At 40.2% G+C, this 576716-nt stretch overlaps 6 protein-coding genes, 2 long non-coding RNA genes, 2 other non-coding genes and 2 pseudogenes across 82 annotated transcripts; 6 read left to right on the forward strand and 6 right to left on the reverse strand.

Annotated features, from left to right (window-relative positions):
- Positions 1-16437: 16437 nt before the first annotated feature.
- On the forward strand, positions 16438-195720 carry Unc80 (unc-80 subunit of NALCN channel complex). Of its 13 annotated transcripts, none has more exons than XM_087569006.1 (65): positions 16438-16747; positions 17685-17733; positions 20262-20418; positions 21466-21767; positions 29465-29588; positions 31799-31875; positions 34105-34244; positions 44687-44948; positions 46073-46207; positions 47803-48019; positions 48691-48831; positions 51422-51690; positions 52699-53085; positions 61713-61859; positions 66017-66164; positions 68205-68353; positions 70471-70637; positions 71108-71203; positions 75710-75924; positions 76911-77017; positions 78121-78217; positions 80832-81004; positions 94374-94586; positions 105721-105856; positions 109364-109497; positions 113724-113889; positions 118731-118934; positions 120672-120772; positions 124301-124501; positions 127173-127280; positions 128393-128531; positions 130232-130413; positions 130942-131073; positions 132384-132570; positions 133149-133280; positions 135090-135233; positions 140146-140246; positions 141202-141288; positions 142201-142384; positions 143520-143614; positions 145169-145258; positions 146203-146304; positions 148381-148561; positions 151164-151432; positions 153144-153278; positions 153649-153790; positions 154417-154513; positions 156191-156361; positions 159964-160056; positions 160685-160720; positions 161058-161276; positions 166213-166413; positions 168598-168721; positions 169673-169798; positions 170949-171072; positions 171776-171982; positions 174291-174475; positions 175068-175233; positions 176523-176702; positions 179516-179654; positions 181928-181984; positions 189095-189176; positions 190212-190323; positions 190899-191098; positions 191875-195720. In XM_087569006.1, exons 1-65 carry the CDS (start codon positions 16656-16658, stop codon positions 192139-192141), a joined length of 10002 nt encoding a protein of 3333 aa, XP_087425132.1. In that variant the 5' UTR covers positions 16438-16655; the 3' UTR covers positions 192142-195720. The 13 variants fall into 13 exon arrangements, with proteins under 13 accessions (XP_087425132.1, XP_087425133.1, XP_087425134.1 ...); XM_087569007.1 differs by having other exon boundaries at positions 133152-133280; XM_087569008.1 differs by having other exon boundaries at positions 75710-75918.
- LOC148003767 (uncharacterized) lies at positions 172133-172925 on the reverse strand. The gene is made up of 2 exons (XR_015629612.1): positions 172834-172925; positions 172133-172738 (listed from the first exon to the last, which is right to left on the reverse strand). It is a non-coding gene; the product is annotated as an uncharacterized LOC148003767 (long non-coding RNA).
- Positions 195721-196911: 1191 nt separating the features above from the next.
- Positions 196912-215232, forward strand: Rpe (ribulose-5-phosphate-3-epimerase). 21 transcript variants are annotated; one of them, XM_087567300.1, is made up of 7 exons: positions 196912-197056; positions 202908-202987; positions 205681-205773; positions 210985-211124; positions 211489-211638; positions 212081-212167; positions 213640-215232. In XM_087567300.1, the coding sequence occupies exons 1-7, from the start codon at positions 196935-196937 to the stop codon at positions 213760-213762; spliced, it is 795 nt and encodes a 264-aa protein (XP_087423426.1). In that variant the 5' UTR covers positions 196912-196934; the 3' UTR covers positions 213763-215232. The 21 variants fall into 21 exon arrangements, with proteins under 21 accessions (XP_087423426.1, NP_001386051.1, XP_087423427.1 ...); NM_001399122.1 differs by having other exon boundaries at positions 211504-211638; XM_087567301.1 differs by having other exon boundaries at positions 205717-205773.
- Positions 215018-320930, reverse strand: Kansl1l (KAT8 regulatory NSL complex subunit 1-like). Of its 29 annotated transcripts, none has more exons than XR_015628785.1 (16): positions 320761-320930; positions 303040-304159; positions 278237-278378; positions 272407-272604; positions 271555-271676; positions 256653-256857; positions 232999-233161; positions 230624-230731; positions 223752-223880; positions 221812-221933; positions 221518-221642; positions 220251-220305; positions 218945-219057; positions 217498-217666; positions 217181-217300; positions 215088-216687 (listed from the first exon to the last, which is right to left on the reverse strand). XR_015628785.1 is itself a non-coding variant. In NM_001431333.1 (15 exons), exons 2-15 carry the CDS (start codon positions 304128-304130, stop codon positions 216457-216459), a joined length of 2868 nt encoding a protein of 955 aa, NP_001418262.1. In that variant the 5' UTR covers positions 304131-304159; positions 320761-320930; the 3' UTR covers positions 215018-216456. The 29 variants fall into 29 exon arrangements, 18 of the variants coding, with proteins under 18 accessions (NP_001418262.1, NP_001418261.1, NP_001418263.1 ...); XR_015628784.1 differs by having other exon boundaries at positions 221518-221660; NM_001431333.1 differs by lacking the exon at positions 217181-217300 and having other exon boundaries at positions 215018-216687; positions 272407-272499.
- Positions 320931-337845: 16915 nt separating this feature from the next.
- Positions 337846-375294, reverse strand: Acadl (acyl-CoA dehydrogenase, long chain). The gene is given in 11 exon segments (NM_012819.3): positions 337846-338091; positions 343395-343481; positions 344886-345013; positions 352361-352474; positions 353405-353506; positions 354040-354204; positions 357647-357713; positions 365935-366099; positions 367446-367583; positions 370611-370766; positions 375212-375294. Coding segments are annotated over 11 exon segments (1293 nt in total). The 5' UTR covers positions 375289-375294; the 3' UTR covers positions 337846-337997.
- LOC120094878 (U7 small nuclear RNA) lies at positions 369419-369481 on the forward strand. The gene has a single exon (XR_015630009.1). It is a non-coding gene; the product is annotated as a U7 small nuclear RNA (small nuclear RNA).
- Positions 375295-375493: 199 nt separating the features above from the next.
- LOC134480586 (uncharacterized) lies at positions 375494-425364 on the forward strand. Of its 4 annotated transcripts, XR_015629613.1 has the most exons (4): positions 384366-384530; positions 386011-386149; positions 409976-410053; positions 424822-425364. It is a non-coding gene; the product is annotated as an uncharacterized LOC134480586 (long non-coding RNA). The 4 variants fall into 4 exon arrangements; XR_015629614.1 differs by lacking the exons at positions 384366-384530; positions 386011-386149 and adding an exon at positions 375494-375581; XR_015629615.1 differs by lacking the exon at positions 386011-386149 and having other exon boundaries at positions 384234-384530.
- LOC120094910 (small nucleolar RNA SNORA17) lies at positions 384644-384775 on the forward strand. The gene has a single exon (XR_015630038.1). It is a non-coding gene; the product is annotated as a small nucleolar RNA SNORA17 (small nucleolar RNA).
- A 15221-nt stretch (positions 425365-440585) lies between the features above and the next one.
- Positions 440586-461080, reverse strand: Myl1 (myosin, light chain 1). Of its 8 annotated transcripts, none has more exons than XM_087567465.1 (8): positions 451117-451193; positions 450346-450370; positions 450074-450101; positions 445979-446122; positions 442952-443125; positions 442598-442675; positions 441405-441447; positions 440586-440856 (listed from the first exon to the last, which is right to left on the reverse strand). In XM_087567465.1, the coding sequence occupies exons 5-7, from the start codon at positions 443121-443123 to the stop codon at positions 441419-441421; spliced, it is 279 nt and encodes a 92-aa protein (XP_087423591.1). In that variant the 5' UTR covers positions 443124-443125; positions 445979-446122; positions 450074-450101; positions 450346-450370; positions 451117-451193; the 3' UTR covers positions 440586-440856; positions 441405-441418. The 8 variants fall into 8 exon arrangements, with proteins under 8 accessions (XP_087423591.1, XP_087423592.1, NP_001071124.1 ...); XM_087567466.1 differs by having other exon boundaries at positions 450859-451193; NM_001077656.1 differs by lacking the exons at positions 450346-450370; positions 451117-451193 and adding an exon at positions 460838-461075.
- Positions 461081-483940: 22860 nt separating this feature from the next.
- Positions 483941-485363, forward strand: Pum3-ps2 (pumilio RNA-binding family member 3, pseudogene 2; annotated as a pseudogene).
- A 16157-nt stretch (positions 485364-501520) lies between these two features.
- On the reverse strand, positions 501521-501913 carry LOC148003768 (large ribosomal subunit protein eL32 pseudogene; annotated as a pseudogene).
- Positions 501914-518122: 16209 nt separating this feature from the next.
- Lancl1 (LanC like glutathione S-transferase 1) lies at positions 518123-551718 on the reverse strand. Of its 3 annotated transcripts, none has more exons than XM_087564408.1 (10): positions 551654-551718; positions 551345-551441; positions 547075-547192; positions 534284-534491; positions 528143-528278; positions 527459-527605; positions 524976-525158; positions 523071-523247; positions 522631-522703; positions 518123-521835 (listed from the first exon to the last, which is right to left on the reverse strand). In XM_087564408.1, the coding sequence occupies exons 2-10, from the start codon at positions 551423-551425 to the stop codon at positions 521759-521761; spliced, it is 1200 nt and encodes a 399-aa protein (XP_087420534.1). In that variant the 5' UTR covers positions 551426-551441; positions 551654-551718; the 3' UTR covers positions 518123-521758.
- Between the last annotated feature and the right edge of the window lie 24998 nt (positions 551719-576716).

A 576716-nucleotide genomic window follows, 5' to 3' on the forward strand; every position in this document is an offset into this window, starting at 1 on the left:
CAATGGAGTACTACTCAGCTATTAAAAAGAATTACTATATGAGATTCTTAGTCAAATGAAATAAATTAGAAAATATCATCCTGAGTGAGGTAACCCAGTCACAAAAGAACACACATAGTATGCACTCACTGATAAGTGGATATTAGCCCCTATGTTTGATATATGCAAGAAAAAATTCACAGATCATATGAAGTCCAAGAAGAAGGAAGACAAAATATAAATGTTTCATTCCTCTTAGAAGGGAGAACAAAACACTCATGGAAAGAAATACAGGTACAAAGAGTAGAGCAGGGACTTAAAAAAAAAGGTCATCCAGAGACTGCCTCACCTGGGGATCCATCTCATCTGCAGTCACCAAACCCAGTTACTATTGCTGGCCAAGAAGTACTTGCTGACAGGAGCTTGATATGGATGTCTCCTGCGAGGCTCTGCCAGAGCTCTACTGATACAGATGAAGATGGTTGTAGGTAACCATTGGACGGAACAAGTGGACCCTAACGGAGGAGTTAGAGAAAAGATTGAAGGAGCTGGAGGGGTTTGCAACACCATAGGAAGAACAACAATATCAACCAACATCGCAATTGATGCATTGAGTACCATTCCCTCTGTACAAAAACCCATATATGGGCCCATAGAATCTGAAGTAGGGAAATGAGAATAAATACATCCATACATAAGATTGTGAGAAATAAAAAAAGAAAAAGGCATGGAAATTTAAAATAACAAAACTACTTATCCATGTAAGTATTGAACATATTTTAAAAACATGTATAAGGAAGGTGAACTGGTTTTTGTTTTGTCTGGAATAAAATTTTTATTAATTCTTCAAGAAATTTAGATAATACTTTTGTTCATATTCAACTTCTTCCCACAGTCCTCCTATATTCTAATATGTGCCCAAAAGACAGTTATTACAGATCATGACATTTGTAGTATTACATGATCAAACATTGATTAAAGACTTGAAAATAAATATGAATAAATAGTGTGTCTTGGTGGGGGCATCTTTTTAAAGTTTTTGTGTAGTGAGAATATTGGTTTCTTGAAAAATTCAGTTTTGTTATGTGAATAAGTTTTTGTTTTAATCCCAGGTCCCAGGTGTGGGGTAAGATGCTGCTTCACAGCAGGTGATTATGATTTGCCTTGTGCACTAGCAGGGGTGTGATTTTTGCCAGTTGCAGATATTTTAATTCTGGGCACTCTGGAGAGGGTATAATTGGGAGAGTTTCTAGAAGATGCTTTCTCTCACCTCCACAAACACCCCCCCCCCCCCGTTGCTGGTCGCTGCTAGTTTATGCTGCTCTGTTTCCTTGATGTATTGCTGATCGCCTGGAAATATTTTGCCAATGAAAATTAGATTTAACCCTAGGAGCCTGAAGCCACTAATCAACAGCAAGTAGTCTAAAGAGCTTTAAACCACTTTTCCCTCTAAACTTTCTTTTCTTTTCTACCTAGTGTTGGGAGGTTGGATGGAATTAGGTTTATATAGTAGAGGTATAAGAACCCAATAAAATAGCTACATAAATATACAAACATTCTTGTGGTTGTCTTTCTTGGGTATTCTTTCCTCTTACAATACTTAGTATTGTTTATTTTCTTAAAATCCATAGCAATAATTTCACACTAAAGTAAATAAAAGTTAGATAATTGTTTGTGTCCTCATTATATTCAACTTTTCATCCTTTTATTGATTACTTTATTTATTTACATTTCAAATGTTAACCCCTCCCTAGTTTTCCCTTCACAAGCCCCCTATCCCATCCCTCCCCCCTGCTTCTATGAGAGTTCACCCCCATTTACCCTCCCATTCCCATCTCCACCACCCTAGCATTCCCCTATGATGGGGCATGGAGCCTTCACAGGACCAAAAGAGGCAATAAATAGACTGTGGCTTTGCATCCCACTTGCACAGGTAATCACCTGCAAGGCTCTATAGAAACATCTAGAAGTGTGCCCCTGCTACCAAAGAGTCCAGATGATCAATGATGATCCTTGTATATTAGCGTTCTTTAAGGTTCTATCTGAAAGTATTAGTCCAGAATTGATAACCACTAGTTCAAAAAATAAACACACAAAAACCACCCAACGTGATATTAGAGACCCAGTCAATCAGATTAGTAAGGGTGTGGTTCAAGTCAGGATAGATAAAGGGATGTTGATCCAGATGCTCTACACTCAGGACTAAGGAACCTCCACATAAACCAGATACACTGGAACTAATAGAAGAAAAAGTGGGGAACAACCTTGAACACATGGGCACCGAGAAAAATTTCCTGAACAGAACACCAATAGCTTATACTCTAAGATCAACAACTGACAAATGGGACCTCATAAACTTGAAAAGATTTTGTAAGGCAAAGGACACTGTCAATAGGACAAAACGGCAACCAACAGATTGGGAAAAGATCTTTACCAATCCTACATCTGTTAGAGGGCTAATATACAAAATATACCAAGAACTCAAGAAGTTAGACTCCAGGGAACTAAATAACCCTATTAAAAATGGGGGACAGAGCTAAACAAATTCTCAACTGAGGAGTATCAAATGGTTGAGAAGCACCTAAAGAAATGTTCAACATGCTTAGTCATCAGGGAAATGAAAATCAAAACAACCCTGAGATTCCACCTCACACCAGTGAGAATGGCTAAGATCAAAAACTCAGGTGACAGCAAATGCTGGTGAGAATGTGGAGAAAGAGGAACACTCCTCCATTGTTGGTGGGATTGCAAGTTGGTACAACCTCTCTGGAAATCAGTCTGGCAGTTTCTCAGAAAATTGGACATAGTACTATCTGAGGACCCAGATATACCTCTCCTGGGCATATGACCAAAATATGCTCTAACATTTGGACACATGCTTCATATGTTCATAGCAGCCTTATTTATAATAGCCAGAAGCTGAAAAGAAACCAGATGCCCTTCAACGGAGGAATGGATACAGACAGTGTGATAAATTTACACAATGGGATACTCCTCAGCTATTAAAAACAATGACTTTATTAAATTTTTAGGCAAGTGGATGGAACTAGAGAATACCATCCTGAGTGAGGTAACCCAGTCACAAAAGAACACACATGGTATGCACTCATTGATAAGTGGATATTAGCCCAAAAGCTCCAAATTCCCAATATACAATCCATAGACCACAAGAAGCTAAAGCAGAAGGAAGATCAAAGTGTGGATGCTTCAGACTTTCTAGAAGGGGGAACAAAATATATTCACAAGAGGAAATACAGAGACCAAGAGTAGAGCAGAGATTGAAGAAAAGGTTATCCAGAGACTGCCCCACTTGGGGATCCATCCTATATGCAACCACCAAACCCAGACAACATGGCTGATGACCAGAATAGCTTGCTGAGAGGAGCCTGCCATAGCTGTCCCCTCGGAGGCTCTGCCAGAGTCTTACTAATGCAGATATGGATGCTTGCTGCCAATCACTGAAATGGGGTCCCCAGTGGAGGAGTTAGAGAAAAGACTGAAGGAGCTGAAGAGGTTTGCAACCCCATAAGAACAACAACAATATCAACCAACCAGAACTCCCAGAGCTTCTAGGGACTAAACCACCAAAGAGTACACACTGCTCCAGCTGCATATGTAGCAGAAGATGGCCTTATCTGGAAAGATAAGGATGGAAAGAGAGGCCCTTGAGCCTGTGAAGAGGCAATGTCCAGTGTAGGAGAATTCCAGGGCAGGAGGCAAGAGTGGGTGTGGGGAGGGGGAGCACTCTCATAGAAACTGAGGGAGGGGGAGGGTTGAGGGTATAGGGAGTTTATGGAGGGGAAACTGGGAAAGGGGATATCATTTGAAATGTAATAAAATATCCAATAAAAAAGAAATAAAAGAAAAAATGAATCTTGATACAAAGAAAGGGGTTTGGAAATATTTATATGATCTTGATTTTATTAGTAAGAGTGATGATGCTAAAAGTAAAGAAAAATGTTCCAAATCTATTCTTTATATTTAGTTATATTAACAATGCTTGTGAATCAAAGCTCACTTTGTTGCTGTAATTTTTTTTACATCTACTAAAACCTAGATATTTATTTTACCTCAATAGTTGTTACTTGTTTTCCTTTTTAAAGGAAAGACTTTCATGTCTGGTATGTGAATAAGTGGCAAAAGTTTCTCGGTTGGCTTCTACTCCTCAGGAGGAATATCTTCCATTGAGTTCCACTGTTGCATTCTCTGAAAGCAGAACCCAGAGCAGCTTGAGGAAACAGGAGCAGAAAAAACAAAACAAACCAAACAAACAAAAAAAAAAAACAAACCGCCCCTCTCTCCCCCTCCCCCTTTCCTCCCTCCTTCCCTTCCCTTCTCTCCCTCTTTCCCTCTCTCCCTCTCTACCTCTCTTCCTCTCTTCCTCTTTCCCTTCTCTCCCTCCTTCCCACTCCCCCTCTTTCTCTCTCGTAGGTGTTGCTGAGTTAGAAGTGAAGAGTTTTAAGGTCTGCACCCCTCCCCCGTAGCTGTAGCCATTTTGTACCATGCAAGGCAGCCGTTTCATATTGTTGCTGTAATATGCCTTCCAGTCATACCCTGTTATGTTTTGTACTTTTTGAGCTTTGTTAATCTTAAGAAATCTGACAACTGTAAGCTCCATTTAGGACCAGTCAGAATAAAGGTCAGAACTCTTTTCTCTAGTTAGCCAAAATATCTTGATTCAGAGCCAACCACCAGACAGCACTTCCTGTACCTGCACATGAGCGCTTCGTGGTTTTGTTTTTCTTTTTTCTTTATAAACCTGCCCTGAGAAATGCTTTGGATCGAAGCCTCAGTCCCCGATTTCTGAGCTAGACCCCTGATGGATCAGTATTAGGGTGATTTCAATAAACCTTCCTTGTCTGACTGAAATCTGTGTTCCTGGGGGTTGTAGAGCAACTCTTGGACCCCAACAGAATCTGCCATCTTGGGAAAGGACATGGGAGACATGAGGTGCAGCCACACTGGTTCCCCGCAGACTGTTATATAAGGCACCTCAAGGTCAATGGCTCCCTTCACTAATTAAAGCCTTTCTGAGATTTGACCCAGTTACACACAATGAATGGACAGTATTAGTATAGCTTTTTTATTTTGCTTTGTTTTATGTGTGTAAATGTTTTGCCTACCTGTATACCTGTACACCATGTGCAAGCTTGGAGAAGTGGGTGTTGGATCTGATGGACCAGAGTTTAGATGGTTGTGAGCAACCGTGTGGGTGCTGGGAAATGAAACTAGATCCTGTGAAGAAACAGCCAGTGCTTTTGAGAGGTAGGCCATCTCTCGAGATCCCATCAGTATAATTCTTATGATCTCATAAGCAGTATTCTTTCCTAAATACAAAATGCCCCTCAAGAGAAGAGGTTTAGGTCCCAGGAAAGCATGATTGTGTCGGTCTCTTAACTGACTCTGGAATAAAGGAAAAGTTTTAAAAATATTTTTACAGATTAACAGGAAAATTTTAATTGAAGCAGTTTTCAAGGAACTATTTGGTATTTCCACTTTAATAGATTGAAGTAGCCTTTATTCAAGGATAGGGCAATGTGAAAATATCTTTGTCCTCACAACATAACAGTCACTGTGTGCAATAATGAAGGCTGAGGACTGAAAATGTGTCCAGTTACAAAATCAATAAATGAAAATGAGGGTCTGTGAAAATGGTCTTGGTGGTTAATAGAGTACTTTCTGCTCTTGCAAGGAGCCAGAGTTCAGAACTGAGTACAGTTGCCTGTAAGTCCAGCTCGAGGGCATGCATGCTCTTCCTCTAGCTTCTATGAGTATCTGTACTCATGTGCACAAACACAAAAACACAAACAGACATACACACACACGAACACGCACACGTACACGTTAACAAAATAAAATAAATCTTTAAAAATAAATAAATGAAAGGGAAAATAATTTAGTTAATATGTCTTCCAGCCTGAAAAATTATCATACAACTTAAACACCAAAATATCTACACAATGGAGCACTACTCAGCTATCAAAAACAATGACTTCATGAAATTCATAGGCAAATGGATTGAACTGGAAAATAGCATCCTGAGTGAAGTAACCCAATCACAGAAAAACACACATGGTATGCACTCACTGATAAGTGGATATTAGGCCAAAGGCTGGAATTACCCAAGATACAATCCACAGACTACATGAAGTTCAAGAAGAAGGACGACCAAAGTGCGGATGCTTCACTCCTTCTTAAAAGGAGGGGATATGGAGGCAAAGTTTGGAGCAGAGATTGAAAGAAAGGGCATTTAAAGCCTGTCCCACATGGGTATACAGCTCATATATATACAGCCACCAATATTAGATAAGATTGATGAAACTAAGAAGTGCATGCTGACAGGAGCTGAATATAGCTATCTCCTGAGAGGCATAGCCAGAGCATGTCAAATACAGAGGTGAATGCTAGCAGCAAACCATTGAACTGAGAAAAGGATCACCATTGGAGGAATTAGAGAAAGGATTGAAAGAGCTGAAGGGGCTTGTAACCCTATAAGAACAACAATACCAACCAACCAGAGCTCCCAGGGACCAAACTACTACCCAAAGTCTACACATGGACTGTCCCATGGCTTCAGCTGCATATGTAGCAGAAGATGGCCTTGTTGGGCACCAATGGAAGGTGAAGCCATTGGTCCTGCCAACACTGGATCCCCCAGTGTAGGGAAGTGTCTCGGGGTTGGGGGGAGAGGGAAGGGGCTGGATGGGGAAAGGAACACCCTTATAGAAGAAGGGGAGTTGGATGTCATAGGGGGCTTATATCCGGGAAACTGGGAAAAGGACTAACATTTAAAATGTAAATAAAAATATCCAATAAAAGAAAAAATAAGGGGCTGGGGATTTAGCTCAGTGGTAGAGCGCTTACCTAGGAAGCGCAAGGCCTTGGGTTCGGTCTCCAGCTCTGAAAAAAAGAACCAAACAAAAAAAAAAAAAAAAGAGTGGTTATGGTAAAAATAAAGAAAACTTATTATGAAACTATTCTTTTTTTTTTCCAGAGCTGAGGACCGAACCCAGGGCCTTGCACTTGCTAGGCAATCGCTCTACCACTGAGCTAAATCCCCAACCCGGAAACTATTCTTTATATTTAATTATATTTGCAACGATTTAAGTATGACTTTAAAAACTAATTTTATTTTGATTACACATTGCACTCTTTTTTTATTTTGCATTGTTAAATCTCTGTAGAGGAAAAAGATTTTGTACTCTTGAAACAGAACTGTAAGACAACTGATAGAAATCAGCAGCGTGTCAAAATTCCTCTAGTGAAATCATTAAAATTAAAGCCAGTACCGAGATCCGTCCTAGACTGGGTCTAGCCACTCATGTTTAACAATTTAAAATAAATAGTTTCTAAGTGGTGTCCTGAGCTAGCAGCCACCCTGTGCTCTTCAGGTCCCAGTTTGTCTTGCTGAGTCACATCTGCCTATGCCCTCTGGAAGGATGGGTTGACTAATAAGCCCCGTGAGATGTGACTTATATAACCTGGCTCTCACAGTCTCCTCTTCCGTGCTTATTCACTTTCCCCAGTCACTCAGCAAAGAAGCATTGTGAATTAAAGTATTAAGTCAAAAATGACATCAAAGGCTGAGCTGTAGGAGAATTTGTTGGAATGGCCCAAGGCTATGCCATCAGTTCAGAATCATAAACTAATGATTTCATAGAACAGACAGCGTTGCAGGTACTTCAGCTCTTTTCGTGGTTATGTGAACACCTGACAATTCCTGACACGTCTCCTTGTTAAAAGTTGTGAAAGCTATATTGCTTCCTCTCAAATCTGTAGCCATGTTGCTCAAAACCATTAGGCAGAGAGAGAAATGTTATTATCTAGGTTGAAAAAGATCCATAGCCTCTACCAGATTCTCCTGTTGTGCAAGCTCTGAGAGAAGTGAGCAGTAAAAAATCTGACTACCCTAAGACGCCCCACTTAAGAAAGGCGCACGTATATGCTTCTTCCGATGGAGAGTCCAAGCCCCCAGCTGTCAGCCCGCATGTGCCACCTCCATGTGAGATGTCTTGGGTATGCAGCCCATTCACACTTTCAAAAACCAACAGCCCAATACCACCTTACTATCAAGGCATTCCAAACGAGAACCTTGTGCTCAGACCTCCCAGTCTCCTGACTCACATATCATGAGCACAGTAAAAATTGAGGATTTTTGCTGCTGATATTTGGCCTAATCACTTGTTATGTAACAGCAGAAAACATATTAATGTATTCCGTCCTCACCACAGCCCCACAGAATGAATACTCCTCTTAGTCTTTGCAATTTTGTAGCTTTCTATAAAGCCAGGTCTCATTATAATAATTCCACGTAAAAATATTATTGTACTTTGTGCCTATTCAGCCTCCCATCACCCTTTATTGAGACCCTTTATTCGGTTTTGTCGCCCACAATGGTCCTCCTGTTTCTGTGTGTGTGTGTGTGTGTGTGTGTGTGTGTGTGTGTGTGTGTGTGTGTGTGTGCACGTGTGTGTTCTACATAGAAACAAAATGATACTTGTGGTCTCAACCATTTCACTTTAATGATGACCTTAGATCCATACAAATTAATGTAGCTTTCTTCTTCTTTGTAGATGAATTATCTATCAGCATTAGATTTTTTTCTTTTTTCATTTTTATATGACAAAACTAAGTCCTAGAGATGCTTTGTGGCAATCTCAACATGGCCTGGCTGATAGAATTAGAAGGTGAGATGTTACCTGGTTGTGTTGCCGTCCTACCACTGGTACCTTGGACTCTACCTGCTCTATTTTTGCCTCACGCTCCTCCACTTTGATGATATTCCCCAATACGAAGTAGCAAGCACACCATCACTTCAAGCGGTGCTTCTGAAAAGCTGGGACAAAGGTAGTATAAAAACATAATGCCATTCAGTTCTTGGCTACACGAAATATATGGCACTGTTTTGAAAATTTAATCTTTAAAAAAAAGCTAACAGTATAATGTTGAAATCTGAAAATTTTTATTTCACTGAGCATTAAGTAAATAAACCTTTTGTACATTGATATGCAGAGCAAGATTCAGACATGTTACATGCTAAATATTTCATTTTGGAAATACATCAGAAGTATGCGTATTGAAATAAGTCTTTCTACCCAAGAACATAGCAATTTTTTCAATTTCTTAGACCTTTAGTTTATATTTTTTAACAAATAAACTCCGACCTACAATTTAAAGCTGAAAATATGGTATATTCAGACCATAATGAACTATAGAATGCAAAACAGAGAAATGTAGTAGAAATTTTAGCACATAGTAGGAAGGAATATTCTGGAACACATGGGCACTGGAAAAAATTTCCTGAACAAAACACCAATGGCTTATGCTCTAAGATCAAGAATCGACAAATGGGATCTCATAAAACTGCAAAGCTTCTGTAAGGCAAAGGACACTGTGGTTAGGACAAAACGGCAACCAACAGATTGGGAAAAGATCTTTACCAATCCTACAACAGATAGAGGCCTTATATCCAAAATATACAAAGAACTCAAGAAGTTAGACTGCAGGGAAACAAATAACCCTATTAAAAAATGGGGTTCAGAGCTAAAGAAAGAATTCACAGCTGAGGAATGCCGAATGGCTGAGAAACACCTAAAGAAATGTTCAACATCTTTAGTCATAAGGGAAATGCAAATCAAAACAACCCTGAGATTTCACCTCACACCAGTGCGATTGGCTAAGATCAAAAACTCAGGTGACAGCAGATGCTGGCGAGGATGTGGAGAAAGAGGAACACTCCTCCATTGTTGGTGGGATTGCAGACTGGTAAAACCATTCTGGAAATCAGTCTGGAGGTTCCTCAGAAAATTGGACATTGAACTGCCTGAGGATCCAGCTATACCTCTCTTGGGCATATACCCAAAAGATGCCTCAACATATAAAAGAGACACGTGCTCCACTATGTTCATCGCAGCCTTATTTATAATAGCCAGAAACTGGAAAGAACCCAGATGCCCTTCAACAGAGGAATGGATACAGAAAATGTGGTACATCTACACAATGGAATATTACTCAGCTATCAAAAACAACGAGTTTATGAAATTCGTAGGCAAATGGTTGGAACTGGAAAATATCATCCTGAGTGAGCTAACCCAATCACAGAAAGACATACATGGTATGCACTCATTGATAAGTGGCTATTAGCCCAAATGCTTGAATTACCCTAGATCCCTAGAACAAACGAAACTCAAGACGGATGATCAAAATGTGAATGCTTCACTCCTTCTTTAAATGAGGAAAAAGAATACCCTTGGCAGGGAAGGGAGAGGCAAAGATTAAAACAGAGACTGAAGGAACACCCATTCAGAGCCTGCCCCACATGTGGCCCATACATATACAGCCACCCAATTAGACAAGATGGATGAAGCAAAGAAGTGCAGACCGACAGGAGCCGGATGTAGATCGCTCCTGAGAGACACAGCCAGAATACAGCAAATACAGAGGCGAATGCCAGCAGCAAACCACTGAACTGAGAATAGGTCCCCTATTGAAGGAATCAGAGAAAGAACTGGAAGAGCTTGAAGGGGCTCGAGACCCCAAAAGTACAACAATGCCAAGCAACCAGAGCTTCCAGGGACTAAGCCACTACCTAAAGACTATACATGGACTGACCCTGGACTCTGACCCCATAGGTAGCAATGAATATCCTAGTAAGAGCACCAGTGGAAGGGGAAGCCCTGGGTCCTGCTAAGACTGAACCCCCAGTGAACTAGTCTATGGGGGGAGGGCGGCAATGGGGGGAGGGTTGGGAGGGGAACACCCATAAGGAAGGGGAGGGGGGAGGAGGATGTTTGCCCGGAAACCGGGAAAGGGAATAACACTCGAAATGTATATAAGAAATACTCAAGTTAATAAAAAAAAAAGGAATATTAGAATCATGGTAATAAGCAATTTCACAGAAGAAGATTGCATTGGGTCTGGTACCCAGACAAGGATGCTGAAGTCAGCAGCACCCTATCCCGAAAGAGTCCGTGTATATGGAGTAGAGGTGGCAGGAGGAGATGTACAGAATGAAGGCAGACCTTGGAACGCCCTGTAGCATGCAGTAAGGAGTCAGGAAGAGGCTAGCTCATGGATGCAAGACACATAAGGTGTATCTACTTCTCCCTCCTGGTGATAGATTTTAACCCCACACTCTAGGGCTACAGTATCAGTGTAATTATTTTTGCACACTTCTGACTCTTACACACATGATATGGCCACCATGCTCCACTTTCAAATTTTCAGGTATTGCCATTGATTTAATGAGGAGGTGGGGGTGGGGTTCTTTACCAAACTGTTTCCATGGATTACAATAAACACCTTTTAAATTATTATTACCATCTCTCATACACTTGCATTAAAGCATTCCAAACTGGGTTTACTGAAGCAATCTTTTCTGAAAACTCAGCCAATGGTTCTTTTCTATTCAGCTTCTCTGCCAAGAATGTTTATTTTTGTACACATCTAGCAACTTGGCATCTGGTTAATGTCAAAACACATTCTCTTCTATGAGATAGACTAACTAGCCTTCAGGGCTGATATATATTAAAACTGCTGCTCCAATTTCCTCCTACATGATTCTGAAACTTCAGTAATTTCTTAACTCTTTCAATCCAAGGCTATCCCTCACTTGAGATGACTTATGGAAAAGTGCTACACTAAATACACCTCCCACACTGAAATATTAATAACTCTCATGGATACAGAGCTCCATCATTTGCTATGATGAATGCTATCAATCAGAAAACTTGTTCTTGACTTTCTCCCAACATTGGTCAACTGAATTGAAAGGTATTGGAAAATGTCGAAAGGATACCACATAGACAATACATCTGGAGACAGCATGGTGCTTCCTGAAAGGTAAAAGAGTTGGGGTGTGGGCTCAGTGGCTGTCTGGGGAAGAAACCATAATGGTAATATTGACTCCCCAATAAGATGTTGTTTTGGTAACTGATGTTGACAGTGCTTGTTATAGATTTCTCTCCTGTTCCTCATGACTAACTACCTCAAGTGCACTCAGGAATGGAAAATGACTTTAACTCTTCTTCAACTACTACCACCAACAGTGCAATCCCATTTGCGCTCAAACTGGTTACGTAACCAACCAACACTTCACTATGCTAGACAGGTGGATCAGAACTTTGAAGTCAGTGTGTACAGTTTTCACTTCATCTCATAACGTCATGTAACCCAGTTTTTCCATGGCTTCTTTGAGTATTGATTTTTTTTATCATACTGCATTGTTTCACTGAACATAAACCTGAATGCATCACATACACTGGAAAACTCTACCTCACCATCCAACTCATTGTTAGAAAATGACTATCAATCAGCTCAGCTGACATAGGTCATCAAGCCTGAACGCTCATTGACTATCTTCCTTCTTTTCTTGATAACCTTTGCTATTCTTACTTTATAATTTCCAATCACAGGAATTGCTTTCTTCCCAGGAAGAAAAATCTAAATGCATACTAGACATTATATCCTTCAGAAGTTGCTTATTAATTATCCTTGCCACAGATTTTTTTCCTTCTCCCAACAATACTCTATCTAATAACCTTCTTGCTCATAAACATCATGTCAAAATACTCTCAATACAGCAACTTTTAAAAGATAACAACACCATACGCACACATGAAATAAATAATCTTAAAATAAAAAGACAATTTGCCCTTTTCCTTTCTCCCCATTCTTTTGTGACGGTCTCAGCAGTGTATCATTTTGCTGTGGCTGGCTGTAACCTCATTATGTAGAACAAAGACTGGTCTTAAACTTGTGACAATCCTTCTGTTTCTAGCCCCTGGGTGATGAAATGCAAGGCGTATACCACCACAACCTACAAAGTTCCCCACAAAATTAACCAGTTTTATTATAGAATCCAGAAATTAGGCTTTTAGAAAATAGAACCAAACACGTTGAAAACTCTAGTCTGCAAACAACCTACATGGAAGCACTTGTCACAACTTAATTTACATCATCAGGAGTGAAAGCAGCTGAAATGCTGGTCTGGAGGAGGCACCAGGTCCTCGTGCTCACAGAAGAACACTAGGAAGACTGGGAATGTTAAACCCAGGGGTTTATCTCTTCAAAGGGAGAGATGTATGTACCATTTTCTATCCCGAAGTCTGAGAATGAATGTGGTTAATGGTCTAATAACCTCGAGGTGACCAGGGCATGCCTGATCCCCTCATCTTGATCTTGTTTGTCTCGGTCACTCTATAGCGCTGTCCTCAGACAGATCCTTAAAATGATGTTTACGTTGATCCCATTTCCCCCATTAATCTGCAGAACATTTCTATATGGAAGACGTCACTTGTACTTTACAAGAGATTCAGTGTAGTCATGTCCTAAGCTTTTTTATGCACATGGGATTGAGTTAATTCTCCTCAGAAAACTTTTTCCAAATTGTGCTGTGCTTAAATATGCCTAGAATAAACTGCTCGAGGTCAAACTCTTAATAGCTTGAACCAACTCCAGCTACAGAGTTGTGTTGAACTGAACTGCGGTCTTCTCTATCCTGGATAGAGAATGGTGGTTGCAGATACTGTATATCCTTCATTGTCACAACGGGATCATGTTTAGTGAGACAAGAAAATGAACTATAAAACTACTAAGATTTGAGAAAATTTAAACAGATCCAGCTACACACACACACACACACACACACACACACACACACACGCACACGCACATGTACACACGCACATGCACATGTATACACACACACACACACACACACACACACACACACACACACACACACACACAAATGTGAAACAGCCTGTCTGAAAAAGCCACATGTTGTGTGATATCATGAGGACAGCAAAGCTCTTCAGGGAGTAAAAACATCTATTGTTGCTAGTGGTGAGAGAAGGGAAGGAAAGATAGATAAATGGATAGGCTGAGCATGGGAGAATGTGAGCCAATGAAATTGTATTATATGGTACAGTAATGATGGATGTTTGGCATTATTGGACAAAACATATAACCATACTACACAATCAGCACTATTATAAACTATGGATTTATAATGGACTGGCATTAGTTAGTAAATAATAAAGATTGCACCACAATAATATAAAATGTTAATAGTAGAAAAACAACTATGGATGGAGGGCAAAATAGAATATGGAAACTTGGCAGTATTTGTTCAGTTTTTTTTTATTAGCTTGAAACTTCTCTAAAATACAAAGCATATTAACATCATTAAAATCAGAAGGTTTGTATAAATCATTTTACATCAGCATTCAAAGTAGAGTTTCATTAAGTTTCTAGGAGAAATTATGAGTGAACAGAAACATACGGGAATCTTTGAGGCTACTTTCGAATTCTGCTAGTAGACATTATTTTAGCCTAAGTTGTCTCTATTTGACAGCAGCCTTTCTGATAATATACTAAAGCTAATATCTCCCAGGTTTCCAAATCAAGTCCATCTTTTATATCCCATATATCACCCTGAATCTCATCTACTATCATGTTTCAGTGACTTCCTATATAATACTAACCAAAAAATTGGTCTTTCTACCGTGTTGTCTGAAGTCCACATGCAGCTGGGTAGCTCACTCCTGGCTGTGATCACTGGAATTTACAGTAACACACCAACACCCCCACAACCACCACCACAGACTCAGGAACATGCCTTGTTGTTTTTCTTTCTTTTTAAATGAAATCTCTATCTGTTCAGTGGTGGAAACTTGACAATTTGGTTGGTATTTTCTGATGGCAGCATAGTCAATAGACTATTGATATTCTGTCATCATTAGAGATCTTGGGACGGCTTTTCATTTTTATAAGGTACAGAGCTAGCACATAGTGGGTTACAGCCAATACCATCTAGTTCAAACCTTAAGTGTTTTGCCACTGCTGGTCCCCCATACCCACCCCGTGTCCACTTGCCCATCATATCCTATTATGTCTGTTTTGTAATCTTGTGTCAGGACACTGACCTGGGATCTCAAAGAACACTTTTCTAGTTCCCCTCTTTACCCTTTTCACATTGACTACACACAAAGGACGTTGTCATTTCACTGGCAGGAAGTTTCCTTTCCAACAACCAATACCTGCCTGGATTTTCTTCCTGTTGTCTGCTCATAACTGAACCTGTTTGCTCATGTTTGGTAGAAACTCTTCTCTACATATGGCTGTCATCCCTTAAACACTGGGAGCCTTTTGTGAACAGGAATCAACATAAATATAGTTCCTGGTAAAATATACATTATAAATATTCATCAAATACATTTTATCTGGTCTCTATCTTAGTATGTTTTAAGATCTATATTTTCTGGGTGTGCATTTTTATAATCCTGGCACTGAAAGACTGAGATGGGAGTCAGGGGGTAGCTGAGTGTTTGAGGGAAGGTTGGGCTCCCTAGCAAGACACTATGCAAAGTAAAATACTTATTTGTAAATCCTGATTAAAAGAGATCTCCAGTAAGAAAACAAAAAGTTTATTTCTGGGTCTTTAAGATCACTATGTATCATAAATTTTTCTTCATATGGGTTATGGATGTTGTTAACAGAGAATGTCATGTCCTAACTCTTAAGATAAAGACCTAAGATCTGACTGGTCCTTTCAAGTCGTACACTCATCTCTGTTCAAATAACATTGGCTATGTTGTGTTGTTGTTGTTTTATGTTGTTTGTTTTGTTTTGATTGTTTGCAAGTAGATAAATCTATAACATTGGTTTTGTAGTCGGGCTTGTCATCCAACCTCACCTCACCTCCACTTGCCTCAGTGTTAGATAATACTTGTTAAAGGAACACAGCTATAAATTGTGTGGACCTTTGATACACGGAAGGAAAATGGCAGCTACCACCAGCGTGATCAAGATCACCAAAGTGCATTTAACAACCTGTAATAAACCAGGCTTCACGTGATTCAATTTCCATCTAGCTGAAACCCACATCTGGGTATTTTGTCCCACCCTGCTTTGGTAAATCAAGCCGGGTAGACTTCTTCGCAGCTATGAGTATAAAACAAATTCTCACATAGGAAAACTTGTGTTTCCTCCCACTTACCAAGCCTGCCTCCTGCCCTAATTTCATTTTCTAGCGATTTCCCCCCTGCCTTCTTCCTGCTAAACCCGAGATGGACTGCTGACCTCTTTGCAAGAGGTGCGAATGATGCCAGAGTTAGTGACTGCTCTGCGGCTCTCCAAAGCTCCTCCTCCCCAGAGGTCGACAGTCCTTCGGACGCAGAGGTTGGGAAGCAGGACAGGGGACATTGCTGGGGTGCACTCCGAGAGGAGCAAACAGAACCCTGGGTGCCGAAGAGGCCGCGTGGGGGACCGGCGTGCCCGTGCCATGCGGAGCGTGGACTCCCGCGGCCACCCCGCAGCTGCAGCCCCGGCCCCCGGCTCTGTTCCGCGGCTGGGCTGCCCGGCGCGGGCCGCTGTCCACAGTGGGAGGTGCTGAAAGCAGGGCGCGGGGGCGGCGGGCCGGCCGGCTGCTCCGAGCGCCCCCCTCCGCGCCGCGCCGCTCCTCCGGCCCTCCCCTCCTCCATCAGCCATGTTCCGCGCGCGGGGAGGGCTGGGGGAAGGGGCGAGAGCCGGGGGCCGGCGGCGAGGAGAGCCGCCTCTGCCTCAGGGAAGGAGGGGATGAGAGCTGGGGGGAGCAGCGCGACGAGGAGGCGGCGGCGGCGGCCGGCGAGGAACCCGTGCTGGGTTCTGCGGTAGGACTCCCCGGAGCCACCATCATGGTGAAGAGGAAGAGCTCCGAGGGCCAGGAGCAGGACGGCGGCCGCGGCATCCCTCTGCCTATCCAGACCTTCCTGTGGCGGCAAACCAGGTGAGGGGCGCCGGGCAGGGGGTGGCGCTCCGGGGGGTCGCCGGGTCGTCGCCACCGCAACCAACCCTGCCACTGAGGCCGCGCCGCAGCCTGCAGCTAGCAACGTCTCTGGGGTGGAAAGACAGCCCTCTGCACCCACTTAAAAGCACGCATGAAAAATATAGATAGATCTCACTGAAGTTTGACAACAAGCAGATTGGCAGTTTTCTAATAAATATATACATTATTGAGGGGGTAGGGGTGGGAGGGCAGATAGCCTGGGCAGAGGGGGCGGGGAGCTAGGAAGGTAATTGGGACTGGTTCCGCTTGCGCCTCCAATTCCCCCTCCATCTCCTGCTGTAATCCCTGCCTGGTGACCTGTTGTTTTCTAGCTCTAGCGTGTTTGGTATGTCTGCTATGCCCACTTGTTAACCATGTTTGCTTGGATTCAGCCAGCCCCGTCTTCAGGATTGAAGCCTCTGGGCAAAATGATTTTTGATAGATTTCTTTCACCTGGCCAGGCCTGACACCCCTGTCAATAAACAGCAAAGGACTTCCTTGTTATTTTAGAAATTGAGTACATTTAAAAAAATAAGATGCTGGGAATTATGATCCACATCCGAGCTCAATTTTTTTTCAATTTTAGAGATAACCGCATGCACGGGGAAATGCACCGCTTCTGACCATGGGTGATTTGGAATCCAATTAAGTAAAAGTCTTCAAAAAACGAGTGGCATGGGGAATTATGAAAATCCAAATCTTTCTCGTGTATGTAATTAATGTGTAAAGGCAAATCTTGTCAGCTATCCAACATCTGCTCATCAGCAAGCTGTACGGAAGCATGAATTCTGAGTTTCTTAGCACCATGCCCTATTCATTGAAAAAAATATATACCATAGAGATGCCTTAAAAATAGTTTTGCTCATGTTTATAACAAAAACCTTTACTAATTTTTCAGTGCATTTTTGAGGCCTAAACTGGGGAAGCAATATGAAGCCTCTTGTGTGGTACGTGATCCTCAACATTTAATGATTATTTCCATATTCTCTCTGTGTGATAATTTACCCCAAGGAAAGACTGAATCATATTAACTCCACAAGTAAATTCAATTGACAAATATCAGTGAGCATTTACCATGTACCAGACAGAGTTCTATACTGTTGGGGTAGGGAAAAGACATAAACAGAGCACAGAGTTTACATGCTACCACGAGGCAGAAAGATCACAGACGAATATGTACATAAAATACTTAAGATAGATGGTGAGAAACACCGTGGAGAAAAGTAACAAAGTTTACCATCAGGGCTGTGGGAGGGGAGTTATTTTATAGGCAGTGAGTGAATAAGGCTTAATTGTTAACCTGATGCTTGGACAAAGACACAAGGTATGAAGGAACATATCCCATCTAGAGAGGAGAGCCAAGAGAACCACAAAGGACCTTAGCAGCAAGTGAGAATAACTGTGATTCAAGTGTGAATAAGCCATCATAATGGAGTGATCGACAAGGCAGTAAGTGAGAAGGTGGAGAGAGAAGAACTAGGCCCAGGAGGGCATTTTAGGGAAGATTAAAAATCAAAATAGTTATTCAACAAAATAGAGACTATCCCATGTGGGTTATTCATTCAATGAATGACTGTGGAGTACTTAAATAACTCAATGAGCAATTCTGTACTCTTATGTCTTGCATACATTCTGCAGGTCTGAAAGTGAGTGATCTAAAATCATCACGAAAATATGCTGTTAATATTTCTACAGAATGACATGAACTTGTTCTGAGGTTGTAAAGGAATCCCATAGACTTCCAAGATCTATTTTGCGAACTCAGAAAATAAGACACGAAATCACGAAGGAAAAGGGAAATGGATTTTAACAGATCCACAGATGGCTTTAGAGCCTGTTTAGTATAGTGGGAAAGTGTGAAGCTGTCCATTTCCATGCTGCCAAGCATATTTGTAGGTAGCTGTATGGAAGATCCTCTAGTATGGACTTCTGAAGTATCAGATCCACAAACCGTGGTGCAAACCAACCGGAGAGTCAGCGCATGTGCACACATGCACAGGAACCTGGAGGCATTGGCTTTATAGAGTTGTCATAGGGATACTCTCAAACAGGTCTTTCTCGTAAGAATCGTCAATGGACTTTCTTGTATCTGAGTCATTACGATAGCACTTTAAGCCCATCCTTAAATCACGCTGACACTCCAGGTTAAAATAGCCAAGACTTTTTCTCTGTTCTTGGTAAAGACATATCTGATGTTTTGAAAGTGCTCACAAAATATCAAGTAGTTATGTTTCGCACATGGATAAGTAGATAAATGGGGAATGGGGAAATCGAGATTAATAAAGGACAGAACTCTGAGTTTTGTAGTTTATTAAAGGTTACATTAGCATTTAAGAAGAAATGACATTAACTATTCAGTTCCTTGAGATTACGAGATCAGGCAATTCATCCTCTTCAACATATCTGTGTATATGTTACAAAAGTTAGGGGTTTTGTTGATGTTGTTGTTGCCATTTGAAATAAGAAAAGAAATAGTTCTCATTAGATAATCCCTGTAACAAGTCAATTTTGCCAAATATCTTGATAGTTATAAGAATACGGTAGAATATGCAGGGTTTATATTACAACCCTCTACAAGACAATTGCACAAGTGTATTGATCAGTTAGAACACTGTGCATGAATAAGTCCTTCTAAATTAAATATGTATTGACTTTGTTCTAGTAGCAGGTCAGTGCCAAAAACAAAACAACGCAAAATTTGTACAGGTCAAACTTGTTTCTTGTGGTTTTCTTTTGTCTCTGAATATGTATTTGACAAGGATAGACAATTTATTGAAACACAAGGCAAAGCTGGCACATTTGATGCTGTTCCCCTCCTCTCCCTACCTGGTTTCATTAAGGAATTCCTTTGATGCACTGTTGTTTTAAAAATGAAATTAGTCTGTGGCCCCAAATCATATTTCTTGACCCAGTCCCCCCAAATCATATTTCTTGAACTTATCTTCTATCACAGTTAACACCTGTTGAGCACATTGACATAAGTTCCTTTTCTCAAGATACTTACATGAAACACATTTTGATTTGGCCTAGAGCTGTGGCAGCCGCTTTGAATACTCTAGCAACATTTTTATAAAATATAAATATATTAAATTCTAAATACTATAATTTTATGTATGTATGCTTATGTATATACAATATAGTATATAAAATAAATGTTATATTATAAATATATAAGATATAATATACCTTAACAACAAATGGGTTGCTATGTGAAGAAGTATATTTTAACAGATATAAAAGAAATCATTTCAGAGTGCAGACCATATACATTGGGTCCAAAGCTACAAATTGACAGCTGATGATGACTTATGGTTGACTCACTGCAGGTTTAGTGTATGCCTGGCAAGAGTAGGAGTGCTTCCTAAAAATTGAGGTCTATAACTATCTTTTAGGATATGCAGTGTTTTAGCGTTGATTTTTTTAAATAGTTTCCAATTCTTCATTTTGTATGCTTTTTACAAATTGAAATCTACAGTCCTTTGAGCGAGTGTTGGTGGAAAACAAACTTCATGGCCTGTCCCCGGCCCTCTCTGAAGCCATCCAGAGCATTTCCAGATGGGAGCTAGTGCAGGCTGCCCTCCCTCATGTTCTCCACTGCACTGCAACCCTGCTATCAAACAGGAACAAACTAGGTGGGTGTTCTAGTTGTCCTTTATGTGCAATGTGTACAAGAACATGTGCCATGTAGTTACTACCATCCAGGCACTGTGCATTCGTTATCTCACACAATCATAGAATTTCCTTGTTATCATCCTAGCCATTTACAAAAGGGAGCAGGCTTCTTGGTTTTTAACTTTGTATATGTGATTGTACTCTTTGCTTAGACATTAACATAACAACAGGAGCATCAGGTTGCTAAATATTCTGACACAGTCTGTGATTTATAATTTATTTTCAATTTTTAATGCAACTGTGTTCATGGCTTGGCCTATACTCCTAAGGCACTGGTTCTCGACCTTCCTAATGCTATGTTATGACCTCTTAATACAGTTCCTCATGCTGTAGTGACCAAAAATTATTGTTGTTGTTACTTTATAACTGTAATATTGCTGCTGTTATGAATATTAATGTAAATATGTTTGGAGATAAGAGATTTGCCAAGTGGGTTGTGACCCAGAGTTGAAAAGCACTGTCATAAGGCATTTCAGTGTGCGCTCTGTCCTCTCTCTCTCTCTCTCTCTCTCTCTCTCTCTCTCTCTCTCTGTGTGTGTGTGTGTGTGTGTGTGTGTGTGTGTGTGGTGTGTAAATGATTATCTTTCACGTTGTTTTTCTCATCTAGTGGTATGTGCTGGCCATCTCTCCTACGTTAGAGGACTCACCTTTCATCTTTATTTCTCCCTGCGTTTGTGTTTCTTCTTTGATGTTACAGGTTCCATTCCAGGTCAGAGCTAAAATAGAATACTTTTTATCTTCCCCGTCTATGCTTTTCACCATGATAGAACAGGCCATTTGGGGAAAACATTTGAGAATCTAACTGATGAAATATGGTAGCATGCTGTTCTGCAGAGACCTTAGCCAGTAAGAAAGCTCCCCAAATGGCAATGAGCCTTATAAATACTATTTATACTAAAAGTTTGGAAGAATGCTAGAGAGAATAGATTCTTCCGGACAAAAGAGTCATCTCCACGATTCAGGGCATGAAATTTACCTTTACCTAGCTGTGTGGTTGTCCCATGCAGGCCACCAGGATAAGCTGGGTGTTGCTGAGACCAAACTCCTTCATACCCTGCACTGGATGCTTCTGGAGGCCCCACAGGACTGCAACAATGACCAGTTTGGGGGTACAGACCGAGGCTCCAGCTGGGCTGGCAGCAGTAGCGCCTTCATCCATCAGATTGAAAACCAGGGCTCTCCTGGGCAGCCTTGCCGAAGCAGCTCCCATGATGAGGAAGAAAACAACAGAAGGAAGATCTTCCAGAACTCCATGGCTACTGTGGAGCTCTTTGTGTTTCTGTTTGCTCCTCTGGTGCACAGGATAAAGGTGAGTAGGAAGCTAACATTACACATGGCATGTGGTAGAAATGACGCGCAGAGCGAGCATCAAGGATAATTCCATATTTGTTTGTCTTTGAAGGATCTTGCAACAGCCTGGGAACTTTTACTTCTACCTTAACCACTGAATATTACTTAAGAAACCCAAGCCTCCATATGTACTTTATCTACTCAAAAATCTTCAGTGTTTACGTGTACCGGAAGACTGTGCTACCCAAATTAAACTCGTTAATTTACATTCACTACGGTCTATGGCTTAAGTTCTTTTCTTGGTTTATCAGCTGTTAGTCTCTCCTGGCCACCTCAGGATGAAGCTCTGGGAGATCCAGGAACCATTCCATGAAAATACCCTTGCTATTTGTTCTGCATGCCTTTCCTTCCTCTCTTCCTCCCGGGCTCTTTTCAAATTGAACTTCAATGTCATTATTTCTGTGAAACTTTTTCTTGGATCTTCTCCATGTAGACACAGTCACCAGGGTCTCTCTATTTCCATAGGCTTTTGCAGCTACCTGTATTCTAATACAATATTCAGAGCAGAAGCTTCAGTTTTTATATGCTAAGGTCTTTGACAGGGATATAAAGCAATTGAAATTTAATTTTAAAATATTTTAAATGCATAAAATAGAAAGCACACGGTTGTCTATTTAACCAGTATGGTAACTTTCAAGATGTATGAGTTTGGTTATATCATTTTTTTTCTCATATGTCATTTGCGTAAAATCAAAGATAACTCCAACACTGTTAAATATATGTAAGGACACACATATCAAATTCCATTTTAGTACCCAAATAAGAGATTGGAAGCTATTCATATGCTTATCTGTTCTTCATTATTATAACCCTAATGAAAAGATATGCTAGTCAGAAACGAATATGTAAAGGTGGATGGCAACATTCACAGTTACTATGAAGTACTGATGAGTCTCAACTTCAGTTTTCTTAAAACTTTTCTCATCTAGTGATATGTGCTGGTATCTCTCCTACGTTAGAGGACTCACCTTTCATCCTTATTCTCTCCTTTTCTAAAGCTGTTCAGTCAAATTGTTTCAAAATCTTTAACTTTCTACTACTAAAAGTCATTTATAAGATTCACTGAAGGGAAAGCATGTTAACTGAGGTTATCCATCTTGCTTATACAACCTGTCCGTCCTGACCCCAGCTCATCTCTTCAGCCCCATTTCCCTGTGTGTTCACTAACCTTCAGGATTACTGCAGTCACATCTCAGACACCATGAACTCATTCTTATGCTCAGGTCTCTGAACTATTTTTCTTTTTATTTTCTTGCAACACAGAACTCTCCCTTCACATTCTCCCGGGCCCAGTTCTTTCGTCAACTGTAATCTCATCACTACCAGATGTCAACACATAAAGAGAGTTCTAGTATTCCTCCCTGTGCTTTTCCTTAGCAACAGTCACTACCAGGAATTATTACACATTGAGAACATTTTTTATTACAATAAAAATTTAAAAATTGTTTATGTACTTTGGCTTGGGAAATTCCTACTATACACATGTACAAACATGTAACCAACTCAAAGCAAATAATGGAATCCACATTATCTAATCCAGAACAAATATTTCTTTTCTGTCACTGGGAACATTTTTAATGGCTACTATTGTCACTTGAACAGAGACTCTAAGTGAAGGGATGCTGGGATGCTGTTTTTCTTAGGATACAACTATATTTCTAGTGTCCAGATAAGTGCATAGCTCTCAATAAGTGGGGTTTTTTTGTTGGTTTGTTTTTGTTTTGTTTTGTTTGACTATTTCACGGAGAAAACCCAAGATGTTACCAGAAGCTAATTCAAAACCAAAAGCAAACAAAAACAACAAAAAATAACAAGAAAACAAAAACCCCACAGCTATTATATGTGGATACATGGTCCTTAAAGATGAAGAGGACAAGGGAAATAGTTCCCTAAAAACAGCTCATAGAGATGTCCAAGTGTCAATAAATAGCATCTGAATTGGAGAAATAGGTGTGTCCACAATGGCTGTAGTGTTATTTGGAAGACGTGCCTGAGAATTCAAGTCTTGAAAACAAATCATGCTATGTTATGAATTAAGTGCCTGGCAACACCCGCCATGAGACATTCAGTAATTTATTTTTACATCTATGTTTTATCAAGTATAAGTTATACATAAGAACAAATTAGAGAGCATTCTGGGGAGTAAACAAGTTACAGTATTCTATTTAAAACATAGAAAGCCATTAACAAGGCATTGTTGTTTGAATGTTAATATTTTGCTGTAACTAGTGTTCTGTACTAATGGAAGAGAGGTACTAAGTGCTCTTTAAGTAGATATGATAGAGTAGGAAGGAGCCCTGGAAACCCTCCAAATTCTAGCAAGGACCTGAGAATGGAGCACTTCCTAAGGGATCAATATATAAGAACAGTATGTGGTGACAAAAACATTGTAAATAACTATTAGCTATATTGCTAAAATAATTCTATTATCATTTTTATTGTTGTTTCCTAGATACTATAAAAATATAGTTATTGAATCAATAAATATTCCTATGAGGCTTTCTGTGTTTGAGAGTGAGTTTTGCTAAGTCACTGGAGATAAAAGATCTATAAATTAGTATTTCCTGGCGTTAACATTGTTGGCATTTGGGGCACAATAATCCTGTCATTGGATACTACCCCATGAATTGTGGAATGTTTAATACTATCTTTGTCATCCATCTGCCACGTGTCAATCACATCCTCTCTTCCCTGAATTGTGACAGCCACAAATAACTCCAGAGGTCACCAAATTTCCCCAGGTCTGTGAATGGTAGGAAATTGGTCTTGAATGAGACCAGCACCCTAGATTTCTCATTTGCCTACTAGCTATAGGGCTGAGTTGAGACCTATTTTCTCCCATTACCTTCCTGAACCTTCTGACACTTGGCAGTACTATTCAGCCCTTTATTCTTCAAATTCCAATCAAGATCAAGACCAGAGGCCATCTCCTCACTCTATCTCCAAAGGCTATGAATGTGGGGCTGTGGTTTTTTTGTTGGTTGGTTCTTGGGTTTTAGTTTTTATGTTTTGTTTTCCCCATGGCCTTCCTTCTTTACTCTTCTCTATTTCAATAATATTTAGAAACATATAATATTGTTTTAATTAGCTTGTTTACTGTCATATCTTCCTACCTCTCTCTCTTACTAGTTTGTGAATGGTTTGAAGGTAGAAACTACAGTTGCACCTATGGAAACTAACACGGCATCTGTATTTAGAACATAGTATTTATTGAATGAATTCATAAATTATCATTACTCATCTTTCAGACATAGTCACTGCCTATTTTTCTATTCTTTTAACTTATAATTTACCCAAATATTTCATCTAAAATTGTTAATCTAAATATTCTGTCAAATATATTTTAATTTTATACTAAATTTAATCAGTGAAAACAAAATGCGTTTGTTAAAGTATAGTGTCTTTCATTGGCACTTATTTTTTGAATATTTCTTGGGTGTCTACTATATACAAGGCACTATTTAAAGGCTTGGAGAAATAGTGGAAGATAAATCCAAATGAAAGGCTTCAAATGCATTTGAACAAAACCCATATGTAAAGTATATAATTTTTTAAAAATGCTAGTTGCTGAGTTAATATAAGTGCTTAATAATATAGGAATGAAACCTCAGTGGAATAGACCAAAAAAACACTCAAAATTTGGAGAATCAGATTCCGCCCATGTCTAATCTGTTTTTCCCCTCAGGAACCTCTAAATCTTCCTTCTTAGCTATTTAAATGATCTTTCAAAAGTGTTCTCCAGGGACCTAATTTCTGAAGAACCTAAAAGAGAGAAATTAAAGTGATAGGGCCTTTGCGTTCTGTCAACTTGAGAATACTTTGACAGTAACCCACTAACATTAAGAGGTCGATACGGGTATGGCAGGTATTAAAAACTAAAGAGTGAATTGGAGTAGAAATATGTCCACTTAACCAATGGCAACACATGGGTGTTCAGGAGGAAGTCCTCAGAGGAAGGTCTAGCTTATCTTCAGAAATTACTGCTTTCATTCGGTTGGATATACGGCAAATACAACATGTTGGCACAACTGTCTGTTCATTGCTGAGTGTTATACTGATATGCTGGATGTCAAAGGTTAGGATTTTAGCAAAAGACTTGAGGATTTCCCAATGCCATTTCCATCAGCATTTTTAAGTTGTTTTCTCTGCCCACCTCATCCTCTTCCCTATCCTCACTTTTGTTAGTATTATAATTTGGGGGTTTTGAGACTCACGATGTAAAAAACTAAGCTGGCCTTGATTTCCTAGGTAACCATGCATGACCTTGATATTCTCATTCTCCTGCCTCCACTTCTTAACCTGTTTAGGACTGCAGGTGTGTGCCATCAGCGTGGTTCCCACTAGGATTTTGTTCATGTTGAGATTATGTATAAGAAACATGAAAAGGGATGGTATTCAGAATTAAGACATCATTAAAACCAGGTCAACCAAGATTTGGCTCCTTGTATTTTTGAAGACATAACTGGAAGACTTTATGTAATGGTGATTCTCTACATGCTAGATGCTATGTCTGCCATCTATTTCAAAGGACAGCAGCCATCAGACCTTTCTAGTTGCTCTCTTAATTATCTACTGTTTAATGCCCAGTGGTAGCTCAACCATAGCAGACCTGCTTTCAACTATCCACCCTCTGCTCCATTTCATTATGCTCATCTTTGTAAATGCCAGATCCCAAGTGTCATCTTTTCTCATCCTCTACTGCCAATCAATCAGTAAGTTCTGTAACAGTGTCTTCAAAATGCATTCAGCATTATAATTTTTTCTCTCTGCTAGCATTCCAATCTAATTATCTCTTATATTAGTGATAGCAATAATGCAGCAAATGCTCTCTTATTTCAAATTTGCCCCTTTTCAGACTATTCCTAATGACCTGATTGAACTTAGATCCTCTGCTATGTGAACATTCTGGTGCTTCCTCTCTTCCCCATGTCTGCTGAAGCCTCTGTCCTAACAGGCAACACTTTCTCTCACACTTGATGACTTTTCTGGTTGCTTATTTTTTCATCCTTCTTTCAGTCTCTTTATTCTAGGAATATAGTTCATTATTTTGATTTTTGACACACGAGGTAAACTTAGGAACCTTGCATCCATGGAATACTTTTTGTTGTGATACCTATGTGGAAACTTAGTCATGTCAATTAGGTATTTACTATGAGTGCACCTTCTTCTGCTCTCCATAACTGCCTGTTTTAGGAAGTCAGCACCTTGCCTGCTGTATCTCTCTATCTACTTTTTGCCTGTGTACCATGAGCAAGGGTTTCTGTATGCTTTATTCCCTGATATACACAAGAAGCTAAAATAGCACCAGGTTCATAATGCATACTCTACAAATATTTGAAATTAAATACAGAATGAGTTTCAACAAGTACTTTGTAAGCTGCCATGGGACTCAAGAGGTTTTTTCCTCTGTGGGCACATATGTTGCTAATGAATCTAGGACTCTTCTCTAGGGGAGATTCTTTTCCCCTGGGAGATGCAATACACAATTCCCAGAAAAGAATTAGGGATAGACCAAAGTAACAAGTGCACCAAAGTCAAACTTGGTGAACCAATTGACTTTTATTAGGGTTCCTAGCAGGAGTGTGAGTTAGGGGTCACTTACAGGCATAGGATTGACTCCAAAGCAGCTTCATCACCAAAAATATCCACCCCAATATGGGTGATGATTCAGGAAAGGTGTGCGTCCGATGCTCTCTGTTTAACTTGTGCATGAACAGACAGGTCTGAGAAACTTCTTAGCAGCTCTGGGTTAGAGTTTATGGTTGCTTCTACCAATGTGGAGAGGGACCTTTTGAGAAATTTGCAAGTTCCTGCTTTCTCAGACATACCATGGTTTGTTTGTCCCTGGAGTCTCATGAGTCTCCTTTACCCTCCTTGGTGGCATTCAAAGGAATCTGTTGTGTCAACAGACTTCAACCTAGTCTTTAGCTTTGTAGAAGAGCGAGTGTGCTGGCTAGTTTTAAATGTCAGCTTTCTGTAATCTAAAGGTACATAAGGGAAAAGCATCAACTGAAGAATTTTCTGGATTAAGTCAACTTTTGTTCTTGTCTATCAGGGAATTGTTCTGATGGTTCAATGATGAAGACCCAGCCTATCATGGGCAGCACCATTATCCAGGAAGGGCATCCTGAATTATGTAGGAGGAAGCAAGCAAGCAAGGATGTGTTCATTCTCTTTGGTTTTGACTGTGGATAGGATGTGGGTAGATACTTCTGGTTCCTTCCCTGAAACTCCCTTGATAATGGATTGCAATGTGGATTTGTAAGCCAGATAACTTTTTTTTCTCCTAAATTGATTTTGGTTAGATTACTTGTAATGTAACACAAGAAAATGAAATGTAGATACCAAAACTCTAACAACACACACACACACACACACACACACACACACACACGCACGCATGCACGCACACACACACACACGCACATACACACACACGCACACATACATATAAATGCTCATAGATGCCCTTGGAAACCAACAGAGGTATCACAAATCCTGGAACTGGGTTGGGCTGGTCGTGAGCTGCCTGGTGATGGTCCTGGAGACTGAACCTCAGTCTTCTGGAAGAGCAGCCAGTGCTTTTAAGCACTGAGCCATCTCTTCAGCCCTTCATCTGGAAATTTTGTCAATACCCTTCAGCTGAAGCTTTCTTGTTATTCAGTGAATTTGATTCATCATTTATTGAATCACTTTTATTCTTCTATCTTTCCAGTCCCTGGTCTCAGTATGAGAGTGAGATGAGACTTGCGCCTCCCCTGTGTTTTAAAACTTCCCAAAGTAGTTTCAACAACACAAGTTAGGGTTGGAAAGTACGTCTGTCTTCAATAAGTTCCTGGGTCTCAGATGTGTTCACATTCCCTGCTTGCGCATTCACTTTTTATTTAATGATCTGAGATATGTAAGATGTGATCTGTGACACGTTTGAATCTCTACCAAATGAGGTTGCATTTTCAAATACTTAGGCTCTCAATTCGATACAATAATGAAGGACAGAATGTGTTTCTGAAAGAAGCTTTCAATTACAAATAAACTGGACAGGCGTGGGTTGTAAAACCTGACACATTCAGTACATATTTATTGAGTATCTTTGTGCACACAGATCCCCATCTGTGTTAAGTGCTGTGACAATGGTGGGAGCAGGAAAGGGGGATTCGTCAACTAGCCTGTGCCTTGAAGATTTTTAAGAGAACATTACAATATCACTCATGATAAAGATTCAAAAAAATCTACCCAATTCTGTGAAATAAAGAAAGAGAGAGGCACTGGAGAAGAGGAGGTCAAAGTAGCCAGACTGTGAGGCTATTGCCTTCTGAAGGGAGAATAAAGACACTTCCATAATTAAGAGGAATGATACTGTATCCAAGCATGAAGGGAGCTGCCAAGACTATGGAAATAAACAGATCTCCCTCACTGCAAACAAAACAGTGGTTTATGTGTTCCAGGCTTTTTCCAAAGTTCCATTTGATTAACCCTCATTTTCCATAAAGCAGGTCACTGTAATTTCCATCTCTATTGTAGTATTAGCAGGACTATTGTTTGCCTAGAAACACTCATTGGAGTATTTGTCAGGGCAAGTCCTTCTGAAAATGGTCTGTAGAAGATGACTAATCTGTCACAAACCAATTACTGAACATAGATCTTCACTGTCCCCAGGAATCCGATCTCACCTTCCGCCTGGCCAGTGGGTTGGTTATATGGCAGCCCATGTGGGAACACAGACAGCCTGAAGTCTCCGGCTTTACTGCCCTGGTAAAGCCCATAAGGAGCATCATTACAGGTTCGTGACTCCAGTACCCAGTGGGCAGCATGGGTAGACTCCCTCTCGGTGGGGAGAGTGGTAGAATGGCTTGCCTTTAAGAGGATAATGAGAAGCAGTTTTCTCTGGAAAGTTATGCGGGTGGCTCAGATAACGTGAGACACATATCTTTGGGTCATGTGACTTTGGGAAAGTCATTTAACTATCTTGTGCTTTTGTTTCCTCATCTGGATACTGGGAATTAAAATATTAATAGTGTTTATAGAAATATTGTGAAGACTAAATTACATATTATGGATGGATGTATCAGCTAGAAAAATGCCTGACATATAGTAAGAGATCACTATTATTGCCATTATTATTGAATCAAGTATAATTGATGAAGTAGGTTGTCTTCAGAGGTCTCTTCATAATGTTCTATTGCCGTCAAAGCATTTTACTTGAGGAATTGGACTTGTGTAGCGAACTAGTCCTGATTGAACTGAATTGTAGAAAGAGCCCAGCGTGATAAATGTATAAGTACACAATAGGTTCACCCTTCACTCTAAGCACATCTATATACAACTATATATACAACTTATATAATATGTATAATTCTATTAATGTAAAATCGAGATGCTATCCTACCTTACCTGGCTTCTTAATAAATGCAAATGAGAAAGGGAATAAGAGATTTGTTGGGAGTAAATGCTTAATAAATTCTATTCTATTCTGTCAGTCTTACTTTTAATGCTGATAATAACAGTCAAAAATAAATAAATTACATGGAAAATCTAAGGAAACAAATGCTGTAATCATACATATGTGGAGATGTTTTATTTTAGTTTGTAACTTTTAAACTCAAACAGTGGAGGGTTAAGTATGTAAAAGGACTCTAAAGGTGGAAAGAAACTATAAACACATTCACCCATTCTTTCTCCTCTAGAACCTAACATGATTTTCCAAGTACTTGATATGTTAAGGAATTATTGTAACCATCAAATTCCTTATTAGTCAGGCATTTAAAAAATTCTCATTTTAACAAATTCAAAGAAAACTTTCTACAAAATAAAAAGTATACAATTCTTAATATATATATGTATCTATATATCAGTAACTTTTGAAAGATAGATTAAAGAGTAATATCATAGTTTTAAATATCAAGCTACTAAGTACATAAAGGTGCTATAGCTGTAATTCTGCTTTAGATTCTATGTGTGAGATGAGATAAATTAGTATGGATTCAAACAATGGAGACAGAATGTAGGATGAATGTAAGATTACTTTTAAACAACTAAAAGTAATAGAAATAAAGCTGAGAGTAAAATATGAATAGGTATAACCAATTGTTAGTAAAGTGCCATAACTTTGTGATAAGTTAATTAAAGAAATTTAATTTATTGAAGTTTTGCTATAATTTTCCTATACAAATGGGATAGCCCTTTACAGCTAAAGGTCTGACTCCTGAACCTTGACCCTGGAGACACTTACATGCTTAGCAAGTTCTCTACCACCAATTTACAATGCTAACCCTGTCTCTCCCATTTTGATAAATACACGGATAATTATTTAACACATTTTCAAGATTTCTAAGAAACTAAACCTCCATGAGGGTCCCTGGATTCATCATTCATTTCCCTGTCCTTTGGCTTCTGGAAGATACTTGTTGGTTCCCTTATACTGTGCCTGATGCCCGGGACTTGAAATGGTGCCCAGCATCTGAAGGGAATTCAGACATGACCTAGACCACATGGCTAGAAAGAATAATTCCGTAGGGAGACCTTGGAAGACCTAGTGCCTGAAACACAGATGCGGGGACCACAAAATCTGGTTTGGGACTTTCCAATAAATATCAAGTTAAACTTCTTCTTGCCAGAGTTTTTCATCTATAAATCAGCATGATGAAACAGCAGTAGAATAGGGTCACCAAAAAGATTAAATTTGTTAACAAATTTCAACTAGTTAGGACAGGCCTTGGTATACAGTAAGGACTGGGTAGCCCGTACCTACTTTATTATTACCAACTCCTAAACTTCAATCTCATAAGTCAGAATAAAGAGACGAATATATTCACTGAAAACTCAGAGATGCTTGTCTTTACTGGTCATTTGATTTCAGTTACATCACACAAGATTCGATGTTTGATATTGTCTTTCAAGGTGATAATGTCACATGAAACTGGAAAATGAGAGCATGTGAGATAAAATGAACATGAAATCTGTGCTGAATTTTTTTTTTCATCATCTTTGTAGCCAAAAGGAGCTCTCCAATCAACAGTCAGAGTCAGACCTGCGAATCACCAAATCAAGACACAAGGCAGCAAGGAGAGGTTAGTTCGTTATAATCCTGAGAAGAGGGACTCTTTGAGCAGGACATTGTAAGGGCTCGGACTTTAGGTTTAGACTCATACCATGACGGGATTCCAGCCCTCTCCTCCGTCCTGAACATGCAGTGTTGCTCAGTCTGACGTCTTCTGTCAGTCAAGTGTGAAAAATAAATTTTAAGCATCTTCCAATAGTCTAGGTGTTGAAACAAAACAGTGTATGAGTATTTTATCTCACCACCAGTTTATAGTCAATAGGGCTTTACCTTGATGGCTAGCATGTCACAAAACATATTAGCTGTCATTCATCTTGCATCAAATAAAGTGCCATTTGATCTTCCTTCGCTCTCCATGTAATCTGTGCAAAGTAAAAGCATGGTGCCTTCTATTAAAGTTGGGTTCTGTTTCTGACATTTTACTCTCAGGAATAGCACGATCTTCCACTCTACTCCCTCCCCCCAAGCTAGGGTTTTTGGTGTAGCCCTTAGGCACATGTAGCTACCAATCCCTTGAAATATGGCTACAGTGAATTGAGAGTTTTAAACAAAGAGGCCATTTTGAAAATATTGCATGAAAAAGGATATACCAATGATTTTATATCAATTATATGTTGAAATGAGTTTAGAATTTTAATATATTACTAAAATTAATTTCAAACATCCCGTGTGTGTGTGTGTGTGTGTGTGTGTGTGTGTGTGTGTGTGTGTGCGCATGTACCAGAGAACAACCTCAGTTGTTATTCTTCGGGTGCTGTTTTCTGGTTTTTCCTCTAGTTTCTCCTTCCCCTCTCCCTCCTCCTCCTCCTCTTCTTCCTTCTCCTCTTCCTCTCCCTCCTTCTCCCTCCCCCTTCTCTCCCTCCTCCCCCCCCTCCTCCTCCTCCTTCTCCTTTTCTTTTTGAGATGAAAATGTATCTATTATCTTCAAAGATCATTGGTCTTAGTCCTTGTGACATATACATAGGCAGTCTATGCAAATTCTACACAGAAACAGAAAGATCTGATATACTCCTCCTCCTTTTTTATAGAAAATATTTAAATTCCACCCCAGGGCCTCTACCCTGCTCCTCAGGCTGACTGGCTTGCAAGCTCCAGGTCCAGTCTCTCTTCTCCTGGAAATCTCAAGTGATTGCCCGGGGTTCTGGGGATTGAACTCAGATCCTCATGCTTACAAGGCAAGGACTTTACTGACTGATCAATCTCCCCAGCCCTCCTTTACTATTCTTAAAGTTAGTGATGAGGCTGTTCACGGTTTGCATTATATTATTTGATTCAACATGCTTTTCTAACGTATACATTTCAGTCTTTACACTGTAAATTCTTGATTTGAAGGTTCTGGTTCATCAGATTTTTGTTTTTATTTTAGTGATGCTGGGTTGGAGCTAAAATGTTCACACACGGTAGGCAAGCATCCTATCATTAAGTGACTAAAACACAGCCCCAGTCTTCTAACTTGTTTTCCGTTTCCCCAATCACCACAAACACATGAAGCATACTGATGCTAACTGGTTCTTTGATAAACTTCTGGAGGCTTCTTTCAGGAGATTCCTAGCTGTGTTTTTCTTTCTATAAAGTGAATGTGGATTGTGTCTTATTTTGTGTGTGTAGGTAGAATACCTACGGGCTAAACCCTGCGGCAAATGCCTGAGGGTCTTTGTACTTAAGAAGTTAATCCACGATACCTATAAAAATATTTCACATTACCTGAGCAAAACTACATGTGTCAGCCACATGGAATTAAAACGTTACTCAGTAAAATGAATCACTGAGTGTATGCTTACACCCCAGATAAAGGTCCCCGCAGACAACCGAAAATTGTGTTGTACCTATTTTTGATGAATGATGGGAAAACTTCCACCCTCAGATTGATTCCTGCTAAACTGGCAATAGGCCGAGCACCACAGCCCTGTGTTGACCCAGTTGGTCCTGGCATGTCTTTCCTGAATTTGGGGGTTCATAACTCCACTGTACATGCTGGACATAGAGATGAAAAAGAAAAGAATGAAGGGCAAGATGAAATAAAACAAAGTACTGAATCCTGATGCTCGGAAAGACACTGGTGCTTTCCCTAAATCTATTTCCATTGCCTTTTAGACAAAGGCCAATCTCTAGTTCTGTGATCCCTTATGCAGCAAAGAAAACCTTCAATATGTATGACTCTGTGTGCGTGAAGGAGGTAAGTCTAGAGACTGTGCTCAAAGCAGGGAAAGGAACTAATCTACTGTCTCACCTCCGAAAGGGACTCGAGGTGGTCAGTGAAGCACTGCAGGCGGATTCCATCTCACCTAAGGCCACCATCTCTGTCTGCCGTCAGGGAAATTCCTTCGATGGAAGCCTGTCCTCCCAAACCTCCCAGGAAAGAGGCCCATCACATTCAAGGTACTTTACTGGAACGCTAGATCGACAAGGAAACGTAGCCCAGTTACCAGTTCCACTTATTTTTACAGTCTTCATTCTTTAAAATATGGATGTGTGTATTTTCTATGTGTATGGTTTAACCAAGATATAAATTATTTCCAAATACATGCTATGAATGTCCCTCATTTCCCCATTTTAACAAATTAGGCTAGAAGTAGGAAACACGTCAGGTTTAATGCGATGCCTGTGTTAAATACCCAAGTGCAGAAATCCCAATGAAGGTATAAGAAGATTACACTGCAGCCGTGATTAAGGCTCTGCTGTAGTGGATAAGGGTACTTTTCATCAGTAAATCCCTGTGTTGAAATGGGTGTCGCTAAAACGCTTTGAAATTATCAACTGTACTCCTTAAACCTTCCAAGTCTTCCCTGTTATATTGTGAACATATCAAATTTACCTTCTTTTTTTCCTTTTTTTTAATTGGATATTTTCTTTATTTACATTTCAAATGTTATCCCCTTTCCTGGTTTCCCCTCTACAAACCTCCTATCCCATTTCCCCTGTTTCTTTGAGGGTGCTCCCCCACACACCCACCCACCCACCCACTCCTTCCCCACCTCCCTGTCCTGACATTCCCCTACACTGGGGAATTGAGCCTTTACAGGACCAAGGGCCCCTCCTCCCATTGATGCCTAACAAGGCCATTTTCTGCTACATATGTGGCTAGCGCCATTGGTCACTCCATGTGTACTCTCTGGTTGGTGGTTTAGTCCCCGGGAGCTCTGGGGGGATCTGCTTGGTTGATGTTGTTCTTCCTGTAGGGTTGCAAACTCTTTCAGCTCCTCAGTGCTTTCTCTAACTCCTCCATTGGGATCCCATTCTCAGTCCAATGGTTGGCTGCGAGCATCCGCATCTGTATCTGTCAGGCTCCGGCAGAGCCTCTCAGGAGGCAGCTATATCAGGCTTCTGTCAGCAAGCACTTCTTGGCATCTGCAATAGCATCAGGGTTTGGTGACTGCAAATACCTTCTACAAGAACCAAGCTAGTCTATATCTTCCAACTCTCTAATGGAATTATGGAAATCCAGATTCACAAGGAAAACCCTTTCACCTAATGAGCCATAATTCACAAGACAGTCTGTAATTCTTTTTTACAGTGAAAGTATCATTTAGGTGATAGTGCTTTAAATTAAGGTTTTAAATGTCCTTTAATTGAGTTAAAATTTCTATGCCATAAAATCAAACCTCTTAAAGTTAATCTTAATCATTTCTCGATATATTTGCCAAGTTGTGCAACTGTCACCAAAATCCATTTTAGAACATTTCTGTCATTTATGCTTGTGGTGAACCCCACTCCCACACAGACTTTAGAAAGTCTCTGATCTACTTTCTATGGTTGGTTTGCATTTCTCAGCCCTGCGTAAAAATGGGATGGATTAGTTGGTATCTCCCATCTGCCTTCTTTGAGTTAGTATAATGTTTTCGAGGGATCTTTGATTGCACTCATCAATGCTTTGTTCCCCTTTATTGCTGAATACCATTAGCTTGTACAAAGATATCAACGTTTCTGTACTCATCATCAGGTGGCTACTTTGTTGCCATGTTTTATGTTTTATGAATAGCATTGCTGTGGCCCTTCACTTAAATCTTTTATGAACATGGGTCCCCGTCCCATTGGTGGACAGCCATGAGTAGAATTGCTGAGTTGTGTAACAAATTTATGCCCAAATTTGAAAAGAAACGACTTTTTCTGGAAAAAAAATGGTGGCACTATTTTACATTCCCCCAGCAATATTTAAATCTTTGTATCCCCAGGAACATTTTTTATTGTTTTTCTGTTTTTATTATAGTCATCTTAGTGGTTTCCTACTGTGGCTTTCATTTACTTTCCCCTAATGGCTAAGGACCCTAAGGATGCCTTCATATGCGTATGAGCTATTCAGAGGTACTCTTATTAAAAGGCAATTCAGACTTTCCCCACATTTTAATGGAAGTGTCTAAATGTTCACTTTTAAGAATTTTTAAACATATTCTGCATACAAATATCTTATCAGGAAAAAATGATTCACAGGTGTGTCCTTCTAGTAATCTCACTTGTCTTTTCCTTTGAAAGTTTTTAAATGATTTATCTGTACATGGCCCTAGGCCAGATTGTATAGGTATATTTACTTTTGAATTCTTTCTTACACTTACTAAAAGCAAAAAAGCCATGTAGAAGAACATTGGCGTCTTTGTGTTCATAGGCTTAGTACATATGCATTTATCCATTGGTTTCTATTTCAGTAGGCAGCCCAACCATGACCCAGGCATCTTCCTTAAAAGTTCCAGGGGAGCATCTCAGTTAAGGTCTAGATTCATCCTCTAGCTCTTTAGAGCAACTAGCCAAAATACCTGAGGTTCACCCCAATCCAAGCCACGTATATCCACCTTCTTAATGCCTCCACACCCTTTCTCATTGTTATTTAATTCAAATCCTTACTAATTTCCTATTTAGATTTCTGCAACTGTGTCTAGTGTTGTATGCATGGTCTTTTTATTCACTGCATGTGCACTGAGGAACCATACTGCTCCCAACTGCCCATGACCTAAAGAGACAAATGATGTGTAACCACATGTGGTAAAATAGGCATAAGACATACCTGCAGTGTGCATGGCTGCAGAAAGGGATGAGGTGGGACACACTGGCTTGTAGTAGTTCTGATGTTGAGTAGTAAGTGTGGGAGGCTCTCCGAGAGAATGCAGTCCACTCCTGGCTGTGGCAACTGGCTTCTCCTTATGAGCTGGTTCTATCCTCAAAATCAGTTTTCTCTTTGCAAGAAAGGCAACACATGTTCACAGCTAATTTCCTGCAATTAACATTTGGGAGACAGGGCTTGTGAGCCTACTTTCAATTTTTAATGTTTCCAGAAGTATTTTTTGTTAATGTAATGCCGTTTAAGTTTTTGTAGGTTCAGTGTGAAACTTACTGGGATCCAGTGGAATAGACATAATCCACATTTGGATATCCAATCTCTGTCTTAGGCTTCTGTGAAAGAATAATCATCTGATTTTCTTATAAGGCATTATATATGCATGTATAAAAATAATTATAAACTGATAATGTCATATGAGGATAATAAACTATGAGATTATGTAATAGATAATGTAAAATTAAATAGTGGATACCATATATATTATATTATATAATAGATAACAGATGAGGATAATAGACTTATATATGTGTATATGTATGTACATATGCAAATATGTAGAAATAAATGTGTGTTATATAAATATACAATAAATATAAACATATATATATTTGAAGCACACTGTCAAGGTTTGTAGAGGGCCTTTGTCAGATTCAATAGTATTCTGAAATATGACTTAGATTATTTTGAAGTCTTAACAAGTGAGTCTATATCTTCACTCTTGGCTTGATATAGATTCTGTTTATCCAATAGTTCCCTGGATTTTATTTTTGCATTCAGCTATTATCTGTTCTCTGTAAAATCTGGGAAATTCTAATATTATCATGTCTCATATTATACATCTTTAATAATTCTTTTTTAATTTCTCTCTCCTCTATTTTCGTTTACTATAGCCAGCAAAAAGAAATCAGAAGGTCTTTTAGACCTTATTAGGACATCTCTTTCATTGGGTCACCTAGTTTGTTGGGCACTTTTGTATAACGTCCATACCAATGTAAACTCAGTCCTACTTATACACAGCAAAAACCTTCATCCCTAGTTCCAGCAGCTTCCTTTACTCCCTCTGAAGCCTACCAGCAGGTTTCTCAAGGTTCAAAAGTTTTCTGTACAAACTGTGGAGAAAATTTGTATTAAAAAAACAATCATATTCCTCATTTCTTTTTAAGGGTTATTCCTATTTCAGGGTTCTACAACCATTCTCTGAGTTTAAGGTTTTATCTGGTACCAAAGTCTGTTTGGTTAGCCTCAGTTCCTCAGCTTTGAGGTGTCTCTTTAAGGCCACTCATAACATGGAAACTGGCTTCTCTTCAAACAAATTATGCAAGACAGAGAACACCAATATAGGTGCTCTTATTCAACACACTCTGAAAGTTACAGACTGTCCCTTCTATTGTGTATTACAATATCCAACCGTGGTAAAGTATGGGAGGCAGAGAACATTGGGAACTATTTCATAGGCCAGCTGCAACAAACAGTATTGATGATAATGTCACTATCATCTTATCCACTATACATTTTATTATTAATTTTTCATCAGTTGTTGAATATGTCTCTTCCACAAGTTTTTTTTATTCCAAAGTGTTTAATTTGATTTAATCTAAGAAGTAGTCTCTCATTTCTTTGAAGTATACACTGAAGCCAGATACTTTTATAAAGTCATAAAAACCAGTATGCAAGCAAATCTTGAGGTTATAAAATATTCATATTATATTTCTTGCATAGTTTTCTTGACCATTAGAGATTGTAAGTATAAGCAGAAAATGAAGTTCCTTTCCGTGAAATTCAAACTATATTGATTCTAATCTGATTAAGTATAAAAACAAAGCTCTCTAAATTCCCATATTCTTATTTGTGAAAGGATGTTTTCTGATATTACTATACTTGAGCCATCTCTCTATCATTTATCTGCCCACCTATGTGTAATTGTCCATCAATATGTATTTCTTAATGTAAACACACACACACACAAACACACACACACATTTTCATAGCACAAAACACCCACATTATGTGAGTTAGACATGAACCTGTGGCACTCTGGAAAAAATGAGTTGTCTTCTCTCTGCCTAGAGACAGTGGCTGGTTACCATGGAAATTATGCACAAGTGAGACCGCTTAGCAAATGCTTGTGTTAATGTATCTCCATTGGAGGAGTTCTTGTGTTTATTGAACTTGAAGAAAGAGCCTTAATAACAAAGCCGTGCAAATATCCTAGCAACGAAAGCTGTCTACCTACATCAAGCCAATCCAGTTCACTGGGGCTTTTGCTCTGACCTTGACTGAACTCAGCATTATTCTTTCCTGCATGCTGCAATCAGTGAATAAGTAGCTAGTTTTTAAAATTAATGTAAGATTACATCTTTAATTACCATGTGCATAGGCATAATTCATGCTTCATTAAATGCTGCAGAGGGTCCAGACTGATTCCCACATTTCTCTGCTATCACAGACTGTTACTCCCAGATTAGTCACTTGCATTCAGTTGTTCTAGTGTCGTCTTTCAGTACTAGTTAATGATAACCTGGTTTCCCAAATCTGTACTTGGCTGGGAATAGATTAAAGCAGTCTGACTTTTGTGAAAGGCTTTTCTCATCATAGTTTCTTATTGTGTACAAATAACTATAGAAACACTTAAATATATTTACAAAATCATATTTATAATTCTACATTAATACTCAAAATATTGAGAAATAAGTACTCCTCCATGTGGCCATTAGGTAAATAAATGCCATTAATTTCCCTGTGAGCCTCTCCTCAATTTTCCATGTATTTCATTTATAAGTAAAATTATATTCATATTCAGTCATGAAATTTTCATATTTTCCTACTCTCTCAAGGTTTAATTTAATAAAAATGGCTTTTAATTTCCACTGACCAGTTAATTGCATGTTATAATGCTGTTCTAGATAAAATACTTTATCATTTTTACTTTTTAATGACCATTCCAACCAGCAGAACTCACACTTCAAGTTACATAATATAGTAACTGAAAGAAAATGTAAAGGTATATGAGGTTCTAATTACTTGCCACCGAATTGTCTGTTAGTTGTTGTTGTTGTTGTTGTTTTCAGGAGGTCATTGTGGGATGGTCATTTTTGGGTACCTGTGAATTATTTCCATGGGATAGAAAACCAATTGTATTTCCAGGAAAAAGGACCAGCTCAGACAAGAAAGTGAGGTGAGAGTTGGAGAGCTAGGGGCCACTGAGGGTATGTGGCAACTGAGACCAGAGCCAGAGAATAAGAAAGTAGCAGAGATCCCTAGAGTCTTGGCATGAAAGAAACAGTTACAGACCTGGGCAAGAGGAGGTACCAAAATGGCAACCAGAAGGACTGGAAGTAGAGATCCCAGGGTACCAAATAGAAAATAACAGTTACAGATAGATCCTGAGGTAACTGATGCCGTGAACACATTGACTATGAAGCAGAGAAACACTAACCACAGAGAAGGGAAAAGGGCAAGCATTATTAGAAGATGTAAACATCTCATATTAAGAAGGTGAGGAGAGGCCATAGATGTGGGAGTTCACCCAGGGTCTCTAGGTTTGGTTTTTCTTAAAGGTTCCTGGGGACCTATGTCTCCTTGATTGGTTTTGCATGGTTTCCTCCCTTAGATAGTCTCTATTCTCCCTGTTGAATAGTTTTGTAAGAGGAACAGTCTCTTGGGGTGGGGGTAGAGGTGAAGGTGGGGCAAACGTGGGAGCAAGAAAAAGCCCTTTTTAAAGAGGCCATACCTGTTTCCCAGGTCAGCCCAAGTTCCCCTTAGCATCCTTCAGTTTCAAATAGAGTTTACTCCAAATCAAACAGATAAAATGTGAATCTGTGATTACCCTAGCTAGGGATATGTTTTTAGTCTCAAACTTATTCATATCCATGGAGTCTTGCTGTTCTGCAGCACCTCATCCAATCAATGAACTGCCAAACTCTGCTAGAAGAAGGAAAAAATGATGAAAAAAGAGAAAGAGGAGGGGAAGGAGAAGAAGGGGAGGAAGAGGAGGAGAAAAAGAGGAGAAAGAGAAGGAAAGGAAGAAGGGGGAGGCAGAGGAGGAGGAGGGGAAGGGGAAGAAGAAGGAGAAGAAGAAGAGTAGGAGGAGGAAGAAGAGGAGGAAGGGAAGGGGGAAGTAGAGGAGGAGGAAGAGGAGGAAGAGGAGGAGGAGGGGGAGGAGGAGGAATTATTCACAAGTTACTAGTTTCAGTAGACTAAACTCAGTGTGTAGAGAAAGACAAATCAGTGTCTTGATACATGACATTGTCAATACAGAATCCCAATAATGGTGTGTACATCTAGTAGTTATTTTGACTGTTGGGCTAGTAGATAAGAAATCATCCTTTACATGTTTATCTAGGACAACTGTTCTACAAATCCAAAATTATGAAAGGATTTAAGGAATACTGGAACATCTGGACAAAACTTCTTGGGCCTGACCCTTAGAAATTTTAGTTTAGGAAATCTTAGGGGCAACCCTGATGTTCTTTTTCTTAACATCTTTCCTCTTTCATGTGTTCCTTGGGGACTTTCATGGTCCACTGGAACCTCATAGGGATAATGTCCCAGGGATTTGGAAAATTTAGAGATTATCTAATATAAAATCTATAAAATTCGAGAACTCTAAGGTACGATGTCGAAGGAGACAGTTTATGATAACTATAGCTACTCTAGGGTGGAAGTAATTCTTCTGACCTGCTGATATCTGCCTTCATCACGGAAGATTAGTCAAGAAAATAATGGCTTTCACTGACTCGTATAAATTAGAGGACTGTCGCGAAGGCTTGGGGACCTAAACTTACACAGCTGGTATCCAGCAGGCCTCCCATTTTTCTCTTCTTTGCAGATCTAACATGGGAAAGAATTCTTGTTAACTTAGGTGTAAATGACAGGCTTAGAGGAATAAGTTCGATCATGATTCCTTAAGGAAAATAAATGGGGTTTGGGGAGGGGAGAATACTGAAAATAAGTCTCTAAGAAAAGGTCTAGAAATGAAAGTCAAGGTTATTGCTTTCCCTCCAGCAGGTGCTGAAGGTATAACCAGTCAAGGTTCCGAATGTAATAAAACACCCAGTGAAAAACTGAAAAGAATATGAGAGAGGTCCTTTACCTTGAATTAATTAATTTTAGTTGAAATTCAGTACACTAACAGCTGGTACACCTGCATAATAGAAAATAAGACTGGAATAGATAGCATGGGATAGCACACCTGTTGTCCCAGCACTCAAGAGACTGACACAAGAAGATCATGAGTTCAAGTCCAGGCTGGGCTGCTTAGTGAGTTGGAAGGCAGCCTGAACTACATGAGAAATTATCTCAAAAACAAAACAACTGTAACAATAAGAAGGAGGAGGAGGCATGGGAGGAAAATGAAACATACAGAAAATGAATCCCAATACACATCAAACAGACTTGGTTCGATACTGTATAGATTTTCAATTTCATTTGAAGAATGAATGTTCCAGGTATAGAGAACAAAAGAAACAAGGAGATTTGAAGGATGTGATTGCGATTCTCTTGGTGAGTTGTGTGGGCCACTAGCACTTGAATGGTGTCTACAGGTAAACCTGATGAGGAGTAGTTGGAAAAAGAATCTATAGGACTCTACAATGAATTTAAAATTGGCCTGTGGATGACGATCAGACAATTGGTAGCTTCCCAATCCAATGTGTGTGAAAATTCAGGGTATTATAGAAAGCATATTCAATATGATTTCCACCCCAGTTAGTAATTTAGTGGGTGGCATCCAAAGTGCTTGACTTTTTGTATTTAGTTGTTTACTTTCTAGTTAAACTACTCAGAATATTCAACTACAGCTCTAAGGGCTGGTGAGATGGCTCAGCAGTTAAGAACACTTGCATGCCAGACTGACAACCTAAGTATATGTCTCTAACCTGCCTGGTAGGAGAGAACTGATGGCCACAAGTTGTCTTCTCATCTGCACACCCGCAATGGTACAAGCACCCACATTCATGCATTCACGCATGCGCATACACATGTTGCTACTCAGTACAGTAGAGGATGTTAGTTATGATAGTAAGAACAACAATGTGGCAGGCACTTTGATAAGGGAGTAGTAGAAAGGGATGTGAAAATCATAAACAGGGTACCAGATATGACCTGGGCTTTTATTTTTTAGAAATATTTCTATAATGTTCAGGTGTGTGTGTGTGTGTGTGTGTGTGTGTGTGTGTGTGTGTGTGTGTGTTGTGATTCTTGATGAAACTGTGAAGTAGAACAAATGTTCCACCAAACACACAAATCTCTACTCCCTGTTATTTGCTCTCAGTAGCAGGCTAACTCTGTGCCTCTGTACCATTACATTGGTAATTTTAACCACTGGTAAGTTATGGATCTTATGTCCAGGACATGCTGATAATCTTTGCACTTGGGAAGCGGTGTTAGGGGAATCAAGAGTTCAGACAAGACTGTGCTTCATAGGGAGACCTGTCTCAGACAAACAGGCAGACAATGAAATCCCCAAAATACGTGCCTTAGAAGTTCATGAACCTTACCCGTACTCTCAGTGGCTGCACTCTTTTTTTCAAGAAGCTACTTTTTGGTGTGGGGTAGGGTTGTCAAACCTTCTTTCTGCATCATCTAACTCAGAAGATGGTGCTTGAAGATTAAACTTCCAGTTTAGATCCAAGGTGACTTCAGCTCCCAGAAACCTGACTTAATTTGGTCATTTACTTTCTGTTATACTTACTGTGCCTTATGTTCTGCAAGAAAGACTTTTGCACCTATGGCTGTCCTAATTTGGGCTGCTGTGACATAGCCAGAGTGATTTCTAAACAGGAGACATGTATTGCTGACAATCCCGGAGGCTGCATGTCTAAGATCATGGCATCAGGATGGTTGCATTTGGATTCAGACTGCTGACTTCTGATGCTCCGATGTGATAGGAAGACAGCAAGAGAGCACTCAGAAATCCTTTTCCTACACGGTGTTATACCTAGAAGTGAAGACTTGTGGCTCAGTAATGCCCACCCCTAATTTCTAGCACATTGGGATTTCAAATATTAATTTTGAAAGACAAAACCATTAATTCTAATGCTCCTAAGATATCTATATAATATATTAATATAAGCAATTTTAAAAATATTCTTTAGTAAGCTGATTATTAGTTAATGAGCATATCGTGCATTTAAATGAAATAATAGCATTCCAGAACTTTGAGAATTTTTAAGTTACTTATGCATAGTTATATAACAAGAATTTTCAATATTCATTTTCATAATGGTAAGACAGTTTGTTTAGAATATTTCTGTTTCTTTAATTCTATTACATAATACTTTCACTATTAAACCTAAATAGCTCCATTCAGTAAATATAAAAACCATCATCCTGTTTTATTTTCGTCAAACCTTATAGTTCAAGAAACATCATGACTTGAATCCCATCCATGCCTTTGTCTTTGTCTATCATTGTTGCCCACTTCCCAAGTTACTGATCACCACCAACATAGGATGCTCAAACCCAACTCATGATTCTTTTATAAATCAATACCTTTGTGGGTGTGGTTCCCTTTAACTTAAAATACCAGTTTGTCTTCCTGAGCCAACTTTACTTTTAAATTGCTAATTTCTTACAATCCTTCAAAACTCTCAATGTGTCTACTTTCAAGAAATGCTTAACAAAAGTAGAGAGGACTAGTCGGGGCACATGGTCTGTAGAGTGAGCCCTGCAGGAGATGAGTGAATGAACAAAAAAGTGGATTTACTGGATTGTGTTGTCCTTGGAAGGCCTGCTGTCCCTGTAATCATCTTCTCTCTATCACTGGGAGCAGGGCCTCTCTTGTGATACCACCGTGCCAGAGGTCACGCTATGCCACCTACTTCGATGTTGCCGTTCTCCGCTGTCTTCTCCAGCCCCACTGGTCTGAGGAAGGCACTCAGTGGTCCCTGATGTACTATCTACAAAGGCTTCGACACATGCTGGAAGAGAAACCAGAAAAGGCCCCAGATCCAGATATTCCTCTCCTGCCTAGGCCCAGAAGTAGCTCAATGGTGGCAGCAGCTCCCTCGCTAGTGAACACCCACAAGACTCAAGTAAGACGAACCTGGTCCATTGTCGCTTGCGCTATCAGTGTCAGCATTTTCTGTTTATCTTCTGGCTTCAAGCTCCTACGGTTTCCCTGCCTTAAATTGCTCGCTGACCAGCTCCTTGCAATTCTCCTTCCCTTCGGGTGCATGGCTAGAACCTTTGGCAGCTCTTCAGCTCTCTTGTCACCATTGGCAGAAGTGTCCATTCTGTGCATGTTAATTTAATATGAGCCTTTGTTTATCCAAAACATTGAAAATCATGTCTCCTGGAAAATCAGGAAACCAGTTAGAATAGGGTTCTGACATACAACCTGGTAATGACTATTATCAGGGCATTAGCATTTTACAGAATGTTTCTCAACTTTTTTGCGTAACTCAAAATCTTAAGAGTCTCAAAGCCACCATCGGGAACATTACCTTTTGATACACAGGCTTACCATTTATTATGGCTACTGAGAGAAGTAATCTGAATACATCCTGATTTGGTAACCTTCCTATGACGGTTGCATTCTGACCAGTGATGCCCACAGGTCAATCAAGCACTCGTTCTTCTCATCTTTCTCATCAGATCCACGTTATGAAAATACAGAGGAATGATTCGCTTGCAGGGCATTCAGCCATCTGATTAAACTTGAGTGGGTTGGTCTGAAAATGTTTTCCAGCACATTCTAAATATAAACACTGCTTTGGTAGTAGATGTCCTGTCATAATGAGCACCTCCTTTAGTAAGTTATTAACTAAAAAACTCTCAGCTCAGGAAGATCTCAGTGAGTATGGAGGAGAAAATGATCAAAATGTGTCATATAAAATGTTTTAATTTTATATATATACATACATATATATGTGTATGTATATATATGTATAGATATATATGTATATATATATATATAATTAAATTCCCTATTTTCTTAGTATTTTGGATCCAGGGCTACATGGCCTCACTGTTAAAATTTGCAAACAGAAGTTAAAATTAATATGAAATGTGTCTTTCAAAGCAGAATTTGGATCAATTATGGAAGTTAAAAAGTTTATAGCTCTCAAAGCGGCAGGGATAGCTCCATTGAAAAGATAACACCTCAATAAAATAAGTACTGGGATGGCCTGAGTCATTATGTTTGTTGTTTATTAAGGATCTCACCATGAAGTGTAATGAAGAAGAAAAATCTCTGAGCCCCGAGGCTTTTTCCAAAGTCTCCTTGACCAATCTCCGAAGATCTGCAGTCCCAGATCTGTCTTCAGACCTGGGCATGAACATTTTTAAGAAGGTGAGTATGCATTTTGATATGTCAGTGATTTAGTAAGCCAGAGGAGCATGCTGTCTCTTGATCTGCCACAGGGCACAGGATAGAAAAGGGAGGGAATACTAGCTCCTAAGTGTAACAGTGACTCACAGCATGACTCTGTAACCAAATGTGTATGTGTCTGTGTGTGTGTATGTGTGTGTGCTTATGTGGTACATGTGTGTGTATGTGTGTATATGTGTGTATGTGCGTGTGATCATGTTTATGTGTGTGTATGTATCTGCTTATGTATATATGTATATGTGTGGGTAATCATGTGTATGTGTGTGTATGTGTGTATGTATGTGTTGTATTCTCGATGTTCCCCACAGCCATGATGCAATGTGCTTCAGTGGTCGCAAGTGTGTGCTGATGCTAGTTTTCATTCCCATGTCTCCATTTCATTTATCGAATACTTTATACAAGTAGTTTTTACCTAATCCACTGAGACCCTATTCTTTGAATTTTTCAGAACAGAAGTGTTAGGCAGTTTGCTAAAATTTAACCCCAACCTCAAAGACAAGACTTCTATCTAAACATTCACATTCTTCTGGACCAGCCATTCCATCATCTCTCTTTCACCATTGAATGGAGTCAATCAACTAGGAGATGATGTGTGCTCATTTAAATATAGCAGCTTTGTTTTCCCTTTTTCAAAATGATTTAATTATGTCAATGAAGAACATAAACATTAGTATTTACTTATCATCTCAACTTATTGCTAATAAGTAATGATAATGAGTGTGTCTCCCTCATTAACAATACAACAGTAGGCACTGACCATCATTTTTCTAACAACATTGACAATTATAGATAAAAAGGAGAGATTTTTCCTATTTTGGCTGCACATAGGTATTTTGGAATAGCTTTATAAATCTAAGGGCTGCCTGAGCCCAGAATAATGTAATCAAAATTGCTGAAAGCTAGATTCAGATATGGGTATATTTCTAAAGCCTTTTAATTTCTAAATATTTCTAAAGGCATTCTAAATTCTGACTCACCCTTGATCTTGATCTGGTTTGCTATGAATGATAGATTTGTACCCATGTCTGTTGCACCTTATCTCTGACTGTCCTTGTGAACAGTGACCTTGCTAACTAGAATGATGGACCTCAAACTTGGAAGGTAGAAGAGAAAGGAGACAGGTCCAAGGGGTGGCTCAAGGCACTGCCCCTCTACACCAGTGGTTCTCCACCTTTAGTGTGTATCAGGGATCAGGGGCACCTTTGGGACTTGTTGAAACAGATCACTGGGTTTTTCCTTCTTAATTTTAAATGTTATATATGTCTGAGGGTGAAGCTGCAAGTTTGAGCTTCTAACAAGTTCCAAAAGGAAGCTGCTGCTCATGGCTCAGGGTCTTCTCTTTGAGAACCAGTGCTCAAACTCATTCTGCAGAAAGATTTCCAGAACGTGTTGTATTTTGCTTGGTTTCTTTCACTCTATTAAGATCCTTGTGACATTATCCCCATCTATTGGATGGTGCCCAATAATGGTCTGGGAGTCCTTTTCCTCAAAAATGTTCTGCATTTACTCTTACAGCTCTTTTGCCTTGTGTCTGCCTTTATCTCTCCTCATTGCAGTTCAAAAGTCGCAAAGAAGACCGAGAGAGGAAAGGCTCCATTCCATTCCACCACACGGGGAAGAGGAGACCTAGACGAATGGGTGTACCATTCCTGCTGCATGAGGACCACCTAGATGTCTCACCCACCCGCAGCACATTCTCATTTGGCAGTTTCTCTGGGCTTGGAGAAGATAGGAGAGGAATTGAAAAAGGAGGCTGGCAAACCACTATCTTAGGTGACTACAAAGATCTTCCCAGTAGGGTACAGCCCAAGTGACCTACCTATTTGTGAACCTGGATCTCAGGATCCCTTCCAAGTCTACATCTATCCTAATCAATTCATTTGGCCCAAATGCGAGTGCTCTTATATTGAAATAAAGTAGGGTTTTCACAACCAAAGAAGTGCAGATAATTTAATTAACTATGCAAGAAGCCTCTATGATTATCCAGTAAAGGCTATATTACTCAGATCATTATACATGCAGAAACATGGTCATAGAGGATTCTGTATATTAATTTTCATTTTCTCATCTAAGACAGACTTTTACTTGACTGTTATTTAATAAAATAAGGAAAGCAAAGGAAATAAGCACCCCACCACACACACACACCCTGGATGGTAAGCTAAGAAAGGAATCTTAAAATCAGAAGCTGACAGCCAGCGAACCACAACAGATGGTCACTGACATTTGTCTTAGATTGGGGCTGACCCTATCCCAGGCAATTTCATCAATCATTTTGACCTTAACTGTTCCCAAGTCAAGTGTAATTCTTCCTATTTTAGTTGAGCTTCTCTCTCTCCTTCACTCCCTCTCACTTTATTGCTCTCCTTCAGAGAGGGAAACAAATCTCAACTGATAATCTTCTAGAGTTTAAAAGTTTCTTGTGATGCTCTCCTCCAACTCAGGGAAGCTGACCCGGCGGGGCAGCTCAGACGCAGCCACTGAGATGGAAAGCCTGAGCGCCAGGCACTCCCACTCCCACCACACCCTGGTGAGCGAGCTGCCAGACCACTCCAACAGCCACGGAGAGAACACTGTCAAGGAAGGTGGGTCCTGCAGCGGTCGTGGGCAAGAGGCAGGATGGGGAAGGAGTGCAGATTTCTTACATTTGTACTCATGTGTCCCAGTTAGGGTTTCTATTACTTTGATGAAACACCATAACTGTCCTAGGGTCTCTATTCCTGCACGAACATCATGACCAAGAAGCAAGTCGGGGGAGGGAAGGGTTTATTCAGCTTACACTTCCACATTGCTGTTCATCACCAAAGGAAGTCAGGACTGGAACTCAAGCAGGTCAGGAAGCAGTCACATTGCTTCCCCTGCATTGCTCAGCTTGCTTTCTTGAGAGCTTGTTTTGAGGTTCTAGCAGGGGAGCGCAGCTACTCGTATACCCTCTATTCGGGGAAGGTCGTCCTCTTTGGGAGGGACGCACATGGAGCGGTGAGGGAGGAAGGGGACACCCGCCTAGCCAGCCAGATCAGCCGACTCAACCCTGGCGATCAATGGGGTGACAGATGTTGCAGCCAGATCGCCCTCACATCCCTCAGCTTGCTTTCTTATAGAACCCAGGACTACTGACCCAGGGATGGCACCACCCACAGTGATTCCCTCCCACCCTTGATCACTAATTAAAAAAACACCCCACAGCTGGATCTCATGGAGGCATTTCATTTCTCTATGATAACTCCACCTTGTGTCAAGTTGACACACAAAACCAGCCAGTACCATGACCAAAAGCAACTTGGGGAGGAAAGGATTTATTTGGCTTATGCTTCCAAGTCACTGTTTATTATAAAATGAAGTCAGAACAGGAACTGGAATGGGACAGGAACCCGAAGGCAGGAACTTTATGCAGAGGCCATGGATGCAAAGTGCTGTTTACTGCCTTGATCTTCAGGGCTTACTCCGCTGCTTTCCTTAAAAGATCCTGGACCACCAGCCCAAGGATGGCGTTACTCACAGGGGGCTGGGCCCTCCCCATCAATCACTAAGAAAATGCCCTACAGGCTTGCCTGCAGCTTGATCTCTGGAGGCATTTTCTTGACTGAGGTCCCCTCTTCTCAGAGGACTTTATCTTCTGACAAGTTGACATACAGCCCCATAGCTCACCATGTTAATTGTTCTCTACATCATTATATCTTCAAAACCCAGCACTCGTTCGATTCTATGGCTCAGAAACCTACTTGTTAGCTACGCTTCAGACGGCTTCAGCAGCTGGGGCTGTTTGACACTACTTGATGAGCACCATCCCTCCAGGGGGAGAGCAAGGACAAAACACTCATACATATTCTAAAAGATCGTAAGCCGAAGGCTGGGAAATGTCAACATTCACTGCTTGCCCACCTCCATGCTATACCTTCAAGGCAGGCAGTGTCTACAAGTCAGAGGAAATGAAGTCAAACCTCTGTAAGGCCACTAGATTATTTTTCTGACAGTCTCTGGTTCATCCTGGAGGCTTCTGTGGAGCAAACACATGTCTCTGGGTGGTACCCATACAACTTCTTACTCTCTGCTCAGAACAGAATTCTTTATTCTTTTCACTAGTGTTAAGCTCTTATAAGAGCATAAACTTTAACCCTTCATCCCTTTGATCCTCAAACTGTATTATAAGTATTCAATGGCACCTATTAAATTAATTACAAATTGATGTCCCATTACTCTGGAACACAAAAAGATTTTTTTCCTTGACTTTTTCCCAATATTTTAGATTAAAGTAAATATTTTTAGAGTTGCATTTTTGTCGATCATTTGATAATTTCGTGTATGTATTCAATGTGTTCTGATTACGCTCCCCGCCCCCACCCCAGGCCTCTCTTATCTCTTTCCGGTCCGTATGAACACTCCCAGCCCACTCTCCTCACTTCCATCCCGGGGATCAGTGTCTTTCTCAGGTTATTGATGATTGGTTTAACAAAATGTAGTCTGTTTATCAGGTATAGACTCATAAAATAAAGATCTCAAATAAATCAGTGAACTATTACGTTAAAATCTATGTAATGTTACCAACTTAAGTGACCCTTAATAAAATTTAAATTCAAGCTTTAGTCTTTTTTTAAATCTTTATTAAGTTGGGTATTTCTTATTTACATTTTGATTGTTATTCCCCTCCCCGGTTTCCGAGCCAACATCCTCCTAACCCCCCCTTCCCCTTCTATATGGGTGTTCCCCTCCCCATCCTCCTCCCATTGCTGCCCTCCCCCCCATAGTCTAGTTCACTGGGGGTTCAGTCTTGGCAGGACCCAGGGCTTCCCCTTCCACTGGTGCTCTTACTAGGATATTCATTGCTACCTATGAGGTCAGAGTCCAGGGTCAGTCCATGTATAGTCTTTGGTTAATGGCTTACTCCCCGGAAGCTCTGGTTGCTTGGCATTGTTGTTCATATGGGGTCTCGAGCCCCTTCAAGTCGAGCTTTAGTCTTAAGGAGAACACTTGTGATCACAGTTCTCTATAACCTTTACTCTCTGTCAGATATCACATTGCTTCCATGGCATTTCATGCAACTTGAGAATAGCTTTGAGACAGTAAAACAGTTATCTTTAAAAGTGGTGATTGTGGTCAGAGGAAGATATAGCATGGCAGTCAATTGATGTACCGGGTCCACACAAGGGAAACTGAGATCTTGCTCCATCTTCCCAGTGCGATCTCAGATCTCCACCATCACAGTTGCGACCTTCAACACCACGCTAGCGTCGTTCAATGTAGGCTATGCGGACTTCTTCAGTGAACACATGAGGAAGCTCTGCAGCCAGGTGCCTATCCCAGAGATGCCACACGAACCCCTGGCATGTGCCAACCTGCCCCGAAGCCTCACAGACTCCTGCATAAACTACAGCTACCTGGAGGACACAGAACATATCGATGGCACCAACAACTTTGTCCACAAGAACGGCATGCTGGATCTTTCTGTAAGGGGCAGTACTTTTCCTTATGAAGACTAGAAAGACTTTTAAGCATAATTTTTACAAGATTGAGTAATGTGGGCATGTGGATATCTTAGAAATATTTGCTGAATCTGAAAATGAAGAAGCTATCCATATAAAAATCCCACAAGGCTAGCAACCCTCTTAAATGTACTTTTTGGTTTTCTCCAAATATTACATTAGATTTGATATTATCTCAGAATGTTTTTAACCTTCCTAAAACCTTAGTGAATTTGAATATACATTTGTAAATAAATTTAAGTGTGCGTTCTGCTACGCCTCTGGGTTTTCTTCCTACAATAAAAATGAGAAGTTCTTTTATTTTTCTTTAGTTACATAATCACCAGGACTATGAACCTCCTGTGAAGCCAGGGGGGAAAAATGAATAGAAGTCCTTGAAAGATTTAAGCTTGCATTCTCAGGAATGCCTGTTTTGAGCATAGTCATTAGCCCATGAAAGGGTTGTTATATTTTACAATTATATTTCACCAACATTTTTATTACACCCTATGGAACTGGGCTCAGCAAATAATTCAAGATATTAAAATCAATACAGAATTGTAATCTAAACATGCAAATATTGTGCATTCAAAATTGAAGGTTAAATAATGATACAATCCTGAGGGAGTCGATGGTCCTGTGGAATAAGTGTATAGAAGGCGTAGTTCTTCATTATTTGTGGGAAGTGAAATGCAGAGGATTAAAATGTTTGGTATTTAAAAAGTCAGTTAAGTGTTCATCTGGGAAAATGATTGTTTTTGCATTAACTCAATGAGCTTCATTACTTCCATGAGCAATCTCTTTGGTAGCAAGATTGGAAGACTTAATTGAGCTACTAGATGTCTTGAATTCATCTGCCTGAATTATTTATAACCATTTCTAGTAGTTTATCATTTAACGCAATAAAACGGATTAAACGGAATAAGAAAGCGACCTTTGGAAAGGGGGTTGTGGGTACTGAATTGGCCTATGGTCTACCTTTGTGTTCTGCAGGTGGTTCTGAAGGCCGTTTATCTCGTTCTTAACCATGACATCAGCTCTCGAATCTGTGATGTGGCACTGAACATTGTGGAATGCTTGCTCCAACTCGGTGTAGTTCCCTGTGTAGAAAAAAACAGGAAGAAGAGCGAAAATAAGGAAAATGAGTCTGTGGAAAAGAGACCGAGTGAGGGGGCCTTCCAGTTCAAAGGCATGTCTTCAAGTTCCACCAGCGGGTTTGGGGCCCCTTCTGCTGGTGGAGCTGGAGATGGTGGAGGAGAAGAAGGAGGAGGTGGAGATGGAGGAGGAGGAGGCAGCGGTGGAGGAGGAGATGGAGGAGGAGGAGGAGGAGGAGGCGGTGGAGGTGGCCCTTATGAGAAGAATGAGAAGAACCAAGAAAAGGTATGGTGGGATTACATGCTGTATCCTTAGCCATTCTTTTCAATTTGTATGTGCACGTGAACATTCAGGCATGTAAGTGTGTAAATGTGTGTATGGGGGTGTGTGTGGTTTTGTTTTTTTGTTTTCCCTGGCTATTTATTGATTAGAATAACAACTCACTAGAATCTGAAAGCAATGATGGTATGGATCTCTCAATGAAGTACTGAGCAGGCGTGAGTGGGCACTATGACAGGCTGAACATACAGCATACATATAACAGTAACTACATGCTGTATAGATTTGTGGGACTCCAAATACATATTCAGCTATGCAGTACTCTGTTACATAAGATAACAGTAATATTTGAAAGAAAGGAAATAAGTCTTCTGTAGCAAGATGCAAAGAGTAAATATGTACTTCTTCCTGTTCTGGATGCTGGGAGGTGCTTGACCTAAGTGCTCGATCATGTTCTCTTGGGTATCTCATCGTGTACCTGGTTCTAAATCCAAAAGCTGAGGCCAAGCTTGCAATGTTACGACTGTTTTCTTTTTACTGTTATTGTGGGCTGTTGCTTGTGTTGCTGTGGTTGTGTGGTTGATTGTTTCTGTTTGTTGTTGTTTGGGGAAATTTTATTTCTGGGAGATAACATCTCAAACCTACTATGTTATTATTCACAGTGTGCCTCCAGGGATAGCCTCTTTCTCAAACTTTGCGGAGCTAACCTAATAGTGTCCTGAGAGTGTGCCCAGATTCTATTACAAAACATATAGATCAATCAAGAGATACTTCTTTTATTTATAGCGACTGGAAAGCCCAAGATTCCAGTGCCTGTAGGAGTCTAGAAGCCTCTTCTTTTGGTCTAGAAGGTGACTTTGTGCAGGTGCAAAGAAATATTAAGAGGCCTAGTTTCTCCATGAACTTATTTCCAGTGGCTCTGGACACCAGTGTCTAACCTTATTTAATTCAAATCACCTCCCAAGTTCAGTCTATGAATACCAGCAGATGGAGAGTCTGAGCTTTGGTGTCTGACTGTTGAGAAACACAGATGTCAAGGTGTCTGGCGTTTGGCAGTGTTATTTTGACACAGGTTTGGTGTGGAAACAGCTATCTGGCCTCAGGTCTTTCCTGTCTCAATGTGCCATGCCCCTGAGGCTTTCTTCTTCTTATTGGATGTTCCTGAATTTCATTCTTGCTGTTTATCATCATGCCTTCCGATCTGTGGGTTTATCAAGAATTTCTTTTCTTTTGTTTAGATACAAATCATTGCAGTTCAAATTCATATACCTTACACTGATTTCAATTGGCAGTTTTAGCTGTGAATTGAAGTTCATAAGTTGAAGTAAACCAGAGAAGTCTTTAACAGGTTACAATCTGCATATCACACTGAGTTTACAAGCAAAAAATTGTGCTATAAACAGTTCTGTATTTTGTTACATAAACTATGGATTGTCTGCTTTTCTGCATAAAGTTTTATAATACATAAAAATGAATGACACTGTACTTTCTTAGACTACTTTTCTACCTCTAGCACACAGGTGCATATTTACTGTTAATCTTCTATTTCTTCATCTTACAATTTACTTATATCTTCCCAATATTTATGAACACTGATCCACAAATCTACTACAATATTCTTGGATTCTCACTCCCATTTAGAACTGTCTTAGTCTTGTGTTATGTCTAGGTAATATCTTAAATACTATCTTAACTATATTAATTGTATAAATTATTAACTATTGTAACTAGGCGGTTATGATAATAATTATTACATAAAATTTATAGCTTGCTATTATAAATGTAATTTTATTCAAAATTACCACGTGTGGAATACCTTAAGGTCAGATTTTATGATCTCCAAAAAAGCTACCAAGATATAAATATTATGTGGGTACTTATCAAACTGCAGTTAGACTTTATGATCTACAAAAGTCTATTGTACATTAAAACCATCTGTAATTTTCAGTGGAATGGGGCTTAACTGCAATCTGGTAATCAACAGAAACACAGGAAATCAAGAGAGAAAGGAAACACTATTTTACATTTCTTTATTGGCCAGTAGCCTATAATAAGACCTTAAAGTATCATTTAATAATTCGGATTTCTGCCTGTAGCCTGGTCCAGATTTCTTTATGTCTCTGGTGAAAGGACATCCAAAGTCCTAAAGAAATAAAGCTTAGATGGATGTGGACAAAGAGTTTTCAGAACTAGAAACGCTTTTAAAGAGCATATGATGATTTTAAAACAAGTCTAAGTCAGCCTTCCAAAGAACCCTCGTCAGGGGGAGATGTTCCGAGGTGCTACTGCGTACAGCTGCAGTGTTCCTGCATTACCCAGAGGCGGTCAAGGGAGAAGACTGGTGAGGACAGAATCTCACCTGTCACTCAAGATCCTCGTCTGCATAAAGTGGCTCTGAGGGACAGCAGTGCCATCTGCATAAAGATGATACTTTGCTTTTTCTCTTACTGTGGACATAATATGTTGTGACCTTCCTCACAACATCTACGAGATGCATCTCTATGAGACCAGTATTATTATGATTCCATTTCTAAAAAGCACGGGTTTTAAATATTAATAGCTGCCCTATGATTACATAGCTATTAATTATTGAAGCTGCAATTTGGATCCAAACTAAAAATCATTTTTTTCTTAGCAAATACATAATTACAGAATGTTCTTTGGATTCAGGATGATTCTTCAAAGCCTAGGGATGCAAAGTGACTTCCAACCCCCTTACTTCTTTGTGCCCAGACTAGCCACTGGAGAAAGAGTGCCTTCAGGCAAGCAAGGTGGTGTTGGATGATTAATAGAGTCAGCTTTGCCCCCCCTCCCTGGGAGGCCATCAGTTGACGCAGGTTAACCATCACCATTGCTATCAGCTTAGAGAAGAAATGTTTCATTCCTGAAATGTGGCTCTGTGAGCCCCATACACATCTGCTAACCACAATTTATAGATGTGGAAAGCATGACCAGTCAGACAATGTAAAGAAGGAGAAACTCCAGCATATCATGTTAAGATGTGTGATAATGTCTTTAGAAGCCCCTAGCTACCCACATTCCAGTATTCTTTCTACATTTGTCAACCTGATAATGTGACTGGTGCAAAAACATCCCTCATGGTTGCAGAGTAATTCCTTTCTATTATTTCATTTAGTTTATATGGCACGCCTATGAGATAGGGAGGATAGCTATCCACACCCTCACGTTACAGCAGAAAAGTCAACCACAAAGAGACTAGTTAATTTGGGCAAATGCCCTCCATCACCAAAAGCAACTAGGAATCAAGAACTAGAATTCTGTCTCTGTGGTGCACATGCTAATGGCTGAACATAGCCAGAAGGAGCATGGAAACTTCTGCTATGCAAAGATAACAGCCCTCCCATTGTGGACTCAGCATCATTCCTCATTAACACTTGTTTGTCTATAGAAAGAATTCAAGTTCCTTTTGAGGGATTCCTGTTTTCCACTCACAAAAAGCAAAAGGGACAAAAGATAACAATTCATAATTTATCTCAGGAGGGCTTCCTAGTGAGCCTCAAGAGACTCGAGCTGAGTGTTAAGGTATACACATTCCACTTTCTTTATGCTTATTACATATATTGCAATATTTTAGCGCTATACTCAGGAGTTTTTCCTAAAAAAAAATTAACCTTATTACCATAAGATTCCCAAGTTCTTGACTTAGATCAGTTCCAGAGATCTAGTAATTCTCTTGCTTGGGAGTGTTATCCGATACCTGGTACCTGATAAAGGTAGGTTTTAAGAAAATCTCTTCATTTATTTATTTCCCAAAAGTTCCACCAGAGAACTACTAAAGCTGATAAACAACTTCAGCAAAGTGGCTGGGTATAAAATTAACTCAAATAAATCAGTAGCCTTCCTCTACACAAAAGAGAAGCAAGCCGAGAAAGAAATTAGGGAAACGACACCCTTCATAATAGACCCAAATAATATAAAGTACCTCAGTGTGACTTTAACCAAGCAAGTAAAAGATTTGTACAATAAGAACTTCAAGACTCTGAAGAAAGAAATTGAAGAAGACCTCAGGAAGATCTCCCATACTCATGGATTGGCAGGATTAATATAGTAAAAATGGCCATTTTACCAAAAGCGATCTACAGATTCAATGCAATCCCCATCAAAATACCAATCCAATTCTTCAAAGAGTTAGACAGAACAATTTGCAAATTCATCAGGAATAACAAAAAACCCAGGATAGCTAAAACTATCCTCAACAATAAAAGGACTTCAGGGGGAATCACTATCCCTGAACTCAAGCAGTATTACAGAGCAATAGTGATAAAAACTGCATGGTATTGGTACAGAGACAGACAGATAGACCAATGGAATAGAATTGAAGACCCAGAAATGAACCCACACACCTATGGTCACTTGATTTTTGACAAAGGAGCCAAAACCATCCAATGGAAAAAAGATAGCATTTTCAGCAAATGGTGCTGGTTCAACTGGAGGTGAACATGTAGAAGAATGCAGATCGATCCCTGCTTATCACCCTGTACAAAGCTTAAGTCCAAGTGGATCAAGGACCTCCACATCAAACCAGACACACTCAAACTAATAGAAGAAAAACTAGGGAAGCATCTGGAACACATGGGCACTGGAAAAAATTTCCTGAACAAAACACCAATGGCTTATGCTCTAAGATCAAGAATCAACAAATGGGATCTCATAAAACTGCAAAGCTTCTGTAAGGCAAAGGACACTGTGGTTAGGACAAAACGGCAACCAACAGATTGGGAAAAGATCTTTACCAATCCTACAACAGATAGAGGCCTTATATCCAAAATATACAAAGAACTCAAGAAGTTAGACCGCAGGGAAACAAATAACCCTATTAAAAAAATGGGGTTCAGGGGCTGGGGATTTAGCTCAGTGGTAGAGGGCTTACCTAGGAAGCGCAAGGCCCTGGGTTCGGTCCCCAGCTCCAAAAAAAAGAACCAAAAAAATGGGGTTCAGAGCTAAACAAAGAATTCACAGCTGAGGAATGCCGAATGGCTGAGAAACACCTAAAGAAATGTTCAACATCTTTAGTCATAAGGGAAATGCAAATCAAAACAACCCTGAGATTTCACCTCACACCAGTGAGAATGGCCAAGATCAAAAACTCAGGTGACAGCAGATGCTGGAGAGGATGTGGAGAAAGAGGAACACTCCTCCATTGTTGGTGGGATTGCAGACTGGTACAACCATCCTGGAAATCAGTCTGGAGGTTCCTCAGAAAATTGGACATTGAACTGCCTGAGGATCCAGCTATACCTCTCTTGGGCATATACCCAAAAGATGCCCCAACATATAAAAAAGACACGTGCTCCACTATGTTCATCACAGCCTTATTTATAATAGCCAGAAGCTGGAAAGGACCCAGATGCCCTTCAACAGAGGAATGGATACAGAAAATGTGGTACATCTACACAATGGAATATTACTCAGCTACCAAAAACAATGACTTTATGAAATTCATAGGCAAATGGTTGGAACTGGAAATTCAAGCCCAAATGCTTGAATTACCCTAGATGCCTAGAACAAATGAAACTCAAGACGGATGATCAAAATGTGAATGCTTCACTCCTTCTTTAAAAGGGGAACAAGAATACCCTTGGCAGGGAATAGAGAGGCAAAGATTAAAACAGAGACTGAAGGAACACCCATTCAGAGCCTGCCCTACATGTGGCCCATACATATACAGCCACCCAATTAGACAAGATGGATGAAGCAAAGAAGTTCAGGCCGACAGGAGCAGGATGTAGATCGCTCCTGAGAGACACAGCCAGAATACAGCAAATACAGAGGCGAATGCCAGCAGCAAACCACTGAACTGAGAATAGGACCCCCGTTGAAGGAATCAGAGAAGGAACTGGAAGAGCTCGAAGGGGCTCGAGACCCCTTATGTACAACAATGCCAAGCAACCCGAGCTTCCAGGGACTAAGCCACTACCTAAAGACTATACATGGACTGACCCTGGACTCTGACCTCATAGGTAGCAATGAATATCCTAGTAAGAGCACCAGTGGAAGGGGAAGCCCTGTGTCCTGCTAAGACTGAACCCCCAGTGAACTAGATTGTTGGGGGAAGGGCAGTAATGGGGGGAGGATGGGGAGGGGAACACCCATAAGGAAGGGGAGGGGGAGGGGGATGTTTGCCCGGAAACCGGGAAAGGGAATAACACTCGAAATGTATATAAGAAATACTCGTTAATAAAAAAACAAAAAAAAAACAAAAAAATATTTTCTCATCAAATAACTTCTTTTTTTTTCTTTTTTTTTTATTTTATTTATTTTTTTTTATTATCTTGAGTATTTCTTATATACATTTCAAGTGTTATTCCCTTTCCCGGTTTCCGGACAGACATCACCCTCCCCCCTCCCCTTCCTTGTGGGTGTTCCCCTCCCAAACCTCCCCCCATTGCCACCCTCCCCCCATAGTCTAGTTCACTGGGGGTTCAGTCTTAGCAGGACCCAGGGCTTCCCCTTCCACTGGTGCTCTTACTAGGATATTCATTGCTACCTATGGGGACAGAGTCCAGGGTCAGTCCATGTATAGTCTTTAGGTAGTGGCTTAGTCCCTGGAAGCTCTGGTTGCTTGACATTGTTGTACTTTTAGGGTCTCGAGCACCTTCAAGCTCTTCCAGTTCTTTCTCTGCTTCCTTCAACGGGGGACCTATTCTCAGTTCAGTGGTTTGCTGCTGGCATTCGCCTCTGTATTTGCTGTATTCTGGCTGTGTCTCTCAGGAGCGATCTACATCCGGCTCCTGTCGGTCTGCACTTCTTTGCTTCATCCATCTTGTCTAATTGGGTGGCTGTATATGTATGGGCCACCTGTGGGGCAGGCTCTGAATGGGTGTTCCTTCAGTCTCTGTTTTAATCTTTGCCTCTCCCTTCCCTGCCAAGGGTATTCTTTTTCCTCATTTAAAGAAGGAGTGAAGCATTCACATTTTGATCATCCGTCTTGAGTTTCCTTTGTTCTAGGGATCTAGGGTAATTCAAGCATTTGGGCTAATAGCCACTTATCAATGAGTGCATACCATGTATGTCTTTCTGTGAGTGGGTTAGCTCACTCAGGATGATATTTTCCAGTTCCAACCATTTGCCTACGAATTTCATAAACTCGTTGTTTTTGATAGCTGAGTAATATTCCATTGTGTAGATGTACCACATTTTCTGTATCCATTCCTCTGTTGAAGGGCATCTGGGTTCTTTCCAGTTTCTGGCTATTATAAATAAGGCTGCGATGAACATAGTGGAGCACGTGTCTCTTTTATATGTTGAGGCATCTATCAAATAACTTCTTAGAGAAAGAATTTATTTCAAATAGGACGCTGGAACATTTAAGGTTAGGATTAAAGTTGTCCTCTAGTTAGAGAATTAATATGATGATTAATTTATAATGTTTTATCTCTTCAACTCAAACTTGTCCATTTGCTACCATATATCATGTACCAATTAAGTCAAGTCAGTTTTCATTCAATACTTATTGAGTCATCAGTAAGTCAGCAGACATTTTGTGTTTTAAATTATAAGTGTATTTTTAAGGAAATTTTAAACCATGTAATGGAATAAACTTTTCTTACTGTCCAAGAAAAGAAAGAAAAGAAAAGAAAAACAAAAGATCTGAACCTGTTTAAAAAAAAATCTCTTCATGTTTGTTGTTGGTTATCCTACTGGCGCTTCTTTTCTTTTTCTTTTATTGGATATATGTTTTATTTACATTTTAAATGTTATTCCCTTTCCAGTTTCAACTCCAGAAACCCGCTATCCCATCTTCCTTGCTTCTGTGAGAGTGCTCCCTCACCCACTCACCCACTCCCTCCCACCTCCCTGCCCTGACATTCCCCTACACTGGGGCATTGAGCCTTGACAGGACCAAGGGCCTCTCCACCCACTGATGCGCTACAAGGCCATCCTCTGCTACATATGTGGCTGGAATCATAGGTCCATCCCTGTGTACTCTTGGGATGGTGGTTTAGTCCCTGGGAGCTCTGGGGTATCTGGTTGATATTGTTGTACTTGTAAAAATGGCCATCTTGCCAAAAGCAGTCTACAGACTCAGTGCAACCCCCATCAAAATCCCAAGTCAAGAGTTAGAAAGAACAATTTGTAAATTCATTTGGAATAACAAAAAAACAAAACAAAACAAAAAACCAGGATATTGACAACTATTTTCAACAATAAAAGAGCTTCTGGGGGAATCAGCATCTGTAACCTCCAAACGCATTGTACAGCCATAGTGATAAAAAAAAACTGTATTGGTACAGAGACAGGCAGGTAGATCAGTGGAATAGAATTGAATATCTAGAAAGGAACCCACACACCTATGGTCTCTTGATCTTTGACAAAGGAACTAAAACCACTGACTCTTTCTAGGTTGTTCATCTGATAGTTTATCAAGGATACCAAAGTGTGTATTTTAATAAATACATTTGAATCCTGCATCATCAGAAGACATTCAAAGTGCAGTTTCTTTGTTAGTTCATTTCTAAGTTTTAGAAAAGTGAGTTTGGTGAGCTCTTGAAAATCTTATTTTCTACATTGCTATAACACATATTAATTTTATAAAATAGAATTCTGATACCAAAGTGAGCTAGGTGGCAAAGTAAACAGGCTTGTCTTTCTCTCTCAATCTTGGTTACTAGGATGAAAATATCCCTGTAAGCAACCATAGGCTCGCTCTCACTATGCTCATCAAAATAGTCAAGTCGTTGGGATGCGCCTATGGTTGCGGAGAAGGACATCGAGGGCTCTCTGGAGATCGTCTGAGACACCAGGTATTCCGAGAGAATGTAAGAGAATTAAAGTAGATTCCATTTCCTCTCTTTCCCCCTCTTTCTCTCTCCCTCCCTCGTTCCTCTTTCTAAATGAGGAACAAGTCCTTTGACAATGAGGGTCAATATTCCCTGAAAATAGTGTATTTCATAGGTGATTAATACTGTCTTGGGACAAGAGGATTCCCTCAAGACATCTAAAACTGTGACTTAGGAAAACTGGTCTGGCTCCTGCCTCTTGTAGACCATTTGGGAAAAGAGTGCAGAATCACAATATCTAGATAGAAGTTTGAAAGAACTCTGTGCAGATGAATATATTTAGATGAATATATTTGCACATCTGATTATCTGTGCAGATGCTCCTTCGATCAGCTGGGTAACATAGAAGAATTTTATATTAGGGGAGCAGGTCAAAGTCATTGCTATTCTTACTGAGAAATGGAAAGTGGCCCTTATTGGGACAAAACAGGACTGTAAAAGTAGCCAGGCATCTGGCTGCTTTGCCTGAGAATGACCCTCAACTTCTGCATGTTTGAGATCATGTTCCCTTGAGCTGTATGAAACTTGAAACTCTGCACATGGGCTTGCCACTGTACTGAGTAACAGAAAGTGGTTTGTTGCAGCTTGCTTTCAATTGCATCTTCCCACTGTTACCTTTCCTTCTGACTTGAGCAATAACCCACCTCTAACAGTCCTGGTCTGGAATAGTTACCTCAATTCTAAATTGGAGTTGAAAATATGAGAAAAATACTCTTTTAAGATTTTGATGAAAATTTGAGCACAAATTGTTTTGGCACACCTTGGCAGAGTTTGAGGATCATGTCAAAATCAAAAACCACCCCATTTTCTCTGGTGCAGATTTTGTCATGAAATGTTCATACAGTATTAGCATGCTAGATTTCTTGCTTAATGTATCATCTGCCATCCATTGATTTATCCATTTATCTTTCTTTTATATTCAATTATGTTATAGTATTTTGGTTTATTGTATGGATATGGGAGGTATATTCACAATGGTTAACTCTTAAATTCCCCAACTCAGACATTTTGACCAAGATCTAGATTTTGAGGCCAATATTTTTTTTAAAAAATCAATAAACAATAATAAATCAATAAAATCTTCCATCATATCAGTCCTTACACACACATATTTTTAATTTTGTTACAAAAAAATAAAAACTGTCAGGGTTAACAAAAACATACTCCTCCTCATATAGATGACTAATTTTATGGACTTCAAACTGAAATATAAAAAAAGGCATCTTTCCGGAGGTGTAAATTGGCTTTGAGAACTATATCCTGTTTTTCTGGATTTACATAAAGCAGGACCAGTTGGGTCAGAAGAGAAGTTGCTATTATTGCATGGCCAAGAATATTTTATATTTCTGTGAGACTGGTCAGTCAGCTTTTTGCTCACATTTTCAATCTGATATCTTGGCCAATTGCTTTCCAATCATCTAGAATGTTTCTGTACTCCTTGTAGGGATTACATGCACAAGCTTGAGAAGCTTCCTCAGGGAAATGTCTTGGTTAAGAACTACATATTTCTGGAATTTTCCTATGCAATCTTACTTGAAAAGTTAAGAGTATGTCTCACCTTTAGATCAGACAATCAGGTTAAGTGTGTGTGTGTGTGTGTGTGTGTGTGTGTGTGTGTGTGCATGTGTGCATATATGGATTTTTGAAAGAATTATTGAAGCTATATTCCCTAAGTACCTAATAGTTCTAACAGAAAATCCCATAATAATTATTAATTCTAATAATTTGTAATAGTCCCGTTATTGAAAAGAAATTAGTTAATTAATACATTTTTATTTCTTAAAATATAAAAATGTCTAAGGGCTCTAACATGTAATCCCTTAATACTTCTTAGGTTATTAATCTAGTGATTTAATGGTAGTCCCAAATTATTGAAAAAATTAATTAATGTTGTATTTTTGAAAAAATAGGTTGTTTACTCAGAATAATAATTGTAAAGGTTTGAAAAATCTTAAATTTGATTAAATTTCCCATTGAACCCTTATCAGAATTGTAGATAGTCTTGTAGCCTCCAAAGCGGAGATATGAAACTATGCCTTTACAGTGTGCTTTATAGAAAGCCTGAAGTAACTTGTACTTCAGAGGCTTAGGGTTTTTCTCCTTATAAATATGATGAAGATCTTCACAGATCACATATAAAATGATATTTAAATCAATGCAGATCATATTGTAATTACATGATGCTTTGTGAATATCATCTTACCAGTAAGCAACATCTATTATATAAAGATGGGGGATGAGCTCGTTTGAGATGTGGTAACTAAAATCTTCTCTGAAATAAAAATTCCTGATTTCAGTTTTTCTAAGACATGAGTAAAGGTAGAATGTAAAACCATTCCCCATGATACAGATGGAGAGAGGACAGCAAGACCATACTACAAAGCTTCCACAGTGAAGTCCAAGTTTCGTCCCCTTATATTATTTGTTTTTCCTTTTAAATATCCAAGTACCTTTCCTGGGTCATGACCACAGTAACACAGTAATAGAGTAATAGTCACACAACTTAGATTTTTTTCTGGATTACTAGTTAAAGTTCCTCGGTAGATTTCAATTCTCAGGGCAAGTCTCCCAGCTGTGGCTTCAAATGCCTACGCCATACTGGAAAGTTTTCCATCCTCACAGGGGTCCCTCTGAGTTGTCGCTCCCTTTCTGGTCCTTTAGACCTTTCCTTCAGCCTAGACACCTCTGTCATTCCCCCTTTCCATTCTCACGTCTCTTTTGTTCATATAGCCATGTAGCCCTCTTCAAGATGACAGTTCATCTCTAGTAGTGGGCATCTCAACTGCTTGTGAGGAGTAGATGGTATCTAAGTATAGTTTCTCAAGGTCGTCAGTGTCTAAAGTATTAATGAGAGTATATTGCAGGAGAACTAACTACACCTTAGTAGGCAAGACCCTGGCTTCTGGTATTGACTATACCACAGAACTTACCGTATCAGCTTGGGAAATCCTTGATCCCTTTCTGCCTGCTTTTTCAGGTGTAAGAAAAGGGCAAGCAGCAAGTAATAGCCAGAAGTGTGCCTTTTCATGGGTGAAATGTGTGTTCCACAGCAAAGCATCATTCAAATGAGGTTTATCCTTTCATAGTAGAAGGCTAGCAGCCTCCTTGTGTTCCCCAAGACTATTCTGTCTAAAACTTCTGTCAGTGATTGTCACTTTGTTGCTTCTGATGGTGGAAATCATTCCTTCTTATTTTGCAAGGTGACAAAACTATTTACCATACCATAGGGAATGTACTGTTATTTAGAGCAGAAGGACTGTGTCATGAGACCAAATTTTATTTAAATACCATACTTTCTTTCATACTCAAATGCAGGCAGATAGCAAATGAATATAGTGTTTTATGCTTCGTACATGTTGGCCATGTAAGAGGTCATCGTGTAGCTGAGGCTTTAACTCAGTTGGTAGAGTGCTTGGCCAGCATCCATAAAGCCTGGAGTGTAACACACAGTAGCACACTCGCAAGGTGTGATCACACATGAGCACATCTGTGATCCTAGCATCCAGGAGGCAGAGGCAGGAGGATTAGAAGTTCAAGGTCATCTGCAGCTATGTAAGCAGTCCAGGGTCAGACTCGGTTACTTGAGACACCACCTCAAAAAATTAATTAATAATTAACTAATCAAAAATGATGTAAACGTCCACTGGATTTCCACTCATTGCTCCTCTCGCTTGAGCTTTCTCCATTAAACCTCTCTAACTTCAATGTGCCTGGACACGAGAGCAGCATGCTTCTTCCAGTTGCACAAAGCCTTTGAGGTTTCCTAAGAGTGGACCACAGATTCTTTGACCTGTTTCAATTTTACTTCTTGAGTTATTTACATGGGATCTTAAAATCTTGACCTTGGTGAAAAGACTGAGTATTCTGGGATCAGCACCTTGAGTCTCCCCACCACCACCCCTGTGCCCCCAGGAGTGGTCTTTCTGAATGCAAGCTCCTTCGGATGGCTCAGTCAGTTCCTGCCCACTTCTTATTCAAACAACTAAGCCAAGCATGGGGAAGATCCTGCAGCAATGAGAGGGAGTTGGGGCATGGGGGTGGGGGAGTCTGCCTCCTGGGTCTTTTGTCTTAGATTAATGGTGTCTGGAGCTTAAGCTGGTGCTTGTGACTTTTTCACTCTTCTCCCTTCATTGCAGGCCCAGAACTGCCTTACTAAGCTATACAAGCTAGATAAGATACAGTTCCGACAAACCATGAGGGACTATGTGAACAAGGACTCGCTCAATAATGTAGTGGACTTCTTGCATGCTTTGCTAGGATTTTGTATGGAGCCGGTCACTGACAGTAAGTAAAGCCACCCCTGGGTCGGAGGAGCAGCCACCCACCGTGTGGTGAAGCACATAGTGTTTCCCTGGCATACTCGACATCTGGGGCTAGAACTTCAAAAAGAAAGAGACTTTTTATGCTCCTCTACACATGTGTGCATGTATGTATGTGGGGCTATGTGTATTGAGGAATAAGACCAAGGAATGGTTGTACATTGTGTCCTCAAAAGGTAATGGATCTTACTGAACAGGACTTTGGTAGCTCTGTCTCTTCCGTGACCTTCTGCATGTGACAATGGAGACAGAAATCAGGAGACTAGGAAACATATTGTGAAATGAGTGCCTGCATTATGGCTCTCGTAGTCTTTGGCATTTTTTACCTAATAAACCAGGAAATGTGATAAGCATAGACGTTGAAGTGACACAGTTGACACGTACCTAGAGATTTGGTTTATTTAAATTAGGCACATATATAGACTAGTAACTTGTTTATATTTCCATGGCTTTAACAAGGTATGCAGGCTTAAGCTACAGGATGAAACTAGAAAGTGCCAGTCACATTTGGATAAAGTGAACACCTTTGGGCCCTTCTAAATGCCAATGCTAAAGGAACTGGAAGCCACGTTGTTTCAAATGCATACTTGGAATCGATCTTTGAAGGCAGCAACTTGTTAATATAGACTCAAGGCTCATAAGACAGTTGAATGACATTGACTAATTTATAGTAAAAACACATCCATGCACTTAGAAGCAGTTTTTCTTGATTGCATCCTGTTCTTTATTATCTGGTTGTCACAGTAAGAGAAAATATTGCTTCCTTGAAGGACCCCTGGAATAACATATCCTATCAGAACCAGTTTACACTAACCACTTGGCAAACTTGAAAAGAATAGAGTGTGAATTATAGTTGAGAGCTGAAAGAAAAATCCAGATTAAAAACTAAAATATCTCTCTCCTCTCATTCTCTTTCCCTCTTGCTTTCCCTCTTCCTCTCTCTCTCCCTCCATCCCTTCCTCTCACTCTCCCTCTCTCCCTTTCTCTTAAATCCATTTTGGATAAAATTTCTAAGCATACATTGCAATATTGCTTCCAGTATTATATAACTGGAGATAAATCCTTATCAATTGGCACAGACAGTGAAAGATTGGTAATCAAACAAGGTATGTTGACGTGTAACATGAGTCAGTGAATCAGACAGACAACACCTACCATCAATCTGGGAGCTGTATGTATTCTTCCCACAGTCCACAGTTGGCTCACAGGTCATAGGGATTCCTCTTGCAAAGTCATAGGATATATATGTGTCCACTGAAGACCCGTGGATATGTAAAAAAAAATAAAACATCATGGTGGTTCACAATCATAGTAGTTCACAGCTTTTGGTCTCCAGCATTTTCCATTCTCTGTGTAAAGGAAATTTCTCTGAAGGAGATTGACAGAGTTTGCTCATCATATGTGCCCAGAGCTTCTGGGAACAAGTGTTGTCAAGACTTGGTTTCCTCCAGTCCTACTGTAGTCTTTCTGCAAGAGCCCCACCACTATTCCTGTACTGCACATCTCATGTGGTTAGCCAGTCACATACCCCGTCTTCCATACTGGATAGTTTCTGCTACAAAACCAGAGTTCCTCACCAAAGAGGCTCAAGTCACGTTATTTATCAATGGAGAAACCAATGAGTTGATCTCTCTCTCTCTCTCCCTCTCTCTCTCTCTCTCCCTCTCTCTCTCTCTCTCTCTCTCTCTTTCTCTCTCTCTCTCCCTCTCTCCCTCCCTTCCTCCCTCCCTCCCTTCCCCTCCCCCTCCCTCCCTTTCTTCCTCCCTTCCTTTTTTAAGATTAATTAACCCAAATGTTCCTCTGCATAGGCCATGTCAGAACAGAGAGGGAAGTAGACAGATTGCTTTTGTAGTCTGCACAGTGATTTCTACACTGCAGCTATCGTAATCACCTGCATCTGTACTTTCGAGCAGACCTTCACAGTGTACTAGCTGCCAGACACTTGCTTCCTTACATCTTTTAGCTGTGTAGCTTGTGGCCTCTAATACATGTCTTTGCATTCCAGACAAAGCTGGGTTTGGAAATAACTTCACCACAGTGGACAACAAATCCACAGCCCAAAACGTGGAAGGTATTATTGTCGGTGCCATGTTTAAGTCTCTCATCACACGCTGTGCCTCAACCACACACGAACTCCACAGCCCTGAGAATCTGGTGAGAACATTCCCTTTCCTCACAGGAGATCTCAGACTTGAGTCTGAGAGGAAACTCTCAGACCGTGACCTGGAAAAAGAGAAGCTGAAGTCTTAAAAGTTATACTATCCTTTCTCCCCACCAATGTCAGCCCTAACTCACCATGGAGCCATAATCCTCCTCCTACTTACAGAGTAACTTAACTTCCTCCTCTGTCTACAGTCTGAGTAGAGACTGGTGAAAGGTTACAAGGTATTTTGAACCTTTCCAAAAGAAGATGCTAAAACACAGCTGGTTGGTTCATAAAATAAAAAAAGATGGTACTCTAAGCATTTATTTGAAACTTTATTTGTTTCTAAGAATTCATGCAAATATACTATTGAAATTTCTTTTATTGAACATTATAATCTTCATTTGTCTTTCATCATTTGCTAATTAATAAAAAAAGTTGCAAGTAGTGTGGGAAGAAAACTAGGTTATGAAATGCCCAAGGAGAAGAGGTTGCCTTAAGATACACAGTGTAGACTATAGATGACAAATTTGATGCAGATAGGTGAATTCAGGTCTCTGTGGGAACCAAAAGTTCATTCCTCTTCTGTCTGTTAGTTACTATGATTTCTGTGCAGAAATGAGCTCATTTACATATATGGCGCTCTCTGTTGTTTTACTAAATGAAGGACATTATTTTATATTATTCTAAACTGTGAAGTGGCTCATTTCAGATAAACATAATTTTCACAAATCAAACAGAATTTACTTCTACTGATGGTCAAAGGCAATTGAGCAGTTTTCTTGGACCTTGAGTGTAACACAGACACTATTCACGCACTCATCTTGGTCCTGGCTGGAAGTGATTTTTAAAGTTTATTAAAATGCACGTGATTTCTCACAAACCTTTATGTACAACTTCATACATAGAGGGATTATTATCAAAATAAATAGAGGTCAAACTAGAGGACAGCCATCTATTTGTAGCCCTTATTTCCCATAGTCCTCTCTGCTGAAGTGTGGGCCTGTGCGTACCCTGGTGAGAACAGAAACGTTGCTTGTAGTTGGCTTTTTCTTCTGTGGGTGAGCAAATGAAGAGCAGAGCAAGGGCTCAGAGATCTGCTCCCCACAGGCCAAAGCGGGTGTTATCTCTCTGTTATCTTCAAGGGTCCTCCCCTCTGCCTTCCTGAAGCTCATGGGCATAATTGTCCCATGGCTCTGGATGTTTGAAAAACAAAGGTGTCGAGATAATTTCTTTTAGGTTTCTGAATTCTGTTTTTTACCACCAAGGCAAAGAAAACAGTAACTACCCTTTTAAAGAAGAGAGGCAGGGATATAAAAGCTAAGAGCAAATCTTAGTATCTCAATAAAAAGTATGCATACATTTTTAAATGTCACAAATATACTAGCATTTGAGCCCCTCTGCAGAGTCTTAGGTTCACGTTGATGTTCACACTCAACTTGGCTACAGCAGAATCATCTACTAAATATGTCCAGGAAAATCCATCATCCCTTGAACAATCAGACTGTGATAGAAGCATCTAAATGAATTACTTACCATTTTACCATAATAATTCAGACTATTTAGAGAAGCTGATCAGAGGATGAAATCTCCATTGTAAACAAAATTCTGGCTACCATTTTTTTTCCAGGCCCAAAAAAAAAAGTTCTGTTCAGAACTTATAATTAAAAGAAAAACTGTGAAAATAACTGTTTAAGAATATAGACTGATGTCTTATTAATGGTATGGCTGACTCTCTGAATATTTTTTCCACGTGGAGAGGTTTAATGAGAGAAGAAGAGAGAGGGGGGAGAAGTAAAGGAGGCTGGCCATGAGCATGTGGAGGGAAGGGGGAGGATGGATAGAGAAGGGACAAAGGGAAGGGGACAAGAGAGCAGAGAAGAGGAGAGCAAAGAGCAAGAGAGAGCAAGAACGACTCTCTGAATTTGAAACTGTGCTAGTCATTCTCCCCTGCCCAGAATATGAAGGGTGCCATTCTCCCATAGGAGCAATGAGGAAAAACAAACACCATCTTTTCATGACTTCAATGTTCACCAAAACCCAAACAATTAACTTCTCTCCTTAGGAAAACTAATCAGGCAGCTAGCTACCTTTTCCTGACCCCAGCTCTCTTCTTGTCTTCAAACAGGGACTATACTGTGACATCCGCCAGCTGGTCCAGTTTATCAAAGAAGCTCATGGGAATGTCTTCAGGAGAGTGGCTCTTAGTGCTCTGCTTGACAGCGCTGAAAAGTTAGCACCAGGGAAAAAGGTGGAGGAGAACGGACAGGAGTCTAAGCCTGCGGGTGGTAAAAGGTTGGAAGCTTCAGTTCTCTGAATATTAGTGTTTGCTAACTGTCGGAAGAATGTCACCCTTTATCATACTGTGTGTTACCAGATATGCTACAGACTCGGGGGGGAGGGGTGTTAAGGCTATCTTGTACAACTGGTATCACCAATGTGGTTCAACTAAAGCTTTAAAACAAACGATTTTTATAGGTGGAATCTTTGGGGCAATTGGGTTACAAAGATTGCCAACATAGATGGATTAGTGGTTTTATAGACAAGATTTAAAAGAAACCCCTAACTACAAATTTTGTTTTATTCTAGTGCCTCTGTTTGCAATAGCAAAATATTGTTGAGAAATAAGTCATGAGTCCAATAGCAAGCTATAAATTCTATAGGACTTGGACTCACGGTGAGAAAGGATATTAATAGCAGGTGATTTTGCATTATCAGACAGTGGTGTCCTCTGTTGTGACTGGTGGAATGTGTCATTTGTATAGGTCAGAGGCAGGAAGCATTGCAGATAAAGGCCAGGTATCAGCACCTGAGGAATGTCGCAGCTTCATGTCCGGTCGCCCCTCACAGACCCCAGAACAGTAAGTAGAATAGAGTTCGTCTCCAGTGCAGAGAACGCGCACTTCACACTTTATTTTCCGAGCTATGTTTGGGTTTTTGTTTATTCGTTGGTTTCAGTGTTTAGCTTTTCATTAGTTTGCTTTCACTTCCTTGAAACATGGCTCTCTGCCCTTGTACTTCCATTCCCAATGCCATCGGTTGCTCCAGATGAGACCAAACAGCTACCTTTGTCCATACAGAAAGGATCTCCAATTGTATTTTCATCTTGCCTTTCCAGCGCCTCTGCATCTCAAACATAAAGCAACATATAAACATGAAAAGTAACGTGTACCTGGGGTGCCATATAAATTCTTGTTTAAAAAATCACAATTTTAAAATAGATGAATGTGCTCAATGAACCTGCTCTAAAATTAAAATAAAAATTAGGGTACATTTCAAAAGTTCTGAATTTTAGCTAAGTGCAGACCCTACCCTACAGCACTTTGGCCTTAGATCAATTCCAGTGTCTCTTGTACAACTGTGTCACTAATGTAGTTCAACTAAAGCTTTAAAATAAACCATTTGTATAGGTAATTGGGGCAATTGGGTTACAAAGATTGCCAATATGGGTGGATTAGTATTTCTATAGATTATCATGGATGTGGTTTATCTCTGGTTTTCATACTAATGAAATTCAAGAGCATCTTCAAATTAATGCCTGGAGAAGTTGTGAGGATGACTACAGACATGACACTGTGTAGGCCCACATGAGGCTCATGTTATTCATTCTTCAATCATGAATCATTTATATACAAGTAGAATGATCTACATTTCAAATATCCATCATTGTAAGTATGCAGTTTTGCTTCCCAAGACCCTTATTCAATATTAAATTGCTGTATAAGCAATTCTGCAAAATATTCTAAGTATTAAAATATCCTCCCTTCATAACTATGTAAATTAAAGGTCAGAAGCCAGCATTCATCAAACATAGGACTAAGCAAATAAACTCTTCAAAACCATAAATGCCCACACAGTTCTTGTGTGCTCCAGAACCTTACCCATTGTGCCTTTTAATAGTAAGTATGAAGACAGTCAAGGCAATGGGCCCAGTAACCAAGTGTATCTTCTAACTCCAAGAGGGAGCTTCACTCACTGTAGAAAATTAATACATATATTTCATGGATAAATGGCTGCAACCAATGAATGAATGATACACAATTATTAAAAGACAGAGCTGTCAGATTATTATTAAACCTTCATTTTAACATCTTTACTCAAAATTAAGTCGTTGTTTTTCCTTTAAGGAAACCCTCAGAGCCATGGCAAGAATCCACATTTAGCTCTGAAGGGGACAGAATTAATTGTTAAAGCATGTTCCATGCTCAAATAATGAGAAGACTCATTAAAAGGCATTAGAGGGATCCAGGGTGGTGGTAGTGCTCACTTTTAATCCTAGTCCTAAGGAGGCAGAGGCCAGTGAATCTCTGAGTGTGAGGCCACCCTGGTTACAGAGTGAGGTTCAGAACAGCCAGGGCTACACAGAGAAGCCCTTTCTCTGGAGATTTTTTTTTTGAACTCCAAATGCTCTCTTTCTTCAGTGTTCTGTAGACAAACTGATTTCTTCCACATTTAGCATATGTGTGTTAATATGCCTTGCCATTAATATTTCTGCTTGGATTAGTGGCATGAATCATCAAACATGAAATTTTCCATCACTTATGTGTATCCAGAAAGTGAGTACACTAAGCATCCTTTGTTTAGCCTAGAGAAAGATGAGTCTCTTTATAGTCACAGCTCCCCCTTACCCTCGGCTTCTCTGTTTCTCTCATCATCTTGTTGATGGTGTGGCAGTTCCTCAGAGAGAGTAATAAATGACAGCTTTCCTGGATATCTTCCCTCTTCAGTCTGCACCATCACAGGCTCTCACCATGATCCCTCTCCTTCCTTGGAGGTCTGAGGAGCATGGTACACTGTGCTGCCCTGAGTAACAGACTGGTCCGTTTTTTGAAATCCAGTTTAAACAGATAGCTCTTCGTAAGCAAAATAACATAGTTTAGAACAGTGCTCCTCAACCTGTGGATTGCAACCTTTTGTGGGGTTGCATGTCTGATATCCTGTATATCAGATATTTACATTACAATTCCTAACATTAGCAAAATTGCAGTCATAAAGTAGCAATGAAACAATTTTTTGGTTGGAGTTCCTCACAGCATGAGGAACTGTATCAAATGGTCACAACATTAGGAGGTTTACAAACCAATGGTTAAGAAGAAGAGCTCATAGAACTTCACAGAGACTGAAGCAACAATCAGAGAACCTGTGTGGGTCTGACGTAGGTCTTCTGTATATATGGTACGGTCGTGTAGCTTAGTGTTCTTGTGGGACTCCTCACAGCACGAGTAGGGATGGTTTACAACTCTTTTGCCTGCTCTTGGGATTCTTCCTTCTACCATGTCACTCTATCCAGCACTGACATGAGGACATGTTCTTAATCTTATTGTAACTTGTTATGCCATGTTTGGTTGATTTCCCTGGAAGGTATACAGGAGGGACATAGGAGAAGTAGATCTAGGAGAGAGGCATTGGAGGGAAGGGGCTGGGAGGAGAGGAGGGGAGAGGAGAGGAGAGGAGAGGAGGGGAGGGGAGGGGAGGGGAGGGGAGGGGAGGGGAGGGGAGGGGAGGGAAGGAGGAAGGAAGGGAGGAGAAACTGCAGTAGGGATATAATATATGAGAGAAGAAAAATAAGTAAATTATTTTTAAAAAGGAATAGCTTAAAATATTTAGCACGTTGAAGACATTTGAGAGAGAAATCTGAATATTCTCATCTATTGATAATATTGTGCAATAGCATCATATATTGGGTCAATGCAGGAGTCTACCTTAAAGTAAATAAAAGTTACACAATAACACTTAGATAAAAGTCATTGCAAAACTAGAACATCTCCTAGCATAGGTTCTTCCAGAACTACAAGAGGAGTACATGCTGGTCAAGATGGCAAATTTGGAAAACACAGACAACTCTATGAGGGAAGCTGAAAAATCAAAATACTCCTGCTAAAGATAACCTTTGCAAATTATTTATGGTTTCTGCATTTCTGAACATGTATTGATTACATGTATGACTGTTAAAGATTATTACAGTATGCCATAATAGTGCCTAAGTCAACCTTATTCTGAAATAAGATTTTTTTCCAACTAAACCATTTTTATTTTGAGAGTAACAGGACAAAGGCAAGCTAAAGGCTTTAGATTTGGCCTTTGATAGCACTGGCTTGTCACAGTCATCTTAAAACCTGACCTTTACCAGGAAGGAATTCGGTCTATGAGGCAGTCATGGAAGCATTGTTCTCTATAAGTAAAGGCAACAATGATACAAACAGTCAAGAACTATCACCATATGGAAGTCCCACAATATATTCAGCTGACTTTCCAGACTTAGATATTAAAATAATATCCATTCTTCAGCACTGGCCACTAATATCTTCTCAGTCTTAATATGGCCTCATTTATCCACCTTTTCCTTGATATTACATCTTAGAAATTGAATTTCTCAGTGTAGGGAATTGATATGAACTTCCAGAAATGTTATCTTTTTGCATGGAACATAAATGTTCCATAAATACCAAATAATTTACTTCTCCAATGATAGTAAGATGGGGCACTGCTTTCTCCTTCTAACCACCTTAATGTCTACTAATTTAGTGGGTGAAAAATGCAAACTTTTAGCCAATTGTCACTATTATTATTTTTTTTAAGTCCTGTATATTATTAGTCCTTTTTTCTCATTGAGAATCTTCTTTCTGGTTTTCTGACATTTCTTTTTACTTTTATTTTTTAATATATATATTATTTATACATATACATATATACATATATTTCATTTATGTACGTACACTGTCATTATCTTCAGAAGAGGGCATTGGATCTCATTACAGATGGTTGTGAGTCACCATGTCATTTCTGGGAGTTGAACTCAGGACTTCTGGAAGAGCAGTCAGTGCTCTTAACCACTGAGCCATCTCCCCAGCCCTCTTTTTACTTTCAAACTTATCCCCTTTCTTCAACTTAATTGACTGGCAAGATGATATATTCCCTAAGCATGGCAGTGAAATTTCAGTCTCATTTATTAATTTATGTAAATAATTTTGAGAGTTTATTGGGTGTCAATTATGATCATGTGCTGCCGGAGGGGTGGGGCATTTCACAGGAACCGGGAGCTTTTTCAAAAGTTAAATATTTACTTGCACCTTATGTGCTCCTGCCATTACGACTCATACTGCAGATGCACGTCTGCAACCATATTTAGTTGTTTTTATTAAAGTTGAAAAAGTGACTACCTCCACTTGACTACTGAGACAGGGCACTTCCCAAGAAGAAACCAAGTCAACAACCTTGGTTTCCCTCTTCCCACTCTGACTCCTACCCTTATTGTACCCATTCCCTCAAAGATTATTCTGTACAATTTGCCTAAATACAATAGCTGGGAGTTGAGCGGTCACTGAGCTGTTCAGTGTTGTTTAACCCTATACTCTACTTCTCTGCAGTGATGAACCAATGCAAGGGGGCAACCTGGGGCGGAAAGATTTCTGGCGCAAGATGTTCAAATCCCAAAGTGCAGCAAGCGACACCAGCAGCCAGTCTGAGCAAGACACCTCGGAGTGTACCACAGCCCACTCAGGGAACACCTCCGACCGGCGTGCTCGCTCACGATCTCGCAGAATCTCCCTGCGAAAGAAGTTGAAACTCCCCATAGGTAAAAGTATGTCTGTATTTATTTATGGATTCTCTTACTATCATGCCATCAAACCAATGAGTGATTGAGACAGAGCATGACATGGGAGGGGACTGGGAAGAGACGCGCTCAAGCTGTGAGATCCACATGACTGCTTCATGCTTCCACTGGTTCATTTACTGTTCTGCAAGTGCAGATAGTTCCCAGATGGCAGCTGCGTGCCTCTGCTCTTCTGTGAAATGTATAGCTCTTGGCTTTGCTGTATTTGAGTAGAAGCCACTACCATTAAAACAGATAATCACAGAGTACATACTGTTGCAAATTAGAACACAATCTTACCTATTCAAAGGGATGGGGAGAACAGATGTTAAATACACAGAGATTAAAAATGGAAAGCAACCCAAGGATGATGTGCAAAGATCACTTGGCTTGGGGGAACTGAAAAGAACCAGTGAAGTGAGAAAATGGTTCACTCACTGTGACAGAACAGGAAGCCAGACCATTAGCAAGTCAGGGTGGCCATTTCCTATGGCTCCTGTGTGCCAGTCTGTCAGGGAGAAGGGAATAATGCGCTGTATGAACCATTGCATTGGAGGGACTGTTAGTCAACAAGAGAATCAGACTGAAAGCTGGCCAGTGGCCCAGGCATAAACAAGGGAACATTTCAATTGTGTATTATGCAGAAACAAGGAAACAGAGATTTAAGAACTGTTTAGGAGATAAAATGCATAGATTTTCAAGAGAGATATGACACTTGCCTAGCATAGGTGATGGATCTTGGTTTTTTGCAGCAGAGGGAACTGGGACTATTTGTCCTGGACTTCTGTGCTAATGTAATTTTATAGTTCAACACTGAACATCTTGATTCAAAACATGTATAACAAAAGCAACTTGGTTTTGCTTCTATTTATATTGGAGCCATGTAACTTTCATTGCTAGTTCAGGACATGCTGGCATTTCTGTCTCATTCATTTAAGAGCAAATGCTCAACTTTTCAAAATATCATTAACTAGGAAATTGGCTGAAGCGGTCCTCCCTCTCTGGCCTGGCCGATGGTGTAGAGGATCTCCTGGACATTAGCTCTGTGGATCGCCTGTCTTTCATCAGGCAAAGCTCCAAGGTAAACAGGACATTGCTCATGGAGTGAACATTGGGGTCACTGACTGAAAACTATTGGCATTGAAGAATGGTGAGCACATAGGAAGGGTTAAAGAAACTTTGGAGTTGAACAAGTTCAGAAATTAGACAAGCAACAGAAAGTCACATGTGTAAGTGGTAAGCCATAGTACAAATGAAAATAACGGAAGACATAGTAAATATCCACAGCTTCAACTATATCTACATTTGAAGAATAGAGCAGGTGTGATGAAAATTAAGGAGATACAATTGGAATTCTTAAGCACGTTCTTTTTTTTGTGAAAATATCAGAGACTTATAGGAGTCTACCTGCCTCCTCACTTCCTTTATGTGCTGTTATTTACATCATATTGAGTTGACCTGACGTCAAGATTATGAAGAATGTCACTGCTTTAAAAGAGACATAGAGCCAGCCCTGGTGGTGTCTTGGAGAGCTTAGTGGCAGAGCCCTACGTTCAGGTCTAACCTGGGTTATACAATGAGTGTGAGATTAGCCTGACTATCCTGGGCAATTTAGTGAGTTTCTAATTCAGTAAAGCGAGTCAACAAGAAGGCTAAGGATATAGCTCTTGCTGCAGATCACTCACCTAGTGCACTTCAGCTCCTACTTTCAATTCTAGGGGAGTGACGAGAAAGGAAGAATGAGGAAGGGCGGGAGGGAGAGAGAGATGGGAAGGAAGGTCAAAAAAGAAAGAAGGGTAAGAGGGAGAGGGAATATTATGCTATAAATTGATTTGCAAATTTACTAAAGTCTACTCATTCTTTTCCTCTTTGGTCTGATTTTTCAGTTGTGGTTGCATTCACTAAGGATGAATGTGGCTGTCCGCTTGGACTTGATCAAAATAAACAAACTGTGTTGTTCACTAAAATTATTTTCACATTCAGCTTCTAATCTCTAGCCTGGTATTCCTTGCACCTACAGTTATAATGACATCTTTTTTGGGCCACGGGGATGTATTAAAGTGCTAGACAGGGAAGCCAGAAGGACAAAGTTACTTTCACATTCTAAACAACTATTTCAAACCAAGGGCTAACACAACCCAATGATTGGCTGCCGAATAGCTGATAGCTTTCTTCTCTCCCCAGGTCAAGTTCACCAGCGCTGTCAAACTCTCTGAAGGTGGACCAGGGAGTGGGATGGAGAATGGACGAGAAGAGGAGGAGAATTTCTTCAAGCGTCTTGGTAAAAGTCAATAGTCTAAGGATTCCATTGACCTTTTCTTTTTTTCATTTACTTAAACTCACTGGTATGTTTCTTTTTTTGGAAAAATGACTTTTTAAAAAAATGGTCATTTTCTATTTGTATTGTCTTTCCCTTTGTTCTTTAAGTGTGTCTTTCACGGCTATCTATAGTCTCTTTATTATCAGTTTGGTTGAAGAGACATTTACAGAAACCTTACTGTGATTCTCACCCCCTGCTGGGTACTGAGTGTGCTTAGAATAAGACGAAGCCTTTTCTTGTTAGAATCTGTGAGTCACAGGACCTCCTATCCACCCACCGCTCAGCTTCAGAGTTCTGTTCAATGCATGGCTGACAGGTGGCCACCCTCCTTCTGCTGAGGGGGAGTGCGCAAGTTTACAAAGCAATTTGTTCCAGGGCTAGGCAGCTTTAATTGTTAGCAAATCTTTCTTTGTGATCTGAAAATACATTTGCCCATAAACTTAATGGTTTGTCCTAGTGATAACATCTGTAGCCACACATACACAGCTACACATAATACCGTAACCTGTCTTATTCACTTCCTGTTCTGTCTTTTGAGTAAATGTCTTTGAGGTTTTTTTAGGTTTTATTCTGTGGAAGCTTCTCTCACTCTACCACATCCTGATTCTTTTCCCTATGTGTCCATGGTTAGAGGATGAGTGTTATTAACTATAGAGCTTTAGCTCGAATGCAGCAGGCCATATTTAAAATTAATTGGTGTATAAGTAAGCTGTGGATATAGCAAATGTATGAACAGGAATGAAAATTATATTATCAGTGTTCTCATCACATAGCTGGTTTGCATTGGTCAGCTTTTGCTAGTTCATCTTCCTATCAAAGAATGTCATGATAAGCTTTGGTGTAGTCACTATCGAGTCTCCATTTTATAAGGTTTTTTATTTTATTGTATAGAATGCAGTTAGACTACTTACACAGAAAAAAATTAAAGGGCAAACCAAAACCAATTTGAATTCTAGATTTTTCTTCATAACTCGACTGTGATGATCCATCTGAATAAATATGCATTTTCATGCTTTCATTCACATTGATCGTGTTTTTACCAAACAGCAAAATGATAAAGCTGCAGCCTCTGATGTTGTTCTAGCTGAGTATGTTTAATTAATAATGTGTGGGTCTAGCTTTTCAACAAACCATGCCATTAATTTTCTAATGATTCATGAATATTTCCCTATCTTCCTACAAAAGCATTTTCAAATTTTATCAAGTGATCTCCTTGATATGTTTATGATTATATAAAAATGTTATTGTATAACTGCCACCTAGTTCATGTCGATGCATTCTTCATGAAGGCATGATGTTTCTTGTGCTTACTTATGTCATAAACATCATCCTATCTACTTAACTGTCTCTTTTGCAATCCAGTGCAGACCTAGTCTAAGGGTTCAAGTTCCCTCCTAGGCTGGACGCTTTGGTCTGTCGTAGGGCACTGGTCTACTACATGAGGATTAGGTTTGACCCTCAGTACTGAAGAAGTGGGGAAATCCGTGAAGGCTCTCCCTGACAACCCTGGCCTTTGGCAGCTTCACCACTTCAGTCTGTTCCCACTCTGTCCATTTCCCATAGACTTTCAGAGACAATCTCTCTAGCGCTCAGAACCAGCAGCAGCACAATGACAGTGTTTCTGCATTTGTTTTTTTGAGAATGAAGCTAATGTGTGTCCTGAGGTATGAGCCATGCTAGCTCAACGTCACCTGGCTGGTGATGTGAACATAGCTCCTAGTTCTCTCTATGCACTGGAGTGTTAATTTGATGTACCTGCAACATAAACCCAGGAGTGTGGGGTGGGAAGTGATCCTTCTTAATGAATGTTTTCCATAGACTATGGATTTCCGTATGCTATGGATTGAATGCGTTTGCATCTGCCCAATGTTCATGTTATGTTGTGGTAACATTTGCAAATGGAACTTTGCAAAGGTGATTAGGTTTAGATGATATCATGAGAGTACCACCACCATGATTGGATTTTGGTGCTCTTGTAGAAACGAGAGATGAGATAAATAACTGTATGCTAATACAAGGACATAATCAAACCTGGAAGAATCGACTATACTTGAACCCAGTGTCAGACTAATAGTCCATACAGCTGTGAGGGGCAAATATTTGTTGTTTAAAAGCGAGCTGGCCTGTTGTATTTTATAAAGCTGCCCTAATTGACCAGGGCACTGTACTTTCCCACTTGTAGAATATTCTTTTTCATGCGAGAGATGAAAAAAAAACCTTTGGGTTGTTGTCATTTCCAATGATTTCCTTACACTACCTTCTTCAACTCGAAGTCCGTAATGTAGCCTCTTACTCATACGTATTTAAAATACGCCTATCTCCTTCACCATCCTAGATTTGCACTAGCAAATATTGGAGTTTTTGTGCATTTGGTGAATCTTGAATTTTTACATGTCCCGTCACCTACGTTCAAGTCAAAGGGTATTCACAGCAAATATCTTAGCAGGGCCGGGGAGCGGGAAGGAGCGTGAGAGAGCTTTCAGGGTAACACTACAGGAGACATACTGCCATGCCTTTGAAACATCTTTATGGTCCTTCTCACTCTCTTCCTTTCACAATGGCACAACCCCTCCAGGCTGCCACAGTTTCGACGACCACCTTTCTCCCAACCAAGATGGTGGAAAAAGTAAAAACGTGGTGAATCTGGGAGCGATCCGACAAGGCATGAAACGTTTCCAGTTCCTGCTGAACTGCTGCGAGCCGGGGACGATTCCTGACGCATCCGTCTTAGCTGCTGCCTTGGACCTGGTAAGTTACAGAGTTCTCTCAGCGCCATCTACCTTCATGCTAGCCACAGAGGAAAGCATGAAATCCTAGCTCTAAGCCTAGCAGTGGGTTCATATCTACTTAGCTTTATCAGAATTTGTTGCCAAAGGAGGAAGAAATATGGTAAGGTGAGAGAAACCAATAAAAGATGGAAAATCTTAATAGTCATTGGGAGGTAGCACGTGTTACAGGATGATTATTACTGTGTGAAAGTGCATTACAACTTCATGATGTCTGAGCTTAAAATTCCACCTGGCAGTTTGTTAGCCCAACATCTTTAAAATGGAGGTTAATGCTAATACCGAACCTTCCTTCCATGGCTCGTGTAAGGATTAAATGAGATTCTAAATGGAAAGCCCGTGTTCAGTGTCTGTGATGTGTAAGCACTCAGTACAGTAGTCTTATATTTCCATGTATTAGTTCATAGGGTTGTTTGTTTTTGAGACAGATTGTCGCTATATGTCTCTGGCTAGCCTCAAATTCACTGTGTAGACCAAGCTGGCCTCAAAGTCAGAGATCTGCCTGCTTTCCGCCTTCCCAAGTACTGAGATTAAAGCTGGTGTCACTTGCAAAATACCTAGCATGTAATAACTAATTAAGGGATGTCCTCTAAGGTCTTCCTCTGTGCCAGGAATGGTACTAACAACTACAACGATGCAGTAGTAAGGCTTTCTGGGTATAGTCGTCAATGCTTCAGTCTTCTCAGTGAGTGCTGCAGCCTAAGGCTGATGATTTGCATCTATAGCATTCCTAGTGCATTTCCACAGTTAACTCCTGGAACCAGGAGACCAACTTATAGCCCAGTAGTAGAAAGGCTTTGCTTCTGTCTTCAGAGAACCTATATTCTGTACTCTATTATGCTGATTCTTCTTAATATAAATTATGTGAAGCCACTTTAAGAATTTCAAAAGCTCTGACAGCTTAGATGACTTTGATCAAGGTCATATGCTAATTGGTGCTAAAACTGAGATCAGAGCAGAATCTTCTGTTCCATACAGGGCTATTATAGAAACACCATATGCTTTCTCTGTCAAACAATTATTTAAATAAATCAAAATCAGTACCAGGACACATTGAAAATATATGTATATAGCCTCCTATAATAAAGTCACTTGCACATGCTTTTTTTTTAATAATTCAAAAAGCATCTGATTCTTTAAAGATATTTCTTATTGGAGGAATGCATAAGAGATGCATACTAAGAAAACAACATATCTTCAATTTTAAGTATTCACATCACATTCATTCTCCAAGCTGGTTATTCTTAACATGTGACAACATTGATTCTTTTAGATTAGGAAGAGAGTTGTGAAAAATTCTACCAAGAAAACAACAGCTATAGCCAAAAGTTAGCATGTATATCAGAAAATTAATGAATATCCTGCAGAACGTATCTATAGAGCCTAAGGAACTCTACCTTAGTGAATGGTTCTTTACTGGTAAGGAGACTTGTCAGGCAGCATCTTTGATATCCATGGATGATAACCAGCCAGAGGAACCTCTCACCATTGCCCCCCATGTGGAAAACTCTTGGGATTTCTATGGAGATCTGAGGTCCTGAAGAAGCCCAAAGCTTGCCACGGAAAGAATGCTCCAGAATTGCATTGGATCAAATTAATGTCTGCTTCTGCATCAAGCTGATTGTAACTACAATATTGATAATCAATTTGATATTCAAATTTCCTAAGTGGTAGAGTTATATTTGCTCTCCAACTGTTGAACCTCTTAACTTCTAAAGAAACATGGTACAGGAATTTCAAGACACAAATAGACTTTATGTGTTGTGGAAACATGACTCCTATCTTTGGACTGATTTAAAACACATCAAATAGACTTTTTTTTTCATTTCCATAAATGTAAAGCTATGACTAGAGAGTTACCAGATCACTGGGCTCTCATTTCCTCCTTTCCCTGAAGAACTCACTCTAACAAGGTTGTTTTTCCTGATCTCATAAATTCCATGATAGGCTATAGAAACCAGTAGAGTGGAGCACATGAATAGTGTCTTTTAGCCTCTAAGCTCAGAAGCATTTTCTGATGTTGATGCCCACTGATAAGGTGGTTTTTGTGGGTTGGGGAGGAGGAACATTCTTCATCAATAATTATATATACTGGGAACAAATGTGCAGCCCTGGAGCAGTGAGCAGGTGGTATCAGGATGATTTTCATACCTTAGAGTCTTATTTTAATATAGACCAAGCATTGTGCCCAAGTTCAGAAGCCCAAATCCCAGATGTCAGAGTCAGTCAAAATTTAAAGAAGAAAAAGAATGCCCATCTTCAAGTAATGAGGGTGACCCATTCATTTGAATAAAAGTGTAAATGACAAAGAAGGTGTTAGACGAGGAGGAGGTGATGCAGAGGAGGAGAAGAAAATGTTTGGGAGAATTGAGTAAAGCTTAATAACAGCAAGTTTCAATCTACGGACAGTTTATGAAGCACTTTCACGTTATCTTACCTGTTGGCACCAGGCCAGGATATGGTCCCCAGACTCAGGCACACTTGGAATTTGCCAAACAAACCGAGAGAAACCAACACATAGGTGAATGTTGTGTGTTCTTGAATGAAAGTGGTACTCAGTGCTGGCTGTCATTTGTACTATTGTGGGTTTTCAGTATAGACTTAGGTTAGAAGTTCTTCAAGATCACTCTCACATTCACAGATTTCCCCTCTGCGTTTGGTCTCTCTCAGCATCTAATCCATCTGCTTCTTATTTTGAATGAATTCCTCTGTTTTATAATACCTTTATACTTTCTCTAATGCATTTGTAGTTTTGCTCATGTGTATGATATAAATATGAATATAAAAACAGAGATATATAAAATATAGTTAGGTTAATAGATATCAACAGATATGAATAGATGATGAACATCAAGCTAGGTAGAGGTAAATAACAGATTATAGATAGATAGGTAGGTAGATAGATAGGTAGGTAGATAGATAGGTAGGTAGATATATAGATAGATAGATCATACATACATACATACATGCATACATACATACATACATACTCAGCTACATAGATAGACATAGGTCAGTACACAGGGTGAAAGGGCAGATACACAGGTCAAGGCATAGTTATAAATTTTGATTATTTATCATTCAATACTTAGGGCAGAAGTGGAAAAAAAGGACTGAGTTCAGAATTGTATTATAGTTCATTTTATCCTACCTCTCTTACATTATTTTATCCTGATGTTTGTAGATATGGCTTAAATTGAACTTTGTATTCAAACAGTTTTTGCTTTTATTACTTCATTGATCATACAATTTAAATGTGATTTTTTCAAATGAGCATTTTTCTTCAGAATCAGAGACTACTAGTAGGTGAAGGAAATAGCAGCAACTTGCAGAGCCAAATCTAACAGATGTGAAAGTTCATTTGTTTGCTTTAAATAATCTTGCTGTTATCACTACGAGCACATGATTCAAGGCTGTTGATTTAAGACCAGCGTGGCTATTCCTCACAAGCATTTTCTTCTTGTACAAATGTATCAAATACAACTGTTACTTTTTTTTAAGTTTACAAAAGGGATCCCTTTCACAGTAAGCTTACTGGATCTGCCAGCACAAGAGGAAAGAGAAGCAGTGAGGATAACATGCATTTACTGTTTTCAGTTTCTCCTCATTTATTCAGTGACCCTGTAATGTATGTAGATGGTGACTTCTAGTCTGGGGGTAATTTATTGCCTTGAATACAACTAACAACGATACCGATTGGCTTTAGTATCAATTTCCGTGATTATTAATACATCTGTGGGGTTATAGAACTCTCTAGTTGGTGACTGGAGAAAATCAAATTCATGTTCAGTTATTTGGCCTTATAAATAAGTAAAATTTAAGAAAAAAAACTCAAAGTCGTATCCACGGCAGATCTCACAAAATAAGATGTGCCCGGTAATTTTAAGACTTCTACCCTCTTAATGACGTCCGCGTGCCAACCGGAACCACTACTTTGTTATGCTGTTTTGTTTTGCTCTCTTTTACCTGATTTTGAGATTCGTTGATATGAAGTCATGTCTTCCCTTTTGTTCAATATTAGGTTTCGTCTAATGCAATTAGTGCTACTCACTTACACTAAAGAGAGGTTTTGTTAACTGTATAACAAGTTGTAAATCTGTCTTATTTTAGCGAGGTATTTCTATCTTTTTTTCAAAGTTTTGGCAATTTTGGATGATGCTTCCACATGTGTCTTTGCACATGGGCCTTGATTCAGAATAGTTTTCTAGATATACAGAAGAATTCAATGCTGATTATAATTTTGCATTTGGTGTAAAACCCATATCCATGGTAGGAAATCTCCACAGGTGCAATTGTATAATGAAAGTTCTTCCACCTGTGTTCTTACTTATGTTTTTACCTGTTTACATCGTTATTTTTACCAGTCTGGTGCCCCAGAGTGTCCGACTTTTTTTTTCAACATGAGGCTTAAGATGTTCTTACATAGATTTGATAAACAATTTAGTTTGTATCTTTGTCTATCCCTTTACTGTAGAGTTATTTGCCTCCCCACCCCGTGTGTGTGTGTGTGTGTGTGTGTGTGTGTGTGTGTGTGTGTGTGTGTGTGTGTGTGTGTTTGCGTGCACATTTGTGCATGCAGGGGAGCATATATTCATATGTCAGTATAAGCACATATGTGCCACCACATGTAGAAGTCAGAAGACAACACTGGTGTTGCTCCTTGCTTCCCATTTGAGGGAGGATCTGTTGTTCACAGGCTACCCCAGGCTAGCTGGCCCTCAAGCTCCAGTGATTTTTTTTTTTTTGGTCTCATACCTCAGAAGCCCTGAGATTACATATAAATTGTACCACACCTAGGCTGATGTGCATTCTGGGATCAGAACTTAAATCCTTATGCTTACAATGTCCCCAAAGTTTTGCAAATTCCATTGCGGGTTTCTCCTTTTACTTCAATGTTTTTTGCAAACTCATGTTCCCTCTGTAAGGATGCCTCACCAGAAGGGATGTGGAGGTCAACTGGAATAGCTCTCTCAGGCACTGTGCTTTCTGTAAATGACTCTGTTTTGACCTCAACTTGAAGCTCCTTCTGCCAGAATTGTTGCAAGTCATAAGCTGAAATGTCCTTCCTGCCCTTTTAAGATATTATTTCATCCCTCTGTCTTAATATTCCTTATTGGCAATCAGTAACAGAGACCGATTCTATTCCAAGCACCTTTAATATCTTCTAGTCATTGTTGATAGTTTACAGTTTCACTAAAATGCTTTTGCCATATTTTTCTAGAGCAGTGGTTCTCAACTTTCCCATGTTTCAACACTTTAATGCAGTTCTTCATGTCGTGCTGACCCCAACCATAAATTTATCTTTGTTCCTACTTTATAACTGTATATTGCTACTGTCATGAATTATAATGTAAATATCTGGTGGCTTTGATGGTCTTAGGTGTTCCCTGTGAACGTGTCAGTTGGCCTAAAGGGGTCATGACCCATAGACTGAGAACTGTTGATCTAGAAACTCATGAGGCCTCTAAATTATACACTTGGCATATTGTATTTATTCTGGAAAATTCTCAGGTGGTATCTCTTTAATATAAGGCACCTCATATTTCCTCTGATCTTTCCTTGCGGAAATTATAGATAAATGCTAGGTCTAATTTTATCCCCTGACCTTGACAGCCTCCTTTATCAATTTCATTTCTTTTTCTCTCAGTACTGTATCCTAGAAAAAGGTTCAGATAGCATATATTACCCAACTGTTTCTCTTTCATGGCCCTGAGGCCATGGGTCTTTAATTTAATTTAATTATGTAAGTGTACGGGCATTTTGCCTACATGTATGTCCATATACCATGCACATTCCTGGAGCCTGCAGATGTTGGATTCTCTAGGACTGGAGGTACAGATGGTCATGAGCTACAGTGCAGACTCTGGGAATCAAGCCAGGCACTCCAGAAGGTTAACCAGTTCTTTTAAATGCTTAGCAGTTCCTCCAGCCTCATTCCCACCATTCTTAGTGCAGGGTAAGGCTGGCTGCCACAGGATATTCCCTAAGGTCTGGGGAAGTTGAGGTTCCACAACTTGGAGATCACTACTGGCATCTCCACCAGTAGATACTGGCACAGATACCAAAGATACTGGTAAATGTTTTACTCATAGATGCCACCCATAAAAACAGTGATGATCTGACCCATAAGTTAATAGTGTTACAAAACAAAACCAAGCTAACAAACAAAAACACTCAACTCATCTATGCTTCGCCTATCTTTTGGATTTTAAATTTCAAGAGCAGTGCTTCATGTTTTAATTTGTAAAAGGTCAGTTTTAGCACACCATAAAAAGTCATATTATATAGGCATATTCCTATAATCACAACATTCAGGATACCTAGCCTGAGCTATCTAATGAGACCCTTAACCCCAAACAAGCAAGCAGAATTAACATGACATGAAACTGTGTGGCCAGACCCCTACCAGTTGAGCCTAGATATTGAACTTGTGGACCAAGAACCATCAAGGCAAATGCTTGCTAACTTATCCCACCCCCCTCTATGTTTGTGCTTTTGCCTCTTCCTCTGCCATCTTCCCGTCTCACCTTAGAAATACAAAGAAAAGCAAAATTAGAAATTCATATAGCATTTTAGGTGTTTTAAACGAAAGGAAGTTTAGTCCTTTGTATAAAGGACTCCCAGTCTATTGTATAAAATAAAAGACTTCATTTGTTCTTTAGAATACTGACCCAAAGCATGACCATGACTTGAGTAAATCTGAAAATGACTGGCCATCCAGACCTGAATGAATAATGATCATGCCCACCCCAGCCTGCCCACAGCTACTACTAAGTACATAGAGACAGCTTGTCAGGTAACGAGTCTATTACTGGGTGATCTCGGCCAGGGAGAGAATTCAATACCAGCAAAGTAATAAACATTGACTCAGAACCATATGCCCTCTGGCAAAAAAAGAAAAAAAAAGGCAAAAAGATTCTAACACACACTGAGACCCACAAAAAATTGCTTATTCCCATTGGCTTTAAATAAACATATATCTCACACCAGCAAACATTTTATATTTTATTGTAAGGCAATAAAAATTATGTGATGCCCCAGAGACCATCATAAAATATTTAGCTTTCAAAAATAGGTAGTTCCCATGTAGCACTGAGGTTTCTTCTCATTTAATGAGCTAAGGTATAGTCCCCAAAGGGAAGGAATGTATTGCAATTATGCCCTCCAATTAACTGTTGCGTCCTGGTAAATATATTTCTAGGTCCCCAGATAAAAGGCAGCCCAGCTGTTTGGTTTAGCATCTCAATTCTCTGTTTCACTTTCACAAAGGAAACATTCAATAGATATAACAATCCTAAAATCCATGGGAAATATAAGAACCAGAAACAGGAAAAGTGTCTGGTGCATGAAGTGTTCTAGTTGCAGAATGTTCAAGAAATTCAGGCTGCACAGTGACAATCTCACGACTTCATGTGACTCTAGCAAGACAGCTCTGTAACCTTTCCCTTTCTGTGCAATTTAATTCATTTTTCAATATCAATTTAATTTATATTTAATTTCCTTCTGTTTTTAAGTCTGTAAAATCACCCAGAGCCCTTCACCCCATGATTTTAGACTCTGCCCCATGTCCTTAAGTCTTTAAGGCTCAGAGCTTATTTCCCTTCCTCTGAAAACTCCAAAGCCTGTCCCCAGTGACTGATTTCTTCCTACAAGGCTGCACTCACTCCAGTAAAGCTACACCTAATGCCTTCCCTATGCCTGCAAATATGTGAGCCTCTAGGGCCATTTCTATTCACACCATACAAGGGATAACAGTTACGCTTATTTGTGGATGTAAGGTTATGTTATTAAATGCAGTTAGGAATTACACTGATCTAGTAAAATGGCAGTAGTGGGCTTTTTTCCTGGACCTCAGTAGCTCCAGGAAGCTGGGTACTAGGTTTCCAATACCAACCATAATTTCCCTTTGGTTATTGAGGCTTTAAATGTCAAATTAGCCAGCTGTTGGTTACCACCAAAATATGAGAGTCACGGTTAGAAGTATCTTGCCATGCTGATCATTGTACTCATAAGTGCCACAACTGGGTAGGAGTTTTGGTTGCTTTCCCCCGTGGACACTTGGATAGCAATTTCTTGTACTATGAAAGCTAGAACTCAGGGGGAGATTTTCAGGTCAGATCCCACTTGAATAATCCTATGTCCTAAGTGCGTGGTGCCTTCAGCAATGTCTGAGAGGCAGCCAAGGCTAAAACCAACAGATATTATTAGTGATTTTGTTTGGTTGGTGTTTGGTGGGTTTTTTTTTCCCTGAGGGATGATGTCTCTTAGACCACTCAGACCAACAACTCTAAAGAAGGCATTTCGTGCCTGGTACTTAGGTTTTTGTTAGATAGTTTATGATTCTTATGAGGAACACTGTCATCCTAAGTGGTATAACTTTGTTCCACTTGTGTGTGTGTGTGTGTGTGTGTATGCGCGCGTGCGTGTGTGTGTGTGTGTGTCTGTGTATGTGTGTGTGTCTGTGTATGTGTGTGTGTTTGTGTGTATGTGTGTGTGTTTGTGTTTGTGTGTGTGCGTGTTTGTGTGTGTGCGTGTTTGTGTATGTGTATGTGTAGACATACATATAAATGCATATATAATGTAATTTGGCTAAATAGAAGATACTATAATTCCTTAATGTCTTTAAAAAACACCCTTAGAGTTATTTGTCCCTTTCTTCCTCCTTCCCTTTCTATAGCTCTCCCTAGTAAAATACCCCCAATTTTCCCATTTCCTCTGATTATCACTTATATCCTGCTTTTTGTCTCCATAAACCAGTTTTGGCATTCATTATGAACATGCTGTTAATGCTTGGTCGTCTCTTCTCGCCATGCAGTGTTCGCCTGATTCATTACCCCACTTCAGATTGTCTTTATTATGTGAAATCAGCCTTCTCCATTATGCCATAGCTGATTGAACTGAACCATAAGAGTTAAGTTCCGTCAGAAGAGAACCATTGGCTTTCCTCAGTGCCCGGGAAGAGTCCTCTGTTCTGGGTATTCTATAGTCCTGCCTCACCAAATCTCTACTTTTCAAAACTATAATTGACATACATCCATCACAGCCACATCCATGCTAAAATGCCTTAGATTTTGTTGCTGACATGTATTTATTCTTGTTGCTTAGCATCAAATGCGTAATTGTATCCCTTACTTTGTGTCTTAGCATCCCCCACAACTTCCTGCAAAGAAATGCTCACAAGGCTGGGCTTGGTGGTACACATCTTTAGTCCCGTTACTCAGGATACACAGGCATCAAATCTCTGAGTGCAAAGCCAGCCAATAGTGAGTTCCAGGACAGCCACTGCTCAGTAGAGAGAACCTCTCTGAAAAATAAATAAATAAATTAATTAATTAATTAAAAAAATAAACAGGGGCTGGGGATTTAGCTCAGTGGTTAGAGCGCTTACCTAGGAAGCGCAAGGCCCTGGGTTCGGTCCCCAGCTCCGGAAAAAAAATAAAAAAATAAAAAAATAAACAAGAAAAAAACAAAACAAAACAAAACAAAACAAAACAGAATCAGGGATATGCACATACAATGATCAGGAAAGTGACCTAAGTCACACTATCGTGATTAGGGAATTCTCCCATCTGTCAAGATCATGGTGACTACTGTTACAGAGGCCAGTGTTTGAATGACCCCATGCTATCGTCCATTCATGTATGCAGTGGCAGTTCTCAATGATAGTGGATTCTATAGCATGTGCCAAGTCCATCAGAATCAACCCTGCCCTTTGCATCAAGTTGTAGTATAAAAAAAAAATACCCTTGAATCAATCTGAATAGCATTTCCAAACTTCAAATTCCCAGGGCAAATAACTATATGCTGGTAACGTCTGGGTTTTATCATGCTAAAGTTTAAAAGTGGAGAACTAAAAACTATAACTAAAACAATTTAAGCTTTCTATACCTCCTCACATGCATTCATCCACTTGTCTTTCATTCTTTCATAAGCCCACAGTTAGGAGTGTAGAAGGACTCTCTCTCCCCCATGCACCTAGACCGAGTTATGTCTTACCATTAACCCCATTAAAGTCAGAGTTGACTGTATGGTGCTCAGCCAGTGGTGTTTTTCCTGTCATCTGACATTAAGCATTGAGTTCACATTGGTTCATACTGTGAATCTGTCACAATCTGACAGGCAAAAAATAAATTTGCAGTGGTGGTCATGATGGTTTGTGTATGCTCAGCCCAGGAAGTGATACTATTAGGAGGTGTGGCCCTGTTGGAGTAGATGTGTCTCTGTGGGTGTGGACTGTAAGACCCTCGTCCTAGCTCCCTGGAAGCCAATAGTCTGCTAGTAGCCTTCACATGAAGATGTAGAACTCTCAGCTCAGCCTACACCATGCCTACCCTGACACTGCCATGCTTCCACCTTGATGATACTGGACTGAACCGCTGAACCTGTAGGCCAACCCCAACTAAATGTTATTTTTATAAGAGTTGTCTTGGTCATGGTGTCTGTTCACAGCAGTAAAACCCTAACTAGGACAGTGCCTTGCCCTCCTACCTAGCATCTATTTCTAGAAACAGATGTCTCAGCCCTTTTAAGATACAGCCAAGCATGTCTGACATACCCAGTAAATTCTTACACAGAAAGACTCGATCTTCAGACCATGAGGAATGGCACCAGAACACCCATGCCATTGATTCAGACTCCTGGGAATGACAAATGAGAGTCCCAACGACCTGTCTCCAAGTCTCGGCCTCTGTACACTTTCATCACTTGTCACTCGTGTATTAGAAACAGATTCTGAGCACAGTGTTCATCTAGTATTTTGTCTTTTTCACCTATATTAACCCTTTGTTTCCTGTCAACAAGGTTTGCAAAATTAAATCCCCTGTAAATATGGCTTTAACTAGAATTTCTATGATGCATTACCGTCATTATTTTTCTTTAAAAAAATTTTTTTAATTATGTCAATAGAATTCTTGATACCTGCACTTAAGGGACAGACAAGAGAGTTACAATTTACTTTAATCATCTATAAAAGCACTAAAACAAAAAAGATTTCTCCCCGGAGACAGTAAGTAGCCAGAATCTTATAGGTGGAGAGTTGCCAGGTGGTGAAGGGAACTGATGGCCATAGGTCATGGGAACATTGAGAAGATATGAGATTTCATATTTGGGGGATTGGGGATTTAGCTCAGTGGTAGAGCGCTTGCCTAGCAAGTGCAAGGCCCTGGGTTCGGTCCCCAGCTCCGAAAAAAAAAAAAGAAAAAGAAAAGAGATTTCATATTTGGAAAATGGCTGCTTGTTTGAGTTACTTAGATTGTCCAGCATTTGAGATGGGAATAGACTGGGAGATGATTGGACATCTCCAACCAAGTCACAAAGATTGCACATCCTTTTTCATTCTGTGGAACTGTTATAAGTTTTGATGATAGAAAGAATGTGGCATGTGCTTTTTTTTAAAAAAAAATTGTATTTACTGATATTTTATTCTTAAACAGTTTCTACCTACATCCTCAAATTTTTCTTATAGTAAGGTCTTTGAATATAAATTAGGACAATGCAAATACAAAAAGAAAAAGCTAGCATATATGTGGATATGGAAGAACATTGGAATGTATACCGTGTGTTGCCTTCACAGACCATGGTCAGGTAGCAAACATGGCTTACATTTCCTGAGCATAGAGTCAAGTATATATTGTAATTTGTAATATATCAACTGTAACATAAATCTCTATAAATTAATGTCTATTTTAACATTATTGATTGAATTGTTTAGAAATCTGTTGCTTAAAACAACGAAAAAAATTTTTCTTCAACTGAAAATCTGCTGTCACTGAGTTACTAAGTAGCCCAGAAGTGATGTCAGTATTGTGACAAAAAACAAAACAAAGCAAAAAAAAAAAAAAACCTGCACAAATAAAGATACAAGGTGATACTTTACACTTTTCTTATGACCTACTAATGACCTCCTTCTCCTCTTCCTCCTCTTTTTCTTCTGCTCCTCCCCCATCTTCCCCTCCCCCTTGCCTCTTTGCACATTCTTGTTAGCTTTTAAAGATTAAAGTATATAATTCTCTTTTCCAGGGTATCAAAGCTACCACTTTTATTATTAAAACCACATCCTTGCATGACAAAAGGGAATCCTGCTTTTTATTTTCCCGAAAAAAAAGTTCTGTTTCTCATTTATCAATTAAATAATTTCCTGTTTTCTTGAATAGTTTTAAGTAAATGATGTTCATTATGCAGAATTTAATCTGTTGTGCAGGAAAAAAAGATTAATTCAACAAAAGCTTGCTCTTCCTTTTTCTAATGCTCAAAGTGTGCAAAACAGCCATTCTCCTCGTGAAACACAAGAAAGAGCCTTAGATGACATACCAGTACAGGGCTAATATAAAAACACCACGATTGAAGGAAGATTCATTCTACAAAAGGAGTATCTGCTTATTCATGTTAAAAATTTAAGAGAGTGTGTGTGTGTGTGTGTGTGTGTGTCTGTGTGTGTGTGTGTGTCTGTGTGTGTCTGTGTGTGTCTGTGTGTGTTTGGAAGCTTCTTGAAACTTTCAAGAAGTTTCATTCACTCATACACTCAAGTTGCCTGTTCTGGTTTATTTGTTATCATTTTATCTTACATAATTTTGTATTTTATTACTTTGTAGATGCCTGTCTGAGAGAGAGAGAGAGAGAGAGAGAGAGAGAGAGAGAGAGAGAGAGAGAGAGAGAAGGAAAAAATGTGGATTTGGGTGGGGAGTTGGAGAAGATCTCAGAAGGAGATACGGGAGGGGAGAACCATGATCTGAATATATTGTATGGAAAAATCTATTTAAATCTATTTTCAATAAAAAATTAATTACAAATATTTAGTGAAAGCATGGGATCAGCTGTGAACTGAGAAGATGAAAGTGGCCAGAGCTCTCTTAGGACAACTAACTCCTCAGTGTCCACAATGCCTTGGAGATTTTATTTCCAGATTATTCGCTATTTTGTTCATACCATACTGAGAAATGTGGCCAAGCCATGTCAAAACATCTGGGCTGACTATGCCAAGAAACTCCGTCATTCCACCTGAGCTCTTTCTTATATATGTGTGTATATTTTTAATTTAATTTAATTTTTTACTTATTTACTTTGAATCCCCCTCACTGCCCCAATCTCACAGCCATTGCCCCATTCCCCCATTCCTGCATCCCCTTCTCCTCTGAGTGGGTGAGGCCCTCCTGGGTATCCCCCTCCCCCTCCTGACCCTTGCACTTCAAGTCCCTGCAGATCTAGGTGCTTCCTTTCCTGCTGAGGCCAGACAAGGCAGCCCAGCTAGAAGATACCCCACATACAGACAACAGCTTTTGGGACAGCCCCCACTCTTCATTAATCCCATACTGTTCTTTCCTTAACCCTCTCAGGAAGCTCCTGTGGTGGCCAGAGCAGCTCTGTTCCTCGAATGCGCCCGTTTTGTCCACCGGTGCAACCGAGGCAACTGGCCCGAGTGGATGAAAGGGCATCACGTGAACATTACCAAGAAAGGCCTTTCCCGGGGCAGGTCTCCCATCGTGGGCAACAAGCGGAATCAGAAGCTTCAGTGGAATGCAGCCAAGCTCTTCTACCAGTGGGGAGATGTGAGCTCTCGTCTTTCTTCTGTAAAACTGAGGGCATTTGAGTGAGATGAAGTTTCTTTGAATGAGTTTGCTTTACAGACAGTTATCTGTTATATTCCAAATACTAAATGATCACTTTGGGGAGAAAGCAATCATTTAATTTCCCCCAGGGAATCTATAAGGCTAAATATTGCTCTATGGTTTTACAGTTAAGGACACCGAGGTTTAGGCAATAGTGTGCCATTGTACATGTAGTTGAAACAGTCAGTCTTTCATCTCCCATGTTGCATTCCAAAGACGATTTTAATTGCTGAATTAAAAAAAAATCATCTTTGTGGCCAAATCAGTACAAGCATGATTTTTTTTTTATTTTAAATTTTTTGTGGTTTTCCTCTTTGGCAACTTTACATATGTACATCTGGCGTTGAGCACTTCCACTTCCTGTTCTCTACTATTTCCTTCCGCTCCTTCTTTCCCACTGAAACTCTTCTTTCTCCCAACTAGCCCTTGCTATTTTGGTGTATTATTTTTCTTGACTCACTGAGTTTAATTGTGGGTGCTTGCATGACCCTGACTATAAGGGAGGTTATTTACCGGAACATGGGCTACATAGCACTGGCTATACCCTTGAAGAAATGATATCCCTCCCCGAGCCTACTTACTGCCCATTGTCACTTCCCTTTACTTTTCTGATAGATTTTTCTCTTTCTTTGACATACATTCTATGTATATTTGCATGCGAATGACTAACTAAGAAATGAATGACTGTTTTAAGAGTTTTGATTTAATGGACACTTACAATGCCAACTTCCTCACTACAGGAAGGGAGAAGATGAATGATAAAAAGAAATTCAGGAAGATCAAGGTTTTTTTCTGCTAATTTTAAGCAGAAAGAAACACAAATGCATGTAAAGAGCTCAGTACCCCTGTATCCTTACAGAATGCTTAAAGCTACAGGTTTAATTCCCCAAATGTCTCTGCTGAGTGTATCCATTAATGCCGCCGATTCAGGGCTGTCCGAGTCTAGTCTTCTCTTGTCTCTTTTGCATACTAATTCAGAAGGCATGCCCTGTATCAAGACCATGTGCTGGCTGCCTGTAAACCTTTCTATTTTATTACATTTTCCTTTAATTGTCTTATATAACCATCCTATATGAAAATCAAAACAAAACAATACAAAGTAAGGTATGTTTCATAAATATCAGTCATCTTTATTGATGCTAGTATTCGTGATCAGTTCTTGGCACTGCCTTTTGGGGGATTGATTCTGTTGTACGGTTTATCGAAAAGACTTCCTTCCTATGTGGCGCCACCTCGCCTTGAGAATCCAGCAAGTTGAGTAAACTCCATTATATTTCTCCTACATTCTGCTGCGCTTCTGTAATATTAAACACAAGAGTCTACACAGTCAAGACATATAAGCAAAAACTATATCATGAGACACAAAGATACCCAGAGCCATAGAGACACAAGGAAGAAAAATTCTTTACTAAATTCCTGCCACCATATGCCTGGAATAACATTAATATTCATAATTCTTAGCTGAAGGTTCACTAGGCTGGGAACCAAAGATACTGAACCTGAATTTTTTTTCATTTTCTTTCTTTCTTTTTTAAATTATTTATTTTATTTATTTACATCCCAAATATTGCCCCCTCCCAGCTCCCCTCCCTGAGTTTTTCACATCTCCCTCACCTCTGAAAGGTGGTCCTCCTTTAACCCTCCCCACAGGCATCTTCCTTCCCTGGGGTATCAAGTCTCTATAGAATTAGGTACATCTGCTCCCACTGAGGCCAGACAAGGCAGTCCTCTGCTACATATGCGCCTGGGGCCTCAGACCAGCCTGTGTATGCTCTTTGGTTGGTGGCTTAGTCTCTGGGAGCTCCCAGGGGTCCCAGTTAGTTGATACTGTTGCTCTTCCTATGGGGTTGCCATCCCCTTCAGTTCCTTCAATCCTTCTCCTAACTCTTCCACAGGGGTCCCCAACCTTAGTCCAATGGTTGGCTGTAAGTATATACATTTGCTGCTGTAAGCTGCTGGTAGAGCCTCTCAGAGGACAGCCATGGTAGGCTCCTTCCTGCAAGTACAACATAGCATCAGTAATAGTGTCAGGGTTTGGTGTCTGTCCATCAGATGGATCCCAAGTTGGGCCAGTCTTGGGCCAGTCACTGGATGCCTTCCCTTCAGCCTCTGCTCCATTTCTCTCTCTCTCTCTCTCTCTCTCTCTCTCTCTCTCTCTCTCTCTCTCTCTCTCTCTCTTTCTCTCTCTCTCCCTCCTCCTCTCCTCCTCTCCCCCTCTCCCCCTCTCCCCACTTCCCCTCCTCCTCTCCCCCTCTCCCCCTCCCCCTCTCCCCCTGTTCCCCCCCTCTCCCCCTCCCTCCCTCCCCCTCTCCCCCTGTTCCCCTCCTCCTCTCCCCCTCTCCCCCCTCCCTCCCTCCCCCCTCTCTCTCCTCCTGTTTCCCTCTCCTCCTCCCCCCTCCCCCTCCCCCTCTCCTTCTCCCTCTCCCTCTCCCTCAAAAGGAATAATTCTGGGTCAAAATTTTGAAGGTGTGTTAAAGACCCCCATCCCTCCGCTGGGGTCCTGTCTATCAACAGGAGATGGTCTCTTCAGGTCTCATCTCCTCAAATGTTGGACATTTTGGCTACGGTTATCCTCATTAAGTCCTGGGAGCTCCTCATATTCCAGGTCTCTGGGACTTTCTAGGGTTGCCTCTGCCCCCATGCCCCTCAGCTGCATATTTCCCTTCATTCTCCTGGACCTCTGGGCTTCTCTTCTGTCTCCCCTGATAACTGATCCTGCCATACTTCCCCCTCTTCCCTCTCCCCTCTCCCAACAAATTCCCTCCCTCCCACTGCCTCTCTTGATTATTTTGTTCCCCCTTCTAAGTAGGATTGAAGCATCCTCACGTGAGCCTTCCTTCTTGTTAAATTTCTTCAAGTCTGTCAGTTATATCATGAGTGTTCTGAAATTTTTGACTAATATCCACTTATAAGTGAATACATGCCATGCATGTCCTTTGTGATCTGGGTTACCTCACTCAGGATGAAATTTTCTAGTTCCATCCATTTGCCTGCAAAATTTGTGATATCCTTTTTTATAGGGTTTATGCATATATTTTTATGTATTCATACACACCAGAAGAGAGCATCAGATTCAATTACAGATGCTTGTGAGCTACTATGTGGTTGCTAGGAATTGATCTCAGGACCTCTGGAAGAGCAGTCAATGTTCTTAGCCACTGAGCCATCTCTCCAGCCCCACATGTCCTTGTTTTTAATAACTGAATAATATGCCACTGTGTAAAAGGACCACATTTTCTGTAGCCATTCTTCAGTTGAGAGATATCTGAGTTGCTTCCAGTTTCTTCAGCCTGAATTCTAAACTTCTTTTCGTACTGAAACATTAACTTTGTGCTTCTTTTTTTAAGTTCCCTGCATCTACATCTACTCAGTGTGGGATGATATGCTACCCTTTCACTAGAATATTAAAATAAGAATAACTAAGGCTGGTATGATACCCCAATTACTGAAGTGCTTGCCAATGAAGATTTGAATTCAGTTTGCAGAACTCACACAAGAAAAAAAAACAAGCATGGTAGCACTTACTTGATTTCCCAGGATTGCAGAAGCAGATACAGGGAGGTCCCCAGAGCTTATTAGCCAGTCAGTCTAGCCTAACCAGTGAGCTCCATATCCATAAAAGTCTTTATTTCACAAACACAAAAATGGTACTACCTATGGAACTATTCAGGAGTTTGACCTTCTCTGATGGTAATATTAAACAGGACATAAGAATATATTTGGAGAATTTTACAAGAATGCATAAATTATAAACACATTCACCCGATGTGCATAGTGTCTCTTTGAGAAAGATGTCTCTGGGCCTTGTTTTGATATAATGAAAAAGAACTGTCATATAATACCAATTTCATGTTGGTCTTCAATATGATTAATAATCAATCCTATGTTGACTTTATGTGTCTTATAGGGTATTCCCCAAGATGATTCACCTCTTTATCCTTTCCTGTGTCTACAAAACAGACAGAATGTGTGAGGCCTGAACTGATCTGTTATTCCACCTATTAATTTGCAACATAGAGTTGTATGTATCACCAGAAAACCTGAAACCTAAAGCAGGATAATTATACCCTAAATGTTTTCAGTGAATAGCTATATTAAAAAAGAAATCTTAAAGGCATATGTCATACTGAAGAAAACAGGATTGGTGGGAGAAATGTAATTAAGGTGGGGGTGGAGGTAGTGTGTGGGGATGGTAGTTTGTCTCTAAACAATTGTTACAGACTTGGCCTTTTCAAATAGTCTGTAAAACATGTTTACGGGATAGTTATGATGTAATGCAATGTAAAAGATCTGTAATACTGCTTGAGTTCAGGGATAGTGATTCCCCCGAAGTCCTTTTATTGTTGAGGATAGTTTTAGCTACCCTGGGTTTTTTGTTATTCCAGATGAATTTGGAAATTGTTCTGTCTAACTCTCTGAAGAATTGGATTGGTATTTTGATGGGAATTGCATTGAATCTGTAGATCGCTTTTGGTAAAATGGCCATTTTTACTATATTAATCCTGCCAATCTTTCCATCTTCTGAGGTCTTCTTCAATTTCTTTCTTCAGAGGCTTGAAGTTCTTATTGTACAGATCTTTTACTTGCTTGGTTAAAGTCACACTGAGGTACTTTATATTATTTGGGACTATTATGAAGGGTGTCGTTTCGCTAATTTCTTTCTCAGCTTGTTTCTCTTTTGTGTAGAGGAAGGCTACTGATTTATTTGAGTTAATTTTATACCCAGACACTTTGCTGAAGTTGTTTATCAGCTTTAATAGTTCTCTGGTGGAACTTTTGGGATCACTTAAATATACTATCCTATCATCTGCAAATAGTGATATTTTGACTTCTTCTTTTCCGATCTGTATCCCCTTGAACTCCTTTTGTTGTCTGATTGCTCTGGCTAGAACTTCAAGAACTATATTGAATAAATAGGGAGAGAGTGGGCAGCCTTGTCTAGTCCCTGATTTTAGTGGGATTGCTTCAAGTTTCTCTCTATTTAGTTTAATGATAGCAACTGGTTTACTGTATATGGCTTTTACTATATTTAGGTATGGGCCTTGAATTCCTATTCTTTCCAGGACTTTTATCATGAAGGGGTGTTGAATTTTGTCAAATGCTTTCTCAGCATCTAATGAAATGATCATGTGGTTTTGTTCTTTCAGTTTGTTTATATAGTGGATTACGTTGATGGTTTTCCATATATTAAACCATCCCTGCATGCCTGGGATGAAGCCTACTTAATCATGATGGATGATTGTTTTGATGTGTTCTTGGATTTGGTTTGGAAGAATTTTATTGAATATTTTTGCATCAATATTCATAAGTGAAATTGGTCTGAAGTTCTTTTTCTTTGTTGGGTCTTTGTGTAGTTTAGGTATAAGAGTAATTGTGGCTTCATAGAAGGAATTCGGTAGTGCTCCGTCTATTTCAATTTTGTGGAATAGTTTGGACAGTATTAGTATGAGGTTTTCTATGAAGGTCTGATAGAATTCTGCACTAAACCCATCTTGTCCTGGGCTCTTTTTGGTTGGGAGACCTTTAATGACTGCTTCTATTTCCTTAGGAGTTATGGGGTTGTTTAAATGGTTTATCTGTTCCTGATTTAACTTTGGTACCAGGTATTTGTCTAAAAAATTGTCCATTTCCTTCAGATTTTCAACTTTACTTGAATATAGGCTTTTGTAGTAGGATCTGATGGTTTTTTGAATTTCCTCTGATTCTGTAGTTATGTCTCCCTTTTCATTTCTGATTTTGTTAATTTGGACACACTCTCTGTGTCCTCTGGTTAGTCTGGCTAAGAGTTTAACTATCTTGTTGATTTTCTCAAAGAACCAGCTTTTGGTTTTGTTTAATTTTTGTATAGTCTCTTTTGTTTCTACTTGGTTGCTTTCAGCTCTGAGTTTGATTATTTCCTGCCTTCTACTCCTCCTGGGTGTATTTGCTCCTTTTTGTTCTAGAGCTTTTAGGTATGCTGTCAAGCTGCTGATATATGCTCTCTCCTGTTTCTTTCTGCAGGCATTCAGAGCTATGACTTTTCCTCTTAGCACAGCTTTCATTATGTCCCATAAGTTTGAGTATATTGTGCCTTCATTTTCATTAAATTCTAAGAAGTCTTTAATTTCTTTCTTTATTTCTTCCTTGAGCAGGTAATCGTTGATTAGAGCATTGTTCAACTTCCATGTATATGTGGGCATTCTTCCCTTATTGTTATTGAAGACCAGCCTTAGCCCATGGTGGTCTGATAGGACGCATCGGATTATTTCTATCTTTCTGTATCTGTTGAGGCCTGTTTTGTGACCAATTATATTGTTGATTTTGGAGAAAGTACCATGAGGTATATCCTTTTGTTTTAGGATAGAATATTCTGTAAATATCTGTTAAGTCCTTTTGGTTCATAACTTCTGTTAGTCTGTCTATGTCTCTGTTTAATTTCTGTTTCTATGAATTTTTCATTGATGAGAATGGGGTGTTGAAATCTCCTACTATTATTGTGTGATGTGCAATGTGTGCTTTGAGCTTTAGTAAGGTTTCTTTTATGTATGTAGGTGCACTTTTATTTGGAGAATAGACAATTAGGATTGAGAGGACATCTAGGTGGATTTTTCCTTTGATGAATATGAAGTGTCCTTCCTTATCTTTTTTGATGACTTTTGGTTGAAAGTTGACTTTATTCGATATTAGAATGGCTACTCCATCTTGCTTCTTCAGACCATTTGATTGGAAAGTGTATTTCTAGACTTTTACTCTGAGGTAGTGTCTGTCTTTGCCTCTGAGGTGTGTTTCTTGTAAGCAGCAAAATGCTGGGTCCTCGTTATATATCCAGTTTGTTAATCTGTATCTTTTTATTGGGGAATTGATGTTGAGAGATATTAAGGAATAGTGATAGTTGCTTCCTGTTATATTCGTATTTGGATGTGAGATTATGTTTGTGTGCTTTTCTTCTCTTTGTTTTGTTGTAAAACAATTAGTTTCTTGCTTTTTCTAGGGTGTAGCTAGCCTCCTTGTGTTGGGCTTTACCATTTATTATCCTTTGTAGTGCTGGATTTGTAGAAAGATATTGTGTAAATTTGGTTTTGTCATGGAATATCTTGGTTTCTCCATCTATGTTAATTGAGAGTTTTGCTGGATACAGTAACCTGGGCTGGCATTTGTGTTCTTTTGGGTCTGTATGACATCTGTTCAAGATCTTCTGGCATTTATAGTCCCTGTTAAGAAGTCTGGGGAGGGGAACACCCATAAAGAAGGGGAGGGGGAGGGGTTTGGGGGATGTTGGCCTGGAAACCGGGAAAGGGAATAACACTCGAAATGTAAATAAGAAATACTCAAGTTAATAAAAAAAAAAGTCGGGTGTAATTCTTATAGGTCTGCCTTTATATGTTAGTTGACCTTTTTTCCTTAATGCTTTTGTGCATTTGCTGTATGTGATGGGAGGAGTTTCTTTTCTGGTCCAATCTATTTGGAGTTGTGTAGGCTTCTTGTATGTTTATGGGCATCTCTTTCTTTAGGCTAGTGAAGTTTTTTTTTCTATGATTTTGTTGAAGATATTTACTGGCCCTTTAAGTTGGGAGTCTTCACTCTCTTCTATACCTATTACCCTTAGGTTTGATATTCTCATTGTATCCTGGATTTCCTGTGTTTTGGGCTAGGAGCTTTTTGCATTTTACATTATCTTTGACTGTTGTGTCGATGTTTTCTATGCAGTCTTCTGCTCCTGAGATTCTCTGTTCTATCTCTTGTATTCTGTTGGTGATGCTCGCATCTATGACTCCTGATCTCTTCCCTAGGTTTTCTATCTCCAGGGTTGTCTCTCTTTTTGCCTTCTTTATTGTTTCTGTTTCCACTTTTAACTCCTGGATGGTTTTGTTTATTTCCTTCTCCTGTTTTTTTTCCCAGTGGTTCTTCAAGGGATTTTTGTGTTTCCTGTTTAAGGGCTTCTAGTTGTTTACTTATGTTGTCCTGTATTTCCTTAAGGGAGTTATTTATAACCTTCTTAAAGTCCTCCATCATCATGATAAAATGTGATTTTAAATCTAGATCTTGCTTTTCTGGTGTGTTTGAATATCCAGTGTTTGCTTTGGTGGGAGAATTGGGCTCTGATGATTCCATGTAGTCTTGGTTTCTGTTGTTTGGGTTCCTATGCTTACCTCTCACCATCAGGTTGTCTCGGGTGTTAGCTTGTCTTTCTGTTTCTGACAGTGGCTTGACCGTCCTGTAGGCCCGTGTGTCAGGACTGCTGTAGACCTGTTTTCCTGTTTTCTTTCAGCCAGTTATGGGAACAGAGTGTTCTGCTCTCAGGTGTGTAGTCATTCCTCTCCACTGGCTTTCAGCTCTCCTTGTGGGCAGGAACCAGAAGGGTCCTGCCCCTACTTCTCCTGGGTCCCTGTGAGCAGGGGGCACAGATAGCACAAGGCTTTTTACTCTTGAGTCAGGAATGTGGGCAGAGAGTAGTCTTCTCTGGTTTCCCAGGAGTGTCTGTCCCTCTGAAGATCTAGCTCTCCCCCGACCCCATGGAATTTGGATGCAGGGAGCTGTTTGACCAGTTCAGTTCAGATCCAGGCTCAGTCTAGACTGTGGGGCTCCTGCAGCTTGACTGCCCCTATATTCCTGTGTCCAGAGGCACTATGCAGTTTCCTCTTGGGCCAGGGATGTGGGCAAAGGTGGGCAGCATCTCTCTCCATTTCCAACCAGCCAACACATCAGCTGCTCTAAGTCTGTTGTAAATCTTCTGAACCAGCAAATGTGTCATTCAACATGTTCTTACCTTCCTAAAAGACCCAAGAGTGTAGGGAGTGTAAGGAGAAGGATAGGAGGCAAACATGTTCAAATTCAGGCCACAAGCCTTCAGCTAGTCTCTTAACCTCTGTAACTTCCCTGTTTGTCAGTGATCTTCCTGTAAATGCATTCATAATTCATCAAGGCACATGTACGAACGGCACTGGTGCACTTGAACAGCTTATGTATATTAGTGTTTCATTCAAAAACCTTACAAACATCTCCCTTTCATAAATATTTTATGAATGGAGGACGAAAGGAATTACATCTCCTTAAGACATCCTTCTAGCTGTAGATGAGACATGGAACTTTAAACTGTTACTTAGGCAAGTTCAGGTTATATATATATATATATATATATATATATATATATATATATATATATATATATATATATTTGGGTTTAAATTTAAATTATTTCATTACAGTATTTCAGAAAATTTAATATAAAAAACCCACCCCCTTTGAGTCTCACTATTCAGCTGGCTAGCTCTCCTCCAAACTCATCACACATCATCCTCAGAACAAGGTCTTAGGTGCTGATGCCTATGGCCTTGTTTCATTTGTTTAAAACTTTCAGAGTTAGCAAGTACAGCTTGGGGGATATTGTGTTAATTTTTATAGTACGTTCTTATTAGGATTCTTTGTTCCCTGGTCTGCAGTTTGTCACTTATTTCCAGGTCTTACAAAGACCTTTTTATTTCCAAAAGTTGAACAGAGTCCTGGTTTGTTTGTTTTGTTGTTGTTGTTGTTGTTTTGTTTTGTTTTGTTTTTGAGAGGGTTCTGGATGCACTTTGCACATCTGTTCATGAGAATGGGTTTTTCTCCAGCAGTGAGTCTAATTCCTTGCTAAATATTTCATAAGTATGATACAGGGACATAGAAAAATGAGTTGGGATTTGTTTTTACTAATGCACAGAGCACAAGACTGACCTGCAAGAAGTGTTCATTTTACTTTATCCTTGAGACTCCTTCCCAAGGCTCTGACTCTCTCAATTTTACATATTCTGCAGTGTTTAGATGCAAAAGGAACCAGATAGAGAGAGTGTATTCACCTCTTGAGGAAAATTCCTCTCCATAATTTGTGGAACAATGTGTTGTGATTCAGAAGACCAGAGAGCAAGAGTTTGATTCTGTGTATGCCATGTTAGAATCAATATTGTCAGTGTGCCAAGCTATTAAATGTCCCCTTTCTAATGTGATTTTTCAAATCTCTACCAGAAGAGCAGTTAACTTTTCTTACTAATTTACTATCATGGGATGGGTAGAGGTCCATAAACGCCAATAAGTGCATACATAAATGGTAATATAAATAAAACCACAGGAGTAGAATTCTTGCCAATTTCCAAACCCATTAACATGGCACCAATACTCTTGTAAAAACCTATAATCAGATGCACTCCAAAGAGTGCATCTTCTCTGTCTCTCTCTCTCTGTCTCTCTCTCTCTCTGTCTCTGTCTCTCTCTCTGTCTCTCTCTCTGTCTCTGTCTCTCTCTCTCTCTCTCTCTCTCTCTCTCTCTCTCTCTCTCTTTTTCTGCCCTAAACTTCTCTATTAAAATAATAGTGCCTACATGTAGAATGGGATATTGCTCAGTGGATGAGAGTATGCAAACATCAGAACCTGGCTTTAAATCCTTAGTACCCACAAAAAGGTCCATTGTGGCCACATGAGTAGTATGGGCGATAGACACAGGGGTCTTGGTAGGGCTTGATGAACACCATCCTGACTCATGATTCACTGAGAAATCCTGTCTCAAAAGAAGATGAACCATTACAGAACAGAACATGCAGTGTCCTCCTCTGGTCTCCAGACTTGCTTAAATGCATATAACTACATATGTACCACAAATACACACACACACACACACAAACACACACACACACACACACACCACATACACACAGAGAGAGAGAGAGACAGACAGACAGACAGACAGACAGCAGGCAGACAGGCAGGCAGACAGCAGGCAGGCAGACCACTGCTGGCTTGCTTCCTTACATCAGACCTACAAAATGAATGAACTTTGAATAAATAAATAAAAATAATAATAAATGTGGACACTTGTTTTATAAAAATGTTTGTATGTGCATATAAAAGTTACCATTCCATTGTTTTCAAATCTTTCGAGCAAATGGCCCTGGAGACATCTGTGTTCCTTCCATCTTTAGCTTCCCATATTGGCAAAGATGGTGGTGACAACACATGGAATACAGAGAAGGGCTGTATGAGAAATCATGCCCGCTCTCTGGGGACTGTGTGCTGTCTTGGAGTCTGACATCCTTCGTGGCATTCCTCTCCTTCCTTCTCCACTGTAGGCAATTGGCATCCGATTAAACGAGCTGTGTCATGGAGAGAGCGAGAGTCCTGCTAACCTACTCGGCCTTATCTATGATGAAGAGACCAAGAGAAGACTACGGAAGGAGGATGAGGAGGAAGACTTTTTAGATGACAGTAAGGAGACTCCCTTTACTACAAGAGCCCCTGCTTGTAAGAAACTCTGCTTTAGGAACACTTCTTTGTTCCTCTCTCATTCTCTCTCCACCATCCTACATCTCCCACAGACCATTCCCCTTCTCCTCATATGAGAGTGAATTGTGTACGTATGCCAGAGGAGGGTGGGGTGGTGGTGGAGCAAAAGTCAGGAAGAGAAGGCAAACAGACAAAGCACTTCAGATAATGTGGAAGGGACATTACCTTTTAGCCTCTGACTCTTCTTATCCATAGTCATACTTAGCTTCTGGAGGAAAAGCAGTTGTGAAAAATTACTTTCCAAGGTTTTGCTGCTTTGTCTCTCCCTCCCTCTTCTCTCCCTCCCTCCCTTCCTCTCTCAAATTCTCCCCAACTCTGAGATTTTATCTTGTTATGGCTTTGGGAAGTAAAAAAGTCATGTAAAATAGAATCAAAGAAGAGATGCTTTCCAGGGGCTGCAGAGATAGTTCAGTCAGGAATTGCTTGTTTCACAAGCCTGAGGACCTGAGTTTAGGTCCTCTAAAGCCCTATTAAAAAGCTGGACACAGTTGTGGGAGCCTGTAACCTTAGCTCTGGAGAGATAGACAGGGAAGTCCATAAGCTCATTGGCCAGCTGGTCTCACTGAATGGATGAGCTTCGGATTCACTGAAAGAGCCTGCCTGAGAACAAAAAATTTTAAATGTGGAAAGCTTTTGGAGAAAGGCACTTGACATCAACCTCTGACCACCACATTCATGCACAAGCATGTGTATCCGCATGCTCATGTGCACACACCTGTACTAGGAAGTCTATCCACTGCAACACACACACACACACACACACACACACACACACACACACACACACACACATGAGAGAGAGAGATGCATTCCAAAGAACTAAAATATAGACTAGTTTAATCAGAACATATTATAGTATTAATAATAAACTCAAAGTTTGCTTGAACTGTGACTGCCTGTGCTTCAACTATTTAGAGTTGTATAGAATTAAAGACAAGACTACTCTGACTGGATCCTCTGCAGAATCACTTTGTCCATACACACACTCTGTAGCATACAAGCATACCCTGAGGGAGGGTGCATCATTCTATTGAGTGGAAATTCCAGTTTGTGCTGTGGAATCTGCATCTTTCCACAATGAAAGCAGTAACATCTTTCCATTTAATCTTTTCCTCTTCATTTGCAATTCAAGTTCTCTGGTTATATTTTAAGGGTTATCCTGGGCTAATGCGTACCAAATCTGCTCCAACCTTGTATGAAATGCTGGTTAGATGATAGCATTGGAAAAGACTAAACAATAATCCAGGAAATCTCTCACCATGTTCCTTTCATCTTTTGCACCAAGGATTTTGGGTTTTTTTCCCCATTATTTTGTTTCCTGACTTTTGTAAAGTCAGAGAAAACCTTAACATCTCTGTTTGATAAAATACTGAATTCCTATATGGACACAGCAACCCAATGACAAAAGTTGACTCAGAATATAACCTAGTCTATTTTCTAATAACTTTGCTGTATAATTTCACTTGTAGGCTAAATGCTAGAAAGTGACAATTCCAGCAGTCATGAAACCTAGGAAAGGCTTACCATTAATGCCAGCCAGCCAGAGGCTTATGTTGGAAACCACTCAGAGATCGTTCAGAATGGAAGGAGTTGAAAGAACGTTAAATGAGTACACCCTCACAGGTTGCAGTGCACAAGCCACATCAAATTACAAGAGCTCCGTTAATTCATTTGTTATGTCTGGTACATCAGTATTTGTTTGAGTCATGTAGAGCTCCATTTTTGTTGTGACAGGATATTTCAGGTAATAATCAGGAAAGAGCCCAGACCACAGCCAAGGTCATTATCTATAGGAGAACCTCAGGAATGAACTAGTAATTGCAGAAGTTTATACCGAGTAGCTAGTATTTGGTTATTTTTATTATTCATTTTGCTCAGACATGATCGTCCTGTGTAATCAGATTGGTCTTGATCTTGAATTCTTCCTGCCTCAAAACTTGAGTAGCTGATGTAGTTCATACAGACTTCTACTGCCCTGCCTAGTTTCAACAAACTTGTTTGTTTGGTTTTTTTTTTTTAATTTTGCACATGTAGGTAATTTTTAGAGCCCTATATCCTCTGTGGAGTATAAGACTGATGTTTCTAATTATCAACTAATTATGAGGTTGTTATGTGTGATTTAGTTAACATTGCACTCCAAAGCTAAATATAATGCAAGCACATGTCTGTTTGGAAATTCCGCGCTAGCTTATCTCTTCTATTCCTAGTGAGAGGCAGATTTTCCATCCATGTTTTAACTATGTAGAAAAAGTGATGGTTCTCAGGAGGGAAAAATAGGCCAGATGTCTTCAGAATACTATAACATCTACCTTCTGTGTCAAAAAAAAAAAGGTCATGTGTACTATTCAGTCAGGAAATCTCATTATGCCCAGGAGACAATTTTAGGAAATTTTTAAATTATTGATATATAATGACATTGTGACAGTTTGATGACTTAATTTATTCAACTGATAACTATTTTCTTTCTTTTGTAAGAGGCAGAATGCTAGATGGTCTTGTTCTTTTCTGAAGATAAAGTTATTGGGATGTTTCTACAGGGTTCATGTTAAGACATCTTTCAACCAATCCTGGCACTTTTAAATCCTGTTATTCCCTTGGTCATTACCTATCTTTAGTCCAAATTTGATTAGTTGGTCCATGGTGGATTGGGTAACTGACAAAGTGAAAAAGAAAAAATTTCTACAGAATGAAAGAGACCATCAGTTGCTTCTGGTATAACTGTATCATACTGTGACAGGAGAGCTTATATTAAAATGTATAGTACAAACTGGGAGTCATGGTGCACACCTCTAATCCCAGCACTTGGGAGGCAGGAGAAGGATCTATTTGAGTTTTAGGCCACCCTGGTCTGCAGAGCAAGTTGCAGTATAGCCAAGGCTATGTAGAGAAACCCTGTTACAAACAAACCAAAATGTGTAGTATTATTGACCAGATGACACCTTTTCTTGTACCTGTGTTGCACAACTACCAATTGAACTAGAGATGAAAGAATGTTAAAGCTCTCAGAAGGCCCAAGAATCATCCCTTCCTAACGTGATGTGGAGGATGTGTGGGCTCCAATCCTAGCTGGTTATCCTATATGCAGTCAAGACTTGAATACAAGACCAATTTCACCTTCTGTTTTCACCAAATGGTCTCTGGGGACATTGGAGCTGTGTTGCGTTACTCTTTAGTACTGTAAATAGAAACACTGACTTCTGCTTGTCTGATGCTTTAATACTGAAGCACCCGTTACAGAACTGCAGAGTGGAAGAAGAGAGGTGGATGGCCATGCCCAAGTCATGCTGACAGGAGTAGGTAAATTGAGGTTGTGTAGAAAACATTCTCATGTGCAGTGTGATTCTACATGGATGTACTTAGGTCCATCACACCATGACCCTCTATTTGTTATTGGTTTGTCTTCTCATGAAGAATCCTTTCTTTTCTTAGGTACTGTGAACCCCTCAAAATGTGGCTGTCCCTTTGCCTTGAAGATGGCAGCATGCCAACTTCTCCTGGAGATAACCACCTTCCTGAGGGAGACTTTTTCTTGCCTGCCTAGACCTCGCACTGAGCCCCTCGTGGTATGTTGAAGCAATGCGGTGGCAACAGCAGCCAGCCTACTTGAAAAGAAGGAACTGTAACTAGATTTCCTATATTCTCAGCATCTTTAAATGCTTGAAGATCGTAGGTGTTTTGTAACTTAAAACTTTAACCAAAGGCTTTTCAGACATAAAAAGACAATCTATTTAATCCATCAAAATCATAGCTCCAAAGTTGGCCTAGAAATCAGAAAGTACTTTCAGGTACAGTGTTTGACAGTCCAGTGGTCACCACTAATTCTGATGGAAATATCCAAGAGCCCATGCTCCTTTACCCTACAAACAATGTGGATTTCATGACCAAGGTTATTCAGAAATCATTACCTGATTTTCTTTTGTACTAACAATTCCTCAGTTCATATAGAAGCTCATTTCTAAAGAGTTTTCTGGTTTATAGCATGGCAGGAATGACTTCAGTGTTTAGATTCTGAACATTTCCAAACCTGTCATTTTGATAGAATTTCTTGTGGATTATGTATGGCTCAACAGAAAAAAAAGTGGCATACCGCACACACACATACACACACACACACACACACACACACACACACACACACACCACATGTCGACACATAAAAATACAGTCATGTGCCATGGACTATGTATTTCACCACACATATAAATACTACGCAAGGCCTGTAAATCTTCAGAGTATGGCTTAACAGGGCACACCTTGTTCTGCACTCTGTCACACCAACGTCCATTTCAGGGTGTTTACAACCCACCTCGCCTGCTGTTAAAACCAAAAGCATGAATAAGTCCGGTACCCTAATCCCAGGGCGGGTCCAGAGCTGGATAAAGGAGTCAGTGTTCTACTACCATGGAACACAGCTTCTGGCTTTAGTTTTCCAAAGCTCTAGAAGGCCCTTTTCTCCACATCCTTAAACAAAAATGGGCATTTTCAAATTGGAAACATTTATGAATGGAATGCTTGTTTTCAAGAGAGAACTAGCCTCATTGGGACTGCAAAACTGTACAATTTGACTTCCAGCTATTTCCCTCTGCGACATCGTATTGACTTGACATTTATTTTTCTGAGTTGTCATTTTCACTGATCTGTTGATAGTACTCTATAAAATCAAACCAAGACAATTTGATGAATGCACTCAGCTTAAAGTCAAGCATAGCAAAATATCCGACCTATAGACCTCCTTCAATATTGCTCCTTTCAACCTCCTGATTAATAACAGTCTTTGGAAAAGCATAGAGTACGTTTGATTGCACATTTTCAGAATAGCTGCAATTTTCATAAAAACATGTCTTGTTTAGCTCAGTCACTTTCGTCCTGCCCTTTAACTCTTAAAACTCTACCTCAGTGACTCTTGTTATCAAATTCTCTTTCATGTTACCTATCATATACAGAGGACAAAGTTAATAACTGCTTCCTCTTGAAGAGCAGTTCCTGGACTGAAACCTGTCAGTCAAAATGAATCTTTCTATTTCCTCAACCAGCCACCTCTGTTCAGCTTGAGCGCACAGACAGCAATGACAGCAGCCATCAAGAATCTCAGCACTAAGAGGATCACAAGCTAGGTCACACAGCAGGGCCTGTGACAAACAGAGACTCTGTAAGGAACTAGAAGAGTTGCAGGAAGCACAAAGAAAGGAACCTACAGAGTCTAAGTCTAGACAGCAGCCTTCGGTCATTTAGTAACAAGGGAAGTGTGTCTTCTTCACCTTGAACTAGGTTTCTGGGGTTTATTGTTAACTGCATGAGAACTCTCACTGTTAAACAGAGGCTTGTATAGCTTTATTATTTCGTTTTTGAGACTAAACACATTTACACTATTATTCCCTTCTCTTGCTCCCTCCAAATTCTTCCATAAAATTCTCTTTTTAAAATTCATAATCTATTTTTTTCAATAATCATTGTCATGGCAATGTATCTATATTTAAGTATCCATATATGTATGCATATATATATATATATTCCTAAATACATAATTCCAACTTTCCAGTGTGTATAATGTTACTTGTGTGTATGTTTTCGGGATTGACCCTTTGATATTGGATGAACACACATTGGTGTGTGTTCTTCCCCAGGGAGGACTATTTCTCCTGTTTTCCATATTCTTTTGCTGCCTGTAGTTCTGTGTGCAGGGTTGAGGACTCGTGAGCTTTCCCCCTCTTGTTCTTACTTCTTTCTAAATGAGAGTAAGAAACTTCCCATTATGAAATTCCCCGTACTGGCTCTGGCTCACGAATGTATTTTCCTAAACCTGAGCTGACTTCCCACACTTGTGTCCTAAGAAAGTGCATTCAAGGTTAACTTGAATGGCATCCTCTATTCACTTCTGTAAGTATACGTGTTTTCAGTAGTGCAGACATTATCTTCCATTTCTTCACGTCAAAATCTAAGACAGGTATTTTTAGGCTATTTTCAAGATACAGACAATCTGTGGTAGAAGAAGAATCTACCTGCCTCCTAACTTTATTCCCTACCTTCTAGAAACTACTACACCCTTCTTGCATCTTCAGAGGCAGTAATATCTTATTGAAGCTTTCTGTATACACAACCAGAGAGAGGCCCTCCACATCTGAGAACACATGTGATTAAATTTGATCCACTTAGCTAGTGGATGGAGATAATCATAAAGTTCTTAGCTATAATTTTACCTCCAAAGTTAATGTTGCAGTATAAAGCAACATATTCTCAAGCTCTGAGGATTTAAGGTTTAGATATTACTTGGTGCCATTATTCTATTTCTATTGTCTTGGAGTCTGATATCTTACTCCTTAGCTCGGAATACCCAAGAAGCAATTCACAGACCATATGAAGCTCAAGGAGAAGGAAGACGAAAATGTAGATGTTTCAGTCCTTCTTAGAAGGGAGCACAAAATACTCACAGGAGGAAATACAAGGACAAAGAGTGGAGTAGGCACTGAAGAATAGGTCTTCCAAAGACTGCCCTACCTGGGAATCCATCCCATATGCAGCCACCAAACCCAGTCACTATTGCTGATGCCAAGAAGTGCTTGCTGACAGGAGCCTGATATGGATGTCTCCTGAGAGGCTCTGCCAGAGCCTTACTAATACAGATGAGGATGCTTGCAGCTAACCATCAGACTGAGCACAGGGATCCCAGTGGAAGAGTTAGAGAAAGGACTGAAGGAGCTGAAGGGATTTGCAATACCATAGGAAGAACAACAATAGCAACCAACCAGACACCCCCCACCTCCAAGAGCTCCTAGGGACTAAACCACCAATGAATGAGTACACATGGAGGGCTCCATGGCTTCAGCCACATATGTAGCAAAGGATGGCATTGTCTGGCATTAATAGGAGGATAAGCCCTTGGTCCTATGAAGGCTCGATTCCCCAATGTAGTGGAATACCAGGGCGTTGAGGTGGGAGTGGGTAGGTGGGAACGGGAGCATCTTCATAGAAGCAGGGGGAGCGGGTATGGGAGAGGGGAAAACTAGGAAAGGGGATAACATTTGACATGTAAATACATAGAATATATAATAAAATAAAATAAAATAAAATAAAGAATTCATCATTTCTGTTTGCTCATCTTTCATCTTAGTATTCTGAGTTCCTCAGAGAAATACTCATTTCTTTTTTTTAATCCCCCTCCCGCCCTGAAATACTCATTTCTTATTTATATCATTGTACCTAACGTATTCATACTCAATGCATGATTATGTAATTAACATATAAATGCCAAAGATACCTCCCAGACATTGGACCAAGAGTTAGAGGGTGAAGAAGCTAATTCAAAGTTCTGTACTTTTGGAAGATAAAACACATAAGGAGAAGCAATTAGTTAGGGAACAGTTATTTTCCTATTCAAGAATACCTTTTAAGACCACAATTTAAGATAAGCAATAAAATTCTTTTAAATATAATTGCATGTGATTCAGAATGAGTAGTGGTTTGCCACAATACCAGTGCAGTAGATGGAACATGAGGGCTCCAGCCCATCGTTGCAGCACTTAGGAAACCGAGGAGAGGCAGGAGGATCCTGAGATCAGCTTTGTGGCTTTAGAGCAAGACCTAGATAGATAGATAGATAGATAGATAGATAGATAGATAGATAGATAGATGATAGATAGATAGATAGATAGATAGATAGATAGATAGATAGATAGATAATAGATAGATAGATAGATAGATAGATAGATAGATAGATAGATAGATAGATAGATAGATAACTTTTTTGTCTCAGGACATCCCAGCACTTGTATGCCCTTCTATGACATTTCAGGACTTGGAGAGCTGCAGGCTTCGTCTGGATCCTGAGTTGGACAGGCACAGATATGAGAGGAAGATCAGCTTCGCAGGAGTTCTAGATGAAAATGAAGACTCAAAAGACTCTCTGCACAGCAGCAGCCACACCATCAAATCAGACGCAGGTGCTGAAGAGAAGAAAGGTAGGGAGACGCCAGGGTCACTTCCTGTTTCTGGATTTCTCACAGGATATATGTAATCTGGAGTCTAAACGACAAAAACTGTATGCCCAAATTATTGGCCCCACATAGTGCTAACTATGTGGGCTCTTCAGAGCCGGTGAGGAAGGAGACACCACTAGTTAGAAGTTGAACTTATCAGCCAGAATACCTTGGGCTACAGTGCCAGCTCAGCAATTCTCCTTTGGCTACACTGAATGTGAGATGCCTTCAGCTTTAAGATGACCCTCTATTTTATTAACCAATAAGATAGGGAAAACACCCAAATTCAACTATTCTACAACACTCCCTTATCACTTGCTTGCCTTTTTTTTTAATTGAAAGAGGACTTTGGGACAGTAAAATAAATGTATATAGTCAATGTTATTCTTATATATCCTTCTTGTGCAACTAAAAACAGTATAACTAAAATACCCTGGTTAAAGCTTTTTAACTTATGTCCAAAATTCTTAATTTCTTTTCAGTTCAGAGTTGTCAATGTCCATGTTTTTCTATAGGATAATGTCATCTATAGCATCAGAATATTAATGAATATCAGTTCAGAAATGGATCAAAGATTAGTAAATATATAATCTATATAATGAAGAGATAATAAATAAAAAAAACAGAAAACCAACAGCAGCAAAGCAGAGCTGTCTATGCTAGTCATGGAAACAAGTTAGGAACTCTGTGACGCTCCCTTGATTGCTCTTCAGGGATGTCAAACTTATACTCTGACCCACTTTGCCACCCCTCACTACTACTTGGCCTCAGGACTAGGAGGTAGTCTGCATATATTGCTTCTGCCACTTACATAGTCACAGACAAAAGCAAGAACAGTCTTATTCCAGCTGCCACTTGACACTAGGAATTTTAAATTCAATTTCACATACATCAAACTATGAAGAAAAAAGAGGAAGAGCCTATTAAGATGAGTCCCCTATGGCTTGGCCCTGTATGACCTTGTCTACATGACTTACCTTTAAAACCACAGTGCTCTTCCTAGTCAATCAAATGACCAGCTTCTCACCGTGTCATTACAGTAAAGGACACTACAAGTAAAGCTTAGCATGAATGTGTAAAGCGAATGGAGGAACATGGTAAGTTACCATTGCCTTCCTCATTTTCCTACATTATGAGCATTTAGATCAAAAGTCAACACAGAAAATCCTAGCTGGAGCTGAAAAACGTCACTTTCAAGGAAGTCATGTAAGGATCCTCTAAAATGTCCGCTTCCCTATCTTGTTTTTATATTCTTTAAATTTTCTTGATTTTTGTAAAGAATTTTACATTTAAATCCATCTGTACATCTCTTCAGAGTGTTGACTGGGCACATTGACACCTTTTCCAGTGTCCTATAGACCATGAATGAGTGCATATTTGATGACCTTAATCAGTTAATAAGTACCATAATGCTATATAAGGAAAACACAAAATATCTCAAGTCTTAAAAGAAAGGGAATGCAATGAGAAAGGTTTGAACAGTTCAACATCAGAATGTTGTCACCTTTTAAATACAAATATCATTATATCATCATATCTTGATGAATTTTGATGGACCAAGCCATGTTTCCAAAGAATAAATAGTTGATCAATTTATAGATACAAAGAAGTATCACGTCAATGTAATTTCAAACATTTACTATGTCAATGAAGGTAACACTCATTAATAAACATAGAGCAACAGTACTTTATTTTGTAAATCAGTCTTTAGCCACTCTAACTTATTACCATAATTATCATTTATAGGAGTTGAATAAAAATTTCAAATACCCACCCAGCTAATCTTAAATCAAGTAAGTTCTACATCGTCTTAAAAAATAAAGTACTTGCTTAATTTAAGAACATGTCAACTTCATTATCACTTATATAATTGTCTTTACTATTCAAACTCTCACCTACTTAGTGGTTTTATCATACAATATACTTATGTTAATGTATAAATATCGTCTCATAAATAAATGACAAAAAGCTATAACTATAAATAACATGAGAAAATAACCATAAAATGTTCTTAATTGGTTGGCAAAAGTCTCCCTAAGGATTTGTAAATATTCTATAAGCTGTTTGAAAAACATATCAGCTATACAGCCGATATGAAAATGTGACAATGAGACACTGCTAACTGTGACGACTGTTTTTTTAATGTCATACCATTGGTTTTTGTAGAAGAGAAAAAAGTCAGCTCCTGAAAGAAACAACTTAAGACCATTTAGGTTCTAACAAAGAAATGAGCATGAACTTATCCTCAAGAGCTGAAAATGCCTGCTCAGGGTCTCTAAACAGAGTCTATGAAATACTTTTCCTCCTGCCCCAAAGACAAACTAAACCTAGTATTCCAAAATACAGAAACATCTCCTCATTCAGCATCCAGCTACTGAGCAGCTGCTCTAGACAAGGAACTATTACAACTTCCCATTAACAAGAAAATATTTTTGTTCATAAACAGATTGCTATTGGCATTACAGTTAATAACATGAAATTCCAGACTTTCAAGATATATAATAGAAAGTAAAACTAATTAAGGCAGTGTCAGTGATCTGGAATATAAAGATATATGGTCAGGAAAGGTTCTAGTAATGGGCATTAAACTAAGAGACTTTCATTTGGGCATTTCAGTAATACAGAAGGCTGAAGACAGAGAGTTCCAAATAGAGGCAACTCTGAGGCCATAGTTCATGATGTCATGAAGAGTAAACTTGGAGCATTTGAATGAGGACAGAAGGATCAACAGAGTTATTAGAGAATGAGTTTGGGAGGAGTAGAAGGAGGTAGATCAGAAAGGCAAGAAAGGAGCAGACAGAGTCTAGTCAATATGTTTAGAAATTTAATTGTAGCATTTGATTTTAAATGTGTTAGAAGTTGTTGGTCCTTGTATGGGACTAGACATGAAGAAGCTGGGAGGAAGGAACAGTTAGAGGCAGCTTCGTGGACCAGGGTAAAGGTAGCAGGACTTGGAACTCTTGTGCTGTTTTGAAGCATGGAGGCAGCAGGACTTGCTAAGGGGTACAATGTGCGAAGGGAAATATATTATCCAATTCAAATGACTGTTTCATCTCCAATCTAGTTTCTTATTGTTGTAAGGACGAAAGCTCAAATTCAGTAGCACAGTCTCAGGTGACATATTTCACAAATGACATTAAGCCTGAGTTCTCATCACTGTGTCCCTTTCAACTAATTGATGTCATAATTCTGAACCCTAATTTTTTCAGGGCTGCAGGAGGTCTCCAATTATCTTTTATGTTAGGAAAAAATCGCAGAATTAAGACTCCGTCAGATCCCACTAACTTGAAGTTATTTAGTTGCATTTGTAGCCTGAAAGTGTCATAAACTCCAGCAAAAGGCATTAGTACATGCCTCTATTTACAAATCTAAGAGTTATCACTGTAATCTTCTCTTTATTTCTCAATGCCCATGAGATTGTAGTGATGGTCATTAAAAGTAATTAACCATAAAGTCTAAATTAAGCCTAGAAATAATATTGAAAAATACAATTTGATAACTCTTGTGTTACAATTAAAACACAACATAGTGTTCTTTCTATAGCTCTTGTGGCATTTATCCAACTGTGCTGGAAAAAATCCTTCCAGATGTGCAGTTCTATCCAGATGTGTTTAGGAAGCTCCAAGAAGGATGCGCAAAACAGAACAGTGGTAACTCTAGGTCCTTCCGATCACAGGAGTAATCTAAAGACTAAACATTAAATCATTCTCCACGAATTCTTCTGACTCTCTTATATGGTATTGAAGGTATTTTAACTCACATTTTAAAGAATTCAAGTTTTATTATTGTCTCATGTAAGCATTTTATTGTGGGAGAAACCGAACCTAAAATACAAATTTCCTGATTTCAAAATAGAGTCATGCCTTGATTTAAATAGTGAGTAGAAAATATTGTTCAGATGTTAAGTGCGTAAATCTAACCCCTTTCTTCTAATGGTTTTTGAGCTCTGAAAACTTGCTTTATCCTATTAGTATAAAATGAAGATTGACACTATTAAAACTTGAATGAAAGGAAATTTTTCAATTTTTATAAAGTGAGCATTTATAAAGTTTAAACATGCTTCTTTTACTACTTTATTCCCACCCTGGTGGTTGTTTTTTCTAGAATACTGAGCATGCACAATATTTTGTTTTGTTTACACTATAAGACAGCACAGGGCATGCAACATTTATACTCCTATATCATTAGCCCTTTGATTGAGAAGAGGATGCTATAAATGATTGAAAATAGAAGTATATCAAACACACACACACACACACACACACACACACACACACACATATTTTATTCTCCTAAGGAGAAAAATCCCTTAATGTGTTTGCTAAGGAGCAGAGTACACCCCACTGCTGACTGTCAGAGAGATGTGCATCTATGTGTTCATATATTAATAGGTTACTCCAATAAAAAGGGTTCCAATGACAGTTTTCAGAGCTCTCTAAGTCCCACTTCATTGGGAAAACAAAAACAGTAATGTATGGGTCTATTGTATCAAATAAGAACACCTTTAAAATCTGCGAGCAGATCTCGGTGATGGTGCTGTGTAAAGATACTCATGCTTGTGAACCCTGGGCCAGAATGAGAGCAGATCATCCCCAGCCAAGTGTGTACTTTGCCCAAGAAAGATACTGCGCCAGCCCTGCATGGCCACTCTGGTCTCATGCCTGTCCAAACCTGTCTGGGGGCTGGCAGCAATGTCTCCATCCAGAAATGCTGCTCAACCAAGCTCAGAGTTGGCTGCTCAGAGACAAACTGGGAAGAGTGTGGATCTAAACTGGCTGGGGAAAACTAAGCGGGGGAAGCCCTATTTTATTCTTTTAATACAGTTCCCAGCAGGAAGATCAGGATAGGAGGTTCTCGACTGCTCCAGATTAAAGGAACCCGCAGTTTCCAGGTGAAGAAGGGGGGTTCCTTGTCCAGCATTCGCCGAGTCGGCAGCTTAAAGAGCAGCAAGTTATCACGGCAGGACTCAGAGTCTGAGGCTGAGGAGCTGCAGCTGTCCCAGAGCAGGGACACTGTCACTGACCTAGGTAACATAGAAGAGTGGGGTGTGCAGGGACGTGGGGGGTAGGAAGCCAGGGCTCAAGTCCTGGAACAGCCAAGTCCATTTCATCCCATGTGACTAGAGCAAGAGCAGAGACTTAGTTTAGATGACGCATTCTCTAGAGAACCCCACTCTGCTTTTGAGCAGGTGCACGTGGCGCCTGGAAGTCCTGTCCAAGTGCAAACTGATTCAGCAGGTGATCTGGGAATCTGAGACTCTCCATTTTGACTAAGCTTCCCTGTGAAGCTGATGCTGCTGCCTCAAGGTTGAGCTGTGAGCATACAACGTGCTCATTAGGGAATGGAAAAAACTGTTGGCAACGAAGGCAGCTTTAGAACTCCAGGTGTTTGTATAGCTAGCTACTCTACCCATTAGGACCTTCAAAGTCAAATGTCAAGGACTTTGATATTGTATTCTTTACTTGACAGTGAAAACACGAGGAAGGAGTGGCTCTTTAGACCTAATACCTAGGGGTCTTCAGTATTTCTCCTACTTTTCAGGATGTGTTCTCATCCACCATCTGGCAGGAAGAGTTGTTCATTGTTCTGTAAGGATGCTCTTGTAAAGTGTGTTTAGTGTACAGGGGTGAGCTATAAATACCATCAAAGCACTAATGCCATAGGTTACAACTGTAGGGAATGAACAGACTCCAGATCTTCCATGTGGTTGTCCAGTGGATGGACATCTTAATAGGCAAGGAGAAGACTAAGTACGTAGAGCTCGCAGGCTGCCTGTACAAGTTCAAGCACACTCTCCCTGCCGTTCATTGTCTATTTTCAAGGCAGCAGTAAGTGTGGATAAATGATCGATAAAGTCTGTCAAATGGAAGCTGAGTATCTAATCAAGGAAAGTTTAAAATAGAAAATGCTTCTACATCCACCCACCCTCGCCTTTAAAAATAGCTAATTTATGCATTAGTTAAGATTCAGCTTACTTTTTCGAGGAGATAAAGAGGGTTGGTGGGGGGGGGGGCTGATTTCTGTTGTTGCAGGACGAACATTATAACCTTACCATCAGTGTTCAGAATTATCTAAACCCATCAACCTCTCCTCACCAGTCAAGTCAAAGTAATCATACTAGAGATACAACTTTATTTAAACAATCCATGAAGCTTTTAGATTTGATGGCAAGGCTCTGTGCATAATAAACTGAATGGCGAGATTTCCTTTAGACCTTTCAGAGAGAGGACACAAGGCTTGCTCCCAGTTGACTGTCATTGCTTTCAAATCCTTGGTCCCTCCAAGGCCCCCTCACAGAACTGAAAAGGCTCCCAAGTCAAGCCTGATGTCCAGAACTGCAGTACAGATATAGCCAAAACCTATTGGGGCATTATTTTATCACCCTGCGATGTCAGTGCAGGTCAAGCAGTTTGTGTCCCTGCTTAGCCACAACTGTGACATCTGGGCAGTCTGGAATGGATTTGGGCACATTGAATACGTACATGGCTCCTCCCAAGGACTTCACGCTTTCCCCCTCTGCTCTCATGTCCTAACATGGAAGCCATCTTAGCAGAGACCACCATTGTTTCTGGACTTGCTAGTTCACGTGCTGGTTAAGGGAACGGTTCTTATTAACATCCTTCCAACAAAGTCCTATGCCCTGTAACCTGCTGGGCCATGGTAGAGTCTGCCCTTGGATTCAAAAGCATGGACAATGACACCATACTGACATGTACTCCAGGGAGACTGAACATTCAACTCTTTCTTGGTGTTCTTTTTTAAAGAAGGGAGTCCTTGGAGTGCAAGCGAACCCAGCATTGAACCTGAGGGAATGAGCAATGCTGGCACAGAGGAAAATTACCACAGAAACATGTCATGGCTTCATGTAAGTGTCCATCTAAATCTCCTTAAAACAAATTCTTTTTAGCAGTAGGAAAGATTCCTGGCGAAACAGACTATCACCATCAGAGCACTTCCAACAGAAGGCATAGCCTCATATTTTAGCTGAGGCTCTCTACTCAGAGCGGAAATGTTAATTCTGCTGGATTGTATTTAAGAGTAACTAAGACTAAGGACTTTCGTTATGTGATCAGTGTGTGGGTCACTATATGTCAGGAAAAACTATGAGGGACTGGGCTAAGTTCATAGTTCAAATATTCTGAATGACACAGGCTAGATCAATTTTCAACATATTACCATGAACTTGAGAACAATGTCACTGTCATTTTTGACTTTGTTAGAGATGAGCATTGGTGGAGAGTTGCTGAAAATACATAGTGCTCATGCACAAAATTGTAAAAAATATTAAATAAAAATTGTCAATGGGATTCTAGGTGAGAAGATCATGCGACAGATATATAGCCAGGGTACAAAGTCAGGAAGCCCTCCCTTAAAACCTTTGGGCATAGGTTGGAGCAAAGCTTTGAAGAAGGCATGAAAAAGAAATGTGCTCCTTCCTCATAAACTGAAAGAATACTGCAGCTATGTGAACCTTCTGGTACTCCTCTGGGTCTTGTTTCTTAATATATTCCTATCTTTTCATGGAGAAGGCAGAAGAAAAATTACAGGTCACAGTGATAGATAATGTCATTATGTATGTTACAGAAACCCATAGGGTGGGCAGCCCCCAGGGAGTGAGCTGCTATTAACTACAGACTTTATTGATGAGATGTCAGGGCTGGCGGGTGGTAATAACTGAATCTCTGTGGTGCAGGGAGTTGACAGTAGGCAAGGTTCTACACATATGCATACAAGATGTGCTATACTTTCTGCTCAGGTTGTACCTAAAACTACTCTAAAACAAATTTTCTTAACTTAGAAACTTCTAGAGGCTTCAGAGGATTCACTCTTTCCTCTGAAAGATAACAAAAACATTCCAATATTTTTTGTCCCCAGAGCAGTGAAATTGACAATATCTATTCTTTTTGTCAGTTGATTTCTGGGTGACTTCTTTACTATCCAGTCAGCAAATACCTAGAAAGGGATGGCTTTGTGGACACTCAGTGTCTGCCTTCTCTCTGACCCTTTCTTTATTACGTAAGTCACCCTTTATTCTTTTTTTCCAGCAGAGGGGTTCATATCACTCAAGGGGGAGCTATGTACAACAGGGTTGGAATCTCAGTTTCTTTTGTTTGTCTGATATTTGGGGATACAGCTTTACCTCGTGTCTTCTACTTGTCTGCTGCAATATGGTCCCTTTGGTGACTTGGACATCATGCTTGGAGTATGCACTGTCCATGCATGCAACAGCCAATGGAAGATGTTGGTTCTGTTCTTTTATCACTGTCCATATTATTTCTTTAGAGAAGGGTCTCTCACCTTTAGCCTGACCCATTTCAGCTAAGTCATCCAGCTGAATGACAGACAGTCAGGCTCTGCCTGTCTCTGCCTTCCCAATGCTGGGGTTATACACAGATGCAATCACACCCAGCTCTTCAAAGTCATCCTCATGGTGACACATATACTCACTCTTACACACTGAGGCATCATGTCAAGCCAGAAACTGATCTTATTTCTTTACCATGTGAAACCTTGAACCAGGACAAATAGCTTCAATAAAGGGTCAGCCGAGAGGAGAGAAATCGTCATCATATGCAAAGTAGTCAGAGAGGGACCATTCCCGCACCTTCACAATATGCTATTGGTGAAAAGCAAGTTGTTAGTCTAACTCACACTCAATGGGAGGAGCTTTCACAAAGCGTAAATACAGGAGTGTATAGATCACTAGAGATAATCATAAAAATAGACCAAATAAAGAAATGTTAGTGACAGGATTTTAAAGATATAGATTACAGATTGCTAAAACAGTTGTTGCTGACATCAGAACTTACACGTAAGAATTCTTTGAGGCAAAGTTTAGTGATATGCTGTGTGTGTGTGTGTGTGTGTGTGTGTGTGTGTGTGTGTGTACACTTGTAAGGCTTTCTTCGTGTTTCTCCTAATCACTAGATTCAGAATAACGAAAAACCTCTAGGGTTCTCATTTATGCCTGCTTCATGCTGCAGTAGAAAACAGAATGTCCAAAGATACAAGACATTCTGAACCTCAACATAGGACAATCTGCCAAGACACCATTTACATTTTTTGAAAACCTTGCAGGCTTAGCTATTGTTGAGTGAGTTGGACAGGGGTATATAGACACCTGTTAGTTTCATCTATGCCTCAGATAAACAAGCCTTGTTGGTCTTAAGTCAGCTCTTCCAGGTCAGCTCAGTTGGCCTCCTCTGCAAGTTGGTGCATTGTGATCTCATCCAGGATGGTGCACAGTCCTTTACTGTTTAGTTTCCTGGGTGACAGAAGCCTTCTCTATATATTCTTCTTTAAAGGAGGTTACTTTAAAGGGTGTATACCTGGGTTTGGTTCCTAGAACCCAAACCCAGGTCACAACCATCCAGAACTCCAGTTCCAGGAAATTCAACACCCTTTTCTGGCCTCCACAGGCACAAGATATGCATGTGGTACACCTACAGACATGCAGACAAAACACTCATATACATACAATAAAATAAAACATGTTTAAGTTGTAAACTTGGAGTTGGGGGCATGGCTCACGGATAGAGTGATTGTCTAAGCATGCACAGTTTCCAGAGTTCTATCCCTAGCATCACCAAACAAGCAGAAGCTACAAGCCTAGGTGAAGAGATATAGCTCAGTGATGGGTATATACGTGCTCTGCATGTGCTAGGTCCTAAATCTGAGCACCAGAATTGCAACTTCAATTTGCAAATTTCAGTTGTAAATTCAGAGCCCTTCATTTCTATCTTAAAATAACCATATCCTTTAAATCAGCCAAGATCACTTCTAGAATTCTAATAGGAAATCTCAGGAGACATAGTTGAAACTATTTTTTAAAGAGAGAGCTAGAATGGCTTCAGAGTCAGAGTAGCAAGTGTGTGGAGAGACAGAGAACCCATGGTTGAGTTAAAATGAGACTTTGTGGTGGGGCTCAATTTACAATACAAAATGACCATCCAGAGTGAAGGTGCAGAAGTGTTTCCAAGCACCACAGAATACTGGGGGTAGTTCGGGGCGCACCTGGGATTCAGGGTCAGTTAGAGAACTCTGGGATTGAACTCAGCACTGAGGCTTCCTCCGTCTGGCTACTATTACAGTGTAAGAGCTTGGCTGAGGTTCTGGAAACTATTTAGAAGTCATATCCCTCACACCCAATGTTTGAGTGTCTCTAAAAGATCCTTTTATCAATTATGGAGGGGGGGGGGGGACAAGGACAAGTAAGCAGAGACTAGCTATTCAACTCTGAGAATTACCGAGTTACCTTTGTTTGCTCACTGATTAAGAGTTCATGCTCTGACTTCCTGACTTGCCCTCTTCTGTGCTTCTAATCCTCCATTACCTAGTTAAACCTGTGGGGTTTTTTGTTTTGTTTTGTTTTGTTTTGTTTTTTCTTTTCCAGGTCATGATCTTACTATGCAATCAACAAAGTTTCATTTGCACACATGTGGACTATTGTCATCCACACTGCTACCTGCACCACAGCCGCTCCTGTGCCCGGCTGGTCAGAGCCATTAAACTTCTGTATGGGGACAGTGTGGACTCCCTGCGTGAGAGCAGCCACATCAGTAATGTGGCTCTGAGGGGCAAGAAACAGAAAGAGGTGAGTGCAGTCACCAGGTAAGATACCATGGGCAGGAGAAAAGATGTATTTTCTAGGGATGTTCTTATCTGCCCTGGAAATAAAATATCAGGCAAAACCAAACATAGCAAACAACAGATCTGTGCGGCTGTAAGAAAAGGCAGAAGATAAGTGCAAGACAGGCAGATGCTTCGTCTGTGCTTGGAAATAAACAGGGAACATTTCCCCAGGCTTTGTCTTATAAATACAAATTCAAGTGAGACTGTGATGATGGGTAAATAACCTTAGGGAGAACAGCATCTCCCTGGGATCTGTGAAGATGACACCTCACGTGACAAGTAAGACTTTGCAGGTGTGGTTAGGGACTTTACAATGAGACTGTGTCCTAGATTGTCCATGTGGGCTCAATGTAGTCATATGTTCCATCATATAGGGAGAAATGACTTCTGGGAGTTAGGGGCCATGAGCCCAGAACAAACTAGAAAACTCCAGACTCCAAGAAGTCAGGAAATACACTGGAGCCTTCCAATTGCTTTGAAATGTCTGACCTCCAGAACTGTAAAACTAACAAACCGGGGGTGTTCTGAGCCTTGGGTCATTTGTTGGAGCAGCAATGGAGAACAAATAGAAGAATACATTATGAAGCAACATAATCCGTAAATGGCTCAACCAGCTACAGGTGAGCTGAACCATACTAGAAGGTCTTTCAAGACCCTGTCACATTTCCAAGCGTTTAGCTACTTCTTCAGTCGAGCTGACAGAAGGTAATCATGACTGCCTTCCTCCTGCCAAGGCAAACTCCAGGTACCCACCTGCCCCTGAACAGTGTAGCCAAAATAACTATTCCACTGAATGCCCTGACTTCCTCTACAGATGCTTTTTTCCTAAATGCTTTTTTTGCAAAGAAATTTTTATGTAATGCCTGCTCACCTCAACAAGCATTCTTTATGCACTGTCTATGGGCAAACTTATCAGAGCAGATAAGCTATTAACTGAAAATAAGCAGGAGGCAAGGATCTTTCTACTACAGAGTTTACAGCCCAGGTTTAGGCTTAGATTGGGCAATATTACATACTACAAGCAGTTCAATTGTGTAGCAATATTTAATACTTCACTGTTTACTAAGGAGTTTTAATATTAAAACTTTTTTAAAAATTTATTTTACAATTCCAGGTTACAGTCCATTCTAGCAAGAAAGCTAAGGGGACAGGAACTTAAAACAGCTAGTCACCTTATACCCACAGCAGGACCACAGAAACATCAATGTATATATGCTCACTTGCTTGCTCAAGAGTTGATTTATCCAACTCTTTGTTTTGCTTTCTTTTCCAGATACTCTGATTTTCTTGTGCATTATTTGCTGAGTTAAAAAACACAGTACACAGGGATTTTTAAATACCACAGTATTTTCAGAAGACACACTTCTACGTCTGTGTGTGAAGCCATTGCTATAAATGATTTTTAAAGGTTTTCATGCCATATATATATACATGCATACATATATATGTATGTGTATATATATATTCATATGCATATATATACTATTTATACAGCATATTTTCCAAGTGTTTTATGTTCCCAAGCATGTACTTCCACAGTTTTTATTCTTTTTCTTTCAAAAAACACAGCTAGAGCTCTGATCTCTTTAATTTTTTTTAATGTAAGTTCATTTTAAAAGGTGGTCCCATACCAGCCCTAGAACAGATTTATTGTCTTGGGTTTTTGGGTTTTTTTGTTTTTTTTCTGTCAGAGTTTCAAGAGAGTTTCTTGGGTCCTGGGCATGCTTGTAGATTTGCATTTTCTTTCAAAATATCTTCATCTCACACTGTGAAGCTCTGCCAAAAATTCTTAAGAAGTTTAGCTTTTCCTTTGGCATAGAGGAAGAAAGTGTCTTGTTGGCATGACCCTGGTGAAACAAATGAGCTTTATTCTGTGTGAGTCCGAACAGGCTGGAATGCAGAAAAACAGGAAGGAATCAGAAGTCAGGATTAACAAATAAGGAAGGACTTCTTTGTGCCAACCCTGCCAGGCTTTGTCACCTTGGGAGTAAGATGAAGGCATCGTCTCATCCTTGTTTGTGTAAATGAAACAGCCTGTTCTGCAGTGAGGTTGAAGGCAGGGTTTGACAGAAGAGTTGTTGTCTTCTTTACATTTTTTCTTTTTTTTTTTTTAAGAAATGACTTTACCTGTACAATTTGTTTTGTTTTGGTATGATGGGTACTCTCAATTTACTCTTCCCCAAAAACCTTGTGTGCTTTTTGCCATCTTAACACTTGAAATACTTCTCTTCTTCCCTGACTACGTGGTTCACTGTGTATCTTAGAATAGCGCGTGTTTTATCTACATTAGCATTTATTTAAATTTGTTTGTTTTAACCACATGACACACCATAATCAAACCTGAAATGAAAATCAGAAACTTTTATCTTTCCCATGTTCGACTAGCTTTGCAATTTGGTCGGATCAGTCCACCTCTTTATCTTTGTTTCTTTAAAGATAAAGAAAATGTGTTTTAGTAATCATATCTAATCCCCCTTTTCTCAACAAAACCAATGCTTTTCAGAAAGTTTCTGTCTGTTGAAAAAATTAAAATTATACTTTCAATTAGAGAATAGTACCATGACGAGATTGGGGGACATAAAGTACTATGGGTTTGTGACAGTACCTTCAATACACACTTTGCCTTCTCTTAGTGCTCAGATAAATCTTGCCTGCGGACACCTTCCCTGAAGAAGAGAGTTTCAGATGTCAACCTGGAAGGGAAAAAGGACTCTGGAATGCTGAAGTACATCAGGCTTCAGGTATTAGCTCTCGGATCAGAAACATGCATTGGGCACTGACAGGAAAGATCCCCTGTAGACCCTGCTGGTGAGACAAAATGCAAGGCTAGCACTGTGTTGCCATGAATGCCTGTACCCTTAACTGGTGTGCAAAGGGAGAAAAATCCTTCTTACTGGGCAGCCAGTTCTCACAGAATGAGACCTAGAAGTTTGGGTGGACTGTACCTCACCCACTCTGCTGTCTCCAACAAAGCATGTAATGCTTTATAAAGCATTATAACATGTAATGGATATCCTAAATCAGACCACTTAGATTCATAAGCCCAATCTGTCTCTGAGACTTGGACAAGGACTTTCATTTGATTTCTTCTCTGATGTCTCGTCTATGAAAAGATGATTATAGGAATATACCTATCTCAAAAGATTATTGTATGGATTAAATAAAATAGTGCATTGGCCTACTTATCCAGTTATTGGCACACTATTCCGCTGCTCCTGCAAACTAAGCTTGAACTCATCCCTTTCCCTTCTGGGGAGGAAGGGCTTTTCATGATTTTCTAGACTTCTTACAGTGATGACTTATCTATCACTTTCATATATAACCTAAATTATCCGAAATAATGGATTAAGTAGGACTTTGTGAGTGGATCTGGGGCCATAGTCACAATGTATGATCTTATTATTTCAAAGAGAAATGTCATCCAAGTTCATGCTGCCTTCAGAAATTAACTTTATAAATTGATTCCTTTACAAGTTACATGCCATGTGGTTTTCAGTGGCAATCTGCTAACACAGAGAAAGAAAACTTTAAAAATCTACCAGAACTTTGAGGCCAGATCCATGATTGTTGACTGTTTTCTGTAGAGAAAATAATTAACCATACCCCATGGTTAACTTCATTGGAGTAATTATAAAATCGTTTTTGTGGTGAAAATATTACAAGATCATTATTTCTGACTTGCATCAACTAATAAAATATAAGATCTGCATGCGATGTCACATAAATCCACTCCTGTTTTAAGAAATATTTTAAGGTCTCCCAGGGGAATCAAAGAAGTGAGGTAGTTCTTGAGTTTCGAAAGGTAATTGTTGTCTTAAAAGATTTTGAACCATGATTTGCATCTCTCCCCCAGGTGATGAGTTTGTCACCAGCTCCCTTGTCTCTGCTCATCAAGGCAGCTCCAATTCTGACAGAGGAGATGTATGGAGACATCCAGCCGGCTGCCTGGGAGCTGCTTCTCAGTATGGATGAGCACATGGCTGGGGCAGCAGGTAAAGGAACTCTATGTGGGGCCTAGCTCCTGTGGCTTTAGTGACTAGTGTTGAAGGGCAGAGAAAAGGGCACCTTCAATTTTATCTCAGGATGATAGACGTTTCAACACTGGGAGCCATAAAAGCAAAGGAGATTTTTATGCAGATACTAAGAGGAAAGAATTGCTGTTTAAAACTCACATGCACACACTATTGGGTTTGCTGGCAGCTTATGACTATTACAAAGAAAAAAACTATTTTGCTAAGTAGAACTCTTCAATAATGTAGAATATAAATGTGATGCTTAAAATTTGAGACCAAGTGAAATACATTTAAAAATGAAGAATGGATTTTATATAGCCAGTAGGCTGAAAGGATTTTTCAAAAGCTAATGATCATGGTATCTAGCATTTATTTAGAGTTATATCACATTTTATTAATAAAATTTAATTTGTTTTTTTGTTTTGTTTTGTTGGGGGTTTTATTGATTGCTGTTGGTTTTGAGTCAGGATTTTACTGTGAAGCTCAGGCTGACCTTCGACCTCCTCATCATTTAGGATTTATGGATGTGTGCCTAGCACAAATAGCTCACAGTATAAATGAGCAAACTCAAGAGAGAGTTAAAGGAACTCGTGGAAGTTTGTCCCACTCAGGGTCAGAGAGGCATAAAATCAAACCGAAACCTTAAGAATGCATGTGGTAGATAGCCTTGCTTTATATCACTTTGCTAGAGAAAAACAGAACGCACCTCTCAACTGCAGTGCACTTGCCATTTCACAAAGCACTTTCCAGGCTGGAAAGATGCTCAGGCAGCCCCGAGAGGCTCAGACTCACAAGAAGAAACAAGCGCTTTCCCCTTGCATCATTTTACCTTACTGGAAGAGCAAATGTGGAGTCAGGAATTATCATGTACCCATCATCATCCTTCCCAAACATTTTCTGGGGAAGAAATGGATGCTACATGGTTAAGAGGCTTGTTCAAGATCATGCAGCAATGAAGTGTCAGAGCCTGGACCCTACCTCAATTCATATACAACTGAGCACGGTTTGAGTCTCTAGGGAAGAGGGAGAGAATGTAGATCATGCCTTTCTCCCCACCAATGGCCTTTCTGTCTGAGCTACGGGGGTATTTAATTTCTCATTATTCACAAACCTTATAACTGAACCACCACCCAGATTTCCCTTATTAATATTTAGCTTTTGCCAAGTTTTAAGATTTTAAGTTTTCTGATTCATGAAACTACTTTTGGTGCTCAGTCTCTGGAAAGGGTAGATGTTCTAAAGAGAATCTACATCACTGACTTTGCTTTTCATATCCCGATAGACCTGAGGTTGTTTTAAGGACTGTCTTTCTGCTCCATTCTGTGATCACTAGTCAAGAGACTCGCCATTTCCTAAACAGCACATTTCACTGGGTAGCTTGTTTTGGTTGCTTTCTATGGCTCTGCTGGGAGCCAAAGGAAGCTTTTCTTAGAACGAGTTCTCTGCTGAAATCTCACACTGTCTCTGCTTTGGCACCAGCTACCAGATGTCACGGTTAAACATCATTTGCTGTTAGTGTCTATTGTCTGGAAGATCGTTAGCTTTGGACTGCTGGTGGCCCACCTCCCTCACCTCTAGAGTGGTTCTAAGAAGGTAGAAGGTCCTTATCCCTCCAATCCCAGAAACAACACAACGTCTTAAGATATGCAGCTGATGAATTAACTGTTGGCTCTTTTCAGCCGCCATGTTCCTGTTGTGTGCCGTGAAAGTCCCTGATGCTGTGTCGGACATGTTGATGTCCGAGTTCCACCATGCGGAGACTGTCCAAAGGCTGAATGCGGTCCTCAAGTTCCACACGCTCTGGAGGTTCCGCTATCAGGTCTGGCCCCGGATGGAGGAGGGGGCGCAGCAGATCTTTAAGGTGAGAGACACTATCTACATGGGAACCACATCAGCACAGTCAACCCAGGGCTTGTTTCAATCCGTAAAACACAGACCCCCAGGGCGCAGTCAAAGAATTCTTCTTCCCTCCATTTATCTCAGTAAACTTAACTTATATATAAGTAGATTATATTTGAGTAAACAAATTAAAATATACAGGAATATAGAACAGGGAAATCAAGTCAGTAGCAGCCTCAGGGTCACCACCTAAGGTTGGGTTTTAACCATTCAGGCGTCTGGTTGTGTAGACACATACAGATGTCTAGGGTAGAGTAGAGTGATCAGCACAACTCAGGATCCTTTTGTTAAAACACATCGTGATGAGTTAACTGAGGCACAAAGAGGATCGTCCTGTGTGCCATAACAGAGAACTCTTAGAACCCAGCCTTGTCCTCTTACTCCTCTAGAGCGCCACTCAGGCCCTTGAAACATACTAAGGCTGACTGTCCAATTCTACCTGGGGCTGACTCCATCCTACTCACCTCACTCTTCTGCTGTCTACTAACAGATCCCGCCACCCAGTATAAACTTCACCCTGCCCTCACCTGTACTTGGAATGCCATCTGTCCCAATGTTTGACCCTCCGTGGGTCCCTCAGTGCAGCGGGAGTGTACAGGACCCCATTAATGAAGACCAGTCTGTGAGTAACAGGCCCTTTCTCTCCCATTTCTTCACTGTGTGGGATGCATGAGACCGTTTGGCCATTCTTGTCATGAGAGCATAATAACACAGAAAGCTGCAGTGACCCACTGTCTTGGAAATAGGAGAAACTAGCTTCTATCAAACTTTGGTTTTTTTTTTTTTGTTTTTTGTTTTGGTTTCTTTTTGTTTTTTTGTTTTGTTTGTTGTTGTTGTTGGTTGTTTTTGCTGTTGTTGTTTTATTGTCAAAATGTCAGACAAATGGGCATTTGTTCACTGGCAAAGGGAACATTTTTACTTCTGTTTGTTGTTAAATTAATTTAACTGCAGTGTGTGAGCTGCCCAGTGGTTAGATCCATGGGTTCAACAGGAGTAAGAACTGAAGACAGAAGTTTCTGTTTCTTTTCATTTGCTCATCTGATTGTTATCACAACATCAACATTGCTGCTGTTACTCAAGACCTTGGGTGTTACAGCACTTGTAGGCATCTCTGCTACAGGTAACATAGCTCAGAGACAGCTAAGTTAATTTACAGGAAAAACATAACATGTGCCTTTTGAAATGGATGATTCATCAAAACTACACCGTTATCACCATTTAATAATATACCTCTAAATTAAGAATAATGGGGTTTTGACTCAAAATAAAGCAAAAGCATCACAATTAAGGAAGGCATATGTGATGGACCCACTGCTTGGGAGGAGTCTTCTGATCCTTGTCTTTATCTTTTGTCTGTGAAACAGTAGATTGGTTTTGATATTCTTCCCTTCATATTCTACATTCAACTTGTGTAATACTTTCCAAAGTCCTCCTTTCCATCCAATAACATTCTCCTACGAAATATTCCCAGTGTGATGCTGTACTTACTGATAAATCTTCTTTCCCTTGTGCTTAATAGTTGATTGATAAAATGTGGTAAAGCATGTAACTTATTTCAGAGTCACATCTCTTTCTTTTTCCCTTGCAAGTTCTGTCTATTTCATTAACACTGTGTGATGAACATACTTCATGTAAAGCCTGTTTAACAAAAGTTGTTCTTCATGTTGAAACAGTGACTATCATCTGAACATGTAAAATAGCATCGTTTCCAGAAGTTACATTCTTGAGACTTACAATAAAGCAGAGGGGGGAAAGTCATCAACTTAGAAATTTAATAAAAATTTTAATACATATATTTTTTCATGAATCATGTCCTGGTAGCCTAATATTTCCTGAGGGAAAACTCCCACCTTTAAGTGATTTTTAGTTTACTCTTTGTGCCTATGATCCTGCAAGAAGATTGACCATGCACTTGCTTTTGTGTCTCCACAGAAATCCTTCTCTGCCCGGGCAGTGTCCCGCTCCCATCAGAGGGCAGAGCACATCTTAAAGAACTTGCAGCAGGAGGAAGAAAAGAAACGCCTTGGTCGGGAGGCGAGCCTCATCACCGCCATCCCCATCACCCAGGAGGCTTGCTATGAGCCTACCTGCACACCCAACTCAGAGCCTGAGGAAGAAGGTGCCTTCATAGCTAGCATAGACTTCGTGAGGGATTATGCCACAGGGAAGGGACTACTTTTAGATAAACAAGGATGTTACCATGTGACATGCTCTCCTCTATCTCTCCCTTACAAGGAAAGAAGAGATGCCGTGTTCTAAAGTTTAGAATTGTCCTATATCTAGAGAACAGTAGCAACCTTGAACAAATCAGTCTGGTAACAGAGCAAGCATTGGTTGTGGTTCAGGAAAGCTGAATCCACAGTGCATCAGACAGCAAGTGTACTGAGTCTTACTTGAGGTAGTCCATCCATTGCTTTTAACCATCACCAGTGTAGATAGCTTTCTGCCGGTTACCAAATATTGATTCATCAACCACTCTAAGTTCATTGATTCTCTGTTCTGGTTTTGTGGGAAAGTTTAGAAAGAATTTTTGCTTTCCCTAGAAGTTCTCGTTTTGTTTTCTAAGTGTGCAGTAAGGTGGGAAAACGTTATGTTCTGCAAGTAGCAATACTTGATATAAGCACAAGTTTACTTTGGGGGTGATGATAAATCTGGGTTATGAAAACCAAAATTTACATTCCCTGTTCTGTTTGCTAGTAGAAGAAGTCGCCAATCTGACATCCCGACGGCTGTCCGTGAGTCCATCCTGCACCTCCAGCACCTCGCACAGGAATTATTCCTTCCGCAGAGGGTCAGTCTGGTCCGTACGTTCAGCAGTCAGTGCTGAAGGTGTGTCCCACTACCACTGTACTGTTCTTGATGACTACCTTGCTCTAAAACGTACTCTAAGATCAGAAATGCCTTCTTTTACACGGTTCTAGATCCCGTTCAACAGTACTTCATTGAGGATTTTCACTTCCGTGTTCAGAAGGGATATAGGTCCACAGTGTTCATTTCTTGTGATGTCATCCTCTACTTTCAGAATCAGAGAAAATACACAGCTGGGTGTACACACAGGTTTAAATTGCCATTTGAACACTGCTCATGTTGACTGCCAAAAATGGATACAGATACATGTCTTTTTTCATTTTCATATGTAACAGAGTCCTTTTCACAACTTTGGGGAATTATTATTTGACTGGTTATTTAGAGTCAACACAATTACCACATATTTGTGACTTCCCCAAATTTCCTCCTGTTGCTGACACCTGATTTCCTCGCAGTGGAATGAGAAAGCATACCTTGTGTGAGTTAGCCCTTTAAACCTACTGTGGCCTCCTTACCGCTTACTCTGCTCTCTGCGGAGTAGCACGGTTTCTTTCTTCTGACATTTGGGTCTGTCTGGTTTACAATGATGTTCAAGGCTGTGATTTCCTTGTGAACTCTGCTCAGCTGCTCTCTTATGAAAAATTATATAATCTCCAGTGATTACTGTCAAACTGACTCCTGGGAGTCTCCCCCATCCCAGGCAATGTTATGATTCTTATACATAGATTGTGTTTTAGCTAGTTTGCTTATTCATGCTTTTCCCCATTCTACTAATTCTGCCACTTGTTTGGAAATTTTAATACATTTTTACTTAATGCAATTTAAATAAACTAAGATCTATGTCTGCCTTATTAAATGACAGAAATGTCATATGAGATAGTTTGTAATATTTATTTTCTATTATATACTTTTCATTTATATGAAATGTATGAAAGGACAGAATATTCATAATGGTCCCTTTAAAACTCTTGCCTAACACGCACCGTCACACCTGAGCACGCCAGGGAGAGTTCCCGTTGATCGTCTTTGTTCCTGAATATGAACACTATTTTCTTATATCTTTGAGCATCTCATACATTTTTATTGAAAGTGGATAAAGATGTCTAACAGGTATCTACCATCCATCTATCATTTCAATACCCCATATGCATTTGATAAGATAGTAGGGTTGACAAGAACTGAATGAAGCCTTTACCTTCCAGCCCTCCACAGGACCCATCTAAAATCTGAAATAGTCACAGAACTTAGGATAGGACACTCAAAGACCCATCAGTCTTAATATTTTATAAAAAGTGTTCATTTTGTATCATTAATAAAAGTGAGTTTATTTTTATGTTAATATACTGTTAGGTAACTTTAGTATCACTCTTGACTTTTATTACTGCATGGCCCTTTATTCTATTTGAAGAGATTTTCAATTTTAGTATTTATTGACTTATCAGATAATGGCAATAATATGACTGGGTTGCATCATTTTTATCCTAAATTCACATGCTTTATGCTACTCAATGTTCATGCTTATAAATCTCTCACACATGTTCATGACATGTGGCATCTGTGAAAAATGCCTTAGGCCTCATTTACAATTTTATTTTCTCTGATTTCATATTAAGACCTTACTTCCTATTTCAATTGACTGTGCATCTCTTTCACTACAACACAGGCTAAGGACCGTGCTTGGGAAGATGTTTAATTTGGTTGTTTTATAATGGGGGAAGCACTATCTTTATAGTCACGTGTATTTGTATTTTACCACCATTATAGACTGTATTGCAAAATAGAATTTGAACTGCAAATCGTTATTGCATTAGATTTTGTCTCTCTTTCCAGATGAGGAACACGCCACTGAACACACGCCAAACCACCATGTGCCTCAGCCTCCGCAGGCAGTGTTCCCAGCATGCATCTGTGCGGCAGTTCTTCCCATTGTTCATTTAATGGAGGATGGCGAGGTGCGGGAAGATGGCGTGGCAGGTATCATCTGGCCAGTCAAACTGTTCTATTCTTATGCTGCTCGTCTGATGGAAACAAGAGTTTTCTCCTGAACATACATACTGCTGACCATATGCTGGGTTGTTCACAGTATATGTTATAATTACAGATTTTTAACATAATATACTAATCCTATCACTCTCTCTGCCTCCTTCTCTTGCTTCTTTTTATTACTTTACTAAGAAATTTCTTTAAAATCAGTAGCTAGGTCCATGAAAATTTTTTTATTACCAGAAAAATATAACAGTACTTATTTGACTATCAACAAGTCAATAGTGATTTTGCCCAACTCAGAAACCTTAACTATCAATTCACTAGTGCTAAACCTTCATTCCTACTTGATTACCTCCCCAGATATGCCAGTAAAGAGAATTTTGCAGCAGAAAGGATAAACTAGGAATAAAATGATATATTTACATTGGACATCTCTTTTTGTGTTTCTTTCTTTCTTTGTCTTTTTTATGCTTAACTAGGAACTGGACCCAAGTTGTGCACATGATAACCAAGAGTTCATCCACTGAGCTCTATCTCCAATCCTCTTCTTACTTAATTTTTTTAAATCAAATCTCATGAAGCTTCCCAGGCTTGCTTTGAACTCACTTATAGCTAAGGCTTGACTCGAACTTGCAATCATCCCTTCTCAGCACCCCCTCAGCAAGTAGCTGGAATTGCAGGCCTGTGCAACCAGATTCAGCTAAGGTTACAATTCTTCCAGTTATTAGCATGTATACTTCTAGAAAGAGAACAAGAGTTTTAATATTAAGATTCAATAGCATATTTTTAATCCCATCCCCCAAAGGAGCAAAATATCTAAGCAGTCTTTGGGCTGACAACAGACATGAATAACACTGTTACATAAAACAATACTTTCTTACATTTTGTTTACAAAACTGCAGAACCTATTTTAAATTAACTAGCGATGGTTAGCGAAGAAACGATAAGAATTGTCATGCTAACACCTCCCTAACAAAGCATGAATCTGGGACAAGCATTGAAGTGTTGTTTCACAATATGAATAAAAAGGCTGAAAACTATAAATACCTTTGGCATGGAGTTGGTTTGTTAGTATAAACATTTGTAAATGACACTGTGTATCGTATATCATATATGATAATGAATATTTGAAAATAATTTGGATGCTCAAGCACAGGAGAACAATTAATCTTGTTGCCCTGTCTGATAGTATTCTCAATGCTTTGGAAATCATAGTTGAGAAAATTGACTTAGTGTTCTGCATTGAGTTAAAAACATTAGTTCATGTTTCTGAGATATATGTGTATGTATGTATGTATGTATGTATGTATGTATGTATGATTTGTATAAATATGGAAAACAGAACCCAGTTAGTAACTCTTTCTATATTGATGAACCTAACAGATTTTCTTTCTCTTCAATATTTTTCTTTATTTCCACATTGCCTTACTGAAGCAGTGAGATTTCTATTTAAGTCTTATAAGTCTTACTATATTTTAGTAATTAGTTTTAACATGGACACCTCATCTCTGGATTGTATGTAGAGCTCAGTTGTAGAACCTTTGCCTTGTCTATTTGAGCACAACAAACATAAACATGTACACACATACACACATGCATGAACATACACATACACATTCACACATTCACATACACACACACACATTTTAATTATTTTGACATATGCTTCAAAACTAAAGGTTACTTTTATATATTTCTTATTCATGGCATTCATTTGTATAGCTCTTGATTTTAATTAAATGGCTAATTTCTGAAACAATAATAGGGTCTTTTTTTATTCAAAACACAGGCTAAATGATAAGTGTGTGCTGCGTTCTGAACTCTAAGCTTGGAAGCCAGCAGAACTGTGACCACTGCGCATGTGCTGACCTCCACTCCTCTGCTTCCTTCCTCAAGGGATCCAGGGAAGCTTAGCCTGACCTGTGTCATAATGAAGGAGCACTTATGAGTAGGATCAGATATTTATTCCCAGGAACCTAGTTACTGCCACCTCAACCACTTTACCTCTCTGAAATGGATACTATTTAAAGTATCTGGATAATAAAAGTTCACCTCTAGTTCATTTGAATTTTAAACTAAGGCATATTTTAAAACCTAAATAATTGCTTAAATTTTTCTAAAGAGGTTGGAGAGAGAGCTCGGCAGTTAAGAGCATTGGTTTGATTCCCAGCTCTAACATGGGCGATCACAACTTTCTGTAACTAGTTCCAAGGAGTCCAACAGCCTCTTCTGATATAATCTTTACAGGCACCAGGCACATATGTGGTGCACACACACACACGCAGCAAAACATTCATATACATATAATAAAATAAATCTGAAAATTGCTCAAATAAAAAGTAAATTTTAAAGCAGAATTTATACCAAAAGCAATGGATTTTGGCTTTAACTTTTAAAATAAAATTACATTGCCAGCGTTAGGTTGGTCTCCAAGTCAAGGACAAGTAGACCCTCTTTCTTACAAAGACATTGCTTGCAGAATAACACCAATACCTAAAGACAAACCAGCTCCTTATACAGGAAACTCCTGTTTTCCTCTCCTTATATAGGAAACTATTCAATTAAAAGCAACAACTTTTCACTTCGCAATACAAAAAGTGTTCAGAAGACATTTTTGTTCTATCGTAAGCAAGTGAGCTTTATTGTATTTCACTCCTTAAAAAACAATACTGTCATTAATTCTTTGAAATTCTCATACATGTACACAATTTTAATCATATGTACCCTTCTCTCTGCTTCCCTCAAACTCACTCTGGGACCAACAGACCCTTACACAACTTGATATTTTCTTTCTTTCTTTCTTTCTTTCTTTCTTTCTTTCTTTCTTCCTTCCTTCCTTCCTTCCTTCCTTTCCTTCCTTTCCTTCCTTTCCTTTCCTTTCCTTCTTTTCTTTTCTTTTTAGTTTTTAATTCTTTTTATGTGTATGGTGTTTTATTTGTCTGTATACCACATGTGTGCCTGGTACCTTTGGAGACCAAAAGAGGGCATAAGATACCTTAGAACTGGAGATACATTTGTGAGTCACCATGGGAGTGCTGGGAATTGAACTCAAGTCCTCTTGAACAGAACCAGTCCTCTCCCCCCCCCCTTTGGTCATTTTATTTATTTACATTTCAAATCTTGTCTCCCTTCCTGCTTTCCCCTCTGCAAATTCCCTATCCCATACCCCTTCCCCCTGCCTCTATGAGGATGTTCCCTTACCTACCCACTCCCACCTCACTGCCCTAACATCCCCCTAAGGTGGGGCATCAAGCCTCCACAGGACCAAGGGCCTCCCCTTCCATTGATGCCAGATAAGGCCATCCTCTGCTACATATGCAGCTGGAGCAGTGTGAACTCTTTGGTTGGTGGTTTAGTCCCTGGGAGTTCTAGAGGCTCTGGTTAGTTGATATTGTTCTTCCTATGGGGTTGCAAACCCCTTCAGCTCCTTCAGTCTTTTCTCTAACTCTTCCCTTGGGGACCCCCATGCTCAGTCCAATGGTTGGCTGTGAGCCTCTGACTCTGCATTTGTCAGGTTCTGGCAGAGCCTCTCAGAAGACATCTATATCAGGCTCCTGTCAGCAAGCACTTCTTGGCATATACAGTAGTGTCTGGGTTTGGTGTTTGTGTGTAGGATGGATCCCCAGATGGGGTAGTCTCTGGATGGCCTTTCCTTCAGTCTCTGCTCCATTCTTTGTCCCAGCATTTTCTTTAGATAGAAACCATTCTGAGTTAAAAATTTTTATATGGGTGGGTGGCCCCATTCCTCAGCCTGGGCCATGCCTATTCACTATGGTATGATCCCAAAGGTTCTATTTCTCCTCTGTTGAGTATTTCGGCTAACTTTGAATCCTGGGAATCTCTTTCTTTCCTGGCATCTGGGACTTTCTAGTGGTTACCCACAGTTACCCATCCCCCGCTGCTACACACCTCTGTTCAATTTCCTGACCCTCTCTCTATACTTCTTCCTGTCTCCTCCCACACCTGATCCTGCCCCTTTTTTCCCCGGCCCCTCCTCTCTCCCTCCCAGGTCTCTCCCTTCCTCTGCCTCTGGTGATCTTTTTAACTGCCGAGTCCTCCCCTTAGCCTTGATGTTCTCTCTTTTGATTGTTGTCATTATTAATCGCCCTTTTCATCTACTTACTGCTGACCACATGCAAGTGGTTTGGGTCTATCCTCTAATGTGAACTCAGGAGTCCTTCCCATCCTTACTGGAGTTTCGATGCCTTAGTCTTATGCAGGCAACATCTGCTGTGATTTGATTCTGCACCTGCTATGTCATATTCAGAAGAAAGCATTTTACTGTAATTCTCTCTGCTGGATCCTGATGTTTTCCTAGCACTCTTTCACGTTTCCTGAGGCTTGGATGGGAGGCGGTTCATCCAGAACACCCACTGTATTTATAATGCTTGTTCTCAGGGGTTTGAATGGCTGAATCCTTGCAACCACTTATTCTCAGGACTTGAAACAATCATGAGTCTCTGTCTTAAGCAATTCTCCCAGCAAAAGGAGCTTCTCTGACCAAGGTTCAGAGCAGCACAAGTCTGTGGATATAAACATAAACTTGAGAAGGTAGTTTGGCAACATGACCATTTAGTAAAACACCAGAAGGTTTCCAGCACAGCCTATGTTCTCCCTAGTCACAGGCTGTTGACCAAAGTACAATACCAGCCATGAAATCCATCCTGTGGAGCAGCCTTGATCAGACAGTGGTCAGTTTCCCTGATAACCACCATGCTCCTATTGAATCATTGGTTACCACTTGTCGGGCAGGTCAGCAGTTAGATCCCTGAGACTCACATAATAGAACGTCGACTTCAGAAAACCTTTGAAAGCAGAAAGAACTCATCAAAGCTTAGTAAATTGCTTGAAAACTTTCTCTTGTTAAAGGACTTATGGCCATTTCTTTTCTCTTCTAAAGTCAGTGCTGTGGCCCAGCAAGTCTTGTGGAACTGTCTCATTGAAGATCCATCAACAGTTCTTCGACATTTTCTGGAAAAACTGACCATCAGCAATAGACAAGTGAGTTCTTCCTTCTCAGTAGCCGTGAGTGTGCACTCCGCTGAAAGCAAGCCAGGAACTTTACAGGGCTGCCTGCTCGGTCGGTGTCCTCTGAGATGCAGTCAACAGACGCCTTTTAAGTTACGGCAAACAATATTAAAATTCTGCTATTTCGTTCAGATTTCTCCAGTAATTGATTTTTCCAAGTGTGCATGGTATGTTGCTTGGTAGCCCAGTGACTTTAAACATTTTCAGTACTTTAGAGAAAGACTGAATCAGCTTTATATGTTTAGGGTTAGACACATCTGTGGCATTCTAGTTGTTTGGTAGCCTGGAATGTAAGTGGGGTTATTTCAGTACGTTAGTGTCCCCATCACCCAGAAAGCTAATTTACCACACTACCTGTAAGGTGACAAATTAGTTTCATGGACTTTAAGAAAACAAACATGATTAATATGCTTTTTCTCCGGTCTCTATAGTGATGATCTTCACTAGAAGATTAAGTTTGGTTTCTGGGAAACAAGGTTAACTGTTAGACATTTCTATTTATCTTCCTTTGCTCCCCTTTATCTCATTGATTGAAAACCTAGGTAACTAAATTCGGAAAGGCAATTATCCTAGTGTGTGGATTAGTTGCTCAGATTAGATCTCCACATTCCAGTTCTACCTGGCAAGCATCATAAATACAACCAAGTACACAATCCTCACAGGATTTACCTATAGACACTGTGCCAAGTTTTATTTTAAAATAAAATCACCTGCTGTTTGGTGATATTTATATATTATCCATAAAGGAAAGTTATTCCTGCTGTAAGAATCACATGTACTATCAGTTTTCATGGGTAATTAATTTCTCCTCTGCCATGCTAAAGTGGTGGACATTAACAAATGGGCAAACAGAAGGAAAATTGCCCTCACGTTTCAAGCAGTCAGGTTCTGATAGCATGGCTGCTGACTGGGTCTGTTCTTCTTCCAGGATGAGCTAATGTACATGCTGCGTAAACTGCTCTTAAATATTGGAGACTTCCCAGCTCAAACGTCACACATCCTGTTCAACTACCTGGTGAGTCTCAGCAGCTGACAGAATTTTCTGGTAGGAATCAGGAACACGAAGAAAGAGATGTGGAAATCCCCCTCCAATAAATTTCTAATAATAGTATAATTGAAGGATGGTCAGCAGAAGTTTCCACTTTTAGAGTGGGGAAAACCCTGCCTGGCACAATCTTTGGCATGTGGTGGATCCTCGATAAATTTATCGTCTTGGTTCTCCTTTTAGCATTAGGCAACATTTTTAGGTCAGTTTTTAGCCTCCCCACCCCCACCCCCACCCCCTTTTTTTTTACTTCGCGCTTTAAAACATACGTGCATACTCTCTAGAAAGACGTTGTAAGTGTAGGCTTCCATAGTAGCGCTTTATGCTTTATTTTGCCTGGACAGCTTCTCTCTGACCCCTCTAAGATTTACATGTTTCTTCACATCCTTCTCCGTAAACTCCAAATGAATCTGCATGCAGTTTAGGGGCCGGAGCATGTTAACTACTCTGAAATTGTCCCTCAATCCAGGCAGATAGCAAACAAACGTCTTTGTTGATGTTTTCTCCCTTTCTGTTAAGAGGGAAATATTCATACGCATGTGCATCTCTAGCAGCCTGACAAACTTAGCTCGCACTACAAATTTAGACCTGTAAGAAATATTTATGATCCCTTTATTTTGTCTGTGACTGATTTGGTCTTCTTTGTCGGTGTCCGTTTGTTGGCTAGCCCGGGGGGGTGGGGGGGGGAAATAAGTGAGAACCAGATTGGTCAGCTTTTCCTGTGGTGTCTTCTCTTGATTGGTGTCATTGGAAGTTTTCCAGAAGCATGTGGGCAGAGACTGTGAATACTAGGATGATTTAATCTTAAAAGCAAAAGCCAAGAGAATGGGAACGAGAGTGGGGGAAGAATGTGACGCGGCGGTTGTTGGTCTTCTGCTTCAGGTGGGACTCATCATGTACTTTGTGAGGACCCCGTGTGAGTGGGGGATGGATGCGATCTCTGCCACTCTGACCTTCCTGTGGGAGGTGGTCGGGTATGTGGAGGGGCTCTTCTTCAAGGATCTCAAGCAGACGATGAAGAAGGAGCAGTGTGAAGTGAAGCTGCTGGTCACTGCCTCCATGCCAGGTGAATCCATGTGTACACTTGTTCACTCCCCGTCAAAAGACATGGGACTTTCTCGTTCACAAGAGAAATAGAGTTCCAGCCCCTGGCATTGAATGCCCTCAAGAATTTTTGTTTAGTAGAGTCAGAAGAAATACAATAGCCCCTTCAAAAGTCAGAGCTTATGAGATGAAAAGGCAGACATCGGAACAGAGTGCCTGTGAATCAGGCCTTGAAGAGTAGCCAAGGTTAGAGATTTATTTAAGTGTGTAGCAGAGGGCACGTTAAACTGAAAGCCATTGTGAGTGAGTTTTTTGGCACTGCCATTTGAATGACATTGTTTGTGTGGCAAGGACCCTGGGCCTTTGTAAACCCAATAAGAGGAGGCTTTATGAAAAGCTGGAAGAAAGGGGGGAAAAAAACAGGAAAAGGGAGACATAGAAAAGAATACAATGTGTGGCATAAACTCTAGACACAGTTAGTTCCTCTTTGTGCAGCACAGCAGGCTTGTCCCTAAGATGAAGGTTTTATCCCCGTGGTGGGTGGGGTGGGGGTGGGACAAAGATGTAAGATGAAACATGGATGTAAATAAAGAGAAAGACTATATTATATGCAGAGGAGAGAACACAGTTTCTGGCAGCATAGAAGCCCCATGTTAAAATCAGCATTGCCCTTCATTAGATTTATAATTGGAATTAGCTGTGGGAAAAATAAAAGCATTTTTCGTGCTTTCCTTTCCATGTGACTGATCTATAAATGCAATTACAAACACAGTTGTGGTGAAGGCATTAGTTTCCGTATATAAAATGCTTTCTTGAGAGGCCTGGCTTGTGATAGCCATCCAACAGGTGCCGTGGATTACTGCGCATTTGTACGCTGTGTAGAGGATTCAAAAGAGCAATAGGCTTTTGTTTATTATCAAAAGCCATATTCTTAAACTCACATTCCTAAAAGCTTGGCAACAGCTAGTTTTATGTCAGCCTGAGCCAGATAAGACCCTATTTCCTGTTTCAAAAACAAACTACCTAAGTTGAAAGGGGAGCTGGTAACAATGACAGTGGAAATCAGTTTATTGATACTATGTTAATTTTAATGTTTTATGCCTTCAATATAAACTTACACGAAAGACTACGTTCATGGTTATATGTATTTTGAATAGGTACCAAAACCTTGGTAGTTCATGGGCAGAATGAATGTGATATCCCGACACAGCTGCCAGTCCACGAAGACACTCAATTCGAAGCCCTGCTGAAGGTAGGAAAGTTTTGCTCCATTTTTGACAGAAATGATTTTAATGCATACCTGTGCCCCCACGGTAAACATGTTTTGGAATTAAAATAAGTGGCATTTTCTGTATTCAATGAACACACCCAGTTCTTCGCTCTCCAGTGCCCCTTCTCCTATGGAACACTTAAGTTCCCCCACTTGTAACTGACGTTTTAACTCTTCATTAAAGCAGTCCAAACTGGGAAAATTCTGTCTCAAACAACAACAGTGCTGCTTTGCGTGTTATTCCCAATTCCTCCGAAAGCTGCAGAGTCTGGTTTAGGAGTAGTTGGTGCTACTATCTTCTTTATTTACTGTGCCATGGTTTTTCCTCACAAAGTAAATTCAGTCTATCAACTGATATAATACCAAGTGGAATCTATATGCAGGAAATATATAGAAAAAATCAGGTAGGCAAAGAAAGAATTCTCTTTTTCATTCTATTTTTATTGAAAATATAATTTCTTATTTAAAATTGAAAACAGAACTTTTAACTTGAAATTAAAGATAAAAATATGTTCTCATATAATATATTCTGAACATGGTTCCTCTCCTTCACCTCCTCCCAGATCTTCCTCACTTCACCCACCCAAATCTATAGCCTTTCTTTCTTCTCTTATTACAAAGCAAACAAGCATCTAAAACAAACAACAAAGCAGACTATGACAAAACAAAAGAAAAAAAGAATTAAAGACAAACCACAAGAAATGCGGACACATAGACACATACATTTGCACACACAGAAATCCCTTAAAAGCACGAGCATTTTCTAAGAGTTACGATTAACAATCCTCCTCAAAAGAATTAGTTACTCACTACTCCTGCATGCACGGCTTGGAATGTAAAATAATCTGTAGGATACCAATCCTGACTCATCTGGAGTCCAAGTCTCCAGTAATCTTACCTTACTAGGTACAACTGAAACTCAGTTCTGAATCCTAATGTAAGTAGGAAAGAGTGCAGGCCATGACTTCTGTTTCAGACTTCTTCGAGGTCTCCAGTGAACATGCAAGGTCCTTGGAAGCTAGCAAGCTCTTAACACCACCCATTTGCATACTTTCATTGAATGGTGGATATCAAGAGTCTGACAATGTGTTTCCTCCATGGCTTCACTACAGCCAGTGTGACATAAATCATAGGACCTCCCTGACCAGTTTCTTTTATCAGTAGTAGCATAGCAGTTTGATTATACAAGTTTTCTGCATGGAAAGCTCTGAAGCCAGTTCACAATGATCGGTGGATGCATTATAGTTTGTAATATTCTTTACGCTGTTACGAAGCATGGTTTCCCTAATCCCACATGCCCAGTAGGTGCCACTGTCCCTCCATAGACTAACACTTGGTCAGAATTAAAACTGTGCCACTTTGGGCACTGTAAGAATGGATGATTTACAGTCCCAGTCTTTACTCTTACTTTTAGGTAAATTTAGCACTATAGGTTCTCTTGCCCCTATAAGAATTACCTTGTATCTTTCTAGCGTACTGTATACCAAGTAATATACTCTTGATAAACTCTTATAAAATGTGTTGCTATTGTTCTAGGAGTGTCTGGAGTTTTTCAACATCCCAGAGTCCCAGTCAACACATTATTTTCTCATGGATAAACGGTGGAACCTCATCCACTACAACAAGGTAAGTCTGCAGCCATGATGTCCAAGCTGTGCTGTGTCATGGCTTACACAACCCTTTCCAAGTGCAGCTTACTATTGGTAAAGCATCACTGATTCAGGTTATAAGCATGGTCACTTGGATCTCTTTGGCTTCGGAGCAATTAGTTTACTTTTCTACCCCTGAGTGTCCTTATTTATAAAGGGAAAGTGATAACAGTACTCGTGCTGGGGTAGTCGTAATCCCTGAGGGAGATACAGCTTAAGCAGTTAGCTACTCATCACAGTTGATATGGGTGAATACTTCATATTTTTGAATGGTATTGGCAGCTTTTCTCTCTGCTGTACCACATACCACATAGAAAGGAACTTAAGAGAGGGAAGTTTATTTTGGCTCATGGTTGAGAGAATACCGTCCATTGAGGGCAGAAATGCATGGTGACAGGACTAGTGGAGGCCCATCAGTTGTGTGGTATTTACAGTCAGGAAGCAGACCAAGAGTGTCTGTGTTCAACTCACTCTCATCTTTTCATTCAGTGCTGGTCCCTTAAGTTGAGAGTGAAGACTGACCATGACATTTATACAGCAATGGCAACCGCATCCCTGTTTGGAATTTTAGCTATACCTTGACTTTCTTTCTCTTCTTTTAAACATGATCGAATGTAGAAAATAACACCTCAGGTGGTCTCCAGCATCACTTTAGATTAACCCCCTACCAAAGTAATGTATCTTCTGGCCTTGCACACAGTGCCGACAGTGGGTAGCCCAACTGGGCAGAATGAGCTTTCCTGAGGAGGCAGCTTTGCCTTTTTAGGATTCTGTGGAAATGAGGAGTGTGAGGTAGCAAGAATAAAAACCATTAGAAAATAAATGAGTATTTTATCTACCTGAGTTTTGGATAAAGAAGAAATGAAAATAGTAATAACGAGTTTTGAACTGGTTTTTCTCTCTGTGTGTCACCCACCACAGACCTATGTTCGAGATATTTATCCCTTCCGGAGGTCCGTCTCTCCACAGCTGAACCTCGTACATATGCATCCGGAAAAGGGGCAGGAGCTCATTCAGAAGCAGGTGTTTAACCATGCCTTCGTGCTGGGTCATGTTTGGGGGAGGGTAATTGTAAACCCGCTATCAGCCTTGAGAGTTTGCAGTGCTATTGTGCTCCTCTCCTCAGATAATGAATGATGAAAAACCTTGCTTAAAAGATTGTGCCCTCAAAACTGCAAGTTTTCTACATTGGATCATGGTGTGTAATGTACTCAGACAAACTCACATGGGTTAATATGAAACATAGAATAGGAGTACTCTAACTTCTTAACTGGCTATTGAAAAATACATAAGTGACTTACAATGGTATATGACTGGGAGGTGGAGACAGATCTGGAGTTCAAGCTCATTCTTAGCTACATAGGAATTTCAAGGCCAGCCTGGACTCCATGAGACCTTCTCTCAAATAAGGAAAGAATTAGGGACTGGGAAGATGGCTGAGTGAGTGACATACTTGCTGTGCAAGCATAAGGACATGTCTAATCCCTAACACACATAAAAGTTACGAGTGTGTATCAGTAATCCCAGTCCTGGGGGAAAGGAGAGGAAGGCGGTAGATCCTCAGGGCTCTCTGGCCAGCTACCCTAAATGAAATCATGCACTGTAGGTGTGGTGACAGCTGATCTCAGAAGTAAGATTAAGAGTGGTAGAGGAAGGCATACTTGTCTACACTCATGTACCATATGCATGCAAAGTGTAAATAGTATAGTTCATACATTACTGACACAGTAAAAATAAGGAGCCCAGATGAAAATAAGGAAAAACATGCTATGCTACCTCAAAATAGCACTGAACTAACAGCCAGCAATCTAGATTCCATCCCTCCTGGGGAGCTAAGAATCTGGCATTTTTTAAATCAGGAAGAGACACAGCCAAGCAGTTGTTCTTACATCTAATACTGAAAAGCAGAATAGCATTCACATGCTTGATCTCAAATCAAACTCTGACCTTAGGAAACTCAGCAAACCGTGTGCAAAACATGACGATATACCATTCCAAAACTGACCATTTCCTTAGTATAATTTTAATGCTCACATATTTTATTAACCTTTATTTTTAAGTAAAGTATATAAAGAAGAATTTGAAGATAGTGATCAATTAAAATTTTATGCACGCATCAAAGATGCTACTTTCACATTAAAATATTGTTCATGAGATAAATAAGGATGGCCAAGTTTAGAACACAAAAATAAATTTTTTAAGATGGCTACCATTAACTGCCTAAATTGCTTTTAAAAGAAAGATGCTGTGTCTATGGCCAAGAGAAAGGTGTTGGGTTAAAACTGAAAGGTCTTCACCATGAACAGTGCCAAAGACCACCTCACCAGAGTGACCTCAGGCTTCATTTTTGTCAGCAACATAGTCAAAAAACATGGTAAACAATGCTACTTCATAGGCATGTGTTTGTGATTACCATGTTTAAATCACCTTCAAAAAGTGCCATAAACAGGGCACTTTTTACTTTCTCTACTCTGGGCTGGAATCTTGAGATATCTAAGTTCCCTGTGGAGATGAAGACATGGAAACTTAAGGTCTGGCAAAAGCATAATTTTCTTCAACAACTGTTCCTGACTCAGGAACTTCCTAATCCTAGCTCTTGGCCCAGTGATTATCAAGAGAAAAGAAAGAAGAGACAAAGAGCCCAGAAACATGCCTTCCAAACTCTGGAACAAACGAGTTTTCTAGGAGCCATCAGCTTTCATATAAATAATGTATTCCTAGATTCTACTTTGTCTTTGGTTAAAAAAGAAAAACCCAGAACCACCAGGGAACAGCTTAAGGGATCTGTGGAACAGCCATTGTAACTGACTGCCAGCTCCCATTAGAGAAAGGTTTCTGTGTTAGGATGCCCACACAAATGGGACACTGTGTTGTTCTGAACTCTCTTGACAATCCCTTCCTTGTGCTTCTCTAGGCCATAGCATCCCTGAGCTCAGACAGCATCAGGGACTGAGAGTTCATTAAACACTGTTCTTCCTGGTAAAAAACATTCCTTCCTCTTTCCATCCCTCCCTGTTTCATTTTATCATGTTTGTTACTGAAGATCTTCAGTGACTCCACTCTTTCCAACTTCCTAATTCCGCTCTTTGCTCCTGCCAGGTGTTCACCCGGAAGCTGGAGGAAGTAGGGCGCGTTTTGTTCCTCATCTCCCTAACTCAGAAGATCCCCACAGCCCACAAGCAGTCACATGTCTCCATGCTCCAGGAGGACCTTCTTCGGCTGCCCTCCTTCCCTCGGAGTGCAATAGATGCTGAGTTTTCTCTCTTCAGTGACCCACAAGGTACTACAGGGAAAGAAGCCATTGCTCTGGGTTTGATCTCACGACGGACCCCAGTGGATCTCAAACCTGAGTATTTCTCTGAGTCTGCTGGAGGTTGTATTGAGACTCAGATGGAGTGCATAAGAAGATTAAAGGAAGTTGGCTTCCTTTAATCCTGCATGACACAAGTGAGAACAATAGTTGCCTCTGGGTTAGGAAGAGGTAAAGGAACTGTTGGCAGAAGGCATGAGGTAACTTTAGGAAAGGACAAAAATTAGTCCTTGGATTTTGTGTACCTGAGTATGCACTGCCAACGACCAGCATCGGATTGGAGAGGCTTCTGAGAGTAGGCGTGTCTGTGAGAGGCAAAAACAAATGACTCAAAGTCAAATTGTGGGTCCAAGTTGGTGGCCTAGATTCTGCTGAGATGGCTTTTCCGACCGTTTTCTCTCTCTCTCTCTCTCTCTCTCTCTCTCTCTCTCTCTCTCTCTCTCTCTCTCTCTCTCTCTCTCTCTCCTCACTCCTCTCCGCCCCCTGGGTTGGGTGTCTGTGTGTCTATGTGTCTGTGTGGTGAGTCTGTGTGTCTGTATGATGTGTATCTGTGGTGTGTGTGTGTGTGTGTGTGTTCTGCTCTTCTCTAGATAGCTTTTCCTAGCTATTCTAAATACTCTCTGGTTGAGACAGCTCTCCTAGTAAAAGTTGTAAAATCTATCTATCTGGATAGCTCACGGCTTTTCTGACTAAAATCAGAAAAGCTGCTGCAAAAATTCTTGGATTTTTCTGACCAAGTCAGAAATCCGTTAGAAAAAAAATCTTAAAGAGCTGTTTTCACTCTCCAGAGATCTGCAGACAGCTCATCTCTCTCCAGAGAACATTCTAAAGAAGAACTGATATAGTGCTCCACCAGCTCATCTCATGCAGACTGAAAGCCCAGGTTTTCATTTACATATCAGTCATTTACTTCACTGCTAGTACTGGTTCCAGAAAATAGGTACATTATTTCACCAACATTCCTTTTGATTATCCTATGAATCAGCCCCTTAATTCTTAGGAATCAGCAAACACACATTTTCCTTTAACAAGGGAAAAGACTGCTTGCCTTTGTTAAGCACAGTTGATAAAGTAGCTGGGTGGGACCCTGACCTTTCTACCACACCTGGGCCTGGACTTGCTGTTCCAGGCTGACCTTGAGCTCAGGAATCTGCCTGCCTTTGCCTCTTTCCTACCAGCTGACTCGTAGTGTAGCTGCCTTGTTCCATAGATTCACAAATCCCTCCATAATTTATTTGCATCCTTATATTTTTGTATAATTGAGAAATTATATATTTTTTTGAGAAATTATATTTTTAAACTCATGTTTTACAGTTCTTTCCCACAGCCTTACAGTCTGCCCTGAGGTCACTATTTTGCTGAGACTTAGCTACACCTTCAGCTGCTAGACTCCTACTGTTTCTAACCTTCATCAAGTCATTAACATTAACAGGGAAGACATTCCTCAAAAGGAAAAAGGCCTCCACTGGTTTCAGAAAATTTCTACGTTATTACACAAACAAGCCTTATACCCACAGCAGCCATCCACACTCATGAAAGCTCACATCCTGTCTCAGGGGCAGGAGCCGTGCTACTCTATCTCCACTAAGGCCATACAGGGTTCAGCAATATACTATTGCAAAACTCACTGGATACGCCCATTTACATTCTTTGTATTTTAGTGTAACTTATACCTGAAGTGTGATAGAGTCAAAGAAATAGCAAGAGACCCAGATGAGAACCTCACATACATCACTGATTTGGGACAAGCAACTTCAATTACCTTGATGTACTTCGGAGTTCCTAATAAAGAGTTCTGGGCCCCTAACAAATTGAACTGGGGCCGTGTTAGTCTCTGTTCCCTGCCATTGGATCCTCTTCCCCACTACTTTGTTTGCCTGGTTAGGCCTCAGTGGGAGAGGATGTGCATGCACCTACTGGGACTAGATGCCCCAGGGTGAGGTGGTACCCAAGGGGGCCTTCCCTTCTCTAAAGAGAAGTGGTAGGGTCACGGGGGGGGGTGGCATTTATAAGGGTGAAACTGGGATACAGATGTAAAGTGAATAAAAAAAATAAAATTAAAAGGAAGGAAGGAAAGAAAGAAAGATGAGAGAGAGACAGAGAGACAGAGAGAGAGACAGAGAGAGAGAGAGAGAGAGAGAGAGAGAGAGAGAGAGAGAGAGGAGAGAGAGAGAGAGAGAGAGAGAGAGAGAGAGAGAGAGAGAGAGATCGTTAGTTCTGGTCTAAACAGTGATGAGAAAAGAAAAGCCAGGCACTGATTGATTCCGGCCCTAACTATTGTCCAGCTGCAATAATATCTCTTTCAGCAATGCAGTTTATTTAGCAGCAAAACACTGCAAATGCCTGTCCTGACTTGCCTAGAGTGCAATCAAAGAAGTGTGTGCAGACCCTTAGAAATGGAGGAAGTGTGTCCATGCAAGCAGTGTTGTGCTGGGAAACCTTTTCCCACTTCTTCTGGAGTGGGAATAAACGAATAAATGGGAAATAGCTGTGCCCTGGCGGTTGATCGTGGGCTTATGCTGACAGGGCTGGTGTGGGGCTAATTTTGTCTCTGCTGTTTGTGTTCTCACAGCTGGGAAGGAACTGTTTGGCCTTGACACGCTTCAGAAAAGCTTGTGGATCCAGCTCCTGGAGGAGATGTTCCTGGGCATGCCAAGCGAGTTTCCCTGGGGAGACGAAATCATGCTTTTTCTCAATGTGTTCAATGGGGCTCTGATTCTCCACCCAGAAGACAGCGCCCTACTCAGGCAGTACGCCGCCACTGTCATCAACACAGCTGTCCACTTCAACCACCTATTCTCTCTCAGTGGCTACCAGTGGATTCTCCCCACCATGCTGCAGGTGCCTGGAGTCTCCTATACCAGCCACGAAAGTAACCCAGCCCTGCTCAGACCAAGCAGGCCAACACTATCTGTAAAGAATCCTTTCCATCCCAAAGTTATTGCCTTTGTTACCACAGAAGGCACCCAGTGAAACCCCCACATAGATTTTCCAAGAGCTCACACAATTCAGTGCCATCCAGAGATACTGCCCCAGAGTTCGGGATAGACTTCCCATGTCGCATTGCATAGTAACTCCAAGAACCTGTGCCATCAGCAGCCTCGGAATCCTCAACAACTAGTAATTCACTCTCCGGGGCCCCATCAGACCTGAGAAATAAGAAACTCTGTGCGAGGGCCCGGCAGTGTGTTTTTACCAAGCCTTGTGGTAGTGCAGGTACTGTAGACAGTGAGGGACACTCTACACTGCCCTTGAGCCAGCTGGATGGCAGACTGCCATCTGTCATGACCTCAGCTTGAATGGGAATTTCTAGTGCCAGAAATTTAGGTGCAAGGGATAGGAGGAGTTGAGTGTAGCAAGATTTTCTGTTTCTCATGTCCAGTGTGCACCTAGTTCTACTGAATATAAATTGGACAGGACCTGGGACTAATTCAAGCTGCCTGTTTGGGGATCATTTTAATGACCATTATGAAAGTAGTGTACGTTTGTACAAAATACAATCTGCTTCATCCAGTGATGGCAAGAAACTTATTTTTACCATACGACTGTCTGCCTCATTTTTAAGTAATACCATTTTTTTTACCCAACATAATTAAACTCACTGTAAAACTGAGACAATACAGTTTAAACAAAATATCCAGATCCCCTGCAACCCTTCTTCCCAGAAAACATTTCTATTTCCTGAATATCTACACACAGGCATCAAAATAAAACTACATTGTACTATATTCAAATGGATAGCTTTTTGTCAAGTAACCAGGACCATCGTGCGGATTTCATTCAGCTGTTGAGCCTTAGAGCATCAACAGCTACACTTCCATCGTTTTGAGATTTTATTTTACCCTAGTGAGAATGGACAAAGCTCTCAAACAGACAGACAAACCCCCTAGAACAAATAAGGACAATGCTGGCGAGGATGTAGGGGAAAGGCAGCACTTACACAGTGCTGTGAAAGGCATAAGCTGGTGCCACCCCTGGAAATCAGAGTAAAGGTGACTAAGAGCTAAGCTAAACTTGGGTCTACCACACGATTCCCCTGTGCTCCTCTTGGCCACGCACCAAAGGACGCTGCAGCCTACTACAGAGATGCCTGCTGGTCCATGTTCTGTGTTGGTCTATTCACAGCAGCCAGGAAGAAGTCTAGGTGTCCATCAACTGACGGGGAGATACTGAAAATGTGGTATATTTACACAACACACGTACCATAATGCACTTAACAAGCTACTACTTATGATTAACTTATTTCAAGTTTTTCACTATTACAACTAGTCAGAAGCAGGTATTTTTAGGTAAACCTTGTGTCTCCTTTGTTCATTTTAGTAAATGTCTAGTCATAAGCTTCCTGGGAAAATTTTCAGAAAAATATGTTTGTGGTTTATAGGAATTTTATGTCTATCATCCAGTTATCTCAAGAAAGCTGATGCTATGTTGTACTCCATTCTGCCAACGGGAAACATTAGCCCCTTTCTGTGTTTCCTATGGCTATGGTATAAGTAAACACCACTCTGGCACACTGAAGGCATTTTCTAACCATGGGGCTATTTCTTGGTAGGTATACTCAGACTACGAAAGCAACCCCCAGCTGCGCCGAGCCATCGAATTTGCCTGCCACCAGTTCTACATTCTACACCGGAAGCCCTTCGTGCTCCAGCTGTTTGCCAGTGTGGCCCCTCTCCTGGAGTTCCCGGTGAGTAAGACTTGAGTGATGAGTGAAAAGCCACCAAAGGGAACTTTTAAGGCAACATCAGAAAGCCAGGCATCACTTGTGTTTGGGCAGAGGCAGGCAGGGATATTCCAAAACTCCAGGATGAACAGGAAGGAAGAAGCTTAAAATGGGTGTGACTTACTGATGGCATTTACTAGAGCCCTCAAATTGCTCAGCAGAGTGTCAGATGCAGAGTTGAATTGCATATAGAAAATGTGATAAATATATGATATATGTCATCATATGTATATGTATTTGCACTTATAAATTTTGAATTTCCAGCTGGCTGTATGAGTACTAAAGTGGCTATCAATAGACTGAAAGTGGTTTCTCGTGTTTTGTTTTTATATAGGATGCTACCAATACTGGGTCCAGCAGCAAAGGTGTGTCTGCTCAGTGCCTGTTTGACTTGCTACAGTCTCTGGAAGGAGAAACCACTGATATATTGGACATTCTGGAGCTGGTTAAAGCTGAGAAGCCCCTTAAGTCACTGGGTAAATGCACCCCCCAAGCATTCTTTTTCCTATTGAAATTATTCAAATAAATGTATGTACAGCTATAACCAATTATAACTATGCATAACTAAACTTATTATATAGTATATACAACTAAATCAAAAAGAAATAGAACAATGTTATACTTTGAGTGAGTAGACTTTTTTTATTATTTTCTTGTCTTAAATTTCTTGAGAATCTACAGAATAAGGAATCCTCTGTTCTGAAAGTCATAATAAAACTTTTCTCAGCAGACCCCTGCTCGAAAGTTGAATTTCATCAGTTCTAAACAAACAGGCTTCTCTAATAGCCCTTTGTGGTTATGTAATGTACAGAATTCGATATAATTCAAAGATAGAGCTTTTCATTCTACCTCAGGCAATTAAAGTGCCTGAGTGGCTTCTGCTAGGTAAGATTGTTAAAACCTCCCTTATTTGTGAGCCACTTGTTTGAATGCAGGAAGCAGAATTGTGTTGTCCTCAGATAAGAAATGTATAGTTTAGTTTGCAGAATTCAGAAATGAAAAACTAGGAGATAAAAGACCAAAGGACGCAGCAGGAAAGACAAGGACTTTAGTGGTGACACTGGCTGCTTCTCCTGGAGTCACGCACACTGCGTCTCTGCAGATTTCTGCTATGGAAGTGAAGACCTGACCTTCTCCATCAGTGAAGCCATCAAGCTCTGTGTCACTGTGGTGGCTCATGCCCCGGAGTCCTTCAGAAGGTGAGAGAACCACGGCCTTCCGTTCTGCCCCTTGGGATGCATAGGTGTCGGAAAGAAATGAAACGGAGCAAGGAAGCTGGTGTTTGACATATCTTTCTGTAACATTCTGATGAGCAATCTCCTAAAATCCAAATTTAGAAAATTCTATCATAGCAGCAGTCCTGAAAATTACTGTAAATCTTCCTGAATTTGAAATCCCCAAATTTGGAATCCTGTACAGAGGCAAAGATGTTTACTCTTGTTAAAAAGTATTTTTTCCACTTACATAATTACAAGCTGTTAGCAGATAAAATTTCATAATAGGCATTTAAACCATCTGTGAAAGCCCCCTCTGAGGACACAAAGGACAGTGACATGAATCTTCTGTTTTATTTTGACACACACTGGGAAGCAAATGATTCACACAGGAAGTGAGTCACCCCAGTTCCAGGAAGTTGGCTCTGGTTGGATACAAAAGTTTCATCTCCTTTTAACAACCCTCCTCTGTTGGCACAGAGGGAGGGAGGAACCAAGCTTAACTTTGCTCACTGTCTTTGTACATTTGCCCTTTAGATAGGCATCTCCTCTCCCCTACACTGAATGAATAAAGAAGTGGACAGGATTTACAGCTTTTTTTTTTTTTCAAAAGAAATATCTGGGATAAATAAAAATGTAACCAGGAAGCCCCGGGTTTTTGTCATCTTTAATGAGAAATAGAAATTATGCAAAAGGTAGACAGGTGTGTGACTGTGGCCTTTAAGAGAAGAAAATCTGCAGTCTACAGTGTGGTCTTGTTCCCCGTTCCCTGTCCTTCCTGCAATGCCCAGCTCCAGGAAGCACTCTGGAATGAACACAAACATTCTGTTTTATTTTGTATTCTACACATCATCAGTTAGATGCCTCAGATTCTCATTAACATTGAGACCTTGGTAAGCTACAACAAAATCCTTTATTTATTTCAGGGATTATTCTGATTTCTTGCCTCCTTTTCTGAGCCGTCCTAGATGTATTAGGACCTAGAAGTGTGTCATAGCTTCAACTCCATACCCATCAAGTTCTGAAAATTGTCACATTCTTACGGTAGAGCTCTGGTTCTGTGCAGTATCCCTTCAGAAAGCAGGACCCGGTGCTGAAAAAGACACGGCAGACCTGGTGTTTTGATTCCATTCTCTTTTTGATCTGAGGTTTCTGACAGATCTGTACTATGCCAAGTGTGCACCCTCTCCCGTGAGTCGTGTCCTCACACTCTAGTTAGGACATATTGCCAGATTCCACCAAACAGCACCTACCAACTCTTGCTGTGAAACGGTTTAGGCTTCCGAAGGATCTAATGTTGTCTCAAAATTACTTTGGCTGCAAAATTGCCCTCAACACATTCCCAAACAGAGGCTTTGCTGGAGAATGAAGCCCGTCACTCTGAATGGTGGCTAGCACTGCCAATATTCTGCTCTTCTTTTGCCCACTCGCACAATGGCTAATTCTTCTTACCTAGCTCATGTGCTTCATTAAGAAAGGCTTCCTCACCTGTCACTGGGTGCTGAATTAATTAATGACAGTCAACACATCCAGCAGCCTTCATTGCTTTTGCTTGGTGTTGCACAGGAAAGGGAAAAGAATTCCTCTGGTGGCGTTTCCATGCTTCTGGATGTCACACAGCCCAAATACGATGTGACCTGGCTTTCTTTCTGGTGCTTACAGCCTTCAGATGCTGATGGTCTTGGAGGCCTTAGTTCCATGCTACCTACAGAAGATGAAGAGGCAGACGTCACAGGTAGAGACCGTGCCTGCTGCCCGGGAGGAGATTGCTGCCACAGCTGCTCTGGCCACATCCCTGCAAGCACTTTTGTACAGTGTGGAGGTCCTCACCAGGTAATCTCAGAGGCAGATATCCACAGCCTGAAACAACATGTATCCATTGAAAAGATGAGGAAACTGGTTGTGGCTAAATATCTCTAAAACCTGGCCTTTGTCTATGGCTTACAGACAATCTCTTTGTAGAGACAGCTACTCAAGCCCTTATGGCTAAAAACTGTAAATACTACATAAATTACCTGGATATTTAGTGCTAAGTATTCTGAACAGTGGCAGTAGCAATAACGATGACTTTCCTATATGATCACTAAACACACAATTACTTATAACTCGATGTGCTTCTGTGGAGATTTTTTTTAGCCCAGTGGTAAACAAATCTTTAGCAAAGGGACATGTTAGTGAATGTGATGCTAGCATCCACATTTTAATTATCTGTTTGATTAATTTTTAGTTTTTACATTTTCAGAATCAGACAAGGGGGTGGAGACAAGAGAGAGAATGAGTGTGAATGCACACACAATTCAGAGGACGTGTTGTGAGGATCAGTTCTCCTCTTCTATCATGTGGGTCCCAGGAGCTGAACTCCCTTCGTCAGGCTTGGGGCCAAGCACCTTTGCTCACCAGGCCATCTTGCTCGGCCTATTTAAGTATTCCGAGATGTGCATTTGCAACTGTAACTAAGCATTCTTTTATTATTTTACTACTCATAAAGAGTAGGATTTTTCACTGTAATTTTAGAAACTACAAAGCAAATACACACTTCAGAAAGTTACTCTATTCCAGAAGGAATAGATTTGTCATAGAACAGGATCGAATAATGCCAGGAGGAGGAGGAGGAGGAGGAGGAGGAGGAGGAGGAGGAGGAGGAGGAGGAGGAGGAGGAGAGAGAGAGAGAGAGAGAGAGAGAGAGAGAGAGAGAGAGAGAGAGAGAGAGAGAGAGATCTGGGGAAGAAACTCACATGGGCACCAGTTCAAGAAGCTGTCCTGTGACACGATTCTTGGATTAAATGAAAGGAGATGAGCTAGCCCAGCAGGAAGGGCATGCTGAGGGCTGTAAGTAGACAAAGGATGGCTGAGAGCAGAAAAGACAAGAGCAGGGTACAAGGCATGTAGCTGCCTTTCTTGCCCATTCTCTCTAAATTAACTAAAGCTATAGATATCCTTCCTAGAGGTACTGAGGGGGACCACCCTGGGTGTGTGTATTTGCTCCTCCATTCCATTCTGCTGTTCTGTATGTCCACATGCCAGCCTAAAGTTCTGCCTATGATTTCACTCCTGACCCTGCCCAAGGACCAATTCCCCCATCTCTCAAGAGGGTCCCAGGAATCAAACTCAGGTTGCCAGGCTTGGAGGCCATCGTCTTCACCAACTGAGTCATCTCGCTGACCCTATTTAGTTATTTTCAGATGTAATATATGAATGACAGTAAGTGGGATTGTTGTCCATGAGTGGTGATGTATGGTCAGTTTCCAATGATGAACCATGCTGCCAACCTACGCAAGCAGAATGGAGCCCCAAAATCTTGGGTGGCATAGAAAAGAGGAAAGAATTGCAGTCATATCATGTAGAAAAAATTTATTACAGTAGCATTTGGAAAAGGTTGGTTACTATTCTCAACTCTGTTTTAGGGAGACCTAGGAGAGAGGTGTGGAATGAACAGGTTAAATTTCACCCTCAAATGCTCATCTTCACCAAAATGAATACACAGAAAAGGGTGGAACAGAGAGCCAGGAAAAACTTGACAAACTTATGTTTCAGTGAGTAGTCCAGACAATTTGCTGATGGTTTCAGGAAAGCCTTAGAGAAGATGCTTCCAAAGACCGGAATATAATTAATGTAGCCTATTACTTCCACACCTGTCTCCAAAGTCTCCCTACAACAAAGGCAAGAACAGTAACCAACCTTTCCCAAATGCTACTGTAGTTATTTCTTTTCACATGATATGACTGCAACTTTTTTCCTTTCTATTACCTTTATAATGACAAAGGAATTAAACACATCAAAAATACAAATTTTACTTGCCAAAAAGTCCATGAAGAGTTATGGATAAAGCTTTGGGCATTTAAAATCCTGTAGCTCAGTTGATAAGGGGCTTGTCAGGATAGAGTAAGCTGGATCCTCAGAATGGAGGCTCCAGAGTTTTCTCTACCCTCCCACCTGTGCCAGGCACACACATCCTCACTTCTACAATCTTAAGTAAATACTGAAATAGAGTCTGTGCCTTTCAGTACTCCTCTGTATTTAAAACCCCTTTTGTAGAAAAGAGAGAGCCTTTTGGTTAGTAGTAACACAACATAATTGATTTTATTTGTTTTTATTTGTTTTGAGATAATTCCTACTGTTTGCAGTGTATCCCAACCACTCCAACCCCACATCCCTACCCCATCCTTCTGTTTTTCTCCTACAAAGCCTCTTTCCCATGTTCTTGTCCATTTGTCTAGTTTGCTAGTTTTTAAAGAAGAGTCCCTTTTCGTATCCATATTGCTAATTTTCTTATCCTATGAAAAGAGATATTTAACAGTTAAATTGCATACATAGAGAGAGTATTCTATAATTCTATCAGAAAGTTAGGGAACCAAAACAAAACTTTGTATCTCATCGTTCTATGAACAGCATCCAGGAAGGATCAGCTATTCTCAGAGGCTCAATGGAAGGAAATGTAGGCATCACTCAGCCTGAGTATTTAACTCAGGGGAGAACCCACTCCCTAGCTCATTCAAGTTTTGCAGAACTTAGTTATATGTGGCTTTCCTCTGAGCAGTTTCTTTGCTATCTCTCTCTACCAGGAGCAACTCTGCATTTAGAAGGCATCTTAATCTTTTTCCATGGTCCCCTTAATCCTTTAACCTGGCAATAGGGTATTGAATCTTCATGCTTCAAATTTCTGTCTTCAGACAGAGGGGGGACAAAGACTGCTTTTAAATGCACCATTAGAGTAAAACTAGGCCCAAAGTCCTTGCAACCATTTTCAAGTTCTACCTACCAAACCAAAGTATGGGAAGAGGTGTCCTTCTGCCATTATCAAAAGTTTACTTGCCATACTCAGCGTTCAGATCTAGAATGGGCCATAAAGATTTCATCATCCAGATGCTCCAAGAATCTATGTCATCCTTTCTGTGCCTCAGATATCTATATATAGGCAGAATTTTATTTAAAGCCAAAGGAAAGGCCCAAGACGGTAAATGAAATCATTTAAATCTTACTAAACTTCTGACTTAAAGTAGGCATTTACTCACTTCCTAGAGAGAATTGGGTAAAATTTTCACTGAAAGAGTGATCACATTAGGTGATAATTTCTCAGAAAGATAGAGTTGTTCTGGTGTGTATTTAAGTGCTTTTTATTGTTATCTCTAGTGCTGGACTGCCTGCCCCCTAAGGAACTGCTGAGTGGTCTTTTTATGATCGACTGGCAGTTTGTGCCCAAGTCTTATTTGAAGAGTCATGCTTTAAAACTGAGAACCAAGACTTAGAACTTAAAGTCTGGTATGTGTGAAGAACTGGGAAGGAGCCATGTCTTTTAATGGCCTCTCAGGACTGAAGTACCTAAAGCTGGACCTCCTATCCTTTTAAGATTCTCAAACATTCTTAGGTGGACTTCCCAGCTTGAGAATTTTGTAACTGTCTCCTCCTTTGTTGCTTTGTTCTGGAAACCACTGCAGGCCCATGACAGCACCACAGATGAGTAGGAGTGATCAAGGGCACAAGGGAACCACCACAGCCAACCACACCATGTCGTCTGGAGTTAACACCAGGTAACTCACTGTGCCCTCTGCTTCTGTGGCCTCTCTGATGCACTTCAGTGGCTGGGGATAAGAGGAATCCTCAAAACAAAACAAAATAAAACAATCACAGCCTTAAGTGTAAAAATCTACAAAGGAAACCTTCCAAGATAAAAGAGGGTGAGAGTTTAGAGGTACAAGAAAATACCAGAACTACTTAGAAAATCATCACAAACTCACACAGCCTTCATGAGGTAATGGTTGTGCTGGGTCTATTGGACTCCAAGATGGCCAGAGGCTTCACCAGGCCTTTGGAGTAGAGAGACCCTCTTCCCCCCATCATGTTTAAAAGAAAGGCCCAGATTTCAAAGTTGGCTTTTTTTTTTCCAATTCCCTCCTTTGGCTATACTCCATGAGTTTATATAAATCCTTACACTTCTTTATGCTCCTCATAGGACAATGAAACAAGTTTTATAGGAGCTATAATTGCTGTATTAGTGGTGACCCAATGAAAGAAGATAGTACTTGTGAGGGTTAGTATGTGTGTGTACATGTATCAAAGGGTGTCCCTAAAGAAGATGATATGAAAACTCTAGGAAACTCTGGCAATGAGTCCCCTTCTTCCCCTGAAGCTTATGCCAGTTGCTGTTCTGATTCACAGGTACCCAGAGCAAGGAGCCAAGCTGCACTTTATCAGGTACAAAAGGACTAGCTCCCTCTTCACACCCCTTCTGACACTGAGATGATTTCTTTAGACCTGGGTACCGATTCCATTCAACTCCTACATCGGATGCATGACACTACTGTTTCCATGTAAATCCTCAGGAAACTGCTCTGGGAAAGTCACCGCAGTGTGTCTGAAATGATAAATTTTCTTCATCCCCCAAAGGAGCTTCTGCGGAGCTCTGCCTACCAATTCCTTAACTCAGTGGGAAGCATATTTCTCTGTCATGTGACACCCTGCACACCCTTCATTCATAGTGACTAAGTGCCCATGTTTTCTGAGTCCTGGTTAACTATTCATAATTCCATAGGGAAAACCTCCATTTACTAGAGGAAGGGCAAGGCCTTCCCAGAGAAGAATTAGATGAACGAATTAGTCGAGAAGAATTCAGAAGACCCCGGGAATCTCTGCTGAACATTTGCACAGAGTTCTATAAGCATTGTGGGCCAAGGCTGAAGATCCTTCAAAACCTTGCTGGGGAACCACGGGTCACTGCCCTGGAGCTGTTGGATGTGAAGTCCCACATGAGGTACCCATACACATGTTCCACCTCTGCCTGGGAGTGTGATGCTCAGAGCCTAAGCCTGTGCCTGTGCCTGTGTGCTGGACTGAGGTGTGTGTGTGGGTGGGGGGGTGTGGGTGGCTGGGGTTTTGGGGAGGGAGTGGGAAGGCTTCGTCCAAGAAAAGGAATGAGATATTTAGAATAATTTTTTTCCTGTGACTTGGGTACATACCATTTAGATCCTTCTGGTAAACATTTTATCTATTAAAGGGATCTCAGAAATTGGCAATGATTTTAAAATGGGAATTCAGTTTATAATTTACTGTTCGATAGATTTTAAAATGTGATCCCAGAGTACCCAGTAGCTTATTTCTAGCAGTTTTTAAAGGATCATAAGAATTCCTTCAAAGTAAAAGTTCATGGTTAACAAAAGACTGACTTTGAATGTTTAATCCATCTACAACACTAAATGTATAGTTCTCCCCAAGCCCTCCAGGCACCACATTGTAATTTGCCAGAACATACCAATTTCCTGAACAGTAACTGCTTTGTTTTTTTGTTTTTTTTTTTTTTCTTAAATTGATCTTCTGAAAGGAATTTAGTAAGTGTTGGGTGAAGTTACAGAGGAGGGCAGAAGCATGACCTCAACATAAGCTCTTTCCCTGTCAACCTCTTGCCTTTCCTGAGGTGTGGGTACACACCCATCCATGCTGGAGAGCTCCAGCCCTCCCTACTGTGCAGTGGTGGGGAAGAGGTTATTTCACACTGATGACTGCAGCTCCTACACAGAAGACTGCAGTGGTTCAAGGACCTGTTGTTGCCTTGGCAACTGAGGACTCTATCTCTAATTCACCTGAGTAATTCTGTGAATAGACAAACATTGCATTCAGAAACAGGCATTTTGTGGCTGTCTGTCTGTCTGTCTGTCTGTCTGTGTCTATCTCTGCATGTGTCTGTGTGTCTATATATGTGTGTCTATGTGTCTGTTTCTGCATGTGTGTCTATATGTGTATGTGTCTGTGTATGTCTGTACATGTGTATATGTGTCTGTCTCTCCATGTGTCTGTGTTCATCTGAGTGTGTGTGTGTGTGTTTAGGTGTCTCTATATGTGTGTGTCCTGTGTGTCTGTATGTGAGTGTTTGTGTCTGTCTCTATGTGTGTGTCTTTGTATGTATGTCAGTGTGTGTCTGTATCAGTATGCATGTGCATATGTGTCTGCGTAGTATTCATGTCTATGTGTGTCTACATGTGTTTTGTTTCTCTGTATGTATCAGTGTTTGTGTATGTCTGTATCTGTGTGTGTGTGTATGTGTGTCTGTGTGTGTATCCATGTGTATTTTTATGTATGATTGTCTAATTCTGTGTGTACGTCTGTATATATCTATGTATCAGTGTCTGTGTGTGAGTGTATTTGTGTGCATGTCTATATGTGTCTAGGGATTGTAGGACTGTTCTATAAGTCTTTGGATATGTAAGGGAAGGAAAACTAAGATTAGAGAGGCCTTGAGCGCCCTCTAGAGGCTAACACTAAAGTTAAACAAGCCCTAAGTTACTACTTGGGACTTAGTGTAGATTTAAGGTACAATAGACATTAACACTAATGAAAGTTAACTACATTATATTAGATATTAGGGCTTTAAAATAAATCCCTAATTTTCAAAGTTATCATAGTCCATTCCAAAAGTCAAAAAGAAAATAAAACTGTTGCAAGTACTAAAATCACTTGTATAATAACTGTTTATTATTTCCAGGCAACATTTAAACTACATGATACAAAGAGATAGAATACACTAAGTAGAAATTGGAAAAAGGTAGTGCCACCTGTAAATATTTTTGTTTGTGATGAGATTGACACAAAAATTAATATGAAATCATATTAGATTTATTTGTGAACCATAAATTTGATATTGACCTTCTGGAGTCTTTTTTTTTTAAAAAAAGATTTATTTATTCATTATATATAAGTACACTGTAGCTGTCTTCAGACACACCAGAAGAGGACATCAGATCTCATTACAGATGGTTGTGAGCCACCATGTGATTGCTGGGATTTGAACTCAGGACCTCTGGAAGAGCAGTCAGTGCTTTTAACCGCTGAGTCATCTCTCCAGCCTGACTTTCTGGAGTCTTAAAGTAATTAGCAAAATATTATATGCTATAAAACCATAACATTAATAGAATAGAAAAGTCATTGTTTGGTGAAATAATAATTATTAAAAATAATGCTGTCCATGGTGTTAACCCCAGTGATCAGTGAGTTAAGAAACAGAAGGACCAAAGTTCAAGGCTAGTTTTGTCTTCACAGTTCCGGGATAATCTTGGCTATACAGGGAGACCCTAGTCTTACTACAAACGAGCAAATAAGTAAAACAAAGGACAAGCAATGTCTCCCAGTTGCTATTTGTTGAAAAGAAAGAGAGTGATACAATGAACAGGGTCATCCATAATTCCTTTCTAATGGATAAGGGCCAGCTCTGGGTGGCCATGTAGATATTATTTATGTCATATGTGATTTGTCACAAGCCAGCTTTCTGGAGCCAGGATAGTGAGAGAGGAGTGGGTTACTCAGATACTATATAACCGAATGTCCCCTATTAATGTACAACCAAACAACAAGCTTTTGAGGAAACACAAGTGTATGCTTCTTTGACTGAATACAGAGGTTCTGTGTTACACTGCGAGGGGGACAGATCCAAATACAGTGACCGGTGCCTACGTATATTAACGTTTCTTGTCATTTCAGTGTGTGTGTGTGTGTGTGTGTGTGTGTGTGTGTGTGTGTGTGTGTTAAGTCAAACTAATCATAAATTTTGGAGTTGTGAGTCATATTTACAAGTTTAAGAGTGAATAGTACCCAATCAGAGAAAACTTGGCTGTAAAAGGGGAAATGGGACTTATATATCCCAAATAACATGGAAGATGTTTGCTCAAATAGTTTGGATCAGTCTAAAGAGCTAAGAAACAGTGTTGAGGGAGTCTGTACTCTGCACTTGCACAATATCTGACTAATTTCAGCATTCTCAGTGAAAATATTCTTGATTAGTTAGACTCTCTGGCCAAAAGGAATTTCTTGCCGTGTCCTTCTCCTTCCTTTCTTTCCCTCCCCCCACCTCAGTCTTCCTTGCTTCCTTGCTCCTGCTCTGCCTTTTGACCCATGCTCTTCGTCTTCTCCTCCCTTCTCAATGAGAACTCTTGAGTTGCCATCCAAAAAGACCCAGAGTAACGATTATCTTCTTAAAACAGGAATAAGATTGCAAATGCATGCTATCATGGAGGTAGGGTTGAAAACATATGAAAGGAAACTTTCTTGTAGGCTCGCCACTAATCCATTTTTCACGACTAAAGTTTACAGAAACTTACATATTATTCTCTAAGGTTCCCCCCCCCTCATTTCTGGCTCTATTATTCTCAAGCTAACAGTAGATGAATCATTTTTAAAACATGTCCCAAAGCTATCTTTAAAGCACATCTTTTTTAGAGAACTAAACTCTAGTGATTATTCAACCACACAATATGCACTTAGGCATATTGAATCACTGTCTTCAATAAAATATGGCTTACAAGAACCCAAGTTGCTCTAGACTGGTTATTGTTACAGTGGAGTGCCTGAGAATGTGCAGGGATAAGGTGAAGGTATCTAGAAGAGTCCGTGTGGATAAAACTGCTGTTATCTGAATATAAGCCATCTAAGAAAGAATCATCTCTGTGTGACACGCTTATGAGAAACGTAAGTAATACCAAGTGCTGACCATTTGAGGCATTTCTTTACGGCACCCACACTCACACACGGTTTCCATGCCCGTTAGGAGTGAAGCCGGTGCGTATGAAGGGATGGGAACTATTTCCTGGCTATGAAGGATTGCCATGAAGACGATCAACTGGACTTGTGCATTCATAATTAAGCCTAGCAAGAAGATATTAGAGACAATTTAGAGACGTAACATGGCAGCAGCTTCTAACAGTGCAGACCTCTGAAGGTGGAATGGCTTCCCTTGATAGTAACGAGTTCTTCCATGTGTGAAGCTAGTCCAATGGGATACATGTTAGGGCATCTAAGCATTGGAGGGGTAGGCAAAGGCTTAGATATTATTCCTGAAGTGGAGCCTAGAGGTCATACTGTAGAGCCTTTCAAGCATTTATTTTGCCTCTCCTGGGCTATCAACTTTTCTCTTTATTAAAATGCTATAGTTAATATTTGAAAAAGGAAAGGTACAATATTCCCATTGTACTACTTCTAATTAATAGATCTCCACACGAGTTAGTGCTTGTTTTGTTTTCGGGTGTGTGTGTGTGTGTGTGTGTGTGTGTGTGTGTGTGTGTGTGTGTGTGTATACAGTGTGTGTTCAATTACATTCTCTGTAAATTGAGGATGTAGGAAATTGGCAGAGTTCCTGTTTAGCATACACAAAGTCCTGGATTTTATTCCCAGCACCACAAACAACCAGGCATGATATCAGACATCTGTAATTCCAGCACTTGGGAGGATGAGGCAAAAGAATATAATATTCAAGCTCATTTTTCTGCTATACAGCAAGTTCAAGGCTAATCCGGGTAGCATAAGACCTGTCACACACAAAAAGAAGCGGCATTCTTTAGATACATTTGAGCTGTCCTTAATCTTTCTAAGTTGTCTTCATGTTTACTCTCTGAAATATCCCATGATTCTCTATAACTATACATGTGCACATATCATTAAATTGATATGTGTGGGGCTGGGGATTTAGCTCAGTGGTAGAGCACTTACCTAGGAAGCGCAAGGCCCTGGGTTCGGTCCCCAGCTCCGAAAAAAAAGAACCAAAAAAAAATTTGATATGTGTAAGAAGAACAGAAGAATTAAAGGATGTTGGGGAGAACTTTTTTAGTTAAGAAGTTGATACGTTGATTAGCATGAGGTGGTTGGCATGACACTGTGTAGAAATAGCCCCAATAAGGTATGTTCTTCTATTTCTAAAATCATTTTAGGCTGGCAGAAATTGCACACTCCCTTCTGAAGCTGGCACCATATGACACCCAGACAATGGAGAGCCGAGGCCTTCGACGCTACATCATGGAGATGCTTCCCATTACTGACTGGTCAGCAGAGGCTGTGAGGCCAGCTCTTATCCTCATTCTGAAGAGACTGGATAGAATGTTCAACAAAATCCACAAGATGCCCACCTTGAGGTGAGAAGGCTTCCTGTTCGGATATTACAGAGCATAGGGTTAGAAATTTTGAACACCTTAGGTCAATCAGTGGTTAATTAAGTTTTCAGGTGGTATTTATTCATAGATAATATACATTCCCCAATAACCATATTTGTTTTGAGGAAATCACGTCTCTTTAGGGATGTATGTGTTCATCTTGAGGAAGTGTCTGTCCATTTCTCAGAGAGAAATTGGAACTCACAACGTAATCCCTTTTGAAGTAAGACAGCGAGTGCCTTCCAAATAGCCAGCACAATGGAAAAGAGAAACATTAATCTGATACGAAAAGTGCTACATTTCATATAGTTGTCAAGTTTGGGTAGGTAGCTAGAAATTTAGAAAAATTCAGGTTTTTATAGATATTGGCCAAACTGCAACTTTAAAGTCTCGGATAACAAACCCAGACATTCACCTTACTCAGTGGAGCTCTAAATGAACACAGTCACAGCCTGGAGATGTCCTGGTGGCCTAAGAAATATCCATTCATCCCCTTCAAGTTTGCTGATGCTGCTTCACTAGCCTACCTGGCAAGACACTACAATTCACAACCGATGAATGGAAACTTCAAATGCAAATGAATGAGAGAGCTCCAACCACCTTTTCAAATTAAACTCAAAATCAATGCAACTTTGCCTCAGACTGTGGTACTTAAGGTTCAAGTTTTATGGACATTAGCCAGCACTCTGAATGTTTATGCCACCATGAGGACTCACAGAAAAGCAGAATTGAACAATATCAGGCTAGTGCCTAAGTGCTGGTTCTTCTATAATTTTGTACCATGGTGATGGATGTCAAGACACTATATCAAGGTCACTTGTTTCAGTGGCATAGAGGTGCCTGGGTTTTTTGGTTTGGTTTGATTTGATTTTGGGTTGTTTTGGGGTTTTTCTTTTAGATTTATTTATTTATGTTATTATATGAATACACTGTATCAGATCCCATTACAGATGGTTGTGAGCCACCATGTGGTTGCTGGGAATTGAACTCAGGACCTCTGGAAGAGCAGTCAGTGCTCTTAACTGCTGAGCCATCTCATCAGCCCGAGATGCCTGTTCTTAAGCACGATTTCTTTAATAATCCCTTTAGAACATTTGCATCTATTAGTAAATGGCTGATCAAACATTTATAAATTCTTACGAGTGTGTGTGAAAATAAATTCTTTCTCTTAAGTACTTTGACATCTAAGATATTAAAGATCTCCATAAAATGACTCATTTGTCATATAGTTCAGCCAGTTATAAATGACACATCTCCCCAAAGGAACTTTTTGATTCATGCACACTTTTGGTCAGCTATGGAAACTTTACCTGTGAAACAGAATGTCAAGACACTATTTGTTTGTTTCTATTCTCTTCATATGACCTCCTTTCAACACACAAAGCATTGGCTGAAACTGACCTGTGGATTACCTGGGTGCTTTTGGCATCCAGGATGTAAGTGTTTCCTCATTTGGGATACACCTCCACTCTTTCATTGTACAGGATGCAGTTTCATAGCAAGTGTAGGCTTAGAAATAATTTTCAAATCAGCAAAGCCCAACCTTCAATATTTGGAGTCCTAGAGACTGAGACAGTCACAGGCTGTATTAATCTGGTTGGATTGTGTGCTGTACCATCTGTAATAGCATAAAAATTAATCCAAGATCCTTTCCCAGGAAGCAACGAGAAATTTTTAGACTATTTTCCTCAAATTTCATCTTTTGACAGGACTTATACCATAAAAATCCCATTGATAGGGTGGTGTGAAAGTTGATGGTACCAAGACCAGTCTGATAAATAGATCTCAGAACTGCAGCTGGGAGCGGATTTATTCTGTTAGAAGATTTCTCACATCTCCTGAGTCGATAGTATAGGAACCCTCTCAAAAATGACATCAGGGACCTTAAAATATGACCCATTCATCATCTCTGTTTTTTCTTCAATAGATTTTGTCTCATTAGTCGGTGGGGCAGGACTGTGCCTCTGCTACGTTTTCAGTACCTTCTTCCCCTCCCAGTGTGCTCTGTACTTTTGGAACAGCATGGGTAAACGTCATCCCTTGGGAAACACTCTGTCTCAGACACATGTCCTGTCTTAGTTGATGTCGGATCACTGTCTCGTTCACTGTTTCAGACTGTCTCCAGAAGGGAGCCAGGTTGCTAATGGCTCCTATATTGTATTCCAGGCGACAGGTTGAATGGGAGCCTGCCAGCAGTTTGATTGAAGGGGTTTGTTTGACACTTCAGAGGCAGCCAATCATATCCTTCCTGCCTCACCTTAGGTCACTGATCAATGTCTGTGTCAATCTGGTGAGTAGCCAAGTGGCAATCTTATGAAACTTTGCACAGTTTAACTCTGCTATTGATTTCTCTAAACTGAAGATTTACAGGTCAACTACTTTGTGCCCCTTACCTACCTGTGAACACTGACGGCTCAGGTGACACTCCAAACCCTGAGGTACATTTCAAGGTGGTGCATGGGAGATACAGGGGCCCATCCCTGCCCAGGCGGGATGTTGGGGTGCTGCTTCCCATGCATTACTTTGACAATCACCTCAAAGTTGCGCTGAGAGTTGAGGGCTGCCAGTTGGAGAGTGGGGTGGTGGAGTCTGCACAATTGGCTAGGGGTTGACATAGTTTTGGGAGGAGAAACACAAAAGAAGGCTATTCTTTTCTTCATTTTTCTTTCTTTGTTTCTTTTTTTTTTTTAAGGGCCAAATAATACTATGAGTTGGCCAGGCTAGGATTTATACAAAGAAAATTTGTCTTCACTGTTTATGTAATATCTAGAGTCCGGTCCTCACAAGGTTTTGTACGATGTGTGAAAACCATGCTAGAGCATATCATCCAGTAGGATCAGCTGCTTAACTAGTTTGGCAAACCAACGTGTAGTTGCAATGCCTAGTTTAGTGCACATAGAGCTGTGACCATCCTCATTGTTCAGTATTTGCTCCACCAAGGATTGTTGACGGCACTGCCTTGAACCCACCAGTAAGTGTTCAGTCTCCCAATTATCCATCTCTCATTTCCTACATAGTTAGCTATAAACATCATTCTACAAAACTTTGCCTGAATCCAGTATAATGACCGACCTGACTCCAGACATTACATGCCTCAGAGGGCACCGAGAAAGAAGAGACTGAGAATGACATGCCCGACCTCCAATTTGTTCCTATTATTAGTAGGGAATGAGACTCCTTTACTGCAGTTGCATGAAATTGCAATGGTCAAGGCTAGTCATGTGCTCTGTTTGTATTTCAGGTGATGGGAGTGGTAGGACCTTCCAGTGTTGCTGATGGATTACCCCTTCTTCATCTCAGCCCTTATCTCTCACCACCTCTGCCCTTCAGCACAGCTGTTGTCCGGCTTGTAGCATTGCAGATACAGGTGTGACTGCCTTACCTGTTTGTCACGCTCATTAAGTTGCCATGGAGGCACCCCATCATCGTGGTGGTCTCTCTCTCTCTGCAAAGGCTGGGCAAAATCTGTGAAACCGAAGTGGGAACACCTCCAAACACTGATAGGTTTCAAGCTTCAGCCCTGAGCGTGGCCCTAAGTTGTGCTTCTGTAATTCTTCTTGAGATTTCAAAAATAGCAGAGTCATCTAGTCCTGGCACAGCCACAGGAACCACTGTGGTCGTGGAAGCTCTGTGCAAACTAATGGCATATAGGTAATCAGCTCACAATTATTAATCAAAAGGAGCAATAGTATTCAAAGTCTGGTTTAAGATTATTTTCAGAGAGAATTACAGTATAAAATTCTTTCACGTGTTACTACCAGACTTTGAATATCTGTATTTTCTTTAACAATTGTGGGTTGAATATTATTTTAAGTGCACATGCGCACATACACACCACACCACCATACTACTTTAACAACAAAGGTACAAATTCCCGACTCCCCTGACCGTTTCTCTGTGTCACCCAGTTTCAAAGCTCTGTGATCAATGGAAAGAATACACTGGCTATCGATGGGTAATTTATAATGATAATTACAATTATCATTATAATCATACTGATCTGGCATTCATGGCTTCTTACCATCTAGTAAATGGGTAGGTGTTCAAAGAATGTGAAGAATGGTGGCTACTGTGCAGAAGGGAAAAGACAACATCCTAACCTTTACCTTAATAACCTATTTCTAAAGATCACATATTTCTTCTTTTTATTGCTCCTGGGCTTGAAGAAGGCCCAGGCGTGTACTAAAGAATTTTTAAATAACCCCCAAGTGGAGAAAATGACAACTTGGCATTTTCCTTGGTTAACACATAGAGCAAAATTAGTTGAGGGGAATTAAACTTCTCCACCTACCGTTTAAGCCATTACTGTCTCTTTAGGAATGTAGCTCTGTTATGCGAAGCCAATGGTAAAGCATCTGTGTGGGTCAGATGCCATGTGGCACAAAGACGACACGTGAACTCATAGTTTGCAGGCGCAGCCAGCGGGGAGGCACCTTTGCCGACACTCTGTAGAAACAAGTGCACCCGGTGGACACAGTGGTCAATTAATCTTTTCTTTTTCTATTATTGCTGCACAGGCTTTAAAAGAAGATTTTCCTTTAAGCCATGTGATCTCCCCATTCACCAATCAAGAGCGAAGGGAGGGGATGCTTTTAAATCTGCTCATCCCATTTGTGCTCACAGTAGGATCTGGAAGCAAAGGTCTGACTAACTTAACTAAAGGAAACGTATCGTTGTTGTCATGTTCTCTAACTACCAGCGTGTTGTTTCTTCTATCCTTTCTTTTCCCCAGGAAAGCCATCAGTTGAATTGGATCTAAGTGGTTTAAGTGGGCATTGGTTTGGGAAATAGTTTTATTTGGTTTAGCTGACCCGGGACAAGAATTTCTTTTAGAAAAGAAAAAATAGTTCCTATTTAAAATGATTTTAATACAGTAGAGAGAAGAAGGACATTGTTTCGCTTATGTTAAGCAGATGTTAATTGGTTCAAGTACAATGCACTGAGAAGGGATGGGTGCCTGGACACTGTGGTTAGCAGAGATCCTGTAGCTGCCAGCTATCAATACGTTCTCTTTACTTTTCCTTCTTAAGGGGGCCTTTCTTCTAGGAAAAACCTATCTCAAATGTAAGCACGATCACTCTAAGTACTTGCCAATAGAAAAGAGAAAGAACTTTAAGCAGGGGATCTGGCTAGCAATACAAGTGCTTGGATGCCAGCTATGGTGACCCTCAGGTGCTGATAATGCTGTGCTGTATGTGGAAGACAGCATACGTGGTAGGAAATACCCACACTCCTAGGTGTTCTGGTTTTGAACTGGAAGAAGTTGCATTGGTCAGTGTCTAACATGGAAGGTCTGCCTTGTGATTGTTACTTTTCCCCCTTCCTCTCCCGAAATGCACTTCAGATAGCCCGTGGCTGGAGCAGCCTGAGGTACAGCTTCTGCTGCAGACTGTCATTAATGTGCTCCTGCCCCCTCGGATCATCAGCACGTCCAGGAGCAAGAACTTCATGCTGGAGAGCTCTCCCGCTCACTGCTCTACCCCCGGGGACGCAGGCAAAGACTTACGCAAGGAAGGGCTGGCTGAATCCACCAGCCAGGCAGCTTATTTGGGTAGGTCTTTTCTCCCCTGCTTCCTCTTTTTCTCTCCCCAAGGATGTATTTACTAAGACGCATCTTGGCTCAGAAGGTACGTAAGCTACTTGAGCAAGAAACTCTCTTGCATGGCCCTTTTACTTCAGTAAATACATGTCAAAAGGCAAAGAGTATTTTCTTTTTAATTGTTTTTTGAATTTTAATTTTATTTGGCATCCCAACTGCAGACCACAGCTTACCCTCCCCCCTCTCCCTCCAGTCCCTCTCCCACACCCTCCCGTCTTACTCGCCCCCATCCACTCCTCTTCTGTTTCTCTTCAGAAAAGGACCAGACTCAGTGGATATCAACTAATCAACTGGCCATGGCTTGCCAAGTTGCAGGAAGACTAGGGACCTCCTCTTCTATTAAGGCTAAACAAAGCAACCTGGTAGGGGGAAAGGGCCCCAAAGACAAGCAACAGAGTAAAAGACAGCACCTGCTCCCATCGTTAGGAGTCCTGCATGAAGATCAAACTGAACACTGTAAACATATGTGCCAAGAGCCTTACTCAGTCCCATGCAGGCTCCCTGGTTTGAGGTTCAGTCTCTGTGGGCCCCTGTGGGATCAGGTTGGTCGATTCCATGGGTTTTCTTGTGGTGTCCTTGACCCCTCTGGCTTCTGAAGTCCTTCTTCAGCAGGACTCCCTGAGCTTTGCCTAATGTTGGGCTGTGGGTCTCTGCATCTGTTTCCATCAGTTGTCATCCTCTCTGATGACAGTTCGGCTAGTCATCAATCTGTGAATATAGCAGAATATCATTAGGAATCCATTGACTTTTGTTTTGTTTTGCCAGTCATGTTTGGTTCTATCCTAGGTCTCTGGGCAGCCAACCTCTGGCTTCTGGCCATCCAGGTAGTTATCAGGAGTAGGCTCCTGCTCATGGCATGGATCTCAAGTTGACCAGTGCTTGGTTGGCCACTCCCACAATTTCTGTGCCACCTTTACCCCAGCAAATCTTGTAGGCAGGACAAATTATAGGTCAAAGGTTTTGTGACTTGGCTGGTGTCCCAATTCCTCCACTGGAAGTCTTGCCTGGTTACAGGAGATGGCTGGTTCAGAATCACTGAAATTTAGCAACTGCTAGGAGGTAGTATATACTGTCGTTCTCATTGGTCTGTCAACTATGTACTTAAAGCCCTTGGGGTTGACATCCTGAGATGTAGGACATGGTGATGTTTTGGGATGGTATTTCCTCAGCCAGCTTTCTCTTTCTTCCCTGGCAATGTCTTTACATTTCTGTCTTGATTTTTAATTATATGAGGATAGTTCTCTCTTCCTACAAGCTTCTAATTCCTCTCCCCACTTCCATTCCTACTTACCCATTGCCCCATTCCTGCCTTTAAGGCTCACCTTCCTGTGGAGTAATAGAGAGCTACTCATTGCCCCTGAAAGAAGTAGACCGGTGGGAAAGACCACACTTGGATTGGCAGCAAGCATAAGGAACACTGACAATTGGAAACCACAAACGAGACCATCTCACCTGGCATATTTTCTGGCATATTTTCAGCTCACCACAGTGAATGTTGGTGGGAGAGTATGAGCCAAGCACAAAGTCACTAATAAACAGGTCCCTGGAGTCTAGAGTGTTGTAAGAAGTTAGCATTCCCTGTGGCAGGGTTGGGGGTGTGTGTGTGTGTACACAAAGCCTGCCCAGAAGTGTGCGCTGAAGTTCAGTATAAGCAAAGGCAAAAGAAGTCAGGCTCAAACAAACTTCAGGCCCAGGAGAGAAACACATGTGATGTTAGGGAACACAGAAACAGAAGTCAATAGGGGAGGGGAGCTTATTATATGAGACGAGGAATAAAAAAAACTTACAAAAATTTCTCATTCCATTCAACTTCCCATTCAACTTTTAAACGAAGGTATTGGTATTATTTTCTTCCTTGGTCAAACCAGTTTACCTGTTTTTTTTTTTTTCAATTGTTTTAGCTGGGGTTGGAGTTATAAGCAATATGCTGAGGATTCCGTTGAACCACCGGGGCAAAGCCTATGGGGCATACATAGAGCATTAGTAATGCACATACCTCTAATGCCCTTTTAGTTCAGTAGACAATCCATCTTATCCCAGTTTTTTTCCAAAATGGAAATTTTCAGTGCACTTAACAAAATTGTGTTCTAATCCATGTCTACATACCTTTGCCTGTATGCTCAGGCATGTATGTTAAGTTTCTAGAAGCCTAGAGTATAACAGATTAGCAGATTTTCCCATGTCCCAGAGCAGTGGCTGTGGACAGTGTCCCTCTAAGGCACAGACCCTCAGGCTTCTCTTCTCTTTCCTTGCTATGAAGCTCTCAAGGTTATTCTCGTCTGCTTCGAGAGGCAGCTGGGAAGTCAGTGGTACTGGCTGAGCCTGCAGGTGAAGGAGATGGCTCTGAGGAAAGTGGGTGGCCTGGCCCTGTGGGACTTCCTGGACTTCATCGTGCGCACCCGGATACCCATCTTCGTTCTCTTGCGCCCTTTCATCCAATGCAAGGTGTGGAGCGCTGTTCCCGCAAGAACATGCAGTTTTCCATTAAGGCAGGAGTGCTGGCTGGGTGGGTGCGCAGGTGCGTGGGTGCGTGGGTGGGTGTGTGGAATACACAGGACACATACACGTCGCTGCGATCAGTTAGCGGGGGCTGTTAACTCCATGTTTAGTGAGGAAACAGCCTCAAACAAGTCTCCAGAGGTATTTAACATCCAAAACACCTTCTCACCTAGTAAAGTCTGCCAAACATATTTCCAGCCCATTCATCACCCCTGTCCCTTTCGAAAAAGGAGAAAAAAAATGGCCCTATGGAATATTCTGGAGAATGTGTTCCCATGACAGTAGCATTATTTGAAATCTACTATTAAAGAAACATGGGGGAAATGGGAGAGTTAAGGTTTCTTTTTCCTTCCATTATTTATCTACCCTTTTATTCTTCTTATGCCCCGATTTCTTAGGGGTAGAGACCCTAAACAATTGGATTGTGTGAGCAATGCCCCTTTCTACTCATTGCCTTCTGTTCTTCCTGTATCTATTAGGTCAGTAGGCATCATACATGGGGAAATGGGGTCCTGAGCATGCAATACTTTCCTTTTAGTTACTGGCCCAGCCAGCAGAAAATCATGAAGAGCTTTCTGCCCGACAACACATCTCCGACCAGCTGGAACGGCGCTTCATTCCCCGCCCTTTGTGCAAGAGCTCGCTCATTGCGGAGTTCAACAGTGAACTGAAAATTCTGAAAGAGGCAGTCCACAGTGGATCAGGTAAATGCGCACGGTGTCCTTTGAACCTGACGGATGGGCTCCACAATCTACAGAATCCTCGGCCTAGCTCACTGCTCTTTGGGGGAACCATGTATATCTGAACTATGTTAATACTTCAGTAGATTTGATCATGCTTTTCAGGTCTAACAATAAAACAAATATCAAATGGCTGTCTTGGGAATTTAGCTACATTCTTTTCCTGAATATTTATATATATATATATATATATATATATATATATATATATATATATATATTAGTGGTTAAGCTCTTAAATATTTAATAAGAGGAAAATGTTCTTACATTCTTTTGTTCCCTTTTTGATAGAAAAATTCACTTTATCAAGCATCTGTTATAATTTCACAGGTGTTAATTCCTTTAATCCACACAAATGTCTGCAATATGTGTCATTCAAACCCCAATTTGAAAGGAAGGAACTTGACACAGAGGGTTAAATAGATTATATACAGAGAAACGAAGCTGGTAGGTGACTTTACACGAGATTAGTGTTCTGGATTCTTAATGTTTCACAAATTAGAATGGGGAGGAGCTAAGTGGAGTTCACAAGTGGAAAGCATTTCAAACCCCCACCCAACCCCCACCCCAGCTAGAGTCTGTGTTGCTACTCTGCAGTTCCATGAACAGTGAGGAAATTAAATCACTGTTTACCATTAGAGGGCAGTCATCACCCATAAGTAAAAGTATGAGAAGTTTTGCTTTCTAAAGTGTTTACTGTTGTTTACAATATGTTCAAACCACAAACACTTAAAAGTGCAACATTGGTGATATTCACACACTACCATTCAGATATTCCACCGACTCTGGTGAGATTGTCAGTCACAAGGCTTTCTAATGCTTTCTAATGCTGTTGTTTGCAGAAATGGAGACTGAATGACTTGGCTGTGTGCCCTGATTTTGATTTTTGGTTCATAACAATACCCCCATTTCCTTATTATTCCAATATACTGATGGGGGCAATGCACATGTCACAGTGAAATCAAGGTGTTGAAATCCCCATTTCAAGTCAAAACTGGTGGGTATCCTATTAGCTTAAGCAAGCAGAAATAAATATACAAAGAAAAAAAACTGCAGAAGACTTTCCTTTTGTTTGATAAAGATTTCAGGCCTTCAGAAGGAAGCTATTCACATAGAATACACCAGTACTGATTTTTTTTGTTTTTTATATAGATATATAGATATAGATATAGATATATTCAAAGAGAACTTCAAAGCAAACAGTTGTTTATCAGGACCTTAACCCACATTTTCTTTGATCTCTCAACCCTCAGCCTACCAAGGAAAGACATCCATCAGCACTGTAGGCACATCCACCTCTGCCTACCGCCTGAGCCTGGCCACCATGTCTCGCTCCAACACAGGCACAGGCACTGTCTGGGAGCAGGACAGCGAACCGTCCCAACAGGCTTCACAAGACACCCTCAGTCGGACGGACGAGGAGGATGAGGAAAGTAGGTCACAGCACAGAACAACGAGCAACTGGGCCTGCCTGGCCATGCTAGCAAAGGCCTAGGAAAGATGTCTGCAAAGCCATTTCTGGGATTGCCCCTCCTCTCAGTCCTTTTTTAAAGGGGCTTTAAAATGAAGTTGATATCCTTGGACATTCAGGGGGAAAGTATGTATCTGACCTTTCCTTAGAAATCTCATTTAAACTCTCCTGGGCAGCCTGGCTAGAGGAATGGCCAGCTCTCACAAGGTTCCATTTGTCAAAGAATAGTGGTTAGAGTGTGCATGTGGTATTCAGAAAACACCAGCTGTCTCTAGCAGCCTGGATGGAATTAAGAGGGTGCCTGGGGGAAAACAACTTACATTTGCGCTTAGAGACTCTCCTGCAATGCATTTATCCCGGGAATTTCTTAGCTGTGTGCTAAAAATTTACTGTTGCAAAAAGACAGCAGATCTATAAAGACTACACATGTGTGCTTAATCAAGGTAGGGTTTAAAGGCAAAGGAATTCCTGGTGAATTTCCATTAAATGTCTCCATCATATCAGCGGCTTCTTAAACCACATTGACTATTTTCCACTTGTGTTTTTAGATGCTCTTACATGATGCTTATTGAACAGCTGAACCTTTAAAGTTGAGAATGATATCCAAGAGTTCCTCTACACCAAACAGAACCCACAAAAGGCCCCTCTCTGTACTGAAGTAGGAATGGAAGCTGAGCTTAGAATTTTAACTAACAAAGATGAACAAGAGTATTTTAATGTTTCCCTACAGTGAGGCATAGATGGAAAAAGAAATACATGCTTTGTCAAAACACTTTTTATTAATGTCTGCAGATTTAATTTTGGGGCTAGTTGTGTGAAGTAGTATTCATATTATAAACATCTTATAAATAGACACCTGGTGACTGCTCATGGACATGCAACCAGACTGGTGCAGTATAAGAGACTAAGATAAGAAGCTTACTTTTTAAATTTTTTTCTCTTTAGTTTTACTTGAGACAAAAGTATCATGAGACCCAAGCTGGCCTTCCATCCCCAATATTGTTGACAACCTTAAATATCTGATCCTCCTGTCTCCACCACTGACTGCTGAGATTACAAGCATGGTCATGCATGACACAGCACACTGAGTCCCTGCCGTTCCAATTTAGAAGAGTCCATCTTGTTTTATCTGATAGTGCTAGGGACTGGTGGTGCTGGGGACTGAACTCAGGATTTCATCCTTACGAGACACTGGCAAGTACTCTACCATTGACTATACGCTAAAATAGCAAAAATGAGCAGTTTAAAAAGTAAGTTCTAATACATGTATGAAACTTAAAGCATAGTCTACTTTTCTTTAGTGCATGAAATAATATCTACCAAGACCTTTTTAATGATGGGAAATGATGACCTCTATGATTCCTAAGACTAACTCTATGTTCAGGTAATTTTGTGAATAAGTGGTTGGCCGAGACAGTAGGAAGGAGTTATGAAAGAAAAGTAGAGAAGATTTAAACAGAGATGTCCTTGGGTGAGACTCAATATTCATATAGTAGTGGTGGTGGGGTCAGAAGGCATGTAGACTTTTGCTAGTACCTCTCTCAGATGTCACAGTTATCTCAGTGAAGTTAAGATTACCAATAAATGGTTGTGATGTGGGTGAGCATTAGTTTATATGGCGAATTCATGAAAGCAAGATTAACCATTTTAACTGAAACTGGTTTTCCGACCACAGAAGCATGTATTAAGGCCTATCAGGTATAGGACAAGAAACCATGAGAAACCTGTTCTCTGTCCTCTATGATATTAGAAGGAATCTTGTAGAGAAGGTGACATTTACAAACAGCACTTAAAAGGACGAATAGGGGAAAACACAGGATTAATGAGCAAATAAATGATACAGATGTTAAAAGACACGAGTTCAAGTGACAACGAGAATCTAGGAAAGGCTTTGGTAGAAATAGTTCAGTGCATTCTAGCATACTTTCCATATCCACCACAAGCACACCACAAATGGAGTATGTCAAGACTCAGCTCAAGTCATTGTATAAAGAATTAAAATTTATAGCACTTTTCATATTTATAATTTTACTTGAAAAATATATTAGAAATGTAATTTAGAATATTCTAAATAGCATCAGATGACCTTATATGATAACATACATTTGAAAAACCCACAAAATTTGTTTATTGAAATTTCTGTGGTTTAGTAACAAACTATGCCAGATCATTTAGCATAACGTCAACCTGACCCAAATCTGTACCAAATTTTCATATGGATTTGGGCATATTAGTTTCTGCTTCTATTGGGGAAATGGCCTCTTTGAATTTTAAAATTTAGATTAAAATAAGCACTTATTTCAGGATGTTTCAGTTTTCAAACATTTTTCCTAAAATATCTGAAATATTCTTTCCTATAACAGACCAGAAATCATTGAATGGACCAAAAAGTTTTTGAATGTCAACATAATGTAATTGACTCATTCAAAACTAAACTCCCAATTAAACTATGCCTATAATAGTCTTCAAATGCATATGTACAGCACAGCTCTTCTAGAATCTTTAATTTGAAGGTACATGGTTTATTTTGATAAAAATAAGAAGTTTGAGTATGTTTTGTGAAGGCCGCACTAGTGTGAGGAGGTAGGAAATGTGTAGACAGGAAGAGTTATCATGTAAGTATTTATATGCCCAAAGATGGCTATGATTTTTTTCACCTTAGAGACAGCCCTGAGGTTGTAGCCAAGATAGGGAAGGAACCCAAGTATAGCTTTTGATGGAGTTATCTGACAGGCGCCATGGTTTGGTAACCCTTGATCTCTTCCCCACTTTTAGATGACTCTGTCAGCATGCCCAGTGTGGTAAGTGAACAGGAAGCTTGTCTCCTGAGCACCATTGGAAGGAGGCGGTTCTCCAGCCACGTCTCCAGCACGTCTGCACCTCAGGCTGAGGTGGGCATGCTACCCAGCCAAAGGTAAAGGGCTATGACTTTCTTATAGTCTGCACTTGGTGGGGGGGGGGGGCAAATACATTCACTTTATCCTATAAAGGCATAAGGAGAAGGAACCATGGGTTATGTTTCTAGAGAAGCTGTACAACAAAGCATTTTCAAGTAGGTTCCCATGGGTAATAGTTGTAGATTTCTTAGCCAGACTTTGAAATAAGACCGCTCCTTCAGGTCCAAGTATTGGCTTTCACTGAGACATTCATAAGTAGAAATATGATCCCTTTATTCTGGTCAATGGCATCCTTATATGTTAGGTTTATCATCAGGGAAGGGTATTTGGCAAGAGTAGAGTATTTTATTAGATAATCTGGGGATTTAGCCTTTTGCAGTACCTTTCATGTTCAACTGCATGAAAGGATACTTTGCCAAGCAGAAAATATACTGCTCACACTGTGTGGACCATGGGCAGGCCATACAGCTCACGGTTTCCCCAGCTATGAGCTGATGTAAGCTAAAATGATGTGAAGTGGAACTCTTGTGTCAATGATGAAACCACTTAAAGCATTTTTCTTTTAATGTTATCTGCTATAAAAGACTATAATTTTTAAAAATCCATTCAGGGGTTCTTAGTCATTTAAACATTTTATACTTGAGGAAAACAATAATGCATGTATCAAAACTTAAATTTATATTTAAATAATCATTTGATTTTATATATTTTAAATAAAATTATAACAGAAAATATCAACATAAAAGTTCATCTATTTTAACAACTAATATTTTCATTTCAGATAATTGGTGATGACTGATTTTAAGAGTGTTATTTTGTAAGGTTGGGGTTCAACACATAGCTTTGCATACTGACCTGTATCCCCAACCACTGTCGTTTATTTTTAGGACCCATAGACTCATAGTAGCATAATTCACACATAGACTATAATACTAATAGGGATATATGATTGTGTTCAAATAAAGATGGTTTATATACAGTAGTAACTATATCATACCCAAACCACTCACTAAATAGCTCACATAATCTAGCATTTGATAATCCCCTTTAAGCAGAAATGATTTTATGAACAATGTGTCCAACAAAAGGTAACATAAACAGGTAATGTTGGTATCATTAAATTATTCTTAGTTGTTAATTACCCACATGTTCATATTAGGAATAAGACTAGAATAGAAATCTTAATCAGAAAGGTTTTGAGCTATTCAGAATAAGTCAAACTACTATTTCTTTCTGTGTGCATAATAAGAGATCAATTTATTTTCAGGGAGAAATTTTATCTAGTATAAATGTATACCAGAAGTTAAAACAAAAAGGCAAAGATACTTCAACAAATCATTTTGATATTGAATTACATTTTGGAAAATTGGAGAAGGGAACACTGTCTTTGTCCATTACAACAAAATAGTGACTCTCTTCCTGGGGACACAGACTAGTTTTACAGTCAGTTCTTTGGGAATAGTCCCCTTAATTTTGTAGATGCTTAATTCTGTGCAACTTAGTACATATATATTAAATGCCTTATGGTTGCTTAGGTCAGTACTAGGTCTGAAAGTCAATAAAATATAGCCAGCTTGCATTCACAAATATCAGTTCAGCTGCATCCAAATATGTGGATAAACTATCATTTGCTTCCCAAATGACAGGTTTCTGTGACAGTTACAATTCAGTCACTAGAGAATAGAGAATAGAGAGGTAAATGTGAGTTCCTTGTAAGTTGTTAAAGATACCTTCAGTTTGTTTACTGACATTCTCATTGCCAAATTAGCAGGGGAAGTTGGGCTCTTTCTTTGCTTTCCTTAATGGCATTAGTTTCCAGACTTTGGTTGTGGACATTCCTGGTAAGTGGTTTCTGTGTGGTAATGGTAGGGAGTACGAGAAAATGTGGAATCTGTGTCTGTAAGATAAGTGAAAAATAATAACCACCTAGCCAAATGCCTACCAAAGAAATCATAGATACATCTTCTACAGATCTACTCAACCATGCGTTTCCGAGCTCATGTGTCCATTTGGAGCTCATTTTAACTCTTGACCAATAAACAGACCACTCCTCTGAGAGTCGTACCCATCCGAAGTCTTTCCTTCCCCCTTGCCTTGAGTCGTATGTCTTGACAAACCCAGCACAAGGTGAAATGGTTGACTGTCTCCTTTTCCTTCCTTGTTCTGTTAATATTTTCAGTTCTTGGAAACAGAAAATTGCATGCCCCCCTTTTCCTGTTTTTTTTCTCTTTTTGTTTTTTCTTTTTGCATATCTTTCCCTAAATGCTTCATCTCCCTACCCCTCCTGCAGTGAACCTAATGTCCTCGAGGACCCCCAGGGCCTGGCCGCCGAGGGCAGCCTCTCTAGGTACAGTGTCAAAGCTACCTGTCTATTGGTGTCTGTGCTGGGAAACTAGCCCTGTCGCCTCCGTCTCTGTCTCCTCAGTCTTCTAATGCCCGTCTCAGTATCTCTTTCCATCCCTTGCCCTTTGTTGTTCATGAACTCACGAGCCTGGAAGTCAAAGGTGTAGCAAACCCTCCTTCTTTACAGGTTCAGAGATCACAAATAGTCTAAAAACCTCAATTAACAACAACAGAATTCTCTAGGAGGCAGGTCTAATGGATGTCTGAAATGTTTGCTGTACCAAGGGTTCAGTGGTAAAGCACGTTTAACAACATGTGCCACACTCTGGGTCCAATACCCAGCATCTCCCCCAAAGTTTGTTATACCAAACATTCAGTTTCTCCCATCTAATCATTCCTGTCCACACTGATATTCATTGAGAATTGCTTTTGGGGGGCCTTTTTAGAACTCCCTGTCAGGGAGCCCCTGTACTCAACCAAGTCATATTTTCTAGCTAATACCTCAGGGTGAGAAAGCAGCAATGTTGTGAGGACAGCCATGTCACTGCAGTTCGTGTGGTCGCTTCTCTTTGCTACATGCTGCTGGACTTGTCCCTACTGTAGCCTGTTCAAGCACACATAAAGAATATTGCTTCTAGCGCAAAGACGGCTTAAAACCTTGCCAGGAGAGACGGGAACTTTTCTTGCTAAGTAGTAAGAGAAGAAATACAATGGAAACATTGTTTCTAGACTATTTGCTTCAGCCTTCAGAAATGGGTACTGCACCTTTAACACTCAGATAAACCACGTCAAACATTCCTAATCTTGTGCTGTTGATTGACACCTCTCAACTAATCCTCATTAGGGGCAATGCTTCTTGTCCATCACTAGAGTGTCTCTGTCCCATGTCAAGAGAAAGCAGTCCCAGGGCTGCATTCTAGAGTGAGTACAATATCCTTGTGTTTATTGCTTTATCTCAAAGATGAGGAAATGTTGAGAGGCCGTTCCTGTGAGAGGTCTTTTGTTTTCTTTGCATCTTGTTTGGATTTCACATTTTCTTCTGCAACCGAAAATGGGAAATTTAGTCCATCATCAGGTCTAATTTTTTTTTAAATTGGATCCATAACTCATGACATTCATTTGTGTTTGCGAACCCTTGCTTGGACAGATTCATCTCTTATTGGTAAATGTAGAAGCGCCACACAGTCCAACCTTAATTAGCAGTTGTACGACCAAGCAGCTTGAGAAACAAGGGCCTGGGCAAGGTTTTCCTGAACTGTTCATAGTGTCTGCAGAGATTTCAACAAGCCTAGGAGGGGCAGCAATGCATTTGAAGAGTTAACTGTTCAGTGCTTAAAACTGTATAAGGAAAACCTCAGTTTCAGAAGGCAGGGTCAGGGGCTAATTCAGGGTAGAAAGTATTAGTCAGGCTTCAAATTTCGAGAGCTTTGTGCTGAGAGCTTTCTGATGAGTCCAGATTCTGCTTCCACTAACTTAAGCCACCGTTCAGTGTGGGCAAGAGGAGACGGGAGCAGAGTTTGTTTTTATTAATTCTCCAAAGGACGTGGCCTTCTCTAGCAAGCTCAGGATTCCAATGACTGGAGCTATTGAGCCAACTCATAGTCTGTGCTACATCCAGTGCCAAGAGAGGAGACTCAGTGTTTGTGCTAGGTTCGAGGACAAGTTCAGAGGCAGAGTTAAGTGAGCTCATCTTAGAGGAATTAATCATGTCAGCATTTTGATGAGCACCTTAAATCAGCTGTTGTTGGTCTGTTGTTGCTGTTGCTGTTTCCTTCTGGTCCTTGGTGTTAGTCACCAAGCCAGCCATACTCAGTAAGAAACGTGAACAAATTGATGTGGATTCTGAACCAATTTCATTAATGTCGAGGCATCCCACCAGTCAGTAGTGCGTCCACCTCTGCTAGCGTCCACCTCTGCTATATGCTGCAAGGCCTTGTGTCAGCAAGCTCTCTTTGGAGGAGAGGATGTCTGGCACTTACTAGAAGGGAAATGTTATGAAATGGCACAATTTATACAGTTCGTCAGCAGGCTTTCTTACTTTTCCGCACAAGAATTCTTTAGGCATATGATTAGAATCCAAAACTAGAGAGGTGGTCGCAATGAGAATTACATGGAATACACACTCTGATATTTAGGATCTGAGATACACTCAGAGTTATCCTAAAGAAAGTCTGACCGAAGCTACTGAGAAGCAGAGCAGAAGGGATGAACAATAAACCCTGTCACGCCCATTCCTTTATTGTGTGGCTTAACTTTTATAGGACTTTGCTTCTGACAGGCGACTTGCTTTAGACAAAAGAGGCAAATTGGACTGAGTAGGCTGACCAAGATAACCAGATAAGTGGATGGGAACTAAAAAAAAAAAAATGTACAAACCAACTTGAAACTTCTACAATTTTTTCCTAAACTGCCCTAATATATTCCCTTTAAAGACCCAGACACCAAATTGCCTATCAGAAACATTGTTTTCTATCTGGTTCTATTTCTTAAAACTTCCACTGGAAATTAATAATCTAAATCAAAATTTCATGGAAAAAAATTTCTTTTCTGCAGAACCCTGCCCTAGATGGTTTAAAAACTCATCGTACAGATCCCTCAAGCATACATAGGGGCACGTTTTACTTCTGGAATAATAGAGAGCTAGAGAAGTTGAAGTCCGGAGGGCTGGATGTTTATAGTTGAGAACCAGATTTTGTTTATACATGTAAGGTTAGTTTAAAAACAGGAGTTGATGGTAAACTCTTAATTTCAAAAGAAATTACCGTGCCATTTTATTCTCATAAAAGTTAATGACAGTGAAAATTAAGACTGCAGTCCAAGTGTGAACAAGACTGCAGTCTAGATGAGATAACAACCCATGCCCACCTCCTGCTCATATGCAGCCATAACGACATGAACCTTGCCAGGTCCTCTTCAAGTACAAGGAAGACTCCACCAGCCTGCAGAGTAGCTGAAAAGGCAGGGCCAAGACATGTGCTGTGACACACAGATGTGCTCTTTGCCATTGCTAAGTCCCTTCTCCCAAGATATCTGAAACCCAGTTATTCCCCCTCAGATTAGTCTGATCTGAGCTTCCAGTCTGTAAATTCTGTAGCACTTAAAATATATTTTCTTGGGGCTGGAGAGATGGCTCAGCAGTTAAGAGCACTGACTGCTCTTTCAGAGGTCCTGAGTTCAATTCCCAGCAACCACATGGTGGCTCACAACCATCTGCAACACAATCTGATTCCCTCTTCTGGTGTATCTGAAGAGAGTGACAGGGTACTCATATAAAATGAATAAAGTCTTTAAAAATATATATATTTTTTTCTTGGGTGCTTTGAAGGCTACGTAAACTTTAAACAGTGATTGTACTGCAAAGGGAAGGAGTAAGTTTTAGTTTTCTGTTTGCACCCCTGCTGTCTGCCTTGGCTCCTTTACCACTGACTCGATGAGCTCCCACCATGAGGCCATCACTCAGGATAAATGTGCCCATGTGTCTTATGTCCCACCTCTAGAGTTCTATAACCAAATTAGAGCTGAAATCAAAAGTACAGAAAGAAGCAAGAAGCACACCAATCTAATATCCTGGTAGTGTTATCATCTGTCACCTCTGCTTACTTAACTTTTCATTTATGTGATATACTGTAATACATAGTTTACTTTTTATAATTTAGTTACCATTGCATTACTGAATGGCTCCTTGTTTATATAACTCTTATTTAAAGAAATACTATCAGGCATATTAGGAAACACACACATATGTACACTCTTCAATCCAGACCATCACACTGTAACAGTCAAAAGAGGTAATTTTTGTCAGAATCATTTTCCTAATATTACCTAAATTTTCCTACCTTATACATTATTTCTTTGTATTATAAATGACTAATTTTTGAAGACTGTTTAAATCATGACTCTATTATGCCCTGCTTGAATTTTCTTTTCTAAAATATGGATCTTACTATCATTTACCAAACTGATTTTCAGCAACTCAAAAACACAGGGAGAAGGGAAGCATGCCAATATGTGCCTGTCATGGAGCCCTAGCCCTTGAGACCCTGCAGCAGGTAGATGGCACATCCCAGATGCCAGCTGGGGTAACAGATGGAGACCCTGCTTCTCTACAACAAAAGATTGCTTACTTATATGATACAAGATGTTACTTTAAGTCTGGAAAGTTTGGGCTGGGTGGTGCAGGCAGCAGCGCTCTCCTTTAATCCAAGCACTCTAGAGGCAGAGGGATCTCTTGAGTTTGAGGCAAGACTGGTCTACAAAGCTAATTCCATGTCTTCCCTGGCTAGGGACACACACACACACACACACACACACACACGCACGCACGCACGCACGCACGCACGCACGCACGCACGCACACACACACACACACACACCTGTTTCTAAATACATGTATACATTTTTATTAGATTTGATACTTACTGTTTCACCCTGTTCAGCTGCCACTCTCACAGTCAAAGCTCTCGAGAGTTCCAGATCCTGTATAGGATAAAGCTTTTAGCATTTGATCCACTGCTCTGACAAACCTTGACCTCATCTCGGCTTCTCAGTTATTTTTCATAACATTGTATATGAAATAGATATTTCAGTTATTCCAAAAGATTCAGTAGGCTACTGAAGTACTTGTAAACTTCTCAGAGTATCCAATAAAATAGAGTAGCTCCCTGGTGGGGAAACTAATTTTGATTATTCCATTTCTGGCAGACTCTGAGTGGGACTATCTCCAAAATTTAAAACAGAAAACAGAACATAATACAGAAAGGTTCTTAGCACAAATAACTGAAACATTATCTTATATGAAGAACAGAATCTAAATTGAAGCTAACTGTTATATATATAGTTCCAGTTCAAAAAAAAAAACTCCAAAGAAAGAAATTTTTCATACATTACATTCATTGTTAGCTTTTTAGCTGTTTATTGTTTATATGACTTAGTTCTTTGATGTGGCAAATACAAATGTCAGCATCATATTTCTATAGGAAGTATAAGTTATTGTCTGAGATGTGTTCTAGAAACATCCTCTATAGTTTCATCTATTCTGCATATACACATTTTTATATTATTTACATAAAGAGCTGATTGTACTAGAGAAACCTCATAGATTTCTCGGCTATAAGCCTCCTTTGCACAGAGAAATGTTGGTGCTTCATGGTCTTCCTCATGGAATAACTAACCATCATAAAATTATTGTTATGTTGTGGCATTTAACTCTCCAAGTAATGTGTTTTTTTTCTTTTCTTGCACCATTTTTTTCCTCACAATCTCAGATTACTAAATAAAGATGAGACAAGAGGACTGCCTCCTAGTCATTTTCTCTGTCCAACTATTTTCAAAATGTATTACCTAGTTTCTTTTAGTATCCTAGAAGCAATAAACTCATTGCGAACAGCAAACGTAAAACAAGAAAGCATGCTATACATGTCCGTCTTCATATACAAACCATTTCACATCAACTAACTTCTTTTCTCTACCTTAATGGGAGGTAGTTGGTAAGTATCAACCTCCCTTTATGGCCAAGGGAACTGAGGTAACATCTAGATGTCAATGAAGAATCCATTCCAATGGTAGCTTTGCTTGGTATTGGAAGAAATGTGTTTCCACTCGTGTGCATATATATATATGCTTTCCAACTTAACAGACACGTTAAAATGCATAATTAATAAGGAGATGTCATTTCAGACATGCCAGCAACATAGTCTGAACTGCTTCTAACGTGCTGCACTATTTCTTTAGCGTAGATGCCTTCATACATGCTACAAAGTCACAAAGATAAGGCACATCAATCCTTTGAGCTTGATCTTTAGGGAAGCAAAGAAAATTTAAAACCTCTTTCTTTGGTATTCTTTGCAGAATTTTGTTTTGCCTGCATGAGTCAGATGGTGTGATCAGATCCCTATTCTATAGAAAGTTTGGCAGACCTTATTGAGAATCACTGCGTTTTCTTCTAGTGAAAACGTGAGTTGGACTTTAAATGAACGGTAGCTTTGGCTACACCAACTGTGATCATTAGCCAGTCGTCAGTACAGGAGATGCACTAAATGCCCATCTTGCTGCTAATTTTGTTCACTAAAAGTGCAACGAGGTATTTATATAGCACATGATAAAAATAGGAATGTGTAGATATAACCTTTTTTTCTGGACAGTTGCTGACTGGGTTCCTCTATGGGACGTTTTACCCTAGCAAGATCTGTAGATGACTCTCCTTTTGAAAAGACAATGACATTATCAATTAATCACATTGACATCAACCACAGAATTAAAACATCATCTGGGCACAGTGTGATCTCTCTTTTCATTCTCTTTTCCATTGGAGATATCTATAATACATGCATGGAGAATGAAAAGGGATCCTGGCCCACCTCCGTATGTTCAGATTCACCCAACACTAAAGTAGTAGACCCTTTCAGAAGTCATTTTCGCTTGTAAGAGACACACATACACAGTAAATTTGGGGGGAGTAGACGACTTCTTTTATCAACTGCACAGCTCGCCGGAGTGCAGCTGAGTTGTCCTGATAGTTTACTTTGCCAGCCTTTTAAACCTAAAATGACTTTCAAGTGCATTTAAATTCTCTGTACGTGTGACAATTGATCTGCCGAGCTGTCACAGAGACTTCAGGCTGCAAGCATGTGTTGAATGTGTCCCTTCACCCAAATGGATTCTGTGTCTAATGTGTTCAATATCTGTCCATCTTATTTTCATTTAAATTGGAAGTTTTGAAACAGGTGTTCCCATCCATGTGACAGAGTTGTTTGTGTGTATTTGTTTCCATTCCCCTTGGGAAAAAAATTGAGATTAGAATATGACATGCTAAGCCTTTTGATGCCCCCCCCAAACCAGGGGTGTTGTTGAAGCAATGTCCTGCTGAATGATGATAGACACAGCATCAGTGATTGAAAACACAATCTCAATTTTGAGAGCTTGGGGCTATACAAGGCCTTGTCCTCCTTTCCAAGCCTTTGAAAAAGCCCTACCCCAGGGACTCTCCCAATCATCCTTCAAAGATAATGGTATCTTTGAAGTGACTGTTCCATATAAGTGGTTTTGGTTAACACTCATCAAAAAATGGTCCTCTGCACTGTCTCCAGGGAAGACTAATGCTGTTGATGCTTGGCAGGGTGGCAAGTATACAGAGTGAACCTGGCCAGCAGAACGTCCTCCTGCAGCAGCCACTGGGGAGGAAGAGGGGCCTGAGGCAGGTAAGAAGGCCCTGGAATGCTTAGAGAGTCATCCTGTAAGGCAGAAGAGCCATGTGCTTGCCAATGTTTATTAAGATTACACTTGGCCTTGTAGCCAGAAATAAGCAGTGTACAGCAACCATCGAGCATGGTAACTGCGGGGCAAGCTGGGCACTCGAGGATTCTGTTTCAAATACGAAGCTGTTATTGTGCAAAGCCGACTTTTTGGTGAGGGATGCCGGGCATGTCATGGGTCTTCTTGTTCTCCGTTTGGCAAGCTTCTTCCCCAGTCAACCTCACTGGCAGAGCCTGTGTGTACTGTTCCACAGTTCACGGGACATCCACTTTACAGAAAGACAAAGGCAGGTCCTTCCTCACTCCGAGACTGGGGATTTAGTTTAACGCTGAAGCAGAAGATCGTCTTCTTTTCAGCTGGGTACTGTGGTGCATACCCACATCCCTAGCACTTAGGAGGCTGAGGGAGGAGGGTTGGGAGTTAGTGCCAGCCTGGGTCACATGGAGTTAAAGGTAGTAGAGGACATATTTCCTTAGATGAGACTCCTCCTCCGTATCTCAGTGGTTTCTCCTTCCATCTACCCCTCATACCTCATCTCTTCTCAGCTCCCATTTCTCCATTTCCAGATAGGGTTCCACTATGTAGTACAAGATGGGGTCACAGGCAATCCTCCTGCCTCACTTTCCCAAGTACTGGCATTCCAAGTACAGCCATCAGTCCTGGCTTACACATTATTTTGTAAATAAAATTCCGACGGAAGCTCTGCCCATGCATCTGTGGTGCTCTTGACGCTAATGTTTGCTAGAGGTTTAGGTTTCCTAGCATATATTTCTGAGAGTTGAGCAAAAGTCAGGCACTGAGCATTATCTTTCGTTTCTTATCCACTGAAATTCTCAATTTTGGCATTTTACATCCATTAATGTTCCTAGGCTCCAGGAAGGAACGGTTAGGACAGCTGAGTTAGAATCGCCTGACCACTGTGTCTGTTGTCCCCAGACAGTGGACTTTCTTGCCAATTTTATTTTATCTATTTTCTTCAGCTAAGACGCCCTCTCCTGTCAAGGCAGAAGACTCAAACTGAACCCAGAAACCGTCATGGAGCCCGATTGTCCACCACTCGCAGGAGCATTCAACCTAAAACAAAGCCATCTGGTGAGGGAGTCCTCTTGAGTCCTTTCTGATCCAGAAGGGACTGGATCCAGCAGAAACCGAGTGTTGCAATAGGCTCACCTTTAGGGAGGTCTTAGGATAAGTTTCCCAGGAAACCTTACTACTTTTTTTCCCTCATCGTTCCCAACCTTTCCCCATTCCCAGTGAACATAGATAAATGGGACAACCCAGGGTAAATTGTTAATATTCTGAACTTGAATATAAAACAAAAGGTTGTAGTTTTTCTACTCAATCCAGGAACTAGCATGTTCTGTGTCTGACTAAAGACAAAGGCACATAGAATAACTCATTGGGCCTTTTAGTTGTAGGATCATCCAGAGGAGGGCCGTTATGATCAGTTAACCTTTGCAAATCATAGTTTAGAACACTCATGTAGAAATGATTTTCTCCCTTCACTCCTATTCTATATAAAGTGAAACCAAAATACATAAAATGGTCCAATTGGATCTCCCTTATTGCAAACCAGCAATGTCTTTATGAGGAATCTCTGGTTCACGCCATTATTAAGCATCAGCAGTCAATTCTCTCCTACCTATTGGTTTGCCTCTTACTTACAGTTGATCAGAAGCGATCTGTGACATTCATTGAGGCTCAGCCAGAGCCAACAGCTGCCCCAACAGATATGCTTCCTGCCACCGGCCAACCACAGAGCTGCGGCCCAGGCCGGGCTAGGAAGCCAGAAGGAACAGAGAAGCCAGTGCTCACATCCTCTCCTGCCATTGTCATTGCAGATCTTCATAGCCTGTCTCCCAAGCAGGTGAGGGCACTGTGGAGACAGGCAAGACGTATTCCCTGAATCCTTATTTGCAGGAAACATGTAGAGATCACATTTCTTCCAAATCATTAAGTTTGTTTCTGTAACACCTTATTGCCCAAACAGATACTATTTTTGACATGGTGGAAAAGAAAATCTAAATAAAGTGTTTGGTCAACAACATATCAGTAATTAAGGAAACCAAGAGGAGTCTTAGTGCAAAACATAAAAAGAAATTATTTATCATCTGGAATAATCACCAACAACAGAAATTTGATCTGTAGTTGAAGTATTTTTCAATTACAGCAAATGAAGTTACTAGCATCATCGATGAAGCCTTTAGATAGTTTTCTGTGTCCTGAAGATCAGATGGACTTAAAGCCTCTTCCTCATTGTTTTATAATTATTTTCTTTGGCTTATATAAATAAATTTCCATAGGTATCATATTCTAATATGATACTTACAAAAAACTAAATGGTAATATCAATATACACATTCACATAGGCTTTTATAGTTAAAAAGAAGTGCAATACATCATTTGAGTTAGTTCATTTTTATAGTAAGCATGGTTCCCCCAACCTCCCCCCAAAATAAACACTATATCAAAGGGTAGGAAATCAATGCTTGAAATCTGGAAGGGTCCTCATAGATCCTACCTATGGCATAGGCTGGAATTCATCTTTGATTTCTTGTCCAATTAGAGCCATACAGAACTTTTTATGTTCCTTCCTGGTACCCATCCTACTTGTCCATGATGCTATGATCCTTTTGATCACAGAGTGAGCCCCTTCTTGCTGAAGAAGGAGAACAAAAGGAGGACACGGAAGTACAAGGTGCTGTAGCACACAGCCCCCTCTCTACTCAACTGTCAGACCCGGATGACTTCACTGGCCTTGAAACCTCCAGCCTCTTGCAGCATGGAGACACTGTCCTTCATATCAGTGAAGAAAATGGCATGGAGAATCCCCTGCTGTCCAGCCAGTTCCCTTTCACTCCTCCTGAGCTAGTGGAGACAGACTCAGCACTAGATGAGTCCCATGTTTAGTTCTATATTGCAGGAGCTCTGCGCTCGACAGAAGACTGCTGACAAGAGAACGCTTCTGATGAAAATTATTACGTCTAAAACAGCACTTTATAGTACGTGAGTGGCATTAAGTCTGAGTGCATTTTACCGCCAAAACTCCTAATGTTTCAGAAACATCTTAAAAACCAATAGCTAAAAGTCTTTAGTTGTACGAAGACCATAGCAGGGAAGAACAATGGGAAGTGCTGTCTCGCTGCACACTGTGTATAGCTTGTGTATAGCTTGCTTTGAGCAGCTAGGAACCTATACTATTACAGACAGTTGAGAATATTAACGTTACTGCCCTCATAATTCTAAAAGGGAATACACGCTCTTAAGATACTCACATTATACATCTCACGACAGTGTTTATTTTTGTAGTTTCAAAGTTTTACATTAAGTGGCTTTATGCACAGAAATTTATATAGAAACAATCAGAAAGAAAAATGATTAGATTAGAGGAACTAAACTATAAACCCCGCAGCCATTTTTGTTTGGGTCAATAATATAGCTGGTTATTTTAAAAAACAAACAAACGAACTATTTTTAGAGATGTGGACTTTTAAAAATTTATTTTTAACTGTCCTTTTCACTATATCCTATAAGTCAAAATTCTGATGCTGCATCTCATTCCATTTCATATCTACTGTATTAGACAGAGAATATTCTAGAATCTCAGATATGATTCTGAATTAATAACATAGACAGCTACATAATTATAAAAAGCTAAATGTAAATAGCATTGCTTGAAAGAGATGGCATTCCTACTTCTATCCCTGACGACGTCAACGTTCAGATTAGGCCCTGTTGGGAAAGAGGATTGCTTTCCTTCACAGTCCTTGTGCCTGCCCCTGAGGGCATATTTTCATACATTAAAGTTAAGTTGTTAGAACTAGATCAGAAAATAACTTTTTCTCAGTTGTCAAATATTCTATGATCCTTAGGAGATCTCAGTTAATGAGGGAAAGTCAGAGTAATCAATTTCTTTATAGACTCAGACAGCTTGTATATATTACAAATAGGGCTTTAACTTGAAGTGCAGTTACTTCAAAAAATAAATAAAATAAAATTTGAAAGGCTTGTCAGGCCAGTACTTAGTGGATTATTGAAGGGCTTGGGCATCATACAGTTCATAAATGGTTTTCAAAGGTTTAGCAGTTTATGTCAGAGAAATGTAACTACTAAACATTGAAAGATCTCATAACATACCTGCATTATTGGTGTGTGTGTGTGTGTGTGTGTGTGTGTGTGTGTGTGTGTGTGTATGTGTTAGTCTTCAAATAGAAGTTAAACAGAGATTTTTGATTATGTTGAGATGAGTTTAAAATATATTCTATATGCTTAAATGTTCACTATGTTGGCTATGAAATGTATACTATAAAGAAGATACCTATAAACCCATACAAATCATAAAGGAAATGATTATTATGTTAGAATTATTTATTAAATAAGCACAGTGACTTATAAAATCAAATGTATTTTGGGGCTATGATCCCATTCCCCATGAGAATGGAAGTTAATCTATTAAGTTAACTAGAATAAAACTTAAAATCCCCCAGGTCAGAAAATCAGGGCAGTACCACCTTCTTGGCCTTTTGGCTGAGAACGAGTGTGGGAAATCCAGGAGACAGACAAACCTTTTGTGTCATACCACCTTCACATCCTTTTTACTTAATGCTCAATTTGTTTCTAAGTGCAGAAGTAGATATGTAAGTGGCTTTCTGGTTCTAAGCTGACATATTTTGCCTGTTACAAACTATGCTGCTCAATTAGCATTAGAGGCCTTATGTTTGGTAATTACAAGTGTCTGAGTTATGTGCGTCTATGTGTCTGTGCTTTGTTCTCTCTTTTGGATTCGTGACTCAAAATCTCTATGATGTCAGATATTTAAGAAGTATAGAGGTCAAAGAATTGTTAAATACTCAATAATAACCCTAAATACCTTTATATATTTTAAATGTGTTGGGCTGTTTGCGAAATGATTTTACTGGTCTGTCTGCCTTTTAACCTGACTCCTTCACTGTCAGGTATGGAAATCTGTTATTAACTTTTTCAATAAGCTAAGTAATGTTTTATTTTAGAAAAAACGATGTGTCCACTCTGAGAACTGGGGACTTACAGAGTGGGAATGCTCTCATCTTGGGACTTTTGAGATTTCTCATCTATTCCATTTAATGTGTCCTTAAATGTGTTGAATGTAATGTGTTGAATGTTTATGTGTAGTAACTAAATTATATGTATGTGCATAAGACTGTCACAAGATGTATTCTCAGGAATACTGTTACCTGGAGTTTGAAGGAATAACTTAAAGAAAACAGTTAAGATAAAAGTTCAAGTTAATTGACAAACTTTTGTAATATTCAAAATGTGACTAAGAACTAATTATCACTTTTGATCAATTTATTAGTAAAATTAGATCATATCCTAATCTGTGATGCTAAATAATAATCTCATTCAGAGGAAAGATATAACAGGCACTCACTTTCCAGGTATTAAAAATTACATCCAAATTAAAATTGCTTCTTTGGAAAGTAACTTTATAGAGAATCCTTGGAGTAAAAATACATCGTCCACGATAGTGGGTACCCATGTGTACTATTCAGATTAAAGCAGTTTAAATCCTGGATACAGAATTTTCTAGAACAAACATTTTACTTTCATTTGCAGCATTCAGTGTTTTCTATAATTCTATTAAATCATTTGATTCTTCTGACAAGAGAAGTGTGTTACTGAGTGCCTTGGAACAAGCCACTGAGAACAACAGTGTCCACGGGCACAACTGGGCACATGGCAGTGCTGGAGGCATCTGTTGGTTTTCTGCTTCGAGCCTCCAAGAGTAACTTAAGACAGGATGGCGTCTCTCTTTTAGCATCTGTTCTTTCAATCAGTGAAGAACTTTCTCCACTTCGCTGCCCACCTCCTAGAGTTTCCGAGGAAATAATAGTGTATGAATAGAGGTCCATAAGGAAGAAAGGGTCATGAATGAGTAGAATTATAGAACAAACCATGAACTAATTTCCTTCCTTGAGTTGCACAGGACACCTTACCAGAGAACTCTCCAGAATGTGCTGCTGTCACATAGAGTCCCACTTTTGCTCTGTGACCTCACACTACCAATCCATGGCCTTGTGTCTCAGCAGTGAGTAAACTGTCCCACTTCCTCACTTACTTTCGTGGGTCTCAACTGCAGCATTTCAGAAGCAAACTTTGATTTGACACTCAGGAGAATAAAAACAAGTAGAGGGCAGAATGTATTTGGAAAAGTTTATGATAAATTTATTTATATTATTTAAGGATCATTTAGGATCACAAATCTACGTACCTCCATGATATTTTTAATAGTCACTGTGACCATGGGATTAAAGTCCTTTATTAGCCATTTTGTAGGTAAAATACAGCCAACTTCCTTCAGATGACTATAAAGTCTGTTATGAATACTGAATGACCAAAGAGCATGGAAAAATGCATCTGAATAAATACTGAGATGTTTATGAAAGATATTTATGAAAGCTGATGATTTGTGTTTGAATATGCACATATAATAAAGTAAATCTAAAATTATTTAATGTGCTCTAATTTCATTTCTCGACATTGGGAATGGGCTAGCTCATTCAGGATTGTTTTTGAAGGTCTGGACTGTGCCTCCCTTTATCTCTTGTTCCTCACACCTATATCTGGCCTAAAGTCACTACCGGGTAAACACCCCCAGTTCCTCTTCCTCCACATTTGATACCTACCTTCTCCTGTTTCTCATTCTCTATTTTTTCAAAATAAAGCAGAATGCAGATATGGAAGACATCAAGCCAACTTGACTTCACAGCCCAAATTATGACCTGCTGGAATGCTGGTATATCCCCAAGTCAGAACATTAAAGACTATTGTCCTCTGAGTGTGTCTCCCGTAGAAACCATGGCATCTAAATTACCTCCATTCTTTTAATAAAACTATGAGATCCCCAATCCTTGTTCCTTAGGAATTGCTGTTGTTCTATCCATGTGTATCTTCATGTCCCTTTTCATTTCTTCCTGACCCAGTCAGTTTGTTTGACATTAAGACACTTAATTCATTTCAAGAATTATGGTTGAATAACAATTCTATCAAACTGGCTACTGCAGAAATTCCTACACCGAGTACTTACCAGTCACCAATCAGCAGCAGCTTGACTAGGGAACTTCTCAGAAGAGAGGACTATAAGAGATGGAGGGTGGGGAAGGTTCTGTGAAATGCTGCAACTAATGATTGCACAAGCAACTGTGGCTCCCTGCACAAAACCTACAGACGCACGAAGTTATTTAAGTAGGAGAGGGATTAATTGGGAAGAAGGGGTCAGGAGCTGTGTCAGGGGACTAAGAGAGGGTAATGGGATTGTATATGATCACAATCATATATGTATGAAATTTTAAAAAGTCAAAACAAATTCCTACATTGTAGGTGGTAGTCTAGCTGATTAGCCCGTTGCCTTCTTACATTATACTCAATAACTATTTTTCCTTCCAAAAGGAAAAGAAGCCATTATTCTGAGAAGACAGAAAACCCTGGGAAATCCAAGACAGGAGGCATAAGATCTGCACCTGGCTCCGCCCCTAACCAGCCATCTGACAGCCCCACCCCCAGGAGGAGGCGGGACTTCCTCGCCGTAGGGCAGCTGCTTCCGGCAGAGTCCGGAAGACAGTGCGAGATGGGAGGGGGCGGAGCCAGTGCGGCGCGCCCAATCGAGACGAAGTCTTGGCTGGCCCGGGCTCTCGTGGGCTCACTCGCTCTAGGGAACCGGCACCATGGCGTCGGGCTGCAAGATCGGCCCGTCCATCCTCAACAGCGACCTGGCCAACCTGGGGGCCGAGTGCCTGCGCATGCTGGACTCGGGGGCCGACTACCTGCACCTGGATGTAATGGACGGGTAACTCCGCGGGGCTCGGGGCGGGCTGGCCGCGCGGGTCGCGTCGCTGCACCTCAGCGAGCGCCTGTTGGGTGCACGGCGCCCCTGTGCGACGGGCTGCCTCGCCAAGCGCGCTGCTGAGGGCACCGAGCCGGCCTTGGCTGACTTCGGGGCCCAGTCCCCGGTCCTTCCCCGCGCCCCTGTAACCTGTGGTGATAGGACTCAGGAGCCACCTCCAGTGTTCAGGACATCTCTGTCAGGAATTCGTAGAGAAACTGAGGCCCAACGGGACAGGCAGGACTTGCTCAAACTCAGATAACTAGTTCTTGACCAAGCTGGGAGACGGACTCGTCAAAGGTTATGAGCTTGACACCTAGATGGGCTTCCTAAGTTCGACCGCTTGCCGACTTCTCTCAGACAAGCCGCTTCAGCCTTCATTGGGATTCGGTTTCAGTGTGAGGAAAATGGAAGTGTTAGTAATAGAACGCTTCCGCGTCTTTGGGAACTTGAAAAGAGCAAGTCCAGTGCCTGACATGTAACAGATTTTCTGCAGTTGTTAGTTGTATCAAATAACCATTCGAATTCTGATTTTCCTGTCCATTTTCTCTTCAGGCACTCTGCTGTTCAGGGAGGTCAGGTTTTTTGTTTGTTTGTTTGTTTGTTTTTTTGTTTTGGGGGGGTTTTTTGGTAAGTAATTTTTAAGCACTGTAGTTATAGCTTCCAATGCTCAGAATCAGGGTACAAGTTTGCTAAGTTGGTTCTAAAGTGAGGAAACAAACGTAGACCCAAAGGAGACTTGCTCAAGATTACAGAAGATTGTGACAGACTTGGAACTTGAGTCTTCTTGTCTTTTGGACTAGCATTTCCCACCGGAAGTTCTCATAGAATTATAAAAACCTTGGGGTGAGATAGAAAAATAAATTTATTTCAAATAAGCAAAATCTGTTTGCCCTCAGTCACATTGACAAATATGTGTTATTTACAAACAAGTCATTAGTTTGTTTTCTTGTTGGGGGTGTTGCTGTTGGCTCTGTTTTCGAGACAAGGCCTATGTAAATGTAACTGGTCTCAAACTCAATGTCGTGACTCAGCTTCCCAAACGCTGGAATTACAGGCACGGCTCACCACATTCAGTCACATCAATTTCTTTTTAAAGTCGCTGGCCTTTTCTCCAAAGCAATTTTGTCTCCTTTTTTTGTTCTCTGTGGTTACTTCTCTTGTTTTTCTTAACACTTGAAAGCCCTTGACTGAATAGAATGTATACCACAGAGATGGTGTTTGATTTGGGTGCCTGAGAGAATAGGGGTCTCAGCATGGAATAGACTACATGTATAAGCGTGAGTCGGCTTGAAGCAGAATGGATGGAGACCATTTCTATCACTTTGCTAATAGGAATGTTGGTGGTAGCAGTACTTAGAAGCAGTTAGCATTCTGTTCTGGTACTTTTTTTTTTTGGAGTTTTGAGACAGGGTATCTCTGTGTCCTGGAACTCACACTGTAGACCATGTTTGCTTCAAACTTAAAGAGATGCACCTGTCTCTGCTTCTGCCTCCTAAGTGCTGGTATCAAAGGTGTGCCTGGCTTTTTAACCTTATTTTTAAAAGTCTTTAGTTTTTGAGATTCTGTACAACTAAATCATTCTGCCTTCCCTTTCCTCCCACCAAACCATACACCTCCTTGCTCTCTTTCAAATCTTTTTAAATTAATTATTACATACATATGTAAAAATACATACATGCATATATCCCTAAATACATAAATGTTACCTGCTCCGTCTGTATAATGCCATTTGTGTGTATATTTTTAGAGCTGGCCATTTGGTATTGGATAAGACTGTCACCTGCTTTCAGTATTCCTGGTTCTTTGTGTAGGGCCAGGGCCCTGTGGGCTGTCCAGGTACTTTTTGCAGTTATGTGTTAGTCAGTGAAGAGTAAGGTAGAATTCCATGTCTCATTTTATCTCTCTCCTGAGGTACTGTAAACTTCCCAAGAGTGGGATCTGTCTTTCCTTGGTAAGAGAAGTAAAGCCTGTTATCATTGCTTAGTAATAGTAGAAAGCATCCCTGAGAGTCACCTTTGCTCCCCCTCCCCATAGCAGACAAGTTTAGGAAATAAGATGACTTTTTTTTCTTTTAAATCATTCTACTTTTACCGAGATGCCCTGGGCTTAGAAAACCTAAATTGTTCATGTACAATTTTTATGTCTTTATATCTATACCTATTTTCTTTTCTCTCTCTCTCTCTCTCTCTCTCTCTCTCTCTCTCTCTCTCTCTCTCTCTCTTTTTAAGTAAAAGCCGTTTCTATTCATCGTTTGCAAAAGAGGAAACCAGTTTAGGGAAGTACAGCCTCTTTCTTACCACCCTGGCAGAGTAAACAAAAGCTGATGTACTTCAGTGTCTCCAGAAGAGAGCTGTGTGATCCCTTTGCACAGGTGACTAGCCTCAAAATATTCCCCTCCCTTCTCTGCTTACTTCCCCAGCCCCCTAGTTTTCTTCTCTGTTTAAAACTGAATTTATCTAGAAAGTCAGAAACTAGTCTGGGAAACACTAGGTGGCCAGACACAAGTATGGTTAAATATCTGAAATAAGGGATAGGTTTATTTTCTGGAAAAACATTTTGAGAAAAGCACAAAACACACCATGGCAGGATGCTAGCTAGAATGTGTTGACCCCAACCATGGGAGCAGAGCACATGGCGATTTTTAAATTTATCATTTTAAGTTGGAGAGATTTTACATGAATTTTGAATTTCTGGCTGTTGTGGGTGGGACATGATCGAGATATCAAAGATTTGGTCACCATGTTCTGTATTCTGCTAAGGCCTTGATTGTCTGGAATTGAGTGAGGTGAACATCTTTAACCAGTTAGTTTTTCATTGTGTCCTGGGCCGTACCCCCTCTAGCCTGTCTCAGCTGCCCAATTTTGCCTCTTAACAATGTCTGCCAACTGGCACCAGCCAATGACTCTACAGTTCCTCATCCACAGGAAGATTGTGCTCTAGTTCTTGTCTTGGTGCATTTTGTACCGACCTTAATCCTCTTACAGTTTGTTGATTTGTCTGCAGTAGACTGCCTTCCAGTTATAACTAAAGTTTAGGGATGCTGATGGAACCTGATAAGAGAGGAAACTTAGATTCCTTCATTATATTAGCTATTGGTTATCCCCAGCAAGTCCCTAGATTTCAGGAAGGAGGACCCCTTTGTTGCATTTTCCTCTTTCAGGCTTTACTCCGAAGGACTGAATTTGAGGGGGGTTGTAGGGAATGTCAGAGTGAAATCGTGATGAAGCTGACTTTTCTGGTGATTCCTTTTCTTTAGAGTAAATAATTTAGGATTTTTTTAGTCTGGTAAGAAATCTGAGGCATTTGATAAAAATTCATGTTCTTGGGTTTTCGGAACCTTAATAGCCCCTATAAAGAGGTTGGAAATCCTTTGATAATGCATGTTGTCCAGCAATTCTGAAACACCTGATGTCGTGCCTAGGCTTTTACCCCTTTTGGTTGTGGCTTAGCCACAAGCCTTTAGTTTCTTCTAAAAATATTGGTGCATATTGGGCTCTTGGTGAATTTAGTGAACCCAGTTCATTGAATTCATCACCAGGAGCACAAATTGCTCACATAACTTGGAGTTGGTAATTTTTTTATGTTATTCTTCTGTTTCTCAAGTAAATTTGTATTTATTAGGTTCTCAGTTTCTCAGCCTTTACTGTTTGTCACTGTGTTTGTTTTAATAATAAATGAAACCTAAATTTGAGCAAACTAATTTCCAAGGCCACACAGTAAATTAAAAGAGCAGTATATGCAATTCAAGGCTTTGTGTGAAGTTGTAGAATGATCTGTTGGGTTGCTGCTGCCTACCAGTCCCTTATTTCTGGTGTAATTAACATCAGTGCATGATGACTCCCTGACAGTGATGGCCCTTGGGCAGGCAGTGGAATAATCTTCTAAATATTAGAGACTGAACCTCCAAGGATCAGTTGGTTAGAGAACTTAGCAGTGATCCACTTGTTCTGTCTCTCTCAGCTTTATCCTGAGAAGTGAGTTCCTGCTTCCTCCCCAGGACTATTGTTCTAGTGTCGCATTGGCAGGAGAGTGCTGAGACTGGACTTTGTAGCCTCATTGCCTGTGTTAACTCCTGCTGCCAACACTTACTGATTGTATGACACTGGGCTGCGTTCCTTTGCTTGTAAAATACAGGTGCCACCTGTCTCATGGTTTCTAAATACTTAAAGTTCAATGTATAGGAAGTATTTAGAAAGAGCCTTAACCATGGCTGATTCTCTTTTCCTCCCTGTTGCACCGAATCAGTTGTTGACAGACCCTTTTTCCCCCTATCTTTGCAATTTTTATTGATTCTTAGCATTAACACCTGCCTTCCTTCTTGCATCTTATTGCCCAGTCCATCTTCCTGCTTTATGGTATGGATTTTGCCCTAATACCCCACTTGATATTTACAGTGCAATAAACTCCGAACACCTGCCTGTAACATTGGACACCCTTAGTCTGATGGAGCCTATCTTGCTTTGGTCAACACCCCTACCCCTTTGACCTAAACTTGCTTATTTCTGCCTTCTTTTGCTTTTCGGCTTTTCTGGTCCTTCCGATATCAATGTTTTATAAGTGATCTTCTAATATTTCAGAATTCTACAGAAAACTTAAAACATTTGTTTTAATCTTTCTTTCGTTATTTTCTTTCTTCACATTTCTGTGGGTGTTATTGTTTAGCTTTCCTCAAAGCCTACATTTCAGGCCATAGCACTGTAGTTTATTTCTCGTTGATGTAGCGTTGAGTGTGAGTGCCTGCCCACGCACTGCTGGGACTTTGTCTTCCATTCCACAGTTCTGTTCATGAGGAGCTTGATCAGCTGCTTATGAGGGCAGGAAAGGGTGCACATTGAATTTCTCCCATTCAAAATGCTTGTGACCGTAATTGTCTCAGATTTGGGGTTTTATTTGTATTTCAGAATATTTGTATGTACCTAATACTTACAGAGCTTAAAGGTTAAGTGCTTTGGGGTCAGGCTGACTTAATTTGAATTCTGTTCCACAGATTATGAACCAGATGATTGAAGGGTGTTAGTTACCATGTTCTTCAAAAGATATAAATCGTATCTATGTTTACTAGTCTGAGGTATGAAGAAAGATATCACACCTAAGGGGTTGGGGATTTAGCTCAGTGGTAGAGCGCTTGCAAGCGCAAGGCCCTGGGTTCGGTCCCCAGCTCCGGAAAAAAAAAGAAAAAGAAAAAAAAAAAAAAAAAAAAAAGACATCGCACCTAAGCTCTCAATACACTGTGACTAACTCCAATAAGCATTGTTACTCTTTTCTTTTTTTTCTTTTTTTTTTTTTTCTTTTTTTCGGAGCTGGGGACCGAACCCAGGGCCTTGCGCTTGCTAGGCAAGCGCTCTACCACTGAGCTAAATCCCCAACCCTGCATTGTTACTCTTTTAATGGTTATTGTTCAAAGGGTTTAAATAAACTAAATTGATAGCCTGTGGTTGAAGTGGATTAGAGGCTAAGATTCAGGACACCTGTGGCAGGATCCTGTATTAACCGGTGTGTCCCTGAGTAAGTCAGGAACTTGGTCATCTCTCCATTTCATCAAGAACTTCTTCATCTTCCCATTTCTGCTTGCCATGGGTTATGAACTACAGACCTGTCATTATGAAGAGATATGTGACAGCACCCATTAATAGTAAACTTGATCTTACCTGGTTATTTTTGTTTAATCTGTCTCATACTAAAAGTGTTAAGGATTATTTGGAAAAAATGCAGTTCTAAACGTTCCTTTGTTCTCTTGTCAGAATTCAGATCGAAAAATGCAGAAGTCAGACTGGAAATGTTTTTAGAGTAAGATTTTCTTTTTGTCTTGCAGACATTTTGTTCCCAACATCACTTTTGGTCACCCTGTGGTTGAAAGCCTCCGAAAGCAGCTGGGCCAGGACCCTTTCTTTGGTAAGTGGGTTGTTATACCCTTTAAAACTAATTCCATTGCTTACATAAAGGACAGGGGTTGGTTGGTCAGGTTTTTTTGTTTGTTTGTTTTTTGTTTTTTTGTTTTTTTCCGGAGATGGGGACCAAACCCAGGGCCTTGTGCTTGCTAGGCAAGCGCTCTACTACTGAGCTAAATCCCCAACCCCACGGTTGGTCAGGTTTATCTTGTACTCTTTTCTCCAGGGCCTTGACGCTGATTCTCCCAGGAAAAACTCTATGTGAGGGTCTCCCATCAGGTCAACCCTAGGGTTGATTGCCTTCTCCTCCAAGGGGCCTTTCTAAGCACCAAGTCCAAGTTAACGCTTCTCTACTGTCTAGTGAGGCAGATTGACTTTTACCCACTGTGCAGTCTGTTCTTAAACCTTTTTAGTTTATCAGAGTGGAAGAACTCATCTTGTGATTTTCTATTATTATCATTCATTTGTTTGGATGTTTTTTGGCTGAGTGTGTGTGTGTGTGTGTGTGTGTGTGTGTGTGTGTGTGTGTATGTATGTGTGTGTGTATGTGTGTGTGCGTGCGCAGTGTCCTTAGGCCAGAGGATGGCATTGGATTCCCTAGAATAGGAACTACAGAAGGTTGTGAGCCACAGTGTAGGTGCAAGGAACTGAACCAGGGTCCTCTGGAAGAGCAGCCTGTCCTCTTAAGTACTGAGTCACCTCTCCATCCCCAGCCTTTACTTTTCTTAAGGCTAAACACACACAATTGTACTTAGTGTAACTACCAGTTGAATTTATGATTCAACTAAGTGGTCCCTCAGCCACTTTACTTCTTTCAAATGCAGGCATTCGTCATAGGAAGTCTGAAGTTTTTTGTCATCAGTTTGGTTTCTTTTTAGATCACTCCAAATTAGAAGGTATTTGAGCTGAAACAGATCCAAGTTCATGTTTTCTATAACTTGTATAATTAAATGAATCTTAAGTTTTTTTGCCTGAAGAGCAATTTTATGAAGGATTCTAGCTGTACTTTTCTGCGTGGTAGCTCTTAACCCATATTTAGCTACTTCAATTAAAATAAAAATTTACTTTCTAATTTACAATATTCACATTACAAGTCCTCGGCAGCCACATTGTCTTCTGACTATTATTGGCAGTGCAGCCACAGGACATTCCTACTAAGGCAGACCATTCTGAGTGCGGGCTCTAGTAAGTGTGTCCGTGCCGAGTGCAGGCCTTAACAAGTGTGTCCATGCTAAGTGCAGTCTTAGTAAGTGTGTCCCTGCTGAGTGTGGGCCTTAGCAAGTGTGTTCCTGCTGAGTGCAGTCTTAGTAAGTGTGTCCCTGCTGAGTGTGGGCCTTAGTAAGTGTGTCCCTGCTGAGTGAGGACCTTAGCAAGTGTGTCCCTGCTGAGTGCAGTCTTAGTAAGTGTGTCCCTGCTGAGTGTGGGCCTTAGCAAGTGTGTACCTGCTGAGTGTGGGCCTTAGTAAGTGTGTCCCTGCTGAGTGAGGACCTTAGCAAGTGTGTCCCTGCTGAGTGCAGTCTTAGTAAGTGTGTCCCTGCTGAGTGTGGGCCTTAGCAAGTGTGTACCTGCTGAGTGTGGGCCTTAGTAAGTGTGTCCCTGCTGAGTGAGGGCCTTAGCAAGTGTGTCCCTGCTGAGTGTGGGCCTTAGTGTGTCCCTGCTGAGTGTGGGCCTTAGTAAGTGTGTCCCTGCTGAGTGTGGGCCTTAGCAAGTGTGTCCATGCTGAGTGCAGTTTTAGTAAGTGTGTCCCTGCTGAGTGTAGGCCTTAGCAAGTGTGTCCCTGCTGAGTGTGGACCTTAGTAAGTGTGTCCCTGCTGAGTGTGGGCCTTAGCAAGTGTGTCCATGCTGAGTGTGGACCTTAGTAAGTGTGTCCATGCTGAGTGTGGGCCTTAGTAAGTGTGTCCCTGCTGAGTGTGGGCCTTAGTAAGTGTGTCCCTGCTGAGTGTGGACCTTAGTAAGTGTGTCCCTGCTGAGTGTGGGCCTTAGTAAGTGTGTCCATGCTGAGTGAGGGCCTTAGCAAGTGTGTCCCTGCTGAGTGTGGACCTTAGTAAGTGTGTCCCTGCTGAGTGTGGGCCTTAGCAAGTGTGTCCATGCTGAGTGCAGTCTTAGTAAGTGTGTCCCTGCTGAGTGTGGGCCTTAGTAAGTGTGTCCCTGCTGAGTGAGGACCTTAGTAAGTGTGTCCCTGCTGAGTGTGGGCCTTAGTAAGTGTGTCCCTGCTGAGTGAGGACCTTAGCAAGTGTGCCCAACCTTTTGACAAGCAGCATGCTGTTACCTGCAAAATTCACATCTGACAATTATGCAGTTGAGTTATAAAAGCTAAACAAAACCTAAAATCTCATAAAGTACATTTGCAGCTTTGCGCTGGTCTTAATCATAGCCATCCCTCACCTACTGAGGCTGAAAAGATTCATCTGTTTTGAGAGAACCAAAGAAAATGTGAATTATTACTTCATGTTTGCCAACATGTTCCTCTTTTTAAATTCCATGTACTAGAATATAATCTTGTGTTAAACATTATTGTTTTGGAAAGGAGTTTTCAAAGTAAGAATCTTCTTGAATATGCTAGTGTTGTATGCTGTGACGTTAAAATTACATCTTACATGGAGTATGAGAAATGATTAAATCACTTTGTTCCCACATTCCACTGCTGTCTTTTCGTGTTTTTCTTATTAGTCTTTCCTCTTCTATTCTGACTCATAGGCTCACTTCTCAGTACTTTTTATCTTTTATCATCAGTCTGTCCTGATGCAATGCCACCCTCATATCCAACCCACTTTTTCTTCCTGGATTTAGGTGAGTATGTATGATGTATGTGTATATAAATTTGCTAATTAGTATTTCAGGGAAATTTTCCAAAATAAAGATGAATACACTGCAATAATATTTGGGGATTGAGCCCTTTATTTTTTATAGCTAAGCAGTCTGACTTGGTTGTTATGTCTTGGTTTTAGATAATTGACACATTGCATTTTAACAAGTAGACCAGAGCTAGAGGTACAGTTCCACAGTTAAGACCAGATCTTATCTGACAGGGGACCAGGGTTCCCAGCACCCACATTGATGGCTCACAACCACTTAACTCCCTTTTCTGGCCTCTGCAAGCATCTGCACTTATGTGCACATACCCACACACAGACATTCATATTTGAAAGTAAAATCTTTAAAAATAAACAAATAGTTCATAAGTTGTATGTACTACCTATAAGGTTCTAGATTTTTGTTGTTGTAACTGGAAGTCAACTGAGGCCTTGCACATGCCAATTCCAACCATAGCCTTTTACTATTTTTAAAAATTTGTGTGTGTGTGTGTGTGTGTGTGTGTGTGTGTGTGTGTGTGTGTGTTAGGAGGTGTGAGTGTGTATGTGCTCATGTGTGCACCTGTGTGCATGCATGGAAGTGTATGTGCAACACAATGACACGGTATGCTTGTGGAAGGGAGGTCAGGACGGCTTTTGAGAATTAGCTCCCGCCTTCCACCCACTGAAGCAGGGTCTGTCTCACTGCATGCTCTACCTAGCTGGTCTGAGAGCTTCCTTGATATTCTCCTCTCTCTACCTCCCATCTCATCATAGGGATGCTAGGACTATAAATGAGACTACACTGCTGTATCCATTTTTCATATGGGTTCCAGGGATCGAACTCAGGTTGTCAGGCTTGCATGACTAACACTTCTATGGCTATCTCCTTAGTTGAACTTTTAGTTTTGAGGCAGAGTCTCCCTAAGTTTCCCTTGTAAACTTAGAATTTAGTTTTCCCAGGCTTCCCTTGAACTTGGAATTCTCCTGCCTTAGCTTCTGGAGATACTTGTAAACAGCTCTGTATCAGCATCCTTTGAAAGCTCTGAACTATTTATTCAGTCTTAGCTTTGAGCTCAAAAGACATCTAAGAAGTAAAGTAACAAGAAAAAGTCTTTATTATCTAAGGCAGTGGTCTGTAGTACTGAGAATCATAGCTCATTTATGAGGTCAAAGGCATTTTCCTAATACTAAGACACTGTCTGTCACTGTCCATACTGGCTCTGCAAATCAGCGGTGACTTAGTTCTTTGGTGACTTAGCGGAACCCAGTCAGGGATGCGGTGGCATTGTATTCCTCTGGTGGAGACTGTTTCACTGCTGTGTACGCTGCTGCCTGTTTACAGTACATATCATCATTGATCATCACAGGACTGAGTAGGAAGAGCAGAGTACTTCTGCTGTACTTTAGGAGACACATCCCCTGTCCGGACAGCTTGCACCATTGCTTGAGCCAACTGGTTGCCTTTTTCAAACACCAGTTTTCTCTTGTAAAAGACAAAAATGACAGCTAAATTGTTCATTTTAGGAAATGGCAGATTTTGTTTTTAACTAACAAAGTCACTTTGTACTTCCAATTTTTCTCATACTTGTTGCCAAAGAGCTTGTAAATAGTATTAGAAACCTGCTGTCTCCTGTGCTCTGTCATACCTAGACATGCCCTTACTTTATCGTAGGGCTGGGTAACAATACCTACATTGTATGTTGAAAACATTGTTAGGTCAAAGCTGCATGTGACATGAGTAACCTCTAAAACATCATACTTGGGCTCTGCCTATGTCAGATGTACCATAGTAGTTAGCCTACAGTTTAGAAAAACTCATCTGTTATTATCAAGCGTTGACTACCAGTTGTGATTTATCACCTGCATCAAGAAGATACCGCTTACACTTTATAATACACAAAGAACAGGGTGTTTGTGGGTTTGTTTGTTTTTTGAGTGGCGGGCAAGATTTCATGTACTTCCCCTTGAACCCTTGATCCTCCTTACTCTACCTCCAGAGTGCTCTGGGACTATGTGCAAGATGTGCCTGATACAAAGCAAGGTTTCTTAAACTTTCTCCAGCCTTGACCCCTTTTTCCTGAGGAATTTTTACACAGCTCTGGGTATACAGATATATAAAATAAGCATATAAACCATTTATTTACTAGTAATAAATCATAAAGTAATTGATTTCAAAACAACTTTTTTGGTGTATGTATGATTTTTTACCATTTATTAAAGGTTAATATAAATCGCATACTAACAAAATGATATACTTATTTTTAAATAAGGAATATCTTGGCTGAATATTTGCAAATGTAGGAAAAAGCATCATTTTCTTACACATCTGTGTTAAAGCTTAACATAATTAAACACAGTGAATAGTAAGCAACAACTTGTGATAAAATAGAATAAGACAATGTACTGTAATGATGTGAATGCATTCTCTGTCAAATTTTCTTACTGCATTATTGCAAGGATTACAGTATTGCATTATTGTTTAAAGGAAGAATCTAGAACTTGTCTCAGTTGTCAACATCAACTTGCTGTGTTGCTGATAGCAAGTAAAAATTAAGGGTTAACAAGATAACCTAAAGGAAAAAATAATTGTTCTGTAAACTTAACAACCTGAGTTCTATCCCTTTTCCCATCCCAACATCCATCAGCTGTCCTCTGACGTCCACATGCATACTATAGCATGCACACACCTGTACTTATTCACACCATGCACACACACACACACATACACACACACCCTTTTCTAGAAATAGGGTAACTTGATCATGAGCACTGTGATACTAGGACATTGGATGTAATTTCTTCAGCCAGCTGCCAAGTGCTGAACCGGGAGTAATATATAGTGACCATACATAAGCCAAAGGGGGGAAATCAAAGAGCAAGCTGGTGTGGTGTGCACAATATAAAACTTACCGTGTGTTTATTTCTGGAACTTTTTAATTTTTGTGAAAATAATTTATGTTATGTGTGTTGGTGTTTTGCCTGCAGTTATGTCATGATCCACTTGCATGCTTTGGGCTAGTGGAGGGGATAAGTGGGTCTCGGATCCTCTGAGACTGGAGTTACAGTTTCAAGCTGCCATATAACTGAATGGAGCCCCAGTATTCTGGAAGAGCAGCCAGTGCTCTTAACTCCTGAGCCATGTCGCCAGCCTCTCTGTTTAATATTTTAAACCACACTTGACACCAGAAAACCTCCAAAATGAAGCTGTGCAAAGTAAACTGTCAAAAAGACTGCAGTAAGCTCTCTTTAATAACCTGCGTGCTGATTAGTACTGTGAAATGTCTTAATTCAAATAACTAACACACATAATACCTGTATATCTAGCCAGGATAAACTACTAGACACTGTTTCAGGAATGCTGATCTTATATGAAGTTTTCATGTATTATCATGTTTTTGTTAGTTTAGAAATATATACTACTGGTGTTATCATCTAGCTCTTTTCCAAAGCTTTTGCATTTTATAATATTAGTTTCATTCTGAAGTATTAGAATTTATTTTTAAAGTAAATCTTAGCAACCCCAAAAATGTACTTCCTCTGACCAAAAAAAAAAAAAAAAAAAAAAAAGGCTCACTACTCTCCACACTGTCCAGAATTGGTCACAGGGTGGTTTTTGTGATCTTTACTCTTTGAAGCATCCTTTTCCTCATGAAACACATTCTGATTCTGTAAATATTGTTTTATTTCCTTGGAGGAGGTGGTAAGAGTCTAGTCATACCCAAGCTGTATGAATAACAGCTTGTGCTGAGCCCCCACTGTTTCCTTCTCTGTTCTAACTATCCCTAGGCCTAGTCTGAGAGCTTCTAACCTCTATATAATCTAATCTTCTAAGCTGCCTGAATCAATCTGGCTTTCCTTGGCTTCTGACTGAATTGCTCTGCCTGGCCTCATACTCATTTTGACCATATGTTCTACTCTTCTGGCTCCGTCTCATTCTTTGGCTAGTTCTGTCTTCTCTTGTGTCTACCTTTTTCTCTCTCCACCATCTCTGTAAAACTGCCGTACATACACACCACCTACCACACCATCAGTTTTTCCTCTCCTGCAGCTCTTATATAGCCTCTTCGTCCGCTGTGCTCATGTGTGTTGGGTGTATCCCATCTCTGACTTAATTCTAGTGAATGTTTCTCTGATTTGTCACTTTGTCTGACCCTCAATAAATGTCACTTTTCAACATGGCTGCTTTCTTCAACTAAAACTTACCTTCATTGTGGAAGATTAAAGGTGTGTACTTAAGGTTTATCTGTATTTCTGTAATCCAGAGTGTGTCTGTAATCTGCTGGGATCATATCTTTGGTTGTGATCCCTTGCCAGAGTAGCCATGTTGCTGGATTAAAATTAGAAACTTTAAGAAGAGTATGCCTATGTTTAAGTACATCAAGCTTTAGGCTGCCAACTTCCCTCCCAGCTTGCCTTCTCTCTGTCACTCAGTGAATTAACCGCAGTGCCAAATCCTTGGCAGTGTCTGCATTTTCCTTTCACCTTTTAGATAGATGGCTGGGGCTCCAGAACATGACTTTATCCTCGCTTCCTGTCACAGTAGCCCTTGTGATTGGACCTTGTCACTACACTGAAACCTTTGTTTTCCCCATCTCATCAGGAATAAATCCCAGCACTCTGCAGAGTTGTCCTCCCTACCTGCTGGTATTTTCCTCAACATCATGTGCTCTTAGTGAGGCCCAGTCTCAGTTGTGCTGGCATTAGCTGTTCAACCTAACTCGTATTTTATCTCCTGTTGCACACAGTCTCACTAAGAATGACCCCAAAGGCAGTAAAGAAACTGCTCGATTTCTAGGACCTAGAGCATCCATTCATGATGCTCTAACAGTTCAATAAAGGTCACCTGAAAGAACATATGGAAAGAATCGCATGTAGCTTTCTGGAAGAGAACAAGGCTATATAGTTTGTGTAACTTCTTTAAACCTTTGAAAGTAGCATTTTCTGGACTTAGGTCTCAGTTTTCTGATTTCATTTCTCTTCACATATAGCAGATGTGCTTTTTTTTTGTGGAAAAACTATTTCATAAGTGAACATAACCAATCTATCTCTAGGATAAAGACAATACCAAAGTATAACTGATTTTTGTAATGCCAGAAAAATTTATATACATAATGACAAAATAAACAAACCTGTAGGCTGAGTATATCATCCTGTTAGCTGGGTATATTTCTCTCAGTAATGTATAGGAGACGTCTTTTTTTCCTAGATATGCACATGATGGTTTCTAGGCCAGAACAGTGGGTAAAACCAATGGCTGTGGCAGGTGCCAATCAATACACCTTTCATCTTGAGGCAACTGAGAACCCAGGGGCTTTGATTAAAGACATCCGGGAGAATGGGATGAAGGTAAGTCGATGATAGGAACCTTATTTTATACTAGTTACTGTCAGAGCTGGTAAAATGGGTGGGGAAAAAAGAAAGAGGTCTGGACATGGGCAACTGGTTTTTAAGAAAGAAAGGTAAAAATATAAAGTTGGGTGGGTAGGGAAGATCTTGAAGGAGTTGAGGATATGAACAAATATATTGTAAGAATAATTTTTAATAACAGAAAATAAGATGGCAGAAATAAATCTAAGTTACAAAAACAAAATAAAAAACCTATTATACTCTGGATAATTTCCATATTTTGTTTTGTAAGTTGCTTTCAAAAAAAAAAAAACTAAGCCACTATAATACACTATATATACAATAGGAAAATAATGTGATTTAGCATTGTTTGTTACAGGTTGGCCTTGCCATCAAACCAGGAACTACAGTCGAATATTTGGCCCCATGGGCTAATCAAATAGATATGGCCTTGGTAATGACCGTAGAACCTGGGTTTGGAGGGCAGAAATTCATGGAAGATATGATGCCCAAGGTAAAAGAAATATTCTATTTTGGGGTGAGGTTTTTGCTATAGCTGTGTATTCAGTAGGCATAACTGCAATATTGAGACATGGCCTGTTTTGGAAGTGAGGGGATGCCTTCAGATACTGTAATATAGCATGATAGGTTTTAAAATATAAATTAGTATTTTAACCATATTGCAAAAGTTTTAAACTTATTTTTGTGACCTTGGGTCACTTGAGAGTTTTTATTGCAGTCTTTGTAAAGCTATCACAAATTGAATGTCATTTGCTAAACTGCTTTTACAGACATAATATGCTCAGTCTATTGAAGTGATGCCCAGTAATGTTTGGATGTGGTTGTGGACAGGCTTAGCCATTTCACTGCTAGCTAGTGTCAGCTCTGATGCTGTGTGTGCTTGCTTTCCCGTGCATGTCCACTGTAGGAGTCACTGTTTCTTCATGTATGTCTAGGTTCACTGGTTGAGGACCCAGTTCCCAACTTTGGATATAGAGGTCGATGGTGGAGTAGGTCCTGACACTGTTCAGAAGTGTGCGGAGGTGAGACTGCTCCTCAGCTGTGCCTCGGACAGTTCCCATAGCTGACGTCTGCAGGGCAGTCTATCACCAAAGGATACTCAAAATTGATTTTGTCTTGGGAAAATATTTTTTGTTCAAATGTAGGATTAGAAAATAAAGAACAAGTGATTTCTTAACACAAATTGTTAATAGTAAATCCTGGTCTCCAGAAGGAGTACGTTGCCCTTAGCAAAACCTGTAAGCTCTTTTAAAAGATAGCTTTTCAACTGGAGGAAGATAAATTCTTTATATGTAAGAGTCTTAGCTGCCTGTTTGTGTTTTGTAAGAAGTGACTAGATCTAGTTTTGTTGAAAATTAAGGCCCAGTTCGCATTTATCAAGTTTAGTCTGTTTTGTCTAGGGAGCTGCCCTAGCTTAGGTCTGCTCCTGGGTCTCATTGTTAGATGGCAGCCCTTCCTGATCGTAAGTCAAATGGCTCATTTTTGTTCAGATTCTACTGTAATGGCCATGCTCTTCTGCCTGACACAAACAACAAAAAGCTTGGCAGTTACTAAGAAAGTAGAGAAATGAGGGAGGAACAGGAGAAATTTGAGTTTTAATTTCAAGGCCAGCTTAGGCTACATAGCAAGACCTTAACAAAAAAAGAAAAAAAAAAAGGCTTGGCAGTAATGAGGTTTTGTTTGTTTGTTTGTTTGTTTGTTTGTTTTAGAAAAAATTTTTCTGTTGGGCTATTCCTGCTCAAACTAAGAGTCAATGTTAATCAATAGTCCTATAGATTCTAATTTCTGAAGAGAGTATTTTTGATGGAACATTGTACTATCAGGTGACTGGGTCTTGTTGGAGAATTTTTCCTCAGCTTGTAATTTTCCAGCTTCCAACAGAGACTTTCACAACAGAATGGTTTTCTCTCAGCTCAGATCCCAGACCCTAAATTTGGAGTTATCTCATTTGAGGTTTTGGGGGTATATGTAACACCTAGCCTCTCCCATTTCTTTGCCTTCACATTTAAAAATGCCACCCAGAACTCTAAGCCATACTAGAATCTAAGAATGCATTGAGATATATTTTTACATTCTTTCTGACACAAAATGGCAAGGCACTAATGTTTGTGGTGTTTCATGGATAGCTTCTACTTTTTACAGTGTCTCCTTTCCGGCTTTCTAGAAACAAACAGAATGTTTCCTTAGTGTCTGGGGCATTGATATGCATAGGAAAGACATGAATGGTATGAGGACCTAGAGTTTCAAGCTTTACCTAAGTTGCAGAGGTACCATGTACAGCTTAGGGCTTAACTAGCCCAACAGTCCAGTGACTTGGTAGACTTCCTTACAAATGATAGTGTGGTTTCATTTATAAGCTTTCCCTTAATTCAGTGACTTGAGTGCTACAGTCAGCTTCTGGAAAATTGCTGACAGAAGCAAGGGTGGAAATGCTAATCTGGGACTTAGGTTTCCATTTCTTCCCTGCTAACGCATTGCTGTGTACTTCTTGCAGGCAGGAGCTAACATGATTGTGTCTGGCAGTGCCATTATGAGAAGTGATGACCCCAGAGCTGTTATCAACTTACTAAGAAACGTTTGCTCAGAAGCGGCTCAGAAACGTTCCCTTGACCGATGAAGCCACAAGGAACCCAGTTTCTGCCCATGAACCCTGTTTTTTACTGGAAACGAGGAATATTGACTACCAATCACATTGCAATTGAAGCAATGCTGCATTCCAGGGATTCAAGTCAATTGTGCAGGATGGTCAAGAGGTTAGAAATAACTACCTTTTTAGAGATGCCATTTAGAAATTAACGTGGTGAAAAGTATTCACATTTATACTGGGAGAATGATTTTTGTAAAGAGTGAAAATTTGATTTGTTAAGATTACAGATAGAAATGTGTCTTAATGCCTAAAGAGGAAAATTAGCTACTATGAAAAACATTTTTCTGTATTTTTACAAAGAATGTTCTGTTGATTCCCTGGTTTATCCCTAAAGCAAATGACATCCATATTTTCTCTAGTTCATGTCATTTGTGATTTGTTTATATGCCTGAGAATATGAATGGAATGAGATGAAAATTAGAAGGTTTGGTGGGGTAGCATGTCATGGTCTGGTATTTGAATTATTTTTTCTTTTTATCTTATACTTGGTTTATTAAAAACTATAAAAATAATGTATGAAGCCTAGGGTTTCTGAAATGCAAGCGCAGACTTATCAAGGTGTCACCTTTGTCACAGCAGGCTACTCTGTAATTCCTTCCTGCTGCCTCACTCATCCACCATTCCTAGGGGTATGAAATAGAACCATACAGTTTCTCTTGGAAGTGCCACTGGGTTGAATACCAATAGAACAGAATATCCTATTCTAGCTCTTTAATGAAATCACCCATCTTGTTTTCACTATAAACTCTTATATATATTGAATGGAATCATAACTATTGTGCATTTGAGAATTAAAAGGGTAACATGGTTTTGGAAGGCCTATACCTAGACTATAGAGGATGCTCAACATAAAATGGCAAGCATCATGTCTGTTTTGAGTGATTAAGCACTTTTGTATAATCAAATTAACTGCTAAATTGTCCTATAATTGTTGGAACAGGTATTCTTTTCCTATTAGAAAAGTAAGGCTCCACAGTAGCCTGATACATAGAAAACCTGGTATAGCAGAAGCAGTTTCTGGTGGGCACTGCTGCTCTGACTACAAACAGAGCTCCTGAGATGTTAGAGAAAAGGAAGTTTACTTTTCTTATTTTCAGTGTAACTGTATCCTCTAGCAGAATCAGAGTAAGTCAAGAATACTTGGGAAGTACAGATTTTGACCCCAAGGATGGATGGATATATAAAACATTTCTAACAAAGAAGAAGGGAGCTAAGAGATGACAGATATTAATACTTGTTTCTATTTTAGCTTACCAAAGGTTTGTTCATTTAATCAAATCACACAATACAAGGCATATAGAAATAACTTTAATTAAAAAAACTATGTAGAAGGTTATAATATCAGTCATGACAAAGATTTGAATTTATTTGCTGGGACAACTTGTATTTTTCTGGCTTTTGTTCTTTTTCTTTAAAAATAAATGTACAGTAAAACTATAAGCAAAAGTTTGTAAGTATTGAATTTAAATGGTTCCCCCCTCCCCCTTCTGCAGGGATCAGTTGCATTTCCAATCCTCAACAACACCTTATGTATCTAATCCCACAGAGTGCAAGCTCCGTGGCCAGGATTCTCAGTAGTATGGGAACTACAAATCAAGTAACCTTTCTTTGCATAACAAAAAGTGGTTGATACAAATTGTACTTAACTTTCATCTAGGAAAAAAAATGGTATGGCTTCAAAAAGAATTTTCCTTAATGTACACTCCTCAGTATTCTATATTAAAGTCTTGGTCTTGGAAAACTTGAATCCTTGATCTAGGATGCCTGTAAGAGTAGGTATTTATGTAAGCTATAGTAAGGAAAAAACAAATTAGAAGCTTCTGGCTGTATATTAGCTAGACTTACAACCATATTATGATTTGTATGCTGTTTTATATTTTAAATTGCTATCTTGAAGAAGTACATAAAGCAAGTAAAACTCAGAGTGAATTTCCAACGACAATAGTTTTTAAACGTATCAATATATTAAACTCTTAAGTTGCTTCTCTTAATTTTGTTAGGAGTAAGCAGAAAGCCTGTGGTTAGTCCAGGAGAGAACAATGATTTCAAATAAATGAATGTTGCGTTATCTGATATAAGAATCTCCATAAATAACTTATATTGGTTAAACAATGTTTAGAATAAAAGAAAACACAACTCGCTCCCCACAGTCAAAGCTTTCAGGTGTCTGTCATCAGTGAGCACCTGTGCTAGGTATTCATGGCAACTTATTGCATAGAGTAGTTCATACATGCAGTTTTAAGACTACATATGTGTGTATCATATGTGTATATATTCTGTATACACACTCGTATATTTTCATATGTTATTGCAGCAATTCTAGTGAACTGCCATGAGAATAGAAACAAAGAAGGAGGGCTCTTATGTCAACAAATGCCCGAGGTGTGACTTGGCATGGATTGCAGCAGTTAGTGTCTTAGTGCTTGTGATTTGTATTATTGGCAAGCACAAGTCACTAGCATTTGTGTGGGTGAGAAGTAGCTACTTCTGTGAGTCAGGAAGGAAAAGGGACTCCGGCCTATCCCCTGAACGGTGAAATATGGGTACATGCGGCACTCCCTCCTGTGGGACTGTGACCAGAGGAGGTAGAGATCCAGAAGAGAGGGTTTAGGGCTTTTTTCCTCTTTACCTTTCAGTTACATACTTTTCTTAATATGTTCCCTGTCACCTATTTCTTTTAACACTAGTGACTCCTATACCAAAGATTTTATATTCTTCCATTCCATCTAACTGCACACTTGGAGGGTGGCTATTCTCAGGTGTAGTGCTACAGAAGGCTTCATCACGGAAGGCTGTGCTTGCCCCCTCAGTCAGATCCTTTCTTTCATCTTGGCATAATAAGGCTGCTGTATCCTCATCCTTCAGTGGAAAAGCTCGCCGCTCCCACCGCAAAGGCTGAAAGGGCAAACATTTTCAGTTAAGTTTCACCCAATTTAATTATTTGTCAATTAATCTCTAATGTCAGTTTTTATATAATTATTTTTCTAGTATATAAGTTCAGGTTTTTGTTTTCCTCTCATGTCCAAATGAATATACTGAGAATTTCCTGACTTTAAGAATTAGTTCTTGATTTTGCCTTTGCTAGGAAAGAGAACACTCGTCTCTGTTCAGTGTAAGAATACCTGAGCACAGCCCCTATAGGGGTTTCTTATATTTGCTGTACTTCATTTCTACCTCACTGTTATTACAGATACACATTGATTTTTTTTCTTCCTGGATTTTAATTTCTATAGTTCCCCTCTATTTTTGATCTAGCTATTTTTCAATACCTGCAAATGGGGAAAGATGCACGAACTTTGTGTAGTGCTAGGATATACTCTTCTAAAGTAGGACTGGATTTGTGTGGAAACAAACCCATTAGAAGCAGAAAAACAAAAACGGTGCTTACTGTGCACTGTGTGTGAGTCTCCAATGGAAAGATTTGCTCTTTAAAGCAAGTTTGATGGAATCCCCATTCCCTAACAGGTAAGTACGTAGATAGATGAAAGTTGTTACTGATATGCTATGTCTCCAAAAAATAAAAAAAAAAAAATAAAAAGAAATTGTTAATATAATGGAACTAGAGGGTTTCCTGGACATACTAGACTGAACATCTCACTGAATTTGGTCTGTAATGATGCACTTTACAATAAATAATTTCTAACATAAGTGAAATAAAGTTAAAAGGCAATTAAAAGAAAATGCAGTCATATAACGCAGGCTTACCTTGACTTCTTGACCATCATTTAAAGAAAGGGAGTCCTGAGTACACAGACTGTGGCTTTCTGCTGGGAGCTCAAAAGGACTTTCTGCAGCACCCTGCTGAACACTGCCAAGTTCACGTGAGTGTTCCTTCAGAACCAAGTCTTGCCCTTCCACATTTTTACTGTAGGCTCTAGCCGGGAAATAAATGAATGCAGGGCATCACTAGGTCAGTACAGCCTTTTTCTCAACATTTCTACCCAGGTCATCTGGTGACTTCCCAGTGTTGACTTTAGGAAAGTTTTTGTCCAAGGTGTGGGCAGTGCTCCATTGTCGCTAAGCACTCTCACCTTTGTTACTTCATTTTTAAAAGACAAAGGCCATGCACCTGACCTTTACAGTTCTGAACTCTCAAGTTATCCTGTAATTATTTTTATATCATATATGAAATCCTCGTCACATTCTTCCTCTGTATTTCTGGGAAGTTGTGTTTCTAGGATGGGTAAAAGAACAGCAATTCTGGAGTCTCATATTAGGAGAACGTTTTCAACAAACATTTACAGGACTTTAATGTTATTTAGCTAATCGAAAAATGTAAGTTAAGAGACAACTACATTTTGCATGAACTTGCTTTTTTAATTATGGATAAATTTAATATATATTAATATATTTAAAAATATTTATATATTTTAATATATTAAAAGTAATGAAATGTAACTGCAAAAACACTAAAGGTATTCCCCAATAGATAATTACTGTTATATTCTCCCTGAAAGTCTACCTATGGGCTGGTTTCTGGTTTTTAAAACAGGATTTGGTTCTACAGCAAATGCTCTAACTCATTGTCCTCCTGTCTCAGACTCCTGAGTGTGGAACTCTGGGCATACACCTATATCCAATATTTATATTTTTAAAAGTTTCATGAACTCTTTGCCTTTTATACTAAAATAAAATTTCTCAAAGACTTTGCATAGTATTATTTTTGAGTGTTTGCTAAAATGAATTACATAAGCTCCCACGCTAGTGCTGGTCACCATGTAAAGGACATGGAGACAGCTGGCTTTGAGGCTTTGGAGAAGAGGTCCGTCCTCACTGTGCAATCTGGTCCGTCCCCACTGTGCAATCTCTGCCATCTATACTGCCCTTACACTGGGAAGCCCCTGCCTGCCTCAGCCTCCTGACTGCTGGCATGTACCATCATTCCTATATACAATGGCATACTTAGAGAAAAGGTTCCTGTACTTGCTAGGTAAGTAATATAAATAATGATACTGTGGCTAGGAGCATGAAGCTCGTATATAATTTCCCAGATATTTTTAGTGTACATTTGCATATTCAGATGCCACTTTACACAATAGCTGGCACTGTATCTTCTGTTTTCCTTCTTAGTGGTCTTTCTCAAGCTTTGTGGCTAGCTTCTGTTCATTCTTCAAATATTATGGTTTTCATGTTTTAAACTTAAAATACTTGCCTGTTATTTCTTCTGTGCCATTTGCTTTGCTCCCAGAGTGACCACCTAGCTTGCTCTCTCTCTTCGTATTTTCTGTGTCTTAGGGAGAAGACTTCATCAGAAAGATCTTCTATCTGGTAAGATTTGGAAACAGAAGAGGTTCAAATAGTCTCTGTGAGCATGATGCTGTTTAAGCAGCCTGTTCTTGGCCTGTGTTTAATATGTACCTAGATCATAGATGGTTCACAGTGCCCTCCATTTGCCACAGTGTATAGAATCGTTTTGCTTGGGCTGTTGTTGTTTAGGGACAGGAGCTTGCTGTGCAGCTCAAGCTATCTTTGAATATGCACTCTTCCTACCATAACCTCTGGAACACAGAGATTGTAGGCATGTGCTATCTTGCCCAATCTATAAGAAAGCAGTGTTACACTTTATTTATTCCATTGAGTAATTATGGATTATCTTTTATGAAGTACACAGTGTTCTGAGAACATGTTAATGTAAAAAAAAAAAAGTAAAACTGATTAAGGTAAGTCAGTATTCAGTTACTGATTTATCTGGGGTTTTAACTGGGAATTTCTTTTTCCTGGCAGTGATCATTCTGACTTAGCAAGAGTTCAACAAAAAGCAGTGTTCATGAACAGTAAGATTATATGGTAGCTGAAAAACAAGACCATTGGGCATAGGAGCACTGTTAATTAATAGAAACTATATGTGCTTTCTATCTACTTCTAATTTTCATCTAAAGATAGAATCAGTTGTTATATAGTATTTTCCCTCTAACTGTTCTTTTTCATTAGTTCTTTGAAGTTTTGAGTTTTATGCAGTGGGTTTTGATTCCTGCCATTATTCTTAATGTAATGTAATCTATACAAGTTCAGAATCCTTTACCAATAATTTCAGTATCTAAGAATCTGAAAAAGCAGCTTTTCATGCAGTTCACAGCCTGATCTGAAATGCTGTGACAACATTCATTCTTGACGTTTTGTCTCATTAGCTATATATATTTTACTACAGAAGCATTACTATCTAATTATTGCTAGGTCTACCCTTGACTCTTGGCATTAGCACTATAATTGTACATTGACTCTTGGCATTAGCACTATATTTGTACATTGCCCCTCGTATGGGTTGGTTTAGGAGATACACTAAGCTATATTACTTCTGTAGTCAATTTACAAAGAAACTTTATTTAAAAAAATTACTATCCTTTTTAAAAAAATTCTTTAAAAAATCATGATTCATTTTTTAAATGTTTAAATGTTAAATGATTAAAGCTTTATAATATAGAAGGTGCAGTTATCCCATTACACATGAGGCAGCTTACCTCTTCTTTGTTTAAGTTATGTTCATCAAGGGGCTGAAGAACAACCATCCTCCAGCTGTTGAAAATACAAAAGAACTTCAAACAGCTGTCATCCAAATACATCCATTTTATTTCCTATACACAGCTAAATGCACTAGGCTTGCATTTCCTCGAGACTTCCATAATTCAAATGGTTGCATTTTAATAGTTTGTCATTTTAAAGAGAAAAAATATTTTTATAAAAAGGAAATAGAAGATTAATCCTTATACCTTCCAGTGACTAGTCCCTTGAGTATAGCTGCATTTTCTAATTATGTGCTGGCTTTGAATGAACTCAGCGGTAATCTCATAAACTGGCTTTACCAAAAGGAGGAGAAATGTAACCTGATTGATAGTGTTTTCCAGTTTTCTTTGGTAAGGAAGTGTGTGTCATGCCCCCTTGGAATTAGTTACTAGCTGCTTAACAACTAGCTCACAGAACTTTCCTGTGTAGGTTGAAAAGATTGCTTTGGAACACTATCACTACAACAATAGTCCTCACTGTGGAAAATGCCAGTTCTGTATATATGTAACTCTAGTACCCAATAGAGTACCAGGCTTATTCCTCAGACTAACTGTGAAGTAGGAAATGGACTACAGAAATAAATGGAGATAGATCGATGGCAATGTCTATAGCTGGTACCCGGCTCTGTGTTCATCTCCAACTTTTTCTATTCCCTAGTGCCATATTTATGTCTGTAAGAGACTGCTTTTGTTGTTGTTATAAAACATGGCTGCCTTCATTGTAAATGGATACGTATCTTCTCTAGCTCAGCTTTCTTGTATATACTATTCCAAACCTCCATGCCTGGCTAGGCCTTCCATACTTGTGCCCGTGTAGCCACTTTTACCCTCATGGATTGTTTTTATTACTGAATTATAAAGAAATCAGAAATTAATTTTGTTCATAAACATTACTGTTTTAACATACGCAAATATAGTTGTTTTCTTTTAATTCTTTGCAACCAATTATATCTCTATCATAAAAGGTAAGGACTGTATGTTGTAGTTTTTACACTGCTAAAGTCCATGCTAGTAAATATACACAATAAATGAAATCAACTTTATCTCTACACCATAGATAAAACCTGCTTTAAATGCTAACATCAGTTGGTTTAACATAAAGTCTACTTTAACCATTTTCCTTTTGTGCAAATAGGGAAGGGGGGTTATTTGCTCTTAGTTATAACTTGACTCTGAATTTAACTTTACTAAAGGAAGAAGAAAGGAAACATGTAAGTATACGTACCGTGGAGTAAGTATTTCTTTATACTGGAGTTTCTCTAATTTGGCTGGTGCTACTAATGACATGGGAATCACAATGTTATCTATATCGTAAGAGCTCTCACTTCTTAACCTCCTTCTTGCAGTATTCTGCAACACAGAATTGTACTAATTTACAATAACGCTTTAGTTATTGTGGTGATAATACGTCTGGCATGGATTAGCAAAGTAATCCTATAGGCTTTTTACCAGCTTGTTTTCTTTAGAATTCTATAAAGCTACTTTAGAATTTACTGTACACAATTTAAAAGCAACTTACTTGTGAGGATGAATTCTGGGTTCTTGATGTAACATTGGGATTAGAGACAGCAGTAAAATTGCAGTGAGATCCTGGTTCTGAACGTTGGAAAGCAAATTCTTCAAATCTAGTCCTTTCTCCTGCTGTGGAAAGAACCCTTCAGAATGTCACATGTTAAAAATAACCATGTGTATTAGAATTATTTTCCCAAATAAGGGAGAGGTGATTGAACCTTATTTGTTTTTATTTGCTTACTTTTAAAGACATAATCAGAAAACAAAAGAAAATAAAACAAGCATCTTAGCTATATTCTTCTACTAAATATTTCTATATTTTAGGGCCTCAATGTTTTCTGCCTAACGTGTTTTATATGATTGTTCCTTGAGCAGTCTTTTCTTCTGTCTTTTCCTTATCCTTGTGTTTAGACATCCTATGGATTAGAGTGTCAAGATTGACCTTAAGTTTCTTCTTGTCTTTTTTCCTTATTTTTGACTGTCTTATTTTGTGTGAGATTTGCTCAGGTTGATTATCTGAGTTATTTTTATGAATTTTATTTAATCAATTTTAGTAGTAACTTCAAAAGATTCTGGGGTTTTAGTATTTATTTGATATAGCATCTTATAACTTTCATTAATGAAATTCATTTCTCTCTATTCCTATTGCTCTTATTGGTATGTATGTTTCTGTCAAGTTCTGCTTTTGTTCCTACTTCTCAGTATAGTTGTAGTTCACTCATTGAGTGCTCTCATCTGTACTACTCCACTATGAATTGTCAAAAAATATTTTCTTCATAATACAAGATATAATAGGACCACCTCCATATTTACATTTCTTCAGTTGTAAAAAATATTCTTTGTGGTATTTTCTTCACATCAAAATCTACATATAGAAATTAGTAATTGCCTTCCAGTTTTCTTTTGTCCTAGAAGAATTCTTTATCAGGGCAATGTCTTGTTAGGGGGCTGCCTACTCTTATTTTATTCATTTTCTTTTAGTGATCCCCTATCTATTAAATTTGATTATATCATGCATTTTTATTTAGCTAATCTATATTTCACAGTCTGTTACTAAAAGATAATCATTTTCCCCATGTGATCCTTGCTTGTCTGCTCTTAAGTGACAAACAAAATCTCTAGATGAATTTGAGAGCTTGTTCCTTTTGTGCCTCATGTGTTTGATCAGATCATACTGATTATAGGTCCATTTTGATAAGTGAAACTAGATACTCTAGGATACAAAGATAAATGTTGATTCATTGTATAAAATTACAAATTGGTACATTTTGAATGCAATTATTTTCTAATTTATTAAGTTTGTTCGTGTTACTGAAATATTTCACCTGGGAAAGACTTGACTAATGAGTACGATATTATACTCAATAGAACAGTGAGCAGGAACCAAATGTACACAGATTACTTTCTCTTCAAAATATATTTTGCTGTTTTTAATAACTATAGTAACTGTCATCTCCAAAGTCCCTACAACAAATCAACTTAATATTATTAGAACAGCTCTGATTTTCAAGTGTTAGATCTTGTTCATCTTGTAAATGTAAATGGAGAGACTCCTAAGGAGAACTGAAGTTTGTTGGTTGAATCCTGAACACTTTCTCAAAATCTAAGACATTTAGTAATATTCATAAGTTCCTATTAGAGAGCCTTATACTATCTTAGTCTGAGCTTACTCTAACCTTGAAGACTCAATTCAGTACAGGTGACAATTCACAGAAGGCAAGTAACCAAAAACTAGGTAAGAAATAATTAGTTGTCATAAAGTGGACAGATACCCAGCGCTTAAAAATTCCAAATTAAGCCCATGAATATACTCATGGGGACACAGGTGTTTTAGGTAGGTAGTAACTAGTCTGGATTATAAATTCAACAAGACAAGGGTTCTTTGAAGAATATTTTTTCTTTATTTTCAATATTTAAACTAATGGTCACATCTTCAATTTAACCTACCTAATGCTGTTTCACTTAAATGTCTTTTTTTCCTTCCCTGTAATAGTTGGGCAGATGATTGTGACCTTATTTGAGGCTTACATACAGGTGAATATCCATTTCTCCATTGATTCAGAGAAGTACCTTGTACTAAAACAAATGGGGAAAAAAAGAGGCTGTGTGAAGTTTTTGTCCTTTAACAGAGACAGTAAACATGCTAATGTTTCTATTTAAAATGTTGAAATTCTTAATTTATTTGTGCAAAATTACATGGAGTGAAATAAAAACTCAATTAGCAAGAGGGGTGGCTCTTAAAGAAATAATAAATGAAATAGTAGCATTCCCCAAAAGTATTCTCATGAAATGTCCAATTTCCATTTTTATGTTTACTTATTTGTAAGTGGATAAAAAGAAGGTTTTATGTTTTCAATGTCTTCAAAATCAGTGAGCATTGGTTCATTCAGTTCTGTGAATCTTGGATGAATGCCAGTTTAAATACTGAAGTTATCCTTAAATCTGTGAACACTTCAGTACCCAGTGAGCTTCAACATGGTCATGAGATACGGACTCTGAAAGCAAGAACTTTATTTCATCCAACTATGATGAGTACCACTGTTAATTAACTTTAAAAACCTGAATTTTAAATAATTTTAAATCAATATCTCTGCTTCAGTTTCTTCAATATATTTATAATAGCAACTCTCTTGAGAATATGAGGATTCAATATATTAATTACTGAAATAGGTGTTTCTCCTGGAAAATGTGCCATAAATGTTAGCTTTGTTATCATGAGTGCTGTGCGTCTGAACCTCTAGCTCAATCAAGTATTGGTCTAGTGAGTATATTGGCTCCTTTGGGAAACAGGATAAAGGTTTGCAAATGTTGAATGGAATAGAAAAAGTATAAGACTCAAATGTCAGTGTACACTAAGGGCAAAAGAGAAGTCACAGCTAACATTTGTCATGAATCCAGTCACAAATGGTCGATCATCCTACACATAGTAGTCGGATCCTTTGTACATAGGCTTATGCATAGGTGCACATGTTTGTCAGCAAAAGCAGAATATGAATCAGAGTTGATGAAGAATCTGCCAACCGTCCTGTGGACTTTAGCAGAAGTGCAAGGGAAAAGGATTGCCACGCAAATGTGATCTAAAGTGTGTTTTCTTAGACCTACAGGAAAAGAAAAGTGGCCACACAAAGCTGATGGGGAACAGCTGGTGCATTGTGAAAGGCAAGGCAGAGCTCACTCAGCTAGGCCAGCTTCAGAGGTCCTCTGTCACTCGGGTAACAAGATCTAGCTTTCCACAGAGAAATGATAGTTAAGGTAAGGTCCCCATCTTATGGCCCACTTAAAATATTCTGTTTTTCCAACTTCAACCTGAAAACAGAGTTGAATCCAGATCTGCTTTGCTCACTAACTGTAAATAGTAGAACAGTCCTGGCCATAAATACCAACTTCAAATGTGAGTATACAAACTCTTGAATCTTCAGTCCTGACACCATAAATAACGAACTAGACCTGAACAAGCCACCTTAAGAAATAGTTTCTGGTGTGTTCCCTACCTATAGATTAATAATTGGTCTCTTAAAAAACGAGAAAGAAACATGACCTGGAAGCCTCTCCAGAGAAATCTCAGAAATGTAAAATATAATCGTTCAAATTTTAACTTAATGAATTGAGCCATGTAGTGAAATAACCATAGCTAGAGAATCAAAATTTGGGCTGGAAAAGCTTGTCCAGTTGAAAGAACAGAATGAAGAAAAGAAAATGAAGTATGAAAGAACAGAGTAAATAAAGAAGAACATTTGAAGAAACAACTCTGAATTTTCCCTGAATTGCTTACATTAATTCTTCAGATTTCAAAGAATTCACTTGAATGCCAAACAGCAGATTTAAAAAGAAAAAAAAAAATCTGTTGTAAGTCATGGTAGTACAGACAGATAAATATACCCTAAAAGTTACAAGAAAGGAATTTAAAAGAATAGTAAAGGAATAAGGATTAGTGAAACTGGAAATAAGAAAATAATGACCAGGAAAACTATCAAAATTCTAAAGACATTAAAATTTCATTCCATCCAACAAAAGGAAAGAAAGATGTCAGAAGAAAATGTCAAGAATCATCTTCATGTACCTAGACAGCATGACAGTGGAGAGGAAGTTTACGTCAGTGGTATACCTTTACTGGCAGGTGGGTATTTTGAGTGAGTCCCATCTAACTCGCCCTTTAATTATCTTCATTACCTTTTAGGTCATAGTGAGGGGAAAGCTGACAGAATAGCCTGTATAAAGGTTGGGAACAGCTTGGTGAAAACAGCAGGGCCAGTCTCTCTTGTTGGAGCTGAAGGGTCTTCCATTACTCCCCTAACATGACTTGAAAGGATAAAGGTAACAGTTTGGAATCTAAATATCATTGACTATAATGATTGAAGGGAAATACTAACTAGGCTTTCAGTCTAAATAGGTTATAGTGTTGGAGTTAGTGTAGACATAAAGAGATCTCAAAACAAGCTGCATGAAGGAGCCTGAGCACTTGGTTTTGGATTGCTCGAGGTCATGCTTCTCTTATAGGTTATGTTTTACTTAGGTCACACTTCTCTTACTCCTTGCACCTATTCACTGTAAACACATAAAGTTAGACAACTCTGACATACTCTTAATTCACAAAAATCCTGAAACAATACAAAAAGTTTCCATATGCCCTTTACTCATGTACTCAGAGCCTCTTCTGCATGATAGTAAGGTCTTTACATATCCACTCAGTTGTCAAGAATCAGGAAATATTACTGGGTAATGTATAAATCGATTCACCAGTTATTCATGTAATCTAATGAGCTTTAATCATGTGATACATTCCTTAGGTCTTCTCCCTTACTCATACCCTGTAACAGTTGGATAAAAAACAGACCTTTCTATTGGCTTTGCTGCCATCTGCTCTTGGTTGGACTAATCATGTATTTACTTAACTTCACACTTTGACTTTGCCCACTTCCTCGTCTGTAGTCAACGTGACTGTGTAATAGGACAGGGAAAAGTGCTTTAGTAAGCCAAAGACCTGTCTGCTTATCTCACACATTTACTCAGAGGAATACTATGCTATTTGTAGAGACTTGGAAGCACCACATTGTCTTATGTCACCACAGTATGTGTTTATTTCAGTTACTTAAAGTCTTAAGTAGCATATGTCAACAGGTATATGACAACCTACTAGATGATTGTGCCAGTATCTGAATCACCTGAGATATGGACCCTGAAATACAGTCTTGGGTCCCATACCAAACTTCTTGAATCTGCATTAAATATTGTTAGTCTGCATTCTAACAATATTCCTCAAGTAATGTACTTGCATGTTGAGTTTTAAGAACACTGGTCTGGAACCTTCATCTTTGTGTAAATTCCAGAATGGCCATCAATATCTTTATCTTTCTGGAATTCTCTATTTCTCATCTCCCTTAACCTTTCTGCCTTAGCACGTATTATAGATTGTTATGTGTTTCTAATTCTGTAAGAGTTATTCTTGTCTTTGCAGTGTCTGTGCGTGTGTGTGTGTGTGTGTGTGTGTGTGTGTAATTTCTGGTGCTTTATGATTTTCAGCATTCAATAGTATCTTAGCACAAAGATCTTCCCTATATGGAACTCTACTTTTCTTTTAGGCATAGGAAAATTTCTAATGCTCATTTGAGTTGAGAGTGGTAGGGAATAAGAATAGGGGAAAAGAGATAGATAACACACAAAAGAATATTGCAGTGGTTTGCCTAGTAGAATAGCAACATGAAACTCAGGTATTCCAACTCATACGTTTAAATGTGACATATGGCATATCACTACATTATTGCTAGGTTCAATATCAATTATTGCCTAACATTTTATACTGCATCACCACCATTAGAAACAAAATTGCCTTCTCGAATGTGTGTGTTCATTTGTGCATATTCCCTTTCACTCAAAAATATGTACATTTTATAATTATGCATGTCAAACATGAAATCATAATTTACACTAGGACATGTATAAGTATTGTTCTCTCATATCTTCTTCATTATTGTTCAGTGTGATGTAACATTTCTCTGACCATTTAGGTATTCTGTAGCTGCTGCACATCAGTTGTTACTATCAAAAGCAACTACTATTACAGTCTTCACAATACCATCTTTCTGGATTTTAAAAAAGAATTTATTCTCAGAATTAATCTCAATGAGTAGAAGTATGTCATATAGAAGTGCCTGAATATAATCTATATTTTATAATACTACTTCTCTCACCTTAAGCATAGGGAATTGCTCCTTGCTCTAGGCATTTTGAATTTTTTTTATTAACTTTAAAACACAGAGGCTCTTTAATAATGATCTCTCATGAGTTTTGCCTGTGTCAATACTTGGTGCTATTTTAAATGTTCAAGAGTATTGTTTTTATTGTAGTAATAAAAATTTAAAATATTTCAACTTATCAATAGTTTGACAGTCACAAACTGTAAATGTTATATTTTCATTTTTATATAATTATCACCGGCTATATCTAGTTTTTCTGATTCTATATTAGGAGTCACCTCAAATTTGCTTTAATTTGCTAGATGAGAACTAATCTTAGTTGGTTAGTATTGAATTATATAGAGTAGAAATAAAAGGCTGTTGTTACTCAGTGCACAGCCTTTGGCCACTCATTCTGCTCTCTAGCTGTACACTGTGTGATTTGTAATCAAGAATAATACCTGCCTTTTGTTTAAAGGACCTAATATAATTTCAAGTGCCTTTGGATACTGTTGACATATAAGACTACATGTCAAGCATTCGTTTTTCCTGTCATTGGTCTTAAGATTTATATGTATGATTGTTTTGTCTGCATGTATGTATGCCGTCTACATGCCTGGTACATATGGAGGACAGAGAGGGCATAAGGTTCCTCTGGAACTGGACTTACAAATGGTTGTAATCTACCATGTGGGTGTTGGGAACTGAACTCAGGTCCTCTGCAAGAACACATGCTCTTAACTGCTAAGCCATCTCCAGCCCCTTGTCATTTATATGTATAGACTGAACCTCCTTTCTGCACTTTTTGTCTGTCTGTGTCTGTGGGCCTTGGGCCTTTTGTTTATGTGAATTGAATTCCTTTCATTCAGTGCCATCATACTCTAATGATTACAGCTATAAGGCATTCTGGTACATGACACCTTTTGGTCTTTTAAAAATTATATTTGTTGTTTTTCAACATTTTCTCTGATATAAACTTCAGAATGATTTTGTTTAAAGAGAATATTTCAGCCAGGCCTGGTAGCACACACCAAGAACCCCAGAATTTAAGAGGCTGACAAGATGACCAAGAGGTGAGTGAGGACAGCAGACCTGTCTCACCCTGTCCCACTATGGCCTAGAGTAAATAAATATTGTAGACCAGGCTTCCCTAATTCTAGCAATCCTTCTGTCTGCCTCCTGAGTGCTGGGATTGTAGAGAAACAGTTCTTAATAAGTGTAACTTCAAATACTTTCTTGCCAAGTGCCGTACATGCCTTCCATCGTAGTACTGGGAAGGCAGAGGAAGGCAGACCTCTTGAGTTCATTCCAGGACAGCCAGTGCAAAAAGAGAAACCCTGTCCCAAAAATCAAAAGAAAAACTACAAAACCCTTTTGTAATTCTAATTAAAATTCTTTGTATACAGTGAAACACAGGAGGCAGACATTTAAGTCAGGAAATGTCTTCTAACCAGAATAGTTTATTTCCCTCCATATGGAAACATCTTTCTTATCTCTGCAAAACTACAAATTATTTCAAGTTTTCTTAATGTAAACCCTTCTTCTAGAGACATTGCCATTGAATGAAGACTTTGTTCCTTCACATATTCTGTGTAATTACTACTGCAATTTATAAAAGCTGGTGAGGATTTTTTGGTGGTTTTCTCCCTTTGCCTTCCAGTGGTCTTAACTGAATAATTCAGGGCCTTCGAACACTGAGCAACCCACAGTCTTCCTCCGCAGCCCTAAAATGACTGGATTTTATAATAAAACCCACTTAACATCTTTTTATTTTCTTCTAGAGTTTTGTAGGTAGATATGTTTTACCTGGAAATAATTTGTTTGCTTTCTTTTGATACTAAATATACAGCTTTGCAGACAGTCAGAATATGCTGATATATGATTTCACATTGCTTCTAAGCATAGACAATGTCTTCATTCCTTTTCAGAGCAGTCATAAACAGTTTAATATAATTTCCTTGAGGTTTTATTATATACATTTTTATTTTTTATCTAAAATTATTAAAGCCAACTACAATTTATTGTGATTTATGTTATGAAATAAGTGTGCAAAATTTTTTACTCAGAAAAAAATATATATTAGAATAGTTCTCAGATTTCTTGATCATTTCATGATTATATTCTTCCTCATATAAGGAAGATAAAATCTATGCTACTGTGTGGTTTTTGACATGTCTCTGTGGTTGAACTACATATTTCAATTATGTTTGTTTTCCCCTCTTCAGTGCTCTTGATGAGCTGTGCAGTATATTAAGATCACCAAGTCTACTACATAACTCTAACTTACATTGCACTGAATATCCGAACTAATAAAAAGCATTGGGATCCTTAATTTTACCATATAAGAAGACTGTTTTCTATGTATCAATTCTTTATAACTTTCATTCATTCATCGTTATTCATTTCCTTCCTCCTACTCTTTTTCAAATTCTATCCTCTCCTTCCCTGACTCATGTCCGGGGACCAAGAGCCTCAAAGAGTAGGCAATCAAACATACTTCTCTGTGTATATGTGTGACTTATGGAAAAGTATTAAAAATTAGGATTTGCATTTATTCTTTTGTTAAATTTTATTTACTTAGAATGCAAAAAAAATGTAGACAATGTAAAAATATGTACAAATGCACAGTTTGTGAATGGGACATACCAGGTGGTGGTGATATGATACAGTCACCTACAAATTTATTTTCAGCAAGCTCTCCTTTTATGTCAGTCTTCTTGAATAAGGTCTCAAAATGAAGGTGAAGGGGAATTTCTGAAAAAACAAAGGTAAAAATTATTATTGGTAAATACCACTTTCCATAGTCTAATACTACTAATTTTCTTTTAATAAAAAGCATGTAAGCTTAGGGGGGAAAAGTTTACACAATAAAGACTTTGAGAAGTAGAAGCATCACAGTACTTTTCCAAGAAGGTTAGTAAACGTGTTTAGAATGTTACTAATTAGATATAGTTAGTAAACAAGAAACTAGCATATGAACAATTCTAAGATCTTCCTTTAGTATGTAAGAAGAGTAATCAGTATAAATGTGACAGTCTTCTGAGAAAAATGACAGAAATCACAAGATTTTTCCAAGAATATTTAAAATGATGAAAATTATTTTTATATGGTGCTAGCTGTTACACAGGAAACACCTCTGTAAGTGGAATGCATGAAATATCAAGTTTCACACTCTTATGAGTATAACTAAAGCTACTTGTATAAACAGTAACTCCACTAAGAAGTTCTCTTCCTTCAGTGACGTATGGAAATTGTGTTGAAAGTGCTGGTGTATTTTATACTCAAAGAAAAGCCAAGGTACAGATAAGGTGTGCTTTATATTCAATTACATAGTTTATTGTGTGAGAGAGGGGTGAGTTTGTACAAGTGACGCACCATCGGCATGTGGGAGTCAGGACACCTTGTGGAAGTTGGTTTTTCCTTCTGCCATGTGGGTCCTGGGATTGAACTAGGGTTGTCAAACTGTGGTAAGTGTCTTTTTTTTTGCCTTTTGAGCCACCTCACATCAAACTTCTTATGAATGGAGAGGTTTTTTCATTCATCAATGTAAAAGCTAGGCCAATGAGATAGCTTAGTGTGACAGAATGGTGGGTAGAGAGAACTGACTCCAGAAAATTGATCCCTCACTTGTATATGCAGCAAGGAATGTGTACACCACATAACATACAAACACATAAAAAAATGAATAAAAATTTATCGAATATGAAGATAAAATCATTTTTAAAAGCATGAATTAACAGACTACTTTCCCCTGAGAAGCATTTTTTTAGGGAGCTTTTATTAAAACCTATTGAATGTTTTGCCACCAATATGCAGAATTAGTTATGAACACATATCAGGAGAGACTAAAAACGTGTCTGGATTTTACGCAGTGAGATGAACTGCTTTCTCAACAGTTGTGATTTATTTACTTATTAGTTTTGAGACAATGTCTCACTGTACAACCCTGGCTGGCTTGAAGCTTGCTATTTGCATCAGGTTAGCTTCAAATTCACAGAAATCTGCCTATAATCTGTGTCCCCAGTTCTGAGATTAAAGGGCTGCATCACCTTGCCTTGCTCAGGACTTTAATGACAAGTCCATGTATACGTACAAAAAATACAATCAAAATGTCTAAGTATCATGAATTTGATGCAAAAATGAGAATAGAAGTTAAATACTGTGCTTTAAAACACTGTTTAAGCTTTTGTCTTCTAGTTGCCTCAACATAACCTTGTTTCTCTAAAGACTTACCATACACTAACAGAAATAACTTTGTGTTCTACCAGTGTTGGAAACAGAACAGAACTGGAGAAGGCCTGTGTCACTATTCCTATGTACCTCCCTAAAGTACCTTTTGGACTTTTAGCAAAGTATTTTGTTTATATTTGTATATATTTTATATTTATATACAGTATTACAACTAGAATATAAGTACCATGAGGGATTTATTTATACTTCTAGCACCTACTTAGTATCAAATATAGAGAGTAGGTATTAATTTAAGATTTTTGCCTAATACAAGAAGCTTTAACTTGTAGATATAAAGAAGGAGCTGAGCTTACTAGACTAGGATGCTTTAGATCTGAGGGAGATATATATATATATCATATGTATATATATATATCATTTCAGAGTTACAATTTAGAATGAGACTATCACATCTCTCAAAGTTAAATCAAGAGAAAAGCAAATTACTTAATAAATCAACATACAGGGTAATAGGTGCATGAGTCTAGTGTCAGTTACCTCAGCTCCTGGCTCCAATAGCTGAGTTATCTTGGATGGAAAAACCTCTCCAAGCTCAGTGTGCTCGTGTGTAAGATGAAAAGAACAACATAGTGTGCTCTCGTGGGCTTATGAGAACTAAACAAATACCCAGTGTGTTTAGTGCACATAAACACTTCCAGGGCTACAAAGTGGGCCCCATCTCAACAATCTCCCTCTGCAAAAATAAACCAAAAACATCCTTCAGACATTGCCTGCTCTTCTAAGATTGCATTTCATTATAGAAAACACTCAAATCTGTATGAGTAGCTTACCTGATGGCAATGACAAAACAGGATGGAAAGAGGGGTCTAGTTTTGAAACATGTTCTCTTGACAGGTGAGACTTGGAACTCTGCTCCCACTTGTCCCAACTTAAAGGTGACCCCATGTAAGGCATCTGTGTGGTATTTAAAAATGCTTCTTTTGAAGGTAAAGTCTGCAAGAAAAAAAATGTAAGATTTTCATGTAATACTTTAAAAGGACAGTAGAAATTTAATATATGAGGAATATATTAGGAACAGCCTGCTTAGTAAGTCACCTTGATGTAGAATGAAATGTATCGGCTGCACATCTGGAGTGGTGTGGCTGGAAAAACCTGGGTCTTTCAAACTAAAGAGTGACAGTCAAGAAAATAAGTCTTTTCACCATCACAGTGAAACACAGTAAAGAGAAAAGGAGTCCATAAAAATTAATGACTCTTCCTTTGTCCATTTCAGTTCCTTCTGCAAAAGCTTTACTAATCTTGGGCTGGAGAGGTGGCTCAGCAGTAAAGACCACTTGCTACTTTTCCTGAGGACCCAGGTTAAGTTCCAGCACCCACAGAGGGCACATCAAGCTCCAAAGGATCTAATACCTTTTAGCCTCCTTGAACACCTGCATACACACGTTGCACACTTACACTTTTTAAAAGCTTCACACATTTTTGTCAGAAGTTTTCAGTTAACATTTTTATTATTTCCATTATAAAAGATTTAACCTGTTTTTATTTTAATTTAGATTTTTATTGCATATGAGTGTTTTGCTTGAATGTGAGTGTATAGTGCCTAGGAAGCCCAGAAGAGGGTGATGGATGCTCAAAACTGGTATTATGTGGGATTGTGAGCTACCATGGCTGTGCTGGGAACTGAACTCAGGTCCTCTGCAAGAACAAGCACTCTTAACTGCTGAGCAATATGTCCATCCCTATTGAAGGTTTTTAAAAATGAAATTAACTGTTATATATTCAGCTTCTATGCACAACTGTGCCCAGCTTTCTTATTCCACCAGTGTCTTTATAGTTTCCTTTAGTCTTCAGTAGGAGATGAAAATCCAAATGTACTGTCCTCATGTGATTCTAGCTTAGATGTTTCAGTTAATTCTGAACTCTTTGTCACTTGGAAATGTTAGCCATGCTGAATGGGTTCAGTTTCATTAATAAATAGAAAACTGACCAAAGGAGAAACTCTTGTTTTCCAACTGGTTAAAACAGGAATAGCATTAATTTATAACAATTTCAAATGATGTATGTGGGGCTGGAGAGATAGTTCAGTAGCTAAAGAAAATCTTTGCTAAGCAAGGATAAGAATCTGATTGTACCCTGTATGTATGTAAAACTCGAGGTATGGCAGCAAACTCGGTGCTGAAAGTAGAGACAGGAAGATTCTGGAGACTCGATAGCCAATCTAACCAATTGATAAACTCTACTTTCAGTAAGAAACCTTTACTCAAAAGATAAAGTAGAGCTCTTCACTCACTGTGGTCTAAAAGCTTAGTCTACTTCCCACTCTTTGTATGAGACTACTTCTCCTAGATTAGTGTTGCTACCACCCTTTGTCAAAGAAGGCTCTCTGAACAACAAAAGGAGAACACCAGAGAAAACCACAACTGTAACCAATGTAAACATCAACACATCATAGGATCTGCAAAGTAGTCAGCCCTGAAACCTCATGCACACAACAAAAATGGGCTCAGCAGCAGGTTTTATATATCTGAAGTTCTAGGAAAAGTAGTTGGGAAGGGTTGAAGTAAAGGGAGGAGAGAAGGTGATATAAAACAATTTGAATTTAAAAAGATAGGAAGACATTGAACATCAACATCTTATCCACCTGTACATGTACATGTGCACACCACATGCACACATACATATACCACCACATATAATAAAACTTGAAAGATGATCTAGTTATAGGAGTTTTTTTGGTTATTTGTTTACCAGGATATATTCTCAGTTTGCCAAAATGTCTTAATTGTGGGGTTGTTTTTTCTGAGCCTATTGAAATCACTACATTTTCCCAGGTAAATTGCACTAACATATTTATAAAGGTGAAGTCTACCTTGGATTATTTTGAAGAGTCTCAGTAGGGGTTTGGAAAATTGACTTTTTCAGAGACTCAGCAATTGGCTTTTTGAGTTCATATATGTTTGTTTTATATTTCACTGATACTGATCTCTGCCTTACTTTCTTTAGGATTAATCAAGTACCTCCGTTAACTTATTCTTTTATGTTTTTCTTTCTGTTATTTGTGTGTGGTATACGAGGATGTGCATGTTCATGTCTGTGTGCATTTGTGAGTGTAGGTGCACTCACCATGTGTACATGGGAAGAGGCCAGAGGTTGAGGTCAAGTTGTCTTCCCCCATTGCTCTCCACTTGACTTGTTTATTTTGAGACAGTGTTATTCAACCTGATGCTAACCAGCAAGACCGAAGCTTCTCTTTTCTCCCAGACATACTTGGCTTGTTATGTGGGTGCAGGTTTTCATAGTGTGTGACCGTAGTCTCCCTGAGCTGCTATAAGTAATGCAAGCTAGATGGCCCATAAATAATAGAAAGTTCTAGAGGCAAGAACGTCTTAATTGACAGTGTTGACAAAGTCTATGTCTGTTGATGGCCTCCATTTCTTCTTCATAGATGTATTTTACCTGGAACCTCTCATGGCAGATGTGGGGGGCTAGCTCTCTGGAACTGAGACAGTCAGGTCACTAGTGGCCCTGATTCTAAATGTCACATGGAGGGTAAAATTTATATATAACAGTTTGGGGAGATAAATTCTATGGAATTCCCCAATAGCTCTCAAGGAAAAGTTATGTCTTGATCAGTTACAAAATACATTAATTCTTTCTCCCAAAATTTTAACTCATTCCATGTATCAACTCAAAAGTCCAGCATTTCATATAAATATATACATCAAGTACAAGAGTCAAGATTCAATTCAGCTCAATTAACCCTTCCATAAATCCCTGTCTAGCTATGAACCCAACACATTATATACTTCAAAAATAAACAGAGAGGAACAGGACAGATATTCTCATATATCCACCTAAAAGAAGAAAATACTTGTGCAGAAACAATCAGCTTCAAAATATAAGAAACAACATTAAGACACCCTGAAAAAAATTGAAAAGAAAAACAGATAGTATACAAATTTGTATTTATTGTTGGGAGATCTGAAAAGTAAACTGTGTAAGGATATAAATGTCTTAGTCAGTACTACTAACTCAGTGAAGCTAATCAGAGCACCTATTTAAAAGTTCATCCAAACTTTAATCTGTACATTGAATAGTCACATGTATAGTAATTTTACGCTGACCCATAAAACAAATCTCAGTAAATTTAAAGGCCTGACTATAGTGCTGGAGAGATGGCTCTGAGGTTAAGAGCACTTAATTGCTCTTGCAGAGGACCTAGCTCTGGTTTATTTCCTAGCATGGACTTGATAGTTCGTAAGCATACGTGAGTTCAGTTTCAGAGGTCAGCACCCTCTTCTGACCTCTACAGGCGCAGGCACTGAATGTACGTGATACACACACACATGCAGACGAAACACTCAAACACAGAAAGAAAAAATAAATCTAAAAGGCCTAATTGAAATCATACAGAATGTTTTTTAATCACAACACAAATTTGAAATAATTTTGTCATATTTGAAAACTAATTATAAATATAGGATCAAAGAAAAATCAAGTCAGAAAATACAAAGAAGCTAAAAAAGAAAAGGAATTAAGCCTCAAGTAGGCAATATGAGCCATGCCAATCTGACTCTCCCATTAGATTGCCTAAATTAAACGCACTAACTATTAATGCAGATAGTGGAGTATTTCTGATGGCAATGTAAAATGCTGACCAAAAATCATGCAAAAAGATGTACAATAATACATTTGCAGCTTTTATTAATATAGTGCCACTCAGCAGTAACCCAAATAACCAACAGCAGATAAATTATGATATAATAGTCACACAATGTAAAGTAATTGTTTTATGATCTCTGTCCTCTGTAGTCCCTTCCTGTTTCCTCTCATGCCCCTTGAAATCATTTCATTGTATTTTTATCTTATTTTTATTGTCTTTAATACAACACACTTAAGATTAAAATATTTAAATCTCTATATGGAATTGATCTATTCTCCTTCTAGTTCTATTTGTCTATACTTGGAGCCATTGCTGAGGACATATTACTGTAAGCCACGGCATTCATTCACCCTCTTTCCTTTTTAAATGTACACTAAGCTAGTCATAAATTTTTGTTATCATATATAAGAATAAGTTACTGAGTTTCCAAAGTATCTTGCTAAGTTTTACTGAGATTACCTTCAATTTAGGTAAGGTGTCTGCTATTTAAGATGATATTTTAAATATTACAAAATACTGCAGATTCCATGCAGGAAATGCTGCTGTGGGCAAATGAGCTCCTGGAGACAGTCTTGTTCTGCTGTAATGGGGGTGCTCTAGTGAAGCCCAAGAGATGTTGTTCCAGGATTGCTTCTTGCTGAAGTGCCTTTTCATGTTTGTCACTGCCACACTCATTTATTTGGCTTGGTATGAGTAGACACCTGGAGACCCTCAATGCCTATAGCCTAGTGTGATTACTTTCTAGGTGACAGCTTATCCTATTAGGCAAATTTCCACAGATCAACAGGAAGATGAATGACACATTAATGACTTATAGAATTCATGGTCTGATTCAAATAATTTTTAGGAAGAAAGTGTTAGACTCAAGAGTAGAATGGACTCCTTCCTAAGAATAATTGTAAGGGATACAGTGAGCTTTCATAAATTGTACTAAGAAGAAAAATAAGCTTGGGACGGATTTGTGTTTAAGGAAGAACATTCACTGTAGGTCAAGTCCAAGGATATAGACACAGGTGTATATTGTGATTAAAGCAAGGCCATGTGAAACTGCTGCTTTGAACTGATAATGAGCTTATGGAATGAAACACTGCTTTGAACTTGATACTATCAACATCCTTCTGTAGCTTCCTTTTGTATAACATTTTATCTGTGAGGTAATTTTATAAAGAACTTTTGTCTAAGAAGATGCTGTTGGTGCTCTGTGCCATCCACCCAATGGATATATGTCTATCTGTTTGTGTGTACATACATACATATGTAGGTATATGTGTATGTATATAAATATGCATGTATACTTGTGAAATTGATGAAACAGGTAGTCAGGCCTGGCTAGAATGTGTATGTATGTATGTGTATGCATGTCCTTTTCTTTCTCGCCAACCACCTTAAGAGTTAAAAGAGCTCAGAGTTTCTCACTGGGCATTCCTGCTGCCCCAGATAATTAAGTTTTGTTCTGTCAGTAGTGCTGATCCTGTATATTGCCCACTACTGTAAGCATGTGGAGGGAGCACAGAGGGGGCATTAGCACCAACCCTAATCACCGACATCATACCTCAACTCTGGTGTCAAAGCTGGTCTTTGTCATAAAACTTTCATGTTTCTATGGAAAGAGTTATGTGATCTTAGAAAATTTACAGTCTCCTTTTAGGGACATAACCTTGCTTTTTAAAATATGTATTTAAATGGTTCTTATATGGTAAATGGTTTTAGTTTTAATAATTTGTTGATGTGATTATACTAATATAGAATTCACATCATAATCGTCATAGCTTAGTTTCAGTCCTAAATTCAGGGTAATTCTTCGCTGAGAACATCTACTGTCTTGTAGCACCTGAAGTAATCAGTTTCAGTGGCAGCACCATTCTTATTCATTGCGGGACATATGTTGTTTTGATAACTTTGTGTTCTCTTTAGAAGCCTAAGATCTTATATTTTTCATAAATTTCATGAGAATCTGTTTAGGTATGGGTTATTACATATTTTAGTTAATAATACTGAATAGTTGATGGACTTTTTAAAAATATATGCCTTTTTCCCCAGGTGTCAGAAATATATGTGTTTTGTGTTCTAGGAAATTCCCTTGGCCTTATATTCTAATCGTTAGAAAGACAGATTAATCCCAACAATTTTACTTTTAATTTCTAAAGATTTGATTTTGTTTTATGATTATTTATTACAACAATCTGTTCTGGAAATTGATCTGTTTCCACCAAGGTCATCTTTTAGGTCATTTCTTTCTTTGCTCCAGAACCCTCTATCACCTCTTTTTTCCAAAAAGCAGTATCCATTAACATTTACATTTTGTCTTTTTCCCAACCGAGTGTTGGCTGCATGCAAGTTGGAACCCTTACATCTTCTTCGCTATAGCATCTCCACTGTCTAAGCACTGCAAGGCACGAAGTAGGTAATGTTGCTTACTACAAGAGAGGAGAAGGGAAGGACGACATATCAAGTACACTATTGCAAAAATCTAAATACTGTACTGACATACATGGAAGCCTGTTTCCCTAATACAAGTCCTTCCTGAAAGACATTTTATGGAAGTTCTTATCTACCAGCTTTAATGAATTGGAAGGTTGTATTTTGCAAGGCTCATTAATTAGGGCTGTACTGCTCTATTATAAAAGGAGAATGGAAACATATTTGTTCTGCAAATTTCTCCAAAACAAGAAATATTGGGCAAAACAAAAATAGTAAAAATAAACCAACCAAGAAGTAGGAGAAGAAAATGTAACATTATACTGGGCAAACATAACAAAGAATGCCATTCCTTACTGGCTTGAAAGAACTAATGCATAACACAAAGACTGAGTCCAAGGTAAACACAAAACTAAGGATTACACTAGGTTAAAAATATGATACAGAATTTGTGTTCTGAAGATGATAGAACACTTTCTGTTCACAGCCCAGCAGAGTGTATACAGCTGTGAATAACATGCGTGAAGGAGAGAGTCAGACTTGGTTCATGTCCTACCATGTCCTAATTCTTGATGCTAGTATGCTATTCTTAGCTTGTGTGAGACCTTTTATGAAAGGAATTCAGTGTTACCATAATTGGAAGTAACTTTCTATTTCTTCTCTTCCAAAACTTTTATCATACCAAGTTAGCTAAGACAACTCATTCATTCTACAAAATGTTTCTGTTTCAAGTTTTTTCCTCGTGATCCAAGTCTCCGTTACACTGTTTATTCTGATAGTTCCTTGTTTTTCTAGTCTCTTCGGAGCTATTGCAAACTGACCCTTTCTAAGGCTCTGAGGTAATCGTTGACAAATAGTCCTCATATTTCATTTCCACAAAACAAAGATCATCACTGATTCCCCAACATTACTCGAATTCGTTGGCTTTTTATCATCCTCATTCACACTTGAATACTTATGTGGCAGAGATTGGGTTGTATACCATTTTAATATCACTTAGTCTCAACATGATTCTTTATGGTAGCCATACAGTTTCTCCTCTTTGATTTCTTAAATGAGGTCACCTATGTTTTCCAAAGCAGACCTCATTTGGAAGGTTGCTTAGTGGAAATGGACACAAATTCTTTCCATTCTTAAAAGTATAACCTCTTATGAAAAGATTTCTATTTCAACAAGGCTAGAGAGATGGCTGCAGTTAGGACTTTCTACTCTTTCAGAGGATCAGATTTGGGGTTGCAGCATCCATGTAACGTTAGATTTATATGTATCTGTAACTTCAGGACTTGTATCTCACCCCTCTGGCTTCCATAGGCACCTACATTCATTTGTCTATGCGCACACTTATAACCTACTTACATTTGAAAAGTCTAAATATCTTCTTTAAAAGATGTTTCTCCATCCTTTTAACTCTGGGATGGACAAGTGATTTACTTTGTCCTTCAAAATGCAGTGGAAATGATATATTTGTGGATTGTATCTACCTTCATGTTGTCTTGTGGGCATTGTTCTTAGGTGACATGAAAGGAAGCCATTTTAACTCTTGGAATATGAGAAGTCAGAAGGTGAATGAATGGAACTGAAGCAGACAACTTTCAGTATTATCTGCCAGAAGAATGACTGAGGATAGCTTCTTACAGCAGAAAACCAACAATACCCTAGTAAGAAGTACAACAGGCTCAAGGTATAGCTCAGTGGCAGAGTGTTTGGTTAGCATGAGGCAAACCTTGGGTTCAATTACCAGTGCTGCCACAAAAAACAAATGAACAACTTGGATTTCAGTCCACTGTATTTTACAGAACACATACGTGGAGTAACCTAGTAAAATTTGGTACCAGACAGATTGAACTGCAATTCTATAAGGCATATTTTCTCACAGAAGTAATTGTATGCATGTAATAAATTTAATTTCTTCACAACAATATCAACCAACCAGACAACCTCCTACCCCCATCCCAAGCTCTCAGGAACTAAACCACCATCCAAAGAGTACACAGGATGGACCAATGGCTTGAGCCACATATGAAGCAAAGAATGGCCTTGTTGGGCATCAATGGGATAAGAGGTCCTTGGTCTTGCCAAGGCTTGATGCCCCAGTGTAGGGAAGCGGGACGGAGTGGGTGGCTAAGTGGGGGAGCACCCTTATAGAGCAGGGGGAAAGGGTAGTAGGTTTCTGGGGGGTGGGGACTGGGAAGAGGGATAACATTTAAATGTAAATTTTTTAAAAATCAAAAAAAAGAAAAAAATGCCATCAAGAAACCTCCAAAAATTGAATTTCTTCAACTCACAAATTCCTTTACCACAATTACTTATTATCTAAAGAAGATCTTCTATGGGATAAGTAGATGTGACACCCAGGTGAGGAAGAGCTGGTTTGTCAGCAGTAGATTGCTATTACTTAAATGATAGATGTCACCTCCTTTTCTTCATTTAATCGGACACCTAAAACACTCAAATTCACCTATGTCCTATATCAATATAATTCATTATTTGTTTCCTACAGATTATCCTCTCTTCCTCAAGGTACAAGAGATTATCTGAGACACTAGGTTGAAACGTAATTTGTCTATGTGCCTTATTTCTCCAACAGGAATTTAAGTCCATATAAAATCATATTACTTTGAACTTTTTCTGATTTTTTAACCAAAGGATGAACATACCTGTATTTATTTTATATGTTATCCAAAAATATTTTACTTAAATATTTTAATTAAAATATGAAGTACCCTTTAATCATATGAACCATGTTCCTAAACCTAATAATTTTATACTTTAGAAAGGAAATGAAAACATTAAAATAGAAATCTTAGTATATTACTAAACTACTGCTTGTACTTCTGAATTATTTTATTAAACCACCCAGCATATAACTAGATAAGCTGTAAAGTATCAATTATGAGATAGTCTAGTGAATGCCTTAGAAACACTACTTTACCTTTGCAATAAGGTTTATTAAGGAATTTTAGTGAATAAATACAGAGAACGAGAATCGTTTTATATAATAAATATTTGTATTCATTCTTAATTTTAAGATTTATTCCAATTTTTAAATTTTAGGTCTACTACAACTGTTTTTGTTTTTATGACTTGGCTTGTGAGTTATATGCTAAAACTTATGATTAATGAAAATTTTTTCTCAAATGGTTTCTTAGTATCCCATAGTTTTCTTAAGGCTTTTTACTTTTTAGATAAGAATACCTCCTCAAAGTGCAAATATAATTCTTCATAGCAACACTGCAAGTGATAAACCAACTAAAAGGTTACCTTCTAATAAAAGAAAGTTGGTTACATTTACATAGAAGCAAGAGAAGAAAAGAAAAATAAGAGAATAGTCTAGGCAAGGAGGAACCTTCCATTTGTGTATGCATGTGTGATTATAATATTCAAAGACAATGAGGCCATCAACTCGAGAGTGATGCGGGTACTCATGTTAGAGAAATGAAAGAGAGAAGAAATAAAAGTAATTAAATTTTAATTTAAAATACATTAAATTTAAAATGTCTTTTTAAAATGTAAACGTGTTTTAAAGGGGGTAGAAAATAACACAAGAGATGACAACACAAATCTACTACAAAGTTTAGGTAAAAATCCTGACCAGGTCACATTTCCTATATCATAGTGTAATAATTTATGACTTGTGCTGTGAATATATAAGAATTTTTAGGGAAAGAGTAATCATTCCTGTCCTTACACCTAGTATGAAAGAAGAGAATATAAACAAACTACAGGAACTTGGCCTTTCTCCAACCTCCTAGCCATATTCTCAGCCGACTGGCTTGACTTTGGCCAATGACACATGATAAAGCTCAAATCTACTGTTTCAATAAGTTCCCTGATTTATTGGTTTCAACATTTAGGGGATTAAATAAAATCAAAATAATCCTGATATCTTAATTTAAATGGAATGTGTTATAATTAGAATATGAGGTAAACTATCTGTATACCTAATCATCTACCTCCTGTTTGTTTTTAATCAACATACAAACAAGATTCTCTTATAACATTTCCATATATGCTTAGTTTGGATGATTCTCCCCTCCCCCACAACTAAATCCTTTACACCCTTCCCATTCCCAGTTTTCTTCCTTCCAATGTCCACATCAAATGTTATATTAGCTTCTTACTATATTCTTGAAAAGCCTTTTTTGTTTTGTTTTTTTCTTTTCATGAACATGCATACACATATATAAACATTTAAAGCCAGTTTCATGTATGAGAGAGAAGATTTAATAAGTGGTATTTTTGTAAAGAATATTGAGAATTTTACCTTAAAGTCTAGAACTTTCTGGGTTTTTTTTCCCCACTGTTACAGAGAACTCCCTTTGCCAGAAATTAGATAGGGTGGTTCCCTGGTACCTACACCTGAACTGCCAACTATGTAGGACAGAAGGTTGCATGGCAGTAATAAAGTAATACCAAGGATCTAGACAACATTATGGTCAGATAATCATTCTTATTTTGAATAGTAATTGTAATTGTATATTAAGTTAATGTTATTAAATATATTTGTATGTTAAGAATTGTAGTATTTTTCTGGAGAATATCTTTATATCTCACCCATGCCTACCAATGTATTTTCCTAGCTCTAAAGACATATCTGTACTGTAGACATGTCAATAGTTTTTAATTACATTTTACCAAATGTAAAAACAGATTCTCCAGGAGTAAACTAATGCATCATCATGAGAAATAAGCAGACAATAAATAATATGATCTACCTAGAGACTCAAGTTTCTAGATTTGAAAACTCTATGGAGTTTTAACAATGGTTAACCTGGTCTCTCTCATTACAAAAGAGCAGGCTTCTTAGAGATATCAAAATAAATGCAATAAGATAAAACAAAAACCATCACATATTGGACAAAGCAAACCAAGGAAGGAAAAGAGCCGAGAAGGCACCAGAATCAGACCCACTTTTCATACATTCAGAAATTTCTACCTCAAAATACTAAACTGAAAAGCTGTATGCTTAGATGACTTGGTGCAAGATGCTGCTTGTATATTAAAAAAAGTTCTATCAGTTTTTGTGTGTGCACATGAGCACATGAGTGCATGTATAAACCACACGCACTGTGAGAGGACAGAGGACACTGTAAGTACATTTATCCATTGAGTCGTAACTGGTCCCTGACTGTTTCTAAGCAGAATGCTCAAAGTACCTAATGGTTTCGTGAAGTAGGAAATGACATTAGCATGAAGGTGAATTACAGGTTACTGATAAAACTGTTTGTCCTTAGTGTCAGGACCTTTGTTAGGACTTCAGTACCACATTCTAGAGCTCACTCATATTCCCAGGACTTGGGAGGCAGATGTGGGACTGTTACAAGTTCAAAAACAAAGAACTACTTTATAGACTTTAATCAACAAACCTGCAATGTGTCTACTTGTACTTCAGAACTTGTCTATGTCATACATTTCTGCAAACTGCAGTTTCTTTTCTGTCTAGCTGTGTCTGTTGGATACTTATAGGGCAAATAAACAATAACTTTATTCATAAAATTAAACTTAATACAGATGAGCTATACTTGCAAACTGCACATAGAAGTCATACCTAAAGCCTCATTACAGGTTCCTATACATTTGGCTGCTGAGACCTCATATTGATTCTGATACCATAAATGGCACAATACTAGTGGTCTTGGGGAAAAGGTTAAGTGGTTTAGAAATGTCATTCATTGGGATCCAGAGGATGGAGTGTAGTAGTTTCAAATGATAACCCCTGTGAATCATGTCTTTTAGTATGAGTTATCCTATAAATTCTCTTGAATCCCACATTCACTTCGTTCACTCAGTAAATTAACTATTTGCATTTTGGAAGACCTGGGCAGTTTAAGAATTTGCCTATTCTAAAGAAATTGTCCTGAGATGAGCTCCTCTCTCACCCCTTATCACGGAAGCTTCTTGGTGGAGCTAGAAACTAACACAAATGCCCACAACTGGACAATATGCAGAAAATAAAGGACTTTGGAGCTCACTCCCAAATAGGGTGTCTTCATCAAAGCCCCCTGCCTCGAGGCTCAAGGATCAATTCAAAAAAGGAGGTAGAAAGATTTTAAGAGCCAGAGATGATGGGTGACTCGAAGGAAATAGTGTCTTGCATACACAGCAGGACTAACACTCATGAATTCGTGTACAAGACCTTCAAGGGCTCATGCCAGGTGTCCAGTCCTGAGAGGGGAAGTTGACACCAGGTTCCAACTTTAACCAAGAAGCTATTTGTAACTGATAGCTGCTGGCAAAGGGGAAAAGTCTCCAATGCACTGTCACTAGGTTTATCTAAGACACCCCAGGGCAGACTGCACACAGGGAGTAATTGGCCACCAAAAACCTAACGCCATGGTTTGTTTGGAGGTTTTATATGGACTTCTTTTGTTGTTTATTTTGGCATTTTTGTCTTATTTTTTGTTTTTATTTTCTGTGATAGAAATAGAATGTGATAGAGGAAGAACAAAGTTGGGTGAGTAGGTTGGTGGGGAAGATCTGGGAGTAGTTAAGGGAAGAGAAAAAACATGATCAAAATATATTCTATGGGAAAAAAAGTTTTAGTTTTAAAAAAGAAAAATGATGTGGAAGGCCGGGGGAGATGGATCAAAGGTTAAGAGTACATAGAGCTCTTCCAGAGCATCTGAGTTCAGTTCCCATCATCTATAACAAATGACTCGCAACCAAGTATACCTCCATCTCCAGAGTAACTAAACGTCCTTTGTCTCCATGGACACCTGCACTCATGTGCACATACCTATGCACAGACACATAGCTACATACAGACACAAACACACAAGAAAGCCAATCCTCTGGAGAACAAGTGGAAAAGCCCCAAAACAACATGGACATGAAAAGAGGCATAGCAACCAGCACAGTTTAGATTTCATGTGATTTATCCAATTATCACTATACTGAGAGACTTTAGGTAAGTAAGCATAAGTAATCACCACTCAGGTAATGAAATCAGGTCCAGATTCATGAAGGCTAATAGTAACAGTTTAAATCTCTGTGCTCTTGATTAGTCTGTTAAGTTACAGTTAACAAGAAGGATGAGCCATTCTGAAAGTGTGCCATGGAACATAGATCCATATCTGTGGAAAGGTAAATATGACATTTCACCTGTTTATAGACCTGACCACGACAGTCAAGAAGATATGAAGGTGTAACCACAATACTAGATCATTACAGTGCCCTTTCGGGCAACCTGACCACTCCCTCAATGTTTATTACCACAAATACATTCTGCCAGCACCCTTTCCTGGCTTTCTAGCTGTTACATGGTACACCATGTATGCACAAGCCAACTCAAGCTAAGTCTCTATAAGTTTCTCTGTGTCCTTTTCCCTGCTTTCCTATTGGTATGTTTTTCTACAGAACTCAAAACCTATGAAAATACCTGAGTCACTTTGTATACATATATATTTATTACTAATTAAGTTTATGAGTCACTGGATCTAAAAATTAATGTATGCAGTGGTGTCTTTAGTTTTAGTTGTATTTCTTTTGGGAGTAATGGCTTTTCGACTTTATTGGTGACTTACTGGGATATGCTAGCTTTTGAAAGTTATTCAAGTCTCTTACATTTTTACTGACAAATGTTTTATTTGATAAAATGGAACATAATACTAGCCATTTTAACCATTATTGCCTATAATTCTCTTTATGCCAAATTTTCATTAGTTTATTTCTTAGAAAATACATTTATATGTAAAATATAGATTATATATTCATCCTTGATTTGAAACCTTTTGATATATATCCATGTACATTAAATATATATATGCATATAGCCAGGCATGGTGGCACATGCCTTTAATCCCAGCACTTAGTAGAAAGAGGCACATAGGCCCGTCTGGTTTACATAGCAAGTTCCAGGACAAGATAAAGGCCATGAGTCAAAAACAAAAAATCCTAGCATGCATACGTGAGTGTGATATGGGTATAATAGTTTTCACTTGGTGTATACGCTCAGACTTAATGCCTTTGTTGAAAATAAAGCATGAAAGGCCAAGCTAACTTAGTGATATATTTATCTTGTTTAAGAAATCACCTAGCAAGCTGGAAAAATGATTTAGCACTAACCACTCTTCCAGAGGTCCTGAGTTCAATTTCCAGCAACATGGTGGCTCATGACTATCTGTAATAGGATCCAATGCTCTCTTCTGGTGTGTCTGAAGACAAGTACAGTATAGTCATATAAATAAAATAAATCTTTGTAACAAAGAAGGAAATGACTGGAGAGATGGCTCAGAGGTTAAGAGCACTGCTAACTGCTCTTCCAGAGGTCCTGAGTTCAATTCCCAGCAACCACATGGTGGCTCACAACTATCTGTAATGGGATCTGATGCTCTCTTCTGCTGTGTCTGAAGAGAGCAACAGTGTAGTCACATATATAAAATAAATAGGTCTTTAAAAAAAAAAAGGAGAGAAATAAAGAAATCGCCTAGCCATGAAGATATTTTCTCATTTTTTCAAGCATGTTCTTTAACATTAAAACCCATCATTCACCTTTCTCTAACTTGAAGGATAATTCAAAATATACAACACAATATTATTATCAGTCCATTTCCTGCTTGAAAATTTAGGAGGTCCTAAAATCTTTCATTTTGCATCATCTCTGTCCTTTTCAGTGTGAACTGGCAATGTTCCTGATGATACACAATTCTTCAAAACACCACGACCCTCCTATATATTTTATAGAGATTCATGTCCCTAGACCAAAAAGTTCTCTCAAGATTCTGAACTGTTAGCCCTATCTCTTGAGATACATGGCTTCTGCTGGGATGATTTTTGCTCACAGATGACTTTACTCACAAATCAAAAACCCATTATATTTGGCAAATGTTTTTCCATACCTTTGGCTCACACCACAGCATATTGTATAACTTTTCCCCAACTGAACATGAGAAACTTAAGTTCTAGTTCCTTTACCTACAGTTCCTTACTCGGTTACCTTTTTCTCTTGTAGTTTACCAGAAACAACTAGTAGAAACCAAGTCACAACTCTTCCCAACTTGTTTGCAAATTTCTTTTAGTATAACTATCCAGATTCAAGGCTCCAGCCTCCATGCTGAAGTGGGCCTGCCAGAGAGCCTAGCTGAGATGAGGGAGGCTCCGGTATAGTGAGAGACTGTCTCAAGGAAACAGGGTGGGGAGCAATAGAAGATGTATTGTTCTGGCCTCTGTAAGCATGTCTACCCTCATATTCCTGTGCAAGCACCCCCCCACACACACACAACTTCTACATTTTTCTAGTAACATTCTAATAGCAGCACATACTTTCTAAGATGTCAGTACTTTATCCTCTGTACAGATATTATCTGGACTTTCTGTACTCAAAGGAATCTAGACTTTTATGTATTTGTTAAGGTAGCATATACTCTTAGAGCTGCTATAACAAGATGCTATAAACTAAGGTTGAAAATTCAACCTCCATTTTCTTACGGTTATAGCATCCCAGCTGTCAGCAGAGCAATACTCTCACCATCCAGGACTTGTGTTGTCCTTGACTTATGGTAGCATAATTCCATAGTGCTTTCTCATTTTCATAATGCTGTCAACCCTTTGTTTTCCAAATTCTAGTTTCTTTTCTCTTATAAGAACACTTACCACTAGATTTAGGGTTCATCTTAAGTCCAAAATGATTTTGGTATTATTATTTATTTAAGTTCCTTAAATAAATATGCAAAGACCCTATTACTAAATAAATGGATAACATATGCATGTCATAGTAAAGTAAAACAACTGAGTAGCTTAGCTTTAGTATCTGCAGGGTTTTCTTGTTTTGTCTTTTTTTTTTTTTAAGACCTAAAGAAAGAATAGTTGTGTGTATTCTTCACGGTTACAGCTAGTTTTTAATGATCTTTGACTCTAGATCAGTGGTTCTCAACCTGTGGGGTTGCTACCCCGACAGGGGTTGCATATCAGATATTTACATCAAAAATCATAACAGAACCAAATTACAATTGTGAAGTACAAATGAAATGATTTTATGATTAGGGTCACCACAATGTAAGGAACTTATTAAAAGGCTGCAGTATTCTTTGAACTCACTTTTACGTGCACATGTCATTTATCATATAAGCATTCCTCTGTGTCCAGTTTTACCAGTTTTAAAAAGCACCAGTTGTATTGGATTAGAGCCATCATGATCACCTCTGCAACAAATCTATTTCCAAGTTAGGTCACATCTTGAAGTATTGAAGGATTAGAACATCAACAAAAGTGAGTTGTTGGGGTCACAATTAACTATAGTTCATTCTCTTAGGTACCAGGTATCAGGACATGGGCATCTTTTGGGATAAAAATCTTAATATTAGTTGTTTAAATGTTTTATTCCCATCTCTGCTCCCATAGTTTTTTGTTTAAAGTCAACTATCCTATCCTTGTACTTATTCTTATACAGTAAAGATGCTCACACCCACCCTAGCCTTTTCCAAGATTTGTCTGTGGTGTGAAGGGAGGGAGAAAGGGAGGGCGAAAGGAGGGAGGGAGGGGAAGGGGAGACAGAGACAGACAGATAGACAGAAACAGAGAGACAGACACACAGAGAGACAGAAAGAGAGTCAGGCAGATATTTTCCTGCTTTTTTACTTGTTTGATTAGTTGCTATTAATTTTGGAAATTTCTCATTATTTCAAATATTTCTTTCTTTAGTCCCATTTTTTTTAGATATCTTAGTACATATCCAAAATTACCTCAGTTCTAACATGCTCTGTTTCATTTTTAAATTTTTTTTTCTGTTGGAATTGTTCTGGAAGTTTCAATAGTCTCTGCTATGTGTGTTGATCTTTCCTTGGCCATGTCCACTCATCAGTAGCAAACAAACTACAGTGTTTTAAACTTGTAGCATAAGTCTTTGGTTCCTCATGGATTTTCATCTATTTGCATTGCAAGCCTATTATGCTTTTTTACTTATGTACTAAAGACCCTAACATAACACTGTTAATTAAGATTTTCCATATGACAAAATATGACCTTTTCTCATACTTGAGGTTAGGTTTAATAATTGCTCTGTCTCTTCAGAGCAATTATGCCTTGGAGATTGTTTTGTAAATATTGAACATGATTTACCATGCAATAGGAGGTAAATAAACCTTTTATTACTGTATTATAGAAATTAAAATAATTGCTATTGCTATAGGTACCAGATAATTCAGAATATCATTTTATTAATATAAATTGGAAAAATATGAGTTTTATTATGAATTCCTATGTAATGAGATGTTCTTTGATCTTATCTGTTCCCTTTACCCTCTCCTGTTCCCATTCCTGTCTCTTACTGATCCCCTTTCTCTTCCCAAATAGTCATAGTTTTTCTCAAGGTATTTTTTAATAAAAAATTTTTAAAAATCTACATTCTAGATATGAGAGAAAACATGAGAGAATTATTCTTCTGGGCCTATTTGTTTATTTGTTTAGTTTTTACTTAACATGATAATGTCTAGTTCCATCCTTTTTCCTGCAAATGATATAATTTGTTTCATTATGACTGAATAATTCACTCTGTCTCTGTGTGTGTGTGTGTGTGTGTGTGTGTGTGTGTGTGTGTGTGTGTGTCCATTAACACCTCTGGAAAGACAATCACTGGGGTAAGCAGAAATAGAATTAATTTTCTTACCAGTATGCTGACTTCAGATATATGCCTAGGAGTGGTATAGTGGAACATGAGATTATTCTAATTTTAGTTTTCTAAATAATCTCTTTACTGATTTTCTTGGTGGTGGCATTAATTTATATTCCACTAATGATGTATATAAGCTGCTTATTCAGGAATTTCTATTCCTGGCTATCCTGATAAATGCCATTCTGATTAAGGTGAAATGGGAATCTGTCTAGTTCTCGTTTGCATTATCCTGATGGCTGAGGATGCTGAACATTTTCCTACATGTTTATTGGCCATTTATACATCTTGTAAGAACTGACCAATTCATTCACCCATTCACTGCTTAGACAGTAGAAGGCTTGATGTTCAGTTTTATGAGTTCTTTATATATATTCAAAATCATTTGTTCTTGTAACAAGGCCTAATTATGGCCATGTGTGAATCACTTTTTACAGTATCATTTGTTGAAATTGTATTTTCCGTAAGTTTTGTTTTGAGCTACTCTTGAAATAAGTTAGCTGTAGCTCTATGGGTTTATTTCTTGGTCTTCTCTGCCTTCTCAGTGGTTTAAATTGAGTTTTTGTTCCAATACATAGATGAGTCTTTCTTAGCATAGCTGTAGTTGATGCCTCCAGCATCAGTTCTTTTTGTTTGGAATTGCTTTGGCTACTCAGGATCTGTTTAGTTATAAAATTGTTTTTCCTGTAAAGAATGTTGAGGATTGCATTGGATCTATAAAGAACTTGGGTAGAATACATATTTTCACAGTATTAACCCTGCTGACTTATTGGCATGTTTTCCCATCTTCTCTAGTCTTCCTGGGTTTCTTTCATCAGTTTTTTACACTTTTTTTTTTTTTGTAGATCTCCTTCACTTCTATAGTTAGAGTTATTCCTTATTATATTTGGAGCTGATTTCCTTTTCAGCATTATTATTAACTGTGTATTAAAAACGAACTACATTTTGATTTTATATCTATGTGCTGGAAATGTTTAGCAGACCTAAAAGTCTTATGGAGGAGATTTAATGAAGGTCTTTTAAGTGTAACATCAAATTATTTGCATATAAGATTAATTGAATATTTTTGTTATATGCATATCATTTTCTAATGCTTTACTCTTATCATCTAGACAAGAATTCCCATGATGTATTATATAAGAATGGGAGAGTGAATCCTTTATCTTGCTTTTGATTTTAGGAAAAATGCTTTTACTTTTCCCCATTTTGTATTCTTTAGGCTATACATTTGTTATATGCTATGTGTGTGCATGTGTGTGTCTGTTGTATGCCACAAACAGGCTGTTTTCATTTCAGAAACTTAGGAATGGTTTAACATAAGCAAATTAATAACTACAACACATAGATATACAAAGGGACATAAATCACATGACTGCCTCACTGTTCCAATAGATAAAGAGCCCTTGACCAAGTTCAACATTTTTTAAATAAAATACTTGCATTTGGGAATAGAAAGAACATAATCATGGATGGATGGATGGATGGATGGATGGATGGATGGATGGATGGATGGATGGATGATAGATAGCTTAGATGACATCATGCCATGCTTTTCTAGCTTCTCAGGCATTTGTTGAGAGGAAGGTCTATTCTTACTGGGATGGAAATGCCTTTATAAGCACACAGGAGTGCTCTTGTAGTAGCTGTTGTGTTGCATTTGGCCTTCTATTTTCACTTTGACTCTTGCTGTTTTACCCTCCATGTGTTCTCTGTGTGCACTAAAACTCACCAATATTCTTTCTGTGTTCTGTTGTTTGCATTTAACTCTAATGTGACATAGAGAGCTTCTATTCTTGCCATATTTATTAGGGATTCTTAGTGCCTCTAGTGCCTGTTTGACTGTATCATTGGGTTTGAGAAGTTTTCTGTTACTTTGTAATTGGATGCGTTCGTTATACCTTTAGCTTCAAACCCACCTCTTCTTTTAAACATATATTTAGGTTTTTCAGAGTCACAGGCATCGTGTTTTGTTTTGTTTTTTAAACTGATCTCTAAATGTACTCTTGACTGTTTTTAATCCCTGGTTTGTTTCCTCTGCTTTGACCTACTGTCTGTGTGATAGATTCCACTGGTGGTGGTGGTGGTGGTGGTGGTGGTGGTTACTGTTATTGATTTGTTTCTTGTTTGGCTTCACTTTAAGCGATTTAAATCCATGTTGGAGACCTTTTATATCTACGTACTGAATTGAAGTCCACACTTCAGTCACCTGATTTTTCCGACCTTCCTCTCTGAAGTCACTGGTCATTTTACAGTAGGCTTTTGAATTTCTTCTCTTACATTGCAACTATTTCAGCATCTTTGGTTTTGCCTACTGAAAAGTTACGAACTTTTAGCTAAAAAGCCATATTGCTAAATTTGTTCATTTTTGGGGGGTTTTATATTGTGACTTAGACATCTCTTGAGATGTATATGTATTTTTCTTTTCTTTATCTATTCATAACTTTTGAGAGGGTAGTTTTCTCTTGGGCTTTTGGTCCACAGTACTCTTTGAAGGAGAGGAAGCAGAGATTAATAACAAAACTATTTGTCCAGAAAACAGTTGTTAAAATGTAAAGTGCAAATGCCTACTTAACCTACATCCTTAATAAGGTTATAAACAGTCTTACATTGTAATTGTAAAAGAGGGGAGTTTAAGTTATTAATGCCAAAGCTAGTACTAATAGTAAGTAGAAAAATTGGAGAGTTTGGAAAGGAGTAAGAGAGAGAATGAGGAAAGAGAATAGTAAAATCATCAAGACTATAACAGAGGGAGGAACAAAGCAATCACAAGATCAGGCTGAGCAGAACAAAACCAAGAAAAATAAACAATTAAAAAGAAGAAATAGAAAAGGGTTGGGGATTTAGCTCAGTGGTAGAGCGCTTGCCTAGCAAGCGCAAGGCCCTGGGTTCGGTCCTCAGCTCCAGAAGAAAAAAAAAAAGAAGAAGAAATAGAAAAGCAATATAACCTTCAATATTTCCTCCCTACTTCGATTTAGATACTTCTGGGTTGTCTTTTTAACAGTCTAAGTTTTCCAATTCCTGGTTCTCTTCTAGATCCCTTCAGATTCCTCCTTGGTCAAAAGCTGTACCTGTTCTTGTACTGGAGTTCTTTCGCTTGGTAGTAAAGTGTGTGAAAAAGGAAGTGTTCTTAATCTTCTGATTGAATTGAATTGCATCTTTTACTAAAAACTTACATCCTTAAGCTATGAATTTAACCAGTGTTTCCTATTTAAACACAAACACATCCACTTCTCTTCAGTGAGAGATTACTCATAATAAAAATAGGAAAGAAGTTCTCTTTTCCCTGAAGAATCCTTGTTACAGATAATGCCTAAGCCTTTGACATTGTCTTCCCCCTTACCTGATAGAGCCATTAGCCATCCCCTCTCATCTTGAAGCTTTAAAATGGGCGAGTCCAGGCAGAAATGGAGGTTCACTCAAGACTGGACCATTACTAGTGTACATTATTTGTGTACCATATGGCTTCTGCGTCTGAATTTGGCTGTGACTCTGATTTTCCTGTCTCTCAATAGTTCAGAGTAGCAATTAGCCTGATAATCTCAAATCTCTGATAGATCCATGAAAAGGAACTAGATTTTAATTTTAAGTTGCTTACTGTTTTAATCTAAAGATAGGAGTGATACTGTCTACTATCTTTGTATACTGGAACTGAAACCATAATTCCTGAAAATGTCTTTTAATATCTAGCAATCAAACAGAACTGATGATTACCTAAGTACTTCCTACATCCTGTTGACTAAAGAAGAACTCTTTTTTTTTTTAACTTGAGTATTTCTTATTTACATTTTGAGTGCCCGCTTCATTGCATTGGTCCTCCTCAATGCACTGCCTAGCATCAGCCAGGATAGAAATGTACTTACAGATTGGTACCCTCAGTTCTCCAAAGGGTGACACAGAACTGATACCATTCTAGATCCACAGGAGTTAACTTGTTAGTCACTACCCTTTAGTATTTCAGTGGGTGCTTCCTAGAGTTTTTCTTACATAATAAGAAAACAGTTATTCAGAAAATCCAACTCTGACTTTTGTTTATTTGCTGCAATGCTGGGGACAAAAACAGAATGTAGTTTATGGATGGTAGGCAAATGTTCTACCACTGAGCTATATCCCCAACCTGATAAGTATTTTTATGATTTCAGTTGTCTCATTGTTCCAAGAATACTGTCCCCTCTGACAATATTCTGTTCTGGATCACACCTTAATTTTTTGTCATATTTCTCAATATTACAATCAAGAACAATTCTGAATGACATGGATTTAAGAACTTTTAAGTACACCAAGCCAGTTCTTTCTTAGTTTGTCTAAACAATACTCATGTTTAAGTTGGAATTATACACCCCTGGATAATACTGTATCTTTCTAATAGGCAACTCTGGCTTTTATAACTTGGGTGAAATATTTTCTGATTGTCTAAAATAATGTATAAACCTCTGACAACAGGCAAGAATGGATGTTGTATTTTTAAGTCTACACAGATATCCTATTCTACAGTCTCCTCAACTCTGATCCCAGGATTATCAACCACTCACTATTCTTGCCAGTCATTCTTTGTTTTATCATCCATTCTGTATTAATAACACCCTGCACTATGTACCTGCCAGTCTATATTTTCTATGTGTCATCAATGTGAAATCAAGGTGCATGTCCTTTTGTTTTGTGTTGTCTTGTGCTGTTCTGCTGTGAGACACTGTCTATCTACGCCATAATGACTTGGAGCTCACTGTGTGACCCAGGATGACGCTGAACTTTTCATCCCTTGCCTCTACTTCCCAAATGTCGAGATTACAGGTATATGTCAATATACCCAGTTCTATGAACTCCTGCCTCAAACCTTGGGGCTTTATGAATGCTTACCAAACACTCTTACATAGCATTCATAAAGCTTGGGTTCAACATCCAGCAGAGCACTCCAGAGGTGGAAACAGGAGGAGCAGTTCAATCATGCTTAGTTTACTAACACCATACATTAAGGCCAACATGGTATACATACGACCCTGTCTCAGAAGGGAAAAGGAGGAGGAAGGGAAGGGAGGAATCTGGGAAGAAAACAACAAAAGCAGAAAAAGAAAGGAAGAGTAGGGGGGAGGAAGGAAGGGAGGGAGGGGAAAAGGATAAGGAGAGGACAGGACAGGAGAGGACAGGAGAGGAGAGGAGAAGGGAAATTATGTATTTTGATACTCAAATATTCACAGATATGGCCAGAAGCTTATTCAAGCTAGCTCCTAAATACTCTAAGAGGACAGAGGACTCCATATATTTTTCTAATGCCTCTGTGGTTTTGGTAATCCACACTAACCTTATACCTTTTATTCACCTGTGCAAATATTTCTAATACAGATATATAGTACATTTCAGTATTACCCTTACCTGTATATTTTAGAAATCACTTTGACATTTAATTTTCTTAAAAAATTACTTTAATTTACTTACAAAACAGAAGCATACTTTAATTTACTTACAAAACAGCAACATACATTTGTTTGTTTGTTTTTAAGTCAGGGGTGCAGTTTATACCTCAGTATAGAATGCAAGTTTAGCATGCAGGGGGCCATGTTAAATCTCCAGCAGCAAAGAAAACAATTATTTTTTTAAAAAATAGAATAAGAGAAATTTCAGAATACTGCTGTTTTTAAAAAAAGTAAATCCTAATTTTATTATCAGTATCTGTTATTATCTAATTTATAAACTGTATCAGTCTATGTAATTATTCTAAATATCTATGATAACTCATATCCAGTTGTACTAAAAAAATACTGGTAGTGAAATCTTTGTTCGTGATTTCCCAAATGCAGCCTTACCTCAGGAGTCCAGTAAAAAGTGGGACTCAATCTGTAGAGTTTTCTTTTATGGAAACTTTGAAGGGGCCTTGTTCGGGCAGCTGTACTCATGATAGCCAAGGATGGAGATTTCAATCTTGTCCTGTCTTTTCTCCTTTTCTTACTGTGCTTCTGATTAAGTAACCAGCTACTGGAGGAAGAGAGCTCATCTAAATTCTCTGAAGCACTGAAATGTACGAAATAATTGGAGATGGGGGTAAAATAAAATGAACAAAACACAGAAAGCTAAATGTAAATTTTATGGTTTATTATGATACAAGAGGGTTCAGTTTTAGCCAACTTTACGATAACAATAGTTAAAATAATTGACATTAATGGATAATTACATAGTAAAAATATAGAAATAATTTGAATTTTCTGCTGCAAAATATACATCTTCAAAACTAAAACTTTGCTTAGTATAAAATCAATGATCCTTATAAATCAATAATTCACATCCAACACAGTTTTAACAATTTATGCCAATTTCTTTTTGCATGTGGGAGAAGTACATCAAAAACAAAGGCTTAAAAGTACCAAGGACTCATCCTTGCATCTAAATAAGTACGTTTTCCACACACCAAGTCTCAGTGAGTTCACATACAGCTTATGCTATTACAGTTTACATACAGACATAACAACTGTAAAGTGAAAGAAGCTATACATGGAAAATAGTTTCATAATTACACTTTATATGAATTTTAACACTATATTTAAGGTTTTGTGAACTGAAGTTTCTGGAGATTTTACAAACTGACTGACAGGTTACAACTTCATAATTATGTTGGAATGTTAAAGATCAAGAGAAAATTATGGTGGTGTATCTTTAGTCCCTTAACGGCCATTTGTTACCCATCTCTAAATCTGATCTGGTTTGATTTGAATAGCAGTAAAAAAAAAAAAAACTTCTGGAATATATTAATAACTAAGTTTTTGCCAGACTACAGGGGTCTACCAATGCAAAAAAAAAAAAAAAAAAGGTCAAGGGACAGCACCTGAAAACATGCAGCAGCCACCCTTACGTTGCTGTGACTGGCCTACCAGAATCTCCAATCCTGTACATGGTAGAGGTTCTTTGATGTAGGAGTTTGTTTATAAAAGTTTTTGAAAGTGTTTCCACAGTGGAATATATCATTCAGGGCAACCTGAATCTGTTTAAAGGTATTAGGAATTTTGGAGTGCAGTTTTATGTTGACACATTTAACTTCACTTATATTGCATACTATATATTATAATAATATCGTAATATGGAATATATAGTAATATATTTATGTACTAATATAAAGTAAGCTTTTCACATACAACATGTTCCAATTTCAATGTATGCAGATCAACACAGGTTACTTAACAGTCTAACATTAACAAGCGAGTTGGAGATGGGCTAGGTAGACTGAATAAAGTGGCGAACTGCCTACTGGGTAAATAAAGGGTGATACAGTTGTAGTGGGTTATGGCAGAGCATTAGCTGACCATTCAACAACTGCTGGGACAACTGCAAACTGTCCTTTGCTTCCTTATAATTGCATCTCCATATCATTAGCCTTGCAAATTGGCTTGCTTCTATCACATATCTGACATAATACTACATCTAAAGAACCACATAAAGGACAGAAAAGCTGGGTTAACCCTACTCCAGGATACACATGCACATACAACTTCCTTGGATTCCTTTCTTTCCTCTACCCTAACTCACTAAGACTCCTCCGTTCATTTTAAGTTTTGGCATAGGAGGAGCTATTGGAGATATGAGATATACTTCTTAAAGATTTATTTATTTTATATATGGGGTACACTGTAGCTGTCTTCAGACACATTGGAAGAGGATATCAGATCCATTACAGATGGTTGTGAGCCACCATGTGGTTGCTGGGAATTGAACTCAGGACCTCTGAAGAGCAGTCAGTGCTCTTAGCCCCGAGATATACTTCCTGAGACGCCAGCTATTACTGCTTTACCATGCAACTCAGCCTTGTAACAAATTTGCTCCAAATTCCTTACTATTTCTTTAATGGTGATAAGCACCTGGAAACATTGAGTACAGGTCTCCATGGTCCTTTTATCTTTGATATATCCATAACCTCCACTTGGAAATAACAATACTATGAAATAACTATATGTGATGTTAGCAGTTGATATATAAGTTCTAATAATGCTGTTTGGCATGTGGTTCTTCTGTGAGCTAGAACCTGTTGTGGAAGCACAAGAACCTGAGTTTGGGTCCCTAGAGCCGTTGTAAAACCCAAGCACAGCAGTACTGTGCTACTGTGTTTTATGCATAGCCTCAACAGTGAGGCTGGGGACAGGATTAGATGGAACCTAGAACTCAGCAGAATGGATTCACTTCAGGTTCGTGAGAAGTGCTTGAGGAAGACACCCAACACTACATGCAGGAACATAAAACAAGAACGTATATCATACCCCAATACATTCATACTCACACACATACCTACACAAAAGATACTGTTTTCTACAACAGCATTATTGCTTTTGAATCATATTACAACTACCATAAAAATATTCTTCTAGAGTGAGTGAAACAAAAAAATCAAGAATGCTTGTACAAGTAATCGGAAAACAAAAGTTACAAAGAAACCTGGATAGTCTATATCAATGGAAACAAAAACAAGAATTAAAAAGGGAAAATGGTAACTAATACAAATATTTCAGTGATATCCATAGCAATTAGTAATAACAGAAAAACTGTCACCTACATTCTTTTGCCAGTCTCAAATGACACAGGTTAGTAATGCTAGGTACTCAAGAAGCCTCGGCAATGAACTGAACTATAAGTTTAGGCCTGCCTGGGATATAGAATAAGCAAAAGACCAGCCTAGACAACTTAATAAGACCCTACATTAAAATATAAAAAGTACAGACAATTATTTTTAAGTATAAAGCCCAATAAGTGGCTTTTTAGTTAAATAATTGAGATGTCAAGACTATCAAACACTTGATCTAGTTCCAGAAGTTTAAAAAGTAAAAAAAAAACAAAAAAACAAAAAAAAACAAAAAAAAAAAAAACGTAGTGGTATTCACACTTGGGAGGTAGAGGCAGACTCTCTGAGTTCAAGGCCAACCTGGTCTCCAGAGTGAGTTCCAGGATAGCCAGCCAAAACTACACAGAGAAACCCGTCTTAAAAAAATGAAAAGGGGGAAGAGGAAGAGCCTAGGATGTTTATCAGTTACAACACGTGTAAGACACAATACAAAATAAATAAACTCTCCCTCTTTTAATTTTGTATTATGGTTTCAAACATTTTTAAACATGGCTACTGAGAAAAAACGACTTAGGAGACTTAACTATCCTGAGAAATTAATCATGAAAAGATTAACTTAATAGTGGCTCCTCACCAGGACTCCTCCCAGTTATACTGCTGTTGCCCAGTGTCATGGAGATCCTGCAGTGTGGATCTACAGGACTAGTCCTTTCATGTGCCACAACAGTTTACACATGATGTAGACTTTAGGGTGGGCAAACTCAGTCCTAGCCTGGCCGGTAGCTGAGCTGGCTAGTGTTCCTGCTCTCACTTATCTGCAGCAGGGCAAGAGCCAGACACCTAGAACTGGACCAGCGTCTCATTACAAACAACATTTGAAAGTGCAGATGTTTAGATAGAGGGAGATTCTGTGGGACACGCTGTAATACTACAGCTTCCACAAGATGTTTTCAATACTTTGTGTTGTTTTGTGTGTGTTGTTTTTACTTGGGGGAGGAGGTTACAAGGGCAGAGGGAAGATATGAGGGAACAGAGATGAATAGCACTGGGGTGCATGATATCAAACTCACAAATCAGTAAAAAGCTATTTAGCTGGAGGAAGCTGACGAAGAGGGCAACCCTATAAGAGGACGAGCACTCTCAATTAACTTGGACCCTGAGATCTCTCAGACACTGGATCACCAACCAGACACAGCATACGCCAGCTGATATGAGGCCCCCAATACATACTACAGCAAAAGATGCATCTAACCTTCAAGAGACTGGAGGCCCCAGGGAATTTAGAGGTCTGGCGGTGGAGGTGGGGTAGGGATATCCTCGGGGAGATTAGGGGGATCTGAGAAGAGGTATGGAATGTGGAATAGTCAGAGGGTGGACCAGGAAGGAAATAAAATCTTGTGTGTAAAAATAAAAATGAATAAATTTTAAAAAACCAGATTATCTTAAGAATGAAAAGTTGAATGTGACTAGGAACTTCATGACAATAATAAATTATGCTGTGTATTTGAGAAGTAGAGTTAGAAGGTTCAGAAACTCAAGAACAAGGTACCAAAATATAATAAAGAGTATCACAGAAATATTCAAAACTGTTTAGTGTTAAAATAGCAGTCTCCACCTAAAATATTTCTGGAGTGAACAATCATGTCAGAAATAATTTAGCAGAGTTAGCAAAACATTGAGATAATTAATTCTAGAAATAGGTGGATTTCTATGTTCCATGGAGAAAAAAAGAAACAGATTATTATAGTTATTTCTCCCTGAATATTACCTTCAAATGAGACCTTTTATTTCTTTTTGTAGTTGTTTGTGAGAAAAGCTTTTACTATATAAACCAAAGCTGGCCTCAAACTTACTATTCCCCATGGTGAGGAACAACAGGCATGCACTACATTGCTTGCCTAAAGAGTATGTCTTAAACCACTTGGACTTGAGCTTTATACACTGAATGTAATAGAAGAGAAAGTAGAAAAGAGCCTTGAATTCATTGGCATGGGGAGGGAGAAATTTCCTAAACAACTCCAATGGCTCAGGGTCTAAGATCAAAAATTGATAAATGGGACCTCATGAAACTGAAAAGCTTCTGTAAGGCAAAGGACATAATAGTCAATAGGACAAATCAGCAACCTACAGGTTGAGAAAAATCTTCATGAACCCCACATCTGAAAGAGGGCTAATACCCAAAATATATAAAGAACTCAAGAAGCTAACCTTAAAAAAACCAAAACAGCCCAGTCAAAGAAAAATGAGTGTAGAATTCACAACAGAGTACTCTCAAATGGCTGAGAAGCACTTAAAGAAATGTTCAAAGTCCTTAATAATCAGGGAAATGCAAATAAAAAAAAAAAACTCTGAGATTCTACCTTACACCAGTCAGAATGACTAAGATAAAAAACTCAGGTGACAATACATGCTGGTGAGTATGTGGAGAAAGGAACAATTCTTCATTGCTGGTGGGCTTGCAAACTGGTACAACCACTCTGGAAATCAGTCTGGAGGTTCTTCAGAAAACTGGAAAAAGATCTATCCAAACACCCAGATATACTACTCTTAGTCATATACCCAAAAGATACCCCACCATGCCACGGGGGCACGTGCTCCACTATTTCCATAGTAGCCTTATGTGTGATAGCCATATCTGGAAACAACCCAAATGTCCCACAATGGAAGAATGGATACAGAAAATGTGGTTCATTTATACAATGAAATATTACTCAGCTATTAAGAACAAGGACATTGCCTTCTGATTTCTGCCTGTTCCTGGAGCCCACAGCTCTCTGTACCCAAATCCCATGGGGAAGGAAGCTGGACTTTCATTAGTGTGGACAATCCTGAGAGCTCAGGGGAGACCACCACTGCTGCTCACATCCCTAGCCCAAGAGGAACCCGCCTGGAGACCTCCAGACACAGGAACCAACATGTCTCTGCATGCATCCAAAGCTGAAAGCCAGTCACCAGGAGCGCTGACACACCTGAGAGCAGAAGAACCACCTGGAGACCTCTAGACACAGGAACCAACCAAGGAACAGTCTGGAACAGGATCCTTCTGGTTTCTGCCTGTGCCCAAAGCTAACCCTGGTGACACAGCTCTCTGTACCAGATCCTGCTAGAAGAAAGCTGGTCTTCAGGAGTGCTGACACACAGGCTTTACAGGACGGTAAAGCAACTGTCAGAGACAGCAAGGCCAGCTAACAGCAGAGACAATCAGAAGGCGAGGAGCAAGGACAAGAAGCTAAGCAACAGAAACCAAGACTACTTGGCATCATAAGAGCCCAGTTCTCCCAACAAAGAAAATACTGGATATCAAAACACAATGGAAAAGCAACAAATGGATTTAAAATCACATCTCATGATGATGATAGAGGACTTTAAAAAGGAAATAAATAATGCCCTTAAAGAAATACAGGACAACATAGGACCCTTAAAGAGGATATACAAAAATCCCTTAAAGAATTACAGGAAAACACAACCAAACAGGTAAAGGATAAAATGGAAATAGAAACAATAAAGAAATCACAAAGGCAGACAACCCTGGAGATAGAAAACTTAGGAAAGAGATCAGGAGTCATAGATGCAAGCACCACCAACAGAATACAAGATGTAGAAGAGAGAATCTCAGGGGCAGAAGATACCATAGAAAACATGGATACAACAATCAAAGAAATTTACAAGACAAAAAGCTCCTAACACAAAATACCCAGGAACCCAGGACACAATGAGAAGATCAAACCTAAGGATAATAGGTATAGATGAGAGGGAAGATTCCCAACTTACAGGGCCAGTAATATCTTTGACAAAATTATAGAAGAAAATATCCCCAACCTAAAGAAAGAGATGCCAATGAACATACAAGAAGCCTAGAGAACTCCAAATAGATTGGACCAGAAAAGAAATTTCTCCCAACACATAATAGTCAAAACAACAAATGCACAAAGCAAAAAAAAAATTAAAAATTAAAAGCACTAAGGGAAAAAGGTCAAGTAACATATAAAGGCAGACCTCTCAGAATTACACCAGACTTCTCACCAGAGACTATGAAAGCCAGAAGATCCTGGGCAGATGTCATATAGACCCTAAGAGGACACAAATGCCAGCCTAGGTTATTATATCCAGGAAAACTCAATTACCACAGATAGAGAAACCAAGATACACCATGAAAAAAACAAATTTACACAGTATCTTTCCACAATCCAGCCCTACAAAGGATAATAGCTGGAAATTCCAACACAAGGAGGGAAAAAGCAAGAAAGTAATCATCTTGGGAGAAAATAAGAGAGCCACACAAACATAATTCTACCTCTAATAACAAAAATAGCAGGAAACAACAATCATTATTCCTTAATATCTCTTGAAATCAATTGGAGACTCAATTCCCCAATAAAAAGACATAGACTAACAGAATGGGTAAGTAAAGAGGACCCAGCATTTTGCTGCATACAGGAAACACACTTCAGGGTCAAAGCAGACACTACCTCAAAGTAAAAGGCTGGAAAACAATTTTCTAAGCAAATGGTCCCAAGAAACAAGATAGAGTAGCTATTCTAATATTGAATAAATTTGACTTTCAACCAAAAGTTTTCAGAAAAGATAAGGAAGGACACTTCATATTCATCAATGGAAAAATCCACCAAGATGAACTCTCACTCCTGAATATCTATGTTCCAAATGTAAGGGCACCCACATTCATAAAAGAAACCTTACTTTAATACAGTTTAACTCAAGCCACAAATTGCAACTCACACAATAATACAAGGAGACTTCAACACCCCACTCTCATCAATGGACAAATTAGGGAAACAGAAACAGGGAAAAAGAAACACAGAGAAACAAACAAGCTATGAATCAAATGGATTTAACAGATAGCTATAAAACATTTCATCCTAAAACAAAAGAATATACCTTCTTCTTAGCACCTCATGGTACCTTCTCCAAAACTGACCATACAATCTGTCATAAAACAGGCCTCAACAGATACAAGAAGATAGAAATAATCCCATGCATCATATCAGATCACCATAGACTAAGGCTGGTCTTCAATAACAACAAAAACAACAGAAAGCCGACATACACATGGAAGTTGAACATCACTCAATGATAATTTGGTCAAGGAAGAAATAAATTAAATATGTTTTAGAATTTAATGAAAATGAAGGCACAACATACCCAAATTTATGGGACACGATGAATGCAGTACTAAGTGGAAAACTCAAAGCTCTCAGTGGCTCCAAAAAGAAACAAGAGAGACCATACATTAGCAGCTTGACAGCACACTTAAAAGCTCTAGAACAAAAAGAAGCAAATTCACCCAAGAGGAGTAGAAGGCAGGAAATAATCAAACTCAGGCTGAAATCAACCAAGTGGAAACAAAAAGAACTATACAAAACCAGGAGCTGGTTCTTTGAGAAAATCAAAAAGATAAATAAACTCTTAGCCAGACTAACAGAGACAGGATCCAAATCAACAAAATCAGAAATGAAAAGGGAGACATAACAACAGAATCTGAAGAAATTCAAAAAATCCTAAGATCCTACTACAAAAGCCTATATTCAACAAAACTGGAAAATCTGGAGGAAATGGACAATTTTCTAGACAGATACCAGGTACCAAATTTAAATCAGTAGCTGATACAACATCTAAATAGTCCCATAACTCCTAAAGAAATAGAAGCAGTTATTGAAAGTTTCCTGACCAAAAAAAGCCCAGGACCAGAAGGGTTTAATGCAGAATTCTATCCTACCTTCATAGAAGACCTCATAACCAATACTGTCCAAACCATTCCACAAAATAGAAACAGAAGGAACACTACCCAATTCATCTAGCCACAATTACACTTATACCTAAACCACATAAAGACCCAACAAAGAAAGAGAACTTGAGACCAATTTCCCTTATGAATATCAATGCAAAAGTACTCAGTAAAATTCTCTCAAACCAAATCCAAGAACACATCAAAATGATCATCCATCATGATCAAGTAGGCTTCATTCCAGGAATGCAGGGATGGTTCAATATACAGAAATCTATCAATGTAATCCACTACATAACTAAACTCAAAAAAAAAAAAAACATATGATCATCTCATTAGACACTGAGAAAACATTTGACAAAATTCAGCACCCCTTCATGTTAAAAGTCTTGGAAAGATCAGGAATTCAAGGTCCATTCAAGAAAGCCATCATGAGGGATCAGAGGGAGAGAAGGACCTGGCTGGGAAGGAAAGGGAGAGGAGAAAAGAACAAGATCAGGTATTGGAGGGGGAACAGGAGTGAAGCCCTGAGGGCCAGCAGAATGGAAATATGCAACCCTTTAGGATGTATCAGTGACCTGGTAGGTGAGAAACTCTGAGGACTCAAGGGAGGGACCTTAGATGTAATACCCAACAGTGGGGAGAGGGAACTTGTGGACTCTACCTCCAGTAGAAAGACTGGGCATCAGGTGAAGTCAAAAACTGTGATCCAGAATTGTTCCTGTCTAAAAGAACTGCAGGGATAAAAATGGAGGACACTGAGGGAAAGGAGGTCCAATGACTGGCCCAAATTGGGCTCCATCTCAAGAGGAGGCTACAAGGCCTGTCACTACTGATACTATGGTGTGCTTACAGACAGGAGCCTAGCACAGCTGCAGAGAAGCCCAATAAGCAGCTGATGGAGACAGAAGCAATTAATTACACCCAATCAATGGACTGAAATCTTAGGGACCCCTGTGGCTGAATTAGGGAAATGCTGGAGGAGGTTAACCCCCTAAGAAGACCAGCAGTCTCAACTAACCAGGACTGCTGGGATATCTCAGACACTGTGTCACCAACCAGGCAGCATATACTAGCTGGTACAAGCTCCCCCGCCTCTCCCGCCTCCCGCCCCCCCCAACACATATACAGCAGAGGATTGCCTGGTTTGGCCTCATCAAGAAAAGATGCACTTAATCCTAGAGAGACTTGTGGCCCCAGGTAGTAGAGAGACCTGGCTGGGTGGGATAGGGAGTAGGAGAGTGGGGGGTGGGGACATTCTCTTGGAGATGGGGAAGGAAAAATGGGCTGAGGAACTGTAGGAGGGCAGACCAGGAGGAGGATAGCAACTGGACTATAAAAAAAAAAGATTAAAGATAATTAAAAAGAAAAACTGCATATGTAGCAATGAATAGCCTAGTAAGAGCACCAGTGGAAGGGGAAGCCCTTGGTCCTGCCAAGACTGAACCCCCAGCGAACGTGATTCTTGGGGGGAGGGCGGTAATGGGGGGAGGATGGGGAGGGGAACACCCACAGAGAATGGGAGGGGGAGGGGTTGGGGGATGTTGGCCTGGAAACCGGGAAGGGGACTAACAATTGAAATGTAAATAAGAAATACTCAAGTTAATAAAGATGAAAAAAAAAAAAAGGACATCTTAAAAGCATGACAACAAAACAAATACTCAGAGTAGAAAGCCAGTGATTGCCAGACAAACATTATTTCTTATCTGTGCTCAGAAAAAACTAGGGTTTTCTATCTTAAAGAATATTTGGAAATATACACACAAAGAAAAGGGGGGATTAAGGAAATAGGGAGCCAGCTTCACAAGCATTAGAGTAAGAGTTTGTATTGCTCAGAAACCTTGTGAGGAGTTTGGTGTAACATGCTATAAGCCCAGCAATAGCATGACAACAGAACACAGGCCTGTCCTTGCAAACTAGGTCAACCTAGTAAAGATTCCTTTCTCAAAAGGTGGGAGGTACCAGAAAGCCAACCCGAGTTGTCCTCTGACATCTATAGACATCCTGGCCACATGGACACATGGGTACCCACATGTACCACCACAAAAAAAAAAAAAGACATTTCAAACCTTGCCTTCTAAGATGAAGTATTGTTTTCATTAACATTTTACTGTATATTCCTCAAATATTTTTCTAGGAAATCACTGTATAATAATTTTTTATTCTCATTTTGCCAATTAATGGTGTAAAACAAAACTATTCTCATATAATTACATAATTTCTAGACATAATTTTAATAGTATACCAGTAATTTCCCCTGGATAAAGTTATGTTTTACACTTACATCATTAGAAATGAAAAGGAAAAGAAGCCATTTTACAAATGAAGATAACTCCTACTGGCACTACTCTCTAAGAACACAGCAGGGAAGGGTTATTTCCCCACTGGCATCATACATCTCACTAATGTGATTACTGTTATCCATCAGCGTTCTATAGAAAGCACTGACTCAGGAAACACTGCTATCAAACAACACTCTTATAATTGAGAAACGACTACTGAAAACATTCCTATGGTAAAATTATTACTTTATATTGTGATTGTTTTGACAACAGACCTTGGCTTTTAAATTATGACACACAATTAGAAGGAATGGTTGAATTTACATGAGATAATTACCATTAGTGAAAATAAACAGTATGGCAATAATTCACTAGGATTTAATTTCATACCCCATTATGGAACTCATTAAGATAAAAAATAAACTACAAAATTTGGACCTTATTTCAGATAGAAATTTATGTTCTCAGAGATAATATCCAAGGATCTCTTTAGAGCATCGTATGTTCATTTCAGAATAACAGTTCTAAAAATGTATAACCACCTCATTGACAGAATGTAATGCTCCAATTTTTTTTGGAGACTTAATCATACTTATTTGGTTCTTAGTGCCATGATTAAAGGTAAAAACAATAATTACAATTATGCTACTCTCAGATGATGCCCTTAAATAAATGAGTTAGGAATCAATGAGTAACAAATGTACAGATACCGTCCCCAGAAAGCAACAGTGAATTTGAAGACAACATGAGAAAAGGTCATCAAGTACATATAAAAGTGATCTAAAGTGTTTTAAAATATATCATAAATAGTAAGCTTTATTTGACCCCCAAAAATTATCCTAAAGAATGGCTAAACTTTTAAAATTCTTCCATAATATGCAAAATTATGATATGTGATGTAAAGCTAGAATGAGTAGACTTTTAGGTGACTGGAATACTTTACTTGTGAGATTCCTTATATAACTTCAGCTACAGAGAATGCAGCTAAAACTCACAGAAGGCCTCCATGAACCAAAAGAGGTTTCAAGGTCTGCAGCCCAGCTTGCTTACTCACATTTGAGAAGCATTCTCTTTCTTTAGAATTTCTTACTATGGTATAGATATTTCTTCTGCTTTGAATTTCTCATTTTCTTTGAGATTTTTCTTTTGAAGTATGTATATGTGTGTATACATATGTGTTTGAATGCTTACGGAGAGAAGAAAAGGATCTCAAGTATATGAGTCACAGGCATTTATGAGCTACTCCACATGGGTGTTAGAATCAGGAAACCTAATCCCCATGATAGGCCAGCAAGCTCTGGTAACTGCTGAGCCATCTCTCCAGTACCACTTTTTGTATGCTCTAATCCAGAGGCAAACTAGATGGGAAGCAAAATTGAAGGAGGTAGGCATGAGAGCCACAGGATACTGATGTGACTATTTCAGAATTAAAATAATCTCAATCTCTCAATCTCTCAATATCTCTCTCTCTCTCTCTCTCTCTCTCTCTCTCTCTCTCTCTCTCTCTCTCTCTCTCTCTCTCTCTCTTTTAAATTTGGATACAAGGTCTACTACATCCCAGAGGAGTATCATAACCCTGATCCTCCTGCCCCAACTTGCTCAGTGCTACAATAACAAATGTGACCTCTACATCCAGTTAGTTTATCTCACACTGGGAAAGGAACCTAGAACCTCAAACAGGCTACATTGTATCAACTGAGATATATCGATAGCCTACCCCCAACACTTTTCAATTATGTCAATTATCTGTAAGAAAGTACAAAGCGTACTGGCATGGTCTGCATCCTGAGTCTACCCACTGTCTACATGCTGGTAAACAGGCTGGCATTGAGGGAGCAGGGGGAGCTAGAACCTCTAAAAGTAAGAGGGGTTCTTGAGTCGCAAGAGATATGGCCTTAAGAAGGGTTCTTGAGAACCCAGACTCTTTGTCTTCCTTTTTGTTTCCTGGTTCCTGATGAGTAGGCTGTTTTGTTCTCCCAAATATGCTTGCCATGGTGTGTTGCCTCATTGCCAGCCTCCAACTGACAGTGAACCTCTAAAACTGCAAGCCAAGATAAACACACCCTAGGTCAAAGCTTATCATCTCAGGTATTTTTCCTAGACTAAAGATGACCAACAAATGTTTCAAACATTCAGTGTTAATTCCTATTCATAATATGTCACTTGCTGATTGAGGTGTTCAAACTAAAACAACAAAAGTCGCAATAAGACAAACCAAAGAAACCCTACTATTCTTAAGCTTACATAAAATCCAAAACAGAAGACAAAAAATAAGTATGTAAAAACATTAACAGGGGCTGGGGATTTAGCTCAGTGGTAGAGCGCTTACCTAGGAAGCGCAAGGCCCTGGGTTCGGTCCCCAGCTCCGAAAAAAAGAACCAAAAAAAAAAAAAACATTAACAAAACAAATGTCAATTGTTAGCTGATATTCATGACAACTCATGAAATAACTTGACTGTTTTCATGTATTTTCTTCTAGTAGTAGTAACTGTACTTCATGCTAAGCAAATGTGCTACGACTGACCCTTATCTCCAGCTCTTGCCATGCTGGTGAGCTTTGCAGGTGGGTAGGATGAAAGAAGTGCAATCTCATGCTTATTTGACTATTCTCTTCCAGTAATATAAAAAATTATGCAAGGTTATGATGCTACTAGCTAGTTAAACTGGCATTAGCTGAACTTTCTAACTCCAAGTTTTGTGTTTGGTATCAGTCTTATTTTTACCTATGTGGATATATGTGACTATATCTTGGGACAGTATGTGAACATATTAATATTAGTACAGGTCCCTGTGGAGTCCAGAAGAGACTACCAGAGTCCACGGAGCTGCAATTACAGGATATTGAGAGCCATTTCGTTTAGATGCTGGGGACCAACTTCAGATCCTATGTAAGAGCAGTTTGTGCTCTCGCCCACTGAGCCATCTCAGTCTGTTTTTAAGACAGGGTCTCACTGTATAAGTCATTCTGGCCTTGAACTACAGTCCTCTTGCCTCAGCCTCCCAAATACTAGGTTTGGAGGGAGGCATCAGCTACCATGTCTTCCTGGCTCCAAAATAACATTTGTAGGAATCAAAATTTTCTTTAGAACATTTTATCAGCATTTAAAATTATGTATTTATCTGAATGATTAAGGTAGCATCATTTATTTCCTCAACTGCAGTCTACTCTCCCCAAGGGCAGAGCCCAGATCCAGTTTTGTTCAAGATTATATACCAGTGCATAGTTACATACTACTGCCATATTAGCATCAAATATTTGTACATTATATGTGAAACATATATGCATATATATTCAGTAATATAGTCATGGCAATAAGCATAGTTTAGATAAGCAAAATAACATAGAAAATGTACTAGCCTGAAAAAAGATTCATTCATCATTTTATGAGCATCAACCTGTAATTGACGTTCATTGTGAACCCCCAAACCAGGATTCTTGTAAATGAGAATTCTTGCTGTCCTGTACAACCAACAAGTCTTTCATTCCAAGTAAAGCCTCAATGATACAAAGAATGACACTCAAAAAGTAAGTAAAACCAGTGGAAAATTATTTTAATAATAGATCCAGGGATAAATGACAGCACAAAGAAAACTAGAGAGATATTTTAAAATATACTTTCAAAATAATCAGAAAAATTAAAGAAAACTTTTACTTAAGACCTATTTCACCAATGTCATTTGAGAACAGAGTAGCTACTTAATATGATTTCTATCAGGATAGGCATTTCCCTCTTTGCTATATCAGAAAGCTTTCAATATAACTAATATGATTACTGATATAAAAATCAATGTAAAATTATGGTGATGTGTGCTCACCTAGATCTAGGTTTTTTTTTAAAGTTACAATGAACTGGAGATCAAGGGAAAAGATACAAAACAGAAGTAATATCAATAAGGCAGTACATCCACAGCTAAATACATCACTGATATGAGTTTTAGAAGCATTAAAATCCTAGAAATACACTTCCTCATGGAAAGGTTTTATAACTGCATTAATTCTATGAACTTTTTTGTCTAAAACTGTACCTATGAACTACTGGTTATACTCTTGTAGTCCTTAAGTAGAAGAAAAATGGCTGTATTAAGTATAGATCAACAAAATCAAAATAAAATAAGCCAAATTCAGAAACAAAACTACCTACCTTCTGGAAATGCCATTAGCCAGACATTTGTGGCTACAGGATTTAGAAGAGAGGGGTGATGAAGTTGGAGACAAGTTGAGAGGGGCAATCAAACTGTTAATGATCTCAGTCAACTGTGCACTCTACAAAGAAACAGTTAACACTTTAGTATGGCTAAGCATCATTAAGACCCTGTGTTGCCTACCTAAATACTATACATGGACTGACCCTGGACTCTGACCCCATAGGTAGCAATGAATATCCTAGTAAGAGCACCAGTGGAAGGGGAAGCCCTGGGTCCTGCTAAGACTGAACCCCCAGTGAACTAGACTATGGGGGGAGGGCGGCAATGGGGGGAGGGTTGGGAGGGGGACACCCATAAGGAAGGGGAGGGGGGAGGGGGATGTTTGCCCGGAAACCGGGAAAGGGAATAACACTTGAAATGTATATAAGAAATACTCAAGTTAATAAAAAAAAATAATAATAAAAAAAAAAGACCCTGTGTTGCTGTCCTGAGAGTCCTTATGTGCTCTACTGTATTGTATTTACTGATTTGCATATACTGAAGCATTCTTGCATACTAAAATGAAGCCTATTTAGCCATAGTGCTTGTTTGGTTTTTTTGTTGGTTTTTTTTTTTTTTAAATGTGTTCCCATTGGTCTACTTTCTCCATCAAGACGTCACATCTATGGGTTAATCTGCTCAGAATCTAAATGACCCCGATCACCTCTCAAGGATTGGGATTATGACCTAGAGACTAATGCTGAATACATGTGACTTTTGGAGGAACATTTGATATCTAAACCTTGCCAAACAGTTTAAGGAACAAAAATGTATCTAAAGTTATTTCATAACGCAGCGACTCTACTTACCTGTTTCTCTATGTTTCGAAGAAGTAGTGTAGGGCTGCTTGGTGACATCTCAAAATCATGTTCTGGTAAAGGCTCTTCACTCCTCTGGGAAACCTGAGAATTCACTGAAGTGTTTAATGAAACTGCTTGGTTTGAAAACTGTATTTGTTTTTTCAAAATGTCTTTTGGAAGCTGACATTCTTCTAAGATCACTATCCCCTAGGGGGTAAAAAACAGTAAAAGTGATCACATCCTACTATCCTCATAGGAAACATAAGATGTAGAACTGAAAATATAGTTTATATGTCTTTAAAAACTGGCTGACTGGGAAGGGAGAGGTGGCTCAGTAGTAAAGAACGTGTACTATTTATTCTTTCAGAGGAACTAGTTTGGATCCCAGCACCTGTGTGTGCAGTCTCCAGCTCCACAACTAGCTCCAGGGCATCCAACAGACTCTTCTGGCCTATGTGTGTGGCACACACATGCACACACACACATACACACAAACGAAAAAAATTAAAAACACCTTATTTTATATCCTGTGTGATTAGACTCTAAGGAAAGATGGTAGAATGGAAACTGCCTCTGTGTGTCTATACCATTCCAAGATTTAAAAAAAAATAAGTAAAAGTAAGTAGATAACTAAAAGGCCATAATCCAAAGAGAAAAAAAGGGGAAAGAGTTTTGGAAATCCACAAAAAAAAAAAAAGTGGTAACAACACTAAAAATAACAGAGAAACAAGTAATAGTCTGAAACAAAGAAAGACAAACCAAACAGTTTCACCTACCCACCTGCAGAGGGAAGGAAAAAGGGAAAGGGGGCTATATCAAAAAGTACAGCTGGGGGGCTGGGGATTTAGCTCAGTGGTAGAGCGCTTACCTAGGAAGCACAAAGCCCTGGGTTCGGTCCCCAGCTCAAAAAAAAAAAAAAAAAAAAAAAAAAGTACAGCTGGACTGAATGTACAGGGTATTCAAATAGCCAGAAAAGATACCCCAAACCAGAAGAGAGATCCAAGCCAATAGTGAACATAGAAAGACAGAATCAAAAACCTAATATAATAACTCCAAAATAATAACAACTACCAAATCTACTAAACTCAAAACTTAAAAGATAAAATTTTAGATTAAGACCTAAAAAATGATCAATGACCTGAAAGAGGCCTCAAACAGATAAACGAAGTAAGGAAACCAACATTACCTACAGAGAAAAGATAGCAACATAAAAACGTCTGGAGAAAATTAATAGAGTAGAGGAGAAAATCAACACAATGATTGATATTTTTGAGAAAAGAAAGAAATGTTGGAAATAAAAGCACATAAAAGCAAATACATGAGAATTATAAAAGCAAGCAGTATTACACACAGTAATGGTTTGCGATTCCACCTATGTCTTCTATTGTTATTTAAGAGATCAGTATTTAAAAGAATCATTAATTTTGTTTTGTTGCAAAACAGACATAAACCTTGGATACTGGAAGAAAATTTTTAATCTTGTTGAAGTTGTACTATTATAAACTCAAATTAGAATGCTGAAATTTCATAAAATTAGAAGCAATCTCAAGTAGTAACCACAAAGAAAATAACTATAGTATATACACAAAATAACTACATTTTAGTGTAAATCCAGGCATGGTGCTGCTGCAAATCTTTTAACTCACAATACTTGGGAGACAGATATAAAAGAATGTCTGTAAATTCAAGGCCTACCTGATCTACATATCAACTTCCAGATCAGCCAATAAAGTACAAAATACGATTAAAATAAATAAATAAATAAACAAATACAGTAGTATAAGAAATGAGTTACAAAAAAAGTTTAACAACATTCAGAAAACAAACAGTAAGATGTCCAAAGTAGATACTTATAATTAATTATTTGATTATAAATGGATTAAATCCACCAACTAGAAGTCAGTAATTAGCACAAATGGATGAAAACATGTATAAATGTGAACCTGTCTAGTCTAAATCCAATGATATGATAAACTGAATTTGATAGAAAAACATATTCCTGGCTAATAGCAACCAAAGCAGACATGCATAGAACTATCCAACAGCACCATATGCATTGTACATTTTCCACAAAAGGTCATATGTGAGCCACAGAAGTTAAAGCTCAAAATAAGAATAAAAATTTTTTGAAAATTCAATACAAATATGGAAAGAAGTAAAACTATCCATTTTGCAGGTGATATATGATACTATATATTAGAGATCCTAAAAAGTCTATCAGAAACTTTCTAGAAACAATAAACTTCAACAACATGTCAGGATACAGATCAACTTGCACAAAATACAAGAACAAACAAACATACAAGGAAGATGACCATGGACACACTCTCATTCACAATAGCCTCAGAGAATTTATAGGAGTAAGCCAAGCCAAGGAAATGAAGAACTTCTATAATTAAAACTTTAAACCTCTGGGGAAAAGAAGAGATAGACATTAGAAAATGGGAAGAACTAACATTGTGAAAATGACAGTTCTGCAAAAATATATTTATAGATTTAGTTTACTCCAAATCAAAATCCCAATTTCATTCCTCACAGAAACAGAAAAGGGCATTCTAAACTTCGTATGGAATCACAAAGATCCCAACTAGCCAAAACAATTCCAAGCAAAAAAGAGCAATGCTACAGGGATCACAACTCCAGGCTTGAGATAAATTATAGAGCCACAGTAAAAACAACATATTGGCACAAAAAAAAAGGGAGGGCAAATGGAACAAAAATTCAAAGACCCAAACATGGGCACATCTAACTTCAGCCACTTAATAGTTGACAAAAAGACCAAAAACACATACTGGAAGAAAGAAAAGAAATCGTCTCTTCAAATAGTTCTGAGGAAATTGGATGACCACAAGCAGAAGAATGAAATTAGACCCATTTTTTATCACCTTGCATGAAAACTCTAAGTGCATCAAAGACCAAACCTGAAAACCCAAACTCTGAAACTACTAGAAGAAAACATAGGCAGGGCCCTAAGTGATTAGGTGTAGGAAAGAACTTCCTGAATAGGGCTCCATTTTCCTCAAGAAGCATGGCATCAATTGTGAAGTGAGATTTCATGAAAGTAAAAAGCCTCTGCACAGCTAAAGAAACAGCCAGGTGAAGAGGAAGACCACAGAATGGGAGAGAATTTTCACTAGCTATACATCTGACTAGAGTTTAATATCCAGAACATAAAAGAACTTAAAAAAATAGAGAGTCAAGAAAAGTTTACCCATTCAAAAATGGGCCTGGGACATGGAGAGTTTTTAAAAGAAGGAAAAAATTACTAAGAAATATCTCAAAAACTGTTCATCATCCATAGCAATTAGGAAGTCTAAATGAAAAAAAAAAACTTTGTGATTTCATCTGATCTCAATGAAAGAGGCAAGGATCAACAAAAAAACCCACATCAAATGCTGGAAGAGATGCAGGGGAAAGGACTCTTATTTACTACTGTGGGTATTGCAAATGGGTACAGGTACTGTTGAAATCGGTGTAGAGGACTGTCAAAGGGTTAAAAATAAATCTACTGTATGACCAGCTATAGCAACCCTTGGCATATGCCCAAAGGACTCAACATCCTCCTCCACAGACATTTGTCTGGCTGTGTTCACTGCTGTTCTATTCATGATGGCTAGGAAATGGAAACAAAACATAAACCAAACACTGGAAGACAGACTCCTTGATTCTAAAATGACTAGAATAATCAAAATAGGATAATAGTAGTCTAAATGTACAAACATATAGAGCAATAGAACAAAGAACAGAGAAATAAAATATTTGCATATATGGTCAAATGAGTTTTGAGAATGGTGTCAAAACCTTTCAACAGAGAAAACAAAGTCTGAATTTTCAACTAATGGGCCGAGGAAAACTGGAGATTTACATGCAAAAGAACTAACTCCAAATACCAAAATTAACTCAAAATAGACCAAATAACTCACTAGAAGACTCTTGAAGAAAACATAACACCAAAGGCACAGATAAAAATAGAATAGATAAAAGAGACTGCATAAAAATAACATAAATAAAGTAAAAAGACAGCAAACAAAAGAGGAAAGATATGAGATATTCCAGAGACTATATACAAATAACCAATAAACTAAAAATATGTTAAATATCATTAATATTAAGGAAATATAAACCAATTGAAAAGAGATTCCATCTGACATTCAGTATTATTATCATTTAAAAAAAGAGCAAAAAACCAAAATGTTGGCCACAACTTAGAGATATTGGAACTACTGTATACTATAGTTCATTAACAATTAAAAATAGAATTGTCGTACAATCCTATAGTTTCATTTCTGGATGTATAACCAAAAGAATTAAATGAATGCTTTTTTTTTTTTGGTTTTGGTTTGTTTTGGGTTTGTTTCTCAAAAAGGGTCACACAGTCATTAAGCCCTGACTGGCTTGGAACTCATTGTGTAGGGAGGGAGACCTTGAACTCAAGTCCATTTGCCTCCCTTTCACATGTGCTGTGACTAAAGGCATACATCCTGTTTCACTGAAAAAAGGACTCTGAAGAGATCAATGTTTCCCTTTATTCCTAGCATGCAGGCAACATACACATCTGTCACTGGATCAGTGGATACACAAAGTGTGATAAATACACAAGTATTCAGCTTTCAGAAAGGAAATTCAAAAATACACTTCAATGTCCACAAAATGGAAGGATCAAGGGCTATAAGATAGCCAGTCACAAAAAAGCTGGGTATTATTATATTTCCCCTGTAAACAGACATGGTTATTAAGATTTTGGAGATGGAAAACTGGGTAGTCATAGTTTAATGGGTATAGTTTCCAGTCCTAAAGAGACCAGGCAAGCAGTGATGCATGCCTTTAATCCCAGCACTCTGAAGGCAGAGGCAGGCAGAGCTCTATAAATTCAGGCCAGCCTGATCTACAAAGTGAGTTCCAAGACAGCCAGGGCTACACAAAGAGGAAAAAGTGGAAAAAAAGAAAAGGAATAGAAAGAAAATGGATGCCTGATATTACTAAAATACTTAATACTATTACCTTGTACACATAAAAATGAATACAATGACAAATTGTGTTATATATACATTTGACAAAATTTTTTAAATGTATATCATTTCTATTAGTTGAAATTCAATTGTTTAAAAGTATTATCAAATGATCTTTATATATATGTATATATACGTATATATAATGTATATATATATATGCTTAAGAAAAGCAATATTAATTCTAAGAAATTAATGTTTGCCCCATTTATACACAGCCACCAAAACTAGGTAATATTGATGAAGCCAAGAAGTGCATGCTGACAGGAGCCTATATTAATATAGCTGTCTCCTGAGAGGCTCAGCCAGAGCATGTCAAAAACAGAGGTGAATGCTAGCAGCAAACCACTGAACTGAGAACGGGACCCCCACTGGAAGAATTAGAGAAAGGAATGAAGGAGCTGAAGGGGTTTGCAACCCCGTAAGAACAACAATGCCAACCAGCCAGAGCTCCCAGGGACTAAACCATTATACAAAGACTATACATGGACTGACCCATGACTCCAGCTGCATAGGTAGCAGAGAATAGCCTTGATGGGGCACCAATGGGAGGAGAAGCCCTTGGTCCTGCCAAGGCTGGAATCCCCAGTGCAGGGGAATGTCAGTGAGGATGGGAGGGAGGATGGGGAGGGGGGTTATGGCCAGGAAACAGGGAAAGGGAATAACATTTGAAATGTAAATTAAAAATATCCAATAAAAAATAATAAAAATTTAAAAAATAAATTAATGTTTGAAAATCTTAACTAGCTACTTTCATGAAACTTAAAAATTATTTTATGTGAAAAAATTATGCAGGCAACAATTTTAAAATAAAGTAGCACTGACAATACCTTGGAGGCACGAATCTGCCTGTGAATATCTGTTAGCTGCTGGATTTTGTATTCCAGCTCTGAAATCTGAGCTTGAAGCCAAGTCCATCGGCTGCCAACCTGCGCTCTGTCTATAAGCCACTTCCATTCAGTACTGGAGTTGCTGAGAACAAAACAAACACTGTTAGTCAAAGCACAAAGCCAGTCAGATTTTCAGAATGCTAAATAACTTCCTTGATGAGTTTCATAAAATGTAATTTCTTTTAGAAGACATGTACACTACATCAAGGAAATGGCAGATTGATTTCTTCTCAAAGGAAATTTGATTCCTTACCTTTCTCCTACACAAATGCTTGGCTTTTGTCAATATGATGTACCCAACAGTAGGATAATCCCTCTGTAATTTACTATGCTACTAATGCTAAGGGCTTTCATGGGGAATGAACCAGTTAGGAAAGAAAGCAAGGATGACAACTCCAACATCCCATAACATCTGTTCCATGTGCATTTTACACGTAAAAGTGGATGTCAAGTACAAGAGAACCCGTGTGAAGTATACCTAAATTCAGTTACTGAGCTCTAGTGTGCTTTACTACGCAATTCTCATTGGTACGATATAAGTATCATTATATTACTAATTACCTAAAACTCAAAATTAAACACATTGACAGTAATTTATAAAAAATTAATCCTCTGCTGCATTTCTTTCTCTTAATGCCCTCCTTCCTTCCCTCCCTCCCTCCCTCTCTTTCTTTCTTTTAAAAGTATCTCAATGCATACCTTGGCTGGCCTGGACCAAGCTCTGCAGCCCAGGCTAGCCCCAAACTCATAGAACTATACTGCCTCTGACTCCCAAATTCTGGATTGAAGTCCTGTACCACCATGATCAGACTTTACATTTCAAATAATTATTTTTAATACATGTCTTCAGTTGCTTTTTAAGATAAACATCTTGTTAAAAAACTTAATGACTATGCTGTGGCAAGGACCTTCCCCTAATGAATAAAGATTTCAGAGGACCAATCACTGGGCAAGGAGTAGGCGAGACAGGTCAGAAGTGGGAAGAGAGGAGAAGAGGAACTTGGGCCTTTTGGGGCAGAGAGAGCTGGCATAGAAGATGTAAGGAACTAGAAGTCCCCCATTAGATTGCAGATCTGCCATCCGAGGATTTAATTAGTTATGGCTTACTAATTAGGATATTAGTAGTTGTGCCCAGAGATTGAGTTACCTGTTGATTCTAAACTAAGTTTGAGTGGTGTTTTCCTTCACCCAGGACTCAACTGGGTTCAAGAGAAATGTACAGGACATGTGGAATTTGGATGTGTGGGGCTGGCCTGGTAGCGACCCACCAAGGGAACTTAGAGAGTTGGGTGGAGACACTCTGAGAGCTCTGGGCCAGAGAGTCTGCTGAGTCTGGCTGGGAATGTGAGCAGAGTCCACAAGAGAGCGGCGAGATTGGTGGTGTCTACATGGGGCTAGTAACAAAGGCAGCGGGACCACTGGGCCAAAGAGCAACCCGTGCTGGTATGGGATGGTGCATCCCTTTTTTATTATTTTTGTTTCCTGTTCCTCTGTTTCCCGCTACACTATGCTCCACAATACAAAGAACAAAGAATTTATAAAGACCTCTACTTTCATGTATGTTGAAGCCTATTAGTTCCTCTTTTAGCAGAACTCTCTAAGAAGCTGTAGTTTTTGAGACTACAAATGAATTATTTCATGAAAAAAGTATAAATGCATAAGCTAGAAAAATAATTGCAATTATACATGGTATGGCAGGAAGAGAAGAGTGGAGAATAAGGGAAGGAAGGAAATTAACAGACTGCCAAGGGGAAAATATCACCAAAAATTGAAAATATAACTCAACTATGTAATAGAAATATATATGAATATTTTAAAAATATCTGAAATGTATATTTTCAAGATCATAGAATGTATACCTCAATGATCTATAATAATAATTACAGGTGATAACAGATCAATATAGGTTCATAAATGATGGTAATTGGTATGGATGTGAATTTGTGGAGATAGGAATTCTGATATTTACTGTCTTCCTGTGAAGCCAAAAATACTCTAAAAATTTAAAAAATGTATAATGGAAACAAAACAAATCAAACAAAATAGGTCAGGCATGTAGCACATGCCTTTTATCCCAGCAGTTAGGGGATAGAGGCAGGCTGATAACTCTAAATTCAAGGGAAGCCTGGTCTACATAGTGAGTTGCAAAACAACCAGAGCTACATAGGGAAACTCTGTCTTTAAAACAATAATAATACCTTTATGATGGAATGTTCATATAAACTCAGCCAGAACAGATACTGAAGAGACAATTTTCTTTCAGATAAGTAAGGCAATTATTCTAACTTTGCTATATAGAATTTCGTAAATATAATAGGACATTATATCAGTGTTTCTAAAAAGCCATTTCTAAAAGATTTTAATTGTTGTAATATGAATGATCACACCATATGCAGCAGTGTTTCTCTAGACATATTTACATTTTCAGTTTATAGTCAAAATTATAATTTTGTACTTTTAAAAAAAGTGAGTACATACATATTTAAAATTCATTTTATAGAGTTAATATTTCTTAGTACTAAATGCCTATCATGAACTTTAGAAAGTAAAGCATACCAAACAAGAGCCATACCAAACACAACTTTGTACAGGTGAGATTAATAATTTAGTGCACAATGGAAGTGACTAGAAAGTACTAACAGAATTATTTCCTCAAGCAGTGCTGCTACTAAAGCCATGAGACATGACAAGAAACATGTACAAATTGTAGCCTCCAAATCCCTCACATGCTACCACTGTTTCACAGAACCTTCTCTGTACTGAGGGTTGGAACCACGTGACTACTACTGACCAACAGGCTCTGAGGAAAACCATCATTTCATCTACCCGAGGACCTTCAAATCCACTGGTGCAGATAGAAAAGCTATGAAACCACACTAGAGAGTGGGGGACATCCCAAAGCATAAGCCACGGTAGATTTCTTCTATGTTAAAACAGTGAGATTATGAGCTTAACCTATTACTTATTAGTCATAATCTATTTTGACTAAAACAATCTGAAAATAGTTTGGACCGACAAGAGAAGATAAATAAGATGAAGTGGATAAAGTTCATTTAAAATTTAGAATTAGAGAAGATCATTATGGCAGAGTCCATAAGGGAAGCAAAGGACATTTTTCAACTTCTTTCATTACATGTTGCTTCAGTTAGCAAATTTTCTTGTTAACATTCAATTTGACTTGAATATGAAGTTGATGACAAACAAAATATTAAAAAAAATTCATTTCTTAATATAATACTTATGGGAAAGATACTGTCACTGAAGTTAATACCAAAACTCATTTTTATTTTTATAAATTGTATCAAGTTATAGCAACAGACATTGCAATAATAGATGAAATTTAAATGAACCAAATCATGCTGAAGTTTTGTGATGCATGGAATGAATATGTTATAATGGATAATTTATCCCACCCTATACTAGGAATAATTAAAAGGCTGTTTGCTGAATGTAAATGGGGTGAACAAGCCTTTTCACCCAAGAGTTCCTTTGCTTAGAAACACGTTTTTCACCTGACTAAGACAGATGCAGATACTCACAGCCAACTACTGGACTGAATTTAGGGATCCCAATAGAAGAGTTAGGGGAAGGGCTGAAGGAGCTGAGGGGATTGAAACCCTACAGGAAGAACAACAATATCAACTAACCAGACCACCACCTCCTAGAGCTCCCAGGGACTAAGCCACCAACCAAAGAGTACACATGGAGGGACCCATGGCTCTAGCTGCAGATGTAGCAGAGGATGGCCTTATCTGGCATCAGTGGGAGAGGAGGTGCTTGGTCCTGTGGAGGCTTGATGACCCAGCAAAGAGGCATGCTAAAGGGGTGAGGTGGGGGTGGGTAGGTGGGTGGGGGAGCACCCTCTCAGATGCAAAGGGGTGGGGCATGGGTGGGGGGGTTCATGGAAGGGAAATAACAATTGAAATATAAACAAAATGATTAATAAAAAAAACCATGTTTTCTTAAAAATATTGTTGCAAGCATTACAGACCACAGCTAAGTTTATAGTGGACTTTTTTGACAACAGCTGTTGAATTTAAAATCAAAACATGGTCTAATATAAACAATATATATAATCAATGATGTAACTACAGAGTAAACCAATCTGAATATAAATTAGATATGTTAGAGAACCTATACGATTTGAACCGTATGTAATTATTATGTAAGTTTGGACTGCTAAACCTCTAAGGACAATGGCTCTCTCATCTCAGAGGTGTGCAAGACTGAACAGAGTACCGGCTGCTGGCCCTTGTTGGGATTCCTATCTCTAACAAACAGCAAGGCAAGGGCATCTGTGCCTGGACGCAACTTGGGCTGTGTAAAAGCAGTACGTCTTCCAAAGGGTGGCCTATGCTTTACATTTCCATCCTGGCTTGCTTGTACTCCACACTTAACTTGTTGGTGGAAATACTACAGCTTCTTTTATTATGGAGGTATTTGCCTATATGTATGCATGTATATGTATGCATGGATACCGCATCCATACCCAGTGCCATAGGAACCCAGTTCATGAACCTCAGAACTGGACTTACAAAGGTGGATGCTGAGGAAAAAACATGCTCTTAACCCACCGTACCAACTCTTCAGTTCTGGCCTTAATACTTGAACTTAGAGTCTAGATTTTGGATTTGAAGTATAGTTTCTGAACAAAGAGCTTTCCAGTATTACCAAAGCTTAAAGAAAGACATATTTAATGTAATCTTTCTTTTAAAACAGGTTTTGTTAGCTCATAATACACATAATACAGCAAATTAATGACTAAGCCTCAAGAGAGAATTCTATTTGTAAGAAATAACCGTGTTAAAAAAAAAAAAAAAGATTTGCCCTAGAAAAATAAACTGGTCAACCTTCTCAACTGGTATTTGCTCACCTAGGAAAATCTTTCTACCCTAGAATGGGGTTCCTTAGGATCAGAGGTTAGTGAACGTTTTCTGTGAAGACACACATAGATAATAAATGCTTTAGGTTTTGTATCCACAGGATCTCTGTAACTATTCAACTCTGCCTTTGAAATATGAGAGTAGCTATAGTCCATACACACCCCAAGGTGGCTGTGTTCCAATATAACTATTTTCAAGACAGGAACTGAATCCCATTTGGTCCATGGGTATGTTTGCCAACACCTGCTGAAGATTACTTTCTCATATGAACCTCCTGCTTTCCAAAGGATTATGCGGAGTTCCGTCCATAACATGCCTGTGCAAAAATCATGTCCACATTTAACTGGGCTATCTTATTGGTGTAACTCCTTTATCAAATCTAACTTACTAGAAATATTTCATTACCAATCTACACATGGCTAAACAGACAAATGACAGATAGCCTAAAGTATGTGTGTTTGTGTAACAGTGCGTTCTAAGTAGGTTTTGTTTTGTCTTGAGGCCCGGCCTGTGTAGCTCAGGCTGTTACGTTGTCAGTTACAAGTAGGTTTAATACTCAAATTACTTTTGGTATTTATTTAAATTGAGTGTTATATTTCTTTCTTTCATAATGTGGGTGCTCATGATTAAAATAGTTGCCAAATTCTATTTGATATTTATTTTGGATTTTTGGTGGCTACAGTGAAAGGAGCTGTATTTCTGCTGCTTCCTTATATTTTTGTCTAGTGTCAGAATCAAGTTAATGCTGGCCTCAGAGTGAACTGGGATATATTTTTCTCTTTTACCCTCAAGGAGTTTTTATAGGATTGCAATTATTTGCACATCCATTTCAAAAATAATCAGTGAAAATATCTAGGCCAGAAATTATACCTGGAAAGATTATCAATTTAATGTTTTCTAAATGATATAACATCTATCGTGTTTTCTGTTTCTTCTTTAGCAATATTCAATAAATTTTTGTTATAAATCATAAGACTATTTGGTCCAAAGATTTTCATTGATAAGCACATAATTACTCATAATGTTACTTATTGTTTTAATAATACCTATAATATCTTTGTTTCTGGTTTTGGTCATTTTTTTCTAATAGCCTAGATATATTTATCAACTCTGTCTGAACAAAGACAACTTGTGGCTTGTTAGTCCTTGATTTCTACAGTTTTTTTCTCTTTTTATTTTATATTTCATTTGCTATAGGTTTTATACCACAGACCAAAGTTTTTATACCATTCTTTCCTAAATATACATTCAGAGCCAAACATATTCCTGTCATGCTGAACAAGGAACTATATTGAAGACATGACATTTGATTGAGACATATTTTCCAATGTGTTATTAATACATCCAAAGGATGAAGATGTAATTTCCAAGATGCCATTGTTCTATTGAGTGAAAAGAAGATTTCTGGTGTCCAGTCGACTATACCTACTTTTGAAATGTCTTTGATCATAATCACTGAAGATGTTGGAGAAATTGTAAATATACTACATTTGAATGGGGTAGAAATTGCATTTCAAGTTGTAACAATCAAAGCTCCTGGGTTACAGACAATAGAAACAGCTTAAAGATGTAGAATAGCCTAAAGATTTGTCCATTCTCCTCTCTGGGAACTAGTTTTTATGGTACCAAAAGGCAACATACTAGCTTCCAAAGGAGAGAGGCAGTGAACAACCCTGCCCAGCCGTGACTCTATGGTGCACAATGACTAGCATAATACAATAACCCTAAAGGCATAGTAGCTACGCACATACTTAGGCATTAACTGACAGCTTTATAATTGTACTTAAGACCCAAGAGGGAAACCAAGCATGCCTGATACTAGAAATCTAGTCAACTACCCAGGCCTAGTGAAACTATGGTCTTAGAGGAGAACCTACAACCAATTTACTGAACCAGCATAATCTGTCACTACATTCTAAATACTTGTCCTTATACCCACAAATGAATGTAATCCTCGCCCCTCAGCAAGGAAACTTTAAAACAGATGGACATTATTACAGAAAACCACAACATATCAAATTGGAATCCCATCCCAATAAATACATCTACAAAACAACTCCTGCCCCTAAGGCTCAGGTAACATTGCAGGAAAAGTTGGAAAAACTGTCAGAACATATCAACAGGGAGTTTGTGGAGGTTATCTCTCCTAGTCATTTCAGAAGGTAAACCCATGAAATCTCACCAATAGACGGCCTAATATGATCAGAATAAGGACAACAATAGACATGCCAAAATAGATAGGCTTCAACCATACACAAAGAACTATAGACAACTGAGGGATGCCAAGAGCAGGAGAAAGAGTATTCCTCAGGAAGAAAAACACACTAACTGGTTATTCAATGCAAAATGGTCAGCAAAAACATACGAGGAACATTATTATACAAACTAAGTGGGTTACATTTAAGAATACATATGTTCATGTAAGAATACATACAGTCAGGAGGGGGAGGGTTTAGGGGGATGTTGGCCCGGAAACTGGGAAGGGGAATAACAATCAAAATGTAAATAAGAAATACTCAAGTTAATAAAGATGGGGGAAAAAAGATTAAAAAAATATTTTTACAATATAAAAAAATACATACATTCATGTGACAATAATTATTGAAAAAAGGAGATTGAATTAGAAGAAAAGTGGGAAGGGGTATGTGTTAAGGTTTCAATGGAGGAAAGGGAAGAGGGAAATGATTTAATTATAATCTCAAAAAACTAAAATAATTTAAAAAGAAATTGTAAACATTGCTATTGTTGGTTCAATGTTTGGAGAAGAGGGGTTGAAACTAAATCTTGATCATATGACAAAGTTCAAATCGAAAAGCTAAGTGAATAACTGGCTACACTAGCTGCTGGAGTGGCTGTGCGGAAGCTTGGAGAACAAGTGATGTTGAAGTGAGCGACAAGTTACAGATGCTCCCTATCTTACAAGAGCAGCTGCAGAAGGTGGTCCTGTTTGGGGCTTGGGGAGAGCTCTGCTTGGACTCCTTAAAGTATTCTAGTAAATATCAGAACATTGGTTGAAATTAAAAGAACACTTAAAGTTCCTGTAATGACTACTGCTAAGAACACAGGTATTGAAGGATCTTTGAGACTTGAGAAAACTGTGACATTCCTTAGACATTAGTTATGAGAGTATGCTTGGAGATTTGTGACCATGTAATCATGGCTCTACCAAAGGTTGAGAGAACTGCTTTACTAAATTCTGCTGAGGCAGCTTCTCTGTTAACTACAGCAGGCTGCAGACAGAAATTCCCAAAGGAACAGCCACAATGGATTGTGGTTAAACAGACACAATGGTTAAAGTGGGTGTAATAGGTGGGACCCAAGGGGCATATTCCATGCCTGGAGTAGGGCTTTGCCCTGTAGATGACCTGTGACCTGAAGCTCACGGCAGAGCCGAACAATAACTCAGAGGAGTCTGTTGAAGGAAAGGCTGTCTGATGCTTAAGATATCTGTCTAATCACCAATTACTGGTTTTAGTCAGCATTACACAATAGTTTATTGTTGTCATTGTCCATGCCTATGGATTATTCATTTTTATTTTTGAAGAAAGAACATTTGTAATCCTGGGTACAAAAAAAATGTTTTAAGTGCATTCATACTGACTTTTGTCAGTTTTTACTTACTGGTAGAGGCCATTTATCTTTGTTTAAAAAAAAATCACTTCATTGAGTAGATAACTCATTACTTTGATTTTTTTCAACATTTCCACTATCATTACATTGGTTTCTGAAATCATACCTTCTAATGAAAAGTAGCAATATTTTATTTAGTGAATTCTAAATAGCCATTCTCTTGCTAAGATGAAAAATAGGTTTCTATTTTGGATACTGAGAGTTCAGTGGTAATTTTATCTTCAATTTCTCATGATTTATGACTTCATTATGTTCAAAACAGATATTTTACTCACATCATCTCTGTCATTTCAAGATCTGTGTCTAGTGTTACTTACCCTTCTGTGTATATGTACGTATACATCGATCTAGCAATTGGCCATACAAACACACAAACACAAACAGCAGATTGTTAAGTGTGCTCCCTCTCTAGAAAATACTTTTGTTTTTGTGGGTTATTACATTACTGGCTTATTTAACTGCATCAACTTCCTCTTTCTTTAAAGCTTTGTTCAAGCCAAGTATATAGTAAACATGACACTAAGACAACTCATTAAATTGATGATTAAAAAACAGAAAATTAACAAAGCTTAATTACAAGCAAAGGAGAAATTCGGCTTTGGTTATTTTCATATGTAACTTATAAGATAGGGAAAAATTGAAACATTGAAAACTCGATTAGCAAAGCTGCCACAAGACTAACAGAAACTAAACCTGGGGTCCACTGTTAAGAATGGAGTGCAACACCCAATAATGGTTTAATATGAAGGCATACAATCATAAAAGATATGAGAATACATTCTCAGACAGCAAAGTGAGATTCTATAGAAAAAAAAGGAAAAGACTGTTACCTCACAAAGCAAAACTAGGGTTCCTCTAGGACCTTGCTCTACTGCTACAGCAGGTTTTGGTGTTGTAAAGGCCAGGAACTATTGTGCACATCCACATTTTTCTTTTTAACCAATTACATATGTATATGATGTTGATGGAAGCCAGCGGTAGACATCAGGTCTGTCCTAATTTTTAAAGACAGGGCTTCATACTGGTTGAACTGGAGTTCACCCATTGAATACACTCAGTGCCCAGTTACCCCAGGATCTCCCTCTCTCCATACCCCAGGACTGGCATTATAGGAATATACAGCTACATCCAGCTTTCTACTCATGAGCTGGACATAAAAACTCAGATCTCGGTACTTTCATAGCAAGTATTTTAACCCATTGGCCTTTACCCAGGAGCTCTCCTGTAAGTGTTATTGAAGCTCTCTCGTCCTTACTGCATCACCTAAGAAACAGAAGGTCTAAGTATGTTTGCCAATTTGTAGCTCATCCCATTGACGAACCACATCTTAGCACAACAGAGGACTATTCTACTCCATTGTATGATTCTAGCTTGTCATCTTTGAGAGAATGGTATATTTTATATAAGAGAAAGGCAAATAAGGGACGATGGAAGGCCAAAGTAACCAAATAGACTGTGTATCTGCAGTCCCGCTCCCAATGTCTAGTCATTTTTTTTTCTTTTCTGTGGTTTTTGAAAGAGAGCCATCTATATTGTATAAGCTAGTATCTTATCAGAATCACTTTATAGCCCAGGTTACCCTCAGGTTTATAATCCCCCTGCCTCAATACGCAGAATGCTTGGATTATAACAGCACTCAGCTCTGAGCCCTGAGAAGAACAGCTGGAGACTTCATTTCCCAGTCTAAATTCTACTGAGTCTAAGTTTAAAAGTCTGATGCTAAGAGGTAAGCCAAAATAGTTTGCATTTGCTGGAGCCTGTCTTTAAATCTAATTGAGTGGCTCCTTAAAAATACTTGGGTGTGGAAATAAAGGAAGTGCTAGTGAGTCAGTGCAGGGAAACAGAGCTAACAGGTCATAGCACGCCTAATTGTTAACTGTTAAGTGAGAAGAAAAGAAGTCCTTCTTATGTGATATGTGGAGGTTCCCCAGCTACGACAGCGTAGTCTATCTTAATAAAGCTCTCCTTCAAAGAAGTGTTTACTGTCAGCCAGACATGCTGGCTCATGACCCAACCCTAAAACTAGTGATCTGTAGGCAGGATAGTGGGTCCAAGGCGAGCATGGGCTACATGGTGAGATTCTGCCCTAATAACCACAAAAATATAAAAGGTGAAGCTTAAAAACGCTGGCATAATGACAAACAAAATTAAGGCGTGAAGGTATTAAAGAGTTTCAAATAACAAAGAGTGGCACAAATTAAGATATTATTTAAATTTGACTAGGCAGAACTCAGTGCATAAACCATCTAAACAGAGCTTTCTAGCATGACTTTAAAAGAATTCATCCATTAATAAGAAATTTTAGTTCTACTCCCCTTCTCCCATTCTCAAGTTTTATGAAGTGAAAGGAAGAGAGAAAAATGGGGTATACATTCATGTACACTGTTGCTATGACCCTTTTTCTCTATGGTAAGTACAATTCTTGTGTGATTTGGAACATTGACAACTATTAACATAGAGAAACAAAAACATAAATTTTTAAATCAGACTAAAGCATACTGGCAAAGGAAAATATAATTCAATAAATATCCTGTACATATACATCCATGTATACATATTTCTTTTGTTCAAAAAGTAGACAATCAGGCTGGAGGGAAGGCTCAGCGGTTAAGAGTTCTGACTGTGCTCTTCCAAAGGTCCTGAGATCAATTCCCAGCAACCACATGACAAACCATCTGTAATAGGATCTGATGCCCAATTCTGATGTGTCTAAAGACAGCTACAGTGTACTCATATACATAAATAATATTTTTAAGTAGACAATTATACAGTTTGAACCCTACCTACAGGTCTAGTTGAATGGACAGGGGAGTTAAAATCTCAACAAAAAGTTCTCAGTTTCAAATTTAAACAGAGCTCAGAGGAGGGCTGGAGAGATGGCGCAGAGGTTAAGAGCACTGATTTTCCAAAGGTCCTGAGTTCAATTCCCAGCAACCACATGGTGGTTCACAACCATCTATAAAGGGATCTGATGCCCTCCTCTGGTGTGTCTGAAAACAGCTACAGTGTACTCATAAATAAATAAATCTTAAAAAAAAAAAAAAACTAGCTCAGATGAAACCTATCTTTCCTAAGGCACTACATATGTAGACTTAATCATAGTTCTTCTAAACACTACAATGGCTCTGGAAAGAGGGTAAAAGACTATTAAAACTGCATCGGCAGCAAGAAAAACGAACAGAAGCCAAAATAAAACTATCTTTGTTCTTCAAAAAAGGGAACTATAAATTAACCAAAACTAAGTAGAAGCATTTCTGTAGTACCACCATACAGTATACATTCCCAAATAACCTTATATTCTGCAAAATAGAGGAACTTCTTTGAAAATACGTACTGCCAGGCCATAAAAACCCATGGAACTTTAAAATCTGATCCTTAACAGTAACTGTTAGAAGATAGTTTCACTGATGTTTGTGCCTAAAATTAAGCAGGCCATCCTTTAAAGGCATGTTTCTTCTTCTGTTGCCAGTCCTTGAAGACAGCCAGTACTAATACAGCCCAGTTTACTTAATGATATTTAAAATGTCATCTAGAAATAGACTCCATTATTCAATTGATTTTTGTAGCAAGGAAAATAGTAGAGTGTATTCAACTGAATCAGCCACCTGAGACCTTTTAATGAAGCAGGACGGAATTTCTACAGAATTTTCAACAGTTTGTTTAGATATTTATATGCTGCTAAGGCTTTCTCTTTATTTGGGACAAGGCTTGACCCTAAATACGTTAAAAAGTATTCACGTGATTGAAATGGTTTGGAAATAGTGCAAATTAAACACTGCATTATAGTCACATCATTCTATATAACAAATGTGCATAAAAGCCACACAGTTTAAAAACAACAGCTTTTTAAAGTCATAAATATCAATATTGTAAACAATCTTTAAAGAGTTTACATGTACAAATTCAACTACTGCACTTTCTTGGTGCTAAGACACCACCAATTAAAGATACATAACTAAAATAACAAAAACCTACTTTGGAGAAACATGTTAATTTTTCTCATGAATATATCCCAATTTTAGAAACACTGACGTGGAGCCAAGCATGGTAGCACATGCCTTAACCCCAGCTCTCAGGAGGCAGAGAAGGAACCCATCTCTGTGAGTCGGTCACACCAGCCTAGTCTACAGAGCTAGCTCCAGGCCAGCCAGAGCTACATAATAAGACCTTGTCTCCGACAAGCCAACAAAAATGTTGACTATTATCAAAAATACACACTGGAAATCTGAAAAATATTATATTGAAAGTACATATAAATTCCACTAGCTGTTTTCTAAGAAAGAAAATTTAATTTTAAAAAAGTTTGAATGATATTATTTTTATTAAAATTTCATTTATCAAAATAGTAACTTCAGGGCTTATTTTTCTAAGACAATTTAAAACTATAATGGATATTTTTTAAACTGAGAGAAAAAATAAAAATTGTATATGATTATTGTATAGTGTTTTCCTGTATAAATCAATGTGATTTAAATGAAGTTAATTATATATCATTTGACATACTTCTATTTTAATTGAGAACTTTACATCTACCCTTAGCAACTTTCAAGCACACAACATAGTCTATAAAGTAGCATATTGACAAAAGAGCTCGAGAACTTACTTCATTTAAGTGGAAACAGTCACTGTTGCCAACATCCACCTCTCTCCCCACCTCATCCTGAGGACTCTGGTAAGCACGAATCTACTGTTATTCTTCCGTATTACGACTGTGTGAGATCAGACATTCATTTTTCAATTATTGACTTCTATGCTCAATTACTTGACAAGTGATGTATTTCACTTTTTTCAAAGGCTGAATAATATTCCATTACATATTTGATTGTGAATGAAGAGTATCATGGCAATGCAGTAATGATTCAATTTACTGCCTTTGTTTCTTCAGGAAATATCCAGAGTAGGATTGCTGGAGTATACAAGATAGTTCTGGTTTTAGCTGGAGAAATTTCTTTTTCTATACAAGCTGTTCTAATTTATATTGTCAACAATATGCAAAGCTTTCCTTTCATCTGTATTCTCTCCAGCACTTGTAAACTTTATGATAACCATACTACTACATGTAAGACATTTTCTCATTGTAGTTTTAGTTGGTATGTTTCTGATGATTAGTAATGTTTAGTTGCATGTTTTTCATTTGAAGGTAGAGAAAAGTCTAGCCAAATCCTTTGATGATTTTTAATTGTTTTCTTGTCACTGCTTGTCTGGCTTGAATATGTTCTTTGATTATTAACATATTAAATGTATGATTGGCAATTTTCCATTCTTTAGGCTGTTTTTTTTTTTTTTTGTGCCTCAGTTTTCAATTCAATGCAATCCCATTTGCCTATGTTTGCATTTGTTGTCTGCTTTAAGACCAAATCCAGAAAATCTTTGCCAGAACTATATACCAAGTTTTTTCTCTCCACTTTCTCCTAGTCTTACAACTTTGTTTAGGCCTTTAATCCATCTTGAACTATGTGGGAACCTGGACTGGTATAAGGAGTCAGTTCAATCTTCTGCATGTAGATGTGCCATCTCCCCAGCATTTGAGTGATTGTCTCTTTCATTTGTGTGCTTTTGGCCATTTTCTCCAAGATGAATTGAACACAAATGAGTTAAACTCATTCTGGGCTCTCAAGTCCTCTCCTTAGTTATATCTACTTTCATTGCTAGCACCAAACTGTTCAGACAACTTTAATATATTTTGAAATCAAATAGATACTTACTCCAACTCCTCCCACCTTAACCTTCAGAGAGAACAGAATAAGATTACAGGCATTTGCCACAATGCCTATAATTAGAGTATTTCCACTTGTCTACTTTGACATCTTCATCGATGTTTTATAGTTTTTAGAATATATGCTTTCCACTGTCTTTATCAAGCCGATCCTAAATCGTTTTCACGCTACTGTAAAAAGAATTTTTATTCTTGATTACATTTTCAGTTTTGGTGTATAGAAACAGTTCTGGTTTCTATACATTGATTTTATATCTAGCAAGCTTACTGATTTCATATTCAGCCAATTTTCAGGATACCTGTTTTTCCCATAAGATCGTAACATTTTTTAAACAACCTATTTAACATCTTCCTTTTCCATTTGTATAGCCTTTCCGCTGATTTGGCTGGGAATTGCACTATTGACTGGGAGGAAGCAGATTGAATTTCGATGTCTACTCAGATTTCCTTGAAGCCTGATAGCAATGCTGTGTCCTTTAAGAGGTAGTCACTGGGAAGTGCCTAGTTCTGTTCCATCTCAGACCTGATGTCCTTAGTAAGAGTCTGTGGGCTTGTTCACTCCCAGTACCTTGTGAGAAACTAGATAGAAGATAATGTCAAGTATGAAGGCATTTCCAGGAATTGAGTGTGCAAGTTCTTCAACCTGAAAACTCCCTATCTTCCAGAACTACAAGTCATATTTCTGTGATTCATAATTTCTGGTCTGAATAGTAAGTATCCTTGTCTTGTTCCTTATACTTAAAAGGAAGACTTTCAAGTTTGCTATTACTAAGAGATTAACTCTGAATCTTGTAAGATACATTCCTTTTATACTAACCTTGTTGGTGATTTTAACCAAGAAAGAATGTTGAACTGAATTTTTTCCATTTATTGAGATGATCATGTAAACTCTTGTACTGTTTACGTGATCTAATCATTGAGATGCATATTAATTCGTATTTTCATCCAAGGAATAAATTCCACTAGATAATGGTGCAACGTTATTTAAATTCATGAATTAAAACCTTTAACTGAGTTATTTTTGTTGAAGACTGAATTTCTATTCTTTATGGATACTGGCCTATTTGACTCTTTCAGCCTTCCTCTCTGACTTTGCTAGGATGGTACTATTGGCTTTATAAAGTGAATCAGGAAGCAGTCCGTACTATCCAATTCTTAGGAAAGAATCAGGATTGTTATTCATTCTCTCAATGTTTCACAGAATCCAACAATGAGTCCATCACAGATTCTTACCTTTCTGTGTGTGTTTGTGGTTTTTCAAGACAGTGTTTCTCTGTGCAGCTCTGGCTGTCCAGGAACTCAGTCTATAGACCAGGCGAGCCTTCAACTCAGAGCTCAGATTAAAGGTATGCACCACCACCACCTGAAAGGTTCTTGCTTTTTGCTAACAGATATTTGTTGCTATCTCCTTGTTCAACATTGGCAGGTTTAATTTCTGTTTAATTTTTTTATTATGTTGGTATTGTGTATATATTATGTATTTCTCTAGATTGTCCAGTTTGTTGGAGTACAAATATTCCTAATAGAACACTATAATCATCTATATTTGTTTGATTACCTCTATTATCTTATTCCTGATAAGTCTATATTATTATTGAAGTTATTGATTTTGTTTATATTTGCAAAAATTTGGTTTCACTGATATTTTCATTGCTTTCTTGTTCTCTACTGATTTTTTTTCTATGCCAGTCTCTTTCCACTGAGTGCTTCATTTTTGTCTACTTTCCTTATTCTTAACATGATTTCACGTAGTTCTTCTCATTGTGTAGGTTTTTCTATTTGCTTCCTTATTAACAGCTTTTGCGACATTATGTTGACATGCTGTTTTCCACTTTAACTTCTCTTGAGGTATTTTACATTTTCTCTTTAAAGTTACTCATTGATCCATTGGCTTTTCTAGGAAACTGTTTAATTTCTACATTTATTTGTTAATTTTCCCAAACTTTTTACTCACTTCTCGTTTCATTTCATTTTCAAGTGTAAAAGTTTCCTGAAGGAGATTTGTTGCTTGGATGGCTTTTATTCTTTTGTGCTTTAAAGGTGTGACTCAGGTCTATGCATGCCATGTGAAGAAGTGGAGACCCAAGACAATGTGCAGAGGCAGGAGTCTGTTCTCTCTTTCACTGTGAGCTCCAAAGACTGAACTCAGGTTGTGAGGCTTCCAAGGCAAGCACTCTTACCCAGTAAAGCCATCTCATTGGCCCCACAGACACAATTTCAATCAGATACAATTGGTTAAAATTTATTTTGTGTCCTATCTATAATGTGTTCTAAGGAACGTTACACGAGCACCTCAAAGGGCCTTTACTCTACTGTTCTGGAATGATGTCCTATATGTTCCAAAGTGTAGCCCAAGTCCAGTGTTGGTTTTTAGATAGCCTATTGGATGATTAAACTGTTGCCGAATGTGATTATTAAAACCTATTGTTAATGAGTTACATGTTTTGTCAGATATATTCAAATTTGCTTCATAAGGACAGGTATGGGAGTGCACACCAGGACTTGGGAGATAAATGCAGGATACTGAATTCAAGGCCAGTTATATGCTAAATTCCACACCAGCTTGTGCTACATAGGGAGATCTGGTCTCATTTTTTTCCCTCTAAATTACTTACCACAATGTTCGGTTATTTATAATCTCATATCTGATAAACTACTTACCAATTTAAAATAACCTTTGTTTTACAGTATTTCATTTCTGTTTTTTTTCTTCTATAAGTATACCTTACTCCTGTTCTCTTCTTGTTTCTATATGCATAGGCTGTCTTTTTTTGTTTAACTTCCTGAACTTTATGTCTCCTTTTAAAGCTGAGATATCCTACTAGAGAGCATATAGTTGGTCCTTTGTTTTTCTCCAATCCATTCAGCACTTCAAAAAACTGGACATAGTAGTACCTGAGGACCCAGCTATACCACTTCTGCAAATACACCCAAAAGATGCTCCAACCTATAACAAGGACATGTGCTCCACTATGTTCATTGCAGCCTTATTTATAATAGCCAGAAGTTGGAAAGAACCAAGATGTCCTTCAACAGAGGAATAGATACAGAAAATGTGGTACATTTACACAATGGAGTACTACTCAGCTATCAAAAACAATGACTTCATGAAATGCTTAGGCAAATGGATGGAACTAGAAAATATCCTGAGTGAGGTAACCCAATCACAGAAAAACAACATGGTTTGCACTCACTGATAAGTGGATATTAGCCCAAAAGCTTGAAATATGTAAGAAAAAATTCACAGATCACATGAAGGCTCAAGAAGAAGGAAGACCAAAACATGGATGTTTCATTTCTTCTTAGAAGGGAAAACAAAATACTTACAGGAGGAAATACAGGGACAAGAGTGGAGCAAGGACTCAAGAAAAGGTCATCCAAAGACTATCCCACCTGGGGATCCATCCCATATGTAGCCACCAAACCCAGTCACTATTACTGATGCCAAGAAGTGCTTGCTGACAAGAGCCAGAAATGGGTATCTTCTGAGAGGTTCTGCCAGAGCCTTACTGATACAGATGACCATTGGACTGAACAAGGGGACCCCAATGGAGGAGTTAGAGAAAAGACTGAAGGAGCTGAAGGGGTTTGCAACACCATAGGAAAAACAACCGTATCAACCAACCAGAGTCCACTAGAGCTCCCAGGGACTACATCACCAACCAATGAATATACCTGGAGGGACCATGACTCCAGCCACATATGAGGATGGCATTGTCCAGCATCAATAGAAGGAAAAGCCTTTGGTCCTGTGAAGGCTCATTTCCCCAATGTAGGGGAATGCCAGAGTGTTGAAGGAGTAGGCGGATGGGAGTAGGAGCATCCTCATAGAAGCAGGGGGAGGGGGAGCGGGTATGAGAGAGGGGAGAATGGGGATAACATTTGAAATGTAAATACATAAAATATCCAAAAAAAATTATAAAAAGAATTTTATCTTTTCATTCAAAATACTGAATTAACTATTAATAGGTGAGGATTTCTTAGTGCCACTTTTATTATTGCTATTTTTAAGATGTTTGTTCCTTTCTTCTTCAGGATCTAGAGATTTTCTGTTATTCTTTGACTCCTTAATCCTTTCTGTAGTTAATATATGGTATTATATATTGGTATAATAAATAATATGTGGTAGCCTTGAGACATGAAAACGATTCAGCTATGAGTCTTCTTTAAGCTGGCAGCAAATATACTAAAGTGAAGTAACTGACACTCAGTACCCTGTAAAGAAAAGAGGTCCATTTAGCTGATGGTTTGGATGGAAGTCAGAGACTGACAACCCCTTCAGTTTGGCTTCTGGTGAAGAATTCCTGGCTATATTATGCCAAATGGCGTCATTATGGAAGTGAAGTCAGGTATCATATGGTGAGATTCAAAGGCAGAGAAACAAGTGAGGGGCTACACTTAAAGCAATCCGCCTAGGAACCACCTTAGGGCATCATCATGATGACCTCCTAGTAAGATCCCCTCTCAAAACTCACACATTCTCTTAACATTGCTATACTAGGAACATATGTCTTCTTTGGGGAACATACTCAAATCCCATGTAAACCTCAAATTGCATACAAAAACTTTTACTCCTCTCCCATTTCATGACTTGCTGTAACTATTACACTTTTACATTCTGTAACCACTATAAACTCATATTACTATTACTTCAGGAAATCTTTTAGCCTTCACAATAAAGATTTAAGTTATTTATACATCACTATTACAAGAACATTCAAGTAAATCAGTCTTCTGACTTGACTACTTACTTTTACCACCAACTTTATTTTCCTGTTTGGTTATTAACTTTCTTTCAGCTTGAAAATTCCATTTGTGATTTCATATATATATGTATATATATATACATATGTATATATATATATATATATATATACATATATGTACACACACACACACATATGGTCTACTTGTGGTAAACTTCTCAGCTTGTTATTCTGCCTTCATTTCCGAAGAATAGCTTTGCTGGGGTAAAGTATTCTTGGCTATAAGTTTATTTTTCTTTGAATAGTTTGTCATTTCATACTTCTCAGCTTTGAAAAGCTTTGTGGACTTGGATGACAGCCTCCTGGGAGTTCTCTTCTACATGCAGATCTTTTGCCGCATGACCCTGACAGTGATTTTTTAAATTAAATGTTTTTCATTCATTTAGTATGTATCATGTCTGGGTGTTCTCATGCCACAAGACAAGTATAGTGGTCAGTTCTTTCTAGAACAAACACTCCATGAACCAGTGTGGTCCTTTTTACCTGCAAAGCTGTCTTGTCAGCCTGCCGGCAGTAGCTTCTATCTTGCTGTAGTGCTTTTACAAGTGGAAACTCTTGATTCTCCTGTACTTGACATACGTTTTCTAAGATACAATTAGTTTTCAGTCATTATTTCCTTAAAAACTTTCCCCACCTTTTCTTTAATTACTGACTACAGACTAGCACTACTGGGAAAACCCATCAAGTATTCTAGGCTTTCTTCTTTAAAGTTTCTTCTCTAACTGGATTTTCCCAGGCAATCTTTCAAGGTCTCTTCTGTTTGAGCACATTGCCTGACGCCCTCTGTTGCACTTTTCATTCCTTTCACTGTGTTTCTCAGTTCAAAACTGTTCTGTTCTTTATTTCAGTCTCTCCCTCCTGTACTGAAATATCATTTGTCTGGTTTTATTGTCCACATTCTCTCATAGATTGCTAACCTTCCCTAAAGCAATTCTTTTCGAGGCAGTTAATTCATATTCGGTGAGGCCAGTTATTGAAAAACTATTGTGCCTCTTTGATGGTATACATATACTATTTCTAGGATTGTTTTTATGCTTCTTGTTTTACATACATATTCAGTAGATGTGTTCTTCTCTTTAAGACTCAGCATCCATGGGGGCAACGCTGTCTGCAGCAAGGTGAAGTGCAGCAGCACTGCTTCAGTCAGGGCAGGCAGGACATTCAGGTTACCTGAGGCCAGAGTGGCAAAGACTACACAAGTTCTCAACATATCAAGTTGGGTGTCCCTGAAGTAGCAAAGGCTGCTGTGCCCTTCAATAGGAAGATGGACAGGGGTCTTCTTTATGGTCTCTTTTTGACCTGAAAGTCCTGGTTGATCTCTCTTTTGGAACTGGAGCTGCCACACAGATGTATTTTCAGGGATGGTGTCAAGGATGAGTGAAGCATGACATCTATACAGTAGCCACAGATTGGAGGTATGATCATGGCCATATGTTGGAGTGATGGTTTAAGCGAAATGGGACAGCAACAACTACCTCCCATGGTTATTGACAGAACTAAATGAGATGTCACATATAATTAACTAGCAAAATAGCAGCCTGAAAGATAAATCCTGCATAGTGACTGCCCTAGTTGCCACATCCAAGCAAATTTCAGTTATAGTGACATCATAACATCAAGAGACAGGGATGATCACTTTGCTTCCCATTTTACTCATTATAAAAACAAATGTACTACTTCTATATTGAGTAATAAAAACAACTTTGTTTCTAATGCTATAATAATGATCCATTTTGGGGAATTTGAAAAAATGGCAGACTATTTTTAACCAAAATGTCACGGTTATATTCAGGAAGTTGTATCAATTAAGGAACATTATTAAACCCCAAGAAATGTCAAACTATGTTCCATGTGACTATTTAAATTCAAGTCAAATTAAATTGAAAACTCAGTTCTTCTTAGCAGATCATCAGATACTGCAGATGAAATAATCCGTGTTTTCTATCTACTTTGTTATAGTTCCATGTGAATAGAGATTATGCATTGAAGTACTATTATATTCTCTCATTAAACAAAACCCTAGCCCTTCAAAGGCATGCTTACAATCCCAGCAGTTAGGAAGCACAAGCAAGATTATAAAGAGTTCAAGGCCATCTTCGGCTACACAATGAGTTCAAATCAGGCCTGGGCTGTCTAAGACCAATCTCTACTCTACCTTCTATGAAGTAACATAACACTTTACATGTACTCACAAATTCACAAAGCCAACGAGGATCATCCCATGAAATTTCTTAAGGGTTCAAGCTTTAATTACATTCAAGAATAGGAAAAAATGCTTACTTATTATGCCTGATTAGTATTTCTATTCCCATGTATAAGTTTTCCACAAATTGTAAAGTAACTTACGTTTAAATAGTATGTGCAGTATTCCATATCCATAGATACCATAACATCTGCAGATTCAACCAATCACAAATTATAACCACTGAGACCTCAGTAGCTGTATGATACCTATCATATACCAAACATACAGAACATTTCTATCATCTCTGACACTGCTTCCACATGAACAGGGAGAGGGTTTTCCCCTGCTATCCCTGATACAACACAGTCTAACAATTATTTACATTGTTTTAAGTATAATTAATCATAGATGGTCTGAAGTACACAAGAGAATGTCATAGGTCCACATACTATGCCATCTTATAAAATAGAATAACATAAACTTTGTGAATTGAAGTATTTACAGAAGATCCTGAGGCTGACACTTGGCATAGCTGACTCACACATAAGACTTAAGAAATAAAACATTTTACGGTACCATTATCTCAGATTTCAAGTCCTTTTATAGAGCTATTGCAATAAAAACATTATAGGATTATAGGACTGTTATAAAACAGACACACTGAGCCAAGTGTAATGCACACCTTTACTGCCAGCATTGAGAGGGAGAGGAAGGTATTTCTGTGTGGATTAGAGGGCAGTATGGTCTACATAGTGAGCTCAGAAAACTAGTCTGTCTCTGTCTCTGTCTCTCTGTCTCTGTCTCTGTCTCTGTCTCTCTCTCTCACACACACACACACACACACACACACACACATACACACATACACATTGGTGAACAGAACTGAAAAGCCAGCTATAACTCCACATACAGACATCTGATTTTTGACAAAGAAACCAAAAATATACACTGAAGAAAGGACATCTTCAAGAAATGGTGTTGGCTAAACTGGATAGCTGCATTTACAAGAATAAAAATGGATCACACTATCATCCTGCACAAAACTCAACTCTAAATGGATCTAAGACCTCAAAGTAAGACCAGATACCCTGAACTTGACAAAAACAGAAACATGACAGAAGAGGAAGTGGGCAACAGTCTTGGACTAAAATTGGCACAGATTTTCTGAACAGGCTGCCAATGGCACAGGCCTTAAGAACAACAATGGGACCTCATAAAGCTAAAAAGCTTCAGTACTGAGCAAAGGACACCATCATTCAAGAAAAGTAGCAGCCTACGGAAGGGGGAGAGAATTTTTAACCAATTGTAATCTGCTAAATGATTAGTTTCAATAATATATACACACACAAACATACACACACACATATATATGTGTGTATATATATATATGGAGAGAGAGAGAGAGAGAGAGAGAGAGAGAGAGAGAGAGAGAGAGAAACACTGAACATCAGAAAAATAACCCAATGAAAAAACTGGGGTTCATACCAGAGAGTTCTCACAAGAGGAACTGTAATGACTGAAAAAACACTATTAAAAATGTTCAACATCCTTATCCATCAAGGAAGTACAAATTAAAACTATTTATCCCAGTCAGAATGGCCATGATCAATAACAAACGGCAGCATGTGCTGGCAAGAATGTAGGGAAAAGGGCACATTTAATCCCTGCTGATAGAGATGCAAATTGATATAGCCATTACGAAAATCAGAGTGGTAGTTCCTGCAGAAGCTAGAAATAGATCTTCCACAAGATCTAGGCACACCACTCTTGGGAACGTGCTCATCCATCCACGTTCTTTATAGCAGAAACTGGAAATAGCCTAGATATTCAGCAAGTGATGAATGGGTAATAAATTTGTGGTGCATTTATTTATTTATTCAGTTTTTAAGGAAAAAGTGGTGAAATTTTCAGATAAATTGATGCAGCTAACAGCCACCACTGGGGTAATCTAGGCCAAAAAGACAAATATTCCATGTTTTCTCTTATATCTGGATGTCAGCTTTTGTGTTTTAGATATGTTTCAATATGAATAACCACAGAGGTTAAGAAGCTAGTGAAGAACCAGGGAAGAGGAGGAGATCTTCAAACCAAGGACTAACTAGAGTCTAGTGTTATAAAGGGCCAAAATAGGAGGATTAAATTGAGGAAGAAGGAAAGGCAGGGTAAAGGTGGGAATATGGAGAAAGACAACACTGAAGGCCTTTTAAAAAGCCACATAGAAACATTGTAGAGGTTTCCAAACATACATATATGAGAGGAATTTAAACAGAGTCAACATATAATGGAAGAGAATGCCCCAACCAGGCATAACACCAAGTAAAACCTCCAGTGCCAGGAATGGGTTACACCTTTTAAATCATTGGCCAAAGGAGCCCCACAGATAGGCCCCTTCCCCAACGCTATTGGTTACTCTCCATTAACATGATGGTTTAAGGCATTACTGCTGAAGACACACATATATCATCAAACTTGTAGGAATCAAGCTGGCATACAACGAGAAGCTTCACCCCCACTTACTGACTCATGGTGCAGGAAGGTACTTTGCATGCTACTGGAGGAGAAAAGTTATGATCAATCGCATCTGGCTACAAACTTTGCTTCATACAACAAACCTGAAAGACATACTGGTGCAGTGGTGGCATACCATGGAACCCAAACATGACACTGCTAACGTGGCCAAGAACCTGAGACTAGCTGGGTGACAGGTCTAGGTGAAAACCTCCTATTCCGTTAAATGAAATGACTCCTATAATCTGCTATACCTAGGGCAGACTATCACTCAGCCCTCCATAGGAAAGCTTCCTCTTGCAGTCAGTGGTAGCTAATAAATCGATGCACAACTGGACAATGTGGACACAGTGAGATACTTTCGAGCACTCAGCCCTAAGTGGGATGTCTTTGTCAGAACATTTCCCTTAAGGCTCAGAGATCTATGTGAGACAGAAAGATTATGGTAGATGATTCTAAAGAAAACAGTTCTTCTTAGAGACACACCTCACAGAAATTGTGACGATAAACACAAGACTCCACAGATTCAGACAAAGTCCCAGCACTGAGGACAAGATACAACGTCCCACTCTAACCAAGAACCTATTTGCAATGGATTAATAGTTTCTGAAAAGCAGGACACCATGGTGTTGACGTGTGTGTGTGTGTGTGTGTGTGTGTGTGTGTGTGTGTGTGCGCGCGCGCGCGCGCGCGCGGCCCCCCCATGCTTTTTGGGTTATTTTGATAAATTTTTGTCTTCTTTTTTTCAGGATTTTTTTTGTTTTTCGTTTAATTGTTGTTTCTTCTGTTTTCTTTATTTTTTTGAGAGAAAGAAAGACCATGAAGTTGGGTGATAAAGAGTGGGGAAGATCTGGGAAGGTCCTGAGGGAAGAAGAATGTTAAAATATATTGTATGGAAAAAAGAAGTAAAACATTTTTAAAATTCACTAGTGTTTTGTAACTTAAAGATAATGGCAGTATAATTTTAGAAAACATAATTTCTTATGACATATCTTGAAACCAATAGAATTGCTACATATGGAGAACAGGAGAAAATCCAGTAATTGTACACTTACACTGCCACATTTTTTCTAATGGTATATTCATCCAACTCGTCATCTGAGCTGCTATCGGTGGCATCAGAATCCAGACCCTCTTCAACATGAGACAACAGCCCTGTAGCAGACAGTGCAAATCTTTGGATTTCTGCAGCTGTACATTGAGAAAAGCCATTGTTTGTGTCATCCCAGAACTTATTCTCTGAAGCCAAGATGTTGACTTCTGGCTTAATTTCAGTGTGTTCAAGTAAACTATTACTCAAGACTGTTGTGGGTTCATGAAAGATCTTCATTGTGGGCAGCTGATGTTTCATAGAAAATTTCATCTGTTGACCATAGTGCTTAACAACATGCTTCGCCAGGAGCATCTGCAAGTGTTTCTGAGTTCTTCTAGCCTGGCTAAGTAAACTTTTCTGTTTACTCACACAGTGAAGTAAACGAGCATTCACTTCTTCCTCTTTCTCAGCAGCGGAGGAACTAGCAGGCACATCTGAGTGACTAGGTCCAATTTTCTTTTGAGTACATTGCAATAAACCCTTTTTAATCTTAGTATCAGTGAATTTATCCAAAAGTGCATTCTTTTGGTACCATTTACAGTTTTGCAGATGTACTTTATCTACATTAGCGTCTTTGGTGAGATTTGAATCCAAAACAATTTGTATATCTTTCATGCACTGGCTTGTGGTATCTGAGAGTTCCTTTTTGATGATCTCATTCTCAGAATGAGAATGGCAGATCTTACTGAGCTGAACGCTGCTGCCATTACACAGGGCGTTTTTCAGCTTGCAGCAGTTGGACTCCATTACTTTCTTTTGGTTATAATTCTCATTATACTTATTTAGTGTTGAATTAGAACTCATTAAAAGAACTGTCTGAAAATGTTTTGAAGCCTGAGGGGAGGTAAAATGTTTTAAATTCACAAAATTAGTATTTAGCGTCGGTTCAGGAGTCGGAAATCCCAGCATCTGAGAGAAGGTGTCTCCTCCCTTAAGCTTTTCATCTACAGCTCTCGGACTTTCCATGCACAGCATCTTGTCAGATTCCATGGTATTTGGCAAAGATGAAAAGCAGATACCCTTTGTTGTTGCCTCCTTCAGAGCTGGGGTCATGGCGAATCCTGGAGATAATTACTGGAAGCCTAAAATTACATAAAAAATACATGATCAAACGTCTAGGAACCAAAAGCTTGATGCTTACACTTTTGCCAAGGGCAACTTTTATGTTTGATGTTTCTGATTAAAATGAGCAAGGCCCCAAAGAGTTCCTTTATCTCTCCACTTCCCACATTATCTCAATAATAAGCTGTTATTCTCCACTCTGGTGGTGAGTCTAATAGTCATAATTCCAATTAAAGTTGCACAGTACTAGACCAGAGAAATACTCAGTGGGATAGCACTGGTACAGAGAGCCCATGTGAGATCCGGGTTTTATCTACAGCAGCACCAAAAAAGAAAAAATGCACTTGGACACTGTCCTAGTAAGGGTTGATAACAAATACATGTGCAAGGACATCTCACAATCACATCATCGACAGTGTTTAGTGACAGTCAAGGAAAAAACTCACAACTTTGAATCTCCTAATCAAACTTGAAGATGTGATTCAATCTCACAATTACAGGAATACTTCTTTATAAAACAACAGCACTTTCTAAAATGAAGTTCCACCTGGGATGTTTTCAACTTCAACAGTAATAACTACAGTAACATATGCTCAACAGACTGTCGATATGTACACCTAAGTGAATGCAAAACATGAGTTCAGAGTCGTTAAAAGTAATGGGGCAGTCAGAAACTGCATGATCTGAGGCATGTTCCTAAAAATGTATCTACAATATTTCTCCACTCTCACAAACACACGCTTATTAATTATCACTGTAGAATGTATTCCTCCTACCTAGTAAATAGGGAAAACCATGTCAGATGACCAATAAAGATCACTTCAAACTTCAAAAGAATGAAGCCCTGACAACATATGTGCTGACAATACCGAAAAGGCAATCTAGTACCACTAAGTCTTTCCATCAGCAAACTTACTGAAAAACTTTATGGAAATAACTAATTTAAATTTGTAATGATACTTAAGGCACTGGAACTATTACACTCCATAACTTTTTCAACACACATGGCACATTGTTAATATTATGTGCACCGAGATGTTGGCTACAACTGTATGTTTTCATTTTAATTTTCCCCAAAACTTTCAGAAAGAAGACTTTTCACAATGAAGAAAAAGTATAAAAATTTATTTGTTAGAAAAGAAAAAAAAAAGCACAGAGGATTAACAGCAAACACCCAAGTAGACAGTATCTACAACACATAACAGAGGTCTGAATACATAGGATACAGTTTTTAAAGCTACAAATATGTAAAGGACACAGTAATAGCACATGTAGATAATAATGTCTAAATGACCATTTACATCTCCTTGATCACAGTGGTAAGAAATGTCTATCAGCAAAGCAAAAGTCCAAGTGTCCATACACCAAACTGACAAAATGATTCAACTCTGAAATAGCACTTATGGTGAAAAAATAAGCAAGCAAAATTCCTCACATCTACTGAGGCCACAAACTGGTTGAATAATTTGTACATAATATAGAAAATATACTTATCACAGCTATATGAGAAATGGTTCTAATAGCAAAACACTAATCCAAAACAACTCAGACATAAAACAAAAGAGGAAAGATTAATAAAACATATTGGAATAATCTATTGAAGAGTATCAATATGGGAAGACTTTTAAAACTAATGGAAAGAAGAAAAATGAACAGTGTAGGTATGCACATGCACACACACACACGTTAGTTTATATCATAAAATATAGCACAAACATAAAAGCATATCATCTATACGAATGTAAGTGCTTATATACTTAATAAAAAGTGAACTAGAAAAATACCTACCATACCCATAACAGTAGTTACATCAAGTTCCATGAAAGAGAAGTAAGAGTAATGGTTTAAGAGGCTTTTCATTTTCATTATAAATTTTATGACTTGGGAAAAAAGGAGCAAATGTAAACTGACCAAATGTTAGTTAATGGTTAACTAGGTGATAAAATACAGATGTTTGTGTATATACACATTGTGTGTTTATAGACACACACACATTTTATAATCTCTCAATATCAAATGTGTTTAGAGTCTGCCTTCAAACTTGAATTATCCCAAAATATACTTCTGTGTAACTAAGCAATGATTTCTAGTATAATAGACTCGTGTTCATACTAAATATTAAAAGAGAAATTAAAATAACAAGACTTTTGTTTGAAATTCACTCTGCTTTTAATGGAAATAGAAAAATAATTACAGAACATCAGGGACATAATGTAGAGCTGGCTCAGTGGTTAAGAGCACTTGCTCTCGACAGGAACTGTTTTCTGTTCCCAGCACCCACGCTGGCCAATTCACTGGCTTTGAACTCCAGCTCCAGGGGATCTAAAGCCCTTCTTCTGGCATCTGACAGTGCCCCCACACATATCTCTCTCTCTCTCTCTCTCTCTCTCTCTCTCTCTCTCTCTCTCACACACACACACACACACACACACACACACACACACACACACACACACACACGAATATATGTATATGAATATTCATGTGTGTGAAGATTAAAAAAACATTGGGGCAAAAAATCCAAATCCTTCAAGATTTAAATGATAAGTTGATCAAGTAATTTACATCTACCTTCCTATGTAGTAGTCAAGAAAGATCTACAATAACATTTCTATCTCTTACCCCTCTTACCCCAGTCACATTTCTCGCAAACGTTTAAACAAGATGTTAAGGCTATAATCAGAGTGGTTTGCAGCAGAGACCGTAAAGTAAAGTATCCTGAAGCAAGAGTCCTGGGTGAAGATGAGGGGAGAGCTCCAAGGAAGCCGAGTAGGGCCGTTAAGGAATAGAACAGAGAGAAGGAAATGCAAAGATTAAAGTGGCTAAGGACCATCTGTGGTACAAAATGATAGACAACCTGTGACAGCTCTGCACTCTACTTCCAAAACAGCCCTAATACAGAGCCAAACAAAAACAACAACAGAAGCAAACACACCCAAATGGTCCTAAGAATCATCTATTGCTATCTAAATGGGCAAAATCTTGCTTCCTGAGTATAGACTGAGTGGTATACTCCAGGTGACTAAATCTAGCAGAAATAATAGACTATGACTTCTTAGATTAAGATAATGATGAGACTGAAACTCCCTTCTTACTGCCCTTTCCCCCTTAGTAACGAAGCTAACTGCTCGTCTGGGAGCTGGACTGACCATATGGCAAAGAGATGACACCCACAGGTGGCTTGTGAGTAATCAGATTCTTCCCCAGTCAAGCCGGGAGAGGACCGCAGCACCTGCTAACCTGATTAAAGCTGATGAGAGACCTCAAGAGAGCCAAGACAAAGAAGCTGCAAAATAAGGTTTTAGAAAACTAGAGAGCTTCTGTTACCCAGGAACAGATAACTACCTTTTAAGTCATTTTTATATTTGAGATTATAACATGACTGTATCTTATAGTGCCATAAAGACTTTTAGATTATAGTCTTCTAGCTAAAATACAACCCCTATTTAAAATGCCCATGAGGTTCTTCTGTGCACTATTCCCAAATGTATCCTTATTTGAAAACAAAAAACCAAAGCAGAAATGTCTCCGTGATGTATAACTAAAAGAAACGCATGAAAATATCTGTATCTCTCTTAAATAGAAAGGCATTCACTTGTATGCATTATGGTTTTAGTATAACATATAAGTGATTTACTTTAATTCTTTAAATTTTATACACATACATGATTTAATTGTCTGAATATTTTCCAATTGACAATAATTCTAAAATACCACTTTTGCCTATTTGCATAGTTTCGTAAAGTATTGTCATAACTTATTTAATTATTAGCTCTTACAAACTCTAGTAATGCTTAGCCTGCTACTTTCCTATTATATGAAAAAACAATGTGACCAGCAGACACACTATAAATATCTGCTGACTAAATGAGTAGTCAGCTCTGTATTTACAATGAAATCTAAAATTACCATTTTCATGGCCTACAGAGTTCTACATTATCAGGTCTCTCGCCTGTTTCATCTTCTACAGTTTTCTCCATGGATTAAGACACTCCAGGAACACTGGGCTTCGTGTTAACCAACTGAGAGTACTTGTTATTTTCTAAGTATGAAAACTGCTCTGATTAGATGAATCACCGCCTTCATTCACCTTGCTGAGCTAAGGTCTCCATTAAAGCCCGACCCTGGCCAATGGATTTAAAACAGCTCTGCTCCTCCTATGACTGCCTTACTGTTCTCCACATGGCACTACACCCTCAGATGCTCTTTACACTCTGGGAAGGAATACAGTTTAGGGCAGGGTTTTGTTTTTTCAATTTTATTTTATGTTATGTGTGCTTTACTTGCATGTATGCCTATGTACCGTGTGTGTAGCGCCTGTGGAAGCCAGAAGAGGGTGTCTGATCCCTGTCAGCTGCCATGTAGACAATAGGAAATGAGCGTGGGTCCTTTGGAAGATCAGTGAACATTATTAACCACTAGGCCATCACTCTATCCTCTAAAGGCAAGTTTAGCCTATGTGCTAAACTCCCACACTAAAATATTGCTTGGCTAATGTACCTGCACTGTATTTGTTACACAAGTTCATGAACTAGTGGTTCAACTCTATGCAGTAGAACCTTGCCTTGACTTCCTGACAAGCCTGTCTGTCTCTGATTGATCATTCTGTCTCTCCAGCCTAAACCCAGGGATTACACAGACACACTACCATAACCATCGCAGGTCATCAAAATACATTTGAAGCACATTTTCAAATGTGTTTCAGGACTGATATAGTGATAACCAGTAAAAATATCTATTACTATTTTAACAGTGACTGCACAATTACAGCACTATACAAACAGGATAATGTGACCCAATCAAGTATGGCATATTTCATGAACTCAAGGCAGGTTCAACATTTTTTTAACCAATCACTGAAATTCCCCATATCAAAGTTTAAAAAAAAACAAACAGGATCTCATATAGTAAAAGCATTTCACAGAATGTAAAATTCACTTATAAAGAAAAAAAACTGAAATTTAGGATAAAGGAAAGAAATTCCTTAACTCAGCAAAAATCATGAAAGTCTACAGTTTATATCTTGATAGTGTCTTTCCCCAAAACTGAGAATGAAGAAAATATTCTCATCATCCATTTTTAGTGTCATTCTAGAAGAGCTACTATGTACCTATGTCAAGAAAGGAAGGGCAAACATTAGAAAATAAACCTCGCCATCAACACATCATTATTTCTACATAGAAAATCTCAAGGAATCTACAAAAAAAAAGTTCTAGAACATTCATCCTAACAAGCACTGAGTCAGGCTACAGACACAGTCAAAATATTAAACCATTTGTACTTCCTAACCACAGATGTGAAAAGCCAGACCAGACATAGAAAAATTGAAAACAGTAATAACTCCAATGTTTCCTGGATGGCTAATCTTGGTTGTCACCCTAACTACATCTGGGGGCAATTAAAACCTAAGACGGGCACACCTGTGAAGGATTTTCTTGATTCTATCATTTGAGGTGGGAAGACCCACCCTAAATCAGAGGCATGCTTCTGGTTGCAGCCTACATAAAAGGACCTGGAAGAAGCTTTGGCATTTTGCTTGCTTTGCCCTCATTCTGGCGGAAAGCTCATCTTCCCTGCTGTTGCTGAGTAATTCTTTTGCTGGTACTAGAACCGACTTTGTCCTGATTCCAACACAGCCAGGACAACACACCAGCTGAGACGTCCAACCTTATGGGCTGAAAAGCTAATGCATTCTTGGCCGGTCCATTGGGAGACCACTGTTCACATAGCTAGAACACAACCTGTAAGTCACTCTGATAAGTTCCTTTTCTTTTCAGACTATTGGCTCTGTTCATCTAAAGAACTCTAATGCACCTCCCAAAAGAACAATTCTAATAACGCCTCCAAACATACTTAGCAGAATTAGCACATCTCCACGATAAAGATTAGTATGCACCAGGGCCCTGAGTTCCACTTCTAGTCATAACAAAACAAATTTGACAAAATGTGCATGATCCATACACTGAGAAAACACTGATATAAAACACAAACAATACCCAGATGACTTCCATAAATACATTGCACTCATGGGAGCCACTCCCCAACATTGCTATGATCTTACTCTCTTCGAAATGACTTGTGAAATTAAACATAATTTCAACCAAACTTTGGAAGAATTTCTATTGACACGGACAAACTGACTAAAATGATTTACAGTCAAAAGAACTAAAATAGCCAAAAATAATTCTGAAAAAGAACAAATTTGAAGAACTCACACTGTGTACTGACATTTGGTTAAGGACAATGCTTTACCAGCTAAGGATAAGCAAACAGAAAACAGGAAAGAAAACAGATCAGAAATATGCCACTACACACATGCGATATTTTGGGAAGCTCACAATTTGCTGTAGAGAAAAAAATGAATCTCAACACATACCTCATACCATGTATGAAAATGGTTAGACCCATGTAAAAGCTAGAACTCTTAAAAACATCTAAGAGGGAAAAGAGAAAGAAAATTTTTGTAGTATTTTATTACTGGATTTTTTTAAGATATGACACCAAAAGAAAAAAATTAACTGAACTTTCTCAAAGCTAAGTAAGCACTAAATACAACAACCTTTTGATTATCTGCCTATCTACCGCTCTATCAATCTATTTATTTGTTTATTCATTTTGAAGATATAGTCTCACTATGTATCTATGGTTAGCCAGGAACTCTGTAAGTAGACCAGGCTAGACTCAAATTTACAGAGAAATGCCTGCCTCTGCCTTTTAAGTTCTAGGATTAAAAACATGTGAAACCAAACCCAGCCAATTAAATATTTAAAACAGTAGTTGTAAATAACTGAGTTGTCATTAATTCATGTTAACTCTGAATGATGGCTCCAATCATTATACAAACTTTAATTAATTTATTCTTAGTTGAATATACTTCATTAACATACAAAATAGATGATTGAGTAAAGGCAAAATACACAAAGCCTTGTCACTTTAAAAGCACACAATAATGAACAATTCTGTAAATTTACCTTATGTTCACTCTTCAGTTTAATACAATCACGATTACCTTGTAGAACTTAAATGTGTATCCTGTGCTTTGGACGTCAACTTTAGAAAGGCAGTAAGACACTAACTACAAATTAAACCATCTGTTCTTCACTAAGAATATTACAATCAGCTACACCACACACCTTTTTCATAATGGTTATGAAAGATAGCTAGAAAACTATCATTTAAAAATGAAAATTAAATGTACAAATCACAGACTTTAGTCAACTTGCTTTATTAAAAGCAGAAAAAAAACAGTCACTAAGTCATAAAATAATTGTCTGCCTTAGGTAGAAGCTTGAGTCTTAAGTCATAAAATAATTGTCTGCCTTAGGTAGAAGCTTGAGTCTTTATCTCCATGTAATATATATATATATATATATATATATATATATATATATATATGTGTGTGTGTGTGTATATATATATATATATTCATTCTAAAATTCAACAATTCATTTGAAACTTTCATAGGTAAACATGAATACTATCCTAAATACTAGAAAGATGCAGCAAACAAGGCAAGAGTTCTACCCTCACATAGTGTATAGAGGAACATGCTAGAGAGAGAAGGGAGGGAGAGTGAGAGAATTTATTTTAAATATAAAGTATCTTTATATTTTTAAAAAGCTACATTCATGTGAAAAATGGCTATAAAATGTGTTGATTTCAATTCTATTTGAATAATTGGTCACCCATTAGTGGAACTGTTTGGGAAGGATTAGGAGGTGTGCCATTGGGAACAAGTTTTAAGGTTTCAAAAGCCTTTGCTATCCCAAGTGGGATCTGTCTATATTTTGCTTGTGGATAGAGATGTGAGCTCCTAGCAACTGCTCAGTATCTGCTGCTTGCTGCCATGCTCCCCCTGTGGAACACCAAGAAGGTCAGAAACTCAAATACTCTGGAACCATGAGCTCCAAATTAAATTCTTTTATAACTTGCCTACGTCATGATGTCTTATCACAGCAATAGAAAAGTAACTAAGACAATGAGTAGATCAAATATCTAGTAAATAAAGGTTCTATAAGTGTTTATCACATCTGAAGTCTAGAGCATGTTTATACTGGCACCAGCAAAAATTTGGATGTGTGGTTGCAGGTAGGCTTCTCAAGGCTTCCTGGTGATATCTGCTCTAAGATCTCAAACAATGACAAGCTAAGAAGCACCTAGGATGTATGCCTTCCCCTCAAAATATAAGTACAGGAAGTTTAGTGCAAGAATAAGCTTGATGTGCTTATGGGGAAAACATAGTAAACTATGCCTATGACTGCAGAAAGAATAGAAAAAATAAGACCAGAGTAGTAGATAAAGCCAGACCACTGACTTTATACTTAGGCTGAAGCAGAGTTATTAGAAATTTATATGAGGAAATAACTTGATTTGATTGATTTGGAAGGAAAGAAGGGGAGGGAGAAAGGGAAGACGGAGGAAGAGAAAGAAGCAGGCCAGCAGGTTCACTCACTCTGGCTGTCCTATAGAAAAGACTTTGAATGCAGAGGAACCAGGGATGCAGTCACTGAATCAATGCGAGCCAAACTGGTTGCTTGGAGGTATTAATAAGAATGAGGAAAAGTCAATTTAAATATATTCCAAAGTAGAGTCAACAAAACTTTTGATGACCAATGTTTTGCTGGGCTTAAGAGGAAAAAAGAAACCAAAAAATAACCCTTAGCTTCAGCTTAAGTATAAAGTCAGTGGTCTGGCTATATCTACTACTCTGGCCTTGATTTTTCTATTCTTTCTGCAGCCATCATGTTCTAGGCAGTTTACTTTTTTTTTTTTCTCAGCAAATGCATGGTCAGTGGTGATATTTTTGAAACAGACTTGGGAACCTTTTTTTTAAGTACTGGGGCATTTTATGTTTGAAGTATGCATCAGTCACCCAAGTGGAGTCAGACAAACAAGTGTAGAGTTCAAATGAGAGGTCATAATTAGAGACAGGACTTGGAGAAGTCATGAATATAAATAGTATTTAAAGCCAAGGACCAGGAGTTTACCTAGGCAGAGGGTAGGAACAAGGGAAAGGAGCCAGAACCAAGACTAGGGAGTGTAGTAGTGTTTATATGAAAGGGAGGACAGGCCCCAAAGGACAATGAAAATATCTTTAGTAAGAAACATCAAAATTCAGCAGTACAATCAAGACAACCACCTACTCAAAAGTATACAATACAAGGGCAAGCAAGCACAGGAAAAGTTACCAGGTATATTACTTTCTAAGAAAGCTGTTGAAAAGCTTCCTGGGTTTTGTTTTTGGTTGTGTACTCTAAATTAAAGACACACCAAGCTCCAGTCTGCTCTAGCTTTCAGCCTCCACATGCTTTTCATGGTTTATGTGCAAGCATGGTTTATGTAATAAACTTAATGTGTCTGAACAAAGCTCTCAATAAAAAAGACATATCAAAAGAAAATTCCAAATTGAAAAAAAAAAAAAGGAGAAGAAAAAAATTAAAAGCAAAAAAGCCAGCATAACAAAAATCTGAAATGTGGAACATTATGGGATAGTTATAGAAAGAGAAAATGTATGTAATGGAAACAATAAAAGAAAAGAAACCACAGAAGTAATAAATATGACTAATAATTTCCCCAACTTATGTGAGACACCAAACCCCATATTTAGAGAAAATCCAGCAGAACGAACATCAAATCAATTCATATAATTTATGTTCCTTAATAAATTAAACACTGTGTTCAAGTATTACATGAAATTGTTACTGTATAATAGTATGTTCATAACAAGTAATATATTTAAAATTATATACTAAAATTTCTTATAACATTTGCATGTATGTGTGGTGCAGTTATCTTTTTTTTTTTTTTTTTTTTTTAGAGCTGGGGACCAAACCCAGGGCCTTGCGCTTCCTAGGTAAGCACTCTACCACTGAGCTAAATCCCCAGCCCCGTGGTGCAGTTGTCAAACCTGATCTCACGAGTACTAGGAAAGCTCTCTATGACTTAGAGCTATACCAACAAACCTTAGTTTTAGAGACAGGTTCTTACATGTAGCACTGAATGGCCTCAAATTCATAGTTTTCCTGCATCAACCTGCATAGTTTACCTAGTTGGCCTCCAACTCACAGAGAGCCTCCTACCCTCACTCTCTAGTGCTGGGATTAAAGGCACGCACCACCACCTGACTTTTTTTTAATAGAATTTTCTTAATAAGGCTGTATGTAATCTTTATATGTAGAAAATCTTCAAAAGTCCAGTTTCTTTACCACAGTCTTAATGTAGCAAGAGCCTCATTTCAAATGCTCAAGTGTGTGATGAGGGTAAAACATAGTTGCATAAATAACCAGGAATCAACCATTATCTGCAAATTTTCAATCCACAAATTTATCTTACCAAATATATGTAGGCACCTGCAGTAGTGGCAACATAGAGAAAACAAATTCCAACAATTATCTAAAAAGTATGCTGATCACTTTCTAACTACAGGCATAATAGGGTGGAGAGATTTAATCCTAGGTAAATCTAGAAATGTCTAATACAAAAAAACTGCATTCTATAATTCCAGATATGACTACTATTGGTAAGGAATATTTATTTTGAGTACATCCTAGATACTCAAGTATAATGTCACACTTTCCTAAAAAGTTTAGTCTAATGACCTCGAAGGGGGAAAACTGTTTTGGAAAAATAAACTTTCTCTTGTGAAAGACACACACTCAGATATCAAACTAATAGGATTTTAAAGTAAATACTATAAGCTTTGAAAGTGTTTGAAAGAGAGCAACTACACAGTCTTATTCTCTGCTAGGGAAAGAGTATTTGATAATCCAAAATCCAATTCTATTTCATTTCACAAGTTTTTCACCTTCTATTTCAGTTTAAATTCTTTTAAAAAAAAAGTTATTAATACCTTGGCAGACAGAAATTTTATGGTTCTGTGAATGACATTACAAAAGCTTATCACAAAACCATTATAAACACTCTGTCAAGTAAATAACCTTTCAACAAACAACCCGGATCCAAATAACTGCTCTTTGAAAACCCAGAAGTCACAGAAGACTTTTACAGATGAGAAAAAACTCATAACTTAGATAAGAAACACGTCACAGCCATGCTTTACTTCTTTAGTGCATCCTAACTTCACCATTATAGAACCAAATCCATCCATGAAAAAGAGCAAACTGGATTGCACTTAGTCTACATCATAAATCCTAAAATTTTAGTCTACAATGTAATCCAAAGAACATTCACTGAGATTGAGTTTAATGATTCGAAAATTGTACTATTACAAATGCAAGGCTTTGCCTTGTCCCCAGGATGTTTTTATTAGTTGCTTAAGCTGTACTTTTAAGATTCATAGCACATTTATATCTAGGAGTCTAGCATGAACTAAATGTAATCCAACCTCTGGAGATCATGAAACATAGCAAAAGCACTTATCCTTCAAAACCTGCATTTCCATAGTGAGATAACTTTCAAGACAATTACTATTGAGTTGGTTCACTCAGTAATCAAACCTTTACAGCTAATAAGTAACTTATATCAAATGATTCTGGACGTTTCCTGAAAGAAAATTACAATCTAGCCCTTTAAATACTACCCAGTCCTAATACCTTCAAACTTGAATCTGATAATCCAGATAAGAACCACTGTTCCTCCTATAAAATGAATATTAAAATCTGACTTCCTACCCTTATATTGCTTCAAATTTTTGTTATGCTCTATATTCTAGAATGCATGCAAACATTCCATATTGTCTTTGGAAAATATTCTCTCCAGCTTTACTCCCAAACATTAAATTTACTTTTAACTGTAATTTTAATTTTGATAAATCCTATTCTCTTACATACAGAGTATAAGGTGCACATTCACCTATTTAAAAAACAAAACAAACAACCAAAAAAAAAAAAAAAAACTCTACCAAAAGTACTTGAAAGCGCCAAAGCTTATTCCCACATATAGGACTTAACTATTTCATGAAGTTGGCCCAAGCTAATAAAGAAAAGTAACTAACCAAATGGAGCTTTGTTTTGTTTTGTTTTGTTTTGTTTTGTTTTTTTTGTTTTTGTCTTTACATTTAGTTAGCATGTGGCGGGGTGATCAGAGGACAATTAGTGGAAGTAGGCGGTTGTCTCCTTCCACTACTCATGTTGCAGGGATCCAGCCCAGTCAGACTGTGGCAAACACCGATACTAAATGAGTCATCTCACTGGGCCAAGTTGGGCTTTTAAACACTGCTAAAAATGTAAGAGAATTCAATTTTTCTGACTTGTTCATATAAAAGCAAAGATGCAATGTAAAACACTAAGGAGCATGAGTTCATAGCGGCTGAATTTTTATCTCACAGAACTATGAGAACTGGGCTGAAGGGATGGCTCAGGCATTAATAGTACATATCAACCCCAACACCCAGTAGGTCAGCCAGTCACCTGTACCTCCATCCCCAGGAGACCCCACACCCTCTTCTGCCTATCAGACACTGCACTCACACAAACCCACACACTCAGATAGTCGCACCATTTTTTAAAAAAAAGTTTTAAAGTAACAAAAAAATAGGAATTAATGAAAGCCCAAATGCAAAGTATAGCGTATTTCCAGATTTCTTTATGTGCTTCTTTTAGAGGAATTCTCTGTTTGTCACAGAAAACTCTGCAGTACTTTGGCATGGGCTGAATATAGCTAGCTCAACACTCTGTAGTCTATGATGTTTATAAGAGCTTCTTCTACTTTGAAAACTATGCCTAAAAAGGAACTCTCTTTGAAGACTAAAGGAATTTAATTAAAGATAAAGCCACTTGGGTGGCCACATAACAGATCAAACAGCTCATACTTGAAGCAGAATTATTACTATTCTGCTGTAAGTGCATGACTCATAAGAATGTAAATGAAGTTTTCCCTATGTACATCAATTTGAATGCAGAAATTTGCATTTAAAAGTGCATTATCACACATTTGCTCAGGCTATTCATTTGGGGAATTTAAAGTCACACAGCTCAACACTGATGAAAGATCTACTACCAAGTACGGTTTTCAGTTTTGTTTTTTTAAACTTCTAAAGACATACCTAAGAATTCTGGGCATTATAGAGCTTAAAAGAGAACTTGAAACATTGCAAAATTCATGAGTGATCTAAAATATTAACAAATTTTAAATGTTATAAATAGCTGAACTTTTGTATCAATATAGAAATGAGTGGTTTTGAAGAAATAAAAATAACATTTAGTATGCAAATTTTCCTTTGTGGCCAAGTAAAATCCCAACATGAAAGAGAAACTAAAAGATAAGTTACAGGGTAGGTAGTGTTGACTACAGTGACTTCCAAGCTGACCCAGGTCAAATAGGGACATCCTGTCTTCAAAAGAAGAAAAAGAAAAAGAATCCATTATGAATTATCCTCAATTTTCATTATACATTGTCAACTGGCAAGTATGGTATCATTTTTACTAACATGTTTGCGTTTTTATCTTTCATGACTAGGCAAGAAAAAAAATCTGTGTAATGTTCATTTAGTGCATCATTTCAGAGAAAATGGAGAAAAATTTAGAAAATTATATAGTTTTTCTCTTTCTAAGATACTGCATAAAGTATGAAAGATAATATTCTAGTTATTTTGTATGAGTTTTCTATTATAGTACTGTAATGAAGTAATGGCTTTTAGAACAGATAGAACACACATTAGTTATAAACTGGTTGCTAATTTCCCACTGTCATTTGCATTACAAAGCGGTCTCATTCTTTGCTGTAACAGTTTAATAAACTCTGCCAACACCAACCTTAAAGACAGTCCTAAACCTAAAGGAAGCAACTTTCTACTCCTTCAACTGACACCTAATATAGTAAAGACAGACAAAGGTAAAGGAACAAGACATGTCTAAACCCAAGAAAGGCATCATGAAAGCAAGAATAGCTTGCTGCATGTAGCGTTTCTAAGGAACGCCACAGGCAGAAACAAGTGGGCTGTTAAGAACAGTCAGGGACAATTCACAGAACTGTAAACACCATCCTCTTCTTATTTGTCTAACACAGAGTCTACAAGAGAAATTACAATGACCAGGATTTGAAATGTTCACAGTAGCTCCTTGGAAGAGTGATAAGTGAGTAAAGAGGACCCAAGTGGATAAGCGACGATACAAGCAGAAAAAGTAGATGGGACATTTTGGGTGTGCCATGCCAAGACAATGGGAAGTTACCTACTGGAACGTTTAATAGGAAACTATCAAGACCAGTGAGGCCTTAAGGAACAAGTACCCAAACAGCTCAATCAATTACTACATTAACAACCATGTACCCCTAAAAAAAAAAAAAAAATTTCCTAACTGCTCATCGTTTAAAAAACAAAGAAAGAAAGAAAGTTAAAATATTAGCACCCAATTGGCAAGTCTTTATTGTACATCCACTATGAAGCCATTTTCTCTCAAGTACCTAACAGTAAGTTAGGAAATGCCCACAGAGAAGTGGTAGTGGGGAAGCAGAATGCGAATTAAAACAAGATTTGCCCCATCAAGCCAAACCTGGGTGATAAACACGGATATGATAGGAGATACATTCATACCTCTATGAGTATGATACCACATGCTCAAAATTGGGGAGTCATAAGAGCATAAAAACTTTAAAAAGCGGCTCAGATTCAGTAACTCCTCTCCTACAAATCTAAGGGGGGGAAGGGGAGTATACTATTTCAAAGATTTGTGTAATAACTTACACAAAATATTAGAAAAACCCAAACATCTGCCAATAGGAAAAACTTAAAATATACTCAAACGATGAAACGTTAAACAGTTATTAAAATCATTTTCAGAGAATATTAATGTTTTTTAATAATATTTAATGTTTCTGCTTTTAAATTAACTGAAAACGTCTGATCTCCGGTTTTAGGTTAAATTACACATAGATGATAGAAAAATAGAGAAATACAAAGCTTTCCAGGCAATTTTATAATAACGTGTAAGAAAAGTAGCAGCTGTTATTTGGAAAGATACCTATTACCAAGATCTTGTAAAAGTGTGCTATTACTGGCCAAGATTACAAGTTTCACCTTTAAGAAAATTATTCTAGAAAGGTTGAGAAAGGGGAGTAACAATTTCTGTAGATCAAAACTATAAAGAAGTGATGGCAGACCTTGACAGTGAATCATCTTTAAAAACGTGAAGAGAAACTTAATCATAAAGTTAGGCACTGGCTCCTATAATGTCAGTTCTAAAGGGTCCTGGACTACACAGCAAGTCCAGAGGCCAACCTGGTTAAATGGCCAGAAACTAAACAAAAAGTGCAACAGATCTGACGAAAATCAAATATATCTTATTTCACGGCTTATTCTTAAAATTCCGAAAATATGCTGGCTTTGTTTAAAACTGAGGTTTTGTTATACCACCACATTACGTGGTGATTTTCGCTCACTAACACAAAGCACGTGATCTTCATTACGCTCTTTTAAGGCAGAGACTGTATTACGAAACGGTTTTCCAGAGGAAACAGATGTATCAGCAAGGCTGTGACTTGCCCAAGGAAACAGCTAGTTAGCTTTCTGGAAACCCCAGAAATCAACCACCGGCATTATTAAACAATCTGCGTTCCACACCTGCGCTTTTTTTCTTCCTCCACTGTCAAATTATTTTTAGAGCTACTTCTACCCTCAAATCCTGCCTGTTTTGCTAGCTGTGCTCAGTAACAGGTTCGGGAAAGTTATGTTACTAACTTGCCCGGTCCAATCAGGATCTAAAAACCTTTCTACAGACACAAAGTTAAACTATTAAAGGCGGTGACTGCCAATCTTTTTTAGTCTCTCCAGCAGTTAGTGCGTCCAAGTTGGAGGGAATCAAAGCCAGAAGGCGACTCCCACAACTCCAATCTCCCGGGAACCCGCGAAGGGAACAGCAGGGACAGGGAACCGCGACCGCCCCTTCTGCGGGTGCACCGAGGACGCCCGCGCAGCGCTTGCCCCTTGCAAGGTCCAGCCCAACAACTCCTTCCCCGATTCGACACCACACAACACCGTCGTCCTGCATTTATTTCTTCCTACCAAACACTACTTTTCTTTTGCAAAGCCAGTCCTCTCCTCTCTTGGGCACAAGCTGCAACATCAACTCGGACCCGTTACCTTTCAGTAAACCACAACAACCCCTTCCACCCCAAACAATTCTAAAGGTCAAACCCATAACGGCCCAAAATAAGAAGAAATAAATGTCGCCGCTAGCCAGTCAAGCTCCGAGTTATGGAAAGCTCCCCACCGAGCTCCCCACACCCGCCGGAGAGGCGCGGCAGCTCCAGGATTGGGGGCGGGGGAGGCGGGGGGCGTGCCCAAGAAAAACCACGTGTTCCGACTTCTGCGCACGCGCCGGCCAAAACAAAAGGGAGGCCTGCCAAGCCCCGCCCCTCCCACGTGACTGGCGTCCAGGCCCGCCCCCTGCCCCGCCCTCCCCCCCCCGCCGTATCTGCCAAGGCTGTTAGGTTTAGCCGTTTAAATTTGGCTGCGGTCCGACCCCTGCCCCAAAGCACGGTCCTGTGCCGGGGCCCGCAGTCCAACGGCCAGCAGGATTCGGGGTGCAAAGGGGACTGCCCGGCGGACGCCGAGCCCGCGAGTCCACCCGGCGGTCTTCTCCGCTCTTCCCGCCCCGCGCCGCCGCCGTGCCCCGCCGAGGAGACCCACCCCCCTCAGCCCGCCGCAGCGACGCCGGCCACTCGCCTGCTGGGGCGCCCTGGCTGCCCTCCGCCGCCGCACCTTCGGTCCGGCCGTGGTGGGGGCCGCCGAGGCGATCTCTAGCTGTCCGCCCGCCTCCCCCCACCCGGGGCGCCGCCGACTCGTCTCCAGAGCGCGCCCCGCTCCCGCCCCGGCTGACGCCGCCGCCGCGGTTTAACAGTCCGCCCGCTGCCCGCAGCTCTGGGCGCTCGGGGGACGGAACCCTAGGGCGGAGGGAGGGGAGTGGGGGGAGGGCGGGGCCCGGCGCCGGCCAATGGCAGCGGGGGAGGGGCGCGCCATGCAAATGAGACGGGCGGCGGGGAAACCCCGGCGGGGGCGGGGCCGCGGAAGCGGCTGGGAGCGTTCTGAAAGCCGCCTGAGCGCGATGGCCGAACTCTGCTGGCTCCGAGTGCGTTCCGCCCCGCCGCTGCCCCGCGCTCTCTCCACCCCGGCGCCAGCCCGCAAAAGTCACTCCGCCTGCCGTGCTGCGGGGCGCTGCGGTTTCTCTAAGTCTGTGACAGAAAAATAAGACCCGGAAACTCTGGGCTCGCAGGGCCGTCCGGGCCAGGTCGAGGGCTGCTAATCCTCGACCCTCCAAGCTTTTGCTTGTATTGGTTCCAGAAGCTCGGATCCCAAGTCATACACCCTGTCGGACCTCTGCAGGACCTTAAAAATAGGTGGCAGACCTGCCTTGGATACATTTGAGTTAGTTTAGGATTAAGGAGCGCTGCAGTTAACTCTCGTCTGCGGTAGTGCAGACCAGCGGGATTTTATATAGAAACAGTTGACTAGAGACAAAAACATCTCTGCGAGTCTTGCACCTGGCCCAGCTCGCAGCTCACCACCCTTAAGCGCACGCGGGCATTTCCCCAGGCTAGAACTTGATGCTTGAGAAAAAAAAAAAGATAACCTAAATATAGCTCCTTAGATAATAGATTAGACGCTTTGCTAAGCAGATTTTCACTAGAATGCTTTAGGAAGTGGCAAGGCACTAGAAATTTTAGATCGATATATCATTTCTACCTTATGTGTTTGGAAGGGCTTACAGTGTAGGGCTATAGCAGACGTGTAATAAAGAAGCAATACTTAAGACATTACCAGAATTGAAAGTCAACTGCTCTTTCTTTTTCTAGTACATGAATACATAGCTGAAATAATTTTTATGATGAACTTGCCTTCAGTGGGAAAAAGTTATGAAAATTACTCAGAACCATAATTGCTCAATAGGGGTCAAGGATAGCATTCCAGAAAATAGATTTGCCTTGATTCAATTAAAAATCATGGACTAACAATGAGTTGGAGGAAAAAAATTAGACATCTACTGGGTATTTGTCATATTCAAAGGGATGAGTAAAACACTTAAAAAATGTGGTAGGGTCTGGAGTGATGGTACAAACCTTTAATCCCAGGCAGGGCTGGACTAGCCTAGTCTACACGGTTAGTTCAAGGATAGCCAGAGCGACATACTGAGACCCCTGTCTAAAAACAAAAACAAAATAGCCATTTGAGAAGTCAAAAATAATCCAGCAGTTCTAAGATCCTGTATTCACCTGAGCATTCAGTTTAAAGGCTTCACATACACACACACACACACACACACACACACACACACACACACACACACACACACACACAAAGGAGGAAAGCACCAATAACTCAGAAAACAGTACCCTTAAGTGGAGGTGATATGCACCCACTATTGGAGTAGAAAACAACACTGTTTCCTACATTGTTAAATCATAGACAAGAAAGGACCTTTGCCTAGCATGCATGAGGGAAGCCTGGGAGGCCCTGCATTCTTTCTATATCTAGCATAGTAATGAGTGATGGGGAATTCAAATTTAAAGCTGTGGTAATTATAGAGCCTAAAGGTTACTTTGTTCCTGTGCAGTAATTGTTTATTACCAAAGCAAAATTCAAATGTGTAAGTTAGCCAAATGTGTACTGAAAATATATCTGTGATATTCATACTCATAAATGAGATAAAGCATCAGAGTGCCTGTATTTGCAAAGTATAGTAAGCTTTGCAAAATACATAGAAATCCACAACAAGCTTTTAATTATGCTATCTGATTCACCAAACAGGGTAGGAAATAGGTCGTTTTACAACACTCGGGGTAATTCTTGGGTCTTGTAGCTAGCCTCAGTCTGCCAGACTGTGTAGACCTTACATAGATATTCCAAGCTATAAAACCATCATATATGTAACAGTTTCCTCTTTAATATTCAATTTCATGATACTTCAAAAGTAATAAGAAGAGAATGTTTAATACGATGGCCTGGAAATGGATTTAAAAAAAAAAAAGCACAAAGAAGAAAACTCTGATTTCTGTAGCCTGCAGTTTGTATTTATGAAATGGCACTGCACAGAGGATATTTTAGCTCAATTACTCACTAAGCACATTGTTCCTTAACACTGAACACTATTCTAAAGCATGTTTTCTGCTCCATGTAATATTAAGTGTGCCACTTTTCCAGAGACCTTGGAATACCTTAAGTTTTAAAAATTGATATTCTAAGTCATTTGTTAAATATTTTCCCATTTTACTTAGCAAAATCCTGAAAGAATTCATGTACTCTTAAAAATCAAGTATCTATTATTTTAAAGGTGCATTAAAAGAAATCTGGTTTCTAAGAAAAAATAGATTATTGGTTAATAAAAGGGGGCAGAGAGAGAGGGAGGGCAGAGAGAGACAGAGACAGAGACAGAGAGACAGAGGCAGAGAGAGGTAAAAATCCAGCAACATCAAGGAGAAGAGAAGGGCACAGTTCTTGCTGACATAATTATGGCCTGACCGGAAGCCCTCAAAAGCACCCAGGTAAGCAGTATTGCCACGATTTCATGAGATAAAGCCGGCACTGGCATCCACTCAGTCACTTCTTCCACTCAGGAAACACTGCTGCAGCACTTAAGATCCAGCTGACACCATGATAAATGCTAGAGATAGAGATCAACGCAGGCTTCAAGCAACTCTCGGCCAAGAGTGGATTACAAACACAGCCTTTTGTGTCACCCTTCCTTCCCCGCTCCCCATTTCTTCCCAGCACTTCAGCATCCAGCATAACACAGATTTTATTTTCCTCTCCCTGGCCTAGAATATAAATAAGGCCCCTGAGTTCAGGCCGTTTTGCTCAATGCTGAATCCAAGCACAATCCCCAGAGCTTAGGACATGGCTCACAACAAAGGTTGAATGGAAGAACATTTAATTCTTACATTCTATACTTCTCTATTCATTTCCTGGGGGTTTTGTTTTGCCTTTTTATAAATTAAGCTCAGTGGCGTTCAAGGACGGAATACTTACTGTATTTAAACACAGTCTTGACGGGATCCAAAGCCAGTCTTCTTGCTCAACTCAGAATAGAAAGCATCTGGGAGTTTATACTGTTTTTTATATTTCTGTACCAGAAATGACAGTCTTCCACTGTCCCCGTGTACATCTGTATTAAATCAGAAGGTGTAGGACGTAGGGCAGTGCAGTTAACAGTAGAAGGAAATATTAAGTTTTAACTAACCTCTAACTATAGACCAAAGGATTGGGGATCTGCAACAAACGACATGAAATGCTGCCGAGTACAAGGAAGGCAAAACCAGCCTGCAAAAGCAGGAAACTAAAAAATGGTGTCTTTTGATTATTAACTACATCACCTTTATAACAGACTCTAAACTGGAAGCAACGCTAAGATGTACTATCTGTAAAAGGATAAACAACTGTGGCACGTCCACATACTCTATTATGGACGCTACTGTGAAATAACCGTAAGTTCGCTGTGAAGATTTGTTCGTACCTTTGATCTTATGCCCCCTCCAACCAGATCCTTGGAGTCTATTTTTTAATTTAAATGAGGTTACAAAATAATGGGTTCCATTACAACATTTTCAGCCATCGGTGAATCTTAAACAATACTGAATGAAAGAAACCAGACACAAAAGAGAGTAAATATTGCATGATCCCATTTATGTAAGGCTCTAGGAAAACACGTCTGACCTGTGGTGACAGAAAGCAGATCGACAGTTGCTGAGCAGAGCTGAGGAGAACCAACTGGGGTCAGTAAGACTGGGTATGGGAAATATCAATCATGTTAGAAATCAAGTGAGTGCAAAATTCATCCAGTTGATTATGGCAACACATTAATAAATTGTCCTTCAGTAGACAGGGACTCCTTGATGAAGGCAGGCATGAAGGGGTTTCTGGCCCATATAAATTGAAAGCCACTCTGTATTAGGAAACGATAGGTTGTGTACATCAGAAATCCCAACAAGATAATGGATGCAGCTAAGTGGTAGAGCACGTGCCTGGTGTGTACCAAACCTGTGTGCAGTCCTTAGAATCAAAACCAACGGTTTAAAAACAAGAGTCTTCTTGCTTGATGGGTAGCAGTACTGGGGATTAAACCAAGAACGCCAGGCATTCTAGGTAAGTGTTCTGCTACTTGAGCTCCCTCTCACCCCCTTTCCTCTCATCCCCTTTTCTTTCAGTGTTGTCTTTTTTAAAGATTTATTTATTATATATAAGCACACTGTAGCTGTTTTCAGACACACCAGAAGAGAGCATCAGATCCCATTACAGATGGTTGTGAGTCACCATGTGGTTGCTGGGATTTGAACTCAGGACCCCTGGAAGAGCAGTCAGTGCGCTTAACCATTGAGTCATCTTTCCAGCCCTCAGTGTTGTTTTATTATTGTATTTTATTTGAAATGGGCTCTAAGTTTCCCAGGATGGTCTTGAACTCACAGTGTCCCCCAAGCAGACTAAGTTAAACTGCACAAACATCTTTGAATCTACTCTCTTTCTTCCTCCCCTTCTCAAGTTTTGGGAGCCCGCCCTTCATGATTTAAGCTAAATTTGTCCCAGGCTTTGGTTCTGGCAAGAGGTAATATCCTATGTAAATATGCTACTGTAAAATGGAAATAACTTACCTTGCAACATGGTTAACTAAATTTGCAATGGGTTTAGCTTAAAGGGAAATACTTAGGAAAGAGTATAATTTTTTTGAATAATAATACAGTTTCCAGAGGGATTCTGTGAAATAAAAGGGAAAAAGAAAAGCTGATAGCATCTTCTGGCTGAAAAGCATGCACTGAGGAGATAAGGTGGATTGGGGAATGAGATGCAGCCCCAGTGCAGGGACTCCAGGATATAGGGGGACGCTCTCATGCCACACAGAACAGTGATATCATTAGTGAGTCATGACAATATCCCCAGAACTACCCGACATCTGGTATTTATTCTTAAATAAATATACAATTTATATATAGAATATACAATTGGTTCAGCTGATAACTGCCAAAGACTGATGATGCATGCGGTCCATTAAACACTGCCCTGTACCTCTTAATGTGTCTGACATGTTCCATAATGAATAAGAAAAAAGGAACAATTTTGCAAGGGCTTCCCCATCCCCTTTTCTTTTAATTGTTTTAAGACAGGCTTTATGTCTTCCAGGTTGGCCTTGAACAAGCTATGCAGCCTACCCTAGCCTTTAACTCCTGTCCTTCCTACCCACAGCTTCCAAGTAGGCTGAGCCTTAAAACTGCTATTATTGATTCAAGAATAAACTACCTATACATTAAAAATGACTACAGTTAACTCAAGTCCATTCTAATTTCCAAAATTCAGCCAGGTATGATAGTGTATGCATTTAATCACAGGACCTGAGAGGCAGAGGCACACAGATGTTTGTGAGTTTGAGTGTTCTACATAGCCAGTTACAGGACAGCCAAGTCTATACAGGAAAAAAAAATACACCTTTAAATAAATTCCAAAACTCCTATGCTCTTAATAATTCTAAAATGAATCATTACCATTAGAAATTGCTACAACACACATTATCTTCAAAAGGAATAAAAGAATCAAGATTGTATTGTGCCTCTTACTTATAAATTATAACTCAAGATGTAGCATCTGTGTACATACAACTTGTGCATAGCCCTTCAGAAAACAACTCGACATTTTATAAGAACTGCATTTAACTGTCAGGAATGATGGCAAACACATATAATCCCAGCACACAGGAGGTCGAGGGAGGATTCTGGCCTCGATGCCTGCATGGGCAGCACAGCTGTCTATTGTGATCTCATAACAACTGCATCAAAGTAGGGATTAAAAACATCTGGGCCAGGTGTGGTAGGATATGTCTATAATCCTAGCCCTCTGCAGGCTGAGACAGGAGGACCACAAGTTCAAAGTCTGCTTGGGTTACGCAGTAAGACTGTTTACAAACAAACTGATAAACAAAAGCCCTAAGGAGCTACCAGCAATTAATGGCAGCTGGAGGAGGAGTCATTTTCCTTTAGGGATACAGCGGCTGCTCAAGTTGCCCGTGCTCTGACGGATGGCCCTGCACCCATGCTATGCAGACAGCACTAATTGGACCCAGTGGTAATGAAGAAGGTAAGTGGTGGAGGAGGGGCAGTATTTGGTAGAAGGGACATCTGGATTAGACACAAAGATACATTGTATACCAATTGAAAAAGTCAAGAGTAGATACTAAATATTCAGAGAGTGAGTAAAAGGGAGCCAACTTAATCAGTTTACAGCACCTGAGGGATCCGTGTCAACTTTTCGACTTTGTTCTTCTTCTAAAGACCAGGTCTCACATCAGTCCAGTTAACTGAAACTTGCTATGTAAACCAGGCTGGCTCTGCCTCCCTCGGTGCTCAGACTACAGGCCTGCCTCACCATACCCAGCTACACAACTTTTAAGACTATGTCTCTCTAGGACAACGGCTGAGCAAGGATGGTAGCCAGGGTGATTGGGTTATTTCTGTCCAGTTCCAGAACACCTTAATAGGCAGTCAACTCTATAGCTTCCTTTTGGAAGCCAGGCAAGATTTGTTCAGTACACTTCCTGGTTACAGGCTGTGTTCACCCTGCTCGGTACGAATCTCTCTTCCAAGCGTCACCCTTGCTACTTCTCAGTAGCTCTCTTGCAGGCCTGTATGAAGCTCAATAGATCCACAGAGCAACCAAAAATGCTATGGAATTCTTGTCTAGGAAATGCACTTGATCAATACAAAGAGAGTGGAAAAAATTAGGAAAGCAGTTTTAATTACCAATAAAATAACAAATCACTGGTTGATGTTAAGGCATTCCGTAAAAGGATATTTTATGCACGTGTCACAATATGTGAATTCCTTGATCATCTCCAGGATCACTGGAAGAAACAACATGTGTGTCTCATGAGCTGCTACAGGAAGATGTGTGTTGCCCTGCTTGTTAAGTTATCTGGGAAAAAATATTGTGCCCAAATCTAACTAATCCTCTACATCTTTCAGTTTACAGAAACTAGGAAAGTTGGAAGAATCAATAGAAACCATTTTCAAAGATTAATGAGGAAAATCAATAATGGTAGACGGTCTGTAAAATAAATGAATACATTTTGTTTCCTAACAAATCAACTTAATAAAGGAGTGGAAAAAAAATGAAGCCTAACTCATTTTGTTATCAATATTGTTCTGTTAAAACAACAAAAAATGTAACAGACATACTGAAAAGAAGGTACTATACAAAAATTACAAAACCAAGAAAAAAAATCACTTCCCTTGTGAACTGGCACAACAATTCTCAAGTTATCAAAGAATATGTAAAAAGAATAAAACTGTATAGCCTAGTACAGTCAAACTCAAGAACATAAGGATGGCTCAATACTTAGAATTCAGTGTACCCCAGAAGTAAGGTTTGTGCCCCCAAATCCACGCTGACATTCTGCTGTCAATCCAACAATATGGTGAGATGAAACCAGGACATGCTGGGCTGCTTGTTCTTATAAAGGGCTTGAGAGGTCCGGTTAGTTTGTTAATTCACTCTTATACCTTCTGCCATATGAGAATGCAGTGTTAATCCCCATCTGAGGACATGGTGTTCAAGGTACCATTTTGAAAACAAAGACCAGACATGGATATCTTAATCTTGGACCTCCCAGCCAACAGTGTCAACTATGAGAATTTAACTTCTACGACCCCACACCTTGTTCCTGTTCACTGTTGTCGGGAGAAGTTCCTATCATTTAAAAAAAAAAATGGTGATGGAGGAATGAAGAGCTGGAAGATAATACAAATTAGAAAAGAAGAGCAGCTATTGGTTCCTTGATAACACTGTTTTTAGTAAAAATAAAAGTCGGTGAGCCACCAGGGTAAGTGCAGGAACTGGTTCTGACCAATTTTTATTTTTACCACAACATAACACTATATAGGAAATTCAAAGAAATTACAAAGTAACTCCTAAGACTTAAGTTCAACAAGCTATAGGATACAAGATAAACAATTCTGTTGGTAATAACTATAAACCAGAATTAAACAGCAATACTATTTGCCATTGCTCCAAGGAGTTTACCATGCAAGCATAACTGAACAAGTACGTGACTCTTTAGTATGAAGTCCAAAGGCAGCTGACCAAAGAAGGTCTGAATGAACACATCCCTTATTCATGTCCTGGAAGATCCCAGCAGATGACACTTCCCTTCAGCCTGATGTGGAGACCTAACTCAGCCCCCCCAAAAAAAAGCACCACGAGACTATGTGTACAGATATAGATAAAATCATTTAAAAATTAATATGGAGTTTAAAAAGAGTTAAGAGGAGCCAAAGCCTAAGAGGAGCCAAAGCGATTTTGAAAAAAGAACAAAGCTAGGGAAATTTCCACCATCTAATTTTCAAACTTTCTAAAAACTACTAAACTCAGGATAGCAGCAAAGGAATTGCAGTCATAGATCAATGCAACAGGACAGGGCCCAGAAACAGACCCAGATAAACACGGTCTCTTGGTTTCTAACCAAGGCACAAAAAGCAGTTTGTGATTAAAAAAGAGTTTGTGAAAGCTCTTTCAACAGCTAACACTAGAACACTTAGACACGGTGTTCTAAAGATAAAGCTCATACCTTATATAAAATCATGACATGAGCATTGATCGAAATGAATAAAACAAAATATATAATTCTAAGGAAAACAATGTAGCGGCCTAGGTCTTCAGTAAAGAATTCTTTGACAAGATAGCAAATATAGACAGCATGAAAGGAAAAGAATGATCAGAATTCAAACATTAAGAACTTCAATGCGAATAAATGAGACCGCTAGTTGCAAGTCATACATGTGATAAAGGCTCATCTCCAGGGAACAGCCTGAGCCCATGCTCGGAACCCCGCCTGTTCCCACACCAGCCACATACGCCAGGCTTGAGCTGCAGCTGGATCAGCAGAAAGTCCTGCGATTCCCCGGGAATTGAACAAGGGAGGCTTGTGAGGTGCTACTGGGCGAGTTCTCCAGGGCTTGCATCCGTACTAAGGAGACTATTGAGACAGTTTCTCGTAGTCCCATTAGTGCTTGTAGGATAGGAGGCTTCCCTACACAAGTGCTTAGCTCAACAGGGAATGCTCTTCAGCCACCCGGTGGTCATCTGGTCCCACATGGTTCAGTTCACTCTGCATCTGGGACTCTTGAGAGTTGGTGCTTTTAGCTTTTACACCGGCAACCATCTGAATCCAAAAATACCCACAAACCAAAAATTGGGCAAAGACTTGAGTGGAAGGTAAGCATAAGAAAATCTGTTCTGAGCTTGAAGGGGCTCGAGACCCCATATGTACAACAATGCCAAGCAACCCGAGCTTCCAGGGACTAAGCCACTACCTAAAGACTATACATGGACTGACCCTGGACTCTGACCCCATAGGTAGCAATGAATATCCTAGTAAGAGCACCAGTGGAAGGGGAAGCCCTGGGTCCTGCTAAGACTGAACCCCCAGTGAACTAGACTGTTGGGGGGAGGGCGGCAATGGGGGAGGATGGGGAGGGGAACACCAATAGAGAAGGGGAGGGGGAGGGGTTAGGGGGATGTTGGCCCGGAAACCAGGAAAGGGAAGAACAATCGAAATGTAAATAAGAAATACCCAAATTAATAAAGATGGAGGAAAAAAGCTTTAAAAAATGAAAAAAAAAAAAGAAAAAGAAAAAGAAAAAAATCTGTTCTGACATTAGTAGGACCAAGGAAATGTTAAACTAAAACCATGAGACATTAAGGGGTTGGCAAGATGGCTCAGTGGTTAGCAACACCTGTTTCTCTTGCAGAGAAACCAGGTTCGGTTCCTGGTACCCAAATGGCAGCTGCAAACCACACCATCTGTAACTCCAGTTCTAGGAAACTGAATACCCTCTTCTGGTCTTCATGCCTGCCAGGCACATATATGGTAGACAGACATATATGCAGACTAAGCACCCATGTACATAATATAAAAATTAATAAAAAATTTCAATGAGACATCAGTGTATGCTTTTTCTAACAGCTAATATAAAAAGGTTAGTATTAAAAGCAATTGGAACTCTTATGTGGATAGTTGGAAGGTAAATGGTACAGCTATCTAGAAAAACAGTTTGTAGTGTTCTTTAAAGCTAAACATACACGTAATTCAGCAAATCCCTGCTGGGAATTTAACCACAGCAAGAAGCTAGATTTAACTTTAACCTAAACCAAGATCTCCTCGCAAAGGGGAATGAATAATACATAAACTGTGGTAACCCACATGGAGATATGGCTTGGCACCAAAGAGGGAAAAGCTATTGATTCATGCAAAATGGATGAATCTTAAATTCGGTTTTCTAAGACAAAAAAAGACAATCTTAAAAGGTTGCATGCTGTATAATTCCCACTTATATGACTGTCTCAAAAAGACAGAACTGCAGTGACAAAGAGCAGACCAGTGGGTGCGAGGGTTTAAAGGGGTGGGTAGCTATGACTATAAAGACCACTCGGACATTTGGGGGGATGTGAATCTGTTCTGTATCCTGGTTAGAGTTATATGCTAAAATTCTGGGGCTGCAAAGGGCAACTTTAAAATATATACACCAAAAAAGAAAAGGATGTATGTGTGTGTGTGTGTGTGTGTGTGTGTGTGTGTGTGTGTGTGTGTACACATATACATATTGAGATAAGGGGAGAAATTAGATAAGGCCTAATACAACTCTAATACAAGAACTTTAAGGGCCATTACATCCATATGGAATCTTTGTTTTTCTTGGTGTGTGTATGTGTGCGCACGTGTGTGCACATGCCTGGGTGTGTTACATGCATGGATGTGCCAGTACAGACCAGAGAACATGTTGAATCCCCTGAAGCTGGTTACAGGCGGTTGTGAACCATATGACTTGGATGCTGGGAATGTAGCCCTAGTCTCTAGAGAGCAATACCTGTTCTTAACCACCAAGCCATTTCTTCAGTTCTCAAAGAGAACTTGGAGGTCTTCCTTGGATCCTAATTTAAACAACCAAACCAAAAAGGTATTTTTTTGGTATAATCAGGGGAAATTTATATGACCCAAGAATTGCATTTTAAGTTTCTGCAGTATGGTAATGGAATTCTGGCTAGACGCAGAAACAAAATGTTTTCATCCATTACATATGAAATACATACGTATTCTGGAGCATCTGTATGTATGACATAACATTAAATGTAGGATTTGCCTTGAAAGACAATGAGGGGAAAATGTCTGTGACAACCAGCTATACTGTGCTCCACGTTTAGTTTATTTGTAACTCTCCATAATTCTGTCTTGAAAGCAACAGCTTTAAAAAGAATAGTATTTTTCAGCATTTGTTATAAAGCAGTACACAGGCCTGCAGTTGGTTTCAACCTCAATGTCAGATCTTTCCAATGACTCCAAATAAATAAATGCTGGGTGTGCCAAAAATAACACTGACATGGAAAAAAAAAATCTAGAAATTCTACACTTTCAGCAATACACTCCTCAGATTACTAGGTTAGTAAAGATTTGCAGTTAGATTTTAAAATTGCGAGTCAAAGCAGTTTCCAATGGCACCGTCCGGAAATAAGGGGAAAAGGAATTTTAAAGCAGCAATTTTGATCCTAAAAATCTTAGCGTCAAAGCAAATCCAACCTTTAAATTCTCATTAGTATTTACATAGTGATGCTTTCTTCTGCCTGCCCAGCTCTTTTGAGCTCTGTTACTATTTATCATTTCTCGAAGCACTGCATGAGAGATTCGCATGATAAATTCTCTCCCCGGGGAGCTCTACCCGAGGCCACCCAAACAAAGCACAAAGAATAGCTGAACGCAAAGCTGCAGAACACATTCTCAGTTCTTCTTAAAATTAGATTCTAAATTCTAAACGCTAAATGAAACATAACCATTCAAAGCCCAGGTCTGTCAACCTCTACACTCTAGACTTAAAGAGACTGAAGGGGCAAGCAGAGCTCTAGCAAATCTTTTTAAAGTTCCTGTTGGTCCGAGGGAGGTGCAAACTGCAAATGTAATATTTAATAAGAATTTACTCTAGGGACTGCAAAGATGGCTCAGTGGCTGAGTGTTTGCTGTTCTGGAGGAGAGCTTGAGTTCAGTTCCAGCATCTGTCTTGGGCAACTCAGAAGAGCTAGCCTTTGAGTTAGCTCCAGGGGATCTAATACTCTATTCTGGTCTCTGTTGGCACCCGCAGGGACATGCACATATTCATAGGCACATAGACATAATTAGAAATACATTATTTTTTAAAATGAGTTTGAGCTTGGCATAGTGGCACAGGCCTTCAATCCCCGCATGAAGGGGAGGGGAGGCAGAGGCACACAGGTGGCTATGAGTTCTAGGCCAACCTGATCTACATAGCTTTTCTAGAGCAGCCAAGGCTACACAAGGCAAGCTTTCTCAAAGGATAAATAACAGTTCTGAACCCTTTTTATGCTGATAAATGTAAATAAAAGGTTAATCCAGCCAGCAACTGTGTCAAGCTCTAGAACCCAAAGTGGTACGTTATGAGAAAAGGAATATCAAAAAGGTTCCATCTCCCGTCTGCTATACACATTTGTAGGAAAACAGAAATGTTTAACTTTTTGAAGTTAAGCAAGAATGCATTTTCATTTTAAAATTTTACCCCTTGGGCCAGAAAAATCAAACTACTGGAATGTCCATTAATAAATAAAAATATTGATTTTATTTTTCATAAAAACTACTCAAGTCTTAAATATGATTTCCCCCTATCTTATTTTAAATGTTTGTTTCTGTTTAGATGGAATTTTCATCTCTATATACTGGTTTGTAATCGAGCTATTCCAAGCTTGCTTTCCAACATTTTTATCAGCTTAGTTTACAGAAGATGCACGGTATTTATTAAACATAAATACATCACACTGGTGAAAAAATAAAAGCCTTGGCTTCCATACCTAATTTTTTTTTTTTTTTTTTGGTTCTTTTTTTCGGAGCTGGGGACCGAACCCAGGGCCTTGTGCTTCCTAGGTAAGTGCTCTACCACTGAGCTAAATCCCCAGCCCCTTGATACCTAATTTAAAGATGATGGACTACTGAGTTCTATTCAGATTGAGCTGGAATGGGGTCTGCTGAAAGTCCACGTGTCTTCCTGAGAACCTATGCGGTCCCCACCACAACACGTTCTCCTTCTTCAGTGCCGTACACGTGCTACACATTTTGTTTTAAGTTGTACTTTATTTTTAATTGATACACAATTGCCTATATGGGCATTAATACAGTACAGTTTTTTTTTAAGGGTTTTATTCATTACTTAAAAACATGGGGTTGGGAGACACCGCCGGAACCTGAAGGAAACAGACCGGATAAACAGTTCTCTGCACCCAAATCCCGTGGGAGGGAGAGCTAAACCTTCAGAGAGGCAGACACGCCTGGGAAACCAGAAGAGACTGCACTCTGTGCACATCCAGACGCCAGAGGAAAACACCAAACGTCATCTGGAACCCTGGTGCACGGAGGCTCCCAGAAAGAGCGGCGCAGATCTTCCCGGTTGCTGCCGCCGCGGAGAGGACTTAGGCAGTACCCCACGAGCAAACTTGAGCCTTGGAACCACAGGTAGGACCAACTTTTCCCCTGCAAGAAACCTGCCTGGTGAACTCAAGACACAGGCCCACAGGAACAGCTGAAGACCTGTAGAGAGGAAAAACTACACGCCCGAAAGCAGAACACTCTGTCCCCATAACTGGCTGAAAGAAAACAGGAAAACAGGTCTACAGCACTCCTGACACACAGGCTTATAGGACAGTCTAGCCACGGTCAGAAATAGCAGAACAAAGTAACACTAGAGATAATCTGATGGCGAGAGGCAAGCGCAGGAACCCAAGCAACAGAAACCAAGACTACATGGCATCATCGGAGCCCAATTCTCCCACCAAAGCAAACACGGAATATCCAAACACACCAGAAAAGCAAGATCTAGTTTCAAAATCATATTTGATCATGATGCTGGAGGACTTCAAGAAAGACATAAAGAACTCCCTTAGAGAACAAGTAGAAGCCTACAGAGAGGAATCGCAAAAATCCCTGAAAGAATTCCAGGAAAACACAATCAAACAGTTGAAGGAATTAAAAATGGAAATAGAAGCAATCAAGAAAGAACACATGGAAACAACCCTGGACATAGAAAACCAAAAGAAAAGACAAGGAGCTGTAGATACAAGCTTCACCAACAGAATACAAGAGATGGAAGAGAGAATCTCGGGAGCAGAAGATTCCATAGAAATCATTGACTCAACTGTCAAAGATAATGTAAAGCAGAAAAAGCTACTGGTCCAAAACATACAGGAAATCCAGGACTCAATGAGAAGATCAAACCTAAGGATAATAGGTATAGAAGAGAGTGAAGACTCCCAGCTCAAAGGACCAGTAAATATCTTCAACAAAATCATAGAAGAAAACTTCCCTAACCTAAAAAAAGAGATACCCATAGGCATACAAGAAGCCTACAGAACTCCAAATAGATTGGACCAGAAAAGAAACACCTCCCGTCACATAATAGTCAAAACACCAAACGCACAAAATAAAGAAAGAATATTAAAAGCAGTAAGGGAAAAAGGTCAAGTAACATATAAAGGCAGACCTATCAGAATCACACCAGACTTTTCGCCAGAAACTATGAAGGCCAGAAGATCCTGCACAGATGTCATAGAGACCCTAAGAGAACACAAATGCCAGCCCAGGTTACTGTATCCTGCAAAACTCTCAATTAACATAGATGGAGAAACCAAGATATTCCATGACAAAACCAAATTTCCACAATATCTTTCTACAAATCCAGCACTACAAAGGATAATAAAGGGTAAAGCCCAACATAAGGAGGCAAGCTATACCCTAGAAGAAGCAAGAAACTAATCGTCTTGGCAACAAAACAAAGAGAAAGAGAACACACAAACATAACCTCACATCCAAATATGAATATAACAGGAAGCAATAATCACTATTCCTTAATATCTCTCAACATCAATGGCCTCAACTCCCCAATAAAAAGACATAGATTAACAAACTGGATACGCAATGAGGACCCTGCATTCTGCTGCCTACAGGAAACACACCTCAGAGACAAAGACAGACACTACCTCAGAGTGAAAGGCTGGAAAACAACTTTCCAAGCAAATGGTCAGAAGAAGCAAGCTGGAGTAGCCATTCTAATATCAAATAAAATCAATTTTCAATTAAAAGTCATCAAAAAAGATAAGGAAGGACACTTCATATTCATCAAAGGAAAAATCCACCAAGATGAACTCTCAATCCTCATCTTCGATTGGTTTATATACAAGTGTGCAATTTCTAGGCTTGAAAGTAAAATGATGCTATCTGGTGCTGGATAGAGGAGCCTTATTTTTTATTATGGCATCTTGTTATTTTTGTAACATGGTGATTTGGTTGAACACAATAAAGTACAGTAGTAACTGATCTCCCCCTCTTCCTGGATGAGTGAGGAGATGATTAAATGTTGAAGTCCGCATCCATGAGCATATTCAGATGAGCTTCTGCTTCTGTTGAAAAGGATGCTGTGTTTGATTGTGGTCCGAAGCTTTGAAGCACTACTTGGCATCTCCTTCCTTGGAGGTCTCACTGTTTAAACATAACAGATTTGATAGCTTGTTGGTAAGGTGAGGTCCAACTTGTCTCCACTAGGTCATCTTCATGTGAATCCGGTGGTTATACGGTTTTGTTCTAGGGATATTTCATTTTTTTAATAACGGTTTTAGCTGACATTCATGGAGAGAATGAATCCTTAGAACTGTGCCACTAGTGAAAGGAAATCCTGTCTAGAGTATGTTTCTTTACAAAGCTGTGTCACACCATCCTTTGGGCCCTCTGCTGGAAAAGTAGAATCAAGTCTCAAATAATGCCTTTTAAATTGTATCCTCTAGTATTATAGATGTAGGACAGTACTGTATCATACCTCCGTGGATGTAAAATAGCTTGTACCTGCTTTATGATACGTAGTAGTGACTGTGCTTTATCAGAGCTGTTTTTAATGATGTTGCTCAGAATGTTTTCTTTCCAGATGATGATTGAGAAGCTAATTTAAAAAAAAAAAATGGTGCCAGGTACCACAAGAGTAACAGAACTGTGCTGTTTTCTCGAGTTTTGTTTTTTTACTTTTTTTTTTTTTTTAAAGGAGTATGCTGGATGTCTCTACAGTTTTGTTCAGATGACTGCAGAACCTGGAAAAGCTGTTGCTGCTGTTGATGCATAACACACTGCTATTATTGGTCTTTTTATATAAATATAAATATATATATACAGATATATAATTTGAATTTTTGGAAACTTTACCTGTGCTGTCAACTTTGGAAAAAAGTATCCCCGTTTACTGTGTTGAGTTGGCACTGTACAGAAATTAACAGCCATATTGGTCTAGAAATGTTGAACTTAAGTTTTTTCCATTTGTACAGGGGTAACACACTGTATTAAATATGTAAGGTCTTATATACGTGGGTTTGATTACAAAAACTAATAAAGTATTCTCTAAATTAAAAAAAAAAAGAAAAAAAAACATGGGGTTGGTGGTAACATGGTAGAAACCAATGTTCTGGGGGAATATGGGGCAAAAAGTAGCTGAAATGGCCTTATATAAGTTACAATTATTTTTCCTTTCCAAAGTCTTATAAGTATTTTTAATGTTATAATATTATAAAATTATTCCTGCCCTATTAAGAATGAAAACAATTTATGCTCTTCAGGATTTGAAAGACAAGAAAGACATTAAAAGGCTCCCCAGTTAGAAAATTAATATTCACAGTAGATGCATAAAAAAGGTCACACCTTTCATGGCATAACTTTAGACTCTTCGCTCAAAAACTTCTCTTTCCCTGTGTCAATCTTTATAATTCTTTTATTTCTTTCTCTGTAACAACCATACATAAAACCAGCTTTACTACCCCCCCCCTTCCAGGTTCCACTTTATCTCAAGTATATTTGAATCCGGATTAGCTGTGATGTAGTAGGATTTCAGGATGTAGGCAGATGTCTAGCTGTCACTGACGATCTGTCTTGCGATCAGCTCTTTCATGATTTCGTTGGTACCACCGTAGATCGGCTGAACTCGAGCATCCACGTAGGCTCTAGATAAATTAGGAGATGGTTTAAGTCACATAACAATGGTAGAAATTTCAAATCCTCTCTTTGCAGATAACTGTTATTTAAAGAACTCTAAACAATAGGAGACTTATTAATAACAGATTTTCGTGTACAGCATTCATGCTAGGTAGATACATTAGAAGCCGCTGAGACAGTACAATTCAAACCAACACGCACTGACATAGCTTTGTAAAGCTGACCATATATAACAAGCGGCAACTGAAAATGTCTGCATTTAAGAATGCATGGAGCGGGGGTTGGGGATTTGGCTCAGTGGTAGAGCGCTTACCTAGGAAGCGCAAGGTCCTGGGTTAGGTCCCCAGCCCCGGGGGGGTGGGGTGGGGGTGGGACAAACAAAAAAAAACCAAAAAACAAAAAGAATGCATGGAGCGTCTTAGTGTATTCTCTTTTAGTCTCCCCAGAAAATTGAAATCCACTGACCGTAGAGGGGAAGAATAATAAATTACTTATTTCCAGACATTCCTTTTCATTTCATCACTACCAACACTACCTAGTGTTTTAAAAAGTTACTTTTCCCCCCCAAAAAAGTTAACAAGTAGCTCATTCTGGGGGAAATGATTAATAACCACTCTGGCCTCAGCTAGGATTCAAATCCTCTGGGGCTGAGCCCTCAGTGACACACAGACATTAACACTTAGCCAGGACTTCACTCTTCTGTCTTTGGAGCTGGGAGAGAAGTCTGACTAACACAGGAACTGAGCTCAGGGTCTTGATAGGGGAGAGCTCCCCTACTGAGTGCCCAGCCCAAGGACTCGCTCTGACAGCTATGGGAATAGCCACGCAACCACAACCACGTATCCGTTTTCACCCTTTCCTCTTTCCCTTTACCTCTCTAGAACCCAGAGGGTAAATATGACTGCTCTGTAAGTTAAAAAAGAAAAAACAGAGAGAGGTTGATGCAGTTGCTAATTAGTGATCACCATTTGCTGGTGACATAACAGATAACAGTGAGGCTGGAACAAGAATGTAGGCGTCTCGCCTCTTTGGCAAGCAAACTTTTATTAGGTCACTCTCATTGTCCCAGTCCTGTGCAGCCAGTTATAGAGCTCCAGACTCTTCATGGAAGGAAACTCTACAGGCCTTTCTCAAATATAAAAGTGGGGCTTAATTACTTAATTTCTAAGATAAAATGTGTTAGTTTCCCAGAATATGACTACCTTTGAGCGTACACGTTTCCATATTTATCAGGGTACCGTGCAGATAAGTGGGCCCTCACTGAATATTTAACTATTCGATGAGCTGCATCATATAGGGGATGAGGACTCTCAGTAATTTTTGAAATATATAAACCCTACTCCCAGGCCCAGGAAGATTTTGTTCCTCTGTACAAAGCCAAGCACTCGCACCTTTTGAGGACTTTCCTGGCATTCCAGCCTACCGGGACAATCCCAATGCCTCAGACATTTTTGAGCTGGGCTGGGCATTTATTTTTCACATTAAAGGAGTTCTACCAGGGTATGTAATGACAGACCAGCAGAGCTTTCATAAGTTACTAATTAAATTTACTCTACCAACATTAACAGAGGAAAGCAGCAGGGAAATGTTTAACTGCAGTGACGTTCTCTGTCTCAGCCTCTCTGCCTAGAATGGCTGAGAGATCTCCAGGGGTCTAAAGCTAAAACTAACGAATACAACTAAGATCAGCTCACATGCCAAGAGTTAACCCTCTAAAGCTTCAGACTGAATGATTCTCTATCGCTTCCCTCCCCTGCCCCATCCCCACACTAATAACGTAGCTAATTCTGGAGCGGGTAAAAGAATCAAAAGTTGGATGATTTCTTTAAATCAAAGTCTGTACACTATAGCCACATCCTATCTAAGAGTAACTGGCTTTTGTGATAGCAGGATTTCCTATATCTTTGGGGACAGAAAGAGCTGTCTAGATAAAGGTTCACATACTCTTTGAACTGGCAACCCAGCCAAAAAAGGCAATTATAACTTAAAGGAGTTCAAGCCTCCTGAGCTGGAAGCAGAAATTATAATTATCAATCCACAAGTTTCCTTGCTACTGATTTAAAAGCAAGGAACTCTGAGAAAACACACACCCCTGTTTATGCTACACTCTAACCTGATCCCCAGGGTAGTGCCCCCTGCTCCAGTCAGCCTGCCTTCCTTAGAACATAAACTAAGCCCTGCATGCCTTCATTCTCAGCAGCAGTTGTTACAAGAGCTTACACACACAGAGATATAAACATCCATTATCATTACGCTTCCAAAGCCCTCTTATAAGATGGATGAGTACTTCAAAAAAAAATATGCGCAGGAAAAATTCCACTGACGGTAACCTTTGAGCTAGCATAATTCAAAACTCAAATCTGTACTTCAGGACTACACAGGCTTTTAAAAGGAAGTCTGCTTGTGAGCAAGTGAGGGCTGTAGGAGGTAGCTCTGGAAGTCTAAATCAAATGAGTTATTTGAAAAAAAAATCAATTTCACGCTTAGATTCTCTCAAAAGGAGAAAAACCCTTGATTGACGTTGAGTTTTATGAAACTGTAAATTATAGACACCGGGTGAGTAAAGCTTCCATGCTGTGTGGTACCTATAGCGTTAGCAGGTTGTACCCAGAGGAGCTTCTGGTCTTAAGGAGACGGCAGGAAAAAAAAAAAAAAAACAGCTCATGTTCCTCAAAAAGGATCAGGAGCGCACAGAATGGCCCTAGCAAGGCTTGTTGGCATGAGGAATTCAAACGTGTCGGGCTAACAGTGTTTATGTCCTTGACACTTTTTCTAAGTACACAAAGCACCCAGGTAACAGGGAAGTCTTTGGAAGCATTCCTCCTCGCACATTATAAGTGTTTGTCGAAAACTTCCTTCGGCAATTTTCATGAGCTGAATGTACTGTTAAGTAAGAGGAATAGATTTTCTAAGGTTATAAGAAACACGTGAGGCGGACACAAGAGTCTGAGAAGGGACGATGAAGAAGGGAGACGTATGAAGACACTCCAGCTGTAGCGGCCACTGTTTGATCTGAGGATGTCTAACTCCATAAAAGGAAGCATCATAAAAATTCCATTCAGAAAAAAAAAAAAAACCCTTATTTTTCAAGCAAAATAAATAATTAAAGCGTGATATGTTAACTCTTCTACTATGCAAGTGGATCACTCTGTATTGCTATCTCTGTTTCTTTTGAGAAGCGAGGGATGGTGGTCAGTGGCAAATGCTTGCCTAATACATGCACAGCCATGAATTCAATTCCGACGATGGCCAGTTCTGATTATCAACTTGACAACATCTGCAAACATCCTAGGCACAAGCTTCCAGGTGTAATAATGAAGAGTTACCTAGAGTAGCTTAGCCTGGGAGCACGCCTGTAAGATTCTTGTGTGGGTTAACTGAGGTAGGAGACTCACTCCAAAGTTAGATGGCACTGTTCCTCAGGCTTGGGTCCCGGGCTGCATAAAAAGGCAGCTGCATCCTTCATGCTCTGCTTCGGAACTGCAGGGCCAACCTGCAATCTCCTGCAGCCAGAACATCCCCACTGTGATGGGCTTGACCCTCCAACAGCCAAAGGAAACCCGCTTCTCCCTTCAGTCACTTTTGTCACACCAGTACAAACAAAGTAATGCAGTGTATGTGGGGGGGGGGGGTATGAAAAAATTAAGGAATTAATTTTTAAAAATGTTTTTTTCAAGCAAAACATCATATTTAACAGTATGTTGAACTCTCTATTTTCTTTAAAAATAAAATGAGAAGCTTATAAAATAAAGTCGCTTCTATTTGCATAATATATTAATTGAAAATTCAGACTTTAGATCTACTTTGCTTGTAGACATGACATATAAATTACAGTAAAGATATTTCCCTTCATATATCCTGAAGAAAAGCATCAACGTGAGGAGATGGAAAAGAAGAAAGAAAGGCTTGTGGATTTGGGTGGGTGAGGAGGTGGGGAGGACCTAGGAAGAGTCAGGACAGAGTAAACCATAATCAGAGCATATTGTATGAAAAAAATCCATTTTAATTTAAAAAAATCACATAAAATATAATTAAGAAAGGAAGGAGGAAGAAAGAAAGAGAAAGACAGAAAGACAGACAGAGAGGCTGATCAAGCATCACAGGCTGGATATGGTGGCGCGCACACACACATCATTAACCCCTGTACTGAAGCAGAGGCAGGTAGATCTTTGTGAGTCTTAGGCAGCCTGGTCAGACAGGGTTATATAGTAAAACCCCAAACTCAAGTGACAGCACATGCTGGTGAGGATGTAGAGCTAGGGGAACAGTCCTTTGTTGCTGGTGGCAGTGCAAACTAGCATAACCACTTTGTAAATCAATTGGGCATTTTCTCAGAAATTTAGGAATAGTTCTACCTGAAGACCCAGCTATACCACTCCTGGACATATACAAAAAGGGCCCCACTATACCACGAGGACACATGCTCCACTATGTTTATAGCAGCTTTATTCATAGTAGCCAGAAGCTGGAAAGAAACCTAGATGTCCCTCAAGAGAAGAAAGGATAAAGAAAATGTGGTACATCTACACAATGGACCACTACTCAACCATTAAAATAAAGTCATCGTGAAATCTGCAGGCAAATAGATGGAACTAGAAAATATCATCGTGAGTGTGGTAATACAAACCCAGAAAGACAGGAGCCTAGCATAAGTGTCTCCTGAGAGGGTTCATCCAGCAGCGAATAGAAACAGGTGCAGAGGCCCACAGCCAAACATTAGGCAGAGCTTAAGAAGTCATGTGCAAGAGTCAGGGACAGGATTAAGCAAGCTGGAGGGGTCAAGAACACCACAAGAAGAATCAAGTAACCTGGGCCCCTGGGTGCTCACAGAGCCTGAACCACCAACCAAAGAGCATGCATGGGCTGGACCTAGGCCTACACATTTGTAGCAGACATGAAGCTTTATGTGGTTCCCCTAACATTGAAGGGGGGCTGTCTCTGACTCTGTTGCCTGCCATTGGATCCCCTTCCCCTGGCTGGACTACCTGCTTGGACCTCAGGGGGAGAAAATGTGGTTAATCCTACTGCAACCTGATGTCCCAGGGTGCAGTACCTACAGGTGTGGAGGGCTCTTCCCCTTCTCCTCAGAGAGTAGGTGTTAATGGGGGAAGGGATTTCTCAAGGTGCGACTGGGAGAAAAGGAAGGGGAGGGGGGCTGTAACTGGAATGTTAAATAAATAAATAAATAAATAAATAAATGGAAAAAAGATCCCATCTCAAAAAAAAAAAAAAAAAAAAGAAAAGAAAAAGAAAGAAAAAAAGAAAGAAAAGAAAAGAGAAAAGAGAAGTTTTAGAGATGTGCCATACTTACTTTGCAATCGGGTATTCCCACATGTAACCCCAGCCTCCATGGAGTTGAACACACTGATAAGCTACAGTGTTTTGTAATTCAGATGCCCTAAATGATCAAAACAATAAGCAGAGAAAGGCAGTTCAGTTGGTGGATTACTTACAAATCCTTAGGTTCAAACCCTTCACAGAACCAAGTGGGCAATGCATGCAGATAGCCCAACACTTAGGAGACAGCAGCAGAAGGAAGAGGAGTTCAAGGTCAGTCTCTGCTACACAGTAACTAGGAGGCCAGCCTTGACACCTGAAACCTGGCCTTACAAAAGCTTTCTCTGGCTGGAGAGATGGCTCAGCGGTTAAGAGCACTGACTGTTCCTCCAGAGGTCCTGAGTTCAATTCCCAGCAATCACATGGTGGCTCACAACCATCTATAATGGGATCCGATGCCCTCTTCTGGTGTGTCTGAAGACAGCTACAGTGTACTCACATAAATAAATGTTTTAAAAAAGGCTTTCTCACCACTCAACAATTTAAACTATCTTTTAATATTCAGCACCATTATATCCATAGCCTGGTATGTTTAAGAACATAAGCTATGTAAAATGTTCTTCCTAAAACACCTTTTTCTGTAAGCCAAAGAACTTTCATGAATGTAAAACGCACCTCCTCCGTGCACCAAAGTGCAGGTTCCTGTTAACATTCTTTTTTAATCTCCTCATCTGATCATTATAACATCATTACACAAAGCACCCTTCTGTGTATTTCCCTTGTATAGTCATGACTGAGCTGAACTGGAGTTAATAAATAACAATGGGAATTTTTCTAGGCTGCTTCTGGGCTAGTGAGATGAGTGGTTTTTTTCTTCTTTAAGGAAAACCAATCCCATCCCACATGTGATTTGAACTTGCATGTTAAAACGCTTAAAGCCTTTACAGGGGTCCTGCGCTCTCCAGGTCATCTTTAACCCATTGTTAATCACTCTTAATTCAACCGTAAACCCGTCTAAACCCAATCGGACTTGACTGACAGTCAATACTTCAGTGTTTCTCTTAGATCTGCAAAACACCTCACATTCTATCCAACGTAGACACTTCACGGATAACATAAAGCCTCTAGAGAATTAAATTCAGTTGGACTTATTGGTTGGACCGAAACTCGCTGCGAGCCTCCCAACTTTCATCCTTCTATTCTTTCTGCCTCACTTTGCTGCCATTCTTCAGATAATTTAAAATTAAACTCTTTTCTGAGTGAGGTACTCACTGATCCTACTTGGGGCTCTTAATATTTTACTCTTAATAACAAGTTAAGAGTTACATACCAACTCGAGTCATTTTTAGGATATTATAAACAGACCCGATGGGACTTTCCAAAAAAATTTTTTTTTTAAATTTTTACTTCTATTTGTCCCTTATAGACTGCTTGCTTAAATGCCTTCGAGGTTGAGTTTAAAGGCTGGCGGAATTTCACAGTAATCTGAACCAACACCACACTTTAATTATAATAATGTGCATACCAATATTTCGCCATGGAAGCGGAGGCGGAGTCCAGACGTTTGGTTTCATGCAGCTGTAGGCAGCTGTCCACAAAAGCTCTGGTAACACATATGTTCGTCTTCAATTCTGCTAGTTTGTGCTGCACAGTCTTGAGATGAAGGGGGGGGGGGAAGCACGTTAAAAAGTTCAGGTTTGGGGCTGGAGAGATGGCTCAGCGGTTAAGAGCACCCGACTGCTCTTCCAGAGGTCATGAGTTCAATTCCCAGCAACCACATGGTGGCTCACAACCATCTGTAAAGAGATCAGATGCCCTCTTCTGGTGTATCTGAAGACAGCTACAGTGTACTTATATATAATGATAAATAAATAAATCTTAAAAAAAAAAAAGAAGTTCAGGTTTCCACTCAGCACCTCAACTGGTTACATATGAAGAAGATTTTAAAGCAAAACCGAAGTGAAACTGTGGGGGGTTTCACATGAACTGAAATGAAAAACCCAAAACCCAAACCCCTGAATCTTAGCAAATGATATAAAAGCAGGTAAATACCTGTTGTGGTTTAAGGACACTGCTTAAAGAACATCATGATTTAATGTGTGAGCACCATCTCGTGGTAGGAGCTGTCAAAACACCCAGTTTTTTCTCTGGAGGTTAAACAGGGTTTACTCTGCATCAATGAAAGTAAGGATATGCATTTCCCTACTGTGTCTCTGCCTTAAAGTAACAGAACAGGATAGAGGGACCAGCTAAATCTAATGGATTTATCTAATCACATACACATCATCAAATATTTATTATGCTAATGATCACAGTACTATGACTAGCCAGAGATCCTACTCCAGTAACCTCTAACCTCGCCCATCCCTCAGAAGAGTGTCTCACGTAGCTCCAGGTAGCTCAAAGTGGTCCTATTTGTTAAGTGTTAATAACCACGTATCTGTCCTCTCCTGCTGCAGCCAACAGTGAGCGTGGACATCGTTCCATTTACACCATTCTCTATTACTCCTGATTGGCCTCCCTCTGTCAAGTTCTATTTCACTGATTGGTGGCTCTCACACCCTGAGCTTTGAGTGTGCGTCTGTTTGCTGGCATCAGCTCTTGGAAACAGGCATGGACTTGAGTAGAGTCTCCAAATGCAAATAGGGCTATTCTAACTGAGGTCTGCGACCCATCCATGGCCAGCTGCCACTAACTTCCTTAAGAAAATTACAACAGAGACAATTTCCATCATTCGTCTATGGGGCGCACAAGACACCCATTTTGGCCCACAGTGGGCACACATGTGGAGCCCGGTCCCCCTAGGACTGCACTATATACACAGCCATGAACTTATGCACTTCTGCTGAGTCCACAGGAGGGCTTGAGTTCTTAAAGGAGGTTATGGAAATAGTTTCTCAGAGAATGCTGGATCGTCTTTTATACTCGTGGCTATGGCTCAAAGCATAAAACTGAAGTTTCAATGTGACTGGTGCAAGGCTGGGAACAATTTTGACTTTTTCCACTGCCAGAAAAATCAAAGAATGGGAATAGACAAGTGGTGGGCCTGAGTGGGAGTTAGGTGTGTCTGATGGAGTAGTAACTTTGAAGGACAGATACCTCGCGGGCATAGTAACTACTGTGCTGATGAACGTCCAAGTATCAAGCTGGGTGATGCACACTTTAATCCTAGCACTCAGGAGGCGAAGGCAGGCAGACCCTGTGAGCTCCAGGCAAGCCTTTTCTACAAAGCCAGTTCCAGCAAAGCCAAGGCTACACAAAGAAACCCTGTGTGTGGGGGAGGGGGGAAATGTCTTGTGGTTTTGCTCCACTCTCTTCAAGAAAGTGTAACTGGCATCTAATGATCCCAACACCAAGCAGTGGTGAGACTGGAAGCACCCGGAATCCACCTGAGCCTCCTGGTCTCTGATTTGGAGGATGCTGGCACATCCATTTTTTTTTCTATATCCTTTTCTACTGGATCTATATTTCCTTTGGCCAAATCTCTACCTTTTCATCAGTATAAAGTTCCTCACTCCACCTTACACATTCAAGTTTACAAAGAGAAAACTATGAAGGAGATCGGTTAACTAATTTTTCTATAGACATAGAAAACCCTGGACTCTGACTTCTAAGTCTTAATTCCAGGACATTACATAACATTTCATGAGGGGAAAAATCTCGGGGTAGGGCAAGGATATCAGACAATTCTCAAGAATTGTTGCCCCGTATGATATTACATGACTTGTGAGGATTTATGCACTATTAGAATATGAAAAGATCAAGATCTCTCTCATAGGAAAGCTATTCTATACCAATATTTGGTGCTTCTAGAAGCTGAAGTTAAAAACTAAAATTCAGGCCAGGATGGGCTCACTTAAAATTCTTACTTCAGCACATCCAGTAGGTCCAGAGGTCTAAAAATAACCAATGCAGTCATGATTTACTGTCTGGAGATAAAGAGATTAAATATTTACATATTCTTGGCACTGGACTGGGGACCAGGGAACAGAACTGGCCTTTGTGCTTCACCAGAGACAGCGCCAGGCTTTCTGAAACCATCACCCGATACCGGCAGCATGCTTTTCATGAATGAGCGACATGCTCACAAAAGCATCTTTAATGGTTACCAGTATTTGCAAGCAGTAAAAACTGCAGTTCGAATTTAGAGAGAATCTTAGCCATCCACAGTGTCACTGGAGAAGCAGAGGTAGGGAGTCAGGAGTTCAAGGCCAGTCTGTACTCTATGAGCCCATCTCTGTCTGTCTCTGTCTGTCTCTGTCTCCCCCCCCCCCTCTCTCTCACACACACACACACACACACCACACACACACACACACACAGAGAGAGAGAGAGAGAGAGAGAGAGAGAGAGAGAGAGAGAGAGAGGGAGCGCGAGCGCGCGATATCTTTGTAGGTGACGAAGTAAACTTTCTAAAATCTCTCTCAACATTGTGAATGAGGGCTGGGTAGATGCTGAGCAGGTGAAGGCACCTTCTGACAAGCCTGATGACTTGAAGTTCATAAGAACCATGAGAGGATGGAGAACCAACTCTCACAAGTGTTGCCATGGGTGTGCATACCCCCCCCACACACACACATCCATAGAGGGGGTTGGGGGAGGGGAAAGAAAGAAATGACAGTTAACTTAAAACTTTAGCACTTGCATGCCTTGGAATGGTTAGCAAGCCGAGTAGTCATTAAAGCAAAACCGTGAATTGTTATTAGCATATGTTATGATTTAGCTATATAAAAAAACCCCACCCTCCATCTACTCTACCTAATCTTACTGTTAACTAATATTGACTCAAGGTCTTAGGAACTACACAGTTTCTGTTTGAACACATTGAAGGAAAAGACATTCTTTTCCTTCTCCTATTTCTTTCCGAAACAGCTTGTGTCTCTAAAATCAACAGTATGTACATAGAAAATGACTAAGCACTCTAGTTAGAGAAGAACGCCATTGCATCTTCACTCAAAGCCCACAGATGAACAGCGGCCACCGACAGAGAAACGGGACCTTCCACTTTGATATTCGTACGAGTAAAACGCAGGCTCTAGCCAGGCACAGTGGTACACGTCTTTAACCCTAGCACTTGGGAAGCAGATGCAAGTGGAGCTCTTAGAGTCCAAGGACAGCCAATGTACAAAGCAAATTCAGGTCAGCCAGGGCTGCAGTGAGACAGTAAGACCCTGTCTCAGAGACAAGACAGCAATACCGAATGTACATTCTGTGGCTGGAGAGATACTCTGCAGTTAAGCGCACGGATTGTTCTTCCAGAGGTGCTGAGTTCAATTCCCAGCACCTACATGGTAGCTTACAAACATCCATAACTCCATTCTAGAGGATCTGATGCCCCGTTCTGACTTCCATGGACACAGGACACACATGCAGACAAACACCCATACATATAAAAAAATTTTTTTAAAGACTATAAGTTCTAGATATAGAACATCTGTGTAATTTTGGTTAGGTTACTTAACCTCTCTGCCTTAACTACTTTATCTATAAATAAAGTTAATTGTAATAACTACTATATACAGCTATAAAAATAAAACTGCATTAAACGCAGAGTCTGAGACATGGAAAGTACTTAATGATACTCATTACATCATCATCATTATCTGAATTGTACTATTTTATCAGCTATTTCAAGGTAAATCATGAGGTATCACCATGGAGTATACCTATAAATTGTACTTCATTATTATAGTGATACCTATAGTCTAAAAAGTAAATGAGTTTGTGACATGTATCCATGTGGGCAAAAAAGCTGAAATGTTCGAGTCAAGAATTATAAAAAGAAAGGAAATCTAATTATGTTACAGTGGCCCTTAGCCAAGTATACTGTGATATGTACGGGTCAGTCATCTATTTCAGCTAAACAGTGTAGCCAGCTCTAGAATAAACAGTATTAGTCATCTGTATATTCTCTGCGTGCATGGCTAACTTGAACGATGAAAGAATTACTCAAACTTGTTAAAGAAAATTGTCAGAGATCTGAAAATATGCTCACTAGGAAACAATGCTGCTTTGCATAAAAATATAAACCTGTGTTGGGGGATGGTTGGGGCCCTGGGTATTAAGACGCTGATATCTATGCCAGGCCTTTGGTTACAGAGTAGAAGACGGTGTGGGCAAGCATCTCTGGTCTCAATGCTATGTAAAGATTGTTCTTAATCACCACTGATTGGTTAATAAAGAGTTGACCAGCCAATTAGCTGGGCAGAAGAGAAGAGGGCAGGACTTACTTCCCATTCCAGGCTGGGAGTCCCAGCGAGAGACAGGAGAATAGAGAGTAGTGAGGGAACCACGAGAGGAAGGTGCGGAGAAACCATGTGGAGAGACAAGGAGGATTCACTGTGCAGTCACAATGAGAGAGCAGCCATGAGAACACACATGGTCCAGGGCGAGCCACGGCAAGACCCAGATACAAGTAAAGGACCACTGGTTGGCTAGTAGCAGTCCAATCAGGTTAGAACAGCTCAGAACCTGCCCAGTTTAGGCTTACAGCCTGTTAATAAAAATACCAGTTCTTGGGGCTGGAGAGATGGTTTAGCAGTTAAGAGCACTGACTGCTCTTCCAGAGGTCCTGAGTTCGATTCTTAGATGGTGGCTCACAACCATCTGTAATGGGATCTGATGCCCTCCTCTGGTGTGGCTGAAGACTGCTATATTGTATTCAGATATATAAAATAAATAAATCTTACAAAATAAAAACCCCAGTTCTTTGTCTTTATGTGGGAGCTGAAAGGGGCTTGAGCAGAGTGTAGACATGCCCTGCAGTTACTTGGGAGCCAAGGGGGTTAAGAAAAACTCCTCAAAAGAAATTATAGCTACAAAGCTCCGAACCTGGAGGGAGCTGGCGAGATGGCTCAGTGAGGAGCTGCTGCGTAATCAAGAGGACCCGGGCTAAGATTCCCAGCAGCCACATAAAAGCCAGGTGTGGTAGTGTATTCTTGTAAACCTCCCCCACAGTGGAACGCAGAAACAGGTGGGCTGCAGAGTTGACTGGCTAGTCAAAATAGTACCAGATTATTCTCTTACCCTGTCTCAAAAATGAGCTAGAAAGGATTGGAAGAAAATACTCAGTCAACTTCTGGCCTCCAGACATGTGTCCTCAACTATGCCCCTCCTACACACATTCATGCATATACCACATACAAGCACATGCGCATGTGCACACATACACTCGAGCACGCACACACGCACACACACACACCCCTACACATCTACAGACACCTTACATATACTTTCCGAAGGCTGAGACCCTTTATGTATTTCCTCATGTTGTGGTGACCCCCAGCCATAAAATGCTTTTGTTTCTATTTCCTAACTGTACTTTTTGACAATTATGAATCATAATATAAATAAATGACACGCAGGTTATCTGATATGTAAAAGCCCAAAGGGGACGAGCCCCACAGGTTGAGAACCACTGACTAGACAATTTATTACTGCCACCTAATGCAAGTCTTTTGAATTACTTTTGTTTTGTAGGAAGGTAACACATAACACATGCCTTGAAAAACAGGCATACGATTACTTTTCCTTTTGCTGTTAAAATGAGGTACAGTCATGTATTAACAAGGGGAACCATTTTGAGTAATAGGCCACTAAACAACGTCACCATTGTGTGAACCCAGTACGCCCACATTACCTAAATGGCACAGGTCACATGCTTGGCAAAGCATCCTGATGCGCAAGAAACAGTGAGCATAAGACATCTAAGGATTCTGCAACACAATCTATTAGCTTAAGGTGGCCTTCCTTCAGTGAAAGAACGCAGCCGATGACAATGAGTGCAGCAGAGTCCTAAGTAATAAATGTATTATCAACTACTATATGCTGCCTAATGCATGCACTACATGTCTGCATGACGACAGAGTGTGCCAGCATCTCCACCATCATGCTCTAGCCTCTGTGTTATGAGTGTTCCATCAATTCATATACGCAGTCCATCACTGATGACTACACTGTTATACAGCATATGGCTACATTTTAAATTATATGCATTTATTTCTTGTATGTGTGTGCATGCATATGTGTACATATGTATGTGTGTGGACACAATCATACCGGTATCTGAGTTGAGGTCACAATATCCAGGAGTCAGTTCTGTCCTACCATGTGGGTTCTGGGACTCAAACTCAGGTTGTCTGGCTTAGCGAAAAGTCCTTTTAGCTACTGAGCTATCTAACCAGCCCCATGACCGCATTTTAAACAAACTCTTCTCTTTTATGGAACAACAGTACAGATCAATTGCTCCTTCCTTTAATGTTAATGTTCAGTCACATGCTTTGTGAATCATTCAGGCAATCTGGGTAGCACATTTTTAAACACCTATTATTTGTGTGTGCATGCACGCATGTTTGTGTCTGCACATGTCTATGGAGGCAGTATTCTGTTACTTTATATGATCCTCACAGTAATCAAAACCAGGTAGGTACTAAAGTCATTCATAAATAGAAAAATATTTCTACTTGTGAATAAACACAAGTCTTACAAACTTCAAGAATTCCTAATATTGACTCAGCACTGTTTTGCATATCAAACACATTTTTAAAATTTACAAATGGGAAGTCTTTCTTCCAGAGCACAACTTGCCCAGGAGCTATGTTAGGAGAGAAGCTGCACTTGCTACAAGGCTGTTTCTGCAACACTCACAATGTCCCACTTCTACCTTTCCCTTAACATGGTGACTGCATGGAAACTAGGAGTCTACACTTGAATACCATGCCCTCCTACTGAAGTCCTTCCCTCTTGGCTTCTGTGATGAGTGAGCCTCTCCCGATCTGCCTTCTCGAAGATCTTCCTTTCTGTGTAGCCTCAAGTCTTCCAGTGTTCTCGGGACTCTGTCCTGGCCCCTCTTCTTATCTTAGCATTTCCATCCCTTTCTGCATATCATCCACTTTATGTTTCTAGTACCCCTTGCATCAAAATAATGCTTAGTCATCATTTTGCCCTGACCCAACTGAGCTGATTAACTCCATAAACACCCAGCTGTAAGGACAAACGTACCTGGATGTGTGCGACTGTTTTTCCAAAAGCCTTTCTTTGTCTCACGTAGTTCCTGGTTTCTTCAAACATGAACTCACAGGCAGAAATTGCCAAATCAGCAATTAAAAGCCTTTCCTAGAACCCCAAAATTAAGTAGTAAGCATTATTATGTGAACCATTTTCATAGCACTTCCTATAAATAATCTTCATAACAAACTTCTAAAGATTGACTTTTAACTCACCTCTTAGCTCTACGAAAAAGCTCCCACAGACATCTGTGATGATTGAAACAAATCTAAGAACAGCACTAAGGTGCTTTGCTTGTAACCACACTGTTTACCTCACAGATGCCATTAACTCCATGGTTGGTTGGTTTTCCTCATTGCATCTACTAGAGAACACGTGTGGAGCTCAACATCCTCAAATACACAGTTCAAATTCTACCAACTAGTGTAAAATAGCGTTAGTCGCCAGATTTTACCATGCTGGCAATTTCTAAAGTCTACCTAGCCACTGGAGCCACTAGCTTTCTTCAATTTCAGGCTTAGCTTGCACCATAGCTGCTGCCAGGCGAAAGGCAAATGCACACTTATAGCAATAGGCGTGTGTGAATGATTAGGCAAATTCTGGTCCCAAAGCATGAAATCTGAAGACTGTGACCTGAAGAACCTTTCTGTTAAAAACCTTCTCACCTTTGACTAACGGTTGTTTACAACCTGCCAAATGTTCTTGGTGATGTTTCTTTACAAAGAGCTAAAAGTTCTTCACTTAAGTCGAGGTCATTCTGAGGAACCACTGAAACAGAATACCTATTGTCCTTACTTCTGTTTGGTTGGGTCCCGCTGAGTTCAATTATTTACTTATCTGGTTTGTAACAGTGATACCTCTTTATGTGCAACTTTAAATTACTTTAAATATGATCTTTGTGGCGCAAGCTTGACATGTGTGGATCTATTTAGACGGCTCTGTAATCTGATTTTGTTCGGTATCTAACCGGAAGTATCAAACCGGAAGTATCAAACCGGAAGTATCTAACTGGAAACGGCATCCTTAAGCATTTAATACCTGTGGGAGCTCTTGCATGAGGTAGTAGAAGCCTTTATTCTCTTCCCCAAGTAGGGCACTAGCTGGCAATCGAACATCTTCAAAGAATAGTTCTGCTGTGTCCTAAGAAACATGAATCAAGCAGAGAATGAGTGCTTTCACTTCCCAGTAACCCAGTAACGAAGAAGAACCAAAAAACAAACTGGAGTGGACCTGGAGTTAAGAATAAGTGATGAGCCAGGGAGTTTTATTTAAATCCAGCTCATTCCACAATGGTGGCTTTCTCTGCAATACACAGTCATTCAGGTTCTCGAGGTCCTGGGAAGTTACACTTTCTAACACACATTAAGCAAAACATGTTCTCTGGTAATATATACCAAAATAATGTCATTACTTCGAAACCTTCTAAATTTCACAAACAGGTGGTTTATTCTAATACAGCCAACTTTCCCATTTCTAAAGCAGATATACAAAACACCCTGATTCCTTCCCATAGCTGAGTATGACAGAGACAGTGACATGACTGAGGACAAGTCTTCCTTGTCATTTGTGAAATCAATACCCTGAGACGCCATGAGTAACTCTGTATAAATCTACTTTCTGACTGAGAGTAAACACAGTTAATTTACCAGAGTCTGATTCAAACCACTGCTTACCTGGGCTTTCATTCCCATCTTATGTAGCTTCTTGCCCTTAATAAATCCTTTCATTCCATTCTCCACCAAAAAGAGGCTAATGCCATGAGCGGGCGATCGAGCTTCACGATTGGTGACGGCCACTACGATCACGAGATCACTTAACCAGCCATTAGTGATGAACACCTGCAGACATATCCAGACGCACTGTGATGCCCGGTGTGCAAGCTTATACTCAGGGAGCACACACAAGAAGACTAGAACAGGCAGCAGAAGTGTCCCTGCCCCCCACTCCCAAAACACAGAGCAGCCTCTGCACAGTGGCAGTTAATGAAGAGCAGGGGTGGGGGTCTCTAAGGCTTCAATACTGAAATATCTACAGTTTTCCCACTACTCATAAAATACATAGTGATAGGAAACTAATAGATCATGTCTTTAAAATAAAGCCAAATTGCCCATCCACTTAGTAAACTGTGATTTTAGTGGGGAGCTACAGAGAGGAAAAGGGAATTTGCTTTAAATGGCACTATACTCTTACACGGATTGGATTTTGAAAAGATTTTTTGTTGTTCTTTTTTTTTTTTTTTCTTTTTTTCGGAGCTGGGGACAGAACCCAGGGCCTTGCGCTTCCTAGGCAAGTGCTCTACCACTGAGCCAAATCCCCAGCCCCTTGTTGTTCATTTTTATACAGATTGGCTACTTCTTTCAAGTCTGCCTCTAAGTAAGGAAAGCATTATGGTTAAGTGTGTGTGTGTGTGTGGGGGAGTTGGGGGTGTGTGTGGGGGGGAGTTGGGGGTGTGTGTGGAGGGGAGTTGTGGGGCAGAACAACAAGCTAAACGGGAAATAGGGCCGATGATCCAAAGCACTTCATAACTGACACTTCATTGTGCACTTTGCCTGGGGCCATCTCAACTGTCAGGGCTTAGTCATCCTCAAGTCACCCCCTGAGAACCCAGTGCTCTCTCTTCCCCATTTTTATGAGACGGGATCTCACTAAGCAAATGGCCTGAACCTGTTCTATAGCCCAGGCTGCCCTGGAGTTTAAAGTCCTTCTGTTTCAGCCTCTAGAGTACAGGGGTGTACATCTATGCCCAGCTAAGCCGCATTGCCTGATACAATCTAGACCTGCTGGATTCCACAAAGTGATTCATGAGCAGAGCGTATCCGTCCCACCCCATACTCCTCCCCAACAATGAATGTCAACATAACTTCTACTTTACCCAATGCTTTGATAAACGATGCTGTCGTCTGCCTCCCAGTCTGCTTGGCGCCACTTTTACTGTTTGAGTGTGCTTACTTCCTTTTCTACTATTGCCACTAACTCTCCTCCCAGTCCTCCTCAGGGCTTGCACAAGGATCTAAGACAGCTCTCACTGCAACTCCATCATCCACCAGGTGCTCAGAGGGGCTGCTCTAAAAGGCAGTATGATCATGCCAAGACCACACTCCAACATCTTAGAACGGCTAGCTTCAAGGTACATTCTAACCCTTAGATCAGGCCTCACAATCAGATGGTAACTCACATCCCCTGCCTCTGCTCTCATCCTATTTTGCCTCTGTTTCCTGGCCTCCGTTAAGCTCTACTGAAGCACTTGTCTCACATATTTCAAAGCCTTCCAGACCCATGGGTCTTGGACAATCATATTTCCTCCCCCATGGAGACTCTTAACTTTAGCAACGAAAATCCTATGCATCTCGAACTAAGCTCAAGTATCACGTCATCTAAAATTCTTCCCAGTCTTCCAAACTGAGTTAAGAACTCCTAATGTACCGTCAATGCCAGGCTTAGACAAGCTGTTTTGTTTATGCGACATCAAAACCAGGACTTACCTATACAAGGCACATATGGTACCACTGAGTCCACATACCACAACACTTAGGTAACTGCTTCCTAAAGTTGATTTGAACAATACCATTGACTCAAGATAGTCTATAAAAGGAAATTTTCTAGGATACAATATATACTATCTTCAATTCTTAAGAGATTAACAATGCCCACTGGCATGTCAAAGAATGAGAAGTTCTCCACATTTCCCCAAATTTCGTTGACGCTACCGCTATATAGGAATTACTGATGTCAGAGAACAAACTGTTACTAGACACTGACAATATAAGTTTGAAAATCAGACTTTCAGGAACCTGACAGTACCTCAATATTATTTGACTTTGTAAAAATAAAAACATTAGCTTAAAGAAAGTGGAAAAAATTTTTTTAAATTGTACAAAGTTAACACGACTTAGTTGTATATCCTTGTAATGCCAGCACTTAGGCAGATAACAAAGGAGGGTTATGAGTTCAAGGCTATCCTGGCCTCTACAGCAAGATCCTGTCTCAAACAAAGAAACAGGCCAAATAATAACAACCAAACAATAAAACCCATCCTCAAACAGCTTTTGTATTAAAAAAAAACTCATTTTTAAAAAAGATTTATTTATTTATTTATTATATATAAGTACACTGTAGCTGTCTTCAGACACAGCAGTAGAGGGCATCAGATCTCATTACAGATGGTTGTGAGCCACCATGTGGTTGCTGGGATTTGAACTCAGGACCTCTGGAAGAGCGGTCAGTGCTCTTCACCGCTGAGCCCTATCTCCAGCCCAAAACATCTTTCCTTAACACTTAGTCAACTGCAACATCTCTCCTCAGGGATATGTTTGCTCTTAAGCCACCTGCACCCACCTGAAGAGCTCTCCAAAGCCATCAGTAAGCTGATTCTTAGAAGAACTGGAGGGTCCTTGAATCCTGTCATCCACACTTTCAGTACTTAGGGCCTCTTGAAACTTTCTGATACTTGTTTGGAACTTTTTTCCCAAAGCTTTCTTTTTTTCAGTTTATTGTGTGCACATGATCCATTTTGCCTGTAGGTATCTGTGGATATGCATGCAGTACCCATGAGGGCCACAAGAGGGCACCAGATTCCCTGAAAGTGGACTTAACAGCCAATTATAAGGCACCATGTGGGTACTAGCAATGGAACCTAGGTTCTCCAGAAGAACTGCCAATATTCTTAACTGTTGAGCCATCTCTCCAGCTCCCTCTTACTCTTTTTCTTTTTAAATAAAATGTACTTATTTCTTTCTATACACATGTGTAAGACACCCTCTTCTATCACTCTCCACCATGTTCTTTTAAGGTAGGGTCTCTCCTTGAATTTTTCACCTAGGCCAGTAGCCCGCATGTCCCACTGCTCCTCTATCTCTGTGCCCTTCAGTGCTGGGGTTAAAGTTGTTCATGGAACAATACCTTCTTTTGTGGTTGGTATAACCTAAGTTCCAGTCCTCAGGCTTACAAGTACTTGGCCACCCTCACCCAATCTTTCATCAGAGTAAAGCTCACCATTTGTCCCACTTTGTAGCAACAAAAACCTTTTTTTCATTTTTGTCCGTCAAGGGTCATTTGGAAGCTAAAAGCATCTTTGCAGTATTTGTGGAGGGCTAAGCAACAGAGGGTAGCAAGAGCAAAGGAGGGTAGCTACAGATTCGGCCATATAAAATCTGTAAATGGCTTACTGTCCTGAGACCTCTAAAGCAAGCCTGTGTTAGTTCCTGGACTGATCACACCATCAGACAGACAGCTGCTGATGTAGTCTGAGGCACTGGTACCCACGCCTGCTTTTCTACACACCTTGCTTCCATTGAGAATCCAATCACTCCCAGACCTTTTGGCATTTGTTCTTACTCCTTGTAAGTCACTATAATGGGAAACAAAGGTTAATCAGTGAGTAGAAAATATCAAATTATGTAAAAGTTATTATGTACATGTATTAAAAGCCCTAATATAGAAATATTCACAAAGTTACACTTAAAATATATGTAATATATTTTAAATTTCATGGAAGTCCAACTGTATTTAAGAACTCTCAACTAGACAGTGATGATATTTCAAGGTTTCCTATCTTCCTATAATTATGAAACACCATGTACTTAAATGCAGTTACTCATGTTGATTCCCAACACTACCAGAAATGTAGGTATTTTAAAAACAGGGGCTGAAGAAGTGGCTCATTAGTTAAGAACCCTTGCTGCTCTTACAGAGGATAGAAGTTCAGCTCCCCAGAACACATATGGTGTCTCATAGCCATCCATAAGCCCAGTCACAATGTGTTCTTCTTACCTACATAGGTACCTGTCATAAACGTGGTACACATACATACGAGTATGCAAAACAGTTATTCACATAAATCTAAAAAGTTAAACATTTTTCGAATGCCATCTTCCTAACAAAACAACTCTAAAAAAAGTGTATGTTTCTAGAGATTTCTATTTAAAATATAAAAAGGGGCTGGAGAGACAGCTCAGTGGTGAAGAATACTTACTGTTCTTCCAAATGACCCAAATTGGTTGCCATAATTAACTCGAAATCACCTGTAACAATAGCTATCAGGGGACAGAATACCTTCTTCTTTCTAACCTCTGTGGGAACCTAAATTCATACATACATGCCCACCCACACACATATAATACATATTAAAAAGTAATAAGCTTCCAATCTCCATCTGCACATGGGAGCTAAGGCTGTCCTACAGCCCTCCATACCTAGATCCTGCCCGGAGAGAGCTGGTTCCCAACAGTGCTGTACTCCTAAGTTCACAGGTTCACAGGCCCACAGGATGGACAACCTCTAGTCAGAGAAAGCAAGAAAAACTAACACCAGGGATAATCAGATGGCAAGAGGCAAGCTCAAGAACCTAAGCAACAGAAACCAAGGCTACTTGGCATCATCAGAACCCAGTTCTCCCACCACAGAAAGTCCTGGATAACCCAACACACTGGAAAAGCAAGATTTGGATGTAAAATCACATCTCATGATGATGATAGAGGACTTTAACAGGGATATAAATAACTCCCTTAAAGAAATAAAGGACAATACAGATAAACCGGTAGAAACCCTTAAAGAGGAAACACAAAAATCCCTTAAAGAATTACAGGAATACACAACTATACAGATGAAGGAATTGAACAAAACCATTCAGAATCTAAAAATGGAAATAGAAACATTAAAGAAAACACAAAGGTAAACAATCCTGGAGATAGAAAACCTAGAAAACAGATCAGAAGTCACAAGACACCAACAGAATACAAGAGATTAAAAAAAAAAAAAACCCTCAGGTGCAGAAGATACCATAGAAAATATTGACACAATAGTGAAAGAAAATGCAAAATGCAAAAAGTTCCTAACCCAAAACATCCAGGAAATCCAGGATACAATGAGAAGATCACACCTAAGGATAATAGGTATAGAAGAGAGCAAAGACTCCCAATTTAAAGGGCCAGTAAATATCTTCAACAAAATTATAGAAGAAAACATCCCTAACCTAAAGAAAGAGATGTCCATGAACATACAAGAAGCCTACAGAACTACAAATAGATTGGACCAGAAAAGAAATTCCTCCTGTTAGGGGCTGGGGATTTAGCTCAGTGGTAGAGCACTTACCTAGGAAGCGCAAGGCCCTGGGTTCGGTCCCCAGCTCCCAGCTCCGGAAAAAAAAGAACCAAAAAAAAAAAAAAAAAAAAAGAAATTCCTCCTGTGGCATAATAGTCAAAACACCAAATGTGCAAAACAAAGAAAGAATATTAAAAGCAGTAAGGGAAAAAGGTCAAGTAACTATAAAGGCAGACCTATCAGAATCACACCAGACTTCTCACCAGAGACTATAAAAGCCAGAAGATCTTGGGCAGATGTCATACAGACCCTAAGAGAAAACAAATGCCAGCCCAGGCTATTATATCCAGCAAAACTCTCAATTAATATAGCTGGAGAAACCAAGATATTCTATGACAAAACCAAATTTACACAATACTTTTCCACAATCCAGCCCTACAAAGGAAAATAGATGGGAAACTCCAACACAAGGAGGGAAACTACAGTCTAGACAAAGCAAGAAGGTAATCTTGCAACAAAGTCAAAAGAAGAGAGCCACACAAACATTAATTCCCCTGTAACATCAAAAAAAACAGGAAGCAAAAATCACTATTCTTTAATATCTCTTAACATCAATGGACTCAATTCCCCAATAAAAAGACATAGACTAACAGACTGGATATGTAAAGAGGACCCAGCATTTTGCTGCATGCAGGAAACACACCTCAGAGAGACAGAGAGACACTACCTCAGAGTAAAAGGATGGAAAAAATTTTCCAAGCAAATGGTCCCAAGAAACAAGCAGGACTAGTCGTTCTAATATGGAATAAAATTGCCTTCAACCTAAAGTTATCTAAAAAGATAAGGAAGCTTTTCCCCCTAGCGCGGCCGACTCTGCAGGTCTGCGTGGAGCTGAGGTTGCGGGTCTCTGATCCACAGGATGGAGTTCGTGAAAGTTGTCAAGAATAAGGCCTACTTTAAAAGATACCAAGTGAGATTTAGAAGGCGGCGAGAGGGTAAAACTGACTACTACGCAGGAAACGATTAGTGATCCAAGACAAAAATAAGTACAACACACCAAAATACAGGATGATAGTTTGTGTAACGAACAAAGACATCATCTGCCAGATTGCATATGCCCGTATAGAAGGGGATATGATCGTCTATGCAGCATATGCACATGAACTTTCAAAATACGGTCTGACAAACTATGACAAACTATGCTGCAGCCTATTGCACTGTCCTGCTGCTGGCCCGCATGAGCTTTCTTATACAAATCCGAGAGAATCCAGTCTGTGAGAAGAAGCCCAAGAGAGAAGTGAATAAGAAGAGGTGGAATTGTCCCAAAATGTCTCTTGCCCAGAAGAAAGACAGGGTTGCTCAAAAGAAGGCAGCTTCCTCAGAGCTCAGGAACGGGCTGCTGAAAACTAAAGCAATTTTCTATGAAGTTTTTTTTCATAAAGACAATAAACATTGACCAAAGCAGAAAAAAAAAAAAAAGATAAGGAAGGACACTTCATACTTGTCAAAGAAAAAAAATCTACCAAAATGAACTCTAAATTCTGAACATCTATGCCCCAAATGTAAGGGCATCCACATTCATTAAAAACAAAACAAAACAAAACAAAACAAAACAAAAAAACAACTTTACTAAAGCTCAAAACACACACTGCACCTCACACAATAATAGTAGGAAATTTCAACACCCCATTCTCATCAAGGGCCAGATCATGGAAACAGAAACTAAACAGAGACACAGTGAAACTAACAGAAGTTATGAACCAAATGGACTTAACAGATATGTATAAAACATTTCACCCTAAAACAAAATAATGTATCTTCTTCCCAGTACGTCATGGTACCTTCTCCAAAACTCACCATATAATTGGTCATAAAATAGGCCTCAACAAATGTAAGAGAACTGAAATAATCCCATGCATCCTATCAGATCACCACAGACTAAGGCTGCTCTTCAATAGCAGCAAAAACAACAGAAAGCCCACATATACATGGAAGCTGAACGACTATCTACTCAATGATAACTTTGTCAGGGAAGAAATAAAGAAAGAATTTAAAGATATTTTAGAATTTAATGAAAATGTAGGCACAACATACCCAAACATTTGGGACACAATGAAAGTAGTGCTAAGAGGAAAACTCATAGCTCTGAGTGCCTCCAGAAAGAAACTGGAGAGAGCATACACTAGCAGCCTGACAGCACACCTGAAAGCTCTAGAACAAAAAGAAGCAAATACACCCAATAGGGGTAGTCAGCAGGAAATAATCAAACTTAGGGCTGAAATCAACCAAGTAGAAACAAAAACAAATATACGAAGAATCAACAACACTAGAGCTGGTTCTTTGAGAAAATCAACATGATAGATAAAGCCTTAGCCAGACTGACCAGAGGGCACAGAGAGTGTATCCAAATTAACAAAATCAGAAATGAAAAGGGAGACATAACAACAGAAACCAAGGAAATTTTTAAAAATTATCAGACAGAAGCCTATTTTCAACAAAACTGGAAAATTTGGATGAAAAGGACAATTTTCTAGACAGATACCAGGTACCAAAGTTAATTTAGGATCAGATAAACCATCTAAACAGTTCCATAACCCCTAAGAAATAGAAGCAGTCATTAAAAGTCTCCTAAAGGGGTTGGGGATTTGGCTCAGAGGTAGAGCGCTTGCCTAGCAACCGCAAGGCCCTGGGTTCGGTCCCCAGCTCCGAAAAAAAAAAAAAGTCTCCTAAACATAAAAAGCCCAAGTCCAGATGGTTTTAGTTCAGAATTCCATCAGACCTTCAAAGAAGATCTAATACCAATTCTCTTCGAACTATTCTACAAAATAGAAACAGAAGGAACACTACCCAATTCATCTAGCCACAATTACACTTATACCTAAACCACAAAAAGACCCGCCAAAGAAAGAGAATTTCAGACCAATTTCCCTTATGAATATCGATGCAAAAATACTCAATAAAAATCTTGCAAACCTAATCCAAGAACACATCAAAACAAGCATCCATCATGATCAAGTAGGCTTCATCCCAGGGATGCAGGGATGGTTCAGAATATGGAAATCCATCAACATAATTCACTACAGAAAGAAACTCAAAAGAAAAAAACCACATGATCATCTCATTAGATGCTGAGAAAGCATTTGACAAAATTCAACACCCCTTCATGATAAAAGTCTTGGAAAGATCAGGAATTCAAGGGCCATACCAAAACACAGTTGTCAACAAGTAGCCAACATCAAATTAAATAGCGAGAAACTTGAAGCCATCCCACTAAAATCAGGGACGTGACAAGACTGCCCATTCTCTCCCTACCTGTTCAATATAGTACTCAAAGTCCTAGCTAGAGCAATTAGACAACAGAAGGAGGTCAAAGGGATATAATTTGGAAAGGAAAAAGTCAAAATATTACTATTTGCAGATGATCTGATAGTATACTCAAATGATCCCAAAAATTCCACCATAGAACTAAACCTGATAAACAACTTCAGCAAAGTGGCCGGATATATAATTAACTCAAACAAATCAGTAGCCTTCTTCTACTCAATTGAGAAAGAAATGAGGGAAACAATATCCTTCACAATAGTCACAAATAGTATAAAATACTTTGTGACTCAAGCCAAGCAAGTTAAAGATCTGTATGACAAGAACTTCAATTCCCTGAAGAAAGAAAGAAATTGAAGGTCTCAGAAGATGGAAAGATCTCCCATGCTCATGGATTGGCAGGATTAATATAGTAAAAATGGTCATCTTGCTGAAAGCAATCTACAGATTCAATGCAATCCCCATCAAAATTCCCACTCAATTCTTCATAGAGTTAGAAAGAGCAACTTGCAAATTCATTTGGAATAACCAAAAACCCAAGATAGCGAAAACTATTCTCAACAATAAAAGAACTTCTGGGGGAATCACTATCCCTGACCTCAAGCTGTATTAAAACTGCATGGTATTGGTACAGTGACAGGCAGGTAGACCAATGAAATAGAATTGAAGACCCAGAAACAAACCCACACACCTATGGTCACTTGATCTTTGACAAAGGAGCTAAAATCATCAGATGGAAAAAAGACAGCATTTTCAAAACAATTTATCTTCTGAATCAGTATTCTTAAAATACACTCTTCCAGTGTTTCTTGATGGATATAAGCATACATATTAATAATGTATTTCTTGGGGGCTGGAGAGATGGCTCAGCGGTTAAGAGCACCCGCCTACCCTTCCAGAGGTCCTGAGTTCAATTCCCAGTAACCACATGGTGGCTCACAACCATCTGTAAAGAGATCCGATGCCTTCTTCTGGTGTGTCTGAAGACAGCTACAGTGTACTTACATATAATAAATGAATAAATCTTTTAAAAAAGAATAATGTATTTCTTATAAAATTAGAACTATGCATGATTTTGATCTTATTATCTAGTCGTTTCTGTAAGATAATTTTTTGTTTGTTTGTTTTGGTTTTGGTTTTGAAACTGGGTCTCTCTATTATGTAGCTCTGGCTGTCCTGGAACTTGCTTTTACACCAGGCTGTCCTTGAACTCAAAGATTCACCTGCCTCTTGTTTAAAGGTATACATCACACCCAGCTCTGTAAGATACTGTTTACTAGAACAAATGAAACTCAAGACGGATGATCAGAATGTGAATGCTTCACTCCTTCTTTAAAAGGGGAACAAGAATACCCTTGGGAAGGAATAGGGAGGCACAGTTCCAGAAGGAACACCCATTCAGAGCCTGCCCCACATGTGGCCCATGCATATACAGCCATCCAATTAGACAAGATGGATGAAGCAAAGAAGTGCAGACCGACAGGAGCCGGATGTAGATCGCTCCTGAGAGACACAGCCAGAATACAGCAAATACAGAGGCGAATGCCAGCAGCAAACCGCTGAACTGAGAATAGGACCCCTGTTGAAGGAATCAGAGAAAGGACTGGAAGAGCTTGAAGGGGCTCGAGACCCCATATGTACAACAATGCCAAGCAACCAGAGCTTCCAGGGACTAAGCCACTACCTAAAGACTATACATGGACTGACCCTGGACTCTGACCTCATAGGTAGCAATGAATATCCTAGTAAGAGCACCAGTGGAAGGGGAAGCCCTGGGTCCTGCTAAGACTGAACCCCCAGTGAACTAGATTGTTGGGGGGAGGCCGGCAATGGGGGGAGGATGGGGAGGGGAGCACCCATAATGAAGGGGAGGGGGGAGGGGGATGTTTGCCCGGAAACCGGGAAAGGGAATAACACTGGAAATGTATACAAGAAATACTCAATAATAAAAAAACAAAACAAAACAAAACAAAAAAACAAAAACAAAACAAAACAAAACAAAAAAAAGATACTGTTTACTTATATAAGGGCTTTTTCTAAATTACATGCTTTATTTAGTGTAGTGTAGTGTATGTGTGCGTGAGCACAGGCAGGAAAACATGCCACAGCATGTGTGTAGGTCAGAGGCCAATATACAGGAATTACGTGGAGTTTTCTTCCACACATGTGTCCTGGGAGTTCAAACTTGGGTTTCCCGGCTCAGTGGCAGGCACCTTTACGCACTGAGTCATCTCAGCAGTCCAAGCATTACTTTTAAAACTTCGTTAATACTCTATATTGAATAGCATAGTATATAATTAATTCACATTGCATCACTGTAGGTGATGCTTGTATTTTTATGCTCTGTGGCCCTTAAGAGATACTTTCTATACTAGGCTAAATAATATCCCCCACCACCCCAGAGATACCAGGTCCTAATCCCTGATACCTATATTATGTGTGTGTGTCTTAATGTGTGTGCATGAAGTGTGTTTTCGAAGGCATGTGTGTGTGTGATCATGTGTATGTGCGTGTGTGAGCACGCGTGCACACATACACACACCATGTGCACACACCACACACAGCAAGCACACCATGCTGAGCCCATTTCCTCCTTCCATCTTCACACACACTACTTCAGGTTGAGTCACCTCACTGGTCCAGCAATGGCAACCTCTCTGTGGAGGCCAAATCCAAGTTAAGAATGTAGCGGTCAACCCATCTCTGATATAAGTATGCGGATACCTTGAACCCAGCATATGTTCCAAATGCTTTGCCGTTATTTGTGTACAGAAACACCTTGTTTTGTCAGTGGAGTTTCACACTGTGAACTACTTACAAAGCTTACCTGTCACCTAGAACCCACAGAGGCTGGGGGATTTGTTCAGGACCCTATCCCAGATACCAAAACCTACATATCAAGTGCATACAACCTACATAATTTTCCTACACACTTTACATTTTAATTTCCAGATTATTGACAAAATCCAGGCCAGTGGAAATGCTATGTAGAATAGTTGCTATATTGTGTTTTCTAGGAAATAATACAAGAAAGATGCATATACTTCCAGTACAGATGCAATTATTTTTCCAAATATTTTCAATTGAAGATTGCACAAATCCACAAATACAGAGCCCACATTTATGGCAAACTGTGCAAAATACCTAGCAAATGTTTGCTATCAGGACACTGCTTCTAAGAATTGAGAACCAGCTAACTGTGGACTTACCTTCCAGCCCCAGGCTCTGTCATGGCTATGGCACCAATACACTTGCCCGCCGTCATCTGGGGGATAAACTGCTCGATCTGTTCTTTTGTGCCGTAATTTGCAATATAGGGCATGACAATATCTGAATGGAGGCTGAAACCAGGGCCTGTGCAATTTGAGTATGCTCTTAGAACAAAAACAGAAGGAAAATGAAACCATGAAATAGCTACTGGGTTGTTTTAAGTTTAATTTTCAATTTTACTAACATAGTGAAGAAGAATTATTGAAGGTCTCACTGTCCTAGGTAGTAATAGCCTATTTTCTCTTAAGCTCACGACCCTCCCCATGCCATTAAAGGTTTTTAATGACCTTTCATTGTGGGCTCAAACACAGTAATGGTGCCTTAGCCAGGTACTCAACTCATGAACTGAGAGCTAAAATACTGATCACCTGCAGTCTTACCCTGACAGAGCAACTGTCTTATTATGGAGAGCACCTTGGTGATAATTTAACGTACCTGCAGTCATTCTGTGAATCTTTTACTCCACTGTTTTCCTGGTCATCATTTTGATTAAGTCCTACTGCTTACAATTTTTTAAAAAATTCTGTTCTTAAATAGATGTAAAACATTCCAAATCATTTATGTTGCAAAACTGAATTCTCCTCTTTCTGTACTACATTGAAATTGCATCACAATTTAGGGGATTAAGATTAACCATGATATTCCCTTTTTCTTAATAAGCCATCATCTTACATTAAATCCCCCCGAATGACACCCATGCAGAAACACATTCATTCATCTTTCATATACACTGAAATCCCAGAAATATCCATTTTTCTTATTGCAGCAAATGTGAATGAATGTGTTGCTTTCCCAACCATCTTGCCCTTATTGGGGAACAGGATTTGTCATCTTCACAAATTTTGTAGGTATGCAAAATGATAATTCCAGCTCAACATAATTTACAGTTTGGAAGAGCTTTTTCATTAAATAAAATCTAAGTGCATTTCCCTTCTGATGAACTGTTGCTAAATAATCTTCTGCATTTTAGCTGAGATATTTATATATTCTTTAACGTAAATTTTGGCGTACTTCAATGGAATATTTTTTCAATCTGCTGTGACCTTTAAAAGGAGAGAGGGATAAACTCACTGGAAATGAAGAATGAAGTTATCTTTTTAACTCTTTTTTTGTTTGTTTTTAAGTCAGCTTCTTGCTATATAGCTCTGGCTGGCCTAGAACTGACTATGTAAACCTAAGCTAGCCTTGAACTCTTGGCAATCCTCCTGCTTCTGACTCCTGCATGCTAGGATTCACCTGGCCTGTCAACAGCATCTATTTCTACAACATAAATGGATTTTAAGAACATGGATCATCTTCCCACATCCCAAACTTAGTACACACATGGTGCCATCCCCATATTCTACACTGAATTTTCAGTCTTCCAAGAACTTTAGCAAGTGTTTTCATTACCACTTCAGAAAGGACAACTCACAAAACAAGACTCCACTCTAAATGTCTCCATACTTACTGCTCTTCCCAAGTAACTGCTGTTGACAACAAGTCCCCACCGATGCCGCCATGTTTCTCTGCAATGTTGATGCCAAGCAGGCCTTGCTTGCCAGCTTTTTCCCAGAGCTCTCTACTCACTTCTCCGGCTTTCTCCCATCTGCAGATAACAAATGTAGTCAGACAAACTTCCCAAAAATTATGTAAATGGCCCCACTAGGAACTAGAGACTTGTACAGGAATATGTCCTTAATTTAAGGTAACTGACGGCACCAGTCACAGGCCTTTCCATGTGTATCTGACTCTTGTGTTATTTCTTCTTTTTTCTTCCTTATCTTTGCCATCTTCTGTCCCTTCCTGCTCTGCAGACTAGACCTATAATTTATATCCACTGTTATCATGGTTAGGTGATGCTCTAGGGTACAAATTTAGTTGTGTCACGTAGTCATGAAAATTTCCTTAATAGGATTTCCAAAGATTTTTCACATAGTTCCTTAAAATGCTATATTTAAACTAGGTATGGTGTCTCACACCCTTGATCCCAGCACTGGGAAGCAGAGGCAGAGAGATCTCTGTAAATTTGAGGCTAGCCTGGTCTACACAGAAAGTCTCAGGCCAGCCAGTCGCATATACACTTTGTCTCAAAAGAATATAAAATCCATAAAAGCTGTTCTTAAATAATATATAAAATACATATATAATGTAATGTAAATTTTGAAACACAACAAAATTATATGTTAATACAAATCAATTTTTTGTTCAATAATAAAAGGATTAATCAAGAGATGCTGGGGACTAAAGAGATGGCTCAGTAGTTAAGAGCACTTGGAATTGAGGACCTGGGCTCAATTCCTAGCATGCACACAATGGTTCATAACCATCCTTAATTACAGTTTCAGAATGCACAGGATACACAGACATCCTTTTAAGCAAAACATTCATATATGTAAAAATAAATAAATCTGTAAGACATTTTAAAAATGACCTTAATGGTAAAAATATGTAGAAGTGGCCAATGACCTACCAAGTTTCATTATGCTGACCTGTTTAATATTTGCATATTTTAATTCATTTTTAACATGGAAAAAGAAAGACTGAAGTGGACCAAAAATTTACTACTTAACCATAGGTTATTGTGCTAGGTCTTGCATGGCCACAGAGGGGTGGTGTGTTTGGTTCTAGCCCCTGGAACAGAGCTAGTGGGATGTCTCCACAAGTGCTGACAGTTGTATTACGCCTAAGGCTTGCTTGCATTACAATGTGCATATTTTTCATGTTCCACAGAATGCTCTCCCTGCCAAGGCTAATGACTCCATAATAATTAGAAATAGCACAAGTCCAGGAAGCAGAATGTGTCTAATTAATGTTCCTCAACAAAATAGTCATTCTGTGACCTTCAGGACTGCCCTTAAGGCTGTCAGAAAGAACTCTGAAAACATGAATTCAAGAATATATAAATAGGAATTCTCAACTATGCAAGGTGTAAGGATGCAATATGAATTGTAAGAGGGCTTCATGGACCTAAAAGAACAGAGGCAACTGCACTAATGAGTCAGTAAAGGGAAAGGAATAGTTAAAAACCAAGGCTCATGGTTCAAGTAATAAAGGAGCACCAGGAAGTAAGGGAGTAGTGATCTCAGGGTAGGATTCCACTCACCTAAGCTTATTGTTTGTGTGTACAAAGGCAGGCAGATCTCTTAAGGTGTGTCTACACAGCAAGTTTCAGGGCAGCCAAGCTTAGGAAGTTAAGAAGTAGGAAAACAAAAAGCTAACTTTCTCACATGAAAAAAGCCTTTAATATCTAGATACTGTGCCTAGGGAACTGCATAGGACTTGCTATGTTAAAAAATGTACCTGCTGTCTTTTTCAAAGAATCAAGGAGCTAAAGTCATAAGATGTTGATTCATGGGATAATCAAAAGGAAACCTGGGGTAAATGATTACATTGATACGCAAATAAAAGATGGGCTTTGGTCAGTAAGATCTAAGCTATCTAGAGTTAACACAGCTCTTTAAGCATCTTTCTAGCAGGTTTTCTGACTTTGGTAGAAAAACCCAGGAGCTAGAGAGCTGTCTAGAGAGTCACCCTGATCAGACCACAGGGCTGTCAGCTCGCACCCATCACTGAGTCATTTTTTCCCTGCTCCCCAAACATCCCTTCTTCAGGACCCTCTCTCAAGCTGAAACTGGTCCTCTGCAATTTTTCTTTCTTTTGTTTTTGCGCGCGCGCGCGTGTGTGTGTGTGTGTGTGTGTGTGTGTGTGTGTGTGTAAGAGAGATTCTTAGGTTCCTTTGAAAAATCCACAAACTTATGAAATCTCAACTGACACATTTTAAAAGGTTGAATGTGGTGGTGAAGGACCCTAGTTCTTACTCAAGTGTAAGAGCTATTAAGAGGCTTAACTTGGTAGAAAGTAGGTAGGTTATGGAGTTCCTGTCAAGGACCCTAAGGGCTTTCAACAGTTTTACACCCACTGCCTCAGGTCAAGATTAGACTTCCACCTTGAGTCAAGGCTAGGTCAAGTTCCATTCTTCACCCACAGTTCTTGGGAGGAGCAGGGACAGGACATTCTTGAAAAACGGCAGAATGTAATGATGGTAACCTGACCCTCTGGCTCCAGATTAGAGTTCGAATGCATGTTATATGCTCGCTAGCCAATAGATTCAAAGGTCAATATGCTTAGCCAATAAGTTTTAACTGTATGTAACCTCGCTGATATAACTTGTACCCCTAAAATATATAAAAACTGTTTGTTATAGCCATTCAGGGTTGCTTTCTAGTCACTCGCCAAGAGGGACTGATTGAAGGTCAACCTTGACACACCAGAAAATAAACCTCTTGCATTTGCATCGAACTCCCTTCTTACGTCTCACTTGGGGGTCTCCAGGTAGTGAAGACTCGCTTCGAGTCTTATAGTGGCACAAGCTTGTAGATACTTGGGCAACTGAGGAGAAAATGCTTGTGCCTAAGACCAGTCTGAGGAACGCAGTGATATAAGATGTCTGAATAAAATAAAATTAATAATAGCAATAGTAAAATACTTGCAAAACTTAGAAATCCTACCTACAATCTCAGGGGTATTACAGAGAAGAACAGTGAATGGGTGAAGGAGGCACTTTTTGTATTGTGTACATGATGTTTCAGTCCTTCTGTCTGTTATGTTAATAGCAGGCAGGGAGGGCACTTACTCTTCGTGGTAGGGAATCACTTCTTCTTGAAAAAACTTCCTTACACTCTCCCGGAAAATGTCATGCTCTGAGGAAAAGATTCTTCTGATTCCAATATCAGTTAATTTTTTAGCAGAAGGAGTTTCTAGACGTGCTTCTGCTCCAGAATGAGAACATCTTAAAGAGACATAAATTAAGAAAATTAAATCAATCATTATTATTCATATCCAAATTAATGCCTGCAAACATCATGGAGCCCTGAGATAGGCTTCCCTGACCCTGTCTCAGAACCCTCCCCAGCCCTTCCACCACACCATTTTGTGATAATTCAACTTTCTCCTTTTGGAAATCTGTAAGGTGGATAATATCTAGATTTAACCGCAGGCGTGAGTTGAGGTGAAATACAGTGTTATTGAAAATCAAATTGTATAATAGAAAAATAATAGTAAATTTTCATGTCATGTACAATTTCTAAAACAATGTGAACTCTCCCAAAGTAGCATATTCAGAATCATAACTGCAAATTTCAGTAGCACAGAACATGAACTGTATAAATATCACTGCTACATTGGAGTGTCAATCAAAATGCCCAAGACTGGATTCGTATAGAATTCTTTAGGACCTTCAGCTGACACTTCCCTTTGCCTGCCTTCCTTCTCCTTCTTCATGCCCTGAGGAAACATAAAATGACCTTTTATCATCCCCTTCAACTTTATTCAGGGCTTTGTTTTGTTTCTACTGCGGTTCCCCTTAGAAGGACAGTCTTGTCCTTCACACTGATGCTAACAATGATTCTCATGCCTGACACTAGGTTCAGGTCCAGGCATTCAGCATGACTTGAATATAAAACCCATCAGCACTGGGTAGGTGGCCAAAGAGCTCTAGAGAGCCTGGACCCCTGCAGTGTTTGTCCCCAGCAGAACCTTGCTGATGCATATGGAAGCCTTTTGTTTCTAACAAAGGAACATCCAGACCTTTCTGTTTGGCCTGGGTGGTAACACCTGGGCGGTACACCTGGGCAGTAACATCCTTGATTCAATTCCCGTGTTTTGTTCCTGAGGACCTAAGCCTGTTTTTCAACTATGCGTCTAGGAATTTTCCACTCAGTGGAGTGGGGAATTTATTCTGTGAAACTCAGTAAAGCTTTGGCATCCTCAGAACACGAATGACCCGAGTATGTGCCTTTTCTTAAACCTCACAGACCTACCCCCAGTTCTTGGTACCATGGAGGTGCAGGTGCCATCACTTAAAGATCTTCCAGTCTGAGTTAGCAATCAGTAACTCTGATTAGCAGGGTAAAAGCCATTTTTCACCTGAGGTCGGCCACCGTGCTGATGAAGGTCTAAGGCTTGATCCGTCACAACATACAGGTGATGGGCAACTTAGTAGCAAACCTGGCCAGGATGATGTCTACCTAGTCACCAATAGAAGAGATGTTCTGGGAGTCTGTATCTATCAAATGGGCCTGAGGACCAATGCATCTGCATACTGTGATAGACACAAACCTCTTCCCGTTTAAGGCCAGGATGAGATCTCTGATATAGGACACAATCGACAAAGATGTCCACTGGCTGCCCTCAACTCCATCACTACTGCAGGCCTAGTAAGTCAGTCCTGGTTTTCACTGCTCAGATGCTGGGCCTCTAAAAACTTAGAACATACTAAAATATGGAGAAAGCTTATTTCTGCTTTGTGTTGAGTTCTAACGTAGGTTTCTCTCTTCCTTGCATGGACCCTGTTTTTATTTTAGTGCTTCTTTTTCTATTTCTTAGTCATACAAAGTCATGATAAAGGTCATGGAGAAGCTAGGGTTGGAAAGATCACATCTCAGTACGACAGAGGCTATTTTGTCATAATATAATATTGTAGGTTTGTCATAACCTACAGCCAGCATCATGCTAGGAAAACTCAAACCATTCCTATTGATTTGGGAACAAGACAGGGTGACTCTACTCCTACTGAATGCACTGCTTAAAAATTTAGCCAGAGCAATAAGACAAGAAAACAAAATATGATGTGAAAAGGAAAAGAAGACTAAGTATCTCTGTTTGCAGATGATATAAACTTAAGAGACTCTAAAAGACTCCACCAAAACCACTCTTAGAACTAATAAATACTTTCACCAAAGTAGCAGGATACAAAATAAGCATAAAATTCAGAAGTTTCCTATATGCCAATAACAAGCATACTGAAAAAGAAAGCATGGAAGCAATCCAAGTCACAGTAGACAGACAGACAGACAGAAACACTTCCCCTGTCTCTCTCTCTCTCCCTCCCCCCCCCCTTCTCTCTCCCCTAGGAATAAACTTAACCAAGGAAATAAAAGACTTCAACAATGTAAATGTTAAGATGCTGAAGAATGAAATAAAGGACCATACCAGAAGATGGAAGGACCTCCTGTGTTCACAGTCCAGAAGAATTAATATTAGGAAAATGGACAGCCTGTCAAAGGCAATGCAGCCCCAACAAAAATGGGCTATTCTTCAAAGATATTTAAAAAAATGTTAAAATGTATGTGGAGGCACAAAACACCAAGGATGGCTAAAGCAATCCAGAACAAAGAATAGTGCTGGAGGTATTACCTCACCTGATTCTAAGTTATACTACAGACAGCCATCACAACAGACACAGCATAGTGATGACAACAGGTCACACACAACAGACACAGCATAGTAATGACAACAGGACACACACACACACACACACACACACGCACACACGCAACAACGGAACAAGGGACACAAATATAAGTGCTTACAACCCCAGGTCCCTGATGTCTGATAAAGACGGCAGAAGTATATACTGAGGAAAAGAGATGAATGGAAGATGAAAATATGGTGCTATATTAGGTCATTTCCTTTTGCTGTGATAAAATACCATAGCTATAGAAGAAAGGATTTGTTTGGCTTACAGTTACAGAGGGATAAGAGTCTGACTGCCATCACACTGGAAGGCATGGCTGAGGCAGGAAGCAGGGAGCTCACAAACACTAGGAAGAGAAAGCAAACTGGAAAGGACAACAGGCCGATCCTAGTGATTACTTCCTACAGCAAGGCCACACCTCCTTAACCTCACCAGAGGCACCAAACTGCTGACTAAACTTTTAAGGTCTGGGAGAACCAGGCACAAGACCTGCAGGTGGTTTCTCAGATTGCGACAAAGTTACTTTATCCCTAATAACTGAAATGACTGCTTCCAATTTATTGCTACGAGGTAAGCATTTTAAAGTGCATGTTTGTCCATACAGATATTCCTAGATTGCTTCTTCCTTCGTGTACAAACAAAGCTGAGGTTAGGATAGCAGGCTTCTGAGATTCACGTGGAATTGTTTATCACTGTAAATAGAGAACTTGTGTGTAAATCTGTCTGGGTCTCAAAATGTTACACTGTATAATATGCTAAGAAAAAAGTGGAGTATTTCTAAGTACAGAGAAAGAAATGCATAAATAAACGCTTTCCTGCTTAGTTAAAAGTGCTAAAGGGAACATTCATAGGACAGAAATCAAAAAAATCCACTGTGTGTGGAGGGGATTACAGGCTTGTGTTACCACTTTAAAGCCTCATTTACATAAAAAACAAAACAAAACAAAAAGTCAGAAAGGAAATGAAATGACCTAGCACACTCAGGCTCTGGCAGTTGGATGTAAGTATAGGTCGTTGGGCTTAGCCTAAGGCCTCTATAAATGCTGACTCAGACTGCGTTTCAGCAGGACAGTTGGCCATTATGCTCATAAATGTTTAAGAAACCCGTGATGATAAAACGATGGCTCCTGACTCATTGATCCCCTTCGGGGTTCTCTAATTTTAAGAGCGTGAGGAAGACCAGATACACCATTCCTCAGAACAGAAAAGCATTCCTATCCTTGGAACTTTCCCAAGTCTCCCGGATGGATAAGCACTACCACAGCACTTTATTGTATTCGCAACAATGTGCTAATTAGCTCATTTAAATGTCCTGCCACCATAATTACCGAAGCTTTACACTTCCAGTCTGCTTTATCCAATGAATGGATTTTAGACAGGTAAAACTTTTGATCTCAGCATAAACACCCTCTAATAGCCTCAAAAGCTCTCGGGAGCTGCCCATTAATCCCTCTACATTTAATTAGTTTAAGGATTTGGTAATAAATCTACATCTAATGTATCAGATGGGGCCCTCGCCTAGACGCCTGAGTCGGGATGACTGTTGTTGCTCTGGTCTTCTAGTCCCCGCCTCCACGCACACTGAGTCCCAAGTTCACTGTCAGGTGGCAGTCCCCAGTCTCTGTTCCAACTCGGCTAAAGGTCGCAGCTACTCGGTGGCTGCGCGCCCAGGGGGTGATCGCCCCCGCTACGGCTGGGCAGCTCTTTCAAAGTCAGTTCCCCGGACAAACTGTAGGACGCGGGGCGGAGGCCGGGTCCGGAGCAAGCATTCGGAGGGAGCCTTGTCTTTGGGGGCGCGACGGACTATAGTGGGGACGCCCCGAGTTCTCCATGCCACAGCGAGAAGCCCCAGGTTCCGGAGAGAGGGCTCGGTCTCTTCTTCCGGCCGCGTCGCTCCGGCTCGGCCGTAGCGCGTCACGCCCCATCCCCAGAGCCCTGCCACTCCGGCTGCCCGTACCCCAGGCTGGACCCCCACTCACCGGGCGGAGGGCGGCGGGAGTGTCGCCGAGCGGGCGCTCAGGACACGAAGGGAGCGGAGGAGCAGGCGCGCAGCCATGGCGGGACGGACGGCGGCGGACGGGACTGGCGGGCTCCCTTGTCCGTGCAGGCGGATGGCCGAGCGGCGGGCGGCGGGCGGCGGGCGGCGGGACGGTGGGGCGGGCCTCCGGGACAGCCAACTGCGGGCCTGCAGGGCGGTGCCGCCAGCTCGGGCGGGGTCTGCGTCGGGCTCTGCCTGCCCCATGCGCCCTCCCCGCTCCGCTACGGGGCCGAGCGAGGGTTCCCCCAACGGAGAGTCGCCTTGGAGCAGCGCAACGCGCCCCAACGTCCCGCACTGAAAGATGCATGAAAGTAATTTTCTAACTTTGGAAGGGTCACTTCCTATAGATAACTGTACTCACTGTAAAGGATTGCGCGGTTTTGTTTTGTTTTGTTTTTGTAATGACAATATTTATTGTCTTTTAAATAGTACAGATAAGACCGTTGCTTTTAAAAACTATGTCACTGTTTTATACCTATTTTACAAGTTTAGCCCCCAATATTCATAGTTACAATTCTTTGTTTTTCCTCCATCCTTATTAACTTGGGTATTTCTTATTTACATTTCAATTGTTATTCCCATCCCCAGTTTCCAGGCCAACATCCCCCTATCCCTTCACCCTCCCCTTCTATATGGGTGTTCCCCTCCCCATCCTCCCCCCATTACCGCAACAATCACGTTCACTGGGGGTTCAGTCTTGGCAGGGCCAAGGGATTCCCCTTCCACTGGTGCTCTTACTAGGCTATTCATTGCTACCTATGGGGTCAGAGTCCAGGGTCAGTCCATGTATAGTCTTTAGGTAGTGGCTTAGTCCCTGGAAGCTCTGGTTGCTTGGCATTGTTGTACATATGGGGTCTCGAGCCCCTTCAAGCTCTTTCAGTCCTTTCTCTGATTCCTTCAACGGGGGTCCCGTTCTCAGTTCAGTGGTTTGCTGCTGGCATTCGCCTCTGTGTTTGCCGAATTCTGGCTGTGTCTCTCAGGACGGTTTTGGTTTTTTGTTGTTGTTTTTTTTCCTTTTCTTGCAAAAGTTTGTAGCTACTCTCTGAAAAAAAGGAAGGAAAGAAGGAAGAAAGGAAGGAATTGATACCGAAATAACAATTGGTTCAATTCTCCAATAGTACTTGAACTCTCATATGGCTGCTTTCTTTGTTGTTGTTGTTTTGTTTTGTTTTGTTTTAGTTCAACGAAATATGTGGTGTTTGAGTTTATGAATTTGACAGTTTATAATGGGGAATGCCTGAAAGGTTTTGAACTCCAAAGAATGTGCACATTAGATTTCTAAGGAGGTAAAGGGGCCTGTCTAAGTCAAGAACAACAGTCACCGAATCTGAAATAACGAAATAGTGAAAGTGAAAGACATTTTTGTGCTAGCAATCCACTACTGACAGCCAACACAGCACCAACAATCTGGAAAACATTAAACTTTTTAAGCTTTTTTTAAAAAAAATATTTTAGATTATATTTCCTTAGGGGGAGAGAGAGAGAGAGAGAGAGAGAGAGAGAGAGTTTGTATGTGTCTGTGTCTCGCACTCATGTGGAGTCCAGAAGTTCCTATCAGATGCTTTCATCAGTTACCCTCCAGGTTTATCACTGAACACCGAGTTTATAGATTTGTCTAGCCTGTCTGGCAGTGATGAACTTGTCCCTCTGCTTCCCCTAGGGCTATGTTACAAACTCACTCAGGAGAATCCAGCCAATAAATGGGAGAAGGGTGTTAAACTCAGGCGTTCATGCTTGTACAGCAGGCACTTTAACCATAAGGACACTCTCCCCAGCCCCCTCAGATTTTTAGGCCTCAAAGTGTACCCCGGCCCCCACCCACACTTCCCTAAGATTGCTGCATCTAATGAAATAGCACTTTAACTCCCAAATGCTAGCTGTTTTCATTTTTATTTTATTTTTTTAAAGATTTATTTATTTATTTATTTATTATATATAAGTACACTGTAGCTGTCTTCATCCACACCAGAAGAGGGCATCAGATCTCATTACAGATGGTTGCGAGCCACCATGTGGTTGCTGGGAATTGAACTCATGACCTCTGGAAGAGCAGTCAGTGCTCCCAACCACTGAGCCATCTCTCCAGCCCCACTGTTTTTATTCTCTACCTTGGCATGCATCCTCCTCTACCTTTCTGAGAGATGCTCATAATGGCCTTTTACAACCAAACACTCACACATCATGCCTCTCTCCCTATTTGGTGAATTAAAGCTAATAGTGTCGAGTTAAGGTGTTTTTGAGATAGAACCATGGAGAGTTGTCTTAGTTAGGTTTTTATTGCTGTGAATAGGCACCATGACCAAAGCAACACTTCCAAAAGAACTATTTAATTGGGGCTGGCTTACAGGATCTGAGGTTCAGTCCATTATCATCAAGGCAGGCATGGTGCTGGAGGAGCTGAGAGTTCTACATTTGCATCCAAAGGCAGTTAGGAGAAGACTGACCTCCAGACAGCTAAGACAAGGGTCTCAAAGCCCAGGCCTACAGTGACACACTTACTTCAACAAGGCCACACCTCCAAATTGTGCCACTCCGTGGGACAAGTGTATTCAGACTGAAAGAATAAAAAATACAGCCAAAAAGTCAGAAGTTTAAAAATGCAACCTCACCCCTAAGAAGCCCTAAATACCTCAAATTCCAGACCCTGCCCTCTACCTGTAAGTAAGTAAAAGGTCACATTTCTTGAGCCTGCTCTCCTAGGAACCAGATAAAAGGACTTAAGGTCCTTAGATACTCGATTCCAGACCTAGTAAAGATAGCAGAAAGCTTCTTCCAGAAACTAGCTGACCATAAAGTTAGATTAAAATCCTAGAGAACAACCTTGAGAGACAGGAAGCTTCTCGTGATTTTCCAATGACGCCATCCCTGCCCCCTTGGGTTGTGGCTTCTTCCTTTAAATACCCTTTCTCCCAGCCTTTCGGGGTCGAACTCCACTGCCCCTGCGTGGGATACGAGTCTTGACCCTAGTGCACTGGTTCCTATCGATAAACCTCATGTGATTACAACAAGGACGGTCTTGTGTGAGTTCTTCGGTGGTCGCGTCATCCCGAGACTTGAGTGAGGGTCTCCCTGCTCTGGGGGTCTTTCAAAACCACCACAAGGATTTATCTGGGATTTTTTGAGCCTTAAAATACTCTTCAAATCTAATGAGGCTGCTTCCCATCTTTCTAGTCTGTTAGCAGGGCCAACTAACATTTCTATTAGAGGCTAAGGATTACTACAAAGTCCTTAGGAAAACCTTCAGATTTCACAAGTATTTATCAACTTATATGAAAGATAAAAGTTTTAAAGTAGCCCCCCTAGACACAAAGTTTAGAGCAGAAAAAAAAAAAAAAAGGTTAGGCCTCAGAATTGTATGTTCCAAGAAGCCTCTCCTAGGGCTATAAAATAGATAATTACATTGGCCAGCTCAACAGCTTTCTCCCAGAAACTAGCTGACCATAAATCTTAGAGAACAATCTTGAGAAGCAGGAAACAACTTCTCCTAGGAACTAGCGGACCATGAAGTTAAACAATCTGAGAAGTAGGAGACAGCTTCTCCTAGGAAACAATCTTGGGGGACAGAGAGTTCTTCCTTGTGATTTTTCACTGTTATTCTACACACTTTCCAATGACGCCATCCCTGCCCCCTTGGGTTATGGTTTCTCCCTTTAAATACCTCTTCTCCCAGCCTCTCGGGGTCGAACTCCACTGCCCCTGCGTGGGATACGAGTCTTGACCCCAGTGCACTGGTTGCTATCGACAAACCTCATGTGATTACAACAAGGACGGTCTTGTGTGAGTTCTTGGGGGGTTGCGTCATCCCGAGACTTGAGTGAGGGTCTCCCCACTCTGGGGGGTCTTTCATTATACAGAGATCTTTTTATTATAATACCATTTGTATAAATATATGAAAAAATCAGTGATTATTTTTCTTGCATTTGTGTTGTGGTTTGCCCTGGAGTAATCTCTATTTTGATGCTAATTCCACTGCCCCAAGGACAGCTGCCTAGTCACATACTCAGGAATCCGGTGACTTCACCAAAACCTCCCCATTGAATTTGTAAAATACAGGTGAGGGGCAGGTACAGGATAGAAGGAGGCCTGTCATTGGAGGAGAAGGAAGAATGGGTGGGAGAGAAGTTTGAAGGAAGAGGAGGAGACTGGAACGAAAAGGAAGGGAGGAGGGAGGGAGGGGGAGAGAAAGAGGGAGAGAGAGAGAGAGAGAGAGAGAGAGAGAGAGAGAGAGAGAAAAGCCGTGGCTGGATGGCGGAGGCTGACATTAAGATTCCACATTGTACATTTACAGGTTGTTATTAATGTTCCTAAGGGATGGATGGTACTGGGCTTTGTATGTTTAAGTGGGCAACTATATCTTACCAATTGGTCAAAGAGTATTGTGTTGTGTGTTCTTTTATGTGACGGTTTGAGTGTAGGAAAGTGTGCAGCGGCAGGAGACACTGGGCCGCTGAGGAGTTGGAATGTGTTTCTGCCAAGATATCTAGCAGATATCTTGGGGCACCGCGGTGCTGGACCAAGCGAGGTAAAAGATGCCAATACGTTTTTTTATTTTTATATTTTTACAACAACACATTTCCACAACATTTGAATGACAGGTGGGCCCTTTTCCATGTGATAATACTAACTGATTTAGAAACATAACCCACTACCTTAAGGCAAGCTACCCATATCACTGTCAGCTTCTAACTTTGCTATTTTTGCAGTTTTATCTTAGATAAACTCTTATTACTTTTTATTTTTCAAAATTAAATAAGCCCAACATCAATTATTTGCATCTAAATTACACACACGGACAAAAGCTAATAATATATAAACTATCTCTCACTTACCTTTTCCTCGGATGCTCAAATATTAACATTTTGACCAATTTGCCACATTATATAGTGGTTTCTCTGAAGCATTTGAAAAATAATTGCATATATCATGCCCCCTTCTCCCTCTGAAAGACCCTCAGAGAGAATCTTCCTTCGGGAAGGAGATCCCCAAGCCCAATGACCAGGCCGAGACCACTGGATGCAATCAGCAAGAGGGTTTATTGTCCAGATACACAGGTACCTGCGGGCGTCTCAGTCAGCTTGGAAGGACTGGCGCGCCCAGCAAGACCGGGGACGGGTTTTTATAGGGTTCTGGGGAGCAGAAGCAGGCATACAGAAGCAGATTCATGGTTACAGGGACTTGATTGGTGGATTCAAATGAGGCGCGGATGCATGGTTATGCAGCAAAAGAGTACGTGCAGGCTGGGGCGTCCAGAATGTCAGGGGCAAGGGGCTTATCCCTTCCTGCCAGATGGCCTATGAGTCAGATACCTCAGGCTGGTTCTGCATTCCTTCTTATCTTTGTGGTCTGTCAGTTTTAAAGGCGGGGCTGGCCCCACAGGGCCTGGGTGTGCCTGGACCTGCCCAGGCCTGTTTCAGCTCTGAGTCTGTGAATTTTGAAACTTACTCTTTTAACTTCATATTTTTAAACCTTAAATCTGTATAATTTTCCTTTCACCTTCTGTTATTTTCCAAGAGTAAGGAATTACCTGCATGGAGCCATATTGGATTTGGGCCTAGCCGCTTTTTGACTGCATGGCTCAAAGTGACTAGGTGACTCTGGGCTGTTTGGCCACAGAGACTCACCCTAAGATGACTGCCATAAGTCTTAAGATTGTTGAATGAAAGCCTCTCCCATGAATTTACGGCACAGGAAGATAACATTCAAGGGATGCCTCAGCTCGAGCAGATACCAGTTATCTCCTCAGTCTACACCGGGTGTCTCCACCACCTGACCTCATCGCCTGACCTCTTTGCCTCCAGCTATCACTGCCTATACCCTCCTCTCCCCCTTCTTCATGTTTCACAAAGGTCACTCCCCCTACCTGAAAGCCTTAAAAGCTGTAACGTTCATCCCAATAAACAAGACCTTGACAACAGAATCTTGCTTCTTCTCTCGCCCCCCATTTAGGCCCAAGGGTAGCGCCCCTTCGGGACCCTGAATAACTGGGTCCCCACTGGCGGGGACAATTACCATATTACTCATTGTAGAGATATAAAGTATAGACACTTAACATTAAGGTAAAATTCTGGTGTGTTTGTTGAGACACAATCTTACTTTGTGTGGTTCTGGCTAACCTAGAACTCACTGTATATACCAGGCTGACCTTGAACTCATACAGAACTGCTTGCCTCTGCCTTTCGAGCACTGAGACAAAAGGTGTGTGCCCCATACCTAGCTTAGGTAAAATTCTTTTGGCTGTTGCTGTTTTAAAAGATTTATTTATTTACTTTACATATGAGTACACTGTTGTTGTCTTCATACACACCAGAAGAGGGCGTGGGATCCCATTTCAGATGGTTGTGAGCACCATGTAGATGCTCAGAATTGAACTCAGGACCTCTGGAAGAGCAGCCAATGCTCTTAACTGCTGGGCCATCTCTCCAGCCCTTTGGTAAATTTTTTTAAACATTTACAGTCTTTTTCCCAATTTCAGCCAATCTCCAATAATATCATTTCATTACACTGGGCTTTGACACAGACCCCATGCAGGCTTGTTGTTTGTCTCCGGGTGCTGGGAGTGGATCTGTGGGTCTTGTGTGCACTTGGTGGGCACTCTTCCCAAGAGCTTCAGGACAGTCTCCTTATCAAGTCACCGCCAGCCAGCTTGAGCAGTTTGATTTTGCCTTTGTCTGTTCTTTCTTTCTTTGTTTAGTTTTTTAGTTTCATTTTTACTTTTGCCTTTCTTTGGCCTTCCTTTTCTAGGAGTAATTTGATCTAGTTGGGGGTGCTGTTTGTTTGTTTGTTTTGTCTTCTTTTTTTCAAGTTTCCTAGTGGCAGAATTAATGCAAATGATGTGTGTCCTTGTTCTGTTATTATGTTCATGCTAAGGCCAACTGGAGCCACATTGCTTTAAGATCCTGTTCATCTGGTTTCTTTATCATGAAGTTACTGTTTTCTCTTATAAAATAAAAACAAATAAGTGCAAGTACTGTGTGTGTGTGTGTGTGTGTGTGTGTGTGTGTGTGTGTGTGTGTGTACGTGTGTGTACTCATTCCTGGGAGTCGGACTTAGGCCTTACACATATAAGTAACAAACCAGCTCCTAAGTGTAGAATCATCTGTATTCAAATTATATAAAATGTTGAACAACAACCAGGATTTCACAAACCCTGTAGAGCTATTTATATTTCCCTTGAAGGAATATGGCACACATTGCTTGAGAATTCTATAGGCATGCCTTTTTAGAGGGCATGAGACAGGGCTTGTTTGTATTGGCCAGAGGACTGTCACAAACTTCTGCACATTTAAGCAATCCCCCTGCCTTAGTATCTGAGTAAGTAGGGCTACTGACATTTGTCACCATGCCCAAGGAAGGGCATCCTTTTAGTAGTAAAACTTCAATGTCAGCCAGAGCCTTACGTCAATGAACATGCATAAACATGAACATTAAAAGATGAGGAAAAAGATGGGATCTGGGGAGTGTAATGAAATCAGGAAAGCTCGCCAGAAGGAAGAAGGGAAACAATGAGTAAAGGAACCTGTCTAACTGGAAAGTTTATGTTGGAAAGTAGGAAATCCAGGCCAAGAGGGAGACAATCTGGGCAAGACTTTGACAGAGAGTGTAGTGCAAATTTATGTCTGAGACTTCCTGGGTCTGAAGTTCTCAGATGGAGATCCAGTGGATCCGTGCTGGATCCGTGCTTGCAAAGGGCCAGGCTCACAGATGTGCTATGGTCATTGGCAGTCGATGACTGGCATTTTTATGTGTACTAAATATCAAACCAAGTAGTTTACATTTGGTGCGATAGGAAGTGAAGAATGCTTATGTCTGAGGAGGGCAAAAATAATTCATTTGTTCATTCTTTCATTCCACAAATATTGAATTTCTTCTACACACAAACGTTTAACCTTGTATAAAATATGTGTTTTCAAAGGGTGTGGTCGAATAGCTATGAAAGTAGGAGTAACAGGAGCTGGAGAGATGGCTCAGTGGCTAAGAGCACTGACTGCTCTTCCAGAGGATTGGGGTTCAATTTCTGGCATCCACATAGTGGCTAACACCTGTAACTCCAGTTTGATGGAATCTGAGGTGTTCCATGGGCACTAAACATACAAGTGGTGCACAGACATACATGCATATAAAATAATTACTATTTTTTAATGAGAAAGAGAACATTATATCTTTCAAGAGTGAGATGAAAACAGAAAACTGATGGCATAAAGAAAACGAGCTGAGCCGTGGTGACCCCGAGTCACTCTTTGTTCACTTTGGTTTTTGGCATAGAAAACGCATAGGAGAGAACATTCTAGACTGCAGCTGAAAAATCTCCTCTTCAGTTTCTTAATCTCTCTGTGTCTCTGTTTCCTTATTTGTAACATGGGGATATTAATAGCATCCACCTCATAGCCTTGTGAAGCTAAAACAAGACAAAATATGTACAGCATCCATTCCGGGCACGGTAGGAGACCAGTACACAGTAACGTTGTGACTCTGTCTCCTCACCTAAATCTAAGAGGAGGGCATGGTCTGCCCAGGTTGCCAGGGAAACAAAACCTTACCCTTCCTCTCGTTTGGTTCCCACTCACTCATTTGGGAAGTGTTTGCAGCAGCTGATCCTCTTAGGCCTCTATTTTTCACTGGACAGGTTGGGTCATCCCTTGAATTGTTTCTAGGCCCCAAGGAGGAGAGCATGGGATACCAAACTCTCCTTCATTTCCTGCTCTTGCTCTTGTTCTGGTTCATGTTCTTGTTCACTGGAGAAAAAACTTGTTAGCTAAGGCCAAAGCCTCCTTTAGCAACACTATTTAGGGAACTCCTGGCCTCAGTACCATTTAACCCTGAGTTCATAAACGACACAAGGGATTTTTAAAGTTGATGTTAAAATAGGCTAAAGGACAAGAGAATTTCATTTGTCTACAGTCTAAAACCAAGTCCTATTTCTGGCTTGATGTTCTGATATGGTACAAACAACTGTTGACAATGTCAGAACATTTATTCCTCAAGGGACATTATAACGTCTAGGCCATAATGCAGGGGTTAACCCAGCGCTTGGAATCTATGGAAGTCACTTAGCTAGTTATGAAAATAAATAAGACAGCCTCACTGTCTAACAGGTCACACATTAAGATAGCAGGAAATCTCAGAAATATGGAGCCAATAAATGGGCTAAAGTGCAGAGATCTCTGATTAAAAGAGAAGCAAGGGAGGAGTGAAGAGAATACGGCTCAGCTGGAATCTTCCCAAAGTATGAAAACTGCTGCAGCTCACCTGGATGTTCTGAGGTGAGTTGGTTAGACAGGCAGTGAGAGGCATGAATTTAGCGGGTCTAACATACCATTTAGGGCTTTGCTTACTCAGAATTGAAGAAAAATGGCTGTGTCATTAGGCTGGAGGAGCTGCCTCCAGAGGCTTTACCCTTGTGGCTGCTGTGTCACAAGTGTATCAGGAGGTGGCAGAGAGGAGAGAGACTATGTCTATACTCAGTGTTCTGACCTGTATACGTCTGAATGGTTAGTAGACTAACACTCCCTGAAAAAAGGTGAGCCTGAGATGGCCACCAGTCCAGTTCTATGCAGACCTGGGTGAGCTTCCAGGGCAGGATTAAACCAGAGACAAGGCAAACCCTGCCTGGGCTCATGGGCCCCAGGTAGGAATGAGCCCCAGATGACCACCAGTCTGGCGCCATGGGACTCAAACAGAGAGCTAGCCTGAGATGACCACCAGTCTGCTGCTTCACATGGGGGGAAGATCATGACCAAGATAACCCCATAATGTATGGGTGGGGCATAGCACTCTTGAGACCACCTCTGAGATTACTCCAGACATTCAAAGACCCATTAAGAGGAGCAAGTAAGTGGTAGAGAAATGAAGAGAAAGAGAAACAGAAGGATGTGGGCAAAAAGAGAGGCAGAACTGGAGTCTTGAGGGTACTGAAGAACAGCCTGATGTGAGTAGCTGGTGATCCCACCAAAGGCCATGGTGGGTCTTAGCCTATGCTGCCATTAGGGACCATGTCCGGATCCTTGGCCCTGCAGCAATGGGGGTCTGTTACCACCAAAGGCCAGGCAGTCATCCCTGGTCTGGGCTGCTGCTCAGGGACATATTAATGCCTGAGGCTGTGCAGATCCAGCCCCACCTCTCATCTGGGCACCACAGGAGAGCTGGCCCTGAAGGCATGAGAGTTGGAGAACTAACTGCCCAGCCAGCTGCAATACTCTGGAGAGCAGCCAGGACATCACCCAGGAAGCACAGTAGAGTTAGCTGTAGGAGTTGCAGGTGAGCCGTTCTGAGGGTAAGAGCATGGGAGAGCTGGCCCTGCCTCTTGTCTCTCATGCAGTGACATGGGGGAGGGAGAGATCCCTCTTCCTCAACCCTTGTTACCTATGTCAGGCAGGAGAGCTGGCCCCAAGGTCATCATGGCAGGATAACAGGCCCAGCACTTTGCCTGCTGCAATACTAGGGAGACCAGGTCCTGCACCTCACCTGGGCAGCACAGTAGAGCTGGCCCTGATGGCATGGGTGCAGGTGAGCCAGCCACAAGGGCATGAGGGTGGGAGAGTTGGCTCTGATTCTTTCTGGCAGTGGCATTGGATGGGCAGCTGGACCAAAGTAGGAGTAGTCCCTGTAGTGTGGATGCTGAAGAGCTGGTAGGCTAACCAGCTCAAATACCTCTTAAGTCCAGATGCAGGGCCTTGAATTGGTCCACCCCAATATCTACCCCATTAATTAACTGCTAAAATACATGAAGCCCTGGTCCTACAGAACCAAAACTACAGGATCTCCATGACACAAAGCAACAACAACAGGATATCCAAGAACAGTCCCAGTGAGGATCCAGTATTGATGGTGTAGCAGAAGCTAGACCAGTGAGCCCTTGCAATGAACATTTGCAAGCGAAGAGGTATGGACAAAAGGGTATTCTATGGGACACACTGTGACATACTACAGCTTCTACAATGGGATTTTGTTTTTCTCTGTCATAGGGGAGAGGTTGCATGGGTGGAGGGCAGGTTTTGGGTGAAGGGGAGATGAGTGGGATTGGGGTTTCTAATGTGAAATTCACAAAGAACTAATAACAAGTTAAAATCATAGGGAAGATTTTCACATAATAGAGGTAAAGCAATTAGTATAGAGATTGAATTAAAATAAGCACTTGTGGCTAATATCACAAAATAGAAATAACCATACTTTAGCTAAAAGAAAAATAAGCATTTTAATTCAAGAGCATTGTTTTACTTTTAAAATCAGCCACCCTGTCTATCCTCATCTCTATGTGTAATAGTCTTTTTCAATCCCGTTTCTCTCAAATTTGTTTTCAACCCAGAGATTAAATTCTCCTGCTTAAAGAGTTATCAGCATTTCTCCTATCTATTGATTTAGACTTTGACTTCTCCTCTCCTCCACGTCCTCAAAGCCAAACACCACATTGCCAATAGATTTCACTGCTATTTTGGTCATGGACAGAGGATTGTACTGGTTTATGGAGATAGCTCTGAATCCCTAATCTGTAACCTCAGAAAAGTCTTTCCCATAGGTCTTTGAAAATGTTTTGTTTCTCAAAGACTATCTGGCCCAACATTTTTATGTTGGGAATTGATTCTGCCAGTTTGACCTACTATAAAGAAAATACTATGGCTTAGAGGACTTAATGTTTTTTTTTTAAATTAGAATATATAGATAATAAATAATAGTCAATTGTTTCTCTTAATTCTAGAAGTCACAAACTAGAAGATGGAGGTGATGGCAGATTCAATGTTTCTTGAGACCCAGTTTTCTCAGTAATTTGATGTGGTGGAGGGGAGGGGGATGCCTCTGGACTCCTTTGTACAGATGTTGTCTTAGCCATGGTGCTAAGACACCACAACCAGGACAACTCTTATGAAAGAAAGGTTTTAATTAGGGGCTTACAGTTTTAAAGGTATGGTACAATACCATCATGATGTGGAGTATGGCGGCTTTAGGACATGTGGTGAAGCAGGAGCTGAGAGCTATATCCTGATCCATGGATGAGGAGGGAGAAATGTACTGGGCCTGGCATGGGCTTTTGAAGCATTCAAGCCCAGCCCTCAGTGGCCACAAACTCCTAATCTTCTAATCCTTCTCAAATAGTTCTACTCCCTGATGACCAAGCATTCAAATCTATAAGCCTAGGTTCTTATTCAAACCACCACAGGTGTTAATTCTATTCATGAAGGCTCTGCTCTTTGATATTTCTCACTTCCCAAAGCCTACAACTCCTATGACCCTCAGAGTATTAAGATTTTACTCCATGTGAATATATTTGTGTGTGTGTGTGTGTGTGTGTGTGTGTGTGTGTGTGTGTGTGTCTGTTTGTCTGTGTGAGTGTGTGTGGTGTAGCATAAATACTCAGGGAATTGCATGGACCCATCTTTGCTCTCTTGGGTGAATTGTTACATGTTCTGGGTCTGCCTATAGATTTTTTTCCCTGTTCTGTTTTTCTACTTGTCTATTCATATAAGCAACATAAGTTTATCGGGAGCCAGTCTATGTACCAGTCAGTGAAGCTGTACCTTGTTTGGGGGGACAGACTAGAACAGAAATACAGGTCAGCCGTTGATGATGTAATGAAGATTAGTCTTTTGTCTATTCATAAGTGAATGACTCTGTGTTTGCACTTTGATCTTGAGAAGATTAATGGAAGAGAAAGGAAGGAGGGTGAGAGGGAAGGGAGAATGGGAATCAGAAGTGTGAAAAATGTGTATTAAATACACAGTTCCTAAGAAACACTAAATAGGCTCACTCTACTCTCATGATCTATTCTCACATCAGCAGCAGACATGTACTTCAGCTTTCAACTGCAAAGTGGAATATCAGAAAGGATTGTCATGAAAATAACAAGTGTAAACTGCCTGGCTCATGATAAACTCTATTATTCTCTCCCTCCCTCCCTCCCTTCCTCATTCCCTTCCTCCCTCCCTCCCTCTCCCTTTCCCTCTCCATCTCTCCTTTTCCTCTCTCCTCTCCCTCTCTCCTCTCCCTTTCTCTCTCTCTCTCTCTCTCTCTCTCTCTCTCTCTCTCTCTCTCTCTCACACACACACACACACACACACACACCAGGGTTTCTCTATGTAATCCTGACTGTCCTGAAACTTTCTATATAGACTTAGCTGGACTTGAACTCACAGAAAATCATGTACCTTTGCCTCCCAAGTGCTTGCATTAAACACTTGTACCAACACACCCAGTTAAACTCTTATTCTTAAAATATTTTCTCCTTGACCTTTTTACCTGTTTGGGAAAGATTCTCTTCTCTTAAGGGTCTCCCTGTTTTTCTTTCTTTCTATACATTTGCTTTCACTTGGCGGTGGGTGGTGTTGTCATGGTGCACATACAGAGATGAGAGGACAACTTGTGGGAGTTGGTTTTAAACTCAGGACATCACCCTTGGCAGCCACTGCCTCTCTCTGCTGAGCTGTCTTGCCAGCTCATCTGCCTGGTTTTCCAAAGTGAAATTTTCACAACAGAGTCTGGGTTTACGGTTGGGACTTGGGAATGTTGAGTACAAGGAATGCATCACTATTCTAGAAATTTAGTTAGAAAACACCCACCTCTGCCTGAGTATCCAAGCCCAAAACTTCCTGGGCCTGAGTACTTAATGGCTTTTGCACAGAGTTGAAGAAAGACCATGAAAACCATGACACTTTGGTGCTGAAGTCTGGCATAAGAGGAGAAGGTGAGTGGAGTCTTTCAGACAACTACCCTGACGCAAATGCTTAAGAGTCCTGTGCCAGGGCAAACTTAGTTGCCAGTGCTTTCAAAGGGACAGAGCCAAAGCTTGCAGAATCCAGAAGTATTCTGTCCTTGTTGGCTGTGCAAGGTCGTGTCAGATTTGAGGACTCTGGCTGCTTGCCTGAAGCCTTCTCATTCTATCTAAGTCTGTGCTTCAGGCGATTGGAGGCCACAGACGTGCTAAACCTACTACTAGGCAGAAAGCAACAGGAAATTCCAAGTGTTCCCCCAGAGTCCTCTTTCTGAGCACCCAAAGGAGACAACAACCTGAGTTATCACTTACTCAAAATTCCTGGGAGCAGAATTGTCTTAAATTTGGGAATATTGAATATACCTTTTGAGATATCTTGGGAGTAGGACATAAGTCTAAGCATAGAATTCACTTATTTTTTTTTATAGAACTATGAGTAGGCAGTTAATTTTATGCATCTTTCTTTTGACTAGAACCTATCAAGAGATCAAACGAGGAATTTGTTGCTTGTTCTACCTTGCTGGTATTCAAAGAGTGTTGGAACATTCAGGGTGGTTGAATCAGCAAACTCAGCCTGTTTTAATTTTCTTGTCTCTGCAGAGAGAGAGATAACTCTAAATTACAGCTTCAACGTCTGTCCAGCTACTTGTAGAGAGAGGGCCTTGTCTGTGATATAATGTGCTGCTTTTGCTGCTGAAGAACATTCTGGAACAATATTAACCTCGTTAGCAAATGTCCAAAGGGCTAATAAACAGCATTTCATTCCCGCTGTTTAAAAGTAATTATAATATCTTTTGGGATATTCAACAGAGTATCTTCATGATCCACTATACTAGTCATGAATCTGAAGGTATTTGTATTAAAAGTTTTACTAAATTAAACAAGAACAGTATAAGTTTCTGAAAAATTTATATTTCTACAAATAATACTATATGTCCTAACATCCTCTCATTCTCTCATTCTCTCATTCTCTCATTCTCTCTCTCTCTCTCTCTCTCTCTCTCTCTCTCTCAAATACATATACATATATGTATTTACAATATAATACATATGTATTATTGCTATCTTCCAAAAATCATACCTGGCCCCTTAAGCAGCCAATCCAGGTTCCCTGGACAGAATTAGTATTGGGTGGGAGTAATAAACTGGATTTCTCCTATCAGGATAGTACAACCCAAGCACATGTTTTACTCAAGGTGACCGCTGCTATGAATGAACCTTCACTTATTGGGCCACATATGGCTTTTGGCAGATAGCAGTAACTGTGTAAAAGTTTGTGGTGGTGTGAAAGCTGTCCCATTTCCAAGTACACACAGATGGGAAGCAAAGGTACAAGAAAAGGGAATTTCAAAACTGTGTCACTTATGTATGCATTTACCAAACATACATTTGTCAGCAAGCTCAAAGCAATTCACACAAGGTTTAAAAACAAACAAGCAAACAAACAAACAGCTCTTTGTCCTCTTAATAACTGTTCCTGCTCTTTGGTTTATTTGCGGCTGACTCAAAGATATTCCACAATCAGAATTCTGTTGTTCTGAGTGTGCTGCATACACAGCTATGTGTTTGTGCATGCACATGTAGGCGACACAGAGGGTGTCGGGTATCCTTACTCTCAATGAATGATATTTCCTTTTTCCTTCATTTATTTTTTTTGTCATTGTTGAGTGTATTGGTTAGTTTTATGTCAACCTAATGAAAGCTAGAGTCATCAGAGAGGAGGGAGCCACAATTAAGAAAATGCTTCCATATGATCAGGCTATAGACAAGCTTGTAGGACAGTTTTTAAATTAGTGGTTGATAAGGGAAGGGCCAACACATTATGAGTGGTGCCATCCCTGGGATGGTGGTTCTGGGTTTTATAAGAAATAAAGCTGAGCAAGCCCTGGTGACCAAGCAGGTAAGCAGCACTCCTCCATAGCCTCTGTACTAGCTCCTGCCTTCATGTTTCTGTTCTTCCTTTGATAATGAACTGTGATATTGAAGTATAAGTCAAATAATTCTTTCCTCCCCAAGTTGCTTTGGTCATGGCATTTCATCACAGCAATAGTAATCCTAAGACATCAAGGCAGAGTTTTATCTATCCCAGGTTAGCTTTACACATACTCCACAACTCAAACTAGCTTCAAGTCAGGCAATTTGCCCACCTCAGCCTTACATGTGCATGTTTATAGGCATGAGTCATCATGCTTGACTAGTCCTCAACATTTCTTTTTTTCTCATCTTTATTAATTTCAGTATTTCTTATTTACATTTCGATTGTTATTCCCCTTCCCGATTTCCAAACCAACATCCCCCTAACCCTTACGCCTCCCCTTCTATATGGGTGATCCCCTCCCCACCCTCACCCCATTACAGCCCTCCCCCCAACAATCATGTTCACTGGGGGTTCAGTCTTGGCAGGACCAAGGGCTTCCCCTTCCACTGGTCTCTTACTAGGTTATTTATTGCTACCTATGAGGTTGGAGCCCAGGGTCAGTCCATGTATAGTCTTTGGGTAGTGGCTTAGTCCCTGGAAGCTCTGGTTGGTTGATATTGTTGTTCATATGGGGGTCTCAAGCCCCTTCAAGCTCTTTCAGTCCTTTTTCTGATTCCTTCAACGGGGGTCCCGTTCTGAATTCAGTGGTTTAATGATGGCATTTGCCTATGTATTTGCTGTATCCTGGCTGTGTCTTTCAGGAGAGATCTACATCCAGTTCCTGTGAGCCTGCACTTCTTTGCTTCATCCATCTTATCTAGTTTAATGGCTGTATATGTATGGGCCACATGTGGGACAGGCTCTGAATGGGTGTTCCTTCTGCCTCTGTTCTAAACGTTGCCTCCCTATTCCCTCACAAGGGTATTCTTGTTCCCCTTTAAAAGAAGGAGTGAAGAATTCGCATTTTGGTCATCCTTCTTGAGTTTCACTTGTTCTGTGCATCTAGGGTAATTTGAGCATTTGGGCTAATATCCACTTAACAATGAGTGCGTACCATGGGTGTTTTTCTGTGATTGGGTTACCTCACTCAGGATGATATTTTCCAGTTCCATCCATTTGCCTATGAATTTCATGAAGTCATTGTTTTTGATAGCTGAGTAATATTCCATTGTGTAGATGTACCACATTTTCTGTATCCATTCCTTTGTTGAAGGGCATCTGGGTTCTTTCCAGCTTCTGGCTATTATAAATAAGGCTGCTATGAACATAGTGGAGCATATGTCTTTGTTATATGTTGGGGCATCTTTTGGGTATGTGCCCAAGAGAAGTATAGCTGGGTCCTCAGGTAGTGCAATGTCCAATATTCTGAGGAACCTCCAGACTGATTTCCAGAGTGCTCGTACCAGTTTGCACTCCCACCAACAATGGAGGAGTGTTCCTCTTTCTCCACACCCTCGCCAGCATCTGCTGTCATCTGAGTTTTTGATCTTAGCCATTCTCACTGGTGTGAGGTGAAATCTCAGGGTTGTTTTGATTTGCATTTCCCTTATGACTAAAGATGTTGAACATTTCTTTAGGTGTTTCTCAGCCATTCGGTATCCCTCAGCTGTGAATTCTTTGTTTAGCTCTGAACCCCATCTTTTAATAGGGTTATTTGTCTCCCTGCGGTCTAACTTCTTGAGTTCTTTGTATATTTTGGATATAAGCCCTCTATCAGTTGTAGAATTGGTAAAAATCTTTTCCCAATCTGTTGGTTGCCATTTTGTCCTAACAACAGTGTCCTTTGCCTTACAGAAGCTTTTTTCTGAGATCCCATTTGTCGATTCTTGATCTTAGAGCATAAGCAATTGGTGTTTTGTTCAGGAAATTTTCTCCAGTGTTCATGTGTTTGAGATGCTTCCCCACTTTTTCTTCTATTAGTTTGAGTGTATCTGTTTTGATGTGGAGGTCCTTGATCCACTTGGACTTAAGCTTTGTACAGGGTGATAAGGATGGATCGATCTGCATTCTTCTACATGCCAACCTCCAGTTGAACCAGCACCATTTGCTGAAAATGCTATCTTTTTTCCATTGGATGATTTTGGCTCCTTTGTCAAAAATCAAGTGCCCATAGGTGTGTGGGTTCATTTCTGGGTCTTCAATTCTATTCCACTGGTCAATCTGTCTGTCTCTGTACCAATACCATGCAGTTTTTATCACTATTGCTCTGTAATACTGCTTGAGTTCAGGGATAGTGATTCCCCCGGAAGTCCTTTTATTGTTGAGGATAGTTTTAGCTATCCTGGGTTTTTTGTTATTTCAGATGAATTTGCAAATTGTTCTGTCTAACTCTCTGAAGAATTGGATTGGTATTTTGATGGGGATTGCATTGAATCTGTAGATCACTTTTGGTAAAATGGCCATTTTTAGTATATTAATCCTGCCAATTCATTAGCATGGGAGGTCTTTCCATCTTCTGAGGTCTTCTTCAATTTCTTTCTTCAGAGGCTTGAAGTTCTTATCATACAGATCTTTCACTTGCTTGGTTAACGTCACACTGAGGTATTTTATATTATTTGGGACTATTATGAAGGGTGTTGTTTCCCTAATTTCTTTCTTGGCTTGTTTCTCTTTTGTGTAGAGGAAGGCTACTGATTTATTTGAGTTAATTTTATACCCAGCCATTTTGCTGAAGGTATTTATCAGGTTTAGTAGTTCTCTGGTGGAATTTTTGGGATCAATTAAATATACTATCATATCATCTGCAAATAGTGATATTTTGACTTCTTCTTTTCCAATCTGTATCCCTTTGATCTCCTTTTGTTGTCTGATTGCTGTGGCTAGAACTTCAAGAAGTATATTGAATAAGTAGGGACAAAGTGGCCAGCCTTGTCTAGTCCCTGATTTCAGTGGGATTCTTCAAGTTTCTCTCCATTTAGTTTAAAGTTAGCTACTGCTTTACTGTATATGGCTTTTACTATGTTTATGTATGGACCTTGAATTCCTATTCTTTCCAGGACTTTTATCATGAAGGGGTGTTGAGTTTTGTCAAATGCTTTCTCGACATCTAATGAAATGATCATGTGGTTTTTATCTTTCAGTTTGTTTATGTAGTGGATTATGTTGATGTTTTTCCATATATTAAACCATCCCTGCATGCCTGGGATGAAGCCTACTTCATCATGGTGGATGATTGTTTTGATGTGCTCTCGGATTCAGTTTGCCAGAATTTTATTGAGTATTTTTGCATTGATATTCATAAGGGAGATTGGTCTGAAGTTCTCTTTCTTTGTTGGGTCTTTGTGTGGTTTAGGTATAAGAGCAATTGTGGCTTCATAGAAGGAATTCGGTAGTTCTGTTTCTATTTTGTGGAATAGTTTGGATAGTATTGGTACGAGGTCTTCTATGAAGGTCTGATAGAATTCTGCACTGAACCTATCTGGACCTGGGCTCTTTTGGTTGGGAGACCTTTAATGACTGCTTCTATTTCTTTAGGAGTTATGGAGTTGTTTAAATGGTTTATCCATTCCTGATTTAACTTCAATAACTGGTATCTGTCCAGGAAATTGTCCATTTCCTCCAGATTTTCAAGTTTTTTTGAATATAGGCTTTTGTAGTAGGATCTGATGATTTTTTGAATTTCCTCTGATTCTGTAGTTATGTCTCCCTTTTCATTTCTGATTTTGTTAATTTGGACACACTCTCTGTGTCCTCTCGTTAGTCTGGCTAAGGGTTTATCTATCTTGTTGATTTTCTCAAAGAACCAACTTTTGTTGGGGTGTTGATTCTTTGTATGGTCCTTTTTTTCTCTACCTGGTTGATTTTAGCTCTGAGTTTGATTATTTCCTGCCTTCTACTCCTCCTGGGTGTATTTGCTTCTTTTTGTTCTAGAGCTTTTAGGTGTGCTGTCAAGCTGGTGACATATGCTCTCTCCTGTTTCTTTCTGCAGGCACTCAAAGCTATGAGTTTTCCTCTTAGCACAGCTTTCATTGTGTCCCATAAGTTTGGGTATGTTGTAACTCCATTTTCATTAAATTCTAAGAAGTCTTTAATTTCTTTCTTTATTTCTTCCTTGACCAGGTTATCATTGAGTAGAGCATTGTTCAATTTCCACGTATATGTGGGCATTCTTCCCTTATTGTTATTGAAGACCAGCTTTAGCCCGTGGTGATCTGATAGGATGCCTGGGATTATTTCTATCTTCTTGTATCTCTTGAAGCCTGTTTTATGACCAATTTTATGGTCAATTTTGGAGAAAGTACCATGAGGTGGTGAGAAGATGGTATATTCCTTTGCTTTAGGATAGAGTGTTCTATAAATATCTGTTAAGTCCATTTGGCTCATGACTTCTCTTAGTCTGTCTATGTCTAAGATCTAGATCTTGCTTTTCTGGTGTGTTTGGATATTCAGTGTTTGCTTTGGTGGGAGAATTGGGCTCTGATGATACCATGTAGTCTTGGTTCCTGTTGCTTGGTTTCCTGCGCTTGCTTCTTGCCATCAGGTTGTCTCTGGTGTTACCTTTTTCTGCTATTTCTGACAGTGGCTAGACCATCCTATAGGCCTGTGTGTCAGGAGTGCTGTAGACTTGTTTTCCTGTTCTCTTTCAGCCAGTTATGGGAACAGAGTGTTTTGCTTTCAGGCGTGTAGTCTTTCCTGTCTACTGGTCTTCAGCTGTTCCTGTGGGCCTGTGTCCTGAGTCCACCAGGCAGGTCACTTGGAGCAGAAAAGTTGGTCTTACCTGTGGTCCCACAGCTGAAGTTGCTCCTGGGGGACTGCCTTTGAGCTCTCCATGAGGGCGGCAACCACGAGGGCCTATAAAGCCTTTTCTGGGGGCCCCGTGCACTGGGGTGCCAGATGGCATTAGGTGTTTTCCTCTGGAGTCAGAAATATGGGCAGAGTGTAGTCTCTTCTGGCTTCCCAGGCATGTTTGCCCCTCTGACAGTTTAGCTCTCCCTCCCACAGGATTTGGGTGCAGGGAGCTTTTGTCGGGGTCTCTTCAGGTCCGGGCGGTGTCTGGACCGAAGGGACCTGTCACTTGAGTGCCAGGTGTGTTCTTTTGTGAGTGGGTGTTGCTGTCATAATAAAAAAATGATGTCTTCTATCCTACACTTGATCTGGCATTGTAGTGCCCCAAGGTACCTGGTAGATAATCTTCATCTCAGTCAGCAAAGCATCTTACCCACTTTGCTCTATCCCACATCACATTGCTGACGGCTACTCTCTGAGCCTGGCAACAATCTCTCTACCCATCTAGTTCCCAAGGCTGGTTCCCACCATGCCAGACATACACATCCCAATTCTGTGGATGCCCAGTGTCTCCAGCCACCACATAATCACTTAAATTAAATCACCACATGAAAGAACACACAACACAATAACCTCTGATCCAATTGATAATATACAACTGTCCACCTAGACAAACAAAGCCCTGTACACATCCATCCCTTAAGAATATTCATAACAACTCGTAAAGGTGCAGAGAGGAATTTTAACATCAGCCTCCATGTTCTCTAGGCTGTTTCTCCCTCTTACTCCAGTCTCCTCCTCCTCTCTAAAACTTTTTTTCTGCCCATACTTCCTTCTCGTCCAATGACAGGCCTCATTCTATCTTGTACCTTCCTACACTTGCATAATGACATCATACTACAAGTGGGTTACCTCATTCAGGATGATATTTTCAAGTTCCATCCATTTGCCTAAGAATTCCATGAAGTCATTGTTTTTAATAGATTGTTTTTGGCAAGATGTTCATTTTTACTGTATTAATCCTGCCAATCCATGAGCATGGGAGATCTTGCCATCTTCTGAGTTCTTTTTCAATTTCTTTCTTCAGAGACTTGAAGTTCTTGTCATATGGATATTTCACTTACTTGGTTAGAGTCACACCAAGATATTTCATATTACTTGTGTACTTCCCCTATTTTTTTCTTAACCCATTTATTCTTTGTGTAGAGGAAAGCTACTAATTTGGTTGAGTTAATTTTGTATCCAGCCATTTTGCTGAAGGTTTTATCAGCCACAGGAGTTCTCTGCTGGAATTTTTTGGTTCACTTATGTACATTATCATATTCTCAAATATTGATGACTTCTTCCTTTCTAATTTATATCTCTTTGATCTCCTTTTGTTGCCTAATTGCTCTGGCTAGAACTTCAAGTACTCTATTGAATAGATTGCGGGAGAGTGGGCAGTCTTGTCTTGTCCCTTGTTAGAGGGATGGCATCAAGTTTCTCTCCCTTTAGTTTGATGTTGGTTATTGGCTTGCTGTATATTGACTTTTATTATAATTAGGTATGGCCATTGAATTCCTGTTCTTTACAATACTTTTAACATGAATGAGTGTTGTATATTATTAAAGATTTTTTTTTTTAGCATCCAATGAGATGATCATGTGTTTTTTTCCTTTGAGTTTGTTTGTATAGTGGATTACATTGATGGATTTCAGTATATTAAACCAATTCCTGAATCCCTTGGATGTAGCCTATTTGATCATGGTGAATGATCATTTTGTTGTGTTCTTGGATTTGGTTTGAGAGAATTTTATTGAGTATTTTTGCACTGATATTCACGAAGTAAATTGGTCTGAAGTTCTCTTTCTTTGTTGTGTCTTTGTATGGTTTAGGTATCAGTGTAATGGTGGCTTCATAGAATGTGTTGAGTAGTGTTCTTTCTGTTTCTATTTTATGAAATAGTTTGAGAAGTATTGGTATTAGATCACTTCATATTCATCAAAGGAAATATCCAAGATGAACTCTTAATCCTAAATATCTATGCTCCAAATACAAGGGCACCTATATTCATAAAAGAAACCTTACTAAGCTCAAAGCACACATTGTACCTCAAACAATAATAGTGCGAGATTTCAACACTCCACTCTCAACAACAGACAGACAATAGACAAAGAAAATAAACAGAGACACAGAGAAACTAACAGAAGTTATGAAACAAATGGATTTAACAGAAATTTACAGACCATTCTATCTTAAAACAAAAGGATATACCTTCTTCTCACCACCTCATGGTACCTTCTCTAAAATTGACCATATAATTGGTCAAAAAACAGGCTTCAAGAGATACAAGAAGATAGAAATAATCCCAGGCATCCTATCAGATCACCACGGATTAAGTCTGGTCCTCATTAAAACAAAAAGGAGAGAATGCCCACATATACATGGAAATTGAACAATGCTCTACTCAATGATAACCTGGTCAAGGAAGAAATAAAGAATGAAATTAGACACTTCTTAACATTTAATGAAAATGAAGATACAACATACCCAAACTTATGGGACACAATGAAAGCTGTGCTAAGAGGAAAACTCATAGCTCTGAGTGCCTGCCAAAAGAAACAGGAGAGAGTATACATCAGCAGCTTGACATCACACCTAAAAGTTGTTAGAACAAAAAGAAACATATACACCGAAGAGGAATAGAGGGCAGGAAAAAAATCAAACTCAGGGCCGAAATCAACCAAGTAGAAACAAAAAGGACTATACAAAGAATCAACAAACTAGAAGCTTGTTCTTTGAGAAACTTAACAAGATAGATAAACCCTTAGCCAGACTAACCAGAGGGCACAGAGAGTGTATCCAAATTAACAAAATCAGAAATGAAAAGGGAGAACAACAGAATCTGAGGAAATTAAAAAAATCATCAGATCCTACTAAAAAAAAGGCTGTATTCGACAAAACTGGAAAATCTGGAGGAAATGGACAATTTTCTAGACAAATACCTGGTACCAAAATTAAATCAGGAACAGATAAACCATCTAATCAACCCCATAGCTCCTAAAGAAATAGAAGCAGACATTAAAAGTCTCCCAACCAAAAAGAGCCCAGGTCCAGATGGGTTCAGTGCAGAATTCTATCAGACCTTCATAACAGACCTCATACCAACAGTGTCCAAACTATTCCACAAAATAGAAACAGAGGGAGCACTACCCAATTCCTTCTATGAAGCCACAATTACTCTTATACCTAAACCACACAAAGACCGAACAAAGAAAGAGAACTTCAAACCAACTTCCCTTATGAATATCGAAGCAAAATACTCAATAAAATTCTGGCAAACTGAATCCAAGAGCACATCAAAACAATCATCAACCATGATCAAATAGGCTTCATCCCAGACATGCAGGGATGGTTTAATATACAGAAAACCAACGTAATCCACTATATAAACAAACTGAAAGATAAAACCCACATGATCATTTCGTTAGATGCTGAGAAAGCATAGGAATTGAAGGATGGTTTAATATACAGAAAACCAACATAATCCACTATATAAACAAACTGAAAGATAAAACCCACATGATCATTTCATTAGATGCTGAGAAAGCATAGGAATTGAAGGCCCATACCTAAACATAGTAAAAGCAATATACAGCAAGTCGGTAACTAATATCAAACTAAATGGAGAGAAACTTGAAGCAATCCCACTAAAATCAGGGACAAGACAAGGCTGCCTACTCTCTCCCTATTTATTCAATATACTTCTTGAAGGCCTAGCCAGAGCAATCAGACAAAGAAAGGAGGCCGAAGGGATGCAAATGGGAAAGAAAGATGTCAAAATATCACTACTTGCAAATGATATGTCACTTAAGTGACCCCAAAAGTTCCACCAAAGAACTACTAAACCTGATAAACAACTTCAGCAAAGTGTCTGGGTATAAAATTAACCCAAGCCTTCCTCTACTCAAAGGATTAACAGGCTGAGAAAGAAATTAGGGACATGACACCCTTCACAATAGTACCAAATAATATAAATTAACTCGGTGTGACTTTATCCAAGTAAGTGAAAGATCTGTATGACAAGAACTTCATGTCTTTGAAGAATGAATTGAAGAAGACCTTAGAAGATGGAAAGATCTCCCATGCTCATGGATTGGCAGCATTAATATAGCAAAAATGGACATTTTGCCAAAAGCAATCTCCAGATTCAATGCAATCTCCACCAAAATTCCAACTCAATTCTTCATACAGATAGAAAGAACAATTTGCAAATTCATTTGGAATAACAAAAAACCCAGGATAGCAGAAACTATACTCAACAATTAAAGAACTTCTGGGGGAATCACCATCCCTGACCTCAAGCAATTTTACAGAGCAATAGTGATATAAACTATATGGAATTGGTACAGAGTCAGACAGATAGACCAGTGGAATAGAATTGAAGACCCAGAAATGAACCCACATACTTATGGTCACTTGATTTTTGATAAAGGAGCCAAAACCATCCAATGGAAAAAAGATAGCATTTTCAGGAAATGGTGCTGGTTCACCTGGAGGTCAGCATGTAGAAGAATGCAGATCGATCCATGCTTATCACCCTGTACAAAGCTTAAGTCCGAGTGGATCAAGGACCTCCACATCAAAACAGATACACTCAAACCAATAGAAGAAAAAGTGGGGGCAGAATCTCGAACACATGGGCACTGGGGAAAATTTCCTGAACAAAACACCAATGGCTTATGCTCTAAGATCAAGAATCAACAAATGGGATCTCATAAAACTGCAAAACTTCTGTAAGGCAAAGGACACTGTTGTTAGGACAAAACAACAACCAACAGATTGGGAAAAGAATTTTACCAATTCTACAACTGATAGAGAGCTTATATTCAAAATATACCAAGAACTCACAAAGTTAGACTTCAGGGAGATAAATGACCCTATTACAAATGGGGTTCAGAGCTAAACAAAGAATTCACAGCTGAGGAATGCTGAATGGCTGAGAAGCACCTAAAGAAATGTTCAACATCTTTAGTCATAAGGGAAATGCAAATACATAAAATGTGGTACATCTACACAATGGAATACTACTCTGCTATCAAAAATAATGACTTCATGAAATTCGTAGGCAAATGGATTTAACTGGAAAATATTATCCTGAGTGAGGTAACCCAAAAAAAAATACACATGGTATGGACTCATTGATAAGTGGATATTAGCCCAAAACCTCGAATTACCCAAGATTCAATCCACAGACCACATGAAGCACAAGAAGAAGGATGACCAAAATGCAGATGCTTCCCTCCTTAAAATGGGGAAGAAAAATATCCATAGGAGGGGGTATGGAGGCAAAGTTTAGAGCCGAGACTGAAGGAACAGCCATTCAGGGCCTGCCCCACATGTGGCCAATATATATACAGCCACCAAAACTAGATAAGATTGATGAAGCTAAGAAGTGCATGATGGTGCAGAGCGGAAGAGACCACCAACACTGCCCACCCCTGCCCACATCCCTGGCCCAAGAGGAAACTGTATACGGCCTCTGGGTTCCCGTAGAGGAGGGCCCAGGAGCCGCAGGTCCGCTGCTGTCTGAGACACCGCCGGAACCTGAAGGGACCGACCAGATAAACAGTTCTCTGCACCCAAATCCCATGGGAGGGAGAGCTAAACCTTCAGAGAGGCAGACACGCCTGGGAAACCAGAAGAGACTGCACTCTGCACACATTACTGATTCCAGAGGGAAACACCAAACGCCATCTGGAACCTTGGTGCACGGAAGCTCCTGGAAAGGGCGGCGCAGATCTTCCTGGTTGCTGCCACCACGGAGAGCTCATAAGGAACACCCCACAAGCAAACTTGAGCCTCGGTACCACAGGTAAGACCACCTTTTCTGCTGCAAGCGACCTGCCTGGTGAACTCAAGACACAGGCCCACAGGAACAGCTGAAGACCTGTAGATAGGAAAAACTACACGCCCAAAAGCAGAACACTCCGTCCCCATAACTGGCTGAAAGAAAACAGGAAAACAGGTCTACAGCACTCCTGAAACACAGGCTTATAGGACAGTCTAGCCACTGTCAGAAATAGCAGAACAAAGTAACACTAGAGATAATCTGATGGCGAGAGGCAAGCGCAGGAACCCAAGCAACAGAAACCAAGACTACATGGCATCATCGGAGCCCAATTCTCCCACCAAAGCAAACACACCAGAAAAGCAAGATCTAGTTTCAAAATCATATTTGATCATGATGCTGGAGGACTTCAAGAAAGACGTGAAGAACTCCCTTAGAGAACAAGTAAAAGCCTACAGAGAGGAATCGCAAAATTCCCTAAAAGAATTCCAGGAAAACATAAATAAACAAGTAGAAGCCCATAGAGAGGAGTCACAAAAATCCGTGAAAGAATTCCAGGAAAACACAATCAAACAGTTGAAGGAATTAAAAATGGAAATAGAAGCAATCAAGAAAGAACACATGGAAACAACCCTGGATATAGAAAACCAAAAGAAGAGACAAGGAGCTGTAGATACGAGCTTCACCAACAGAATACAAGAGATGGAAGAGAGAATCTCAGGAGCAGAAGATTCCATAGAAATCATCGACTCAACTGTCAAAGATAATGTAAAGTGGAAAACATACAGGAAATCCAGGACTCAATGAGAAGATCAAACCTAAGGATAATAGGTATAGAAGAGAGTGAAGACTCCCAGCTCAAAGGACCAGTAAATATCTTCAACAAAATCATAGAAGAAAACTTCCCTAACCTAAAGAAAGAGATACCCATAAGCATACAAGAAGCCTACAGAACTCCAAATAGATTGGACCAGAAAAGAAACTCCTCCCGTCACATAATAGTCAAAACACCAAATGCACAAAATAAAGAAAGAATATTAAAAGCAGTAAGGGAAAAAGGTCAAGTAACATATAAAGGCAGACCTATCAGAATCACACCAGACTTCTGTCTAGAAACTATGAAGGCCAGAAGATCCTGGACAGATGTCATAGAGACCCTAAGAGAACACAAATGCCAGCCCAGGTTACTGTATCCTGCAAAACTCTCAATTAACATAGATGGAGAAACCAAGATATTCCATGACAAAACCAAATTTCCACAATATCTTTCTACAAATCCAGCACTACAAAGGATAATAAAGGGTAAAGCCCAACATAAGGAGGCAAGCTATACCCTAGAAGAAGCAAGAAACTAATCGTCTTGGCAACAAAACAAAGAGAATGAGAACACACAAACATAACCTCACATCCAAATATGAATATAACAGGAAGCAATAATCACTATTCCTTAATATCTCTCAACATCAATGGCCTCAACTCCCCAATAAAAAGACATAGATTAACAAACTGGATACGCAATGAGGACCCTGCATTCTGCTGCCTACAGGAAACACACCTCAGAGACAAAGACAAACACTATCTCAGAGTGAGAGGCTGGAAAACAACTTTCCAAGCAAATGGTCAGAAGAAGCAAGCTGGAGTAGCCATTCTAATATCAAATAAAATCAATTTTCAACTAAAAGTCATCAAAAAAGATAAGGAAGGACACTTCATATTCATCAAAGGAAAAATCCACCAAGATGAACTCTCAATCCTAAATATCTATGCCCCAAATACAAGGGCACCTACATACGTAAAAGAAACCTTACTAAAGCTCAAAACACACATTGCACCTCACACAATAATAGTAGGAGATTTCAACACCCCACTCTCATCAATGGACAGATCATGGAAACAGAAATTAAACAGAGACGTAGACAGACTAATAGAAGTCATGAGCCAAATGGACTTAACAGATATTTATAGAACATTCTATCCTAAAGCAAAAGGATATACCTTCTTCTCAGCTCCTCATGGTACTTTCTCCAAAATTGACCATATAATTGGTCAAAAAACGGGCCTCAACAGGTACAGAAAGATAGAAATAATCCCATGCGTGCTATCAGACCACCACGGCCTAAAGCTGGTCTTCAATAACAATAAGGGAAGAATGCCAACATATACGTGGAAATTGAACAATGCTCTACTCAATGATAACCTGGTCAAGGAAGAAATAAAGAAATTAAAGACTTTTTAGAATTTAATGAGAATGAAGGTACAACATACCCAAACTTATGGGACACAATGAAAGCTGTGCTAAGAGGAAAACTCATAGCGCTGAGAGCCTGCAGAAAGAAACAGGAAAGAGCATATGTCACCAGCTTGACAACACACCTAAAAGCTCTAGAACAAAAAGAAGCAAATACACCCAGGAGGAGTAGAAGGCAGGAAATAATCAAACTCAGAGCTGAAATCAACCAGGTAGAAACAAAAAGGACCATACAAAGAATCAACAGAACCAAAAGTTGGTTCTTTGAGAAAATCAACAAGATAGATAAACCCTTAGCCAGACTAACGAGAGGACACAGAGAGTGTGTCCAAATTAACAAAATCAGAAATGAAAAGGGAGACATAACTACAGATTCAGAGGAAATTCAAAAAATCATCAGATCTTACTATAAAAGCCTATATTCAACAAAACTTGAAAATCTGCAGGAAATGGACGATTTCCTAGACAGATACTAGGGGTTCCTTCAGCTTCTGTTCTAAACTTTGGCTCCCTATTCCCTCACAAGGGTATTCTAGTTCCCTTTTTAAAGAAGGAGTGAAGCACTCACATTTTGGTCATCCTTCTTGAGTTTCATGTGTTCTGTGCATCTAGGGTAATTTGAGCATTTGGGCTAATATCCACTTAACAATGAGTGCATACCATGGGTGTTTTTCTGTGATTGGGTTACCTCACTCAGGATGATATTTTCCAGTTCCATCTATTTGCCTATGAATTTCATGAAGTCATTGTTTTTGATAACGGAGTAGTATTCCATTGTGTAGATGTACCACATTTTCTGTATCCATTCCTTTGTTGAAGGGCATCTGGGTTCTTTCCAGCTTCTGGCTATTATAAATAAGGCTGCTATGAACATAGTGGAGCATGTGTCTTTGTTATATGTTGTGGCATCTTTTGGGTATGTGCCCAAGAGAGGTATAGCTGGGTCCTCAGGTAGTTCAATGTCCAATTTTCTGAGAACCTCCAGACTGATTTCCAGAGTGCTCGTACCAGTTTGCACTCCCACCAACAATGGAGGAGTGTTCCTCTTTCTCCACATCCTTGCCAGCTTCTGCTGTCAGCTGAGTTTTTAATCTTAGCCATTCTCACTGGTGTGAGGTGAAATCTCAGGGTTGTTTTGATTTGCATTTCCCTTATGACTAAAGATGTTGGACATTTCTTTAGGTGTTTCTCAGCCATTCAGCATTCCTCAGCTGTGAATTCTTTGTTTAGCTCTGAACCCCATTTTTAATAGGGCTAATTGTCTCCCTGCCATCTAACTTCATGAGTTCTTTGTACATTTTGGATATAAGCCCTCTATCAGTTGTAGGATTAGTAAAGATCTTTTCTCAATCCGTTGGTTGTCGTTTTGTCCTAACAACAGTGTCCTTTGCCTTACAGAAGTCTTGTAGTTTTATGAGATCCCATTTGTCGATTCTTGATCTTAGAGCATAAGCCATTGGTGTTTTGTTCAGGAAATTTTCTCCAGTGCTCAGCATTCTTTCAAAGTTAATACCTTGGACTCATTACACTTTACTCCCTGTGTGTGTTGAGAAGGTGATTCTCAGTTTCCTGCTTCTGTCCTGGTAGATTCTTATTCCTCAAGAGTTGTATACCAAAATAAAACTCTTCTGTAAGGTGCTCCTCTTCAGGGTGTTTTATCACAGCAGTAATATTATCTATCTTTCTGTCTGTCTATCTATCTATCTATCTATCTATCTATCTATCTATCTATCTTGTGTGTGTATATTATTCACTTTACATCCTACTCACTGCCTCCCTTCCTTTTCACCCCTTCCCACAATCCTCCTCAAACCCCTTACCCCTTATTTTCTCAGAGGGCCCCCTGAATATCCTCCAAGCCCTGTACACCAAGACTCTGTTAAGCTAGGTGCATCCTCTCCTACTGAGGCTTTATTAGGCAGCCCAGCTAAAAAAATATCTCTCATGTACAGGCAACAGGTTTTGAGATAGTCCCTGCTCCCGTTGTTTGGGACCCACATAAAGACCAAGCTGCTTAACTACATATGTGTGGGGAGGCCTAGGTTCAGCCTATGTATGTTCTTTGGTTGGTGGTTCAGTCACTGAGAGCCCCAAGGGTCCAGGTTAGTTGACTCTGTTGGTTTTCTTGTGGGGTTCCTATTCCCTTTGGGGCCCACAATCCTTCCCCTTCCTCTTCCATAAGTCTCTCCAAGCTTCATCCACTGTTTTGCTGTGGGTGTCTTCATCTGTCTGAGTCAGCTTCTGGGTGGATCCTCTCAGAAGACAGCCATGTCTGCAAGCATAACAGAGTATCATTAATAGTGTCAGGAATTGGTGCTTGCCCATGGGATGGGTCTCAAGTTGGGCCAGTTATTGGTTGGCCATTCCCTCAGTCTCTGCTCCATTCCCCTTTCCTGCATTTCTTTTAGACAGGATACATTTTGGGTCAAAAGTTTTGTCCCTATCACTCCACTGGGAGTCCTGCCTGGCTACAGGAAGTGGTCTCTTCACCTATCATTTATCAGTCATCTATCTGTCTATCTATCTAGTTGTGTGTATGTTTGCATTTGTAAGGTTGTTGTGTTTATGTTGTGTGCATGCACATGTGTTCACATGCATGTGCAGGTCAGAAGGCAATCTTGGGTATCATTCCACACCTATTTTTATTATTGTGAAAATATTTTTTATTGACTAAGTTACTTATTCATTTTATGTCCTGATCACAGCTTCCTCTCCCTCCTCTCCTCCCAGTCCCCCACTCTCACTTTTCCTCCTCCATCATCTTTCCTTCCTTTCTCCCCAGGAAGGGGGAGGCCTCTGATGGGCATTAACCAGCCCTGGTATATCAAGCTGCAACAAGAATAGATGCATCCTCTTCCAGTGAGGCTAGACAAGGCAGTGCAGTTAGAGGAAAGGCAGCCAAAGGCAGGTAATGTAATCAGAGACAGCCCCGACCCCACTTTAGGAGTCCCACATGGAGACCCAGCTGTACAGCTACTCCATATGTGCATAAGACCTAGGTTTGTCCCATTCATGCTCTCTGGTTGGCAAGCACCATACGCGCTGAGCCATTCCAAAGGCCCCACCAGTTCTTGATTTATAAGATTGCAAGAATGCTTAATATAGTTCAAAACTTTTCTTCGTAAAGGCTCTGGAAATCTTTAGCTAGGTGGGATGGCGTACCTTTAATCCCAGCACTCAGAAGACAAAGGCAGGTGAATATCTTTAAGTTGGAGGACAGTCTAGTCTACATAGAGAGTTCCAGGACAGCCAGAGCTATATACAGAGACCCTGTCTCAAAAAAAAAAAAAGTCTCTGACAGACTGCAACAAGGTAACCATTGAAGAAGTGCTAGAAGCATTTCATCTCATGTCAAATCTAGATCAATATAGCTATTGATTAGGTACACAAGACAATGAAAGGCCTTTGCTTACTTTTAATAAAAAAAAGTATTGGATATTTGGAAATCAAAGTCTTATCTTCAGAGTTCTGAAGAGATGTGGGCAAAAAACATAAAAGGAGACTAAATTTCATTTGATAGGGTATGGGTGGTACTACAGAGAGCCTTGCAGCCGTGGCAAGGACATGTTGCCATGGGACATAGTTGGGCAGATGAGCCAGCCTGGCACAGGTAAACAACCTTGGCTGAGACAGTGTGCTGAATTTTACACATATAAACTGCTAGTGAGGATTGAATCCATTAGGACCCCAAACTCAGTTATTCCTTATTAGTTTTCTACCATGGGATTTTGCTGAGTCAGCCATAGGAACCATTAAGCCGATCATATGTTGTTCTTAGGAACACTAATTGAGGACTGGAGAGAGGGTTCAGGGGTTAAGAGAGAGTACTGGTAGCTCTTGCAGAAGACCAGGATTCGATTTTCAGCCCTGACATGTAGGCTCAAAGCCATCTGTAACTCCAGTTCCAGGAAATCCTATGCCCTCTTCTGGTCTCCATGGACACTGCAAACATGTGGTACACAGAATTTATGCATGGAAACTATTCATACACATAACATAAAATAAATATTAAAATATAAAAAGGAATACTAATCGCCACAATATTTAATACAAAGAACCTATACATTTATTAAAAAGAAAAAAGGAGGCAAGCTTTATGAGACAAAGACCATTCCCAAGTGCCAGTGAGTTCATTTTGTGTTGGTGATCTCCTGCTGGATATGGGGCTTGGCCTTCAGAGTGCTTTCTACACCCAGTGAGACTCTGTTAGCAAGAATGAATTTTTCATTTGTCAGCAGTTATCAAATGGAGATAGCTTCTAGGTTAGGAACAGTGACTTGTGTCCACTTCTGCTCCCAACATTGGGATCCCACCTGGCCTAGACCTATGCGGGGACTGTGCAGGCTGCCAGTCTCCTTGAGTTTATAAGTGCAGAGGTCTTTATATATTTAGAAGCCATTGTTTTCTTGGTATCCTGTGGGGTTGTGGGTCCTGGGTCCGTTCCGAAACAGGGTACAGCCACTTGGGGAGGTAGGACACAGGGAGTGACTGCCATTACCCCACATGGTCACTGGTCAGGTGTTGGGCCATAGGGAAGCCCCAGGACACCACTCTGGGGGATGGGAGAGCTGGTCCTCAGGCTCTCAGACATCCAGGCACCTCTGAGAGCTTTGGAAGAGTTGAGAATGGAGTGGAGGCCTGCAGGCTGGGTCTAGCCCAGGGCTGGCAAGGAGAGAGGCTTAGACAGTGGCTCTGTAGGCAAAAGCCTTCTCCATGGCTTCCCAGGGTGGATCCTGATGAAAAGAGACAATCTATGGTTCTAAATTATTTATTTATTGCCATGGTGGAAAGTGGATGTGTAAAACCACACCCTACTTCTCAGGGTGGGCCTGAGGTTAACTACCTTTTGCAGAGAGGCATGTCTTAAAAGGGAAGCTTATTAGCTAAACCCTCCAGGCCTCTATGTACCTCATTAAAATGGAGATCTCTGTCTTGAGCCTATGTGACCAAGGTTATGTCTTTTTTTCTATTGTCATGGTCTGACATGTGAGGGCTACATGTGGAGGGGCTTGGGGCATTGTCCTTATGTGACCGATGGTTGCAACTCTATGGGGGACTACAGCTAGTGACAGGGCCTGGTTCTGAACATCAGGCAAAGCTCTTACTGTCCTTTCAGAATCTCTGGGGCTTCTAGCCTTAGCTCAACCTAGGACCAGGCTACCTCTCACCTTCCCCACAGTGTCCTCCACCCATTTTGGCTCATTCAGTCTTTTTTCCTCTTCTTCCACAGGGTTACTCAAGTTCTAAGAGGAGGGATTTGATGGAGACACTCCACTTAGGGCTCAGTGTTTCGAGGTCTTTCACTCTCTGCACACTGTCTAGCAGTGGTTTCTGCATTTGTTCCAATCTACTGCAGGAGGAAGCGTGTCTGATGACAGCTGAGCCAGTCACTGATCTATGGTTATTAAGACAGATTAAGAGTGTTATTAAGACATTCACTGCCATTTCCCTTAGAACAGTAGTGTCAGGATTACTACTGCTGTCATAAAACGCCATTACCAAAAGCACGTTGCGAAAGAAAGGATTTATTTCACTTATGCTTCCACACCACTGTTTATCATTGAAGGAAGTCAGGAAAGAAACTAAGACAGGGCAGGAACCTAGAAGCAGGAGCTGATGCAGAAGCCTAAGGTGGGTACTGAGTACTCTCATGGCTTACTCACACTGTTTTCTTTCTGTCTTTTATTTCAATTTAATTTCTTATTATTCTTTCATATATTACATTCTGACTTCAGTTTCTCCTCTACGCCTTCCCCCAGTCCCTCTTCCTCACCTCCCCTCACTCCTAGGTCCACTCCCCCACCATGTCCCCTTAGAAAATAGCAGGCCTCCCAGGACAACAACCAACCATGGCATAACAAGCTACTATAAGATGACAAGATTATACTATAAGAACAGGCACATACCATCACATCAAGGCTGGATGGGGCAACCGAATAGGAGGAGTCCCACAAGCAGGCAAAAGAGCAAGAGACACCCTACTACTAACACACACACATACACACACACACACACACAGAGAGAGAGAGAGAGAGAGAGAGAGAGAGAGAGAGAGAATCAGAGAGAGAGAGACAGAGAGAGGGAGACAGAGAGAGAAAGGAATCCCACAAGAACACCAAGCTATTCAGCCATAACATATATGCAGAGGATCTAAATCAGACCCCTACAGGCTCCCTGATCTCTGTCAGCCCCCTGTGAGTCCCTGTCAGTTGACTCTGTGGGCCATGTTCTTGTGGTGTCCTTGATCCCACTGATTTTCTGATTCCCCTTTCCCTCTCTCCACAGGACTCCCCAGACTTTGCCTAATGTTTGGCCATGGAATTCTGCATCTGCTCCCATCAGTTGCTAGAAGAAGTCTCTCTGGTATCTGTTCATCCTGCTGTCTTATAAAACCTATGACCACCAACTCAGTGATGATATCACCCACAAGGGCCTGAGTCCTTCCTTATCAATCACTAAATTGGAAAGGAAGAAGTCAAAGTATCTTCATTTGTAGATGATATGGTAGTATATATAAATAACTCAACTCCACTAGGAAACTCCTATAGTTGATAAACACTTTTAGCAAATATTATAAAATATCTTGGCATGGCTCTAATCAAGCAATGAAAGATTTATATGATAAGAACTTGAAGATATTGAAGATGGAAAGATCTCCCATGCCCAGGGATTGACGTAGGCAGTTGCTCTGGTGTTGCTAATATTTAAATGCTAAATACTCGCTCCCAAGATCCGGTTGCCCCTGCCCACATATACACAAGCAGATCCTCATGTACACCAAATGGTGCTATGTAAACCTTGACCCCCAATTTAACTGGTAAATAAAAGGCTAGAGACTGTGATTGGACAGTAGAGGGATAAAGATGGGACTTGAGAATCAGATAAGGGGTCTTAGGAGAGATCAAAGGGAAAAGAAGAAAAGACATGGAGAGGGGAGAAAGCCACCATCAGAGGAGATGGACCATGAGCATGTGGCCAGGAGAAGCAGCAAGTGACAAGGGACACATGGCTGGGATGTAAGTTAGAATAGCCCCAACACCTGCCTAATCTGGGCTTATGGCTTATAAATAAAATACCCAGTTGGTGTGTGTTTAGTATGGGCTAGCAACATTTAATGATTTCTACTATAGATTGGTAGGATTAATATAGTAAAAATGGCCATCTTACCAAAAGCAATCTATAGGTTCATGCAATCCCCATCAAAATTCCAACAAAATTTTTCACAGATCTTGAAAGGACAATTTTTGGTTTCATATCACACACACACACACACACACACACACACACACACACACACACACACCAAAACAAAACAGATAATATTTTCTGTGCCTTTGACCTGGATTTCTGGTCTTTTCCTAGTATTCCAGAGTACCTGGATGTTTTTGTGCCTGAATACTTTTCAACTTAACAATTTTCTTTGATAGTGGTTTCCATTTCTTCCATCTTATCTAGTGAGCCTGAGATCCTCCCTCCCATCACTTGTATTCTGCTGGGGAAGCTTGCCTCTGCAATTCCTGTTTGAACTCCTAACGTTTTCATTTCCAGAGGTTTGGGTTTTCTTTAGTGATCCCCCTTCTGCTTTCATGATGTGAACTGTTTTCTTCATTTTGTTTCACTATTTCTGTTTTCATTCATGGATTTAGTCATATCCTTTGAAATGTCTATTCTGAAGTTCTTGTCTTGTGTTCATCAAAAACCATTTCTCAGGGCTCACTGTAGTGGGCTTGCTGGATCCTAGTGCAGACATGTTGTCCTGGCTGTTGTTGACTGTGTTTTTATATTGCGTGTAAGCATCTGGTTTGGGGATGGTTGTAACTCTGGTTATTGATATCTGGTTAGGTAGGTTTTCTTGTTTCTTGGTTTCAGTTGGCCTCTCTGACTCATAGACAATTGGTGGCTGTGGGTTGTTTGGTAGGGAGTGCCAAGTGTGACCATGATGGTGCGTGTGTGTGCGCAGAGTGGTGCTGGTAGAATATGCTTCTAGGCATTGAGAGTTGACACTTAGAAATGGGAATGAGTGAGGAAGAATGACTGAGAGGGCCCACAGCAGGGAGGAAAATTGGGTCTGCCAGGAGAGCCTGTGGAACATGCTCAAACCCCAGAAATCTCAGACTTTGGACTGGTCTGGGTAACTCCCTTCCTGTTTCTATGCTTCAGCGCACATAGCAGGAGACCCTAACCAGGTGGTCACTAATCGTCATGCCGCAGCACCTGAAATCCCTTCCCATGAAAATAGAGCATCAGCACCATCGTAGCCTCAGCCAATAGAATGCATTTAAACCCTCAAATCCCATCCCACTTCCTAATGTTCATATAGTCCCTGTCCACATGGAATAAAACACTCATTATTTTACCAAGGATTGCCTGAGACTGGCTTTTTTACTGAGCTGTAACACTTGGCAGAAGGCTCTCCCCCACTGAAGTACTTTTGGCCCCACCTGCCTGGCCAGTCTCCGGTGTTCACAAAGGTTCACATCAGAGTGCCCCAGCATCAGCACCACCATTACCACATTGGAACCCAAGCTCTCAGGCCAGCTACCCAAACCTCTTTATTCAACTTCTAAGATCTGGAACACTTCTGGTGTTCCCAGCTGGGCCAGACTTCTATGGACACTATTCGTCTGGGACTCCACTTCACCTTCCCAGGTTTGACATAAAGACGAGGTGGACTGTGCACCCCACCCATTCCTGACTTTGCCCTATCTTCTCTGAGCTGGTGGTGACCGGGTGACCCCACCAGGAAAGGTGGAACCAGAGCCACAGTCTACCAAAGAGGCGGGGATGAGACTGAGGAACTGGTATTGGAGGCTGGGAAGGAAAGTGAATATCAGCTACGTAATTCTGTGGTCAGTACATTTCCAGGGAGACACTGTCCAGTATTGGTGGCTAAGATAAAAAGTCTGAAAGGAACGTTTAAAGTGTATGTGCTAAGTGACTAGGCCAACAGGGAAGAGATCTGGTAGCCAACACAATCATGACAGGGCAGTCTCTGAAGGCCAGCTCAGGCTTCGAGCCAAGAAAATAATCTAAAGACTCATATCAATGGCCTGGCCTCATCTGGATTTTAGTTTCACATACAAACACACAGGAATAAATGAGATGAAGTGGTTGGTCATTTTATCATTGCTCTTCAACATTGAATAAAAAGAAATGAACACATTAAAAACAGGAAGGCGGGTTGGAGAGATGATGACTCAGTGGTTAAGAGCACCCACCCGTTCTTCCATAGGTCCTGAGTTCAATTCCCAGCAACCACATGGTGGCTCACAACCATCTGTAATGGGATCCGATGCCCTCTTCTGGTGTATCTGAAGACAGCTATGATGTATTCATATAAATAAAATAAATCTTTAAAAAATAACTAAGACAAAAACAAAACCAGGAAGGCTAGCTAGAGGTGGTCCTGGCATATGCCTTTAAGCCCAGTGAGAGGAAGCAAAGACCAATGTATCTTTGTGAGTTTGAGGTCAGCCAGGGCTACATAGAGAAACCCTCTCTCTGGTCTCAAAGAAGAAGGCCAAGGAGATGTCTCATTCAATAATGTATTTGGCATGAATGTGGAAAGACTCAACTTCTATCTCCAGAAGTCGTCAAAATTTTTTTGTTTCATGTTGCTTCATTTGGGCATTTTTATCTTACTGATCTTTTGCTTGTAAATTATGGTTTCTTATTTTATTATCTATTTATTTATTCATTTTTTAATTTAGTGTGTGTGTGTGTGTGTGTGTGTATGCTTGCTTTTTCTCTTTTAAAATTCTGGTTTGTTTGTTTTTCTCTTTTTAAATTTGCCTGTTGGTTTTCTAACAAGGGAAAGAATATGTTATTTGAATGTGGGGTGTGTGTGTGAAAGGAGATAGGGGAGGGGAAGCTGTGATCAGAATATATTGCATGAAAAAAATATTTCCAATAAAAAAACCCTTCAGGTATAGAAACATGTATTTGTAATCCCAGCACCATAGAGACAAGGATACAAAGATTTCTCCACGGACTTACTGTTCAGTCAAAGGAGAAAAATTAGCAAGGGTTCCAGGCTTAGGGAGAGACCCTGGTTCAAAAAATGTAGTGGCCAATTGAAGAAGGCAGCAAATGTCAACTTCTTAACACACACACACACACACACACACACACACACACACACACAGAGTATTATGTGTGTGCACTATCACAGAACTACAGCTCTCTTTATGCAAAGTTTAATAAATGGCATGTTTAGTTTATGAATATTTACATTTACTCTAGAAGTACTGAATACAAACACACAAGGGAATAGCAGTGACTCACAATGTTGACCGCCTTAGTGAGAAGGCAGGAGTAGGATCTGGGAGGGTTAGTAGAGGAGACTTGGTTTCTGCCTGTGACCTAATATTTCACAAACGTTTGATCAGAATTCAGGTGGGCCTTACATCATTCTGTAATTTTTGTATGCTTGAAATATTCTATTGCTGTGAGAATAATTTTATACATGGACCACCTGGCTAGGTGTGGTGGCAGTAGGTGAACAGAAGCCCCTTCCTCCCAAAAAGCTCAGCATTTATGTCTAGTCAGCCCACTAGTACCCAGTCCACCCAGTGCTACCCAACGCAGGTCTCCAACTTTTTTTTTTTGAAAATTACATTCAAATGCTAGATCATTATGAATACAGTAATATCTGGCTATTTGTGAGTAGCTGCAAAGAAATTCATTAGACAGGTATAAATAAAGCAGGTTAAAACTAGCTTTTGTTAGGTCATCAGTTGGCTTTCTTTCTAGAGATATGCTGATTCCAAGTCATTAAAATGTAAGGCGAAGGTCGTCTGATTTCAGATCTATCTCACTGCACAGGTATGTTTACATTTATTGAGTCATTCCAGTGTGGGAGTCCAAGTTACATTTTAGGTTTTAATTACTGTGCCTAAGAGATTCATGAAACAAAAATGCCTCCAACTAGTAAGGCCCTTGCCTAAGGACAGATACTTGAAGTGCTTGAAGCTGTTGTTTATGAGGGACAACAAGCCACACATTGTCCCGAAACAAGTTTGACCCAACTGCACCAGCTGTGCTTGATCACAAGTGAGTGTGGGTGTGTGGGTGTGTATTTGTGGGGAGGTGGTTCTTAGGCAGGAAATAAATCAGGATGTATGTTTAAATACGTCGGGGTGTGTGTTTGCCCCTGATTGGATGTAGGTGGGAGGTCTATAGGCAGGAAGTACCTTGGATATTTGCTTCCCCCAGAATGGACTTGTTGGGAAATAATATGGTTTTGCGGGGTTGCCTTTTTGAAGCCTCTGCACAATGTGACTCATCGCCATTTTCTGGGAAAGCAGGAATGGATTTGGCCAGAGTCCATCATCCTGCTCTATATGTAATTAAAGCTTTCTTTAAATTTGATGAAAAAGTTACCATACTACTGTTCTCCTCAGCCAGTGGGGTTAACATCGGAAGCAGTTTTACAAGAGTGGTTACATGTGACAATGGGTGGATGTTCTTCAGCCTGTGTGCGTCCATCTGATTACGAAGCTTAAATAATGCTGTACATTAAGTTCAAAGAATAGCAGGGTCAGCCAAGAGCTAGCTACTGTTTTCTTGCATTAGTTACTTTATGATGCTGGTCAAAGAACACTAATTAAAAACACATAGAATTAATGCAGTGAAAACCGGCTGCCATCTGGTGGTGGAACATTTGAGTGACTCTAGGTATGTCTTCGCTTCCTTAGGGCTCCAGCATTCCTGAGAGAATGATCTGCACTTTTGGCTGCTGCTGGCACCTAGTGCCATCCAGATTCATCAGTATCTGTTGCACTAATAAATCAGCTAATAAACCTGAGTACAGTGCTGTAATGCTTTAATTCAAGCTCCCGAGGAAAGTAGGAGAGTGTTGCTTGAGCCGTCCTTGAAAACGAAGTGAGAATTTATTTCAAGGAAACTGAAAACCTTAATAAACAGCTAAGCTAACAGGTTAAGAATCGTTTGCTCCGTAAGCCACACTGTGTGAGTCCCCTCCAGAGTGCACATTCTGAGGGTCGCTGCTGCGAATGAATTTCTCACCATCTGCAGCCTGATTGATGATGGTAAATGCATTTCATAATAAAACCAGAAGATGGCAATAGAGTAACATCGATTTAAACACTAGCAGCTTTTGTGTGGTTTTATGCAGCCGTTGTCCTTCAATAGATGGCTATAAACTGGCTCTCCAACCTTTTGTCTCCCAGTCCTGGAAAGATCTTACTGTACAAGTGGGGTGAGACGCACAGTGTCCTTAAAAGAAAATAAAAACCCAAAAGTCAGAACAGGCCAATAACACAATTCCACGCCGCATCAGCACCCTCCCGCTGTGTGAAGATGAATGTAATGAAACCTTTCTCTCTTGGGCGAATTTGTATTTTAAGAATTTTATGAGAATACAAAAAAAAAAAAAAAAAAAAAGACTGGTTGGGGTGGAGAGTGTGGGAATGTCCAGGGCAAACTCAAAAGCAATTTGAGGTCATATTTTTGCCCCTATTTTCTGATGTGTGATGTCCCAGTGTGGTTAAGTACTGGGGTTTGTAGAAAGGTTCGGGGTCAGTGCTCATCTTACATTTAAAGGGTCACAGGAGAACTCTTTTCCTCTGACATTCAATTTCCTCGTCTGTGAAAAAAGGAGTAATAGGAATAATGCCCATTATCTTGTGGTGATGTCAGAAGGATTCGATGAAAGGATACATTTAGCTCTCGGACAGGTCATAGGAAGCTAAAACAAATTCAGGCCGGCCATTACATTTGCATGAAAGAAGCTAGCTTTGTGTTAGTTTTAATTGAATACCAATCATTGGATTGTATCCATTCTCCCTCCGCTCCGACCCCCACCCCTGCCTTTGGTTGCTTGTTAAGTATGTAGTTAAAGCAAAAGGAAAGAGGCACAAAAATGTCCACGGGCAGGCTGCAAGTGCAGTGCGTATCTTTGGTGTGAGTTAAGTAACCACGGCATTCTAAGAGAACTAAGAGAGTGGGATGTTCTCTCCAGTGTTTCTTCTGTGCCCCAAGGAACACTTTTAATCAAATTACCAAATACACGCCGGTCTATTTTCCTGCGTTGGTGATGTGATTAGAGCAGGTCTATATGATGTGGTCTTATTTGGTTTTATTTGTGACAGTGATAGTAGCAAGCACATCAATAAATCAAGGCTCTGCTCACTGCTCCTGTGATGTCAATATTCTGCAGGAAGGCAACTGTTTCCGTGATGTTTCCCATTTGAATTTGCATATGGTAAAAGGATTCACTGAAGTTGGTAGAAAGGCTCCAAGCCATTGAGAACAAGCATTTAGGATCATTGACCTTTGCAAAAGTTTGCAAGCCTGTGAGGAGAAGCCTCCAAACTGACCAGCTCTTCCATACCGGTCAAACCTGAGCTGTGTCTCGGGGAACAGTAGGCTACACGATTATTACCGTTCGCCAGCTTTCCAGGCACTTCCTGTCACTTTTTTTTTTTTTTTTTTGCTGTCTTTGGAAGGGAGGCAGAGCCAGTAACTGAAGCAAAGAGCTTTCTCTTTAAATAGTCAAGTTCCACCAAGGCAGTGGTTCTCCTCTCTGGCTGCACGTTAGCAACACTATGGCATTAAAGAATGTCAAAGCCAAGGTCTCACTCCAGGTCTCATAAATCAGAATTCCTGGGCTCAGGTCCGTATTCAATTCGTAATGTTTCCTAGGTGGGTCTCGTCTGCTCAGGGCCGAGCCCACTGCCCGAGCTTCATGTTGGTAGTCCTTCTAGCCCTGCCTTGGATTATTTTATGGCACTCCTGTCCCGGTTTCTCAAGGACCCTTCCCACACTTATATTTTCCTCTCTATTCCCACTGTGCCTTTCAGCACACTAGCCACCGACTTCATAGAATCTAGTTCATCTGAAGGGATTTCCTTGGCTTCATGTCTCTGTCCTCATTACTTTCAGGTCTGGCTCTCTCTCCTTAACTGGATGGCTGAGGGACCTTTTTTTCCTGCTGAGTCTTTCTCTCCCACTTCAAGTCTCCTGCTACTCTCAGGACCGTGGCTTCTCCATTATCCATCCTCTCATCCGAGAGAAACAACTCAGACCCAGCAACTTTTGAGCAACCTCCCTGTGCCAGGTGATAGGTATAGAAAGGAGAATGGACTAGAATCCTGTCAAGAGAGAAAGGAGCACAGGCCCAATTGCACGGACTGAGCAGCAAGGGATTTGTGTGACAAACACAGAGAGAGCCAAACAAAAGGCAGGTGCCAACTTTTTGGTACTTATTTCTTCAGAGGCTGAGAAAATGTCACTCTGCATAGTCTAATGATGATTTTACCCAATTTTAAAATTAATTGCCCTTTTAGTTTCTGTCTTTTTGTTCAGTGACATGTTTTGTGAAAGAGCAACTCTTATTTTGTGCCTCAGGTTCGCCTTACATTTTTCTTTTAACCTTTCTTCCATTTTGGTATCTGCTCAGACTTTAATGTTATTTTAGGTTATATCTTGAAGATCTCACCCAGTGACCACTTCCATTTAGACAGTCAGTCTCGGTGAAGATTGTAAGTCTGTTTAGTGGCTAAAGCACATCCCAACAGTGACTGGGCAGTGTCATCATTTGAAAATACTTCTAAGTACTTGCGTGTGGGAGACAGGGTTTCATTCCATTGCCCTGGTTATTCTTATGCTCAAGACAATCCTGTCCTAGGTTAAGTATAGGTTAAAACATATATATATATACATGTATCCAACACACACACACACACACACACACACACACACACACACACACTTGCATGTATGGTCATAGATGAATACCTTTTGTGTACGCCCCAGTTCACTTAGGCATTTTAGATAATTTATCCAAAATCATTCATCTCACCATTTCTCTCTCTCTCTCTCTCTCTCTCTCTCTCTCTCTCTCTCTCTCTCTCCCCGTGTGTGTGTGTGTGTGTGTGTGTGTGTGTGTGTGTGTAGGTACATGCACATGTAAAGGCCAGAGCAGGATTTTGGGCATCTTCCTCTTGGTTTCCACCTTACTACCTTGAACTAGAATCTCTCCCAAGAGCCAGACGCTTGCTGCTTGGGCTAGGCTCACTGGCCAGTGATGCTGGTCCGGTAACATGCTGCCTAGACATCTGGGTTCTCTAAAGTGCAGGGCCAGAATTGTAAATGGATTCACCTCCCCTCCAGACATGATATTCACGCACATTTGACGTTTATGAAACAGGCAATGCTCTTTCATGGGAATCTGTGTTCTTGGGGAACACTAAATGCTGATTCAGAAGATAAAGTGAACTCTAAAAGATGGGACTGAGAATCCTGTGGTTTTTTTTTTTTTTGTAAATTTTTATTTTTTTATTTTTTATTTATATGAGTATACTGTAGCTGTTTTTAGACACCAGAAGAGGGCATCAGATCCCATTACAGATGGTTGTGAGCCACCATGTGGTTGCTGGGATTTGAACTCAGGACCTCTGGAAGAGCAGCCGGTGCTCTTAACCTCTGAGCCATCTCTCCAGCCCTTTTTGAGCCATCTCTCCAGCCCGGTTTTTTTTTTTGTTTGTTTGTTTGTTTTTTTGTTTTTTGTTTTTTTTGCACAGTGCATTTTCCCTTAAGAGACTCACAATGGTCTGTTTTGCTACAGATAATTGCTACCCACCATCATGATATTAACCAAAGATGAAATATTTATAAGGTAGTCAGTATTATCCTTGTGAAATATAGATTTTTTTTTTACTACAAGAAAGTTCAATAGAATTTTCTAATGAATGTAGTATAGGCCTTATTGAACGAAGTAGCCTAGAAAGTTGATGTAAGAAGGAGATTAGTTTTTAGCATGCTCTCTCAACATAGTTATCAGTCTATAGGAACAGTAGTTCTCAGGGCAGCAGCAGGATGCTATCCAACAAAAATACTTGTCTCTCCTAAAATTGAATCATGATTTCTTCCAAATAAACATGAGGGTTGGTTTCACTTTCAAACGATATCCTCAATAAATGATGACTCCAATTGAGTTATTTTAATTTACATATGCATGCCTATGCCTATGGGAATGTATTCCGTGTGTGTGAGGGTTCTTTTGGAATCCACAATAGGGAGCTGGATTCACTGGACCAGGAGTTACCAGAGGTTGTGAGCTATCTGACATGAGATCTGAGAATCAATCGCAGGTCCTCTGTAAGACATTACAATAGACAGCGAGACCAAACCTCAACAGCTATATGTTCTTAACTCCTGAGCCATTTCTCCTTCACTACTGAGCCAGCACCTCCACTTGTATTTCACAGCACAGTTGAATGCACACTTAAATAGAATCATCTGAGTAGGAAAAAAGGAAACCCTGTACGATTTTATTTTTATTACATATTTTAAAAGAACATTATAGAAATAGAAAGCCCACTGGGGTTTAGGTATTTAGGGGAATGGGTAGATATGGTATATGTAAGGGGGAAGAGTAAATCTCATGAGTGTGAAATAGTTTTAGAGTAGGATTGTGGTGACAGTTACACGAAGCTATACATGTGGAAAGCGGCGTGAGTCACACATGCACACCCACACTCGCACGGGAATGCTAACGTTTGTGAACTGTGCCAATGTCAACATCCAGGTGTTAGTTACACAATATGTCGACTTTGGATGAAGCAAGAGGAAAAATTTATGATTTCCCTGTACATTGACTGATAACTTATTTTGTATCTACAAAATTAAAGAGTTTCAAAAAGAGTCATTAGTTATCCCAAGAAATTTGAGCAAATATGAAGAATGCATGAGCATCTAGTACATATTGACTTCAGTCAGCTTGGTTGTTTCTCAGAGTAATGGCCTCTGTTCAGTTACTTTACAATAACCAAAGATCTCTCTTCTAGAAGAATGTATACCCCTTAATTTGGTAACCACATATAAGAGACTTGAGTGAAAACAGCTACAGCTGGTTCAGGGAGGGGAAACACCAAAGCCTCAGGTTTTTTTTTTTTTTAATCTAGGACCAGGACTCCAGGCAAGAATGCTCCCTAATGCTTGACTCTTCTGTTTAAATTATTTGTAGGACCCTAGAGGGGACATGTGAATATTTAACAAGACTTGCTCACATCCTTAAAGTTGTTGGAAATGGATGACAGGATACAGATTTAATGTCCATTGCTCTTCCCAGATATGTCATGAGGTTCTGTGATAAACCCATGCACAAAAAAAATCCCCAAAAGTGGGGGGGGGGAGAAAGAGAGAGAGAAATACTTGTTTTGTTTGTTTTTTCCTTTTTTTGAGATAGTTTCCATACATATCCCAGGCAAGCCTCAATCCTGCAGTAGCTTTCCTGACCCCGCCTCTCAAATACTGTGATACTGGGATTGTAGGCACATGACAGTATGCTCAGCAAGTGTGTATTTTGATTTATACATTTTACAAATATCCCTTCCATTTCTGGCAGCATTCACATAGGAAGACATTTTGTTACATTTTCTAGCTGCTTCTGGAGAGTGGATGATGACAGTGGCTTCCATTTGTCTGCAGTCCTTTAGAGTTTCTGTAATATCTTTATAACAGAATGAACAGCATTTATTTTTTAAAATAGTTTTTAATTTTTTAGTGTGCATGGGTGTTGGGCAACTGCACGTATGTCTGTTGGACACATGGGTTCTAGTGTGTCAGACATTAGGACTAGAGTTACAGTTGTGTAGGTGCTGGATCTTGAACTCAGGGCCTCTGGAATAGTAACAAGTGTTCTTAGTACTGAAGCCCTAGCCCTCGCCCAGGTTCTTGGTTCTTGGAACCAAAGAGCAAAAGGTGACTCTGATTACAGCATACCAATTTCCCTATGATATGGTTCTTCTGTAGCTTCACTAAAGTACTGTGTGTTCGTAAGCTACTTGTAGTATGATTGTACAAAGCAGGAACGGATACGTCATCTGGAGAGACGCAGCCCCTGAAGTACATGTGTAAGTGGTGAGGCAAGAGAGTGACATCTGTAGGAAGATAAACGCCTCCTCTTTTCCAGGAGATGGAGCCCCTGGTTTAGCCAGCATCGCTTTGTCTCACAGCCTTTACTCCACTCTTCCTCTGGAATGCAGCATCGTTAGTGTACCTATCTGGGCCAGGTTCAAAGATCACACTTTAAAACAAGTTTCACTCACACCATAAAATGTTAACCATGCAGCGTCCTTGTGGAAGACTGAAAGAAAGTGTTCCAAAGCAGGAGTGTAGCCAAGGCTGACACACTTCTAGGCATTTCACATTGTGTGTGGCTCTTGCTTTTAATCGTAGCACTCAGTAGGCTAAGTCGGGAGAATGGCCTTAAGTTTGAGAACACCATGAGTGAGGTTATAGAGTGCTGTTCTGTCACCACAAAATATCACAATAACAGCAGCAGCAGCAGCAGCAATAACAACAGCAACAGCAACAACAAGTCCCACTACTGTTGTTCTGATCAATTAGGAAATTTTAATGAGTCTGAAGTGCCAAACAGAGTGTTCAGCAGACATCACTGAATATTGCAATTGCTTACCACAAACCATGGGCGTCCAAATGATATTCTGTTATGTAATGGATATCAGGGGAAAATGGCAAGGATGAAGCAGATTTGGTGATAGCAAAGTCACACCGAATCAAGTTGCATAAATGTCTGTTGGGTAATGCACCAGAAAGGCTCAGTAGGAAAGAGGTAAATGGTCCTTTGTGGGACAGCATTATACATGCTGGATGTACTTGATGCTGGTGGCATCCTACATAGGAACCAGGGGGTCTTGTCAGGCCACACAACATTGGTGAAATATTTGGCTTCTTGTTATCCTCAGTCCATCTGTTCCCACAGTTTGCAAAACCTGAAATGGCTCAGGTTATCCAAATAAAATATGAGTTAAATACTGCTTAATGCAACCTATTTTGAATAGTTTGTTTGAAGCCCAACTTTAAAAGGACTTTAGAGGAAAAACATGCTCGGTTGACATTCTTGTAGGAAAGTTATAATTATTTTATAAGCAAGAAAATTCGATAGCCTTTTACTGCTTTTGTGCAGGCCACACTCAAATCATCTCACTATAAAATTTTAATATAAGGAAGAAGACACCCCATAAATAACATTAATGGAAAGCAAGCTGGCTGAACAGGTGCAAATTGACAAGGAGGCTGCGGGCATAGGGGTCAATGCATAGGTGACGTACAAATAACAGATTTGAGAATTTGACTGGTCAAATGCAATGAATAAGAAAACGCCTTTGGGGGAGGTGAGGAAGCCATGTTGGGAAACTTCTCGAGGTATTTGATTTAGTAATTAGTTTTGCAGATGGAGAATATGCTGCAGGAGAAAGGCAGTGAGGTAGCTGTGCACCATTATTACCTTTCACAAAAGAGTAAAGGTAAGAGAATTATATTCTTCAAATGACTGTATCTGAGTGATATGGACTTGATGGGGCAGGGGCAGAGAAACAGTCTCTTTTTCAGGTTTGTAACCTTTCCTGGTATGTTTCTGTTGAGTATCTTTTATCCTGGATAAAGCCCTACCTTGCATACAATGAATGGTCTAGTCATTTTGTCCAACTTAATAAAAAAGAACTCTCTTACTTGTTTTAGCCAAAAGAAAGATCTTGCTTTAGTAATTACAATGTACCGTTCTGAGGGCTAATGAGATGACTCAATTGGTTTAACTCAATTGGCAGCCATATAAGCATGTAGGCGAGAGTTCAGATCTATGGCCTTGGATGTGGCCATACATGTCTGTAACTTCAGCCAAGGGAGACATACGGAGACTGGCAGGTCCCCTGAGATCTCTGGCCCACCAGTCTAGTCAATTGTTAATCTCAGGGTTAAAAGAAAAAAACCCATCTTAAAAGATAAGATGGAGAGAACTGAGCTCAGCCGTTCTGTGTTCCTCATACCCCTCTGACCTCTGAACTCCAGAGCTGCTTTCTCCATTCTTGGATGGCCAGGCCTTGGGGATGGAGTAGAGAGAGAATTTAAAAAGCCAAAACACAAACTTTCATTGTCTGTCATGGGGTTTTAGAGCCTGGGTTCCCTCTATCAATGGAGAGTGTCCATTTGATGCTAATGGACCAGACTTCTGACTCATTTCTAAACTCTCATATACGGCCTTCCAGGTACATGCTACAGAGCTCTTCTCTGTTTGGACCTCAGAGCCCCTCCAGGAGCTGTCTGGGTTCAGATTCATAAATGGTATCCTTTGTAGATCCTCTTGACTTGAGGCAAAACTTTACTCTCTTGTCTTTAGAAGGGGAAGGCACAGTTCCTTTCCATGAAATTCTATTATTCCTGGTGTGGCCTCAGGAGTACTTGCAGGAATAGCCTTTTAAATTTCTAGGCTTCTTTGAAAGCAAGAGGGAAGACATCAGCTTCCTGCACTCAGATATACTTTCAAGTACTGTGTCACCACCTCGATGTAAGGACACCAGACTGGCAACTTCTCCATGCCCCAAGACACACTTAAATATTCTGGAAGGGAGAGGATTGCTACCAGTGGCTGATTTTTCCTTACAATCTCGCAATCCCTGCATTAGTGTTCTGGAGGCACACACTCTGAAACATGGGATTCTTCTCATGTTGTGAACAAAAATAGATCAGGTACTTTTTTAAATCAAAGGGATCAAATAGTTGACCAAATCAACTTAAGAGAAGATTTATTTTGGCTCACAGTTGCAGAGGGCTCAGCCCCTGCTTGCTTGGCCCTATACACTTGGACAAAGCAGCTCGGAGCTGGAACAGGTGTCCGAGAAGCTTATTCACTTTTTGGCAGAAAGAAAACAAATAAAAGGAACACTGGTATTCGTCTAGCTTGCTTCTTTCTCCTTCAGTTCTGGATTCAGGAGCCCATGGAACCATGCTGCTGTATTCAGGGTGGATCTTCCCTGTTAGTTAATCTTCTCTGGACGTGTCCCTCTTGGCCCCACCAATCCTGTAGTTGCTTCTAAATCGAATCAAGTAGACAATAAAATCCAACTGTGATAGTAAGTAGGATATATCTGGAAGTCCGCCTCTCTAACAACAGGAAGTCATAATGAAGTACGTGAGGCACATGCTGCTAAATCACCCAAAATCCTTACTCTATTTAACCTTATTCATCTGGTGGCAGGAAAGATTTCTATGTCCCCTCCAAATCTGTTCCCTGAATTCCTCTGCCTTGTTCCGTGACAGGGAAGTCTCAGGTATAGACTCTAATACCCCATTTCTCTTGCTCTTAGGCTTATGCTTGGGTCTTGATACCTGTAGGAGGCTGGAAGACAGAAAATGAAAGAAGATGGGTTTACCTGTGTACCTTTGGATGTCAGGTGTAAATGGCTTCCTAGGGCAGATGCTCACAGCCAACCATTGGACTGAGTACACCAACCCCAGTGGAGGAGTTAGAGGAAGGACCGAAGGAGCTGAAGGGGTTTGCAACCCCATAAGAAGAACAATATCAACCAACTAGACCCCTTCTTCCCCCAGAGCTCCCAGGGACTAATCCACTATCTAAAGAGTACACATGGAGGGACTCATGGCTCCAGCAGCATATGTAACAGAGGATGACATTGTCTGGCATTAAGAAGAGGAGAAGCCCTTGGTCCTGTGAAGGCTCAACGCCTCTGTGTAGGAAAATGCCAGAGCAATGAAATGGGAGTGGGTGAGTGGGAAGGAGAGCATCCTTGTAGTGGGTAGGGGGAAATGGGATATGGGGGGACCAGAAAAGGGGATAACAATTGAAATGTAAATACATAAAATATCCAATAAAAAATGGTCCCCTAGAATTGCCAACCTCTGGATATTTCATCCTCTTATTGGTTTTCTTTTTCTATCCATTCATATCAGTATAATTGCTTCATTACTGACTCTTAAGTTATTCCATTGAGTTTTTCTCTGCACACTTCCATGAACTAGGAATTACACACATTAACACTAATATGGAGGTCAGATGGGCACCTATGAAAGCTAGCTTTGTGTCACTGGTTGGAATATAATAACTAGTTGTTTAGCAAAACGATATTCTAGATGTTTTTATAAAGATTTGGTAGATGAGAATAACAATTGTGAGCTCTTGACTTTATTAAGACAGATGTAAATCCATAATGTGTGTGAATATCATCTAATCAGTTGAGGGCCTTTTGTGTGAAAACTGGTTGCTCTAAGAAAAAGGAATTAGAGACAGTAGCATAGAGTTTCTGCCTCTTTAAGATAGTGAGAGGAGCACCTCAATGCTGCCAGCCATGTAGCCTGAATTCTTTTCAGAGACCTCCATTCAAGTGAGGCTGGATCCTGACAGACACAACAGAAAAGAATTTCAGCATTGGTTGACAGAGCCAAAGTTGGAGGTTATTTAAGAAAATATTTTTTAACAGAGTAAAGTGCTTGTATGTGTAGAAGAAAAAGTGAGACTTAATCATATATATATGAAAGAGTGGGTAAATGTTCCTCAAGAAGATAGTCCCCATTAATGGTTATGTCTCAATACTGTCTCTTCACACACACACACACACACACACACACACACACACACACACACACACACTCACACACAAAATTTCTCAAAAGACCCCGACTTCATTATAATTACATTTGCATTGTGGTTTTGAAACCTGCCTTGTGGTTTTTGCATTGTGGTTTTGAAACCTGTCTTGTGGTTTTTGAAAAAATTCTGGGATTCTGAAAAGGAGATCCTGTCCAGCATGATTTAGAAGGACAAAAGATCACTTTACCCACCTCATAAATATTTCAAAAAAGTTCTTTGAAGGTCCCAAGCATAGAAACCAGCAGTATGCTAAAATAAGAGTGTATATGTATGCTTTTGAGGTTACATTACTTAGGAGATAAACTCTTATAAAGCCTCAAAGATTAAATAACACTATTTTGTACATTTATTTTTATCCAAAGATATGTTCTTTAGAACATGAGATTATGGATGGATTATGAGGCACTTTGTAGTGCTTACAAAAATAAAAACAGTTCAAAGAAGCTCAGGGAAATCTAAGCATACATTGGTTACAGATGGTCAAGACTGTTTGCCTATAAACATGACTTGTCCTCTTGTTTATAAGCTTTTTCTTAGTAAAAGGATTATAGGCCTTTAGAAGCTCTTTGGAAATTCTTGGCTGGTACTTGTTTTGTTTTGGAACAATCTTCAAACTCAATAGGATGACCTTGAGCTTATGATGCTCCTGCCTCAGCCTTAGAAGTTTTATGACAATAAGCAAGGGCCAACAAACTTAGCTTCATGATGAGACTTTGACCAGGTCCTGGGTATCAAGGGCTCCTTTTTTTATTTATTTTTTTATGTGCCTTTACTTTTTTGTCTTGATCTTGATTCATGCTTCTTTTTTCACTTGTATTTGAAACCACCGAGTATACTAAGCATTTGCTTCATTTGCTCTAGAAGACTCTGACAATATATTGAGCTGCCTTTGCAGCATATCTGGGCTATGGAATACCATCTGATATGGCTATGGAGTAGGAAGAGAAGGGAAGGCAGCTTTATTTACTACTTCACAAAGACATCCACAGTAGAAGGAAGGCAATTCCTCCAGGAGAATTAATGTGGATAAGAAGGAAGAGCAGATATCAGAACATGAAAATGAGTGTCCTCCGCAGAGATGGCCTCAACTAGAAATTACATCTTTAGCTTAGATATTACTATCTAGTCACAATATAGAATCTGTTGTTATGGAACAGGAGCAGAAAAATGTCCTGCAAACAACTCTAACAAAGTCTAGGCCCTCAGTCCCATTCTGCCTTTAAGAAACTTGGATGAGTCTCTTAACCCAGTCTTCCATTGTCTACCAGACTGCAATAGCAGATAGAGACAGACCTATAGTCCTAGAACTAGAGATGCTAAGATAGGGAGGTCATGAGTTCGAGACCAGTTGGGCTGCAAAGTGAAATCCTGATTAAACAAACAAACAAATAAACACACAAATCAACAGAGTCTTGAGAGAGAAAGTGAGGATTGAAAAGAAATAGACAATTATAAACACTATAGCATGACTCCAAACAGAGCTGAAGCTGGAGCTGAAGCTGAAGCAGGTTTATTTTTCTCCAGTCTGCTTTTGTACCATTCTAGGCACATACAAAGAATATGGTCAGTCCTAAGGCATAAACAAAGTAGTCAAGGAACAAACAAGGTGTAAACAGAGTAGTTAAGAAACAAACAAAGCACAAATAAAGGTCTCATAATTACTGTATTCAGGGTCTTAACAAGACCCATCAAGGTACAAAGAACACATGTATTCATCTTGAGCCTACTTCCTTGTCCTCGCCCAAAGTCAAATTCTTGCCAAATTCAGCCCCAAAAGCTTTCCACAACTACTTTTTTTTTTTTAGCTCCATGTAGGCAATCTGCTGTATGTTCACCACTATGATGAACTATGCTGCACCCATAAGACAGTGTCTCATTACATTAAAACAAGGAGGGAAATGAGGTCGGGAGGGAGACAAGTTAAGAAGAGGATGGTTTAGCAGGAGTGAGAGAGGGTCAGGGAGAATGAACTTACTCACAGTGCATTGCATACACATATTGTTAGGGTTTAAATCTCGTCCCATGCCCGGACAGAACACACCAAGCCAACATGGTTCCATGTGGAGAGGTTTAATGAGAGAAGAGTAGAAGAGAGGAAAGGAGGCTGGCCATGGGCACTTTGGAGGAAAGGGGGGATGGACAGCGAAGGGACAGGGACAAAGAAGGCAAGAGAAAACAAGAGGGGAGTAAGAGAGAGAGAGAGGAGGGGGCAAGCAACCCCTTATAAAGTCAGGCACAGCTGGCTGTTGCTAGGCAACTGTGGGGCAGAGCATACCTTGCAGCATAACTGGAGCTTAGACAGAATACCAACACATATAATTATGTCAAAATTTAAAACTGGAGCCGAACTTACACACAAACCCCATGAGGAGAAGCTTAGCACCCGATGCTCAAGGGGCTGGGCTGAGATACTTTAAGACTTGTAGGTGCTGCTGTAAGGCTCAAAGTGAGTCTTAACTACTGGGAGACTCCTCCAAGTGAGACACGAGAACAGAGTTCGATGCAAACGCAAGAGGTTTGTTTTCCTCTTGGCGAGGGACCCCGAATGGCTATAACAAGAAGTTTTTATACTTTTTAGAGGTACAGGTTACATCAGCAAGGTTACAATTTAAATTTATTGGCTAAGCATATTGACCTTTGAATCTACATGCATTCAAACTCTAATCTGGGGCTGGAGGGCCAGGTGACCGTCAGTACATCTGTGGTCCTGTTCCTGCTCCTCCTGAGAACTGTGGGTGAAGAATGGAACTTGGCCTAGCTTTGACCTGAGCAAAGCAGGAAGCTGGTACTTGGCCTAATCTTGACCTGAGGCAGTGGGTGCAAAGCTGGCAAAAGTCCCTAGGGTCTGCATAACTTACCTACTTTCTACCAGGCCAAGCCTCTTAATAGCTCTTACACTTTAGTAAGAACTAGGATCCTTCGCTGCTTTCAGAAATGGGATAACTTGGTTGCCAGCTTGTCTGGCTTTAGAGCTTAGCAGACTTTCACTGTCCCCAAGGGATCCACTTGTACCAATCATGAGTGAATCATTCAGAAATTTCCAAAGACTACACACAGAAAGCCAGACTGCACATTGCATGCCTTACAGCAATGACGTCAACACCACCTACAGATGGATGCTCCTTGCAGTTCCTTTGCCTATTTTCTCTCTCCTTCCTTTTTCCCTTTTCCTCTTTGGACCCCAGTGTATTTGTATCATGTGAACTAATTTTCATACCGCTGTGTCAGTATTTCACAAAATAAGCAAATAACCAAACCAACCCCCCCCAAAAGAAAACCAAAAACACAAAAAACAAAAAACAAAAATAAATAAACCTTAAAGTGAATTATACCAACCATTCTACAAAAGCAATTTGATGACTTTGGAGTTAGATTCCGTACTTTATACATCATATTAAAGTGTTCCTTTAAAGCATGTATAATGCTTTGCCCCTCATAACTCTACTAAATTTATTAAATATTCCATTATCTCCTTACATAGCACATGCTCAGTATGGCTAAAGGAATGGGAAGATCAGAAGCTAGAATTTAAGTCCTTCACTTATTGGTCTTTTTCTCACTTCCAGGAAAATACACAGAGCTAGAAAAAGTCTTCCTGTAGGAGAGGGTCTCCAGTTATAAATTATTTAACAGCTATCCTGCTTTAAAATAACACAATTATAAGAGAACCACCAAATGCATTTGGTTTACAAAATTGGAGCCTGTAATTGAGAGTCAGTAATTAAACACAATTGGGCTTCTTTCCTTGGAGAAAGTGAACATTTGTACTACTTTTTGAAACATATTAATCTCACTCCACTCCAACTGTTCTTTATTTCAAAGGCTTGAGTACACAGAGAAAAAGGGGGAGAGAATAAGAGAGGAAGAGAGGGGGTAGGAGTGTGGGGGAGAGGAGGGACAGGGCAGGTGAATGTCCTCTGTTTACTCTTTAAGTTTCACTCTCATGTCAAAGCCATGGGGAGTTACCAGAGATCAACTAGGGGTAGACGCTTTTCATTGTTTTCTAGACACCCAGAAGCACAAGATGATGACTCGTAAATGATTCTTTTCAGAATTACACCTACATGCCTACACACAATGCACACACAGTAGCCAAAGCAAAACTTGAGACAAACATAATAATAAATTATCACTGGCCATCCAGGTAGCAGCTAGGACTTAGCTAAATAAATTCAAAGCAGGCTTATTCAGCCCATGCACAAAGCCATTGTTGAAAGAATCATACTATCTCTGTTCTTACAAGAAAGGAAGCTGAATTCAGCAAAACTAATTGTCTTGCCTATAATCTCATATTTAAATCTTTCTAGCTCCAATTCTTTTTTACCACCACACATTATGCAAAGAGGAAAACAAATTCTATTAACTTCCCTTAGTGCTTTGTAAAACAAATGAACGATCATTAATGTAGAACGATATATTCCATCTCATTACAGAAAGGATGGGGAGGTTTATCAAGGCAAATGGGATATTCAAGCTTAGTGTAGGTCAAGAGAATGAAAGGATGCTTCAGCCAGAGAAAGGATGCATGGGGGCTTCATTTCGATTCATGTCACTCAGAGTGTGATAAAGGGACAGGCAAAAGCTGAAGTAAGAGTTCATGTGGCCATTATTACCCCTCTGGGGACCTTCACACTACTATTATGTTACAACAATGCTTCACGACTTGGATCTTCTTCAACTAGTACAATAAAAACTTGTTTTGGGGGGGGGTGTTTAGGCAACTTCCCTTTTCCTCTGATTTTAGCAAACTTAGTACATGATTTGCCAACTCATCCATCTAAGGCCATGTGAATTTCAAGGTATATTAAACCTGTTTCTGACCTGGTTATACATTTTCCACTGAAATACTATTCAGTAGAAAATGCTGGACGTCAGGAAACCTTATGATCCATTTTATCATCTTTTTTTTATTTGATCCAGGAAGTTGATTTTCATGGGTGGTAAATAAAGTTTATATCTAGAAAGATGAAATCATGAAGCCTGTCAGTATGCTTATTACAATTTATACCACCAAACAGGTTTGCTGTGACTTACAATAAAAGTACTTTAAGCAAAGCAGTTGGGAGTAAAGGTAGTAGGTTGGATAAAAAGAAGATATACAGGAATAAAAATATATTCAATGTGTGTGTGACAGTTTGCAAAAACAAAAAAAAAATTTTAGATGTGTTCAGCGCTCTTGCCTGCCAAAGGAAAAGGCAAATGCTGTGGGTCTACTTGGAAGCAATGATGTCCATTTGCTTGACCACTGCATGGATAGTGTGCCCATGATATAACAATTCCAAAATAGACAAAGAAACCCAGAAATCAGGGACTCCCTACTATAATGAAATAATGAAAGAAATGTTGAAATACCCCCAAATAAAGGAAAACCCAGCCTCCTTACAAAGTCCTACTTGGCAGTGTGAAATCTCTGTAAGGAAACTGTGGTGTTCCCCAGTGTCTTGTTTGCTGCCCAAGCTAGTCTTGAATTCCCAGACTACAGGAAACAACATAGGGTGACTTGGCTAAGTGTCTGGAAGGTTCATTAAGTGTCAATGAAGTGTCTACTTGGGTAAACATTTTTCTAAAAACAAAACAAAGCAAGCAACCCCTCTAAACTTCCTTGCAGTCTTGTACTTCTAAAATGCTGTTGTCACAAGCCTTCCTTTAACCTTTCCTCTACTACCATTGTATATTTCAAGAACTTCAAAAAACAAAAAACAAAAAACAACGAACAGAGTATGTGGGGTGGGGCGGTGGTGAGTGGAACCAGAACACATTGTATTAATTATGAAATTATAAAAGAAAAAAACTTAATAAAAGCTTAAAGGGGGCCCCACAAAACAGCATGTATTACACTTTTCGTGAAATATTACAAAAGCAATACACCTTACCTCTTAAAGAGAAGTCAAGAATGAGACACAAAAGTAAAGCATACATGCAAATGAACAAAAAACTGTTGTGATTTCCCTTGGCCAGAGAAAACTAATAGCAATACTTAGACTTTTTTCTCAAGCTTTGTGAATGGTTACATGCATTTTGGAGCACAAACTTCTATTGTGTTTTATTTGCTAAGTCAAATGCAGTTTGAAATTGAATTATTGATCCAAATCTAAACAATGTCTGAGCGTCACTAAGTTTATTGGATTAAATAGTAATAGATTTTATTTCTTCTGTGGAAGTCTGGGAATTCAAGACTAGCTTGGGCAGCAAGCAGGACACTGTCTCAGAGAAAACTACTAAGTGTGATGGTATACAGAGCTACCCTTGAGATACTAGGGGTAGGAAGATTGTAAATTCAAGGTCAGCCTGGGCAATATGTTGATATTCTGTCATTCCAGTCTTTTTAAAAAATTTAGCATCAACCATATGTCAGGTATTACTCTAGGTTCCAGGGATATAGAAATGGGGTGATGTAAACAAATAACATAAATACAATAATAGGTACAGGGTCCTATTGGACATGTTGAGGATGTAGGGACTTAAGTAAGGAAAGGCCAAGAGGAGAAGTGGATGCCAATAAGATATAAAATTATCCCATGAAAAGGAATTTCTATAATGTTTTCAAAGAACTATGATTATAATAACTGCGATCTCATTTATTTCATCCTTACAGCTGGTCTTAGTTAAGGTGTCTATTGATGCAATGAAACACTATGTCCAAAAATCACGCTGAGGAGGAAACATAAATTAGGCTTGTATTTCCATATTGCTTTTCATCATTCAAAAAGTCAGGACAGAAACTCAAACAAGGCAAGATCCCGCAGGCAGGAGCTGATGCAGACACCACGGAAAGATGCTGCTTACTGGTTTATTCCTCATGGCTTACTCAGCCTGATTCCCCATAGAACTCAGGATCAGCCCAGACATGTTACCACCCACAGTGGCTGAGACCTTCCCACACTGATCATTAATTAAGAAATGTCTTACAGCAGGATCTTATGGAAGCATTTTCTCAGTTGAGGTGCCTTCTGCTGAGCCTTGCTGATGCATGTGGAAGCTTTTGTTCTTAAGAACAAAGGATCTTGACCTTTCTGTTTGGTCTGGGCAGTAACACCTGGGTGGTACACTTGGGTGGTAACACTGTTAAGTCAGTTTCTGTTTTTTGTTACTGTTTTCCTCCTGAGGGCATAAATCTGTTTTTCCACTGTGCTTCCTGGAATTTTCTACAAACCTGTTTTTCCTCTATGCTTCCTGGAATTTTCTACCCGGAGAATTTGGGGTATATATTCTGTGAAGCTCAGTAAAGCTTTGGCATTCTTGTAACATGAATGACCCGAGTATGTGTTTATTCTTAAACCTTGAAGACCTATGCTCGGTTCTCGGTACCGTGGTGGTGTGGGCGCCGTCAACACAGTTCAAGCACTTCACTTATGATGTCTTATTTGGTCCTCAAAACAGGGTTTTGTCAGTATATTTACCTATGACACCATCAAGGTTGTCATATAGAATATGAGAGAGCACATTGGAACCAATGTGTGTGTGTGCTTTTACCCTACACACCTTTCAGCATGGTTGGGAGGAAGGATAAGTAAAAGGAAATACCAGGAATCATCAGGATCTACTGTTTGCAACTAAACTGTTGGCTCCTGGTGCATTCTGTGAAGTTGTGGGGTGTCACTGTCCTTAGTTTTGTATCTGCAGTTAGCTCTCCACATTCATATTTCTAGCCATGGTTAAATCCAGCCAACCTCAAAACAAAATGAATAGAAGTGAGTTGAGAAAAAGCTCTGTAGACGAGAGGGGCTATGAGAGAGAGGTGATAAAAGGTAGGGGATGGTTAGCCTGGTATTCATTAATTAGAGGTCTGGAGTTATTTAAAAACTAATTAAATTGAAAAAAATTAGTACGTGGATCGACATGTGGCAATAGGTATTTGTCTTGGCTTTGGTCAATTAAAACATAAAATATTCTTAAAAAAAGAAATAGTGGAAATAAGAAAGGCTTTAAAATTTTCCAAAGGATGTATGTACTTTAACTTCATCCTCAAAGCAGGGAGAATTACTGAGTGTTTAAACCCAAGAGCAAAATGGGTGTCTTGATATTTAGAATGGTAAAACTGAAATATTGGATGCAAGAGTTAGGACTTGGATATGAGTTAATCGACTGTTTCTGAAACCGGAGGACCAAATAATGGCAGACCACATGAAGGTGAAAACAGAGAGTGATGTTTACAGGTCACACAATGGGTAGGAGTCCTAAGCTGGTCTGGGTCAGGGGGTAGATATAGGGTCAGCAATGGAACAAACACAAGAACTTGTTTTCTGATGTGATAACTGCATTTCAGGGAAATGACGAAGGGCCAGATTGTTGAATGTCTCAGGTGCTTGAGAACTCGGAATTTACCTCTTGATTTGGCCATTCATCTTTTTTCAAAAAGAGTCATTGCGTAATCTGACTAGACAATAAAATAATAATCATTTGCTGAGTAATTGGATGAAAACAGTGCAGAATATTCTCCTGAGAGATACATTTGTAAGAAGTGAGGAAGACTGGACAGTAGTGAAAATATGCTTCTTCAAGGATCTTATTAAATTTAATCATTAAATTCAATTTAATTACATTCATCATTGCATATTAGTATTTGCTATCTAATAAAAGAATTGGTAATAAGAAGTCCTTGGAAGTTTAAATCTAGGACAATGCATGTTTTACTGGGTTAGAACAGACTCCTGTAGAATACCAGAAGAAAGCAAGACAGATCAGAGTCTTTGTGAGAGGACTACAGAACACAGCTGCCGTATGAAAGCTGAGCTGAGCCGGATAAAGAAGCCATGAGATGGAGAAGCTTCTCTGAAGGTAAAGAGAGCTACATACACATTTCCAGAAGGAAGCAACTGCATCGTGTAAGTGGATCCATATGGAATTCAGTTTGGTTCACATAGTGGAGGGGTGGAGGGTCGATGTAATGAGAGATGAGGCTCAATGAGTATCCAGTGATGGTGCAGAGAATTTTCTGAGCTGGTTTGGAGAGTGTTGGTCTCCTTGTGGAGGTGATAGAACCTTTGAAGTGTTCAGAACTAGAGAGTGACACCATTTTATTTATGGTTTAGAAAGTAGCTCTGGTTGGCTGCTGTGGGTGTCTTAGGAAAGAGAGCCATCGAGTGAGGAACAAAAAGATCAAACCATCAGTAGACTGTACCAAACTCATGGCTGAGGCAACAAAGACATTAACAATGGAAATATAAAACATTGGACTTACTTTTTAAAAAGTGCTTGAGAGGTAGATGGATTTTTGGTTGATGAATTGGGATGGAGGAGGTGGCTAGGGACAAGCTTAGATTAAAATGAGTATGTAACACACACACATACACATAGACACACACACACACACGCACACACACATACACACACACACACACACACACACACACACACACACACACACACACACACACATCAGTCCAAAGCAGTTTGGAGAAACTATGTGCTATGATTTTGATATTTGATTTTGCAATGACTTTGAGATATAAGTGGGACAGGCCAGGAAGTTGTTACTTAAGGAATGCCACCTTGAAGCTCATGGGAGGAGTGCTGCAAAGCCCAAGGATTTGGGTAGCGGGCATATATAGATAATAACTTAATCCTCACCAAGGGAGAGTACATACAGTAAAAGAGGGTAGAGGACAGGTTCGTGAGCACAAGATTAAATCATAAGGTTTAACAGGTGAGTAGAGAAAGCAGATCGACCAAAGAGATGAAGAGACAGGAGGAAGATTTAGAAGAAAAAGGAAAAGCATAGTGTCACAGATGTAGAAGCCAAGAGATTAAGCATTTCAAAGATAGTGGGAAGATAACATTCCATGATACAGAGGAATAAAATAGGGACTAAATAGGACTTAGTAGTTCTTGATTGCTTTGGCCAAGGTATTGTAGGTTCCTATCTTCATAATTACTTTTCCAGTATGAATAAGTAAATCTCTTGATAGTTTGACTTTAGTATTTGCACAGGTTATACAAAATATACTTAGCCCAGTGTCATGACACCTTCTCATCATCAGCTCAGAGGGCCATACTACAGAAAGCAAGAAGAGTGCATATGAGCTTGCCACATACCCAGTAACTGACACTCTGAATTAATTTTATATCACATGGTAATCCTTTTAAAGTCCATTTAACAGAAGATGAACTTGGAAAGGTCAAGTAAAGCCCACATGGTTGCACAGCTTAGAAGAGTAACAGCAGTTTTCAGACCTGAGCCCGACCCCTGAGCACCTGCTCACTAGGAAATGCTTTGATGTTGCAGACAAAAGTCTGATAGTGAGAGGCAGAAAAACCAACAGAAGAAGTTAGTGTAGAATTGCCATTTGGACTTTTTTTCTTTCCAACTTATAGTTTAATGTTGAAAAATGTTTTAACTGTATTTATTTTATGTGTAATAAATAAATAAGATAGGCTCATCTTGTCTGATCACCTCCCCAGGTCTCTAATTACATGTGCCCACGGCCAGGTTCTTTTATGTGGGTTCTGGGAATCTTTTTGCTGACAGAACTCCTTCCCCCAGGCCCACATCTGTATTTTCTATTGCACTATCACACATTAGCAATTACCCACCTCTATACTAATTGTGATGTATGTACTTCCGTCCTATATAAAAATACCATGAGATGAATTGGTTTTCTCTTTAACAGATTGGAGAAAGACAAGAGGAAAGGAAAGCTATTGTTGTTCTTAGAAAGAAACCATAACTGATATGCTACTATGTAATTACAAACATAGACATTGCAATTTTTAATTGTTTGAATGAAGTAGGCCTCTATTTCTGAGCAATGTTAAGACTGGTCTCTGAAAATGTTGTATTCAGAAAACCCACCTAACAGATGAGACCACAGGGAGGTCTCACTTTATATTAATTTAAATACTTGGTTATGGATCAAATAAGATGTTATTAAGTGGCTTGTACCTTTTGTCTTCTGAAAAATATGGTGTTGTAATAACTAAGAAGGCCAAGGTGTAATTTTTGACTTCTTGGTAATCTGCCCTTATATCCCGGAGACTTCCTTCTCTTCGTTTTCTTCAGCACCATGGTAGACTGCAGGAATTGCCTGGGTAAGATCCACCATTTAGACAAAGTAACACTGGAAGGTATCAACCTCTTGGTCTCATGGTTACACTCACCACTGCAGCTTTTCCTATAGAAGGATGGACCTACAAAGACTCCTGTCCTTGGAGAAAGCTTGGGATCCCTTAGGCAGGGGAATTTGAGCTCCCAGGTACCTTGAATGGCCTAGGATAGAGAGGCATGCTGTATTCTTGGTATACTCCTTGGCTCTGGGGGATGTTGGTGGGAAGTGAGCACTTTATATGAGAGTGCACGGGCCACAGTGTGCCTAACATAGGAGGTGGCTTTAGCCAATCACACTGTTGGGAGATAAAATCCAAGGGAAAAATTAGATAAGACTTTTCCCTTGCAAATACTAATGATGCCTATCTTGAGCACCTATCTTGTATGAGGCTTCTGGATGGTTTGCCACATGGTCTTGTAACCCATCACAAATGCCACACTGTGACTTGGGACTCACTTACTTATTGCTCACCAAACTACAAATTGAAATCATTGCCCAAATTACTTATTCTCTACCTCCCTAAGTTTGGTTCCCTTGGCAACCGTAGAGTGTTTAGGTCTTTAGTCTGGACTTCAGGTAGGTACTTACTACTCTTTGGGGATTACAGACATTGCTAATGAGGTCTATAGATTCATGATTTTCTCTAAACTTGGGAGTTGAGGGAAGATAGTCTTTCTTCAATCTATATTTATCATGATTGAAAAAGATATTTAACACTGCTGACAAAGACTAGCATCAGATGACAGGTTAGAGGGAGATATATTATATTTTAAATTATATTTTCCATTTGATGTTTCTTGAGAAATATTATCCAAAAGCTTTAAGATACAATTTATTTTTTCCATGTGGAAAGGTTTAGTGAAAGGACAAGACAAGGGAGAGGGATGAGAGAAAGAAGAAGAGTAGGAAAGAGAAGAGCCCGCCATGAGCATGTGAAGAGAAGGGGAGGGGAGTGGGGAGAGAAGGGACAAAAGGGGAAAAGGGGAGGAGCAAGAGTTAAGACACAATTTAAGTCTCCAGTTAAATAATAATTTCATTTCTAAAAAGAAATAAATTTTTATATGCTTAGACTTCAAATGTCATTTTGAGACAAAAAAATCAGCACATAATGTATTTTGTGAGGAAGGTAACTTGAAGATGGTTTAAAAACAAACTTGAAAATATTTGCTTATACAGCACAGGCTTTTGAAAAGTTATTTTTAAAAGATGAGGAATTAGGCACCTGTTGCTTCGCCAGCTGGTGGGGATTTTAAAAATGACGATCACTCTTCTGCCTGCGCAGCTCCATTTTTGCACCTGCTGCGACTTGAGTTATGAGCGGTTCACACATGGTAATTTAATAAGGTTAGGTCCCATGACAGTGTGCTGAAGTTAGCCCGTGGGGACAGTTAAAGCACTATTATAAAATCTTGAGAGGAAAGCGTTATACACAAGGCTCAAAACGAACAATTTATACCGCACAGACATCATGCTTTTCTATCTTGAAAAAAATGTAAAGACATGTACACCACAGATCAAAAAAAAAAAAGAGCCCTCTATAATTAAGACTACGTGTAGCAGTCATTTTCTCTACACTGTGACCTTTATGCTTCTGAAAATACTTTTATTTTAGAGAGGGGGCAGGGCTTCTCATGTAATGTCTGTCCTGGAACTCTTTCTGTAGAGTAGGGTAGCCTCAAACTCAGAGATACATCTTCCTCTGGCTTCCAAGGGCTCTGGGATTAATAGCATGCACTGCCACACCCAGATTGAAACATGATTTAAATTTCAAATATTGACAATTTTATATGTGGAGCTTTTATATTTAAAAAAACCATTTCAATTGTCTCATGTAATAAATAAAAATAATTTTGTGTCGAGCCCCTCACTGCTCAGTATGGTATTCATGAGGCACACATAGCCATTAAATAAAATCTTAAATAAGTTAAAATGAAATATACTTAAAAATTCAATTCGCCCATCTTGCTAGGCACATTTCACATTCTCGGTGGCATGGGTCTGGAGTTCTCATAAAGGGACGTGCAGAAGCAGATTCCCATTCTCCCAGAAGCTCTCTGTGATCTGCCCTCATTGGCGTTTCCAGTCCTTGCTTGAAGGGAAACTTGGCTTTAAGATCATGAGGTCATTGTTCACTTCCCTCAAACATGTGAGTGCTGTGGCCCAACTTAGCCACAAAAGCCCAGGTCAGTGACTAGAGTACAAGTGACTTTTGAAAGACAGAAGGAGCTTGTTGACATAAGTTGCCAACAAACTTCCCAGGAGGTACAGGTAGGTAGGGACTTCTGAGAGATTTTATACTCCTTGCTACTGCTTCTATCTCTTCAGGAAGGTAGGGACAAGCACGCAGCACTGACCTTACTTCCTTTCAGAATCTTCTGTGGAAAGGCCTATGTGATACATCTAGGATATAAAGTTTACTTTGTAACCTTTTCCACTTCGTTTTTGTGAAGAGCTAAGCGGAGATGTGGACACCTGTGCATGTAAAGCAGAAGAGGTCAGAGAGGGAGACACACAGCAGTCAACTGAATCCTGAACTCCGGAGCAATAATCCCTTCAGCATGGAGAGTTTTCCTTCCTTCCTCCTTCCTTCCTTCCTTCCTTCCTCCTTCCTTCCTTCCTTCCTTCTTCCTTCCTTCCTTCTTCCTTCCTTCCTTCCTTCTTCCTTCCTTCTTCCTTCCTTCCTCCTTCCTTCCTTCCTTCCTTCCTCCTTCCTTCCTTCCTTCCTTCCTCCTTCCTTCCTTCCTTCCTTCCTTCCTTCTTCCTTCCTTCCTTCCTTCCTTCCCTTCTCTTTCCTTCCTTCCTCCCTTTCTCATCCCCCACCCCCTCTCTTTCTTTTAGGTAACAGCTATGAGGTCACAGTGGCTCTTATTTTTGAAGTCACCAGAGACAAAAGTCAAAGGCTTAATAGCCCCAAAAATTACTTCAAAGGAATAGACTGAACTATAAGTAATGATTTACATAAATCTGAAGGACCCGATTTTACCTTTATCTTACTATTAAAATGCCCTGGTTCCTGTCTGAATTTCCATGGTTCTCTATTTAACTTTCACTAATGTATAATTCTTTATTATTCAGTCTGTTATTGCTCGGTAGATTGAGATGACTTTAAATTTTTTCTTTTTGCATTTAACATTTATTCATGTGACTGTCTTTATTTGTGTGCATATGTACGATTGGCAAACGGCCTTCATATGGTGATCAGAGGACAAGTATGGGAATCCGTTCTTTCCTTTCATCAGGGCTAAAATGAAGGTCTTCAGGTGTGGTAGCACATGCCTTTATCCACAAGGCCTTCTTATCAGGCCCGGCAGTGGTTTTTGTTAATATTTATAATTCATCAATTGTTAAAACTATTTTCCATAAGGATTAAATTCTTAAAAACTATTTTTATAAAACAAAAAAGTAAGACACAACACAATTTGAGTCTTCCAGACTGACCAAGTTTATTGATGTAGTGCTCTTATGAATGTTGTGGACCCAAGTAGATCATAAAGGTGGTACATGGACTTGAGATTATCAACCTGATGTGTGTGCCATGAAAAACTCAAGGTTGATAAAACTTCAGGGAATCCTTCAATCTAGAATGGTCTAGATTGTTTGTTCTTCCGGGTGGTGGCAAGCTGGTGTTGACAGTTAGCCATAGGTGTTCTTGAACTGACTTTCTGGCCAGTCTTCCCCAACACTGTGTTCTGTGGGGGAAATGGAAGCATATTAGATGTTGATAGTATCTCTTTGGAAAGACCACTGTAGCGGAAACAATGAGCCAACACTCTCAAGGCAAACAACATTCCTGCTTTTTGAACCTGGTTGCTATCACTTGAATTTGAACTGTTACAATGCAGTTTGTTAGAGAAGTAACTGTTAAAAAGCTAATGTTGTTATTTAAAGAACTTAGGACAATATTTTCAGCGGTGTTATATGCACATTAAATTAACTAGTCTCTGGTTAGTTAGATTTCTACTGTTAAATTATTGTAGAGTTAAAAAAAATAGGAGTACATGTTCTGGTTAATATAAATAATTTGCAATTAGGAGGCAATACTGTATCTAAAGCATAGGTTATGAAGCTGTTTTTTTTTTAGTTCTTTTTTTTTGGAGCTGGGGACCGAACCCAGGGCCTTGCGCTTCCTCCTAGGCAAGCGCTCTACCACTGAGCTAAATCCCCAACCCCGAAGCTGTTTTTTTTTAAACAAAATATCACCCAAGCCTTTCATATCAGAGAGAGGATAGATGTATACCTTGAATTCTCCTTTTAGACAGACATGATGTGTTTCACAAAAGCTGTTGGACAATATATATAGTTAAGAGTTAGAAAAAGTCAAATTGAATTAAAAAGAAGTTGAGATTTAAATTTATTTTCCAGATAACTATTTGTCCCAACAATATTAGTAGAGATTATTACACACAATATATTTGTAACAACAACCAAATAGGAGTTGTTTATGGGTAAAAGGTGCTGTTTAATTAATGTTTCTAGTTAACATTGGCTGGCATGGCTGACTGTCTATATTCTTCTTCTTTTCCCTTCTCCTTTCCAGTTCTCTCTTTCTTAATGCTTTTTATAAATTTGGAGCATTGTAAACTCATATTTTCATCAAAGTTGACAACATAGGTTTATTGAAATGTGGCTGGTCTTTTTCGGGGGGTGGAGGGAGATAAAGTTTATTGGAAATATTTACGTTTTCAAATGATACTAAACAGCTTTATTTTAAATATTTACTTTGCGTATATATTGCTTTCGTATACTTCCTGTGAAACTGCTATAAACTGGTAGTAGGAAGTAAACACTGGCAACCATGGGATGGTATTCTCCCACCACCTCTGTGTCTCTGACCCTCGCCCACCCCTGTGGCTATGTGTTCATCGGTCTTTTCCTTGCCTCCTCCTTCCTCCCTGCCTTCCCTCCCTCCCTCCTTCCCCACCTCCTTCCAGCAGGGTCTCACTTTATAACCCAGGCAGCCCTGGGCTTCCTCCTTCAGCTTCCTAGCTCTACAAATGCAAGCCACCACATCTGCTGTTGAGTGATTTTTCAGGTAAACAAGACCATTAGCCAGAGAGAACCGAATTTTAGCTCCAGCCTTGCTGTGAACAATTTGACCATCGATAAGTAACTAAATCTCTTTGACCTCCAGTTTCTTAGGGTTTTTGTACTCGTGAAGAACTTCAAAATCTGCTCAGCTCCGAGGTTGCATTACACTTGATTCTAATCTAAGCCCTACTGCTCTTTCAGGGATAGTGTGGATAAACTAAGAGAAAACACGGTTAAACTATAGGAGACTGCATGGGATTTCCAAAACTAATTCTGCCTATCTGTCCTCACGCAGCATCTCAGAATAAGGCAATTTACTTACAATAAGCACATGCGTCAATAAAGAAGGGGAGAATAAAGTTGGAAAGGAGTCTATCCTTAATGAGAGGAGGCTGGCTGTACCTTCATAGTTGATGCAGCCATTGGAGTCCTCCTGGCCCGCCAGCAATGCTTCTACCTCCTCCTCCTTCATCTTCTCTCCTGGGGAAACAAAACACTCAGTTTTAGCAATGAGATAGAAACAGAATGTTGTCAAATTCCCATCACAAGCGATCAGCCACGGGCTTCCTGAAACATCATTACTTCACCCCCAAGCAAACTCAGTGCCACAGAGGCTCACAGACATAGTCACTGACTTTTGACTGCTAATTTTTTATTTTTCTTCTTTCCCCTGACTATTCTGATTATGATGTGATTTTCCTGTCATGACCTTTCCTATATGATCTCTCCTATGCCCATTGCAATGTCTGTCCTTACCCAGAGTGGCGAGGACATGGCGGAGCTCAGCACCCATGACGGTGCCATTGCCCTCCTTGTCGAAGACACGCAGACCCTCAACGAAATCTTCATAGCCTCCCTGGTCCTTGTTGTTGGAGATGGCTTGCATCATGGGCAGAAACTGTTCAAACTCGATTTTCTTAGCATTCATCTCTGGAAGAAAATTGTGGTTTGCAGAGTTAGTAACCTCCATAAATTACCACCTCTGGGTTATAAACCAAATTCAAATAGTCATAGAAACCTTCCCATAACTTAAAATTCACTGGATAAACTACTAATCTGACAAAACACAGGAGGATGGACAATCGCCTGAGTTCTTCAGTCCCAGCTTTATCTCTAGTTCAGCTCTCACAACTTTGTTAACCGCTTTCTTTTTATTCATTATTAGTTTTTAAAGATAAGCTTACTCATCCTGAGTGGCCTCCAACTTGGCACGGAACTGAGGATGACTGAATTCCTGAGCCTGCCCTGTCCACTTTGAAAGGGCCGAGGTTACAGGTGGGTACCCCCAAATGTGGCTCAGCTTTTTTCTCTTTACATTGTTTTATTTTACACATATGTGTGTGGGCCTGAATGTGTGAATGAGCACCCCAGGCTCACGGGTACCTGCCGAGGGTGATTAGGATGATAGATCCTTGGAATTGGAGTTCCCGGTTGTCTGCCACCTGATGTGCGTGCTAGGAACATGACCTGGATCTTCTCAGTAAACGCATTTAACTTGCTAAACTCTCTCTCCGGTCCTTTTCTACCCTCTTCAAACATTGTATTCTCAATTTCAAAATAGAAATACTTTAAAGTGTCACTGTGAAATTTAATAAACCCAGCACATGAAAAGTTTGATTAGTTAATAAATGTTATTAGTACTATGATTCACTGTATTCCGTAAGCACCGGGGAACAATAGAACATTTCCCATAATCATATAAACACAATAAAACCTTACTGAACCTTAACTTCGTATGCTCCTATGCCTGAGGTTTTTGTAGAGCCTTCGACTCCTTTACATTTGAAGTAATTTTTAAAAAGAAGCCCATGAGGGAAGAGTGTGTGTCGAACATTTTGTGATATCCTCATTCTTTTCTAATTCCAGGTCAGAGATTGTATATGTGTGTGTGTGTGTGTCTGTGTGTCTGTGTGTGTGTGTGTGTGTGTGTGTGTGTGTGTGTGTACATACATATGTATGTATATACAGCTGCATATGTACATTTATATATGTGTTTATATGTTCGTATGTGTGTATATATACATATATACATGCATATATGGATGCAATTATATCAATAGGGAAATAAAAATTTCCCCCTTTTACAGAAGGAATGTAGCACACTGGGTTATAGAAAGAGCACATTTGGATACTGAGTCAACGAATACTTACCTAATGACTTTGTTACTGAGGGAAGCTTCTAAGTGAGATGACAACAGGTAAGCAGGAGGCTTACACTGCATCCTCACACCCCCTCCCTCTCTCCATCTTTCCACATAATTGTATTGCTCATGTCTTCAGAATAGACAGACTGACTCAGGTAGAGGTATGGTTTTTGAAATCTGTTATGTAACCTCTCTCTCTCTCTCTCTCTCTCTCTCTCTCTCTCTCTCTCTCTCTCTCTCATGAAGGAGCAACCACAAGCACATACTTAGTCATCATGAAAAGCATGACATCATTTGTCTACCCCCTCAATTTTTTTTTCCTAAATGCAAAGACAAACAGCCCCAGTTTCTACTTGAGAAACCTTCCATTTTGTGTCTTGTCTTTTTTGTTTAAAGTCACATTTTCCAACAGGTTATTACGTTTTGCAATGAGCCGTTGGGATTAAAAGCAATTTCCTTGTTCTGGACTCATGGCTGGGTTTCCATATGGACTGAGTGACTTCTGAAATTCCCCTTATGTGCCTCACTGATTCCTAGTCCAGGATTTACATGGGGAGACAGAGCTCAGGGTTTACTTTAAGGTTTCCAAGGACTTATATAAATAATTGATTGGAAATAGGAAATACTCGTTAAGATGTGACTCTGCCTATTCTTAATTAAGATGGCTGAGTTCCTTTCAAATGGTCACTGAAGCAAAGCCAGGGTACATTGGCTAAAGAGGTCAGCAGGTGTATTTCAGAACACTGTGACTTTATTCGCACACCATTTTTCAAACAATCAGTGTTTTCTAGAAGGCCATTATTATGATTATTCATGGCTGCATACAAAATGTGTTGTATGTTAGCCGTAGTCAATGTCTTTATCAGAATGAAGACTCGTAAGACCCAGAGGATCAGGAATTCTCCTGTGAGATTGTGTCTTCTAGAAATGACGGGGAAGCTGCACCTATAACACCATAACAATATGGCTGCCTAACAGAGCTTGATCATGGACAAAATAGAGACATGATAGCATGGATGCACGAAATCTTAGAGGACCTCCCTTTTAGACAAAGAACTACAGGCAACTAAGGAATGATGAGAGGGAGATTTCCTCCTTTTCAGGGATGATTCCCCTAGTTGATTATTTAATGTCAACACTAAAAAGACTCAAAAGGTTGTTTGCATATATATATATATTTATGCACATATATAAAAATAACAAGAAGAGTTATTTGAGAGGGAGTGAGGGGTAGGCATGGGAAGGGTTGGAAGGAAGGGACAAGGGACAGGATCGAGGAAAGAAAGGAGAAGATATTATTCTATTTGAATTAAAATGAAACCGACTTTTTAAAATGGACTTCTGGCTTTGAAGGCATGAACTCTGAAGACCATGTGGTCGTCTGTGCCCTGTCTCAGTAGCCTTGGACTCTGATTTGATGCCGAGGAGGATGTCTCACCCTTTCTTCTCCTCCGGTGTGATGCTTTATCACACTTTCCCCTCCTCAAAGAAAGTTCACTTTATTTTTTTTTTTCTCGATGAAAACAAGCAGAGGTTTTCCATCGATGAGGAGGGAAGCACGGCTGCCACCATGAGGAACAAACTGAGCTCTATTGTGCGAAGTCCCTCCCTGAGTTTCAATGGTCTTAGAGGAACCTACCTTCATTGCTAGGGTTCCCGAGAACCTTCTTGACTTCTGCATTTGTGGGATTGGTGCCCAGAGCCCGGAGGACGTCGCCCACCTGACTTAAGGTGATCTTGCATTCACCGGTTCTGTCGAAGAGGAGAAATGCCTCCTTGAATTCTGCAAGAAGCACAAGGTGTTCAGGCGCTGGTAGGCACTGGCTTTTTAGTTCCTTAGACCTTCTAATTAACCCCAGGGCCTGCAAGTATTCAGTTCAAACTCTTCTCTGGTGTACAATTTCCCACAACCACTCACGTTATCGCCGTCTATCACGCGGTCATTGGAAAACCCTTTTGGTGTTTCCGTGGGGATTGTTTTAAAGCTGCATTTCTAGTTTTAAGCCGGACGATTATTAATGTGGAATTAGTTTTTAATTATGAAAATTGAAGCTCCCGGTTATCATGGTTCATATTTCCTTCGCCCGTGTGGGCGATAGGAGTCACTTAAAACATTCTGATGCCTTGAGAAAGATTAGGAGTCTCCAAATCGTCCTTCTATTTATTGGCAATGCTAATGAAATGTCAAGAAAACTAATTTCCAGCTGGGGCTACTGTGAAATTAATCTAAACTTACTCCATTTGGAGAAGCATCTTCTTTTGGAGCACAACTTTATAGGCTGTCTTCTCAACTAGCTTCCTCCAGAAATAGCTAATTAATAATAATAATAATAATAATAATAATAATAATAATAATAATAATATTTAAGGTGACAATGCAAGGTAAGCCTGTAAGTTTTACAATGCCATTTAAACACCCCAATGTCTGATTCTAGGAGGCTCTCATGATTGATTCAGAGGGAAAATGATTTTTAGATCAATTGTTATGAATGTTCACATAACTCTGATTTGGCCCCAGAATAATCCCTATGACCTAAACATGTTAATCATTTAAAAACATTTTAAAACTAACATTTAATGGAGATGATCATAGATTGTCACGCAATCGTAAGTAATAATGCAGAAATTGCATTTTCTCCTCTGTCTAGTTTCTTCCAGCTTAACGTTTTGCAGAGCCCAGCATGTTATTGAACTTCGGATATTTACCCAGACAGTCTGAGGTATTTTATTCATGTCCACATCTCTGTGTGTTTATTAAGAGTGTATCTGGAAGTGCTGCCCTTTCTCACCATGAAATCTCTGCTGGGTGGGTACTTTACGTCCCTTAATTCCGTTTCGATGGAACCGCGTCACCCTCACAATGATCACCATAATAATTTAGAAATATGTAGCAAAAAGACTGGAAAGGGGGCTACAAATGCATTTGGGAACCAATAAAGACATTTTAATGGAAATAGCTAAACTTAACAAAATGAAAGATTCTGGAAAACCTGGGAGTAAAGATGGTGATTTACTGGAGTTAACCCTAATGACGTAGTAACAATTGGTGAATAAACTCTCAAAACTGGGAACATTCTTTTTAGGCTAGGGGTGGTTGCCACACAACATGCTGTCCGAAAAGATTACTGTCTGATATCCTGGTGTCATATCTTACTATCCTGGTACCTTTAAATCTAAGATCAGACTGGGTATGTATTAGCTTTAGGTCATTTATCGTTCTTTATTAGATCCTATGCAATCCCACCATAATCTACCCCTATCTGGAAAAAAAAAGGCCTTGTGCCTTGTGGTACATGAGTCACATGCTATTTTTCATCTTTCCGAAGGTCACGTGGAACTTTCCAAAGTAGCACTGGCTTGAGACACCAGGCCTGGTGCTCTGAGTCACCTGGCTCAGATGCTGGTGTAGAAATGGGATTTCTTATGGCTGTAATGGAATCTCTCTGACATTATTATCTTTTGATAACTTAAAGGCAGAGGCTGGAGAAGTAATTTTTTTAATCCTGGACTTTTAGTCCAAGGCTTAGCTACTTTGTTCAAGGTTTCAAAACACAGACTGGTTAACCCCCCCCCCCCCCCCCCCCCGCCAAGCTGGCTCTATAAACCACATTTTATTATGGTCTTACCACACCCTTTGTTTATGTATCGTTTGTGGTCTTTGGTGAACCTCAAGAACAGAATGGAGTTGTCTCCACAGACAGCAGTGCAAGTAAAACTTAACCATTTTTCCTTTTTTACCTTTAAAAATGCACCATGTGATCTTTTGCCCAGAATCACAGTATTTCTGAAACATCTGGTGATGAAATTATTCTCTACCTGCCCTCTAATGGTGGTTTTGAACACTTAAATATAGGTGGTGAGCTTTAAGATTTAGACTTTAACATTTGTAATTTAAAGATCAATTAATGTTTAAGTAGGCACATGTAGCTGATGGTTAATAGACAGCACAAGATCTAAACCTTCAGATGGTTGTAATTATCTTGCCTTTCCCTCCCTTTCCTTCAATCCAAATAGAATGGTATGAACAATTTCTTCATTCATTAAACAAGGAAACGAATTCAAGTGGTCTTGATTTATTCTGAATGTACAGAATTCCAACTTAGTTTGAATAATTTACATTTGTTTTTCTGACACAAAGCACAAAACCAGGTCAACTTCCGATGTTTATTCAATTCTGTGGCTTAGATCTGTTTTCAGTTTTGGGTGACGCGACTCACACTCCACACTTTGAGGACGTTTATCTCACTAAAGGGGTTTTTGAATTGCTCATTTTTGTGTCAGCAATAGCTTGGCAGCCATGATAGCATTATAACTCAGGAATTGCAGAGGACTGGGAGGCAGGGCTGATGACGTTGCTGCATCACTAGTTAAAAGTATTTTTTAAACAGATTAGAACCATCATTTCCTTAAGACAAATCCTTCACAGTATATCTTTAAATGATCTTGAATTGTAAGTCATCCACTCATCTAAATCATTAGTTCTCAAACTGAAGGTTGAATGACCCTTTCCCAGGGGTCACATATCAGATATCCTGCGTATCCGACATTTGCATTGCTATTCATAACAGTAGCAAAATTACAGAAACAAAAATAATTTTATGGTTGGAATCAGCACAACACAAAGACCTGTGTGAAAGGGTCGCAGCATAAGAAGGTTGAGAACCACTGATCTAAACTGTCTCCACGAGACCATCAACCATTCTATAGGATCAGTGAGTTTGTACTACAGCAAATAATCTTTGGTTCTAAACTGAAACCCAGACAGCATCATACTTAATATGATCCTGAAAGAGACTGATCAGTGTGGATAACTTTAGGCAGAGAACTGTTGCTAATAACCTATCATCATTTGTATCATATATGTTATAATACAGTATACATTATTATGACCGATTGCCTGGCTTGTATAACATCATCTAATGAAACTGTCTCTATCTCTCTGTTCTTTAAACAGATTTTTGCTTAGTTCATTCACATAGCGATATCTTCACCCTAGAAGACTTCTCCCTAAACTCCCCAATCCCAAAATTGAGCTTGCTCAGGATATTTGGCCCTGTTGAATCCAAATACATAAAGGAGAAAAAAAAAAAAAACCCTGAGACTCACTGATAGTACCTGTTCATGAAAGAACTTTCCAGTCAGTTTGGATGCCTATAAATAATGATACCATAACTGATCCTTTGGTCATTGATGAAGGAAGACCTTTCACCTCTCCAGCTCTCTGTCCTGTATCTCGTAGAGACATGCTGGACCAGATCTGTCTCCATCTATGGATTCACCTCTACCCTACAGAAACTGGGTAGCTTTGATAAAATAGGGCAGCTTTTATAATCAGCTTCATCTTTCAGATCGCTCACTTCAGACTTATCAGATCTCTCTCTAGCGTTTTAATCAGTACATGAGTTTTCTAAAGCCTAGATCCTTTTGTGACTATATCATATATGATCTTTCCTATTGTATTGAATTCATCTTCTTTAGAAATCAGGACTAGTAGAGGAGGACTATAAGGACTTATTAAAACTCGACTTTTTTATTTCCTTAGATCTTTGATTACTGACTATAACCAAGGGCTTCAGTATACAGGTTTATATTTAGAGTGATTGAGAGCAATTTATATTTAGAGTAGCAACACCAGTGTGGAGAATTAGGCAGCAATTAGCTCATCCCCAGGGAGGAGTTGGTTTTCTCACTCGTCATCTCTGAGTCTGCACATATGAACAGCTTTTAAACTTACCCTCCTGTTGTTCCTTAGAGAACTCGATCTGTCGGAAAGAAATTAATCATAAAGAATATTTTAACCAGAAAAGAGTGTCCTGATTTTTGAGCGCGTCCAGCTCATTCCCTGAGTTCTCTTCAAAGTGAGCTCCAGAAGTAAGCCCAGCTTTCTGAGTTCAGGCATGGCGTGGACACGGACAGTCTGAGCCACAAGGGAGCATGCTGTGGAGTTAGGGACATTTCAAAGGCAGGCCGAGCTCTGCCTATGGTAGAGCTGCTCAAATCACTTACCGGCAATCTGGTCAGCACTGAAGGACTGGAGCGGCAAGAGAGAAAAAAAGAGGACTTTCAAATGCATTGACAGAAAGAGTGCTCTCAGCTCTGAGGCCCTTAGGAAACCATGTAGGTGTCATGGCACGGGAAGAGTCTGTGAGGGTAATTTTGAACCTAGGAGCCATAAAAATCTATTGCAAAAGATAACTTGGAAATCCTTTCTCTATATCTTAATGATGTAAAATGTTAAAAATGCTAATTCGAACACTTCCTAGAATGCCATAGCTGTCTATATTTACCATATGTCCGATAAGACATACATTTAAAACTGCAAATAAAATTGCATATGAAAATCACTTTTGAAAAGTATTTGTCTAATTAACATATTTTATACTAGTAGATGACACCGAAGAATCAGATGCAGTTTGCTTAATTTTAGCTATCGGTTACCACTGAATTCTATTTTAAAGCTGAGTACTATTACACTCGAGTTGTACTTTTTTTCTTTTTCTAAATTTAGATGAATCTTACGTGAAAAAGCAAAAGCTGGCGAAGCACAAACGACTGCTCTGGGGAAGAAGACGAATTTTCCCATCTGGCGCAATAGCTTCAAGTAATTTCTTCTATCTTCAGCCTAGCTGGTGGAAACCAATAGTAGGTTCCAAACACCTTGTGCTAAATAGGTTCTGTCCTCCGTCCTATTCTTTGTCTGCCTGGCTCCTCAGTCTGCTTCTCTTGCCCAACTGTCTCCTTCCTATAAATGACATATCATTGTCTTGTAGGACCCACCATGATGGAGTTCTGGGAGGCAAAACAGCAGCGGGACTGGAGAATGAACTGAAGACACCTCCAGTGGGTCCCTGAGTGGAGTCCTACCTCTCGGTGGCTTCCTTTTATTTCTGGGCAAACTGACCTCATATCTAGTATCGGATTTCACAGGGCAGTTGCCACTCCTCCTGGAGGAGTTCTTTAGCTTTCTTAGGGCAAAGAGAAAGAGAGACATGTACCCTAGGGCTATTTTTAGGAATCCAGCGTCCAGACGTGAACAGCCCTGGTGAGACTGAAGCCTGTCGGTACTTTTATGGTCTTCATCTCTGAGATGTTCCCTGCAACTGTGCTTAAGACATTGCTTTGCTCGTGGAAAACGTGGGATTCATCTACGACTGGCTTCTGATGCGTAATTACAGACCTTGCAAGTGTCTAGTCAGCAAGCCTGGGTATTAATGGAGCTTCGTGGATGGAACTGGGTTGAGGTTTGAAATAGTAACTGGTGTAGAAAGAACAGTCTCCAAAGCTGGGCCCCTTATGGTAAAGTTCTGAGGTCTTGAAAGGGCAATGCGTGCTCTGGGGACTGGTTAGGATACACCCACGTGGCAACCTGATCAGGTTCCCAAACCGCCATTAAAGATTAGGCTTTTGCAAGCAGTATTAGCAGGAGTATAATCTAAGTTTAAAAATGGCTTGGGGTCCCCCTTTCTATCGCTTCCCTTCATCTTGACATTATGTCTGAGGATGTCATTCCTCCCCTGTTTTCTTTACAGATATTGACGCTTTGTATATCCTTTTACTTCTGAAATTCTTAGCAAGCAAGAAAATGGACAATTTTGTATCCTTTTTGTTGTTGTTCCTGTTGTTGCTAAGCTCTTACTAAACCCAAGCTTCCTTGTCCAGCCACTTTGTGGCTCAGACTGCAGACCGTGAATGAAATAACCTGAAGTAAGGCTCATGGAGGGCACCGTAGTACTTCAACATTTTAAAGGCATTTAAGGGAATTGGCAGTGAAGGACTTTTATAGAGGCTTATCTGAAAATAGGAAAAGCTGGCATGGCTTTGGGGAAAGATCAGTTTTAGTGTGTTCACTGGAGTTTCAGACACCGGGGTTATCATTCTCTACACATTTCACATAGCTCAAAGGAATACAGAAGGTGTGAGCTGAATTGTGACTTCTGCATGTGTCCTTAAGGAAGTTATTCATAAAAGGCAGGAAGTGTGTCCTGCTCCGTATTTCCAACTTACCCTCTTACTATTCTAGAGGAAATGAACAGCTAAATACACACCACTTCTTCAAAATACATAATCATGTGCACATATGCTATCGTTATTCTGTATAATTATTAGGTGCTAATCACAATATTAAAAATGTACATCACTCTTGACCCAAAGTTTACAATTGTGAAAAAAATATCTCCCAGGATTTTGAGTCCCTAAATGAAGAAGAATAATATAAATTTTAAAGTAGTAGTACCCAAGTCAATGTGTCTTCATGTTTTGTTTTTTCCCAGAAGAGCTGAGTGTTTGGGGCATGGTTGGTCTGGAAAATTGTGTGTACTGGTCTGTTTTTTTGTCAGCTTGACACGATTGGAGTTATCTGGAAAGAAGAATCTCCAGTGAGGAAATGCCTCCCTCAGATGGTCTATAGGGAAGTCTGTTGGGTATCTTGCTGATTGATGACTATAGTGAGATAGCCCAGTTCACTAGGGGCAGTACTTCTCATGAGTTGGTGGTCCTGGGTGCTATAAAAAAGCAGGCTGAACAAAAGCCATTGGAAGTGTCTTCATGTTTTTAACATGACTGAAAGCATGGTGTTTTTAAAGGTCGTTGGAGAATGATAGTTAAAAATTAAAAATGCTTTGAGTCATTAAAGTGAAATGGTACAATGAAAGTGTAATCGTAGTTTTGTGTTTGTGCCATTAGATTTGATGAGGTTCTATCCATGTATTTGTAGCACTAAGTCCGAACTGCCTAACCACTGTTGAGAGCTAGTATATTATCTTTAGTGACGCTCGTAGCTATAGATATCACATTGAAGCTGTTCTATTGTACATAATGGTGGCTTTCATGTTACATCTTTTTCAGACGGAAAAGCGTGGCGGCCTTGCATACATATGAAACATGATCAGTCTGTATAAACACTTACGGGGAGACTGGAAAGTCAGCACCAAACTTCAGTTTCTTTGCGATAAATTAGATATCACATTAAGGTTTGTTGTTACTACTACAATAGGATCTGTAAAGTGCTGAGGAACTCTTGAATTATTTCATTCTAATTTTTCTCTACCTCTTTATCGTATCGACAATAAAAGTTGAGATTTTTCTTAACCTACTGAAAATCAAAGTAGAAACTTAAACATACCATTTGACACAAGGAAAAAAAAACTATAGCTAAGTCCAGAGAGAAAAATAAACTTTAAATGTTAGGTCTATGCTAAATGCTCAAAAATAAAGGGAAGAAACAACCCATCCCCTGTCCACTGTTAGAATGGCAAAGCCCAGTCTTGCTTCTCTTTGTTAGAACAGGATTATCATCGACTCTAAGCAAATCATGATCTGACTACACAGCCATTTGGTTTGGGTCTTGGTTTGAGAGATCATCGTTTGGTGTGTTTCAAATCTTTTCTGTCTGACATGGCAACCACTGTTCTCTCTTGTCACTTTAGACATTCTTCTCAGCCTTGCTCAGAACCCTTCTTATCCAAAGAATTTTCCTTCTCTGTGTTGGACCTGGCTCTTTTTTCCCACCCCAAGCCAGCCAGCCTTCCTGCTACCTGCTGGGAAGCCCAGGCCCAGGCTGAAAGCCCATAGCTTGTCTCTGATGTGGATGGGGATGTGCTCTAAAACTGCACCTCTTCCCAGAGCACTGACTTGGCATCGTGCTTGGGGTTCTGTCTTTCACAGCTTTATGGGTCCCTCTCCCCTTTAGGTGCTTAGTAAACTTTTCATTCAATTAAAGCCACTATATTGTTAATACTCTCTGCTCCCTGTGCCTTCGGGTGGTATGGCTGTAAACCCAAGTCCTCTTTCAAGCATGAGTTTCTCCTCTAGAGTATGATATTTCCAGAGGACAGAAACTTTATTTGTTCTTTTATAAAGTTTAAATTCCAGAAAAATATGCGTGTTCCTTATCAGTTCTGCAGCTTCAGCACCCAGAGCTGCCCAGCGCATAGTAGGCATGCTGACTTAAAACTCTTTAATAAGTATACTTCTAGCATTTCACTCTGGATTTTATACAAATGCTTATAGTGTAGAGTTCTAATTTGTCAATCTTGGATTTCTTTTGACATACGTCTTTATTATCTCAGTCTGTGTCTTTGTCTTACTTGGGTGGTGAAAGGCCACATTTCACATTGTTACAGTGGATCCATTCACATTTGGGGTTGAGTTTAGGTAAATGGCTATCCGAAAGACCCCTGTTACAAAGAAGAATTCTTATTGCAACGATAGACTTTTCTGCTTTGAGAAGTTTGGTTCACTGACTGAAGATGCATTTTTTGGCATCTAGATGGAATTGCTTTATAGGACAAAGTATTACAATGCACTTAAATCAAATAGAGAATTAATCTACGTTGAATTTTTAGTATCTTCAAAGAAGAAGTGGTGTTGAATTTTAGTATCTTAAAAGAAGAAGTGGTGTCGTTAAAGAGCGGGTGGGAAACGTGTGGTGTTGAGTACTGAGGGGAACGTCCTAGGGAGGAACCCGCACCACAGTGATCAAAGCTCTCCTCATTTCAGAGGGATGCACACATGCCAGTGACTGGAGCTAAGAAAAGAAGCCGTTGTAACCAGAGCCAGTTTCCAGACAAGAGAACGTTGCTGGATATTCTCTGCCTTCTTGTCTGGCAGAGAGATCAGAGTTGGGCACATATTAACCATTATGGAAATAATTAAACTAAGTTCTCTTATAGAGTTTTTAACATCTACCGTAGAAGGCCATTAGAAATAATATTTGAAATGGTTAGAATGGTGTACTTTATAATATGTCAATGGCAAGAAATATCTCTTCTTACACCTTTGAGCTCAACAAAAGAGTGTTTAGGATGTTTTTTGAAACATTGTATAAACGGGGGAAAGTAGGGAAGTGAGGACATGGTGTAAGAGCTATTAGACAGTTGGATATGGTGGTCTGAAATGAGTCTGGCCTGATACAGCCATGTTCAGCAGGCTTGGGCTGGTCATCTGAATTCTGTCACCTAAGCACAAAACTGTGCAATTAAAAATAGCTCAAGTCGGGTTGGGGATTTAGCTCAGCGGTAGAGCGCTTGCCTAGCGAGCGCAAGGCCCTGGGTTCGGTCCCCAGCTCCGAAAAAAAAAAAAAAAAAAGAAAAAAAGAAAAAAGAAAAAAAAAAAAGAAAAAAAATAGCTCAAGTCAGGTCTGTGGGAAGAAGTAGAGACCTAAGTCACTTGAGATGAGTTTCAAAATGTGATCCGGGTCTGCTCCTTTCCAGTTTTCTCTCTCACATCTTCCTACTTAATAATTGAGAAATAAATTTACAATTTCTTGAGCTGTACTTCTGCTTCGTGCACTTACTTATTTACAAATAATCGCTTAAAAATTAAAAAATTTTTTCTTCACTGTTCAATTTTTATAATGTAAATACTTAAAATATTGTAGCTAATAAATTATGATTATGGCTTCCCCATTTGTCTGGAAGAGAGGTTCCTCTAGATTATTTTTCCTGAATACATGAGAATACTTTTCTGATATTTGGCTGCTTCTGGGTTTGGTATGTTTTTGAATTTTCCACTCTTTAGGTAGTGGGACCAGCCACAACTTATTCAGTAGGGAAGGACAGGCTATCTGCAAACTCAGTTGACATGTTGTACTCACTACAATAGAGAAAGTTTTATCAACATGTAATTTCACAGCAGCGCGCTCAGGTCGACTGGATGTTTATGAACTGGAGATGCACTGTTGGGCATGTGGTAGTTAAGAAACATCTCACTCAGAAGGGCAGAGAGGAAAATGGTCTAAGAGAAACCTTTCCTCCCCAGCCTCAAGCTATTTCTGACTAGAACAATTGGACTTACCACGCACACGTTTTAAAATTTAACTAGTATGTTCTGGAGCCACTGATCCTTTTCTATGGATGGTTTTGCTGTCGAGATTCTGGTTTGGCAGGAAAAATGAAGTGGTCACATTGATGAATGAAAGTAGGTGATAGCCCATCTTCATACAAAATGTGGTTCAGATGGAAAAGAAGAAAGTGCAGTCTCAGCAGACTAAATATACTCCTTCCCACAATTCCCCGGAGTCAGACGGTGCTGAACGCTGGGTAATCACGGAATGACTTCTAAAGACAACGTGCCAGGGGTTTCGTTTGCAGAACTGAAATGTCAAGGGCTAAATCTGGCCCTGTCACTTTGTGGTCTCCTCCTCTTACACAGACTTAATTATCTTTAAATGAAAAGCAGTTTTCACAGTTTAGTTGGTGAAGACATGTCTTTCTTTGCAAGCTGTGTGTGATACTTTGCAAAGACACTGTTCATTACATACACTTCAAAATGTTGCTATGGGGAGAGTCACAACATTTGCTCCTCAGTGTTTCTCCATTCCCTTTCAGCTCCTTTGTTCTCTCACAGTATAGACATGTGACGGACAAAAGACGTTACTGATGCTGACTCCTGGGTGAATAATTTTTTATTTCTTCCCGAAGACCAATCGTGTTCATCTCTTTTCTTTCTTTTTCAAATTAGAAATTGATGGTATGTATTTGTCTCATGCTTTTCCCCCTCAAGGATGTGAAGGTTACTATTTAACCACGCTATGAGTGTGACATTGCATTTCTGTTTCTCACTCCAAAGAATGCTAGTCAAATTAGTGTGTTTGTTTACAAACCAATAGAGGTCTCTTCTCAGAAGATTAACCTGATGATGGCAGATTTAAAGATTAGATTTGGTATGTCTGAGAGTTTAATAGGACAAAACCGCAATTGTCTTGAAATTCAATATCCCATTACATGTGGACATATTTTTATATCCATTTTGGTTTATAACTTTTTACAGGAAGTTGGGACAAAGTGAATAAGGCTTCTCTGAAGTGCCTAAGATTTCATCCTCGGACTATAAAAGACAAACTCCCCAACAGCAGGTGTTAGGGACCGTAAGGGAAGCTGTGAAAAACAAGACCATTCGGAACAGCTAAGGTCAAAGTCTTGCAGAACCAGCCCTGCAGTGGCTCTCTTCCTCCCTCTCCTGGCCGTTATGGGACTGTGCAGGGTAATAAAAACAAAAGAAACAACCAACACCGGAACTCTAGTCCTGCATGGGAAAGACATCCCGTGTTCCAACTAAAAAGATGGCAGCTAGTTTTTTAGAAACTAGAGGTAGCTGAACGCTTATCACGGTTGACTATAGATTTACCCCGCTGGTAAGTCTTACCTTCGCCATGCAACTATTTATTTGATGGTAGAACTCTTGTGCTTTCTGTTTCCTCCTTGGATCAACCAACTTACTCATTAAATTGAACATTTAAGTCTTTCCAAGTCTGCGATCAGTTCCTGTCTGGAGGTCTGCTGTTTGGTAGTGTTTCTGTCAATGCATTCTTTACTACTACTGATTTTTGTAAAATTGCCTGCAGTGTCTCGTCAGGAATGACCGGATTGTGACACAAATACAATGCAAATTAAAATTTAAGGCACACATTTCAAGATATGTCAGAAATCTCCACCTCACAGCAATCCTGGCTTATCAGTCAACATACATGCACCATGCAAAAATTCACTCACATATTAAAGTTCTCTTACAACCCAGACACGTGGGTATCGTATTTCTTATTTACAGTCACTGTTTTGCTTGGTTGCCACTAATATTCATTCCTTTATTTGCACCCACAATCATAATGGTGGTTTTAATTCCTCTGTGATCTTGGGAGGCAGTGGTATTCTAGTCCCAGGATTTGTTGCTGGAAATATCATCTCTCTAAAGGCATCGAGAGCTGAGAACTACCCAGAGCACTAATATTAATGTTCAAATGTCAGTGGGACTTGGTGAAAACCACTCAGAAAAATGTCTACGGGCATAGGACATCTGGTAAGCATTTGCTCAGAGGCTCTCAAAGGTTTTATGTCAGGAAGAGCTGGAGAAGCATTCTAAATAAATAGCCAACAAACCAGGAAATCAGATTGGAAAAGCACATTTAAGCAAACTAATCCAAAATACCCAAGATCGTTCAGAGTTCATGGAGAATCAAGAAGGTAGCTATTAAATGGGGTATATGTTACAATTGACCAGGGTCTTAGTTAAGAAAAATATTGAGGTATGATTTAATTATCACTGTGTCTTATATATAATTGAACTTTAGCATTACCTACAGTGCAAAGGACAGTTAGATTTCTAATCTTACAGGACATATGAAATAAATTTTACAATCCAATTAAGTTTTGCTCTTTGTAGAGTTTTCAGAGAGTTAATGAACATGTATATAGATGTGTTCATTTTCTCTGCTCGAAGAAAGTTTAAACTGATATGAGGAAATACATCTGGAAGCATCAGGTGATTAAAAGCATCATAATAGGAAATGCCATAATATAGTTTCTAATTAGTCCCATTACCTACTGAGGCAAAATCACTGAAGGGATTTACACTCCTTTACACAAATGCGTCTGCTTCAATTCCATTTCTATCTCCTCTCTCTCTCTCTCTCTCTCTCTCTCTCTCTCTCTCTCACTCTGTGTGTGTGTGTGTGTGTGTGTGTGTGTGTGTGTGTGTCTGTGTGTGTTTCTCCTTAAAATCTACTCCAGTGAAAAACGGAAAGTGGAGCATGCTGCATTCATTCAACTCAGAGGTCTTCCTTAGCTTTTCTTGCTTGTACCAGCATTGGTTTAATACAGGATAGGGAGGCTAAAGCAATGCCATGATTCAGAGAATCATGCCACTTCTCTGCTGGCAGGAAAAGTCATTTGTCTTAATTTCTGGATTAAAACACTGATACTAAAGGGAGTCTATTTGTTTACTTTCCAATACATGGTTTCTCTGGGTAGAAAATTAAAGCCTGCTTTCATTAGTAGCATACTTCTGGTTTTGTTTTCTTTCCTTTCTGAAGCTCATCTCAGCAACACAGGGATGGTATTGTCTTCTAATTCACAATAAATACACGACAAAATCTACGGTCATTGAAGAGTGGAGCGCTAGAGAAGAAGTGGGGTGGGAGCTGTCATCACACTTGCGAGCTGCAGTCAGTGTCCGCCTAGAAAGGCATCAACTGTGACTGCCTAGGAGGAAGACTCAGATTCCTGTAAAGGAACCAACTACATGCACCTTATCCTCAAAATAAAAATAAAAAACATTTTCAGGAGATCCAACATGCATTTTCCCTAAATGGACATTCATTTGACGCTGCATCCTGTGACCAAGTTTTTTTCAAATATAACTTCAGGCACAGATAAAGATTAAACATTTGTGATATTTTTGTACTTTTGAAACACATTCCATTTTGTATGTAACTGGAATGTTATGAAAATTATGACAATATTTGATTTTGCCTCATAAATGCAAGTGTGCTCGATAAATGCAGTGTTATTTTAGAGATTTTTTTTTTTTAAGAAAAAGCTCCCCGATTATACTAAGGCAGTCAATGGGACGATTGTGGGTAGGTCAGCATGGCTGCTTTCTGGTGCAGTGTTAGCGCTGAAACTTCAGACGTACTCCGTGAAGGATCCTTGGCTTGGGTGGAAGGATCACCTCATAAGCACTTTGACTCTACTTTTCCATATAAGGCAGGGTTCCTTACAGGGAGATTTTCAACCTGCTACGAGGACCAACCTGCCTCGAGGACCAATCTGAGCCCAGTTAAGGAGGAGCAGTCGCACTGATGGCCGCAGCATTGCCAAGAGGTGGCAGGGACGTGCATGCATTCGCCATTTTCCCAAGCAGGTCATCTTTTCTAAAACTGAAAACTCGGTTCACAGCAAACTCTCCACACAAAAAAATATTCACATTCTCCTTAGTTCAAGCTCAGTATGCAAAAGGCTCACCACAGACCAACACCTATAAAAATGACACATATATAATATATACTATATATACATATATGTATATATACACATGTTAGTTTTATTTAAAAGGAACTCAAAATTCTGAATTAGATGCTGTCGATAAATAAACAGATGAGAGTTATAGTCACTGAAGCACTTGAGTGCATGACTGTCTGCACTGAGATCTCACTAAGTGTATGAAATTTTATTAAGTGAATTTGAAGAGGGAATAAACTTGAATTGCAGAGAGAATTTTTTTTTTCAGGCGAAGTAAAACAGCTGTCAAATAGATGTGTCCCAGACAACTGGGTTATCAGCAGCTGTCTGCGAGTTTCTGGAAACAAGCAGAGGCTAAAACTTTTTTTTTTGAATGATATTTTATAGTCAGGGATCCAATTTCCAAAGAGGTTTTATTTAGTATACTCTTTAAACGTTTGTAACTGCAAAACTTTTAGATTTGTGTATTTTCCCCTAAATTGTACTCTGGCAAATTAGGGGAAAATGGAAATTAGAATCAGTAAAGATTGAACAAGAAAAGAGAGAACACAAACCTCACATGTAGTATCCACCCTTAATAACATTACTGGAATTATATACTCCAGCCCATGTTATTAACCAGGAATTTCTGGCGTTTAAAACACACCGGTTCACCGAGAAATGCCTTTCCTTTCTATGAAAAATAGAACTCTCCACAAATTCCTTGAGTTCCTTAGCGTTGAAAGATGTTTCAGTGACCAAAACGATTCACCTGTTTAAGTTACCTTAATAGCAGACAGATCGATTTTTTCTTCTTTAGGTTTGGCTGGGGCAGGGGCCGGGGCCGGGGCTGGGGCAGGAGCAGCAGCAGCGGGCTTCTTCACGTCTTTCTTTGGTGCCATTTTGATTAAAACGATGGGTTAACAAAAGAAGGATCTCCTCCAGAAGAACCTGTCAAAATGACACTTGGAAGAGCAGTGGTGGCTCGCTTGACCCGCAGCCCAGCGTCTGGAGGGTGGACCCAGAGTGTTGAATGGTATAAGGGCATGCATATATATTTCTCTTAGTGCCTAATAGAACCTTGACACACGCGGCTGGATTGGACGGTTCACTTGTCCAGGGGGGTGGCATTCGGGCTCAGACTATAAATGGAGTCTAAAGGGTCAGGGCTTCCTTAAGTTTTTTGAATGCCTCTTGCTTCTTCTTCTCTCTCTCTCTTTTTTTTTTCTTTCTTCTTCCCCTCCACTTCTATCTATAAAGGAAAAAGAAGCACGACAAAGCCAGCCATGGTTGGTTTGGTGACAGCTGATAGACGTACCTTTTTCTTGGTAGAATTACAGTTCTGTTGAAGCTGTAAATCTTTTTTTTTTTTTTCCTTCCTAAGAAACTTTACCGGATTCAATTTCAACTTGGAATCTTGGCTGAGGCCATTACCAACTTTCACCCAGCTTCTTCACGGCTCATGCCCCTCCCTCCTTGGCCATGATTTGCAAGAAAATGTTGGTCAGCAAAGAGGTCACTGGTAGTGTTTAAAAATAAAAAGCAGACGTATAAGGAAAGTCCACCAGGTCTAATGTGCTTTCCTTTCTAGGGAGTACAGTCTGTCTCTCCTTGCCTCCCTCTATGTCTGTGTCCCTATGCTAAAGAAAACTAAATTTAAAATTTAAATTATTTCCTATAACCTGATTTTTCTGTACAATTTAATGAAGAATGGTAAATTAGTTTTTGATTGAGTCTGCAATTAGCCCATTGTCTTCTAAATGACATGAAATAGAATTATTTGTCTCCTTAATCTTATATCCATGCTAGAGGGACAAATACATTTTTAGGGAAATAAATTTAAAAAAGACGTAATTATCAATACTGTGCATGTTTTGCTGGCAATTTGATATTTGTTTTTTCTTAGTTTTGTCCTTGGTTTCCAGTTTGCAAGGTTAGACTCATATAAAGTAATATATGAAACCCAAAACTGGGTGTATTTGTGTATATCTTTAATCCCAGTACCTGGGTCAGAGACAAACGGCTTCTCTGTGAGTTCAAGGTCAGTCTGGTCTACAAGTGAGTTTCAGGACAGCCTGAGCTACCAACTGAGACCCTGCCTTGAAAACAAGCTAAAAAGCAACTCATGAAAACCAGTGGTTATAAGTTCCTAAGTGACAAGTTTCACCAGAGAGGGTATTGAAATTCTATTATCGTCCAGTGTCATTCTAACGTTTGTTAATAGCCATTTAAATAGTATTATCATCATTAATTATTATATAATAATTATCAATCATCACAGTTGTATGTGTGTATGTATGTGTGTGTGTTTGTGCAATGCACACGTGTGGGTACAGTTTGCATGTGGATGTCAGAGGACAACTGCGTGAAGCTACAGCTCTTCTTTCACATTAATGTGGTTCTGAGTATGGAATTCAGGTCATTGTGCTTGCACAGCAGACACTAACCATTGGACAGTCTCACTGACCAGCCTTGTAAGTAGTCATAGGGAATCAAAACAGTAGTTAGTTGGGAGTTTTAGGTGAACTTATTTATATGTAATATATGAATGCCTTATATATGCACACACATGTAAATATGTGTGTGTAAATACATTCTAATTATCACATGTAGTTGTGGTTAAGACAGCAATTTGTTCTGGTCTAATAAAAGTCTTCTTCCCTATACTTTGTAAGTAACAGAGACTAATATCAGCCAAGCAATGGAGGCTCAGATCAACATATTTTATTTTTAATACATAATTTACTTTTATTTTATGTTCGTCAGTGCTTTGCCCGCATGTATGTCTGTGTGAGGGTGTCAGAAGCTGGGAAAGTGGAGTTAAAGCTGGATGTGAGCTGTCATGTGGGTGTGGGAATTGAACCCGTGTCCTCTGGAAGAGAGTGCTCTATAACCGCTGAGCCATCTATCCAGACCTAAGGACAACTTGTTTTGTATTCATGCGTGAGACTGTGTGTGTGCTTGTCTTCCTGGCTTAAGGAGAGTATTTTAAAAGTTCTTTCATGAATCTATGCTACTTACACAAACTCCTGCATCATCTAAATTTACATGTTGTTACTCTTTTCCTGCATATAAGACAGTCACAAGAATCTGAAATACTTTTTATTAAATTTATTTATTCACTTTACATCCTAATATCATACCCCCTCACACAGATACTCAGATCCTCCCCCATTTCTCCTTTTTCTTCTTCTTTGAGAAGGGAGAGCCCCCTCTAGGTATCACCCCACCCCCAACACTAACACCCCTCCCCATCAAGTCACTGCAGAATGAGACACATCTTTCAGCCAGACAAGGCTGCTCAATTAGGGGAACCGGATCCACAGGCAGGCAGGCAGGCAGGCAGGCAGGCAGGCAGGCAGGCAGGCAGGCAGGCAGGCAGGCAGGCAGGCAGGCAACAGATTCAGGGACAGCCCCTGCTCTTGTTGTTAGGGACCCACATGAAGACCCAGCTGCGCATCTGCTACATATGCACAGGGAGCCTAGGTCCAGCCTGTGCTCACTCTTTTGATGGTGGTTCAGTTTCTGAGAGCCTCTAAGGGTTCAGATTAGTTAAATCTGTTGGTCTTCCTGTAGACTTCCTGTTCCCTTAGAGTCCCTTGATCTTTCCCCCAACTCTTCCATAAGACTACAGGAGCTCCATCTAATGTTTGGCTGTGGGTCACTGCATCTCTTTTCATTGGCTTCATTGCTGAGCTCTCAGAGGGCAGTTATGCTAGACTCCCATCTGCAAGTATAACAGAGTATCATTAATAATGTCAGATATTGGTTCTTGCCCATGGGATGGGCAGCTATTGGTTGGCCATAGCCGCTGTCTCTGCTCTATCTTTGTCCCTGTACATCTGGTAGACAGGACACAGTTTGGGTTTTGTTAGTGGGTTGCTATCCTTCTCTCTCCACTGGGAGTCCTACCTGGCTACAGGAGGTGGTCACTTCAGGATTCATATCCCCACTGCTAGGTGCCTCAGCTAGTGGCACCCTTATAGACACCCTGTGGCATCCCAGGTCTCTGGCACATCCTAGAGACTGCCCCCGCTCCAATTTCCAGAGAATTTGAATATTTTTTATCTAAGTATATGACTTCCAAATAATTATGATATGGTACAAGTAATGTTGTTTATGCTAGAATTACCACTTTTCCAAATAGCATAGAACTGCCCGCTGGTTTGTTTTCCTTTGGGATTCTCTGCAGAGAATATGCTCTTTTAATTATGCTATCTACTCACAGTTTATAGTAACTCTTTGTTGATGGGTAAGGGAGCTTTACCGTTTTCAAGAAAAAAAAAGATTCTTTTCATATTCAAGTGAAGAACAGAAACAACAAAATGGTCTGACATTAGTAATGGCAACAAATGACAATTCCTAAACTAAAACCGTGAATGCTCAAAGTTGGAACGAGGGAGCCCTTATTTTCATACTAAAGAAGAGGCTTGTGGTTGCTATATTTTCAAGTCCTTTTGTTATCAAATATAAATCACAAATTTGTGGGTTCATAGAGAATAATGTGTGGGTGTGAGGGTTTTTTCTTGAAATCATAGGTAAAGTGTTCCTCTTATGAACTGAAGGGTATCTGGCACCCATTCCTTCACTATTTTATTAAGCTTGACCATGTAGTTGAGGTATTTCTTGACTGCCCCAAACCCATAATCCAATTTAACTCAGAAAAAAAAAACATGAATCAGATCCAAATCGAGGGCCAGTCTATTAATATCTGATAAGAACGTCTTTAAATCATCAATGTTACCAAAAGTAAAGGAAGTCTGAGAAACTGACAGCTAGAGAGACATATGGAAATTGGATGAAGACAGCTGATATACCTCATTCAGTGTGCTGGGGTAAAGGAGACATTAGCTAAAAAAATGATTGCACAAATACTAGCTTATCGACAGTAACATATGTAGTACAAAGTGCCTCTCACAGTGCTGGTGACATTGCTCAGTGGTTAGTATTTGCTGTGTAATCCTGATGACTTGGGTTTCAACCCTAGAATCTAAGTTAAGGTGGAAGAAGAGAACAAACTCCTCCAAGTTGTCCTCTGACATCCTCATGCAAGCTATGCCCACAAATATGCATCACACACACACACACACACACACACACACACACACACACGAATACATTATAACACAAGGCACAACCAGGCCATGATGAAGCCAAACAGACATGCGTGCTCAAAACCCCAAAGGGAATCTACTAAAAATGTAAGGTGTTCTGACTGGAGGAAACAATAAGATACAAGGGAACCTTCCAGATTTTATTCTTAACTATTGTCTTAGTTTATCGCCAATAAAAAGTTTAGCCATATATTTTTTAAAGTAAAACAAATATGGAACAATTCAGCCTAAAACTTAATGAACATAGGAGGGGAGGGAGAAAAAAAATCTTACTTGGTAAATTTTCTTTGTATATCTGATTAGGTGTAATATAAATTTGTATGTCTATTGGGCCAATGTGTATGTTTGTCATCTAGTCACGCACAGAAAACACCTATGGAAAAACAGTTTAAAGGCCTTTAGAAATTTTAACACTGGTTTAATCTAATATGGTAATCAGAGTTAGAATGGAATCTCCCTATTGACCCACATATGGGGCTATGTGACACCAACTTGTGGAGGGGGAGGGGGCAACAGCTGAGGATTCATGTTCTCAGTAGCAGCTGATGGACAGCCCGGATCTTCTGAGTGTTCCTTATGTGTAACAGCACCATTTGCTGAGGATTCTTTTTAGATGCTTACCAAAGCTCAGGAGAATGACAGAAGACAGCAAAGGCACCATGGCTTACCACACGGTTAAGCTCTGCCACACGCTAATCCTTTTCTAATGTGGTTCAGACAGAATACTCATCTTCTGCTTGAAACTCTTGGGCTTAGGTCTTGAAGCAACCAATGTTTTCCTTTATTTCCCTGACTTCTATAACAGGGAAATTATAAACATTGCTCCTGACCATGTATGGCAACAGCTGTGAACTTGTCTCATACATACTGCTCATTGTTTTAAGTCTGACATATGACAGTAGGCACCAGTAACGTAGTATTATAATCAAGTAAATAGTGGTGAGTCAATTGGAGTTCATTCCTGTCCTCTTAGAAACCTGACAAAAGCACTGGAGAGAGGATAAAAATGGGAGTTCTGGTAACACAGACTGAAAAATATTCATCTTCTTCTTCTTTTTTTTTTGATCTTTATTAACTTGGGTTTTTTTATTTACATTTTGATTGTTATTCCCTTTCCCAGTTCCCGGGCCAACATCCCCCTAACTCCTCCCCCTCCCCTTCTCCAGGGGTGTTCCCCTCCCCATCCTCCCCCAATTACCACCCTGCCCCCAACAATCACGTTCACTGGGAGTTCAGTCTTGGCAGGACCAAGGGCTTCCCCTTCCACTGGTGCTCTTACTAGGCTATTCATTGCTACCTATGGGGTCAGAGTCCAGGGTCAGTCCATGTATAGTCTTTGGGTAGTGGCTTAGTCCCTGGAAGCTCTGGTTGGTTGGCATTGTTGTTCATATGAGGTTTCAAGCCCCTTCAAGCTCTTTCAGTCCTTTCTAAAATTCCTTCAACAGGGGTCCCGTTCTCAGTTCAGTGGTTTGCTGCTGGCATTCGCCTATGTATTTGCTGTATTCTGGCTGTGTCTCTCAGGAGCGATCTACATCCGGCTCCTGTCGGCCTGCACTTCTTTGCTTCATCCATCTTATCTAGTTTGGTGGCTGTATATGTATGGGCCACATGTGGGGCAGGCTCTGAATGGGTGTTCCTTCTGCCTCTGTTCTAAACTTTGCCTCTCTATTCCCTGCCAAGGGTATTCTTGTTCCCCTTTTAAAGAAGAGTGAAGCATTCGCATTTTGGTCATCCTTCTTGAGTTTCATGTGTTCTGTGCATCTAGGGTAATTCGAGCATTTGGGCTAATATCCACTTATCAGTGAGTGCATGCCATGTGTGTTTTTCTGTGATTGGGTTACCTCACTCAGGATGATATTTTCCAGTTCCATCCATTTGCCTATGAATCTAATAAAGTCATTGTTTTTGAGATCAAAAACTTAGGTGACAGCAGATGCTGGCGAGGATGTGGAGAAAGAGGAACACTCCTCCATTGTTGGTGGGATTGCAGACTGGTACAACCATTCTGGAAATCAGTCTGGAGGTTCCTCAGAAAATTGGACATTGAACTACCTGAGGACCCAGCTATACCACTCTTGGGCATATACCTAAAAGATTCCCCCACATATAAAAAAGACACGTGCTCCACTATGTTCATAGCAGCCTTATTTATAATATCCAGAAGCTGGAAAGAACCCAGATGCCCTTCAACAGAGGAATGGATACAGAAAATGTGGTACATCTACACAATGGAGTATTACTCAGCTATCAAGATACTGACTTCTTGTCAATAAAAGTAACCGTGAGTCTACCATGGCTGCTTTAGATAGCAGTCAGTTTCAGCTGGCAGCCAGGATGGCAGATCATGCGGATCTGGGGGAGTTTGTGTGACCTTAGGGAACATATGTGCTGTGTTATAAGCACAGAAAGCCATCACTGAGCAGATAGAGGAGGTGGTGGCTGAAGATGTGAGACTGAAGGCACGGCTGGGCCATGATGAAGTGAGACCGAAGTTTGTACTCAAACCCTGCAAGGTTCCAAGAGACTACCTTCCATGGAGGATGGCAGTTATGGAGACGATGGTGTTTGATGCCACCATCCGCTGCTTCAAACGCCCAGCATATTTATGACGCGAAGGATCAGCTGCCATCTCTTCTTTGCGATCTCACTGTCCCTTTGCTCCATATTTGGCAATGAAAAAACTGATCGCCATTTAAGCACTAGCACATGGCTAAGGTGTGTTGTCAGGTTAACACAACTCTGACTCAAGGCCATCATAGTGAGTTCTGCTGGTGTAATTTTGACATTGCTGGCTAGTTCATCTCTCTGACCTCTGGTTGAACATTTCTTTAGGTGCTTCTTAGCCATTCAATATTCCTCAGCTGAGAATTCTTTGTTTAGCTCCATTTTTAATAGGGTTATTTGATTCTCTGGAGTCTAACTTCTTGAGTTCTTTGTATATATTGGATATTAGCCCTCTATGAAATGTAGGACTGGTAAAGATATTTTCCTAATCTGTTGGTTGCCGTTTTGTCCTAACCACAGTGTCCTTTGCCTTACAGAAGCTTAGCAATTTTATGAAGTCACATTTGGCGATTCTTGATCTCAGAGCATAAGCCATTGCTGTTTTGTTCAGGAAAATTTCCCCAGTGTCCATATGTTTGAGGCTCTTTCCCACTTATTCTAATAGTTTGAGTGTATCTGGTTTTATGTGGAGGTCCTTGATTCACATGGACTTGAGCTTTGTGCAGGTGGTAAGAATGGATCGATTTACATTGTTCTACATGCTGACCTCCAGTTGAACCAGCACCATTTGCTGAAAATGCTATCCTTTTTCCACTGGATGATTTTATCTCCTTTGTCAAAGATCAAGAGACCATGGGTATGTGGATTCATTTCTAGGTCTTCAATTCTATTCCATTGGTCTATCTGTCTGTCTCTGTACCAGTACCATGCAGTTTTTTTCCCCACTATTGCTCTGTAATACTGCTTGAGGTCAGGGATGGTGATTCCCCCAAAAGTTCTTTTATTGTTGAGGATAGTTTTCGATATTCTGGGGTTTTTGTTATTCCAAATGAATTGTTCTTTTTAATTGTATGAAGAATTGAGATGGAATTTTGATGGGGATTGTATTGAATCTGTAGATTGCTTTCAGCCAGATAGCCATTTTTACTATATTAATTCTGCCAATCCATGAGTATGGGAGGTCTTTCCATCTCCTGAGATCTTCAATTTCTTTACTTGAAGTTCTTGTCATACAGATCTTTCACTTGCTTGGTTAGAGTCACACTGAGGTATTTTATATTATTTGGGACTATCATGAAGGGTTCATTTCCCTCATTTCTTTCTCAGCCTGTTTATCCTTTGAGTATAGGAAGGCTACTGATTTGAATTAATTTTATATCCAACCACTTTGTTGAAGTCATTTATCAGGTTTAGTTCTCTGGTGGAATTTTTGGGGTCACTTAAGAATACTATCATATCATCACAAATAGTGATATTTTGATTTCTTCCTTTCCAAATTGTATCCCCTTGAACTCCTTTTGTTGTCTGGTTGATCTGGGTAGGACTTCGAGTACTATATTGAATAGGTAGGCAGCCTAGTCTAGTCCCTGATTTTAGTGCGATTGCTTCAAGTTTCTTTCCATTTAGTTTAATGTTGGCTACTGGTTTGCTGTATATTGCTTTTATTTTGTTTAGGTTATGGGTCTTGAATTCTTGAACTTTCCAATACTTTTACCATGAAGGCATGTTGAATTTTGTCAAATGTTTTGTCAGCATCTAATGACATGATTATGTGGTTTTTTTTTCTTTAAGTTTGTTTATATAGTGGATTATGTTGATGGGTTTCTGTATATTGAACCTTCCCTGCATCCATGGGATGAAGCCTACTTGATGATGATGGATGATCATTTTGATGTGTTCTTGGATTGTTTTTGAGAGAATTTTATTGAGTATTTTTGTGTCAATATTCAAAAGGGAAATTGGTCTGAAGTTCTCTCTCTTTGTTGGGTCTTTTGAGGTTTAGGTATAAGCATAATTGTTACTTCATAGAATTAATTGAGTAGTGTTCCTTCTGTTTCTATTTTGTGGAATAGTTTGGACCATATTGGTATTAGGTCTTCTATGAAGGTCTGATAGAATTCTGCACTAAACCCATCTGGTCCTGAGCTTTTTGTTGGTTGGGAGACTTTTAATGACTGCTTCTATTTCTTTAGGAGTTATGGGACTGTTTAGATGGTTTATCTGATTCTGGTTTAACTTTAATGCCTGGTATCTGTCTAGAGAATTTCCCATTTCATCCATATCTTCCAATTTCGTGTATATAGGCTTTGGTAGTAGGATCTGATGATTTTTTTGAATTTCCTCAATTTCTGTTGTTATGTCTTCCTTTTCATTTCTGATTTTGTTAATTTAGATACCTTCTCTTTGCCCTCTGGTTTGTCTGGCTCCTGATTTTGTTGATTCTTTGTATAGTTCTTTCTGTTTCTACTTGGTTGATTTCAGCTCTGAGTTTGATTATTTCCTGTTTTCTACTCCTCTTGGGTGTATTTGCTTCCTTTTGTTCTAGAGCTTTTAGGTGTGCTGACAAGCTGCTAGTGTATGCTCTCTCCGGTTTCTTTTTGGAGGCACTCAGCGCTGTAGGTTTTCCACTTAGCACTGCTTTCATTGTGTCCCATAAATTTGGGTATGTTGTTCCTTCACTTTCATTAAATTCCAAAAAGTCTATAATGTCTTTCCTCATTTCTTCCTTGATCAAGTTATCATTGAGTAGAGCATTGTTCAGCTTCCATATATATGTGGGGTTTCTCTCCTTTTTGTTGTTATTGAAGACCAGCCTTAGCCTGTGGTGATCTTGTCTTATGCATGGAATTATTTGAATCTTCTTGTATCTGTCGAGGCCTGTTTTGTGACTGATTATATGGTCAATTTTGGAGAAGGTACCATGAGGTGCTGAGAAGTAGTTATATTCTTTTGTTTTAGGATGAAATGTTTTATAGATATCTGTTAAATCCATTTGTTTCATAACTTTCGTTAGTTTCTCTGTGTCTTTGTTTAGTTTCTGTTTCCATGATCTGTCCATTGCTGAGAGTGGGGTTTGGAAGTCTATCACTATTATTGTGAGAGGTGCAATGTGTGCTTTGAGCTTCAGTAGAGTTTCTTTTATGAATGTATTTGCCCTTGTATTTGGAGCATAGATATTTAGAATTGAGAGTTCATCTTGGTGGATTTTTCCTTTGGTAAATATGAAGTGTGCTTCTATATCTTTTTTGGTTGCAAGTTGATTTTATTGGATATTAGAATTGCTACTCCCGCTTGTTTCTTGAGACCATTTGCTTGGAAAATTGTTTTTCAGTCTTTTACTCTGAGGTAGTTCTGTCTTTGTCACTGAGGTGTGTTTTCTGTAGGCAGGAAAATGCTCCTTCTTAAAGTCCTCTAACATCATGAGTTTGAGTTTAAATCAAAAACCTTGCTTTTCCAGTGTGTTGGGCTATACAGGGCTTGCTGTGGTGGGGGAACTGGGTTCTGATGATGCTTAGTTGTCCTTGGTTTCTGTTGCTTAGGTTCTTGCCCTTGTCTTTCATCATCTGCTCATCTCTGGTGTTAGCTGGTCTTGCTGTCTCTGACAGTGACTTGACCCTCCTGTAAGCCTGTGTGTCAGCACTCTTGGAGACTGGCTTTCTCCCAGCAGGATCTAAGTACAGAGAGCTGTGGCACAGGTTTCACTCTGGGTACAGGCAGAAACCGGAAGTAATTTTTATTTTATTTTCTCAATTATTCACTTAAGTATCCAGACTTATGTGCATGTAAATTCATGTGACTACTTCCTTCAAGCATAGATATGTATTTTGTATCTTCTTCAAGAGTGGGACCATTCAAGGAATAAAGTAAAATCTTAAAACATAACTATTGCTACTAGTCTTTTATACATTCTGGGAGCAAAGGTGTTGTTGGCTATTAAAATACTAGGTGTGGTGGTTTGAATGGGACATGTCCCCCATTGCTTTGGATTTTAGAACACTTGGTCCAGTTTATTTCCTTGTCTGAGATGTCTTCAAATCACAATTCTATTTCGGGACAAATCTATGTGAAAATCACATCTTATTGTCTTTTTACTGTAAATAGAATTCATGATTCGGGATATCCAAAACTCTACTTTGTTAAAGCACACACTATTCCAATCTCAATTTGTCTCCTCAGGAATAAGATCACATCTGTGATTGATCGAGATAATGACTACATAGTTTGCACAACCTAAGCTCAAAGCCATGGCAGGTGCTGAAGGGTTGAGTTGTTCTAGATTAGAGTATTGCCTAGGGAGAGCTGGATTGTTACTAACTAGTAGTGTGATGGCTGGCAGTTATTTTTAGCTTCAAGGAGGCTTAATATAAAGTCAGAGAAATGGAGAGGGTATGATCTAGTGTCTGTTTTTTACTGAAAAATTCTATAGTGCTTTAAAAATATAGTTTCATTATTAGCAGTCACCCATTGAAAGTTAATGTATGCTATCTCTTTTAATGCTATAACAATTCCCAGGCAGGTGTTATTTCTTCCTTACAGACTAAAAGACTCAAGAGACCCAAAACAATGCTTTAGATACATACAGAAAAAGAGTCAAAATGAGAAATAGAACCCATTTTGACTGCAATCTACCGAGAAACTAAAGCTTTTAATTATTGCTTCCGTTTGGCTAAAGGAATGTAATTGTATGTAAAAATTTATGGGTATAATGTGTTATTTATTCATTTATAATAGAATAGAATAACATGATATCAGATGATAAGGGGATTCAGTGGGTAAAAGCATTCCCTGACAAGCTTGATGACCCAAGAAATTGATCCTTCTATCCCATATGACAGAATGAGAGAAGCCACCAAGTTGTTCTTTGACCAATATGTGAGTGTGCATCTATTCTCTGCTCATCATTCAGAGAATATTATACATGTAATTAGCCACTGAGGGAACATTCACATGGAACTTAGAAAACTCCAAATGATGGCCAATAAGGCGGAGCTTCCTCCATTCTCCACCTCTGACTATGGTCCCCATTGCTCTCTTTGTTGGCCATGCTGCTTTCGCCCTTACCTTCCCATCCAGGCCTGCTATTTCTCTACCTGGGATACTTTTCTGTGCACTGTAAATGTCAGTTTTCTTTCCTCAGATGAAATGATGAGATGAGAACTATACCCAAGCTGTGCAAATACATGGCTTGGGCTGAGCCCAGGTCAAGAGAGGGGGCTGTGGCAATAGAAGAGGGGGTCCCAATTGGTCAGACTCATGGCTAGTAGTCCTTGGTTTTCACATCCTCCTAAAGAGAGTGGAGAGCACAGATTCCAAGGACAGTGCCTGTCCATGAGCTTGCTGTCATTCCATTTTTTTAAAAAATGGAAGTTCCATTTCCTTCTCTGTTTTAACTCTCCCTAGACCTAGGCCTGGAAGCTCCTAGTCACAATAAAAGTCTAATCTTCCACATTGACTGATTCAATCTGACTTTTCTTGGCTTCTGACTGAATTGTTCTGCCTGGCCTCAAACTAACTCTGGTCATCTTTTGGCTCCTTCTCATTCTCTAGATAGTTTTGTCTTCACTTGTGTTTAGCTTGTTCTCTCTGTAACCCTTATCTGCAAAACTATTCTTATAAAACTGCCATAGACACACACCACCCACCACATACTTTTTTTCTCTCTCACTACTTTTAAGAAGCCTCTCTTCTTCTGCTGTTCTCCTGAGATTTGGGAGTATCCTATCTCTGACTCATTCTGCCAAACCTTTCTTTGATTCATCACTTTGTCTGCTCCTCAACTTATATATCACTTTTAAACATGGCTGTTTTCTTCTAAAAACTAACCTTATATTTATTTTTAGGGATTAATGGTATGTACTAATGATATATCTGTATTTTAGCCAGATAATACTATAATCAGGGTTATGTCTGCATTCTGGCCAGATCATATCTTTGGATGTGATCCTTTGCCTGAGCAGCCATGTTGCTGGATTAAAATTCTTTGACACGTGCTCCCTTGGTAGCTGCCATCTCATATCATTTAGATTTTAATCCACACATGACATCTTTAGAATGATTCTTTGTCTTAATTTAAGCATTCTCCCAGTGTGTCATTATTTAGTACAGGAATTGTACTTATTTATAATTTTCAGTGATTTATCTATTTGTTTCCTGATAAATTTAGGAAATGGGCTCTATGGTACCTGGAACTCACCGGTCGGGTCTCTGTGGGATCTCCAGTTCCCAATACATAATGATGTCAAAGCAATGATTTCTATTTCTTCCATGAAGTAGATAAACAAATGTTACAGGTTTCAGCACTTATTATAGTTAAAATGTTTGGGACAGGTATCACTTTCCAAATTTCAGCACTCAGAAGAATTGGAATAGCTAGCCAAGAGGCTGTTGATGAATTAGAACAATTTGAACCCAGTCTTCACCCATATTTACAGAAGGAAACTGACTTGCCTCCCAGAAAGAGAAAAGGGAGGCTTTAAAGTAATTTCAGTTTCACAGTCTCACTATAAAGAGAACAGTCATTAGCAGCTCTTACCAGAGACCAACAGTGGTGAGTGAAAGGTGGGTGTTCAGTTAAAAATAAAACAGACGGACTAAGCCACTACCCAAAGACTATACATGGACTGACCCTGGGCTCCAACTGCATAAGTAGCAATGAATAGCCTAGTAAGAGCACCAGTGGAAGGGGAAGCCCTTGGTCCTGCCAAAACTGAACCCCCAGTGAATGGTATTCTTGGGAGGAGGATGGTAATGCGGGAAGGATGGGGAGGGGAACACCCGTCGAGAAGGGGAGGGGGAGGAGTTAGGGGGATGTTGGCCCGGGAACTGGGAAAGGGAATAACATTTGAAATGTAAATAAGAAATACCCAAGTTAATAAAGATGGAAAAAAAAGTGAAAAAAAAATACTAACTAGGGAGTGAAGATCTACCAAAAATGTTCTGAGATGTTGTCAAGTATTTCTGCTTAAGGATAGGTGGGTGCTTAACCATTGGCTTGATAAAGAACTGGGGTTGAGTAATGCAGGTTTGTCTCTTTTGTTTTTCATTTGCATGACTTTGCCACTAAGTCTTTAAGCAATGTTGCTTTTTTAACACTCAATAAATTCAATCCCTGGATAAATAGGAGAAGGGTGTTATTTTTCTCCTTTTGCTTTTACAGTTACCTTGTTAAGGGTCATGCCATATCCAGGGCACGGATCCTATCCGGCTGGGACAGGTGCTAAGGAATGCTGTCTTGTGAAGAAGATCATAAGCCCAGTAGTACTGGAGTCAGCCTGATTCTTGGCATGGTCAGCTGCTGCTTTTCTTGGAGGCGGGGTGTAGTATTTCTTAAGGAAGGACATTCATAGTGATTAAAATTGCTGAGGGCTTGCTTCATTGTATAATTCTGGTGCTGTAGTATGTAATTCTGGCAAGAAGGGAGTAAGAAAGGGACAGAAAATCCCAGACAGTACTATCGAAGGACACATAGTACCCTTGGGTAACAGGTCAAGAGAGGGGGCTGTGGCAATAGAAGAGGGGGTCCCAATTGGTCAGACTCTTGGCCAGTAGTCCTTGGTTATTGTATCCTCCTAAAGAGCATGGAGAGCACAGAATCCAAGGACAGTGCCTACCCATGAACTTGGTGTCATTCCACATTTTTTTTTACACAAGTTCCAAGAATCAACTGGCAAATGGAGCTTTTGAAAGTGAGATTGTTCTAAAAATTAAACTGAGAAATATCCCCTGAAACAAAAAGATGAAGGCATGCTAAACATACATTTACTTTAAAAGCCAACAATTCCATTTTTAGGTATATATTTATAAAATATGCACAAAATATTTGCTCTACAAAATATGTACATAGATGCACATACATGTATATAAACACCCATGAAATTATTCAGTGTAGTGTATAACTGAAGCCCATCAAAATGTGCACTTGGACTTTTCATGGCACATTCATATAGTGGAATACTCTATGCAATGAGAATGAAGAAATGACAGGCAGCCGAGACACGGTAGGTCAGTCTCACATAGTTTTGAGCTAAAAATTCATAAAACCCAACATATCCTGAATGATTATGTTTGCATAAAATTGAAAACCAATTAAAAGTTATAGAGGAATTTAACTCAGCAATATGGTTACTCTGGCTGGAATACAGACTTGCCTTTAATCCTAGGAGACAGAGGCAAGCAGATCTCTGAGTTCAAACTCACCCTGATACAGAGCAAGTTCCAGGTACAGAAAAGCTTAGGTCCAGTCGTAGTTGTCTGAGCCTTTAATCTCAGCACTCAGGAGTCAGTTTAGCCAGTCAGTGCTGTTGAGTCAGTTAATGGAGAGGCAGTATAGTGGAAGTGAGTTTGTGGCAGTTCAGTTCGTGGAGTTCAGAGGCAATTTTTACAGAGATAGTTTGACAGAGACAGGTGCAGAGAGAACAAGCTGGACGCAGGTGAAGACAGAATGAGCCAGAGAATGAGAAGGAGCCAGAAGATTAGAACAGATCGCCAGAGATAGTTTGAGGCCAAGAAGAACAATTCAGTGAGAAGCTAAGAGAAGTCAGACTGAATCAGTCAGCTTGGAGAGGAGTTTGAGGCAGAACAGCTGAGCTGAACCAGCCAGCCAGAGTTCAGAAAAAGCTAGAAAGGATGAGCTCATTCAGCAGTAAATTCTGATATGACAATTACATCAGGTAAATGAAAGTTACTTTTCCAAGAAGTAACTGATGACCTTAGAAGTCAGGGAGGAAAGAAAGATGGGTATACAAGTTAGGGTTAGGATTAAGGTTAAGGTATGAAGGTGCTTGCAGGGACTAGTGATAATCCACTTGGTGATAATCTATCAGGCCTTATCCCTAAGAATTGTGTACATTCCCCAAATGTATGATATAGTTTAGTAAAAAATTCAGTAAATTTAAGGAGCAATTCTTCCTTCAGAGATAAACAGGACACTGGATAGTGGGTATCCCATGGGGAGCTCTGTTTTCCAGCTTGTGTTGGCGGCTTCAGAGGGCGTGAGTATGACAGTCTCCATTTTGAGAACAAGCACTGATGTAGGGTAGAGACTAGCGCATAGCTGATGGAGCATTTGAATTTTCTTGTCCTCATGGGGTTTTCTAAATCTGGTCCAGGAAAGTATCCATATCTCTCTATGACTTCAGGAGTCCCTGATGTGGGCATCTTCTGGAAACGAGGAGCTTTAGTCCTTGTGTCAGGGAAGAGAATGGCTCAGAGGGTGCCAATGTGGCTGTAAACCTGGCACCTGGATTTAAACCGTATGAAACACCTTTTTCCTTGAATTAGGAAGTTCAGCTTGAGGTCTAGCTCTTCAGATGACCTTGTTCAATTTTTTTCTTTTTTGTTTTTTTCTGTTTTGAAATTTAAAGACACTGGGCTTCTTTAACAGGACGTTGAGACTCTGGAGGTCTGGAAGAAGGCAAAATGGACTGGCAAGATCATTTTCTCAGGTGTTGATGAGACATGTGTCGTCAAGAACAAGTACACGCACTGATTCTTTTCGAGTGAGATTCTTTACAGAGGGAAAACACCTGCTACAGTGGAGGTGAGTCCCCTGGGTATGCTTCACGCTGCAGTCCTTCAAATGAGCAGACAATGCCTCTTCCAAGGTGTGTCTTCTGACACATCCCAAGTTTGTACTGAGATTCTCCTTGGTGTCCTTTGCCAGGTAGGGCCCTTGTAGCTCCAGCGCCCTTCACCTGTGTGTCTCAGCTTGCACCATGCATCCCCCTCCCTGGGATGTGTAAGGAAAAAGAATTGGACTGCTGTTTGTTGAAATGGACTGTGTATTTCACACGTCCCACTTCAATAATCTTCTAGAAAAAGCAATGCTGAGTTTGGGATTGGAAAGGGCAACCCAACACGTCTAAGTAAATAGCAGGCAGTCCCTTAGCACCTGCTGGCCTACAGTGTTACAATGTGATTTCTGGGCCTGAGATTTCCTCTTTTCTTAAGCAAACAGAAACTGAAAAGGCTTACACAGAGACAGAATTTTAAATCTGAGTGCTCAGGAAATGGGGCCTGGGAAATTCTCAAGCTCTCTTGAGAGTGGAAACTTTTCAACTATCCCTTCACTTAGTCCAATCATTGTTCAGCTCTCTATACATGCCTTTTGTTTTCCTGCAAATTTCTCTTCTGAGAGGCCCGTCTGTTCTTGTACTTTTCTCTCATTTCAAGGCTGAGGTCTGCCATCACCCATGTATGGAAACCATCTGAGGGCTGTGGGGCTAAAACAACCATAGGGAAGATGTTTCAGGGAGTGCAGAATGAAGAGACTTGAGCTCAGAGTGATCAATTCCCATGTTTGATTTCACTTCATTTTCCCCTCACACTGGAAACCTTTGTTGTTGTTGTTTTAAACACATAGACAGAAGCTATGCAGAGCAAATCTTTTTATATGAGTGGACTTACCTTCATCATGTTTCTTCTCTACTAATATAATTTTTTCAAGACAGAGAGAATAAAGGAATAAACAAAAGGATTACTCTTGTTCTCTCAGGAAGCTGAGAGCTGCTGACTTTGTGCTGTGACTTACACAAACAATGGGCAGCCTTCAGAAATGCACATTAATTTTAATAGGGGAGAATTAACCATGCTAGTAAATTTTACCTTTCCTAGGCTGCAGCCCGTCAGCCTTGAAGTCCCACTCAACACAAATTGAATCATTCTTCTGCTTTCACCCATCAATAGCTTTAATCCCTTCTACACTGACTTAAAAAAATGCGTTTGGTTAGATTTATTCTAACCATTAACTTTAATGTCTAATACACAGAACTGGCATTTTCAATTCTGGGCCTACTTTTCTTAGTCAAAATTCATTGCAAAAGTGGTTGTACAAAGGCATTCTGGTAGACTCGATTACCATCACTGCATTCACATTTTGTGTATTTGTAGAGTGATTCTGGGATTTAAAAGACAGCTATAACCAAATAATACCTACCAAATTGTCATCCTTTAAATACCTCAGCAGCCCTAAACTTCTGGGCTCCAAGTTGATCAGGGAAGCCCAGGGCAGTATTTGGTAGCCTAAGATCGCTATTTATTATGACTTGATAGCTAGGTTTTGCCAAACAGAATTTCCATATCACTTCAAGGAAATTAAAGTTAGGAACTTTCACCTGCTGCTTTGGGGAAGATACTTTTAAAGTATAAAAGCTTTATAGGTCAATTTGACAATATTTAGTGTCTGTCTGTCTGTCTCACAGCCTTTTAATTCCAGACTCAAGTATATGAATTACGGATGCTCAACCATGGGAGCATAAAATATGCATTATAGAATTTGGTGAAAGATTTTGATGTATCCAAGGTGAATACACAATGGATAGCAACATAAACCACTGAAAATGTGAACTAATTCAGTGTAATAATTGCAAGGAGCAAAAATTGAATAAAAACATAGCTGAGACATTAAAAGAGCAAAGGTCAATAGTAGAAGTATATCTGTGTGTAAACTTGAATATATAACACATGGTTTTATTATTTAGTATTAATGTTTCATTCACAGGCATGTCCAACTTTGTAGACCACAGGCCACTCACGTACCTCAGGGTTGCTATGCATATGGCCAAAGTCATCAACTTGTTTTACATAGTGTGAGGTTTCTGGTTTTGTTTTGACACTATTCCATCACAACATCAGGAGGTTGTACAAGTCTAGGTGTAAAATAGCATTAATAAAAACAATAAGCCCTAAATTCAAGATAGTGTCTTTGTATAAGAAATAGAGAGGAGGAGAGAGGGAGGAACTGAGGGAGGGAATGAGAGAGTTTTTAAAAATTTGAAAATATCAATGTCATGCTAAAATATGAGAATTATAATGTGGTTGGCTCCTTGCTTGTAAAATATATTTACATTGAGGTTTGATCCCTGCTTTGAGACTTTTGAAAGAATCCTGAGACCCTGAAAGGAGATCCTGCCAACATGATTTGGAAGGGCAAAAAGGTCAGTTAACTCACCTCAAAAATACACACAAAGAATCCTTTGAAAATCCAAACTACAGAACCCACCAACGGTATGCTTTGGACCCTCAGGTATTCTCACTCCAAGCTATAGAGTGTGTTTCCTGGCTGAAATCTTTCCTCAGAGGAGGTAAGAACAGAGGAGAAATGGATACTTGGCAACGCTGAGATTTGAAAACGAAGAACATTGGGAGACCCTGATATACAGCAAAGTTCACAAGAGCGAGCCTCAGAGTGTTGTTCAAAATATATTGACTTGAAATTCACGTGCGTCCCTAATCCCCATTGAGTCGGTTCATATGGGACTGATGTGATGTGCAGAGGCTCACTCTCTTTCAACAGAAACAGAACGGCAGACTGCTACAGCCACGCCCCCAGATGTTAAGTATCCAAGGATTTGTGAAGGTGAGTACTAGGCAGTGCTTTGGACATAGCAAATGCTTAATATGAAGTTATTGAACAGATGTACTAACAAATACAGAGAAAGAAAGGCTTAAAGGAAAATCCAGAGGAAGGAGCATGCTTGTGAGGGATAAAAATCGCCCAACGGTGCTGTACATTTGGAATCCAGAACTCAAGAGTCCCAGACCTGAGTTCTAAATACTCTCCTCTGGCTTTGAAGAAAGGGCCGTGCTTCTTTGTCATGCTTGATCTCTCTAATCCTAAACAGGGATGAAGAGTGTGGCTGCTTTCAGCTCTGGTTTGATTTCGCTGGTCATTAATTCTCTCCTAGGAAGCTAGATAAGGGTGGCTCTTCCCACACAGCCGGTCCAAGTTCAGAAAGTTCTGTAAATAGCCTTCACTACTAAATAGTCAAGGACATTTCAAGATGAGCTGTGTTTCCATTTTTACTGTCCCAGAGATTCCTTAAGTATTGAGGATAGCATTTGATGAATGATGATTCTGAGACTATTTTTATTTTCCTTAACTGGCTTAAGTATGTTCCATGTTCCATCCCTCCCCACTCTGGTATCTGTGCCTCTGCCCTCCGCCCCCGAACAGGTGTGAGCTTGTTCACTGAAGATTTGCTTTCACACGGAGCTGAGTCGGTGTTATCTTCCCAACATCAATTCTGGGCAATTGTACATTTGTGGAGGAGGTTCATCTCAGGATGCTGACATTACTTCTGGTTGAATTAATTTCCTCTAAGCCCTCTCCTGGGAACGATGAGAGCAAGTGCTGGCTTCCTTATCCATCTGCTCAGTCAATACTGAACCAGACTTGTCTCTACTCAGCTTGCTGTGTACGCCATTAGAGGAAATATTTCAACCAACATGGACGGAGATCAGACTGAAAATAAAATGCTTAAATGTGCCAGAAAATGAGAACAAAAAGAAAAACTTAAGATAAGAGTTGATCTTTTTTTTTTTTTTTTGATTTTTGTATTAACCAAATGTCAAGTTGAATAAGAACGGCTCCCAGAGGCTCTTGTATTAGCAGGCTTGCTTATCAGGGAGTGGAATTATTGAGAGGTGTGGTTTTATTGGAGTAGGTGTGGCCTTGTTGGGGAAAGTGTGTCTCTGGGGGTGGGCAGGATGATATAAATGGATCTATTTGCATCCTTCAACAGGTAAGCATCCATTTAGACCAGCACCATTTGTTAAAGATGCTTCCTTTTTTTCTATTGTATGATTTTGGAGCACCTTTATTTTCTTTTTTTCCCCCATCTTTATTAACTTGGGTATTTCTTATTTATATTTCAAATGTTATTCCCTTTCCCGGTTTCCAGGCCAACATCCCCCTAACCCCTTCCCCTCCCCTTCTCTATGGGTGTTCCCCTCCCCATCCTCCCCCCATTACTGCCCTGCCCCCAACAATCACCTTCACTGGGGGTTCAGTCTTGGCAGGACCCAGGGCTTCCCCTTCCACTGGTGCTCTTACTAGGATATTCATTGCTACCTATGAGGTCAGAGTCCAGGGTCAGTCCATGTATAGTCTTTGGGTAGTGGGCACACTTATTTTCTAGTTTAAAATTTACTATTTGCGTGTTTTGATGGTTAGTATTAATATCAGTTTGAGAAAATCCAAAATCACCTGGAGCATGTGGCTCTAGGCATGATTGTCTTGACTACACTGCTGGTGTGGACAGACCACAGCTGTGGACGGCAACATTCTTCTTAGACGGTATAGAACAGGGGAAGGAGTCACACACTAGTGTGCATGCATTTATTGCCCTCTTCTGACTCCAGATGCACTGTTTCAAGGTCTTCCTATGATGACTTCCCACCTAACACTAAACAACAACAAGAATGTGTGTCAAATGTTCATGTCACCGTTCATTTATTCTTCAGGTACTTGTCTAAATTTATTTTTCGTAACATAATGATGTATTGGTGTTCATAGAAACAATGGTTCAGTTCCATCTCAGAAGGCAATATAAACATTGAATACATATGGGCATGATGCACTGGTATTCACCACAGAATGATAATCCAGACCCAAATAGTATGTAAAATAGAGTGTTTTATTGTGCAGAAATCCAGCACGCTGGGGTCTACCATCTACAAAGATGGAGACCATGAAGTGAGCTTGCAGACTCAATTTAAAGCACATTAGGGGAACTCTGGGAAGGAGTAGGTGACCTCTATCTGTTTTTATTTTTTTTTAACGTTTTTTTCTTTTACTGGATATTTTTTATTTTCATTTCAAATGTCATCCCTTTTCCTGGTTCCCCCCCCCCAAACCCACTATCTCCCGCTGCTTCTATGAAAGTTCTCCCATACCCATCCACCCAATCCTTCTCACCTCCTTGCCCTAACATTCCCCAACACTGGGGTATTGAGCTTTGATAGATCTAAGGGCCTCTCCTCCCACTGATGCCCAACAAAGACATCCTCTGCTACATATGCAGCTGGAGCCATAGGTCCATCCCTGTGTATGCTGGGGATGGTGGTTTAGTCCCTGGCAGCTCTGGGAGGGGGAGCATCGTCCGGTTGGTTGATATTGTTGTTCTTCTTATGGGGTTGCAAACCCCTTCAGCTCCTTCAGTCCTGTTTCTAACTTGTCCATTAAGGACCCTGTTCTCAGTTCAATGGTTGGTTGTAAGCATCTACCTCTGTATTTGTCAGGCTCTGGCAGAGCTTCTCAGGAGAAAACTATACCAGGCTCCTGTCAGTGTGAACTTCTTGGCATCCACAATATTGTCTGGGTTTGGTGCCTGTATATGGGATGGATCCTCAGGTGGGGCAGTTTCTGGATGGCCTTGCCTTTAGTTGCTGCTCAACGTTTTGTCTCCATGTTTCCTCCTATGAGTATTTTTGTTCCCCCTTCTAAGAAGGACTTAAGTATCTGCACATTGGTCATCCTTCTTGATTTTCATGTGGTCTGTGAATTGTATCTTGGGTATTCTAAAGTTTTCGGCTAACATCCACTTATCAGTGAGTGCATACCATATGTGTTCTTTTGTGATTGGGTTACCTCACTCAGGATGATATATTCTAGTTCCATCTGTTTACCTAAGAATTTAATGAAGTCATTGTTTTTAATAGCTAAGTAGTACTCCATTGTGTAAATGTACCACATTTTCTGTGTCCATTCCTCTGTGGAGGAATATCTGGGTTGTTTCCAGCTTCTGGCTATTATCAATAAGGCTGCTATGAATATAGTGGAGTATGTGTCCTTGTTATATGTTGGAGCATCTTTTGAGTATATGCCCAGGAGTGGAACCTTTAGATTGATTTCCAGAGTGGTTGTACCAGCTTGCAATCCCACCAACAATGGAGGAGTGTTCCTCTTTCTCCACATCCTCTACAGCATCTGTTGTTTCCTGAGCTGTTGATCATAGCTATTTTGACTGATATGAGGTGGAATCTTAGGGTTGTTATGATTTGCATTTCCCTGATGACTAAGGATGTTGAACATTTCTTTAGATGCTTCTCAGACATTTGAAGTTCCTCAGTTGAGAATTTTTTGTTTAGCTCTGTAGCCCATTTTTAATAGTGTTATTTGGTTCTCTGGAGTCTAATTTCTTGAGTTCTTTGTATACATTGGATATTAGCCCTCTATGGGATGTAGGATTGGTTAAGACCTTTTCCCAATTTGTTGGTTGCCATTTTATCCTATTGACAGTGTCCTTTGCTTTGCAATTTTATGAGGTCCCGTTTAGTAGATTCTTGATTGTATAGCATAAGCCATTGGTGTTATGTTTGGGAAATTTTCCCCTGTGCCCATGTGTTTGAGGCTCTTCCCCACTTTCTCTTCTATTAGTTTCAGTGTATCTGTATATGGAGGTCCTTGATCCACTTGGACTTGATCTTTGTACAGGAGATAAGAATGGGTCGAGTTTGTAAGCATCTTCCCCACGTGTGCGAACTGCTGTAATGGAAGTCAAAGGGAAGGAAAAAAAATGACAGGAAAGAGTCGACAGACATCACAAGCAAAGAATAGATTTCATAAAAACAGTGAGTCTAGTTCTTCAAGTACATTCCCAAGGAAAGCTGCTAAGGAAGGCAGACCTAAAGTCACACCTAAGAACTTTGAGAAAGGTGCCACAGAACCTGACAAGAAGCGTGTGAAGAAGTTCAAGAACAAGCCACAGTGGGGCAAAGGACCGAAGGACAAATTCCAGAAGGCAGATAAACTCAACAAGAAGAGGAAATTGCAGCCAGATGGTAAAAGTGATGAATCAGCAGCCAAGAAACCCAAGTGGGCTGACTTCAAAAAGAAGATTTAAGAGCTGAAGCAGAGCAGGCAGCTCGGTGATAAGACGACATCGTGGTTTGAGCAAAGCACATTTGGGAGAGCTTGAGAAAAAAAGACTGTGACAAAGAAAAAAGGGGCGAAGCTCATGAGTGATTTGCAGAAGTTGATTCAAGGGAGAATTAAAACTATTGCCTTTGCACATGACTCTCAACTCCAGTGATCCAATGCCTCATTCAGTAAGGGCGTGAGGAGCTGAGGAAACAGGCTTTTGAAGAATTGCAAGGTGACTTGCTGAATTAAGTAAAGCCAAATATTCCAGGAATATCGCTAAGAAATTTCTCATGTATGGAAGTAAACCACAGGTTGTGGAGATAATCAGAAGTTTTAAAGATCATGTGAGGAAGATGCTGCAGCATTCAGAAGCATCGGCCATTGTGGAGTGTGCATACAACGACAAAGCCATTTTGGAACAGAGGAACATGCTGACAGAGGAGCTCTGTGGGAACTCTATGGGAACAAGTCAGCAGATCACCCATCTCTGGAAATGGTGCTAGAGTTGCAGCCTGGGAAGCTAGAGCTTATCCTGGATGAAATGAAGCAGATTCTGACTCCCATGGCCCGAAAGGGAGCTGTGATTAAGCACTCACTGGTTCATAAAGTATTCCTGGACTGTTTAACCCATATACCCCCCAAAACTTCAATCGGAACTAAATGAAACCATCTGGGAAGCAGTGGTATACCTGGCAACACACACTGTGGTGCCAGAGTGGCCATGCACTGCTTGAGGCATGATACGCCCAAGACAGAAAAATGATCATGAAAACAATGAAGACATACATGGAGACAGTTGCTAATGGACACTACTCTCACTTGGTTCTGCTGGCAGCGTTTGATTGTATTGATGATACTAGGCTTGTGAAACAGATAATCATATCAGAAGACATCAGTTCCTTGCCCAGCATAGTTAATGACAAATATGGAAGGAAAGTCCTGCTGTACTTGCTGATCCCAGAGATCACCCACACGGTGCCAGAGATGATCCAGCTGAAGTTGTTTATCAGGTTTAGGAGTTCTCTGGCAGGATTTTTGGGGGTCACTTAAGTATACTATTATATCATCAGCAAATAGTGACATTTTGACTTCTTCCTTCCCAATTTGTATCCCTTTGACCTCCTTTTGTTGTCTGTTTGCTTTGCGAAGGACTTGGAGTACTATATTGAATAGGTAGGGAGAGAGTGGGCTGCCTTGTCTAGTCCCTGATTTTAGTGGGATTGCTTCAAGTTTCTCTCCATTTCATTTGATGTTGGCTACTGGTTTGCTGTATATTGCTTTTACTATGTTTAGGTATGGGCCTTGAATTCCTGATCTTTCCAAGACTTTTACCATGAAAGGGTGTTGAATTTTGTCAAATGCTTTCTCAGCATCCAATGAGATGATCATGTGGTGTTTTTCTTTGAGTTTGTTTGTATAGTGGATTACATTGATGGATTTCCATATATTGATCCATCCCTACATCCCTGGGATAAAGCCTACTTGATCATGATGGATGATCATTTTGATGTGTTCTTGGATTCTGTTTGACAGAATTTTATTGAGTATTTTGGTATCGATATTCATAAGGGAAATTGGTCTAAAGTTTTCTTTCTTTGTGTGGTTTAGGTATAAGTGTAGTTGTGGCTTCATAGAATGAATTGAGTAGTGTTCCTTTTGTTTCTATTTTGTGGAATAGTTTGGACAGTACTGGTATTAGGTCTTCTATGAAGGTCTGGTAGAATTTTGCACTGTACCCACTTGGTCCTGGGCTGTTTTTGGTTGGGAGACTTTTAATGACTGCTTCTATTTCTTTAGGGGTTGTGGGACTGTTTAGATGGTTCATCTGATCCTGATTATCTTTGGTGTCTGGTATCTGTCTAGAGAATTCCCCATTTCTTCCAGATTTTCCAGTTTTCTTGAATATAGGCTTTTATAGTAGGATCTGGTGATGTTTTTTTAAATTTCCTCAGTTTGTTATGTCTCCCTTTTCATTTCTGATTTTGCTAATTTGGATACACTCTCTGTGCCCTCTGGTTAGTCTGGCTATCTGTCTGGTCAATTTTCTCAAAGAACCAGCTCCTGGTTTTGTTGATTCATTGTATAGTTCTTTTTGTTTCTACTTGGCTGATTTCAGCCCTGGGTTTAATTATTTCTTGCCTTCTACTCCTCTTGGTTGTATTTGCTTCTCTTTATTCTAGAGCTTTCAGGTGTGCTGTCAAGCTGCTAGTGTGTGCTCTCTCCAGTTTCTTTTTGGAGGCACTCAGAGCTATGAGTTTTCCTATTAGCACTGCTTACATTGTGTCCCATAAGTTCGGGTATGTTGTGCCTTCATTTTCATTAAATTCTAAAACATCTTTAATGTCTTTCCTCATTTCTTCCTTGACAAAGTTATCATTGAGTAGAATATTGTTCAGCTTCCATGTGTATGTGGGCTTTCTGTTGTTTTTGTTATTATTGAAAACCAGCCTTAGTCTATGGTGATCTGCTAGGGTGGATGGGATTATTTCTATCTTCTTGTATCCATTGAGGCCTGTTTTGTGTCCAATTAAATAGTCAATTTTGGAGAAGGTACCATGAGGCACTGAGAAGAAGGTATATTCTTTTGTTTTAGGATGAAATGTTCTATAGATATCTGTTAAATCCATTTGGTTCATAACTTCTCTTAGTTTCACTGTGTCTCTGTTTAGTTTCTGGTTCCATGATTGATGAGAGTTGAGTGTTGAAGTCTCCCTCTATCATTATGTGAGGTGTAATGTGTGCTTTGAGGTCTAATAAAGTTTCTTTTATGAATGTGGGTGCCCTTGCATTTGGAGCATAGATGTTCAGAATTGAGAGTCATCTTGGTAGATATTTCTTTTGACGAGTATGAAGTATTCTTCCTTATCTTTTTTGATAACTTTTGGTTGAAAGTCTATTTTTTTGTTATACTTCAAGTCAACTCCAGCTTGTTTCTTGCGATCATTTGCTTGGAAAAAATTTTCCCAGTCTTTTACTCTGAGGAATTGGCTGTCTTTGTCACTGGGGTGTGTTTCCTGTATGCAGCAAAATGCTGGGTCCTGTTTTCGTATCTAGTCTGTTAGTCTATGTCTTTTTACTGGGGAATTGAGTCCATTGATGTTGAGAGATATTAGGGACCAACGATTTGTTTTTCCTTATTATTTTTGTTGTTAGAGGTGGAATTATGTTTGTGTGTTTATCTTCTTTTGGGTTAGGTGAAAGAAGACTACAGTTCCACATCCCATACCTCCTCATCGCTCTCCACATCTCTCATCCACAAGGATGTCCCAACCCCACCCACCCTACCAGACCTCTGAACTTCCTGGGACCTCCAGTCTCTTGAGGGTTAGGTGCATCTTCTTTGAATGAACCCGGGAGTCCTCTGCTGTATATGTTTTGGAGGCCTCATCTCAGCTGGTGTATGCTGCCTGGTTGGTGATTCAGTGTCTGAGAGATCTCGGGGATCCAGGATAATTGAGACTGCTGGTTCTCCTACAGGGTTGCCCTCCTCCTCCGTTTCCTCCAGCTTTTCCCTAATTCAACCAGAGGGGTCAACCACTTCTGTTCACTGGTTGAGTGCATGTATCTGCATCTGACTCTTTCGACTGCTTGTTGGGTCTTTTGGTGAGCAGTCATGGTAGGTCCCTTTTGGTGAATGCTCCATAGCCTGAGAAAAGCTGTTAGGTTGTGGGGCCTCCCCTTGAGCTGGTTCACACTTTGGGCTTGTCGCTGGACCTTCTTTATCTCAGATTCCTCTCCATTTCCATCCCTGCACTTCTTTCAGAATTATGGTTCAGAGCTTTGACTGTGGGATAGTAACCCCATCCCTCACTTTATGCCTTATCTTTCTGCTGGAGTTGGGTTCCCTCTCCCCACTGTAGAACATTTCATCTAGGGTCTCCCCTCACCCCCTTGAATCCTGAGGATCTCTCACTTCCCAGGTCTCTGGTACATTCTAGAGCATTCTCCCAACCTCCTTCCTCCCTAGGTCACTTGTTTCCATTCTTTCTGCTGGCCCTCAGGGTTTCAGTCCTTTTCCCTTAACCCAATACCAGATCAGTTTTATGTTGAGGTCCTTGATCCACTTGGACTTGAGCTTTTTGCATGATGACATATATGAGTCTATTTTCATTTTTCTATATACAGACAGCCAGTTAGACCAGCACCATTCACTGAAGATGCTTTCTTTTTTTCCCCATTGTATATTTTTGGCTTCTTTTTCAAAGAGCAAGTGTGTGTAAATGTATGAAAGTGTGTGGCTTTATTTCTGGGTCTTCAATTCTATTCCATTGATCAACCTGTCTGTCTCTGTACCAATACAATGTAGATTTTTATCACTATTGCTCTGTAGTAGAGCTTGAGGTCAGGGATGGTGATTCCCCCAGCCATTCTTTTATTGCTAAAAATTGTTTTTGCTATTCTGTGTTTTTTGTCTTTCCAGATGAATTTGAGAATTGCTCTTTACATGTCTTTGAAAAAAATTGTGTTATTATTTTGATGGAGATTGTATTGAACCTGTAGCTTGCCTTTGGTTGGATGGCCATTTTTTACTATGTTAATTCTGCCAATCCATGAGCATGGGATATCTCCCAATTTTCTGAGATCTTCTTTTTAATTTTTTTTTGAGCAACTTGAAGTTCTTATCATAAAGATCTTTCACTGTTTTGGGTAGTTACTCCAAGATATTTTATATTATCTGTAGCTATTGTGAAAGGAGTTGTTGTATAGATGTTTAGAATTGAGAATTTCTCTTGGTGGATTTTCCCTTTGATGAACGTGAAGTGTCCTTCCTCATCACGCTTAATAATTTTTGGTTGAAAGTCTATTTTATTGGATATTAGGATGGCAACTCCAGTTTGTTTTTTGGAACCATTTGCTTGGAAGACTTTTTTCCATCGTTTTACTCTGAGATAGTGTCTTTCTTTGTTATTGGAGTGTGTTTCTTATATGCTGCAAAATGCCGGATCTTGTTTGCATATCCAATCTGTTAGCGTATGTCTTTTTATAGGTGAGTTGATAGATACTGTTTGAATTTGGTTTGTCCTGGAATACTTTGGTTTCTCCATCTATGTTGATTGAGAGTTTTGCTGGATATAGTAGCCTGGGTTGGCATTTGTGCTCTTTTAGGGTCTGTACAACATCTGTCCAGGATCTTCTAGCTTTCATAGTCTCTGTTGACAAGTCTGGTATAATTCTGATAGGTTTGCCTTAATGTGTTACTTGCCCTTTTTAATATCCTTTGTTTTGTGCATTTAGTGTTTTATTATGGAATTCCCTTTCTGATCCAATCTATTTGGCATTCTGTAGGCTTCTGGTATGTTTATGGGCATCTCTTTCTTTAGGTTAGGGAAGTTTTCTTCTGTAATTGTGTTGAAGATATTTACTGGCCCTTTTATTTGAGAATCTTTGCTCTCATCTATATCTATTATCCTTAGGTTTGATCTTCTCATTGTGTCCTAGATTTCCTGGATGTTTTGGGTTAGGAACTTTTTGCATTTTACATTAGCTTTGATGGTTGTGTCACTGTTTTCTATGGTATCTTCTGTCCCTGAGATTCTCTCTTCTATTTCTTGTAGTGTGTTGATGATGCTTGCGTCTATGACTCCTGATCTCTTCCCTAAGTCTTCTATTTCCAAGGCTGTCTTCCTTTGTGTTTTCTTTATTGTTTCTAGTTCCATTTTTAGATCCTGGATGGTTTTGTTCAATTCCTTTATCTGTTTGGTTGTGTCTTCATATAATTCTTTAAGGAATTTTTGTGTTTCCTCTTTAAGGGCTTCTACCTGTTTACCTGTGTTGTCCTGTATTTCTTTAAGGGAGTTATTTATGTCCGTCTTAAGTCCTCTAACGTCATTATGAGATGTGATTTTAAATCATAATCTTGCTATTTTCAGTTTGTTGGGGTATCCTTGACTTGCTGTCATGGGAGAAATGGGTTCTTATGATGCCAAGTAGTCTTGGTTTCTGTTGCTTAGGTTCTTACACTTGACTCTTGCCATCCGGTTACCTTTGGTATTAGCTGGTCTTGCTGTCTCTGAAAGTGGCTTGACCCTCCTGTAAGCCTGTGTGTCAGCACTCCTGGGAGACTGCTTCTTTCTCAGTAGGATTTGTGAATGGAGAGCTGAGGCACAGTGTCAGCTCCAGGAGCAGATGGAAACTGGAAGGATCCTGTCCCATACTGCTCCTTGGTTCCTGTGTCCTGAGTACTCTAAGTGGGTCCCTCTGAGCAGAAGTGGTAGTCTCACCTGTGCTCTCAGGTATGTCAGCTCTCCTGGGAGACCAACTCTCTCCTGGCAGGATCTGGGTACACAGAGATGTGGCACTGGGTCAGCTCTGGGCGGGGACATAAACTGAGGTGACCTCTATCTTAATCTTTGCTCTATCTCTAGGAACATTACAGAACTATTGCTGGGGACTGGAAGTGGGGGTTGGGGGGAGAGAGTTGGAAACTGTTGCTGAGAAAGTCTGGAAACTTGCTGAGGGAGTTTGAAAATTGCTGCTGACACATTGTCCTTGCCTCAGCCCCAGTGATGGGGCAGCTTCTGAGGCCTTGACTTGCTTGGACTTGCACACTTCTTGGAAACAGAGATTTAGGCCTACTCTCCTGAACTGACAATTTGAAGCCTGTTATGGAGTCAGCCTAGCCTTCTCAATGTGATTTGGAGATGATAGATAAATCAGGAAGTGGTTACTCCCATGATCATGTGGTACAGGGAGGTATACTGCTTAGTAACTAAAACCTAATGTGGGCAAATTGAGTCTTCTTTAGTCATACAAGTGAATTTAGTTGAAAGGATAGACATACAAGAGATTAATTACGACTGAGGAAACTGTGGATTTGGGGCTCTCAGAGAATACCAAGAAGATTGTTAACTTAAAGTAAATCATAAGCCTGAAGGTAAATTATAATGCTTCAACACTCTTGGGTGATCAGAGGAAGCCTAAGTGACCTAGGGTAGTGCAGTGACTTTTCAGATATAACGCCAAAGACGTATCCATGACAGAGAAGTTGGAGTTCATTAAAATGAAGGATTTTTCCCCTGCAAAACATTCTGTAAAGAAAATAAGAAGATAAGGTATGGAGAAAAAAGTATCTGCAAAGGCAAATCTGATAAAAGACAGTTGTCCAATGTATACCATGAACTCTTCAGTTCTATTCTTACCTGAGTAGGTGCTGGAAATCTCTGCACCTTCCTTTGAATATTGCCCATGAAATTAAAACTGCTCTCAGAAATACAGTCTTTTAAAAAGAGATATTGATACTGATAGGTCAAGGCAGTATCGCTACAAGTTCAAGGCTAGCCGAGGCTAAAACTTAATGAGAGCCTATTTCAAAATAACAACAAAAGTGACTTAGTGGTTAAGAGCATTGATTGCTCTTCCAGATTTGATTTGATTCCCAGCACCCACAAGACAGTTAACTTCTATCTGTAACCCCTGTTCCAGGGCATTTAATGCTTTCTTCTGACCTCCTATATGTATATTTATGTAGGCAAAACACTCATAGCCTTAACTTATAAACAACAAGAAAAAAGAGTGTAGGAGTTATATATCTTAGTGGCAGATCATCTACCTCACATATGCACTGAAAAGAGAGAAGACAGTGAAAGACAGATAAATTGATGTGCTGATAGATATATAAAAAATACATAGAGAGAATAAAATATAACCTACTATGTAAATTCTCCATCTTCTAAACTCAGACTTTTTAAAGGATTTATCCACATTGATATATTCCAATGTAATCCATTTTTAAGACTGTGACATTTCATCATATAAATGTACTGTAATCTGTTTTTCTAGCTCCTTTTGATGATGTAATGATCATAATGGTATATGTTATTGTATTTGAAAGCATTTCCTTAAGGAATATAAAATGGACCACAGTTGCTGGTCCTTGCATATGGGCATCAGCAACTTTGCAAGGTGGCATTAACTGTGTTGGCTCCCAAGGATGGGCTCTAATTACTCATTTCCATCAACGTATAAGATCTCAGCACTACAAACAACAAAACCTCCCAAACCAAACAAACCAAAATAACCCAAAAATCCAAACAACTTAAAATCTTCAAATATTGATCAGATTTAATATTATATTCCATTTTCATTTGTGCTTCAATTGAGATTGAGAGTGTGTGTTTGTAGATTTTATTAACAGGCCATTCAGATTCACCTTCTGTAAATTCTCTATATAGAGGATTTGCCCATTTTATAATAGTGCTTCAACATACTTTTTTATTTGCTTGTAGAAGCTAATAGTAATTATGAATGTTTGTGAGTGTATTCTCTGTGGCACATACTTTTATATAGAGGGTTTGGCTTTGTTTTAAGACAAGCCATCCTTAAATCTATGATCCTCCCATCTCAGCCTCCTAAGTGCTAGGATTGTAGGTGAGTACAACCGTGTCCAGCTGATAGTTTTTAATTTAAATTTATCCAATCTTTTCCTTTATGATTTATATTTGAGAAATCCTTTTGGGGGGCTGGAGAGATGGCTCAGCAGTTAACACTTGTAGGTCTTGCAGAAACCCATGGTTTGGACTCCAACAGTCATGTTCAATGTCTCACAACCATCTGCAACTCCAATTGTAGCACCCTCTTCTGGTTAGTAGTTGCATATATGTGGTACAAATACATACACTGGGACATACATGTAATATAGAACTAAATAAATCTTTTCAAAAGCCATCCTTGTTAAGAAATCTTTTCTTAGACCAAGATTTTAAAATATTTCCCTATATTCTTTTTTTTATTAACTTGAGTATTTCTTATCCCTATATTCTTATATTGCTCTCTGTACTAATTATTTCTGAGTATGACATAAAATGGATAATTGTTCCCATATGGATAATAAAATGCTTTAATACTAGGTATTAAATATGCCATTTCTAACTGATATCTGATAACACAGATATATAGAAAGCTTCTATTTATTTGAAAATCTATTTCTAGAATTTCTGTTGTACTCTCTTGAGTTCTTCTTCTATAGCTGTAAAATCTCCAGGAATAGTCTCCATACTTATATACTGACCATGTTGTATAGAAAAGTGACTGTTCTCAATGAGGGAAATATATTACTGAAATATATTCAAAATATGAAGATGGTTGTGATTGATTTAAATACATTTAGCATTAGATGAACAATCCACAGAAGAGATTCTGGTCTCCGTAGCCCTTCATTTTCCTGACTTCCAGGTCATGATGAAGGAATCAGACCCTGGGGGCTGGATCTCTTCCTTCTAATTTGAGCTTCACAAACGGTGCTTAGCAAGCTTGAAGGTCACTGCCGATGAACACCTTGGAATGTGGCTATTAATATTAACCGGACATGCCTATGCTAAGTGACACGATTGTAAAATACTCTGAGAGCAATACTGTAGCAATTCCCAGTAGTGTTAACAGTTTCCCGTAAAATCCCATTAAAGCAGAAGATTACTGCCAGCAATGGAAACTTTGGATGATCTATCTCCCTGGAATTTTATGAAAGTGAATGTAAAGTGCATAAACCTCTCCGATTTGAGAGTTGATTATTATATTTTCTTTATTCCATTCTCCTACCTGCTTTTTTCTTGGTTATTTAACAGTTTCATACCCACTGTTGGCCAACTAGCTTGGAAAATACTTTCCAACCCATCTCACTGCCAAGCTCAGCAGCTATGCAGGTTCTAGTGCTCTCCCCACTGAGAACGTTCGCTCACCTTCCTTTCAGCTCCCTGATTTGCTGATGTCATCTGGAACGGTACATCATGACCACTCTTTCCCTTGCACCTTTGTCAGAAACCGTTTCTAAATATTAGCCAAAGCACCCCATCCATGTGCAATCGATATATATTTTCTTCTTCTTTCTGTTTGGATTGACTGGGTGGATTATGTCCTTGAAAGAAAATTTCAAACCAAAGTATCTGGCGGTGTTACATTACTACACCACCTTTGCCTGTGTGTGGTGGATTATATTCAGTGTAGCTCTCTGTAGCCCCTCCAAAGCTGGGCGAGACAGGGGCCTTGTCCTGTATCTATTCTACCATTCTTTTGTCTCTTCTGTAGCTCCTTCTCTGATCAAGTAACTTTGGTGTGATCACTGGGGACTGAAGGAGATTCATGTCTGCCAACGACAGCAGCAACAGGTGGCTGCTTCTTCTTAAAAGACTTGACTTTTTACTTTCTCTCAGAGTAGAATATTTCAATACTTTAGTTAATACTTTCAGTGGGAGTTTGGGGGCAAGAGAGGTTAAGAATGTGTGTGAGATGAAGAGTTTATTCTACGACTCCTCACCTCAAGTGTCTGACTACAACTTGTATTAGCACAGCGGGTCACTCCTCTGTGAGAGCTCCTGGAGTCAGACCAGCTGACTAGTCAGCATGGGACAGCATGTGCTTGTGGCGTAGAGGATTGTCAAGCTAGGTCATCTGTGTCGGAACCGGGCTGAACCCAGTGATAGGGTATTTAATTGTTGAATAGGGTATTTAAGTGTGACCAGTTAAAGGAGGAAGAGGAGGCTAAGCCATCTTAGGGCTCCCTTTCACTGCGAAAATGCCAGCTCAGAAGAAATTCCCAGCCCACGTTTGTTACTTCCCTTGTTGACAGTTTTCTGATTAGAATTCTTAGTGTTCTCTTAATTTCATAATGATCCTATATCCAACAGCTGCAGACTGTTTTCTTTAATTAGTTTGTATTTGTTCTGCAAAAGATTGCTAAATAGAGGTGATTTATAGTAATTAATACATGCTCCCAATTGTTTAAATCTCATAAAACACCCAGAAAACATATTTTTAATACCTACATTTGTTTAGTTCTACATAAAGTTCTGAAGGTCTGTAGAAAGCGTGAATATTTAAAATGTAGCAGGAAGGCCTCTGGCCCATGCACACAGTCTTTCAAATTGGAGCTTTTGATTCATTCCAAATACAGTACCAAAGCTGTTGGAGAAGACAATGATGCTGAAACGGGCATCCGTGTAATTGGTTCTAAAAGTGCATCTTCTCATTTGTGGAAGAGACTGCAAGGGAACAGGGACAAAACTCCAACTAAGCAATTAAAACGATGGCCAGCTGAGTTTTGTGCCCTGAGATCATGTGAACAATATTCTATTCTGCTAAGCAGCTCAGAATAAAATGAATGAAGGGAGCAGTGCTGGGCAATGATAGGGGACGCTCGTAGCAATAAGACATCTGGAACCGAGAACACGGTCCCACTAGAAATCTGGATGGCTCAATAACAGAGTGTGGTATTGTTGTCGTCGTTTTATGTTCCTGCCAATTTAGAGGTTGCTGGGAGATGGTACTACCCATTTAATTATCCATTTAACCAATAGAACGATGCAGGATTGCAGAATATAGGTACCATTTTCTACTGCTCTGGTAAACCTCAGGAGAATTTTATTAGCGTATCTGACAGGTGGGTTATTTTGTTTGTGTGTTTGTTTTATTATGTTTTGTTTGTCATGGCACCCGTTGTTAGTTAATCATTCACAGGGTGCATGCCCGGGGTATATGTGGCAGCGTCCTTGGCTACAGGTACAAACTTAGACTTGATGAGCTTTGCAGAGTCATCTTATCTAGAACCCTAAGGAAGGTTCCAGGCACATGTTCATACCTTATTGATTTCTTTATGCAAATCTGACCCCAAATTTGAATCCTGATCTCTTACCTTACTTTAAAGTATCAAAGTGAGTCTTGATTATTACTTTTACTCTCTTATCCCAAGGTCTCAATTTGTTGCAAGGATAAAAGAGGTCTGCTTCTATTTTCCTTTTGCCAAGGACTGCATGAAGTTTGGGAGCTTGTCTTTAATTGTTGAGGAAGGAAGGAAGAAAAATAGAAAAGGAAAAAGGGGAGGGGAAAAGGGAGAAGGAAACCATTAACTCCTCAAACAAAATTCTCCCACAGCCTGTCTTCCTCTCCATCTGTTTCTTTCCAGGCCCTGGCTGACATAACAGAAGAAGACAGACAGACATGCTCAGGCCCAGTAACCATATTAGGTAATCGCAAAGGACAAAGAAAAACAGTACTAGCAAAACACTATTTCAGGGGAAAATCCATGAAAAATTGAATACTGCCAGGAAGAGTTTGCCCTGGGGTCTTCCAGCTAAAGTGCATGACCTATTACCTACTGTGGTGGCTCATTTGTATGTCCCTGATGATGATCCCCCTCCTCTCCTCCTCCTTTCTCTCCTCTATTTCTTCCTCACCCCCCCAAGGTGGTTTCTAAGTGCTTAAAAACAGCTCACCAGACCCCCCAAATCCTCAGAATATTCCACACAATTGTACGAATGTTGCAGTGTCTGTTATAATTTCCCCTCATTTTTGTCTTCAAATGTTTGCCTTGGTCTCAGCCCTTCTAAAGATGCCTGTATTTCACCACAGTGTGTTTTCCCCGTGTACCCAGTGGATGTTGTACGTGACAGAATTCCCTCTGAGATTTGCTTTCACAGACACTATGTCACAAATACTGATCACTGGGTTTCAGGAGCGAAGGTGCTCGTATCTCATCTTACTGGTAAGGAGACTAAAATCTTCCCCAAAGACTTGGCGACAGTGAAGCGCAAACCAGTTTTGGTCACTTTGCAATACTTAGAAGACTTGGTAAGAAGAAACAATTTAGAGAAAACAGTCTGAAATCTGGAGTATTCATCCAAGTTATTCTTTTTTTTTTTGGGGGGGGGGTTCTTTTTTTCGGAGCTGGGGACCGAACCCAGGGCCTTGCGCTTCCTAGGTAAGCGCTCTACCACTGAGCTAAATCCCCAGCCCCCATCCAAGTTATTCTTAAACTCTAAATGAACTTGTCGTTTTTAAATGTGGCTTTGGACTAAAATCCAAGGATGTTACAGTCCATACTTCAACAGCTTCACCCTAGTGAGCAAGAGAGAGACTAGTTAGAGGAGCTTCTTTGAACTCTGCACCTGTATCACACTAGGATTTCTTGAAGGGTGGGGAGTATTTGGACTCAGGTGGTAAAAAACCATGTGCTAGGGTCTGAGTTTAATCCCAGATACTTCCCAAAACAAAAGAAAACAAAGCAACGAAAAGAGATATAATTTTTGAAATTCTCTTTTTTCCCCTCAAGATGAGTAAGAATCCAGAGCACAGGGGTGTGAGGCAGCTGTGCTTTGAACTGAGGAAGAAACATGGATAGACTTCAAGCCTGGAAGAGAGCAAATGTATAGTCTGCTGCCTTCCCTCTCTTCCTCCCTGTCTCTGTCTGACTCTTCATCTTAAGCTCTGTTGCCCAGATGTACTATGGACAGAAGTGACCCCTCCTTCTTTAGCTAACTCAGTAGCTGGGGCTGTGTTCATGTGCCGGTGTGCCTAGTACTAGAAATAATCTTTAACTAGGACAAATATGATCCCTATAATCCAGCTCATAGAAGATCAATGATTGGCCACCGTTCCTATCAGTCTGCAATTAATTCAGGAGAGTCTGTGACCCATGGAAAGAACAAATCTGAGTTAGACTGTTGAATCATATGTTGTGTAAGCATTTAGAGATTCTAGCCCGATTAAAGGAAATCTCTCTCTAATGCTTTGTCCCTCGTGGCTGATTCTTTCTTTTTCGTTATTTCTCATTCAATTTAAGTGGTGTTTACTCAGCATTTACCTTGCTTCTTTGAAATGTGTTGTCACTCTTTTTATTTTATGTGCATTGGTGGTTTGCTCTCATGTATGTCTGAGTGCTGGTGTCGGATGCCCTGGAACTGGAGTTGTAGACAGTTGTAAGCTGCCATGTGGGTGCTATAAATTGAACCGGGGTCCTCTAGAAGAGCAGGTAGACTGTGCTCCTAATAACTGCTGAGCCATCTTGGCACCCTCACTTCTATTCCTACGTGTAGCAGGAAGGGGGTCTTCTTCTTCTATTGTACCTTCTGAGGACCAGACTTCTATGTAACCACTATCACAGTGTGTCATTACCTCCAATTTTTACCATTTTTCACTGCCACTAAGTTGTCATGTCCAAAAGGACACAATGTTTGTTGTTGTTGTTTTATTTTTTTTTGAGACAGAGTCTCAATATGTAGACCAGGCTGGCCTTAAATTCACAGAGATCCCTCTGTTTCTGCCTTCTGAGTGCTGAGATTAAAAGCTGTGCTTCTAGTTTTTCCCATTATACCCCTATGGGCACATGACTAGTTACACGATACACGTTCAAATTTTTGGTTAGATAAATAATCACAAAAACACACAGCAACAACCCCTCTTTCTTAAATCACCCAAACCCCACTCTGTTCTACTTTGCAGCCATCAAGGGGCTCGGCCACCCCTCCACTTGTGAAATCCCACAGACAAAGCTTCATCCGCTCAGTCCTGTCTTCATTCCCACTACTTTGCTAGCTCAGCGGAATACAACTTAATCAGGGGCCTGACTTCTGCTCTAGTGGTTTCCTGCCAGGACTAGGATTATACTCTTAAACTTTCTCTTGCTTGACAGGTTCTGTAAGGGTCCATGATTCACCAAAGAATAATGCCCCAGACTCAAATAGTGTGTAAACACAAAGAGTGTTTTATTCTGCAGAAGTCCAGCACGCTGGGGTCTCCCACTACAAAGATAGAGAGATAACCAAGTGAACTTGCAGGCCTGATTTAAAGCACATTAGGGGGCTCTGGGATAGGTGACCTTTATCTTACTCATCTCTAGGGATATTCTATTACAGGGTGTGATGGCTGGAAACTGTTGCTGGGGAGGTCTGGAAACTTCTACTGACCCATTGTCCTTGCTTCAGGCCAGGTGGCAGGGCAGCTTCTGAGGGCAGGGCAGTTTCTGACTAGCTGCCTGAAACCTGAGGGTTTTTCTAGTAACTGACTTGCCTGGGCTTGCCTGGACTTGCCCAGTTCTTAGGCTTAGACTTCTGGACTGCCAATTTGAAGACTGTTACCACCTGGTGAGGACTGGGGATTTACCTCACCTTCTAGTTATTGTTTCTTCTTTAGCCGTTTCCTGTTTCTGCTGCACCTCAGGCTCTTGGAGGGAAAATGTTTCAGTCTGAGATTCTCTCCCTATATATTTCATCTTGGCCTTAAACTCAGGGTCCTCTAGCCTTCAACTGAATGCTGAAGTTAAAAGGTATGTGCTCCCATACCTGACTGAAGATTCCTGACCATATCTTCTGTGTATATTCTTTTTTTGTTGTTGTTGTTGTTTGTTTGTTTGTTTTTGTTTGTGAGACAGGGTCTTACTATATAATCCCCCAAAGGCTTTGAACTCACTATGTAGACCGGGCTAGCTTCAAACTAACAAAGACCCCCCTATCTTAAAGGCATTCACCACCATGTCTGGTTCTGTGTGTATTCCTTTCTTCTGTGAGCACAAGTTTAATTTACGAAACTTTACATACAGCTTACCTGTAATTTAAAAATTATTTTCATGGAGTCATAATTTTGAAGTTACAGAAGACTGCAGATATAAGTAAGTCTATCCATTATTTTATAGATGAGAAGTTTCCATTAAAACACTATACATATTTCTAGCAAAAAGAAATAATGGCTTAATGACAGAAAGCATTTGAATTTTGGCTCCAATATTTTCCAGTTGTGTGATTTTTTTAAGGCAAATTTCTGACATCTGGGTTTCCAGATTTCTTTGATGTACAATGGATGTGGTGTTTCTGTTTTCTGCTTTCCAGAGTCATTGCCAGTGTTTGATGAGGTATGAGAACTATTGAATCCAATGGTTGGCTCCTTGGTTCCTAATGCATGCTCCATCAAATGTACTTTTTATTTATTATTGTTAAGTTGCAAGCCTGAGACAAAAGGCTAACCAAAGTGTCTATTTAACATGTCAAAGCAGACCTGGCCTCTAGGTTCTTCCAGTTCCCATCAGTCCCCACCTGTTACAGGGTACGGCTGGCATACCTCACCCTCTACCATGAACTCTCCAGCCCTGAGGCTGCCCTTTCCTCAGAGACTCTTCTCTATATAATCCAGGCATTTTGATTACCTGCTCCTCTTTTGCTCCTTTTGTACCTTTGGCCTTTTGGCTGTTGTTCTTGGTTCTTCCCTCTCACTTCCCTTCCCCCCGTTCAGGGTCATAGCCACAAGGATATGGGCTCTCTGTCTGCCTCTGGCCCTGTCCTCCATAATAATTGTAATAAACTTTCTTCCTAACCATACCTAGGAACAGTCCTTTTGTTCTCTCTCTCTCTCTCTCTCTCTCTCTCTCTCTCTCTCTCCCCACTCAATATTTTGAGAGCAGGGTATAATGAAGGAAAGAAAGAGAAAGGGGTAAAATCTGCCTTATCTTCCTCTTTTTCTCCTCCTCCTCCCCCTCCTCCTCCTCCCCCTCCTCCTCCTCCCCCTCCTCTCCCTCCTCTCCCTCCTCCTCCCCCTCCTCCTCTTCCTCTTCTCTTCTTTCTCCTCCCCCTCTTCTCTCTATATCCCTCTGTCTTTAAATATTTTCCTCTCCCATCCCATTTCTTTTCTTACTTTCTTTGGTATTATGGTAAGAAATTAGCAATTCCCACTGCTTTAGCATTTGTCTCTGGATTCATTTGAGTCAAACTATAAAAAAGCAGCAAAATTAAAATGTTACCTGGATTCCCTGAAAATGGATACCCAAGGACGAGTAAGGGCCCCTTACGGAGAGAGCTTGACACTGTGGTGGAGAAGAAGATGTGTCCCATCTCAGTAAACAAGTAAACTGGAAAAATAGCTTCCTGTCTTTGTTGAATCTGTTTCGGTGTTTTTGTTTGTTGGTGTTGTTGCTCTGTAAGTTGCTGAGTGAATGGGTTTGTTATAGAAACTCTAAGAGGTTTTAATTCTTGTTGTTGTTCATTGACAGATAATGTCTAGTTGAGCATGATGAGTCATGCTGTAATCCTTACACTTGGAAGGCTGAGGCAGGAGACTGCTGCCAGCTGAAGGCCACTGAGGGTTCACATTGGTTTCAGATCAGCCTGGGCAAGGAATGGGATTCTGTTTTAAGAAAGATCTGTAAATGAACTCAGACGAAATTATCCAAATATAACTGTATCGGGAAATAGTAAAAAAAAAAGGAAACACCATCCCATGCTAACTGCTTTCTGGCCCTAGCAGTCTCTCTGCCTCTATGGCTTAGCCCCATGCAGAGACTGCCAATCTCAAAGCCTTCTTGCTGCAGACTCTGCTCACATTCCCAGCCATCCACCCTCTCTGGTTCTAGTCACAATTCCCAGTATCCCAGTACAATCAAAACTCTAGAGTCTTGCTTTTTTTTTGTGTGTGTGGATTTATTTGAACAGCACACAAGCCATCTATTCATTTTCTTCGCTGCGTAGCCTGGCACTGGGATTGGTGACTCTGATGACCAGTGTGCTGCTCTTTAAATGATGGCTTTTCAGTTCTTAGAGGAAACATCGAGAGCAATCTCAGCCCAGGAAGATTTGTTGCACCGAAGCACTTCCAGCTCCCTCACACTGTGGACTAGAAACGTCTGGCAGCTGCTAGGCAGAACATGTGTTTGGCTTTCTTGTTGGGCCTATAACCAATGTTGGGCATCAGAATCTGGCCCTTGAATCTTCTCCTCACCCTGTTGTCAACGCCTCTGGGTTTCTGTCAGTAATGCTTAATTTTCACTTATCTGTTTGACTGGTGCCTGATGAACTTCTTGGTCCTCTTTTGACGATCTTGGACTTCACCAGAGGCCAAAGGGCAGCCATGATGCCACAATTAGAGGGCAGCCACCTCGCAGGCAGCACCGAGGAAGAAGTAGAGGCTTCTAATTTATCAATCAGATTTATATCAGTAAATTCTCACCCCACCAAATGTCCACACAATAAACTCAGAGCCAATAGATATTGATATAAACTGCCCATCTAGATAAGACAAGTTGTCCTGTAGTTATCTATCCCTTATAAGATATTCATAGCTACCTGTGGCTATTTAAAAGTCACACAGATCTGGGTCGTCCTTCTCTTCCTCCATCTTCTTTCCTTCTCCCCTCTCTCCTATCTCTCTGTCCTGTCTCTAAAATTCTCAGCCTGCCTTTCTTTTTCACTGACCAATCACAGGCCTTGCCTTGTTTTGTGCCTACCCTCACCTGCATGTAGACATCAACCCACATATATCAAAGGTGAGGGGCTAGGTGACGGCTCAGTCAGTAAAGGGCTTGCTGGGCAAGCATGAGGACTTGAACGCATATCCTTTGCACCCATGTAAAAATCTGTCCATGGTGGTGTGTCCTTATGACTCCAGTACTGGGGAGAGAGAGGCAGGGGCATCCCTGAAGTTCACTTGCCAGTCAGCTAAGCTCAATCAGAGATTTTCGGGTTCAATGTGAGAACCTGTCTCAAGTCATAATGTAGTGAATAACTAAAGAAAACACCCAATGTCACCACTTTCTGGCATGCATGAGAACACAGCATTTGCTTCTCAGGGCTTCTATCCAGGGTAGAAACATGTGAGAGAAGAAATGGGAATTTCGGAAGTAATATAGTAAAAATCGGAAGTACATTGTGTCTTTCCCAGGGTACTTCCTATGGGGATGACATCATCCCATGTCAACTACAAAGGCTAACACTTTTATTGGCTTTCCTCTCCTCCAGACTTAGTGCAGCGACAAACAAACTGTAGAGCATCTAGAAGTTAGGTCCTGAATGTTTGGCATTTTCACGGTCAAAGTGTCTCAGTTTGGAAGGCAGGTTACATAGCTATCTTATCAAGATCTGTTGGTGTGGTGGGAGGAGGCAGGCAGGGTCCTGAGTGCGATTAAGAGTAACAGTTCAAACTGAAGTGGGGGCTATCCCAAAAAGCTGTTGCCTGTATGTTCTTCTAGCTGGGCTGACTTTTCTGACTAGGACAGGATGTGCATAACCCGAGAGACTTGAAGTGTCTCTAGTGGGGAATTCCCAGGGACCCCCACCTGCTCAGAGGAGAAGGGGAGGGGGGATGGGGGAAGGACTTTGGGAGGGGGTGAAAGGGAGGGAGGCAGTGAGCAGGATGTAAAGTGAATAAGTAAAAATAAATAAATGAATGAATGAATTTAAAAAACAACCGTTCAGTGTTTCCTCAGCCGTAGAAACATTGTATATCCTTGGAAAATAACATTTTTTCAGGCAAATGTTCCACTTCCTCAGGCGTAAACTCTCACAAGTGGTGAGAATTTCCACATCATACTGTACTGGATGAGTTCAGGGGTTAATAAATAAAAATAAGCCACTCGAATGTTTCATAAGAAAAATTGTCTTTTCTGCATTAATTCAATAAATGTTTATTGATTTCCTGCTTTGCACAATGCCAGCCGAATGAGTTAGCCTCTCCAGAAACAGCACAAGCTGTGTAGGAGGGTTGAGAACTGCGTGTCTTAAGGGGCGGTGATCACATGTGAAGTTATATTAAATGAAGAAGGAGACCACCCGGATGACAAGAAGAGGGTGAGAATAGGTGAAAATCGTGCCACAGCCACATCCTAGGAGCTGACCGTCCTGGGCAAAAGTGGTGTTCTGTAACTCTGCATCAAACAGGAATGCAAGCTTTTCAATGACCCTACTACTTCTGCATTGATCATTGTCTTGAGTGCAGTTTATTTCTATCCCCAGGCGAAAAGAGCCTTTCGTAGATGGATCATTCATGAAATCACTGGATTAGTACAATGTTTCTCTAATCATTAGTTGATTGACAATTTACGGGAAGTTCAGTGGATCAGACACAGAGAAGGGCAAAGCCAAGGGCTGTCAGCTCTATTGGCCTTTCCTTTTCCTCCTCATCTGCTTGTTTTTACATTGCTTCCAGTTTTAAAGGAGAAATTATGAACATGCACAGAGAGGGTGTCATCTGTTGGTTCTGGTTCAGCTTGGAAAAACGGATTCGGAGACTAAAATGAAACTAAGCCAACTGGTGCAAACATGCTCAACTCCTTAAGCTCGGAAGGACATCCTTGGCAGCTACTGTAGTTATGGGATGCCTTCTGCCACTAGGAGGATATCTATGGAGAAGTAAAGGAGAGAGCTGGACCAGTTATCTTGAGATAATAGATATTTGTTTCAATCATGTAAAATTGCAGCATTTGTGGGTAAAAAGTAGGATAGAGTCAGAAAGATAGTATGATCTAAATAAATAGTAAGTACTGGATTGGGAGAAAATATGATTTGTGTAGTCTTTATCTTTAGAGATGAAATTGCATCTTGTTTCACTCTAAGCCTTATGCTGTTTCTATAAACAAAGCCATAGTCTATTTACATATGCATGATATTCCTGTTTCATAAAGGATGGTTTGTACTAATAAAGCTCAGATAGCTCACTCTCTGGGGGAATCTGTCTCTGTGTCTCTGTCTCTGTCTGTCTCTCTCTCCCTCTCCCTCTCCCCCTCTCTCTGCTTAACTGTGTGGTCTTGGCTTGTTGGATAGCCTTGAACACCATATGTAAACCAGAGTGAGGTGCAAGTCACAGAGATCCTCTAGCCTCTGCCTCCCTCGTGCTGGGATTAAAAGCACATACCAGGCCTAGTGAGAATCCATTTCTTCGTGAAGGGGATGTTGAAGCATGCCCAGTGAAACGAAGAGTTGGCCTTTGTGATAGCAAAGTGTAGTCGTGCAATGGTCTGCTGGAAACGTTGCATCTCAGCATGGGTGAGACAGGTGATGCTTCTACTCGAAGCTTCTTCAGTGATAAAGCAGGGGCCTCCACAATGAGAAAATGTCAGCCTTGAAATGGGAGCAAAGGGACTTGGGGACTAAAATAAAACTAAACCAAATGGTGGAAACATGCTCAACTCCTTAATTTATCTGATTAGAGCCAACAGGCGCCACCGTGGAGAACATTTGCTCCTGTCCGAGATGCCATTAAGGCGGCAACAGAGCTATTTCAAGGCTTGGCTCCGGACTGATGGGGGATGGGCTAACAGTGGGTTCAGTTTCAGCCTGGAGCCACCGTGTAGACTGCAGTCACTGCAAAGTCTTCAGGCACCAAGTGTTCTCGGGAGCACATGCCTGCTTTGAAGAGGTGTCCTAGCCCTGAGGGGACATTACTGCAACCCTAATTCCAGCAGTCCCAAACCGTACCTATATCCTCTGCTTTAGTCTGCAATATAGAAGCATGCTTGCCTAGACTTAAAAGGCTCTTAGAAATTGTTTAATGTATATAAACTGGAATAATATGAAATCGTTACCCTTTAAAAACCACACACATTTCTGTACTGAGTGCAAAAAGAGGCAAGGCTTTTTGTTGTTACCTTAGATTGCCAAAAAGAGAAACAAAGTAGAAGTTTTATTCTAGCACAGTGTATACAATCCCCACCAACTCTCCTCTGACCTATTCCAAAACCTACACAGGTCTGAGTCTCCTTAAGTTTTCTGCCTCCTAGAAACAAGTTCTTGTTGATGTCCCTCCGCTCATTAGGGGAGCTGAAACTCACTGTAAGTTGGAAATATTCTAAATAAAAAATTCATTTTCTACATCAGACAGAGCGAACGTCATCATTTGACAACTCGGGAGACTATAGACTATGGGCCGTGTACTCTCCTGACTGAACAGCTATTGTTCCAGCATCGAGAGAGAGTGTAGCACAGCGGGTGACTCGCTAGCTCAGAGGGAGAGCCAGACTCAAAGTGGGAAGCACGGTTTCTACTGACTGGGATACCCATGTTGTCCAAAGTTTAAAAAAAAAATAAAAAAAATAAACAAAAAGAGGAAAGAGTCCTGAATAAAGATGTCAAAATTCAAGGGCCATTGATATTTAACTAGGGAACTGACTTTCTACTCATTACGAAACAAAGTGTGTGTGGAAGGTCTCTAAGAGTCCTGCTGAATGTTAACATCCTTTCTGTACACATAAAAAGAAATCTTTTTTTTCCCTTTTCTTTTTTTCTTTTTTTTTTTTTTCAGAGCTGGGGACCGAACCCAGGGCCTTGCGCTTGCTGGGCAAGCACTCTGCCACTGAGCTAAATCCCCAACCCCATAGAAAGAAATCTTAAAGGTACCCTAGACAGAATTGTTATCCCAGAAAAGCATACAAATTATCATGGACAACTCATTTGTGACTAATGAACACTGACTATGTTTTCTACTTACTTCATTGTTGAATATTGTGCTCAGTAATTAGAGTTAGGCAGGTTAGGTGGGCATGAATCTGTACATGGACCTTTTACAAAATAATTGTAAATATAAAATCAGAGGCAAAGAGAACATTTAGAAGCAACTATGTTTTGAATGAAAAATGAAATAACAAGTGACTGGCAGCTTAGAGATTTACATTCTTTCCGAGCTCCCTTTAGGCAGTGGCCATGAATAGTTGGAATACACGTTTCCCTTCAAAACCCAGTTTCTCCTCAAGAAAGCAGAATATTCCATAGTTTCTCTCAATGGTCACCTTTCAGTGGGCTGCATAAAAGGGGACAACTCTGAAGCCTATGCTTCATAAAGCTTGAATATAAATGCATCTGTCTAAATTCTTTAGAGAATTAAGACATAGAGAATGGTTCCAAGACTCAAGTCAATTACAATAATGACAGTCACTAGATCACCCTCTGGGAGCCTTCCACGGAAGCTGGGGGTTTCCTATGAAGACAATCATTTTCTTTTGAACCTTTGTTCTGAATGATGTTAGACCAGTAGAAGAATTGCAAACAATATTTATGCAGTGTCTATATAATTCAGCCAGTTTTTCAGCCAGGTTGCCGTAAATGTCAGCATCTGGCAGTGTACCTCATTGAAGCTTAGAGGTGAGCTTACAAAACTATTAATTAGTTTAGTCTTTATTTCAGATTTACCAAGTTTGGGTCACATTTTTATCTCCAGTCTATTTGTGCTTTAGGATTGGACTCAGAATCCCAATTGCATGACGTCCTGCTGCCCCTTCGTATCTTCCTGTCTGAGGCAGTCTTTGCATCTGCCTTTAACGTTAGTGAGCTGGATACCTTGGGGAACATGCAAGGATCTTTTGTAAAGGAGTGAAATCTCATGGTTATAGCAGGTATCCTTCTAAAGCGCTGCCCCACATGGCTATCCATGCCTTTGCTCCAGGCTATTTCCTGGGTCACTGCAATGTGTGCTCATCAGTTTTTCTCCTTCTGAGCATTTTGTTTTTGAAATTGCATAGCAACCCAGGATGTTCCACGGTTGTATATTTCCTGTCTGCCCCAGGATCGCACGCAGCCCCTGAGAAGTCGGATAGTAGGTCTTTCTGATTACTGTGTTTCCTTCGTTCTTAAAATCCTGGATCTTGGGCGGGCCATTGGCAGAAAGTGCTCACATGCATTTTTTGTGCATTATCAGTCACTAGGAGAGGGCCCTTTTCTAAACCGCAGTCACAAAAGCACCCTAAAGGGGAGGCGTGTGTAAGCATCAAAGTCTAGGTGAGCTGCCCAGAAGTGCATCTGAACAACACTCACAAGGCAACTGCTACTTAATAGGTCACCCTGGACATTAACCCTCCACTGCCTCCCACATGCAGCTGTCATATCTGTCAGCGCAGTCTCACAAGTCTGCCCTTCCTGCCACCCTGACTGCCATTTTCCTTGCCTTTATTTGGCACATGCCATACATGGTCTCCTAACAGTCTCTCTGCAGTCATCCCTCCTCTGACTTCCACCTTTCACATGCATAAGCAATTCTTTCATTTGAAAATAGAACCTCGTCATTTGCTCTGTGGGAAGAGAATGGTTTCTCTGCATGTGCTTAGTTTTTCTATCAAGCCATCATTGGTCAATGGTTCCTACCCTTCAGTGTCCATGAACAGTAGCTGGAGGATTCGCTAGAGTAATTGTCTAGGTTCCACCTTGTGTTTCAGAGACAGTTGGTCTGGGATGGGAGTCTGACGAGAGCCCTTCTAGAAAGCCTCAAGAATGCTGAGCTTAGGGTCCAACAAAATTGCATCCATACTGCTTAAGAAGACAAATACCCTTTACAGTTGGGATCTTACCCTCCTGAATAGCTCCGTCCTTTTGTCTAAGACGCTCTACTTTCTCATACCTTTGTGCAACGTCTGCAAATGCAGGTCCTCCAATCCTCCTTCTCTACCCACTTTTTTTTTTAAATTTTTTTTTTATTAACTTGAGTATTTCTTATATACATTTCGAGTGTTATTCCCTTTCCCGGTTTCCGGGCAAACATCCCCCTTCCCCCTCCCCTTCCCTATGGGTGTTCCCCTCCCAACCCTCCCCCCATTGCCACCCTCCCCCCAACAGTCTAGTTCACTGGGGGTTCAGTCTTAGCTGGACCCAGGGCTTCCCCTTCCACTGGTGCTCTTACTAGGATATTCATTGCTACCTATGAGGTCAGAGTCCAGGGTCAGTCCATGTATAGTCTTTAGGTAGTGGCTTAGTCCCTGGAAGCTCTGGTTGCTTGGCATTGTTGTACATATGGGGTCTCGAGCCCCTTCAAGCTCTTCCAGTTCTTTCTCTGATTCCTTCAACGGGGGTCCTATTCTCAGTTCAGTGGTTTGCTGCTGGCATTCGCCTCTGTATTTGCTGTATTCTGGCTGTGTCTCTCAGGAGCGATCTACATCCGGCTCCTGTCGGCCTGCGCTTCTTTGCTTCATCCATCTTGTCTAACTGGGTGGCTGTATATGTATGGGCCACATGTGGGGCAGACTCTGAATGGGTGTTCCTTCTGTGTCTGTTTTAATCTTTGCCTCTCTCTTCCCTGCCAAGGGTATTCTTGTTCCCCTTTTAAAGAAGGAGTGAAGCATTCACATTTTGATCATCCGTCTTGAGTTTCATGTGTTCTACGCATCTAGGATAATTCAAGCATTTGGGTTAATAGCCACTTATCAATGAGTGCATACCATCTCTACCCACTTTTTAAAAATAAAACTTTATAGATCACTTCCTGGCTCCCTTTGTCAGGGACTACCCTCTTCTAGCCGCAGAGGGGATGTGGTGAGTCCAGTAGTGTCTGTTATAACAAAATTTACTACTTGGTGCAGTGATTAGTAATTTGCTAATTCGATTCTCCCAGCAGCTCGTGCATCCCATGGTCTTAGCTTCGCTCCTCAGCACCTGGTCCTCCTGATCCCCGGCACAGAACAGCACTAATATATGACGCTGAAAGAAACAGTACTTCCCAAAAGAAATGCTAGCTCTTTACATCAAAGAAGGTGTTAAGGAGTTTCTAAGAACATGTCAAGATTTATGACTTTTGCATTGCAGATGGAAAAAGGATATTTTAAAGAAGAGACTGCCCCAAGAGATATAACAAGCCCAACAACCCAAAGATTCATTACTTATTTAAACCAGGCAATTCAAGCCTGTGTCCTCCATGAATCTTGAACAAGCTTACACCCTCTAGCGGCATCGTAACAAAAAAGGGTAGAAATTTAGCAGCTTCTGGGGACTGCTGACTGGTACCTCAGTCCTCTTGTCCATGTAGCTATTATCTGACCAAGGGAAGAATGGCTTAGCCAATTTTGCTGTCAATAGCTACAGAATCCACCCACACCCTTCTCAGCTACAGCACTGGCTGTAGAGACAGCATCCTGAATCAACCCTTGGTGGAAGCCATGAAATAAGAGTGCTAGTACATGAACGTGTATGGAAAACGGTCACACACTGGTTTTCACAAAATCCGGACTAAAACGAAACACTTCCTTCAGTTATTACAAGTAAAAGAGTTTGTATTTTTAGTACCCAAGACTTAGTCACTGACAGAAAGCATTGGTACTTATACACCACACTTGGGATAATGTCTATTAAAGTTTATTTCAAAGGGATGGAAAGATAGCTCAGAGATTAAAGCACTTGGTGTCCTGGTTTGGTTCTTAGCACCTGCACAGCAGTTCTAGGGCTGCTAATGCCCTCTTCTGACCCCCATGGGCATTGCACACTCGTGATGTATATACATTTACCCAGGTGCGCGTACCCAGAAAATAGAAATAAATCTTTAAAGTACTGTTTCAAAATGACAATAGTTATCAAATGCACCCTCACATTTTGTTATTAGATATACAAAAACAGAGCACATATCTGCTATATTTGTTAAATTTCAACAAAGGCAATTTCCTTTACATTTCTAGATGTTAAAAATGTTATATGTTCATCTACAACAAAAATCATATGCATTTTATTTTGGGTGTTTAAAATACTGCTCGGAGAGGCATCCATAAAAGCTCAATGGGATCCTATAGGGATCTGTGGCACCTGGAAGGTTAATATCTCCACTTAGAATATAAGGATAGGACAGAACTTGGTTCTGTTTACTTTTATATTTACTCTGTAATTTAAGTTTGGGAGGAGAATTTTTCAGGCGAAGTAGGAAAAAAAAATCCAAGCTGGCTACTATTTAAAGAACTCATGAAACAACAGGCTGGTTAATGAATTGTATCAGAACATTTGCTTCTCTCGTTGTGCACAAACTGCAAATGAATTCTTTTGTTCTCTGGGCTACGTGTTCCCAGCGTTGTAATGGTTAAATTAATTTCTAATATGTCTCATCTCATTATAGATCTGTGCAACAGTCTCTTTCAATTTTAAATTGAGCTTCAGGGAAGATTAAATACTTAGGTATCCCAGTTTGTATAAAATTTCTAGATCCATACAAATTAAACTTCCCCTGTCTAAATGGCCCTAATCATTCTAATTTAACTAGATGGAGCCTATTTCCTTCTGACAGCGCTTGTCATGTTGAGTCTTCACTGTGCAGACGAACGGCATGCCAAATGGGTAATCAGTATTCCAGATGTTGCCTCACCACTTTCCAGCGATGTTATTAATAAAAGTCAGGTCCTTCTTGTCCTTTCTTTTTTAAACCCTCGAACATTACTGAGGATATAAACTTCCTTTCTCCCCATTATGGTTTGGTAATGGTAATTTAATAGTACATCAAATGGGCCCCTCCAGAGGAAGACGATCTTTGGGAAAGTACCTGTCCACTGTGAATGATCTACCAGGGACTTCTGGCTGATGTGTAGGATTCATCCCGGTGAGACTGGATATAGAGAGGTTAAGAGGGCATGGGGATCAGATTAGCCCTTCCAGTTCTGGTGTGTGTCTGTGTGAGTGTGTCTGTGAATGAATGAAAGAATGTGTGTGTGAGAGAGAATGACTGTGTGTGTGTGTGTGAGTGTGTGTGTGTGTGCACGTGCGTGTGTGTGTGTGTGTGGGGGGTCTGAGTATCAAAAGGGCCATTTTGTTTATTTCTACCTGAGATTAAAAATTGAACTGGGAAGAGCTGCAGTAACAGTCACGCAGCCGGGAGGACCTACTTTCTTGACACACGGCAGTTCTCCTTTGGCCGGATGATTTCTTTCCCTCCTTATCAGTTCCCAAACTGTGCTGGAGCTGGCAGGGAAGAACACACAAACTCTCCATAAGGGCCTCTGGGAGAGCCCTGTCTCTGTCATCCAGAAACTGAAAGGAAGCTGTGCTGAGAGAGTGTATATAAGTTAAAAGCAAACTAAACATTCAGAACTAGGAAAAAGCTATCACTACTACATCACTATTATTTTTGAATTAGGTATGATGATTTCATGAGTGTCCCCCCCCATCTCTCTCTCTCTGTCTCTCTCTCTCTCTCTGCATGTGTATATATGTAAAATTTCCCCACAATTGAAAAAAAAATTAGATCTCCCTTTATTTATTTATTTATTTATTTTGCTCTGTCCCTTTTAGCTTAAAGTTGTGAATTTCTAAACCTAAAGGATAGTTTAATATTACCCTAGAAAAAAGAAACCTAAAGAATTGGTAAAGTAATATTGTGGCCTCCAGAAAATTGTCTCGGGGGCTGGACAGAGGGTTCAGAGTATAATGTTTCGTGTTGTAAGCATAACAACCTTGGTGTAATATAAGCAATTTAAGCGTGTCCCTGACTAGGTTAAAAAAAATGAGACTCAGACTATGGTCATTTTATTTGGCTTTGACAATTACTGGGGAATCACCTCTAATCTACTCTTCTAACTGCAGGCCCAACTGCCGCCCTAGCAGTGTACCCCAGATACTTGCTGTTCCTCCTGGCCATGTGTTCATGATCCATCTCCCCTCATGGCAGCTTCCTCACCCTCTTTCTTCTTCCTCCCTTCTCCCCTTGGTCTCTCTGCTCCAACCAGGTCACTCCAAACCCACCCACCTCTAATCCCTCCAGAACTGGCTGTAGCCAATTTTATTTAACTAGTAGTTAAATCGAGGAACAAGGTTTGCAAACACGAGAAGTCACTTGTAGGCTGGTATAGAATTGAGCATTACAATACATAGCAATAGACCAAATCGCAACACCTGGGTTGGTATTTCCAAAACTCCTGTAAAAAGCTGGGTGTGATGGGGTACACCCGAAATCCTGGATGCAAGGGCAGGGGGACAGGAGGATCTATCATCCTGATTTCATTAAAGCGTGAGCACTAGGATCAATGAGAGACTCTGTGTCAAAGGGTAATGAGGTAGAGGATGAGAGAGGAAGACATCAACCTTTGGTCTCTACTGGTGTACTTGATCACACACACGCGCACACGCACGCACACACACGCACACACAATCCCACTTGTAAATAGGATCAGCTAGCATTGTAACCCACACCTGAGCCCACCTCCTCAGGCCTTCCCTTTCTGCATCAGTCATGACTTGGCCTCTGACTTAGAACTTGACATCCAGTTAAAACCACTTTGAACTTTGTTTTAACCTTTGAACATTAGCGCCAGAGCCGTGCTTGTTACAGTCGATCTTGCAGTATTTCCACATGCCCAATTATCTGGATTTTTATGCCTGGCCACTTCCTCCAATGCCAACCAAAAACTGCTATTCCTGGTGCAACTCATTTTTCTCCCATTCTCTCCCATAGGTTTTTCAAGTTCATTAACAGACATTATTGAACTGAGTTCTACTGACATCTGCTGGACAAAACCTGTGTTTGTGACTTGGTGATTATCAGCTCAGGAACAAAGCTGTGTCAAGTGAAATAGAAAATAGAGCCAAGCCAAGCATGAGACTCTGAATTAGTGTAAGTCCTAGAGCAGTTCCCAAGTCCGTTTTGTCTAGCTGCACTTCAGCTGGGTGCCTTAAGCCACATTTCTGTGCCTCCCCTGAGGCTTAGTGACAGTTCAGACTGCCAGACGCAGGGGGGTCTCCTCTACTAAGGGGCTGGTTCAGCTTATGGTGAGCGGATCATTTGGGAAGTGCTCTGTCCACACTGGTCCTCTTGACGGCTGAGCACAGTGCTACCTGCATTGTTCCAAGGACATCTTTGTGGAGGAAATTGCAAAGATACAGTGTCTTGCATTTAGGATTCCACCCCTTCACCCCACCCCTATGGACTTACTGGAATAGGTGGGGGAGTCTAAAAACCAACAATACCAGTTGTAACAGAATTAGCTTTTATATTAACTTTTCATCGTTGTTTAGGCATTTTTTAAAAAAGGAATCCCTGTCATAGTCTTGCTTTTATTTTTGTCTTTGTTCTGATGAAACAGTCAGTTGGTAAGAGTGTTTTCTATGCACACATGAAGACCTGAGTTCAAATCCCTAGCATCTACATAAAAACCAAGCAGAGCTGGCCATGTCTCTGACCCAAGGATTGGAGGATGGAGATGGGCAGATCTTGAAAGCTTGTTAGCCAGCCATCTTAGCCAAGCAGGTTAAGTTTCAGGTTTAGTGAGATGCCCTGGCTCAGGCAGAGAATAAAGTAGAAAGCAATAGAGGAAAATGCACTTTGTCTTCCTCTGGCTTCCACATGTGTGCGTGTACACATAGGAGTACACCTACGACAGACCCTCCAAAATCAGTAGTTCTATCTTTTAGGTAAGATCCCTCTATGTCTTAGAAATTCCCGGATAAAAGAAATCACAACCAATTTGCTAAATGTGTTAACTTGTTTTTTCAGATATTGCAAGACTTGACATTGCAATGTTAATCCATGCTGGATATCATCACTGCCGAGGCTCTGCCTTTTGCTAACTGAGATCTGTTAGTTTCTTTTCTCTTGGTGTCTCTTTGAATGCTTCACTGACTGATGTGGTGATGGTTTCTTTCTCATTTTCTTGTGTGCCTTTGGTAGGAGTATATGCTTTTCAGGACTTACCATGATTACCTAAAGCACTTTGTTGCTGTAACAACAGGTTAAGCCGGTAACAACTCAATGTCAACACACAGAAGTGTCCTGGACTTTTACTTTGCCCACACTTTTATTACCACAAACCACTCTCCTTTATTTTATAGATCAATGTTTTGTGGTTTTTTTATGCCAGAATTAGAACTCCTAGGCTACCTTTACCAAATTATTCTGTTTTTTTCCCCATATTTTTGTTATTTTCTGTGCTTAAATCCTTCTGTATTCTGTTGAATGTTCCTTTGTTTCAACTTGAATTTTCTTAAGTGAAAACCTTCTTTTCTTTTGCTGCTTTCAAGAGTTCCACCCACGATTTTGACAATTTGTTTGTGATGTGTCCTAGTACAGACTGGTTTGGGTTCAGCCTGGATGTTAGTTTTCTTTCTCAGAAATTTTAAGCCATTTTTCTTTAACTATGTTTTCGGTTCCCATAATTTTTGGAAGCTCTCACAGTGCGTGTATGACTCTCCTACAAGTGTCACATACATCCTTAAGTGTGACTCTTGAGAGCGACACATTTGTCCTTAGGGCTTTCCTTACTCCTTTGTTCATCACGATCATTTTCTCTTGGGCTGGATGGCTTGAAAACAATTTTAGTTCAAGTCGATGATTCTTCCACCTTTAACTCTTTTGCTGATTTTTTTTTTTTTGTCATTTGTGTTCTCACTCCTTTATATTCCCCTTCGTATTTTCTTCTTTATCGTCTCCCCTTTATATTTTCTGCCTCTCTGCTTGCATCCTCATTTTTTTTTCCCTACATGTTACATCATCTTCTTAATCTCACAAATCAGGCAGCTCATCTCATTTCTTTGGGATTGCTCTGCAGATACGTGGGGACACACTTTTCTGTTTTTCCTATCACTCATAACCTGGGTTAGGGTTGATGCATCTGAAGGAGTGGTCACTAGAAACTGGGAGACACATGCAAGGAGAATGGGATGAGGTTCCGGAGGGCAAAACAACGTGGAGGACTCACTGCTTGTTTGCCCAGCACAGCTACCTGCAGTTATTTCAAAATGACTTGGAAGAGGAAGAAATTATCAACATGTGAGAATGATTGAAGAGACAGAAATGCCTGCTACTCTGTGATTATTGCATGCAGTAAACGTGTGGACTTATAAAAAATAAACATAGAGATGCTGCTTATACTATAGAGCAAGAATAAAGAAAGCATGCTCTCTTGCCCAGTGTTTGCATGTGGGCTTTCACAAGGGAATATGCTCAGGGTTAAGCCCATCTGGAAGCCGGGGGTGTTGGGGGAAGGAAGCTATGAAACGGTGAGTTAGGGAACTTTAACTTCTTGTGGCTTTAATTTCTCAATTAGTCATGCTTGCTAGGTTCTGTTTCAGGAGTTTGTAATATCTTGGTCCTTCGGGTGTTTGTCTTCTGCATTCTAAGTGGGCTTATTTCTGTTTTTGCTGTTTTGAAACAAGTTCTCACATAATGGTGGGTTGGCCTTGGATTTGCTACATACTTGGGGATGACCTTGACCTCTTAATACTCCACCTTCTGAGTACTGGGATCACATGTGCACCACCATGCCCAGATGTGCACACCATGCCCAGATGTGGACCACCATGTCCAGATGTATGGCATGCACTTGGGTTCTACAATAGCAACCTGTCCTACTCACCCTTTTCCCTGAGTGGCTTCTAGACATCTAGTATGACAGCTTCCTGCCTGTCAGAAGACCAGCCTTGTCAGGAAGCCCCCTCCCCCCCAATCTTGAGTGCCACCCATACAGCCTGTGTTTCTACTGCATCCTGAGAGGGGCATTTTTGTTTACCTAGTGCGTGCCACCTTCTTAGAGCCGGGAATTCGCAGAAGCTCTCCTAGCCTGTGGACTTGTAGATCACTTCCCGAAGTAAACAAGGGATGCACTTGTTGTGTTAGCACCTTAAGGTGTCACTACAGCAGACCCGGTTTTAACTGGGCAGATAAGGGCTTTCCAAAACTAAAGCCAAGCCTGCTGATCAATCACTATTGTAAGTTGTAGAAAACACACTGGTCGAAAGTCATCCAGACTTGGATCAGTCCTCGCTGCTGAATGCCCAGGGAACACGTTTATGTTGGCAGGAATCAGGCAATTAGTGATCATACTCATTTGTATCAGGTTTCTAATTTAGGAGAAAATAAAGCATCCCCCACCTCCCGCCATGTTTCTAACTGGGTTTCCAAGTCTCCTACATCAGCTTTGTTTCTAGTTTTGCACACGGCCCTGGCTTCCGAAACCCCAAACCCCACATTATTGACACTGGAATCCTGTCAGATGTCAGGCGGCCAGCAGCACCTATACTATACTACATTTACTACTTATAAGAGCATGAAGAAGTAGGGCTTTGGAAAGGAGTGTGAATGATCTGTGTTCACCTGTATCATTCGGGATCTTATAAACTGTGCACAGGCTAGCCTTCCTCCATGAGTTCCTGAGTTTAGATGACTCAAATTAATCCTGTGCTCTGGGCATTTTCTTGTGATACTTCAACTGAAAAAAAAAATCAAAATTCTTGACTTTTCCATTCATATTAAGTATCTTCTCCAAGTCCTCTGCTTTCACCAGCTGCAACCACCAACTTGCTCATCACAAGACTGAATCCCTACACTTCTATCCTACAGAACCATGACAGTTAGAAATCAGACTCGAGCCATTCCTGCTGTCTCATCCCCTTCACATGTGGTCAACTCTCGAAATCCACCAGCCCACTGCTGACTCATTTTTCTCTGAGATTCATGATGGATTATCTAATTCATTTAGGAGCACCTGACAAAGATCCCTAAGCGACTTGCATGCACCTAGGACTGATCAAAGCTATGCCTTTAAGGTTTCTCACATGCCTCATGCCATGACCCTTCCTTACTATAGGCTACGCCCACGTCAGGTAACAAGGAAAACAACAGCTGGCACCAGTGCAAATATCAGAAGGCACTTTGTAATTGCTTGGCTAATTATCTGAGTTACCTGAGCGAGGACCTGGTCTGTGCATGTAGAACCTACCTTGTATACACACAGACGAGATAAAGATTGAGCACTGCTCATAGAAACTACTCAAATGGGCATGTCTACAGCACATAACCAACAGTGCAAAAAGTATCCACAAGAATGCATGTGAATTGTTAAAAGTCAATTCCTGATAAATCATCCAATGTTGGCCATAGCCCCCATCAGCACTTTCAAATTACAAATTCTTTCCTTCGGAGCCAGGTCCACCAGAGAAATTAGGCAATTTTGACAGGACTTTACAAACTGGTTAATCCGAAGTTCACCCTTGCCCTCCATAACCACTAAATGCCACACAAAGGCCTTCCCCAACACTTACTTGTAGAGTGACAGAACATTAGCTGCAGACATAATGTCATCATGGTTGCAATTTGCATGCTGATAGGAAGTTAACAGAACGTAGAGATGTGAAATGAGGCTGGCTGACTGGGAGTGGCCCTGCTAGGCTCCATTTGTCTATCCCCATTAGTCCACGGTTTGGCTTACTGTGCTTGTACTTTCTCTCATTACCACGGAAACTGTAGACTATGTCTCCAAGGGCGTATTACCCAGGCTCCTGGAAGACTGCTTATCAGTTCACAGAGTGGAGCTGTGGAGCCACTGTGCTCTCCGTTCTCAGGAAGGCCAGTGTTCTGCTTTGGAAGCAGCCTCTGATCAAGGCTTTGGAAAAGTGTGTGTGGATTCAAAGGAGGATGGAACAGCAAATCTTCGGGGTACATTTACAGAACGCTTGTAAAGACAGGGCCAGGAGGCCTTTGAGGTACTGATTCCACACTGGGGCTCAAGGTAGGAAAGAAAAATAGCATAAATTACCATTTTTTAATCATCAGAGAGTATGGGAGGGACACAGGGATTTTTTTTTTAAACATATTAACAAAGAAGTTATGGGTAAATGGAAAGAGCCAAATTACTTAAAGGTTTTTATTATTATTATTACAATGACAATTGCAGTTTCATTGTTACAGAGAAGTAAACACAGGACCGGGTCACTCCACAGAGTCTGGTTACTGGAGACTTCTGTCCCTCCATTCCTCACTGCCTGATCAGCAGACCATGCATCCCGTCATTTCACTTAAAGAAGAGAAAACAACCCTACCTCTCCGTGTGTTCTGAGTCATCCAGTCAACAGAGGAGCAGGAGGAAGGCCACGTAGCTCAGAGATGAAAACGTGCTTCATGGCATCACTGGCAAACTTCTGATGCGCTGGCTCATGGTGTCCTGAGAGAGTGATCCGGTCTCCTAGGTGACTGGGCAGACTTGCTTCCCCGTAGTTACGCCTCATCCAAGGACCTCACTTCTAAGCTCCTTTCAGAGCTGTGAGCTGCTGGTAGCTGACCACTGGGCAAACTGAGGTAAACATAGGTGGTAACGTGCCTGCCACACGGTTTGAAACCTTCGAAGATTCTCTCAAAATCTACCACGATCACATATGAATCTATTATTACAAAGGAGTGGAACTAACAATGAAGCAGTAGTTAGGAGTGAATCCCAGGGACAGAGTTTATACAGAAAAAGCCACTATTTACCCTTAGAAACACTTTTCACGTTCAAACTGAAGCGAACAGTATCTGATACTCAGGCATTTTATTGAGGACCAGGGAGTCCAATCCTACAATAACATACAAATATGAAACCAGCTCTTCCCCGTTTAGTGGCGATGAACCTTGGGGTGATTCTTTAATGTCCCCTGCACTGACTTCCCTTCACTAGATGTCAACAGTTTTCCTACAGTCCAGCTGTATGGAGCCCTCAGAAACCTGCTCTGATCTGTGTCAGGGAAGCCAAAAAGGAGCAGGAATTAAGGTGAAGTGAGCAGGGACTACACCTGAGTTCTCGGAGCCGAAGGAGGATAGAGGTAAAAGTTCCCAATTACACTATTTATTTCAAAGTCAGGTTCTATAATCTAGAAACAAATTGACCTGAGGACACAGGAGTGGAGACCTGCAATTCTGTTACTTAGAGAAATGGGGAAGGAAAAAAAAATACTTGTAGATCCTCTTTATCTAACTGTACATACATGCGGGCTTCTGCCTTGATATGGGTGGGAACCAGATGGCTCTAAGGGTGACAGACTGACAGCTGGGAGGACATGAACGCCTGGTGGGATCTGTGGAGACAGCCGAAGCAATGCTGACATTTTACACGATTAAGCTTAGGGCAGAAAAGCACAAGGGGCTAGCAGACTGCCCCACAGGCTCTGGACATCTACCCCCAGACTCAGGATGGAGATGAACACCACCACTGAGCTTTCAGGCAGCCACTGGAAGGCTTTGAAACCAAGAAGAAAAACCTCCGAGGGAGCAATGTAAAAGAACAAAAGCAACAACACCACGTCTGTACAACTCTGGAGTGGAAATGAACTTGCAGTCTCTATGCAAGGAGAGGCATTGGTGTGAGCCTTGTATTCTACCTGAGTTTAAAATCCTCAGAAAACTCCCAGCTCTTATACGTACGTGAACAGTGGTATACGCACTCAGTGTAATGAGTTTCAAAAAAGCTTCAGTGAAGAGAGCTGAATGGTGTCGATGAGTCTGCTCATGGGTGACAATATGCAGAAAGCAGCATTAATCAGGATGCCTGGGGAAGCACTGTGACCAAGTCTCTTGGCTGACCAAAACACTTCCTCTTTTTCTTTAATAAGTATCTATAGAAAAGTGCAGGCAGGATATAACAAGCCATTTAACTAAACCAAGTAAGCTTTCTTTTCTAAGGCTGGACACCTCGCCAAACAGCTGTACTTTGCTGTCTGTGAGTCTCACTTATAAATACCGACACCATCAATACATGGCAGACTGCACACAGCTTCTGAGGATGAAGTCCCTGATGTATAGGGGTCACAGAAGGACCAACTCAATCCTAGAAATTGAGTGCTGGGCTGCTCTTTGGATCTTACTGTAGGCACCCTTTAAAGGGCCTGAAAATTTCACATAAACTATTTTGGTACCAAATAGAAAATAATAGGGATTATTCCTCATAGCAACCAGCATACACTCCTAGGGGATCTGATCTCCAATAAAAATAGCATGACCAAAAGAGCCACAAAATAACAGATTAAATACTCTTAGATCCTGTTGTTTTAAAGCTGGAAAATGTCACCAAGTCAGTTACAAAGAGTCTGGATAGGCCTTCCGCCTTCCTACAGAAGAAAGGAGGGAGGATAAGGAGCCAATGGGCATTTGTTTAGAGTTGGAAGCACCAAGGAGTCTTCTGCACGGTCTCAGAGTCGGACAGAATGTTGCTCTTGGGATATGCAAATGCTCATTTGTTACAAGCACGAAGGCAGTAACACCCCAGGCCAGCTAAGAGTCAGAGTGCTTGTCAAGAGCTGTGGTTTCTTAGAAGCTACTGGTTAGAGCAGCGCCCTTTCCACATTCTTTGTAAGCAGAATTAGATTCTGTACTATTTAGTGATCAATGTTCAAATCAATTGCCAGGAAGCGATGACATGTAGCACTCATTCAGCGAAAAGCAAGTCAAATCTGAGCCGAACGTCTGAAGGTCAGCCAAAGGTCAGGTAGAATCCTGTCTCAGCAAATTCACACAGGAAATCTACTTCAGATTTCATATGATTACTGAAGGACAAACACTTTTAAAATAAACATTCCTGAAGTATAATACAAACCAACAAACTGGTGAACAAACTGGTGTTGAACTAACTTTCAGATCAGATTGTGTGTCACAACCATATTAAATTTTGACAATGTTGCGGGCAGATAGTGCCTTTGTGCCTCTTGAGTGGTAATTCTAGCTCAGATAGAAACTAGAAATTTAAAAAATGACATTTAGGCCCAAAGTCTAGTCTATAATTCTTTCAGAAAATTCTACAGTTTTTCTTTCAGAAGCATGGGCTATAGTTTTTGTCCCCTTTGATCAAACACTTGAGAAAACCCAGCCACAGAACTACTTTCTGGAGGAGGAATATTCAACAGAAGAGTTGGAAGGCAGCATTCAACAACAGCATCTGCATGTATCTGCCTAACTCACCGAGTCTGTGTACGCACTGTGCGTGTCTGAGCTGGGGCAGAGCCCAGGGCTCTTCTGCATGGTAGAAAATGTTCTACCACTCAGCTATGTCCCAGATCTCTCCATTTTGGAACAGGGTCTGACTAAGTTGCCAAGGTTGGTCTTGAACTTGTGATCCTCATGCCTCTCTCTGCAGTAGATGGGATAACATGCTACCAGGCATGGCTTACAGAGTTTTCAGAAAACATTTTCGAGCGCACTAAGGCATGATTACATTGATAAGCTGTTGGAGGAACATTTGCTGAACGCCTGGAAACTATGTTAATGACTATGAAACACTGTACCTGTCATCCGTCTTTCCCTTTGGAAGGAAGCTAAGGCGGCTTCATGTTTACTTTTAAATTAAATAAAAGTAAATCATAAAAGGAAGGCGCTGAACTGCTAAAGCAAATTATGGAAATAAAAACCCAACTACTTCAAAGTATACAGTTTCATTCTGCTTCCTTCAAAAGCAATGGACACACAGAGCTCAGAGGGATACACAGAACCATGCTGTGAGCGGCAGGGGACATGCTTTCTTCTCAGAGTTCAAATGCAGGGAACTTGGCCTTTGTGGGGACTAACAGGTCAGCCAAGAAATATATCGTTCCAGCCATCCCTAAAGGAACAGAAAGAAGCACAAGTTACTACACCACATGGCTCTATTTAATTAGGCGGCTCATTGCTTTTTGTCATCAACTTTATGTTAAGTCATGGGAAGCATCCTGTAATTCCTACCCCACATTCAAAATCAGAGGCCCTGAGTAGGGTTCTTGGCTGTCTTTCTATTTAGGGGAAGATAGGAGACAGAATGGAGGCAAACGAGTTCAAGATACTTATTCAAGCCACTCACTTCCTGTCACTTGGCCACATGTGAGTTCCTTCACCACAGCCTCGTGGCCATTTTCCTCCTGGAGGCTCTGCATCTATGACTCCGCATATGCCTAGCTCCATAAATGGTGGCCACCATTACAGCTACTAACATTATAGTCTGTGGTAATGTGGTAACATGCTCACTGACTCTTTCTTTTGGGGGGTGGGGTGGGTGGGACACAGTTTCATACAGTCCAGGCTGGCCTTAAACAAGTAAATGGCCTAGGATGACCCTGAAATGCTGATCCTCCTGCCTCTACTGTCTCCAGCCCTTGAGTGCTGTGATTATAGTGGGGATTGTGAGTGTGTGCCAAATGCCCAGTTTACCTAGCACAAAAGATGGAACCCAGGGCTTCAGGTGTACCAAGCAAGCACTCTAACAACGAGCTACCTCCTCAGCCTTGCTAAGTGACCAGCACATCAGGAAAGATGTGTAAGAATGGACTATAAAAATTAGTCTGTGGTTACACCTGCAAAACCAACACATCATCAAGCAGAGGTAGTTGATGGCATCAGAAGCTAAGTTGTGTGTGAGAAATACCTTCAAAGAGAGAGAAGGGCGTGTCCGGTGTCCTGCACCCGTGCTCTCCATAGTCTAAGCACCACTCAGCAAACTGAAAATGAGGCAGAGTTCAATTACTGCAGTTATTTCCAGATCCTAGGAACTCACGAAAACTGCCTGTTACTTTGAATAATTCCCAAGCTATCAAGTGAGAGGCAGAAGACCGAGGAACGGGTGGTTTGGAGGCAGGTGTATGGCTTGGGAATTTAGGGAGCAGTAAGAACACTAATGCCAAAGAACAAAATGACGCTTCATCCTTTGCTCCCCGAATGTTCAAGCAGAATCTACCCTTTAAAGGGATGTTAATGGGACTGACTAGTTCTCACGGTTTTTCTTAAAGGACTTGTTTATAAATTCTAAGCCCTCGGACCCTTTCAACCTCCCAAGGGGATGCTTCCCGTGCACAGCCTGGCTCTTACCTTACAGGCCCTGTACAGGTATTTCGCATCTTGTGTGAGGTTATAGAGTGCCAGGAAAGCATAGGCATTCCCTGCAGCACCGTGGCACAGCCCATAGCCCTTCTTCAGTAGCCCGTACTGCCAGATCACGTCAGCACACTGCTGGGCGTCACACAGGTAATGCTCCTCTTTGAACACCTGCAGAGTCAAGGGACACATGGGAGCTCTGTCATCAGGGGTGTAAAGCTCTTCCTGCCTGGGAAGGCAAGGTGGGGAAGAGGAGGAGGAGGCACGGCAAGAAGTAAGGAACGCAACAGGATGTGTGGTACTTCAAAGACAAACTTAACACTGACTTGTATCACAGTTAGGTTTTGTCACCTTGACACAAGACTAGGCACACTTGGGAAGAGGGGGCCTCCACTGATAAACTGTCCTCATCAGACTGGCCTGTGGGCATGTCTTTGGGTGTTTCCTTGATTGATGATTGAGGGAGAAAGGCCTAGTCCACTGTGGGTGGTGCTATCCCCTGTCATGTAGTCTTTGGGTGTATAAGAAAGAGGGCTGAGCAAGGCAGGGAAGGCAAGTAGCATTTGCCCATGGACTCTTTCAGTTCTTGTTGCCTCAGGTTCCTGCCGTGGCTTCCCTTCATACTGGACTAACCTTTTCTTCCCTATTCCAAGCTGCTTTTCGTCAGTGTATTATCACAGCAACAGAAAGCTAACTAATGTGACTAGCTTTGCTTTTAAAAATAACTGGGCCTGCTTGTGTGTGTTTGGTCTAAGATGTGTGTGTGTGTGTGACAGACGCAGCAACAATACTGAACTGCTCACTTGTTTTATCACCAATCACCTTCCAAAGAACACACTGGCCATATGCAAGTCATACAACTTGAGTAACTGACACCCTTCACCATCAGAGTGTCTTTACCTCCTGGGGAAGAATCAATGAGCTGTTATATGTTTATGTGTTTGTGAGTGTGGGGGTACCTATGGAGGCCAAAGGTCCAGATCAGGTGTTTTCACACTATATTTTAGGATAGTGTGTCTCTCTCACCTTGGAGCACAAAGACTGGGCAACACTAGCTAATCAGGATGCTCTAGGGATCGTCCTGTGTCCAACTCCAGCACTGGGACTGCATTTTATGTATACAATTCAGTGGCACTACAGTCATAAAGCTGTGCCCCTGACACCACTTCTATCTTTATCACTACACATTGAGCAGCATTCCCTGTTTTCTACTCCTGACCCCGACACCTTCTATTTTCTGTCTGTAATTTCCCTATTCTGGATACTTCCTATTAGCCATCACTCCATAGAAGTGACATTTCCTCTTCTGTGTTGCATTTCTGGGTATCTACTTACTCTGTTTAGCATGTTTTCAAAGTCTGAGTATTGCAGTCTGTATTAGAATTCATTCCCTTTTCTGACTGGACACTATGCCCCAGCATGCACACACCATGTTTTATCTACTTGTCCATCTGTTGATGGATAAGGGATGCTTAGCTACTTCTCACACTTGGATTAGAGCAGGGCTGTTATGGATGGTCACTTCAGGGGAGGGGCACAGGTCCAGAGTGGAGCTGCTGGGTTGGATGTCAAGTGCTGTTTAAGAGCCAGCAGTCTTTCTGCATGGCAGCTGTATCCTTCACATCGCTGAAGCAACGGGTAAGGATTCTGCTTTCACTCATGCTTCTGGGGTACTGATCTTCGCTCTGCCACTTCTGTTATCATCTTGGTTACTCTGTCAGTGAAGCCACTTCTGGTGTTATGAGATGGTGTTCACTATGGTAGGATGGACAACTGTGAGAAGGATGCTAACAATGACCTCAGATCCAACAGTTGTTCATAATCCTTTCGTGACTGAGAATAGTGTTAAGTTGTAAAAGCGTTTGCTATTTTGTTGTTAACCAAGAGAACAAGAGGTACCTTGTATGCTTGGATGAGCATATAGATGACCCCAGGGGCGCCATGGCACCAGTGGACAAGCAGGTCTCTGGTGTCATCCAAACATGAAGGGTAGTTGCCAGAAGGGAACTTCAGCTGGCAGACAAAGTCTACACTGGGTTTCACCAAACTATGTAACTTCCCTTGGCTTACATGAAGGCTGGGCTAAAGAGGAAAGACAGGATTATTAGTTCTGCTGAAGAGAATGACATTCCTAGAACTCAGAATGAGTTTAAAACCAAACCAGAAAAAAAAAATCATGCCTAATAGGAAATGTGACATCATTAAAAGGCTTCATATCTCTTCCGATTTCTTCATCTGCTAGATAGTCTTGTTTTAATCTAGTTTATGATTTTTAAGAAATGGAACAAACTACAGTTGGGCCATTATTGACCTCTTATGGCCTTCTGTATGTGTTGTTTCCAATGACTGCTGTTATGGACAGGTTCACAAGTACTGTGCCCACGTCAATGCTTGCAAACAAGGGTGAAACAGATGTGTGTTGAGTGCAGGGATGCACTGACCACCAAGCTCACCTTCCACTTTAAGAAAGAGTGGTAGTGGATGCTGTCTGTAACAGAGAAGGACACGAGAGAGACTGGGAGATCTGAGACCTGCTGCAGACGTACAGTATGCCTCCACACCAAATTGGAAATGACTTGTACACTGGATTACTCTGATACTAGGATATAGAGATTTATAAATCATGGTGAGGCAGGGCAGATGGATGTTATTTGGAATATAATCTAGTCATTTTCTTTTTGATACTGTTCTTAATTCAGGGCCTGTTCATTCTTTAAAAGACATAGGGGGGCTGGAGAGACGACTCAGTGGTTAAGAGCACCGACTGCTCTTCCAGAGGTCCTGAGGTCCCAGCAACCACACGGTGGCTCACAACCATCTGTAATGGGGTCTGATGCCCTCCTTCTGGTGTGTCTGAAAACAGCTACAATGTACTCATATAAATATAATAAATAAATCTTAAAAAAAAAAGACATAGGGGACAGGGCATGCAGGATGAGGGGTACACAATCAGGGGATGGCGCTGGAAATGGTAAGATGTAGTATGTTCTTAGCATCCTGGGCTCTTCAAGGCATGTAAGAACAGTACTTTACACAAGGAAGAGTCCGAATAAAGTATTAAAGTGGAGTGAGTCCCTCCCCAGGACTCATCCAACATGACTGAGAAGTAATGCTGCTCAATGTTATATTAATAGCTAGGCACAGTCAGATTTCCATTACTAAAACCTTCATCATTTCAAATAGATAACAACCTGGAAATTGAAAAATCGATGCTGTGGTTTTCAGATTTCTTATTAGAGCTTGCAGAAAGAGGCAGGGCGATATCTCTTGACTATTAGATTAAATGGCAGGTCAAAAAGGCTACCACCATTCACTGACATGTTATGATTTTAACACACCTTGAATGTCAAAAGACACAAACCTTCTTTTTCTGAAAGCTGTTTAAGAATATACATGTAGCTCTGGAAATATGCATCACCAAGGGAACAATCTGGAAGAAGGGATTTAAATCTTGGTTGTCAATAATGCTAATGATACAACTTCTACTAGAAAACAGAATAAGTGAATGAGTGAGTGAATGAATGAATGCAGGTTGGCCTCTCATCGCTGCTCCCAAACTGTGACTGTACTCTGAGGCAAACATGGGTCGAGGAGAGGTAGGACACAGTTTTGTACTCTTGCAGCTAGATGGTGACATACACATCCATGCGTGCATGCTGCACACACGAGTAGACAACACCTTCCTTTATGCGACACTGTGATTTGTAAAGAAGAGGCACTTGATTCTGCTTCCAGAAAGAATCCATTTTCTTCTGCCATAAATTTTCATTCACAAACACCAATTGTTGTCTTAGAACTAGGCATCCTCTGAGTTCTCTTTCTGACCTTCCCCAAATCAAGTTTACTGCAGTGAATTCTATTTGTCTTCAGTCTTTCTAATTTGGGGTGATGTCTCCCACTACTGTCAGAACCTAAGAACTATGGAACACAGCACAAAATCCCCCATAGTCTTCCTGGCTTTGCTCTCCCAGTGAGCCTTAGGCAGTGTGTGCTGTTATTTTTTTTTTTTAATTGATTTTTGTTTTCACTCTTCAAGTCTGTTTCAGTGGGTTTTCTTTATAATAGGGAGTAATACTTGTAACTCCAGGCATTTTCTGAGAGAGACCAACAGAGGGCACATCATAGAGGATTAGAGGTCATGACCCTGCTCCAGTTGCATGCTGGGAGTGCAATTCACCTGGCTCAAGCAGCATCCCCAGGATGGGGGTCTTCATGCTGTCACACTTGAGAGAGCTCCCTGGCTACTGCACCTCTGCTGAGGTCAGATGACTGCAAGGCGTGTGACTCAGTGACAGACAGGAAGACAGTATCAGGATCTGATCCCCAGCCAAGACAGTACACATGCGCCTGGTCAGCTTAGTCTCGCCTTGAGCATCCCTTACCTGCATCAGGTAGTAATAAATGCCCGCCAAGCCGTGGGCAGCCCCCACGTAATATTCCTGGTACCACTCGTACATCAGTGGGGATTTCGTTGTGAAGTTTCTCTTTCTAGACAGCTTCTCCCCAGAGGTTAAGATGGTTTCACAAATCTACAGGGAGAAAGCCAAGCGAAATAACAAGATGGTTAGACAAAAAGTGCTCTTGGTGGAGGCAAGGGACTTTTTGTTAAGAAGTACTGAAAAACTGGAAGGGAATCAGACACTATCATCCACCAGGAAGGACAGGCAGTTCCCTTCTGAGAAGTGGGAATATATTTTGTCTAGAGGACTGTTGGCTGAGGAGGTCCCCCAACTCTCTTTATTAGCACTTTTAAGAATCCATCCTTCAAAGAAAAGCACAAACTCCTCCTGGCACTGAAGGAGATATTTGTATCTGAGAGATGGATCTGGCCTCTGTCTCCCCTAGGGAGGGCCTCTGAATGGTCAAACCTAGCAGGATGGCCTTCTGACTCCCTTGGCTCCTGACAGGGCCTCCCACAGACCGAGTGTGAAGCTGCAGGCTCTCTGAAGGCGCCTCACCTATACAGGTCAAACACTTGGCCTCCCTACATGGACATAGTAGGTGGAGAGACAAAGAGTATGCAAGCAGCTGCCTCAGACACTCTAAACCCCACAGAACTGCATTACCTGCTGAATGTGGCTCTGAGGAATCTTCTCCTCTCCAAAGTTCTTATTGACAAAAAGCAGAGCGAAGATGTAGCCTATGCGGCCGTAGAGCATTTCATTTGGTACGTGGGGATCAATCTTATTTAGGTGAATGAGCCTAGGAACAGAAACATGTGACTATGATCACCTGACAGGGGTCAGACACTGGCATTCCAAGTGGTCCATTAAAATATATAAACACCAATGCATAAGCATATATACCTAAAAGCACAGTTAAAATTAGCCCCGTACTGAGTTCACATTGGAACCGGTCAAACACAAGGAGAATGCACAAGTGAGGCAGAGGCTCCAGGATTCTCCCTAGCTTCTCACATACGCTGGCTCTAAGACTTCTGCTTAAGCAGTGGGGATGGGAGGAGCTAGCAAGTGCAGCCATCACAGCATTTAGCCAGAGAGCTGCTGGCTTTAATAAAATGCTTGCTGCATCCCACTCACCTTCATTGCAGCCTGGTTGGCCACGAGGTAACACATGCAAATGGCATAAACCCTTCTAGCTTTTATTTTTAGAAACAATCTTGGCTACCGAGGTTTTTTTTATAGTCAAGGTCAATCCTGGTGGTAACAAACTAAAAGAAAAAAAATGATATAGCACTTTTGGGCTACTGAATCAGGTTAATACTGTAAACACTGGCATTGGTGTGACTGTATAAAATATATATACACACAAATACATATTTATGTGTCTTGGAGGGTAAGCTATTTCTACAGGGATCTGTCTAAGAGAGCTCACATGCCTTATTTTCGTCCAGTTGCTTTTCAGTATATACCTATGCAGGTCTTTGAGGAGCGAAATGACTGGCACATATACTCTAGATCCAAAGGGTGCTATGCAGATTCTTGGGCCTTGTTCTGCTATGACCCATGCTGAACAACCAGGCAGTTGGAGGTTCTTTGGGGAATAAGAGGCTTCACGGAGCTGAGCATGCTGGTATACACTGTGCCCTGAGCGCCTGAAAGACTTCACAGAGAAGAGCCCCCAGAGCTCAGAGACACTTCTGAGAGGATCTGGGAGGACAACTGACATGGCCACAGGCAGAGGAGCTTGGCCAGACCCTCTCTTTCAAAAGAACTTAGCAAAACATTTGCTAAGAAAATCATACGTGTTTTTCCCTTTTGCCATAACCTGTATCTAGGAAATACTGGGGCTAAGAAAACAAATCTGTCCACTATACACAAACTCTGTTACTGCAGTGGCCAGAATACAACCTCAAGGTCGGATCAGAATTCTGAATGAAGTGTTAATACAAATGCATCAATCCTACAGATTCTGAAAACAGAAACGAACTTGATTTACTTTTGCAAAAGCGACATTTAAAAAGGAAGATGGCGGTGTCATTTTGGCCCTAGGAAATACAATTATGAGCCATGACTGCACTTAGTTCAATGAAGAGCTTACCAAAACACTTGAACTAATTCTCATTTACACTACCACGAGGTGGCGAAATACAATTAACATTTTAAAACCAAAGTCATTTGCACTAGGGCTGGTTATAGCAGAATATGGTGTACGGTTTAAATGCCTACAGATACACACTGTGCAGAGCCAGCATCTCCCAACAGCACAGTTTAGGCTAATAAGGAACATGGATTTCTTTTCTGGACCAGAATTCACCAGCACTTACTAGTGTTTCTGCTTTCTACAGGTAGGGCCCAGCTGTGTGCTTCACATGCTGCATTCTGTCAATAAAATAACGAGGGCATTTGAAAACCATAAAGGCTGTTTTATGTCTTTTTGGAAACTCTCAAACCAGAAGCATATTTCTGCAGCTCCATTTATCTGTTTGGGTGGACTGATGTTAATAGAAACAAGGTGTGAGAAGAGACCAGCGAGTCAGTGAATGTCACTGGAGGAAGAGTAAAGACACTCAATGACCAAGGTGTGCTGCTAGGCACGTAGTGTCACTTCCCGAGGGTGTTATAATGGGCAAAGTCCTTTTCCAATTCATCTCGCTACAACACATGTCTCACTCTGTCCAAACCCACAGCTCCTCCTCATCCTAACTACCAGCCTCTGAGTTCTATTCTGCTGGGCTGGTCACCTACTGTGGCAAACAGGGGATGCCTTCCATTTGCATTTTGACACTAAGAACTCTATGCAGACTACATAGAACTCCTACAGGGAATTTACCAGAGAGCAGAGAGAACCAGTGAGAGAGAGGTTCTGCTGTTCAAGCAGGCCATTGTATTCACTGGTTCTCACTCATCCCTCTAAACCCTCCACCCCTGTGGGAAGTTAGAGACCTCCATCCTCCATTTGAAAAGTGCAAGTCCTATCCATTCCAGAAGCTAAAGATGCCCAGAGGCAGGTTAGGAACTAAAACCTAAAGGAAACTGATTTCTTTGGATTCTGGTTTCTTTATGTAAACATTACTTTTTTTTAAAAATATTAACAGCATATTTGCTCTTTCAAACTTAAAATTCTGATTTTGAGATTATATTTTATCAAGAAAATGCTGGAAAGGTAAAGGGGACACAACAAAGACACTGGTGTATGATTCCCCAGAGAGTCAGCCACCGGGACAGGACGATGGCTCATAAAAAAACAGAATAAGCAAGCACATTGACTCGACCTGAGGGCAAAAAGTAATTCTGGGCTTCTAGAAACCAAACGAATGGAATTTTTGCCAAGGAGAGGGAGGAGGTGCAGAAGGTGAAGGGAACACTGCAGTTCCCAACAGAGCTCATAAAACAAAGCTAGGCAGTCAAAGCTGGGGCCACCAAGTCCCTTTTACATCCACATTCGAATACATACGTGACTGTAAGAATAACCACACAGATACACACAGAGAGACAGACAGAAAATACACACACACACATACACACACACACACACACACACACACACACACACACACACACACACACACACACTCTTTTGTTTTGAAACAACCTTACGCTCTAGACTAGCCTGGCCTGGAACGTAACTACATGGCCCAGATTGACCTTGAATTTACAGAAATCCTCCTCCCTCAACCTTCCCAGTGCTAGGATCATGGATAGGAGCCACCAGGCCTGTCTCAAATTCTGTAGTTTAACTGTATATAATAGTTATGCTGGCCATAAATAAGATGTTCTTGTTGTGTCATAAAATTTTAATACGTAAATCACAAAAGGTATCAAATAATAAGTAAGTCTTATCTTACTCATTGGAGCATTTTAATTTTAATAAAGCAATCATGGCATCTGTTAATTGTGGTATCTGTTACCATTTCCCAGAGAGCGTTTCTTAGGTCAGGCCCTTAGGGTGAGAGGAGACGGCCGACTGCATGACTAGGAAAGAGCACTGCTGCAGCCACACATGCTCCTGAAAACCATGCGCAGACAGGGAGCAATGTGCATTTAAATTTGTGTGACCAGTATTGAGCACAAACTCCAATCTATCTCAACACCTTGTTTACCAAATACCATTGACGTTCTTACAGAGCAGTGACTACTTGGCCACTGTATTGCAGGGAAGGTGGCCTGTGTGACAACTGGAACCACTGTAACGGTTCTGACAGTAATTCAGAGTGATACTGAAGAATGCTGTCTCAGAGATCGAAATGCCGATTGGTTTTAATAAATGAGAAAGGTAGGTTCTGTGTCAGACTTAAGTGAGCATCCAACAGTCCTGCTGGCCACTCCTATGCCAGGAAACTGCAATGGGAACAAACTTACTTTATAGACTTTTAGAGAAATTATTGCTTTGTATCATCTACCACTCTGGTGAAGATTGGTGATGGATTTTTTTTTTTTTTTTGGTTCTTTTTTTTCGGAGCTGGGGACCGAACCCAGGGCCTTGCGCTTCCTAGGTAAGCGCTCTACCACTGAGCTAAATCCCCAGCCCCTGGTGACGGATTTTTAAAATTCATATTTTAATTTTATTTTTAGTGTACCCATGAGTTTAATGAAGATTATAAGAGCATGGGGCTTGGTTGTCACAAATGCATGGGAATCTTATCAGTTGCTGTTCCCTACCCTTGGCAGCCACTGACCACTGAGGAGATGATCAGGGCTGCTGTGGCTTATGACTCCTCCCCTCTCCATGAAAGGATACTGGTAAGATTGATGCTGTGCAGGTCTATGGTAGGTGATCACAGCTGCAAAGAGTTCAAGAGAGCAATGGCCACACCGCACCCACAGGGCAGGATGCCACACCCATAGGGCAGGAAGTCACACCCTCAGAGCAGGAAGTCATACCCTCAGAGCAGGAAGTCACACCCTCTGAGCAGGAAGTCACACCCTCTGAGCAGGATGCCACACCCTCAGAGCAGGAAGTCACACCCTCTGAGCAGGATTTCACAACAGTAGGCACAATTGCAGCTTCTTCCTAAGCCCTTCCATTCTTTCCAGCTCCCTTGATGGTCTCTGAGAGTGGAGGGGTGACATGATGCCATCACAGGGCTAAATTCTTAACAGGAACTTATTTTCAATGCTTAGATCAGTTATGAACCTCTATATTAGCTGCCATCCAGGGCAGAAAGCAGCTTTTCTGACTAAAACTGACAATAGGCATCAACATAATAATGAGGTGATAATTTGACAGGTGCATTAAGTCCTTTCAGCAAAACAACAGCAGTTCCTTCCCCAGCAGGGCATATGACCACTTCAGCGTGGGCTTCTGCCCAGGTTTGTAGAACCAGACATTAAATCCCTCCTGGTGAGTGGACCTCAACTCAGTAAGAAAAGAGTTGGTTACCCCTGTTAGAGTCGTGCCTGTACTGCACTAGCGGTCAGTAGGTCAGTAGTACACACTACAGGGTTCATAGCTGACTGTAATGTCCCTCCTCCTACAGCAGCACCTTCCAGCATGATGAGGACTAACCAGCATGCAGAAATCTTGTGTAGTTTTATATTAAACAATTCTTGGCCAAAGTTTTTTTTCTATACACACTAGATAATATGGCTTTTTGTTTGAAGTTGGACTATATAATTTGTGGCTTGATAGATATAGGTACAATTATGTATTAAAATGTCAATGCAGAAAATGATTTATTATATTGATTCATAAAATGTTATAGGTAGAGCAAAAGGGTCTTTCACTTTCCTTCTGTGGTTATAATTTCCAGTAGGAAAAAAATGGTTATAATGAGAAAGTACCACTGTACGGGACAAAATTTGGAGAGAATGGTGAACTTCTGTGTGTGCATGCATACGCAAGTTATACATCCACCAAGCAGCACTGGGATGAACAGAATGACTAATTCCTTCTCTGGAGCGTAAGCACAACTTGAACAGTACAAAGAGCCTACTGATGAACTACACACAGACCAGAATGACTGTTCGGTACCTGTTAGAAAGGTTCTAGCACCCCCAAAATACTAAAATATACCGACAATCGCATCATCATCTAAGGTGAGAGATTAATATGCAACCCATAAATGTCTTCCCATTGCTTTGCAGCAGATTATCCTGAAGTGCTCTGTAAACAGGCATGCTGTTTGGGGAATGACACAAACTGTCTGCCCAACACTCTCACGTCACTGCTTGCTGAGTGTGGAAACCCATGGGTATGAAAGGACAATATATATTAATGAACGAATCCTCAACTAACCAAACTGATAACTATGCAGTTTACCAGCAATTATAGGGAAGAAGAATGAGAATATAAAAATCACAGGAGACTCTGGGGCAACCATGTTAGAAATGCAAATGACACAGATCTCAGTAAGGACTCTGTGAATGAGCCCTCTCTAGGGCTGCAGGCCCGACCAACGCCTTCCGAGAACAAAAGAGCGTTCACAGTTTACAAAGTGGGATGACAGGTGCGTCCCCATAATCTAGAACGGCAGTCTCAGATTAGTTTTTGGTCCTTGGTTTGCAAGGAGAGCCACTTCCTTTCCAAATGTGGATTCTGGGAAGCACCATGAATTATTCATGCCATGATCAAGGCTTTGATCCCAGGGAATTGATATTTGACCATGCCCAGTGTCTTCTATTGTATACTAAGATAAGGATTACTAGGCTATTCCTTAACTGTAAGAGGAACAGGAGAACTGACCAAAAGCAGGGGGACGATTTACCTGCTGAGAGAAAAGCAAACTCAGTTGGACATTCTTTTGGTAACAAATGCAGAATCCTAAGGCTGTCTAGGCAACAATCCTCATAAGCAAACATGGTTACCGTGTGATGCAATCCTCTGCCTGCTTCCCGCTGTTCATCTTGTGGTACAGCACAGCAGCCACAGCCAGGGGGCCCGCGTCCCCACACAGGAAGGTGATGGACCGCCTGCTCAAACAGTTGAGGCTGTGCTTTACATAGCTGTGCGCCATCTGCAGATAGGCCGGGTCCCCAAACACATTGTGGAGATGAAGGTAAAGCACAGCAATGCCTGGAATGCAAGCAGAAAGGACACAGAGATGGGAGAGGACAGGCAACTCAGCCTGTCACTCGGGTGCCTTATCTGCTTATCTGGGTTGAGGTTTATGAGCTGTGTGACATCATTGTAAGTACCGGTGACTTTCCTTCTAGCCTCAGCTCTACGAATGAGGCAGAATGAATCTTACTTTTCCTTGTATTACTACTCACTGTTCAAATTCTGTTAAGTAGTAAAGACTTTTGAAGACTTATCCAAGACAGAAACACATAGATGTACTGGCTGTAATTAATGTGTTTTGGTCAATGGCTGTTCTGTCAATTAATAACGAACAAGAAACATCTTTGCAACATCAAGCAATTCAGAGTAAGGAATGAAAAGCTAACTTCTCTTTCAGCAAAAGGTAAACTTGCTTGTATGTGAGAGGCGTTTGTGTTGCTGAGTCCTAGACTCTGGCTCCCTGTCAGGGACATCCCCTTACCTGTGGAGTAACTGAGGCAGTGTGTGCAAATCCTTAATACAAATGCCTCTCACAGAGGACAGAGCTCTCCCTCTGAAGCCAGCTCAGTGAGAAGCAGTCAGAGATGTGGAGAAGAAGTCTGTCTGCCTAAAGCATTTCCAGAAACACTTTTTCCTGTAAAGCACATTTTCCATCTCATTTACCATTTTTAGGAGACACAGAGCCTATGTTTAAATCTAAATTAATAGAGCCAATCTCTTCATGGATTTCAATGCAGTAAAAATGCAGTCTGCAGAATTACTTCTCACTGTACTGAGGACAATTTTAGATTCAGATACTTTTCTCATTTTGCATGGGTAATCTCTAAAGCTTTGTGTTACAGACAATTCAATTTCACATGTATATTAAGGCCAAGTTTTCATTTCCTGCAGAAGTTAATAACCTTGTCTGCTCTTTCAAAGCAGCGTGGTGTTAGTAATTCCAGAAGTTGATGAGCAGATGTAAGGATTCGAAGGGTTTGTAGACAAGTGTACGGAACCATGCACGTGGCGGGGAAGAAAACCCTCCTTTTCACAAATGATCAACATCAAGAGCTTCTCCCAGAATTACCTCCCTAATGGGCTTCATCGCCACCCACATCACACACCTGCCGGTAATCCACTTAAACTGCTGCCCTTCCACTTCCCTCCTATTCCCACTGCCGCTGCAACCCCCTAATTAAGTGATGTTAGCACCAAAGCCAGATAATGACACAATTTGTATCTGGGAAAACAGAATGTGATTAAGTACAAGCCCAGAGATGGTTTCCCTTTTGGACTCCTGTCTCTCATGATCAACAATTTCTTTTGTCTTAAGCAGTTAACAAACAAAACCTATTGTGCCTCACAGTTATAAGACCCCACACACTCCTCATGAAAACTGCAGGATCTTCTGGTTGGTTCTTTCTGATGAGCACAGCGCTTCCTATGTCTGGAGTCCACAGCCCCAGCTTCCATTTCCCTCTTCCCCTGTTCTGAGCCCTGGTGTCATCTTTCGATTAGACAGTCTGTTCCTTGAGTGTGTGGCTTCTTCCTGCACAGAGCACCCAACACTGATACTGCACACATACCTTCCTCTTTGCACAGATATCAAAGATGGCCGACAAGGTGGAAACCAAGATGCAGCCTGCGGTCCTGCTGATAAGCCGTCAGGCCTGGCCTGGGCTGGACACTGGGAATCATAAAGCACTGTAAGGCTGTGCACACAAACTGGCCTCCTTCCTCTGCCCATTCCTGCCTCCTAGAGGCAGCCACCTTCAATGATGTCATCTACTTGTCTGACTCCCTGCCTCCAAATTTCTAAGAGAAAGCCTACATATTCTTTGTCAATTCTTTCCATTTCAGACAGTTTTTAAAAAAATATTCCCATTTGGAAATTTACCTTTTGTAACAGAGACATTAAAGTTCTCTAGATGTACACCCATTTTCCCTTAAATGATGACCTAGATTTCAGGGCAGACTGAATCTACAGCAGGGGATGGCTTCTGGCTAGGCTTTCACAGAGTATGCAACCTCCTCCCACCTTCTCCTGTCTGGGATGCAGAAGTGATGGCATGGCTGACACAGTGACTGGGACTGTGCATTCTAGGATGCAGGTGTTGCTAGGAGATGGTGGTCTAGTACCTGAGAGCTACTATGCAGCCTCGCCAGACTCTAGGCTGTCTACTAATACAAGCCACTGCTATCTAAGAATACCACCCCATGCGGTTAAGACCAGTCCTGGGGAAGAAAGCTCTTTCCAAAGCTAGAGGGGTAGCAGCAGCAGCTCACTCAGGTTGTCAGTCGATGGTGGTGGCTTTGGTTGAAATGTATCATTCTGAGCAGACAACGGCATGATGGTATTTTTTTTTTTTTTAATCACTTTAGCTGTCCTGTCAGGGTTGGAATAGCGGGTGCTCAAGGATAGTTAGGAGGATGCAACAGGAGTGAGACACAGGGCAACAGAGGACCACTCCACCGTGAGAATGAACCTGCCTGCGGTAAAACCAGCAGGGCGTGGTGGGGGATGGCTGACAAGCAGATGCCATGATGGCTCCTCAATGTCTCAGGTCCACAGCTCTGAGGGCACCACCAGCAGACAGCACAGGTAACCACCAGGTTCTCAAGGGCAGACTACTGCTATGCCCACGGAGACACACATCTGTAAATATGCTGCTGGTCTTTAAAGGACGCTTAACGTCAGGAGGAAAATGCTCGTGCTAAGAACACAGCTGGCCAGGGGCTCAGCAGTGATGCTCAGAGCTGCGTCTGTCAGCATTTCAATCTATCAGAGAACACAGCTTCTTTAAGGTAAGACACCGCCATCTGTGACTAAGTGTACTCTTGGTTTACACCTGAGCTTTCACCCTGTTTGCTAAGCAAGGGTTACAAAGACAGGTATGCTTCTTTTTTCTATCTGCTAACCTGTACCATGCAAGAAAATGTTTAAATATTATTTAAGTTCTGATTATATTTAATTGGAAAATAAGCTTCATTTACCTTTTTTATTTAAAAATATAAAAGCCTTCTTTTCATGAACCCAGATACATTTTGATGTTTTCATCAAAAGTATTAAAAGTCTTAATTTTTTAAGTCTTAAAATTTTTTCTTTCAAAAATTACATTTTATTTGTGTGTGTGTGTGTGTGTGTGTGTGTGTGTGTGTGTGTGTGTGTATGCCATGCCACATATGTGAAGGATGACTTGTGGGCATCTGTTCTTTCCTGCCAATATCATGTGGGTCCAGGCAATGGAAATCACGTTGGGGCCTGGTGACAAGCACCTCCACTCACTGCACCACTGCCCTGGCCAACATTAGCACGGACATTTAAGGTGAGCAGTAACAGTTTCTTACCGGGGTCGGCCCAGCCCATAACTGGTGTCGTTAAGCTGTGCAGGGTAGGAAATGTTTGGCTTGTAGTCATTTTCAGCTTTGCTCATACACATGGCTAAAACACGTGAATGTCTTAAAGGAGAGTGTAACCCAAGAGAAGGGCATACTCAAAGAAGTGGAAAAGGAAGACTGTAATCAGACGTATTTATTTATGAATCCTACAGTCAGAGAATGTGATCAGTGAGCATTTGGGGAAACACCTTAGTTCTGGTAACTGAAGTCGGCAATGATTCCCAGTGTGTGTCAGCAGTGGGAGAGAGAGGACTGGAGAGTTTCCTTTCCTTAGAACAAAGCAAAGCACATGGACTTGCTACAGTTTTGTGGTCTGGGAGGACCCTGCATGTGACGTGAATGCTCCAGAAAGCTGTTCTCAGCTTTGTCCGCAGTGTCTGATGTCAGTCTCTGCTCTCACCTTCAGACACTTAGGTTCATTAAACAGTAAGGGACTTTCCGTCACACCCCCACATTCAAAATGTTCAACAACTACACTGGGCCAATGGCTGCTGCAGTGACAGCAACGTTCCTCTGCATATGGAGCTGAGGAAGTCAGGGGCTGCCTAGACTCACCCTATAAATGTGGATTTGAATGTTTGCAACTAATTTACTTTAAGAAAAAAGACAAGAAAACACTGGGAGGCCAAAAACGCTTCTCTGAGGGGCACCCAACCCTGGCTTGCTCTGTTGTTTCTCTCTAGAGCCCTGGGGAGGGCAAGTGTTCAGGGACACTTCTAAATCTGCAATTTCCTTACTCAGCTACTGATCGCAGCAGTGCGGGAAGTAGAGCCAGCTGCGGGAAGTAATTAATACTAAGCCTTTGCATTTCTGAGGGATCATTAGTTCTATTCTTCCTGACCAATCAGGACCTCACTGTCCCAAATGTACACGCTGAGGATAAAATCGCTAGACACATGGGCCTTCCAAACTGCCTCTGCCATGCCGGAGAGTACTCTGTTTACTCAACAAGCAGTCAGTGGTGGTACCTTTGTCAGAGGATGCCAGCTCCCTGAAGGCCAGGGGGTCTCATGGCAGGACCACAGTGGCAATTCGGACGTTAGGGAGCTGCCAGAGGTGTCCATTAGCACTCAGTAGTTTAGAATGTCGAAATTACTAATGGAAGGTGGGGGAAAACTGCAGCCTGAGTGAAAACGGCTGCTTTATTGCTCATCAATTACTACACTTTCTTCCTTTCAGATGTGGGGAACAAGTGAAAGTCCCTGAACTCCCATTACCCATTACCCTGCCTTTCTGTATCAAGTTGGAGCTTTCTACCCTAGTGGCAGAACTGTTCCTCAATCTCATGTGTCAGTGATCGGACACACGTTTCACCAATAGATGAATTCGAGGCCATTAGGGCAGCAGTGTCCTCCTGATGATCACTTACTGTACCCAGCTCAACCATCCAAGGTTTCAGGCCAGCACCCATGGTGCTATCTGCTCAGCTGTGCTCATACTGCCCACTGTGCACTGCTCACTGCACAAGTCCCCCAGAGCTTTTCACAGGAAATCTGGGAAGAAAGCAGGCACAATTCTTCACCTTCGATTTAATAGAACCCTAAACAAAGCGGTTCAAAGAGCCCTTCAGACACGCGTCCTTTCTTGTAGCTATTTCCACAGCTGCCATGTAGCTGTGGAGCCAGGATTTAAGAGCAAAGGGAACATCACATGTTCCTCCTCTCACTCAGTGTCCAGAGCCCTCTACTTGGTGAAGGTCTAATACAGAAGCACTGTTAGCCTTTCCCTGGACTGGCACAGCAGTTGATAAATAAGCTAAAAGGATGTTGGCTCTTCACCATGGGGTCTAGGGCTGTCCCTGCCCTTCCTAGCTGTGCAAACATAACCCTCGCTAAGCCTGAACACTCTTCTAAAACCAGAAACAATAGCAGCTTTCATAGTAGAATCGCTGCGTGATGTGGCCCCCAGGGAACACTCCTGGCACACACTGAATGGTTACGCATTCAACCATTAGACAGTGCACCTCACTGAACATTAACTTGCTTTAATCCAGCTCTGATCACTCATCTAAAGGGGCAGAGTGGATTGGGGCTACACTCCCCCTCTTCCCACATGCCAGCATCTCTCCTCCCGTCCTGATCTGTGAAGACAGAGAAATGCTCTTATACAGAAGCATCTCGAGGAGTCTGGGGAGAAGTTCAGACCAAGGGGTATGAGAATCCAAAGCCTAAGAGACTGGCTCCTTACTAGTTTTACCAGTTATGGTGAAACTTGTCAACCAATTCCTGAATTCCAACTGCGCCACACTAGAGCTGTGGTGAACTGAGTCAAATCCTATCAGATATGAGCTCAACTGAATTTTCATTCTTTTTCCCTTGCACCAAGTTTTAAGCAATTCTTTCAGGTTAAACAGGTAATGGCAAAGAGCAGTAATGCAGGCAACTGCCCAGTAGGAGTTACCTGGAACGGCAATGCCAAGTCCAGCTGCAGCCTTGTCTGTAAAGGTCATTGCTTAGGTCAATCTGATTTCCTTTCTACCATTTCTCTTTCTCTCCCCCCCTTTACCTCCCCCCCCACTCTCTGTGTGTATGTGTGTACATGCATACATGTGTGCCTGCAAAGTTGCTGCTATAAGTTTTCCTTAACTACTCTTAACTTTATTCATTAAGTCAGGGCCTCTTAACTGAACCCATAACTAGTCTAGCTACCCAGACTGCTTTGGGGATCTTGTGTGCACAATCAGAATGCTGGAATTACAGCCAGCTGCCACAGCAGCTCAGAGTTCTCATGGGTGCTAGGGACCTGAACTCTGCTTGTCATCCTTGATTGGCAAGCCCTTTACCCAAATGAGCCATCTCCTCACTTCCCCTTCTAGCATTTGTTCTTGTTTGCTTACAAACACTGCCTTCTGCTCTCTGTGCTTCACCTGAGCACACTCAGGACAGGACACCTAAAGCCCACACTTGTTTCAAACTTGAGCCTTAGTAACACAACCTACAGTAAAATGGCATCAATGTTTTGTGCTTTGATATGTAGCTCAGAAAGGGAGCAGACAGAGCTCCTGACGTAGTTATCTCTCCAGTGGGAACCCACTGTCTACATCCAAGCACTGGCTTGGAGGGATGGGTGCTTCTCAGGAAGGTAAAGGGGAGGGACATCTGCTCAGGGCTCAGCTAGACACTGTAAAGTTCAGCTGGGAGCTTCTTACAAAGAGAGATCGAATTACACAGAGAAGACAACTGGCCAGAGGATTTCTTTCAGGTAACTCTAGTGTCAGCAGTAACTGAGACCCACATACCAATGTGGCAGCTAACAGCTATATACGTTTGGCAGAGCAGAGGTATAGCATCTTGAAACGCTAATGACGTGCGTTTAGAGCCCGAGCTAATATCACTCTAGGGATCACACTGTAGCTCTTCTTACTTAAAACGTTATCTAATACTTCAGCAAAGGACATGCATGCCAATCCCAGCCTCATTAACTTCCTGAGTTGGCTACTGGAACTTAGGTCACGTCCTTCAGAGCCGAATCCCTTGGAGCCCCCTTTGTGCACACGGCTTTTTCTCTTTTAAAGTCTAAGTTGATCATTTCTCTGAGGAGTCAGCACAGTAAGAGTGGGGAAACATGACATCACATGGAGGCTAGCACTTTTCCTCAGTCTAAAGACACCAGAGAGAACAGCCCTCCCTCAGGCTTATTAATTCTCTGCTGTTACCTGTCAGAGAGTCAGTGTTTCCTAGTAAACACTTACTTTTAACACAGAGACCCATTAACCCTTTATAGCAATAACTCCTTACTCGTCTTTTGTGATTTCACCTCTGGGCGCTAACCTAAGATTTTCTACAGTCTTCCCTGGAACAAAAGGCAGCCCAGCCCTGTGACAGGTATTACTAGTTCCCTAGTGCCCTAGAGTGTCCTGTACATCACTGGACCCATCACAGAGCCAGCAACTGGCCACTCCTTTGCAGGGCTCCACTCCTGTTGTTTTCTGCATCTAAGTAACCTGAATGCACAAACTGTTGGTCTGCTGGGAGGGGATGGAGACCGTAGACAAACCACCCAACGCCGACGGCTGGCACATGCTCCACGTTCATTGCAGTGCATTACCCTACAGCGTGATACAGTGTAAAGGAGGACTCGAGAGAAAGAACGGAGGCTGCTTCTATCAACCATCACTTACTGACAGCTGCCAACGGTCTTACATGACGGGTGAGAACTCACTCGAGAACATTCGCAACAACCCTTTTCCGAACCAAGCCATTATGAGAAGAATCTTCCTTATGTTGAATATAACCACAGGATCAGGAAATGGGAAAACAAATTCTTCCAAAAGAATGTCACAGAGTTCGGTTTTCTGGCTGCAAATGCTGAAAAAAACTTCCAGGATTTACTTTATGTCCAATGCTAAACCAGCTCCTCCCAGGCCAGACAGCAGCCACCCCTCCCTCTGCTGTCTTGGTATTAAGGCTCATTTCTCTATTTTTCAAATTCTTTTTATAATTACAAAAAATGCTGAACTGATTGGTCATATGCAACTCTAAAATGCTGTACGGTACAAGTATCCATATCAGAGAGCTTAAGAAAATCTCCACTCACAAAACGTAGACAACGGACACCAATGTAGTAGTTAGCAAAAAACATGCACACAGACTCACTCAAAACTTGAAGGACACGTCTCACGAGCCAGGCTTGCTGGACAGAAACCTGTCATCATCGCCTGCTGGCCGTGTAACCTAAGATCTCAGCCTTGCTCTGCTTCTGTTTCTCAGTTGTGACATGGATACAGAAACCTGGTTAGACTCCACGCCATGGCGCTGTCCTGAGGCACAGAAGAATGATTAGAGGAAAGCACTGAGCATGGTGTATGCCTTCCTCACTGGTCACCGGTGTCCATGCACACACATTCGCTTCTGTCGCAAGAATGTCATAGTGACTGTTAACGGGACAGTGCTGTCACCTCTACTCTTTTCTCCCCAGGGTAATGGAATTCTGCTTCTCCATCAAAGAGTAAAAGGGTAAATGTCAGGGGCTTAGTGATGGCATCTCATAGGTGAAACATTTAGATTCAACTGAAAGCACACAGTTAGCACTCTCAGTTCTATAAAATATCCTCACATTCCACTGAAAAATAAAAGTCAAGATAGGGCCTATTGCAGAACAGTGTCTCTGTGTGTAGTGTGCATTTGTTAGTAAGGATGTAAACCTATGTATGTGGAGGGCACAGGTTAATGTTGGGTGTTTTCCTTGGTCAATTTATACCTTATTTGCTGAGACAGGGTCTCTTGCTAAACCTGAAGCTCACAGATTTGGCTAGTCTAGCTAGCCAGTGTCTAAGGATACCCTCGTCACCTCCTGAGCACTAAGATTATAAGAGTGCTGGGCTTGGGATTACAGGTGAGCTGCTATGCTTTCCCAGTTCTTATCTGGGTGCTGGGGAACGCCAGTCCTCATGCCTGGGTAGCAGGCTCACTACTCCGAGCCACCTTGCCAGCCCCTTATTTATTCAAGTTTTGTTTAACCATGGACATGTTATCACTTATTAATAATATATTTTGTACAAATGTGGTTATTTCAAAGTTCACTCTTATCTGAACTAGAACTATCAGACTGAATTATTAGGGTGAGAGACATAATAAATCAGGTGGTAAGCTTCTAATTGCATTAGTTACCTTGCAAAGCACATCTCACACAGAGGTGCCTTGACCCCATTAGTCTTAGGTTTAGCTGAAACACTGAGAATGGAAAAAAGCTACAGTAGCCATGTATTTGGAAATAGGTACTCATGTAGAACTAAACACTCGGTGTTAAGTCTCCTCACTAAACCCTTTCTTCTTCAAGGTGAGCAGAGCAGGTGGACAGCACATGCCTGGCATCATGCTGGCAGCCTCATTCTGAAGCTGTAAACCTTCAGAATCATAAAGGGCACATAGTGTGACTGTGGGGTCTAGTGATGTGTGACAAATGCGTGTACAGAACAAGCAAACAAAGGCATTTAGTGGCCATGAAAGCCAACACGGGTTTGAAGGACAAGAAAGGTGGGAAGTGGAGGACTAGGTCTTCAGTTAGAGAAGGCAGGGACATGGGCAGAATCAGCTGCAGTCTTTCCTGGAGGGAGGCGCACTGAGCAGGACAGGGTTTTGTGTTCTGAAATAGTTCTCCGTAGCAATGGAACCCACTATGTGTGAGATGAAGACTTTGTTTTCAAAAAGAAAAAAAAATTGTTTTGAGTTCCTTTGGAAATGAAAGGGCAAAATATTGCTTACATGATTTAAAAATATTTAAGACCCTAGCAAAGGTCTCCATTCTTATAAAAATCTTGACCCAAGTGGACAGACATTAGAGAGAATTTATAGATGGGGAAAAAAAAACATAAGGACCAACTGGCTGGACTACACATATTTAAGATGTTCTGCTTGTAGATAGGAGCTCTAGGATACTAACAGGCTTTACCTGAAAGTTCTTAGTAATAAAATTCCAGCTAACTGACTACATGAGTCACCCTTCCTTCTGAACAGCAGTGACCATGTGACTGTGCAACAGGAAAAGCACAATGAGCGGAACTTGAACACTGAGGGAAGGGGACCCATCCTTCTCTTGTTGAAATAATAGCTGGCGGTTAGCAGCCATCTTGACCGAGGGTTGGAACTAGTGGCTGAAGACCGAGGAAGCAGTGAGAGGAACCAGCCAAGGCTTCCCTGTCGGCCTTCAGCTGTCACTCCAGGTCTCTTCTATGAGAGAAACAGAAACTATACCACTTAAACTGATGAATCGGATTCCATTCCGAATCCTAATTCTCCCTGAATCAGCATTGGCTATCAGCCACATTTCTACTAGAGAATAAGATTTCAACTTAAAAGTTCTAATTAACTGTAATCACAGCCTTGGCTCACACAGGCTGCACTGTAAGCTAATGACAAGTTGTAACAGCTTTCACTGTTGACAGAAAACAGATGCTCAATAGATGTCAGTGTTGAAGTGGTCTTCCACAATAAAAAAGCACTTCCTAAATTAACAGATAAATTAGCAAAAGGAGCAAGAAGGTGGTCTTTGTAAAAGGTCACAAATTCCAAATTTCATATTGAGCGAAGCCAAAAGATAGTATGTTGTTTTTGAGAAAAGCATTAGTTTTAGAAAGCTACCTGGGTGTACATAAACTGCACACACAGGTAGCCCCTGTCAGGTAGTCACTGCTATGACACACGGCAGCAAGTATTCCACTGTGATCTTCCTGGATGCAGGGCTGGGTAATCAAACGGCAGCCATCACTAGACAGTAGTCTGTAAGCTGTAAGGCCACTGAAGGCTCACTAGAGTTTGATTTCCTGCAGCTGAATCAGCATTCTATCTTAGTCAAATCGGAGCTTTACATTGTTCTGACTGAATCCAGGCTCAGGACAGCCTTTTATGTATTAGAACGCTGGAAGAGACAGTTTATTTTATACAGAAATAATGGCATTTTAACAGCGTTTGAAGACAGAATATTAGGAGCCTTGCCTCAAAAGCTATTAGCAAATTTTTCTACAAGATTTTAAGTTTCCTCAGAAATGTACCAGCCACTGAAGACACCCTCAGTCTGCCTCAGACAATTGCTGTGGAGCTGCTTCCCAGAGCCAGCGCTGAGAGTGAGCTGCTCCAGGAGAAGACACTGGCAGCTGAAGGAGACACTGCCAGAAATGTACTGCAGCCAGAAAGCGTAAACCAGGTGCTTCACCTCAGCGTAAAAGTCCCTCTGAAGGAAGTCTGACTTTTAGCCTCTCAACTAATGAGCAATTCAGGCTGTTTGACAGACATCTTTTCCTGGCACTGTCAAGTCAGTCATTGGAATGTAAGACCATTTCTCCTCCAGCCTCAAGCAATATTCTCTATAACACCATGAGCCTATGCGGACGGGTGACTTAGGGACTTAGGATTCCCTTTTGGATGTGCTCTGGAACTAAGTCTAGCCATGTGCCTCAGGTCAGCCTGTGCCTCTTTCTCTGGTCAGAGGTAACAAAATAATGGCAACTTCAAATGTCTTAGGATGAGATAGGAGCCTGGGCCTTCTCTAGTGGATAACCTGGCCGGGAGAGATACCGCAACACTTGTGTAGGTGTGTGTTCTGTTTTCTGCTCATTTAAATAGACAGCAAGGCTCTTCACTAATGAGTGTCACTTAGACTACAGCTGAAATTACAGTAGGTAATAAAGGACACTTGGATAACTTCCTTCTTGACACAAAATGCTTTCCTTTCATTCTCCTCTTAATGTTTCTTATGTTCAGCCTCTAAAATATATTAACAGACTTAAAACTCAGCTCTAAGAAGTATAGACCAATGTTAGCTTTCCTCAGGCCAGGTGAGGTGGTACATGCCATTAATCCCAGCGCTCCAGCACTTGGAGAGTAGAGGCAGGTAGATCACTGTGAGTCTAAAGACAGCCAGACTAATATAGTGAGTTCAAGGCCAGCCAGGGCTACATAGTGAAGCCACGTGTCAAAAAACAATTTTGGTTTCATGTTACCTCTGCAATTATGTTAGAGATCTCACGTGTCTTCCCAACCTTGGGGGGAAATGTGAGTTCTCACATGCAGAGGGCAGTACAGAGCCTGCTGTCAGGCAATCTCTCATATGGTAATTCCCCTTCCCTGGAAGCCCACAGATCAGCTTCCACATGTGTTTGTAAAACGCACATTTCTGGCTTCTGCTTATGAGTTATTAAGCAACTCAGCTGTGGGCCTCAGGAACCTGCAAAGTCCAGAAGCTCAAAATGGAGCCCCAATTATTCCATGTGTGAGGGAAACACTGTGTCCCTAGACCGCTGTCCTCAGCAGTCTGACTGTGCTCTCAGCCTCCCTACCCCACCTCCCTCCAGAGCAGTGGCTCCTTCTTTCCCTCCAGGCTATCAGCAGTGGAGCCTGGCAGACAGCACTTGAAAATCAGCCAGCAAGGAGAGCACAGGAGTTCATTTACAGACCTGGCACTAACTGTGTGTCCTTACAGATCAGTGCATTGGGATGGGTGTTTAAGGAGATATTTACAGACGTGTTTTATTCTGTGAAGGTGAAGCTTCTTTGCCTCTGTTCCAGGAACTCTTCTAATCAGCTATATCATGCTGAAAACAATTTTGCCTCAGAGTAAACTCCCCAAAGCCAGGCATGAATACCTGCAGTGTGCTTGCCTGTGGGCTGGGGAGCAGCCCTCTCCCAGGACGCAGCCAGAGGCGGCCGCGCAGGCTGTCACAGACCTGGGGAGGTCCTGCACTGGTCCTCGGCAGTGTGCATGCCTGTCAGTCACACCATACCTGCCCAGCCGGTGTATCCAGTGCCGTCCTGAGGGTCTGCAGACTTTAGGCCTCTCTCCATTTGCTGAAGGAGCTCCCGGATCTTATTGGTCAAGCGATGTGAAAACTCAGGAGTCAGCTGCAGGAATGAAGGAAAAGTATTTTTAAGAAGAGTAATCAGTCGATCAATAGTACTTTTCTGATGACATTTTTCTACTCATGGAAATATTATCACATAAAACTTGAAGCAGCTTGACAGGTTTTCCAGAAACCACATAGAGAATTCATATTACTTAAGACAACATGTTTGTTTTTTAAAAAGTTACCATGAGCCAGGTAATAGTGGTACACACCTCCAATTCCAACATTTGAGAGGCTGGTGCAGGAGGTCAGCTACATTGAGCCTAGCCTAGGCTACACAGTCAGACCTAGTCTTAATAGAAAAGAAAGTTATTTTCTTTCTGTTATTTTAGACAAGGTTTCTTTGTGTATCCTTAGCAGTCTGGGAACTCGAACTGTATACCAGGCTGTCCTTGAACTCAGAGATCGGCCTGCCTCTGCCTCCCAAGTGCTGGGAATAAAGGGGTGAGCTACCACTGCCCAGTTTAACTCCACTTCTTTATACTGCAGATGCCTTCCTGGAATTGGAGAGTTAATATCTGCCCCATGGTTTCTAAAAGGCCACCCACTATGTGCCATACGGGTACTCTCAGGCTGAGGCCCTGAGGATAGTGAAACCCATGTAATCGCCTGCATAATGGATGGGTAAGCTGAGGGTCATAGGTCATAATCCTATTATTATTATTTTGAAAATCTCTTTTCAATTTAGTTTTTATTATTTTATGTATGGGTGTTTTGATGGCTTATTTATCTGTGTACTATGTGTATCTGGTGCTTTGGGAGGCCAAAACAGAGGTGTCTGATGCCCTGGAACTGGAGTTACAGACAGCTGTGGGTGCTGGGACTCGAACTGAGGTCCTGTGATGTGCAGCAGAGCTCTCAGTTGCAGCACGTCTTCTGCCGCCACACCGGGCACACGATACTTAAAGGCAAGTGTGAAGGAGGTCTGAAGCACTGTATACTCTAAATGACTGCAGGTATTAAAGACCCGTGTCAATGTGTTAACTCTTCAGCAACATGCTATGATTCCAGACAGCAATTCCAAAAAGACCAGTGAGCTTTCAAACAAGGGCTGAGGACCACCACACCTGCGGACAGGTGTTTCATCATGAAAAGACTGTAGTATCAAACCCACACCGGCCATCTGTCTCCATTATTCCGAGTCCTGCTGTGCGTGCGGGCCTGCTCATGCATACATGGCTGTACCTAGGTAGAGGTTAGAGGTCAACTGTCAGGGGTCAGTTCTCTCCTTCTGCTTGGGTTCTCGCTTGCCTGCCAGTGCATTCACCTGATGAGCCATCTCAACGGCCCTTTAATCTCAGTTTTTAAGAACATGAAAACTTGAGTTTGACCTCTAGAACCAGTATATTAAAAAGTGGGGTATACTGTCACGTGCTCATAGGGGGGAATGCTGGCATGTGCTCATAGAGGGAATGCTGGCATGTGCTCATAGGAGGATGTTGGCACGTGCTTATAGGGGGAATGCTGGCAGATGCTTATTATCTTAGAGCTCTGGAGGAGAAAATAGGCCAATTCCTGGGACTCGGTGGACAGAGAGTCTTGGGCCTACTTGTCAAGTTCCATGTCAGAAAGTCTTGTCTGGGGAAAAGAGACAGCACACAGGGAGCACGGACATGATTCTTTAAGCCAACACTCATGCACGTCTCCAGCACACACATGCAAAGTGGCACTTAAGACTGGAGGAAGGCAGCGTCATAAAGTCCTAACACTAATAATTTTCAACGATTCGCCTCTGAGGAACATCCCTGGTGAGGTCTGTGGCTACTGCAGCACAGAGGACCAAGAAGAATCCACAGCCTGACAGACACTTGCCTGTTATTCAACAGTCTCTGATAAAAGGTCAGGACTTCAGTGAGACTTGAGATGCATTTAGTAAGATACGATGGACTTTAATATTAATATAAAAAGGTCTGTAAGCCTCACAGAAGTCGAGGAGTAGCCTGACATGGCCATAAGCCACCTTGTGCACAGAGGCCACGTGTAAAGCATGGTCCTGGACGGCCTGACATCAGGAGGCCACAGTGAGAGTGCCTCAGCCTGGGGACGGGAGTCGCTCTCTGCCAGGCACGCCTGTTCACAAAAGTGCCCTGCCTGAGAACACTGGCTGCTTTAGGCAGACCACGCCCCTGAAATGGAAAGTGTGAGGAGGCCGGGAAGACGCCAGGAGACAGACGGGCTCCTTCTGTGTCTTTGTCTTAACATGGAGGCAGCCAGGTTCAACAAGAGGATTTAAAAATGGATGCCACTTTCTTTGTAGGAGTCCCAAACTGTGCTGTACCATCTGCTACCCTGTTATTTGGGGTTAGAATTTGCATTTGTGTCTTTTTTTTTTTTTGTCCCTTAGAAATGGATTAAAGTTAGGCCGGGTATGGTGGCATTGGGAGGTAAAGGTAGATAGAGCCCGGTGAGTTTGCGGGCACCCTGGACTTCACAGTGAGAGCCTAGCCAGCTAGAGCCACCCAGTGAGACAAGAAAAGAAAATGAATGACTCTGAGAGCTGGTGGTGGTGGCTTACACCTATACCACTAGTACTCAGGAGGCCGAGGCAGGAGGATTACTTTGAGTTAAAGGCCAGCCAATGTGGGCTTTAGTTTAGCATTTTAAAAATCCAAAGAAACCAGGCCAAGACGTGTCAGCACGCAAAAGCATTAGCTGTGAAACACGACTGCCCAGACATGGTCTCAGAGCATGTAAAAAGCTACATGTAGCAACACACATCTTAATACCAGCACCCCTACAGCAAAATGTCAGGCACAGACGAGTGGGCCAGCCAGCCTGGAGTACACCGCACAGCAGCAGAAATGACAGAGACTGCGCCTTAACGAGGCAGAAGGCAGGAAAGGACTCTACATGGCTGTAACATGTATGGGCCTGCACATCACGCACGTGAAACATATGTGTTAATTTTTTGAAGCAACAACAACAAAAATGGATAATAATAATAATAGTAAAGTGTGCAAAAGTTACTTATGAGTAGCCTAAAGCCTAAGACTGAGGCTCCGTCATTAGAACGCTTCTCTAAGTGCTTTCTCTGCCAAGTCAGCACAAAGCGGCACACCTTCTTCTCTCCCTCTGATCAGACAGGGCTGACTCAAGCCTTAGCTTCAGGTCTGCTGAGGTAGGCAGAACACAGGCCCACATGATGACAAGAAGGCCTGAGGAGCTCCAGACAATGACACAGAGCTCTGTCCCAGGAGAACATACACTAATACCCTTCTACACTGCACCTCCACTGTCCATCCCTCCTACTGTAACACCAACCAGGGTGCTCTCAGGGGTGAGCTGACACCACAGAAGGCAGACATATTCTGTGAACTCCTCACAGCTACCTAAAAGCGCTTTTCCTTTTTTTAATTTTTTTATTTTTTTTGCACAGTAATAGCATTGCAAAGAAATAAGTGATAAAATTTAAAATGTGTGAGCACCGGCACGGTTGCATACACTTTTACTACTAGTGCTGGGGAAGCTGATGAAGGAGGATAGTGATTTCAAGGCCAGCCTGGGCTATTGTGAGTTCAGCCTGGGCTACAAAGTGAGTGCATACTCTTCAGCTCTCTCTCTCAGGGATTTGTCAAAACCAGGTAGTCCCCGGTACCGCCACTACCCCACCCCCCATGGCTCTCCTCTCTAAGTGCCTGGTGGTATGAAAACCAGCTTACATAAGAATGGGTTTTCTAATCTTTGGCTCACCGCTCTCAGCTTTAAAGACTTCAAAAATTGGTAAAATTACAAATTATTTTGGGCCTCTGGGATACGTTTCCATGCCTTTAAAAGTCGTCCTCTCCATATTTGCTCTCATTACTCTGTCCAGACTCGCACACACTCACTAAAGAATAACATGGCACCTATGAAAACAGCTAGGTTCCTCATCTCCCTTAATGCCACTTAGGGAGTGAACTTCGAAGACAATTTTTATAACTGACATTCGTACTACCTGAGGTTATTTCTTCCACTGTTAGTGATGTTGACAATGGATTTTTATTCTCTATCCGAATCCTTAGGCCTCAGTATACTCCGACTTAGATACTTATGTAAGTCTGATCTAATCACAACTCTTTGGCAGGGGACAGATGGGAGTCCCCATCATCTAGGCAGAAGCCCCTAGGCTGGGGAAAGAGGTAGGTGGCGATGCAGGCAAGCCTCAACTCACCCTCCCAGTAGAATCAAAATAGTTTTCGGCCAGCGACTTGTTATAATCGGCATAAGGATTCGGAAAGGCCCTCTGAGCCATGACGCCGCAAGCGAACCTGCAGAACAGGGGAAAGAGAGATCTCAAGAGGGGTCGGGGCTCGGGGCTGGGATGCGACTGCAGGCGCTTTGACAGCCCCTTCCCTCCAAGCGGCCCCCGGCTGGCAGCCGCTCGGCAGGTGCGCGAGACAGCGGCCGCTGCTCGGAGCCCCGCGGGACGAAGGGAGCCCGTTTTTCACCCACGTCCCACGGCCACGAGAGGGGGGGATACACGGAGGTGATGTAGCCCGCACGCCTCTCCAGCGGCTCCGCAAACCGCGCAGCGCGGACAATAACAGACGCGGCGCGTTTACCGCCCACTTCCTGTAAGCCTGGCCAATCAGCGGGCACGCCGAGCCGGAGTCCCGCCTCCGGTCTTCAGGTTCTTAAAGACACAAAGTACTTTGTGATGCTTTCCTGGGAAGGGAGTGGTGGTGGGGATCAGGGTTTCCTAAGCACATTTATAAACACCTTGTTAAAGAAAGTTCAGTTCTAGATTCCAGGAGGTCGAAGCTACCTTTGTCTGCAAAAGGAAAGGACCGCTTTCAAATCTACACACCGAAGTCTTAACTACAGCTGACAAAATGAAATTGAAGAAGTGTCTTTGCCTTTTCATCTTCTAATTATGTTTTTTAAAGGAGGGGGGGGGAGACACAAATGACAATGAAGGAAACAAACAAAAACCCCAACCGACCAACCAAGCAACCAAGAACAGCAAACCCACGTGACCAGCTAGGTGATGGTCGTGCACACCTTTAATTTCAACATTCGGACAACAAGGCAAAGGGAGGCAGATCTCTGAGTTCCAAGCCAGCCCGGTCTATAGAGTGAGTTCCAGGACAGCCAGGGTTCCATAGAGAAAGCCTGTCTTAAACAAACCCCACTAGACCTTGTGGGCCACCAAGCACTATATCATAATAAACAGGATATGCTAAATACTTTGGGCACATTCTTTTCTTCAAGGCGCTATGGAGACTGTGGATAAGGCACCAAATGAAAACATCAGAGAATTTAAGCAAAAACTCTTAGGAAATCTAGTCTGCTCAGTAGCCTAAATTAGACTTTGATACTACATTTTGAAACCTTAAAAAAATAAGGACAAAGATTGTAGAACCACCTCAGTGCTTAACGGTCTTCTTGTTTGAAAATTTTTTTGTTGGGACAAACCAAGGATGAATATATATCATCTCAAGACATGCATTAGTGTTGTGTGGCTGGGTGAGGACAGAAGCAAATGTGGTTCACCTCATTAGGGGTTTCTGAGGGCCCAAAGCGTAGCTCAGTGAGTAAAGGCACTTACTGCCAAGTCTGATGGTCCAAGTCTGATGGACCCACACAGTAGAAGGAAGAAAACAAACTCTCTCAAATGGTCCTGTAACCTCCACGCACAGCACACACACACACTATAGTTAAATATAATTAAAATATTAAAATATATTTTTAAGTGAAATGTTTTCTGTGAGGAGGATCCCAGGTACAGGGGCAAGGCCAAGAGGTTTTCTATTGCTGGCTTGTTCATACATACCATGCAGATAGACAGCAAGGGTCTATGTAATCTTCACAGTAGATCACAGGCATGCGTTCTCAACAAAAAGCTTCTCTCTTCTTGCTCCTAAAGGCATGAGCTGTGGTGCTGATCAAGATCTATTCTCAAGGGTTAAAAGCAAAGCGAGAAAACGATCTAAATGTTTGAACTCTTTTGACCAACTTTCTGTGCTTGCAACCTCTTTCGTCTCCCACAGAATGCCAGCAAACCCATGTTTCCTATAGCAGGAGTGTTCGCCCAGCAGTTACAGGTACAGAGAAACCTGTCAGCACACTAACAACAGTCCTGACATGGCAAAGAGGTGGTGTAACACAGGAAACACTGTCTCTAGGAAATTAAAAGTGAACCGCAGTGTGCTTGGTGAACGTCTGTGTACGTGTCTGTTTCCTCTGGTGCTAATGTGGGGTCAGTAGCATGGGCGAAACAGGAAACTGCTTCAGTTGTACATAGCCCCTGTTAAACCAACAGGACAGTGACAGTAAAACCAGACTGAGACAGCTGCTAATTTATAACTTTAGAGTTGAAAAGAAAATAGGCTACTCTAGGTAGAAGGGGGAAAAATAAATCAAAACCACAGGCTGCGTGTGCATGCACATTAGAGAAGATGTTTCTGGGAAAAGTAAATAATATGGAATCCTGTGGTCTCTCTCTTCCCTAGCTCAATGACAGAATTAGCAAAATTCAAGGGGATGCACCATAAACAGCAACAGTGCATTCAACAAGGTCAGAGGCAAAGTGAGGACCAGAGCAATATAACTGTGTTCCCCCTATGCTAGCACACAGGTACTATCAGTTATTAGCACTTCCACAGTGCATAGGAGACCACTACCCAGCAAACCAGTCCTCTCCTTCAGACATCGAGGGTACAACAGGCAGAGTGGGTCAGAGGATGACCTCATTTCATAGCTCCCAGTGCAGCCCGGTCACAGCCATGCAGCTTAATTCTCACCAGTGGAGACACGGAGCAAGTGACCGATTCTGCACCAGTCTGTGCATGCCTGAGTTTGCCTGACCCCAGCACTCCCTCAGGCCTGAACACAGATGTACCTCTGGACGACCGCCATGCACACTGTGACCAGAGTAGCACCTTGAGGAATTAACAGCACATGAAGAGATCTACAGTCCAGAAAGGGGGACGAGGAACAAAGCTAACCCAAACTAAGAGAAGTGCTTTTCTCTCTGTTCCCACCATGTGGCTGTGACCTAGCTGTCACCCTCACACATGTTCTGGCATTTGGAGGTTGCCTTCTGCAAACCTAGAAAAGGAGCAACAGAAAAAAAAAAAAGTAAATGCTACCAGCATCTCAGACTTTGAAACCTCCAGAACTGTAAGAAATCTAACTTTGTGTTGTCTGTGCTTCTGGGTGAGGGTGGGCTGTAGCAGCAGCTTTGAGGAGTCCTCCTTGCAGCCTGTCAGTGGATAAATACACGTAGCTTGAGGCTAAGTATTTGAATCACGGTAACAAAATTGTATGGGTTTTATTTAATTGATATCATAGAAAAATTAAAATTAACAGGCAGGAGAATATATTCACAATACCTGGAGCCAGAGATTCATAACTGCAACCTATCTGCTAGGGGACCAAGAAAACTTGTCAACTAACAAGAAATTCGTGCAAAAGCAAACACAAAAACGAACACCCATAGGTAAAGCCTATTTGTCTGGAATGTGTATGAACAAAAGCCCAACACAATTATCAACAAATATTAAAAATAAAAAAACTGTTTCAACATCAATGGAATTTTATGCCATTCATTAACATGGTAAATTTAGAATACTAGACAAAAAATGCTGGACAGGAGGTGAGGGCAAAAACTGATAGGTGCCAACAGAAACAAGATAAACTAGTCCAGTGGTTTTAAGAGAGCGGTGTAACAGTATTGGGAAATTAATACTGAGGGAATTAATTTTGAAAATGTTCTATGGTTCAGTAGTTGACTTCTGGCATATAGAACAGTTATACCTAAGGTATTTAGATAGATGGATGGATGGATGGATGGATGGATGGATAGATAGATAGATAGATCATGCACCTTGGCCTGGAGAGATGTCGTCGTGTGTGAGAATGCACGCACAAGCATAGGGATGTGAATTCAGATCTCCAGCACCCACATAAAAGCCAGATGCAATAGAAACGGTAATCCCAGGTTTGGGGAGGATGGAGACAGGAGATTCACTGGGACTTGATTGACTCCAGCCACTGAGAAAAACAACAATGTCCAGGCTCAGTGAGTCACTGTCTCAGTGGAACAAGACAGAGAGAAGACACCACAGAAGCCTCTGGCTTGCCCATGCTTGTTCCTCTGCTCCACACCGGAGCTCGGCACCTCATTATACACTCCTCATGGCACAGCCTTCTCAGGCTTTCAGCCACCAGCATGTTGCTTTCCAACTTCCAGACTCCCTCCATCCTGTGCTCCCATCTTCCTGTCCACGGTCATCTGGTCAAGCCTTGTCTGCTTAAGTTAAATGTTCCACTATGCCCTACTGAATCATTCTTTCTGTACATTGTTAGTGTACTTAAATATGGAAACTTCAATCGCTCATGTAGGGCCTGTGAGGGGATATCATGACACTGGGCTTGCAATAATAATGATAATATAATATAATAAAATAACAACAATGTAATTAATATAAAGTGTTTCTCCTTTTCTTTCCTCTCTTATGAGATGCTCCTCCAATAGTCACTAAAAACCTTTACTAACTCTGCCTGAATATGCTAAGAGAATTGAACTAAAGAATTTTCTGGGAGATCAAATGTTATTTAACATAACAAAACCCAGAACTTTTATGTGAGTCTAAAGCAACTTCTCAGGAGAGAACTGGGGTCAACTTGAGGGAGAAGAGGTTCAGGAGGAGCAGGAGGCCAGGAGTGGGGGGTCTGAAGCATGTGCCCCTTAATCAAGAGAGAGGAGAAATAAATGATAGTTTATGATGTTTACATTTTATTCATTCTCTCTCCCTCTTTTCTCCCTTCCCCTTTCCCTCCCCCCCCCATCGTGTGTGTGTGTATGTGTGTGTGTGTGTGTGTGTGTGTGTGTGTGTGTGTGTGTGTGTGTTTGGAGGGGAGTGTTTATGGAGGCCAGAAGACAGCATTGAATCACTGGAGTTCTGTTGATTGAAAGCAACTCATGGGTGCTGGGAATCAAACTCTGGACCTCCTGGAGAGCAGCAAGAGCTCTAGCCAGCCCCCAGGCATGTCTCTTACCAGAGACAGACATGAACTAGATCCCTACATTCTTTGAACAGAGAGGTCCCAAGGTGTCCCAGGCAAGCCACTGGCCTGTGCCACCATCTGACAAGGAGGTACCAGTATTTACAATGCTCATGTCACGTACAGATTTGTCTTATAAATGGCAGTTCAAGCCATTTAAAGGAAAACATTAAAAATTTCCAGCTTTCCCGATAGATAATTTTTCTTTTCTATTTGTTGTGAGAAGCAAGAGGTCAAAGGTCAAGGTGAGTTACTGTGGACCACGAAGGTTTACAGTGAAAAGCCAAAGACACTGCCTCAGTAGGACCATACACTGAGTTCTTAGAGGAGGAGCATTAAGAATCTCCTGGTTAGCTAGCTTGTTACCACCTTGCCACATTGGTTTTTAACCACTCATGTCTTTGTTCGACTGTGACAGCCATCAGGCCTGGGCTTCAGTGAGGACTTTCCTCCTTCATCAATACAATGTCTGGGCTGAGACACCAAGCCTGGTGTGAAGGCCGTGCCCTGGACTGGCCGAGTAAAGGACAGGGCTCGAACTCTGAAGAATCATGCAACACTTGTTCTCCTTGAGGCCTATATCCCCTTAGGCTGTCACTGCCAGAACTCATGTTAATATAAACTCCCGGATTTCCTGCCACATACTCTGTCGTAGGGGAACTGGGTTGACTCCACATAATGAAAATCTCATGCGAATCTATTGTAGGCAAAACTTGCAGAATTGGATTGGTTGTCACGTGATTCTCTCGCTGTCTAGAGTTTGGCGTGTTCTGGTTCTAGAGAAAGAGAAGACAATAAAAGAATATAGTTTGAATATTTGAAAACCACGGCTATAATGACAGGCTGAAAATCTGGGAATTACTGATTTCCAGTTTATATCTGGCATCACAGTGCCTCACATATTCTCTACACCAGTGGTTCTCAACCTGGGATCAAATGACCTTTTCACAGGGGTCCCCTAAGAATATCAGAAAACACAGATATTTATATCATGATCCATAACAGGAGCAAAATTACAGTTATGAAGTAGCAACAAAAAATTTTATGGTTGGGTGTTTTCACAACGTGAGGAACTGTATTAAAGGGTCATTACAGCGTTAGGAAGGTTGAGAACCACTGCTGTAGACTAAAGCTAAGAAGAAGAACTGAGGAGAAAGAGCAAGAGCTAGAGGAGGGAGGGAGGGAGAGAGAGAGAGACAGGGAGGGAGGGAGGGAGGGAGGGAGAGAGAGAGGGAGGAGGAGGAGGAGGAGGAGGAGGGAGGGATGGAGGGATGGTCCTGTATTCTTACTTTGACCTAAGCCAGCTTGTGCTTCTAGGCAGTTTTTTTTTTTTTTTGATATTTTATCTAGATAGTACATGGAAGGGCTATTCCTATTTTTTTCTTTTTTGGCAATCAAATAAGTTTTTACTCTACCTGCACTTTTCCAGGATCTCTTTCTTCAATGTAGTATGTCTCGCAACCATATGTTCAAACATGTTTCTAGCAGGGTGGAGAAGAACTAGCCAGGACAAATCTTCTGGGAGTCCTGTGGCTTTCTCTGGACACCAGGCAGAACAAGTCAGCTCCACACAGTTCTACTGTGGAACTAACTGAAGCTCCATAATACATCTTTTTGCTGCCAAGCCAGAGGCTGCTGGGGAGGGACTCAGGAGGCTTGCTGTCACTCTTTATACAAGCACTCATAAACCTTCCAGAACATTCATTGTGGTTGGCAGGCACACGAAAAGGCCAAGCAAGGGAGACTAGCCCGTGGCCCCTTCCTAATAATAATAGCTTGTGTTCGCAGGACCTTGTCTACATGCCAAGCACTCTGTGTAAACGACTTCTGTCCATCATTAAAACAGTCCCACGTGTAGCTATTTCAGATTCATTAAATCAACTACCTAATGATGTGGTTGTGGTCAATTTGCTTAAACGCAGAAATTATCCAGGTGTTTTAAATTTTCTAGTCCTTAGCCCTGCAGTAGAATTAGGATACCTATGAGTGGGAACTCACAAACTTCCAATAGGAACGAGTTCTCAAACCTTCTTCTAATCTTGCCTCCTTATAGCCATTTTTCCTAAACCTCAACTTTGAAATTGGACCTACTTTTGTTGCAGAAATTGCTATGTGCTTTTGCATTTATTCCCGTTAATCTTAGGTCTTAAACTCCTGGGAGGCAAGAGGTCTTCATACTTATCATGTGACTATGACGTACAGCACTGATGCCTTTCCTAAAGATGTGTTGAGAGCAGAAAGACAATGAGTCTGAGAAGAAGCTACATGCTCATGTTTCTTGAAGCCAGCTCATGCTCGCGCTCTCTCTCTCTCTCTCTCTCTCTCTCTCTCTCTCTCTCTCTCTCTCTCTCAATTCCTGGTTCTTTTTCATCTTTCTCACTGACTTTCATCTTCTTCCTGTTCATGTATGTGTGTATATATACACACATACCTGTTCATATTTATGATCATGCATATGCATTTATATATTCATGCATTTATATATAATATATAAAACAATATATTATACATAATATATTGTAAATATAATATATTCTACATGTATACATCTATACATGTATATGTATACATTATATATTATATAATATGCACATATAATATGTATATATTATGTATTATACATACATGTTCATATACATTATGTTATACATTATATACATTATATAATATAATACATAACATATAAAATATAAGATACATACTACATACTACATAATATATAATATATAATAACATATATAGTATACTATAAAGAGTGAACAACAGTGTTATTTATTTTTGAAATTTTATGTATGTGTTCAATGTGTCTTGATCATATCTACCCTCTATTCCCTGTGTACTTTCCCAAAATATCTCCCTCACAACTGTATGAGTTAGTGTGTGTGTGTGGGGGGTATTTTTAGATAACTGCCTGAGATTAATTAGTACAGCTCAATTGTGCATGGAGTTGTGACCATTCACTGGACATGGACAATTTACCAGTTGCCACACCCCCAAAGAAAATGACTCCCTTTCCCAAGCAGCCATCAACTGCTGATAGTTTCTCTGATAGGGGTTGGGGCTCAGGACTTCCTCCCCATCTATGTCGGTTTTCTAGTTGGCTTGGTATTCTATAGACAAACGCAGCTACTTCGAGTTTATAGGTGCAACAGCCATGTCATGTCCAGAAGACGGTATTTAGTAGTCTTCTTGCTACCTCTTCCTGGTGTCCCTGAGCCTGTAGACATGTGACGCTGATATAGATGGCCCTATCCATGTGAGCACTCACAGTCATGTACTGTCAGCACTCTGGTCAGTTATGAGTCTGCTTTAACTATTGCCCACTGCAAAAAGAAGCTTCCTTGATATAAGTCAGTAGCAGCACAAATCTCTTAGCATAAAGATAAATATGTGAGAGTTTGACCACACTGCCATTAAAGAAAACAATGGTAGGTTGTCCCTAGGACCTATCAATGGTAGGTTCTCCCTAGGATCTATGACTTCTCCAGCCAAAGGAGCAGGCCTCAAGTCCATTCAGAGGGTCGTTGATTACCCATATAGCAGTCATGCCATTATCACACCAGTGGGTACTTCTTGCAGGTCAATGGTGTGGCATAATTGGGTCAACATTGGGTAAGAGCATTTATGTGTTTTCCTCCAGCAGTCTGTGTAGCATCTTCCCGCACTGTGAAGTCTAACAATCAGTGAGGGTTTCCTGGTCCATGCTTGCTATTAATTTTTCCGTTCTACAACCAATGTGTGTGGTGTATTCAACAATATGGTTTTGCAATCTACCTGTGGCAGGCAACCAAGAGGAATGGCATTAGCATGTGCTGATCTGAGGACTCTGGGGCCTACTTGACAAATAACTCACAATCGCTGCTTCTGGAATTGAGATTTTTGATGTCACAAACTGCCTCTTTCTCCCAGCCTCCTTCTGATACAGCTGAATTGTTCTCCATCCTGTTCTGAGTCCAGCCCACTCGGCACTCCACTCTGTCCCTGGTGACTTCCCCTGTGCGAATGGCTCCTATTATTTCCTACCTGCTAGAAGATTTCCAAGCTGTCTTCTCTGCACTTCAGACTTATTTTTCATCTTTTCATAAAGAACTATGGTTGACAGCTTAGATCTGGTGCTCCAGAAATAGGATGGGTTTAGATCTCAGCTTAACCATTGTTTCTTCAAATTACTTAATATTTCTGGTGAGAACATGTAGCAGAGTCAATTGTTTATGGTATGAATACAAAACCACACCAGAACTATAGTTCTTCTTGCTTACTTTCAATCCTTCCCCATTGCTTGACTTATACATTGTATAAGTAAAAAGACACAGAAATGACTCAAAATGGCTTCTAACCTTCAAATCTTCACCTTTCCCTAAGAGGCTGATATGTAAATTTCTCAGGTCTACTGAACTATACACTATAGTTTTTCTTTTTTAGGACTGTAGCTGTGGGGCTCCTCCATACCTGCTCCTGCTAGCCTACAGGCACATGTACCTGGCATGTGCCTTCAGGCATTGTAGTATTCTAGTTTCCTTTGCATTACTGTGATAAAACACTTGTAGTGTCCAAAGGGTACCCCGTTTTTCCTTCCTCACTCAAAAGGGCAGGCCCGATAACCTACTCCAAAATTGAGTCTTAGTTTCAGCTAAAGTTCGACTATAGAAGGATTTCTAGTGGTTAGGGAAGAGTCAGTATGCCTCAGAAAGTCATGAAAAGTGTTCCTATCCAACAAAAGGAGTCATTTCCTTTGTCTCTGAAATAAGGGATATATTGCTCTATATTGGAATATATACATGTCATCATAACATTATATCAAAGCCCGTGCTGGCCTCAAGGATCCTTCGCCTCCTATTCACACACACTTGATACTTACACATCTCAGAGCCCAGCTAGCATCCTGGCCCTTCTCACGTCTCCCCTCACTGTGCTTGCTCTCAGGCTCTGGCAGTTGACATGCTTGCCTACAATGGACTGGGTCTTGTAACATCAATCACGAATCAAGAGATGCTCCACTAGACATGGCCATAGTTCAATCTGATCTGGTCACTCTCTCAGTTGTGCCTCCCACGGATAAGTTAGTAGCTGAAACTAACTAGGGCGAGTAGGAAGAACTGCTTTGCTGTCTCATATCTATGTAGTACACATGGTTGACGGGCCCTGACACATAGCAGATTCATTCCTCCGAGTCATCTGCATTTCATGACAGCTCTGTAATTTATAAATAGGAGTGGCCGGGGCTGTTTTTGGATGAAGTACACACTAGGGTTCTCTGAACAGGTATTTGCTAGAATTTTACTACGACAGAAAAACATTTGTGTGTATTAAGGAAGGAGAGCAGGTGGTGATGAATGAAAATCACAGCCCTGTCCCTCCAAGTTGTCTGTTACCATTGGTTGACTGTTAGTTTCTCTTTTAGGATTGTTCGTTACACCGTGACGCCTCCACTTCTTTCAGCTTATAACTAATTCTGATTTTTCCCTCTTACGAATTGTTTCCCCTATAGCTCGGCTTTACTCATTCAAGCGTTTGGATAGTAAATTTACCTTTACACATGTTTGTGCTCCCAGCCATACATGTCAATTTGTAGAAAGTGAAATAGAGAACAATTTAGCCTGGGTGAAATGTCAGAAAAATACCCAAAAGGCACCAAATGCAATACTTGAGTTTCAAATTTTGAGAATGGAATTAGGCCACTAAATCAGTTTTCCTGCCTGTGTCGTGGACCATGGGGACATGTCCCAGTTCTTCAGAAAAAGGGCATCTTCATCTCGCTCAGTCCTACGCACAGGTCTGTGTTAGGGACCTATGGGGAACCCTTGGATGTGAAACTAATTGAATCTGCATCGAAATGACCTTTTCCTCTCTTTATTAAATATCTGGATTGCCCCACAACCTTTTCCTTTGGCTTGCTTGCAGTATTCCTTTATAGCTACACACACCGGCTATCTACCAAGGGTAAAGAGGACAGAATGGGAATGACTCATACATTTCAGATTATGGGAAGGATTTCACTGCTGCAATGGAGGAAAGGACACGCCTCCGTTGCGGAGGGGAGAAAATTCAGTTGTCAGTGCAAATTATTATTACATATCCAGCACTATAGCCAAAGCCAAAACATCTCACCTGTCAAAAGTGAGTAAGGATAACTTACTCGGCATCCCGGCTGTCATCGGACTCACACTGTACACCTTCTGTCTGAGTGTAGGCTTAGCCTGTCCACGGCCTCATTTCTTTTGCAGGGCTTGGCGGATTGCAGTTTGTCAATGGTCTCCTTATTGACCTGCTGTCTGTCTCTTCTATCTGCTCTCGCTGCACCTGCTGTGCTAGTGATTGTTTTGTGTGTACAGGAACCACTGCTGTTGGAGACTAGGGACACACTGTGAGCAGAAATAAACCAATGTATTAATCTTCGGCTACAAATTCTATCTTTGGACAATGATGGGAAGATCTTTGGGAAAACAATGTTTTTCTTAGGGAATGGTGACTTAAAAAAACCCACAAACCTTATGTTTATAACAATGTCTATCTTCTTTTTCTCCTGACAGTTTTCTGTGTAAGTTTTCATTTCTATTCGAATCTCAAATCTAGAGAAATTAGTAAAACAGTGAAGACTTTTATATATAGTTAGTGTTCTACTGCTGCGAACAGACACCATGACCAAGGCAAGTCTTTTAAAAGACAACATTTAACTGGGGTTGGCATACAGGTTCAGAGGTTCAGTTCAGTATCATCAAGGCAGGAACATGGCAGCATCCAGGCAGGCATGGTGCAGGAGGAGCTGAGAGTACTACATCTTCATCTGATAGCTCCTGGTGGAAGACTCACTCCCAGGCAGCTAGGGTAAGGGTCTTAAGCCCACATCCACAGTGACTTCAACAAGGCCTCCTAATGGTGCCACTTCCTAGGCCAAGCATATACAAACCATCACAGGTTATAAGGAAAAAATGTGGAGAAGTTTTACCAGTTGGGATTACTGAAATCTTTCCTATCAAGTTTGGAAGTCTTAATGGACTAAAGATTCACATCTTTTCACTCTTCCTTCTAACCTTTATTTTAACACAAGCCTTGGAAATTAGATATGCGAGAGATGGCAAGGAGATGAGCACCTTCTGTGGACTTTGCTTTGCATTTCTGCCTGCTGAGCATTTTGGAGCACACAGCAAATGTTTTGCCAGGTAAAGTTTGATTTGATTCATGGTGGTATTTTGTCCTTTCAGATACAGCTCAAGAATGAATACTTTCCTCCATGGACATCGACTTTACTTCATTGAGAAGATTCAGAGACAGGACAGATTTGACCTAGCAGGAAACCCTTTTCTTTCATGATACACACACCTGATGGTTCGCTGAGATTTTCAATTTGGTAGTTGCAGGAAAAAAGTTTAGAAATGCTAGGTAGAGAACATTAAGAGACCCAGATATTTAAACTCAACACTATACTGTAGAGAGATGGGTATTACCAATCGGTTACATGACTATGATCATAAGCTCTTTTCAGGAATGGAAGAGAAAGAGGAAAGCAGAGAGGAAAAAAGGAAGAAAGGAGGGAGGACAAAATGGATAAGGAAAAAAAATGGAAGACATTATACTTGCATGCGGTTTCAAGATGTTATAGAACATTTACTGATGAGCAGGATTGCCTGTGGTTGCTAAGTGATACCACTCAGGAAATCTACAGCCAGAGCTAAGTCTATAAAGGCATATAAATGCTTATAAATCTGCCATACATATTCATATAATCTTATAAATCTAAATGCTTATAGACGTGTAGATTAGTGTTGTCTATATGGTTTTCTTTTCTTTCATGCTCAACCATGGTAGGTTTATCTATGTAGATCTATGTGACTCCCTAGAATATCCATTGCAACATTGGTTGTATAAAATAATTTTACATCTAATACATGCATATATTTAAAATAAATAACATGAGAATTATGCCCTAAATGAATTTACAATAGCATTGCATCTGCAAAGAGAAGATTCTAGAATAGTTGTGGAAGGTGGTGAGGAGAGGATAACGTGAAATGACTGATTTAGTTATTGATGATATGGCAAACTAAAGATAGACATTGAAGGCTCCTTCTGTGGTGAGCCTGTTAGGAGGTAGTTTCCTGTGTTCAGCCATCTCAGGAATGAGTTCCACCTTGCTGGCAGGATCAAAATTGAGTTCATGTTCCCAGGTTCCGGAACCCAACTCCTATCCTACTTCTTGAAATGTTTCATGTTTGTGTGCTAACCAGTGAAGGATGTAAAGAGGGAAGCTGCTGTTATCCTGTTATCTGAATCAAGGCACACACGTCATAATGTGCTGTTTGTCTCGACTTAACTGACTGTGTGTAGCTTGCCCACTCCTTTGTTCCCCTATCATTCTAAAACTCCAGGCTAGAGTCTAGGAGGGAACCTGACTGCAGAAGCTGATTCAAGGACCCTGAAACCAGATGACTTGGATAAGGCCTAGTCACAAGTGTTAGCTTCCTTACTTAATCTTTTGTGTCAAAATATGATTGGTCAATGCAATGGTGCACTCTGACCACCTTACTTTGTGTTTCCATCTTATAAAATCTCCCTTCAGGGACTCAGTTCAGATCCTAACCTGGCCATCTCCCTGAGCATTCAGAAAATAAAGCTTTCATTCTTAAGCTTTTGTCTCTAAAGTGTGTTTTGTCCACTTCCACCCCAAACCCAACAAACCTTGGCTACAACTTTAAAAGGCTTGACTTTTTGGAAAATGGAAAGTAGGACTGCTTCTTTTGTTTTTTCTATTAAACTTTCTTCTAAACTTTGTGCTCCCCCCCAATATTTACATCTTGAACTTCTTCATGTATTAATGCAAGTCCTGAGAAACCTTTTTTATTACCCTCCCCTTGTATGTATGATAACAGTACTGCCCACAGAGCCTCACTTGGGAGTGGTGATGGTCAGCCCAACAGAATCTACAACTACCTGGGAGATACAGCTCTGGATTTGTCTGTAGGGATTAACATGATTATATTAATAAGGATGGGAAAACCTACGTACCCACTGTGGGCAACACCATTTCCTGACTTTGACTTTGCACTGTACAAATTGAGCCAACGACACTCATTAGGCTTTGCTTTCCAATTGTGGATGTAATGCTATGTGCTGCTTCACATTCCTGCTACCTTGACTTCCTTATGATGGTGGACTGTGCTGTGGAACCAGGATCCAAAACAAGCCCCATTTCCCTTAAGTTATTTTGGTCAGTATTTTTTTCCCTAGCCACATGAAAGAAAACTAAGACCAGAGTCCAGATTTGTCTTTGTCTCACAAGCCTCTGATGTTAGAGAAGTTCCTTCAAACTCCATAGCCCCTAGCTTCCTAATATCTGGAGGCAATTACTAGGCCCTTAAACAAACTCTTTTGAGATGAAGGTTTGAATTGTGTATTGGCAGGAATTGTTAGAATAATTGACTTGAGTGTGTTTAATTGACTGTAAGAAAAAGTGTTTTTGTTTTGTTTCTTCAGAAGGTGTTAATTACTGCTTGTGTTGAGTTCCTGCAGGCATGATTTCAGTATTGGCTATTCTGAGTTGTGCAGGTGATTACAAACATGCTTGGCTATCTATGGCTTCAGTTAGGTCTCTGTGGTGTTCTAAGTGTCCCCTGACAGTGGGAGGTTGCCATAGAACGTCTAGTGGATACTTCTTTCTTCATAAGAAATTGTGAGTGAATAAAAAAAGGGAAAGAAACAGAAGGAAAGGAAAGAAAATAACTGGCTTGAGATTTGGCAGTGGATAAATGACAAAAAGAAATAAAAAGGAAAGAAACATGCCTGCTCCTAGGTATGGTGCAGAACACTTTATTATAGATAAAAGGGAGACGTAGCCAGAGGCCAGGGAACCTGGGGAATTCAGAGAGGACATGACCCGGAGCCATGTGAGGAGAAGGGCAAGAGAAGGAAGAAGGGAGAGAGGAGGACCAGGAGCAGCAGCCAGGAGGCTCGAAGTTAACAAAGAGAGCATTTAACCAAAATGGCTGGATTATATAGGGAAAGGCAACCAGCCCCTTGGCTTGGAGAGTTCAGGGTAGGGTGCAGGGTATGCCAGCTATACCTGTAACAGGTAGGGACTGAGAGATGCAGGGACAACCTAGTGACCAGGTCCATGTGGACATGTTAAATAGGCATCTCTGCCATTGTCCCAGGTTTGAAACAGTAAGATCCTTGAGTTATAATTGAGGAGTTTCAGTTATCACTCTCTTAGATGTCTTCTTTTGGGACTTTTCAGTTGTCTCAGGCTTCCTTTAAGCCTGTTAACTTGAGAAGCGATAAAGGGTCTCTCTTTCTAAACTTAACAGAGGCTTCATTGACAAGAGTGGACACGGTGAAGCTGTGTAAAGTGTTAGTGAGACACTGGCAGCAACCAACAAGAGCAGGAACAACAGATAGTGTAAGAAAGTGGTGCTGGAGTTTATGGCAACAAAATTGATGGCTAAGCATTCAGTCTGAGGTTAGCCAGTCTACAAGAGTCAAGGTTTCATTACCCCTACAGAAGTCTTTTCCCGTGTGACGCCATGTGTCGTGGTTGCACATGACTCATCATGTGGAATTCTCAAAAGATATTATAAGCAATAGCTGGAGAACTCTTGGGCATAGTTACACAGCTTAATGACCTGTACATAGATGTAGCTTTAGGCTCTGTACATATAGGGAAGAAGAGGCTCCAAAAGGTTAGGCCAATAGCTATAATCCGTGAGCAAGGCACTGGACACATTAGAAATAGGATGGCTACCTTCAGTGTACACTGGGAAGTTTCTTTTCTTTCTCTAAGACATACAACTAAAAGTATTTCATGTCCTTGCTCTTTGACCTCTGCAGAAAGTAACTTTTAATGTGTTACTTGGAATGAAGTGTACAGGATATCTGCCTTCACAAACAAACTTCCATGTGAAAAATTATGCATCAAAGTCACATAAAAATCTAACCATCAGTTACCTGAAAAGAAAAAGTAACTTTACAATATCTTAACCTTTCCTATCACGATTGGCAATCTAGTGAAACCTATCTATCTCTTCTGAGAACAATGCTCTGAAACGTACAATATAAAATAAAATGGAAGGAAAATCCCAACACATGGAAATATCATTGTATAATAATTAAAAATGTTGCAACACAATAGTATGTGTTCTACAATTGCACAATTCCATCAAATACTCATTCTATAGCCAAATAAACAGTACATTTCTTTTTTCCCCTGAACATGCGCTCCACTACAATGAGAAATTCAAATTTAGGTAAGTTATATCATGAAGTTGTACACATAGATAATACTACTAATGTTGAGTTCTTGCATTTATGTTTGAATGAATATTAAATATGGCTACACGTTACTAAAAATAGATGTCAGACCCCCTTCCCCATTCACATTCATGGTCTTTTAGAATCTACTTCTCAACCTTCCTTCTGTGTGCTCAAGGCTTAGAACTATTTTGCTGGGTTTTTAAATCATCCTTCACCACTTACTTTGCTAAACTGATGCTCAAATAGGAGTTTCAAGATCGGGGTGAACTGGTGGGTTTGTTCTGTAGAAGATGGGGTAGGTACGAACACAAGCTGGGTACATTCCGATCAAATTGTAAAGTGATGAACTTCTCATCTGTGCTTCCCAAGCACTCTTTCTCCAAATCAGGTGTCTGGGCAATCCTAAGTGATGTGAGCAGTTCCTTTAGTTGTAACCATTAGTGACACTGACATGGCCTTTGAATGACTGTATTAAGTATGGATTAAGTATGCATTTAAATGCATCAGCCAGGGAGATAGGCTACTAAAAACAAAGGAATCTAGCACCCATGGTGGATTGTGTTGCGATTTGTTTTGTTTTGTTTTCCAGTTGGGACATGTACAAAGAGATGCTGTTGGCTTTTTCAATTAGACACTTTTCAGTCATCTCAACCGCAGAGATGGGCGATCCCTTTACTACTGTCAGTCAGTTGTAGTTCTCAATTGACAAAACCTGAAAGTAGTTCTTTTCCGTTTGCTCTTGGTTCTACTTACACTGACAGCCACGTTTCCCCAGGGTGCACAAATACCCTTTCTGGTCAAACACCTCATTTGTGCTGCTGTCATTTAAGGTGATAGCCATTTGTAGTTTATAGAGGAATGATTTCATTCGTATGAGCGAACAGATGGGTTAATAAAGCTGTCTGAACTTGTAAACTGGTTCGCAGGTGTTCTCATCACGGTGTCATGGTGCCGAATACTTTCGGCCATGCCTGCTTGTCCCTCCGGGTAGCCAGATCCATTGTGCACCAGGCTGGACTGGAAGGAGAGATGCTTAGCTGGGGTTGGGTGGGTGCAGGCAGGATCTTGGTTGGTAGTGAGTCCACAGACAAAGAACAGGCACACCGATAACAGCTTCTGAAAACTGGTTCAGTTTTATTGGGGGTGGAGATAACGAGGTCTTTATGGGAGGTGGCCAGGATCTGTGGAACAAGGTTTGTGTGGCCTTGTACAATTGGCCAGGACAGGCAAAGAACATGCAGACCTGGGAACAGCTGGGGAGAACTGATTCAGTTTAATGGAGGCGAGTGTGTGCGTGGGAGAGAGGGATAAAGGTGTACTTATGGGGAGGTGGCCAGGGTCTATGGGGCAAGGTTTGTGTGGATGCGTACAATTGGCCAGGACAGGGGTGTTGGAAGATGCTTCATTTGCATATTCAGAGGCTGTAGGATCCAGGGGAAAAACCTTATAAGGTCAAACAAGGAGTGAAGCTCAGTAACTATTGGGGTGACAAAGTCTTACTGGGGTTGATGGTGGAGCAGCCTGCTTCATAGCTCCAGGGCCGGAAGCCAATTCCTGCCATCCTCATCTGAAGTGTCTGGGGCTGAAACTCTCCCTTCGACCGTTCCTCCGTAATCCTGGGCTATTACAGGATACAGAACTGCCAATAGTTAGCTAGATTATAAATGCCTTGGAAACGCAAGTTAACCCTCCAGGCTCACGCAGACATGAAATAGAGAACAATGGTTTATTTCTAGGCTGTGAGAAACAAAAATGTCTCCACATCCCCTGTTATGTGATGCTTAGAATACACAGTGAAAATGGTCAAGCTATGATAATTAGGCTAATTTCTTTAAAAGGTAGATTTTTGTGTTCTCTTACTTTGAAAATGTGTTTATTTTCTAACTTTTGTATTGATAAAAGGTTATTGATATCTTGAATAAAATGATCACACAAAGATACTAACATACTTAGGTACTTGTTTGGACCCATAGAGAAGGACTCTTAAATTTGCAATGCAAAATATATCCTCATGTTCTCTAGTGTTTGCCATGACCTCCATTTTGTTATACTTTACGTCTAACATGAGGATTACTCTGAAGGTGCATAAGAGAGAAAGACTGGGGAGTAGTTGAGTCTGTAAACACAGTTCAATCATTGGAATGTCCACAGCAGGTAGAGCTGACGCTGAACAGTTCAAAGAGTGGCTCTTAGCACTGATGACCTAGTAGAATAATATGGCGACTTAAAATTCCATTAATTGATTTAGAACCTCCTGTGGGTGGGCAGGGATCCGTCTCTGGCTTGTGTTGAAAGCACTCCATGTGGTTTTACCATTAATAGCCATTCTTTGGAGTTCAAAGTTCTTACGCTGAAAATTTTTGAGGATGAGAGAAACTTTATTTTAGACCATCTTTCTGGTGAGATGCCAGTATTCCATTAGCAGGTGTCTTAGTCAGGGTTCCTATTCCTGCACAAACATCACGGCCAAGAAGCATGTTGGGGAGGAAAGGGTTTATTCTGCTTAGACTTTCACATAGCTGTTCATAACTGGAACTCACACAGGGCAGGAAGCAGGAGTTGATGCAGAGGCCATGGAGGGATGTTTCTTACTGGCTTGCTTCTCAGCTTGCTCTCATATAGAACCCAGGACTATCAGCCCAGGGACAGCACCACCCACAATGGGCTGGGTCCTCTTGTCTTGATCATTAATTGAGAAAATGTCTTACAGCTAGGTCTCATGGAGGGATTTCCTCAAGGGAGGCTCCTTTCTCTGTGATAACTCCAGCTAGTGTGAAGCTGACACACAAACCAGCCAGTACAGCATGGCATTCTATCTTTAGTGATGTAGTATGTGTGGAACATTGTCTTCTTTCTGTTCTGTTCCCATTTAGAGACCAAGAGATGCCATCGAACTCAGAAATCACACAAATCATGTAATAGTGTAAAGTCACTAAAACCCAGCACATAGACTACACACTTCCTGGTTTGGAGCGGATCTTAGGTAACTTCAGGGAGCCTTTTCTCCTTTCATGTTTCTGTCTTGCATAGTTGATCTATTCAGCAGAGTCTTCTTTACTTTCTGCATGCCAATTCAAGCTAAGGCAGACAGACAGACATACAGACACAGAATATATAAAAAGTGTTTAGGAAGTGGCTTTCTATTTTGTTTTGCCATTGAGTACAGATTCGCTACCTTCCTGGTGTGTGTGTGTGTGTATGTGTGTGTGTGTGTGTGTGTGTGTGTGTGTATGTGTGTGTGTGTATGTGTGTGTATGTGTGTGTGTATGTGTGTGTATGTGTGTGTATGTGTATGTGTATGTGTATGTGTGTGTGTATGTGTGTGTATGTGTGTGTGTGTATGTGTGTGTATATGTGTGTGTGTATGTGTGCCTGTGTATGTGTGTGTGTGTATGTGTGTGTGTAAGTGTGTGTATGTGTGTGTGTAAGTGTGTGTGTATGTGTGCCTGTGTATGTGTGTGTGTATGTGTGTGTGTATGTGTGTGTGTATGTGTGTGTGTGCGTGTGTATGTGTGTGTAGTAGGTGTAGTAGTATCCTTCCTAAGTCCATTCCTTCCTCCATCTTCCCTCTTTTTCTTTTTGTCTGAAACATAAAGACAAATTAGTGGCAAACACCTTAGAGTTTTCCTATTTCTCTGCTGTTCAGATTCTGCTGCCACCAAAATGTCCTGTCCTCATACCAAGAAGTTCTCAGTCACTTTTCATACATTTTTCCATTGAAACGTTCAACCCAGTGTGAATGCATCAGGAGTGCCTATGGCATCTCCTCGGTCTTATTACTGTGTAAGACAACGCTCAACTTTCCCATTCCATATTTTGCTACTGAAGACATTAAGTTCGTGTGTTTTTTCATGTCCTTCTTTCCCTATCTCTTCTAGTATCTCTGAGACCCTCCTTCTTACTGTATGAGGAGCCACCACACCGTATCAACACTTCTTGCTTCTGTTCCTAACAGTCCCTTAAATGAAACCCTTCTCTCATACTGACCAGGAATCTCCTCTGTACAAGATGCATCTGAATATCAGTGTTCATGAATTATTGACTCTATACAAGGTAAGAGTTCTTGGAAGCAGTTGTTGTGGGATGCTGTAGATAGTTGCAATGGCTTTGCTGCTTTCTCAGAAGGAGACAGGGAGTGCCGGAACATCATGAACGGAGACATGGCTTTACAGTAGAGAAATTTTGATCCAGAAACATGCTCTGTCAAAAGATCACATAGGTCTGTGTGATATGGCTGGAATGACATTTCTTCAGCCCTTCTGACTAGAATGCACACACAATTTTTGCACACACCTTTAATCCCAAACAACATAGTTAAAGTGAGTTTGTAGAAGGATCAGCCATATTTAAAAGTGATATCTAGGTTATCTCCATCTTCTGGCTATTATAAATAAGGCTGCTATGAAAATAGTGGAGCATGTGTCCTTGTTATATGTTGGAGCATCTTTTGGGTATATGCACTAGAGTGGCATAGCTGGGTCCTCAGGTAGTACTACGTCCAGTTTTCTGAGGAACTGATTTCCAGCTTGCAATCCTACCAACAATGGAGGAGTGTTCTTCTTTCTCCACATCCTCGCCAGCATTTGCTGTCACCTGAGGTTTTGAGCTTAGCCATTCTCACTGGTGTGAGGTGGAACCTCAGAGTTGTTTTGATTTGCATTTCCCTGATGAGTAAAGATGTTGAACATTTCTTTAGGTGCTTCTCAGCATTTGATATTCCTCAGTTGAGAATTCTTTATTTACTCTGTACCCCATTTTTAATAAGGTTATTTGATTCTCTGCAGTCTAACTTCTTGGGTTCTTTGTATATATTGGATATTAGCCCTCTATCAGATGTAGGATTGGTAAAGATCTTTTCCCAACCAGTTGGTTGCCATTTTGATCTACTGACAGTGTCCTTTGCCTTACAGAAGCTTTGCATTTTTATGGGGTTCCATTTGTTGATTTCAGAGGAATGGATACAGAAAATGTGGTACATTTACAAAATGGAGTACTACTCAGCTATTAAAAACAATGACTTCATGAAATTCTTAGGCAAAAGGGTGGAACTAGAAAATATCATTCTGAGTGAGGTAACCCAATCACAAAAGAACACACATGATATGCACTTACTGATAAGCTCAGAAATACCCAAAAGCTCAGAATACCCAAGATCCAATTTTCAGACCACATGAAGCTCAAGAAGAAGAAAGACTAAAGTGTGAATGATTCAGTGCTTCTTAGAAGGGGGAACAAAATACTCACAGGAGGAAATACAGGGACAAAGTGTGGAGCAGAGACTGAAGGAAAGGCCATCTGGAGACTGTCACACATGGGGATCCATCCCACATGCAGTCACCAAACCCAGTCACTATTGGGGATGCTAAGAGGTGCATGCTGACAGGAGCCTGACAAATACAGAGTTAAGTGCTCACAGCCAACCATTGGACTGAGAACAGGGTACACAATGGAGGAGTTAGAGACAGGACTGAGGTAGCTGAGGGTGTTTGCAACTCTGTACTGGCTGGTTTTATGTGTCAACTTGACACAAGCTGAAGTTATCTCAGAGAAGGAGCCTCTGTTGAGGAAATACCTCCATGAGACCCAGCTGTAAGGTATTTTCTCAACTAGTGATCAAGGCATGGAGGACCCAGGCCATCGTGGGTGGCTCTGTCACTGGGCTGGTAGTCTTGGGTTCTATAAGAGAGCAAGCTGAGCAAGCCAGGGGAAGCAAGCCAGTAAGTGACATCCCTCCATGGCCTCTGCATCAGCTCCTGCTTCCTGCCCTGAGTGAGTTCCAGTCCTGACATCCTTTGGTGATTAACAGCAATGTGGAAGGGTTTATTCAAAACCCTTTCCTTCCCAACTTGCCTCTTTGTCATGATATTTGTGTAGGAATAAAAACCCTGACGAAGACAAACCCCATAGAAAGAAACACAATATCAACTAACCAGACACCCCAGAGCTCCCAGGGACTAAACCACCAACCAAAGAGTACACATGGAGGGACCCATGGCTCCAGCCACATATGTACCAGAGGATGGTCTTGTGGGGCATCAATGGGAGGAGAGGTCCTTTGTCCTGTGAAGGCTCAGTGCCCCAGTGTAGGGAAATGCCAGGGTGGGGAGGCTTGAGAGAGTGGGCGGGTGGGGAGGGGAGCATCCTCATGGAGGCAGAGGGTGGGGGATGAGATAGGGGGTTTCTGGAGGGGAAACTGGGAAGGGGGATAATATTTGAAGTGTAGATAAAGAAATATCCAATAAAAATGAAAAAGGATAAGGGGACATCTAATTGGAATGCAATTAGGTGAGTCTAGTCAGTCAGTTCTGTTGAGTCGGTGAGTTGAGAAGCAGTGCAGGAGAGTTTGTGGAGTTTCCATTTGTGGAGTTCAGAGGCAGTTTTGACAGGGACAGTTTAATAGAGATAGGTTGCAGAGAGGACAAGCTAGACATAAGTGAAGCCAGAATGAGGCAGGGAAGGAAAAAAAGCCAGAAGATTAGAACAAAATCACCAGAGTTGGTTTGAGGCCAAGCAGAGCAATTTAGTGAGAAGCTTAGGGAAGCCAGATTGAATTAGCCAGCTTAGAGAGGAGTTTGGGACAGAACAACTGAGTTGAACCAGCCAGCCTGAGGTCAGAAAGAACTAGAAAGGGTGAGTGTATTCAGTAGTAAGACTCTGAGGTGACAATGACATCAGGTGACTAAAAGTTACTTTTATATTACAGCTTTGTTGCAACTACTCTCAAACTAGCCTTTTAATTTAGTTTAATTTTTTGCGGTTCCTCCAATATGCCAGGTACAAGCTGTCCTCAGGGCTTTGCTATTCTGTGTCTTTGGGATGCCTGGTTCCAAGAAGACATGGCTTAGGTTATATTTTCCCAGGAACATCTTTTCTAGCCACTATTTAATACTCAATCTCATCCCCCCATTTGCTTCATTTTCTTTCCCAGAGCTGATCACCATTTGATACAACATATACCTTATTTATCTTATGTACATTCTGCTAAAGGAAATCAGTCTTACTCTGAACCGCTGACCAAAAGGGAGTGGAGATCTTGTAACTGATCATCGCTCCTTCTCTTTCCTTAGCTCTCTCCAGTGCTGCAGCTGGCCTGGAGGAATACGTTCCTTTCTGGCCATTCTTTCTAATCTCACCTTTCTATTTGGTTATTTTTTTATTTTTCACCCTGAATTAAGACCCCATGCAAAATTTTATTGTTTTATGTCTACTTTTGTTTCAAATCTTTCAAAAAGTAAGACGAGTTGTAGGGAAGATGTAGAGAAGAATTCTTTTCTTAATGCTGGCAGCATTGTATAAGAGCATGGAATTGATTGAAAACTTAATAAATGGATTTTGTGAGATACAATAAAAATAGCAAAAATTCTATTTGTCTTTGGAAGATTAAGTGTTTTATTTTAAAAAGCATCTTTTTCAAGACTACAGCTTGCATGTGTTGATTTTGTTTGAACAATTTTAGGGTTGGGTTTTAAGGAAAGAAGTGCTGTATTCTTAGGGGAAGTCCATCTTGGGTCCCTTTGCCTCCACCATGCTTACTGTACTTTTTAAGGGAAGACTAGAATTAGCTTGGCTTTCTCAAAGCTCAGATTGCTTGCTCCAAAGCGGTGATTCTTAACTTGCTAATGTGGTGACCCCTTAACACACAAAGTTCCTCATGTTGTGCTGACCCCCAACCATAAAATTATTTCTGTTGCTACTTCATAACTCTAATTTTGCTACCATTATGATTCATAATGTCAATATTTCATGTTGCTTGTGCCCTGGACTGCCCGCTGTGCGACCCTACTTGCCCTTGGGGGTTGGAGGTGAGGTGGCACAGAATCAAAGATATAAACTCCAGGAGCAGGTGAGAAACAGGCGGCAAGCTCATCTGAACGCTGTTACAAGCTCCTCTAATACCCTCCGCTGTCGCCCCATTGGTCCCAAGAAAGCATCTCTTCTGAAAAGCACTTCCAAATTGGCTGGGATTGTTTGCATCAGCAACTCTTGGTCTCTCAGGCAGTCCTCAATTAGGTCTGCCTGACAAAAACAAAACAAAACAAAACAAACTAACAAAACCCAACCAATTCTTTGATTCCGAGTACTAGAAATTCTGATGGGGTGGGCGTTTTACAAAAATCCATCACTGATCTATTTTTTTTTAAAACACTGTCAACATGATTCCTTTGTACAGAGAGGAGATCACTGGTCCCAAAATCAGCTAAGGTCTTCCCGGAAGACATTCTGCGTTGAGGTGGAACACCTGAAGCCTTTTTTAAAACGCACTTTAATTAAAATAGAATTACGTCACTTCCCCCCACCCCCTTTTTTTTTCTCCCTTCAACTCCTAGGCTCCTTGGCTCCAACCTTTTTCATGTTCCCGGATCCACTCTCTAGTTGATAATCTTTTTCTTTATTATTGATATACACATAGATATGCTGGGATTACGGCAGTCCTTAGTTACCTTTATGTCTTTGTCTCTCCTACACGCTACAAACTACAGCAAAGTCTAGTGGCAAGTTGGATGCTATATCACACGCTGCCACTAGATGGCGCAGGCAAGTCTTAGGAGGGAGGAGATCCTGGTTATTTGGGGTTTCCCTTTTCCCTGTGCAGTAAGTTTAAAGCTCTGTTTAGGAAGCTTTGTGGAGACATGCCACTTTAACTCAAAAGGTGCAGCTGTTTTGCTTGACATGTTGATAGAGAGAGACTCATTAAATAAGCGTTCTAGCGTCTGAAGGGAGAGGAGTGAACCCTCTGCATAAATATCCGTTCTCATTTTTCTTCTCTCTTCTGGCAGGTGTGTTCTCTCTTACTCTTTATTGGTGCCTTCCATGCCTTTTCCTATTTCAGTTTCTGCCATAACTACTATTTATTATCGACAATATAATGAATCGGTGAATTCCATTTTGTTTTGTTACCTCCATGGTTGCTGTAACTTTCAAGAATTTGTATGTTTGACTTCGACTCAACATTCTTCGAAGGGGGAACATACTCAGGTTAAAATGGGCTGCGGCTCTGCGATGCTATGTTTGCCCTTAGCTTCTGAAGCAGCGCAAGGCAAATCCAAAAAGGAAGGAAGAATTTTATGTCACCTTAGGGGAAAACAACCCAAATCCTCTCTGTATAGCACAGTTCAGATGAGGGCCAAAGTTCTTAGCACACACACAAGTGTGTGTGTGTGTGTGTGTGTGTGTGTGTGTGTGTGTGTGTGTGTTTGCACAGTAATGGGATGCTTCTCTCCCCTTTTTCTTGGAAGGTCTCAAGGCACACATATTGCTTTATTCTACAAAGTTGACTTTTCTCTCTGAAC

The sequence above is a fragment of the Rattus norvegicus genome, chromosome 9 (assembly GCF_021556685.1).
Source record: "Rattus norvegicus strain SHRSP/BbbUtx chromosome 9, alternate assembly SHRSP_T2T, whole genome shotgun sequence".
NCBI classification, from domain to species: Eukaryota; Metazoa; Chordata; class Mammalia; order Rodentia; family Muridae; genus Rattus; species Rattus norvegicus.

What these genes read in the sequence shown, in the direction of transcription:
- Lancl1 (XM_087564408.1), bottom strand. Translation starts at nt 551,425, where the DNA reads ATGGCTCAGAGGGCCTTTCCGAATCCTTATGCCGATTATAACAAGTCG. An exon ending in CTCAGAGCCACATTCAGCAG is followed by an intron (nt 527,606 to 528,142) that starts GTAATGCAGTTC and finishes TTCTCCCTGTAG; the next exon opens with ATTTGTGAAACCATCTTAAC. An exon ending in GCCCTTCTCTCTCTTTGAAG is followed by an intron (nt 521,836 to 522,630) that starts GTATTTCTCACA and finishes CTGTTCCTTTAG; the next exon opens with GGATGGCTGGAACGATATAT.
- Rpe (XM_087567300.1), top strand. Translation starts at nt 196,935, where the DNA reads ATGGCGTCGGGCTGCAAGATCGGCCCGTCCATCCTCAACAGCGACCTG. An exon ending in CACCTGGATGTAATGGACGG is followed by an intron (nt 197,057 to 202,907) that starts GTAACTCCGCGG and finishes TTTGTCTTGCAG; the next exon opens with ACATTTTGTTCCCAACATCA. An exon ending in TGGAAGATATGATGCCCAAG is followed by an intron (nt 211,639 to 212,080) that starts GTAAAAGAAATA and finishes ATGTATGTCTAG; the next exon opens with GTTCACTGGTTGAGGACCCA.
- Myl1 (XM_087567471.1), bottom strand. Translation starts at nt 460,954, where the DNA reads ATGGCACCAAAGAAAGACGTGAAGAAGCCCGCTGCTGCTGCTCCTGCC. An exon ending in CTCTAAGGAACAACAGGAGG is followed by an intron (nt 446,123 to 450,073) that starts GTAAGTTTAAAA and finishes TGCTTCTTGCAG; the next exon opens with AATTCAAGGAGGCATTTCTC. An exon ending in TGGCTGCATCAACTATGAAG is followed by an intron (nt 440,857 to 442,597) that starts GTACAGCCAGCC and finishes TTTCCCCCACAG; the next exon opens with AACACAGTGTTGGGGAAGAC.
- Kansl1l (XM_087567068.1), bottom strand. Translation starts at nt 304,130, where the DNA reads ATGACCCCAGCTCTGAAGGAGGCAACAACAAAGGGTATCTGCTTTTCA. An exon ending in GGCAGATTCGTGCCTCCAAG is followed by an intron (nt 272,605 to 278,236) that starts GTATTGTCAGTG and finishes TTTACCCCCTAG; the next exon opens with GGGATAGTGATCTTAGAAGA. An exon ending in ATGATGGTCAAGAAGTCAAG is followed by an intron (nt 216,688 to 217,497) that starts GTAAGCCTGCGT and finishes TTGCCCTTTCAG; the next exon opens with CCTTTGCGGTGGGAGCGGCG.
- Unc80 (XM_087569006.1), top strand. Translation starts at nt 16,656, where the DNA reads ATGGTGAAGAGGAAGAGCTCCGAGGGCCAGGAGCAGGACGGCGGCCGC. An exon ending in AGGTGCTGAAGAGAAGAAAG is followed by an intron (nt 113,890 to 118,730) that starts GTAGGGAGACGC and finishes CTTTTAATACAG; the next exon opens with TTCCCAGCAGGAAGATCAGG. An exon ending in GGCATGCTACCCAGCCAAAG is followed by an intron (nt 179,655 to 181,927) that starts GTAAAGGGCTAT and finishes CCCCTCCTGCAG; the next exon opens with TGAACCTAATGTCCTCGAGG.